At 41.4% G+C, this 576,716-nt stretch overlaps 5 protein-coding genes, 2 non-coding genes and 3 pseudogenes across 14 annotated transcripts in view; 6 read left to right on the forward strand and 4 right to left on the reverse strand.

Annotated features, from left to right (window-relative positions):
* Window positions 1-13,894: 13,894 nt before the first annotated feature.
* Window positions 13,895-95,110, forward strand: Snx12 (sorting nexin 12). Of its 2 annotated transcripts, none has more exons than XM_015999649.3 (6): window positions 13,895-14,170; window positions 20,757-20,852; window positions 22,341-22,465; window positions 22,994-23,084; window positions 93,261-93,303; window positions 94,763-95,110. In XM_015999649.3, the coding sequence occupies exons 1-5, from the start codon at window positions 14,006-14,008 to the stop codon at window positions 93,282-93,284; spliced, it is 501 nt and encodes a 166-aa protein (XP_015855135.3). In that variant the 5' UTR covers window positions 13,895-14,005; the 3' UTR covers window positions 93,285-93,303; window positions 94,763-95,110. The 2 variants fall into 2 exon arrangements, with proteins under 2 accessions (XP_015855135.3, XP_006981203.3); XM_006981141.4 differs by having other exon boundaries at window positions 94,776-95,110.
* On the forward strand, window positions 92,934-93,065 carry LOC121825924 (small nucleolar RNA SNORA72). The gene has a single exon (XR_006068287.1). It is a non-coding gene; the product is annotated as a small nucleolar RNA SNORA72 (small nucleolar RNA).
* Window positions 95,111-148,173: 53,063 nt separating the features above from the next.
* On the forward strand, window positions 148,174-154,431 carry Slc7a3 (solute carrier family 7 member 3). The gene is made up of 12 exons (XM_015999610.3): window positions 148,174-148,287; window positions 149,336-149,710; window positions 150,219-150,377; window positions 150,618-150,795; window positions 150,942-151,054; window positions 151,173-151,395; window positions 151,580-151,719; window positions 151,810-151,912; window positions 152,703-152,869; window positions 153,472-153,638; window positions 153,923-154,031; window positions 154,165-154,431. The coding sequence occupies exons 2-12, from the start codon at window positions 149,341-149,343 to the stop codon at window positions 154,293-154,295; spliced, it is 1,860 nt and encodes a 619-aa protein (XP_015855096.1). The 5' UTR covers window positions 148,174-148,287; window positions 149,336-149,340; the 3' UTR covers window positions 154,296-154,431.
* Window positions 154,432-173,778: 19,347 nt separating this feature from the next.
* On the forward strand, window positions 173,779-463,547 carry Tex11 (testis expressed 11). 2 transcript variants are annotated; one of them, XM_076561730.1, is made up of 29 exons: window positions 173,779-173,840; window positions 187,858-187,979; window positions 193,708-193,792; window positions 199,252-199,331; window positions 203,487-203,567; window positions 203,651-203,770; window positions 220,034-220,114; window positions 231,882-231,967; window positions 265,457-265,511; window positions 272,116-272,211; window positions 275,123-275,204; window positions 279,562-279,640; window positions 288,798-288,949; window positions 292,910-292,995; window positions 301,984-302,121; window positions 319,842-319,944; window positions 341,210-341,334; window positions 356,605-356,690; window positions 358,904-358,960; window positions 378,630-378,670; window positions 379,883-379,969; window positions 381,700-381,770; window positions 383,356-383,472; window positions 398,343-398,415; window positions 436,080-436,229; window positions 437,866-437,974; window positions 438,939-439,059; window positions 462,097-462,261; window positions 463,065-463,547. In XM_076561730.1, the coding sequence occupies exons 1-29, from the start codon at window positions 173,801-173,803 to the stop codon at window positions 463,218-463,220; spliced, it is 2,844 nt and encodes a 947-aa protein (XP_076417845.1). In that variant the 5' UTR covers window positions 173,779-173,800; the 3' UTR covers window positions 463,221-463,547. The 2 variants fall into 2 exon arrangements, with proteins under 2 accessions (XP_076417845.1, XP_076417847.1); XM_076561732.1 differs by lacking the exons at window positions 462,097-462,261; window positions 463,065-463,547 and adding an exon at window positions 441,643-441,821.
* Window positions 177,517-177,647, reverse strand: LOC121825942 (small nucleolar RNA SNORA40). Its single transcript, XR_006068303.2, has one exon. It is a non-coding gene; the product is annotated as a small nucleolar RNA SNORA40 (small nucleolar RNA).
* LOC121825784 (ATP synthase F(0) complex subunit j, mitochondrial pseudogene) lies at window positions 211,382-211,564 on the forward strand (annotated as a pseudogene).
* On the forward strand, window positions 280,053-280,883 carry LOC121825786 (beta-sarcoglycan pseudogene; annotated as a pseudogene).
* Window positions 393,122-394,079, reverse strand: LOC102912577 (nitric oxide synthase-interacting protein pseudogene; annotated as a pseudogene).
* Window positions 463,548-483,705: 20,158 nt separating the features above from the next.
* Dlg3 (discs large MAGUK scaffold protein 3) lies at window positions 483,706-537,993 on the reverse strand. Of its 5 annotated transcripts, XM_015999653.3 has the most exons (23): window positions 537,930-537,993; window positions 537,473-537,509; window positions 536,035-536,837; window positions 533,016-533,069; window positions 532,709-532,759; window positions 532,179-532,303; window positions 531,810-531,979; window positions 531,354-531,490; window positions 530,924-531,068; window positions 530,157-530,316; window positions 528,449-528,605; window positions 527,925-528,027; window positions 507,979-508,093; window positions 495,947-496,123; window positions 495,420-495,495; window positions 494,573-494,672; window positions 491,075-491,116; window positions 489,792-489,842; window positions 489,165-489,266; window positions 488,348-488,520; window positions 487,538-487,647; window positions 487,149-487,240; window positions 483,706-485,921 (listed from the first exon to the last, which is right to left on the reverse strand). In XM_015999653.3, the coding sequence occupies exons 3-23, from the start codon at window positions 536,389-536,391 to the stop codon at window positions 485,815-485,817; spliced, it is 2,604 nt and encodes an 867-aa protein (XP_015855139.1). In that variant the 5' UTR covers window positions 536,392-536,837; window positions 537,473-537,509; window positions 537,930-537,993; the 3' UTR covers window positions 483,706-485,814. The 5 variants fall into 5 exon arrangements, with proteins under 5 accessions (XP_015855139.1, XP_015855140.1, XP_015855141.1 ...); XM_015999654.3 differs by lacking the exon at window positions 491,075-491,116 and having other exon boundaries at window positions 537,930-537,990; XM_015999655.3 differs by lacking the exon at window positions 533,016-533,069 and having other exon boundaries at window positions 537,930-537,986.
* A 31,485-nt stretch (window positions 537,994-569,478) lies between these two features.
* Window positions 569,479-576,716, reverse strand: part of Gdpd2 (glycerophosphodiester phosphodiesterase domain containing 2) — an 8,011-nt gene continuing 773 nt past the window's right edge. The window contains exons 2-16 of one of the 2 annotated variants that reach the window (XM_076562401.1): window positions 576,212-576,325; window positions 575,894-575,997; window positions 575,507-575,600; window positions 575,248-575,307; window positions 574,900-574,998; window positions 574,630-574,723; window positions 574,334-574,479; window positions 574,125-574,207; window positions 573,860-574,010; window positions 571,831-572,052; window positions 571,475-571,623; window positions 570,730-570,877; window positions 570,512-570,594; window positions 570,245-570,267; window positions 569,479-570,144 (exon numbers count right to left, since the gene is read on the reverse strand). In XM_076562401.1, the coding sequence (XP_076418516.1) occupies window positions 570,092-570,144; window positions 570,245-570,267; window positions 570,512-570,594; window positions 570,730-570,877; window positions 571,475-571,623; window positions 571,831-572,052; window positions 573,860-574,010; window positions 574,125-574,207; window positions 574,334-574,479; window positions 574,630-574,723; window positions 574,900-574,998; window positions 575,248-575,307; window positions 575,507-575,600; window positions 575,894-575,997; window positions 576,212-576,325 (1,623 nt within the window). In that variant the 3' untranslated portion in view covers window positions 569,479-570,091. Of the gene's footprint in view, window positions 570,145-570,244; window positions 570,271-570,511; window positions 570,595-570,729; window positions 570,878-571,474; window positions 571,624-571,830; window positions 572,053-573,859; window positions 574,011-574,124; window positions 574,208-574,333; window positions 574,480-574,629; window positions 574,724-574,899; window positions 574,999-575,247; window positions 575,308-575,506; window positions 575,601-575,893; window positions 575,998-576,211; window positions 576,326-576,716 lie in introns of both variants that reach the window. The other variant, XM_076562402.1, reaches the window with a different exon arrangement.

Below are 576,716 nucleotides of genomic sequence, written 5' to 3' on the forward strand. Positions count from 1 at the left end.
GGAAGAAACCTACCTCTATTTGCACTATAGTCAAATTGCTGAGAACTGAAGGTGAAGAGAAAATCCGGAAGGCATCCAGACAAGGACGGTGCATTCAAATCACCACCGATGTCTTTTAAGGAACCATGGAAGACATTTCACAGCTCAGACACCTGCAACCCTGACAATGACGGGTCAGTTCTGTCTGGGACCTTCTTAGTTATTCATACCTTTCGCTTTCTATTGAAATTTGAATCTCATGCCAGAACCCCAGCAACCCCTTTCTCAATGTGGACACCTTGAATACTCCCTTCTCTGCTGTCTGCTAGTTACTTTTCTCTTGAGTTGACATCCTGGGGATTGGTGGCTGAGCCTGGCTTGTTGGGGCTTCTAGAGTGCGAGATTTTATCCCAGAAACGTTGGTAACCTCATCACTTGCTGCCATTCACTCATCTGTTCATTCATTTAGTCAACGTGTGTGTGTGTGTGTGTGTGTGTGTGTGTGTGTGTGTGTGTGTGTGTGTACACGTGCGCTCACGTTGATGGGGAACTGTGGTGGGATCTAGGAGTAACAAGAATAAGCAAAGCAGACTTTGGATATCATCCTACAGATTTCAGAGCTTCGTCCATTTTTCTTCAATCTCTTCTCCTTCTTTCGTTTGGCCTCAGTCCCTCTCAGGAGCCCTGGATGGCCTCTTGCTCTCGAGTCTCCCGGCTCTGCCTCTGCAGTGTTGAGATTACAGGCATGTATCACCAGGATGGGCTCGGATTATAGACATTTTATTACCTTCAAGGTTCCTGACCCCGTTGTTATTTCTTCATACTAGTAAGTCCATCCAGTTCATTTTTCACTTTATATATTACACTTTTCATGTGTAGAATTTCCATTTAGTTCAGTTTCATGTTTTCTATTTCTCTCTTACAATTGCTTTTTCTTAAAAACAAACAAAATCAAACCTTATTACCAATGGATTTCTCCCTCTTTGAGTATCTCAAAGACCTCCATCAGTCTGGTTTTCCCTTGAGACTGGGTCTCATTTTCTTGACTCTCTATCTAGTGGATAATATTGATGCCTTCTTGGATCTTTGAATGCTAGGTTACAGAGCCCATGCATTTTATTACATTCTCTGAAGATGTGGATGCCCTTATTATAGCAGGCATTCAACTTAGCAAGAGTGCCACTGTGCCCTTCTTGTCTGTTCTGCGTGGCAGGTCAGCTCAGTACTGTTCTGTCGGTGTTCACTGCAGCAAACTTGGAGTGGTTCTATGCATCTCACAGTTCAGGACACATCCTGAGGGAAATGTATCCAGATAATTTAATTTAGAGTTTCTTGCCTGCATAAGACATCCCCTCATTCTCCAAAGCTTGTCCCAGGCTAGGTTTTGTTGTTGTTGTTGTTTTGGTTTTGGTTCTTCAGGCAGGAAAGGTTTTCTTCAGGACTCCAGAGCTCTGGGATTGCAGCCTGCCCTAGGGCAAGAGCCATAAAATGTGAAACTCACCCCCATGTTTATTTCAGATTGTAAATGCCCTCAGGAAATCGGCCTGTTTTTCCTCATTCTCAAGAGCCTCCAGGTAGTCTGTCTCTCCGAGTCTCTATCTCTGTCCTTTTGTGTTCCCATTTGCAAGTCTTTTCCACTCAGAACGTTCACAGTTGTACTCGACATTTTCAGGAAGAAATAAACAACAGCCTCAACTGTTCTCTTCTCCATCTTACAATTCTCGATGTCATCACCTATGTTTTCCTCCTGCTTTAGAGAAAAATGGTCAACTGGCTTAGCGGTTCCCTTTTCCCATTTGAACTGTCCTGGCAGGGGAGACGGTACTGTGTCCCTCTCTTTGACCATTAGGTCATTGAAACAATAAACCTTAAGGAATTAAGGTTTCTCCAGAATCCTATGCTGAGACGGGAAGGCTCCAGCCCTGGTGTCAGCCAGAGGAGGAACTTGCCTCCCAGGAAGCAATTTCACACAGGTCTGACAACTTGTCAGACCACCTTGTAGGACAGGCTCAGGCTGGAGCCCTGACAATGATGGACAGTGAGGAGGCGCAGAACCATACCTTAACAGGACTGTTTAGTGATGCATACCTCTTGCCTCCTTTTGAATTCTAAATCTTACATCGGGGACCCCAGAAGGTGGCCCTAAGGGGTGCTCAATGTATCACTCTTTGTTCCTCTTACCGAGTAGCCACACTGAATACATCTCGCATTTCTGCTTTTCACTGTTGTTTCTTTTCAAGTGGCGTCCTGGGGACTGGTGGCTGAGCTGAGCTTGTTGGGGCTTCTGTTTGGGGTAGACCTTGCAGTTCGCCTCTCTGTTCATTTATTCAAAATGTGTGTACGGAGGGGGGGCTGTGGCAGGACTTAGGGGCAACAAGAATAAGCCAAGTCAGCCCTTCACTGGGAGTGCTGCTGGCTCGTCAGAGGTCTGGAGTGGGCCGCAAAAGTGGAGCTCAGCAGTAGAGTGCTTGTCTAGCATGCAGGAGTTTCTTATTCAAGGCCTTCAAGCCCCACAAAAGAGGACCGGAGGACCGGAGGCCTGGCTTCTTAATCACCAGATAAGCTACTTTATCTCAGCCTTATTCTCTTTTCTGCCTCCTTCTCTGTTGACTCTGTTGTCCACCCTCAGGTCTTCATTTTTTTGGTCTTCCTGTGTATTCCTAACTTTACTGATTTTTCTCAATCTATGTCTTTGGCTCGATTCTTCTCTTGTCCTTGACAGTCTTTTTTTTTTTTGGACTCAAAACGCTGGGTAAGTGCTCTGTCACTGAGCGACACCCCCACACCTCCTCAGCTGACTTAATCTTAGAGTTTCAACTGCCTTGTCTATGTCCAGGACTCCCAAATGCTTATCTTCAGCCCTGACCTCTCCCCTCAGGTTGAAACTTGCATTTCAGCTGTTTGTCTCTGCCTGGCTCTTTAAGCTACGTGCAGTAAAAAAATTCAACTTATTTTTGCCTCTGAACCTGCTCTTCTTCCTGTATTTTTTTGAAACCGGGCCTCTCTGACAAATGAACATAGTCCTGGCTGGCCTGGAACTCACTCTGGAGACCAGGCTGGCCTCAAACTCAGAGATCCGCCTGACTCTGCCTTCTGAGTGCTGGGATCAAAGGCGCATGCCACCACTTCCCAGTCTTTCCTGTGTTTCTCATTTCACTTAATTCTGAATAGTGGAAGCCAAGTTAAATAAGAGCCGCATCAGGGCTGTGGCTCTGAGTAGGAAGTTTCCCTCTAGGGAGGCTCCAAGGTGTCTGTCCTTCTTATGTCCTGCTTCTATCACATTTCTAGCATACAGCTAGCCATTTTCTTTGAGGTGCTCACAACCAAATCGAGGGAGACAGAGCAATGGAAGGGTAACTGCGTGTGATTTCAAATGCCGCAGGAATTCAGAGAAAAGAGAGCGGCCATGAGAGTGGTGAGAGAAGACTTCGGAAGAAGAGAATTGAGCTAAACTCTTCAGACTTAGAAGCTGGCCTGGCTTTCCTTTCTGGCCCTCCAGCATTATCCTCTGCACATTGTAGAGACTCCATAAAGCCTTTTTGAATGATTTTGCAATATTGTTGTTTATTGAGTACACATTGAGTTCATAGTTCTCCACTAAATGATGTGGAGGTTCACCGAGATTAGATGTAGTCTCTGACCTTTTCAGCCAATCAGTCAACTGACAAATATTGACGGAGTGCCTATTATTTGCTGTACACCAGGCGAGGAATTGTGGAGGCTACAAGATGTAAGAGAAATAGAAATCTAAGTCCCTTTCCCTCGGGGAGTTTACCGTACGGTTAGTAAGATGAGACATATGTGCATACAAGGCTGAGAACGTGAGTCAGAGACAAATGAACATTACACACAAAACAGAAGACATTTTAGAGGACAGCGAAGTTGGATAGGTATGGAAACGTTTATGGAAGGCCAGAAACTGTGCTGGACGTTGAAGGATGGGCAGAAGTTAAATAAGCTTGAAGTTCTCAGGGTTATTAAGAAGACAAAACTCAACCCAAGATTCGGGCTAAAGACCAAAGAGAACAGTATCCAGGCAGGAAGCGGCAGTTTACTCTCGATCTTAGCCAAAGGTCTAGAAGGCACAGAGGAAGGCAGTTTCTATCAGCGTGTTACTTACTGGGCAGTTGTTAGTGTCCTTCTACTCGCTCCCCACTGTAAGCAAGCACCTTTTCTGTCTCACCCACTCTTCCAATCATTTCTCCTCTTTCCGAAGTCTTTAAGCAACATACAGATTGAATCTTTCCTTTCTGACGACCATGTTAAAAATCTGTACTCAGAATCTGAACAATCCAGGTTCAAATCCTGACTTTTCTACTTCCTAACTGGGTGGTTTGGAGCACATTGTTTAATGCTTGTCTTATTGCTGTCTGCAGGTATAAAAACAATGCTTTTGTTAGGTTATTTTGAAGATTACCTGAGTTAAAACATACGAAGTGCCTATGATAGTGCACATATTAGGAGACAGCTGGTTAATTGTGACATGACTTTCCTGTCACTTGATAGGTAATTATATAATTAACAGACACCTCTTTGGAAGCTGGAAGCCATTCTCTTGTAGGCTAAAGTCTTTAGCAACCCCCATAAACATGCAGAGTTTATTCATGCACTTAAGTCACAAGGCTGTTTCTCAAACTGTCCTTATCCGTAGGTGATCCACAGATGCTCTGCTAAAGTAAATAGAATGGACAACTTAAGTAGACAAGTCGAACATTTTAAAAGCATTTTGTCAACATAGAAGGAACTGACAACTTTCAGAAGGGATTTAGTTGAAACTAGAGACTATCTCCAGGGAGGTGCCAGGTGAAATTAGGGCTAAATGAACTTACTAAGACAGAGAAACATCTAGAGTAATAGGCAGCACATTACTGCTGGATGGGAGACTGTGTAAAGAGAGGGGGGCTCCATGGAAAGGTTGCTGATCTCCAAATCCAGGCTCTCTTGGATTACAGATCATTCATATGAGTGCACTTTGTTTAGTTCTCATTAACTCTTTTTATACTCAGACCCAGGACCTCCTTTTTGCTCCTGAGAACACAAGCACCCCAAATTCCAGAGGTTTTGATTTGCCATTTCCTTCAGACAGTCTGAATAGAGAGAGAGAGAAAAAAAAAAAAAGACATCCCTGTCATTACGATTGCATAACACCAAAAAGGAGATTTTGAAACCTTCCAGAAGAAAAGTCTGGGGACAGGAAGATGGATAGGTATCTGTTTAAGATATAATGCTGCCTGTAGGCAAGATGGTAAGTGAGTGAAACCCTTATAATTTAGAGATTTTAAACTGAGATTTTTCATTTTTCTCTAGTCCTGGTTCCTCAGGTCCAGAACACCCAATAGAGAGAGCAACTTGTGTATGCATGTGCTTTCCAGAGGATAATTATCCTTTGCTCAACATCACTTGGTAACTTAGCCTCCCAGGAAAAACAAAAAAGATATAGGTGTCTGTGTGGCTTTGTGTATGTATGGGACCCAGCTGCTAAACAGCTGTCATCATCTTATTTATTACAACAAAGGGTTTAATTAGTTTAGTGCCCTTTACTCTCCTCTTTCTACCCCATAAAACTTAAAAAAAAAGACCCTGCTAGCCAGACATGATGGTACATGCTTGTCATCCCAGCACTGGAACGCTGGAGTAGGGGCGTATGAGTTTGAGGCTGGCCTGGGCTACATAGTGAGATTCCTTCTCAAACAACAGCAACCACCACCACTACCACCACCACCACCACCACCACCACCACCACCACCACCACCACCACCAATAAATACAACAAGAAGAAAAACCATGTAAGTTCCTCCTCTGTCTGGGACCAGGGCTTCAGCCAGCATGGGATTCCTGGGAAATTTCTAATTCTTTGGGGTCTATTGTTTCTAGTGTCTCTTTTGAATATCTTTTCTCCTGCTAGGAGAGTAACACTTCCCCTCTCTGATTTATTTTATTTATTTATTTTGAGACAGAGTCTCTCTATGTATCTCTGGCTGTTCTGGAATTTGTTAGGAAGACCAGGCTGGCCTTGAACTCTGAAACCCACCTGCCTCTGCCTCCTGAGCACTGGGACTAAAGGGGTACACAAACCTTGACTGGCTTATCTCTTTATTTTTTTAGACCTCTTAATCTTGAGGGGTTTGGGATCATATACTAGACTTGGTATGAAAAATTCATGAAATATGCATGTTCCCCAAACAAATAAATAGAACAGTATCAGGAAGAGATTTCACACAGTTCGGACAACATGTTAGACCACTTTTTTTTTTTTTTGACAGAGTGGAGCCAAGGCAATGATGGGGTCTTTTAAAAGCACCAGACCTTATTACAGGTGGTTGTGAACCACCATGTGGGTGCTGGGAATTGAACTCAGGACCTCTGGAAGAGCAGTCAGTACTCTTAACCTCTAAGCCATTTCTCCAGCCCATCTCTTAGATCTCTTGATCACTCACTCCTTCCTTGTTTTTCACAGGCTTTTCTTCCTGTGTCTGCCTGCCCTAAAGTATTTTCCCAGATGAGAATAGTTTTTTTTTATTTAAAAATATATATATATGTGTGTATATATATATATATATATATATATATATATATATATATATATATCTCAAAGATACAGCTCAGTAGTAGAGAGCTTTCCCAGGATGCTTGAAGTCCTGGGTTTAATCTTTAGTACTGGATATATATATATATATATATATATATATATATATCACATAAATGGAAAGATAAAAATTGTACAAAAACATTTATAAGAAATATATGTACAATCTCTAGAACTATAAAAACAAAAAAAAAATAAACAAGGAGTCTAAGAAATCCATTTGTTAAAAGTCAGGCCCTAGGGCCTGAAGTGTTGCTGAGCAGCAAATCACTCATACACCTCGTACAAGGCTCTGCATTTGATCTCATCACACTTCCAAGATCAGATCCTTTATCTTCCAGAAAATGATAAATAAGCAGAAAGTCCAACTGAAATCCCACTACCCAGAGGTTACTACTGTTAGTTTTATCTATATCCTTTTAGACTATAACATTTATTTTATTTTATTTTATTTTTTTGGTTTTTCGAGACAGGGTTTCTCTGTGTAGCTTTGCGCCTTTCCTGGAACTCGCTTTGGAGACCAGGCTGGCCTCGAACTCACAGAGATCCGCCTGCCTCTGCCTCCCGAGTGCTGGGATTAAAGGCGTGCGCCACCACCGCCTGGCGAATATAACATTTATTATGTAGGGGTTGGAGTGGTTGGCAGTCCCTGGGTTTGATTGCTAGCACCCACATGGTGACTCACAGCCATCTGTAACTCCAGTTTCAGGAGATCTTACGCTCTCACCTACACACACACAACACACAATATACAGCATAACACTCATACATACTAAATTTTAAAAATCTAAAACATTATTACGTATATTAATATATTAGTACAAATGCTATTAGACTATGACATTTTCACCAGCTTTTATCATTTTCAGAGATGTTGCTTTGAGACAAGGTCTCACTCTGTAATCCAGGCTGCCCTTGTCTGTAACTTGGTTGCAATCCTCCTATTTCTGCCCCACAGGTGGTAGGATTACAGACACGCACCACTATGCCTGGGTTTTTCTCACATTGTGTGTGTGGAAGGTGTACACATACCTATGCTTGTGGAGGCCAGAAGCCGAAGTCCTCCATCACTTTCTACCTTATCTTTTAAGATTCATTTTTATTTTATGTGTCTAAGTGTTTTACCAGTATGTATGTAAGTGTACCATGTGCATTCAGTGTCCATGGATGTGAGGAGAGGGCATAGGATGCCCTGAAACTGGAGTTCAAGATGGTTGTGAACTGTCATGTGGGCCATGGGAAATGAACCCTGGTCCTCTGCAAGAGCAACTGCTCTTAACCACTGAGCCTTCTCTTTAAGTGGCCTGTTTACATTTTAATGTACATCATTCCATATCAACAAGCATGGAACAGTTTTTATTTTGTTTTGGGGTGTTGGGGATTAAGCACAGGGGCTCACACATGCTTAGCACATACTTGACCACTGAACTGTCCCCTTTACCCCAGACTCAGATTCCGGTTATCTTCAGTCATCATAACACCTTGTTGTTGTTTGTTTTCAGACAGGGTGTTACTATGCAGCACTAGCTGACCTAGGCCAATTGGCCTCAAACTCACAGAAATCCTCCTGCTTCTACCTCTCCAGTGCTGAGATAAAAGATGTGCATCACCATATACTGCCCTGTCTTTTTTTTTTTTCAAGACAAGGCTGACTTTGAACTCTTTAAAAATTTAAAAATATTTATTTTACTTATTTTTTATTAATGTGTATGTATGTGTATATGTGAATGTGTGTATGTGTATGTGTGCATGCGTGTGTGTGTGTGTGTGTGTGTGTGTGTGAGAGAGAGAGAGAGAGAGAGAGAAAGAGAGAGAAAGAGAGAGAGAGAGAGAGAGAGAGAGAGAGAGAGAGAGAGAGAGAGAGAGAGAGAGAACTTGCACAGACCAGAAAGAGCCTAGGATCCCCAGGAGCTGGAGCTACAGGTAGGTGTGAGTGAGCCTCTTGGTATGTGTGCTGGAGACCGAGCTGGGCTTCTCTGCAGGAGTAGTAGAAGCTCTTAACTGTTGAACATCTCTCCAGCCCCATCTTTATTTTGAGGGGTGGGGGGCTCCTGTCTAAGGCTAAGACTAGACTGGAACTTGCTGTGTAGCCAAGGATGATCTTGAACTTCTGATTTTCTTGCTTTCACACCCTCAGTTCTGGGATCACAAGCATGGGGCAGCACATCTAATTTAACGCTGTGCTGGGGTTAGAACCCAGGGAGGGTTTCTTGCTTGTTAGGCAAGCACTCTACCAACTGAGCTACATTCACAGCCATGCTCTTAAACTCTTGACCCTTCTGCTATCTTCCAAGGGCTAGAATTATAGGGGTGCACCACCACCATATAATGGGCACCACCATGACCAGCAAAATGTACGATGTAGTGGGTAGCCATTCCAGCTTTGACCTGGAAGTACCACCCCCATTGAGGCTTTGGAAACGGTCACGCCTACAAGGCAGGGCCGAGAGAGGACCCTGAAGACCCCTGATGCAGATGGGCTGGCTCTCTTGGTTCCTGGACCCTGGATGCTGGAGGTAGACAAAGCAGAGAACACCGCTGGACTGCTCTACACCTTTCCCAGACCCTGTAACCTCTCCCTTCACTTGTAAGTTACCCCACAAAATAAACCTCCCTTTAAACTACGTGGAGTGGCCATAATAATTTCACCAATATCACTTCTCATCTCTTTTAGTTTTGGTGTGTTTGAGACAGTTTGGTTATGTAGCCCTGGTTGGTCTGGTATTTGCTAAGTAGCATAGGCTGGCCTCAAACTTTCAATAATTCTCCTGCCTCTGAATATTGTCTCCTCCTTTCTGAATATTGAGAGTATAGGAGTACACCACCATGCCTGGCTAGTAATTTTTTACTTTAAAAAGATTTTTTTCTTTTCTTTTAACGAGACAGGTTTTCTCTGTGTAACAGCCCTGGTTGTCCTGGATCTCGCTCTGTAGGCCAGGCCGGCCTCGAACTCACAGAGATCCACCTGCCTCTGCCTCCTGAGTGCTGGGATTAAAGGTGTGTGCCACCACTGACTGGCTCCTTTAAAAAGTTTTTATCCAGGTGTAGTAGCTCATTACTGAAATCCCAGCACTTTGGAGGTAGAGGCAGGAAGATCAATAGTTCCAAGTCAACTTGGGCTGCATTATACCCTGCTTCAAAAATCTATTCTTCCAAACTGCACATGGGACTACTCCTTTTTTTATACATTTAAAAAAAAGATTTGTTTCCCAGAAAGATTGTAGGGATTCGAACTCCCATCTAAACGGTATCATCTCACTAGCTTTTAAATCTGTCCTGTTTTCTTCCACATATTTCTTTGTACACTGTATTCTGATGATCCCTAAGTCTCTCTCTGCACTATATCCTGATGATCCCTAAGTCTCTATCTCTAACCTCATCATGCCCTCAAGCACTAGGCAAGGATTTTCAGCTGCCAGCTGGACATCGACACCTGCATGTCTTCCAAATAACTTTGATTTATTTTAACTGAACTCATTTTCTCTCCTCTATGTACTCCTCTTTCTGTAATTCCAATGTTGATTGATGGTACCTGGTCAGAAAACCGGGGGGTCATTTTCAATTCCCTCCCTTTCCTCCCTCTCCAAATAGTAACAATAGCGAATAGTTACCAACAGCTACTTTGTGCACATAAAATATTTTATTTCATTCAATTCTCACAACAGCTACAAAGGTAGCTTTTAATTTTATTTCCATTGTACAGATAAGAAAAACTTTGTATAGTTTACTCAAGGTTACACAGATAGGGAGCAGGGATTTAAATCAAGTCAGTCTCAATCATGGCTCACATATTTAATTAAGTCCTATACTGCATCATCACCATATCTAATACAAACCCTAATTCATTCTCCCATAATGTCTTCTTTTACCTTTTTAAAAATGTGTTATGTGTATGTGTATGTGCATGCTTCTCACCATGCAAGTGCCCTCAGAGACGGGAAGAAGACCTCAGAACTCCTGGAGCTCAAGTTACCTCAAGTTGTGAGCTCCCCAGTGTGGCTGCTGGGGACTGAATCCAGGTCCTCTGGAAGAGCAGTAATTGCTCGTAACCATCATCAAGCCATCTCTCCAGCCCTCATCACTCTCACTGTTGGTTCCTTCAAAATTAGTCACATTCACCTTAAATCCATTTCCCACGTCACTCGCAGAATAGTCTCTCTAACACAAATAGGCTCATGCCTTTCTCATTCCTTTTCTCTTACGATTCTTCAGTGCTCCCTGTCACCTATCATAAAGTCAGAGCCACTCGGCTTAACAGAGAGGGCTCACTCTCTTCTGCCCAGCCCTGGACACCGTCCATCTCAAAACATTTCCATGACACAGCCTGAATTGGTGATAATCGCCTAAAATTACTGTAGAGTTTCTTCCTGCAACGCCTTCAAATATGCTATTTCCTGCGCCAGAAATGGCCCTTCCCCATTTCCATTATTTCTCCTGTATGCCTTTAAAGTTTTTAAAAAAGATCTAAAAGTTTGATGTATCTGAGTGTTGCATCACAAGTATGCCTGGTGCACGAGGAGGTGAGAAGAGGAGAGTGGATCTCCCGGAGCTGGAGTTAGGAGCCACTGTGTGGATGCTGGCAATCAAACTCAGGTCCTCTGCAAGAACAATAAGTGCTCTTAACTGCTGAGCTATCTCTCCAGCTCCCATCCTTTATGCCTTTTCATGTGTTAAACTCTGATGTGTCCTCCTCTAGGAAGTTTCCCCCAATTTCCCCAAATATATATGTCTTTTTATTTTGTTTTGTTGAAACAGGGTCCCATTGTATCCCAGGCTGGTCTCGAACATGCTGTGTAGTAGAGGGTGGCCTTGAATTCCTGAAGCTCCTATGTCTACTTCCCAGTTGTTGGGATCATAGGCATGTACCAGCATGCCCAGTTTAGTTACATAGATTCTATTTGCTACTTTGAACGCATTAGTTTTATTTATCTGTCTCTGCTTAGGAAGCTAACTCATGGTTGTCTGTAGTGGCTCACGCCTTTAATCCCAGCACTCAGGAGGCAGAAGCAGGCAGATCTCTGAGTTTGAGGCCAACTTGGTCTACAAAGCCAGTTCCAGGACAGCCAGGACTACACAGAAGCCCTGTCCCCCCCCCCCCCCCCCCCCCCCCCCCCCCCGTCCCCGCAAAACCTTCAAAAACAAAACAAAAAGGAAATTTAGCACAGTGCTTGGCACATAAGTAGTTTATAGATATCAGTTATATTAAATTGTCAAATTGTAAGCCCTTGTGCTTTGTTGAAAGAATTTAGTCATCAGTGAAATGAATTTTTTTTTTTTTTTAAGAAAAGGAGGTTAGGTGAAGGGAGAAGGAAAAATTACCTAAAATTACGACTTGTCTACCTCTTTTTTTTTTTTTTTTTTTTTTTTTTTTTTTTTTTTTGGTTTTTCGAGACAGGGTTTCTCTGTGTAGCTTTGCGCCTTTCCTGGAACTCACTTGGTAGCCCAGGCTGGCCTCGAACTCACAGAGATCCGCCTGCCTCTGCCTCCCGAGTGCTGGGATTAAAGGCGTGCGCCACCACCGCCCGGCCTACTTGTCTACCTCTTAATATGGGACATGTAGGGCTAGAGAAGATGGCTCAGTGGTTAAGAACACTGGATGCTCTTTGCCGAGGACCTGGGTTCAATTCCCAGCACCCATATGGTGGTTCATAACCATCTGTAACATAAGGTCCAGGGGATCTGAAATCCTCTTCTGGACTCCTTGGGCAAAGCATGCACATGGTTCATGGACAAATATGCAGACACATAAAAAATACTTATTTAAAAATTAAAATAACGGCCGGGCGGTGGTGGCGCACGCCTTTAATCCCAGCACTCGGGAGGCAGAGGCAGGCGGATCTTTGTGAGTTCGAGGCCAGCCTGGGCTACCAAGTGAGTTCCAGGAAAGGCGCAAAGCTACACAGAGAAACCCTGTCTCGAAAAACCAAAAAAAAAAAAAAAAAAAAAAAAAAAAAAAAAAAAAAATTAAAATAACAATAAGAGAAATAATTTTAAAAAATATGGGACATGCATAAAAATCAGTCTTTAAAAAAAATCTATATTTAGCCAGGCGGTAGTGGCACATGCCTTTGATCCCAGAATTTGGGAGGCAGAGGCTGGGGTATCTCTGAGGTCAAGGCCAGTCTGGTCTACAGAGTGAGTTCCAGGACAGCCAGGGCTACACAGAGAAACCCTGTCTTGAAAAAACAACAACAAAAAGTATATTTAAGGACTGGGGATATAGCTTATTTGATAGACCCTGGATTTGATCTCCAGGAACATGACTGTAATCCCAGCATTTGGGAGATACAAGCAGGAGGGTCAGAAGTTCAAGGTCATTCTCAGATACAAAGCAAGTTTGAAAACAGCCTGGAATACATGAGACAATGTCTCACAACTATAAAAACAACCACAAATAATATTTCTAGCTGGACATGGTGACAGAGACCAGTAATACCAGAAATCAAGGGGCATCGGCAGGAGCATTGCTACGAGTTTGAGGCTAGCCTGGCCTACAAAGCAAGTTCCGGGCCAGCTGGGATAAATATAAGACTCTGTCTCAGCATGTACATATCTGCAAATACATTTTACAGGTATGTATATATGTTTTTCTATAGATGTTCTCATGTAGACATGTGTTCAACACAGGTTGCAAGCAAGCTCAGAGCATAGCCAAGTATGGATGGGGGTTCTTCAGAATGTAGACAAAAGTTATGGAATAAACGTTCTGAAATTCAAGAATTGAGTACACCTGGAATTAGTTTATATCAAGCAACATGTGGAAAATGAAGACACACCCACTATTCCTGAAGAGCGAGAACATGAAATCACGATTGTTTACGCAATTCGAGTCTGCTGCTTCCCTGGCACTTATAATGTGTTGCTTTCCGAATGCTCAATTGTGTGAAGCGGGAACTGAAACTGTTAGTGGCACAAGTAGTGGGGCTGCATTCTACGTTCCTGGTACTGTTGGTGGAACCTCACCTTCCAGAAACCATTCTTCTATTGTCATGGCAAACCCGGACTTACTCAGGAGCTGGGCTTTCAGTCTAACACCTTAGGATAACAGCTCGCAGGGCAGTGCCCACTGCTGATCGATGCACGGGATGAGACAATTTCTGGGACCGGGGAACACAGATTGGCGGAGCCTGCGTGTGGTGCTTTTCGAAGTATTGGACAGGGAATATTAGAGATGCAGGTTCCGGGGCAGCTAGCAGTACCACCCGGAAGTCTGAATGACGCTTTCACCGTAAGGTACAAGCCCTAGTCAGCATGGCGGCTATTCAGGGCGACGGGCCGAGACTCAGGCGGTGTGTGCGTGCGCGCATGCGTGCGCGCGTGCGCGCCGCCGCCGTCTGTGGGTTGGCTGGTGATTTTGCAAGCGGGAGGGGCCGTGCGCGCTCTTGCCTCAGGCCTCTGTCCCCCACCCCCTTCGCCGGTACCGGTCTCTTCTTCGGAAAGATGTCGGACACGGCAGTGGCTGACACTCGGCGCCTTAACTCGAAGCCTCAGGACCTGACCGATGCTTACGGGCCGCCAAGTAACTTCCTGGAGATAGACATCTTTAATCCACAGACGGTGGGCGTGGGCCGCGCGCGCTTCACCACCTATGAGGTTCGCATGCGGGTGAGTCACGGGGTGAGGGAGACAGCTGAGGGAGGAGGACGCGGGAGGGGAGGGGGCATGGGGACGACTAAAGGCGGGGAAGCTTGGAGGGGTCATGTGAGGGTTAGGGCTTGAAAGGGTTGCAGAGAAGGCTGCAGACTCAGCTGTGGCCTGAGGGTGCCGAAAACTCCAGAGGGGACTTTCGGGCGGAGGGGAAGGAAAACAAGTACTCACGAGGCAGAAGTGAAGCATGGCTGGACAGGGTGTGGAAGATGGACAAAGATTAGTGAGGAATCCGAGTAGAGTGGAATCGTGATTGACAGAAGCACGAAAGGGGAGGGTGGAAGGAGGCTGGGGGATGGAAAGCCAAGGCGAGGGATCGCTGGGTCCCACAACTAAACTAGGTTATGGAAGTCATTCTAAAGGGGGGGGGAGGTGGGAAGGCTGGGCTAATTCCTAATGAGAGAGCTCTCTGGGGTGATGGAGTTAAGCAAACCCTTAGTCCTAGGAAAGACTACCGGAAAGAGGGACAGTGGGCTTGCGAGAAAGAGCAGAAGTAGAAAGGCGATCTTGAGGCTGAATGCTTTGCTGACTGGTCTAAGATTTACATCTGAAAGAGAGAAATGTTTTATGCTTAAGTTTCTTAGGTACCACAATGCCCGTGTCTTGCGTGAAACCCGGCCCTGCACTGGGATTGGTGGATTGTCAGTTGCTGCCTCCCATCCTTTGCTGATCCTTTAGATTTGAAGTTTCCAGAATGCAGAATGTTTACTTCAGATTTTATTGGCTCTCACTTTTTTTTTTGTGAAAGGCCATTTGCTTTTTCTGTCCCTGGTCTGTAGTTACTTTAATACATGACATTTCAGAAGGGCTCTAGGAAGGGCTTCTTCCAGTTTGCACCCCAGGGACTTTATTCTCTGAGTCCATAGTGCAAGGATGGAATGTGCAGATGTGCAGATAGAGTACATGGCTCACACGTATTTTTTCCCCCAGTTGAAGTGGTACAGGTTTAAAAAAATTAGGAACTATTTTTTAGTTTTCCTTGTGTTTTCTTTTCAGTTTGGAGATCCAGGATATTCTTTGTGAATAGCATCCCTCTTAAATAGCATTGAAGAGCCAAGAGACATATGGTGCTCTTATTTTTTAGAAGAATTGAATGAGAATGCTTGTTCTACCTGTGCTTGACAGTCTTCGGGGAGAAATGGTCCTCTCCACACTGAGGGAGGAAAGTGATGGCAGCGTGCGGAACGCTTGCTTGTCTTGTGGAGACTAGACTATTTGAAATGATCTCTTTAGAGAAGCATGGATTTACCTTCTTTAAACTATGATAAAAGAGAAGTGTTCATGGAGGAAGGCTTAATTACTCAAGGGAACCTAAGTATAACTTGTTCAGTATAAAGACTACTTTTAGGGTTTTGGAGATTTTGTCTAGATGTGTAAGAGCCTTAAGGATTAGTAAGGAAATCGTTCTCTTCTTTAGGTATTCTGATAACAGAGATCATCCATCTGGTCCCTACAATGAGCCAGGCACCAAACTAGGTTTTAGCTTTCTTCTCTTCTCTTTTCTTTTCATTGTTTTTTTCTGAGACAGGGTTTCTCTGTGTAGCCCTGGCTGTCCTGGAACTCATTCTGTAGACCAGGCTGGCCTCCAACTCAGAGATCTGCCTGCCTCTGCCTCCCAATTGCTGGGATTAAAGGTGTGTGTCGGTACACCTGAGTAGGTTTTAGTTTCCGTATGCATTTTTAAAAAGTAGAAATCAGGAAAGCATGTAGTTTAAGTAATTTTCCCAAGTGCATATAACAGTATGGATAGGGCTGGGATTTGAAACCAAGTCTCTAAGTCCAAAGTCCATGTTCTTTCCACTACTTTGTTCAGGCTTAGTTTCAAAACTTAGTATGCAAAATGTACACTGAGCTTTTTCGTCAGTCCCTTCCACAGTTCTAGCTATGTAATGTTGATAGAGTTGACGGTGGCTCTTCTTTCTGTGGGTTTGAGTTGATTTGAGGCTTTTACTGTTTTATTGAACTCTGATTTTTGTAAAAATATGTAAAATCGTTTGTATTTATTTTTTTCTGGTGCTGGGGATTTAATTTAGACCTCATGCATGCTGAGCACACACTGCCATTGATCTATAGCTTCAGCTCCATATAATAAATATTGATGAAGCTATTCTCTTTAATTTTATTCAGAAATGGATCCTGCCTGCCTGAGGAGTCTGGAGAGGTGCTGTGGTGGCCACACATCATCATACATATTCATATTGATCTTTCTTTCTTTTTTTTTCCTAGACAGGGTTTTTCTACATAGCCCTGGCTGTCCTGGAACTCAATTTGTAGACTAGGCTGTCCTTGAACTTGCAGAAATCTGCCTGCCTCTGCCTCCCAAGTGCTGGGAATAAAGGCGTGCACCACCATCATCTGGTTCATATAGATGTATCAATGTGGACTTGATTTTTTTCTGTCCTTTTACTTTATTTTGTGCTGAGCAGAACCCCTAAACCCTCAATATCCTATATTATACTATTCTGGCTTCCTCATATGATTTGTAGTTTGGAGCCCAGGGACTAGCCTTCTATGTAGTAGCTTTTTTCTTAGATGGTTAAGTGCTGAGATGGAAGGACAATGTTTTCAGCATCCTTTGGGGGTAAGGAAGGAATAGGTTTTTTTGTTTTTGTTTTTAGTCAGACAAAGCCCATAAAAAGACAGTTTTTAAATTAAAAACTTCTAAAAAAGAAAGATTTATTTATTCTATGTGTATGAGTGTTTTGCTCAAATATATGTCTATGTATCATGTGCAACCTGGAACTGGAGTTATGGATAGTGGTGAGCTACTACATGGATTCTGGGAATTGAACCTGGGTCCTCTGTAAGAACAAGTGCTCTTAAAAAGGGAGCCATCTCTCCAGTCCCTTAAAAGAATTTTTTTTTAAATTTTGTGAGACAAGGTTTCTCTGTGTAGCTTTGGAGCCTGTCCTGGAACTCACTTTATAGACCAGGTTGGCCTTGAACTCACAGAGATCCGCCTGCTCCTGTTTCCTGAGTGCTGGAGTTAAAAGCATGCGCCACCACCGCCCAGCCCTTAAAATTTTTGAAATTATATTTGTATTTATTATCTTGTGGTCAGGGGAAGAGTTGCAGCACATGTCAGAGGACAACTTGCAGGACTTGGTTCTCTCTTACCATATGGGTCCTAGAGATGGAACTCAGTTGTCAGATTGAGTCAGGCACCTTTACTTGCCCAGTCCTCTCACCAGCCTCCAGTTTCTTATTTATTCTTATTTTTTGTTGTTATTTTCTGAGTTTCATGTAGCCTAGGCTAGCCTAAAACTCACTGTCTCACTGTGTAGCTGAGGATGACTTTGAACTACTGACCAGCCTATTTCCACTTATCAAGTGCTAGCATTACAGATCTTTGCCACCATGTTTACTTATTTGTTTATTTCTTTTAAAAATATTTTTGCCGGGTGGCAGTGGTGCATGCCTTTAATGCCAACACTCAGGAGGCAGGGCCAGGTGGATCTCTGAGTTCAAGGCTAGCTTGGTCTAGAGAGCAAGCTCCAGGACAGGTACCAAAACTACATGGAGAAACCCTGTCTTGAAAACTCCGCCCCCCCCCCAAATTGTTCTTTGAGAATTTCATACAATGAATTTTGACCATATTCACTCCTACTCTCCTTCTAATTCCTTCCTGATCCATTTCCATCTCCCTCTCTCTCCAACTTTTTTTTTTTTTTTTGGTTTTTCGAGACAGGGTTTCTCTGTGTAGCTTTGTGCCTTTCCTGGAGCTCACTTGGTAGCCCAGGCTGGCCTGGAACTCACAGAGATCCACCTGCCTCTGCCTCCCAAGTGCTGGGATTAAAGGCGTGCGCCACCACTACCCGGCTCTCTCCAACTTTTGAGTCGTCTTTAAAAACCAAACCAAGCCATCCAGTCCAGTTTGTATTGCCCATATACTTCTGGGTATGAGGCCATCCGCTGGAACATTGTAGACATACCTGGGGCCACACTCTGAAGAAAACTCATTCTTTAGTTTAGATGACAAAATGTTATGTATATCAGACTCCATTTAAACCTATTGATATTTTTTGAACCTTGAAGATTTTGGGTAGAATTGGCCAGTTATTGGCTGGGGAGGCAGTTTCAAGACTTGGGGACTGTAAAAATTAAGGTAGTAAGGACCATGTGAGGCTCTACCAGAACTCCAAGATACTCCTTTTTTGCCAAGAGGCAGTTGTGTTGAGAAGAAAGAGGTAGTTCCTATTATTACCCGCCCATTGCTCTGAATTGGCTGGCAAGAAATATGATCTAGATTAATATATGTATTTGACCATTTTCATTTAGAATTTGTAGACAGGAATGTCTACATTTGAGCTTTTTTTTATTTTTTTATTTTTTTAAGATTTATTTATTTATTATGTATACAGAAGAGGGAGCCAGACCTCATTACAGATGGTTGTGAGCCACCATGTGGTTGCTGGGAATTGAACTCAGGACCTCTGGAAGAGCAGTCGGTGCTCTTAACCTCTGAGCCATCTCTCCAGCCGAGCTTTTTTTTTTAAATGGGCTTTTTAATATGTTAGAAGTTCCTCTTATCACTAGAGCCTAAGCAGTCTTCTCAGTGATTAAGATGTAGGAATGAGTAAGCTATAGAAAGCTAACTTACATAAAGGCTGTTCATTCTGCATTTTTTAGGTAAAAGGGGTAACTAGATTCATTCTAGTTTCTATTGAGTAATTGATTATTGGTACCTTACATTTTGGGAGAAACAAAAGTTGTCATGATTGTTGATTTTTTTGAGACTGTCTCACTAGGTTGTTCTGGCCAGTCTAGAACTCTCTATGTAGTGACTTGGCCTCAAACTCAACAGAGATCTGTCTGTCTGCCTTCCGAGTGCTGGGATTAAAGGGATACACCACCATGCACAGTCAGGTAGTTGACTTAAGATCATCATTTAGTCATGTAGACAACGTACAGAATGCATAAAACATCTGAAGAAAACCTAGTAATGTGATGCTTTATAAACTGTAGATATGGAAGGATCACAAGTTCAAGATCATCCTTAGAAATGGGGATGTGGGTGTATTTTAGTTGGTAAATACTTGCCTAGCATGTCTAAAGCCCTGGGTTTGATGCCTGGCACTTTATGAACTGGGTGTGGTAGTATACCCCTGTAATTTCCTAAGGAGGCAGGAAGACAAAAGTTCAAGGTTATCCTCAGCTACAGAGAGAATTTGAAGCCAGCCTAGGCTAGAGACAGGGTCTCAAGAAAAGTATAATGTCAGAAGGGATCAAGGAGGAGGTAGACCACAATATACCCAGCTGATACTATCAGGAAAAGTTTTCTGAATTGAGAATTGAACTAGGACTTACAGAAAAGATTGGAATAGGAAAGCAGAGAGAAGCATGTCTTGGGGATCTAGAGAATGATCTGAAATAGCCATACTTTTGATTTTGAATGAGTAAGTTTAATTATGTGACAAGTCAGAGTAGAAGAATAAATAGCAATAAACAGATAGAAAACATTATCAAGTCAGCATATCCAGCAGAAAATGACTGGGGAAAGTGCCTTTAAGGCAGCCAGCTGGAGTTTCCCAAACAGAGAGTCCCAGACAGCAAGCAGAGTGTCCCCTTGGTTGAGGCTTCCAAGTAAAAGAACAAATAGCAACAGAAAGGTAACATCATCAAATCAGGCATCCCTAAGGTCCAGCAGAAACCATCTCAGGAAGTTAGGCAGTCAGCTGGAGTTCCTGATTGAGCATTTTCTCCATGGCTAAGCTTCCCATGAGTGAGCTTCAGCTTTTTTTCCACTGCAGGCATTTTTATATCATGGGATAAACATCTGTTGGAAATGGTTTACCTTCTAGTTGTTCTCAAAGACTGTTTTTACTGTTGGAGTGTTTTGTTGTTCTCTTCCCTCTGTATCCCAGAGATAGGAAGGGAACAAATCCCCAGACGGGGCCTTTGAGAACACTTTGAGACAAACATGTGGGTATGATGGGGATGGGGAACCCATCTGAGCTCAAATAACATGATTTACCAATATAATGTACATTAGAACATGACTGTGAGTCTTCTCCGTAAGATAAATTTTAAGTAGCAAAGGATTTTATGTGTGTGTTTGTAGGGCAGAACCAAGAGCCTTGAGCATGCTAGGCTTCAGCCCCAGCAAAGGACTTCTGATAATTGGGTATGGTAAGGGTTAATATATACCTGGTGGTGTTTTGGAAGAGTTTTAGGTATATGGTCCATAGGAACAAGTTTTCTTTTTTGTGATGCTGGGAGTTAAACTCTGGTGCTCATAGAGAATAGGTAAATGCCCTACCACTGAGTTATATCCTCAGTCCCAGAGGAGCTGTTTCTTCATTGAGACTTTTCCAGTGGTTCTGACAGGTGGTCCCCACAGGTTGGTTGAACAGAACTTATTGCCTGTTTTCAGTTTTTATTTTTGAGATAGGGTCTGGTCTCACTATGTAGCCCAGGCTGATCTGGAATTCCCTATGTGGCCTAGGTTGGCCTCAAACTGCTGATCGTCCTGCCTCACCCTTGTGTGTGTGTTAAAAGTGTCACAACACCTGGCTTCTCTTCATTCATTCTTCCTTCCCTGTAGACAAACCTACCCATCTTCAAGCTGAAAGAATCCTGTGTACGGCGACGCTACAGTGACTTTGAGTGGCTGAAAAATGAGCTGGAGCGCGATAGTAAGGTACAGCCCATCCCTAATTAGTACCATTGGAGGAAGCAATCTGCATAGGCTCATAGGGTGTAAGATCATAGCTCGTAAAGTCTTGAAGTAGGTGGGAAGGGTGAACACATTCTTATAGACTGAATCCCAATGTATTGGTCCTGGGGGGGGGGTACACTTTGAATCTTGAAAGAGATTTAGAATAGTTTTTATTAAATTTTTAAAATTTATTTTACACACCAACCACAGTTTCCCCTCCTCTCCTCGCTTCCTGTTCCTTTGTCCCACCTCCCTTCTACCCCCACCTCCCTTCTACCCCCACCTCCCTTCTACCCCCACCTCCCTTCTACCCCCACCTCCCTTCTACCCCCACCTCCCTTCTACCCCCACCTCCTTTCTACCCCCACCTCCCTTCTACCTCCACCTCCCTTCTACCTCCACCTCCCTTCTACCCCCACCTCCCTTCTACCCCCACCTCCTTTCTACCCCCACCTCCCTTCTACCCCCACCTCCCTTCTACCCCCACCTCCCTTCTACCCCCACCACCATCTACCCCCACCGTAGGACAGGTTTGTTGTTGTTTTTTTAAGATGATTTCTTTTTGTAGCCTTGGCTTTCCTGGAACTCGCTCTATAGCCCAGGCTGGCCTCGAACTCAGAGATCTGCCTGCCTCTGCCTCCCTAGTGCTGGGATTAAAGGCGTGCACCATCACTGCTTGGCTGACTGTATTATTTTTAAAAGTGTGTGTGTGTAGCGGGGGTATATGGTGCAAGGGCACATGCAGGACAGACGAGCAAGTTGTGTGTCCTGCTCTGTCTACCTCACACATTTTACAGAGCTTCTTACTGAATTTGGAGCTAGGCCAGCAATCTCCAGCAATCCTCCTGTCTCTACCCTCCACCCGCTGCTGGACTTTTTTGTTTGGGTTCTGGAGTCCATATTCAGGTCCTCATGTTTGTGCAGCCAAGGCTCTTACCTGATGAGCCATCTCCTCAGCCTCATGAACAATATTTTTAACTTGCTTTGTTGTTTGTAAAGTTAGTAAACTCGTATAAGTGCAAAAATGTGTCAAGAAAATCTTAGCTAAATGCTTGGATGGTGCTGGATTGTTAAAGAAAGTGAAGAGTGCTTGAACTTTACTTCCTTTCTTTTGAGATGGTAAATCTGTCCTACAGAAGTCAAGTTGGATCCATATGAGCCATCTTTACTGTTCTAAGGTCTTAGCTGAACCTGGCATGGTGGATCCCAGGCCTAAAAGAATTGAGATACACAGTTTATCTGGCAGGTGAAGCCAGGAGGATCAGAAGTTCTAGGTCATCCTTGGTTATATACACAGTTGGAGGCCACCTTGCAGCCATGGAGGGGAGGGGAAGGGAGGAAGGGAGATGGAGGGAGGGGGGCAGGGAAAGGGAGAGAGAATGCAAGCACGCAGGCGCTGGAGAGCCTTTTACCATCTCATTTGCTTTTTTATTTCTTGCCCTCTCCAACTGGGCTGCTATTTGACTGCAGATTGTAGTACCACCACTGCCTGGGAAAGCCTTGAAGCGGCAGCTCCCTTTTCGAGGAGATGAAGGAATCTTTGAGGAATCTTTCATTGAAGAAAGGAGGCAGGGCCTCGAACAGTTTATTAACAAGTAAGCCGATTTCCTGGCTGCTCTGCTTACTCTATTTGCCATCATGAACTTTCTTCCCTCCCTCCGCATTTTTCTCCCCCTCCCCCTTCCTCCTTTGTTCCCTTTTTGTTGGGGAGTGATTCCAGGGCCTTGTGTATGCTAGGTAAGCACTCTACCTCTAAGCTATTATACTCCCAACCTATCATGATCTTTCTATATATTTTTCTACTTTGTCTTTTTGTAATAGGTAGTATGATGTAGTGGGCAAACTGGATAGTTAAACTTCATTCCTGTGAATAAATTCTGATCCTGTATGTCAAAGCCTGAGAACGTAATGCATGTTAACCCTTTTAATTAGAATTTCCCTATCCTGTCCTTCTGTTCAATTTCCCTTCTACAATGTTACAATTTAGGTCATACCTCACTGCTGTCCCCAGAGGCTCAAACCTAAGGCTGATCATACCCTTTTTCCTCTCTTCATATTCCTATTCCCCTGCCAATTGTCTTTGATCCCGGAAACTACTGATAACCATTTTGGTCTCTTTATAGAATTGCTGGGCACCCACTGGCTCAGAATGAACGCTGTCTACACATGTTCCTGCAGGAGGAGGCAATTGATAGGAACTACGTCCCCGGGAAGGTGCGCCAGTAGGAGTCCCTCTCACCACTTGCCCTCTACTTTATCTGCTGAAATGACATTGATTTTTACACTAAGCCTCTCTCTCTTTTTGATCTGAACTTGGCTGCCCATCCCCTGGCCTGATAGACCGTCTTGCATTGGGCCTCTTGGTACCAGACTACACCATGTGGGCACTCTGCTAGTATCTCTTCTCTGAAGAGAGGTGGGAAACCACAGGCAGATGCTCTTTGCTTGGGGTTGGGGTGGGGGAGGGATTGGACTGGAAGGCAATTTTTGGGTATTTTACCCATGCCAGAAGGCTTAACCTTGGGGGGAGGGGGGTTTGTGCTGGTGAGGCACTGGGATATATTACTGATGCTGCAAGTCTAGGGGCTTTTTCTTATTCTTAGGTTTCACCAGGAACACTGAATAGGGAGAATCGCTGCTTTTCCTACCTGCATGAAAATTTTCCTTTAGGGGGAAGGTAGTAGAGACCCAAAACTTACTGTTTCTTCTAGGCCTGCTCCCAGTTTTCTCAGCAATTTTTTTGGTTGGTTTTTCTCTCCCTTGTTGCTTTTCACGGCAGTAGTCCTCATAGAGTTAAGCAGTCTGTTATGTGGAGCAGGGTGTATGGGTTTTATGGGCCCATCATCATGGTTACTGCAAAGTCAAGAAAGCCATAGGGTAGTAGGCTGCTCTTATTGCCTAGCCCCTATCCCTTTATGGCTCCCTACTCTGGCTGTCTATATTTTGCTCACTAGCTAATTAGTCAGAATGGGCCAGCAATCATCCCGCCTCAATCCTTGTGACTTTATGGGTTAGCTTTGTAGGTTTTGAGGAATAAGAGCAACTTACCACTGCCAGGTGACTTCCAGAATGGTGGAGGGGGTCATGTTCTAGGTTTCTCTACATGGTAAGGAAGAGCAACATCACTTTCCTCCTTCCATTCCTCCTTTTCCCATCTCATTTAGTGCTGTCCCAAGGGCAGAAACACACACACACCACAGTTTCTGATTGCTCCTAAGCACTTTGAGCTGTTGAATGGGGCTCAGAGGCAAGAGTTGTCTGCTGCCTTCCCCAGCTTGGACACAGGGTTATTGAACTGCCTGTACTTGTTTCCCATGGAACTCCAGTGTTGTTCCCAGAAACTGAAATAGGGCTAGCAGCTAGATGTAGAGTTCCCAAATCTTAGAGGCTAAAGCAGCTTCTTGAGGCTGGCAACTCTCCTAGGCTATTGTTTGGAAGGTGGTGGTTTGTTTGCTGGGACCTGCTGTCAGTCCAAATGATGGGATGAGAGCAAGTAAACTCTGGTGCCAGGGAAAAGTTGGGACTCTTGGCTTAGACTCCCTATCGTGGAAGGAATTGTGTTTTCTATGTAGGTCCTTGGGGAAGAGGATTGCTGATCCTGGTGTGATCCTGGTCAGAGAGATCAGGATTAGATTTTGACCTGGGTCTTGGAGCCCATCTCAGTGTTGAAGATCCTTGAGATAGATTAGCTCTCTAGCTGCTGAGCCCATGCTGGGGGCTGAGCAGCCCCTTTCCCACCTCACCAGTGTCCATGTCCTTGCTGCCTTTTGATTTGTATCCTCTGTTACAGATATTTTTTTAAAATATTTCTTCTTTCATTGTGCACAAGTGCTGAGACTCTGAGGCCCCATTTCTGCTGTGTATATATCCTGACTCGGGGCTTTTATTCAGCAAACTGTTCATTCTTCTGTCAGACAATGTCATATTCAACTCTGTTCATATTAAACCACTGTGAAGCAAGCCTCCGTTTTCCTCCTTAAGTTGTAAATTTACTATTTCCCAGTGTTGAGCGCATGCTGGGTATTGTGTAGAAGTCATGCAACATGGCCGTTGTCCTGAGGTGATGACTAAGCTTTGCACTTATATTACATTACAGAAAAGCAGAATCCAGGCTGCTTGTAGTAGTTTACCTAGAGTTTCTTGTAACTTACAACTAACCGACTTTGTCACATAGATAATGCATCTCCTTCCAGGAAGTAGCCATATAATATCTGTGATTTAGGTCAGATTTAGCTGATTTGATTTTTATGTTTGTGGAGTTTTGCTAATTTGAGTTGAATGTATTTACATTACATGTGTTTATATATGCTTATGTAATGTGTTATAACAGAAACATACATATAGACCCATCCTCTGGTACACCCACATATCAACAACAGTTTCTTTCATTGTCCTTTTACCTCATTCGAAGTTGCTTCATCGTGTTGTTTCTCAAACAGATTTGATGCAGACAGAAAGGTGGGTGAAATCCTGAGAACTTCTGATGGGTCTGTGTTTTCATCTAACTAATATGGTCTTGTACAGAATGGGTTCCAGGAAGGTTGGGATGAGGGAGGTAGGAATCTTGTCATTTGGTAAATTAAAGATAATTTTAGAGCTGGATGTGATAGCACATGCTTGTAATCCCAGCATGTGAGAGGTGGAGGCAGGAGGATCAGGAGTTCATGGCCAGCCTTCATTACGTGGTGAATTTGAGGCCAACCTGGTCGCCCTAGAAAACCTACTTTTCATTTATTTTAAAACGAAACAATGGTATAGAAAATGATGTGTTCAAAAGATGAGGACGTTACAGAGACATAAGAGTGATATTTGGTTTTAAATAGAAGAGTCAGCTGAAGTAAAGAAGTTAAGTAATTTTTGATCATTAGAGAATGAGATGAATAAAAGATTTCTGAGGGAGTAGGAAGAATAGGTATTTCTGTGAGATAAAGGAAAGGAGTGATCAAGAGATACAGCCTTCATAGGCAGCAGTATTACAGGATGAACTGGAGAATAACTAGAAAAGGTGGCTATAAAATAAGGAACTAACAGTGTTTTAGATAGCTAGTATTCAGCTAGGTAGGTGAAGGGTAGGGTAATCAAAATACAAGTAAGATGAGTGAGTACATTCTATTTCTTCATAGACTTCACAAATCAAGAGCTCTCTATGTAAGACAAAACTGAGATAAATATGAAAGATGAGGTTCACGATAGCTAATTAATTATCCCCTTTCCCTACTTACTCTCTTATCTGAGACAGGTTTCATTTTGTGCCCATGCTTGCCTGGAACTTGTGATCCTCCTGTCTCTGCCTTCTGGGTGATAGCATTGTATGGGTGATTTCCTTTTATTATTAATTTTAATTTTCAACAAGTTCAATTTTCTCTTTTTGGAGGAAAATTGGCCATTTTAAACACAGTCACTAGGTCCTCTAAGAACCTTAAATCCAAGTCCTCTTTCCCATCCAATGAGTCTTTACTACTAATAAATCCCTTTTTTTCATTGCTCAGAAAGATTCAACTTTATATTGGCTTTTAGGAGAGAGAGAGGCTAAGAACGAATCTTACACATAGCTAGATCTAAAAGAAGCCTACATCTTAACATTCCAAAGATGCCTTACCTGCCCTTTGACCTATTGGAGATGAGAAGTTGAGCTAGTGAAGGTGGGAGAGGTGGACACCAACAGGCTTCACAGGATTTTCTATGCTCTGTAGCCTAGGTGAGACACGGCTATGTTGAAATACTTGGTGTAGTAATGTCAACAAAATCACCTGCTGTGCTAATTTAGACCAGCTGCTCACTGAAATGGCTATTTCTTCGTGGCCTTGTGGGCTGTTGAGTCACTCCTGGTATTCTCTTAGGCACAATAACCATTCGGATTTTTCTTCACTCGGTTTTTTAACCTTTTTATCTTTATAATTCTGAAATTTTCAAAGTCTTCATTTGTGCCTAAGCAGGGAGTCTAAAACTGAGTACTCCTTTAATTATAGCTAAAAGTTAGGTGGTTGTTACTCTGATTATACATAGTATAATTAAACTAGTAATTAAACTTTTATTTTTTGAGATGGGTCAGGTAGCTGAAGCTGGCCTTGAACTTGCTATGTAGCTCCTGATCTGTAGCTCCATTCTCAAATGCTGCCATTACAGGCTTGTGTTACCACACCTGGCTTTTTTTTTAATTTATTTTTTTAGACAGTCTCACTTTGTACCTCAGGATGACCTATAACTCACTATTTACAGGTTAGGCTCAAACTCATGGGTGAGCCTTCTGCCTCAGCCTTCTGAATGCAGGACTCAAGTCACCATGCCCAACTTCATGAATAATTTAGTTTGTGGTTCTTTGCTTCTCCCCTTCTGACCACCCACCAGGATCATTCATCTTTTCTTTTTTTGACTTGCTTATACAACAAATTGTCTTCTTAATTTTATTTTTAGATTTTTCTTTCCTACTCCCCTGTGTGTGTCTGTCTGTCTATACTTTTTTTTAAAAAAAAGATACTCATTTTTATATAAAACATACAAATTAGGAATAATTACAATTGTCTGTCTATGCTTTAAAAAATAGATACTCATTCTTATATAAAACATACAAAGTAGGAATAATTATCAATATCATGAAAGGATTCTTTAAACCCTTTGAGGGCTCCTTTAAATAGGTGGTTTCTATGGTGGCTTTATTTATTTGTCTGTTTTTGACTGTCTTACTCTGTAACATTGGCTAGCTTCAAACTCATTATGTAGCCCAGGTTGGCCTTGAACTCTCAAGAATCCTCTGGCTTAGCCTCTTGAGTGCTGCCATTTACTGTTGTATGCCAGCATGTCTGGCTCTTCTCTAGTGGTTTCAAATGTTTGTATTAGATATACATTCCTTTACCTAGAGAAACTGAAGATAAAGGGTTAAGATGGTTAACAGGAACTGTCAGCTAAAGGTAGATTAAAAATTAGGAGAAGAGGGCTGGAGAGATGGCTCAGTGGATAAAAGCATTTGTTGCTCTTGCAGAGAACCCTGATTTAGTTCCCAGCACCTATATGATGGCTTGCAACCATCTGTAACCCCAGTTCCAGGGGACCTGATGCTCTTTTCTGACCTCCATGGGCACCAGGCACGCCTGTGGTGCACATTTATGCAGACAGAACATTCACATAAGAGAAAACAAATCTTTGGGTTGGAGAGATGGCTCAGTGAGTAAGAGCACTGGCTGTTCTTCCAGAGGACCCTGGTTCAATTCCCAGCACCTACATGGCAGCTTACAGCCATCTATAACCATCTATAACCCCAGTCCCAGGGGATCCCGCATCCTCTTCTGGCTTCCACTGTTACTGCTTTCACATGGGGTGGTACACTCACAAAGGCACACAGAAATAAATTTAAATAAATAAATAAATACTTTTTTAAAAATTAGGAGAAAACTAGTTAACAAAATAATTGGTAGAAATTTTATCCATGTGTTTCTTTTTAAGAAAATGTTATATCAGTAATGCTTTTTTGTCTAGTTGCAGTAAGCTCTTAAAATTTTTCCTAACAAGTATACACATTTTAGTTTGTTATATATTTTTATTCTAAAATACAATAACTTTTTGCTGAGAGTCAGCTTTTCAAGGCTGTGGTAATGGTATACATTTTTTTTATATAGGACCGCACTATGTAACCCTGGCTGGTCTGGAACTCCCTATGTAGACCAAGCTAACCTCAAACTCACAGAGATATGCCTCCCCAGTGCTGGGATTAAAGGGGTACACCACCACATCTAGCTACGTTTTCATTTCCCTATGTATTTTTGTTCTAACATTTAAATACAGTGACATCTAATATTTAGGAGACAAGAATATTTCATACTATGTCATCAGAATGAAGAGTCAGGAAAATCTGAAAGGAAGTAGAAAGAATACCAGGGCTGGAATAGAAACTGACTTCTGGATCTGGCTGTGGTTGGCTAGAGGACCTTAGGTGAATTGTTTCATGACTTCAGACTTTTTGTTTTCAACTATAAAAGGAAGCTATTTGATTGAATGATCATAGATATTTAACTGAGTTTATAGTTGCCCTAATTTTAACTTAAATTTTCTAGATGAAAAATTTTGGTAGTAGTAACTTACATGGAGTTGCATGTGTGTCTGTGTGTCTTTTGAGACAGAGTCGTGCTATGGAGACCATGATAGCCTTGAACTTTCAGTGATTCTCCTTTCCATGGTTGTAATTACAGGCATATGCCACTACACCCAGCTATGGAGTTATTCTTATTTAAATTATATAAATTATAACTCTCTTGATTTGATTACAAAAGAGCCTCTTTTGTTAAAATAGTATATTGTAAAATTCAAAAGCAGTTTATGTAAATGGGCAAAATTTAAACAAAACAAGCATATAAAGTAAAAAGTGAAAGATTTTTTTCCACATTCTTTCCTATTCCCATTCTCTAAAAATGTCTTTTAACTGGTGTATCCTAAAGCTCCCTTTTCCTTCTCCCTCTCCACTCTGTCCTCATACATAAACATAAAGGAACATCCGCACATATGTATAGTTTTTAAAAATAGGACGTTGTTTTACTACTATGCAAATTAATATGAATATACTGTGTATTTCTTGCATTAATACATGGACACTTCATTTAGAAAAATGAAAAGAAAAATAATGCTATAACATTCAATAGTATAGCTTTATTACAATTTAACAATTCACCTATTGATTGGGAACTTGCCTCCAATCATTCACTGTTATAAATACTACATTTAATCTTTCTCCTGTATCTAAGTATTTCTGTAGGATAGATTTTGAGAGAAGGAATTGCTAAGTCAAAGAGTGGTGCAGTTTGTACTTTGATAGCTACAGCTAAATTACTTTTTTGAGACAGGGCTCGCTCTCTCTGTGAAGTCCTGGCTGGCTGGGAACTCACAGGGATCTACCTACCTTCCAAGTGCTGGTTTTAAAGGTGTGCACCACCAAGCTGGGCTAAATTACTTTCTTTAAGAGTATAGTTTAGCTGGGCAGTGGTGGCGCACATCTTAAATCCCAGCACTTGGGAGGCAGAGCCAGGCAGATCTCTGTGAGTCTGAGGCCAGCCTGGTCTACAGAGTAAGATCCAGGACAGGTACCAAAACTACACAGAGAAATCCTGTCTTGAAAAAACAAAAAAATTCGAGTATAGTTTAGACTCCCTTCACAAATATCAAATGACTGTTTTTGCTGCTCCCCTCAGATGAGGAAATTCATGTTTCCTCACAAAAATTTTCCCTGCTAAACAGGGTACAAATTTAAATAATCTACAATTATCAAAGGTATTTAGTGAAAATGTTGTTTCCATAATTCTAATTTGGATTTCCTGATGCGTTTAGTTGTAATGATACCAACTGTTAGGAGTTTACAGGTTTCCCCACACATTTCATTTTGATCATTCTAAAAGCAGTATCTTTCTGTCAGTTAAAGATCCTTACCACTTTAACAAATTCAGTTATCACTTTTAAGTTAATAGCCCTGAATAGTCCTATTTTTTCCCACTAGCCTTTGGGGGACAATAAAGTTCATTAGTCCATTGGCAATGCAATCTTGTATGAGGTACTCTTAAGACCAGTTCTGTCTTAGATTAGCACTACTCAGGACAAGTTCAGAGCAACTCCCATGGATCCACATGGAAATATACTTTGCTTCTTGGATCCAGCTTGGACCTCTTCTTTTGTTATTTTTCCTAGATCCAAACCTTAAATTCTGGGAAGGGACCAAGAACAAAATGTTGATTTAAATAGGAGGCCACATTACAAGATCCCACCCTTCTGGTTGGCTGTATGTCAATCAGAAATGAGCAAGCCTGTAGTTATTTGTATGCTGTGGAAGCACATTTCCTCTCCTGATTGGTCTCTTAATGGAGGGAAGGACCACAGGAAGCCACTGGTATGGGAAGCCAATGGGAATGCTGGGATGCTGCTTTTGGAAGTGAAGGCCTGCCTAACTTCTGTGGCTGAATTAGTAATGGCCTGCCCACAGCCTGAACACCCTTCACAGTCTCACACTTTACACGTGTCTCCGAGTTATCCCCTGTTTTGACACAGTTGACTCAGGTTATGTAGGTTTTATGGCTGGTAGATGAAGTCGTCCCTAGCCTGGCTGTACATCAAGGCCAACTTGGAGCTCTCCCTTTCACTTGGTTGCTGAGGTCCTGGGTCTGAGCAAAGGGGTATTAGCTGGCATATTTGACCTTCCTTGCTACGACATCACCACAGGATTCTCGATGGAAGCAGGAAAGGCCACAAAAGCTGGAGACTGAAGATCTTTGTACTAAATCCATTGGAAGAACAGATGTCTGACCTAGCAAGTGTCCATTCCTGTGCTACCATTTCAGCCAGTCCTCTGTCATCTGATTGTACTCTGTGCACCTTTCTACACACATCAGTTTACCATAGAAAATCCATTGTGTTATGTTTTTATTTCCACAAATTACCGTGCTTTAAGTTCTCATTCAGTGTTTTGGAAATGTTATTTACTAGATTCATTAAATGTAACACAATATACACAATATGCCATAGTATAACTATAAATGGTTATTTAACTATTTTCTTATTGATAGACTACTGGATTGTTTTAACTTTATCATTACTTTTACAAACAATAGTGGTGTGGCCATTCTTTATTTAACTCTTCATCTTCTCAAACTGTGATCGCAGGACTCCATTGAAAAATAAATTTTCTGGGCTGGAGAGATGGCTCAGAGGTTAAGAGCACCGACTGCTCTTCAAGAGGTCCTGAGTTCAATTCCCAGCACCCACATGATGGCTCACAACCATCTGTAATGAGATCTGGCACCCTCTTCTGTATACATAATAAATAAATAAATCTTTAAAAAAAAAAAGAAAAATAAATTTTCTAAAGTCAAGAATTAGAAGAATAAAATTGACATTTGTTTTGTAAGTTACATTGATATCTGCCCTAGTAAGAGACAGCTAAGTTCTCATATCTGCTTCTGCCTTTAATCTTTTCTATTGTTTCCATTGAAATATATCACATATTGCAAAATATGTATATATGTATGCACATATATTATGTATAATAATATTCACTGTTTTAACTTTTTTTGAGATGGGGTCATGCTATATAGCCTTGGCTGGCCTGCCACTTGCTATATAAACCAGGCTGACCTCAAACTCGTGGCAATCCTGATGTCTAGTCTTCCAAGTCCTTAGATTACAGGCATGTGTCACTACACTTTTTTTTGTTGTTTGTTTTGTTTTTGTGTTTTTTTTTTTTTTTTTGGTTTTTTGAGACAGGGTTTCTCTGTGTAGTTTTGCGCCTTTCCTGGAACTCACTTGGTAGCCCAGGCTGGCCTCGAACTCACAGAGATCCGCCTGGCTCTGCCTCCCGAGTGCTGGGATTAAAGGCGTGCGCCACCACCGCCCTGCCTGTTTTTGTGTTTTTTTGAAACATGATATTACTATATGACCCTATGTGGTTCAAACTCACTGTGTAGACCAGGCTGGGCTTGAATATACAGCAGTCCTCCTGTCTCTGCCTTCCAGGTGCTGGAATTACAGATATGTGTACTGTGCCTGGCTGTCCTAACCATTTTTAAGTGGCATTAAGCATGTCTGCATTGTTGTGCAGCCATTACCACCATATATCCCAATACTTTTTTTCATTTTTCCACTTTAAACTCAGTAACTTCCCATTACCCCTGGCAAACACTATCCTTTCTGTCTCTTTGAATTTGACAATCCTAAGTATCTCATAAATGGAATAGTTCTTAGGTTCTGTTATTGCATTTTTATTTGTGTATGTGCACACTTGTGAGTGCTGTAGCATGTGTAGGGGTCAGAGGGAAGCTTGCAGGGTCAGTTCTCTCCTTCTACCATGTAGGTCTTGGAATTGAACTCAGGTGGTCAGGCTTGGTGGCAAGTGCCTTTACATGCTGCGCCATCTCACTCACCCTTACTTATCTTTTTTGTGATTGGCTTCTTTCACTTTAGCATAAAATCATCCATGTTGCAGCACATGTCAGAATGCCTTTTCTTTTAAAGGCTGGATAATTTTCCATTCATTTCCCCATCCCATTTTGCTAATTCAAATGCTGAGGACACTTAAATTGTTTCCATTTATTTTAATTAAAAATGTAACTATATCTATCTATCTATTTATGTATTTATTTGTGGGTGTGTGTGTACATGAATGTGCATGCTGTGGATTGTTGTGTATGTAGGTCAGAGGACAACTTGTGGAAGTTGGTTCCCTGGTTCCAGTATATGGATCCTGGGGATTGAACTCAGATTGTCAGGCTTGGCAGCAAGCACCTTTAACCATCTAAGATGACTCACAACCTCTATTTTTTAAATTTTATGCATGTGTCATATGTATGTATATGGGGGGGTGTCAGAGAACAACCTTTAGGTGTCATCCTTAAGAACTCTTCCCCCTCCTTTTTTTTTTTTTTTTTTTTTTTTTTTTGGAGCTGAGGATCAACCCCTGGGCCTTGTGCTTGCTAGGCAAGTGCTCTACCACTGAGCTAAATCCCCAACCCATAATATCTTTATTGATTTTGTTTTGGTTTGCTTTGTTTGTTTTTTGTTTTTCGAGGCAGGGTTTCTCTGCGTAGCTTTGGAGCCTGTCCTGGAACTCGCTCTGTAGCCCAGGCTAGCCTCGAACTCACAGAGATCTGCCTGCCTCTGCCTCCCAAGTGCTGGGATTAAAGGCGTGTGCCACCACCACCCGGCCCCCCTCCTTTTTAAAAATGCTTGATAAATAAGTATATTTCCTTAAGACCTCTGCCTAACATATGTTTATGTTTAAAAAGTGATGATGAACATAAAAATAATTTAAAAAAAAACCAAGCTGCTCTCAAAGTATCCCGTTGTTTTACCAAGCACATATGACTATTTGACTGAACTGTGGACTTACCTTCTCTAAGTTAGTCCCCATGTCAAAGTTATCACCCTTTAACTTAAAAGAAACATGTTAGATGATGAAGATATGTGTCTCCAGAGGCGTTTAACCGTTATTCTGCAAATCAAGAGTGTTTTCAATACATTCAGTTGGAGACTCAAGCCTGGTAAGACTTCTGCTTATAGTCAGCCTGTACTGCAGAAGACACTCAATGCAGGATTTGCCTGAAGTTTTCTGCTCTCACACATTTATAGTTTCTATTCAAATGTTAGATTCTTAGCTTTCTTCAATTTTTAACGTAAATCACCTATGTTTTCAGGCTTCCTATGTCCCTGTCAAAAGCTGTGATGGAGGGCTGGGTGTGGTGGCAGCCCTTGGGAAGCACAGGCAGTTGGATATCTGTGAGTTCGAGGCCAGCCTGGTCTACAGAGTGAGCGCCAGGACTACACAGAGAAACCCTTGTCTTGAAAAACCAAAGGGGGGAAAAAGCTGTGATGGTATTTTTTGTCACTTTGCAGTTAATGGGTTAATGGAACTCTCAGAGACTTCAGGTTTTATTCCTGTTTTCCACACTTAACTATCAAGGGATTCTTCTCAAAATATCTACATGAGTCAATCTGCACTTTAAGGCTGCCTCCCTCTTTTTCCCCCATTTTTTTTTATTTTTGAAATTATAATTACATAATTTCTCCCTTCCCTTTCCTCCCATACACCCCTTTTTGCTTTCTTTGAAATGCATGGCCTTTTTTTTCATTAATAGTTGTTACATACATGTATGTATGCATACACACATATGTTCCTAAATACATAAATACAACCTGCTCAGTCTGTATTGTATGTATGTTTTCAGGGCTGACCATTGGTATCGGATAACCAATTGGTGTGCTCTTCCCTGGGGAAGACTATTTCTTCTCCTCCCAGAATTCCTTAATTGCCTGTAGTTCTTTGTGTAGGGTTGAGGTCTCGTGAGCAGACCCCCCCCAGTCCACTTTGGCATGTCTATTGTTGTTGTCCTTGTTCAGCTCATGTTAAGGCAACCGTGTTGGTAAGACTTTACAGGTGTAGCTTCTGCCATTACTAGGAGACACAGTCTTATGGCAAAACCCCTGGTACTCTCTCTAGCTCCTAAAGTCTTTCCTCCCCATTCTTCCATAGTGTTCCCTGAGCCTTAAGTGCAGGAGTGTTTTGTAGATGTATCCATTAGGACTTGGCTCCACAACTCTGGGTTTTGATTGGTTGTGTTTTTCTGTAGTGGCCTCTGTCTGTTGGCAAAGAGAAGTTTCCTTGATGATCCTTTTGAGATATGGTCTCGCTTTGGCCTAGAACTCAACCAGTTAAGGTAGAATAACTGGCCAGCAGGTCCAAGGGATCCTCCTGTCTCCCCCCACCCCCAGCCCTGCAATTATAAGTGTGCACCACCATGCCTGGCCTTTTTAGGTGGGTCCTCAGACTTGCAAGGCAAGTAAATACTTGACTGACAGAAGTAGCTTCCCAGACTTTTTTCCATTTGTGGGCCATTATGACTCAACTACAAGGAGATAGATAAAACAATTGATGAAAATAGTTTTTTTTGGTACAGGGTCTTATGTAGCCCAGTCTGACCTTGAACTCACTTTGTAGTCACTTACCAAGTGCTAGGATTGAGGTACATGCTACCATACCTGATTTATGTAGTTTTGGCTGTTGAACCTGGCCTCATACATACTCTATATGCTTAGAGAAGCATACTATCAACCAAACTATATCCCCAGCCCCAAGGAAAAGCATTTAAAAACTTATTTTCAGATAGGGTCTTAATATGTAGCCCTGGTGGCTGTTACCATGAAGACCAGGATGGCCTTGAATTCACAGAAATGTGTGCCTCTGCTTCCCTAGTGATGGAATTAAAGGCGTGTGCTACCACATAGGACTAAAAACTTTTTAAAGTATTTATCCTTTGAGAATTTCATACATGTATACAATGTATTTTGGTCATAACCTCCATTCACTCTCCTCTCTTCAACCTCCCTCCAATATCCACCATCTAAGCCCTTATTCTTTTTTTTTTTTTAAATAACCCACTGAGTGCAATGAATGTTGCTCTTATGTGTGTGCATGTAGGGCTATCCACTGGAATATAGGCAACCTACTGAGGGCCATATCTCCAAAATGTCCCTCCCTTCCTCTCTCCAGAAGTCTATTAACAGAAGTCTATTAACTCCTCAGGTAGGGATGGGGCTTCTCCAGCCCTTCCCCTGCTCATGCTGGAATGCTGACTGTCTTGGTCATGTGCAGGTCCTACAGGTAGCTATGTCTGCTGTGAGTTTATGTGTGTAATGGCCCTGTCATGTCCCTGAGGGGTGTATGTGCATGTGTGTATGCCTGTGTTCGTGCGTGCGTGCGTGCATGTGTGCATGTGTGTGTGTGTGGGGGGCTGATTTCTCCATAACCACTTATTTTCTGTACTTTGATCAGTTGTGTCTGTATTAACTTGCTGTCAACAGCAAAAAGAAAAATTTGATGAGGCCTGAGAGCTGCAGTAATCTATGGGTATAAAGGATTTAAAAGGCAGTTTGATATTATGTGTATTTGGCAAAATAATAGTAGTAGCTTTACCCCCTAGGGCCTATGACCTCCCCAGCTATTCATTCTTGGCTAAGTTTATAGTACAAGCATGAATGCCTTCCCATAGAGCAGTCCTTGAATCCAATTAGCTTAAAAACTCTTGTAATTCTGAGGGTCAAGTATTTATCCAGTACAAGGTTGTTCTGAGTGATTTTTTTAGTTTTATACGTAGTGTATTCTTTGACGATTTTATACATGTCTATAATACAGTTCAGTCACATTTACTCTCCCACTAAGTTTTAACCTGTTCTTGAAACTTTTTAGAATTGGGTTTTGTAAATGATATATTTGTGCCTTGAAATGTTTTTCTAAATAGGTAACTAATTGTCCCAACATTTTTCTCAGTGATTTGAAATTCCATCTATATCATACACTGAATCTTATTATATACCTGAGTCTGTTTCTGGATCACTTATTTTGTTTTGCCAACATCACACTTTTCAAATGACTACTTTAGGTTTGTTTCTTTTTCTTTGACCCATAGTCTTTGTATGCTGACTAGGGTCTTCTCAAAATTCCATGTTCAAAGGAGTGTGTACCACCATGTCCAGCTTGCTATGAATTTGAAATGTGGCAAAGTCTTCCTTTGTTTTTCAGACATTTCTTTTTTCTTTTCTTTTCTTTTCTTTTCTTTTCTTTTCTTTTCTTTTCTTTTCTTTTCTTTTCTTTTCTTTTCTTTTTTTTTTGAGACAGGGTTTCTCTGTGTAGCTTTGTGCCTTTTCTGGAACTTGCTTTGGAGACCAGGCTAGCCTCGAACTCACAGAGATCCACCTGCCTCTGCCTCCCGAGTGCATGCGCCACCACCGCCCAACAGACATTTCTTTAATAATTTTTAGAAACAGCTAAATATTCCACAGAAAATCATACTGTTTTTGGTTTTTTGTTGTTGTTTGTTTTGTTTTGTTTTTGAGACAGGTTTCTCTGTGTAGCCCTGACCATTCTGGAACTTGCTCTGTAGACCAGGCTGGCGTGGAACTCACAGAGATCTGCCTGCCTCTGTATCCTGAGTGCTGGGATCAAAGGTGTGCACCAGCACTGCCCAGCTTTTTAAAGATTATATTGAGTTGTCACCTTAATTTTGAGAAAATAGATGTCCTTACATTGTAGAGTTTGCCTGACCACAGGACTGTAGTAGAGTCCTCAGTTTAATCAGGACTTGGTAATGATATGTCTCTCCTTTCATTTAGACTTCTATATTTTGTAATACCATGTTTACTCATCTGTCTGTCTCATCTAAACTCTCTTGGATCTTTTTGTTTCATTTGTGTATTTACAGTGTCTGGCATAGAATAGGTTATTCAGTAAATGATCGATGAACATTTTACACTACAGCAGTTGTTTCAGAATTTGATTAAAAACTGTGTACTCACCCCCATAGAAAAATGGACAAATATACACAGAATTTTAAATAATACTTTATACTTCAAGGGATAAATAGACACTGTTCCTGATGTCTGTCAGGTCTGAGTGCCCCTAATCTGAAGTGAGATGCTGTATAATAGCAGTTGAATACTTTTTTGTGGAACTTGAGGGAAAGATTTAATACTCTAACACAGGCTGTCATGGAAAGCTTTATAGTAACAGATACTCTCTTTGGCGACTAGGAGATTTTGAAGGGCAGAAAAAGCATTTTAGGTAGACTGGTCCACCATCTGAAAGCCATTAATTCTACAAGCTTTGGGGGCCATTTTTAAAATGTTTGTTACCTTTCTTAAATTCCTTTGGCTGTCTTTCTCTTACCTTTCCTGTCTTCCCTCACTGCCAATCATCCATTCACTGTTGCATCCCTTGCCAAGTATTTGCATTGTTTTTCCTTGTAGATAAGTTTCTGGATCCTAAATTTCCTCTTAATTCTTTCTACTTGCTTACTTTAACCGAAACCTGGTGTCTTAGGGGTTCTATCACTGTGATAAAACACCATGAACAAAGGCAACTTGAGGAGGAAAGGGTTTGTTTCATCTTATACTTCGCTATCAGTCCGTCATGAAGCCAGGGCAGGAACTCAAGGCAGGAACCTGGAGGCAGAAACAGAGACCATGAAGGAGCCACTACTTACTGGCTTTGCTCCCCAGGGCTTGCTCAGCCTGCTTTCTGATACAACTCATAACCATCTGCCCAGGTTTGGCACCACCAACAGTGGGCTGGGCCCTCCCCCATCAGTAACTAATTAAGAAAATGTCCCATGTGGTGGTGGCTCAGGGAGGCAGAGGCAGGCAGATGTCTGTGAGTTTGAAGCCAGCCTGGTCTACAGAGCAAGTTCCACAACAACCAGGGATACACAGAAAAACCCTGTCTTGAAAAACCAAAAAAAAAAAAAAAAAAAAAAAAATGACCCATAGATTTAGATTTGCTTACAGGCCAGTCTGGTCGGGGTATTTTCTCAATTTCTAGGTTTGTGTTGATAAAAACCAACCAGCACTCCTGGCTTCTCCCAAAGAGTTATACTCTCCCTACTGTTATGGCACTTTTCACATATGGGGTCTCACTAGGTTGCCTTAACTGATCTCTGATCTCAAACTTGTGAGCTCAGTCCTCTTGCCTCAGTCTTCCAAGTAGCCATGTCTACAGGTGTGTGGCACAAGTGGATGTAACTTGCTTCTTTTCTAATAAACATTTAGGTGGTCTTCAGCATTTTAGTTTACAAACAATGTCACAGTAAGCATCCAAATAAATGTATGTTTTTGTATATGTAAATGTGCTTATAGGATAGATTTGTAGAACTTGAACATCTGGATCTAATGCATGAACATTTAAAAATTGATAAATAAGGATGAGAGGGATAAAAGAGGGTGGGGGGAGAGGATAATTAGGATATATTATATAAATTTATGGAAATTGTTAAAGAACAATATTAATAAAAGTATTTGATACCTGCTGTCAATTTTTATCTTAGATGTTTGTTTTAATGTATATTATTATCAAGCATACATGAGTGTCCATTTTCTTATACTTTACCAGTACTGGAGCTTTATTAACTTGGATAAGTTTTGTTTCACAAGGAAAGTTTTTGTTTTTGTTTTTCTCTTTATTGCTTTTGCTTTCAACTCTCAGATTGTAAATCTCTCCTTTTGCATTGTTTCCTTCCTCCCTCCCTCTCTTTCTTTTTTCCTTCCTTCTACTCCCTTCCCATCCTTCCTTCCCCACCTCCCTTTTTTTTTGAGACAGGGTTTCTCTGTATAGCCCTGACTGTCCTGGAACTCATTGTAGATCAGACTGGCCTCAGATTTAGAGATCTACCTGCCTCTACTTCCCAAGTGCTGGAATTAAAGGCATGTATCACCACTGCCTGGCTTTTTTGTTTTATGTTTTGTTTTTCAGGACAGGGTTTCACTGTATAGCCCTGGCTATCCTGGAAGTCTCTCTGTAGACCATGCTAGCCTCGAACTCACAGAGATCCGTCTGCCTCTGCCTCCCAAGTGCTGGGATTAAAGGTGTGCGCCACCACTGCCTAGCCCCTCTTTTTAAAAACAAAAACAAACGAAAAAACAGGGTTTCATGAAGTCAGGGCTGGCCTCTAACTCAGTATGTAATAGTCATTCTTGTATTGCTGTGAAGAGACATCATGACCAAGGCAACTCTGATGAAAGAAAGCATTTAATTGGGGGCTGACAGTTTCATAAGTTAGTCCATTATCATCATGGCAGGAATCATGGTGGCGTGCAGGAAGGTGCTGGAGCAGTAGCTGAGAGCTACATCCTAATCCATAGGGAGAGGAGATGGGGAGAGGGAGGGAGAGAGGAAAGAGAGAGAATGTGTGTGTGTGTGTGTGTGTGTGTGTGTGTGTGTGTGTGTGTGTGTGAGAGAGAGAGAGAGAGAGAGAGAGAGAGAGAGAGAGAGAGAGAGAGAGAGAGAGAGAGAGAGAGAGAGAGAGAGCGCTTAGACCTGTCACGGGCATTTGTATGTACACCATAGTACATACAGAAAAGTCAGAGGACAACTTTTCAGGAGTCAGTTCCACATTGTTAAAGTAGGATCTCATTGTTTTTCTCACTGCCCAGCATACTCCAGGCTAGTTGGCTCACAATTTTCTGTCTGATTCTGTCTCTGCCTCCCACCCTGCCTTAGGGAGTGCAGGGATTACAGATGCACATCATAGCATCCAGCTTTTTAATGTTGGTTCCAGGGATGGAACTCAGGTCTTCAGGTTTCTGCTACAAGTAAGGGCTTTTACCAGGGAACCATCTCCCTGGCCACCAGGATGATCTTGAGCTTCTTATCCTCCTGCCTTCACTGTTCCTTTTGCTGGGATCATAGGCATGTGTTGCCCCATCCAGTTCATGTGGTTCTGGAGACTGAATCCAGGGCCTTGTACGTGGCAGGCAAGTACTCTAACTGTGCCAAATTCCCAGACCCTTACAAGTCTTACTGTAAACATACGTGTGAGGCCCTAGGTTTGATACCTAGCACTGCAAAATATTTCAATGATTCGTAAGAATCTTAAAAATATTTTCTGGGCTTAAGTACTTTGTCAGATTTATGTTTTGCAGATATTTCCTCCAACTCTGTACTTGCCTATTCATCCCCCCTCCCTCCCTCCCTGCCTTCCTTACTTCATCCATCCATCCATTCATTCATTCTTTTTTTTTTGAGACAAGGTTTCATTATATAGTCTTGGCAGACTTGGAACTCACTATGTAGACCAGGTTGATCTCACACTCAAAAATCTGACTGCCTCTGTCTTCCAAGCTGGGATTAAAGACATGCACCCTATTCATTTTTTTTTAATGGTGTTTTTTTTAAACATGAACTAGGCTTTAAATTTGGTAAAGTCGCCGGGCAGTGGTGGCGCACGCCTTTAATCCCAGCACTCGGGGGGCAGAGCCAGGTGGATCTCTATGAGTTCGAGGCCAGCCTGGGCTGCCAAGTGAGTTCCAGGAAAGGCGCAAAGCTACGCAGAGAAACCCTGTCTCGAAAAAAAAAAAAATTTGGTAAAGTCTAATGTGTGTGTGTGTGTGTGTGTGTGTGTGTGTGTGTATGTGTATTTTAAGGTCTGATCTGCTATGTAGCCCAGAGCCTGCCTGCTATAGTCTTCTAAATGCTGAGGTTATAGGAATGTGCCCAACAAATTAATTTTGTTATTATTTATTGTGGGTGTGGGTCTGTACATTCCTTTACACCATGTGGCTCCTAGTCCCTTGGATTGAACTCAAATCATCAGACTTGGTAGCAAGTGCCTTTACCTGCTCACTTATCTTGCCACTTCAAATTTATCTTTTGTTTGTTTGTTTTTCGAGACACAGTTTCTCTGTGTAACAAGCTCTGGAACTCACTTTGTAGACCAGGCTGGTCTTGAACTCACAGAGATCTGCCTACTTGTGTCTCCTGGGTTCTGGGATTAAAGGCATGTGCCACCATGCCTGGCTCTCATTTTTATGACTATTGTTTTCTATGTTTTAAAACATCTTGGTCCTCAAATCTTAAAGATTACCTTTGGGCTTTCTTCTAGAAATTGGTAGGCTTAGCATTTATATGTTTAGTTTCATAATCCATTTTCATTTAGTTTCTCATATACTATAGATCAAAGCTTGTATCTTTCCATTTGAAAATCAAGTTCTAGCACTTTGTTTAAAAGGCTTCCCTTTATTCTATCCAATATTGCTTTTTAAAAGTCCGATGACTGTCTGTATACATTTATTTCTGAGTTCTCCATTCTGTTTTGATGATCTCGTTGCCTGTCAGATTCTATAGGTTTACAGTCTTAAGGTCAGGAGTACAGGTGTCAGGGGCCCAGACCCTCCAGCTGTCATTCTTCTTTTCTTTCTTTTTTTGTTCCAAGACAGGGTTTCTTTGTGTAGCCCTGCTGTCTTGGATCTCACTCTGTGGACCAGGCTGGCCTTGAACTCACCAAGATTCTCCTGCCTCTGCCTCCCAAGTACTGGGATTAAAGGCTTGCGCTGCCAACTGTCATTTTTCAAGATTGTTTTCAACATCTTGGGTCCTTTGCATTTCTTTTTTTTAAAAATAAGATTTGTTGAGCAGGGCCTGGTGGCTCACACCTTTAAAAACCATTTGTTTATATATATAAATATATATTTTTATATATTATATATTTATATATAATATATATATATATATATATATATTTTTCCCCCAAGAGCTGAGGACCAAACCCAGGGCCTTGCGCTTGCTAGGCAAGCACTCTACCACTGAGCTAAATCCCCAACCTCTCTATTTTTATTTATGTGTCTGTGTGTCTGTGTAAGTGTATGCCATGTGTGTGGTACCCACAGAAGCCAAAGGATAGCATCAGGTTCCCTGGAGCTGGAATTACAGACAGTTGTGAGCTGTTTGACATGGGTGCCAGGAATTGAACTCAGGTCCTTTGGAAGAGCAGGAAACACTCTTAACCACCGAGCAAGCTCTCTAGCCTAGTCCTTTGCATATATATATTGGTTTTTTAAGGCACAGTCTCACCAATGTAGTGTAGGCTTGGCCTGGAATTCACTATGTAGCCTAGACTGACTTTAATTTTGTTTTTAGATTTCTTTTAAAGCCGTGCATGGAGGCATATGCCTTTAATTTCAGCACTTGGGAGGCAGAGGCAGGTGTCTCTGAGTTTGAGGCCAGCCTGATCTACAGAGAGAGTTCCAGGACAGCCAGGGCTACACAGAGAAATGCTGTCTTGAAGAACAAAAAATATATATTTATTTTCAGTGTATGAATGTTTTGCCTGCATATATGCGTGTGCACCATATGTGTGCCTGGTGTTTGTGGAAATCAGGATCCTCTGAAACTGGAGTTACAGATGGTTGTGAATTCCCATGTGGGTGCTGGGAATTGAACCCAGGTCATCTGCAAGAACAAATGGTTTCAACCACTGAACCATATCTCCAGTGCTAGACTGGCTTTTGAACTTCAAGTAATTCTCCTGCTTCAGCCTTTTGAGTGCTGATATGAGTGCCCCTGTGTATTGTCCTTTGTCCTCCATACAAGTGCCATGGTTACACACACACACACACACACACACACACACACACACACACACACACACACTATTTTTAATGTAAAATAAATGACAGTGGCAATACTTGTAAACCCATCTCCGGGTAGACAGAGATAAGAGGATGAGGAGTTCAAGGTCATCCTTTCATCTTTGGCTATACAGAGGTTTGAAGCCAGTCTAGGCTATGTGAAACCCTGTCTAAAACATACATACACACACACACATAAAGTAAAAATAAAGAAGAGCAAGAAGCTCTTTTGAGACAAAGAAATTCTGGTCTTGGTGACACAAGCTACCATCTTGTTTCTGTTACTCAGAAGAGCCTATGTTAGTGCCTTACTAGCCTTTCTTTCTTATTTTTCTTGTTTTTCGAGACAAGGTTTCTTCAGTGTAGCCCTAGCTGTCCTGGAACTCTCTCTGTAGACCAGACTGGCCTAAACTCACAGAGATCCACCTGCCTCTGTCTCCCAAGTGCTGAGATTAAAGGCGTGCACCACCATTGCCTGGCCTCCTGAGACTTTTTAAAAGCTTTTTTTTTGGTATGCAGTATTAAGATACATGTTTTCCTACGTGTTTTAGTTCGTGCGTGCATGCGTGCATGCGTGCGTGCGTGCGTGCGTGTATGTGTGTGTGTGTGTGTGTGTGTGTGTGTGTGTGTGTGTACGTACACTTGTGCACGTGCTATAGGTGTGGACATCTAAGGCTGACTGGGCATCTCCCTTGATTACTTTCTCTATGTTGAAGCCCGGTCTCTCACTCAACTGGGAACTCACCAATTCTGGTTGGTCTAGCTAACTGGCTTGCTCTGGGATCCCCCGTCTCTGCCTCTAAACTGCTGGGATTACAGGTGGCTGCAGTGGCTGCCTCATTTTCTTCCATTTTGCCTAGGGATCTGAACTCCACCCTTCACACTTGTGTGGCAAGTGCTTTATTCACTGAGCTGCCTTCCTCAGCCTTTTTTGTTTGTCATAATACTGATACTTCATTTCTTCCTTTTTTTTTGAGATAGTTTCTCTCTGTAGCCCTGGCTATCCTGGAACTCTCTCTGTAGACCAGGTTGGCCTCGAATTCACAGAGAACAGCCTCTCTCTGCTTCCTGAGTGCTGGGATTAAAGGTGTGTGCCACCATCACCACCAGGCTCTGTTTTCTTTTATTTCAGACAATATCTGTAGCCAGGGCTGGCTTCAGAATCACTATACAGCCAAGGATAACCTTGAGCTTCTGATCCTCCTGCCTCCATGTCTTGAGTCGATGGTGTGCACCAGTGTCCAGTATATGCAGTGCTGGGGATAGGACCCAAGGCTATATCCCCAGCCTGTGCTTGAGCACTTCATTATTTCAGGAAGCTGCCCTGGAGACAGTCTCCTCCATTTTGGGCAGTCTTGACATACCTTTCTGTCTGATTCATTTCCTCTATCTGTTCGTCTCTTCTCGATACTAAACTCATCATTCTGGTTATTCTGTTCTGTTCATCCTTTAGTTCATTGATACCTCACTTTGAAGATTGCCATCTAGAACATAATGCACTATTCAAGTACCTGTTCTAATCAGCCGAGAGGAGTGGGCTGATGCTTTTGTTCTCGACCCTCTGCTATTGCTCATGCAGACAAAGATTAGCCCCTCCCTCTGTGCCACATCAAAAGCTATAGTTAGTTAAAGTTTTAAGACTTTAACTCTGCTATGTTTATACATTCAGTACTTGAACATCTGTGGCTTAGGATCTTGTACAAGTCTTTACTTTGATCTGTTTTTTTTTTTAAATCTTGCTAAATTTATCTATCATTCCTGTTTATCAAATGTATTTGAATCCCAATATCACTCAGTTGTACTATCTTATTTTCCAGCTTATCTGCAAACTGGATTACCCAGCCATCAGTGTTTTCATACAGATAGATGTGGAAAGATACTAAAAAGGGCAGTGTGGAGCTCAAATCTTTCCAGCTTGATTATAAACTTTCTTCCATTGAAATCGGGCCATCTGATAAGGGTGGCTGCTGTTCTTCTACCCTCTTTTGCTGTTGACTACACTTTGAGCCAGTTTCTAGTCTTTTCATGGAGTCAGTGCTTTAAGATAAATAGGAAGGTCAGATTATTATAAAAGTGAGGGGAGGTGGTGGCAAGATGACTCAGTGCATAGAGGGGCTTGCTATCATCAAGCCTGAAGATCTGAGTTGGGTACCCAGAACCCACATGGTGGAAGGAGAAAACGTTTCTACAAGTTGTCCTCTGAATTTCACATCTATGGTGTGTACGCCCTACTCTCTCTCTCTCTCCCTCCAAACGTCAACTAACTAACTAAATACCCCGGAAGTGATAGGGAGTTTACATAGCAAGCTTGAGGCCAGCCTGGGCTACATAGCACCTGTCTAAAATACAAAGACAGGTTTATTTAGTGACATTTCTGGAGGTTTCAAGTCCAAGTGGCATAGTGCAAGCTCTGGCAAGGTCCCCACAGTAGATGACAGAACATGTGCAACAGTAAGCACAACTTGAACCAGAAGGCAAAGAGAAGACGTTCTTGTTCCTTCTATAACAACTCTTTCAGGAACTTGAGAATCCGTGATAGACACCTGATTCCTTCAAAGGCACAGCCCAATCATCTAAGGACCTCTCACCTTTTATGGCCCTGCCTTATAAGGCTCCACACCATTTCCCAACACTCCCATTCCAACACATAAACCTTTTAGGGATGTTCAAGCCACATCCAAATCACAGCAGATAGGAAAACTATTGCTGAAAATGAAGTAAAATAAAATATAACATAAAAGCAGCTATTCGAAAGACTATATCCAGTACACCCTAAGAGATGCTGGAGTCTTAGAATGGAGCCAGTATGTTTTTCAAGTTTCCATCAAAGCCCTGAGCATGATCTCCAAAAAAAAAAAAAAAAAAAAAAAGAAAGAAAGAAAGAAAGAAAAAGAAAAGAAAGAAAATGAAATGTTAAAATATAAAAAAAAATCCTAATTCAGCTGTCCTATAATTTGGCCATCTGAAATTGTGATCTATTAATAAAAGGAAGGATGAAGGGTGGGAGCATGGAAAGAAGATTTTTTTTGAGACAGGGTTTTTCTCTGTTATTTTGGTCCCTGCCCTGGATCTCGCTCTATAGACCAGGCTGGCCTCGAACTCACAGAGATCCACCTGGCTCTGCCTCCTGAATGCTGGGATTAAAGGCGTGCGCCACCATCACCTGGCCCGAGAATATTTTGTTTCATTAGCTTTTTCTGGTTTTTCATAGTTTATTTTTAATTAATAGGTAATATGTATCTGAATATATATAGATATTATAAAAATGTTAAAACATGACCCCAAGAGTAAATTCTCTCTTACCATTTAACTGGTTTTGAACTCACAAGCCTTCTTCCTGTGTAAATTTCTTGAGTATTGGAATTATAGGTATACATGTCATAAAACCCAACACGAGTAGGCTTTTTTTTTTTTTTTTGAGCTGAGGACTGAACCTAGGGCCTTGTGCTTGCTAAACAAACACTTTACCATTGAGCTAAATCCTCAAGCCCTACTAGTAGGCTTTTAATAGAAATATATTTAGTAGAGAGAGTTTACCAGGGTCATAATCTGATATTACCATATCCTTTGTGGATATGAATTCCCTTTGTTTTTCATTAAAATATTTTTTATTCTAAAGTGCTATTTATTATGTTTTATCTCCATGAATGTTTTGCCTGCATGTTTCTATAGGCCTGCATCATGTTTATGTGGTGCCCAGAAAGTCAGAAGAAGGTGTTGAATCCTCTAGAACTCAGGATGTGGAGTTACAGATGGTTGTAAGCCACCATGTGGGTGCTGGGAATGGAACTATGGTCCTCAGAAAAAACAAGTGTTCTTTACCACTGGGCCATCTCTCTAGCCTCCCTTTTTTATGTGTATCTGTGCATCATGCTTGTGCAGAAACCCCAGAACTACAGATGGTTGTGAGCTGCTGTCTTAGGGCTTCTGCTGAAGAGCTCCTGGGTAGGAAAGGCTTTCTTTCCCCACATGACAGTCCATCATGTAAGAAGACAGGCAGAAACTGGAGGCAGAAGCTGGAGCAGAGACCACGGAGGAATGCTGCTCACTGGATTGCTCCTTGTGGCTTACTCCTCTGCTCAGCTTGCTTGCTTTTTTTATACACACCATGACCACCTGCCCAGTGGTAGCACCACCCACAATGGTCTGGGCCCTCTCACATCAACCATTAACAAAAATGCCTTCCAGGCTTACCTGCAGGCCAGTCTGGTGAGGGCATTTTCTCAAGTGAAGTTCCCTCTTCCCAGAGGACTCTAGCGTGTGTTAAGTTGACATAAAACTAGCTAGGACAATTGATCATTTGTCAACCTGACACAAACACATCACTGTTCAGCTAGAAGCATACCTTTCTTGTTCATCTCCAAGATCTCATATTAGTATCAACATCAAAAAGGGAAACATTCCAACTTTTAAATGGCCCACGGTTTTCAAAAATTCAAACATGTTAAAAGTTTAGTCTCTTTAAAACATCTAAGGTCTCTTTCAGAGTCTGTCTAAAATTTTCCAACATCTCTCTAAAATTCCAAAGTCTCTTAAATGTGGGTTCCTATAAAATAAAAAAAGAGGTGGCACACTTTCTTATTCCAATGAAGAAGCAGGACATAGTTATAATCAAATCAAATCAAAACCAAAATTTAACATACAATCTTCTGGGCTCCTCTAAGGGGTCTGTGCTACTTCTCCAGATCCTCAGTTTGTCTGCTAGGGTCCGGCCTGCCCCACTCCATACCTGCTTCTGCCTTTGGTGGTCATCCCATGGTACTGGCATCTTTAAAATGCTGGGGTCTCTTATGTCATTGGGATGCACCTGTACAAATAGCCTCTCCTAGACTCCCTTCAGGAACTCTGACCTTCCCACACTACACCAAGCCTCAAATTCTTTCTCTGACCCCTTCAGTCCTGGGGTTTCTACTGGAAAGAGGCTGCACCCTCACTAATGGCCTCTCCTGGCCTCTCAGTACCAAGCCTCAGCTGCTCTCCCTGACCCCTTCCAGCCTTCAAAGCCTAGGAAAATCTTACACATTACCATGCTCAGCTGCCAGCATGAGGTGCACCTTTCACCTGCTCTGAAGCACAGCTACTGTGCGCTGACCCTGATCCAGAAGATTTCATCTCAATGATGCTGGTCTCTTCTTAATCCCCACTAACTTCTTAGCTCCAGCTAACCTCCATCAGTCATCCCAGCAAAGCAAAGGTTTCACTTCGTGCTTCTTTTTTTTAAAAACTTTATTTTTATTTTATGTGCATTGGTGTTTTGTCCACATCCATGTCTGCATGAAGGTGTGGGATCCCCTGGAACCATAGTTATAGGCAGTTATGAGCTGCCATGTGGGTGCTGGGAATTGAACTCAGGACCTCTGGAAGAACAGTCAGTGCTCTTAACTGCTGAGCCATCTCTCCAGCCCCCACTTAGTGGTTCTTAATTCAAAAGATCACGTAAATGGCCCCTATAGAATAATTTCCCTCTGAAACTTCACAAGCTAGGCCTCTACTGTTTGCATTTCTCTCAACATTCTTATCTTCTAAGCTCACAAAGAACAGTCTATTAAACTCTGAGCCCATAATGGCTTTGCCAGCCCAGAGTTCAGTGCCACCACAACCTCACCCAAAACACATGGTCAGGTCTGTCATAGCAACACCCCATAACCTGGTACCGATTTCTATCTTAGGGTTTCTATTTCCATGATGAAACATCATGACCAAAAGCCACTTGGGTGGAAAGGGTTTAGCTCAAATTATAGATATAGTTAATCACAAAAGGAAGTCCAGGCAGGAACCTGGAGGGAACAACTAAAGCAGGGGCCATGGAGGAGTGCTGCTTGCTGTCTTTCTCCTCGTGTGTTGCTTAACTTGCTTTTTAGAAAACCCAGGACCACCTGCCCGGGGTGGGGGGCACTGCCCACAATGGGCTGGGCCCTTCCACATCAATCACTGATCAAGAAAACGCCCCACAGGTTTGCCTACAGGCCAATCTGGTGGTGGTGGGGTATATTTCTCAGTTGTGGCTACCTCTTTTTAAATGACTCTAGTTTGTGTCAAGTTGACATAAAAGTACCCAGCACAGTTGCCATGTGGGCGCTGGGAACCAAAACCCAGGTCCTCAACAAGAGCAACCATAGAGCCATCTCTCCAGCCCTGTCTTTGTCTTAAAAATCCGTTTACAAACTACCTTTTTAATATGCGCTTTGTCCTGCCGAGTGTGCCTGCTTGTCTCAAGTGATTACCATGTATCTATGGCCTGGCACTAGTCCTAGTTGGCATCTAGTTCAGCTAATTATGTGTCAGTTAGGAATTAGCTGACTCGGCTCACCGATCATCATACTCGGAACTGCTGTGGTACCACAAATCTATCCTTGACTTCTGTCTTTGGTTTTCTATAGCTGAATGTTACTGGGATCACAGGTGTAAGGCACCATGCCTGGCTCTAGATAGTTCTTTAGTGGCTTACAAGGTCCTGTAGCTTGCTCTCATACCACTGTCATTTACTGTCACTCGCCATGTCAAATTATGTACCTCAGTTTCCCTTCTTGGAGTATGCTTTGCTCTCTTTTTGTGTAATCCAGACTTTCACACATGCTCTTCCAATGTCTGACTTTTCCACTTTTACTGATGTTATGACTTAGCAGTGAGTACAGCTTGGTGACAACTTAATCCTCCCGTTAAAAAATCCCTCACTGTGTCTCTCCTACTGGTTTTTATCATCCCTTAGTCATCGTTACTCGAATCACTTATTACATAAGGTGCTCCCAAATGGTGATCCTTCTAGGTCCGCTCCTCCTTCTGCATCTATTAGCTGAAATGTGTTTGTAAAGAGTTTTCTGTTACTGGCTCGGCTTATTTGATTGCCTAAAATAACAGCGTGTACACGAATGTCTGGGTAAATGTTTAATTCTTATGTGATTATGTCTTTAAAAGTTTATTTAAACTTGTAATTCAGAGCTTTGGACAAATTTGTCAGAAAAACCACTTGTAAGTAGTGGTTGTGCTTGCAGAATAGCAGACAAAAACCTCCCTAATCCCACAGGTTAAATGAAATATTACACATAACTTATAAAAATCAAAACTATTTTTGTAATATTAGTTATTAAACAGAAGAAGACTGAGATTTAAAGTTCAACTTGAGTGCTATCACTTGAGAGAAAAAGCAGTCTTAATTAGAGAAAGCAGTGGATGGCTACTCAGGGTGATTTGAAGTGATCTGCTGAGTGTCTTTAAGGGCTTTCCGGGTTTGACGGCACTGTTCTTATGTCTAATTCCCCTACAAATTTAAGCTATTTTCAGTGCTTTGCTATGTGCTATTACCAGCACTTTTTATATTCAACAGCTGGGGCCCATGATTAGGATAATCTTTGGCTCACAAATGGAGAGAGGCACATTTCCCATTATAAGTGAAAGAAGTGGATGTGGATGAGTGGAGTGAAATCAGCTGAGCCCAAGGTAGTGCAAGACAAGAAGAAAGGGGAAGAAGAATGTTCCCCCTCATTCCTAAGGGTTAACCCTGTACTCGACTGATCCATATGATGAACGCCCCCTTGAAATTCGTGCCATAAACTAGTGCTTGGGGTCTGTGTGAAACAAGACAGTGAGAGTTGTGGAAAACTAGATGTTAAGTTTCTAGGAGTTCATGTAATGGAGGCCCCGAGCACAGGAGTTACAAAGACTTCGGGGCTATAGATTTGAATCAAGAGTCTCTATAAAATCAAAATCAAAATCAGGATAGAGTGAGTAGTGGAGACCAAGAAAGGCTTACTAAAGAGACCATGTTGAAGTCTGAATGATAAACCTCAAAACAATTTCTAGGCCAAAAGCATATGGCAAGAAGTTTGGTAGCAAAGACAGGTATAGAGGCATGTAAGTATAAAATAGGAGGTTAGTGCCAGAATCTAGGGAGTGGAAGAATTCTTAGGACAGGTTAGAGATTGGGAAGTTTTCTCTATGGATCTTGGGGAACCATTTGAAGAACTTTATGCTTGAATTGTGTAGCTACAGTAGTACAATACAATTTCAACATTTCTCAATACTCTGTATAAATAAAGACAATCTTATAATGAACCCCTATCTGCTCATTAATCACAGTCTGTAACTCCCTTTACCCCCTTCCCTCCCCTTCCCCTCGTATCCCTCATTTTCATCCCCCCTCATTCTTCCCTCCTGCCTCAGCCTGCCAAATGCTGAGGTTATAGTTGTGTACCACCATGCCCAGCTCATTCTTTTGTTTTAGAAAATATTTGCTCAAATAGTTTTTTGAGAAAGGGCCTCATGCCCAGGCTGGCCTTAAACTCAGTAAATAGATAAGGATGACCTTGAGCTCTTGATTCTCCTGTCTCCCCCTTCCTAGTGCTAGGATTAACATGTATGTGCCATCAAGCCGAGGTTGTTGAAGTGTCTTCAAAGTAATTCTAGACATCATGCTGTTTTTACCACTGAATACTCAGTAAGCATGCCTGAAATGTGCAGAGATATTCTTGCATATGACCACTCTTTCACACTGCTATCTTAAATATTAATAATTCTGGGGCTGAGAGAGATCTCAGTCATAATGTGCTTGCCACATGTAGTGGTTAATTTTGATCGTCAACTCGGTTAGATTTATAATCACCATGGAAACAATATTTGGGTGTGTCTGTGAGATTGACTAGATTAGGTTAGTGAGGTAGGATGGCCCATCTGACTAAAAAGGAGAAAGTGAGCTGAAAACAAGCGTTTGCCTCTCTGATTCCCAGCTGTGGATAAAGTGGATCCAGCCTCCTCACTCCTGTCACCGTACTTTCCCTGCAGCGATAGACTACTGTAATTTTGGACCTATAAGCCAAAACAAACCCTTTCTCCCTCAAGTTTATTTTGTCAGGTATTCGGTCATGGAAATGAGACCAGCAACTAAGATACTGGGTAACTTGATTCTTGGCACCCATATTAAAAGCTGGAGGTGAAGCCCATGAGATGGGTCAGAGAGCAAGAGCACTTGCCATAAAAGCCCGAAGACTTGAGCTAAATCCATGGAACTTGTGGGGTTTTAATACTTTATCATCATCATCATCATCATCATCATTATCATCATAGTTTTTTGAGATAGGGTTCTTCTGTGTAGCCCTGGCTGTCCTGGATCTCACTCTGTAGCCCAGGCTGGCCTCAAACTCACAGATCCACCTGCTCTGCCTCCCGAGTGCTGGGATTAAAGGCGTGCGCCATCAACACTCAGTTTGTTTTGCTTTTTTTTTTAATGGCTGTGGTGGAACCTATCTGTAATCTGAGCATTCCTACAACAAATTGGGAGGCAGAGACAGGTGAACTGCCTGGAAGCTCATGGGCCAAGTAACCTGGAGTACGTGGAGTGGCCGAAACACGGGAGAACCTGCCTCCGCAGAGTGGACTCAGACCTCCACTGCTGTGCCGTGTCATTTGCCCACTGGCACTCCCATCCGTATGCATCCTTCGCGCAACGCACGCACGCACGCACATGCACACTTCCACCCAGAGCCAACGGTGGTCGTATGTGCCTGTAACCCTACCGCTGGGGAAGGGGGGACAGGAGGATTCCTGGGGCTCACTGGACTTAGCTGAACTTGTAAGCCCCAAGTCCCAGTGAGGAGACTGTCCTCGCAAATAAGATGGAGAATGCCTGAGGAGGACATCCGAGGTTGACCTCAGGCCTTCACATGCACACATATGTGTGCCCACTTACACACGTGCCACCACACATATGAATATATAAATATACTAGCACACACATAGTCAAACATTTAATAATTCCTTAATAGCATTTAATATACAAGTTATTATTAAATTTCTTAGTTTGTCTTAAAAGGTTATCTAGTAGTTGATTTATTTATACATTCCAAACAAGATGTGAACCATATATATTATTTACTATTGTCTATTAATCTAGAGTGCTCTGTGCCTCATTTTTCCCTTTTCAGGTCTTTGAGTAGTTACAGACAGTGGGTCACATGTACTGTAGTGTTGTCCTCCTTTTGGATTAGATATTCTTCATTCTTGTGCTGTCATTTAGTTATTCTTTTATGCCACATATTTTTTATAGAGGAACTTAGATTTGGAGGCTTGATGATATTCAGCTTCCTTTTTCTGTTTTGGTCAAGAATACTTAGGCTGGGCATGGTGGTATATACCTTTTTTTTTTTGGGTGGTGGTGATAGTGATGCACACATTTAATCCCAGCACTCAGGAGGCAGAGGCAGGTGGATCTCTGTGAGTTCAAGGCCAGTCTGGTCTACAGAGTGAGTTCCAGGACAGCCAGGACTACACAGAGAAACCCTGTCTTAAAAAACCAAAACAAACAAACAAAACCCAAAAACTATGATCATGTACTATGTGGTCTTTTGTATCTAGTTTCTTTCATGTAGTGTAGTGTTTTCAAGGTTCGTCTATCCTATAGTACATATCAGTACATCATTCCTTCTTATGGTTGAATAATGTTCTATATACTGTATAGATTTAAATTGTTATTATTGGGTATATGTGCAGGTGTGTGGATGTGTGTGTGCCAAGGTACATGTATGACAGTCAGAGGACAATGCACAGCTTTGTGAAGTCAGTTTTCTCCTCCCATGTTTAGGTAGGTTCTGGAGACCAATGCAAGTTGCCAGGTTTATACAGCAAGTGACTTTACCTACTAAGCCATCTCAATAGCCCTGATTTCTACTATATTTTCTTAATCAGTTAATGGACATTGTGGTTTGCTTCCATATTGTGACCCTTATAGGTCACCTTTAATTTTTTTAATTAAAAGTGTTATTTTAGCTGGGTGGTGGTGGTGGTGGTGGTGGTGGTGGTGGTGGTGGTGGTGGTGGTGGTGGTGGTGGTGGTGGTGGTGCACGCCTTTAATCCCAGCACTCAGGAGGCAGAGGCAGGCAGATCTCCGTGAGTTCCAGGCCAGCCTGGACAACCAGAGCCTGTTATACAGAGAAACCCTGTCTCAACCCCCACCCCCAAAGTTTATTTTATTTTGTGTGTATGAGTTATAGGCAGTTGGGAGTTGGACCTGGGTCCTCTGAAAGATCCAGCCCCACTGTGATTCACCTTTTGAAGAACTACAGTATTGTTTTCAAAGCAATCATATTGTTTTACATTTCTGCTAGCAGGGAATGAGAATATCAGTTTTCTACATCCTGACCAATACTTGCTTATTATATATATATATATATATTTTTTTTAATAATAAACATCCTAATTGGGTATATGCCTTTTAAGAAAAGAAACTCCCACTCCCTGAAATTGTGCCTTAAAAGAAATTGTTTAGTGGTTTGCCTGAATTCTGTAACAGTTGTCTCCTTTCAAATATGTGGACTGTGATGTTTCAGCTTGGATATTCTTTTTGTTTCTTGGAGACAAGGTTTCTCTGCGTAGCCCTGGCTGTCCTGGAACTTGCCCTGTAGACCAGGTTGGCCTCAAACTCAGAGATCTGCCGGCTGAGTTCTGAGATTAAAGACATGCACCACCACTGCCGGACCCCAGCTTGGGTATTCTTTAAGTCTGAGTTGAGAATGAACCTAAGGCCACATATATGCTAAACATTCATTCTACCTCTGAGCTACACCTATAGTCCCTCTATTTAGTAGTCTAAAAATTATTTTTACTTTTGTCGTGCTTGTGATTGAACCTAGGGCCTTGTCCATGCTAATTGTTCTACTATTAAGCTACATCCCCGGCCCCCAGATTATTTTCACTTCTAAACCTAGTTTCCTAGATGCAGAATGTATATCAGGATAGTTTGGTGGCCAATGATTGGTTAAAGACTGTCCTTGAACACCTTGGGCCAAGATGTCTTCCCCTGTTTTTGGATGAGATAGGATGTAGGTTGAGAAACATACTCCAAGTCTCCTTTAGTTATGTCTTCCCATGTCTCCTCTGTGCCCATGCAAGGTCTCCCATGCTGTCAGGGAAATGCAGATAACGAGGTCTCCCGCCAGTGTCCCGAGCTTGAGTGCAGTGATCTGCCAGATCACTGGTGATTCGAGGAGTCTTACAAGCTCCACTGTAGTTGGCTGGTTTTCTGGATCCCTCTGTCAGACTTAGGGGAGGTATGCTCTTCTGTTGCTTATCCTAACCAGTAATGTGACTGCAGGTAACTGTGATGTTGGCTTGTTCTGATTATAGGACACACTAAGTTTGCTGTTTTTCAATTCCTCTAGGAATGGAACATTTTGTGATCATTCCTGGTCAAGTAATTCCCCTCCGGCAGCCAAGTTGCTGTTTTTTGAGATGCCTTGCCTTGTTCTTGTACAGTTAACTCTAGGAACCTATGAAGGTAGATGGGGCTGCCTCCAGGATAAAAACACAGTAGTCTCACCTTTTTAAAACACAAGTCATCTTAAACATTTCTTAATTAAATATTACTCTGTTTTTAGGTCCTAAAATAATTGTTTTTGACACATTTGTATAGCTTTATCATTTTTCAGAAACAGGATTTTCTCAGTTTCGGAATTCCTGCCTAATCTATGTTTTGAAAGGCAGTTCTTAAGTGTTCTTACTAAAAAATGATAAATATGTGAGATAATGCCATGGTAATTAGCTTGATTTTACCATTCTACATTCCATGATATTTCAAAACATCATATTGTATACCATAAATATATAATTTAGTCAGTTTTTTAAAAAAGGTCTTTTTAAATGTAGATTTATTGTGTGTGTGTGCTTCTATGTGTGTGTGTGCACACATGCATGTTTGCATGCCATGACCCATGTGGGGTTGTTGGAAGATAACTTTCAGGAATCATTTTTTTCCTACCATGTGGGTCCCAAGGATTAAACCTGGGCCGTCAGGTTTTGTGGTAAACACTTTTATGCTGCATCTCATCAGCACCCGGAAAAAGAACATTTTGATAGCAGTGAAGGCTAGAGTGTGTGTAGGGAAAACTGGTAGTCACAATTATAAGATTTCACTTAGCAGTTCATTGTAGTTTGTAGGAATGGATAATACAAGGGATTGATTTTTGGATGGGGATTGACATAGTATGGTGGGAAGAGGCTGAAATCCACAGCCCATGGAGTCTTTCCTAGGTAAAAGAAGAAATGAAGCCTACCTATAGAATACATTAGTGGGCGTTGGTCCCAATGGTGCAGGCCTGTAATGGGAACTATTTGGGAGGCTGAGACAGGAAGATCCACGTTTAAGGTCAGCCTGGGCTACAGAGAATAGGTAAGAGGGAAACCAGGTGCATGCCTGTAATCCCAGCCCTAGGGGGGAAAAGAGTAGGTAAAAGGGTTAGTGAATTAAGCACCTTGAGGAAGTTAAATGGTGAATTTAAGGAGTATGAAGTATAGAAGAGGCACTCAGAAAAGAAGTTCTGAGAGTGTACTCAGAGTTCAGTTTTAGAGTAGAGCCATCCCAGCTGTCCCTTCAGAAGTCAATAATCAGAATAGAATGAAAATGAATACATTAGACATGGCTATGTCCAGATGTAAGGTTTATAAGTTAGATCATCAAGGGGGTAATGAAAGCTCTCAGGACTAGAGGAGAAAAGGAAAACAGTTGGTCCCAAAGTCATCAGTGAGTAGAGGGGGGAGTCTTGGAGATTGTCAGTGAACACAGAGAGTGATGAAGTTGGGTAGTATGAAGGTCAGAGAAATGGGCTATTGAGTTAAGATGGTAACTTTGGGGATTCAGTGAAGGAAGGCATAAAAATACTATAGCCTCATCCTGACTTAAGTGGCAGGGTGAGCCAATGAAAGGGGGGAAAAGCCTCAAATTAAAAGCTTTGCAAGAGCAACAGCATACTTTGGGATGACAGTTCTGTTAAGAAGAGAAGCTGGAGCTGAGCATGGTGACACACGCCTTTAGTCCAGCACTCGGGAGCAGAGGCAAACAGATCTCTGAGTTCAAGCCCAGCTTGGTCTACAGAGTGAGTTCCAGGACAGCCAGAGAAAACCTGTCTCAAAAAACAAACAAAAAACCCCCAAAACACCCCCCCAAAAGAAGTGAGGATGATCAAAGGCTAGCCGGCTTCAGGAAATAGCAGATAGTTTGTTTTTTCCCCCTCAAGTACAGGGTACAGTTAGGTATATTATAAAAAATAATACTAAAATCTGTGTAATTGGTTTGAATTTAAGATTATAACTAAATTAACTATTGTTAAAATATTTTTAGGCGCTGGGTGGTGGTGGCACACGCCTTTAATTCCAGCACTCCAGAGGCAGAGGCAGGCAGATCTCTATGAGTTTGAGGCTAGCCTGGTCTACAAAGCAAGTTCCAGGACAGCTAGGGCTGTTACACAGAGAGAAACCCTGTCTTGAATAACCAAAAAAACCAAAACCAAAAACAAAACCAACCAACCAAACAAAAAACCCACAAAAAAACAAAAACAACAATCCCCCACCCAAAAAGCCAACAAACAAAAAACGAAAACTTTGTTAGGTACATGATATGATGAGATTTTAAAATGGTTTTGTTTAGAGCTCAAGAAAATTACTGATGTTGGTGGCTGCAAAGTAATTTGACAACTTTGGAATATTATGGTTATGATAAGTGTCAAATTGAGAGATATGGATTGGATGTAGTTTAGCTTTAGACTATGTGACTAGCATGTGTGGAACCTGGAGTTCAATTCCCAGCATAAACACACACACACACACACACACACACACACACACACACACACACACACACACACACACAGACTTTTGAGAAAGGGTCTTGCTGTGTAGCTTATGCTGACCTGAAACTTAGGCTATATAACTCAGACTAGCTTCAAACTTGTGGATGATCTTTTTGCCACAGCCTCATGAGTATTGGGATTATCGGCATGTGCCATCACATGTAGGAAAAAGTATATAATTGATGTTGTTAATGCTAACATAAAATTAATATAATTTTGGAAAGAATTAAGTAAGTCTAGTATAAAATTGGTTATTCCTAGATTGTGTCTTCAAGGCCTATGAATTTTGATCTATTTTAATTGGAAAACTAGATCTTTTAAAATATATTGACATTTTGGATCTTTTTTACTATTCTTTTCCAGGGCTGTTTGCAACTCACAATATATAGAGGGCTGTGTAGGATTTGCTGCAGTGTTTAGGTTTGGATCTCAATCTCCCTAACTATATTTTCTATAATGGTATTGATATGTAAATAAGGTACATAGCTAGAAGCCAAGAAGACCAAATGTAAAGCAATAATGAGACTGATGTAGAGCTCCAGCTATGAAAACCTTAAGATGATAAATTGCCATGATGGTAATCTGATAACTTTTTTCTCCATGCTGCCATTGATTATGGGCTGAATGAACATTGGAATAATTTGATATTGAAGTGCATGACTGTTAGCATTAGAGAGCGTGAGAGGAGTAGATTTTCTGGAAAAGAGCTTTGTAACTTTCTGTATTAATACTGTATATTTGATGCTGGTTCACAACAGCAGAACAACTATTTATTACATGTTGGGGACTTATTAAATTGAATTCTACTCTGAAACAAGATGGAGTTGTTTGATGGTTAAAATAGTTGATGTAATATTCATTCTTTAGTTTAGAAGTCATCAGAAAAAGAGATAGCAAAAATCCATAGCTTGTGCATCTGTCTCTTCTTTGTGACCTGTGATCCTGAGCTCTTGGGCAGTTAGAATTCCAGTTCATGAGGCAATCTGTTTTGATCTGTTGGCGCCAGGTGAATAGTCTGTATGGACTAGTTATACAGGACCTGGCTCTCTAAAAAGAATGTGAAAGAAAAAAGCAAAGAAGGAAAATATGGACAAATATAGATAGGAATCTTAGAACCTAGAGGAGGAGTAAAGGCCTGGGACACAGAGTGCAGCAGATGGAGAGAGCCCTGAGGCTTGTGCTGGAATCCAGGAGAGTGGTATTCATGCAATATAAGCATTGAGAGAACTGGGAGAACTGAATCTGTTTTGAAGTCTGGCTGGACTTCAAGAATGAAGAAAACTAGGTTGAACAGTAATAAAAATATCTGTGAAGGCAAGGTTAAATAGAAAGGAAATATGCTTTGAAGTTAAAATGGGCAGAGCTTGATAAGTGTAATGAAGGCTCTCTCATGAAATGCTAGCTAGAGATGATAATTATATCTTTAAGATTTAAAAAAATTCCCTCAGTTTCTTTGTCAGCTAAATACATTAATAATGCTTAGATGGTTGTAGTAATAATTAAATCAAAAAGCATGTAAATCACTTAGCATGGTGCCTGCCACACACTCACAGCTCAACACATTGCCACTGTCATCAGGCAGTGGAAAGAAGAGGGAACATGGGGGTCCTGTTGGGTAGATATGCAGTGAGCTGTTTCTTCTTGGAGCAGCTTGGAGAGCTCTCCGGGTGAGAACCTCTTGCAGACCAGTCTACAGTTAGTGCGAATTTGGCTCATTTGAAGGAAGGCAATCAGATTTGTTTCCTGAGTTTGTGAGAAATTAGATTAAAGGCATAGTCCACACCTTTAATCCCAGCAGGATACAGTCAGACAGATCTCTGTGAGTTCAAGGTCAGCCTGGTCTGCCAAGTGAGTTTCAGGACATCCGGGGCTACACAGAGAAACCCTGTCTTGAAAAATCAAACGAAAAAGAAATCAGATCCTTTATATGGTAATATTCTTTTATGCTGTGGCTTGAACTCAGGGTCTCTTGTATATTAAGCACAGTCTCTACTACTGAGCTACATTCCCGGTCCCAAAATGGTATTTTGTTTTGTTTTGTTTTTTTTTGTTTTAGGTAGGGCCTCATATAACAGAGACTGGCCTTAAACACATTGTGTATGTGAGGCTAGCATAAACTCTTAAACCTTCTGCTTCTATGTCCTGAATGATAGGATTAAAACATGTGCCACCATGCCTGGCCAGAATCATATTGTGAACATTTACATTTTTAGTTAGCATTTACTTTGAGTATTTTTGATGATTTTGTTTTTCTCAAAGCTTGAATTTTTGAGAAAATGACAAAGTGGTTAAGTAGACAGATGATACTGGTTGAAAACAGATGATTATTAGAGTATAAAAGGGAAGTTTTCTCAATAGTCAGTGCAGATCACTCTTTGGCTAGAATTCATTAGGCCACACATCTGAACAGAGGTGTTTAAATCATCATAGGGAACCTAAATAATTAAATCCTTAAGAAGCTCCCTGGGCAGCTTATTGAACTTAGGGAGGGAAAGCTAGACTCTACTAGCTAGATAGCAAAGGAGGAGGTGAACTGTGGCTTCTTCTTGTTAGTTTTGAGGTAGAGTCTTGCTATGTATACCAGTGGCCTTGAATTTGCTGTAACGCTGCTTGTGCCTAGTAAGTGCTGGGATTACAGGTATGAACTACCACACCTGGCTGAAATGCATTTTTGTAAAATTATATATATAATAATTATTATAATATATATAGTGCATATAATATATATAGTGCATAAAGGTGCCTGATGACCTGAGTTTGATCCCCAGGGTCCACATGGTAGAAGGACAGAACTGACTTCCACGCTTGTCCTCTGACTTTCATATGTGGTCAATGGTATACCTGCTCACACATATCTAAAAACACATATACACACAAAGAGATAAATAAATAAACGTAATAAAAATGAAAGAAAAATCCTACAAGGATTTTTGTTGTTATTTTACATTCGTTTTAAAGAATCTGATTGTTTTAAAACTGTTTTTTTTTTTTTTTGAGACAGGGTTTCTCTGTGTAGACCTGGCTGTCCTGGATCTCGCTCTGTAGACCAGGCTGGCCTCGAACTCACAAAGATCCGCCTGCCTCTGCCTCCGGAGTGCTGGGATTAAAGGCGTGCGCCACCGCTGTCTGGGGAGAAAAGCACTTTCTGTCTTTGCTCTTGATGGTCATTTTTCTCTTTCCTTTATGATCTTTCTCCACCAGCTATTCCTTTTTGACTTGTATCATTTGGTGTGTATGTGTGTGTGTGCGCGCGCGCGCGCGTGCATGCGTGCGTGCATGTGTGCGTGTGTGTCTGCATAGTGCATATGTGTGCATGCTCCTGTGTGTGAGTGTGAGCACATGTGCCACAGATAGATATGGAGGCCAGAGGACAAACTTGGGTGTTGCTTGTCACTTTCCACCTTGTTTGAGGCATAGTTTCTTGGTTTTCACCACTCTGTATGTACCACAGGCTAGCTGGCCCATGAGCTTCGAGGAATTCTCTCATCTCCACCTCTCCTATCACTGTAGGTGCTCTGGGATTATACAGATGTGGTACCATGTTTAGCACTACACAAGCTCCGGGGATCTCCCAGCCCCTTCTCTCTTCATTTCCTTCCTCTTCATTGCTACTTTCCCCATATCACAGATATACTCAAGCCCTCAATGCAGAAGCAGATATCCTGCCTTTTCTTTTTAAAAATTTATTTCAATTCTATTTCATGTGTTTGTATGTTTTGCCTGCCTATATGTCTATGTACCATGTATGTGCCCAATGTCCATGATAAATAAAACACTGATTTGCCAGTAGCCAGGCAGGAAGTATAGGTGGGACTAGCAGAGAAGAGAATTCTGGGAAGTGGAAGGCTAGGGGGGGAGAGACACTGCCAGCTGCCACCATGACAAGCGAGATGTAAGGTACTGGTAAGCCATGAACCACGTGGCAACTTATAGACTAATAGAAATGAGTTAATTTGAGATCTAAGAACTAGATAACAAGAAGCCTGCTGCGGCCATACAGTTTGTAAACAATATGTCTCTGTGTGTTTACTCAGTTGGGTCTGAGCGGCTGTGGGACTGGTGGGTGAGAGAGATTTGTCCTGACTGTGGGCCAAGCAGGACCAGGAAAACTCCAGCTACAGATGTAGGCCTTCAAGTATATTTTGTTTTAACAAAATGTAGCTATCTTTTGTTTTTTATTCTATCTTTAACTAATTTTACATTTAGAGTGTGTGTATACATGTGTGGCAGTCAGGGTAGCTGGCGTGAGGTAGTTCTCTTCTTTTACCGTGTGGGTCCTGGAGATGGAACTCAGGTCATTGGGTATAGCACAGGCACCCTTGCCTGTTGAGCTGCTTGTTATTTTTGACTTGGCAAGTAAAGATTGTGTGTATTTATGGTGTGCCACATAATTTTTCAGTGTATGTATACATTGTGAATAGCTAAATCAGGCCATTTAACGTGGGTATTACCTCACATATTTATCTCCAAGTCTGCTTATAGAAATTCTCAATTATACAATAAAGAGCTATTAACAGTAGCCACCATGATATGCAATAGATCTCTTGAACATATTCCTATTTGTCCTTTGACCAACTCTTCCTCAGTGTACCTACCCCCAGCTTATGTATTTTACTCTATTTCTTTGATTCAACATATTTAGATTCTACATTTAATTGGGATCGTGCAATAGTTGTCTTATATTTGTCTTTCTATGCCTGGCTTATTTCAGGTCACGTCATACCCTTTAGGTTCATCTGTGTTGTTGCAAATGACAGGATTTTGTTCTTTATAAAGCTAAATAGTATTCCATTGCATATGCAAACAGCATATCTTCCTTTTATGCGCTGATGGACACTCCAGTGATTTCCCCATCTTGGGCACAGGGAAGAATGCTACAGTGAACACAGGAATGATCTCTTCAGCATACTGATTTCAGTTCTTTTTGATCTGTACCCAGTAGTGGATCATACAAGAGTTCTATTTTTTAATATTTGGAGGAACATACATACTGTTTTCCACACTGGCCATACAAGATTGTATTCTCACTAACAGTATTTAAGCATTGCCTCTCCCCCACATCCTTGCCAGTGATTTGCTAGAAGATGGCTTCTAGGTTTCTGGCTTGACTTAGGGGGAAAATGGTGCCACCAGCTGAAGTAAGGAATACCAGAGAATAGATTTGTGATCATGGTGATAATAATTTCAATTTAAGACATATTTAGAGATATCCCAGAAGAAATATGAATCAGACAATGGATATAAGAATCTGAAACTCAGGAGAGAGATGAAAGCAGAAAGCAGAAATATAATACTGGTCAGGATTTAGGTGATGGTTTAAAAGATGGGACTATATGAGATTGCTTAGGGAGATTAAGGATTACCTGAAAGAAATGGCAAAGGTTGGAATCCCAGGTTAATATTTAAAGGAGACTTTGTCTCATTTATGTATTCTCTATAGGAAGGATTTTCTGTACTCATGGCTTTGAGTTTTTTTTTTGTTGTTGTTGTTTGTTTTTGTTACTTTTTTTTGAGACACTGTTTCTCTGTAGCTTCTTTGGAACCTGTCCTGGAACTCACTCTGTAGCCCAGGCTGGCCTCAAACTCACAGAGATCCGCCTGCCTCTGCCTCCTGAGTGCTGGGATTAAAGGCGTGTGCCACCAACACATGGTGAGTATTTTCTTTTAAGATTCAATTTAGGGGCACATGGTGTTAATTAGTGGTAGAGTACCTGCTTTGCCTGAGCAAGGCTCTGGGTTCAGCTTCAGTATCAGAAAGGAGTCTCGGGGTAGTATTTCTAAGGATCAACTGGACTGTTTTGCTTCCTAAATATTCACACTAAGTTTCTTTTCTTTTCTTTTTTTGTTTTGTTTTGAGACAGGGTTTCTCTGTGTAGCTCTGGCTGTTCTAGAACTAGATCTATAGATCAGACTGTCTTCAAACTCAGAAATCTCTACCCCCACCCATGCTGGGGAATTAAAGGTGTGTGCCACTACACTCAAATATCATCATCATCAAGAGAAGATACAGCAAATGCCATTTGTTGAGCATCTGTTATATGCTTGCCGTTATTCTCAGTGCTTACATGTTTTGATTTATTTTCATGAAGTGTTACTATAGTTAGCTCCATTTTACGGATGAGGAAATTGGCACATAGAAAGGTAAATAATTTGCCTGAAACCACACAGCTATGAAGTGACTATGCCCAGATTTCAGCCCCAGTGCTTATTAGGCAAGAATCTTTTTTTTTTTTTTTTGAGACACGGTTTCTCTGTGTAGCTTTGGAGCCTTTTCTCGAACTCATAGAGATTCTCCTGCCTCTGCCTCCTAAGTGCTGGGATTAAAGGCATGCGCCACCACCACCTGGCCAGGCAAGAATCTTAACCATCCATCCCTCTCTCCCTTGCCATCCATCCTTGCCATCCATCCCTCTCTCCCCTCCTTTCCTTTCCTTTTGAATTTCTTTATTCTCTGTTACCTTTATTTTTTTAAGACAGGCTGGCCTTGAATTTGGTGTATAGATAAGGATGATCTTTACCTCCAGATTTTCTTGTCTCCACCTTCCAAGAGCTAGGATTATAGATAAGAACTGGTTGATCTGCCACCTTTAACTTCTGTACCATCCCGAGTTCTCACTTGTAATTATTGTTTTAATCCTCTCTTTGGTTTTAGTTTTCCTTTTAAAAGATTTATTCATTTTATTTTATTTGTGTTTTGCCCAAACAAATGTATGTGCACCATGTGCATGTACTTGGTGCCTGTGGAGATTAGAAGATGGTATGGGATCCCCTGGAACTGGAGTTATGAATGGTCGTGAACCACCATGTGGATTCTGGGAATCAAACCCAGGTTCTCTGCAAGAACAACAAATGTCCTTAACCGATGAGCCGTCTAAGTAGCCCTCTCTCATTTTCTAAACTAGGAAGTTCAGTGTCATGTTTGGCTTATCTTGGTTTTCTTTAGTTTTTTTGTTTTGTTTTGTTTTTTGAGACAGGGTTTCTTTGTGTACCAGCCCTGGCTGTCCTGGAATTTGCTCTGTAGCCCTGGCTGTCCTGGAATTTGCTCTGTAGACCTGGCTGTTCTCGAACTCACAGAGATCCGAGCACATCTGCCTCCTGAGTGCTAGGATTAAAGGTATGTCCCACCATGCCCGGCCTTAATTTTTTTAAAACAGATTTATTTTATGTGGATGAGAGATTTGCTTGCATACACATCTATACACCATGTGCATGCCTGGTGCCTGTGGAAAAATTATGTATGTACATGAATATGTTATTTATTTTACTTTATTTAGACAAGGTTTCACTATGTAGTCTAGGCTGGCCTGGAACTCTCTATGTAGACCAAGCTGGCCTCAAACTCATAGAGATATTTCTACCTTTGCCTCTGCTGTGCTTAAAGGCATGAACCATCAGTACCTGGCTATAATTTTTTGCCATGATTGGGATGGAACCCAAGGCTTTGTACATGCTAGGCAAATATTCTATCAGTATGCTCTACCTCCAGCCTTGTAACTGAAATTACAGTGCTGTAACTCACTACAGGACTAGAATAAGAAATTAATAGATGATAAAATTGGATAGCCAAAGGTCAGAGCACAAAAGAGCCTCACATGCTGTACTGTGCTGTATAATTGGTAGCTGTTGAGGAGTGTGTGTATGACTGTGGGGGCCACAAGAAGATGTCAGATCCCCTGGAGCTGGAGCTACAGGCAATTGTGAGCAGTCCCATGGGTGCTAGGAACTTGTGTCCTTTGGAAGAGCAGCAAGTACTATTAACTGCTAAGCCACATCTTCAGCTCCGGCCATAGAGGTGTTGTAAAGGGAAAAATGAAGTGCATTTAAATGTTTGGGTATAGTGTGAAGAAAGAATGGGAATAGAAATATCAGAGGTGGAGAGATTTTAGACAGTTGGCTTCTCAAGGAAGAATGGTGGGCTTGAACAACAACAAAAAGCAGGTGATCAATCTAGAGAGGTAGTTCTTTTTGTTTTTGGTTTTTTGAAACAGGGTTTCTTTGTGTAGCTTTGGAGCCTGTCCTGGAACTCGCTCTGTAGACCAGGCTGGCCTCGAACTCACAGAGATCTTCCTGGCTCTGCCTCCCGAGTGCTGGGATTAAAGGCGTGCACCACCACTGCCCAGCTTGGAGAGGTAGTTCTTAGGAACAATCTCTAGGTGTTTGCTAAGTGAGCATGGAGAGAGTAAATGGGAGTTAATAATAGCGTACAGCTACTAGATGGCATTGAAATGCTTAAAACCTTAAAGGGCTCTAGTTAGGAGCATAGGTCAGTGAGGATACTATTAACTAATAATGAGATTACCAGCAGTAAAACAAATTTGGACAGTGGTGACAGTGCTAATACTGAGAACCTTATTTTCACAACAACTTTAAGTGACATAGGTAAATGGTCACCATTTTTATAATAGAACTGAAGAAATGGGCACAGAACAAGGAGCTAGTAAAGGAAAATTGTTATCATGTTCATTAAATAATATGAATTTATATACTCATCAATTTTGGAAAATACTTATTTGGGTTCTTTATGCACATTGCTCAGCAAGGTAATTTGGGGCCTTCTATAATTTGAGATATATTCTGTTCTCAAGGTTATAGTAATTAGAAGAAGAACAACAGTAAATAGCTAGAACTTGATTAAGACCCAGAGGACCATCATAGGAAGACATTCTCAGAAGTAGAAATAGTATGGAGAAAGGTGTAGCTAGAGTTTTCTCCAGTCCTGCCTGGCCCACGGTCAGGACAAATCTCTCTCACCCACCAGTCCCGCAGCTGCTTAGATCCAACTGAGTAAACACACAGAGACTTATATGGCTTACAAACTGTATGGCCGTGGCAGGCTTCTTATCCAGTTCTTATATCTTAAATTAACCCACATCTATTAGTCTGCAAGTTGCCATGTGGCTTGTGGCTTACCAGTACCTTACATTTCGCTTTTCATGGCAGCGGCTGGCAGGTCTCTCTGCCTCAGCCTTCCACTTCCCAGAATTCTCCTCTCTCCTTGTCCTGCCTATACTTCCTTCCTGGCTACTGGCCAATCCATGTTTTATTTATTAACCAATCAGAGCAACACATTTAACATACAGAACATCCCACAGCAGAAAGGCTTGGAGTTGGGAAGTGATGTGTCTGGTGTGATCCAGGAAGAATGAGGAATTGGTTTAAGTGTAATGACATGAGAAGAACAGGAAATAAGGGGAGAATGATAGTAGAGCAAAATAATGGGAGCCTTTAAAAGCCAAGCTAAGGATTTTTGACTCAATGAAGCTAAAAAGCTGTTGTGGTTCCTTGAGCAAGAGAGTAAGGGTACCAGATGGGTTAAGAGGAAACAGTAGTAGTGCATCATGGTCCAACCCTAACACTTCCTTTATCTCTCCCAGTTCTTGTTTTTTTCTTTTTTTAATGTTGGTTTTGGTTTTTCTGTATAACTGCCCTAGCTGTCTTGGAACGCACTCTGTAGACCAGGCTGGCCTCTGCCTCCTGAATGCTGGGACTAAAGGCATGCACCAACCACCACCCGGCTCTTTCTTTTCTTGTATCTGCTCCCTTTTAGTGCATCCTGTGGATTTTCTTCATGGCATGAGTCATTTCATGTGTACTTGCTTTTCCATTAGATTGTTGTCCTGTTTACCATGGAGCCCTAGAATCTGGCCACTCCCAAATGCATAGAGATACATTCTATATGCAAAGATTAGTAAGAAACAAAGGCTATAGAATCTCTAGTTAACTGACATACTATTTATGCATTGAATTATGATGCATTTAAAAACAATGTAAAAGAATGCAAATTGTTACTATCACTTATATGTTAAATGCTGTCAATACTGTATTTCCATGACTTAGTGGCAAAAAAATAATTGAAAACAAGTGGTAATTTGTATATAGTCTTCTCTTGTTAAAGTGAAGGTTGTATTTTGAAGACAGTAAGAAAGAAAAATGTAAAGGTAATTAATAATATATTTATAATTTTCCAGATTGAAATGGTAAAATATGACTATTCAGGATGACTTAGAGTAATTTAACTTAATTTTGTTCCTATTGCTTACTCATTGAAATGAAAAACAATACTTTAGATACTTAGAGAAAAGAATCAAAAATTAATAAAATAATTTTATTATTTCTATTTTTAGTGATAACAAGCTGTATTTCAATTTAGAAGGAAAAACATTAGAATAATTACTATATAATTTACATGCAGCGTTTCCTTGATAACATATAACATTTCAATGACTTAGAAAAGGGAATGCAAGATTAGTAATTTATTCTTATTTTTCACATTGCTTGTATTTTAAAATTATAATGCAGAGCATTTCAAAGACCTTTTAAAATGTGAAAGTAACTATTTATATTGCTTCCATGTTAAAATTACAGTACTTGGGGGCATTTTATATTAAATAAAATATGTTATTAAAATATTCTAGTGTCTGGGAATATGGCTCAGTGGGTAAAGTGCAAACATGAGGCCCCGAGTTTGGATCTCCAGCACCTATGTCAAAATCCAGGCTTGAAACCCCAGCGCTGGAGAGGTAGAAACGGATGGATCTGAAGCTTGTTGACTAGCCAATAGAGCTGAATTAGTGAGTTCTAGGTTCAGTGAGACACCCTGAGCAAACAAAGTTCAAGAACACATTTAAAAAAGATTATTCATGGGCTGGGCATGGTGGCGCATATCTTTAATTCCAGCACCCGGGAGGCAGAGCCAGGGGAATCTCTGTGAGTTCAAGGCCAGCCTGGTCTACAGGACAAGTTCCAGAACAGCAACATAGTGAGACCCTGTTTCAAACAACAGACACTCCCAAGAGCATTCACCACAATCATGTTTGCTTTATTTCAGAGATGTAGGTATGGTTCAACCTATGTAAATTAATAAATGTTATAAATTTCATAAATGAACTCAAGGACAGAAATCATATGGTCATTTTGATAGTTCAAGAAAAGGCTTTTTGACATCATCTAACATCCCTTCATAGTAGAAGCAAGGAACTAGGTCCTTTATCTTTCACCATACATGAAATTCAACTTCAAAAGGATCAAAGGTCTCAACAAAGGGCCTGAACCCCTGAAATTGCTAGAAGAAAAACTAGGGAGTATGTGTCAAGATACAGGCATAGGTAAGGACTTTCTGGATATGATTCCAGTCACTCAGGAAATAAGGCTAACAATCAACAAATGTGAACTCATGAAATTAAAAAGCTTTTCAACAGGGACTGGAGAGATGGCTTGGTGGTTAAGGGCATATACTGCCTTTACAGAGGACCCAAGTTCAATTCTTAGCACCCTGTCAGGTGACTCACAATAGCTTGTAACTCCAACTCCAGATCTGACACCCTCTTCAGGACTCCAAGGGTCCCTGCACTCAACATGCACACACCCATGCATAGTCATAGGTGTACACACATACTTTAAAATAATAAAAATAAATCTTTTTCTTAAAAAAAAAAAGCTTTTAGCTGGTCATGGTGGTGCATGCCTTTAGTCCTAGCACTTGGGAGCAGAGGCAATTGGATCTTTGTAAGTTCTAGGCCAGCCTGGTCTACAAAGCAAGTTCCAGCCAGGGCTACACAGAGAAACCCTGTCTTGAAAATAAACAAACAAAAGCTTTATTTATTTTTAATTTATTATTATTATTTTATGTGCATTAGTGTTACGCCTGCATGTATGTCTGTGTGAGGGTGTCAGATCTTAGAGTTCCAGACAGTTGTCAGCTGTCATGTGGGTGCTGGGAATTGAACCCAGGTCCTTTGGAAGAACAGTCAGTGCTCTTTAACTGCTGAGCCATCTCTCTAGCCCCCCCCCCAAAAAAAAAGCTTTAAACACCAAAGGAAAATGTCAATAAAGAAACAGCCTACAGAATGGAAGAAAATCTTTTCTAGCTGTATATCCACAGGAGGATTAGTATCTGGAATAAAGAAAGAACTCAAGAAATTAACCATCAAGAAAACAAATAAGCCTGATATGGTGGCTCATTTCTTTAATCTCAGCACTCGGGAGGGAGGGATCTCTATGAGTTTGAGGTCACCCTGGTCTAGAGAGTGAGTTCCAGGACAGCCAGGGCTACACAGGGAGATCTTGTCTCAAAAAAAAAAAAAAAAAAAAGAAAGAAAGAAAACAACCTATTCAAAAAATGGAAATGAAAGAGAGTTCTGGAAAGAAGAAATGCAAGTTGACAGTAAACATTTTAAAAAGTGTCTCTGGGCAGTGGTGGTGCATGCCTTTAATCCCAGCACTCAGGGGGTAGAGCCAGGCAGATCTTTGTGAGTTCAAGGACAGCCTGATCTACAGAGCGAGATCCAGGAAAGGCGCAAAGCTACACAGAGAAACCCTGTCTCGGGGGAAAAAAAAAAAAAGAAAAAAGTGCTTAGCATCATTAGTCACCAGGGAAATGTAATTTGAGTTTCCATGTCACCTCAGTCAGAATGACTATCATCAGACAAAACAACAACAAAACAAAACCAGATGACACCAGATGCTGACACGGGGTCAGGGAAAGGGGAACCCTTATGCACTCTTGTTGACAGTGTAAACTAGTGTAGCCGTTATGGAACTCAGCATAGCGCTTTCTCAAAAAGCTACAAATAGAACTGCCATATGACTCAGATATATACTTGGGCATATGCCCAAAGGACTGTGTGTCTTACAACAGGGATAGTTGTACATCCATATTCATTGCTGCTCTATCTACTCACAATAGGAAGGAAATGGAGTCAGCCTAGATGCCTGTCAACTGATGAATGTATAAGGAAAATATCATACATATACACAACAGAAATTTCTTTAGCTATAAAGAAAAATGAAATAGGCAGGAAAATGGATGGAACTACTAAAGTCACCATAAGTGGGGTAACCCAGGCTTAGCAATACAAATGCTACATGTTCTTTCTCATATGTGGGTCCTAGCTTCAAATTTTTATATTTATGTGTTTAATTTGGAGTGTCTGTAGAGGTCAGGAAACTAGAAAATGATGGGAAGAGGCATTAATTGGGAGACAGGATAGTAGAACACATGGTATTAAAGGGGAGACTACTGGGGGCTCAAGGTTTAGATAGGGATGAGGTGGGGGATGGGGATGAAGGATGAGGTGGGGGGAGGGGGAAGTAGAGGAGTGACTAACTCAAGCTAGATATATATGAAAAAGCCTTAGAGAAACTTCTTTTTCTAGTTTCAACTCCATTGTATTTTTCTTTTATTATGGTGGATAAGTGAATAAAAATTAATAATGAATGTGTAAAACTCTAAGCGAAGCTCCATTGCTTTCGAGTGGCCGTTCTAACTGTGTGGAAGTTCACTGAGATCTGTGGGATTTGGGAGCGGGCAAGTGTTTGAGTGGGTTCACTAAACTAGCTGTGTGATGTTTTCATTTGTGAGCTAATTAGAATAAGGTGATTTTATTATCAAAAAAGAAAAAGAAAAAGAAAAATAGAAGCTAGGCGGTGGTGGCACACTCCTTTAATCTCAGCACTCAGAGGAGCAGAGACAGGTGAATATCTGAGTTTGAGGCCAGCCTGGTCTATAGAGGTAGTTCAAGAGAAACCATGTCTCGAAAAAAACAAAACAAAACAAAACAAAACAAAAAAAAAGAAAGAGAAGAAAAAAGAAAGGAACTCAATGTTTTAAAAGCTAATTTAAAAAATATAACTTAAGGGGCTAGAGAGATGCTTCAGTGGTTAAAAGGACTTGCTGCTTTTCCAGAGAACTCTGGAATCCAGCAGCCACGTCAGGTAGCTCATAACTGTGACTTCAGCTCCAAGAAATGCAGTGCCTCTGGCCTACATGGTCACCTACACGTACGCACACACACAGCACCTACACATAATGAAAAGTAAATCTCTAAAAATATGAATTAGAAGGAGAGTTTGGGGGCTGGAGAGATGGCTCAGCAGTTAAGAGCATGGGCTGCCCTTTCAGAGGACCCAGGATCTCTTCCCAGTACCCACATGGTGGTTCACAAACATTTGTAACTCCAGTTCTAGGGGAACTGTCACCCTCTTCCAGCTTCTGTGGGTGCCATACACACAGTGTAAAAACATACATGCAGGCAAAACACTCATGCACATAAAATAACAAATAACAAATGCTTTAAAAGTATATTTAAATGGAGTTTGGATGGAGGTACCCTGCATGCATGGGCAATGCTTCCCCCAGAAGACATGGGTTATTAAATGAAATTTTCAGTGCCAGTGTGGGATTACCTTTGTATGAGTTATTCATCAGATAGGCCCCAGAGACCACCAAATTAACACAGATATGGGGAACAGATGAAGCTCTGAGTGAGAAAAGTCCTGAGTGAATGTGTGTTGACATGGGCTTGGCCATGTCAAAGATCCCAATGCTTTCAACCCATAGGAATGGCAAAATCTTTCCTGCGGTAGGCTCAGGGAAATGGACATCCTGGTCTGAGCACAAATGTTGATAGTATGTATAGAAAATGTCCAGTATAGGCCCCCCCTGCCCGTGCTTATGGCCTCATGTTCTAGACTGCTCATACCGCCATTAACTAAACATGCCTCCTTGTTCAGCTGTATGCAGTAACCTTGCTTCCCTGTTCAACTGTATATGATAAATATGCTGCTCTCAAGGGCAGGGACCACTCTGAGTGTTGGGATTAAAGATATGCACTACCACATGTCCCTTATCAAAAATAAATTTAAAATTCTGAAAAAAGTTTAAACATTTTTTTAAAGTACAAATTGAAGGTGAAGAACAGGTGAGGAAGATACCCAGTGTTAACCTCTGGCTTTCACATGTATGTGTACATGCACATACACATACACACATGCATCTCACATATATGTGCACACACAAACACATGCATATATACATACCTAAAGAAAAACACAACATAAAATATTTTTAAAGTACATGGAGAATCTTGAATGATATATTAATGTGGCTTAACTTTATTTTTTAAGCAATGAAAAGCTGAAAAAAGACTTGAGGGTAACACAATCAGATCTTAGTTACAATTGACTAAATTGCCAATTCCTTATGGACAGAGGCCATATATTATGTGGTAAATAATGGGCACAGTTGGTACTCTCAAGATGCACACAAAATGTATCTAAAATCCATTTCTTTCCATCTCCACTGTCACCACTCTAGTTCAAGCTAATCCTTTCTTCCCTGGATGATTACTGTAGCTTACCCTTCCTGGTTCTGCCTTTGCCTCTCCAATTCTTTGTTTTTCCACAGTCAATATAATCATCTTTTCAGAAGGGTAAGAACTGATGCTTGTAGCTAGGATGGAATAAGAAGGACTGAACTACTCTTTGACTTTAACTCTAAACCTGGACAAAATACATGAAACCATAATTCAGGAAAGGGGAGCCTGGCTAACACCTACCATTCGTGATTTGGGAGACAGATTTCAGAATTCATTCAGGTAAGTTTGATGGCTAGAATTCAAAGGGCATAAAATAAAGGAGGGAAATCAAATATGCCTTCCTGAGAGCTGCAGTATTCAGCAGGGAGTGCCTCAACACATGAAGTAATGACCTGAGGGCAGGGAATGAACCAGAACAGAGCAGATCCAAGAGTGCAATGCGCAGGGCATTAGTTTCAGTACTTAGAAGGGTGTCGTCTCAAGAGTAGGGACACGTTCGCTCTAGGCCAAAGGTTGTTCTGGGCTTGCTTAACAAAACTTAAAAACAAGTCTCAAAAGAAACTGTTTCTAAGGAACCTAACTGCATCTCAGAACCAACCTCAAATATATTTAAAGGAATAGTGAGGAAAAATCAGCTCCCAAAGCCATAAAATTCACTGTTTGACATCCAGGAACAAATTATTAGGTATGCAAAGCAAGGGAATGTTTTCCATAATTATAAGCAAAGTGAATTAATAAATTACCCAGGAAGAAAATTCATGATGGAATCAGCTGACCATAACATTGAACTAATTATGAGTGTGCTCCATATGTTAATAAAGTACAGGGAGACGTGATCATGAGATCATATGGAGGAGAGACATGGAGGCTATAAAATATAAATCAAACTTCTAAAAAGGGCATGATGGTACACACCTCTAGAAGCAGAAAGATGAGTAGTTCAGGGCTAGCCTTGGCTACATAAATGAGTTCAAGGCCACTGTGGGCTATAAGAAACTCTGTCTCAAAATATCAAAACCCACCAATCAATCAAAAGCCAACTTCTAGAGATAGTGAATACCATGCCTGAGGAAAGTGATATACTTGGTGGGATTAGCAGATTAGATACTACTGAACTAAAGATGACCAACTTGAAGGCGAGGAATAGAAAACCATAGGGTCAGGGGATAGCCCCTCAGATAAAGGCACTTGGTCTTGAAGCTTGGTGAGCTGAGGTTGATTCTGAGAACCCATGTATATGTGGAAAGAGAAACTCCACAAAGTCGTTCTCTAAGCTCCACTTGTGTTGCCAAGGCACATGCCTTCTCTTCCCCACACCATACCCAATGCATACACTGAAAAGACAAGAAACTAAGGGAGACCGGAGGCCTCAGATAGGTAGAGTGAATAGGATGGCTGCCATAGAGGCCAGCCAGTCAGTCTGCTGTGCTGGGAAATGCCCAAGAGACTTGGCTTTTCAATAGTTATTGGTAAAAATCATAAGAAAAATGAACAATAAGAAGTTGTGGACTTTATGGAGAAGTTTTATTAGAATGGTGTGACTTAGAGCCCACTTTTAGTGGGTTGGAGAGGAAGATGAAAATCAGCCAGGAAAAGTGACTGATAGCTTTGACTGTGGCAAGGGTTTTTCCTGTGATGGCGCATGCTCAAGACCTTCTGCCTGCTCTATCACTTACCTGCATCTCTAGCCCTGGACTATGTTCAACATTATAAACAAAGTAAAAAGGTCAAACTTATGAAAAATAGTTTAGATTTTTCAGAAAAGTTTTGGTTTTCAAAATTACTGATAAGGACTTTGGGGGACCTGCACAACTAATTAGGAAAGCAATTTGACACCTACTCGGAGAAGAAGTTGACTCTGTCTTCACCTCTCAACCAACTAGTCCATTCCTAGTGCCAAAGAATCCACAGAAAAGTATCCATGACAATACTGCTTGCACCAGTGTGGTGATACTGTGTTCCCCAAAATATTGTGCACCCAATAAACTTATTTGGGGTCAGAGAACAGAACAGCCACTAGATATAGAGGCCAGAAAATGGTGGCGCACACGCCTTTAATCCTAGCATTCCAGAGGCAGAGATCCATCTGGATCTCTGTGAGTTCAAAGCCACACTGGAAACAGCCAGACATGGTGACTCACGCCTTTAATCCCAGGATGTGAGCCTTTAATCCCAGGAAGTGATAGCAGAAAGCAGAAAGGTATTTAAGGTGTGAGGACCAGGAACTAGAGCCTGGTTAAGTTAAACTGAGATCCATTTGGATCTGGTTAAGCTTTTAGGCTTTTAGCAGAAGTTAAGCTGAGATCCATTTGGATGAGGACTCAGAGGCTTCCAGTCTGAGGAAACAGGATCAGCTCAGGAATTGGCGAGGTGAGGTGGCTGTGGCTTGTTCTGCTTCTCTGATCTTTCAGTGTTCACCCCAATACCTGGCTCCAGGTTTGTTTTTATTAATAAGACCTTTTAAGATTCCTGCTATACACCAGGAAGAAACTAGAAGCACTAATGTACATTAGAAGGTGGACAAATTGTGATGTGTCCAAATGGAGGAAGTTAGTTTCAAGTGAACTATAGTTGTATATATAATCATGAAATGTTTGGTCACACACCTTCCTTTAAACCCAGCAGGCTGATCTCTGTTTGATATCAGCTTGGTCTACATAGGGAGCTCCAGGCTAGCTGAGGCTATACAGTAAGACCTTGTCTCAAAAAAAAACCCAACAAATAAATCATAACATGATATATTTAATACGATTCTACAGGATAAAGCTGAACCACCTCCAGATTTAGCCGCATAAAACATTTGTTTGCTCAAAATTCTGCAGATAATTTAAATAGACCCATTTGGGCATTTCTGTCTTGCCTAGGCTTCTTCATGCCATTTCAGTCTGATGGAGGCTTGATGGAGGCTGAATGATTTAATATAATCTCATTTGTACATCCGGCAGTTGACAGGCTGTCAGCCATGGTGCCTCTCCAGAAAGTTTGAACCTGTTCACATGATGGCAATGTTTTAAAAGGGCAAGCCCGAATGCACAAGTGCTTTCCAAGCCTAAGTGTGCATCACATTTGCAGACATCTCATTGGCCAAAGCAAATCACATGACCAACTCCAGAGCAAATCACATGACCAACTCCAGAGCTGTCAAGGAACTAGACTACCGAAAAGTGTGGATTCAAAGACTCGTAATTCATTGGGACCTTCCACATCTTCCATAACTATGTATTGTTTTAGACATATGTACTACAGGTGAAGTATAAATACAGAACATGCACTTAAATAAAAAATAGCAAAGCCCGAGAGTGGCAATCTCTGGGGAGGGAGGGAGGAGACCAGAAAGGATATGTACACACAAGGCAGTTGTGGTTTTGTGGTGCTGGGAATTGAACCTAGAGCCTTGCACATGCTAGGCAAGCACTTTACCAGTGAAGTATATCTGCAGCCTCAATTGTGTTTTAATTTAAATAAAAATAGGAGCAAGGGGCTGAAGAAAGAGCTCAGTGGTTAAGAGCACTGGCTGCTCTTCCAGAGGACCCAGGTTCAATTCCCAGCACCCACAAGGCAGCTCACAACTGTTGGTAACTTCAGCTGCATGGGATTTGGAGGCCTCTTCTGGCCCCTTTGGGTGGGCATCATGCACACACGGTGCACAGACACACCATATATAGTCCAGGCAAAGTACCCATATACATGAAATAAGAATAAATCTTTAAAACACAGGAATGAAATTTGGTAAACTGATAGTATTGGCCAACTGAGCTGTATACACACGATTTTTATTATATTCTTTGCTATCCTTTTTGTTCATAAGCTATTTCCAATTTTTAAAGCGACCGGGAGGTATGGAAATACAGATTAACCTTTGAAGAAGTTTGGCAAAAGGAAAGGTCAGTAGAAAAAGCAGGCACTACCTAGAAAAAAGGGCATGATTGAAAGAACACTATTTTTTGAAAGATGGGCAAAGGCTTGTGAACATAAATGGGTTGAAGAAGAGATGTCAGTGAGATAGGTTGCTGAAGGTTAATCCAAGAAGCAAGGTTCTAAAAGAAAGACCCTGATCCATTCTTCTGATGATCCCTTCATAGGAATTCAGTTTGTTAGCACTCAGTGCTTATAGTTGAATGAATATTGAAAGGATAACAGCTAGCAGAGGAAAAAGCAAGGCAGAAAGCAAACATACTGGCAGAGAAATGTTTTAGAATTCATTTATACGACGAACATTTATTGAATGTACTGTATGTACTATAATGTAGTAAAAGCATTAGGATACAAACATTAAAAGACTTTGTTTGTATGACCATGTCTTACTTACAGTATAGTGGGGGCTGATATCATACGAGCAGAAACAGTACATTCTCAGCTGCAAATGGAACTCAGTGGCAGAGTATTTGCTTAGCGCATACAAGGCCTTGATTTTGATCCCTAGCATAAAAAAAAAAGTGTGGAGGGAAATAGTATATCCCAGTGTGGTAACTCATTACAGGAAAGTGAACAGAGTCTATGGGAGTGTAGAAAATAGCAGTCAACTGGAGATAGTGCACTGTGCTTGCAGCACCCTGGTTAAAGGTTCAAGTTTTCAAGACGTATTCCAAAATCCTTCCACTTACTAGTTGGAACCTTTTAACCCCCTAACTATCTGGTTCCATTTGTAAAATGGCCACCATGACGGTAGTCACCTCACAGTATTGGTTGAAGATTAAAGAAGTTAATGAGGACAGCTTGCTTAGAAAAAGTGCTTGATGATAGCTAGGTTGTTTGTCAAGAAGGCACATATTAAAGGATGAGTGAAAAATAAGGAGGAGGGAATGCAGTATGTGAAGACAGGGAGGGAGGCATATGGGAGAGAGTGTGGTGTGTTTGTGGACCTGTGAGAAAGTCGGTATTCAGGGACTGATAGTCATGATGATTGAAGCTCACAGACATGGCTGAATCCCAATATGCTAACCCAAGGCATCTGTTTTCTGGTGGGCACCAAAGATTCAAAAGGGTGGATTTGCTTTTGTAGTAAGTAAATCAAAGATGATTTTGAAAAGAGTTGTGGAAGTTGAATGGGAAAAGATCGGTGGGACTGCTAGAGAGCAGGTGTTGTCCAAGCAAAGAGCTTCAACCAGGGGGAAGGGCAGGCTTGATGGGATGACATGGGTTACAAGAATTAGGACGATATGCTGACTTGTTGCATGTGCAGGGTTCTGAAGACAGGGTAGTTGAGCAAAACCAAAACCTAGCTTGAAAAAAAGAATGTAATTAAGAATCTGATGGTTTGTGGAGAGAGAAGATGAAGCTGATTTTGGAAATGGTGGAGCTTAATCTACCTTTGTAGCCTGTACGTCAAGATGCTTAACAGTTATTTGGAAATGTCTGGAAGTGAAGCAAGAGTTTGGGGCTGTTATTAAACAGTTTGCAATCCATCACTGTTAGATGACAGTTGAACTTGGTTGGAGAAGATAAGAGAGACTAGGGCATAATCCTGGTGAATCCCAATGAATAAGAGTCGAGCAAAGACATTCTGACTGGGAGAGAAAAGAGGAGAATGAGGAGACAGTAAGAACTTTTGGGAAACAAGATCAACCCGCTGCCCTAGACTCTATAGGTGTGGGCCAGTGAATTCAGCCCTAGGAAGTCTTCGTCTGTCTGCCTTCCCTTCCTTCCTTCCTTCCTTCCTTCCTTCCTTCCTTCCTTCCTTCCTTCCTTCCTTCCTTCCTTCCTTCCTTCCTTCCTTCCTTCCTTCCTTCCCTCCCTCCCTCCCTCCCTCCCTCCCTCCCTCCCTCCCTCCCTCCCTCCCTCCCTCCTTCCTTCCTTCTTTCTCTCTTTTCTTCTGTGTCTCTGTCTCTTTCTCTCTTTGAATTTTTAGACAGGGTCTCACAATGTAGTCCAGGCCAGACTAGAACTCACTATTATAGCCCAGCTTGACCTAGAACTTAAAATGATCCTCCAGCCCCAGCCTACCAAGTGCTAAGCTTACAGGTGTGTGTGTGTGTGTGTGTGTGTGTGTGTGTGTGTGTGTGCCACCACTTCTGGCTTATGTTTTAGTTTGATAATGTTACAGCAGGAGCCAGACTGCAGTGCATGCAGTGCAGTGACTCACTGGAAAAGGGAAAAGGACAAATTAGGGAAAGGGTAGTGAATACTGACAGTCCCTCCAGAGATCTGACTATGAAGAAAAGGATGGAAAAGAGGAGTATTTGAAGTGAAATAGTGTGGAATTCACACTTTAAGTTTTAAATGGGAAGAGGTTAAGTATGTCTGTAGTAGGGGAAAGGTGTGGAGGATCACAGAGAAAGAGGATGATGGATGGAATCAAACTTCAGGAAGACTATTCCTGATAGATTCTTCCAGGGATCACTGTGAGTAAATTGGCTTAGATTGTCCAGAGTGGAATGGAACCAGGAAGCAGGCAAAAGGAAAGGAGATACAAACGAATAGAGAATACTTCTGGTGCACTACGAAGTCTTTCCTTGCATCCTAAAAGATGTTGACTTCCATGACTAGTGGAAAATGCAGCTATGCTATGTACTATTAAAAACAACCATTTTTGATAACTTTGACTGTTTAGATTTGTCCTGTTGTAATAGTTATCACATTTATTATACAAATTTTAAGGAACATAACAGAAAAGAATCCAGGTTTAGTGGGCATGCCTGTAATCCCAGCAATTGGGAGGCAAAGACGGGTGGGTTGGGCTTCAGATGACCCTGGCACAAAAGAAAAGGAAAAAAAAGGAAGGAAGGAAGAGAGGGAGGGATGTGGGGAGGAGGGAGGGGGAGGGGGAGAAAGAAAGGCTGATATCTGTTTCCCAACTCAAACATTTACAGCATTTGTTTGGTGATCCTAACAGTACATTTCTCACTACTAATATCATTTACCATGGGAATCATCAAGAAGTCTCACACTTTTATTGTCCGTCCATCTAGGGTTGAAAGCATAGCCATAGCTATCTGTTTCAAGGATTTCACTTTTTTCTTCTTGCTACTCGATATGAATGTCTAATACTTTTTGCTGGGAACTGATTAATGAACAGCATGGAGCTTTGCGTGGTGTCCTAATGAGTATGGCAGGAAGCTAAGAACTTGGAAAAAGAATTGCTTACTGACATTTTAATAACAACTGTTGACTAAGAGCTGAAATTAACTATCTGTAGAAGTGATTTTATTGTTTGTTTGGTTTTTGTTTTGTTTTGTTTTGTTTTGAGACAGGTTTTCTGTGCATAGCCCTGGCAATCCTGGAACTCACTCTGTAGACCAGGCTGGCCTCGAATTTAGAGATCTGCTTGCCTCTGTGCCTCTGCCTTCCTAGTGCTAGGACGAAAGGCGTGTGCCACCACTGCCCAGCTCTGTAGAAGTGATTTTTACAGTTTATATTTGACTCATGTTCTTCTCTGACAATTTCATCCATGTACATAATGCATTCTTCTCTCCTTCCCACCCCTGTCACTACCCCACCCCTTACAGTGATTCTGAATGTATTACCATGTCTAACTAATTAGATCCTACATGGAGTTATTTTCCACACTGTGCCATAATTAAGCCGAAATTTCATTTACATTTGATTATTTCTAATGCTTTATTATAATGTTTTTGCAGGTCAGAATTTTCTTTTTTATTGTGATAAAATAAACATAGTATAAAATTTACCATTTTAACTGATTTAAGGGTAAAATCCAGTAGCATAAAAATATATTCAGTGCTGTAGAACCATTATCTCTGTTTAGTTCTGGAACATTTTTTATCATTCCAAATGGAAACTTTGTATCATTCCTCATTTCACCCTGCCCTTGGACCTTAGCAACCACTAATCTGTTTTCTGTTTCTGTGGATTTACCTATTCTGGATATTTCGTATAAATAGAATCATGCAGTATGTGGTCTTTTGTTTTGCTTCTTTCTGTCAACATGGTGCTTTCAAAGTTCATCTGTGTTATAGTGTCTATCAATCAGCCCATTTTGAATAACATGCCATTTATCCACTGATCAGCATTTGAGTTGTCTCCACCTTTTAGCTATTGTGAATATTGTTTCTGAGCATATTTGCTTAAAGTTTTATTTGAATACCTGCTTTTAAGTCTTTTGTGTATACACATAAAATGGAATTGCCAGGTCTTTTTTGTTTGTTTGTTTTGTTTTTTGAGACAGGGTTTCTCTGTGTAGCTTTGTGCCTTTCCTGGAACTCCCTTTGTGAACCAGGCTGGCCTTGCACTCACAGAGATCCGCCTGCCTCTGCCTCCCGGGTGCTGGGATTAAAAACATGCACCACCACTGCCCAGGGAATTGCCAGGTCTTAGTGGTAATTCTTGGTGTAACTTGTTGAGGAACTGCCAAAGTCTTTCCCCCAGGCAGTTGTACCACTTTATTATACCCCACCAACAACTTCTAGAGTCCCATTTCTCTGCATTTTCACTTAGCATGTGTCTGGTCATAGAAACCCTAATCGATCGACATGAGAAGTCTGTAATTGTGCCTCGAATTTGCATTTTCTTAATGGCTAGGTGTGTTAAGTATCTTTTCATGCATTTCTTGAATGTTTTTATATCTTCTCTGGAGAAAAAATACTGCCTGTAAAAATTGACTTGATATAGAAAATTGAAGCCGGATCCCCATTTTTCAACCTGTACAAAACTCAATTCAAAGTAAATTGAATACTTTAATGTGCGGCTTGAAAATTTGTATGCATAGACAAAAGGGATTTCCTTTCTTTATTAAGTTCTTATTTTAGGACATATCAATCTATACTCATAAGGGGCACACCACTGAAAACAACAGAAAGATTGATGTTTATCCCTACTTCCAATATTCATACCAGTTTAGGGATAGCAAATGGAGTTAAATATAAACAGTATGTATAACACATCATCACATTTTCCAGTTGATTTTTTTCCCAAATGATACTTTTAAAATGGAAATTTCTGAGTCTGGAGAGATGGTTCAGTGGTTAAGAGCATTAGCCGCTCTTTCACAGGACCTGAGTTCAAGTCTCAGCACCACCATCTGTAACTCCAAGTAGGGGATCTCATGCCTTCTGGCTTCCATGAGCACCAAGCATGCACATAGTGCAAAGACATGCATGCAAGCAAACCACACATACAATAATAACTCAAAATTGACATTCCTAACTATATCTAAGGATTTGAAACTTCTGGAAGAAAACATATGGGAAACTCTGAAGAGATAGGCATAGACAATGACTTTCTGAACAGGAGTCTGATAGCTCAGGAAATATTAGCAAGAACTGCTGAAGTGAGATTGCATGAAATTCGAAGGCTTCTGTACAACAAAGGAAACAGTTAGCGGTGAAAAGACAGGCAGCAGAATAGGAGGAGATCTGTGCTAGCTACACATCTGACAGAGTAAAAATCTCCAGTCTGTGATGAACTCTAAAAATGTAAACACTCAAAATCCAACCAAGCTGTCCCATCAACAAATGAAAAAGTAAAGCCAGCCAGAAACCGCAGGGGAAAGTGTTTAGCATATTTAGCTATCAGAGAAATGTACAACAGAACTTCATTGAGATTTTATGTCACCCCAGTGAGACTGGCTATCATCAAGAAAACAAGAAACAAGTGCTGAGGAGGATGCAGAGAAAGTGGACTATATACACGGTGGATAGGACTACTAATTAGTCTAACATGGCTCCATGAAAAGGAAAATGGAGGTTCTTCACAAGCTTCCAGAAAGGACTACCTGCCGCATCGCCCACTCACTGTCCACCATCACTGAGAATACACCCAAAAGGAATCCAGGTCAATGCACAAGAGAATTATTTTCACACTTGTGCTTATTGTAGCCTTATTCACAGTAATCAATATATGAAATCAGCCTTGGTACACATTAACAAATGAATGGATAAAAATGTGGTACCCATACACAATGGAGTTTTAATTTATTCAGCTATGAAGAAGAACAGGGGGCTGGGAAGATCGCCTAGTTGGTAAGGTGCTTGCCACACAAACATGAGACCCCAAGTTCCATCCACAGCACCCATGTAAAAAAAAGTTGGGCATGGTAGCTCAGGCTTGTAATCTCCATGCTGGAAAGGAAGAGACAGGGGGTGCTTGAGGCTCACTGGCCAGCCAGCCTAACCTAATCAGCAAGCCTCGGGTTCCAGTGAGAGGCCCTGTCTCAGAAAATACGGTGACTAGCTCCTGAGGAATGATAGCTGAAGATGACCTTTGGTTTCTACATGCATATGCACACATATGTACACTTGTGAACACGGGCACATACACTCACACGCACACACACACACACACTAAATTAATTTAAACATGTTTTTAATGGAGCTAGAGAAATGGCTCAGTGATTAAGAACACTGGCTGCTCTTGCAGAGGCCATGAGTTTGATTCCTGGCACCAACATGGTAGCTCACAACCATCTATAACTCCAACACTTTCTTCTGATCTCTGTGGGGACTGTGTTACATGGTACACAGACATACATGCAGGCAAAGTACCTACATACATAAAATAAACCCTTTACAGTAGTTGTACTTTTTATTTTATGTGTGTGATTGTGTTGCCTGTAGGTATGTCTGTGAACCACATAGTCCAGAAGAGGGCATTGGGTGTTCTGGAACTGGAGTACAGATAGTTACAGAGTAGCCAAGTGGGTGTTGGGAACCTGCAAGAGTAGCGAATGCTCTTGGTCATCTCTCCAAATAATTATTATTATCATTTTTTACAAAGAAAAAAGTTGTTACTTTTAGGAAATTGGGTGGATCATCATGTTAAATAAAATAAGCCAAATTCAGAAAAACAAATACCACATGCTTTCTCTCACATGTGAGTCTTGAGTTGTCCTCAGAGTGAATATGATCAAATTGCATTATATGCATATATGATAATGTAATAATGAGGTTCATTATTTTATATAATAATTATATGCTAATATTATAAGATGTTTGTTACATTTATTTATCTATTGTGTGTGTGTGTGTGTGTGTGTGTATGTGTGTGTGCAAGAGCATGCATGTGGAGGTCAGAGGACAATTTGTCCCACAACTTATGGGAGTCACTTCTCTCCTTGTACCATGTTGGTTCCAGGGACCAAATTCTGCTCTTCAGCCTTGATGGCAAGAGCATTTAGTCGTCAAGCCATCCCTCAAGTCCTATATGCTAATGTTTTGTGTGTTACTGGGCATTGGATCTAGGGTCTTGTGCATGCTAAGCAAGTATTCTAGCACTGACCTATATCCTCAAATAGTTTAGTGTTGACTTTAAGACGGGGTCCTTTTCCATTACTCAGCCTGGTCTTAAATTTACTCAGGTAATCCAGGCAGGCAAGCCTTGAACTTGTGGTCCTCCAGCCTCAGTCTCCTGAGTAGCTAGGATTCCAGGCTTGAGCAAGCAGGACAGGCTCTACTTTTAAAATTACTTACCCCCTCTTTGTTATTATGTAATTCATCTTTATTTTATTTTTTTAATTAAAAATTTCACTTATTTATTTTGGGGGGCACACATGTGTAGAGGTCAGGAGACAATTTGCAGGAGTTGGTTCTATATTTCCACCATGTGAGTTCCAGGGACAGAATTTAGGCCATCAGGTTGGTGGCAAGTACCTTTATCTGCTGAGCCATCTCACTGGGGCTACATTGCTTTAAAAAAAATCTTTTTATGAAGCTGGAGGGATGGCTCATGGATTAAGAGCTCTTGCAGAGGACCTGAGTTTGGCTCCCAGCACTCACATTAAGCATCCTATAACTAACAGCCGGTAACTCCAGTTCTAGTGGATCTGTTGCCTCACTCAGGCACTGGCACTCAGGTGCACGTATTTACTCACATACATAATTAAACATTTTAAAGTGATTTGTAGGGTTTTTTTGAGACAGGGTTTCTCTGTGTAGCCCTGACTGTCCTGGAGCTCACACTGTAGACCAGGCTGGCCTCGAATTCACAGAGATCCTCCTATCTCACTGCCCAGCTTGATTCCCTCCCCCCCATTTTTTTTTAAATAACTGCCTTGTTGAGATACAATCTGTATACCATATAGTTCATATACTTCACATATGTAATTTAATGTATTTTAGTATATGCATAGGTATCATCACTTTCCAAAATTTTCATAATCCCTAAAAGAAACTTCATACTGACCTGCAGTTAATCCCTACTGAACTTTGCCTTTTTTGAGACAGGGTCCCATGTAGCTCCCTGTGTGGCCAAAGATGACCTTGAATTTCTGACTTTCCTGTCTCTATCTCCAGTAGCTGGGCATACAGGTGTTGTACCACGGCATCCACTTTATGTGGATCTGGTGACCGAACTCAGGGCTTTGTGCAGGTCAGGCAAGTACTCTGCCAACTGAGCTACACGCTTAGACACTGAACTTCACACAGTTTTTATTTATTATTGTTGTTGTTGTGGGGAGTACACAGGCCAAGTGCACTTGTGGAGGTCAGAGGCCAACCGTGTGCAGTTGTTTTTCACCATCCCGTTTTATGTGGGTTCTGGGGGTGAAGCTGAGGCTGCCAGGCTTGTACAGCAATCAATCCCCTTTTGTAGTGAAGAGTTTCAGACTCCCATGGATTTATCGCATTACCCTTTGTTCATGGAACCATCTCGCTGGCCCCTGAGCTGTAAGGTAGATTTTGTTTGACCCACTTGTGATTGACCTTTAGAACAGCGGAGCTCTGCAGTTATGGTAAAGCTGTCTACTTCCTAGCATCAGGTGTTCAGGGCTACCCTCAGCCCTGAGTTCAAGACCAGCGTAGGCTACACGAGACCCTGTCTCAAAACAGAATAAAAAAAGAGACATTGTGCTAAAGGAGATAAACCAGACCTTTGCAGTCTGCTGTTTCTTTACTTGAAACCTTCATGCAGGGTGTTATACTCTTTTCCAGGTGAGCAAGGGTAACACCTACAAGAAGGGAACATGTAATAACATGCAACACAGGTTGCCTTTGGGGAATGACCTATCTTTGGCTCTAGATTCCAGACTTTGATCTTTTCATTCAACTTAAAATTTTCTGCTGGGCGGTGGTGGTGCACACTTTTAATCCCAGCACTTGGGAGGCAGAGGCAGGCAGATCTCTGTGAGTTTGAGGCCAGCCTGGTCTACAGAGCAAGATCCAGGAAAGGCTCCAAAGCTACACAGAGAAACTGTCTCGAAAAAAAAAAAGTTGAGAGTATACTCATGTGACAGTGAATAGGAGTGCAGTCTGAGAAACACTTCATGAGGTGCTTCGTCACTGCGTCAACATTGTATATTTCCACAAACATGCATCACAGGGCCTACTACGTAGGTGGGATGTACAGCATAGCCATCATGCCTGCAGCTGTCATTGACTGAAATGTCATTTTACCCTGCATGGTGGTAATAATTTATCCCAGGTATGCTGCAGAACTTCAGGATAAATGTTGAGTAAGATACAACCCTTGTCCAGGAAGAATTTATAATTTTGTGGGGCGGGGACACATGTAAACAAACGATGACCATGTTATGAAGCGTAAGTCTTAGAACAGAAGTGCTATGGGGAAACAGTGTGTGAGCGGGAGAGTGTCTGAAGAAAAACCCTCAGGGAAAAATACATGGGCTAAAGGTTTTGGTAGGAGAGGGCAGTCAGTACTGGGAAGAGAACCTGGGGTCTCATGCATACTCGGTAAGCGCCCTACCACCAAACTATATCCTTAGCCTTTAAAAAAAAAGTTAAAAAAAAAATAAAAAGAGTTTTGCCGGGCGGTGGTGGCGCACGTCTTCAATCCCAGCACTCAGGAAGCAGAACCAAGTGGATCTCTGTGAGTTCGAGGCCAGCCTGGTCTACCGAGTGAGTTCCAGAACAGGCTCCAAAACTACACAGAAAAACTTTGTCTCGAAAAACCAAAAAAGAAAAAAAAAATTAAGACAAATGTCATTAAGTTCCCCAGGTAGGTCTTGAACTTGTGATCCTCCTGCCTCTGCTTCCTGGGTAACTAGGATTACAGGTCTGTGTCATCAGGCTCGGTTTTGAGCTGAACAGTAAAGCATAAGGAGATGTTTAGTAGGCAGGAATTGGAGTGAAGAACATGAGGACAAACATAAGAGAAGGAAGAAGGAATATGGGATGTGGGAGCAGTCTAAAAGCCTTCTCTAACTAAAGACAATGTTCAGGAATGTTCCTGAAGGTGGCAGTGAGAAGGTAGGCTGGGACTACCAGTTCTTATCCTACACTGTAAAGCAATGCTTTCCAAACTTCACTTACTGTATTTTGCCTTCATGTCTTATCTTTGGAGTCATGAACTTGTGATATGTTTTATTTATAACATTAAAGAGAAACTATTCAAATAAAATAATAATAGTATATGTATTGCTATACTTTGTATACACGGACATGTTTTTAGAAAGCCATTGCTGAGTGCATTATTGAAAGAGATTAGGCAGAGGAGTAACGGAGGAGATTACATCAAAGGCTATTGAAATACCCAGAGATGACAAACTTCTAAACGAAAAAAGCCTTATTGGCAAGGGCGGTGAAGAAGGGAAGGGATTTTAAAAGAGATTTAGTCTAGGACTTACGGTTAATTAGAGGAAGTAGGGATATTTATAACTAGAATCTGGATTTGGTGACTAATAAGGAAGGGTGGAAGATCACAGGAGTGACCTGGAGTCACAGTCTCTCTTGACACTAATGACGACACTATTACTAACACAGGGGAAAGAGCAAAAGTACGTGCGGGAGGAAAGGCAGGCTTTTCTGTTCGTTTGCTTTTGTTAATTTCAATTTTATTTCTGATTAAAAAACCCAGGATATTCTCACTGTAACAATTAAAACAATCCAAAGATACAAGATGACCAAGTTAATGTCTCTTCCCTTCCTTGTATATATAGAGTGAGACATGTAAAAGACAGATTGTGTGTAAAAGATCTCTCACAGTTATCTTTACAATATAAAAAAGAGACAGGAACTGGGAAAATATGCAAATAACCAGGTGCCTAACACAGCTGGATTAGACTTCCTTAAGCGGCTCCAACAAGGAGTCCTACAGTCCCAGTGACTTTGAACTCCTCACTAACAATTTAAAATGTCTTTATAAGGACAGAAAGAATTTTATCAAAAGTTCAGCAAAGCAGACTGGTGTGGTGGCGTACGCCTTTAATCCCAGCACTCGGGAGGCAGAGGCAGGCGGATCTCTGTGAGTTCGAGGCCAGCCTGGTCTACAGAGTGAGTTCCAGGACAGCCAGGGCTACACAGAGAAACCCTGTCTCAACCCAAAGAACAACAACCAATGAACCAGCCAAACAACCAAACAGAAAGTTCAGCAAAGCAGCAGCTTGAGAAACACATTCTCTACTTCTGTGTTTCTCCTTGGCCTTATATTATGCTTATTTGTCCTGATACAAGCCACTGGAAACCGTAACAGTATTCAAATCTGCCCATCATGGTGGCACATGCGTGCAGTACAGCACTCAGGAGGCAGGGGGAAGAGGATTGATGCAAGCTCCAGGCAGCCCAATTTACATAAGTTCTTGTCTCAAAAAAACAAATGGCTAGTGTGCTCCTGGTTACAAAGTAATAATAATCGTAATTGACACCTTCGTCATGATGTGTCCCCTTTTGCATCCTTCTACCGTCCACTTGTAACATTGAGGGAACCAATAGATATGGCCTTTGACATAGTCTTTATGAGTGTGTATATGCATATGTAAAAAGCATGTGATTTTGAAAAGCCAGGCAGTGGTGGCGCACACCTTTAATCCCAGCACTCAGGAGGCAGAGGCAGGCGGATCTCTGTGAGTTTGAGGCCAGCCTGGTCTACAGAGCGAGTTCCAGGAAAGGCACCAAAACTACACAGAGAAACCCTGTCTCGGGAAAAAAAAATAGGTGATTTTGATAATAGGTATTCTCTCTCTCTCTCTCTCTCTCTCAAGATTTACTTTATTTTTAGTTATGTGCTTGTGTGTGCCTGTATGTGGGTATGTGCACGTACGTGTAGGTGGCCACGGAGGCCTGAGGCAGGATTCCCCTGCTGGAGGTATAAACAATTAGTGGTCAGCTGCCTGGGTGCTGAGAACTGAACGCAAGAGCAGCCAAGTGCTCTTAATTGCTGAGCCATCCCTCCAGACCCAATAATGGCTATTTTCATATAAAAATGAGGTTATTTCTTTTATACAGACGTGTAAAATCCCCAGCTGATCATTTGCAGTGGATATTCTCTAGGTCATTCCATACCAAGTTGACTCACTTTTCTGTAGGAGACAGCCTTTTGCCTCTCTTTCTTCAAACTGGCTCTACTACATTTAAAGTGACTTTCCAGCAAGTGGCATATTTGGCTTGTGATTTTTTTTAATTTAGCCTATCGATATCTGTATTTTAATCAGGCCATTTGCATTTTAGGTAACCGCAGTGCCCTAAGGTTGCTGTGACAAGAGCCATAAAGTGTTATTTATCCTGTCACAGTTCTGGAGCCTGAGCTGTGGGCTCGGCCGGGCTGGGCCCAGAGCCTCCGGAGCAGGACCTTTCTTTGCATGGTCTCACTTCTGGTGGATTAGCCCCAGGTGTTCCCCGACCTACAGCAGCTGAATTGCAGCCTCTGTCCTGTCCCCACAGAACCATCTCTCCTCTGCATCTGCCTTCACATGGCACTCGCCTGTCTCTACGGCTTCTTCAGACTTCCACCTTCCTGTGAAGAAATCAGCTTTGTTAGATTAGGACTCACCCTAACGGCTCCATTAAACATTTATTTTAGTTTCTAAGTGTGTGTGTGTGTGTGTGTGTGTGTGTGTGTTTTGCCTGCATGTGTGTGTGTGTACACCTCAAGTGGATCTGGTGTCAGTGGAGATCAGAAGAGGGCATAGGATCCCTTTTCTGGAGTTAGAGATGGTTGTGAACCACCATGTGAGTGCTGGGAACTGAACCCGTGTCCTCTACAAAAGCAGCAAGTGCCCTTAATCGTAGAGCCATTTCTCCAGCCCCGTAATGGCCTCACTGTAACTTGACTACATCTGCAGAGACGCTATTTCCAGAAGGGGTCCCTTTGAAAGGTTCTGAGGTTAAGACTTCAGCATCCATTTTGGGAGAACACAAACTCACAATGGTAATTGTCAGTGTGTTAGGCCTAGAGTCTGGCATTTTAGTATTCATTTCCTGTTTCCGTTTCTTCTGTTTCTCTCTTTCTATTTCCTTATTTTCCTGTGGATTTTTAGGATTTTTTTTTTTGGATACAGGGTCTTACTACGTAACCCATGCTGGCGTCAAACTTGAGATCTTTCTGCATCTGCCTCCCAAGTGCTGGATTCTAGGCTTGCATCACTACATCTAACCTATTTATGGTGTTTTTTAAATTTTAATTTAAAATGAATTATTGTGTTATAGGGGGGCAGTGTGGTGGTCTGAGGGTGCATGCAAGCCACAGGACAGAAGTCGAGGCCAGAGGACAACTTTCTCCATAGACTAGAAGTGGTTGTCCGATGTCATGTTCATTCTCCACGTTGTCCCCTTAGACAGGGTCTCTCCCAGAACTTAGAGCTAGGCCGGAGGCCACCCAGCCCTAGCAGGCCTGTTTTCAGCACGTACAGCACTGGGGTTACAGGCATGTACAGACTGGCCTTTTACAGAGGGGACTTGAACTCCTGTCCTCATACGTGTCTTACGAGTGCTTCTCTCCATAGAGTCATCTCCGTAGCCCTTAGGGTCCCTTAGTTTTTATCTGTTCTTTTTTATCTGTTCTGACATACTATCCAGAACAATGCACGACATTTAGTCACCGTGTTTCCTTGGCGCCTCTGGATTGTGACGGTTTCGCACACATTTATTTTTCAAACCTTGATGTTTTCAGTGACTACTTGTCAGTTGTTTTGTAAAATAATGGAATTTGTCTGATGCATTTGTCACCATTAGACTGAGTTATGGACTTGGGGAAGACTACGGAGGTAGACAAATTTTCGCCATGTCGTGTCAAGGATACCTACTTTCGAAACGCCCTACTACTGTCAGTGTTGAGCTTTCTAAGCCGGCCCAGGGAGTTTTGTCAGACTTGATTGTCTATAGATACTATTAGAATGGAATATTGCTCTCTTCTTTCCCCCCATGCATGCATGTGTGTATGAATGTATCGGTCTGTCTGTCCTTTTGTCCGTTCAGTACAACAGTGATTGATTTATATCAGCATGGACTCATGGGTATGTTTTTATACTTTGGGTTATAATTTAGCACCCATTGTTCCCGTTTGGCCATGGGAGCCCTTTTAGCCTGCTCTTAACCCTTTTCACCTACCCTTATCATTTTTTTTTGAGGGTACATTTTCCTACATTTGGGCACGGTTCTAAGTTCATCGTGTATTCTGCTGTTTTCTGACAGTTCGTTTGCTCCTGCACTTGAAAAATGTTCCACTTCATTCTGTCCTACACAGCTTCAGATGAGAGATGTCCTCTCATTCAGACTGGGGAGCTCTGTAAGTGATGCAGTATTTCTCTCTGAGTCACTTCAAGACTTTGTCTTTGTTTTGTTTCATGAAGATTCATTGTGATGTGGCTTGACATGTGCTTCTCTGTAATAAAACCTTAATTTAAGAAGATATTTATTTATATATTTATTTATTATTCAGAGATAGAGTATCCCTATGTAGCCCTAGCTAGCCTGAAACTCACAGATACCTGCCTGCAGCCCCTGATATTGACTTTAAAAAGAGTCTTTCACTCACTTATTTTATGTCTATGTAAATGTGTCTATGTGAGTGTATATATGTGTTTGTCTGCAGACATTCAGCCAATGTATGCCCATGGAGGCCAGAAGAGGACACTGATGCTCTGTTTTGTCACTCTGCATATTTCTTTGAGGTGGGGTCTCTCCTTGAACCTAAGGCTCACATTTTGTCCTAGGGCTGGAATCCAGCAAGCCCCAGTGGTGTTCCTGTCTCTGGCTGCCTCAGAGTGGGGATTACAAGCATGCACCTAATGCCTGCCTTGTTAAATGGGTGCTGGTATCCAAATACCAGTCCTCACCACTGTGTAGCAAGCACTCTTAGCAACTGACCCATGTCTCCAACCTCTCTTTCTTGTTTCTGTTTTGGAGACAAGGTCTTGTGTAAGCCAGGCTGGCCTCAAACTCACTCTGAAGTCAGTGATGGCTTTGAACTCCTGATCCTACTGCTTTTACCTCCTGAGTGTTGGGCTATGCACCACCATCACCAGTTTATACAATGCTAGAGATCAACTCTGGGGCTTCCTGTAAGCTAGACAAGCACTCTGTCAGCTGAGCCACATCTGCAGTCTCACAGCTGGCTTTCTCATAATTGTGTACTGCCTTATAGGTGAAGATAGCATTTAACAAACATGCTATAGAAAGAAAATCGCCAAGAGGAGGGATATTGGTTGCAGCAGTATCACTACTGGCAAAACTTGAAACAAACTGTAGGGTCAAGGATAATGTGTTATTAATTTGGGCATTTCCTCAGTGACGCAGGCTGAGCCAATCACATCTCTCAATTCATAGCATAGTATTATTTACCTTCAGTTTCCTGTTACCACAGACATATTTGTACATGTGTGCTTAAGGTCCAAGTATATTGTAAGTATGTGCAAGTATGTAAGGCATATATGTATGCATTTTAAACTTTAATGGGCATTACCAGATTATTTTTCTAAAAGGTTACAGAGGCTCATATTTCTATCAACAGTGTAAAAGTGCCTGTCTCCACGAATTTTCACCAATACTGGATATTATCATTTTCATTAAGTTTATGAGAAACACCACATTATTGTTTTATTTGCATTTCTTTAGTAGAACAGATTTCCTCACTTTTGGCAGCTTGACTTTCTTGTTCTGTAAATGACCTTGTTTGGAATTGAGTTACGAACATACTGAGTTTATGGTAAGGACTGTGAATGAAAATGATCGGCATGGCAAACCTGGCTTGCCCAGAAAAGAAGGCAATCATGGCTGCTGAAGCGGTGAGGGCCGTTAAAGAGGAGGCAGACACTGCACACAGTCACAGTGAGCAGAATCGTCAAGGGTGGAAAGGTTTGAACTCATCTGAAATACTGACTGCAAACATCCTCGCTCTTCTGATCTGCTGGAAATCAGGACAGGCTGAACACTGACTGTGCTAAGGTCATGGGTGAATCCCCAGACCTAGTTGTTTCCCTAGGTGTGGTATTATAAATTCGGGTGATAAACCAGGTCTGATTGATTGTCTGATCATCTCCCCTGCGATCATATGATGGCTAACATTCTAAGCTATTGGCAATGCAGCTGCTGCAATGATTTGCATAGAATCAGTTGTCTTGAGTAAAGAATGTGTAGCCACTGTAGGAAATTTGAATGCCAGTTGCAGGTGAGTGAATTGTAAAATGACTGTTTTTCTTTTTCTAGGTGATTGTGATATTAGAAGCATGACAGAACAGATTGCTAAAAGGTAAACCATGCAAAAATGTTAATTTGCCTTTGATAAAACTTCCCAGGGCTTGTTAAAAAAGAAAGAAAGGAGAAAGAGGGAGCGTGTGCTTCGATAAGAGAGCTCTGGAGGGTACACTGTTTACACCAACGAAATAAAACAAGCCGGAGCCAGGCTCTCTGTCACTGAGCCGCCCTCCCAGACCCCAGCTTCTTTTGATGATTAAGAACAATGTGTTGGTGACTGAGTCCCCTCCCCCACCAGGCACGAGAGGAGGAGGGGGAACCACACTCTGGGCCTCTGCAAGAGCAGCCAGTGCCCTTGACTGCTGAGCCAGCTCTCTGGCCTAGACCTAATTTTTAAATTAATTTTTTTTTTTTTTTAAATCAGAGCAATGTCTGGGAGACTTGTTGGGAAGAAGAAGGGGTTCAGCCTGGGAGGGAGGAGAGTGAGAGTCCTGAGAGTGAAAATGACGTGTGTGTAATGACCACTCGATATAGATATATATATATGAAACTGTCAAGTGGAGTAAATCCATATGGCGTGGTAGTTTGGTGCTGTGTGTGGAACTAATAATGAGAGACCTTAACAAACAGCACAGATTCAGGTAGCTCTTCTAAATAAGGTATAATTCTACTGTTCCGTCTACTCTCTGGGAAGGAAACAAGAGGATTAGGTCTCTGTCTAACAAGGGAGAGGAAGAGTATGGGTGACGAGATTAGCTTCTGTTTGAAAATCTGCTGTGTGCTATAAAACTCGCCAAAGTCCGCGCTAGCGAAGACTATGTGTGGGCTCTGAGTACCTGGCACACAGTGTAGGTGCTCAATAGATGTCGGGATTTCAACTGTTAAATTACTCATTTAATCTGTGCAACAACCCTATGGGTTAAGTATTTTTACCCACATTTTGTAGATTAGAACCCTGAGACAGAGAGAGCTCGTTATCAGCCTTCTGATTTACAGGAATGTGCATACATAGATGATTCTCACGGGAGAGGACAGCCTGGTCTTGGGCTGGGAGATGAGGGAGATGAGGCAGGCAGTGTGAAGGCGGCTGCGGCGGCGGAAGCGGCGGCGGCGGCGGCGGCGGCGGGCGGCTCTTTGTCTGTGTTAACGTGCTTTGAGTAGTTGGAACTTGGCATTTGCAACTGGATAATTCTCTGTAGAGGGGCCATCTGGGGGCTGTGGGGTGATGTTGAACAGTATCTCAGGATGTCTCTAAGATGCCCACTCCACGCTTTGACAACCCAAAATGTCTCCAGACATTGCCAGGGGTTAAAATCTCCCCTGATTGGGAACTACCGCCTTAGACACTAATAGGACTGCCCAGGAGCCTCTCTGCCCTCGAAGGGAGTGTCTCTTCTCTAGTTTTCACCCAGAGTCAGTGATGGTCAGCCGGATGTGAGCTCCAATTGACCTTGGCCAATTTTAAGTCAGCTTTTTTCCTGTGTCCTGTATAGTCTTCTTACTCTATTAAAAAGTTCTGTTTTCCAGGGGCTGCAGAGATGGCTCCGAGCTCTGATTGCTGTTCCAGAGGACCTGGGTTCAATTCCCAGCAACCACATGGCAGCTCACAACTGTCTGTAATTCCAGTTCCAGGGGACCTGACACCCATGGCAAAACATCAGTGCACATAAAATAAAATGTTTTAAAAAAAGTTCTGTTTTCCAATCAGGTGTGGTCATGGACACTTGTACTGCCAGCACTTGAGAGGTAGAAACAGGAGGCTCTCCAGTTTAAGGCTAGCCTGCACTACACAATGACTTCGAAGCCAGTTTGGGTTCATATCAAGACCCTTCCTGAAACAAATGAATAAACTTTAAAGTATATTTTGCCCTTTCTCTGGTGCCCCTAACCCTTTGTCTCCCCTAGCTCCTCCTCAGTTGTCCTGTGTGGAGACAGCACTTTATGAGGTCTGGAGCTGAAGTCACTCAGTATGCTTTCATTTTCTGGTAAAATCCAGGTCCCTTCTGCTACTAAACTTTACCCTAGGCCCTGAGTCTGACTGGCTCTGTCCCCATATCTCTGCTTCCTTGTCATAGGTCTTCTGTCTTAAGGAGATGACAGTCATATTTGTGGAATTCCATTCTCCTTTAACAAAGGAAATGTCGTCGTCATCGGGCCGGTGTGAACCCAGGCATCTCGCCCTCAGACATGGTTACAGTACCCTGGAAGGCAAGTTGCCAGATTGAGAAAAACAACTAACCAAAAAGAAAAAACAACCCAGGATGTTCCATGAAATTTGAATATAAGTGTGTACCAATCGCTACAGATATTTTTGGTAGAAATTCATCACAAACTTGAATTTCAAACTTCACTGTCCTGTATTTTATCTGGCAATCCTGCTAGAGAGCTTATCAGAAGAGAAATTCCTACTTGGTGGATCTGGATGGGGCCTAAGAGTTTGTTTATGCGGGTTTGGGGACGGCACTCTTGAGAGCCCCTGGCATATAAGATAAACAGAGAAAGATAAGGGTGTTGTCTCCCTCAGAGCATCAAAGGTGGAGAAAAGAGTTGCTGAAACTTGAACCAGTGGCTTGTTTTTGAGTCCTGATTTCTCACACACACACCCCTAATCAGGAATCCATGTGTGAAAAGGGGGGGTTGAATTGTAGTGGTTTTAGAGTTTTTGTAGTGCCAGGCCATGCACATGCTAGACAAGCGCCTCTCCCAGGACAGCAGTCCCCAGGTCAGGCTGTAAATTTTACGGGGTGACAGCAGTGAGCTAGCTAATCAAAAGGACGGATTTTAAACATAGATGCAAAGCACTGAGGATTGCTTTAGGACACGCTTCTCACTGTTTATTCATTGCGTAGTGTGCTCAAGTCAGGGGAATGCCTCGGTTTATAATCTGAACGCTTCTTTTTTTCTTTCTTTGTTTTGTTTTTTGTAATAGAATTTCTCAGTGTAACAGCACTGCCTGTCCTGGAACTCGCTCTGTAGACCAGGCTGGCCTCAAACTCACAGAGATCCACCTGCCTCTGCCTCCCGAGTGCTGGAATTAAAGGCGTGCGCCCCCACACCGGACTATTAATCTGGAAGGTTTTTAAGAACTAAGAACCTTTCTTTTTCCTTCTTCCACTCCCTTCCTCTCTCATCTTCCTTGTCTGTCCTTCCTTCAGCTTTTTTGCTAATTACAAAAGTAAACGTGCGCATTAGCTCTCAAATAGGCGTTATAGGAAGTCACACTTTGAAAGAGGACTCCTCTGTTGACTGCTGCATATGTATATGCAGTCTCTTTGCATAATCCCAATATGCAGAGTTTTATTTATTTTATTAAATGAGAATTTGAGCATACTGAACATACTGTTCTGACTTTTTTTTAAAAAAATTACTATAGAATTTGGATATCTTCCAATACCAGTGCATATGGATCTAATTTTTAAAAGACTGATTTTTTTAAATTTTTATGTGTCTAGGTGAGTGCCTGAATGTATGTCTGTGCACCATGTGAGTGTCTGGTGCCTGTGGAGACAGGAGAGGTTAACAGTACAGAATTACAGGCAGTTGTAAACTGCCACATGGGTACTGGGAACCAAACTTTGGTCCTCTGCTGAGTCATGTCTCCAGCCTAGATCTAATTTTTAAATTAAAATATTAAACAAATCAGGGCAGTGTCCCTTGCCCTAGCCCTCTGATTGCCCGTACACTTACCCAACTGGCTAATATATTTTCGTCTTTCTTCCCCTAAGCCCCGACTCTATTTTTGAGATAGTCTCACTGTGTGGCCTTGGCTGTTCTGGAACACACCCTGTAGACCTGGCTGGCCTTGAACTCACAGAGATTCACTGTCTCTGCCTCTTGAGTGCTGGGATCAAAGGTGTGCGCCACCACGCTGGCCTTTCCTTTTCTTTAATCACAGTGCTGAGGATGGAAGACATGGTGTCTCCCGTGTGCTTGGGTGAGCTCTGTAGAGAGCCCTGAGCCACACTCCCAATACCTCTCTCTTTCCAGCTGTTCTCTCCGGCAACTTGTTTACTGAAGAAACTTGACCTCTAGAGCCTTCTCCAAGTCTGGATTTTGTTGACTGTCTCCTCATGATCTAGATTGCCCTATTTTCTCCATACTGTATTTTCTTTAAATATTTTTTAAACGTTTATTATTATGGTGTGTATGCATGATGCATACATACATGCCACATGGCACTTGTGGAGGTCAGAGGACAGCTTTGTGGAATCAGATCTCTTCTCCTACCCTGACATGTTCTGGGGACTCAGACTCAGGTGAGCAGGCTCACACGGTAGGTGCCTTTACCGCTGAGCGAGTGTGCCAGCTCCTCTACTGTCTTTCCTTTTTTTGTTATTGTTTTAAGACAGGGTCTCATGCAGCCGAGGAGAACCTTGAACGGATCCTCCCGCTTCCATGTTCCCAGTGCTAGGATTCCAGGCCCTCGCCGTCATGGCTGACTTGTAATTTTGTCTTTGTATTTGTAGTTGATTTCATCGGGTTCAGGTAGGAGGCTTTTGGAAGACTAGTGCACAGATGGTCTTTGTATTCTCTTAGCAGAAGGCACACAATGTTTACTCTTCTCTCTGGGCTATTAGTAGCCATTTGCCGCTTAAAGCCTAAGTCCATTTATTCATTAAGGGTTGTAGCATGGTGACATTCGAATTCTATTACTCATCATTTATTTTCTAGGAAAAAGAAAAACATCTATTATTTGGTTGGCTAAGGGTATAGTTTATTAAGGGAAAGCAATGTAAATGTTTGCCTTTTCTCTTCAATTTTTTTCAAAATAGTTACTTGTTTTTTTCTATTCTAAAAATGTCAGTAATATAAAAAGCAGTCACAATGAACTCAGAAATGGAACAAAATTGATGCTTCAGGCTCATTTTATACATTTCCTGGCATAGACCTGAAATCACTTCTCTAAAAAGGCCTGGTTTCTGTTTTGTGGGAAATGGCATCTCAAGGCCACTGTGTGTCTGGATGCTAGCAGCAATACACACAGGTACCGAGTTGATCAGTGTTTCAAACCCTTTCAGGAAAAATAGTGCAGGAGATATTGAGGAGTTGTTTTTTCCAAAGTCAGATCTTGGGGGTTTTCTGAGCTGTCTCACCTCTCAGTCTCCTTTCTTTCCTACTGAGAATCCACAAATATAGGAGATAATAGGCTTAAATGATCATATTGTTATGCGCGTGCATATGCCATGCCATACACAACTGTCTCAGAGCAGAATATTCACGCTGCCACCACTAACAGGACAGCAAAACCACAGAACCTGTTTGCACCCTCTCCGCGCCTCTACTCCATATGCAGTTGTTACAAACTGCACTTTCACACCGGCAGCCACCACGGAATCTCAGTCCGACGTGGATCTGTGTGCGCGCTTAGTTTTAGTTTATCTAATGGTCACAAACAATCCTTTTGTCTACGTTTTTCTCAGTGGTTTTTTCTTTCTTTCTTTCTTTCTTTCTTTCTTTCTTTCTTTCTTTCTTTCTTTCTTTCTTTCTTTCTTTCTTTCTTTCTTTCTTTCCTTCCTTCCTTCCTTCCTTCCTTCCTTCCTTCCTTCCTTCCTTCCTTCCTTCTTTCTTTCTTTCTTTCTTTCTAGAATTGGTTCTGTAGCAGATTGCTTAGGAAGGGGTCACAGGAGCAGTACTTCCTGAGTGAGTGCATGTTGACAAGCTTGTAGACTCTATCCTTGAATATTATTTAGCTGGGGATGTCATAAAAAAAAAAAAAACAGAGACTGGGTGACGTAAACAGCAGAATGTGTTTCTCAGGGCTGGAGGCTGGAAGCCCAAGGGCGGGTGTTGGCAGATTTGATTTCTCTGAGGCATCTAGCCTTGGTTGGCAGATGGCTGCCTTCTTGCTGTGCCACACAGCCTTTCCCCCTGATAGATACCTTTTGTCTATTTATTATTTCAGACTGGACATTGCTGGGTAGCCCAGGCTAGCCTCAGAATTTCAACTAGATGTCGCCCTGGCAGGCTTTTGGTGTCTTTATGTGTACGAATCCCATCCTTTAAAAATTGTTTTGACCATATGGGGATGTAACCTAAAGCCTCTGGAATGCTAGGCCAGTGCTGCGCGACTGAGCCCCACCCCCAGCCCTCCTGCTCTTAGGGACTGCGGTCAGAAGGAAGACTCTCATTCAAACCTAATCACTGCCTTTAAAGGCCTTGTCTTCAGATATTTGCTCCTTCTGAGATGCCGGGGTTACGGCTTTCAACATGTGAACTTTTTTGGTTCAGTGAGAGGATGCAATTCAGCTCATAACAGTTTGGCTACAAATGAAAATTGTTACTTTTTTAACTTCCGGGTCAATAATTTCTTTCTTTTTTACACTTTGGCAGTGTTAAGCATGTATGTAATGTATTTTGGTCAGTTTCACACCGCATGATCCCTCTCATCCCCTTCCTTTTACCCAACAAGTTCTCTCCTACTTCCTTCCATGTTCTTTGTTTTGCTGTGTTTTATTTAGTGTGTGTGACCCACTGAGGTTAATCGGGGCTGCTCACAGGAGCATGGATGGGCTGTTTACTAGATCACACAACTTACCAGTGGTTGCCGCCGCTGGGAGGGCTCTCGACTCCCTTCCCTATCCAAGACGGAATTCCGACTGCTTGCCTTACATTCTTTCTCCTGTACATCATGAATCTCTTGTTTTCTGTTTCTTCCAGTGTTAAGCATCATTGTCAATATATCTGATAGCTGGCTGGTTTTCTTTGTTCTCCTCACCTAGATAGAAAATCTCCTCCTAAAAATTAAATACTTGCTTTTTAAATTTGTTGTTTCAAGTCTTTGTTCCAAGTTATTTCAGGAAAGCTTTCTTGTAGCCTCTACTCTTCTGCCTTTTTAAACTTTTAATTTTATTTGTTGAGACAGGATTACTCTGTTGTCTAGGCTGTCCTGGAACTCCCCATATATCCCAGGCTGGCCTCAAACCTGTGTTGATTCTCCTGCCTTAGCCTCCCAAGTGCTGGAATTACAACCACGGGCTACCACACCAGCTCTGTTTTCATTTTTTATGGGTGTGCATTTATTGTGCATAATATTGGGTTTTATACAAACTATTTCTTCAACTATACCATGTGCATTGATCATATTCAGCCCTCCCTTTCCGTCCCTTTAAACTCCCTTCTCTACCCCTCGCATTAATTTTCTCCCTTCTCCTCTCCATCCTGCTTTTGTGCCACATATAAAAATACTTTCCCTAAAAACCCATAGCAAGAACTGCGCGCACGCGCACACACACACACACACACACACACACACACACACACACACACAGAGAGAGAGAGAGAGAGAGAGAGAGAGAGAGAGAGAGAGAGAGAGAGAGAGAGAGAGAGAGAGAATAGAAACACACACACATATTCTCTATAAAGGGCTCTAGGATCCACAAACAAAACACAGTATTTGTCCTTCCGTACATTACTTCCTTTGTCCCATTCTCCTGCTTTTCTTTCTTCTCTCTACATTTGGTTTTCTCTTTCCTCTTCATTTTGTAGGGGGCAGTAGGGTTTGGGACTAAGTGCTAAGATGCTCTTTGATTCCCAAGTCCTTTCCATCACTTCAGTTGCTTCCTTCTGCATTTATGCAGTTCCGTCTTCTTAGCTTCTGTGTACATCGGGGGTTCATTGGCTCTTTCTGGCTCAGAATTCATTTCTATTTCCCCTTCTTTCCAAGTCTTTCCTTAACCCTCTAAATTACCTCGTGCTTTAGTTTTTCGGGTCCTGACTTCTTTCACATCTTCTATCCTTTCCTTTGTCTATTTTGGACTCGTTTGAGACGGCGGGCTCTAGTTTTCATGTCTCATAATCATGTTGATTGTCAAAGGGAATCGTCCTCATTATCTTTTCTCTTCTAATAAATACTGTTGCTCGTTTTCACACGAGTTTACAGATTTATGTGTTTATTTATTTTGACCTTTTGAGACAAGGTCTGCTTATGAAGTCCAGGCTTGCCTTGATCTTGCAGTTCTCCTGTTTCTGCCTCCTGGGTGCCAGACTTAGAGGCCGGTGCCACTACATCTTTTTGGAAATGTTTAGAAGGATGGAGGCTAGGGCGACAACAGCTTTTCCCTTTTCGTGGTTTCTTGCGCCCTCTTCTGTTGCTCTTGTGTAGTTCTCAAAACTGTGACTTCCTTTCTCCGAGACCTGGGAACTCGCCTCTCCCGGGCATTTGGGCATTTGGGCTCCTCTCCCGGCATTTGGGCATTTGGTCCGCTCCCTCTACTGCGGAATCTGGACTCTGCTTCCAGCAGTGTCCTCTGCTCCTGGCTGGTTAGTGCGGAGAGTTCATGGGGCCCACACTGCTGCAGACATGGGTGGTTTTTTTTTTTTTTTTTTTTTTTTAAACTCTTTAGGTCACACTTGCTACTGGAATATGCAAAATTCCCCTCAATTCAGCCCCTGGGATTTGTGGCATGTTCTTTGCTTCCTCGTGTTTCCTTTCACACACGGCTAATATCACATCTGTTTTACAGCTATTGGTGCCGCCTTGTACCCTTCCACATATTTAGGCTAAATGCTCTTGTTACCTAGCTTTGTGACAGTTATGGTCCATGGGTTTTGGGGTTTTTTTATAGCAGATATTCTGTTTTGGTTGTTGCATGTTTCAGGCAGGGCCTCTTTATTTTTTCTTTATTATTAGTATTTTTTTAAAAATTTTTTGAGATAGGGCATCATGTAGCCTAAGCTAGCCTTAAACTTACTGTGTAGCTGAGGATAGCTTTAAACTCCTGATCTTCCTGCCTCTGCCTCACAATTGCCGGGATTATAAAAATGAGCTACTACACCTGACTTTAAAAGTTTGTTTTTAAAATGTTTAAAAAGTATAATATTTCAATTAAAATTAATCATTAGGAAGGTTCCTGGCAGGTTTGTGGAGGTGTTATAGTTTTTAAAATATCCTCACTCCTCAATAGCTTAATAAAAACAGAAAGCAAGTTAGGCACAATGTAGCCACAGCACCTGGGAAACAGAGGCAGAAGCGTCAGGAATTTGAGGCTAGCCTGGGTTACATAGCAAGAACTTCTCTTAAAAAAAAAAAAAGGTATAGCCTTGGTGGTCCATGCCTTTGGTGGTCCATGCCTTTAACTCCAGTACTTAGGAAGCAAAGGCCGATGGATCTTTGTGAGTTCAAAGCTAGCCTGATCTAGTAGCAAGTTCCAGCCTCTCTTCTCCCCCTGGAGAAAGTAGGAGCTGGAAAGATGGCTCATCTCTGGAGAGAGGACTGTGTAACTCTAGTTTCTGCGGAACTCAATTCAAGGAAATCTGACGCCCTCTTGTGGCCATTTTCGGTACTGCTTGTATGTAGTACCATCCCACACATGCAGGCAAAAAACCAAACCAAACCAAAAATGAAACAAACAAACAAACAAAAAACACTGGAGAGATGGCTCCGTGGTTAAGAGCATTGGCTGTTCTTCCAAGGATCCGGGTTCCATTCTTAGCAACCACGTGGCAGCTCACAACTCTCTGTGGCTCCAGTTCCAGGGGACCCGACACCCTCACACGGACATAGATGCAGGCAAAACACCAATGCACATAAAATAAAAATAAGTCAATTTCAAAAAGAAATTTCACTTTATATTTTGGACATTTTTATATTGTTTTTACTTTTTAATGTTTTAGGGATTAATCATCCCATCTTTGTTTTTTTAATTTGAGAATTTCATACATGTGAAATTCATTCTGCTCTGATCAAGTCCATCCTCCAGTCCTCCCAGCTCCCTGTACTGATCATCTACCCTTAAGCCATATCCCTGAAGAAAACTGACGCTTCCTCCCCCAGCATCCGTTGCAATAGCTCCTCGGCTAGGGGTGGAGCTTTATAAACCCTCCGCATCCATGCTGGAATTTTGATGGGCATAATCTTGCGCATGCTGTCACAGCCACTGTGAGTGCATGTGTGCAACAGGCCTCTTGCGTTCCGAAAACACTATTTCATAGCTGTCCTCTGACTCTCACAGTCTTTCTGCCTCAGCTCTGCTTTGATCCCTGAACCTTGGTGGTGGTGGTAGTGTTGTTGTTGTTGTTGTTGTTGTTGTTGTTGTTGGTTGGTGGTGGTGGTGATGGTGGTGGTGGTGGTGGTTGTTGTTGTTGGTGGTGGTGGTGGTGATAGGTGGTGATGGTGTTGTTGTTGTTGTTGTTGGTGGTGGTGGTGGTTGGTGGTGGTGGTGATGGCGGTGATGGCAGTGGTGGTGATGGTGGTGGTGGTGGTGGTGGTGGTGGTGGTGGTGGTGGTGATAGGTGGTGATGGTGGTGGTGGTGGTGGTGGTGGTGGTGGTGGTGATGGTGGTGGTGCTGCTGTCCAGGTCTCATTAGGGCTGAGCACTTCGCAGCCTCTTATTCTCTGTATTTGACCCACTGTGGATCTCTGTATTAAGCATGCTCTACTGTAAAAACGGGCTTCTCTGATGAGGCTTGAGAGCTCCACTAATCTGGAGCACAGAAAAGGGAGAGACCCGGTAGTTTGCTTCTCTTTTTGAGACAGGGTTTCTCTGTGTCCCTGACTGTCCTAGAACTTACTCTGTAGACCTGGCTGGCCTCTAACTCACAGATCTGCTTGTCTCTGTCTCCCGAGTGTCGGGATTAAAGGAGTGCACCACCATGCCTGCTTGTTTGCTTCTTTTTAACTGAAGCTTTTGGTTGCCTTTTGTATTTTCTTTTTGAGAAAAAGGTGAATTGTCAGTGTTTTCTGGATATGTATTCAGTTCCCTTTTGCAGCTCTAGCATTCAGTCTCAAGCCTTGTACATGCTTCTAATTTTCTACTCAGTGTATCCGGTGGTTGAAATCTACTTCATTTCTTCTTGCTCATCTGTTTTTGAGATGGGGTTTCACTGGACTCTAGCTGGCCTGGAACTCACTATAGCCAAGGCAGTCCTCCTTCCTCAGCACGCTGAGTACTGGACTTTTGGACTGAACCATCATTTCTGCCTCCAATCTGTCTCATTCTTAGGATACAGTCTTTCTGCTTGCGTTCCAAGCCTGCTTCACAGCTGTTGCCCTGAAATTTTGTTTTTCTCACTGGATTTGAGTTCAGGCTGCATTTTCTTATTCCCTATATTTTTTCTTTTTGTTATTTTACTGGTTTCTGTTATACCCTGGTTTTGTAAGAGTACATCTTTAAACCAGGCGTAGTGGCACACACCTTTAATCCCAGCACTCAGGAGACAGGATCAGGTGGATCTCTGTGAGTTCGAGGCCAGCCTGGTCTACAGAGTGAGTTCCAGGACAGCCAGGAATGTTATACAGGGAGACCATGTCTCGAAAAACCAAACCAAACAAAATAGTGCATCTTTAATAACATACTCAGAAAGAATAAATGCTCTTTGTGTCTTTACTTTTTTTCCAGACAAGTTTTCTCTATATAACAGCTCTGACTGTCTTAGAACTAACTTTGTAGACCAGGCTGTCCTCAAACTCACAGAGATCTGCCTGCCTCTGCCTCCGGAGTGCTGGGATTAAAGGCGTGGGCCACCACCACCCAGCTGTGTCTTTATATTTTAGAAAATAATCTTTTGTACTCAACTTGATTAATAATGTGGTTGAATTTTAAATTCTAAGTTCAAGCTGTAGTACTGTCACCAAGAAATTTGTGGTCCCTCTTTTAAATTAGTTTTTTTTTGTTTGGTTGGATGATTTTTTTTTTCAAGACTGGGTTTCTCTGTGTAACAGTCCTGACTGTCCTGGATCTCGCTCTGTAGACCAGGCTAGCCTCGAACTCACAGAGATCTGCCTGCTTCTGCCTCCAGAGTGCTGGGATTAAAGGCGTGCACCACTGCCACCCAGCTTAAATAGGTTTTTATTAATAAGTTTTGTTCTTTAGTAATTTCACAGGTGTGTATAATGCACTCTGCTTTCTCTCCCCAGCCTCTTATACCCTTCCCGCCTCTGCCATCTCTCCACTCTTCCTTACAAATCTCTTTCCCATATTTACTAGTTTTTGCTTTATTTTGTATTCCACAAAGTTGAAATGACCCAGGCTTTGGAACTAACCATCAGAACATGGTGGGTTCACCACTGTGTATACAACTGGATTCTGTGCCTCACCCCTTCCCAGAATCTGTTAGTTGCCAAAAGATCAGCTCTAGGTGGCAGGGACCTATGTGTCACCTCCCCTTCTGTAGCTGATTGTTAGGAAGGCTCTGCTTGTGTGGGCCCAGAGCCAGGAGGCATACCTGGTGTGAATTCATGATTGCTGTGGCCGGGACAGGACAGGCACCAAAGCTACACAGAGAAACCCTGTCTCAGAAAACCAGAAAGAGGAGGAGAAGGAGGAAGAGGAGGAGAAGGAGGAGGAGGAGGAGGAGGAGGAGGAGGAGGGGAGGAGGAGGAGGAGGAGGAGGAGGAGGAGGAGGAGGAGGAGGAGGAGGAGACATTTCTTAGCCCTTCTCCCTGTCTTCTGGGGTTTCCTTTTTATCGTCATCGTCACTGTGTGTGTGTGTGTGTGTGTGTGTGTGTGTGTGTGTGTGTGTGCGCGTGCGCGCTTGAGGCATGTATTTGCCTGCATGCTCCATCACATGCATGGCAGCGAGAACAACTTTGTGGGGCTGCTTTTCTCCTTTCACCTTTATATGACTTCTGAGGATCAAACTCAGGTTGCCAGGCTTACAGGACAAGGTCCCCTGCCCACTGAGCCATCTTGCTGGTCCTATGGTTTCCTTTTGTGAGTTCTTCATCTTGTTAAAATCATTTTAAATGGACTCAGAAGGAAGCTCGAGGACGGTTTTACTAGAGTTTGAAAGCAAAACAACAGATGAAGCAAGCTATAAATCTTGGCAGCTTCCGGGGGTGGGGTGGGGGGAGTTTCAGAAAGGAGAGGCTTAACATATTTTGAGTTAGGGTCCAGGAAAGCCAGCACGTTAGAGCATACTTAGGCTTTTGGCTGGTATCCATAAGAGATAGAAAGAAGGAAAACAGGCTGGAAAGACAGCTCAGCAGTTAAGAGCACTGGCTGCTCTTCCAGAGGTCCTGAGTTCAATTCCCAGCACCCACATGGCAGCTCACAACCACCTATAGTGGAATCTATGCCCTCTTCTGGCAAAAAGTCAATAGAGCGCTCATATACATAAAATAAAGACATAAATCCTAAAAGAAAAGAAAGAAAGGAAAACTGTGCTTCTTTTTAGTTCGAACTCAGAAAGGCAGACGGGCTTAGCAGTGCCATGTGACAAGAAGCCCTGTAAGCAACTGTATCAAGAGAGTGGCTTCTGGGACATGTCATTAAGGAAGGTGATTTGTCTTCCCATCTCCTAACTTGTCTTCGGGTGGGGCAGTCTCTTGGCCAGTTGATTGACAGGCCCCGCTAGATTAACGCTTAAGGGCGGATGTTCTCATCTTTGGAGCAGAGACAGAACTCAGATTCCATTGTTTTTAAACAGGAGGAAGTCACTTTCCCTTAATGGGCCTCAACAAAGCTCCAATACCTTCATCTCTTTGTATGGTATTTTACTTTATTTTTTATTTTATTAAATTTTTTTTTCATTTTACATTCCAACCACAGTTACCCCTCCCATCCCTCCTCTTGCTCCTCCTCCCCCCCTCTACCCCCCATCCACTCCTCCAAAAGAGTAAGGCCTCCCTTGGAGAGTCAACATAGGCTGGCATACCAAGTTGGGGCAGGACCAGGCCCCCCCCCCCCCACCTCGCATCAATGGTGAGCAAGGTGTTCGACCATAGGTAATGGGCTCCAGAAAGCCAGCGCATACACCAGGGATAGATCCTGATCCCACTGCCAGGGGCCCCTCAAACAGACCCAGCTACACAACTGTCTCCCACATGCAGAGGACCTAGTTTGGTCCCATGCTGGCTCCACAGCTGTTGGTCTAGAGTTCATGAGTTCCCACAAGATCTACCTCAAGACTCAATGATACCGCTCTTGGGCATATACCCAAAGGATGAGCATACCACAAGGACACTTGTGTAGCATGAATCTTAAAAGGTCTTATTAATAAAAACAAACCTGAGGCCAGTTATTGGGGTGAATACTGGAAGATCAGAGAAACAGAACAAGCCACAGCTGACCTCACCTGGCCAACTTCTCTGCTGATCTTGTTTCCTCAGACTGGAAGCCTCTGTGTCCTCATATCCGAATGGCTCTCAGCTGAACTGTGCTGCTCAAAACCTAAAAGCTTAACCAGCCAAATGCTTAACCAGCCAAATGCTTCTAGTTCCTGGTCTTCAGGCCTTATATACCTTTCTGCTATCCGCCATCACTCCCTGGGATTAAAGGCTCGCTTCTTGGGATTAAAGGCATGAGTCACCATGCTTGGCTGTATCCTTGAACAGATGAATTTCTGCCTCTGGAATGCTAGGATTAAAGGCGTGTGCTACCACTGCCTATCCTAAGTATTTAGTGGCTTTTCTGTTCTCTGACCCCAGTTTTTATTAGGGTATACAATATTTTGGGAACACAATACCACCACACACTTGCTCAACTATGTTCATTGTATGGTATTTTAAATCCTAAGAAGGGACAATTGTGACTCTTCCCCTTCTGTTGTTACCAGGGAAACGGGAGGTGGGGTCTAAAGCAGATCATGGAAGAGTGATCCATCTTCACTTTAATGGCTTCTAAATCTGCTAATCTCCTAATCCCGGTAACATTCTTCTCCACCAAGAGTCAAGACCCAAAATCATTTAAGGGATGGGCTGAAATTGGGACACAGAGGGCTTAGGAGCAGTGGTTCTCAGCCTTCCTGATGCTGTGACCCTTTAATACAGTTCCTCATGTTGGGGTGACCCACAGTCACAAAACTATTTTTGTTGCTACTTCATAACTGTAATCTCGATACTGTTATGAATTGTAGTGTAAATAGCTGTGTTTTTTATGGTCTTAGGTGACCCCAGTGAAAGGGTCATTCAACTCCCAAAAGAGTCTCGACCCACAGGTTGAGAGCCACTGACTTAGGGTCTCTACTCTGGCTGACTTTTATGCCTTGGACGGTGATCAAGGAGTTACATTGCAGCAGGACCACCAGATTAAAAGACATAAAATTAAGACAGCTGTTGAGTACACAAGTGTGGTGGTTTGAAAGAAAATGGCCCAAAGGGAGTGGCACTATTAGGAGGTGTGACTTTATTAGAGTAAGTATGGCCTTGTTGGAAGAAGTGTGTCACTGTGGGTGGAGGCAGGCTTTGAGGTCTCATATATGCCCAAACCACACTGTGTCTCAGTTCACTTCCTGTTGCCTTTGAATCAAGATGTAAGGATTCTCAGCTCCAGCACCATCTCTGCCTGTAAGCTGCCTTGCTTCCCACCATTACGATAATGGACTACAACTCTGAACTGTAAGAGAGCCACCCCAATTTGATATTTTCCTTTATAAGAGCTGCCATGGTCATGATGTCTCTTCACAGCAATAGAAACCCTAACTAAGACAGCAAGGTTCAAAGATCAGTAGCATAACTACTAAGATTATAATGGATATAGCCCATTTCCTCCATGAAGATCCAGATAGCCAGTTCTGAAGTTCTTCAAGGGGATGAATGTCTACACTGGAGTTTTGGTCACACTCACACGGCTTCTGGGCAACTATATAAAAGGAGAAGAAAGATAACAAGTGGCCAGACCACAAACTAGACACCGCCAACACTTCTGGCATTTCAGGCCCGTGGCCAGAACAGAACAAAGATATTTTGGGCTTCTGGCCAAGGATAAGAATGGTACTGCTTGTTTCTGAGGTCTCTGCTGTAAAACTGCCTGTTTCCACAAGCATAGCTTTTTACTCTGGGCACGCATGACCATCCTATTACTACCATGGAGCAGAGGTAACCTGGGACCCACAGTCATGGCTGACATAAACAGAGCAAATACTGTGATTGCGAGGTCTGTGGTAAAGGTACTGGCCTTTTAACCCTCCGATCCTGCCTCCTAGCTGCATGCGAGCCGGAGAAGGGAGTGCTAGAGTACACAGGAGAAGATTAAAGGCAGGGGGCCATGACGTCACTTTCTTGATGTCATCACTCGTGATGAGGGGAGACTTTTCAGTGAGGTAGCTGTTTTTGAGTCACCTACGCCCCGGTGAGTAACCCACCAGCCACTCTCCTTTAAGTGGCCCCAATGAACTAACTCACTGGTTCACCAAGTTGGACTTCTGTGAAACTGTTACTCTGGTCTGTCATTGGTGCCCTGTAGGAGGGGAACAGACATCTGCTCATGTCTCCCTAGGAAAACTATTGCAGCTGCTCAGAATGATTTTCCTCACTGCTTTAAAATACTCGAACATCCAATTTTGCTAGTGAGAATTCTGATTTTGTTTCTTCTTTTTGTTGTGCTGAGCGTTGAACCCAGGGCCTTGGGCATACACCAGGCAGGAACTCTACTACTGAGCCATATGTACCCGGCCCTTAATTTTTGTTTATTTAGGGGTAATCAACTTTTTAATTGTAGTTACACTTTCCTCTTCCTGATTTAAAAAACATTTTTAAAAGATTTATTTATTATGTATACAGTGTTCTGCCTGCATGTATACCTGCGCACCAGAAGAGGGCACCAGATCTCACTGCAGATGGCTGTGAGCCACCATGTGGTCGCTGGGAAATGAACTCAGGACTTCTGGAAGCCATTTCTCCAGACCATAAAAAACATTTTTGTTTTCCTTCTTTCATTCATTCACTCATTCATTCACTCACTCACTCACTCATTTATTTTTTATGTATGTATGTATGTATGTATGTATGTATGTATGTATGTATGTCTGTACACCTGTTTGTATGGGTGTCTGTTGTATGGGTGTCTGGAGTTATAGGCATTTGTGAGCTGCCTGAAGGGTACTGGGATCTAAACTCTTACAAATTAGTAGTAAGCTTTTTTTTTTTTAACTTTTTGTTGATTTTGTGTGTATGTGTGGATTTCACATCATGGATCCTGATGCCATTCATCTCCCCATCCCTTCATATCTGCCCTCTGCCCTTGCAACCTCCCCCGAAAAATAAAATTTAAAAAGAAAACAAAAACAACCAAACAAAAATGAAACAAAAGGAAAATATCTCAGCATGGAAGCTGTAGTGTGGCCCAGTGAGTCACACAGTTTACCCTTTAGTCCATACATCTTGCAAGTGTTCATTGCTATGAGTCATTGGTCTGGCTCGAAGCCTCTGGCTTCTGCTACACTATTGATAATAGGCTCTCCCTGGGGCTCCTCTTGGATATCCTGTTATTATCCTGTGTCATGGGGATCCTGTAACTTTGGATCTGCAGATCCGGCCCCTTCACATGCTCCAGCAGTTCATATTCGCTGGATGTTGGGGTGGGCTACCTTGTAGCCCTGGTTCTGGGCTTGGGTGGTAGCTGGATTGGTCAGCCCACCAGCTCTCCCTCATCATCACTACCTGGCTGGTTCACCCAATGCAGTCCAAAGCAAGGAACAGGGCCAGCTCTCCTGTTCTCATGCCCTTCAGGGCCAGGTCACCCTCACCCACACCACCAGGGCCTGCTCTACTGTTTTGCCCAGGAGAGGTGCAGGGCTTGAGCAGCAAACACTCTGAACTCTAAGGCATCTCTCCAGCCCTTAAAGCTATTTTAAAATCGACTTTTAAGTTAGTATATAACATGACGGGTTTCAACAGTGCATCTCCATACGCGGAAGTTTGCAATTATCCTTTGTTCTGATTTGTCCCCTTCCCAGCGCTGGTCCCCATCTTCCCTGTCCCCCGGCTTACCTTGCCCTCTGCCTCATCTGTCCCTTAAGACAGCTTCTTCCCCTCCCATGATTTCTAATTTCAGGACACACACACACACACACACACACACACACACACACACACACACACACACAGACCAATCCAAGTTCTGCATGTGAAAGAACAGATATGTTTATCTTTCTGAGTTCCATTGTTTACCTGCAAATATCATGATTTCTTTTTTCTCTATAGCTAAGTAAAACTCCATTGTGAATATGTACTATATTTTCTTTATCCATTCATCTATGGATAAGCATTGAAGCTACTTCCATTTCCTGGCTATCACGAACAGTGTCACTAACTGGTAGTAATGTAATATCTGCATATGGGTCATTTCTCTCCCTGTTAGCTTAGTAGGCCCTAATACTAGTCCCCTTTCTAAAGTCTCTAGTCTCTCTGTGGTTAATTCTCCTCACTCTGTCCTTTCCATGACGCTGTTTACCACTATATATCTGGTGGTCTGTTACTTTATATTTAAAAATGAAAGAACTGGGCTTTGTGACACAGGCTTGTGATCCAAGCACTCAGAATGCTGAAGAAGGAACATTCCGAGTTCAAAACCAGCCCGGACTACTGAGTAAGACCCTATCTAAAGAAAGAAAGAGAGGGAGGGAGGGAAGAAGTCTCATCATTTTATGCCTGGAGATCTATTTGTTTGCTGGGTCTCTCCCCGATAGGAAGTCTAATGAAGATGGCTGCATACAGGGCAGGGCTTGTGCCAAGGAACTTCTCCTTTGACTTAGTTTACGGAGCTGCGTTTGGGCAGGAGCTCCCCTGTTCCTAAAATTCCTTCCCTACCCTTCCTCTTCTGGTCCCAACAGCAAACAGGTATGATTCTACCAGAGTTCACTCGGGGGAACCAATGTGTCTAGTGGGGCTTTCTTCCATAGGCAAGAGATTACTTAGGGGAGGGTGGAGCCCCATTGCCCCGAACAAGCTGCACTGGGAAGTCTACTTATCAGGGATGATGGCTTTCCCATAGCCACCTAGGCCCCTCCCCTAGTTCTACTCCACCTACTTCCTCCAGCCCATCCCCCAAGACCTAGAGACTACGTGCAATAAGGGCAGAACTGCATAGGGCTGGTTGGGAGGATATTCAGGTGAGGGTCCCATGACCCACCCTAACTGGACCAGCTGTGATCTTTTGAGAGCAGGCCCAGCAGAACTCCTGAAGATGATGGCAATTTGGATAGTATAGGCAGAAGTTTCCTGTCCTGACTACCTGTTCTCAAATAACTGACTTGGAGACTTGATATTAATTATAAATGCTCAACTGATAGCTTAGGTTTATTACTACCTAACTCTTATATATAAATTAACCCATATTTCTTTTTTTAATATTTAATTATTATGTATACAGTGTTCTACCTGCATGTGTCCCTGGAGGTCAGAAGAGAGCACCAGATCTCATTACAGGAGGTTTTGAGCTACCATGTGGTTGCTGGGAATTGGACTCAGGACATCTGGAAGAAGAGTCAGTGCTCTTAACCACTGAGCCATCTCTCCAGCCCCCATATTTCTTATCTATGTTTTGCCATGTGGCTCATGGCTGGTTACCTCATTTTGTACAGTCTTGCTTCCTCGGCGGCTGGCTGGCATCTCCTCTGACTCTGCCCTTCTTCTTTCCATCATTCTCCTGATTCGGTTGTCCCGCCTAGAATTCCTGCCTGGCTACCAATCAGCGTTTTCTTAAACCACTTCAGGTGACAAATCTTTACAGTGTACAAGAGGATTATTCCACAGCAGGATAGTCCTGTACAATACCCCCAAATGTCACATTAGCTGTGGGACATTAACACCTGTGCTGCCTTAGCTTTTCCTAGGACCTCCAGGTGACTTTTACTTTTTTTTTTTTTTTTTGGTTTTTTTGAGACAGGGTTTCTCTGTGTAGCTTTGGAGCCTGTCCTGGATCTCGCTCTGTAGACCAGGCTGGCCTCGAACTCACAGAGATCCGCCTGCCTCTTCCTCCCTAGTGCTGAGATTAAAGGCGTGCGCTACTACTGCCCTGCTTTTTACTTTTTAATGTGGTCTTGTTATGTAGCCCAGGCAGGTCACAACTTGGGGCCATCTGCCTTTGCCTCCCAAGTGTGTGCTGCCATGCCCAGTTTATTCTTTTTTTAAAGCTAGGCAGTATTAACGGTTCACTATGGCAAGTATGTGGATAGTGCCGAGCCTCACGGGGGCCAATAGCATTTGTTTCATGGGCAGGATTTCACTTCCTGCTTTCCAGACTCCTTTATTTGACCTTGAGTACTTGCCAGCTCTGAAGTGGCAGCCTCTCTGGGATTTTTCCAGACATACTGACCCATCCATTCTGTTTCATCAGCTGATGTATTTCCAATCTTCCCCAAAGTTTAAGTCCATTTTCTTCTTAAGGGCTTATTCCTTTATTAGCATTTTAATGGGATGCCGGAGGAGACATAGATAAGCACATACCTTCAGTCAGGCATCTTCAATTAGAACTCTTGTATCTTTATAAAAGCAGAATGGGAGACTTCTGCATGGGTGTAATACAGTTCATCAAATGTCAAAGTAATGGACATTTGGGTTACTTTCAGCTTTTCACTCTTCAAGGAATAATGCAGTGGACCTCTTGTAGATAAATCTTTGGACACTTGAGCAAATATTTTTGTAGGATAAGTACATAGAAATAAAACTGGTAGATCTCACCAAATCACATTCTTAAAGCATTAATCCATTTTTTTTTACTTCAACCAGCAATGAATGGGGCTATCTCCTTCTTTACATCTTCCCAACACTGTGAAAAAAAAAAGTAATCTTGCTATATCTTTGCCAACAAATTGCCAAAAGATCTGCTTTTTCATTGTTTTAGTTTGTGTTTCTCAAGTACAATAGAGGTTGAAAATTTTTCCATTAACCATTTTCTTCTGTGAATTGACATTCATCTTTTTCTAGTAAGCGCTCTTAGGGCTAGAGCAATGGCTCAGAGGTTAAGAGTACTTGCTGCTCTCATTGAGGATCTGAGTTCAATTCTCAGCTCCCACATCAGGTGGCTCACAATCGCCTGTAACCCCATCTCCAGGGGATCTAACACCTTCTTCTGGCCTCCTCCGACACCTGCACAGACATGCACACATACATACAGACACGTACAAATAAATAAAAATAATTGTGAAAACTAATAGGAGCTCTTTTTACATTACTTATCCCAATTCTGACTGGATTTATTTCACTAATAACCTTTGAAGCCAGATATGGTAGAGCATGCCTGTAATCCCAGGGATTTTAGGGAGGCCCCCTGGGGTCCAAGGTTGGTCTGGGTAGTGTAGCAATATCTTGTCTCAAAATGATGAAGAAATAAGTGTGTGTAGAATATATAGTGTGAAATAAAACTAAGAACATTGCTGTCTCTTCCTCCAGCATCTAGAGGCAGGATCTTGCTCTCTAATGGCCTAGGCTTACCTGGAACTGGCTGTACTCCTGCTCCAGCCTCTCGAAGGCTGGGATTAGTGGCATGTGCCACCATCCTGGCTTCTTTGTTTGGTTGTTTGGTTGGTTTTTTGAGACAAGGTTTCTCTGTGTAACAACTCTGGCTGTCCTGGAACTCGCTCTGTAGACCAGGCTGGCCTTGAACTCACAGAGATCCACCTGCCTCTGTCTCCCAAGTCCAGGGATTAAAGGCGAGCGCCACCACTGCCCAGCCAATCCTGGCTTCTAAGAGATCTTCTTTACTATATGACTTTAGTCTTTAATGTAACAATGCATATTATGAACAAGTGAATTTAGCATACAACATTTCTCAAATTAGTCTGATCGTGAAATAATTGCTCTTGGATTATCTTGAGGAACTAATGCTGAGGGACATTTCTACTGGTCTACCCAGTTCTATCTAATAATAAACTCACTGAGGCTGGGCCTGTGTCTGTCTCATTCACCATTATGTACCCAGTATCCGATACCTTCCATATAGTAAACACTCAGCAAATATTTGTTGCATGATGTGTTAATAACTAATGAATTAGCATTTTTCTTAGTGTGGTACTCTGTTAGACATGGTATAAGGTGTAGTCTTGGGACTGGAGAGATGATTCAGTAGTTGGGAGCACTGGCTGCTCTTGCAGAGGACCTGGGTTAGATTCCTAGTACCACGTGGTGACTCCCAATCATTTGTAACTCCAGTCCCAGGGGCATCCAGTGCCTTCTTCTGGACCCCTTAGGCACTGCATGCACATGGTGCAAAGACAGACAGGCAAAACACCTATATACTTTTCTTTTTTTCGAGACAGGGTTTCTCTGTGTATCCTTGGCTGTCCTAGAACTTACTTTGAAGACAAGGCTGGTCTCAAACTCACAGAGATCTGCCTGCCCCTGCCTCCCAAGTTCTGGGATTAAAGGTGTGTGCCACCACCACCTGGCAGCACAGAATTTTTTAATGAGGTAAAACACCATGTGGCCTTACAGTATTTCATCTAATTTGAAACGAGTAGAAAGTTCACCCTCATTTTATGTACCACTACAGAAGAACAAGTTACTGCCAATCAAATGATCACAGTAGACAATTTTATCATTTAGAATTTATACTTTATAAGTGTTGAAGGTTATATTTTCTTCTTTTTTTTTTCAGACCTGAGGACTGAACCCAGGGCCTTGAGCTTGCTAGGCAAGCGCTCTACCACTGAGCTAAATCCCCAACCCCCATATTTTCTTAGTTAAAACTATTATTATTACTGTATGTGATGTGATGTGCATGTGTGGGTGGGTACCACAGCATGCACATGGAAGCCAGCTTATGGGAGTTGGTTCTCTCCTATCATGTGGGTTCTAGGGATAGACTCACCTCACAAGACTGGCATGGCAAGTGCCATGAGCTCCCTTGATGGCCTAAAGATTTTTTCTTTTTAAAAATATATTTATTTTATGTGTATGGGTGCTTTGCCTTCGTGTGTATCTATGCATCCAATGCATGCCTAGTACCCAAGGAGGAAGGAAGGGGGCCTACCCTTGGGACCAGAGTTACAGGTGTCTGTGTGCTGCCATGTCGGGGCTGGGAATCAAACTTAGGTCCTCTGGAAGAGCAGCTAGTGCTCTTAACCACTGAGCCATCTCTCCAGAGTTTCTTAAGACTCACTTAGAAAGGAATATGTATGTCTGTGTGTATATATGCACACACATATATTGTTATATGTATACAATATGTTGTATTGTTGATGGTTTTGTTGTTTGAGACAGGATCTCATGTAGTCCAGGAAGGCTTTGGACTACATGGGATCCTCTTGCCCATGCCTCTTGAGTGCTGATGGGAGTGCCATCGCCATGCTTATCTTGAAAGTGGACTTTTAAGGCAGGCCATTCTCATGTGGGTTACAGAAAACACCAAAATGAAATAAAAATGGCTAAGGGGTTAGACATTTTCTACTTGAAATCTGATACTTGGTACTACTGGACCCTGTCATTTGCTGTTTCTGCATAACACTTGTTGCCATTAAGATCATGGATGATTTCTACAGGAACAAGTGTCCCATTGTTTTCTTTCGTATCCTCATATTCATTTTCTTTATCTTACCAGAAGGTGTCAGGCAATGACAGCTGCTGCCTGGCCAGCAGAAACTCTAAGATTCCAGGAACTGTCAGATGGCTTTGAGCTTCCGAAAATTGAAAAAACATGAACAAATGTGTATCTTTGGATGGAATTCAGTTCGTAGAGCGCTGGTTTAACATACACAAAACCTTGGACACCTCATAAACCAGATGTGGTGGAACATGCCTGTAGTTCCAGCACGTGGAATGAGGAGGCAGGAAGATCAGAAATTCAAGGTACATTGTGAGATTGAGGCCAATCTGAGGTACATAAGATCCTGTCTCAAAAAAAAAAAAAAATCGGGGGTAGAGGGAAATGGGTGAGAGGCTGGAGAGATGGTTCAGCAGTTAAGAGTATGTGCTTCTCTTCCAGAGGACCTGAGTTCGGTTCCCAACACTCATGTTAGCTGGTTCACAACCATCTGTTACTCCAGTTCCAGGGGTGCCAATGTCTCTGGCTTCTGTGGACACCTGCCCTCAGGTACACACACACACACACACACACACACACACACACACACACACACACACACACACTCACACACACACTAAAAATAAATCATTTAAGAAGAAAGAGAAATGTGTATTGTAGAATCCACTAAATACATAATTACTATCATTTTCCTTTTCCTGAATTAATTTAATTCTTTTCAGCTAAATTTAATTCTCTCTTTTCCTTGGTAACCCACAATCTCAGAAGACAGGGCTGTCTTTACTGTCCCTTCCTCTCTAGTTTCTCCTTGTTGAATACATTCTGATCCCCACCATTCCAACGGCAGTCTGTTCTCAGTCCTTATTCACAGCTATTTAACAACCAGTAAATCTGTGTCATCCATTGGGAAGAGGAGTCACGGCATCTTAGAGCTAGGCAGTCTCTTCATCCTGCTCTCTTTTAAAGAAAAAGATTCTTGTTGGGCATGATGGTACACACCTTTATTCCTAGCACTGGGAGGCAGAGACAGGAGGATCTCTGTGAGTTCAAGGTCAGCCTGGTCTACAAATTGAGTTCCAGGACAGTTAGGGCTATTACACAAAGAAACCCTGTCTCAAACAAACAAACCAACAAGGTAGTTTCCAGGGCCTGAAGGCGGGAGGGGATGGAGAGACAGCATTTAATAGGTACAGAGGTTGATCTGGAGAAAAAGACAGAGTTCTGGAAATGGACAGTGCTGATGCTGTCATGATAGTGTGAATGCTGTGAAATGTAATAGCATGGAATTTAACAATGTAGAACTACGTATTGTAAGACAGTTAGGAGAGGGCAGAGAGATGGCTCAGCAGGTAAAGGTGCTTGCTGTCAAGCCTGAGAACTGAGTTCGATCCCCAAGGATCCACATTATGGAAAGAGAGAATGAACTTCTGTAAGTTGTCCCCTGACCTTCACGTGTGTACTATTGCACGTGTGTGTGGCTGCACTAAATAAAATCCATTATAAATTAATTTTCAAATCATGCGCAAGGGGCCTGGGAGATGGATTGGCACTAGCTCTACAAGCCTGAAGACTCAAGTTTGATCTCCTGAACCTATATAAAAAGCCAGATGTGGTGGTGTGCATCTGTATTCCCAGCATTCCTACCTGGAGACGGAGGTAGAGACAGGCAAATTGGCCAGAAACTCACAGGCCAGGCTAGCCCAGAGTACATTGCTGCACAGGAGCAAAACCAGGAAGGAGCCCCTGCCTAGGCAGGTGGAAGGCAAGAGCTGACTTCTAAAAATTCTCCTCTGACCTCCACACACATGCTGTGCCTCATACATCCTCCATTAAAAACATAGTGAGGGCTGGAGAGATGGCTCAGCGGTTAAGAGCACTGGCTGCTCTTCCAAAGGTCCTGAATTCAATTCCTGGCAACCACATGGTGGCTCACAGCCATCTATAATGAGATCTGGTGCCCTCTTCTGGCCTGCAGGCATACATGCAGGCAGAACACTGTATATGTAATAATAATAAAAAAAATAGTGAAAAAAATAATAAGTTGTGTATTATACGTGTTTTACCATGATAATAAGATGGCCGTCTATTTCTTCCTTAGTGTTGTGAAAGATCTCGTTCTTTCCTACTAACCTACTTTAAAAATTGGCAAAGCATCTAAGGAGATATTCCTCTGAAAATATATGTACAAAGCCAAACAGAGCAGGAAAGAGTGTTCAATACCAGCAGCTACCAGAAAGCTAAAACTTAAAACCATACCCAATAGGTTGGCTGTGTTCCAAAGGTCCAGACATACCAAGGACTGGAGAAGACGTGGAATGACCTCATGGGTATGTGAGATAGCACAGCCTTTGTGAAAAAGTTTGGAGAGTCTTCAAAAGGCTAAACAGTCTACTTCAGCTCTTCTCTGAAGTATATACTCGAGAAAAATGAAAATACATACACACAAAAGTATATGCCCAGAATTTCTAGCCACATAATAGCTAAAAATGAACAACCTTAAGCACCTACTGATTGAATAAAATGCTGGGCACTAGGAGAAGAGGTACATGCCTGTAGTTCCAGCACTCCGGATTCTGGGACAGAAGGATGTCAAGTTCAAAGCCAGCCTGGCCTACACATGAAGACACTGCTCAAAAATAACTAAATAATAATACCTCTCCAAATGAATGAATTCGGTGAACCTTAAAAGCTGTATGCTAAGTGAGAGGAGCAATCACAAAGAGACCATATTATACAAAACATCCACGATAGATACAGAGAAACAGAGTAGATTAGTAGCTGCCAGGGGCTAGGTCAGTTGGGAGGAAACACGGAGTCATTGCCAATGAGCATGAAGTTCCAAACTGAGATGATTAAAATGTTCTAAAATTGATTGTCCTGACAATTGCTCACTTCTGTGAACAGACCAAGAATACTTATACAGGTGAATTGTGAGAAATATGAATTATAACTCAAAGCATTGAGAGGAGGACTGGGCGTGTAGCTCTGCTTGCCTAACAAGCACAAAGCTGTAACTTAGATTCCCAGTAGAACATAAATTAGGTGTGCTGGTGCATATCTATAACCCCAGCATTTCAGAGATGAAGGCGGGGGGAGCAGAAATTCAAGAAGAGCCTGGCCAACATAGTGAGCTTGAGGCCAGCCAGTGCTACATGAGACCCCATCTCAAAATTAAACATGAATGCAAGTTCCCAGGGCTGGCAAGAGAGCTTAATGAGTAAAGGCACCTGTCACAGACCACCCCCAGGACCAGCATGATGGAAGATAATCAGCCTCTGAAAATTACTCCCAAATAAATAGATATATCTATAGATAGATAGATAGATAGATAGATAGATAGATAGATAGATAGATAGATAGATAGATAGATAGACAGATAGATGTAGTGAAATATGAAGTTCCTGAAAATAAGCCATACCTATATTGAACATTTTGCAAAGGCTGGTCAGTTAATTGGAGCATCAATGACTGTAGATACAGAGCCTAACTACAATTTATCTTGAGCTATCTTGGTACTCTTTTAATAGCTATTAATGCCCACCTCTGTGTATGATCTAGCATCCTTGGGATTATTAGGTAAGTTCTTTTAGAATGTTTGTGAAGACCCCTGGCTTCTACCAACTCAAAAGCTAGAAATGTTAGCAGATACCATCTGAGGCCTGCAGGAGAGATCTCAGCATCTGAGGACTATGGTAGCTGTTCTCCAGCTTTGCTAGAATCTGCCTACTTGGTATTCTAAAACAGACTCCATTTGTTATGTTCTTTGTTCTATTATTGAAAAAGAAACTTTCATGAAACTGGTACCACATTGGAATACAGATTTTGGGTGACTTAAATCTGTGTTTTCAAGACATATTCACTGATATTTGCCTTTAAAATAAACTACTTCATATCCTCTTTGAGGTGACAGCTGTGGTTTTTTTTTTTTTTTTTTTTTTTTTTTTTTTTTTTTTTTTTGGTTTTTTCGAGACAGGGTTTCTCTGTGTAGCTTTGCGCCTTTCCTGGAACTCACTCTGTAGACCAGGCTGGCCTCGAATTTCAATGAGATCCACCTGCCTCTGCCTCCCGAGTGCTGGGATTAAAGGCGTGCGCCACCACCGCCTGGCATGACAGTTGTGGTTTTTATGTCATCAAAAGAAAGCCTCGGGGCTGGAGAGATGGTTCAAATGGTTATGAGCACTTGCAGAGAGCCCAGGGTGAATCCCCAGCACCAGTATGGTGGCTCACAACTATCTAAAACACTCCTAGCCCAGGTTACCCAATGCCCTCTTCTGATTTCCTCGGGCACCAGGGACACACATACAGGAAAAACATCTTCTTTAAAAGCTGTGAAGCTAATTTTTTTAAAAAGAAAGAAATTTCATCATCATCATCATCATCATCATCATCATCATCACCGTCTCCTTCTTCACTGCCCTCTCCTAACTGTTTTACAATACGTAGTTCTACATTGTTAAATTCCATGCTATTGCATTCCATAGCATTCACACTGTCATAAAACCATCAGCTCTGTCCATTTCCAGAACTCTGTCACTTTCCCCACATCAATCTCTGTACCTATTAAATGCTGTCTCTCCATCCCCTCCTGCCTTCAGGCCCTGGAAACCACCTTGCTGGTTTGTTTGAGACAGGGTTTCTCTGTGTAGCCCTAGCTGTCCTGGAACTCACTCTGTAGACCAGGCTGACCTCGAACTCACAGATATCCACCTACCTCTGTCTCCTGAGCGCTGGGATTAAAGGCGTGTGCCACCACTGCCTGCTGAAACCACCATTTTTTTTTTAAAAAAAAATTATAAATTAATTTAATTTTACATATCAACCACGGATTCCCCTATCCTCCCTCCTCCTGCCCGTGGGCCCCCCCCCCTCCTCCCAGCCCACCCTCCATTCCCATCTCCTCCAGGGCAAGGACTCCCCTGGGGATTCAGCTCAGCCTGGTAGATTCAGTTGAGGCAGGTCCAGTCCCCTCCTCCCTTCACCCAGGCTGAGCAAAGTGTCCCTGCATAGGCCCTAGGTTCCAAACAGCCAGCTCATGCACTAAGGACAGGTCCCAGTCCCACTGCCTGGGGTCCTCCCAAACAGTTCAAGCTAATCGACTGTCTTACTTATCCAGAGGGCCCTTTTCCAGTTGGGGGCTCCTCAGCTATTGGTTCATAGTTCATGTGTTTCCACTAGTTTGGCTATTTGTCCCTGTGCTTTATCCAACCTTGGTCTCAACAATTCTCACTCATACAATCCTTCCTCTTTCTTGCCAATTGGACTCCCAGAGTTCCATCTGGGGCCTGGCCATGGATCTCTACATCCACTTCCATCTGTCATTGGATGAGAGTTCTATCATGACAGTTAGGGTGTTTGGCCATCCAATCACCAGAGTAGGTCAGTTCGGGCTTTCTTTCGACCATTGCCAGTAGTCTATAGTGGAGGTATCTTTGTGGATTACTTTTTTTTTTTTGTTTTTTTGAGACAGGGTTTCTATGTGTAGCTTTGTGCCTTTCCTGGAACTCACTTGGTAGTCCAGGCTGGCCTCAAACTCACAGAGATCCGCCTGCCTCTGCCTCCCAAGTGCTGGGATTTCTGGGGACCTCTCTAGCTCTTTGCTTCTTCCTATTCCCATGGGGTCTTCATTTATCATGGTCTCTCTTTCCTTGTTCTCCCTTTCTGTTCTTGATCCAGCTGGGATCTCCTGCTCCCCTAAGCTCTCTCCCCCTTCATTATCTCCCCTCATGTCCAGTTTGCTCATGTAGATCTCATCCATTTCTCTGTCATTGGGCAATCCCTGTGTCTTTCTTAGGGTCCTGTTTTCTAGGTAGCCTCCCTGGAGTTGTGAGTAGGAGTCTAGTCATCCTTTGTTTTACATCTAGTATCCTCCTATGATTGAGTACATACCATGTTTGTCTTTCTGAGTCTGTGTTAACTCACTCAGGATTTTTTCTAGATCCATCCATTTGCCTGCAAACCTCATGATGTCATTGTTTTTCTCTGCTGAGTAGTATTCCATTGTCCAAATGGATCAAAGACTTCAACATAAATCCAGTTACTCTGAACCTGATAGAAGAGAAAGTGGGAAGTAGTCTTAAACACATTGGCACTGGAGATCACTTCCTAAATATAACACCAGTAGCACAGACACTGAGAGAAACAATCAAGGGACCTCTTAAAACTGAGAAGCTTTTGTAGGGCAAAGGACATGGTCAACAAGACAAAGCAACAGCCTACAGAATGGGAAAAGATCTTCACCAACCCCATATCTGACAGAGGGCTGATATCCAGAATATATAAAGAACTGAAGAAATTAGACATCAAAATGCCCAACAGTCCAATTAAGAAATGGGCTATAGGGCTAAACAGAATTCTCAACAGAGGAAGCTCAAATGGCTGAAAGACATTTAAGGAATTGCTCAACATCCCTAATCATCAGGGAAATGCAAATCAAAACAACTCTGAGATACCACCTTACACCTGTCAGAATGGCTAAGATCAAAAACACTGAAGACAGCTTATGCTGGAGAGGATGGGAGCAAGGGGAACTCTCCTCCACTGCTGGTGGGAATGCAAGCTTGTACAGCCACTTTGGAAATTGATATGGCACTTTCTTAGAAAGTTGGGAATCAATCTCCCCCAAGACTCAGTTATACCACTCTTAGGCATATTCCCAAGGAATGCTCAATCATACCACAAGGGTACATGCACAGCTATGTTCATAGCAGCATTGTTTGTAATAGCCAGAACCTGGAAACAACCTAGATGCCCTTCAACTGAAGAATGGATAAATAAAATGTGGTACATATACACAATGAAACCACCATTTTTGTCTCAACGAATGTGGCTACTTTACAAACCTCATAGGACAGGACTCATGCAGTATTTGTCCTTTTGCTTATTTCCTGTAGTATAATGTCTTTAAGTTTTATCTATAAGTAGCATTTGTCCATTTTTCTTTCTTTTTGATGGAAGCTTACAGTCTTTATTGCTTACAACACTAAATGACAAGAGGGGAGAACAGACCAACAGTCACTCCAAGGACAGTGTCACCTATCTGTTGTGAATAATACCTCTGTCACTGTGGGTTGTCAAGCATTGCTCAGGGCCCTGCTTTCCCTTTGCCTGAATATATACCAAGAAGAGGAAGTGCTGAATCACATGTGCTTTTATGTTTTAAGTTTTTGAGGAATCAACATAATGTTTTCTGTAGTGACAACATAATTTATATTCCAAGAACAGTGCATGAGGGGTCCAATTCCAATTCTTCACCAACATTTGGGAATTTCTGGTTTGTTTGTTTTTATAATGCAAAGGGATAGGACACAGGAACTTGTGACTGCTACACTCTCAGTTTTCTTTTTTTCCCCAGAGGATTGTTTTTGTAAAAATCTTCTTGGTAGATACAACGTGATTGTCTTAGTATTATTGAGTTCTAAGGTATCTTAGCCTCCACCTCCCAAGTGTTGGGATCATAAGTACACACCATCATATCTAGTGCTTCCATTTCTCTCTCTCTCTCTCTCTCTCTCTCTCTCTCTCTCTCTCTCTCTCTCTCTCTCTCTCTCTCTCTCTCTCTCTCTCTGTTTCTTAAGATAGGGTCTCTGTATGTAGCCCCGACTGTCTTGGAACTCACTTTGTAGACCAGGCTGGCCTCGAACTCACAGAGATCTGCCTGCCTCTGCCTCCTAAGTGTTGAAACTAAGTGTGTGCAACCACAGTCTGGCACTCATTGCTTGCTTGCTTCTTCCTTCTTCTCCTTCTTTTCTTCCTTCCTTCCTTCCTTCCTTCCTTCCTTCCTTCCTTCCTTCCTTCCTTCCTTCCTTCCTTCCTTCCTTCCTTTCTTCCTCCCTCCCTCCCTCCCTCCCTCCCTCCCTCCTCCCACTCCCTCCCTCCCTCCCTCCCTTCCTTCCTTCCTTCCTTTTGGAGGTTTTCGAGACAGGGTTTCTCTGTGTAGCCTGGCTATCCTGAAACTTGCTCTGTAGACCAAGCTGGGCTTGAACTCAGAGATCTGCCTGCCTCTGCCTCCTAAATGCTGGAATTAAAGGTGTGCGCCACCACTGCCTGACTAAACTCATTGCTTTCTTGATGGTATGTTTGAAGAAGAGAGTTTTTGGTTTTTGTCCTCTCCCCCAAGACAGGGTTGCTCTGTGAAACAGCCTTGCCTGTCCTGAAACTCACTTTGTAGACCAGGCTGGCCTTGAACTCACTGAGAACCACCTGCCTCTGCCTCCCAAGTGCTGGGATTAAAGGCATGTGCTACCATGCCTGGCTTGAAGATCAAGAGTTTTAATATTTGTCTATCCTTAATTCAGTGGCTTTATACTTTGCCATCATATCTAAGAATCAGCTGTCAAACCCATGATCATAAAAATTTGCATCTCTAAGTTTTTGTGATTTTAGTGTTTATATTTAGGCCCTTGGTCTATATTAATTTTGTATACAGTGAGAGGTAGGATCAAACTTCCTTCTTTTATGCATGCATGTCTGGTTGCTTTCAGTGTGGGTTGTTGAAAAGATTATTTTTTCTTTTGTTGCATTACTTGGCGCTCATGTCAGAAGACTTGCGGCTTTCTTTCTGAACTTTCAAGTCTCTTCCATTGGCTTACATGTCTGCCCTTATGCCTGATGCCATACTGCCTTGATTACTGTAGCTTTATGGTAAGTTTTTATTTTATTTTATTTTATTTTATTTTATTTTATTTTATTTTATTTTACTTGAGGCTGGGTCACATATATCCTAGTCTGGCATGTACTTTACTATGGAGTCAAGTACAATCTTGAATTTCTGATCTGAGATTACATGTGTGTGCCACCACACCCAATTTATACAGTGCTGAGCATTGAACCTAGGGCTTCAGGCACTCTCAGCAGGGACTCTACCCAGTGAGCTATATCTCCAGCCCTGTAGTAAGCTTGCTGTTTTCAATGTTTTGTTTACAGGCAGATCTCTGTGAGTTCGAGGCCAGACTGGTCTACACAGCCAGGGCTACATAGAGAGACTTTGTCTTAATTTTTTTTTTTTACTCTTAAATTTTTAAAACTTTGGTCCTTTGGGTTTCTTTTCTTTCAGCTTTTTTTCCTTTTAATACTAGTTGAATGTTTGACATGAATACATATACAGATAATGCTATGATGAACTTCTCTTACAAATAAATTTTTTCTAGAGCCACATTTATTTTTGTAGGCTCATTTTCTAGAAACAGAACAATGGGGTGGATACAGAAATAGGAAAAGCAGTTTTCATTTCTTCTGCTCACAAGGGCATCCCCTGTGAACTGCAGATGGGTTAGGAAGAAAGTTTTGGGGGCATTGTTGACTTACTAGGTGCTCTATGTTATGTCATGTAAGTCCTTAACCAAATTGAGACAGTCAGTATTTTTATTATTAACCTTCTTAATATGCATTAAATATTTTGAGGTCATGATATAAATATATTATTTCCCTTCTTCCCTTTCTCTCCTCCATCAACTCCCATGTCCCCAGTTTTGGTTTCATTTCAATTTATGGTCTCTTCTTCAATTGTTGTTGCGTGTGTGTGTGTGTGTGTGTGTGTGTGTGTGTGTGTGTGTGTGTAACATATATATATATATATATATATTTAAATACATAATCATAATTATGTATATTGTTGCATATGTGTGTGTATGCTTTAAATATATAAATATAGCCTGCTCAGTCTGTATAATGCCACTTGTACGCATGTTTTCAGGGCTGACCCTTTGGTATTGCATAACCAATTGGTGTGCTCTTTCCTGGGAAAGACTATTTCTCCCACTCTCTCTCAGCATTCTTTAGTTGCCTAAAGGTCTTTGTGTAGGAATGGTTAACTTTTCAATTGAAGTGTAATTCTAATACAGAAAAGGGTACAAGTCATATGTGTTCAACTCAATGCATTAATGTAGAGCGAAACATTATATAACATCATGCAGCTTAAGAAACAGAATGTTCCATGCACCCCAGAAACTCATTCCAGATACTACTGTATCGCTTTTAAAAACATAATTTATTCTTTGATAATTCCATACACGTATGTAACAATCTGATCACACTCATCCCTCCACCATCCCTCATCTTCTGCTCATCCCCCACCAGTTCCCTGCTCTTCCCACCACAGCCCCCTTTCATTTTCGTGTCTTTTTGTCTTAACCAGGGCTGTGCCCTTGGGCATGGGTGTGGAGTTGTCCACTGGAGCGTGAGTAATTCACCAGTGTCGACATCACTGAAGACAACGACTTCCTCTCTCTGTGAAGCTAGACTGCCATTAGCTCTTCCACTTAGAGTGGGGTTCTATAGATCTAAAATCCAGCCCCAACAATTTCCGTGTATATGGATAATAGTATCCACAAGGCACAGACTGTTGTACAAGAAATTAGCCTTTAACTTGCTGCGTGGTTAATATCTTCCTGTCATTATGATTTTTTTCTTGGTTTTTCGAGCAGGGTTTCTCTGTGTAGCTTTGTGCCTTTCCGGGAACTCACTTTGGAGACCAGGCTGGCCTCCAACTCACAGAGATGCGCCTGGCTTTGCCTCCTGAGTGCTGGGATTAAAGGCGTGTGCCACTACCACTCGGCTTAGGTATGATTTTATAAAGCTTTACCAAATATTAAATGCCATAGACATTTGAAAACTTCCCTGTTTTCATTGTTGTGAATGATCACAAATCAGCTTAAAGGGGCAGAGATTGATTTGTGGCTCATGGCTTCAGAGGTCTCCATCCGCAGTCAGGTGGCCCTGTCCAATTGGGCTCACATTGAGGCAGGTCATTGTGGCAGGGTGGATATGGGAGTAAAGTTGTCCATCTCGAGGTGACCAAGGAATAAAGAGAGAAGGGGCCCGGATACAGACGTGTGCTTCAGAGGCAGTGGCCATCTTCCTCCAAGTAGCTCCACCTACAACTTTTCGCCACCTCCTGGTAATGTCGTCAAATTATTTGACCCTTCCTGTAAGTGAGGAAGGAACAGGGTTCAAAGTTCCAGACTCAGCAGAAACAAACAGCATTAAGCTGCAAATCAGATCACAACCTCCGTGATCCAATTGGTTTCTAAAGGCCCGCCTCTCTGCACACTGCTGGAAGACTGTTCAATACCTGAGCCATGTGGATGATGCTTCATATCTAAATCGTAACAGTAATCCCATTTGTCAGCCAACACTCACGTCTGTTTGTTTCCTTTTTGTTTTTTGTTGTTGTTTTTGTTTTACCCTGGCATGATTGGATACCAGACGGCCTGGGAATTGAACCCAGGTCTTCTAGAACATCAATCAGTGATCCTAACCACTGAGCCACCTCTCTCTCACCTCATGTCTATTTGTTAGTAAGTAAAGCTTTGATGAATGATCCAGAATAAAATTGTTCCATAACCTTGTAGTTAATTGTTTAAGAAAACTTAGGCCAACAGGATTGCTAATTAAAACAACATGATTTTTTTTGTGTGTATGACTTTTTTTAAGTTGCTGGAAACACAAGTCAGGACCCTGCACATGCCTGGCAAGTGCTTTGCCCCTGAACATTCTCTTAGCCCTCAAGGTTCTTGACTGTCTAAATCATTCCATCCTTCAAAATCTGAACATGTGCATTTTCCCCAGCAGTGAATGACAATGCACATTTTCTTCTTTATTGCTATAATACACCAAATAGAGATACTTGAAAAGTTTTTGTAGACTTGATGCAACCTTTTCATTTACATTTCAAATATATGTGAAGTTTGACTAGAAAATACATGCTCCTAACTCCCTTGGATTTCCTTGGGCACACTATAGACCTTCCCTAAGCTGTGTGGCACCTGGTGACAGCAAGCTGCAGTTCACACAGAGTGCCACCTTTCCCTGCTGTGGGACCATCTGTGGAGGGCTATTGGTGAAATTATTAAGGCCACTCTACATACTTAAAAGTAAGATTTATTTAGTGGGTAACTTACAAATGAAGGGATAGGTAGGTCTCGGGGTCTGGGGAAGGTGTATCACAGTCCAGCGGTGTTCTCTGGAGCTCTGCTCGGTCAACCTCCACCGTCAAGGGTCCAGGAACAGAGAGAGTGGTCGCCCATCCAGACCGGTCCCCAGGCGCCTCCCGTGGCCCTGCCTTGTAGGCGTGACAGTTGCTGAAGCCTCAGTGGGGGTTGGAACTTCCAGATCAAAGCTGGAAATGGCTATCCACTACAGAGGGCCACAATCGCTCTTCATTGTTGCTGAGTCTGGAACTTTGGACTCTGCCTCCTACACTTAGTGAAGGTCAAATGACATTTTCTCTTCGTGTATTAGAGGGTAGAATCCAGAGAACTCCCCCTGGAGGACTAGAGGATCCTATCAGCCAGTAGTTCTGGGACTCTGAACTGAGGCCTGAGGAGACCTGAGGCCTGGAGTTGAGGTAGGTGATATGTAGGAAGCAGGAGGCTCTGTTTTGGAGTATGTAGTGGTTAATATTGGTTGTCAACTTGACAGGGTCTAGAATCACTAGGAGACAAGACCCTGAGTACACCTGTGAGTACATCTTGCTTCTGCTAAATATGGCGAGAAAACCTACCCTAAGGTGGGTGGCACCATTCCTGTGGGCTGGGGTCCTTGACTTGAATGAAAAAGAGAAAGCAAGCTGGGCACAAACGCTCATTGATCTCTGCTTTTGGACTGCCATTTCGGTATGCCCAGCCGCCTTCTCAGTCTCCCGCTGCTGTGATTTGGCCACCCTGGACCCTTGAACTGGGAGTCAAAGTAAACTCATTCTCCCTTAAGTGCTTTTCTCAGGATATCTTAACAGGATAAGAAACCCTCTTCAGTCGGGCAGTAATGGCACACGCCTTTAATCCCAGCACTTGGGAGGCAGAGCCAGGCGGATCTCTGTGAGTTCAAGGTCAGTATTCTACAGAATGAGTTCCAGGATACCCAGGACTGTTACACAGAGAAAACCTGTCTCTAAAAACCAAAACAAACAAACAAACAAACAAACAAAATTGAAAAGACTGGGGGTTGGAAAGATGGCTCAGCAGTTAAGAGCACTGGCTGCTCTTCTAGAGGTCCTGAGTTCAATTCCCAGCACCCACATGGTGGCTCACAACCATCTATAATGGGGTCTGGTGTCCTCTTCTGGCCTACAGGCATACAGACAGGGCACTCCTACATAAAATTTTAAAAATGGCAAGAGTGTAGACATTTTTGTCTTGTCACTGATCTTAGGAGAACATTTGGGCATTGATTATGGTAGCCATGGGCTTTCGTAGTTCTTGAGGATGCTCCTTCACCTGTGCTACTTTCCAAGTCTCTACTGTAAGATCAGGGTAGGGACAGTAGCCTATTTCTTTTGTAGAGAGTCACACCTATTTGACTCAAAAGGTAATTGGATGGCCTTGGTAGCCTTTGGTCTTTGGCTTCCAGTTGTGGTACCTCTGCTCTACAAGCTAGTTGTGGCAAGGGCCATCAAAGTTGCAGTATGTTGGGTTGTTTGTTTGTTTTCAAGACATGGTCTCTCTGTATAGCCCTGGCTGTCCTGGAACTCTCTTTGTAGACCAGGCTGGCCTTGAACTCAGAGATCCACCTGCCTCTGCCTCCTGAATGCTGGGATTAAATGCATGCACTGCTTTGCCTGTCTACATTTTTTCTTTAGACAGAGTCTCCCTATGTAGCTCAGGCTGGCCTTGAACTCAAAACACACCTGCTGATTATAGGCCTGCATTATCATACCCATCTTTTTGTTTGTTTGTTTGTTTGTTTGCTTGTTTTTTCGAGACAAGGTTTCTCTGTGTAGCTTTGCGCCTTTCCTGGAACTCTCTTTGTAGATCAGGCTGGCCTCGAACTCACAGAGATCCACCTGCCTCTGCCTCCTGAGTGCTGGGATTAAAGGCGTGTGCCACCACCGCCCGGCCTCATACCCAACTTTTAAATGTTTGAATGAACAATATGGTTCTTCTTTTCTCGTAAATTTAGTATCTGTCTTAGTGTGACAAACATATGTTAGGCAACCCCTATGGTGTCACACCTTGTATAACCCCCTCCTCTCAAGGACACATAACCCTTGTGACTTACATCACCCATAACATGTAGCCAAGATGATGGATTGTACTCCCTTGATTAAGATGCATTCTATGACAATGGTGATAGGTTGTCATTTTCATGATTATACCAGGTTATAGGAAACTTTAGTTCAGTCAAATAGAGTAAGAAAAATTTTCTCATTACTCTTAAAGAAACAAATTACCGGCTGGAGAGATGGCTCAGAGGTTAAGAGTACTGCTTACTCTTCCAAAGGTCCTGAGTTCAATTCCCAGCAACCACATGGAGGCTCACAACCATCTGTAATGAGATCTGATGCCCTCTTCTGGCCTGCAGGGATATGTGCAGACAGAACACTATACATAATAAATAATCTTTTGAAGAAAGAAGAAGAAGAAGGAGAAGAAGAAGAAGGAGGAGGAGGAGGAGGAGGAGGAGAAGGAGGAGGAGGAGGAGAAGGAGAAGGAGAAGGAGAAGGAGAAGGAGAAGGAGAAGGAGAAGGAGAAGCAGTAAATTACCATATGAGCAAGGGGGTCAACATCATCCTGGGGAAATCTACAGAGAGCTCATAGGAACTCACAAACTATAGACCGACAGCTGTGGAACCTGCATGGGACCAGACTAGACCCTCTGCATACAGGAGACAGTTGTGTAGCTGGATCTGTTTGAGGGGCCCCTGGCAGTGGGAATAGGATCTATCCCTGGTGCATGAGCTGGCTTTCTGGAGCCCACTACCTACGGTCAGATACCTTGCACAGCCTTAATGCAGTGGGGAGGGGCTTGGACTTGCCTCAACCGAATGTACCAGGCTTTGCTGACTCCCCACAAGAGGCCTTACCCTTTTGGAGGAGGAGATGGGGGCTGGGTCGGGGAGGGAGGCTGGGAGGAGAGTGGGAGGAGGGAAAGAGGGTGACCTGTGGTTGGTATACAAAAGGAATAAAAAAAAAAGAAGCAAATTCCCATGATTTAAATCATCAGCGTAGCCGGGCAGTGGTGGAGCACGTCTTTAATCCCAGCACTGGGAGGCAGAGGTAGGCAGATCTCTGTGAGTTCGAGGCCAGCCTAGTCTACAGAGTATAATCCAGGACAGGCACCAAAACTACACAGAGAAACCCTGTCTTCAAAAAACAAAAACAAAAAAAACAAAACAAAAAAATCATCAGTATAGAAGGCCATGGCAATCTCTAGGAACCAAGGGTGTTAACCCTACAACCATAAGAAACTAAATTCTGCCAACAACCCCATGAACCTTGAAGGATCTTCCACTGCTAGCTTTGCCTACACCATGTTTTCTGTCTGGTGGGATTCTGAGGGGAGGACCCAGCTAGGTTACACTTGGACTCCTGACCTATGGGGACTGAGATAATAGACGGGATTATCTTCAAGTGTAGTAGATACGTAATACACTTACATTGTCCATTCATTTAGAATTTATTTCAGTGAATGGTTCTAGGTGTTCTTAATTTTAACTCACTTTATTTTATCCCTATAAGAGCAATGTTTTTTTCCTTTCTATTTATTTCTCTTTATTGAGATAGGATCTTACTGTGTAGCCTCAGCTGACCTTTTATTTGCTGTGAAGCCCTGACTGGCCTTGAACTCCTGGTCCTTCTATCTTAGTCTCCCAAATGCTGAGATTACAGGCATGTGCCACGTGGCACATAATATAAATGGAGGTGGTGGCCTAGGGACACAGGGCAGGGGCTGAGACAGAAACTCACTGTACCGCTTTGGCTGACACTCTGCATATTAAAAAAACTTTAGTATGTATACAAGATACTAGGTTTTTATGCAGTTTTCATACATGTATATCATTGTACTTTGTGTTTGCCCATTTTACTGAAGTTTTAAAAATATTGTTACTTTCAAAGATTTGTTAGCATTCTTACCATCTTGGTTTGGAGTTTGGCATACAGATTGTATGGTAAGTGTTGGTCTTCTGTGAATTCTTTCTGATGGCTTCCAGAACTCTGACTTCAGTGTGCTGGCTAATCTTGGTTGTCAACTTGACTACATCTGGAATCAACTAAATCTCAAGATGCTCGGCACTTCTGTGAGGGATCTTCTTGATTAGATTATCTGAAATAGGAAGACTCACCTTGAATCTGTGCCTAACCTTCTGGTGGTGTCCCACATAAAAGGACATGAAAGAAAGAAACTACTTTGTGCCTGCCTGTCCCTGCTCTCTCTGGCAAGTCCATCCATCCTGCTGCTGAGGCATTCCTCCACTGGTATTTGAACCAGGATTCCGATGTAAACTGAAGACCAGCAGCTCTCTAGGAATCCTTTTGTCCTTCTGCATCAGACTGGGACTGCTGAGACATCGTGTGTCTACCAGATTCTCAACCTCTCCAGTGTGAGAGAGCCATCCATGGACTACTTGGAGTGCATCCTGTAAGCCAATCAAATGAATCCCCTTTTAATAACTATATATTTAACACATACACACATATATTCATTCTACTGGTTCTGTCCTTTTAGAGAATGCTGACTATTATACAGTGCTTTGTAATAGTATGTTTATATGCTTGTCTTCCCTACTATAATGTGAGCTCCTTGAAGATAAAGACTGACTTCACTTTTTTTACTCCCCACCCCCACCCCGAGACAGGGTTTCTCTGTGTAGCTTTGGTACCTGTCCTGGATATCAGTAGACCAGGCTGGCCTTGAACTCACAGAGATCCGCCTGGCTCTGCCTCAAGTGCATGCTCTGTCTCCCAAGTGCATGCTCTACCACTGCTTGGCCTGACTTTATTTCTTAATGCAGTGTCTGACATGTAAAAGAAGCTCTAAATCTTTTTATTGTATGAATAAAATGAAAGCAGAGATCAAGCTGGGCGGTGGTGGCGCACGCCTTTAATCCTAACACTCGGGAGGCAGAGACAGGCGGATCTCTGTGAGTTCGAGGACAGCCTGGGCTACCAAGTGAGTTCCAAGAAAGGCGCAAAGCTACACAGAGAAACCCTGTCTCGAAAAAACAAACAAACAAACAACAACAAAAAACAAAACAAAACAAAAAAACAACAAAAAAGAAAAAGAAAAGAAAAAAAAGAAAGCAGAGATCAATCACATCAGGAAATGCTTAAGAAGACTTAAGGAGGTCTAAGAAAAGTGCTGTTTTAAGACTTCCTGTAAAGCCCCTCTAAGAAGCATCCTCCCCAGCTGTCTTAGTCAGTGTCCTATTGCTGTGAAGAGGCACCATGACCATTACAAAGGAAAGCATTTCATTGGGGCTGGCTTACAGTTCAGAGGTTTACTCCATTATCATCATGGCAGGAAGCATGGTGGCACACAGGCAGACATGGTGCTGGAGAAGGAGCTGAGAGTTATACATCAGGATCCACAGGCAGCAGGAAGAGACAGTGACACTGAACCTGGCTTGAACATTTGAAACCTCAAAGCCCACCCGCAGTGACACACTTCCTCCAGCAAGACCACACCTACTCCAACAAGGTCACACTTTCTAGTGCCTCCCTAGTGGCCAAGCATTCAAATGTATGAGCCTATGGGGGCCATTGATATTCAAACCACCACACCTCACATCACCACCTCATCTCACCTGAGATGGAGTTCTACTCCTAAGCCTCTCTAGAGTCATTGCATCCCTAACTGTGTTTGATGGCAGAAACTAATGGAGCCAGAATGTATAATCCACAAGTGGTACAGACTAAATAGATTTCCTAGGGTGGGAATTCTCTTCACCAGAATCTCCTTTTCCTGAAGTCTATACCTACTTCATGAATGTCATCCTTTAAGAATTAGGGAAGAATGAAGAGCTGTCAGCCGGGCATGGTGGCACATGTCTTTAGTCCCAGCACTGGGTGACAGAGGCAGGTGGACCTCTGACTTTGAAGCCAGTCTGACCTACAGAGCAAGTTCCTGGATAGCCAGGTAGGAACAGGGTTACACAGAGAAACCCTGTCTCGAAAAACCAAAACCAAAATCCAGAAAGAGAGAAAGAGAGAGAGAGAGAGAGAGAGAGAGAGAGAGAGAGAGAGAGAGAGAGAGGAAGAAGAAAAGAAAAAAATGGCATCCTTTGTGCACAGTGTGTATATAGTGTATATAATTTATTACTGGGACAAGGACATTACACACACTTTCAATCAAGGAAACCTGAACGTCTTCTCAGTTTTTAAAAAGATATATCTATTTTATTTTATGTGTGTATTTTGTCTGCATGTATGCCTGTGCACCACATGGGTGCCTGTGTGCTCACAGAAATCAGAAGACAGCATCAGATCCCCTGGAACTGGAGTTACAGATAATTGTGAGTCACCATGTGGGTGTAAGGAACCAAACCCAGGTCCTCTCGAAGAGCCACTAGTGCTCATAACCATTGAGCCATGTCTCCAGCCCCTTTCCCATTTTGTTTTTGTTTTTGTTTTTTTTGAAACAGGGTTTCTCTGTGTAGCTTTGGAACCTTTCCTGGATCTCACTCTGTAGACCAGGCTGGCCTCCAACTCACAGAGATCCACCTGGCTCTGCCTCCCGAGTGCTGGGATTAAAGGCGTGCGCCACCACCGCCAGGCCCCTTTCCCCAATTTTTAAGGAAGAACCTAGAGTAATTCTTGGCTGTAATGGAGGGGTTCATTTTCACACCTGAACTATAGCTAATACAAGGAAACAATTCAGGTAATGATGCTGCACTCTGCTTGAGATTACCATAATGTTGATGTTGTGTGTAAGTAACAGAAATAATGGAAACAAAGACTTTATTTGTGTATTACTAGGATTGATTTTAAGAGCAGACAGGGATTTTTCTTTTCTTTCTTTAAGATTTATTTATTTATTATGTATACAGAAGAGGGCGCCAGATCTCATTACAGGTGGTTGTGAGCCACCATGTGGTTGCTGGGAATTGAACTCAGGACCTCTGGAAGAGCAGTCAGTGCTCTTAACCTCGGAGCCATCTCTCCAGCCCCAGACAGGGATTTTTCTAGAATACAGAAGGAAAATTAATCCAGCCATTCTTGTGTTTGTGTGTGTGTGTGTGTGTGTGTGTGTGTGTGTGTGTGTGTGTGTGTAACAACCTTGAAAGAGACAGGGTTCTCTGTGTAACAATCTTGGCTGTTCTGGAACTCACTTTGTAGACAAGGCTGGCCTCTGAGCCCACAGAGATTCACGTGCTTCTGCCCCCTGAGTGCTAGGATTATAGGTGTGTGCCACCATGCCCAGCCTCCAGCCAGTCTTATTGGATCAAAAATAAGCCATGCATATCCAGGTTCCTATTCATTGAAGCATTCTTTATAATAACGAAAATTGGAAAACAGGACAATAGCTATTTCAGGATACTTTAACAGTATGTTCCACTGAGCTGAGTGTGATGGTACATGCTGCAAATGGAAGTTTGAGATCAGACCGGTCAATATAATGAGACCCTGTCTCAAAATATTGTTTTAAAATGGGCTAGGGAGGTACTTCAGTGTTAGAGCAATTGCCTAGCCTGCCTGAGGATTTTGGGTTCATTCTCAGCACTGTAAACAAAACCAAGGCCGAAGGTATGGGTCAGTAATAGAACATGTTTGCCTAGTATGCTCAAAGCCTTAAGTTCAAGCCCCAGCACTACAATAAACAAAGAACCAAGAGAGGTAAATGCGGCAGAATTGGCTACACTTACTTAATTACCGGCGACATTAATTGTAAGTCAAGCACTCTTAGAATTGGCACTTTTGAGTACAATGATGAAAAAAACAATTCTGTTTTTCACTAAGCATCAAATGCAGGACATGTCAGATAAGGGGGTAAGTCCTCTACCACCAAGTTGCATCCCTAGCCGCCAAACAACTTTTTTTAACCTGAAAAACTAGAGATTATATTTGAATGTGATAATACTACCATCTACTACTCCGAAATGCCATTCTAGACTCTTTCATCTGGCCCCTGAGTTCCTTTCCTGAGACAATGTTGAAATTAAAGCACCCATATCACATGCTTTCCCTCAAGGCTGGCCTCAAACACAGGATCCTTCTGCTTCCACCTCCTGAGAACTGAGATGAACAATGAATGCCATCAGCCAGGTTTGATAATTTTGTTTTTCTACGGGAGCAGACTCTGTAAGATGTCAAAGCAAAACTCTTGTATGCCAACAACATCATCCAGTGTTCCGTGTCTTTCAGCGAATGAGCACAAAGCCACCATCTGAGTGTCATTTCTGTTCATTAGTGTGCTTGTATCCTCTCACGGCTGCCTTTTCCCGTGCCTCTAGGCTGTGACTTGCATACTTGTGCCTTTTCTGTAGACACAGGTGATTTGTCTAGCGCGATCACTCATGCCAGGTGTTCTGCCTCTTCCTTCCAGGTCCTCGGATCACACTGCCTGATCCATGAGGTAGACTTGCAGAGTCTATAATTAAATAGACAAAAGCTAGGTGAAGGCCAACGCGGCATTTGTTAATATGGCATCACGAGCTTATTCAAAAGATCAGGAGTAGGCAGATAGATGAAAAACTAGTGGACAGAGTTTAATTACACTTGTAATATCTTTTGAAAAGGTTTATAGCAAAGATGATTAAAGAGAATGAATGACCTGGATCCCCTCATGAAGACTAGCATCTTGGCGTTTGAGCAAACCCACCTCATGAAGGAAATGAGCGTGTGCTATGGCTGTTCTTTAATCTAGGCAGTGCTGTGCTAGGCAAAGGAGCAGGGAACTCACAGAGTCGGTACTCCATGGAGATCAAGAGGTGTGCGGGCTGCCTTCACGGGGTGATGCGTGCGGGATGCCCTCACGGGGTGGCACATTTGATGAGACACTGCAGAGGATGCTGAACTCTAAGGAGTCACTATATAACATCTTTTTAAAAAAGATTTATTTACTTATTATATATACAGTGTTCTGCCTGCAGTTAGGCCTTTATGCCAGAAGAGGGCACCAGATCTCATTATAGATGGCTGTGCGCTATCACGTGGCTACTGGAAATTGAACTCAGGACCTCAGGAAGAACAGCCAGTGCTCTCAACCTCTGAGCCATCTCTCCAGTCCTATAACATCTTCTTGATAGTTTGGAGGATGGTGAAGGAAGCAATCATAGGCGACAAGTAAGTGGATCCCAAAATGCCAGAATTCTGTTTTTTAAGGGGTGGGGAGTTCAAGACAGGGTTTCTCTGTATAACCCTGGCTTGTCCTAGAACTCACTCTGTAGACCAGGCTGGCTTGCCTCTGCCTTCTGAGTACTGAGATTAAAGGCGTGTGCCACCACAGAACTCTTACTGTGTGGCCAAGGGCCTTTTTTTTGTTCGTAACAGTCTCACTATGTAATCTAGGCTGTCCTCAAATTCAGGATCCTCCTGCCTGTTTCCAAAATGGTTCTACACCTTGCCTGCCAAGTGGGCCTTTAACACATTCTCTGGCATGAATAAGAGAGACTTCCTTATCTGGGCAAACTGGGTCACCCGAAAGCTTGGACATATCAGAATGGACCTTCAACACACAGGGTGGCTTAAGCAGTGGGGACCAAGAAGAACTGATTAGATCAACCATTAGATTGACCCATTTTTTTTTCTAGAGAGCCCTGTAAGGATACAGAAAGTGAAAAAAAGTTCCCACCACAGCAGTAGACACTGGTCTGCTCAGGCGTGCAGAGACCTGCTCCTTCCTGTCCTGTGTCAATACTGAGAAGCATGAACTGATAGCAAATGTCTTGCATATATACCCAAATGTATTCTACTCGATGGTTATCAAACAAGAATTACAGTTACAATATCTAGTCTATTTGTATTTGGCAAAATCAAAGAAGATATCCTATCTATCCTATATTGGTGAGTCTAAAGTTTCATATCTACCTTATCTTTTATCATAACCAAGGAAAATTATAAGGGCACGAGCACGTCTCATCCCAGGTCTTAAGGGGTCCCCATCTCGGCCATGCCCCAAAGGGGGGCAGGTGCCTAACAGTTACCTGCTGCCTACAAGGGGCGGTGCTTCAGGGGTAAAGCCCAGACAACCACCCCCACATCCTATAGTCTTGAAAAGTGAATTGGCATTTTTAGATAAGGAAGACAAGGGCATTTCAGATAAGAAAAACTTGGGGGAAAAAGCCTGGAGGTCAGAAAACTGAAAATGAAAGAAAATATCTTACAGGGAAGATGTTGTAAAATAGGGTATTTTCTCTTTTAATTTTAGTTTTTGTATGTGTGGTGTGTGCGTTCATTTGTTGTATGTTCCCATGGTCAGGTGTGTGTGTGTGTGTGTGTGTGTGTGTGTGTGTGTGTGTGTGTGCACGTGCACGCGTGCGTGTGAGTGTGTGTGAACATGTGTGAGGTTGACATCAGACAGGTATCTTCCTGGGTCACTCTCTACTTGGTTCTGGAGCTTGCTTACTGGATTTGGCTAGTCTAGCTAGCGAGCTTGCCCCAGGGGTCCTGTTTCCCAAGCACTGGCTTTACAGGTGGCCTGGCTGGCCAGGTAATCAGAGGGCTGGTTCTTGAGCTTACTTGGCAAGCACTTATCCACTGAGTCCCAGGGTGTTTTCTTAATGTGGCAAAGAGATACCAAAACTAGCAATCATGCTTGCTCCCCAACCCAGTTTTTGAGACAGAGTGTCACTGTGTAGGCCTGGCTGGCCTGGAACTCATTATGTAGACCAGACTGACTTAATTAAACTCACAAAGACTCACCTGCCTCTGCCTCACGAGTAATGGGATTAAAGGCGTGACCGCCATGCCTGGCTTACTTGCTCCCTTTCAAAATGAAAATAAAATAAGGGTGCTTGTTGTTGCCACTGTTATTTAATATTATTGTCGTGATGTTTTGGCCAGTACAATATATTTAGAACTGCAATATATTTAGAACTGCAATAAGAGGAATCAATTTTTGAAAAGAAAGGCATTCTCCAGATAAGAGAAAATGTCGTACAAAAAGGCTCAGATGATCTGTGATACTGAATGGTATTTCCGGGGGGGGGGGGGGCGGGGTCTTAGAATTGTAAGTAGGGGAACATGCATTCCAGTAGAAACCAGCAATGCATCCCACTAAGGAGAAGGTTGCAGGGCTGGCTAAGGGTAAAAAGAGGAAGTTTAAATGTGTTGCAAAGGTTGCCTGTAGAGAATTATGATTATAAGATAAATTAATTTTTTTCTTTTAAGCATTTATCATTATCATTTGTGTGTGTGTGTGTGTGTGTGTGTGTGTGTGTGTGTGTGTGTGTATGCATGTATGCGTATGCGCGCGCGCCATGGAGCATGTGCAGAGATCAGTAGACAGTCGTCAGAAGTTGCTTTTTCCTTCCACTGTGGGTTTAAGGATAGGACTCAGATAGATCATCAGGCTGTGTGGCAGGCCCTTCCCTTGCTGAGCCATCTTACTCGTCCTAAATTTACTTCTGTAGCTGATTGGTCCGCTGCAGACCAGCTCAGGCCATACAATTGCTCTTAGGAAAGAGATTAGTTCAAACAACCCACAGAATGTTTCTTCAGAGCCAATGCTTTCTCTGCATGTCAGCAAGTCCACAGAGGCAGTGTGGTAAGATGGAGTCTGGATCACAGAATGATATCACTACTGTCCTCTTTATTTCATAAAGTATGCACAAATAGATAGAGATCTTAAACATCATTAATATCCAGTTAGAATACACACTAAAATGGCCATTCATGATACTAAGAAATGTATATAATATTTTAAAATGAACTCAATGAGAGATATGTATGACTTAAAACATAAAACTTAACTGAGACATATAAAATGACTTTAATGGAAAAACATTTCTTTTTTGTTTCTGGATAAAATCTTAATATAAGAATATTCTTTTAAGATGAGTTGAATTTATTGTGATTTTATTCAGAACTTCAGCATGATTTTTCTGAGAGTGAAATCAGTCCGTTTTGCTCTATGGAAACATACGCATTTCTAAAAATCACCACACTGCTCAAAATTGTGCAATTTAAAAATCACAGGGCTTGAGTAGGATGTGATTAGAGCATTGCAGGGAGAATCTTTGTTAATGTCATGACAAAAAGAAAAAGAAAAAGAAAGAAAAGCAGGTAGCCCATGGCTTGAAAGGTCACAAGCCGTGGGAGGGAAACCCATTACTCTTGTGGTGCTAAATGGACAGGTGGCCAAGCCGCCTTCTAAATATTCGCGCCCATGCCCATAGATTAGCGCTGCTTTCAGCCTTGGCCCGGCAGGGAAGCTATTTTTTAAAAGTTGGCAACAGTTAATGCAGGGACTCATAACTAGTAAAAGTGATGGGAAAAAGTGACCGCTGAGCGCTCAGCCCTAAGTGGGACACAACCCCTGCAAGGTTCGAGGACCACCACCACGGAAGAGGAAAGAGATGAATGGAAAATCAGGAGGCTGGGGAGGAGTGCTGTGAGACGCCGTCTTCTGGCCACGACATGGTCACTGCACCCCTGATCTCACAGCGCCTGGGGTGACCTGCACGCGACCAGGCAAACATGATTAGTCAGCACGCGAGCGGGCAGCACTCACTGGAGTCAATGGATTACAAAAGAAGGAGGGCACAAAGGTGGGAGGGGCCATGCTGGGGGGCGGGGTCAAGATACTTTATGTGCATGTATAAACTCGTCAAAAATAGGAAGATATTCTCAAAACATAATGGAACTTAGTGAAAACAGGAACCTAGTTTTTCAACTGTTTAATGATTTAAAAATTGAATACTATGATAATATAACACTTTCTTGAAAAAAGACCTGGTATCTGCTTCTGGAAATGGATGTCAAGGGGCTGGAGAGATGGCTTAGCTGTTACCAGACCTTCCAGAGGACCCCGGTTTGGTTCCCAGCACCACAGCTAACCACCTTCTATAACTCTAGTTCCAGGAGATCTAATGCCCTCTTCTGGATTTGGCAGGCACAGCATGCATGTGATGCACAGATATACATGTAGGCAAACATCCACACACATAAAATAAAATAAAATTAGTTAAATCACAAAAAATATTAAAAATAAAAATAAAGAAATAGATGTCAAGGATTATACATTATGGGTTATTGTGATGTGAAAGGAATATTATCTGAAATTTGATGTAGTGAATGTAGACAGAAAATACACATCTATAGAGTATTCATGGGCTCTTTATATGCATTCTTGCATGGTTTGGGCTAGGAACACTTTTCTGCATTTACCTCCTCCTTTCAGAGGCCGAAATCATAAATCACACATGACCAAAGCAAAATTAGCATTCTGCTCCTATTGTCACCCCTTGGAACAAGTTTGCATCTTCAAAATAGTATTATAGCAGAATTGACTGTAAAGCATTTCACTTTAAAAATTAAACAGCCGGGCGGTGGTGGCGCATGCCTTTAATCCCAGCACTCAGGAGGCAGAGGCAGGCGGATCTCTGTGAGTTCGAGGCCAGCCTGGGCTACCAAGTGAGTTCCAGGAAAGGCGCAAAGCTACACTGAGAAACTCTGTCTCGAACCCCGCCCCCCCCCCCCAAAAAAAAAATTAAACATCTTGGAATACCTTTACAAAATGATGGTGTCCTGACTTAACAAATTTTTTTTGTTGTTCTTTTTCATTTTTTTTCGAGACAGGGTTTCTCTGTGTAACAGTCCTTAAACTCACTTTGTAGACCAGGCTGGCCTTGAACTCACAGAGACCTGCCTGCTTCTGCCTTCCAAGTGCTGAGATTAAAGGCATATGCCACCACTGCCTGGCCCTTAACAAATGTTAAAATTTGACAAACAATAGTTATTGAAGATAGTGTGCTGGCCATTCACTGTATCCAAGAAATGCACTCAAACTGTCCACCAACTGAGATATGGGCAAAGAAATTGAGATTTTTTTTTTAAGATTTATTTATTTACTATGTATACAGCATGTATGTCTGCAGGCCAGAAGAGGGCACCAGATCTCATTACAGATGGTTGTGAGCCACCATGTAGTTGCTGGGAATTGAACTCAGGACCTCTGGAAGAGCAGTCAGTGCTCTTAACCTCTGAGCCATCTCTCCAGCCCCAGAAATTGAGATCTTGCACAGGTACTCATAACTATTGTGAGTTCAAGAGTACAATAGCCATGTCATGCCTGGAAATCAACATTCCACACAGCTCTCCTGCCTGGGGGTAGTGGTGCTATAGATAAATGTCTCACTTATGACTGAGCCAAATGAAATACTTTTAAGAAAAAAATAAAGGGTAAGAATAAGTGTGAGCCAGTGTATGTGCCTGCCATGGTACACATGTGGAGGTCAGAAGATAACTTGCAGGAGTTAGCTCTCTTATTCCACCAAGTGAGTTGTAGGGATTTGCCTACTGAGCCATTTTTTCCAGGCCCTGCCTTGTTTTTGTTGTTTGTTTTGAGACACTGTTTCTGAGTAGCCCAGGATGATCTTGAACTTAGAGTCCTCCTGCCTCAACTCCCTAAGTGCTGGTTTTATAGCATGTGTTACCACATTAGACTCAAATCTATCATTTGTTTGTTTGTTTGTTTGTTTATTCATTTATTGAGACAGGGTTTCACTGCATAGCCCTTAATGGCCAGAAACTTGCTATGTGAAGCAGGCTGGCTTTGAACTCAGAGAGATCACCTGCCTCCGCCTCCATAGTGTTATGATTAAAAACATACATCACCACCTCCAATGTCCCTTAGCGTTACACTGGTGAATTTGTCATGCTGTATGGTACAAAGGTCTTTGAGTAGTGATTAAGCTTGCCAATGAGTAGACCTTAAAATAAGAAGATTGTCTTGGATCTAATCACATGAGCCCCAAAATGGAAGCAGGAGACTAGAGTGAAGCTCAGTGGTAGATGCCATGGTTAGTGGGCACAAGGATTTAGTCTCCAGTACTCCACCCCCAAAAAAGTACATGTGGAGAAACCAGAGAGTCTGAAGCAACATAGCTTGAGGATGGAGTGGACTGCATGTTCAGGGAACCAGAAACCCCAGTCCTATAGCTGCAGGGAGATAAATCATGCCTGCCACTAGAATGAGCTTGGAGGTGGATGCTCCACCAAGAGCATTTAAGAAGTAACGAGTACCTGAAGATGTCGGCATCTGATTTTAGGATCAGATGAGACCCTTAGAAGAGCTGTGCTACCTAACATCAGTTCTGATCTGCATAAACTGTTGGAGAAATCGGTGTTGTTTTAAGTAGTTAAGTTTGTAGTTATTTTATGACAGAAATAGAAGACAGATACATGTAATTTTCCCTTTCCAATTAACGTCTAATCTGCAGGGTAATGCTTTGAAATCATGAGACTTGATTATCTATTGATTATCTTTACCTGAATTAGTTATGACTGGTGAGGGAAAAATAGTGATTTCCTTTCTTCTTGTTTCTCATCCAAATTACTTATTTCATTTCTGGCTTTACTTAGGTATATTTGGCAAATACTACATATGTATGTATATTTAAGATAAATTATTACCATAATGAAATTAATTAGTATAATATTAAAAAACTACAGCTGGCCAGGCAGTGGTGGCACATGCTTTCTTTAATCCCAGCACTTGGGGGGCAGAGGCAGGTGGATCTCTGTGAGTTCCAGGCCAGCCTGGTCTACAAAGAGAGTTCCAGGACAGCTAAGATTGTAACACAGAGAGACTCTGTCTTGAAAAACCAAAACCAAAAACCACAATAAACAAACCAACAGAAAACTACAGCTGGGCATTATGGTGCACTTCTTTAATCCTAGCACTCCAGAGGAGAGGCAAGTGGATTTCTATGAGTTCAAAGCCAGCCTAGTCTATGCAGTGAGTTCCAGGACAGCCAGGGTTACATGGTGAGACCCAGTCTCAAACAACAACAACAACAACAACAACAATAAATCCATAAATCTGTCAAGAAGTAAGAGATAGTTTATTTTGGAGCCAAATATGAGTTTCTATGGTCCAGGAACACAGATTTAAGTTTTACCCCCAATTCTTTGCTCCAATGTGGTAACAGGTTCATGGAGCTTTTATAGTAACAGAAAAAAAACCCACAAATCTAGACCTTTTTAAACACATTGGTGCATACATCAGGTAGGGAGGTTCCAGCAAAGCTGGGAAATCTTGGCTATAGTTCTCTGATTTGATCTGAGGACATTACTAGCTTTTAGGTTGGTGGAAGGTGGGATCTGTGCATATATTCCTGAAGCATTTACCTAATAGTCACAACATATTAGGTCATACATAAGGATGGGCAGTGAATGACTATTTAAGAGAGTGAAGGCAGCCCAAGACAGTTTGGCTTTGGACCTGCATCCAACTTCTTCACAATCACTGAAGTACTCATCAATCAGCCCATGTAGAATGTCCAATATAGGTGTGGCTTCTTTCTAGGGACTTTAATTCACAAACGTATCCATCACACACCACACCTGGGCAGGGTGTGTGTATGTGTGTGTACATGTGTATGTACGCGTGTATGAGTGTGTGTCTGTGTGGTTGCCTTTTATTTTTTCCTTTCGTCTGTTATGAGAAAGTGAAAAATCACCCAGCAAATGTCAAGTATATACAAGCATATGCAGAGTTACTGTCTAATATGATACAGTACCTGCACCTGCCCTCACCATGTCATGCTTTAGGCCTCCACAGGTATTCATCCCACAGAGCTGAGCCTTTGGAGCTTCTGATCAACGCTGAAAGGTTTGCCACTGTCCTGGCAGGAAAGAGGTATTCTAAAGAGACACCTGTGCCCCGCCCTTTGCCTATCAGACCATTGAGACAATAGATTCCAAGGAATGGAATTTCCCCAGGGGTCTCAAACTCCAGAGGGGAGTTTGTCTTTCTGGAAGAAATCCCACACAACTTGTCAGACCACCTTGTAGAAGAAACTGAACCAGGGACCACAGCTTGACTGGGACTGCTTAAACTTCTCTACCTCTGTTTAAGCCTAAGCCTCATGTGAATGTTCTGAAGATGGAGGTGGGGTGGTCATAGGACTTATCTATTCCGCTTCCCAATATGGCACATTAAAGACATCTCTTTTCTCTGTTTTTCACTATCGTCTCTTTAACTCTCATTAAAGAACTTGTTGTGGCTGCCAGGACCCTCCAGGCTTTGTAAAGTCTCTGATAACAGGGTTAGGGTTGTCAACAGCTAGAGTGAGTATTGGGAGGAAATGAGTAATTACGAGGAATGGGCTGAGGGTTTCCTTTGATGATGAAAATGTTCTTAAATTGATGGACGCACAACCCTGTGAATATAATTAAACCCTACTGAATTGTACACTTTAAAAGGGTGAATTTTTCCAAGGCTGGGTATGGTGGAACAGGCGGGAGGATGATGAGTTCAAAACTATCCTGAGCTACATAGAGAATCCAAGGCCAGTCTGGTCTACACAAGACCCTGTCTCAATATATAAATGAATGAATGAATGAATGAATAAATAAATAAATAAATAAATGGGTGGATAGATTTTGATGGGCACAGTGGTATATGCTTGTAATCTTAATACCTGGAAGACGGAGACAGGACCTTTAAGAGTTATATATAGTCCAGTTTGGGTTACATGAGACTCTGTCTCAAAAAAAGGTGAACTTTTTGATGTAGATATTCTCTCTATAATTTCGTTTGTAATAAGTTACACACGTTTGGTATTCAGCCCAATTTCTGGGTACCCAGTTCCTAAAGTCCTTGGAATCTCCAAAGTGATAAATGTCTTTTTGTATTGCTAATGATGACTGCTGGCTGGGGGTTCCAGAATAGCTTCCGGATGGGGGTTGGTTGCCAGGGGAACCAAATTGAGATTTGAAGTGCTTCAGGAAGTATTATTTGTTTATTGTCTAGTACATTTAAGATACTTGATAATCCTGGAGAGGGACATCTGTTATACCAAGTCTAATCTTTTAGTGCCTCCCAACAAACATTCTACTTGCTAGCTTCTTGCATCTTTGGAGGTCCACAGCTAGTCATCCCACATTCCTTAAGGTTCAGTTTAAGCCTTTGCAATTCTTCCTTCTCAGTGTCTTACAAAGCCTTCCTTAGTCATTCCAGTCTGTACTACTTGTCTGAACATTTATCAGTTTGCCAATTAATCTCATTATCTAATCAGTCACTGAGTTTAAGCAGCCAAATTGTTGTTATATACACTAAGATATTACTTTGAATCTGGATCAGATTTTCATTGACTATTGCCCCGTGCCAGACAGGAAGACTTACTTCATGATGCCACTTAAGCAGCCCAAGTACCCAATAATCCAAGAGCTCCAGGTGTGCTAGAAGCGTCTTGTGACCAAAGTCATGCAAAGGCTGTAAAGATCCCTCAGAAAAACAATTCTATAAATCATGGAAAACAATCACTCTTTTCCACAATGACTTCTTCAGGGTCTAAATACTTTGAGAAAACAAATATTCATTCAGATGTTTACCTGAGATGCCGTGAAAAAAACTATTTCATTCTAATATTCACCCTAAATACAGTGATGGCTAGATTCCCACAACAGTTGACATACCAACTATTCCATAAGTGCATCCTTTTTGATTGTGGTGTGGAGGTAGGGTGGGGTGTGGGGTGGTGGTCAACAGAAGCCTCACACATGCTAGCTAGGCAAGTGCTCTACAACAGAGTCATCTCTGTAGCCTGCTTTATTGAATGTCTAAGAGGTGCTTTACCTAGCTGAAAAGACCGATTCTTTCAAAAAAGAATTCGTACCTGGGATTGGTGGCACAGGCTTGTAACCACAGCATTTGGGGAGGTTGAAGCCTTCAGGAGAATAATTAGTTTAAGGTTAGCCTGAGCTACATAGTAAATTTCAGTTAACCTTGGACTACAGAGGAGACTCTCAAGAAGGACTTGGGTGCTAGATGAGTGAATCATTAAAGGAAACAATGTATTTTGGGCTATCCTTAGCTACTAAGATGACTTAGCAGAAGAGAGCTACCCCTTCACAAGCCTTACAATCAAGGCAGTAAGAGTTTTAAGAACTAATAGAGCCACATGGATCACCTTAAGATTCTTCCGTCTTCTACTGTTTCCTAGTAACTAGCCTAAAAGGACCCACCTCTTGCTGGAGCTTAAGGCTTCCTCTTTGTTGCACATTTGAATGAGGTAGAGTGCCTATGGGAGGTAGACCTTAAAACTACAGGCCGGCTTTTATCAGAAGGGTGGTTCAACAATAGCGTGGAAGCTCCAAACTTCTGCTTAGTCACCAGGAAAATGGGATTAAAAGGGTGGGGCTGGAACAGCTCATCGATATGGTCTCAGCATTGGTCCCCATCGCTACAAATTTTAAGAGAAGTTTCTCTCCCTCAATCCTTAAATATTCATAATTTCACATGTGTTATTGACAGGCAGGTGGAGAGATGCTACACATACACTGTGGCCCAGGACTCTACACAGGAGGAATTATGTGGGTACAGGTGGTTTGAAACTGTCTTTCCTTCCCTTGATGTCTGCATTAGAAACAGTTGAGGGTGAGAGCTGAGGGCCAGCAGTCAGATGGCGGCTCATAGCCTTACGCAGTCCTTCCGAAGGATTTCATGCAGACAAGAACGCGAAGGGAGAAGACAGAAGGAGGGGGAGACCTGGTGCTATTTGCCCGCCATCCTTGACACAATTCCTTTACTCCCTCCCCTCCCCAGTGCTGCCAATAATCACCGATTCTGACTAATCCTGCACAAAAGTAGAAAATTCCCAGGGGATCTATGGTCAGGAAGCTTCTTATTGTCCTCTGACCACCAGAGAGGCAAATGGGAAAAGGCTATCCTCCCCCCTTTCTCGTTCCCTGCCATGCCCTGCTTGCTGTTTTTGGTTGGGAAGCAGTCTCAGGCTTGCAAAGCCAAGTGAGTGTGTGTGTGTGTGTGTGTACACAAGCCCGCGCGTGGGTATGTATATTGTGTTGTGTGTTATGTGTAGGGAGAGGGCTTGGAGGTGGGATCCCATGACGTTACTGGCTCCTCCTCCCAGTGAATATAAGGGGCGCTTGGCGCGCAACGACCCTAAGCAGCAGCATTGAAGCCTGAGCAGCTCAAGTCTGCAGACCCAACCCAACTCTGAAGTCAGCTTCACTGAACCAAATCTGAGAATCTCTGCTCTCTGGGCTTGCCACAGCTCTCTGGTAAGCCTTTGGGGCCGACACGTGTGTCAGAGAGGGGAGAGGGAGGGTCCATGTATACCTAGGCTTCTCAGGCAACCACGGCACGCAGTTGCATCAGCGGGCTGTGACCTGTTGCTAGCAAGACCCTAGCCCAGCAGCCGGGTCTTCCTGGCTCCAGCGCAGCCCCAGACCGTTTCTAGATGGCACCATAAAATCTAGATGCTGAATCTAGGGCCACCGGGCGGGGGATCCCTAGTCTGCGAAGGGGTGTGTGTGAGCGATCTAGGGCTGGCTTTGTAGCCCCCCTCGCCCTCCCGCCGGGCACATCTCCCAATTTCAGATACCAAAGCCCCGCCTCACCCCTGATGCTCACAGACCAGCCTAGCCGGGGCGGGAGGAAGTGGGGGAATATTTGCAGGCTCAGGTGGAGTGCTGTGGGCTTGGTGAGGAGGGATGAGATCGAGGCAGTGTCCACTTTTAACCTGCAGCGAGGTCAGTCCCCTCTTCCAGGTGCTGGGAGCCATGTCTCTTTGAAGCCCTCTGGGCGCGCCACTGAAAGGAATGTAGGTATTGGGTGTGAGAAGGGGCTCTCCCAGAGTTGCCCAGAGTTGAGTTCCGCTTGATTCACCAGGAGCTACAGGCCAGGAAACAGAAACGTGAGGCTTCAAGGCTGCTGGGCTGGGCTCTAGAGTAAATCCCATAGGTTCTTGGCCAGAAAAAGAAAAAAAAAAAACCCATAATGTCCAAGCACTTACTAGAGGCCAACCACTGTGCTACTAGGGGCTTTCACTCGCCTCTTCTGAAATGAGTCCTTCCACCAGCCTCCGAGATACTGTAATCCCTACTTGCATTATTATTGTAATTCCTACTTGCATATGAAGAATCGGATGTTAGAGATAAAGTGGCTTGCTTTTCCCCCTCAAGCCACCCTCCTTTGTCCCCGGAGCTCTTTCACTTAGTGGAGTGGGTTTTGTGATTCACTTTCAGAGCTTGGGGATAATGAGACCCATTGAAGGGGCTTTTGTCTTGTTTTTCACCAGAACCTAGCTAGCATCCCTTTCAATTCCAGCCAGAATGCGGTGGCAGGCACTTAGAAGATTTGGTCAAAAGCTGGTGCGGAGACGTGCGTTGGAGCCAGGCATGGGCGAGACTCGCCTTGCCAGATGCCTAAGCACCCTCGACTTAGTGGCCCTGGGTGTGGGCAGCACCTTGGGTGCAGGTGTGTATGTCCTGGCTGGTGAGGTGGCCAAAGATAAAGCAGGACCATCCATTGTGATCTGCTTTTTGGTGGCTGCTCTGTCTTCGGTGTTGGCTGGACTGTGCTATGCTGAGTTTGGCGCCCGGGTCCCTGGCTCTGGTTCTGCCTATCTCTACAGTTATGTCACGGTCGGTGAACTCTGGGCCTTCACTACCGGCTGGAACCTCATCCTCTCCTACGTCATTGGTGAGAAAGATGCGTGGGGTGGGGTGGGTGTCTGTGTGGATGAGTACACAGGTAGTATAGGGATGACGGATCCAGGAAGCCGAGGAGACTGCTGAGGCCACACTTGTTATTATTTTTCCCAGTATCTCAATACTTCTAGATATTTGTATTTTGTGTGGAGGGGCTGAAGGTGCAGAACAATTGTACACCTCTGTCTGGTGTTCATTCATTAAGATACTGGTTTGGGTTTTTTTTTTTTTTTTCAAATTAATAGCAGGAGCTGGGTCTAGTGGTGTACAACCTATGATCCCAGGAGGATGAGGTAGGAGGACCATGTGTTTGAGTTTGAGGCCAGGCTAAGCCTCAGCTACATAGAGACCTGTTGCACACACCCCCACCCACCGCCCCAAGTAAGATGGATAATAATGGTGGGGATCTGTGTGAGGCGGATGTGTGGGTGGGAGGGAACTTGACCTCATCATTTTCCTGAGTATTGGGATTACAGTACAAAATACAATTGCTATACCAGGTACAGCCAGTGTGGCCCGGGCTTGGAGCTCTGCTTTTGACAATCTGATTGGGAACCACATCTCTGAGACTCTGAAGGGGACCATCTCACTGCATGTGCCCCATGTTCTCGCAGAATATCCAGATTTCTTTGCTATGGCTCTTGTGTTGCTGCTCACTGGTGAGGCAAGGGGCGGGGTTGAATGATGGGCGGGGTTGGGTCAGGGTTGAATGATGGGCGGGGTTGGGCCAGGGTTGAATGATGGGCGGGGTTGGCCCAGGGAAGGGCTTGAAGGAGTGTTAATGATGGGGAGGAGGAAGCTGGGAAGGAAGGAGTCTGCCACACAGAGGCAGGAAAAAGGAAAAGCAAGCTTGGAGGAAGGATTCAGTCTCTCAGGATCCTGAACAATTTTCTCCACAGGATTGTTGGCCCTGGGGGCGAGTGAATCGGCCCTGGTTACCAAAGTGTTCACAGGGGCCAACCTCTTGGTTCTCGGGTTTGTCATCATCTCTGGCTTCATTATGGGAGATCTGAAAAACTGGAGGCTCACAAAAGAGGACTATTGCTTGACCATGGGTGGACTCAATGACACTTGTAGGTTAGAAAGCCACAAATCTCGGACCATAATGGGGGAGGGGGAGATCCAGAGTGGGAGTGGGAGATAACCGAGCAGCTGGGCATTAGGGAAAAGGTACAGACAGGCTTAGCTGAACGTACTTCTTTCTGTTCCTTCTTGTACTCTAGCTTCGAGTCCATGGGCTCTGGAGGTTTCATGCCTTTTGGATTGGAAGGGATCCTCCGTGGCGCTGCTACCTGTTTCTATGCCTTCGTTGGTTTTGACTGTATTGCGACCACCGGTCAGTCACAGCCTCCCGGCTCACCGTGGGTGCAGTTTGGGATCATACAGACTGGGGGTGGTACGGGAGCAAGCCTACTCCCCTGGTTCAGAACATTGTGCCGTGTGTTTCCTGGCAGGGGAAGAGGCTCAGAATCCCCAGCGCTCCATCCCTATGGGTATTGTGATCTCACTGTCCGTCTGCTTTCTGGCGTACTTTGGCGTGTCTGCGGCACTTACCCTCATGATGCCTTACTACAAGCTTCGGCCGGAGAGCCCTCTGCCCGAGGCATTTTCCTACGTTGGCTGGGATCCTGCCAGCTACCTTGTGGCTGTTGGCTCCCTCTGTGCTCTTTCCACTAGGTCAGTGTTAAATATACGTTTCCTCGGTGGCCGTAGTTTCCGGTTATGTCCATTTTTGTGCCAGAGAATGCTCCTTAGGAGGGCTGGCAAGGGGAGGCAGAGATGCTGTGATCACACAGACTTGCAATAGATACCTTGGTGAACTCATTGCCACTTGGACTCACTTGGACATTGTCTTTTTCAGCCTTTTGGGCTCCATGTTTCCGATGCCCCGGGTGATCTACGCGATGGCAGAAGATGGCCTCCTGTTCCGTGTCCTTGCTAAGGTCCACAATGGCACACACACCCCCATTGTGGCCACTGTGGTATCTGGTGTTATTGCAGGTAGCAGAACAAAAACGCCCCTTTTGGTTGTTCCGCCCAGTCCTTTAACTTCCTTCTGTCACGTGCTTTCTTTTTGTCTGCCAATGTTAGCGTTCATGGCATTCCTCTTTGAACTCGCCGACCTTGTGGACCTCATGTCAATTGGGACTCTGCTTGCTTACTCCCTGGTGTCCATTTGTGTTCTCATTCTGAGGTAAGACTTGAGTTTGTATTTCTGGGGGAGGCACAATATGCTCAGCCCTGCTCTGTCTTCTGTCACCCTGACTGCTCCAGTCATCTGGCTATCTTGCCCTGTCCAAAAGAGCCTCGTTGTCTCTGTCTCTCTCTTTGTGTGTGTGTGTGTGTGTGGGGGGGGGCTGTTTCGCATATCCATGTAGGTGTGTGTGCATTTGTGTGTGGAGGCCAGAGGTCAGAGTTAGGTGTCTATCTACATCCCTCTCCACTGTACTTTTTGGATGGAATCTCTCATTGAACTTGGAGCTTACTGGTTGGCTAAGTTGCCTGGCTAATGAATTCCAGGAATCCTAGCTCCAACCCCCCTAGCACTGAGTTCCAGGGCACCTGGATTTTATATGAGTGCTGGAGATCGGAACTCAAGTCCTGTAATCATGCTTGTCTGGCAGACACTTGAATATTTAAAAAGAAGTTCTCTCTCTCTCTCTCTCTCTCTCTCTCTCTCTCTCTCTCTCTCTCTCTGTCTGGTGCCTTTGGAGGCCCAAAGAGGATATTGAATCCCCTGGAGCTAAGAGTTATAGGTGGTCATGAACTGCCCAGTGAGGGTGTTAGGAGCTGAACTCAGGTCTTCTATAAGAGAAACAAAAACTCTTAACTGCCAAGCCATCTCCCCAGCCCTTTGCTAGATACTTTACAGGCCGAGCCATCTCTCCAGCCCAAGCTTCTACCTTGAATAAAGAAGCCACCTGGAAAAAAGATGGAGAACCATTAACAGATATTGTTAAAATTGTTTCTTACTGTTGCCACAGATACCAGCCTGACCAGGAAATGAAGAATGATGAAGAGGAAGTGGAATCGCAGGAGGAGAAGACACTTGAGGAAGAGAAGCTGACTGCCCAGGCTCTGTTTTGTCCAGTCAACTCCATCCCTTCCCTCCTTTCTGGCCGAGTTGTCTATGTCTGCGCCTCACTGCTTGGTGAGCAGTGGATGTTTCTTTTGTTTAAGATTTCTTTATTTTGCCGGGCGGTAGTGGCGCACGCCTTTAATCCCAGCACTCGGGAGGCAGAGGCAGGCGGATCTCTGTGAGTTCGAGGCCAGCCTGGGCTACAGAGTGAGTTCCAGGAAAGGCGCAAAGCTACACAGAGAAACCCTGTCTGTAAAACCAACAAACAAAACCCAAACAAACAAACAAAATATCTCTTTATTTTGATGTGTATGAGTACTTTGTACTGTGTGCATGCCTGGTACCTACGTAGGTCAGAAGAAGGCACCTGATCCCCTGGAACTGGAGTTATAATGGTTGTGAGTCACCATGTGGGTACTGGGAACCCAACTCAGGTCCTCTGCAAGAGCAGCAAGTGCTCCTAACCATTGAGCCATATCACCAGCTCTAAGCAGTGGCTTTTTTCTTTGGGAAGGTTTGGACAGATCAGCATGACAGGGTGGACATTGTGTGGTGACATTTGGTGAGAGAGAGGTCTAGCAAGAGGGTAATCCTTCTGGGAACGGGATGCCTTAACATCTTTGCATATCAGTCACAAGAGTCGGTTTTGATTCCTCTCAACTTGACTTTTGAAGCTGTACTACTGACTGCTCTTTGCCTGGTGCTGACCCGATGGACAACTCCACTTAGTTCTGGAGACCCAGTGTGGATCACAGTGGTTGTGCTGATCCTGGGGCTCATTCTTGGAACTGCTGGAGTCCTCTGGAGACAGCCACAGAACAACACTCCCCTTCACTTTAAGGTAAAGGATGTCTCTTTCCCCCACCAGTCCGTCTTATGTTCTTTAATTGGACACAAGGTAGCTGTCAGGAGTATTTAGGCCAGACTCCTTGCTGATACTCTCTAGTTCCTTCCTTTCTAGTTCCATTTTCTTACGTTCTGGATTTGGGGAGTCTGCAATAATATATGTGATAGATGAGTGGCTGCTGGGATCCAGGTCATGAGTAGGGCTCGAACTTGGCCTCCTCTGCCCCCAGTAAGGTAAGAACCATCATGTTGTAGGTGAAGATTTATCCTGTTTTGCAGGTGCCTCTTCTGCCTCTACTCCCGCTGGTGAGCATCTTTGTGAATGTTTACCTGATGATGCAAATGACAGTTGGCACTTGGGCCCGATTTGGGATCTGGATGCTGATTGGTAGGTGTCCGCTTTGGAAGAGTAAGCCTCTTAGGTGTCCTACACCAGTTCCTTTCCCTCCTGATCTCCAGTTGGAGACCTATTGCGCCTTTCCAGGTTACACTTCCACCTTACAGTTGTCTTTCTCTACTAGGGTTTGGTATCTACTTTGGCTATGGGATCCAGCACAGTGTGGAAGAAGTTAAGACTCATCAAACCCTACCGAAAACAAGGACCCAAACTGTAGACCTTGATCTCACTGCTTCCTGTGTTCACACCATTTGACCTAATCATACCCGAGTGCTGTCTAGTCCCCCTACACAATAATGGAGAGCACTCTTGACCCCACAGAGAGCTGGGCCTCTCATGTGGTACTAGTGGGGGATACTCAATAGAGCTCTATTTATTGTGGAACAATGAACATTTCTTTGCTGTTTCTCATTTATTTTTTATTTACTTGTCTACTTTGGAATTGTCCCTGTAGTTGCTAAAATGTTATTAAAGGAAAGCAGAAGAAAAAAAAACTGTCCGGTTCTTTGCTTATTAGAGATGATGCAAAGCTTGGCTTTCAGACTGGAGAGACTCCGAGCAGTATCCTGTGTCTTTTTCTCTGGTAGTCACAAAACTTTCTGCCGTCCTGGGGATGCACCTTCTTGGCTAGGGTTTGGAGAACGTAGTAAAAGCAGCCTAATCTACTCATGCTTGTGAAGAAACAGCCCGAAGAGGTAATTTTCCTTTGTGGTGCTGCACATTAGGCCCTGGATAAGTTCTCAGACTGCACTGTTCTCTGGGATTGGGGTGGACTCACGTCTCAACACTACTTAGGTTCGACACTGAGACCAATGTCTTGTAGTGCACATCTTTCAGTTGGACCAGTCTCCCGTTGCTACCTGGGCTTGGAGGAGGTATGGAAACTAGAGGGCTTTTTGTTGTTGTTGTTGTTTTTCGAGATAGGGTTTCTCTGTTGTTTTCGTGCCTGTCCTGGATCTCGCTCTGTAGACCAGGCTGGCCACAAACTCACAGAGATCTGCCTGGCTCTGCCTCCCAAGTGTTGTGATTAAAGGCGTGCACCACCACCGCCCGGCTAGAGGGTTTTTTTTTAAAGGATCATATATGTAAGGGTACTGCTTGCCAAAGAACAGTAGGAGGCCAGAGGTTAAAACTGCACTCAGATTAATCACTATGCATTTATCCCTTTATTCAACAAATACGTCAAATTTTCGACCCTGTGCTGGGGGCTGGTGACACAAGCCGTAAAAGTCTCTGCTCTCAAGGAATTCCCAATCTAGTGAGGGAAACAAGCGGGGAAACAGGAATATAAAACAGCCGTTTGACTACGGCGGTGCGTGCTGCGGGAGCACGAAGGGAGGACCGCATTAGACCGCAGTTGACCCGAGTGCTTGAGAAGCAGGCTGGAGGGAGGGGGTCATTGCCAGTGAGCAGTACAGGAAACAATCGAATTACCACAAAACAGATTCTTTGGCCTGACTGCGGTTGTAGTGGAGCTGGAAGGAACATGCACATGGTTATGTATGCATGGCTTTGTATACACCCCAGGGAACTGCGAACATCCCTTGTGGATGGGTGTCTGTATAAGAAAGGGCTAGTCAGTCACAAGACATATTAGCAAGGTGGTGGATTTTTAGTGTAGGGAAGCCAAGGCAGGGAGATAATGCTACCATTTATGGAGTATTTATGCCAGTTCTGCACAAATCTCGTTTTGTTATTAAGCCTACAAAGGAGATATAATTGTGTTTTACAGATGAAAGAACAGGATTTTGGCAAGTGTGCCCTAGTCACAGAAGTTCAAAAGACCGAGGCCAGAAGGAAATTCAATCATAGGTCCAGGGACTTGATAAACATGCACATGGGTTAGTTTCACATAGGTAACAACTAGAACTAGAGTTACAGAGTCAAGTCATCAACATGGGTCATATGTGATAGACGCTTTGTGGAATTCAAGATCTTTCCAGGATAAAACAAATGCAGCAGATGTAGAATTTCCTTTATATGTAAGGAGCTGTTACAAACCAGTAGAAAGATAAATATACATACTAGATGTATCATTTCCAGAAAAAAAAAAGACAAATACAAGAAAAGATCTTCAGCCTTACTTATTAAAAAGAAAAAGTGGTTGGGCAGTGGTGGCACATGCCTTTAATCTCAGCAGAGGCAGGTGGATCTGAGTTTGAGGCCAGCCTGGTCTACAGAGTGAGTTCCAGGACAACTAGGGCTATACAGAAACCTTGTCTCAAAAAAAAAAAAACCAGAAAAAGTGGCTATCAGCTTGAGAGTGCTTGTGAGAGGGTATGGTGGCGAGGGGGAAGGGGAGGGTGAGATAATGCCTTCCAATTGAAAGCATTAAAGCAAATATGAGGCTGTATTGATGATGGTTTAGTGATTGGGAGCACAGGTTGCTCTTCCAGAAGACCTAAGTTCAATTCCCAGCACCCACACGATGCTCAGTTCTAGATGCTCTCTTCTGGCCTTTGCAGCCACCAGGCATGAGCATGGTGCACAAAAATACAAACAGGTAAAACACTCATATACATAAAATCCCTCTTTTAAAAAAATTATGTATACAGTGGTTTGTCTGCATGTATACCTGCAGGCCAGAAGAGGGCACCAGATCTCATTACAGATGGTTGTGAGCCATCATGTGGTGGCTGGGAATTGAACTCAACACCTCTGGAAGAACAGCCAGTGCTCTTAACCTCTGAGCCATCTCTCCAGCTTCTATAAAATCAGTCTTATTTTACCCTTTTGTTGTTGTTGTTTAAAGAATGTTTCATGTTGCCTTGTGTGGTTTAAGCAAGTGGTTTGTCAACTAAACCCCACCCCTCAGCTAAATACTCTTGCTTATTGATTAGTTTTTCAAGACAGGGTTTCTTCATGTAACAGCTTTGGCTGTCCTGGAACTCACTCTGTAGACCAGGCTGGCCTCAAACTCACAGAGATCCACCTGGCTCTGTCTCCCCAGTGCTGGGATTAAAGGCATGTGCTACTACCGCCCAGCAAATATGCTTATTTTCAAAAGAAAATATTTTTTGTTTTTTCGAGATAGGGCTTCTCTGTGTAGCTTTGCGCCTTTCCTGGAACTTGCTTTGGAGACCAGGCTGGCCTCGAACTCACAGAGATCTGCCTGCCTCTGCCTCCCGAATGCTGGGACTAAAGGTGTGCGCCACCACCGCCCAGCTCAAAAGAAAATATTTTGGGCATTATCTAGAATGGAAAAAGGGTTCCTAGAATAATCACATATCATATGTTGGAAACATTCATGTAGTTAACACAGTGAGTAATCGTCTGGTACTAGGCTTGAAGACAGTGTGGAAAATTGCTTTAGGCATGCTCTAATCTTGATTTCCTTGAGGAGACAGATAAAATTGACCCAAATAAACAAAAAGACAGAAAGTAGGAAATTAGAAGTGTCCCCGGACAGGTGTGCATCGATTCCCGTGAAAATTGAAGGGGGAGGAGGTCTCAGGTGGTTTGAGGAAGTGTTTGTCCAGGTCAAGGCTTTTCCTGAGGTTTAAAAATGACAGGTACAATGAGCCAAATGTGGTGGTATGTGTTGTCATCTGAGCTTAGGGGGCGGGGGCAGGAAGGTTCTGAGCTCTAGGTCATTTTTGGCTACTGGGTTTGAGGTCAGCCTGGGCAACATGAAACATTCTTTAAACAACAAAAACAAAAGGGTAAAATGTGTCAGTTCAGAAATCCGGAGGCAATTTGTGCATAAAAGCAACAAGATGGGAAAGCTTAAAATTCAGTTTTGCAAAGTCGAGGATTTTTGAAGGAGTAAAGTGGAAAAAAACTAAGACAGAAAGAGCAGATTCCTAAGGCTCTTGCAAGACCTGCAACTGAGTGGCAGGAAGTGTGTGGATGGGAGGGGGGGAGACAGAGAGTTGGATAATCATACCCAAACTATGCTTACATTGGAAGAATAACTCCTACTATTCTATAGCACTTTAGGTTAACTGTATTTTCCACCAACTCAAAGTAGTAGAGAGGAATTCAAAAGGCTCCCAATATGTAGAAATGATATGCTATTACACAGTAGGATGACTAAAGGTAATGATAATGTATTATATATTTCAAAAAGCTACAAGAAAAGATTTTGAATGTTTTCACCATTTATCTTATTACTGTGACCAAATATTGGACAAAAAAAGACAACTTAATGAAGAGTTTTTTCCCCCCTCACTGTTCGCAGAGATGTAGCTCCATCGTGGGGAGAGAGCATGGTGAGAGGAACAGTTGGTCTGTGGTGCCAACCGGGAAGCTGGTGCTCAGCTGGATTTTTCTACTTTCCCTTTTTATTCAGTCTGAGACCCGGCCCAGGTGATGGTGCTGTCCACATTCAGGGTGGATTCTTCATCCTTAGTTAAATCTGGAAACTCTCTCAAAGACACGTGCAGAAGTGTATCTCCCGGGTGATTCCAAGCCCAGTCAAATTGTCAGTGAATGTTAAAGCCTTATGACAGATACTCTATTTTGTTTTTAAATGAATTCTTTTTAAGTTAGCATATAAACTAACAGGTTTCATCATGGCATCTTAGACTATGTGTCATACTCTGCTCTCATTCATTCACTCTTCTACTGTCCTTCTCATGCCTCCTCCCTCCTCTAGTTCCATTTCTTGTCCCTGTTAGTCCCCGCCTTCTGCATGTGTTATGTGGATTCCATTGCTATCTATTTCCCACTTCTCTTAAGCTCTCTTCCTCCCCTCTCATCATCACCTTTCTAGTTTTGTGACCTACAAACACACATACATAAATACACATGTGCATGAATGTTCAATTTTAGGTTCAGTGTATGAGAAAAAGCATGCAGTGCTAGTCTTTCTGAGTCTGCTTTTTTCTTCATGATTTCTAGTTGTGTCTATTTTCTTTTCTTTTTAAATTACTGCATTTCATTTTTATTTTTATTTATTTTTATTTTATGTGCACATTTGTCTGTTTGAGAGTGTTGGATCCCCTGGAACTGGAGCTACAGATGGTTGTGAGCTGCCATGTAGGTGCTGGGAATCGAATCTGGGTCCTCTGGAAGAGCAGCCAGTACTCTTAACCACTGAGCCATCTCTCCAGCCCCATGCATCCATTTTCTTGCAAATGTCATGATTTCATTTTTCTTTTACACTGAATAAAATTTTGTTGTGTATATGTACTATCTTTTCTTTTTTTTCATCTTTAAGATTTAGCTGGGTATGGTGGTATATGCTCAGTGCTCAGGAGGCTGAGTCTATATGAATTAGACGCTAGCCTGGTCTACATAGCCAGTTCCAGACTAGCCAGAGCTACAAAGACCCCATCTCAAGAAAAAAAAGATTAATTTTTAAAATTCTTTTACAATTGAATACATATATGTAATACATCTTGAAAATATCTATACTCAACTTGCCCCTTCTGTACCCACCCACATACTTCTCCCACCCTCACATCTTCCCTTTCTTTTTTTTTGTAGCTCACTGAGTCCAATTAGTGCTGCCAGGTGGAATGTTGATTGACCTTGTTGACTTGCTCTTCTGCAGGTAAGCATAGCTTACATCAATACAATGGTCATGTCATGTCCAGAGGATAGTATTTCCCATCAGCTGGCTTATATATTCTTTCTGCTGCTCTCTCTTTCCAATGTCCCTTGAGTACTGGAGGGGTGCCTTTTTCTTTTCTTTTTTTTTTAGTACTTATTTTTTAGACAGGCTACCCTTGATCTTGCTATTATGTGTAGCTCAGAACGACTTTGAACTGATCGTTTCACTTCCACCCTCCTGAGTGCTAGGATTATAGCATGTGCTATGGCTCCTGGTTTTATATGGTTCTGGAATCAAACCCAGGTCTTTGTTCCAGCTGTGACACCAATTTATCAACTACATTGCCTTTGGGTCTATATCTGAGACTCATTTACCATACTTTGAACATTATACCTTGTATATGTGTATTATATCACCACATGGCACCTGATTAGAAGTACATTTATAATGTTTTTATGTGTCATTAAAATAAGTTTAACTTATTAGTGGTGTTAGTCTAGGAGTGGCTCAAGTGGGCGAACACTTTCCTAACATGCCAGTACCCTGTGGTTCAATCTCTAGTTCTGAAAACTGAGAGGGGGATGAGAGGGAGAATATGTAGGCGTGGTGGTACACGTCTAGCATCTTAGCATCAGGACACAAAGGCAGGAGGATTGCTAGTTTAAGGCTAGCCTGAGTGAGGCCCTGTCTAAAACAAAACAAGCCAAACAAAAGAGATATGGCACTTGTTTGAGCAGCTGGAGGTGCTAATTACCCTGATTTGATCATTATGCATTGAATGATTACACTATACCTCATAAGTGCATATAATTATGTGTCAATTCCAAAGTGGAAACGGCCTGGAGTGTTGTGCAATGGATAGTGCATTTGATTTCTAGATAAAAAAACGGAAATGTGTAAACGATAGTGTTAGAACATGAAGAAGGGAGCGGTTCTGTGATCTGGTTCAAAGAATGCTATCTCTGCAACCTACTCATGGAGCCAGACAATAGAGGTTGGCAGAATTTAGGCTTCAGCAATCACTAATTCAAACAGCTCATCATCTATAACTCGCTGAGCTTCCCCAGCTCACTTGCTCAAGTAACCCCACTCCGTCCTTTGCCATCACGTGAAGTCTCCAATTCATTAACCCCCTCCCACACACTTTCTCCTTTCAGCATTCTCTTTCAGTCTTTGCTTGCTTTCTTACCCACCTAAATTCCTGAATTTATTAGTCAGTATTGCTATTTTGCAAATGCCTCCAACTCCCCAATCAAGACTCCGGCTTCCCTTCCAAGCCCTGCAGCCATCCAAACGTTCATGGTCGCACTTTAACCCGTGCAATTCAGTATTGTTGCAGACATGTACGCGACTGGCCAGGTTAATGATGGTCACACATGACTAGGCCCTGCCCGCGCCTGAAAATGTTGATATCACCTTGTTCTTTTAAACAGCTCCTTCTTACTTTATTCACATTCTTCACATTGTTCCACTCTCAAGTTGCCTCTTATTTCCTTGGGGGAAAAGTATATGCCAATCAGATAAAAACTTCATCTTTCTGTGCGTTTTTCTTCCTTATGAACATTAACTTTTTCTTCTAATGATAAAATAGCTGTTCATTGTAGGGAGGCTAAGAATGCAGAAAAAAATATAAAGAAAGGGTAGGCTGAGGGTGGAGCTCAGTGGCAGAGCATGAAACCAGGGGTTTGATTCTCAGTTGAAAACAGAGAGAATGCTCCTTAATTCCACTCAAAGGTAGATCTGTTGGCATTTTGGTAATACCCTTCCAGATATTTTGATTCAAACATGAATGTAATTTTGGCTAAGTGCTTATCTTCTCTGTAAAATTTTGATTTTTTAAAAAGTCTAAGATTTTATTTATTATTATTGACTGTGTGTACATGATACCTGTGTGAGCTTTCATGCCACAGCATGCCTGAGGAAGTCAAGTGACAATTTGTGGAGCTGGCTCTCTCCTTCCACATTTATGTGAGTTCCAGGGCTTGAACTCAGGTTTCACCTCTTGCAGAACAATGCTTTTACCTGCTGAACCATTTTGCTGGCCTTTTATACAGTTTTAAAATTTCAAAGTTATTTCCTATTTTTTCTTTTCTTATGTGCATTTGTGCATGGAGTTTTGCACGGATGTGGACACACACACAAGTGTGGGTGCAAATGCATGTGGGTGTGCATGCATGTGAAGGCCCAAAGTTGGATGTCGGAGTCATCCATGATTGCTCTTCTACCTTATTCATTGAGGCAGAGTTTCTCAATCGAACTCAGAGCTTGCAATATAGCTAATCTTACTAGCCAGCTTGTTTTAGGGATCCCTTGTTTTTGTCTTCCAAGGCAGGTCACCACATCCACTCAACATTTATGCAGGTCACCACATCCACTCAACATTTATGTAGGTTCTATTGATCCAAACAATGGTTTTCATGCTTGCACAGCAACCATATCCCCCCCCCTCTTAGTTTTTGAGACAGGGTCTCATTCTACAGCCTAAGCTGTTGTACTGACTAGTTTTGTGTGTCAGCTTGATATAAGCTAGAGTCATCTGAGACGAGGGAGTCTTGATTGAGAAAATGCCTCCGTAAGACTGGGCTGTAGGCAAGCCTGTAGGGCTAGGGCATTTTCTTAATTAGTGATTGATGGGGGAGGGCCCATCCCACTGTGGGTGATTCCATCCCTGGGCTGGTGGTCCTGTGTAGCAGGAACCTTAACAGGTCTTATTAATAAAAACAAACCTGAAGCCAGGTATTGAGGTGAATGCTGGAAGATCAGAGAAGCAGAACAAGCCACAGCTTCCTCACCTCGCCAATTCCTTAGCTGATCCTATTTCCTCAGACTGGAAGCCTCTGAGTCCTCATCCAGAATGAATCTCAGCTGAATTGTTTGTTGCTCAAAAGCCTAAAAGCTTAACCAGCCTAGTTACTGGTTTTCACGCCTTATATACCTTTCTGCTTTCTGCCATCACTTCCTGGGATTAAAGGCATGAGTCACTACGCCTGGCTGTTTCCAGTGTGGCTTTAAACGCACAGAGATCTGGATGGATCTCTGCCTCCCAAGTGATAGGATTAGAGGTGTGAGTGCCACCATTTTCTGGCCTCTATATCTAGTGGCTGTTCTGTTCTCTGACCCTAGATAAGTTTATTAGGGTGCACAATATTTTGGGGAACACAGTATCACCACAGTCCTGGGTTCTATAAGAAAGCAGGATGAACAAGCCAGGGAAGCAAGTCAGTAAGCAGCACCCCTCCATGGCCTCTACATCAGTTCCTGCCTTCAGGATCCTGCGGAGTTTGAGTTCCTGTCCTGACTTCCTTCAGTGATGAACAGCAATGCTGAAGTGTAAGCCGAATAAACCCTTTCCTCCCCAACTTGCTTTTTGGTCATGGTGTTTCATCACAGCAATAGAAACCCTAACTAAGACAGCTGTCCTGGAACTTACTCAGCCCGGGCTGCCCTTGAACCCAAGCAGATCCTCCTGCCTCATCCTGAGTGCTGGGATTATAGGCATGAGCCACTTCCCTCGACACATGATAAAAGATCTTTTATGCATATTGCCAAACTGTCTTCCTTCCAGAAAAGTTGTAATAATTTGTGCTCCTACCAACAGGAAGCAAGTGTCTGTTTTGCAATCTTACTAAATGTGAGATTTTGTCAATCTTTTAAATTTTTGTCAATCTGCTTAATGAAAATCCTTACCTTGCTTTGATTTCCCCTTCTATTGTGATGGCTAGCTGGTAAGGGTGACTATCTTTTCTCATGTTTATTGGCTATAATTCTTCCTGTTTAAGTTGTCTGATCGTGTCCTCTGATTATTTATATGCTAGAACATTTGGTGCTTTCCTTTTTAATTTGAAGAGCTCTTTTTATATTAAAGATGTTAACTTTATCTGATGTATATTTTGTAAAATCTTTCTCTAGTCTGTGTTTTAGTTTTTCAACTTTGTTTATTTTGCCATTTGTAAGATTTTATTTTTAATGTATTTCTGAAGCTTAATAGGGGCCAGGCATGCTGGGTACATGCCCTTAATTCCAGCAGGCAAATCTTTGTGAGTTTGAGGCAAGCCTAGTCGACAGTGAGTTCCAGCCAAAGCTGCAGAGTGAGGCCTTGTCTCAAAAATAGAAATAGCCACAACGAACTTGCTAGAGCTGAGGCTAGAGCACTTGCCTAGCATGTATGAGGTCCTCGGTTTAATCCCCATGGTTGAAAAACCAAAACCAAAACAGGACCATTTCCCCCCAAATACTTGCTCCCCCCCCAAAACCTGTATTATTTTCCATTGTATTTGTGGCTCTAGATCATGCCCTAGAGTTTAGTCTGGTGTGTGAAATAGTAAAGATCTTGCCTTAGAAAAAAATGGCTATCCAGTTGTTTCAACTTTTTTCTTGAATAATTCTTTACCCCATAGATTGAAATAGCTCCTATACTGTATACATTTGGGTTCGCATCTGGACTCTGTTTTTCTTTTGAGACAGAGTCTTACAGTGCAGCTCTCATTCTGTAGACCAGGCTGGCCTGGAAATCAGTTATCCACCTGCCTCTGCCTCCCTAGTGCTGGGATTAAAGGTGTGCGCCACCACACCCAGCCTTATATTCTGTTCTCTTATCTATCTGCACTATTACCATGTAATTTCATTCACGGTAGTTTTATTATCTGGAAGAACAAACTGGCCGTTCTCACACTGTTGATAATTTGTTTGTGGAATTTTCCTGACTATGATTGCATTTATTCTGAGAATCGTTTTCTTCTTCTAACCGCGTGTCACGCTACCTTGTGAACCAATTAGCATTCTTGCTCCCTTTTCTCTTGAATCCATACTATTAATGAGGGGCCTTTCAGGCTCTCATTTTAGCGTTCAAGCTGTCCGCTCATCTTCGGCACTGTGTGTTTCACTATCCACAACATTGTGTTAAGTGATGGGACAAATCATTATTTATAGCTTATTCTAGGACAAGGAAAAATAATCTATGTTAAGTGTTACATAATGACATTTTTTTACTCAGTTTTTCCTTCCTTTCCTTCCTCCCTCTTTCCCTTCCTCCCTGCCTCCCTTCCCACTGAGACTGGGTTTCATGTAGCCCAGGCTGGCTTCAAACTCACTGTGTAGCAAAGATGCCCTTGAACTCCTTCTTAATCTGTACCTGCCACTTACTAATCATTACTGTATATTCCCAACATGCACCTGCCTTTTTATAGTCTCTCTTCTCTCTTAGTCTCTTCTTTTTATTTTATTTTATTTTTAAAATTCTCACCTGTAGCATCTAGAGAGGCCACATAGGTTAAAAAAGAAATTGGGGATACTCATGCAATGTAAAATTTTCTACCTTTTTTTGTGTTCATTTTTCTTTATTCATGGGTCTTTCCAGTGAAGTGGTATCTCTGACTTTGTAGTCTTGTTTACAAACAGTATTAACCAATAGTTTTTGGTCCATGTATGCTTTTTTTTAAATGAATTATTTATTTTTTATGTGCATTGGCTCTTTGCATGTATGTCTGTGTGAGGGTGTTGGATCCCCTGGAACTAGAGTTACAGACAGTTGTGAGCTGCCATGTGGGTGCTGGGTCCTCGGGAAGAGCAGCTAGTCCTCTTAATTAACCATTGAGCCATCTCTCTAGCTCCCTGTATGCCTTTCCTAACATTAAATAATCATTAAGAGTTAAGAGCTGACCTTTCTCAGCACTCGGGAGGCAGAGCCAGGCAGATCTCTGTGAGTTCAAGACCAACCTGGTCTACAGAGTGAGATCCAGGGCAGGCACCAAAACTACACATAGAAACCCTGCCTCAAAAAAACAAAAACAAACAAACAAACAAAAAACTGTAAGATGCACGTGAAAAGATTGCTATAGGTTGTTCATTTATCTGCTTATCTATGAATAAAGCAACTATGGTTGAATCAGAAATCTAGATGTGGTAATGGCATTAGGAAGCCCTTAATTTGCCAACTAGGAAATGGGACTGACAGTTGTTATTTACTGTATTCTATTTGTGCCCTGTTCTACATTCTTTACATACATTAGTCATTGAACCAGAAGCCTAGAATTACTTTTATTCTCATTTTGTGGATGAAGAAATTAGGCTGGCTTTGAACAACTGGATTCTAAGAGGTAGCACAAGGCTACACATCATGTGATACACAGGGATTCAGTTAACTCTAGGATGATGTTTCTAGGATGATGGGGTGCTAATCACAGTGCAGTCCCCTTAGCCACATAAACTACGTTCCAGGACCTCCAGTGGATAATTAGAACCATGGACAGTACTAGACCTTACATAGACATTACGAGTTTTCTCTCTGTATTCACATCTATGATAAAGATAACTTGTAAATTATGCACAAAAAGAGGCTAGAAGAATTATGGCAACATTTATTATAAACTACTTTGATAAAAGTAACATGACATTATAAATTATTAATGAAGTTTCTCATGCCATATTTTCTGATCATAATTGATCATTTTTGGAAGCAGAACAGCAGGCAAAGGCAGGATTGCTGTGTTTTCTGTCTCCTTCTCTACTTTCTTCATTGTTTTGTGTGCTCTAGGTCCAGAAAAAAATAATTTGTGAGACAGAGTCTCACACTGCCTTCAGACTCACAGAGATCTGTCTGCCTTTGCCTTCTGCGTGCTGGGATTAAAAGGCTTGGGCTTTCATGACTGGATAGATGCAGAGAAATTTGAAGAGGGTAAAGAAATTAGCTTTAAGCCAGGCGGTGGTGCTCACCTTTAATCCCAGCATTCGGGAGGAAGAGCCAGTCGGATCTCTGTGAGTTCGAGGACAACCTGGGCTACAGAGTGAGTTCCAGGACAGGCTCCAAAGCTACCCAGAGAAATCCTGTCTCGGAAAAACCAAAAAAAAAATAAAAAATAAAATAAAAAAAAAGCTTTAGATACCCCATTTTCCCCTACAATACATCATATTTCATTCTGATACTTTCAGGGTTAGGAGGGAACTTTGTTAATGTTTTCAAAACAGGAGCCGACGTCTCTGCTCATCACCCTGTTAGCCAGCTCCCCACCAAAGCTGACTGAGATGTACAGGGCTTAAAGGAATGCCACATAAGGTTCTATCATATGATGAAAGAAGTCAGAACCTTGCTAATACTTTAAAAAATATCTTCTGGGTACTGGGATGGAAGCCAGGATCTGCCACATGCTTGTTATTGTTTTGACATTGGCTCTGTCTGCAAATCTGGAGGCTGTGTCTTAATAGAGATTTCAGTAAAAGCCTTTTTCTTAACTTGCAGGCATTGTGTATGTATTAGGTGGAAGCAAGTTTATTTACTCATATATTCTACTCCATGCCTAAAACCATTTGAAGGTGGATGGGATATATAAACTTGTTGTGAGTCTGATTTGACAAAAGGTATTGGAGATGTAGGTCAGGTGCTGTCCCAGCATAGTGTACCTGGACTACATTAAAGCCTGACTCAAAACACCAGATTTGGAAAGAGTGAGAGCAGCAGAAGCATGCCTTGGAACTACAAATTTAAAAATTAAAATATTATTTTATGTGTATGAGCGTCTGCATCTATGTGCACCATTTGGGTAGAATGTCTATGGAGGCCAGAAGATGGCCTTGGATCTCCTGGAAATGGAGTTACAGATGAATGGAAGCTGCCTTGTAGGTGCTGGGAATTGAACCTGGGTCCTCTGGAAGACCAGCCAGTGCTCTTAACCATTGAGCCATCTCTCTAGCCTGGAACTAAAGTTTTTTCAGTCTTCTCAAAAAAAAATTTTTTTAAATAAAATAAAAACCTGGTGGAGGTGGCGAACACCTTTAATCCCAGCACTATTGAGGCAGGGGCAGGCAGATCTCTGAGTTCAAGGCCAGCCTGGTCTACAGAGTGAGTTCCAGGACAGCCAGGACTATTCAGAGAAACCCTGTCTGGAAAATCCAATATATATATGTGATAAAAGAAACACACTGGAATTGCCAAAACTAACAAACAGAATAAAAAGAGCCCAAGAGAAGACACAAGAAACAGAGACCCAGCTGAAAGGTAGTGGGGCACCTCTTTAAACCTATCACTTGGGAAGCAAAGGCCAACAGATCTCTGTGAGTTCAAGGCCAACCTGGTCTTCTACAGAGTGAGTTCCAGGACATCCATTGCTACACAGAGAAACCCTGTCTCAAAAAACCAAAAACCAAACAACAAACCCCCAAATATCAACCAAACAAAAGAAACAGAGAGCCACTCATTTGTATACTCAGGAATCCCATAAAAACACTAAACTGGAAGCCATAATATATACACAAAGGATCTTGTATAGACCCTGTGCACGCTACCCTGGTCTTTGTGAGTTCCTATGTGCATTGATCATGTTGATTTTTTTTTGGTATGGTTCCATATGAAGCTGAAAATTGTCCTTTCCGTATCTGTGTTGGAATTTTGATGGGAATTGCATTGAATCTGTAGATTGGTTTTGGTAGGTTGGCCATTTTTACTATATTAATCTTATCCATGGAGATCTTTTCCTGTTCTGATATCTTCAATTTCTTTTTTCAGTGTCTCTAAGTTTTTATCACAAAGTCTTTCACTTGCTTGGTTAGAGTTACCCCAAGATATTTTATATAATTTTGAAGTTATTGTGAATGGTGTTGTTTCCCTGATTCCTTTCTCAGTCCATTTGTCATTTGTATATAGGAATGCTATTGATTTTTGTGAGTTAATTTTGTACCCAGCTACTAAGCTGAAAGTGTTTATCAGCTGTAGACTGATTTTTTCTTTGGGCCACTAGCTCACAAAAAAATGACACAGAGACTTATTATTAATTATAAAAGCTTGGCCTATAGTTTAGGCCTGTCCCACTAACGCTTATAATTTAAATTAACCCCTTTCTATTCATCTACATGTTGCCACGTGACTTGTGGCTTTTACCTCTTCTCCTGCATATTTTGCTCTCTCTGCATCTGGCTGGTGACTCTGCCTTTCTTCTTCCCACAGCTCTCTCGGTCCTGAAGTCCCTGCTGTACCTCCAGTCTAGCTATTGGCTGTTTAGCTTTTTATTAAACCAATCACAGTGATTTATGTTTACACAATGTAATGGAATATTCCACAACAATCAGCTGTAGGAGTTTCCTGATGGAATTTTTTTTTAAGTCTCTTATGTATACTATCATATCATCTGCAAATAAAGATACTTTAACTTCTTCCCTTCCTACTTGTATCACCTTGATCTACTTCAGTTGTCTTATTGCTCTAGCCATGACTTCAAGGACTATATTCAATAAATATGGAGAGAATGGACAACCGTGTCTTATTCCTGATTTTAGTGAAATTACTTTGAGTTTCTCTCTATTAAGTTGATGTTGGATATGGGCATACCCTAAATTACCTTCATTATGTTGAGGTTTGTCCCTTGTATTCCTAGACTTTTCAGGACTTTAACATGAAAGGGTGTTGGATTTTGTTAAAGGCCTTTTCTGCATCTAATGAGATGATCATGTGGTTTTTGTCTTTCAGTTTGTTTATATGGTGGATTACTTATTTAACTATGTTGAACCATCCCTGCATCTCTGGGATGAAGCCTACTTGGTTATGGTGGATGATCTTCTTGATGTGTTCTTGCATTCAGTTTGGAAGTATTTTATTGAGTATTTTTGCATCTATGTTCATAAGGGAAATTGGTCTGTAATTCTTTCTTTGTTGGGTCTTTATGTGGTTTGTGTATGAGGGTAACTGGTCTCATAAAATGAATTGAACAGTGTTCCTTCTGTTTCTATTTTGTGGAATAATTTGAGAAATATTGGTGCTAGCTTTTCTTTGAAAGTCTGGTAGAATTCTGCCCTAAAACCTGTCTGGCCCTGGTTTTTTTTTTAAAGACTTTTTAATGGATGCTTCTATTTTACTAGGGGCTTTAGTTCTGTTTAAATTGCTTATTTGATCTTGATTTAACTTTGGTAAGTGGTATGTATCAAGAAAGTTGTCTGTTTCTTTTAGACTTGACAATTTGGTGGAGTACAGGTTTTTTAAGTATGTCCTTATGATTCTCTAGATTTCCTTGGTATCTGCTATGTCCCCCTTTTCATTTCTGATTTTGTTAATTTGGATATTCTCTCTGCCTTTTAGTTAATTTGGACAAAGGTTTATCAATCTTACTGATTTTCTCAAAGAGCCAACTCCATTTCATTGAATCTTTATTTTTGTTTGTTTCTATTTTATTGATTTCAAACTGAGTTTATTTCTTGCTGTCTACTCCTTTTGGGTGTGACTTCTTTTTGTTCTAGAGCTTTCATATGTGTTGTTAAATTACTAGTATGAGATGTCTCCATCTTTCTACATAGTGCTTAGTTCTATGAACTTGCCTTTTAGAATTGTGTTTTTGTGTCTCATATGTTTGGGTACATTGTGTTTTCATTTTCATTCAATTCTAGAAAGTTTTCAATTTATTAATTTCTCTTTTGATCCATTTTTATTCAGTAGTGAGTTGTTCATTTTCCATGAGTTTGTAATCTTTCTGTTGTTTATAGCCAGCTTTAATTTGTGGTGGGCAGATAGAATGTATTATTTCAAATTTTTTGTATCTGTTGAGACTTGCTTTGTATTTGAGTATGTGGCCAGTTTTGGGGATAGTTCCATGAGGTGCTGAGAAGAAGGTATATTCTTTTATGTTTGGTTAAATATGTGCTCTGTTAGATCCATTTTGTTTATAATGTCAGTTAGCTCCAACATTTCTCTGTGTAGTTTTTGTCTGGATGACCTGTCTATTGGTGAGAGTGGGGTACTGATGTCTCCCACTATCAGTGTGTGAGGGGTAACGTGTGATTTAAGTAAGCTGTAGTAGCATTTCTTTTATGAACTTGGGTGCCCTTGTGTTTGGTACATAGATGTTAAGAATTGAAATGTTCTCTTGGTGGATTTTTTTCTTTGAATATGTAGTGTCCTTCCCTATGTTTTATTAATTTTAGTTTGAAGTCCATTTTTTTTTCAGATATTAAAATGACTACACCAGCTTGCTTCTTGGGTCCATTTGCTTAGAATATGGTTTTCCATCCTTTTACTCTGACTTAATGTATATTCTTGATGTTAAGGTGTGTTTCTTTAATGCAGCAGAAGTTGGATCCTGTTTTTGCATCTATTCTGCTAGTTTGTTCTGTCTTATTAGGGAATTGAGACCATGGAAATTGAAAAATGTTAATAAGCAGTGTTTGTTGATTCCTGTCATTTTTTTTTCAGAGCTGAGGACCGAACCCAGGGCCTCTACCACTGAGCTAAATCCCCAAGCCCTGATTCCTGTTATTTTTGTTGTTGTTGTTGTGTGTATGTTTCCTCTCTTTTGATTTGCTGTTCTGCATTTATTCATTTCTTGTGTTTTCTTGGGTGTAGTTAATGTCTTTAGGTTAGAGTTTTCCTTCTAGCACGTTCCATATGGCTAAATTTGTAGATAAATATTGCTTAAATTTTTTAAATCATGGAATGTCTTTTGTCCATATTTTGTGATTGAAAGTTTTCCTGGTATAGTAGTCTGGGCTGGCATCTGTGGTCTCTTAGCATCAGTAGAACATCTGTACAGGCCCTTTTGGCTTTTAGAGTATCCAGTGAGAACTCAGGTGTAATTCTAATAAATCTGCTTTTATTTTTTTCTTGGTCCCTTTTCCTTGCAGTTTTAACTGCAAGTTTTGATTATTATGTGCTGAGGGGACTCTCTTTTCTGGTCCAGTCTATTTGGTGTTCTGTATTCTTTTTGTATCTTGATAGGCATCTCCTTCCTTAGGTTAGGGAAACTTCTATGAATCTTGTATGATTTTGTTGAAAATATTCTCTGTGCCTTTGACCTGAGTTTCTTCTCTTCCCTCTATTTCTATTATTCGTAGCTTTGGTCTTTCTATTGTGTCCCAGACTTCCTGGATGTTTTGTGCCAGGATTTTTAAAGATTCATTTTCTCTGAGATATCTGTTTCTTTTATCATGTCTTCAATGCTCGAAATTCTCTCTTCTGTCTCTTGTATTCTGTTGGTGAGGCTTGCCTCTGAGGTCCCTGTTCCAGTTCCTAAATTTTTTGTTTCCAAGTTTCCCTCAGTTTGGATTTCCTTTATTGATTCTAGCTAGTTTCACTTTCAAGTCTTCAACAGTTTTATTCATTTCCTTCCACTGTTTGTGTTTTCATAGATTTATGAAAGGGATGTATTCCTCTTGAAGGACCTCTATCATATTCATACAGGCTATTTTAAGGTCTTTGTCTTGTGCTTTGGCAGTGTTGCAGTTCTCAGTGCCTACTGTGGTAGGGTAGCTGGGCTCTAGTGGAGGGAGACACATTGTCCTGCCTGTTACTGTGTCTTTATGTGCGTGCCATCTAGGCATTTGGGTTTGGGAAGATTGTAATTGTAGGTGCTGATCTCTGGTCTTGACTTTGTTGGATGGGTGTTTTGTTCCTTGATTTCTGTTGCTCTCTCTGGTTCTTAGGAGGGTGTGGTAAGCTGTGTGTTGCCTCATAGGAAATTCTGGGATCCTGATTGAGATGGCCACTAGGGGTTCTGGGTAAAATGTTTTTTCTAGGTATTAGGAATAGGGATCAGCTAGGAGGATGGGATGAAGTGCTCCACAGGAGGGATGGAAAGCAGGGTGTTCTACCAAGATCTGCTTAGTCCCCTGGGAATGGGGGCAGAGAGTGAGGAGAGGCAGCAGCAGGTGGTCTGCTATAGAGCTGGGGATGAGACTGGGGGATTGGACTTGGAGGAATGGAGGGGGAGGTGAAGATCTGCTGTTTGCCTATCTGCTTCCCTGGCTGGAGTGCTCAATTTCCTATTTTTTGAGTTTTGACACTACTTATTTCTTTTTGTTTTTGTTTTTTCGAGACAGGGTTTCTCTGTGTATTTCTGGCTGTCCTGGATCTCGCTCTGTAGCCCAGGCTGGCCTTGAACTCACAGAGATCCGCCTGCCTCTGCCTCCCGAGTGTTGGGACTAAAGGCGTGCACCACCACTGCCCAGCTATTACTTATTTCTTTGCAGGGGTTTTGCTATGCTTCCCAGGTGGATCCAGAATGCCTGGGCTCAATGGATTCTCTTGCTTCAGCCTCTGACTGCTGGGACTACAAGTCTGAGCTATCGTACTGGATTCCTTGACAGTTTTAAACATTCAGCAGCACTATCTACTTTCCTCCACTATCTTTGTAGTGTACATGCATGTGGATTCCCGCTCTTTTCTTTTTGTAATCCTGGCTGCCCACCTGTCCTTTCCTTGAATGGCAGTACACTTCTGGCTTGACATCAATCACAGCCCCTACCCGGAGAGTCTCATTCTGGTTCCAACCAGTGTAGAGAGTAGACTGGATTCTAAGGCTTAGGATCAATAGAGGGTGAAGGCCAACTGGGCGGGGCCTTTGATGACGTAGTGGAGGGGGAGGGGCTTTGCTCCCTGGAGGAGAGTGTGCGGCACCTTCGGCACCTTCGAGGCCGGCCGAGGAGCTGACATCACAGCCGCCGGTGAGTGGTTGGGTGGGCAGGAAGTGCTTCAGCCAGGTCAGCTGGTTTCATCGCGTGTGTTTTATTGAACCCAGGGCCTCACACCTGCAGCCCAGGTGGGCTCTTTAGAACTGGCAAGAATTGGCCACTTGATGAATACTTTTTAGGTTTAGGGCCGCCCCAAGCAATATACGGTTGGTCGGAGCGGGCAGTTTGTGGCCAGGGGAGGGAGGGCCGAGGCAGTCATTTTGATGAGGTCGGAGGGGTGCAGGACCGTGCCAGAAAGCGTCGGCTTCCGTTAGCGGGAGGAGCCAGAGCTGGGGGGAAAGAACGCGGGGGCTGATGGGATGCCGCTGAGAGCGGTTGAACTATGAGGGCGGGGCAGTGCGTGCCAAGCGGACCAATCACAGCGCGCGGCTCACACCGCTTCTCGCCTTGGGGAGCGAGGGCCTCGGGAGGTAAGGTGACGGTCTTTCTGCTGTGAGACAACCTGGACCCCCCTCCTTAACAACTTCCTCCCGGGGTTCCAGCTTCCTCAGCTTCCCTGCACTTTTCGGTAATAAGCAATGGGGAAAAAAAATGCCTGGAAAAAAGTGTTTTTGAGGGGCAGAAGCGATGTCTCAGTGTTAGCACTGGCTGCTCTTCCGGAGGACCCAGGTTCAATTCCCAGCACCCACATGGCAGCTCACAACTGTCTGTAACTCCAGACAGTTCCAGGGAATCTGAAACCCTCACACACATGCATGCAGGCAAAACGCCAGGGCACATAAAATAAAAATAAATAAAAAAGTGTTTTTGAGGAATTAGAGACTAAAGTATGGAATATTAAAATGTTTTCTTGTTCCATAGGCTGGAGCCAGGGATTTAAAAAATGGATGACTTTGTTGACCTTTGCTTCATGGACTTTAAAGGTACCAAGCTTTGCATGGTAACAGAAATGTCAAACTGTTTTCTGTATTGTTTAAGGTTTCTAAATCCCTCCCCACCCCCTTAACCTCTGGCTTCTTGAAGCAGAATTTTTACTCTGTGTCTCAGGCTGACCTAGAATTTATGTAACTCAGGTCATGCTCAAACTTGCCATCCTCCGACCTCAGCATCCAGAGGGCAAGTGTCAGCCACCACACCTGGCCTGTAATCCCAGCATTTGCAAGGTTGTACCTCAAGTAGCTGTCTCAAAGAACAAAACCAAACAAACAAGGAGCTGGGCAGTAGCTCCGTGGGGGGGTGTCCCTTCCACATGTAAAGCCCTGGATTGGAGGCCCTGGATAGCGGAGGATATACATGCAAGTTTGTCTCTTAAGTGTGTCTCTTCAGAGTATCTATTGCCCCAGTTTCTCATCTATGTGCCAGAAACACTAGACATTTGGAACCTTTTATGAGCTAGTATAATGAAACAAAACTCGCAATCCATAGCTTATTTTCTGCCCACAATCCATAGTTTCTTCCAGGAATTTTAGGATATACAGAATTATACTGTTTAACCTGAAAAATACTGTGTTAAAAGTACATTTAAAAATTGTTGCAAGCAGATGGGCAGATGATACTGGAAAGCTATTGTTGGACCTGATGGAGATGTTTAAGATCTTATCTTGTCCTAATTGTAAGGCCTGAAGAAGGGCAGTGAGCTCAGCCTCAGAGCAGGGGTTTGAGGAGGTGCTTCTGTGGTGTCGAGGCAACTAGGCACTGGATATCCTGCTTTTTAAATGCTTTTAACCGAAAATTGCCACCGTCCATAAGCCATTCAACCTTAGGGCTATAAAGAGGCAGATCTTTAAAAAAAATTACTGTAAGGGCAGGTGAATGTGCTTAGCCAGTAGAGATGCCTGCCACCAAGCCTGATGACCCGTGTTGATCCCTGGGCCCCACATGGTTGAAGGAGAGAACCAATTCTGGAAAACTGTCCTCTGACCTCCATACTGGTGACAAGCTAAATATGTACACATGCGCGAACATACACACACACACAAATAAATTAAAAAAAGCATAAAAACAATTACTGCAAGATAGGAAACTAGTTTGAGGCCATCCTAAGCAGCATAATGAGCAACAAAGGGCGTTATCAAGCTTCATGAACATTTCCTTATGGTTAGTTTGGAGACAAATTCTTGTTCTCTTTTCTTTCTTTGGATTTTTAATTTCTTTAGTTTGTTGTGATATAAATGCCCTTTTCTGTTATATTTATGATTATTTATTTATTTATTTCATAAAGTCTTCAGAAACTAAAGCTGGGTGTGGTGGCATATACCTGTAATCTCAACACTCCCGGGGCTAACACAGGAGGATTGTGAGTTTAAGGGTATCCTGAACTACATTGTGGATTTGAGGCCCACTTGGGCTATATAGCAAAACTGCCAAAAATGTATACAAAATTAAATGGTCATGGTATGTACTCAACACCAGCCCTGTCTAGTAGAAATGAATGAGCTACAAATATAATTTATAATATTCTGGGAGACACACTAAACAGATAAATAGGTGAAGTTAATTTTTTAAAAAAGATTCACTTATTTTTAATTTATGTGTAATGGTAATGTGACTGCATGTCTGTCTGTGCACCACCTGCATGCCTGGTGCCCTCAGAGGCCAGAAGAAGGTATCAGGTTTTCTGAAACTGGAGGTACAGATGGTTATGAGTTGCCATGTGGGTGCTGGGAATCAAACCTGGGTCCTTTGGAAGAGCAGTAATTGCTCTTAACTGCTGAGTCATCTCTCCAGCCCCAGGTGAAATGATTTTAGCAGGAATTTTAATCTTAATACTTTTAATTCATCAGAGACAAAATATTATTGTTTCAACATATACAAAGTTACTGAGATATTTTATTCCCTGAAGTCCGCTTTGTATTTTGTAATTGTAGCACTTATTGGGTTGTTTTACATTTATTTGTTTATTTATTTATTTAGAGACAGGGTTTCTCTGGGTAACAGCTCTAAGCTGTCCTGGAATTAGTTCTGTAGACCAGGCTGACATCAGATTTACAGAGATCCACCTGTCTCTGCCTCCTGAGTGCTGGGATTCAAGGTGTGCACCACCACTGCCTGGCGGGTTGTTTTATTTTGACAGAACAGGGGATTGAACATAGGGCCTTGTTTATGTTAGGATTACAGGTATGTGCAACTGCTAGCCTCCAGCCCCACATGTCCAGCCTTACATGTCCAGCCTTACATGTCTAGCTTCACATGCCCAGCCTCACATGTCCAGCCCCATGTGTCCAGCCCCACGTGTCCAGCTCCACATGTCCACCCTCACATGTCCAGCTCTATATGTCCAGCCCCACATGCCCAGCCTCACATGTCCAGCTCCCCATGTCCAGCCCCACATGCCCAGCCCCACATGTCCAGCCCCACATGTCCAGCCCCACATGTCCAGCTCCACATGTCCAACCCCACATGCCCAGCTCCATATGTCCAGCCTCACATGTCCAGCTCCACATGTCCAGCCTCACATGTCCAGCTCCACATGTCCAGCCCCACATGTCCAGCCCCACATGTCCAGCTCCATATGTCCAGCCTCACATGTCCAGCTCCATATGTTCAGCTCCCCATGTCCAACTCCGCATGTCCAGCCCCACTGAGCCCCACTTCCAGCCCCATACATCTCAATTTGGACTAGCCACACTTCTCGTTTTAGGGTTATTACCATATTAGTAAGTACAGATTTAGACTAAACAATTTAGTAGAGAAACTCACTCAAGATATTTAACTTTCACAGAAACTCAAAGAATTTTATTTGCTCGAAGGATCCCTTGAATTATCTTTTTCCCATTTTAAATGTCACAATGGGATTTTCAGATTAGGAATGGCAACACTATTAGAAATATGCCAAGAGGGTTATAAAGTTTAGAGTTGAGAGCATGGTTTCTGTAGAAATCTCATCTCATATGCACCTACTAGGTAGGATAAAACAGTTTATGAAAGAAAGCGGTTGAATGATCAACAGAATCAAACCTTACTGTACCATGCAGTCTTTTAAGATTCGCCCCTTATGTGCCATTTTAATGGCGTTTCTTAGAACAGCCTTTACTTTCTTGTCTAGCAATATGTAGCTGCTTACAGTTCTCCAGGACTCACTGTGCTTTTCCATGCTATCGTGCTGCTTTCTCCTCAGTGTTCTTTATCTTAACAACCTAATTCTGTCCTTCAAGCAGGCAAAGGGACTCTGACCTTTATAGTTATAGCACCAATTACATTATATGGTAATTTTTCACGTTAATTTTCTTCTTTTTGCTTTTAAATGGTGAATTCTTTATTCTTAGAACCAGCCTTGGGGTTGGGGATTTAGCTCAGTGGTTGAGTGCTTGCCTAGCAAGCGCAAGGCCCTGGGTTCGGTCCTCAGCTCTGGAAAAAAAAAAAACAGCCTTATGCTGGTCTTGGTGCACTGGGGAGGCAGAGGCATGTGAATCTCTGAGTTCAAGATGAGTCTGGCCTATAGAGCTAGTTCCTGGACAGCCAGGGCTACACAGAGAAACCCTGTCTCGAAAAACAAAAACCCACCCACCCAACCAACTAACCAAACAAACAAACAAAGGAAGAAAAGAAAGAGAACCAGCCTTATCAGTACCATCAACACTTTGAATTGTTTTAACTATCATAGTCCTTATATGTATCAAAACATCAAAAACTCATACTAAATGATGAGTTCTGGGTTGCAAAAGAGGATCTATTTTTATACCTGTCTTTAGTCTTTGTCCACTAGCTCAACAAAAACATTCCCAGATGTTGGACATAGTGGTGCACACCTCCTTTAATCCCAGAACCTGGGCAGCAGAGGCAGGCTAGCCAAAGGTACACAGTGAGAGACCCTGTCTCAAAGACAAGTAAATATTCCCCTAGCTGGTGCTATGGTTTTATTTTTTCTTTTTTTTTTTTTTTTTTTTTTTGGTTTTTCGAGACAGGGTTTCTCTGTGTAGCTTTGTGCCTTTCCTGGGACTCACTTGATAGCCCAGGCTGGCCTCGAACTCACAGAGATCCGCCTGGCTCTGCCTCCCGAGTGCTGGGATTAAAGGCGTGCGCCACCACCGCCCGGCTGGTTTTATTTTTTCTTGATGGTGTAGGTTACCTCATCATTCTTTTGTGTGTGTATGTGTATGTGTGTTCAAGACCAGAGGACAACCTTGGGTGTCATTTCTCAGCTGCGATCAACTCTGGTTTTTTTCTTTTCTTTCCTTCTTTATTTTTGAGACAAAGGCTCTTACTGGCCTGGAACTTGGCATCAAGCCCTGGGGATCTCCTCCTCAGTGCTAGGATTACAAATGCATACCATCACATCATCAAATTTGGCTTTTTTTAAAAAAATAAGTTCTGGGGATCAAACTCAGGTCTTCACGCATCCAGAGCAAGCACTTTGCCCCCTGAGCCGTTTCTCCAGTTCCCTCGTTAATCTTTGTATTTGAATTAAGACGGCCGGCATCTGCCAGACACCAGGTAGTCAATGAATATTTGCTGAATTAAGTTTTTCAAGGGGATGTGTGGATGCCAGAGTGTAGTTGCCTTGATTCTGCTCAAGGCTTTGCTTTTAATGACTCTGGTATTGTTCAACTTATTTATGCTGTATTTTAATCAATTGTAAAATCAGAGTGTGCTCCTGTCATTTTAAGATGACTTACAACTTTGAAAACCTGGTTGATTGATTGATGTGTATCAACATATATCTTGTGTGAAAATGACTGTAAGCTCTTCAAAGGGGGAAATATGTCTTGTTCATGCAGTATCTTTTGGTGCTTAGCAAAGCACCTGGCTATCATTAAATGATTATTGAATGAATGTATCAAAACCAAATAACTTGTATGTTTTTTGTTCATATTGCCTACCAAGAAAGCACTATCACCAGGAATGTCCTTAGTTTTTTTAATTGATTACAATTAGTTTTTTTGGTGTGTGTGTGTGTGTGTGTGTGTGTGTGTGTGTGTGTGTGTATGTGTAAGACTGAACCCAGGGCTTCAGGCATGCTAAACATATACTCTGCCAATGAGCTTTGCCTCAGGCAACTTAGAAAAACTTGATGATTTGAACATTTTTGTTTGTTGCTTACTTTGAAAATTCGCATTATTTGTATTTTCAATGACATTTGCAAGGAACTGGCTAGTCACTGGGCCTCTTCTCCAGAGGGTCCAATCAGAAATCTCCATGAACACAGTGGTGAGAGGTTTACATTAGAGACAACATGAACTCTATCAGGGCATCTGCTACTGCTGCTGCTGCCAATTCCACTTTTAACTCCACAAATTAGTGGGGCATTTCCTACCTTCACTAAAGCAGAACTATCTGTGTTACTTATTGAACCTATATTGACAGTTGTGGTTCTGAATTCACTAAGTTCTCTTCCATCATGATGTTAGTTGTCTTTCAGAAAGCTCCTGTAACACTCCCGTGGTTCCCCAGTTTTAAATCCAGCTGCCATCTTAACCTGTGCTGTGCATCGCATAGGGGCATTTTCATACAACTATGTAATGTACTTTGAACATATCCCTCCATACTCACAGTGCCCCTTTCTCGCCTCTCCTCTCCCATTAGTGTTCTTTGTTCTCATAAGCTTCTATTATGTGGCCTTTACATATAGGATTTTATGTTTCTATGTAAAATCTGGGATCCAAAAAAGAGAAAAATGTGATAGTTGTCTTTCTGTGACTGGCTTGCTTTACTTACTATGATAATTTCCAGTTGCATGAGCTTTCTTACAAATGACACTATTTCATTTTTCTTTCTTCCTTTCTTTTGTTCTTCCCACCCCCCTTTCTCTTTATTTTTGAGGCAGGGTCTCATTATGTAGTCCTGGCTGGCCTGGAACTTGCAGATACTCCTCCTGCCTCTGCCTCCTGAGTGCTGGCATTAAAGGCAAGTGCCACCATGCCTGCCCACAGTTTCATTTTTTTAATGGCTAAATAAAATTCTGTGTACAATGCTACATTGTCTTTATTCAGTCTTCTGTTAATGGACACCTATGTCGCTTCTGTAACTTAGCTATTATAAATACTGCATATATATATATATATATATATATATGATATGTTGATTAATATCCAGGAGTGATAGTTAGGTTCTATGGTAGATCTATTTTTAGTTATTTGGGGGAATTTCCATACTGGCTATACCAATTTACATTTTTAAGTACTTATTTATTCTCATTTTATGTATATTGATATTTTGCCTGTGTGAGGGTATCAGATCTTGGAGTTATAGACAGTTATGAGCTACCATGTGGGTGCTGGGGATTGAACCTGGGTCCTCTGGAAGAGCAGTCAGTGCTCTTAACCACTGAGCTATCTCTCCAGCCCCATGAAAGAATTTTTTTTCCTGGAGCTGAGGACCAAACCCAGGGCCTTGTGCTTGCTAGGCAAGCACTCTACCACTGAGCTAACTTCCCAATCCCCCGATTTACATTTCTTACCAGCAGTATATAAGGTTTCATTTTTCCTCCACATCCTAGCTAGCATTTGCAAATACTCTATCACTGAGCTATCTTCCTAGGCCTCAATGTAGTTTTAATTTGAAGTGCTCTGATAGCCAATGAAGTTGAGCATCTTTTCATATGTTCATTGTCCATTTGGACTTCATCTTTTGAGTACTGTCCATTTCATTAGCTCATTATCGATTAGATAATGTTTGATTTTTTTTTTGATATTTAGTTCTTTGTATATTTTAGATATGAATCCTTTGTCAGATGTGCAGTTAGCAAACCTTTTCTCCAGTTCTGGAGGCTGTCTCTTCACTTGATTAACTGTTTCCTTTACTGTGCAGAAGCTTTTTCATTTAATGAAATCCTATTTGTCCAAAAAAAAAAAAAAGAAATCCTATTTGTCAATTGTTGTCACATGCTCCTCCTCCTCTCCCTCTTCTTTAAAAAGAAGGCTCTCATTGTGTTGACCAAGCCTTGAGCTCCTCCACTCAAGTGTCTCATCTGTCTCAACTTTCCATGCAGCTGGGACTATAGGCATGTGCTTGGCTTTTAAGTAATGCTTTTTTTGTCCTTCATCCGTGGGTCCTTGTGTCTTTATCTGTTGTAAATGGTACTTCAGTAAACATAGGAGTGCTAATCTCAAGACCTTGATGTAATGGGTAGCTGTTCCAGCTTTGACCTTGAAACATTGCCCCTAGTGTAGCAGCAAGTAACTTGCCTAGGACCTGCCCCTGGGGTGTGGCCAAGAGGAGACCCCTCAAGACCCAAGATGCATACGTGTTCGCCCTTTTAGCTCCTCATGGTCCTGGAGGCTGGATTTGCAGACCAAGTCAGAGTTCCCCAGAGAACTATGCTGGACTGTACCTCATCTCTCCTGGATCCTGTAATCGACCCCTTATTGGTTGTAAGTTACCCCTGAAATAAACCTCTTGTTTTTATTTTTGGTTTTTCGAGACAGGGTTTCTCTGTGTAGTTTTGGAGCCTGTCCTGGATCTCACTCTATAGAGCAGGCTGGCCTCGAACTCACAGAGATCCACCTGCCTCTGCCTCCCGGGTTCTGGGATTAAAGGTGTGTGCCACCATTGCCCTGCTGAAATAAACCTCTTTTAATTACCAGATAAACTACGTGGAATTGCCTCATTAATTATAGCAATACCTTGATTTCTCCAGAAGTACACCACTCTGCCTAGCTATTTTTTAAATGTTTTTAGGAACCTCTGTACTGTGTTCCATAGCAGCTATACAATTTTGTATTTTCACCAGTAGTATATAAAGATTGCAATTTCTCCTCATTTCTACCAATACCTGTCTTCTGTTTTTTAATTAATTTATTATTATTAATGTGTGTGTGTGTGTGCCATAGCATGAGCGTGGAGGTCAGAGGACAACATTATGGAATCAGTTCTTTCCTTCTACCTTTACATGGTATATGGTTAATGTTAATTGTCAACTTGACAGAATCTAGAATCACCTGGGAGTTAGGTCTTTGGACATGGCTGTGAGAACTTATCTTGATATTGTTCATTGATGTAGGAAGACACATCTTTTTTGATATTGAGGTTTTTATATTTATTTATTTATTTATTCTCTCATATATTACATCCCAGTTTCCCCTCCCTCCTCTCCTCCTAGCCCCCCACCTCCCCTCTCTCCCAGATCCACTGCTCCCCCTCTCCTGTGGGTGGCACCATTCCTTGGGCAGGAGAACCTGGATCATATAAAATGGAGAAAGTGAGCTGGGCACTAATTAGCACTAATCAGCACATAGTCATTGCTCTCTTCTGACTGTGGACATAGCATGAGCAGCTGCTGCAAGCTCCTGCTGCCTTGACTTCCCCACCGTGACAGATCCCTCCCATGCCTTGAATTGTGAGCCAAAATAAGCTATTTCTTTCCTAAGTTGCTTTTGCCAGGATATTTTATCTCAGCAACAGGAAAACAAACCAAGTTATATAGATTCTGTAGGTCAAACCTGTAGATCACCAGGCTTGCCCCAAAATGCCTTTTACCTGCTAAACCTTGGCCTGTCTTCCTATTTTTAGATAATAGCTGTCATGACAGATGTGAATTGATATGTCATATTCTTCTCCTTCTGCTTTTTATTTTTTTTACGTGTGTGTGTGTGTGTGTGTGTGTGTGTGTGTGTGTGTGTGTGTGTGTGTGTGTATGTGCGCGCGCGTGCGCACCCTGGTAGACATATGGAGGTCAAAGGACAACTTGTAGGGATCAGTTCTCTCCTTCTACCATGTGAGTCCTGGAAGTGAAGTCAGGTTGCCAGGCTTAGCAGCAAGCATCTTTACCCATGGAGCCATCTCACTAGCCTCTGTGCTGGAATTCTTATTTTGTTCATGCATTGTTCTCTTGGCCTCAGTGAGCATCTTCACAGGAGTTGTTTTAAATCGTTGTCAGGTAAATCATATACTATTTCAATAGGGTCGGTTTCTGGAGGTTTGTTCCTCTGGAACATTTTGGCTTCATTCGTCATTTTCCTTGACTCTCTATGTTGGTGTTTGTGCATTAGACAAGGAAAGCACCTTTCTGTCTTCATGCCTTTGTGCAGGAGAGGACCGCCATTAGTCAGCCCATCTAGTCTGAGAGCCTCTCCTAGCTTGTTCCTTCTCCAAGGAGAAGCAGGCAGCTGGGGTTTCATCTGCTTTCTCTGTGCTAACAGAGGGTGTTGAGCAGTGGCTTGTAACAGTGGAGGCCACAGTTACTCTTCTTCCCCGAGAGGCTAAACCATGCTGGACTCAGAGCTTTAAATTGAAAACACACACTTTTTGGGTAGCCTGTAGAAGATGGGACACTAACTTTTTATCACTCCAGGGGAAGCTGAAAGCTAGGATTGTTCATTTGTGAAGCTATATCATGATTGCTTGTTTTGTTCATGAGGTTAGCTTGCCTGGCATCTTTCTCTTGTTTCCTTCTAGGATCAGGACACTGCTCATGTCTATAACACACTGCTCTGAATAGGTCCCTGGGAACTATGATGGATACAGTTTTACTTTCTGCATGAGACAACTTATTGCTTGGATTCATTAGTATCATACTCATTTCATGATTTGGGATTTCCTGAAACATTATCATCCTGCCATGCATAGAAACAATGATTTACAGTGTGATTTTAGTCTATGGCCACGCCTGTTGGCCATGCCATCCGCATTTTTGGGCATTTGAGCTGTTTTTTATTTGAACCAGCCTCTGTAGTTAGAATAGTTTAGATTAGCATACAGTTGGAGCCCTAGTGTGGTACTCTCTGTTCTTTTTCCCCTGTAGTGTTCTTAGTTCGTCACTTGTCCCACAGCCTTGTTATATTCTATTTGCGTTACCTAAGGAGTTACATCCTTTTTTTGAACTCTGCCACTACTCTCCACTGATTCCACTGTGTTTTCAGTGCTAGAGGTTGAACCCGTTTTACAAAATACTGAGCTCTCCTGTCTAGAGTAGTTTAGCAATGAAATGAGAATGCATCTGATAAAAGCCTTGAGTCTGAAGCACTGTGCAAATGCTAATTTTTTGCCCCCCCCCCCTTTTTGAGATGGGAGTCTCACTCTGTAGCCCAGGCTGGCTTCTCAAGTATTTAGATTACAAGGTGTGAGCCATTACATCTCACTTTTGGTTCTTTGTTTTGTTTTGTTTTGTTTTTGGAGACAGGGTTTCTCTGTAGCTTTGGAGCCTGTCCTGGACTAGCTCTGTAGACCCGGCTGGCCTCGAACTCACAGAGATCCACCTGCCTCTGCCTCCCAAATGCTGGGATTATAGGCGTGCACCACCACTGCCCAGCTTTCACTTTTGGTTCTTCTCTCCCTAAAGAAGATGCATGTAATCATTGTGACATGAAGTAGAATCTTGAACTGACCCTGATAGACCTTTGAGTTGCTTTGGCTTTTGACTGACTAGTTGAGGTGATGGAGGTCACTGCAGGTGGGGGGCATGGGCAGGGCTTTCAATAGATTTTTCCATGTTGTAACAGAAATTTCCTTCTTCAAAGACAGGGGAAATGTTTATTTTTTATTACACTGTACTTAGAATCTTGTCTACCTAATTAGCATTAATTGATGCTGGTTAGAAGGGCCACTGCAATAGAATGATGCCAGAGTTTTAGCTAGTAGGAATCTTATTTAAATTAGATAGACTGAAATCATGTCATAATTATACTTTATTCTGATAGCATAGTTTAGATATTCTTTTTTTGTTTCCAGTGCACAATTTTGCTTGATCTGACCTTAACATGCCATGCTGTCTTCACATCTTAGGAAGGACTGCATTAAAAAGCTGTTTTGTAAGCTTCTTCCGAAAGGAAATTTCTCCTTCCTCGTGTAACCCTTATTCAGCCATGTGATCTCTACTCTCTACCCAGCTTTTCTGACTGCATTTATCCTAAAGGACTACAGTATGACATTGCCTCTGCTGGTGTCAATCAAGTTGTTCCATTGATTGACACTGAAAATGGGGTTTGAAAGGATCAGAATTAGTTTGATAAAGGGGAATTATATAAAACATTAACTGCTTAAGGCATTCAGAACTCAAAATCATTGCTCCACAGTCTCATATATGCTGCAGCCAGAAATTGTAGTAGTTTTATCAAAACATCTTAGGTTCTTTTTTTGTATTTAGTTATTGAGATAGGGTCTCACTATGTAGCCCTGGCTGGCCTGAAACTCTATATAGACCAGGCTGGCCTTGAATTTATGATGATCTGCCTGCCTCTGCCTTCTGAGTGCTGGGATTATTGGAAAGCCCTTTAAGCCACATTTTATGATTAAAAAAACAGCAACTCAAAAATTTATATGGGCTTGTGGCTGGGGAATGTAGCTCAATGGTGGAGCACTTAACTAGCATTTAAAGGGCCATGGATCTACTTTACCTAACACCAAAAATTTTTATTGGAATTTGTCTTATTTTTAGTATTTCAAGTGTGCTATCAAAGTCAGTGGTAAAATACCTGTCTGGTATTCTTGAGGCCCTAAGTTTGCTATCTAGCACTTCATTATTTTTTAAATAAAAAAATCTGCTTTAAAACAGTATTTGGCCAGGTGATGGTGGCACACGCCTTTAATCCCAGCATTCAGGAGGCAGAGGCAGGTGGATCTCTGAGTTTGAGGCCAGCCTAGTCTACAGAGCATGCTCCAGGACAGCCAGGGCTACACAGAGAAACCCTGTCTTGAAAAAAACAACAACAACAAAAAAACAAAAACAAAACCCAGTATTTGGATTTTTAAAAACATTATTTAAAAATATCCCTCATCCTTTTACCAATATTTTAAGCCAGAACTATAATATATGAGTATCATCTCAAAATAAACTTACCTGATCTTTGAAGAAGGAAGATTTTTTGCAAGATTTTCTTTTTACCCAAGACCTTGTACATGCTAGGCAAGTGCTGTACCACTAAGCTATATTCCCTCCCAAGTTATTTTATATAAATTTTTGCATTAAATAATTTATGGGAAGAAGAAAAGATTTAGGTTTATTTTTTCTTATGTATCTTAACACTTACAGTGTTAAAAGTATGTGTGGTATATTTTTCATAATATTTCTGCTTGTCCAGTGATGTCCTAGTTAGGGTTAATATTGCTGTGATGAAACATCATGGCCAAAAGCAAGTTGGGGAGGAAAGGGTTTATTTGGCTTACACTTCAACCTTGTTGTTCATCACTGAAGGAAGTCAGGACAGGAACTCAAACAGGGCAAGAACCAACCTGGAGGCAGGTACTGATGCAGAAACCATGGAGGAGTGCTGCTTATTGGCTTGGTAATCATGGTTTGCTCAGCCTGCTTTCTTATAGAACTCAGGACCACCAGCCCAGGAATGGCACCACCCACAGTGGGCTGGGCACTCCTCCATTGATCATTAACTAAGAAAATGCCCTACAGCCAGATTTTATGGAGGCATTTTCTCAATTGAGGTTCCCTCCTTTTAGATACCTGTAGTGTGGGTCAAGTTGACATAAAACTAGCCAGCACAAATGGATACTAAAGATTCCATGTGCTATAGAAATATTTGCCGGGCGTTGGTGGCGCACGCCTTTAATCCCAGCACTCGGGAGGCAGAGGCAGGCGGATCTCTGTGAGTTCGAGGCCAGCCTGGGCTACCAAGTGAGCTCCAGGAAAGGCACAAAGCTACACAGAGAAACCCTGTCTCGAAAAACCAAAAAAAAAAAAAAAAAAAAAAAAAGAAATATTTGAGCATAATTTGCTTTGGCTCTTTATTTGAATCTACTTTCTAACATTTAGATGAAAATGATAATTTATTGTAGCAGATTAAAGATATGTTTGTTGAAGTTGGAAGTATAGCTTAGTGTTATAGCACTTGCCTAACATGTACAAGGCCTGGAATCCCAATATGCACATACACCCTTACAGACATACACTTGTTTATCACTGTTCGAAGATACTTTTGTAGTATTTTTATAAATAATAACATTTTTGAATTTTGTATGATGGTCAGAAATGTTAAAGGAAAAACATATCATATGGAAACTTTGTTACATGCATTTGGAAAAAAATCCTCAATTTTGATAATATGAAAGGTTCCAATTTTGACTCTACATCATGTTTTTGTTTTAATGAATTCCATGGCTTAGTAAGATTCAGCTATAGGGAGGATCTGGTGCTTAGATTGTTTAGAAAATAGTGACATCATTTATACAGATTCAATAACTGGATAATGTTGTCTCTAATTGGACATGTCATTTCTTTTATTACAAAGCAAGGCCAATACTTCAGAGCCAGCATAAATTAATGTTTGACTAATTCTTGCAAGTAATAATAAATATTTCAATTTTGCAGGATATCTATCTACCCTCTTCAATTTCTATAATTTTTTAATTTGGAAGGCATTGTTAACATCTACTTTATAGTAATTTTAACCTTATCTATAATAACATTACCTTTTGTGGGGTCAATATATTTTACTTTCTGAGAATGAGTAGTGATCACTAAGTTCAAGTTAATTTCAATAAAGACTGTACCCTGTAACTAGCGTTTTCCTGCCTTGCCCACAGTCAGGACAAATCTTTGTCACCTGCCAGTCTCACAGCCGCTCAGACCCAACCAAATAAACACAGAGACTTATATTGCTTACAAACTGTATGGCCATGGCAGGCTTCTTGCTAACTGTTCTTATAGCTTAAATTAATCCATTTCCATAAATCTATACCTTGCCACGTGGCTCGTGGCTTACCGGCATCTTCACATGCTGCTTGTCATGGCGGCGGCTGGCAGTGACTCCTTCCACCTTCCTGTTCTCTCAATTCTCCTCTCTGTTAGTCCCGCTTATACTTCCTGCCTAGCCACTGACCAATCAGTGTTTTATTTATTGACCAATCAGAGTAATTGGACATACAGACCATCCCAAAGCAGTACCCTAGCTTTAGCTAAAAGAAATTTTATTTTCAGTTTCTGCTTTTAGGATAATTTCAAGTTCCTTAATGCTGTATTTATTTGCTAGAGATCTAGGAACAAGTTTCACAATGCTTTGCTAACTTTAACCAATTGTGATAAGTTCATAACTCATTTATTACTCGTTATTTCAGAAATTGTTAAAACCCTAATCATAACTGGGGATTCATGGAGACTACATGAAATAATTGACAGATTCTTCAGGAGCATATCAATTGTCAACAGGGAGTCTCTGGCTGAAATACAGAATATTCAGGTTGGTAAAAACTTATTTTGTTTATGATAATCTTTTGGTGATAAGTTTGTTTTAAATATTTATTTTCAATTATGTACAGGTGTGTGTCTGCATGTAGGTTTGTGCATGTGAGTACAGGTGCCTATGGAGGCCAGAGGCTTCAGATCCCCTGGAGCTGTGCTCAGGGCCTCTGCAAGAACAGTATATGCCCTTAACCACTGAGCCATTTCTCCATCCCCACACCCTTTGAATTTTTTTAGACAGGGTCTCACACTGAACCTGGAGGTCACTGACTGAACAAGACTAGCTGGCTTGTAAGCCCTAGTGAGCCTTCTGTTTGTGCCTTTCCAGTGCTAGCATTATATAGGTGTGCACCACCACGTCTGGATTTTGTGTGGGTGTTTGAGGATCTGAGCTCAGGTCCTCATGGTTGCACGGTTTCTAGCATCCATTCCTGTATTTTCCTGTAAGGGTTTTAGGGCCAGTGAGATGGCTCAGCAGGTAAAGATACCTCTTTCCAAGCCTGACAACCTAAGTTTGATTCCTAAAATTCACATGGTGGAAGGAGAAAACCAACATCCTTAAGTTGTCCCCTACCCTGCCTATGTGTCCCCTACCATACAAAATAAATAAAAATGTAATAAAATTTAAGATTTATTTTTATTATCTTTAATAATGTATATGTATATATTAATGTGTATGTGTAGGTATATGCATGTGAGGGCAGGTGCCTGTTGATGTAACTAACCGTCTTATTAAATAAGAAACACAGAAACAATGTAAAAGAGAAAGCCGAGAGGTCAGAGCTCAGAGCTAAAATCTCACCCTTCCGCCTGCGGTGTCCCAGCTTCCCGAAAGAGAGCTACTTCCTGTCTGTAAATCGATTTTCCAGTCATTCTGCCTTCTCATTGGTTGTAAACCCAAACACGTGACTGCCTCGTCACTGTCTGAATGTACAGCCCCCTAGGTCTTAAAGGCATATGTCTCCAATGCTGGCTGTATCCCTGAACACATAGAGATCTATGGGATTAAAGGCGTATGCCACCACCGCCACACTCTGTCTATGGCTCTAATAGCTCTGACCCCCGGGTAACTTTATTTATTAACATACAATCAAAATCACATTTCAGTACAATTAGAATACCACCACAGGTGCCTATGGAGGCCAGAGGCATTGGATGCTCCAGGAGCTGGAGTTAACAGGTAATTGTGAGTCTGCCCACCTGGGAACTGAATTTTGGTCCTCTGGAAGAACAGAAAGTAATTTTAACCCTTGAGCCATAAATCTATCTAGTCCCTAACATCTTTTTAAAAAATTAATTTTATACCTTTAATTCTTTTAAAAATTTCTTTATTTGTATTTTATATACATTGGTGTTTTGCCTGCATTTATGTTTATATGAGCATCCCCTGGAACAGGAGTTACAGACAGTTGTAAGCAGCCATGTGGGTGCTGGGAACTGAACCTATATCCTCTGCAAGAGCAACAAGTGCTCTTAACCACTGAGCCAGCTCTCCAGTCCCTTCAACTTGTTTACATATGGTGTGAAAAAGGAATTCAACTTTATTCTTTTGCAGGTGGATAATGAGTTGTTACAGCCTCATTTGTGGAAGACTTTTTCTCATTGTGTTTGTCTTAGCCCCGCTGTTAAAAGTATGTCAACCATAAATGTGAAGGTTTATTTCTGGAAGTTGTTCTTGTCCACTGTTTTTCCCTATGCCCTTTCCATTGTAGCTTTGGAGTGAATTTTGAAATTAAAAAATGTGAGGGCCCTAATTTTGTTCTTGGTTTTCTAGACTGTTTTTGAATATTACTGGTATTATTTTCATATAGATTCTGGGATCATTTCATCAGTTTATGCAAAGATGGAAGGTAGAACTTTGATCAAGACTGCAGTTAAATTTATAGGTTGGAGACTGGAGACATGGCTCAGCATGGAGAGCCCTGGCTCCTCTCTCTGCTCTTCTGGAGGTTCTGAGTTCAATTCCTGGCCTCCACATAATGGTTTACAATCATTTGTAATGGGATCTGTTGCCCTTTTCTGTTGTACATGCAAACAAAGCACTCATATATTCTATAAACAAATTTATAGGTCAATTTAAGGAGCATTTTATCTTAATATTAAGTTTTTTGATCTATAAAATGGTATGTTTTCTTTTCTTTTTTTTTTCATTTTTTGAGACAGGGTTTCTCTGTGTAGTTTTGTGCCTTTCCTGTAACTCACTTTGTAGACCAGGCTGGCCTCAAACTCACAGAGATCTGCCTGTCTCTGCCTCCCAAGTGCTGGGATTAAAGGCAAGCGCCACCACTGTCGGCACAATGGTATGCTTTCTTATTCATTAGGTCATCTTTAATTTCTTAGTCTTGGGGCATAAATTTTGAACTTATTTTGATAGTTTTATTCCTGAATACTTTAGTCTTGATAATGTTATTGGAAATAAATTAATTTAAATTTCAGATGATTTATTAATTGTTGCATAGAAATTCAGTTTAGGCTTTTTTTTGCTTTGTTTTCTTGTGGGTGTTTTGCTTGTGTTTTCTTGTTTTGAGCATTGAACCTGGGCCTGGTGCATGCTAGACAAGCAGTCTTTCAGTGAGCTGAGTCTCAGTCTACTATTCATTCAATTTTATATGTTGATCTTCTTGTAGCCTTGCTGAATTTGTTGATTAGTTATAATGTCTTTTAGCAGATTACTTAGTATGTAAGTCTTTTAAAATTATAACCTCTTATTGTACTTAATTGTTAGTGAAAAGTTATTATAAGGTTCAATATCAAGAGTCTAGTCTTGGGCTATCAAGATGGCTCAGCAATTAAAACCATCAAGTCTGATGACCTGAGTTTGATCTCTGGGACCCTCAAGTTATTTTCTGACTGTCACACACATGCTTTCCCCTCCACCATAAATACATAAATAAATACATAAGTAAGCATATAAACATAATAATAAAAATGGTCTGGTTTTATTTTGTAAGAAAATTCACTTGATTTTGGAAATATCTTAAATTTCTGTCTTTCTTTCTAGAAAGCTTAATCTTCATGTTGTGTACTTCTGTTTGTTGCAAATATTTGTTTTGTTTTATTATTTTTAAAGGTTTGCTTATTTTATTTTATGTGTATGAGTATTTTGTGTGCATGTATGAAAGTACACTGTATGTGTGCCTGGTGCCTGTGGAGACCAGAAAAAGTGCTGGATCCACTGCAGCTGGAATTATGGACAACTGTAATCTACCATGTGGGTGCTGGGAACTGGGAACCTGGGTCCTCTGCAAGAATAAGTGTTCTTAACCTCTGTGCCATCTCTCCAGCCCTAGCTGTGTTTATTATTATACATTTATAGAAACCTAACAGAAAATCAGCCATATAGTAGGCATTTATTATGTACGTGTTAAAAATGATCATTTTGTGCCTTTGAAGTATTTATATTCATAATTCACTTTGTACCTTCTAATAAAATATGGAAAGATACACATTTATTTAAAAATCATAAAGTAGGCCAGGCAGTGGTGGTGCACATCTTTAATCCCAGCACTTGGGAGGCAGAGGCAGGCAGATCTCTGTGAGTTCAAGGCCAGCCTGGGCTATAGAGTGAGTTCCAGGAAAGGAGCCAAAGCTACACAGAGAAACAGAATGGAGGTTGGCCTGAGAATTTGCCCCAGAATAGTAAAGTGACGTGACACCTATGCTAAATTGTCTGTGTCTGAATAGAATCTCATCAGAAAAATGGTGGAGGTGAAGATGAGGAAGGTGGTACTGAGATGAGAAAGGAGAAAAGACAGTAAAATAGAGAGCTAGGGATATAGTTCAGTGGTAAATATCTTGTCCTGTGTACTCTTGTCTAGTGTATACAAGGCCCTGGCTTCCATCTCTTGTAAGGAATAAAAACCTATACCACCATTGCTATTTATAGTGTGTGTGTATTTGACTTGTTCTCCTTAGTCAGGTACTGTCAATGTATTTGTCATAAGGTAATGGTATGTAGATTTTATCATTATTCACCATCACCCCTTGGAGGATTTAAGTCAAGGCCATGCTATATTGGTCTCAGACAGTAGTAACATCCAGGCCCAGTTATTGCCTTCCAAGGTTGCTTGCCAGACACTAAACTATTTTCCAAAGTTGTTTTTTTTCTGTCAGAACTGGGGAATGAATCTAGGGAAGGATGCTACCATTAGGTTATAACACCCCCCCCAACCTATTCCCATTTACACATATCTTTTTTTTACTCATATCTTTTTAAAAATGATTTATTTTCATTTTATGTGCATTGGTGTTTTGCCTTCATGTGTGGCTGTGTGAGGGTGTCAGATCCCCTGGAACTGGAGTTATAACAGCTGTGAGCTGCTAAGTGGGTCCTGGGAATTGAACCTGGATCCTCTGGAAGAGCAGCCAGCATTCTTAACAGTTGAACCATCTCTCCAGCCCACCATTTACATATATCTTGAGTCTTCATTTTTTCCCTTGAGACAGTGCAAGCTTGATTTAGCTTTTTATTCAGTTAACTAGGTTCTACCTTATAGAAAGATAAACCCTAGAGGGGCATTTATAAACTTGGTCCCCTAATTCCCAGAATGAAACACAATAAAATGAACATTATTATTTATTATTTAAATGCATATTCTTTATCTAACATTTTTGCATGTACTATGTTATATATGTTCTATAAGACATGTATTTCCTACCAAGGAGCCCAGTTGGGAAACAAGGATAAGAACTTAAAAATAAGGCTGTCCTGGATCTTGCTTTGTAGACCAGGCTGTCCTTGAACTCACAGAGATCCGCCTGCCTCTGCCTCCTGAGTGCTGGGATTAAAGGCATGTGCCACCACTCTGTAGCTTAGTTTTAAAAGCTTGCCCGGTATGTGAGAGATCTTGGGTTCAATCCAGGGCAAGAAACATCAACAGGTTAAGCATAGTGTTGCAGGCCTATACTTCCATCGCTCATGAGGCACAGGCAGGTGAATTGCTATAAATTCTAAGCCAAACTGATCCATATCCTGAGTGCCAGGTCAGGTAGGGCTACACAGAGAGAGACCTTGCTCTTTTGCCCTCCCCCCAAAAAAACCTCAAACTAAACTAACGAAACCAAACCACGAGTGAATGATGCAGTTTAATAATTAATTGCTCAATTGTGTGGCAATATATGTAGGAATTCAAAGAAGAAAGAGCTGAGGGTGAAGTTTATGGTGGAGTGCTTGCTTAATACTCACGGAATTTTGAGTTTGACCTCATCACATTGCCAAAGATGTGCCAAAAAGGAGACTGCTGAATGTTTCCTGGATGTTGCTAATGGGACTAAAACAGGTTTGATTTACATAGTAGATGAAGGGAAGGGCTATAATTCAGGTTAAAGTGAACAGTATGACTCAAGCTACATAAATAGGCTGGGTATGGTGGTGCAAGCCTTTAATCTCAGCACTATGGAGGCAGAGTCAAGTGGATCTCTGAGTTCGAGGCCGACCTGGTCTACAGAGTGAGTTCCAGGACAGCCAGGGCTACACAGAGAGACCCTGTCTCGAAAATCCTACCCCAAAGATACATAAATAAGAATACACAAATTGTGTTTAGGTGGCAAGATAATCCTATTAAGAGATGGTAAGTTTTTTGTGAGGAGAGGTCTATTGAGATTATATTTGGAGGGTCAGGAAATGACAAACGATACCTATATAAGCATATAACATACAAGACAGAATCTATCATTGAAGGTGGGGAGTGTCTTAGCTGACTAAAGAAATGTTTCCTTTTGTCTAGATTGAAGAATTTGCAGTGAACCTGTGGAACTGGACAGTTACCAAGAGAATAGAATTGTCTGTGAATGAAAGCCAGACAGCTAAATGTAGGTATATGTTTTGAGACCCATTATGAAAAATAGTCTTACTAGACATGGGTAATATTCCTGAAGTTTGACTGTTCTGACCAATTCTTAGATAGGGATTATTTTGTTAAGTGACAGCCAAACAAATAGTTTGAAAGCACTGGTTTCTGTTTCCCAAGCTAATAGCTTCCAACTGTTTGTGAGTTTTCAGAGCTATCTCTTTGTTGATACAAGTTTTAAGGTACCACTGCAAGATAGTCTGGAGATGAACAATGACAATCAAAAGATGGGAAACTAAACACTAGGGGAATGTGAAAGAACATGGGTCACTGGAAAGATATGGTCAAAACCTTCCATAATCTAAAGGACTTTCAAATAGGAGTTTCCTCTCTCTGCTAATATTAGAATGAAATACATTGCCATGTGAGGGATTTAGATTTTTAAATTTTTGTTTATTTATGTGTATTGGTGTTTTCCCTGCATATATACCTGCATACCACATGCATGAGTTACAGATGGTTGTGAGCCACCATGTGGGTGCTGGATATTGAATTCAGGTCCTCTGGAAGAGCAATCAGTACTTCTAAATACTAAACCATCTCTCTAGCCTCCTGATTTTTTAAAAATTTAAAGAAGTATTCCCTCAGCATGCCAATAAACATAGTGGTAAATTACTAAGAAAAACTGTAGAAATCATTTCTACTTGTAAAAGCAAAAAATGAGAACAGTAAAACAAGCAAACGAACAGAAAACCCAAGTCAAACATCTTTTTGGGTGCTTCAGTGTTTGGTAAAGGGTTAGTTGCTTTACCTAAAACAATTAAGGCCTAATTTGCTGACAGTTACTGTTTTTGAACAAGGATAGTGCCAGTAAATTCATTCATGAAAGGTACTATCCAATGATAAAGGACACATTGGAGCAAGGACCTCTAACTGCTTGACTTTGTAAAGGCAAATTCCTTTTTTCCTCTATACAGCAAGCAGACTTTACTAAGTTTTTATGTTTGTGACTGTAAATATGAAACTATACAATTTCAGATAAGGTAGCTAGTAGTTGATATAATCAAAGATATTTTTTTTTCATGGGTTTACCCCTCCATTATTATATTTAGAGACTAGTTCTCTCCCTTTAAGATAAGTACTGGTATTATTGCTTTCAGGTGCCTTAACTCCTATAGTTCTGAGGAAAGAAGAACAAGAATTTATCAGAGAAACACTACACAAGTGAAGTCTATGATATTAAATGCTTAAATATGATATTTAAATTCTTAAATCTGAGGGATATAGTTTAGCTAGAGTTTTCCTGCCTTGCCCACAGTCAGTACAAATCTCTGTCACCAGCAGTCCCACAGCCGCTCAGACCCAACCAAGTAAACACAGAGACTTATATTGCTTACAAACTGTATGGCCGTGGCAGGCTTCTTGCTAACTGTTCTTACAGCTTAAATTAATCCATTTCCATAAATCTATACCTTGCCATGTGGCTCGTGGCTTACTGGCATCTTCACATGCTGCTTGTCATGGCGGCGGCTGGCAGTGACTCCCTTTCCATTCCTGTTCCCTTAATTCTCCTCTCTGTTTGTCCCGTCTATACTTCCTGCCTGGCCACTGGCCAATCAGTGTTTTATTTTTTGACCAATCAGAGCAACAGATTTGACATACAGACCATCCCACAGCACTTCCCCTTTTCTTTTTTTAAAAAGGAAGGTTTTAACTTTTACACATCTCCAAAGCCAGCTTGGTATATTTAGGAATTTGGGCGTAGCTTCTCTTACTACTTCCTGCTGGAGGGGGGGGGGTGCTGTATCTTATGGGGACACAAAGAAAATTTTAAGATCATGGAGTAGTCTGTGAGGGTGTATCGTCTGAGCCAGTTGCCTTGAAACCGCTCTGGATGTTAGATTATCTGGGCCATAGTGTCATCGGAGACCTTTCAGGGGGTCTTGGCTGGTACCTGATGTATCTTAATCTGGAACAAATCCATAGCCTCTGGCTTTCTGTGGAAACAAAAGCAGAGCCTCTTTTCCAAAGCAACATATCCTTACATCCAAATTTTGAAGTCCAGGTACCTTTAAAATATCAGAGCAACAGATTTGACATACAGACCATCCCACAGCAATATAGTAGATGAAGTGGGTCTTCAGCTCAAGGACTTCTCCCAACATACTGAATTTATCAGGTCTTATTTTTTGTTATTTTTTAGTTACTTTAAGACAGGGGCTTGTTATGTAGCTCAGGCTGGCCTCAGACTTGTCTATCTTATGCTGGCATTGAACTTGCAATCCTCCAGCCTCAGCCTCCCAAGTACTGTTAATTATAGGTATGCCTTACCACATCTTGCTTATATATATATATATATATATATATATATATATATATATATATATACTCTTAATCTGGTACTTTGACATAGTAAAGAATTAGCTATGTTGCAGGAAGATTTAAAAGATTTGTTCTAAAACTGCGTTGATTAAAAGATACTTTGTCTTCTTATAAACAAATTCAGTGTGCTTGGATTATGTTACATGATGGAAAAAAGTCACCAAGATTTTTACAGTTTTTTTTTAATAATTTGGAAGAATTACGGAATAATGAACAGAAATGGGAAAACCTAAAATAGAGGATAGACTTGTAAATTTTATTTGTGTGCATGTGATATTGGGAATTGAAGACCTCATGCATACTATGTGAGCACTTTTGTCACTGAACTATATAGCACCCTTAAACTGTTTTTATAAACTGTGGTAATAGTAGACTGGAGATATGACACACACATTGAGGCTGAGCCTGTAGTTTTGCCAATTATTCCCATGAAGGTGGTAGTTGGAAGCTGTAAGAGTAGTTGAGTTCTCTGAAGGAGAAAATAGTGATTCTCAAGGAAGCTAATTTTTGGGAGTTCAATTTTAATAAAGTTGTAAGGTTGAGAAACATTGTTCTTTAGTAATGGAAAGAAAACAGAGGCAGATAGATTATTCATTTTAAGAAGTTTGGGGGCTGGAGAGATGGGTCAGTGGTTAAGAGCACTGGCTGCTCTTCCAGAGTACCTGGGTTTGATTTTCAGCACCCATGTGGTGGCTCACAACCATCTGTAACTTCAGTTCCAGGATACCTGACACCTTCTTTGTTGGCCTCCTTGAACACCAGGCATGCATGTGGTACACAGACATACATTCAGACAAAACATTCAAACATATAAAATAAAAATTAAAAGGTCATTTATCAAAGCCAGGTGTGGTGGATGCATGCCTTTAATTCTATCTAGCACATAAAAAGCAGAGGCAGGCAGATCTTTGTGATTTGAGGCCAGCCTGGTCTACACAGTGAGTTCCAGGCCAGTTGGAACTACATAGTTGAGATCTTGTCTCATAAAAAGAAGGGGTTGGAGAGATGGCTCAGTTCTTAAGAGCACTTGCTGCTTTTCCAGAGGACTCAGGTTCAATTCCTAGCACCCACATGGCCATTCTCAACCATCTATTACTTCAATTCCAGGAGATCTGACACTCTCTTCTTGTTCTTGGGGACCAGGCATATATGTTGTGCACAGACATACATGCAGAGAAATACTTAAGTACATAAAAATTATAAATTTTTTTAGAAAGTTTGTCACTGAAAGGAAGAGGAGAAATAGGATACAGGTTTGAAACACAGTAAAGTTATTTGCTTTTTTGTGGTAGGGATGAGGTGAGTTGAGTATGTTTGAAGGTAGAAGGAAAGAAAATTTGGAGATGATATTGAAGATAACTTTAAGAGGAGGAGTAATTGAACCATCAGTGTTCTTGAAAATAACTAAAGAACTAATAAACCAACAAAAAGGAAACATTTTCAAACCATTTTAAAACTGGAAATTCAAATCACTGTAAATATACAATTAGAAATTATTTACCAAAAATATTTGTCAGAAAAATAACTTTAAGAGATTTCATAATAAGCAATAAAAATCTGACCACTTCAATTATCCTATAATTTTAGCTGGGATTTTTTTTACAGTAGAATGTTTATTAGAAATGGTACCAGCATGGATAGAATGATTATTGAGATATAGCATAAAATTGACTGGGTATGTAGTTCAGCTGAAAGAGTACTTGTCAAGAATATATGAAGTCCTGGGTTCAATCTCCAGCACTGCATAAATCAGACAGTTGTGCATGCCTGTAATCTGAGGTGAGGACTCAGGATATCAGAAGTTCAAGGTCACCCTTGGTTTCATAGTCAGTTTGAGGCTGTCCTGGGCTATATGAGACTGTTTCAAAAGAAAAAGGCAACTAGTTCAGTGATATATAAACTCATTAAAAAAAACTTACGTATGTTTTATGATAAGACCCAGTACAGATAATGAACAAGTTACATTTATGCAGACTTTCTATTTTCAGTGACAGTGAACTATATAATAAAGACACCTGTATTTTATGAATTATACTTTAAGAACTTTTATGTTATCTAAGAAAATATATAGTTTCAGATTTTAGAAGAAAATGTAAAACTACCCTGATATCCAGAAATTTGTCAGATGATGAATAGCTATAGGTTGCAACTCTACTGAGAATTATTTTGTTAGCATGATTCATGAGCATCATGTGGATTCAGATATCCTCAGTGAGTATTTAGGATTTAACTCCTATAGAAATTAAGATGTTAGAATTATAAATATTATATATATTTGACTGGAATTAGTAACCAAGCAATTAATTTGATAAATTTCAGGTTATTTGCTTTTGAAAATCGATTATTTAAATAGGCTTTAAAAATTCTTATTTTGGGCTCAGGAGTGTAGCTATGTGCTATAATACTCACTGTGTGAGTTTTTAAACATTGGCATTGGAAAAACACATAAACCCCCCACATATTTACTTACTATGTGAATGTGTGAGCCTCAGTATTGGAAAAAGGAAAACAGAATATAAAGTAAAATGCTGGATGTAACACAAAATGGACTCCATATGTTTTTGTGTACTTTTTATTTTGTTTTGGTATTTTTTGTCTTAATAGGTTTTTATTTGTTTTGATTTTCATTTGTTTGAGAGAGAGCATGAAGTTGGGTGGGTAGGGAGGTGGGAAGGATCTGGGAACAATTAGGGAAGGGAAAGAATATAATCAAAATATATTGTTTGAAAAAAAATTTAAAAGAAAAAAGAATTCTGTATGTGGTGGCCCATGTCTATGATCCCATCTCTTGAGAGTTGAAGGCTGGAGGTTCAGGAGTTCAAAGCTAGCCTCAGCTGCATAGTGAATTTGAGGCCAGCCTGGGCTATATGAGACCCTCTCTCAAACAACACCAAAACCCAGACTAAATAAAACTAATAACAAAATTATGCAAAAAACAATAAAAAAGTTCTTTTTTTAAATAATAAAACTGGCTTCACTTTAATCATTGCTACTTTGTGTGTGTGTGTGTGTGTGTGTGTGTGTGTGTGTTTGTGTGTGTGTGTGTATAAAGAGATTGAATGCTTTGTGTTTAATGGATATCTAATTACTATTTTGCAGTGTGTCATATTGCTTGTAAGCTGGTATGTATGTATGGAATCTCAGTTTCTTCAGAAGAAGCTATTCAAAGACAGACTTTGGTAAGTCCTGATTAATTGAAGAAATGAAATAAAATAAAATGACACAGTGGTTACTTCTATGATAATAATTAAAGTTAGTATATAACTGGAAGAACTCTTTAGTGTTATTCATGGGCCTTTTATTGGTAGTATACCTAGTAGAGTTGTTCTCAGAAGTACTGTAGTTAATAGAATGCCTCAATGAAAAAAATACTGAAATTACAATTCTATATTTATTAATCCTTTTATACATTTATCACCTCTAACTTGATAGAGTAACTGTTTTCTACATAAGAGGATGATGGTATTTGACCTTAAAAGATTTTTTTTTCTAGGCCAGGTATGGTAGCACATACAATTGCAGTACTTAGGAAGCTAAGGCAGGAGGATCTCAAGTTTGAAGTCAGCTGGGCTTTAGAGATTTTTCACATCAGACTGGGCTATATAATGAGACCCTGTCTCAAAAAGCAGGAAACAGGGTTTTCTCATGAAAACTTTAAACTGTTCATCAGTGAAAGGAGTTCTGGATTGATTGGTTGCTTTTGGTTACAGGATTTTGTAGCCTAGTATTTTAGCTGGCTTTCTAATTGCAGTGACAGAGTACTATGATATAAGCAACAGTGAGGAGGAAGGGTATGTTTTAGCTCCTGGTTTCAGAGGTATCAGTCTCTCATGGTAGAGTGCATGTGGTAAAGCAGAACGTCTCACATCATGTTAACCAGAAAGCAAAGAAAAGGCAGGAAGGAAGCTAGGCAGAGTGGCACATGCCTGGAATCTCAGCATTTGGGGGCTGAGGCAGGAGGATTGATGAAAAGTTAGAGGCCATTTTAAACTATACAGTGACTACCAGGCTGACTGGGGAGTGCTATGTATCAAGACCATGTCCAAAGATTTTAACCCTCAAAATGGAAGTGATCAGAGACAAGGTGGCCTTAAGGACCTGTTCTCAGTGCCTGACTTCTTCCAGCCATGTCTGACTCACTGAAGTTTCCAGTACTTCTACCAGCTGAAGACTAAGTCTCAAGACATGAGCCTATGGAGGATATTTCATATTCAAACCATAGCCCTCAGGCTGACTTGGAACTCATGATCCTCTTGCCTCAGCCTCCTGAGGTGCTGAGATTAAAGATGTGAATCATCATGCTTGGCTTGCTTGCTTCTTTATTATTTATTTAACGAATTTATATGTTTGGGTGTTTTGCCTGAACCATTTGTGTAACTAGTGCCCTGGGAGGCCAGAAGAGGGCATCAGGTCCCCTGGAACTGGAGTTACAGATGGTTATGAATCACTTTGTGCATACTTGGAATCAAACCTGGGTCCTCTGGAAGAGCAGCAAGTGCTCTTAACCACTGAGCATCTCTTTGGTCCCACTATTTTTTTTTTTTTTTTTTTTTTTGCGACAGGGTCTCACTATGTAGCCCTGGCTGAATTGGAATTTGTTATGTAGACCAAGCTGGCCTTGAACTCAGAGAGATACTTCTGCCTTTACCTCTACCTCTCTGGTACTGCCATTAAAGGTGGGTGTCACTTACTTATTTACTTACTTTTGAGGCAAGAGTCTCACTCTATTACTCAGGCTAATTTCAAACTCCTTGTCTCAAGCAATCATCTTGTGTCTGTCTCCTAAGTAGCTGGGACTATAGGCTTATATACCCAGCAAGAATAGATAACATGTGAAATGTGAAGACCTGGGTTTGCATTCTAGCCCTGAGACTTACTAGCTATGTTACTTTGTAAGATTAGTTTTCTCATTTGTAAAATGAGGATAAGAATACTTATTGTAAGTGCTATAGGGCTAAATTACAGTTTTATGAGGGGTGCTTTGTGAACTACAAATAGGTAAATATGCTAATAGTATATAAATAAACATATGTGATGGGATAAAACTGTTGATTGTGGGGGTTTACTTTTTGTGTTTCCCTTCTTTCAAAGGTTGCAGTCACTTGTGTTTTGTGCAGCTTTTATAAAATGCTATTTTCAGTGGGAAGACTGATTTGACTTAAACTATTCAGTCATGGCTGGAACAGAAAGTCCTTTTTGATTATTATTATTATTTAAAAACAGTACAGGAGCTGGGCATAGTAGTGCACATCTGTAGGGGTTCGAATCCAGTTTCTTAGCTATGTGAGGCAAGCACTGTGCTATATCCAAGCCCTAAAACCATAAAGATCAAACATGCAGAAAAATCAGTTAAGATGATACCCCAATTTCGCCTGATTATTTATCACTAAATAGAATAATCAATTTATGGCCACTCTTCTTTTTTCTTTTTAGAACTTTTATTCAATTTTCAGTTATTATTATATGTACTAAGTAATGGGTCTCATTATATCAATTTGATACACATATATAATTGTGCTTTGCTTATATTAACCTGCCTATTATACTCTCTTGACCTCTTTCCGCCTTCCCTTTATTTCTCTTCCTCCCCCAAAGGATCTCCTTTATACTGTCATGGTGCGTGTGTGCGTGCATGTGTGTGTGTGTGTGTGTGTGTGTGTGTGTGTGTGTGTGTGTGTGTGTGTTTGTAGAGATAGATAGCGATATATTGATTGTAAATATGAAAGAAACCATGTGATATTTGTCTTTCTGAATGTGGTTTATTTCCCTTAACATGATGATTTATAGTACTACCTATTTTTCTGCAAATTACATGATTTTGTTCTTTATAGTTGAATAAAAGTCCATCATTTATATATGCCTCATGTATATGTGCAGATATTTCTGTGGTATGCTGACTTAGATTCCTAGGGGTATTGGCCTTTGAGTGGTATAGCTGAGTCTATTGGTAGTTCTAGTATTGGCCTTTGAGGGGTATAGCTTAGTCTATTGGTAGTTCTAGTTTTAGTTGTTTGTTTTTTTTTTTTAGAAACCTCCATTTATTACACTAATCTACACCTTCCTTTAGCAGTGTACAGTAGTTCTTCCCATACTTCCCTCTGCATCTCCTTAGCATTTGTTGTTATTTGTTCTCTTGATGGTAGTTAGTCTGACGGGGGTGAGATACAATATCAATGTGATTTTGATTTTGAGTTTCATGATGTATAATGATGCTGAACATTTTTCATATGTTCATTGGACAGTAGTATTTCTTTGAGAATTTTCTGTTGGACTGGAGAGATGACTCAGCTGTTAAAGATTAGGCTCACAACCAAAATATAAGAGAATTTTCTGTTCAGTTTGTTTGTCCATTTATTGACTGGATGATTTCCTTGCTACTTGCTATGTATGTATGTATGTATGTATGTATGTATGACAAGGCCTTACAGTGTAGTCTGTGCTGGTCTGGAACTACTGATATCTATTAGGCTGGAATTTTTGAGAACTTCATACATGACCATCTGAAATATTAAAAATATTTTCTCAGAAGACATGTTTTCAAGGCATTGTTCTAGTTTCATTTTTGTTGCTGTGATGAATATCCAGACAAAAAGCAATGTAGAGGAGAAAGGGTTTCTTTGGTTTACAATTTCAGGTCACAGTCCATTGGTGAAGGGAAGGCAAGGCAGGAACTCAAGCAGTCATATCATATCTACAGTCAAGATGAAGAGAATATACATATCCTTGCTTGCTTGCTCCCATCTAGCATTCTCCTGCTTTATGAAGTACAGGATCCCCTAGCGAGGGGATGGCAGTACCCAAAATGGGCTGTGTCTTCCTATATCAGATAACAATCCAGAGACTCTCCCAACAATATATCTATAGGCCAATCTGATCTTGATAATTTGACATTAAGACTCTTTTTCCAGGTGATCTTAGGTTGTGTCAAGTTGACACTAAAACTAATCAGCACAAACATTAATTTTTTGTTGTTGCTGTTTTTTTGTTTTTTGTTTCTTGAAACAGGGTTTCTCTGTGTAGTTTTGATGCCTGTCCTGGAACTCACTCTGTAGACCAGGCTGGCCTTGAACTCACAGAGATCTGCTTGGCTCTGCCTCCTGAGTGCTGGGATTGAAGGCGTGCGCCACTGCCACCCGGCAATTGCTACTTTTCTTAAGACCACTTCTCTTAAGTTGAAATTCAAAGCAGAGAACAGAACTTGAGTTAAGTGCTGACTGCTGTTTTTTTCCTGTCTATTGTGTTTCAATATACAGGATAATTTTTTTCTAACATCCTTCAGTCAATTTGGGAGAGGTGTGAAGTTTTAAAATAATTTCCTAACTTCTGTTTTCTAGATGAATATGAAAACGGGAAAAGAATGGTTGGATACTGGAAATGCTCCGATTGCTGATGAATTTTTTCAAGCTGCCATGGCTGTAAGTTACCATTGATTTTCAGCTGTGGCAGTTATTAGTAACATCTGTGGTAAATCTCATACTTGTATTGTCTTATTTTCCAGGGTCTGGAGAAATTATATGTCAAGTTAATACAGAGCTGCTACACTGAGGCCAACTTGACCATGCATAAGATCACTGTGGAGAAGGGTGTCTTCCATGTGCTTTCTTTTCAAGCTGAGTCAGTAGGTATCATAAACAGTGTGGCCTTACAACAGGACATTTTGTAAATGTAAATGTGAAAGTGATAAGATGTGTCCTTGGCTTTCTATGGGATATTATAGTATGATAGTTGATATTACCAGTGGTGACTGTTATATGTGTAGGGTGAATGAGGGTGAAAAGAAAGATAATAGCTAAGCATAATTTTCAACCAATTCATTTAACACCTGCTATTTATTTATGGCAATAACTTTTACTTGAATACTGTCTCTGAGAGTCTTGTTTTAAATTATTTTTTTTTCATGTGTGTGTGGATGTGTTATGATGCATGCATGTGAGTGTGTGGGGAGGGTGTGCCTTTGTGTGCACATGCAGAAAGGCTGGAGCAAGACATCGAGTGTCTTCCTCTATCATCTTTGCCTTAGTCCCTTGAAATAGGGTGTCTTACTGGGCCAGAAGCTTGCTGTTGGAGCTAGGCTGGGTGACCTAGTATGTGCTGGGGATTTGAACTCAGGTGTTATGCTTGGAGAGCAAATGCTCTTACACATTGAGATATCTATCCAGCCTTGAGATTCTCTTACATTTATAGTGTGCTTTAAATAGTTGGCCTCAAAGGTGCCTTCTCATTTATAATTGTTCTGTGTTCTTCATTGATACTTTAAAAAGTCTGCTAGTATTATATAAATATTAAAATTTCAAAATTGTACTTTATTATTTGTTGCTTTATTACTTTCCCTGTTTTGTCATTATAGGGTTAGGTGTGCATCTTTAGTTGGCAAAATATAAACTGTGATGAGTTTGCCTACAGTAATTCTAGAAATGAAAGAGACCTTAAAATATAATATTATTATTTTAACATCTTTATTGACAATTTCTACACCATAAAATGCATCTATTTATAATGTGTCAGTGATTTTAATATATTTATAGAATCATATAGTACTCATCACAGTCCAAATTTAGTACATTTTTTACTCCATGATGAAACATCTTACCCATTAGCAGTCAAGCTCCATTTTTCCTGGTACCAGTCTTTAGAACCATGAGTTAACTTTCTGTGTGTAAATTTGCCTATTTTGGACATTTCATGCAAGTAGAGACATACAAGAAGTGGTCTTTGTGATTAACATCTTTATTTAGCATTATTGTTTAAGGCTCAATCATGTTGCATCATGCTTCACTTTGCAGATATGCTCTTTTTATTTATCCACTCATCCGTTGATAGACATTTGAGTCATTTCCAATATTTGGTTATTATGCATTATTTTACTGTTACCATTCATGTGCAGAGTTTTATATTGACATTTTTTTTTATTTCTCTTGGATATAAACCTAGAAGTAGAATTGCTGGGTAGCATTGTAAGTGTAACTGTTTTAGAGTTAGCAACTTTTCTGAGAAAGTGCCAGATTATCTTCCACAGTGGCTATGCCATTTTACATTTCTGTCAGGAGTGCATGGGAGCTTCATCTTCTCCATATCTAAAAGTTTGATGGTTTCAGTTAATTATATTTAAACCCATGATCCTTTTTAAATTTATTTCTAGGTATGAAGTGAGACAGATATCTAACTCCATTCTTACTTGTGCACATGGCTATCCAACTATCTCAAATGCCACTTGTTGAGAAACTGTATTTCCTTGTTAAGTAATCTTGGTAACTTTGTCAAAAATAAATTGATCACAAATATGAGGGCTTATTTTTGGTCTGTATTCTATGTTGGTTGGATGTATCTGTCTTTGTGCTAGCACCAGACTGTCCTGATTATTGTAATTGTATAGTAAGTTTTGAAATTGTGAGTTACCCAGTTTTTCAATATTGTTTTGAGTATTCTGGGTCCGTTGCATTTCCATATGAATTTTAGGATTAAATTGTCACTTTGCACAAAGAAACCAACTATAATTACAATAGGAATAGAGTTGGATCCATAGACCATGTTGAGGAGTATTGCTATCTTCATAATATAAAGTGTCCTTATATACAAACATTTATATATATTTTCTTTGTTTTTTGAGGAAGTATCTCACTATGTATGTATGTAGCCCTGTTTAGCCTGAAACTCAATATATAGACCAGTCTAGCCTTGAACTCACAGAGGTCTGCCTCTGTCTCTTGAGTGCTGAGAATAAAGGTGTATACCACCATGTCTGGCTCTCCTTTTTTTATACTTTCTGTTAAAAATTTAAATTGACACAAAATTTATGGGATGTATGTTATATATATTATATATATTGTGCATTGCTCAAATCAGGGTATGTTTTATTTTGTAATGATGAAACTGAATTTCATAGAGGAGACATTATTTACCTGAAGATCCAAGACCAGAATCAAGATGTTCTTTAACTTTTTTTCAGAATTTCATACATGAGTACTGTATTTAAACCATTTCCACTCTTCCTTCTGCCCCTCTAACTCTTCCTATGTCTCCTCTCCCTCAAACTATTGACTTTTTCTTCAATTATTGTTTTACACACACACACACACACACACACACACACACACACACACACACACACACACTGCTGAGTCCATGTAGTGTTGTTCATATGTATGTGTTTAGAGGGCTGACTGCTTGGGATTGGATAACCTATCAGGGAGCTCATCTCTGGAGAAGACTGATTCTCCCTCTCTCAGCAGCCATTAATTACCTCTAGCTTTTCATTAGGGGTGGGACCTAGTGAGATTTTCCCCTTCTGCACTGCTATGTCAACTGGTGGTGTCATTATGCAGGTCCTGTTTAGATCTCATTGATGTAGCTTCCTTGTCATTCACTAGTTCTCTGGCTCTTACACTCTTTCTGCCCCCCTTCTGAGATGTTCCCTTAGCCTTAAGCATAGGGGTTGCATTGTAGATGTATTTTTGGGGTTGTACACTCCATGGTCTACTGTTCTCTACATTTTGACCAGTTATAGATTTCTGTAATAATTTCCACCTGCTTCAAAAAGATAAGGGGTGAGAACTCCTCTTATCTGTAGCTAAAGGATCAGTATTTAGAATGCTCAGCTTAGGAATTACATGGGTTTAGGAAAGTGACAGTAGGAAGTTCTCCTCTAGGGTTCAGGATCTTAGCAGTCATAGCTAACTTGACAACACCGGGCACGAGTTCCCTCCTATTAAGGAAGCCTTAAGTCCAGTTAGATGGCTTCCGGTTACCCCCAAAATATAAATGCCACTAGATTTTCTGTCTAATGTTCCATACACTGCAAATGAGATTGATCATGTAAATGAATTTCCTCTTCATATTTTTTATCTTGCTTTTGTTGTTAATATCATTTGTGAACTACTTTAAGGCAATTAATGAAATACTGATATAAAGTCTACCAGGCCTTGGACTTTTATTATTATTATTATTATTATTATTATTATTATTATTATTATGATAGGATATGTAGGCAAGGCTAGCCTTGAACTCTTAATCCTCCTGTCTTAAAGTCTCCTGGTGAAAGTTAAGTGTGTTCTACCATGCTCAGTTTTACACCTTAACTCATCAATTTGTTCTATGCCTTTGAACTGTCACTTGACATTTCTTAGCCTACGAAAGCCAATATTTCATAAGCAAGTAACTATATATGTACAGTACTGCCAATTGCCTATGTATTAGACTGGGGACAGAGGTGCATTTGGTTTGACTGTAGTTCATGGGAAAAAATCTGTATCCAGTTTAGCATTTTAATTATCAATTAGACAGTGTCTAGAATCACCTAGGAGACCAGCCTCTGTGCATGTCTGTGAAGGATCAATCTAGATTAGGTTAGAGCTCTACGTATGTCTGTGGGAGATTGTGAGGTTAACTATGGTAAGAAGACCCATTGTGAATATGGGCAGCACCAGCTCAGGTTGTGGATACAATATGACCGGAAGCCTCCCATTCCTACCACCAGGCCTTTTCCTGCTATGATGGACTTCCCCTTGAACTGTAATCCAAAACAAACCTTTCTTTTCTTTAGTTGCTTTTGTCAGGTATTAGATTGCAGCAATAAGAAAAGTAACTGGTACAGCCAGGAGTGCTGGTTCCTTCCCATAGTCACAGTTATTCAGAAGGCTGAGGCATTAAGATCACTTGTGTAGCTTGGTCCTCTTGTGGGACTCCTAACAGTGGGAACAGGGGCTGTCTCTGACTCTTTTACTGGCTTTCCGGACCCTACTCCTCTTACTGAGTCGCCTTGCCCAGCCTTAATACATAGGGAGGGGCTTAGTCTTACTGCAGCTTGATACGCCATGTTTTGTTGATACTTATGGGAGACCTGCCCTTTCCTAAACAGAAACAGAGGGGGAATGGATTGGGGGGTGGGGACAGATGGAAGAGAGAGGAGGGGCTGGGAGGAGAGGAAGGAGGGTAAACTGTCACCAGGATGTAAAATAAATAAATAAATTAAACAAAAGATCACTTGAGATCAGGAGTTTGAAACCAGCCTGACCTACCTAGTGAAAGCCTGTATCATAGCCTATTTTAATAATATCTAGGAAGGCATTTTAATTTAACTAAATTTCGAGTATTGTGATCATTTCTAGGCATTGTACTTTAAAAATAATTGAGTTAGTGTAGAGAATATATCATGTAAAAATATTTGGAGAATATAATGTCTATGCTGAAAAAACTGAGATAGTAGGGATGACAGCCTTTCTCTGAATGTTTTAAGAACTAAGGACTAAAATATTAAAGAACAATGAAACTCCACAGAACAAAATGAAGACCATTTGGTAAAACCTACAGGAAGACAAATTTCAGATCAGTGTAAAGAGTAACCATTTATTAGACAGTAATCCTATAATCTGACAACTTTGTGGAAAGAGAATTATTTTGTCACTAGAAGATTGTGAGCAAAGATGTGACCATCCTAAGAATTATATATTACAGAAAGGATTCCTTCATTAGATGGCAAGTTAAATTTCTGTGACTCATAGCTTTCTTAATGCTAAGATTCTGTGCTTCTAGAAAATCTTGAAGCATTTCTTCAGTGTTCTAGACGTTGATTTCAAAGTAGCATCATTAACTAGCTGAAAATTTTAGTAGTAGCTATGATCAGTAATGAGAATTATGTAATTATTAGCTCTGACTGATGGTGACATCCTTAAAAAGTCACGGCACTGAACAGAGGGTTTTGGGGATGGTAGGCCGCAACTCTACAGGTGAATCCCCAACCCTCCTTTTTTGGATTTTTTGAGGCAAGGGCTATTGTAGCCCTAGCTAGTCTGAAACTCACAGAGATCCACCTGTCTCTGCCTCCCAAGTGCTGGGATTAAAGATGTGTACTACACTCAGTTCCCAAATCCCTTTTTAAATTTATTTTTTATTTTTATACAGGTTTTGCTAACTTCAGGCTGGCCTTGAACTCACTCTGTATCCCAGGCAGGCCTTGAAATTGGAATTCTCCTGCCTTAGCCTCCCAGGTAGATGGGATTATAGGCTCATGCCACCAAACCCAGTTAAAGGTAATTCTGTTTGCTGTTCTGCTTCTAAGACATCCTCATAATTAAGGCTTAAGGGTTTTGTTGACAGCTTCTTGTCAGACCTTTCCTTAAAGGCCATTGTTAAAATTATTAATTTTATTATTATATAGTAATATATGATACTATATACTATATAGTATAGATTTTGTTAATGGGGTTTCTTTTTCCCAATAAATAGCCTATGAGATATTTCTTAGAGATTTAATAGGCTTTATAATTGTTTAGGTACTTACCATTGAATTAGTTAGATAATTGCTTTGTTTATTATTTATTAAATTATTCAGCAGGCAATATCTATAATGATCAGAGTACTTTACTAGGATTCTGAGGGTGGTTGGTCTTGTCTTGAGTGTCAGCTTGACAGTATTTAGAATCACCTAGGAGACACACCCAAGCCTGCCTATGAGGGTGTTTCTGGAGAGAATTAACAGGATAGACCTACATTCAAAATGGGTGGAACCTGCAGTGGGTGGCCCAGATATAAAGAGGTCCAAGGAAGAATCCGTGTGTGCACCTTCCATCTCTTCTTCCTGATCTGGCTGCTGCCCAGACACTGCCCTCACATCAGACTCCAGCTTCTTCAGCCATCCAGCATGCACTCAATCCCAGCAACATGAGGGAGCTTTCAGGCTTTCAACAACAGATTAGGGCTGTGAAGGCATTCAGCTTCTTGGACTCAGCAGCTCCTGGGATCTCTGTCTCTCTAGTGTGCAGACTGTTGATGGAGGCCTGGCTTGTAAAGTGTTAGAGGGGGATTTGAGCGTCCCTTAAAGGCTCTTTCAGGGTTGTTAATGTGATATCTTGAGTTAAGAACCCATGGTTTCTGGTCAGCTAGGGCTCAAAGATCAGTTGTGATTAACAAGAGTTCAGCACCATTGAAGCGAAACCTTTTATTTACTGGGACAATTGCTACTCATTAGCTGGGACTGAAAAATCAGCTGTGAGACCAGCATCATTGAGATGAAATCTTCTAGAAAGTATTTTCTCAGGGTCAGCATGCAGAGCTGTGGTCCAGAGGGGATCAGGGATGCATCTCAAGGTGGCAACCAAGTTTGTTAATTTGTAAGAATCTCCCACGTTACTGTTTTGACAGCATGAACATTACAGATTGAAGGGCTCATGAGAGCAGCTGAGGTTTGGCACGGTGTGTGACAGAGTTGGAGTCCCTGAAGAGGGGCCCAGAGAGGCCACTGGTGAAGGTGCAACCCAGTTGCAGTGAAGACTCCAGAATATTTTAGATGCCAGGAGTGCAGGATAATCACCAAAGACAGCAATAGATGTGGAGGCAGCCTGAATGTATGAGACAGGCTGTGTGTGTGTGTGTGTGTGTGTGTGTGTGTGTGTGTGTGTGTGTGTGTGTGTGTGTGTGATCCAGGAGATGGAGCTTCCTAGACCCTTTGGGTCCCAGAACACTGAGTTTCAGACATTAGACACTGAGCTATTTACAGTTAGATTTTTGGTTTTGCTTTGATTTAATTATAAGTGTGTCTGGTTCTTTTCTCTTGGAATAAGAAGTATGTGACTTATTTTTGATTTTATAGGATCCCATAGTTGTGAGACTTTGAACTATTAAAGAGACATTTGAGGCTAGGCATGGTGGTCCACACCTTTAATTGCAGCACTTGGAAAGCAGAGGCAGGTAGATCTTTGGGAGGTCAAGACCAGCCTGGTCTACATATATATTGAGTTCTAGGACAGCCAGGGCTACCCATTGAGAACACCCTTCCTCAAAAACCAAAACTGTGGGATCCCGTTTTCGGGTTCCTCGTGGCTTTACCCAGCAGGTCCGCATAGAGGATGATTGGACCACGGGCCTGAGTGCAGGTGTCTGAGATGGTCTGCACTTGGCTGTGCTGGGGGAGGAGGTCTTTTGCTCCACCCCTTGGCATCTCTATAAAAACCCTGGGGCAGAGACAGTTGGGGCCGTTGGAAAAGGTTCCAGGCCCTCTCGAGGCTGTCCTTTATTTTCTATCTGTTTATCTCCGCAAGATTCTCCGCAATAAATCCTTCTATCTAATATTTCCTGCTGCTCACACTCAAGAAAACTCTGGGGAGCTGTGGGGCTGGTGGGTAAACGCCCCACACAAAACAAAACAGAAAAAATTTTACCTCTGAATCAAAACTTGAGAATTGGACCTTTCCCAATTAAGTTATAGAATCTAGTATAGCCTATAGCCTTGGTCCTGATGAGATTGTTTCAAAGCCTTATTTACAATGTCTGGGATGCCATAAAACCCTACTTTATTCAGCTTTACCAAGACAATTGGGTGGCAATGGAGTTGATGAGCTTCATCAGTTATAAAGTCAGGAGTGCTGATAAAAGAAGTAAAGATTAGAAAGGCTCTACACCTTCTCATGGGCATCATTAACCCACTCCTTGAGTCCAGTAAAGATGAAGTATCTGTTGGTTAAAGTTAAGTAAGCTGTGTTAGATGGGAGCATGGATCATTGCTATAAACTTGTATAAGTACCAATTGTGACGTGGCATCAATAAATATATTTGAGATGCAAAAAAAGAGAGAGTTCCCACTAGTTTGGTTTGGTTGTCTCTGTAGGTTTCCCCATCATGATCTTGATGCCCCTTGCTCATAGAATCCCTCTTCTCTCTCTTTGACTGGACTCCTGGAGCTTGGCCTGGTGTTTGGCTGTGGATCTCTGCATCTGCTTCCATTGGTTACTGCAGAAAGGCTCTATGATCACAGGGTATTCACCAATCTGATTACCAGTTCAGGAACACTCTCCACTATTGCTAGTGGTCTAAGCTGGGGTCATCCTTGTGGATTCCTGGGAACTTCCCTAGCACTCGGTTTCTCCCTATCCTCATGATGTCTCCCTCTATTGTGGTATCTCTTTCATTGCTCTCCTACTCCATCCCTGTTCCAGCTCAACCATCCCATTCCCTTCTGTTCTCATCCCCCATTACTTACCCTCCATTGCTCTCCCCATCCCCAGTGAGCTCATGGAGACCTCATCTATTTCCCCTCTCCAGGGCGATCCATGTGTCCCTCTTTGGGTCCTCCTTATTAGCTAGCTTCTCTGGAGCTGTGGATTGTAGTCTGGTTATCCTTTGCTTTACATCTAGTATCCACTTATGAGTGAGTACATACCATGGCTGTCCTTTTGAGTCTGGGTTATTTTTTCTGAGTCAGGATGATATTTTCTAGTTCCATCCATTTGCCTGCAAATTTGAATGTTAGGATTTTTAAGTGATGTGTTTGGTTGTCAGATTGACAAGGGGTGGACTCTTTTTTTGTTGTTTTTGTTTTTTCAAGACAGAGTTGCTCTGGGTAACAGCTCTTGGCTGTCTTGGAACTCGCTCTGTAGACGAGGCTGGTGTCAAACTCACTGAGTTCCACCTGTCTCGGTTTCCTGTCTCTCAGTGCTGGGATTAAAGGCGTGCGCTACCACCACTGCCCGGCGAGGGTGGACTTTTTAATAGTTACTCTTCATTGTTGACTTGTGACCTGCTGTTTCATGCCCTGTGCCATCGTTGGCAGCTACTCTCACCACTATGCTTGCATGCCTTCTTTGCTATAATGGACTATAAGCTCAAACTGAGAGGCAGTATGAGCCTTCTCGAGGAGGTAGAGGATAGTTTTCCCCTTAGCCTTGTTCTTTGGAGCTTACTTACTAGCAGGGGAATGTTGAGTTGTTTTCTTTCTGAAGTCCTAAGAAGATAGCCCAGAAAGGGCCCTTTGTAAGCTACCACTGTGCAATGTTTCCATGACCATTCCCGGGCTGAATGAATTGTTGCCAGTAAGTTTTCCCACCCAGGCTTGCCAATGTGGCAAGTATAGGCACAGCCTTCAAACTGGTCCCACCAACTAGGCCAGAGGACTACTTGGTTGGATGGTCCCTCATACCAGAATCTCTGCTCATGAGAATGTGGGTATGGAAAATACCCGAATTGTCTGCATTTCTATTAAATTTCTCTGGTGTGGAAAACGGTCAGAGCAAAGCAATCTACACTTGTAGGGCAAGTTGTAGTGTACTTAGTAACAGTTCTCTGTACCCTAGTCATGCCAGTCTTTGTTCTAGCAATCCCAGCCCTCTCATACCCACACAAAACTAGTTATTTATCTCTTCCTAGAGGTCAGACTGTGATAGGTATGGGTCATAGTCCAGAGGTCACCCATATACTTGAGATTTACAGGTTCTTGTGTTTCCAAACAAAACAAATAGACAAAAATTAGATAGTTGTAAAAATAGAGACGGTTTATTGAGAGAGAACTTCTGAGATAGAAGTGGGCCAGAGAGCTGGAAAAGTTAGAAGCACAAAGGCCCTGGGTGGGGAGAATATGGATCATTTTTTATAGAACCTGCCTTTTCCTTATTTGGCTTTTCTTATGTGTGCTCTGTCCTTATAAGTAAGTAGCCCTGTTGGGGAGGGGTTTCTATTCTTTAGGCCAACTGACTTCTTTCATATGTTAATCTCCCTGCCCTATTCTGCTGCTGCAGGATTGCGATTTCACAATGTTATCTGCCTTTGGTTTCTTTCTTTTTGGTGGCCTAAGCTTCCTGTCCAAGTAGATCTGAGCCACATCCCCACAAGTCTTCATCTAAATCACAACCTGTTTTCTGGGCCCACACTGATTCTCTAGATGATTACTCACTTACCCAGTGGAGAGCAGGATGCATTTGGGGGTAGGAGATAGAGAACTATAGGGGATTCTGCTCTTCTGATAGAGATTTGACTGTGAGACTTCTCTTAGATGATTCCTTACTGCAGCATCAGTGAGTGAGCTACAAAGTATAGGCTCTTAGCCCCTAGTCATTCTGCCTGCCTGCTGCATGATTATACATCATTTAGCTTGTACTGTAATTTTGAAGATTACCAGATTGTGTGCCTGTGGAGCTCATCAAGGCTTTCCTTTTCTTTCTGTCTTTCTTTTTTTCTTTTTGCTAAAAACCCCACTTTTTTTTATTGTCAAGTGCTTTATGTTTTTGTTTCAGATCTAAAATTCAATTTTCTGGCTACCATCTAGTTCTAATTGTTGCTCTTTTGTACTGTCCATGCCACTCACCTCTCCTATAGCCATACAGATTTACCCACACATCTAATGCTTTGCTTCAAATTTGTGGAGATGCAAATTATCTTTAACTCACTGTCTTCCCTCCTGATTAAAAGATATTTACTATATTAATTTGTACATGGTGTGTGTGTGTGTGTGTGTGTGTGTGTGTGTGTGTGTGTGTGTGTGATCAGAGTATGACTTTTGGGAGTCAGTTTTATCCTTTCACCATGGGCTCTTGGATGGAACTCTGGTCATTAGGCTTGCAAGATAAGTTATCTTCCCATTGAGTCTTTTCACCAGCTCTCCTTTGATTGTTTCTTATGTATTATGTCTCTGTACACTGACATTTGCATTTTAATTGCAATTTTTAAAAATTTCCATTTTATATTTTATGAAAGCACATATTGGTTAAAGATTGATTCAAAATGTAAGTAGGCCTACAGGATCTTAATGTAAGCAAAGGATGGAAAGTTCAATAAAAATTTGGTATTGTATGAAAGAAGAATATCCACAAGTATCTGAAAAGACTATTTTCAAACTACATGCATGTATTAAGCTAAATTTTCTTTATATATTCAACCATAAACATAATGTAGAAAGAAGAATCCAGGCATTGTGAAATGCTAGAAATTAAATAGATCTGCAAAGATATAAAATGATACTCTTTTCACTACTTTTTGTTTTGGAATAATTTAGCTTGCTTTTATAACAGTGTTAATACACAGACTTTTTGAGGCAAGGCAATGCTATGTAAGTCCATGCTTGCCTTTAGTTCACTTGTAGTCTAGAATGGCTGAAGCCCTTGCCAGTCCTACAGCCTCAGTTTAGGAGTGCAATGCTGAGATTACAGGAGTACACTACTACATCTTATTGTATCTGTTTGTTTATTTGTGTGTGTTTCAGTATGTATGTATGTATGTATGTATGTATTTATTTATTTATTTATTTGGGACATGGCCACTCTATGTAGCTCTGTCTGTCCTGGAACTTGCTATATAGACCAGGCTGGCCTGGAACTCACAGAAGTCCACCTGCTTCTGCCTTCTGAGTGTTGGGATTAAAGGTATGTGCCACCACACCCAGGTTTGTTATTTTTAAAATAAATAATATTTATTTTTGTTTTAATTAATACTATTGGTAAATATTTTCATGTGTTTGGAGATCTTTTTGGCTTTTTGAGACAGGGTTCCTCTATGTTACAGCCCTAGCTGTCCTGGAACTCATTCTATAGACCAGGCTGGCCTCGAACTCACAGAGGTCTACTTGCCTCTGCCTCCCAAGTGCTGGCATTAACTGATATAAACAAAATATGTTCAAGTTCTTGAAAATTAAAAAAGCATTTTTATGTGTGTGTGTGTGTGTGTGTGTGTGTGTGTGTGTGTGTGTGTGTATGAGTATGTGTGCCTGCCTGCGCTCTTATGCAAGCCACATGTGTGTGAGTGCTCATGGAGGTCAGAAGATGACATTGAATCCCCTGGAGCTGGAGTTACAGGTGGTTGTAAGCTGCCTCATGTGGGTGCTGGGAATCAAACTCAGTACTTTGCAAGAGCACCAAGTGCCTTTACTTGCTCAACCATCTACCAAGTCTTTGATAATTTTTCAGTTAAAGTATTTTGAGACCAAGGGATTGTTTATAGAATTGGTCTACAGATGTGATTTTCAGAGTGTGGCTTGTGGTTCCTGGACGAACAATATCTATATCACTTGGAAATTCATTCTTGGGTACCCAAGAAATCACATATTCTGTGGGCAGGGCCAAAAATCTTCATTTTGACATTTTATTGCGTGTTAAAATCTGAGAGGGGACTGGACCTGCCTGGACTGAGTCTATCAGGTCGATCTCAGTCCTCGGGGGTGGCCTTGATCTGGAGGTGGTGGGAAGGGGAGGGGGGCAGGAAGGGGGAGAACAAGGGAATCTGTGGGTGTTATGTAGAACTGAATAGTATTGTAAAATAAAATAAAAAAAATGTAAAAAAAATCTGAGAACAATTAGTACAGTGCATTATGCCAGAGTATTTAACAATGAGGGAAAAAAGAGGAAAGAGAGGTAAGCACAAAGGAAGAAGGGTAAGAAGAATAAAAAAAGGAAAAGAACAAGAAATTTGGGTCATAGAGTACCATGGTCAATGGAAAGTTATGTTATTTCAAGGTAGAATATAAGTAAACTGTCAAAAGTTAGGGAGAAGCAGATTGGAGGAGGTGCATAAAGAAGAGAGAACTACAGATTAGGAGGAGATGAAAATTAATCTAGGGGAGCAACAAGATGTCTTAGTGGGTAAGTGTGCTTGCCATGCAAGCCTGGTAATGTGATTTCCATACTTGGAACCCACATAAAGGGAGAAGGAGAGAACTAACTTCATAAACTTGTCCTCTGATCTCCACATAAGCACTGTCACATATGTACACTCACATACCCCCCATACATGTACACTAATAATACAATCTAAATAAAAAAGGAAAATTAATGTGGTCAGATGCATATGTAGAGTGAAGAACAGTTAATTGGTGCTTACTATATGAATTGTTGCTCTGTGACCTAGTGATTAAAAGGTCAGTTAAGTTTAATATGTAGTACCTGTCTTACAGAAATGTAAACTTTGTGGAGAATACAAATCCATAGACAGATGCATTGCAACAGGGTTAATTGCTTTAAAGGGGAAATTATATAGTACACCAAAAAATTAGTAGTTAACAATATGTGATAATTAAGACTGTGGAGAGACTGGCTATATAGCTCAGTGATAGAACACTTGCCCAGCATGCATGATGCCCTGGGATTGAGGAAGAAGATTGTAAATTTTTTTTTCAGAAGAAAAGGGACATAAAATATACTTTTTAAATTGTAGAGAATTAGAGGGTAAAAATGTACCTCAGGTAAGAAATGAATCTTGGGGAGGAGCACAGTAGGTAGGAGGATATGTCATGTTATGGAAGACTTGAAATCACAAGATGTTTCACTTTTGTGGGAAATGAACTAAGTTATCAGAAAAGAAAGAAAAAAAATTAATTTTGACTGAGTGTCCACGTAGTATTGATAGTTATAACATTCTTGTTTGCTGATCTGCAAAGAGGGTCCAGTTAGCAGCATCAATTATTTATTTATTATGGATCCATTTAGTGTAATTTACTGTCTTTAGATTGATTGTATTGTTGTGAACACTTAGTTGTCTACTGTCTCTCTAGCATTTAATCCTTATGTAACTATAGGTATAATCTATTGTTGAGCAACAGTTCAAATCCAACTTTAGAGCTCTTCTAAATCTAAGATTCTTCATCCATTAGGATAATTTGTAACACTTTATTGATTCATCAGATTATGATTTCAGAGAAGGTTCTTTTCTTTATCATCACTGAATACTGTATAGGAAAAAATAACTTTTCTCTGGATTCTTGACACTGATGGTAGTTTTGACTGCCAAAAATGTTCTTCTCTTCTGCTCCCTTCCTCTCCTCTCCTTACCCCTTCTTTTTCTTTCTGTGTTAGTTAATTAAACATAGGCTATAGTGATATTTTATTTGTACTAAAATGTGATTTGTATGTTAATGAAGTTGCCTGGGGGTCAGAGCTATTAGAGCCATAGCAAAAGCTGGGCGGTGGTGGTGCACGCCTTTAATCCCAGCACTTGATAGGTAGAGCTAGGTAGATCTCGGTGTGTTCAAGGATATAGCCAGCTTTGGAGACACGCGCCTTTAATCTCAATACCAACCATAGAAGACCTGGAGGTCTGTACAGACAGGCAGTGACAAGGCAGTCATGTGGTTGGGTTTACAACCAATGAGAAGGCAGAAAAGAAAGTCTATATAAAGACAAAAACACAGGAAGTAGGTCTCTTGGCTGAAGAGGCTAGCTGCAGCAGATGGGTAAGGCTCTTAGCTCTGATCTCTTGGCTTTCTTCTTTGCATTGGTTCTGTGTTTCTTATTTAATAAAATGGTTGGTTACATCTATAGTAGGCCATATTAGAAGTGTTCTATCACTGAGCTATACTCTCAGCTTCAGTGTTTATGTTATTGTATGTTGTGTTATATAGTTATATGCTTTCACATCCATGTTCTCATTTGATAATCATATGACCAATTCTATGTGGTAGATATTACTGTCTCTATTTTATAGTTAGGAGAATTGAGACCCAAATAAGTTATGACTTTTTAAAAGTTCACTGAGCAAAGAAATGGAATAGCTGGAGAGCAAAAGTGCATGCATAATTTTTTCACTACATTGTCTTAGATGTAATGAATTAGTCTCAAAGTGGCAAAACATGGTTATGTGATTTTCTGACACACACTGGGATGGCTATAGACCAATATATATATATAGCATGCTGCCTCTTATCTCTCTGTCTCTTGTTTTATTTGGGGTTGGTGATGTGAGGAATGGAACACAAGACCTTGATGTCCTTGGAAGGTGCTCTACCATTGAGATATCCCTAGCCCTGACTCTTCTTTAAGACTTGCTTTTGTTTGAATTCTCTATCTTGTAAGTTTGAAGCATACTGATTTTCTCTATAATTTAAAATATGTTTTAAGTTCCTTTCCTTCTGAGAAAAGTTCACAATCTTTTTTCAGTCACAGGGTATTATGCATGCTGGGCAAGTATTCTGCCACTGAGATATGTAGCCAGTTTCCCCATAGTCTTGTCACAACATAGTTAACTACACATTGCTGTGGATATTGCTCTATATAAATAAAACACTGATGGCCAGTGACCAGACAGGAAGTATAGGCAGGACAAGGAGAGAGGAGAATTGGGGAAACAGGAAGAAGGGGGGAGACACACTGCAGCCACCGCCAGGACAAGCAGCGTGTAAAGATGCTGGTAAGCCACCAGCCACGTGGCAAGGTATAGATTTATAAAAATGGGTTAATTTAAGATAAAAGAACAGTTAGCAAGAAGCCTTCCACGGGCATACAGTTTATAAGTAATATAAGTGTCTGAGTGATTATTTTATACGTGGATTGTGGGACTGCAGGGCTTGGTGGAACCTGAAGAGAAGCCCTCCAGCAACACACATCTTTTGTTTTACTATGGAATTTCATTAATATTTCTATTAAAACTATAATAACATGTATTACTGTAGCTTTAATTTCTATAGAATAAAATGAATAATGATAAACATTTTATAGTTTATTCGAGCATTAGTCTCATTGTTTTGCATGTTATGAGAATAGAAAGCAGCATCCTAATATGAAGTATTCTTCTTAATTATAAGATTTCCTTGGCAAGTATTGACTGGATATTTACAATATAGATGGTATCATTATTTTTAATCTCTGTAAGTGTGATTTGGTTTATTGATATTCTTGTCTTAATTTATTTTCTTTTTAAAATATTCTATAAAAACCATAGTGGGATAGCTATTTAGAAAGATATCAAGGTTTATATTTGTCAGGCTGATAGAGGAGAAAACTAGAGTGAGATGGGCATTTTACATCTTTTTGGTGTTGGAGATGGATTCTAAATATTTGTCTGTACTCCAGCACTGAGTTAAATCCCCCAAAATTAAAGCACGAGAATATTTGACTTTACATAAAGAGAAGAAAACAGCAAATGTAGGGGTTTTCTCCCCTAGAAAGTGATTTATAACGTTTTGTTGGGAAAAAAAAGCCCTATGTGGTGACTCACAGGTATAATCACAGCATTTGGGGAGGCTGATGCAGGAGGATCACTGTATTGGAGGTCAGTCTGGGCTACATAGTTCCACACAAGCCTTAGTATGTGTGTGCACGTGCCACACACTCTCACAAATAAAGACAAAATAAATAAGACTGTGAGACAGTTATCTTGTCATTTAATTTTAACCACTTATTGATACCCTCTTTCTTAGGCTGTTGCTCAAGGGGATTTTCAGAAAGCATCTATGTGCATATTACGTTGTAAAGATATGCTGATGAGGCTCCCTGAAATGGTAAGTGGAAGTTTTGCACTTATTCTCCAAGAGTTTGAAAATATGCTATATCAAATCCATGAAGAGTTATCACTGCTGTGCAGAACTTTTTCGAGATTCTATTTGAGATCAGTCCTACTTTTTTAGCTGATCTTTAAAACAATTTGCTTCCCTTGTTCTGTATCAGAAAGGGCATTCAAAAAGATGACACCAGTTAGCTCTTAGATTTCTTTGCTCATCCTTTTATTGTCAAACCATTTTGATAATATTTCATGCTATATAATCAAAGGATAAAAATGAGTTTATTTCTCTGCTGATGAGGTTGAGTGCAGTTAATTATGTCACTCTTACTATCCTAGTATTTTCCTATGTTGGGATTTGGAGGTATAAGAGATTCAATAGGATAAAGACTGCTTTCTTTACTGGGTCTCATCAGAATTTCCAAATATAGTCTTTTGCTTTTCTTCTTTCCCTTTCCTGCCCTGATTCCTCTCACTGGCCAGCTTTTCCTTCATTGTTTATGCCTGCTTCAGACTTCACTCTTACAGAGGGATTAATGACAGAGATAGAGTTGGATGTTAGGGAAAATGTGCTAAAAGTTATATAAACTGTATCTGTGAAACTGTTAATTTCCATTAAATATTTTCTTTAATGTAGAACTGAATTTATACATTTATACATCACACAAATGTACCAGGTACTCTTTTAAGTTTAAATATTAAACATTTTTCATGTTTACTAAAAAGTTACAAAACTAGTGTAAACAATTCACATATCTGTTATCCCGAGAGTTCAGATTCAAGTTTTCCAGCTATGACCTATATAAAAAAAAGATTTAATCTATGATTATAGTCTCTAGGCTGCTCCTATATGGAATAATTTTTCATCTTGCTTTGACACTCATGACCTTGACAGTTTTCAGAATGTGTTTTGATCTTGAATTTGGTGTCAATTAATGAGAGAAGAGATGCTATGTTCATGTTTTCTTATTGGGTAGCATACAGGATTGGTCATAGTGTTGCTTGTACTAATTTTGATCAGATATGTTGATAGCTCTGGTATTATTCTTTTTGTGTGGGATTACTTTGGGTGTCCTAGGTTTATTGTCTTTCAGTATGAATTCTAAGATTCTCTTTTCTATTTCTGTGAAATGAAATGAAATTGGAGTCTCTTCTGTGAATAGCAATGGGATCTTGATGTTGGGATTGCATTGAATCTGTATATCACCTTTGGTAGTATAGCCATTTTCACAATAACGGTTCTTCCGATTCATTAGCATGGGGAATCTTTCCATTTTATTATCTTCTTCACTTGCTTTCTTTAGTGTTTTAAAGTTACTACAGAGGTCTTTCACTCCTTGTTGAAGTTTATTATAAGGTATCATTTTACTTTATTTTTCAGGCGATTGTAAGGCTATTTTCCTGATTTCTTTCTCAGCATATTTGCTATTTTTGTACAGGAAGGCTACTGATTTTTGTATCTTGCCACTTTGCTGAAAGTACTTATCAGTTATAGGAGTTTTCTGGTGGTGTCTAGAGTCTCTTAGGTATAGAGTAATCTCATCTGCAAATAAAAGTCGTTTGACCTCTTCCTTTCTTATTTCTGTCTTTTATTTCTTTGTCTTGTCTTAATGCTCTAGTTAATACATCAAGTACTATATCAAGTAAGAGTAGATACAGTGGGCACCCGCCTCTTCTTGCTATTAGTGGAAATGCCTTGGGTGTACCCTTACTTAGTATAATATTTACCATAGGTGTAAGATTTGGTTTTTGCATGTGTGTTTGTATGTATGTGAATGCAGGTTGCCCAGGGTAGAAGAGGGCATCGGATTCTAGGGAGCTGGAGTTATAGGCAGTTGTAAGGCATTCAGCATGGGTGCTGGGAGCCAAACTCTGATCCTCTACAAGAGCAGCAAGTATTCTTATCCATCTCTCTAGAGCCATACATTTAAAAAATATATTATGTGTGTGTGGTGTGTGTTTGTGCCACAGTGCTCATGTGTCTGTCAGAGGACTATTTGGCAAGATTTGGTCTCTCCTTTTACCCTGTGGGAACCAAGTATTGGACTCAGATTATCAGGCTTGTTAGAAAGCACTTTTACCTGCTGAGGCATCTTGCTAGCCCTCTAACAGATTTTTTAAATGTATGCATTTAGACCTATAAAATTCACTCTTCTCCTTCCACCATGTAAATTCCAGGTTTCAAACTCAGGTTGTTAAGCTTAACAGCAAGTACTTGTGCCCACTGAGCCATCTCACTGGCCCAGGTACTTTTCTTACAAAGACAGAAGTCATGTTGCATTTGGGAACCAACTTAACCCTCTGGGACCTTTTCTTCATTACAGTGCAAAGACCCCACCTCCAGATAAGATATTCATAGGTACTAGGTAGATATCAAATTGGAGAGGACAATATTCAATTTAGTATAGTCTCAATAGAGAAAATCTACTTTTGTTTTTTTTTAAATTGTATTAATTAAATTTTTCCCAGCCTAATCACATCTTCCTCCCTCCCTTCTCTCTTCCCAGTTCCTCCCCCAACCTCACCCCATCCACTCCTCCTCCTTTCTCTTCAGAAAAGGGCAACCCTCCCATGTATATCAGCCAGCCATGGCATATCAATTTGCAGTAAGACTAGGCACCTTCTCTCCTATTAAGGCTGGATGAGGCAACCCAGTAGGAGGAAAGGGTCCCAAAAGCAGGTAACAGAGTCAGAGACAGCCCCTGCTCCCACTGTTAGGAGTCCCACAAAAAGACACAACTGTCACATATATGCAGAGGGCCTAGGTTGGTCCCATCAAGGTCTCTGGTTGTAGGTTCAGTCTCTGTGAGCCCCTATGAGCTGAAGTTAGTTGGTTCTGTGGATTTTCTTGTGGTGTCCTTGGCCTCTCTGGCCCTCATAATCCTTCCTCCCCCTTTTCCACAGGTTTCCCCAAAGTCCACCTAATGTTTAGCTGTGGGTCTCTGCATCTGTTTTCATCAGTTGATGGATGAAGCCTCTCTGATGATAGTTGGGCTGGGCAATGGTTTATGAGTATACCAGAATACCATTAGGAATCATTTCATTGACCTTTTTTTGCCACGTGTGTTTGGGTCTGTCCTAGGTCTCTCACAGATAGGGGGGTCTGGATGGGGGTGAGTGGGCATGGGAACAGGAAGGATCAGGTCGGGGAGGATGGAGGGAGATAGTACTGGGAAAGGTAGCTGGAATAAGGGGCAACTTGGAAATAAGCTAGAAACCTAGTGCAATGGAAACTCCCAGGAATCTATGAGGATGAGTGACCCCTAGCTAAGACTCTTAGAAATGGGAAATATGGAGCCTGAACTAGTCATCTCCTGTAACTAGGCAAGACTTCCAGTGGAGGAACTGGGACCCCCAACCCAGCTACATTTCCTCTGACCTACAATTTGCCCTGCCTACAAGATACGCTGGGGTAAAGGTGGCACAGACATTGTGGGAGTGGCCAACCAATGACTGGTCGAGCTTGAGACCCATACTATGAGAGAGAGAGTCCACCCCTGACACTGCCTGGAGGGCCAGGACCCAGAGGCTGGACAGCTCAGTTTTGTTCTCGAGAATTATGTTAGCTCTTTCTTCTTTGTTTCCGTTTTATGACAGGCTCTCATATAGTACAGGCTGGCCTCATGCTCTTCGTATTTGAGGATGACCTTGAACTACTTATCCTCCTGCCTCCCTTCCAAGTACCAAGCTGTTTTGATCTCTTGTTTTTCTGAATCCTATTACAATTAGCTTATTCTGTTTGGAAAAAACTATTTTTCTTTGCCTGAGACATCCTTCCTGTGTCTCATTGCAAGGGGTTTGCAGTAGAAAGTAATGCTGTTCTCTCTCTCTCTCTCTCTCTCTCTCTCTCTCTCTCTCTCTCTCTCTCTCTCTCTCTCTCTCATCTATCTATCTATATCTTAGAATTCTATGAAAAGCAATTATTGAAGTATTTTAGGATTAGAGAAAGCTGAATAAGAGAAGAGTACAAGGCACGTATCTTAAAGCTAGTCAGCACTTGATTATTTTTTAATATAATAATTCAATGAGATATAAAATGAATAATCCATTATTTCTTTAATATAATTGAAAAATATAAAAATGCATGACCTGTCAATGTTTAAAAGATCCCCAAATCAAGAGAAACTACATTAAAATGTGAAACAGAAAAGAGAATGATTGGCCTGGGGAGACGGTTCAGTGGCTAAAATGCTTGCTGCATGGAAATGAGGACCCTGAGTTTGTGTTCCCTTTACCAACACAAAGGCCTGGGTTGGGGGCATGCATTTGTACTCCTGACTTTGGGTGTTATAAGGTTGTTGACACACATGGGTCCCTAGAGACAGGCAGGTCTCTAGAGCTCATTGCCTGCTAGTCTAGTAAATTTGTGAACTCCAGGTTCAGTGAAAGACCCTGTCTCAAAATAATAAGATGGAAAGCAAGTGATGAAGATACTCAGCATCAGGCTCTGGCCACCATATGTATTCCTGTACATGAATGCATATACAACAGCACACATACACATGCATACAAATATGATAAAACAAGAAAAGTAAGGGTAACTTGAAAAAGTTATTTATCTAATTAAAATAAAAGGCCTCATATTAAACACAAAGGTTGGTAGACACAATAATTTTAATCAGCAATAATAAATTGGGCCTACCATCTATATAGTCTCATCTTAGCATTGTAAAGTAGGTATTAGTATGAAATTATCATTTCAGGGCTAGTCTGAAACTAGCAGTGGCTGAAAGTTCCTAGAGCTTTAGTAATTCCTTTTCTGTATGACCAGTATGTTGTAGACTTGCGTGTCTATTTTCTTTGTGTTGTTCTTGCTATAGTGTGTTTACTGGCAGTATGATGTGTTCATAAATGCCTTTAACCCTAGCTCCAAGGAGAGTTGCTGGGGCTTGCTGGCTTTCAACTAGTTGAAGAGATCTAGCCTCAAAAAGGAATGAATGAAGAGTGACAAAAGAGTGCATCTGATGTCCTTGTTCTGGCCTCTGTCCATGTGCACAGGTGGTCTCACCCTCATATACATGTGCACACACATACACATACATACTCATAAGTAAATAAATATATCCTTTTTAAAAGAACAAAGTATGGGGTTGAGAATATAGTTCAACTAGTGGAATGATTGCCTAGCATGTAGAAAGTTGTGGGTTTCATCTTAGCATCACATAAGCCAGAAATGGCCCTGTACAACTATCATCTCAACAGTAGAGAAGTGGAGGCAGGAAGATTAAAACTTCAAGATCATCCTTGGCTATGCGATGAACTTGAGACCCTGTGTAAAGTATATATATGAATTATGGCCTAAAGAGATTCAACAGGCATTCTAACCAACCAAATAATCCTTTCTTTGTGTCATCATGCTTCTTAATCAGATTGAATATAATAAGTTTTTCCTTTCTTTTTATTGTGATTTGTACTCTTAAGTATTTATTTGATGTTTTTAGTATTTGAAATAATTCATTATCTTTTAAAAAATAATGAATGTTTAAAGTTAGCATACAAAATAATAGGTTTTGTTATAAAATTTCATATATGCCATTGAGGGATGTTTTATTTATTTTTTAAATCAGCATGCAAAGGAATAGGTTTTTTATTACCTTGTTTTGGATACAGGTTCTCTCTGTAGCTCCGGCTATCCTGGAACTCATTATGTAGACCAGGCTGGCCTCAAACTCACAGAGATCCACCTGCCTCTGCCTTCTGAGGTGCTGGGATTAAAGGCGTGCACCACAACCGCCTGGCTTAGATTTTTCATTACTTTTAATGTTAGCTTTTCCTTTTGGCCAATTTCATTCCATAGCTAACTTCATGTGGGGTGACTTGGTTTAATATTAGGAAAGATTGGTATTTAATATCTATATCTTTATAACCCTTATCTGTTAAAAATTATTTGATTTGTTCTTTTATATTAGAACATATTGGTATTAGACTAGATTTCAGTTTGGAGAAGTAAATGGATTATCATGTAACACAAGAAATCATAATAACTATACAGCATCATTTTGAATTCCTTCTTAAAAATATCATCCTTTCTCCATGTACCAAATGTTTTAGTGACAAGAGGTCAAATCTCTGAGAAATCAGGATTTTACAGATTTTGTGGGCATAACCACATGTTATTACTTATTTTATAATCAGAAAGGGAAGTGAGACTTAAATAGGAGTAATTTTCTAATATTGTCAATATACTTTCCAATGACAAAATAAGAGTGTTACTTAATATTTTTAAAATTCTGATTATATTATTGGGTACCATGGTGACTTATTTAATCAGGAAACATAGGCTCTTAAGGTATAGTGTCTTAGTTTCTATGTTTCATCTATTATTTTCCACATTTGAAAATTTCCATAGATCATTAACCCTAACCTCTGCACTAAGAAATGTTGGCCATTGTCCCATAACTACCTTAGTTTTTATCTGTGTTAAAATTATCAATAGTCCTTGTTTAATTAAAGTGTGGGCTATATTTCAACTTTGAGTTTGGGAATAGTTCTGCACAGCTTGTATTTCTGATCTTCCTGCCTTCCCTCTCAAGTTCTGGGATTACAGGCATGCACCACTACATCCAGTTTATGGAGCACAGGGGTCCAAACCCAGGGCCTTGTACATGATAGATGAGCTACATTCCTCAGCCCAACCCAGCCTAACCTTGTACACTCTTTAACATAGTTGTTTTTTTCTCTTTCTTCCCTTCCTCGTATTTTTTCCAGTGCTGTGAATCTCAAAGCCAAGGTCCAGTGCATGGAAACATATTTCTTTAAACAGATATTTTTATGAATCTTATTTCACATCACATTAACAATGTTTCTTGAAGACAGGAATTTCTGTCCATTTTTGTTCAGTGATGTGTAGTTAATTTCTAGAATAATGCCTACTATGCTTAGTAAATCATTGTTACTGAATATATAAATGAATGAGTCAATGAAGCAATGTTGGTAATTTTTGGTCATTGCATTGAAAATGCTACAGATGCCTTCAAAAATTTTTATTTTATACCTTTGTTGTTTAGTATTTTGTTTTTTTCCCTCTAAGAAGTAGCCTTTAGTATAAATAGATTTGTAGGAATGGTGAGGGCAGAAACAGAAAATACTGAAAAAGATTGAGTAAAGGCTTAGTATACCTAATTGTTCATCAGAATTTTGTTTTATGTTTTCCTCTGAACCAGTTCAGTTATAGGCCTCTGTGCAGTAAGTTGGTGAGAACAGCATTATAGCTACACAATTGGGATGGCCTTGTGTGAACCTATGGGATCTGGAGCATGTAATGAGTTGAACTGTTTTTGCTGCAGTGTTAAGAATACATTTAAATACCAATGGACTCTTTTCAAACACATATTAGCAAGATTAACAAGATTATTTTAGATTCAGATATACAGTAGATCTGATGTGCTCAGTCATGCATATTGAATTTCTACTTTTTGAATGTAGTGTCATTCAAAGGGAAACTTTTTAAAAGAAAGCCAAGGCTTTACACATTACTCATGAATAACTTGCCTCAGACCTTACATTCTTAATTGGGGCTCTGCTTCTGTAGTTTTGCTCTGGTAAAACTTATGAAGAATTCCTTTTTTTATGAGTAGAATTCTAGCTGGTGATTTCTTTAAATACTCAGGGGGTATTTAGATAAGTTACTAGAATTATAAAATAGCTTTACATGTCATTTCCCAATATTTTGAGAGTTGAAAATTCTATAAAACATGCTATTGATATATCCCTACTGATGTATTGATTGAATTGATGAATTGATTAAATATTTATAATAGTATTTTCCTATGGCTTAATTCATATACTTGCTACTGCTTTTGTCTCAATGGTAATTTATGTAAAGGAAATTTAAAGGGGCCATTAAAATCTTTCCAAAGAAGCCTTATAGCTGGATAGTTCTTTGTATATTTTTCAAAATTTAGAATTTTTGAGAATTTTATTTTGTCTTTGAGTTATTTCCTACTCTAACACTTTTACTGGATCTAACAACCCCAAGCAATATTACCATTTATCATTTTGCTAGGCAAGTAATCATATTTCTTTTTAAAAATATTTTTATTAATTCTTTGAGAATTTCATACAGTATATTTTGATCATATTTATCCCCCCAACTCCTCCCAGACCTACTTCTACCTCCCTATTCACCCAACTTTATAAACTTTATAAAATTTATTTTTATGTGAGCTAGGTACAATGAATAGTACATACCTTTAATCCCAGCATGTGGGAGTCAGAGGCAGGTGGATATCTCTGAGTTTGAGGCTAGCTTGGTCTACATAACTGAGTTCCAGGACAGCCAGGGCTACACAGAGAAACCATGTGTTGAAAAATATCCCATCAAGTCCAATTTGTGTTGCCCAAATACTGTTGGGTATGGGGCCCTGGAGCCTGGTGGACCCACCAGGGGTCACATCCTTAGAGAAAGCAGGCTGCATCACAGCAGCTATGGTTACCAATAGCTCCTTACGAGTGTTAGGACTTCATGCTCACCCCCATCCTGCACTCCATTCTGGGGATTCTGTCTGTCTTGAACTTCTGCAGGTCTTGTGTATTTTGTTATAATTGCCGTGAGTTCACCAGATGTGTGAGCACAGCTATTGTGACTGCCCTGTTGTATTCATTCACTACCTCTGTTTTTTCTCCCGACATTCTCTTTCATAATAGTCCCTAAGCCTCTTGGGAAGAGGTGCAATATAGATATCCCATTTGGAGCTGAGTACTCCAAAGTCTGTCTCTTATTCTCCCCAAGTTGACCTATTGTGGGTCTCTGTTAATCACCATTACTGCAAGAATAAACTTCTCTGATGAAGGCTGAGAAATGCACTAATCTATGGGTATACAGTAAGTCATTAGGAGTCAGTTTAATACCGTGTCCATTTAGCAATGTAGTAGTAGCAGTTATCCCCCTAAGACACTGATAACAGTGCCAGGTATGAGTTTAATATTGTGGAGTTAGCCTTAAATCCGATGAAAAAGTGGTTGGTTATGTCCATAACATCTAGGCCACTAGTTAACCAGTTGGCATATTTTCAGGCCAGTTGTTACTGTAGTTTTCAGGGGTCACAGCCAGGTAAGATTGATGATGACTGGAGAGATGGCTCAGAGGTTGAGAGCACTGGCTGTTCTTCCAGAGGTCCTGAGTTCAATTCCCAGCAACCACATGGTGTCTCACAACCATTTACAATGAGATCTGGTGCCCCCTTCTGGCCTGCAGGCTGAACACTCACTGTATACATAATAAATAAATAAATCTTAAAAAAAAAATAAAGATTGATGACATTTTCCCCCAATAGTATTCATAGCCTTCCAATATTATGAAAGCTAGCCAGTAGGGTTTAATCTTCCAGGTCAGTGTCAGCTTATTGCTCCATGTCTTTGATTCAAGTATGTGATATCTTTAGCAATAGGCTAGGGCCTTACCATCAAGTTCTGGAGGGTAACCAAGAATAATGGCAATAGGCTGTAATGTTTGGTGGTCTATGGTATCCCATTGGCCAACAGTTCCAAAAGAAGGGCTTTTTAATTTGTAGCCTATGGTGTCTAATAGGGGCATTGTCTCACCAATAAAGGGTAACTTCACTTAAACTTTTAAATTTATGTATATGTATGTTTATATTTTTAGGAAGTTTCTATAGTAATAGGTTTCCATATGACTTTTTCAGAAGGCCATTAGAATTAGTTATTCCTCCTCATATTCCCTCCTCTATTCTGTCCTTCCTTCTCCTACCTCACTTAACCCTTCCTATTCACTTATTCCCCTTGCCCCTTTATGTAACTGCTCTCTCTCTCTCTCTCTCTCTCTCTCTCTCTCTCTCTCTCTCTCTCTCTCTCTCTCTCTCTCTCTCTCTCTCTCTCTCTCTCTTCCTTTCAAAGCCCTCCCCAACTCTATGGCCTGTTACTAGTTCCCTGACGTCTATAGTATTCTAAATGAAACACCTATCTAAATATTCAAAGCTGGCATCCACGTGTGATAGAAAACATAATGTTTGTCTTCCTTGGTCTGGGTTACCTCATCCAGGATGATTGTTTCCAGCTCCAGCCATTTAATTGCATATTATATAGTTTTACTTTTCTTAACAACTGAGTCACATTCCATTGTGTAAATGTATCACATTTTTGTTACCCATATTACATTTTCATTTTCCTCTCACCAGTTCATAGATATCAAGGCTGTTTCCATTTCCTAGCTATTACAAATAGAAAGCAATGCACATGCATGAGCAGATATCTCTATAGTAGGACATAGACTCCTTTAGGTTTATGTCCAAGAGTAGTATAGCTGGACGATATGGTAGATCTATTTCTAGCATTTTGAGCAACCACCTCACTGATTTCTATAGTAGCTGCAACCAGTTTGCACACCCACCATCCGTGTAATCATTATTTCCCTTTCCTCACATCCACACCAGCATTTATAGTCTTTTTTTTTTTTTATCTTAGCCATTCTGACTGGGGTAAGATGAAATCTCAAAGTAGTTTTGATTTGCATTTCTCTGATGATTAAGGATATTGAACATTCAAAAAATGTGTTTCTAAGGCATTTACCATTCATCTTTTGAGAATTTTCTTTTAGTTCTTTGACCCAATTTTTAATCGGGTTATTTATTTTCTTGATGTTTAGTTTTTCTTTTAGTTCTTTATATATTCTAGACACTAACTCTCTGTCGGATGTGTAGTTGGTTAGGATTTCTTGCCATTCTCTAGGCTTCCTCTTAATTCAAATGATGTCTCTGTATACAGAGAGATTTTAGTTTTGTGAGGTTCCCTTTGTCAATTGTTAGTCTCAATACTTGTGCTATCAGGGTCCTGTTGAGAAAGTCATTTTTGTGTGTGTATAAATTGAAACATTTCCTATTTTCTCTTCTGTCCGGTTAGGGTATCAGATCTTATATTGATGTATTTGATCCACTTTAGAGTTGAGTTTTATTCAGACTGAGAGCTAAGGATCCAGTTTCATTCTTTTACACATAACTATTTAGTTTGACCAGCACCATTTGTTTAAGGTTTTGTCCTTTCTGGAGTGTGTATCTTTGGCCTCTTTGTCAAAAATCAGGTGGCTGTGTATGCATGTCCTTAATTCTAGTCCATTGCTCAGTGTGGCTGTTTTATGTCAATACCACACTGTTTCTTTAATTACTGTTGTTCTGTAGTATAACTTAAACCATGGAAACCAGTTATTTGATTGCTCAGGATTGTTCTGGCTATCCTGGTTATTTTTGTGTTTCTGTATGAGATTTAGGATTACTTTAAAAATTGCTATGAAGAATTGTGTTGAACTTTTGATGGGATTAAGCTGAATCTGTAAATTGCTTTTGGGATGGTTATTAGCACAATATTAATTCTACCAATGAGCATGGGAAATCTTACTATTTTCTGGTATCTGATTTCTTATTGGCCGTTACAAAGGGACTTTCAAGTTCTATTAGTAATTGGTTGTAATATTTTCCATATATAACTAAAGTCCCAACTTGAATACGTTCTATCTCTCTTTTATATAAATTGAGAATTTTTGATAATGATGGTTATTTATGTGGCCTTGGCTGGCCTGGAACTTATATGGAGACCAGGTAGGCCTCAAACTCATAGAGATCTGTCTGCATTTACCTCCTGAATGCTGAGGTGAAAGGTATGTGCTACCACTCCTGGCTTGTTTTTAAGACTCTGAAAACATACACACATAATTTATAAAATTATAAATATATATTTATAAATATATATTAACTTGAAGAAAATAATGAATCTATTTATTTGTTTATCTATTTACCTATTTATGTTTTATATTACAGACAGAATATCTTCATGTACTCTGTTACAACCTTGGAGTAGAAACAGGCAAGCAGAATAAATGGAAAGAGAGTTCATTCTGGCTTAGGTAATGTAAAAAAAATGAAAATTCAGGGATATTATGATAGAGGCAAGTTAATATTTACTGTGTAGTACTTCTTTCATTTAAAATTTTCTGACTTCAAAAGCCAACATGCCAAATTTATTTGCTTCTTTAACATGTGTTATTCAGAATTCTCTAGAAGAATGGAACTGATAGAAAGTATATATGTTATAAAGGGAATTTATTATAATGACTTATAACCAATAATGTCTCTGCACATTGGAGAGCAAAGGACCTGGTTGCTGTTCATTCCCTGAAGCTAGGTGCCTCAGCAGTTTAATCTGGTGTCAAAGGCATTGAAGATTCCTGAGCGAGTCACTAGCCTCCAGTTCACAGTGGACCCTGAAGAAGGTGGATTGTGATGTCAGCAAAGAATTGCTGCAGCAGCTGAGTTAGATGCACTTACTAGCAAGAAGCAGAGGCAGGGAGGCCAGCAGCAGTGCTTTTTACCCAGGGCCTCATCACTATCTGTGCTTTAGCCAGAATGTGCAACCCACTCTCAGGACGACTATTCTTCCTTCAATTGTTCCTTCCTGGAAATGCTTGCCCAGATAGAGGCAGATCTAGTCAGGTTAAAAACCAAAAATAGCCATCACAAGTCTACCCCTTGCCAACTTAATACCCAACCATCTATTTTTATGTAATGTTTGATTTCCGAATGAAGACAATAGCATGGTAATAATTCTACCTAATATGATATAATCATCTCACATCCAACTGAAGATACACTATTCTACTCCCAGAATAGATGAAAAATCCCCTTAAGGGATGACTAGTTTCTTAATATCCTATAACTTAAACATGGCAATATAGATTTAATAACACTTAACTACTGATATTATTGATGTTATATTGAATGATGTGGTGGTTTGAATGAGAATAGCCCCCACCTTAGTTAATGTTCTATTTCTGTGAAGAGACACTATGACCAAGGCAGCTTATGAAAGAAAACATTTAATTGGGGGCCTGCTAACAGTTTCAAAGGCTTAGTCTATGATCATCATGGTGGGGAGCATGGCAGCAGGCAGGCACAGTGTGGGAACAGTAGTTGAAGACTTACATCCTGATCTGCAGGCAGGAGACAGATTGAGGTGGAGATTGAGGCAGAGATGAAAACCGAGACCAAGATGGGGTGAAGGTGTGAGAGAGAGAGAGAGAGAGAGAGAGAGAGAGAGAGAGAGAGACAGAGAGAGACAGAGAGACAGACAGAGACAGAGACAGACAGAGACACAGACAAGAGACAGACAGAGACAGAGACAGACATGGGCCATTAAAACCTCAAAGCCAACCCCTAGTGACATACCTCCTCCAAGGCCACACTTATTAATCCTTCCTAAATAGTTCACCAACTGGGAACCAAACATTCAAATATATTAGCTTATGGGGGTGATTCTGATTCAAACCACCACAGCCCCCATAGAGTCATATATTTTAATACTTGGTCTCTAGTTTGTATAACTGTTTGGGAAGGATTAGGAGGTGTGCCACTGGGGTTGGGCTTTGAGGTTTCAAAAGACTCTTGAGATTCCAGATACTCTCTCTCTAACTTGTGTTTGTGGATCAACATGTGAGTTCTTAGCTCTTCCTTTTCTCTGCTATCTTAGACTCTAAACTTATAAAATCATAAGCCAAATTAAGTACTTGCATTTATAAGTTTTCTTGGTCATAGTGTTTCATCATACCAGTGGAAAAGTAACTAGGACAAATGGTAAAGATTCCAAGTGGTCATCCCTGAAAATGTACATAGAAGTAACATTATATGAACTCAACAGATCATATTTAGGAATATATGTGTATATACAAATATGTATGCATATATACAATAAAAATGCAAAAGAGGCCATGAATTTGAAGGAGATTGAGGAAGGGTGTATGGGGTATTTGGAAGGAGGAAAGGGAAGGGAGAAATTATGTAATTAAATTACAATATCAAAATGAACAATAAAAGTATTATTACATAAGAAATGCCTTCTTGACTTTAAAAGAGAGAAGAGACAACTCACAAATGTCTGCTTAATACATATACATATATATACATGTACATATATATATGTGTATGTACAAACATTTTTTTAACAAAAGAGGATGAAACACTCATGGAAAATACAACCCACATTTTGGTAGTTAGTCATGTGGCCTTATCTGGTATTTATAACTACCTTCTACTATCCATTCTCTTTCCCCTCTCTCTTCAGTAAGTATCTCAGTAGGTCTTGGTTCATTGCCTGGAATGGTGACCCACATCTCCATTCCTGAAGATATATATACCATATATCATTTTGCCTCAGTTGAGTTGTGTCTTAGGGTCTCTATTGCTGTGAAGAGACACCATGACCATGGCAAATCTTATAAAGGAAAACATTTAATTAAGGTGGCAGCTTACAGTTTCAGAGGTTTAGTCTCTTATCATCATGGCAGGGAGCATGGTAGCTGGGAGTATGATGGTGTGCAGGCAGACATGGTGCTGGCTACATCTCGATTAGAAGGCAACATTGGGTGAGGCTTGAGCATATATGACACCTCAAAGCCTGCTTCCACAGTGGCACACTTCCTCCAACAAAGCCAAACGTACTCCAACAAGGCCACACCTCCTAATAGTGTCACTCCCTTTGGGGGGCATTTTCTTTCAAACCACCACAGATGGTTAAAGATTTCTGTTGCCCTTAATCACAGGACATGATCACAGAACACCAAGAGATGCTTTGAGGATTTCCAGAACTTCAGACATAACCTCCCTTACCTCTTTTGTGGTGGTCTAGATCAATCGCCCCTGCTAAAACTGTCAATCTTTTCTTAGCCAGTTGACTCAAGGGCATGAGGAGCCCAAAGACCTGGGGGAATTCTAGTTCCTAGTTCAGTAGAACGGTAGTTGGGCCTCTTTGGCAGAACCACTCCCCACTTTGCAACAAAGATTTTAGCCCAGAAAAGCATGAGGTTGCAAGAATAGGAGTGTCAAATTTTACTAGTGGTCACTAGCGGGATAGTGAAAGGTACCATTTCCACTTCCACCCATTGATTTCTAGGCCTAGGAATCCTGGACATGGAGGAATAGTACTGTATGTTGGAGCTTGCTTCCCTGGCCCACTGAGGCCGCAGACTGGTGGGAATTCTGTTGCTGCAGGCACTGACCGGTTCTATTGCTGCTGCTAAAGGTAGCTTTAACTAAATCTCTATTCTCTGTTTATAAATAAGACTTGAGATTCAAAGACTGGGGTGAAAACCTGCTAGCTCAGAGAGGTTGAGTAGTACCTAGCTAACCTTCTCTCCTTGCTGTCATCTCCCAAAAAGTAAGTCCTTCCTCTCCACCAAAACAAAAAAAAGTGTCACCATTCATAATCCCTCCCTACTACTTCCTGTGTATCCCTCTATCCCTTCCAAATGCTCTCTGCTTTCTCTCAACAAGTTGCTAACTCAGCCTACTGACCCAAGGTTAATTTTATTTAATTAATGCAAATGCAAACTCGGGGTTCACAGTGTGATCAAGTATTCCTCAACAGTTCTCTAGAGGAACAGAATCAACAGAATACTATATATTATAAAGGGGATTTATTAGGTTAGCTTAAAAGATAGGAGTTGTGTAGTCAAACAGTAGTAGTCTGCACACTAGAGAGACAGAGATCCCAGGAGCTGCTGAGTTCAAGAAGTTGAATGCCTTCACAGCCCCAATCTGTTGTTGAAAGCCTGAAAGCTCCCTCATGTTGCTGGGATTGAGTGCATGCTGGATGGCTGAAGAAGCTGGAGTCTGATGTGAGGGCCGTGTCTGAGCAGCAGCCAGATCAGGAAGTAGAGATGGAAGGTGCACACATGGATTCTTCCTTGGACCTCTTTATATCTGGGCCACCCACTGCAGGTTCCACCCATTTTGAATGTAGGTCTATCCTGTTAATTCTCTCCAGAAACACCCTCATAGGCAGGCTTGGGTGTGTCTCCTAGGTGATTTCCCTTTCAGATCATTTGATTACTTCTCTGTTTTTTTCTTTTCCCTCCCTCCCTCCCTCCCTCCCTCCCTCCCTCCCTCCCTCCCTCCCTCCCTCCCTCCCTCCCTCTCCCTTTCTCTTTGTTTAGTTTATGTCTGGAAGACCTGTCCATTGGTGAGAGTTGGTGGGGTATTGAAGTCTCCCTTATAATGTGTGGGGATTGATGTGTGATTTAAGCTTTAGTAGTGTTTCCTTTACAAACCTGGGCACCCTTGTGTTTGGAGCATAGATGTTAAAAATTGAAAGATCATATTGGTGGATTTTTCCTTTGATGAGTATGGAATATCCTTCCCTATCTCTTCTGATTAATTTTGGTTTGAAGTCTATTTTGTTAGATTTTAGAATGGCTACAGCAGCTTATTTATTAAGTCCATTTGCTTGGAAACACTTTTTCCAACCCTTTACTCCAAGGTAAATGTGTATTTTGATGTTAGGTGTGTTTCTTGTATGCAGCAGAAGGATGGGAGCCTATTTTCAAATCCATTCTGTTAGTATGTGTCTTTTTATTGGGGAGTTGAGTACATCAATATTGAGAGATATAAATTACTAATGATTGTTAATTCCTGTTATTTTGTTGTTGTTGTTGTTGTGTGTGTTCGCATGCACATGCTTCCCTTCTTTTGGTTTTGCTGGTGTGTGATTATTTATTGCCTATATTTTTGTGGATGTAGTTAACCTCTTTGGGTTGGAGTTTTCCTTCTAGTACCTTCTGTAGGGCTGGATTTGTGGATATATACTGTTTAAATTCGACTTTATCATGGGTTATCTTGTTTTCTCCATCTATGGTGATTGAATTTTTTGCTGGGTATAGTAGTCTGGGCTGGCATCTGTGGTCTCAGAGTCTGGAAGACATCTGTCCAGGCCCTTCTGGCTTTTAGAGTCTCCATTGAGAAGTCAGGTATAATTCTAATAGGTCTGCCTTTCTATGTTACCTGGCCTTTTTCCCTTGCAGCTTTTACTATTCTTTCTTTGTTCTGTATGTTTAGTGTTTTGATTATTATGTGGCAAGGGGACTTTCTATCTGGTCCGATCTATTTGATGTTCTGTAAACTTCTTGTACCTTTATAGACATGACCTTCTTTAGGTTAGGAAAATTTCCTTCTATGATTTTGTTGAAAATATTTTCTAGGCCCTTGAGCTGGGAATCTTCTCCTTCTATTCCTATTATTCTTATGTTTGGTCTTTTCATAGTGTCCCAGATTTCCTGGACATTTTGTGTAAGGAAGTTTTTAGATTTAATATTTTCTTTGATCAATGTATCTATCAATTTCTTCTATTGTATCTTCAACACCTGAGATTTTCTCTTCCATCTTTTGTATTCTGTTGGTGATGCTTGCATCTGACGTTCCTGTTCACTTACCTAGATTTTCTATTTCTAGAATCCCCTCAGTCTGTGTTTTCTTTATTGCTTCTATTTCCATTTTCAGGTCTTGGACAGTGTCTTAGGGTTTCTACTGCTGTGAAGAGACACCATGACCACGGCAACTCTTATAAAGGAAAACAGTTAATTGGGGCTGGCTTACAGTTTCAGAGGTTTAGTCCATTATCATCATGGTGGGAAGCGGGGCAATGTGCAGGCAGACATGGTGCTGGAGAAGGTGCTGGGAGTTCTATGTCTGGATCTGCAGGCAGCAGCAGGAGATTGTCTCCCATACTGGATATAGCTTGAGCCTATAAGACTTTAAAGCCTGCCTCCACAGTGACACACTTCCTCCAACAAGGCCACACCTCCTAATAGTGCCACTCCCTATGGTCCAAGCATTCAAACACATGAGTCTATGGGGGCCATACCTGTTCAATCCACTATAATTTTATTTGTTTCCTTCAGCTGTTTGTTAGTTTTTTCTTGGCTTTCTTTAATGGATTTATTCATTTCCTCCATTTTTTTGTTTGTCTTTTCCTCACTTTCTTTAAGGGATTCGTTTATTTGCTCTTCAAGGACTTCCATCATCTTCATGACAGTTTTACAGTCATTTTCTGTGCTTCAGCTATGTTGGAATATTCAGGGCTTGCTGTAGTAGTATAACTAGGCTCTGGTGGTAACATATTGTGCTGACTGTTGTTGATTGTGTCCTTACACTAGTGTCTAGGCATTTGGATTTGGGTTGATTATATGTATAGGTGCCAATTTCTGAGTTTGTTTTTGGTGTATGGGTGTTTTTGTTCCTTGGTTTCTGTTGAGTGGCCTGTAGTCCCCACCCGAGTTGGGGGCTGGGTTTCTGATGGCTGCGGTGACCTCTGGTTGAGCAGGGGGTTGGAGTTCTGGTGACTGGAGTGGCCTCTGGTCCAGCCGGGGGTCCTTGGCTGGAGTTGGTGGCCGAGATATGGTGATAGGGAGGGGTTGGGTGATTTGGAGTAGTTGGACAGGCACTGAGTGGGGACAGTGCACAGGTGAGTGGACTACCTGGAGTTCTAGCGTCTGGCATGGCCTCTGGTCAAGCAGGGGGGCTCCACAGGAGCTGGAGGGTAGGATACTATGACAAGGAGGGTAGGGATATTTGGAGATAGGGTGGATGGGCACTGAGAGAGTGGGGGTGGTTTGTGGGGGCAGCCTACCTGGAGGCATAGACTGGGCAGGCACTGAGGGAGTGATGGTAGTCCAAGGGAAGGAAGCTTATCTGGGATTCTGGCTGCCTGCATGACCTCTGGTGGAACAGGGAGCTTCCACTAGAATTGTGGGCTGTCTTTCTTTTTCTTTCTTTCTTTCTTTCTTTCTTTCTTTCTTTCTTTCTTTCTTTCTTTCTTTCTTTCTTTCTTTCTTTCTTTCTTTCTTTCTTTCCTTCTTTCCTTCTTTCCTTCTTTCCTTCTTTCCTTCTTTCCTTCTTTCCTTCTTTCCTTCTTTCCTTCTTTCTTTCCTTCTTTCCTTCTTTCCTTCTTTCCTTCTTTCCTTCTTTCTTTCCTTCTTTCCTTCTTTCCTTCTTTCCTTCTTTCCTTCTTTCCTTCTTTCCTTCTTTCCTTCTTTCCTTCTTTCCTTCTTTCCTTCTTTCCTTCTTTCCTTCTTTCCTTCTTTCCTTCTTTCCTTCTTTCCTTCTTTCCTTCTTTCCTTCTTTCCTTCTTTCCTTCTTTCCTTCTTTCCTTCTTTCTTTCTTTCTTTCTTTCTTTCTTTCTTTCTTTCTTTCTTTCTTTCTTTCTTTCTTTCTTTCTTTCTTTCTTTCTTTCTTTCTTTCTTTCTTTCCTTCCTTCCTTCCTTCCTTCCTTCCTTCCTTCCTTCCTTCCTTCCTTCCTTCCTTCCTTCCTTCCTTCCTTCCTTCCTTCCTTCCTTTTGAAGCTCAGTGAATTTCCTTAAAGCATCTGTTTTAAATTATTCATCCTAGAGTCTGTACATACTAGTTATTATCTAGTCAGATTTTAGTGTATTGTTTTAACACTTAGGTAGGATCTTGGTTTCCTGGAGACATTTGATATTTGTGTAGCATCATCTGAGCTTTGAAATTATGTAAACTGACTTTGTGTGCATGTTTTCCAGAAATTCTAAGCAGTCTCTTTATTGCCTATGAGTTTATGGTAACTTTTACTCTTTCAGCACTAGATATGCTATGTACAAATTTCCTGATGTTGGTGTGTTATCACTAACAGTATTGGAGTGCAATCAAAGTCCAAGTTTGTCCCAAATCTGTAATTGGTATGTTATTATTCGGCATAAATCATATAACTCCACAAGGTTAGTTCAACAAATCCCCCAACCTCTTCCTCTTGCTCAGAGTAGATTAGATGCCTTGTTCATAGTCATAGGGATTTGGTTTGGGCAACACAGGATTTTACCTTTCTCTGTCAAGAGATCAGGATCAGCATCAGCCTTCTATGTCATGCATGTGACTAATACCACAATAATGTCATGTATGACACCCACAGCCTGCCAAAACAAATATAGCATCAAGAAAGCTGCCTACTTCAATGTTGGACATCTGCCCAAGACCACTGCAACAAATCACAAGCAATGCTGGCCTGAATAGCAGCTTGATAGATGAGTGGTGCTACGTGTTTATTGTTGACAGTAGGGCTTTTCCAGAAAGTCTGTCCATGGGTACTTGCCTGACTTCTTTAGATCTTCTGAAGATGAGTTTGGTGCATTAACAATCACTGAAATCGTGTCTGAGTAAGACAGTTTCTGGAAGACCAGACTCAGCTGTCATCTTGCTCTGCCCACTTTTCAAAACAATCATTTTTATTCAAATGATAATTTATCAAAATCAGTTCATATTTTACATATACATGATATTGTGAAATTTTCACAGTGACCCAGCTAGTTAGCAAATCTATCTACTCATATTGTTATCTCCCCTTTCCTGGTGAGAACATTGAAGGTTGTCTCTCAACAAATTTCACATATAAAATGTAATTTATTAACACTTAGTCACCAAGCTGTAAATGAAATCTGAAGAACCTAGTCATCCTGCATAACTGAAACATCATACCCTCTGAACAATATCTCCCCATATCTCTCACATCCCCTGATAACTCTATCATTCAGTTATTTGTTTCTCTAAGTTTTACTCTTTTCAAATCTACATCTGTGTGAGAACTTGCAGTATTCATCTCTCAGTGTTTGGCTTATTTTACTTAATATAATGGCCTCCACGTTCATCAGTGTTATGGCAAATGAGAGAATTTCCTTCTTTTTATACATCCTATCATATATATTGTTTGATATTTTCTTGTTTTAAATTTTTTTCTTTCATTTTTCTTTATTAAGAAATTTTCTACTCACTCCACATACTATCCACAGATCTCCTCTCCTTCCTTCTCCCACCCTTCAGCCCTCTTTCCCAAGCCACCCCACATCCCCACATCCCCCAAATCAAGGTCTCCCATGGGGAGTCAGCAGAGCCCAGAACACTGAGCCTAGGCAGGGTTTGACATTTTCTTTATCCATTCACTTGTCAATAGAGTTGAGTTGTTTCCATGTCTTGGTTATTGTGAACATAGGAGTTCTCTATTTTTTTCAATACTAATTTCATTTTCTTTGTATTCATGTGTATCAAGTTTATTGACCTGCAATAATCTCCTTCTCTTTTTTCTTCTTTTCCTCTTCCTCTTTCCCTTCTCTTTTACCTCCTCTTCTTAAATTTTTATTTCCTTGTCTGGTTTTGGTATCAGGGTAATACTAGCCTTATAAAAAGAGTTTAGCTGTATTTCATCTTTTTTTAGTTTTTGAAAGAGTTTGAGCAGTATTTTATTCCTTTAAAAGTTTTTGTCAAGGTTGAGCAGTGAAGCCACAATATTCTGAGTTTTTCATTGATGGAGCACTTTTTTTTAAATCACTGATCCAGTCTCCTTACTGTGTTTACATTTCCTTTTTATTACAATTCAGTGCAGGTGGATTTGAATATGTTGAAGAGCTAACCATTTCTTATAGACTGTGCAACTTGTTGGCATGTAATTGTTCAGAATGGTCTCATGATGCATTTTATTTTTGTGGTAACAGTTGTAATGTCCATTCTTTCATTTCTTATTTTATGATTTGGATGTTCTCTTATTTTTTTGAAGTTTAGGTAAAAGTATATTGATTTGTATATTTTTGACAAACCAACTCTTTATTGGTCTTTTAAATTATTTTTGTAGCCTCAGTTTCATTTACTTCTACCCTCATCTTCTTTATTTCCTTCCTTCTGCCAACTTTGATTTAGGAACTTTTTCTAGGGGAGAATTTTTTGTTGGTTTTGAAAAGATCTCTATGTAGCCCAGACTGACCTTTCATAGAACTCACTATGTAGTTTAGAATGGTCTCAAATGTGAGGTCTTCCTTCTTCAGCCTGTCAAGTACCAGGGTTGCAGGTATATACCACCATGCCTGGCAAATGATTACTTTCTTCTTTTGAAATAGGTCTTATTTATTATGTAGCCAAAGCCTGCCTTGAACTAGTAATATTTCTGTCTCAGCCTTCCTCCTGAGTTATGAGATTATATATGTGCTTTGGAACTGCTTTCTTTAGCCTGTACATTTTGGCATGTTTGATTTCCATTTTTCTTTGTCTCATAATGTTTTTTGTATGTGTATGTACATGTGGTCTGCATGTGTAGGTGTGCATATGTGGAGTCTACCTAAGATTGACATTTGGTATTTTCCTTGATTGTTCTCCACCTTATTTATTGAAGCAAGATTTCTCAATTGAGCTGAGTGCTTGCAGATAGGACTAGACTAGTCTAGCTTTCCAGCTTGTTCTGATGATCCAGTCTCTGCTTTTTAAAGCACCTAAATTATATGTGCGCTCTCAAATCTGCCTGGCACTTATGTGGGTTTCAGGGATCCAAACTCCAGTCTTCTTGCTTGTGTGGCAAGCACTTTATCCACTAAACAATCTTCCCCAGCCCCATCTCAAAACCTTTGAAATTTCTCTTTCATTTTCTTCATTGACTATTCAGGAGCATGGTTAATTTCCATCTCTTTGCAATTTTTCTGAAATTCCTCTTGATAGTAATTTCTAGTTTCATATCATCGTGAACAGAAAGGATACTTGATGTGATTTCAACTTTAAATTTAGTAAGGCTTATTTTGTGCCTTAACATATGTATACTAGGGAATATTCCATGAGAACTTAAGAATATGAATTCCTTTGTTTTAGGGTGGGTGGAATGTTTTGTATTGTTTGGATCCACTTGATACAAAATGCTTATCAAGTCTAAAGTTTCCCTATTAATTTTCTGTCTGGGAGATCTACTGATTGGGAAAGTAGGATATTGATGTTTGCCATTATTATATTGCAATCTTTTTAACCCCTTTGAACCTTTAGTATTTATTTTATATGTTTAGGTACCCCATTTATGGTGCATATATATTTACAGTTTTTATGTCTTCCCAATCAATTGACACTTCAGCATTATATAATAACTTTCTTTGTTTTCTATGATACTTTAAAATGTGCTTTTGATTTTATTTTGCTTTATTTATTTTTTATTTGTGTATCTTCATGTGTGTGTATTTGTGGGTACATGTACAGGCATATGGAGGCCAGAGGTTGATGTCAGATGTCTCTACTCCTCCAGTGTTATGATTACAGATTTGTACTGCTATGCCTGGCTTCATATGTGGGTTCTGGGGATCCAAACTCAGGTCTTTATTGTGATGTGGTAAGCATTTTATCAGCTGTGTCATCTCTTCAGTCCTTAATTAGTTTTTAAAATTAGCATACAAGGTAATGGGTTTCATTGTTGAACTTTCATATGTTCTTTGTTCTTGTTGATCTTCTTCGCCATACTCCTTCCTCATCCCCTGTCCTCTTCCTGTTGGTCCCCTTCATCCCTTCAATAGCTCCCTGTCTACTTTCATGGCACATGCAGTATATTTTTTCTCACAAGATCTTTTCCTTCATCTCATAGTCTCCTTTCTATCTTCATTATACACATATATCATATGTTAACATACTTACATATATATATTAAAGCATAGGATTCACATATGAAAGAAATCATGCAGCATTTTTCTTTCTATGTTTGGATTGTTTTACTTGATATAAGAATTTCTAGTTCTGCCATTCCCTCCCAGTCCACTCATGTAGATCTCATCCACTTCTCCTTCACAGGATCATCCATGTGTCCCTCCTAGGGTCCTTCCTGTTAGCCAGCCTCTCTGGAGTTGTGGGTTGCAGTCTGGCCATCCCTTCCCTCACATTTAGTATCCACTTATGAGTGAGTACATACTATGTTTATCTTTCTGAGTCTGGGTTACCTCACTCAAGATGATATTTTCTAGTTCCATCCATTTGCCTGCAAACTTCATGATATCATTGATTTTTTACTGCTGAGTAGTACTCCATTGTGTATATGTTCCACATTTTCTTTATCCATTCTTTAGTTGAGGGGCATCTAGGTTGTTTCCTGGTTCTTGCTATTACAAATAATGCTGATATAAACACACATTCTGAAACACAAATTATTTTAGTTACAATTTCTGAGGTCATCTTTTTATGGCAGAGTCAAATATATTAAGCTTTGCGCTTTTATCTGCATCCCTAATGCTATGGCACATTGCAACTTCTGTGATAAAGTTGACTCAGCTTTTACTAGAGCAGGCAGTTACCTTGCTGTAACATGGCTGCCTGATACCCATGGGATGCCTGCCTGTATCTGAAGAGAATCAGTGGAGGATGAGTGGATGAGTTGGGAGGTGGGAATAAAGGAGGTTGGGGGCCTGGAAAGAGGGGAGGGAGGAAAGCTTTGGTTGGGATATAAAAAGAAAAAAAATAAAAAAGAACAGATAGTTTTAAAAAAAGAATTTCTAGTTCTCTTTTCCTGCAAATGTCATGATTTCATTTTTCTTGATGTATGAATAAAATTCCATTGTATATAGGTACCCCATTTTCTTTATCTGTCCATCTGTTGATTGACATCTAGGCTTGTTCCATTTTTTAAATTCACAATTATTGTGTGTGTGTTCCACATGCCACCATGTGCATGTGGAGGTCAGAGGACAACCCAGAGTAAGTTCAGGGATTGGATTTAGGTCAGCAAGATTGGTGACAGGAACTCACTGAACCTTCTTGCTGGCCCCCATTTTTTAAAGTCTTGTGAATAGTATAGCAATAAACATGAATGTCCATGATTTTGAGTACTTTCTCAGGAGCAGGATAACTGGGTCATGTGCTATTTCTATTTAATTAGTTTGAGAAACCTCCATACTAACTTCTATTCCTGCTGTACTAATTTACAGTCCCATTGAACAGTGAATAAGGGTTCCTCTTTCCCAACATCCTTTCTAGTGTTTGTTGTCATTTGTTTTATCGTGTTAGTTACTCTGACTGAGATGAGATGGAATCCTTGATGACTAAGGGGTGTTGAATACTTCTAAAAACATTTATTGGCCAGTTGTATTTCTTCTTTTGTGGACTGTCTGTGTGTTATTAGGTCATTTATTGATTGAAAGATTTGTTTTTTGGTGTTTAATTTTTCAGCCTTTAAAAATATGTTCTAGAAATTTAATCTCTTGTCTGAAGTATAGCTGACAAAAGCTTTATACTATTCTGTGCTGTGGGATGTCTTTCTGTAGGCTGCGAATATGTGTTGCTCTCATTGGTTAATAAATAATTGGCCTATGGCAAGGCAGGATGGAGCCAGGTGGGAAGTCCAAGAGGGATAGAGAGAGAGAAAAAGGTAGATTCAGGGGGAGATGATTCAAGCTGCCACAAGGAGAAGCAAGATGTGAGAAACAGGTAATGCCACGAAGCCACATGGCAAAATATAAATTAATAGGAATTGGTTGAGTTAAGTTGTAAGAGCTAGCTAGCAAGAAGCCTGAGCCATAGGCCAAACAATTTGTAATTACTATAAGCCTCTGTGTGATTACTTGAGCTCGAGTGGCTGAAAGGCACAGGAAAACTTCTGCCTGCAATTCTGGACTTGGTCTTTTCTAGTTAGGCACCAGTTCAGTGAGATATGCAAATGTTGTCTTCAGCAATAGGCCCATACCATCCATCAGAGTAACCAATAGCCTTGGAAATGGCCTGAGTTGTTTATGGGCTTCCATGGAATTCCTTTGGCCAGTGACTCAAGTAGATATAACCTATTCCTGGCACTAGAAGTTTCACTTGTCGGCATAAGATGTCTAATTGGGGGCATTGTCTTGGTGACTCCATTTAGATTTCATATATATATGTATATATATACACATATATACACATATATGTATATATATAATATTTTATAATATATAATTTTATAACACATATGTAGCCTAAAGGTTTCTCCTGTCCCACCTGGCACCAAGGTCCCACAGCCACTTATAAAATATCATTCAGAGGTTTAATATTAATTATCAATTGTATGGCCTATGGTAGGATTCTCGCTAGCTAGCTGTTATAACTTAACCCATTTCTGTTGATCTATAAGTTGCCACATGGTTGTGGCTTACCGGTATTTTCACATCTTGTTTCTCCTGGTGGTGGCTCGTAGCTTCTCTTTCCTCTCTGCCTTTCTTCTTCTTGTCTCTTTGCCTGGATTTCCTGCCTGTCTCTAAGCTGCCTTGGCTTAGGCCAAACAGCATTATTTATCAACCAATCAGAGCAACATATATTCACAGCATACAGAAAGACATCCCATAGCACACATACATTTTTATAATGTATATAATTTTATGATATATATATAATTTTATAGTATATGTAATTTTAGGAAACTTCTACAGTAGTAGGTTTCAAATGATCTCTCAAATGATCCTTAGTATTAGTTGTCTCTCCCTGTATTCCCTCCCTTACCCTTCTCTTCCATCTTCCTCCCCATTTAGTTCTCCCACTGACTCTTCATAATTTTATATTCTATTTTCCTTGCCTTGGGAGATCTTCCTCTCTCTACTAGTCTCTTACTTGTTACCTAACCTCTGTGGTTATGTGGATTGTCATATGTATATCAAAAGCTTAAAAGCTAACATCCGTGTGATAATTTGAATGAAAATGGCCCCCATAGGCTCATAGGGAGTGGCACTATTAGGATATATGGCCTTGTTGGAGGAAGTGTGTCACCAGGGGGGTAGGTTTTGAGGTTTCAGAAGATAAACCTATGCCCAGAGGCTTATTCTTCCTTCCTGCTGCCTGAGATCCAAATGTAGAACTCAGCTCCTTCTCCAACACCCTGTGTTGCCATGCTCCATGCCATGATGATAATGGACTAAACCTCTGATCTGTAAGCCAGCCCCCCCCAATTAAATTCTTTCCTTATAAGAGTTGCTGTGATCATAGTGTCTCTTCACAGCAATAGAAACCCTAACTCAGACAGAAGTTGGTAGTAGGGACTGGAATACTACTGTGATAGGCCAGACTATGCTTTTATTTGGAGGAATATGGAACACTTTGGAACTTTGAACTAGAAAAGTGATTGGACACTTTATGAGCCTTAATGGGCCATACTGATAGGAACATGGAAGACAGTGGTCATGAGGGTGATTTGAACTGTGGGAGGCTGGTTCAAAGAGGTTTCAGAGAAGAATATTAATATGTGGCATAGAGATTATTCTTGTGATATTTTGATGAAGAATGTGGCTGCTTTCTGTCCTTATCCAAAAAAATCTGTCTGAGACTAAATTAAAGAATTTTGGACTAATGGTGCTGGCAGAGATTTCCAGATAGCCTAGTATTGACTGTGTCACATGGTTATTAGTGGTCTCTCTTATGCAGATCTGTAATGAAATGTAACAAGCTAAGCAAGGAAAAATACAAAATGTACAGTTGGAGGAGAAAAGGAGCATCAGGAAGTATAAAGAGATTAAAGAAAATTCTGATGCTAAGTAAAATAAAGGGTGTTGTGACCTCAGAGCTGCTGTGGTCATGGTGTCTCTTCACAGTAATAGAGATCCTAACTAAGACAACTAAGGATGTTGAACACTTGTTTCTCAGCCATTTGTGTTTCATCTTTGAGAACTCTCTGCTTAGTTTTTTTTATCCAATTTTAAAATTGGATTATTTATTTTTTTGATATCCAGTCTTTTTAATGATATAGTTTAAACACTAGGCCTCTATTGGATGTATGATTGGTAAAGACCCTTACCCATTCTGTAGCCTGCCACATTGCCCAAATGATAGTGTCCTTTGCCATATAGAAACTTTTCACTTTCATGAGGCCCTTTTGGTTTAGTGGCTGTGTTATCAGTATTCTGTTTAGAAAGTCTTTTCCTATGCCAACGAGTTCAAGTCTATTCCCCAATTTCTTTTCTCTCAGATAGATTGAGGGTATCTGGTTTTATGTTGAAGTTTTCAATCCATTTGGAATTGAGTTTTGTGTAGAATGATAAATAAGGATCTATTTGCATTTGTCTACATGCAACCATCCAGTTTGAACAGCATCATTTGTAGAAGATGCTGTTTTTTTTTCCTCCTGCATGTATTTTGGCTTCTTTGTAAAAAGTCAGGTGTCCATAGATGTGTGAACTTATATCTGGATCTTCAATTCCATTGATCAAAGAGTCTGTTTTTATGCCTTATAAACAAAAGTTTTTATGCCTTATAAACAAAGTGCTGTTTTTATTACTTATATGTTTTCAAATAATTTATTGAGAATTTTTGCATCTGCATTCATAAGGGATATTGGTCTGTAATTTTCTTTCTTTGTTGGGTCTTTATGTAGATTGGTTACCAGGGTAATTGTGGCCACATAACATTAATTGGGCAGTGTTCCCTTTGTTTTTATTTTGTGGAATAATTTGACAAATACTGGCATTACTTCTTTGAAGGTCTCATAGAGTTATGCTCTGAATCCACCTGGCCCTGGGCATTTTGGGGGGAGGTTGGGAAACTTTTAATTACTTTTTATATTTTACAAGGCTTTAAGAGTCTATTTAAGTTACCTATCTGATCTTGATTTAACTTGGATAGCTCATATATATCAAGAAATTCATCCATTTCTTTTAGGTTTTCCAATTTAGTGGAATACAGGTTTTTAAGGCATGTCCTTATGATTCTCCTTAGTGTCTGTTATAATGTTCCCCTTTTTGTCTCTAATCTTATTAATTTGGATCTTTTCTCTCCATTTTTTTTAGCTAATTTGGCTAAGAGTTTGTCAATTTTATTGATTTTTCTCAAAGAAACAACTCTTTATGTCATTGGTTCTTTATTTTCTTTCTTCTTTTTGTTTCTATTTCATTGATTTCAGCCGTGAGATTGATGATTTGCCATCTACTCTTTGGTTGTTATTTTTCTTTTTGTTCTGGAGCTTTCAGATGTGCCACTAAGTTGCTAGTAGGAAATCTCTACATTTTTTTGTGTAGGCACTCAGTGCTTTGACCTTGCCTCTTAGAACTGCCATCATTGTATCCCATAGGCTTGGGTATGTTGTGTTTTCATTTTAATTTAACTATAAACTGCTTTTAATTTCCTACTTGATTTCTTTCTTTGCCTATTTTTCATTTAGAAGTGAATTGTTTGAAGCAGTATTTTAAAAACTCCCCACAAATTAAAGCCTAAGGCCAGATAGATTCACTGTTTAATTCTACCAAACGCTTAAGGAAGAGGTAGCATTGAATTTAATACATGGTTCAGGCAGCCTTAAACAAATTGTAGTCCTCCATTCTCAATCTCCTGAATGCTGAAACAACAGATATGAGTCACCACATCTTGCTTGCAATCAAATTCTTAAAAGCTAAAGAAAAAGATTTAAAGTTGAATATAAGAGAATAAACCTTGTAACATAAAAGAACTCTCATAAGATGATCCACCAGATTTCTCAGAAGAAATCTTACTGGCCAGAAAAAGGAGAATGACTTATTCAAAGTCCTGAAAGAAGAAATAAACTTCCAGAAAGAATATCATTATAAAAACTGTGCTTTAGAAATGACGGAGAGATATCTACAGGCAAACTCAAAGTTGTAGGCATTTATCACCAGTAGACTTGTATCACAAGAAATGACAAAAGTTTCTCAAGTTGGAGTAAGAAGTTGCTAATTGTGTTGGCTAGTTTTATATAAACTTGGCGGATACTAGTTATTTGAGAGGAGGGAACCTCAATTGAGAAAATGTCTTCATGAGATTCAGCTATATATAAGGTGTTTTCTTAATTAGTGATTGATGGGAGAGGGTCCAGCCCATTGTGGATGATGCCATCCCTGGACTGGTGGTCCTGGATGCTGTAAGAAAGCAGGCTGAGCAATCCATCAGGAGCAAGTCAGTAAGCAGCACTTGTACATGGCTTCCGTATCATGATGTTCCGGCCTCTAGGTTCTTGTCCTGTTTGAGTTCCTGCCCTGACTTCCTTTGATGATGTACAGTGATATGGAAATGCAAGCCAAATAAACCCTTTCCTCCCCAACTTGCTTTTGGTCATGGTGTTTCATCACAGTAATAGTAACCCAAACTAAGACACTAATTAAAAGAGGAAAAAATATAAAAGGATGAAACTCATCATAAAGTATGAGTATCGTCAAATTCACAATTCTACAATACAACTAACTGTGGTATATAAATCTTAATTGAAGTATAAAATATGAAAGTTATTAAAACACAATAATCAATCCCAGCACTTGGGAGGCAAAGCCAGGCAGATCTCTGTGAGTTCGAGGCCAGCCTGGGCTACCAAGTGAGCTCCAGGAAAGGCGCAAAGCTACACAGAGAAACCCTGTCTCAAAAAACCAAAAAAAAAAAAAAACCAATAATCACATTAATTTGTTGGTAAATACTATGGTGGTGAGCTCTAGGTTATCCTGGCCTACAGTGAGTCCCTGTCTCATAAAACCATCCATCACCACTGTTGGAGCCTGCCGACATGTTGACTGGGTATCTGGGTGGAGGCATGTGGATTATAGAGACAATGAAGAAGATAGAACAGAGTTGAGAGGTCTGCCAGTCAATGCTGGACAGTCTCGAGTTTATTTCACAGCCAGCTTATACACAGTTTTGAAGGACAGAGGTAGAACAATGCACAGCGCAGGCATTCAACCATTATCTATCCTGCCTTGCATCAAGGAGCAGGCAGTTTCATTTTCTATTTTGATGCACCTCTGGCTGGCATCAGCAGCCTGCATCTAGCTAAATAGAATGTTCCTTCCTGTGGACTAATCAGAACTTTCTCACAGCCCTTCAAGGAGACACTGTGGGCTAGTCAGTATCTTCTCACAGTCCTGGAGCAAGCAAGCTTGAACTCTATTGACTCAGAATAGACTTCAGATTCAAACTGGGAAACTGAGTCAGTTGTGGGCTCCCACAAACTACCAACAAAAAAGATTTTGATTGTAGTCTGTTTTGATGAAGCGTTTTTATATTTAATTTATTTGACATTCTTTGTATTTCATGTGTATTCATATTCTCTTCTCTCCATAGATTACAGAAATTTTCTCTTATTATTCCCTTAAACAACATGATAACTGAAAATAGGATGGATGATTTCTACTTCTGTGTTCATTTCTATGTTTTAGGATTTCCATAATGTCTAGTTTTTGTCTTATGGTATCTAATAGATTCCCTTTTCTTCTTCTTTTTTTCCAGTCTTCTTTTTGTTCCTTTGGTAATTTTTTTGAAAGATTTTTTTATTAAGAAAATTTTTATTCATTTTACATACCAACCACAGATTCCCTTCTCTTCCCTCCTCCTGCACTCCCAGGCCTTCTTCCGCCCAACTCACCTCCCCCCCCAGTCCCTCCTCCAAAAAGGTAAGGCCTCCCATGGGGAGTCAGCAGAGCCTGGTACATTCAGTTGAGGCAGGTCTAAGCCCCTACTCCTGCCTCAAGGCTATGCAAGGTGTCCCACCAAAGGTACTGGGCTCCAAAAAGCCTACTCATGCACCAGGGATGAATCCTGATCCTACTGCCAGGGGCCCCCTTAAGCAGATCAAGCTAAACATCTGTCTTGCTTATGCAGAGGGCCTAGTCCAGGCCTGTGGAGGCTCCACAGGTGTTGGTCTAAAGTTCATGAGTTCCTACTAGTTTGTTTTGGTTGTCTCTGTAAGTTTCCCCATCATGATCCTGATGCCCCTTGCTCACAGAATCCCTCTTCTCTCTTTTTGACTGGACTCCTGGATCTCAGCCTGGTGCTTGGCTGTAGATCTCTGCATCTGCTTCTGTTAGTTACTGGCTGAAGGCCCTTTGGATTATTTTAAATGGCCTATCTTTGAGTTTGTTGATTATTTGACTACATCCAGTCTCCTAGTAATAGACATGAGTTATGAAAGAGATATAAAGCTAATTGGTGCAGGGAGGAGGGGACTGGACCTGCCTCAACTGAATCTACCAGGCTGGGCTGAATTCCCAGGGGAGACCTTGTCTTGGAGGAGATGGGAATGGGGGATGGATTGGGAGGAGGGCTGGAGGTGGGAGGAGGGAGGACAGGGGAATCCATGGCTGATATGTAAAATTAATTATAAAATAAAAATATTTATTAAAAAATAAAGCTAATTGGTTTTTCTAATTTTATGTCATGGATTTTTCATTATTTATTTATTTTTATTTTACAATATAATTTAATTCTACATGTCAGCCACGGATTCCCTTGTTCTCCCCCCTCCAGCCCCCCCCCACCCCCGCTTTCCCCCTAGCCCATCCCCCCATTCCCATCTCCTCTAGGGCAAAGACTCCCCTGAGGATTGAGATCAACCTGGTAGACTCAGTCCAGGCAGGTCCAGTCCCCTCCTCCCAGGCTGAGCCAAGTGTCCCTGCATAAGCCCCCGGTTTCAAACAGCCAACTCATGCACTGAGCACGGGACCCAGTCCCACTGCCTGGATGCCTCCCCAACAGATCAAGCTAATCAACTGTCTCACCCATTCAGAGGGCCTGATCCAGATGGGGGCCCCTCAGCCATTGGTTCATAGTTCATGTGTTTCCATTCATTTGGCTATTTGTCCCTGTGCTTTATCCAACCTTGGTTTCAACAATTCTTGCTCATATAAACCCTCCTCTTTCTCGCCAAGTGGACTCCCGGAGCTCCACCCAGGGCCTGGCCGTGGGTCTCTGCATCCAGATCCCTCTGTCCTTGGATGGGGTTTCTAGCACAACAATTAGGGTATTTAGCCATCCTATCACCAAAGTAGGTCAGTTCGGGCTGTCTCTCGACCATTGCCAGCAGTCATGGATTTCTGTGGGCCTCTCTAGCACTTTGCTTCTTCCTATTCTCATGTGGTCTTCATTTACCATGGTCTTGTTCTCGCTCTCTGTTCTTGATCCAACTGCGATCTCCCGCTCCCCCTAGCTTTCTTTCCCTTGATCCTTGCCCTTCATCACCCCCACTCACGTCCAGGTTGCTCATGTATATCTCATCCATTTCTCTGTCATTGGGCGATCCCCGTGTCTTTCTTGGGGTCCTATTTTCCAGGTAGCCTCCCTGGTGTTGTGAGTAGCAGTCTAGTCATCCTTGTTCCACATCTAGTATCCTCCTATGAGTGAGTACATAACATATTTGTCTTTCTGAGTCTGGGTTACCTCACTCAGAATGATTTTTTTCTAGATCCATCCATTTGCCTGCAAACCTCATGATGTCATTGTTTTTCTCTGCTGAGTAGTATTCCATTGTGTATATGTACCACATTTTATTTATCCATCCTTCAGTTGAAGGGCATCTAGGTTGTTTCCAGGTTCTGGCTATTACAAACAATGCTGATATGAACATAGCTGAGCAAGTGCCCTTGTGGTATGATTGAACATTCTTTGGGTATATGCCCAAGAGTGGTATAGTTGGATCTTGGGGGAGATTGATTCCCAATTTTCTAAGAAAGCACCATATTGATTTCCAAAGTGGTTGTACAAGCTTGCATTCTCACCAGCAGTGGAGGAGAGTTCCCCTAGCTCCACATCCTCTCCAGCATAAGGTGTCTTCAGTGTTTTTGATCTTAGCCATTCTGACAGGCATAAGGTGGTATCTCAGAGTTGTTTTGATTTGCATTTCCCTGATAATTAGGGATGTTGAGCAATTCCTTAAATGTCTTTCAGCCATTTGAGTTTCCTCTGTTGAGAATTCTCTGTTTAGTTCTATAGCCCATTTCTTAATTGGACTGTTGGGCATTTTGATGTCTAATTTCTTGAGTTCCTTATATATTCTGGATATCAGTCCTCTGTCAGATGTGGGGTTGGTGAAGACCTTTTCCCATTCTGTAGGCTGTCGATTTGCCTTGTTGACCATATTCTTTGCTCTACAAAATCTTCTCAGTTTCAAGAGGTCCCATTGATTGATTGTTTCTTTCAGTGTCTGAGCTACTGGTGTTATATTTAGGAAGTGATCTCCTATGCCAATGCGTTCAAGACTACTTCCTATTTTCTCTTCTAGAATTTTCAGAGTAGCTGGATTTATGTTGAGGTCTTTGATCCACTTGGACTTAAGTGGATTTTTCATTTTTGGTGGTAGATAAGTGCATAAAAATATATTTGATGGTGAAAGTATAAAATCCATTGTGAAACTCCACAGCTTCAGAATTCTAACTATACAGAAGTTCATTAGATGTATAGACTTTAGGTCTGATTAATTTTGGCATGTGATGTTTATTTTATTTCCAAGTTTTTTAAATAGTAAACTTTACAAAATAAAATATTAAAAAGTCTGCTGTTAAACTTCCTGTGGATTTTTTCAATTTAATAATTTTGTTTTTAGTTTCAGATTTATTTTATTTTTCTTTTATGTGGCTTCTCTTTGTTGAACTCATTTTGTTCATATATTATTTCCCAATTTTCTTTAGCAGACTTTCGTAGAACATAGGTTGTATAAAGGGGGAAAGGAATAATGGGGTAGGGGTTTTAAGTAGGAAAGGAGATGGGAGCATAGGGCAGAGGAAGGGCTAGGAGGGTGTCAAAAATAACTAACAGTAAGGATGTTTGAAAAGTCATATAGAAACCTAACATTTTATATGCATCCACACACATGCATATTTAAGAAGGAAATATGAGCTATGAGGCAAGGAGATATGAGGGAAAGATCTGGGAAAAGTCAGGGAGAGTGAAGGGTGAATATAATCAAAGCATATTGTATGCATGTATGAAATTCTCAAAGAAAAAAATGAAAAACGTATTGAAAAGATTAAGGACTTATCTATGTACCATGACAAATTATTAATTCTGAAAACAATCATATACAAACTGATTTTAGGAGAAAATGAAACATATTAGCACCATCTAGTGGAATTACAAATCATGCAATAAGAATTTCAAAATAGAATGCAATTTAATATAGATATTAATTTAGACCTAGAAGAAATCTTATGAATTGTCTACTTTAGGAATTTAGAAAGTGTTTTCTGTAGTGTTTTTGGATCCTGCCAGGAAAACACAGTCTATAAGTTATACTTTAAATTAGTTTCTTGATATTTTCTTGTAAGATTTTTTTGAAAAAATGATTTGCTTGTTTGTAAAATGTTTGAAAATGAATGATCTCGACAACTTTAATTCTGTATAGCTCAGGAAATAGAAATGTTCCAAGAGTAAGATATTTATTCAAGGGTACACAGCTCAGGTGTTAGATCTTTAATTTTCTAGGGATAATCTTTCTCCAAGTGTCAATAGTGTCTGTTCCTTCATTCCTAATTTTAATAATTGAAAACTTCTTGCTCATTTTCCTTGTCAATAAAGCTAACAGCTTTGCCCTTTGCTTTTGAAAGCACCAGATTTTGGGTTTCTTAATTATCCCCATTGTTTTTCAATTTTTATTTTATTTCCATGCTAATCTTTTTTATTTCTTTTCTTCTACACTTTAGATGCTCCTCTTTCTTCCTTGTCCTTGGGTAGATTATTTGCATATTGACTTGATACTTTTATTCTTTTCTAAGTATTGGAGTGTCTATCTATACATTTTACTGAAAGCATTGCTTTAGCTATGTCCCATAAGTTTTGTTTTTTATGTTTTTACCTAATCAACTCAAGGTATTTTTCTAATTCCTCTTCTAATTTTATTAATTGAACCATTGGTTTTTCATCTGTATATTGTTTAATTTTCACATTTACTAGTTCACTAAGTTTCCTTGTGTAGTTGGTCTTAAACTTAATTCCATGTTGAAAGAATATATTTTATGATTACAAGTCTCTTAAATCTAATGTGATTTTGTGTGGCCAGCATATGTTCTGTTCTGATGTACCTTCTATGTATATTTGAAAAGAATGTTAGTGGTCTGTGCTATAAATGGATTTTAGGGTTTAGTAGGTTTATAGTGTTGTTAAGTCTTTTGTATATGTTGTCAATTATACTTACTTCTATCCATTATTGAAAGAAGAGTATTGAAGTTCCCAATTATTGTTGAGTAATGTGCTTTTGCCTTCAATTTTTCAAATTTTCTTTCATGTATTTTTGTGATGTATACTTGCTGTAAAATCTCTCCCCTTTGTTTTGTTTCATTTTTTGAAACAGGGTCTCATGTAACCCAGGGGTCCATTAAATATAGATAGATTAAATAATACAATAAAATTGTATAGTGGAGGATAGCCTTGAACTCCTGATTTTTCTCCACCTCCCAAGTGTTGGAATTAAGGGTGTGCACCACCATGCCTAGTTCTAAATACTCTTCTTTATCTCTAGATAATTAATTTTTTTTGTTTTGAAGTCTGTTTTATATTACCACAGCCATTCAAGTTTTCTTATGGTTGTTTTTTGTTATATTTTGTTCTATCCCTTTACTGTAGATAGAAGTTTCTCAGTCCCACCTTGTCCCACCCAGGCAGCAGCCGTTTAGTTCCAAATAAATACACAGAGGCTTATATTAATTACATACTGTTTGGCCTATTGTTCAGACTTATAACTAACTGGCTGTTACAGTTAAATTAACCCATAATTCTTGTCTATGTTTAGTCACATGGCTTGGTACCTTTTCTCAGTCCAACATTCTCATCTTACGTCTCTGCATCTGGCTGGTGACTCGGTCTCTCTCTTTCCTCTTCCCAGCCTTCTCCTAGTCTGGTCACCCTGCCTATACTTCCTGCCTGGCTACTGGCCAATCAGCGTTTTATTAAACCAATAGAAGTGACAAATCTTTACAGTGTACAGGAGCATTATCCCACCTCTTTTTTCCCCCTCTTCTTTTAATTTTTTATTAAGAAAATTTTCATTCATTTTACACACCAATCAAAGATCCCCCTCTTCCCTATTCCCACCCCCTACCCTCCCCCTCCCAACTCACCCCTCACTCCCCTCCACAAGAAGGCAAGGCCTCCCATGGGGAGGCACATCCAGTAGAGGCAAATCCAAGCCCTTTCCCATCTCAAGGCTTCATGAGGTGTCCCATCATAGGTAGTGGGCTCCACAAAGCCCCTCATGCACCAGATGGATTCTGATCTTACCACCAGGGGCCCCCCAAGCAGATCAAGCTACACAGCTGTCTCACTTATGCAGAGGGCCTAGTCCAGTCCCATGCAGGTTTCCCCACCATGATCCTGATGCACTTGCTCATAGATTCCCTCTTCTCTCTCTTTGACTGGACTCCTGGAGCTCTGCCTGGTGTTTGGTTGTGGATCTCTGCATCTGCTTCCATCAGTCATTGGAGAAGAGCTCTGTGATAACAGTTAGGATATTCACCGGTCTGATCACTGGGGCAAGCCAGTTCAGTTCAGGCACCCTCTCCACTATTTCTAGTAGTCCAAGCTGGGGTCATCCTTGGGGATTCCTGGCAATTATTACACCTGTCAGAATGGCTAAGATCAAAAGCACTGCAGGCAGTTTAATGTTGGAGAGGATGTGGAGCAAGGGGGACACTCATCCACTGTTGGTGGGAATGCAAACTGGTATGGCAACTTTGGAAATCAGTATGGTGGTTTCTTAGAAAACTGGTAATCAATCTACCTTGAGACCCAGCTATACCACTCTTGGGCATATGCCCAAGGAATGCTCAATCATACCATTAGGACACATGCTCAACTATGTTCATAGCAGCATTATTTGTAATAGCCAGAACCCAGAAACAACCTAGATGCCCCTCAACTGAAGACTGGATAAAGAAAATGTGGTACATATACACAATGGAATACTACTCAGCAGAGAAAAACAATGAAAGCATGAAATTTGCAGGCAAATGAATGGGACTAGAAAAAAATCATCCTGAGTGAGGTAACCCAGACTCAGAAGGACAAATATGGTATGTACTCACTCATAAGTGGATACTAGATGTAAAGCAAAGGATAACCAGACTACAATCCACAGCTCCAGAGAAGCTAGCTAACAAGGAGGACCCAAAGAGGGATCGCCCTGGGAAGGGGCAATAGATGAGATCTCCATGAGTAAACTGGGGATGAGGGAGGGCAATGGAGGGTAGGGGATAGGGGATGAGAACAAAAGGGAATGGGATGGTTGAGCTGGAACAGGGATGGAGGGGGAAGCAATGAAAGAGATACCATGATAGAGGGAGATATCATGGGGATATAGAGAAACAGTACTTTCAACCTCTTAATACTTTTGAAATTTATTAATATTGGTAGATCTATGCTTTCTCTGTTCTTTTCTATATGTCTCATGATTCCCTTTCTCTCTTTTGCTCCTTTACTATCTCTTTTGTTGTTATTACTTATTTAAATCAGCAGTATACAGTGATGAATTTTATTATTATTATGGCATTTCATACATATGTTTCATTATACTTTGTTCTTACTCATCTCCTTTCCCCACTGCCTTACCCCATCCCTCTGGTTAGTGTTAATTTTTGACTTGATAAAATCTATAACCTCTTAGGAGATGGGCCTCTGTGCATACTTATGCATTAATTGAGGTGGCAGGACCTATCTTAATTTTGAGGGGGACTATTCCCTGGGCAAGGAATCCTGGTCCAGTTAAACAGCAAAAGCAATCTGAGGATTAGCATGCTTTCATCCTTCTGTTTTTCCCCCGACTGAGGCTTTTTATTTATATATGTTTTATACCTCTAGATTTAAAAAATCCCAGAGTTTTCCCTCTTATATTTTCATTGTGATCTTCATGTTCATGATGCTCACTGAAGTTGTCAGTACAATGAAGCCAGACTGGGATGGAAGCAGAATTTTTTTTTCTATCTTTCTCGGTCTTTGAGCTGCACATCAAATCTGGGGCTGATCACTCCACAGTTGGTGGACCTGCTTGTGAGGTTCACAGTAATTTTCCCAGCTCTGTGATAATCAGTGATTTCAAATTCGCCAATATAACTATGCTTTATTTCACACTCTTGAGAGCTGTTTTAGTCAGTATTCTATTGTTATGAAGAGACACCATGGTCATGTAACTCTTATAAAAGAAAGCATTTAATTGGGGCTTGCTTACAGTTTTAGAAGTCTAGTTTTTTGTCATGGCAGGGAGCATGGTGGCATGTAGGTAGACATGGTGTTGGAGAAGTAGCTGAGAGTTCTACATTCTGTTCTGCAGGCAGCAGGAAGAAGAAAAAAACCCTGGGCCTGGCTTGAGCTTCTGAAACCTCAAAGCCCACCACCCAGTGACACACCTCCTCCAACAAGGCCATACCTCCTAATCTCTCCAAAGTAGTGCTACTCCTTGATGACTAAATATTCAAATGGGGGCCATTATTATGCAAGCCACCATAAGGGCATAGGCCAGGACATTTATGTGCACCGTGTTGATGGCCTAGAAAGATGGCATAAAAAAGCTTTCCCCTGTTTCTTGATTGTCAAACACTTTTTTAGGTATTTATTAGCCCTTTGTATTTCTTCTTTTGAGAATTCTTTGTTCAATTTGTTAGCCCATTTTTTAATTTATTTTTGATGTTTAATTTTTGCATTTCTTTATACACTCTAGATGTTAATTTCCTGTGTGGCATATTTGTATAACAAAGTTTTTTTTTCCATCTTATAGATTGTCTCTTCACTTTGGTGATTGTTTCCTTTGCAGTATAGAAACTACATAATTCCCTGCAGTCCCATTTGTTAATTATTTGGGATGCTATTGGAATCTTTTTTAGAGTCTCTGCCTATCCCTATACCTTGAAATGTTTTTACTTCTGGTTTTTTTTTTTTTTTTTTTTTTTTTTTTTTTTTTTTTTTTTTTTTAGCAGTTCTAAGGTTTTAGGTCTTAACTTCAGGTCCTTGATCCATTTAAGTATTCTTTTTTTTGTTGTTCAGGATGAGAAGTTTGGATATAGTTTCACCCATCTATATGTAGCTATCAAGTTTTACCAGTACCACATATTGAAGATGCTAACTTTTCTTCCTCAATGTATGTTTTGGATAAGTTTATTAAAATCGCCTCTTTGGTTAGATTTATTTCCAGGTATTTTATTTTACATGAAAGTACTATAAACAAGACTTTTTGTGATTTCTTCCTTGACAAATTTATTATTGGTATAAGGAAAGACTACTTTTTTCTGTATGTTGATTTTGAATCCTGTTACCTTGAAGAAACTATTAATCACATCATAGAGTGTCACTGTTCTAGAGGTGGTGGAAGCTGGGAGAATGGAGCTGATAAATGAGGTGGACTAAAGCCCAGTGCAATAGTCAACTTTATTCAGAGCATCAGACAGTTTATACTCTGAGGGTTAAGAGGAGTCACACGAGTAAAGTGTCTAATCACAAGGGTGGCAACTGAGAAGCTGCATGTGGCAAAACCATGTGGCATATAAACAAATAACAATCGCCAGTTGTAATGAATAATCTGAAGTAAACTCAGTCCTATCTGCTATACCTGGGAGGGTCACAAAAGCACATTCCAAGAACAATTTCATGTTTTTGAAGAAACGGAGGTCACAAGACTCTTGTCTTCATTTCTTGGAGTTTTTTTCATAAGCACTCAGATATCTCCTCACAGGACTCCATTCTTGGACCATGTTCTAACAAACAGTGACGTTTTCTGGTACAGTCATCAGGGTCTTTTAAGTAGGGGATCATGTCATTGTATTTGGTATGTGTAGAATGAGTTTCTTTGTGTTCCTTTCCTTTCCATTTTGTGGACCAGTGTGTTAGGGTTCTCTAAAGGAACAGAACTGATGGAATGAATATGTGTGTAAGGGGGACTTACTATATTGGCTTACAGGCTGTGATCAAGGTAGTCCAATAGTACTTTTCTCGATGATAGAAAGGCCAAGAATCTGAAAGTTGCTTAGTCCTTAAGGCTAGATGTATCAGCAGTTCCATTCTAGTGCTAGAGTTCCAGAGGATTCCTAGAGAGCTGTTAGTCTTCAGTTTACATTGAAATCCTGGGAAAGTTGTTTTTAATACCAGTGAAGGAAAGTCTCAGCAACAGGATAGATGAATTTGCCAGTGAGAGTGAGGGCAATCAGGCAAAAAGAAAATCTCCCTTTCTCCATGTCCTTTTTACATTGGCTACCACCAGAAGGTGTGGCCCAGATTTAGGGTGGATCTTCCCACCTCAGTAATATAATTAAGAAAATCCCTCATAGATATGTCCAACAGCTTGGGGTTTAGTTAATTCCAGATGTAGTCAAGTTGACAAACATTTTGAGGAGTGAGTGTTGGTCTTAGTTCTTCCTTAATGGGTTGGTAAGATTCATCAGTGAGTCTGTCTAGGCTTCTCTTTTTGAGTATACTTTTTATAATTATTTCAGTTTCATTGCTTGTTACAGATTCAAGTTGTTTTTTATATCTCTTTCGTTTAACTTTTGTAGATCATATGTTTGGGATTTATCTATTCTATATTTCCTAGGTATTTGGAATATGTTTTCAAACTATTTCCTAAGGATTCTCTGGATTTCATTGTAATCTGTTATAACATCTATTTAATAATATTATTCTGTGTATTTTTGGCTTTCTTTTGGTTAATTTGGCTATGGGATTGTCAATCTTGTTCATCTTTTCAAAGAACCAAGATCCTCCACTTTTGAAGGAGTCCTAGGGGTCTTACAGGACAGTAGATGGAAGATAGCCACTAGTTCTAGGGCTGGCAGTAGTCTTTTCCCCTGGGCTTATTGCTTTGATAGTTAAAGGGCAGATGCCCTTTGTGTATTTTCTTTAGGAGACAGATTCAAGCTTCGTTTAATTCATTGTTTTGATACTTTCCTTTAATTCTTTAAACATGATTTTCCTTATTACTTGAACATATTTATAATTGTAGTTTTGGTTTTGAAGGCTAAATGCAACATTTGAACCTTTGAGAGGAAGTTCTTATACCTTGATTTTTTCTTCTATATTTCTCATATTGTCCTGTTCTGTAATATTTTGGAAGGTACATTGTAGAATGCCTACATGCTGTTGCTTCTCATTTGGAGCTTAATATTTTTATTATTCATTTAGTCATCTGACTGGACTAGCTTGGTAAAGTTACTTTCCTCATAATTTGTGGCCTCTAGTGGCTCCTTCTCAGAGTTTTCTTTTTATTTGTTTAGAGAGTATTTTCACAGTTAAGAAATTTATTGTTTTGCTCTGCAGTCAGATAGAGACTAGTAATTCATAGATTATCTTTCTGCTTGTGAGAGAAGAGAATCTTAGGCAAACACATCTCTCTCAAACCCCAAGTAGGAGGTTGATTTGATTTTTAAGTTTACCTTTCTGACAGCCACTCTTTATCCTAGTGTAATTTTCATTTGGTATTTGGTCAAATTCTGCCTAAGCTCTTGAGCCACTTTGGCTGAATATTCTTTGCTGATGGATCTGTGTATGCCTTAAGTAATGCTTTCTAGTCTGTCTTACTACTGCCTTTGGTTGGGCCTCTGTGGATGCAGCCTCATATATGGGTTTAGTTTTCTTGAACCCTCCAAGATAATTGTGATCCAAAGATGTTGTTCTTGTCTATTTTTTCCTTGCTTCTTTATGCTAACCTTTTGCATGTTTCACTTGTTACTGCTATCATGAGCAAATAGCCTCCTTGTATTTACCACCTCTGGTCTCTGTCCAAATAAAATCACTTCCCCTGGGAAGAAATGCAAAGAACTTCTTTACTGCTTCCCGTTTCCACTGGGTAGAACCACTGTGCCACTTGACTAGAGCAGGTAGCAGGAAACATGAACAGTTATTCTTGCCTGTGATGGAGGTCTCTCATTTCATAACTCCATAACTTAACAAACTTAACAAAGTTAAGGTGTCCATAATTCCAGAGGCTAGGCTCCTAGACAGTCAACAGCCATAAGAGCTACCCTGGAACTTCTGAGTCCTTTGTCTCTTTAGAGTCTCTTCATCCCTGCCAGGATGGTTGCAATCCCACCCTGTCATTGTTATTTTTGACTAGACCTTGTTAATGTTCTAGAATATATCTCTATTAAATAGGACTGACAGTTACTAGTACTAGGCAAGAATTATATCTTTACTAGCATGCTAATTACTCAACTATCTCATTTGTGGATTCTTTTTCTTTTTTAGATGAAATCTAACTTTATAGTCCAGGTTGGTCTTGAACCCACCGTCCTGCTTCTACTTACTAATTACTGGGATTACAGACACGTCCTGGCACATACAGCCTTTTTCTCCACTTTAGGACAAGGTCTCATTATGTAGGCCAAGCTGGTCTTGAATTCATCATGTAGTCTAGTTTTTGTTTGCTGAGATAGAGTCTCATGTAGCTGTAACTGGCCTTTAACTCCTTATCCTTCTGACTCCACCTCCCAAGTGCTGAATTATATAGTCATGTGCCTGCTGCACTTCTGGTCTTGGGTCTGTATATTTTAAAAGTTTTTATGTTTCAAAATATTGTAACTCTCTGGCTGGAGTGAAAATATTCTAAAGAAAGGCTTTTTCTGTCCCCTTATTTAGCTATCAAACTACTCAATTATTTCTCCCCAAACTTGGCATTTTTACCAGGAATCTCAAGCTGGAAGAAGGATAAGGCTGAAGCCTGGTGTCAGCCAGAGGAGGAACTTGCCCTTAGGAAGAGATTTCATGTAGAACTGATAACTTATCAAACTGGATTTGAGACAATGATGGGTGTGTGTGTGTGTGTGTGTGTGTGTGTGTGTGTGTGTGTGTGTGTGATCACACTTTAACTGTGACAGTTCATTTATGCATACCTCTTGCCCTCTATTTAAACCCAAACATCATGTCATTACCCCCAAAGATAAACTTGGAGGAGATCACTGGACTGTACTTGTCCTTCTTCCCAGTGTGGCCACATAAAATAAATTCCCTTTCTTGGCCTTTCACTAGAACTTATCTCTTTAATTAGCATATTGACAATGCATGGATGAACGAGTTTGTTAGGGCTGTTACCACCCAGATTTTGTGCCCTAAAAACTCCAGTAACAGTATTGTTTTGTGCTGGCTAGTTTTATTTCAACTTGACACAAGCCAGAGTCATCTGAGAGAACCTCAGTTAAGAAAATGCCTCCAAAGACATCTGTCTGTAGGAAGGCTTGTGGGGCATTTTCTTAATTAGTGATCAATGTGGGAGGGCAGAGACCATGGTGGGGCCCACCCCGGGCTGCTGGTTCTGGGTTCTGTAAGCAAGCAGGCTGAGCAAGCCAGAGGAAGCAAGCCAGCAAGCAGCTCTCCTCTATGGCCTCTGCATTAACTCCTGCCTCCAGGATCCTGCCTTGTCTGAGTTCCTGCCTTTACTGCTTTTGGTAATGAACCATTTTGTGTAACTGAGTGAAATAAACCCTTTCCTTTCCAAGTTAATTTTGGTCATGATGTTTCATCACAACAATAGTAACCATAATTAAGACAGTCTTCAATTTTGTTCATTTAACCGTGACTTATTGGCATACTCATTTGGAATACAAATATTATGGTGAATGATCTTTGTTTTCCTTTTTTCATTTTCAGAATTTGAAGCCCTGAGACTTATTAGTATATTATTTATGGTTATCATGGTGTCCCATAGATAATATAATTTAATAATGAAGAAACCCAAAAGTCGAATTTCTATTTCCAGTCACTTCATTCATTCTGAATACAAATCTAGGCTATATTAAAAGCTATTCCCTACTGTTTTTGGTTTACTCAGCTGCAAAGGTAGAACTGATAGTGCTTTATAGAACATAGTGTGATGCTTAATTGTCTTAGGTAGGGTTTCTATTGCTGAGACAAAACACCATGACCAAAAGACACGCTGGGGAGGAAAGGGTTTACTTGACTTACATTTCAGCATTGCTGTTCATCACTGAAGAATGTCAGAACAGGAACTCAAGCAGGGCAGGATCCTGGAGACAGGAGCTGATGCAGAGGCCATGGAGGGGAGCTGCTTACTGGCTTGCTTCCCCTGGCTTGCTCAGCCCACCTTCTTCTTATAGGACCCAGGACCAGCAGCCCAGGGATGGTATCACCTACCATGGGCTAGGCCCTCCCCCATTGATCACTAAATGAGAAAATGCCTTAGAGCTGGATCTCAAGGAGGCATTTCCTCAGCAGAGGCTCTTTCCTCCCTGATGACTCTAGCTTGTGTCAAGGTGACACACAAAACCACCCAGTACATTAATGAATATCATTAATGTATTTGCTCTTGTGAAAAAATACTTGATACACACACACACACACACACACACACACACACACACACGCACGCACGCGCGCACACACACACCAGCCGTAAAATTTTGTTAAGTAAAAGCTTATATACATATGTAAACTACTTTAATGTAGTATATAAAAATATATACATATGCCTTAGTTATGGTTTCTTTTGCTGTGATAAGACACCATGACTAAAAGCAACTTGGGGAAGAAAGAAAGGGTTTATTTCTTACAACTCTCAGGTCACACTTCATCACTGAAGGCAGTCAGGGCAGGAGCTCAAGGCAGGAACCTATAGGCAGGAACTAAAGCAGAAACCATGAAGGAATGCTGTTTACTGGCTTGCTCCCCATGGCTTTTCAGTCTCCTTTATTATATAAAGCAGGACCACCTGCTTAGGGGTGGCACCACCCCCAGTGGGCTGAGTCCTACATAAATCATTAATCAAGAAAATGCCTTCCTAAGTTTGTCCATAGGTAGTGGCATTTTCTCAAATGACTGACTAACTTGTATTAAGGTGACAAAAAAAAACTAACCAGGACAGTATATATATCTAAATAGAAGAGCATGACTATAATTCAAATGTTGATTTGTTGGTTATTTCCTCAGAAAATTTGGTTTTCTACAGTTACAAACTATTGCTTTATAAAATTGACCTTTATGCATTATTGACTAATCTGTTGTCATGCAAAATAGAAAAATTGGAATAAAATATGATTATACTATATCTTCTTAGTAATATATAACCTGTTTATATATATATGTATATATTTGACATGACTATGTATACATATATTTTTCTTTTTTAATGATAGCCAAAGCTATGAAATTGGGAAGATGGATAAGGATTCTGTTGAACCAGAAATGCTGGTAAGGATCATTAAATATTAGAGAAGTAGGTTAAAGAAATATAGTTTATGCTATTATAAAGTTGTGATATACGATCCCTAATTGGTGAGTAGATTATCTATTGGGCATATCATTTAACATTTTAGTGAATTAATTTCTGTAAGATTTATATAGCAATATAATATTCCCCATAAATTTATAATCTACTTGTGAATTAGTATATATAAAGCATTTTGAACATTGTTTTACTTTGTAAATTATAGCTTTTATTATTGTATAGTTTAAATTTTAATTGTTTTCCTTAAACCACCAAGATAGAACATTCTTGGTATATTAGTTCCTTTTCTGTTGCTGTGATGAAATACCATGACCAGAAGCAACTCATTGAAGAAGGGATTTATTTGGGCTCACAGCTTCAGGGGAAGAGTCCGTAATGGCAGAGTGGGGCATGGCAGCATGTGGCCAAAACAGAAAACTGAGAGATAACATCTTCAACCATAAGCACAAAGCAGGGAGAGGACACACAAGTTGGAAGTGAGGCAAGGCTGTCAACTCCCAAAGCCCACCACCTCCAGCAAGGCTCAACCTCTTAAAGATTTCATAACATTCTCAAAAAGTACCACCAACTGGGAACCAAATATGCAAAATATGTGAGCTTGTAGGGGAACATTTCTTTTTTTAATTATTGTATCGGGGACTATGGGGGTCCAGCCCCTCGATAGTCCCCTCCCAGGGTCCGGGAAGAATCTACAACCAGCTGATAATTAATCTTTAATGGGAAGAAATGAATCTATGTACACGAAACTCCTTAGTTCATACACTTTATTATTCTGTGATAGTTCTCATGTCTAGCTCCTTTCTTGCCTGATTTCTCTATATTTATCTACTGTTCCCTCTAGGTTCTATCTTAATTCCTTCATCTAGTTCTGTCCCTTCTAGGTTCTCATCTATCTAGTTCTTTCCCCTATCAGCTCCTCTCCTGTCTCCTTCTCTCTCATCTGGCTCTTCCTCATCTTCCATCTCGTTCCTCTAGTCCTCTCTTTTAGCCCTTCAATCTAGTTCTTCCCCATCTCAGTTCGTTCCTCTAAAGTTCTTACCCATCTAGTTCTTCCATTCTCTTCTCTCTTCTCCCCTTGTGCCCTGGAAGTTCTGGTATATAAAAGGGAGGGTCCGAGCTAAATTGTGTAAAGCTATTAACGTCCACCTCTCCTAGGCCGCGTCCCCTTGTGGAATTTACCGTAAGTCAGGAGACTTGCATGTGGGCTGTTACCATTGTTAGTCCCAGGTGGACTAACAATGGGCACCCACCTGGGTGGTGTTTCCTGTAGTCCTTGAAAGTGGCCAAGGGAGATAGATAATCTGATTCCAGGGAAGCCTTCCCTGAGGCTGTTCTCCAAATACCTGGAATGTGTATGTCCAGAGAGTGATCAGTCTACACTGTTAGTCCTTCTTAGGGGAAAGTCAATTGGAAAAACTATGAAGGCACACATGATTTTCATAACAGAAGACAGCTGATATATAACAAGCCAAGTAACACCAAAAACTCCTTGGGATTTGGCTTCCTCTGGAGGAATTCCCTGATTCCTCCAGGTAGTGACTTTGCCATAACCAGCTGAGTTCTTATGATATATTCCTGCGGCCCACAACATTATTGAAAAGATTTTTTTTATACAATACATTCTGATCATGGTTTCCCCTCCTTCAACTCCTCCCCTCCCCCAACTTTACATCATCTTTCTCTCTCTCATTAGCAGACAAACAGGAAGCATAATATATAAGTAAAAGACCAGTAATACAAAAAATGCCCAAAGTGATGAGACAAAACATTTACAAATATATCATTGACTTCATTTTGGGTTATCTGGTCATGGGACCTACCCTGAAGTGTGGTTAATATCCCCAGTGAGACTCCATTGATAAAACTAATTTTTCCTTTGCAAGTGGGCATCAACTGTAGATGGCTCCTTGGTTAGGGATGAGAGCCCATGTCCACTTCCCCTTCTCAGCACTGGACCCTGTCTGACTTGAACCTGTGCAGGCCCTGTTCATGCTGCCATAGTCTTTGTGAGTCCATATGTGTATCAATCCTGTTGTGTCTGGAAGACACTGTTTGCTTGGAGTCATCTATAACTTCTGGCTCTTAGGATCTTTCTGTTTCCTTTTCCTCATAGGTCTGTGATCTCTGAGGGGAGGGTTTTGATGAAGATATCTCATTTAGAATTGAGTGTTCCAAGCTCTCTCACTCTCTGCACATTGTCCAGTGTGGGTCTCTGTGTTAGTTGGTATCTACTGAAAGAGGATGCTTCTCTGATAATGGCTGAGCAAGGCACTGATCTATGGGTTTAGCAGAATGTCGTTAAGTGTCATTTTATTGCTAGGGCCTGTCTAGGTTCAATGTCAGGCCTAGGTTACATCTTGTAAAGTGGGCCTTTAAATCCAATCAGATAGTGGTTTGTTGTTCAAAGTTTGTGCCACTATTGCACCAGCAGATCATGCAAAGTGGTCACCATTGGAGATTGAAGAGATTGTAGCTGGGTTGGTGTTTACCTTTCTCCTCTGGTAGCATGCAGGTACCTTCTAGTACCATGAAAACTAGTCAGTAGGAGTGAAGGCGCTACGTAAGCACCTGTTCAACTTCTTCATGTTCCATGAGTTGTATAGGTGTTGTCTTCAGTTTGTAGAGAACAACCTTCTGTTAAGAATTCTCTGTTTAGCTCTATAGACCATTTTTAAAATTGGACTGTTGGGTATTTTGATGTCTGATTTCTTGAGTTCTTTATATATCAGTCCTCTGTCAGATGTGGGGTTGGTGAATATCTTTGTGACACCCCATGCTGTAGGCTGTCGTTTTGTCTTAATGACTGTGTCTTTTGCCCTACAAAAGCTTCTCAGTTTCAAGAGATCCCATTTATTAATTGTTTCTCTCAGTGTCTGTGCTACTGGTGTTATATTTAGGAAGTGATCTCTGGTGCCAATGCGTTCAAGACTACTTCCTACTTTCTTTTCTAGAAGGTTCAGAGTAACTGGATTTATGTTGAGGTCTTTGATCCACTTGGACTTAAGTTTTGTGCACGGTGACAGATATATATCTATTTGCAGTCTTCTACATGTTGACATCCAGTTATGCCAGCACCATTTGTTGAAGATGCTTTCTTTTTTCCATTGTACAGTTTTGGTTTCTTTGTAAAAAATCATAAGTTCATAGGTGTGTGGATTAATGTCAGGGTCTTCAGTTAAGTTCCATTGGTCCACATGTTGGTTTTTATGCTAGTACCAAGCTGTTTTTATTACTGTAGCTCTATAGTAGAGCTTGAAGTCAGGGATCGTGATGCCTCCAGAGGTTGTTTTATTGTACAGGATTCTTTTGGCTCTCCTGGGTTTTTTGTTTTTCCATAGGAAGTTGAGTATTGTTCTTTCCAGATCTGTGAAGAATTGTGTTGGTATTTTGATGGGGATTGCATTGAATCTGTAGATTGCTTTTGGTAAGACTGCCATTTTTACTGTTAATCCTACCTATCCATGAGCATGGGAGATCTTTCCATTTTCTGATATCTTCTTCAGTTTATTTCTTCAGTGACTTAAAGTTCTTGTCATACAGGTCCTTCGTTTGTTTAGTTAGAGTTACCTCAAGGTATTTTGTATCATTTGTGGCTATTGTAAAGGGTGATGTATCTCTGATTTCTTTCTCAGCCCATTTGTCATTTGTATATAGGAAGGCTACTGATTTTTTTGAGTTAATCTTGTAATAGCCAGAACCTGGAAACAACTTAGATGCCCTTCAACTGAAGAATGGATATGTAAAATGTGGTATATATACACAATGGAGTACTACTCAGCAGAGAAAAACAATGACATCATGAGGTTTGCAGGCAAATGGATGGAACTAGAAAATATCATCCTGAGTGAGGTAACCCAAACTCAGAAAGACAAACGTGGTATGTACTCACTCGTAAGTGGATATTAGATGTAAAGCAAAGGATAACCAGACTGCAACTCACAACTCTAGGGAGGCTACCTAGTAAAGAGGACCCTAAGAAAGACACAGGGATCGCCCAACAACAGAGAAATGGAGGAGATCTACATGAGCAAACCGGGGGTGAGGGGGGTAATGGAGGTCAAGGGTCAGGGAAAGAGAGCTTAGGGGAGCGGGAGGTCCCAGCTGGATCAGGAACAAAGTGGAAGAACAAGGAAAAAGACACCATGATATATGAAGACTACATGGGAATAGGAAGAAGCAGAGTGCTAGAGAGGTCCCCAGAAATCCACAAGGATACCTCCACTATAGACTACTGGCAATGGTCGAGAGAGTGCCTGAGCTGACCTACTCTGGTGATCAGGGGGCCGAACACCCTAACTGTCATGATAGAACTCTCATTCAGTGACTGATGGAAGCAGATGCAGAGATCCACGGCCAAGCCCCAGGTGGAGCTCCAGGAGTCCAATCGGCGAGAGAGAGGAGGGATTGTATGAGCAAGAGATATCAAGACCAGGATTGGAAAAAGCACAGAGACAAATAGCCAAACTAGTGGAAACACATGAACTGTGAACCAATAGCTGAGGAGTCTCCATGGTACTGGACCAGGCCCTCTGGATAAGTGAGACAGTTGATTAGCTTGAACTGTTTAGGAGGCCCCCAGGCAGTGGAGCCAGGACCTGTCCTTGGTGCATGAGCTCACTTTTTGGAACCTATGGCCTATGATGAGACACTTTGCACAGCCTTGGTGCAGGGAGGAGGGGCTTGGACCTGCCTCAACTGAATCTGCCAGGCTGGGCTGACTCCCCAGGGAAGACCTTGCCCTGGAGGAGGTGGGAATGGGGGGTGGATTGGGGAGGGGAAGACTGGGGGGTGGGAGGATGGAGGACGGGGGAATCTGTGGCTGATATGTAAAATTAAATTAATTATAAAATAAAAATATTTATAAAAAGGAATGTTCCTATTGAAAAGTTTGGTGGGGTAGTATTTTGAAATTATTTTTCATTTATCCTAGGAATAACTTACTAAAGTATAAGGTAGTGATGGTAAATTCCACAAATCTTAAGTGCACAGCTTGTTGGTTGATTTTTTTTAATAGTCTTGTAAACACAATGTAGGTCAGGATACAGAAACTGTCACCGCTCTGAGAAGCTTCTTTGTTTCTGTGCCAGTTAATACACACTTCTCCCAAGGGGGGTAAACCCAACATTCTGACTTTTTTTTTTGTTTTTTTTTTGAGACAGGGTTTCTCTGCGTAGCTTTGCACCTTTCCTGGAGCTCACTTGGTAGCCCAGGCTGGCCTCGAACTCACAGAGATCCGCCTGCCTCTGCCTCCCGAGTGCTGGGATTAAAGACATTCTGACTTTTATTGTAGAATATCTTGGGCTATTCTTAAGTTTTGTATAAATGGAATTATCCAATATGTACTAGTTGATGTCTGGCTCATTTTTAAAATATAAATCCTGAGATTTATCTATTCTCCTGTTCTTTCTAACAAATGAATATTTTGGCTATAATGAAATAGCTACAGTATTTCTTTTTTTTTTTCTGGAACTGAGGACCGAACTCAGGGCCTTGCGCTTGCTAGGCAAGCGCTCTACCCCTGAGCTAAATCCCCAACCCTAGCTACAGTATTTCTTAGAGATTCCATATTTGCTCCATAAAATTTCTCTATAGGAGCTTATAAATTCTTACAGAAGTGTTTCACAATATTTATGATATTACTTTATATGCATCTTATTTGATCCATCTTAGTTTTTGAATTTAAATATTAAGAGAAATGATAATCCAAACATCATTCCTCTGGATTTGAAGGGAACTATATGCTTAACATTTTAAAAAAGTTAATTGGTCATCTTTGCCTTGTCCTACTATCCCTATTTGACTTAGAGACAGACACACTTATTGAAACCTCTTAGTTTTAACATTTGTTTATTAATATTTTGTTTAATATTCATAAATGCATACAATGTATATGTATTCAATCTATTATTCCCTCTCTTCCAGTTCTTCCTATGAATCTGCAAACTCATTCCCATTGATCACAATTACTCCTTTTATCAATGCTGTCCTAGCTGGAGACATTGAATTAATTAAATGATACTTCATTCATTTTAAAATGCAGCTAGGTTGAATTTGAAATTGGGGATGATAAAGTACTTTAATGGTAAGATGCCATTAAGAAAATAAATTGTGTTAAGCTGGACACAGTGACATTTGTATCCAAGAAGATCCTAGAGAGTTCTAGGCCAGCAGGAACTACAGTGTGAGACCTTGTCTCAAAAAACTACCCCCCCAACTCAAAGAAACAAACAAACAAAAACCATTACCATCAAAAATAAAATAAACAAAACAAAAACAAACAAAAAACACAAAAAGAAAAGAAAGATAATTATTTTAACAGTTATATTAAATTTAAACAAGTCAGAAGTATAAATAATACTATCATTTTTAGACAATGTTTGGTATACACTAGTGCAGTGAGATGTATTTTGGTAACACTAGTGCAATGAGAATACGTGGTCATATATGGACAGTGCTATTACAAAAAATAACTTATGTTTGAGATGTCGTCATCATTGTGCAAATGCTAGTCAGCTGTTGTGTTGTAGTTTAATCCTTCAGATAGAAGCTCTTCTCTGTTTATTATAGGCTAAAGCTCTGCGATTACTAGCCACTGTTTATTTGGCTTGTGATGATGAAGAATATTATAATAAGGCCCTCATTGCTGTACTCCTAGCAAACAAGGTATGAGACATTTACTTTTAAATATTAATTTAAAATTTTCAAAGTTTTAATTCATAGCTTGAAATCCAATTTAGACATTTGCTTTAGTATGCCTCTTTAAAAAACACAGTAGATTGTTACACTCTCTTCTATAGTACATAAAGGTAAAATAAAATGTTGCTGTGATCTGAACTTTTCTGTCCCTCTATAATTTTTATGTTGAAATCTTAACCTTCAAGCTGACAGAATTATATTAGGACTTTGGGAAGTGACTAGATTGAAAATGAACTTCTCTTGAATGTCATTAGCAGCCTTATTTTTTTTTTTTAAAAAAAAAAAAAAAAAGGCCTGGGGTTGAGGATTTAGCTCAGTGGTAGAGCGCTTGCCTAGCAAGCTCAAGGCCCTGGGTTTAATCCTCAGCTCTGGGGGAAAAAAGGCCTAAGGAAGCCTTAGTGACCCTTCTACCATGTATGGACACATGTTGCAAGAAGGTAGTTCCTCCAGAAGCAGGACTTTACCACATGCTGCATCTACTGTGTCCTAGTTAGGTTTCTATTACTGTGATAAACACCATGACCAAAAGTAGTGTAGGGAGAAAAGGGCTTATTCCACTTCACAGATTTCAGTTCATCATCAAGGGAAGTCAAGGCAGGAACTCAAGCAGGGTAAGAATCTGGAGGCAGGAACTGAAAAAGAAGATGCCATGGAGGAAGGATGCTTGCTGACTTACTGGCTTGCTCCTCTTGGTTTGCTCAGTTTGCTTTCTTATATATCCCAAGACTACCTGCTCATGGATGGCACCTCCCTGAGATGCCTGGGCCCTTCCACATCAGTCATCAGTGAAGAAAATGCCTTACAGGATTACCTGCAGACCAGTCTGATGGGGGCATTTTGTCAGTGGAGGGTCCCTCTTCTCAGATTATTCTAGCTTGTGTCAAGTTGACAAAAACAAACCCTAACCAGTGAATGCTAGTACTGCCATCTTGGAGTTCCTAGTCCCCAGAACTGTACGAAATTACTTCTCTTGTTTATGTGCCACCCAGCAGTCCTCGAAATATAAATAAATATGTCACATTTTAAGTAAGTTTACAAGTTTGTCTTGAGGTGCATTCATAGCTGTCCTCAGCCGTGTGTGGACCTGTACCCCATGGAGTGTAGGTTGGGCAAGACTGCTTGAGATAATCAACTTAGAGGAAAATTTAGTAAGTCTTATAGTTGAAGAAGTTTCAACTGTGGACAAGCAGCCCGTTACTTTTGGGCATGTGACAGGGTAGGACATCAGAGTGGGAGCTCATAGCACTCAGCTCATAGCACCTGAGAAATAGAGGACGGGAACAGGATATGGGAGGGGAGGAAGAGGGAGGAGAAAGGCAGTGTGTGTTAGAGGCACCGAAGCCCCAGTCCCTCCTTCAGTATTGTTCTCCCCTTTTCCCCATAGGCTCTACCTGTTAAAGGGCTATCACCTCCAAATAGCACTATAAGCGGGGGACACTCTAATATAATAACATGGGCTTTTGTTTCACATTTCAGATCCAAATTGCAATGTTAGAAGCTATACATACATACTTTAAATACTTGGGTATGAGCGTGTATATATACATGGTATATGTCACACTAGGAAATGTTTACATTATTTTCGAAGCTGTGGGAAATCAGATTATGTGATGATATGAAGTCCCAGGTTAGACTGAGCTTCAAAGGAGGCAGAGTGGAAAGATACAGTACCAGAAATCCAATCACAGTAATCAATCAGAGTTCAAGTTGACTATTTTAGTTTATTCTCTGTATATGTGTCATATATACCGGTGGTTACTTTCCTTAATTTTTCTTTTTTTTTTGGTTTTTCGAGACAGGGTTTCTCTGTGTAGCTTTGCGCCTTTCCTGGAGCTCACTTGGTAGCCCAGGCTGGCCTCGAACTCACAGAGATCCGCCTGGCTCTGCCTCCCGAGTGCTGGGATTAAAGGCGTGCGCCACCAACGCCCGGCCTAATTTTTCATTCTTAAGTTATCATATAATAATGATTAGCGATAAGTATTTATAATATGGATCCAGTAACTACAGTATTTATTTATAAGCTAATTGTCATTGTAGAGGGAAGAGTTCTGTTCTGTGGGCCTAGGCTGTACATTTCTTAGTAGCTCCTACCCTCTCCACTCTCTTAGGTTTAGCCAGTGGTTGTAAAGATGGCAAAAGTAGAGAAAGGCAAGAATTTACAATTGGCTTAGGGCTGGCTAATAATAACTTGGAAATATCACTCAGACAACATTGTTATTAGTGGTAGACATAAAAGCTATATCCTATAGAAACAATAATACATTTTGTATTTTTTCTACTATTCTTTAAAAGGATGATTATTAAAACATACATACAAATACATTATATAGACTGAGGTTACATTTAGGAATATATAACTATGTATTATATAGTTATATAAAATTGTTACATGCATATATATATATGAAATTAATGAAAAAAGAATGAATTTGGAAAAGAGTGAGAAGGTATATGTTAGAGAGCTTGGAAGGAGGAAAGTGAAAGGAGAAATGTAATTATAAATCTCAAAAATAAAAGAAAAATAGAAGTAGCAAAAAAAACTCAGTAGAAAATAAATCTGATATTTAAGGTTTTCTTTAGAATATGGCGTGAGATTTGCCATTTAAATATTTACATTGCCATTAAATGTTTGTCAGTCCATGGAAATGTTTCGCATACTCTTTTCCTTGTATTATTTTATTGAGATTGAATAAAGTTTCAGAAAATATCCTTGGGGGTAGAACAGATGTTATTATATGATTTATATGATGTTTTGTGGTTTTGATTCCCTTTGATTTTGAGTCATCATGCAAAGGTTGAACAAAACAGGCAATTACTTGAAAATTGTCTTTTGCATTCCAGAGTTATAATATCATTGTGATTTCTTTGTTTAAAATAGGAACATTTAGATCCAGCTGGGCTTTTCTTAAAGATGAGAGTCCTCATGAAAGGCAAAACATGTAATGGAGAACTCCTTGAAGGTATCATTTCTCTGTGTAAAGAACATACAATTTTGAAATATCAGCACAAAGTAATTTTGTAATTTACTAACAATAGGTATAATTTGGAGGTGGTTGAGAAGGAAATTGATCAATAGAAAAGGAATTATTGACTAGGAAGAAAGAGAGAAAAAAGAATAGGAATGAAATTAAAAGGTGCTTTTAAAAAGGAACTGAATCAAAGCAATCAGTTTCCTCTTAGTTTAGCAGAGAATTACAGCTGCTCAACCTTTATGAACATTTCTACAGTCATGAACAAAGGATTCTTGTTTTGGAGGGGTTGTGGGAAAAGGATGGCCATTTTATTGAGGGACTTGGAGATGGCCATGGGGGTTGAGGAAGTACTAAGAAGAACAATCAGATCTGTGTTCTCTGGCTGAGATATTCCTGGCCTCCTCCACAGTTGCCAAAGAGAAAAACTGTTCATTGAATGAGACTGTCTAATGATGTCCTTTTAAATAATTACTTGTATAAACATTGTTATTTATTTTTCAATTATTATTAAGGGTGTAGAATATGCAAAGAAATAAATATACTGATATATAGCTGTGTGTCATTTGGGAAGTGCCTTAACTTTTTTGTGTTTCAGTTTATCTTCAAAAGAGATACAATAATAATAATAATAATGTCTATGTTATGTTGTTTGGAGAATCTTACAAGAAAATGTCTGTAAAGCATTTATCACATATATCCTGTATAGCTTAGGCTGTCCTTGAATTCAGTAAATAGCTGAAGATGGACTTAAACTCTTGATCTTCTTGCTTCCATTTCCCAATTCTGGGGTTGTAGATCCACCATGCCTGGGTATTTTAGTAATCTTTAAGAACTGAGTTATTTGTACTACATAAAATTATGTATTAGTATAATTACTGGTTATGCAGTAATCATTTTTAATAATTAGGACAGTAATCAAATTTGGCAGTAGCTCTAAGTTTTGTGCTAATTTAATATTGCCAAATCTTTCTGTGTGTTCTAGAAATTTAGTCACTCAAAAGACCTCAGAAGGCTGGGTGGTGGTAGGGCATGCCTTTAATTCTAGCATTCTGGAGGCAGAGGCTGGGGGAATCTCTGAGTTCAAGGCTAGCCTGGTCTACAGATTGAGTTCCAAGACAGCAGGACTATACAGAAAAACTCTGTCTTGAAAAACCAAAAAAAAAAAAAAAAAAAAAAAAGAAAGAAAGAAAGAAAGAGATCCCAGAAGCTCAAATGTAGAGGATTCTATATCACCCCCACATACACAGGCTGAAAACTATTAAGAACCAACTCTACTTTCTTGCATTAAGAGGCTAAAGAAGTTAACCTTCTAAAGGAATAGACTTACTCAAATTAATACTATGTATGAAAATAAGATATATTATTGAAATTACCAGGTTTGAAGTTGGTTATTTTTGGATTAGAATTCATCATTACAATGTTTATCTAAATGTAATATCAGAAGTAGAGTTTAAAGTAAGTTTTCTGAAATTGTTATAAATTATGAGACTTACATAAATTTAAGGTTTTTCTATTAAAATAATAGTTCATTCTAATATGCTGAGAAAGTAATTTTACAGTCTGATCAATTTTGTACTCCTGGGGACTGTGCATGCTAGGCAAGTTCTGTACTACTTAGCTACATCTCTATCAGCTGCATCCCTACTGTAGTCTGTTCATTTCTTTTTTATTAAGAAATTTTTGTTCATTTTACATACCAATCGCAGATCCCCCTCTCTTCCCTCCTCTCACTCCCCCCAGCCTTCCTCCCCCAACCCACCTCCTATTCCCTCTTTCAAAAAGGTAAGGCCTCCCATGGGGAGTTAGCACAGTCTGATACATTCAGTTGAGGCAGGTCCAAACCCCTTCCCCCTGCACCAAGGCTGTGTAGGGTATCCCACCATAGGTAATGGGCTCCAAAAAGCCAGCTCATGCACCAAGGATGGATCCTGATTCTACTGACAGGGGTCCCCTTAAGTAGATCAAGCTTATGCAGAGGGCCTAGTCCAGTCCCATGGAGGCTCCACAGCTGTTCATGAGTTCCTTTATCATCAGGGAAATACAAATGAAAATGACTCTGAGATACCATCTTAGATCTGTCAGAATGGCTAAGATCAAAAACACTGATGACAGCTTATGTTGGAGAGATTGTGGAGCAAGGGGAACACTCTTCCACTGTTGGTGGGAGTGCAAACTTGTACAGCTACTTTGGAAGTCAGTATGGCAGTTTCTCAGAAAACTGGGAATCAATCTACCTCAAGACCCAGCTATATCAATTTTGGGCATATACCCAAAGGATGCTCAATCATACCACAAGGACACTTGCTCAACTATGTTCATAGTAGCATTATTCGTAATAGTTAGAACCTGGAAACCACTGAGATGCCCCTCAACCAAAGACTGGATAAAGAAAATGTGTTACATATACACAATGGATTTCTACTCAGCAGTAAAAAACAATGACATCATGAAATTTTCAGGCAAATGTTTATTTCTTTATAAAAAGTATTTTCCTTTTAGAACGATTAGTTTAATTACAGGCATTTGACTTTCGCTGATAATTTTACCTTTTTATTTTTTAAATTTTTTTTCAAGACAGGATTTTTCTGTATAGCTTTGGAGCCTTTCCTGGAACTCGCTCTCTATCCCAGGCTGGCCTTGAACTCACAGAGATCCACCTGCCTCTGCCTCTCAAATGCTGGGATTAAAGGCATGAGTCACCACCACCTGTCAATTTTTATAACAGACAAGTTAAAAAACATTTTTTTGAGACAAAGTCTCCCTTTATAGCTTTGGCTGGCTTTGAACTCAGAGATATCTGTATGCCTCTGCCTCCCAAGTGCTGGGATTAAAGATGTGTGACACCATACCTAGCTAAAAAATATAAAGTAGACAATTATTTTTATCGTGAAATGATATCACAAACTCATCAAAGGAAAATTTGGAAGGTACTAAAAATACCCATGGTTCCAATATCTCCTGGAACAGGCGTTCTTAATCCGTGGGTTGCAACCCCTTTGGGGGTTGCCTAAGATGTTCATAAAACATAAATATTTATATTATGACTCATAATAGTAGAAAAATAGAATTATGAAGTAGCAACAAAATAAGTTTATGGTTGGGGGTCAGCACACCATGAGGAACTGTATCAAAAGGTGGCAGCATTAGGAAGGGTGAGAACCACTGCCCTAGAGGATAATCTTGATAGTAAGGCTTCTTGTGTATTTTGTTTAGTGCTATATTCCTAGTACAAATATAGTGACAGATTCAGAGAATATACTCATTAAACATTTGCAGAATTAATCATTAAATATAAACATAATAAATTTTAGCAATTTGATATGTTGTATTTTCTTTTCTTTTTCTTTCTTTTTTTTTTTTTTTTTTTTTTTTTGGTTTTTCGAGACAGGGTTTCTCTGTGTAGCTTTGCGCCTTTCCTGGAACTCACTTGGTAGTCCAGGCTGGCCTTGAACTCACAGAGATCCGCCTGGCTCTGCCTCCCAAGTGCTGGGATTAAAGGCGTGCGCCACCACCGCCCGGCCTATGTTGTATTTTCTTAGTCTACTTTGTGTGTTTTATAGAATTAATATTGCATATAAATTTGTTTTTAAATTGTTCACTTACTGGTAGTCTAAAATATTTTTATGTTAGTGTATAGTCATTTTTCCATGTTATTTAATACTCAGCAATGGCTATATGATAATTTATGGCTACACCATAGTTGACATTTCATGGTGTTCCTTTTCTGTTTTTTGTAGTATAAACTCTTTTAAATATCTTTTTTTAGAAACTCTTTTTTCATATTTCCGATGACTTTTCATAAGTACAATTTCTGAAGAAAGGGAATAACAGTAATAGGAACTGTCACTTATTTAATGTTTAGTAAGTGCTAGATACATTGCTTTATTTTCTCCATATATTATCTCATGGAATCCTCTTGATAACATAAATTGGTAGTTTATAGTCACCATTTACATGTGACAAAACTAAGGTAAGAACAAGGAAGTAACTTGCCTATAGCTGTACAGGTGGCATCTGACTTCAGAGTCCAAGGTCTTAACCAGGTGTTCTTAGCATAAAGTGTTGCCAAGCTGATTACAGAAGGTTTGCACTTGGTTACCTTGTGGTCCATATAAAGGTGTCTGTGTCACTACCCTCTTTCTTGTAGTGGATATTAATGTGTTAAAATATTTTGGTGAATTACTAGATAAAATGTGGTATATGGCAAACATTTAATATGGCTGTTTTGAGCAGAAAAATTATTAAAAACAATTAAGCTTCCTGTAAATGATGTTCACATGTTTTATTCATTGTCATTCTTTTTTTCTTTGTTAGTATGATTAATTAATTAATTTTTCTTTGTTAGCGGTCATGGAAATACTACATCTTGCTATGCCTTTGGAGTTCTGTCTGAGCATTACTCAATTCCTGATTGATAATAAAAGGTATGGAAAATTGATTTTTTTCTTTCTATGATGAATAACTTTTTTCTGTGGTTTTTATCAACACATTGAATATATATTCCTGTTCTTAGAAAGCATAATATTATTGTACTGATCAATATAGTACTGCTTTGTAAGTCACTTAAATAATAGTAAAATTAGGGTTGGAGAGATGGCTCAGCGGTTAAGAGCACTGGCTGTTCTTCCAGAGGTGCGGAGTTCAATTCCCAGCAACCATATAGTGTCTCACAACCATCTCTAGTGGGATCTGATGCCCTCTTCTGGCATAAAAGTGTACATGCAGATAGAGCAATCATATAAAAAACAAATAAATCTTAAAAAAATAATAGTAAAATTAATTTTGAAGTTCATGTCAAAGGAATGAAAAAAGCCACCCTACAATGGTTTCGTCAAAATGGCCCAAGATGGCAGCACTGCTGAGCAGCAAAGTTCCAATGGGCTAGTGAAGAAAGTCATGTGGGAGAAGGCTGTGGAGCTAAGGAACATTCACAAAGAGCACAGCAGAAACTTTAAAGCTGTGTATTCCTGTTGATGCGTATTGTCTCCATAAAACCAAGTTGAGAGGGAGAAAGGGCAACTTAGCTATCTGTGTGATTATCCTCCTGTTTATCTTGGGTGTCATCCATCCACTCAATGCTTGTCATCTGAGCTGTGATTTGCATTGGGCCAAATGGCTGTGACAGCATGGAGTTTCCTGAAAGCTGTCTACTGCAATTCAAGCAAGTAGCCATTGTTTTTATAAGAGCACAGTAGGAGGAAGGTGAAATGAAAACTTGGTCATTACTGGCAACAACCAGCCTATTTTTCAGCAAGGGACAACAGAGCTGAGTATAGAAAAGAACAAAACCTCTATCATGTAGTTTTTCCATCTAAGGACACAAAATGTCTTATTCAGCAGGGCTCTGAGAGTTTCATTTGCTAAGTGGAATGAAAAGTTTGAATGTTCAGAAAGCATCAACTGAAAGGATTAGCAGTGTTTTAAATATCAGAGTTGAAAACAGCATCATCCTCAGTGGAACGGTGATAGTTAACCTAACTTGTCTGCTCAGTTCCTCCAGCAGGGACCAGGGAGGATTGAGTGCACTACAAGCTCTGCATGGGTGCCTTCGGCACTCTCTTCAAAGTGCAAGTAACAGGCCACAACATGGGCTGCCAGGTCTCAGACAGCCTTATCCTCATTAGAAGATCCATCCCCAGGGGCCAGGATGCTCAGATCTCAGCTTGACCTTTTCTTTTTGAGAACTTATGTGACCCATGCTTTTACAGAATTCAGGATAACTTGTAATTATTTCAACTGGGGAGCACCACTGTATCTATTATGTACCCTCCTTATTTAAGGGATGTTGAGTGCCTAAATTTTAATATGCTTTTTTTAGTTGTACTAACCTTCAAATGTCAGTTCTCTGAAATAATTATGAGAAATTAATAATGCCAAGCAGTGGTGGCACATACCTTTAATTCCAACATTTGGGAGGCAGAGGGAGGCAGATCTCTGAGTTCCAGGCCAGCCTACAGAGCAAGTTCCAGGCCAGCCAGAGTTACATGAAGAAACTCTGTCTCAAAAAACAAACAAAGAGAGAGGGAGGGAGAGAGAGAGAGAGAGAGAGAGATTAATAAAATCAAAATTAATCTTAAAAAACTCAAGATCATAAGAGTTAAGCTACATTAACCTGCATGTCAGACAGAGTATGTAAAGCAGGGAGAAATGAGTAGGTGTTGTTTTACAGTTGGATTTATTTTCATGGGATCATTAATGTCTAAAGAGTCTTTAAAGAAGACATTTTTAGTGTTTGTCAAACTTTAGCATCATCAAAATCAATGTGGAATAACCACCTGAAAAGATGTTCAACTATCATTAGCCATCAGGGAAATGCAAACTGAAACCACAATGTGAAGTCAGCTACTGGGCTGGCTGTAATTTTTCAGTCTTGGGGCCACTCTGGGTGTTAGGGTTCAGATTATAACTGTTCTCAAATATGATTGAATTCTGGCTTCAGATTCGAAACATTCTCAGATCATTGCAGTGTGTGGGTGAAGTAATAGACTAGCAGGTGAGAGAAAGGGACTGACTTCAGAAGCCTCTGAATATGCTTCAAAGTCCAGCTCCACAGAGGGTGACAGAGCAATACTAGGGGCATCCTGGATGGGGCCTTGTTGCATGACTAGTCCCAAGAGGATGGATATGGGCTGGGAAGAGGGGCTGAGGAAAGCAGCAGTGGCCGGACCAGGGGTACCTAGAGAGTGCTTGACTTCCTGCCCTGACTTTCTTCATTGATGAACTGTGACGTGGAAGTGTAAGACAAATAAACCCTTTCTTCTCCAAGTTGCCCTGGGTCATGGTTATTTATCATAGCAATAGAAAGCAAAGTAGGACACCATGTTTCAAGTTATTATATCTTTAGAATATATTGTATTAGAATGTTTGATTTTAAAAAATCACTGAGTTGATTACCTGAGTTTCATTATTATTAGGTGAATTTTGGCTTGGGATTAGGACATAACTTTCAACAATTTCTAAAATGGCCCTAAACAAACTGCTACCATTTTGTACATAGGTTTATGTGAAGCAATGTTTTCATTATTGATGATTATAAAATAAAAATGTCTGTCCACTCTGAAAAATGCTGATATTATGCAGTATCAAATATCCAGCCAACAGTTTTTCTTTTTATTCTTTTCTCATATAATATATTCCTGATTATAATTTCTCCTCCCTCCACTCCTCCCAGTTCTTCCTCTTTCCCTCTCCTCTGGATCCACTCCTTTTCTGTCTCTCATTAGAAAAGAACAGGCTCCTAAGAGACAGCAATCTGTGTGGTTGTATGTATTGTTATCCCATGGCATAGTTCACTCTCACATGTGATCTGGGTTAGCTGACTTTGACGATATTCTGTCATAAATGGACATGTTGCTGGTAGAATTTCTTTCAGAATGCATGAGCTTTATAGTTATCTATTGCTTTGTAACGTGCAACCTTAAAACTTACTGGTTTGTCTCATTAAATAACTCAACTTGGGTGGATGTTGCTTGGGAGGTTTTGTGGATGCAATCAGAGAGTGGCTGGTCCTAGAAATATCTAAACTTATAGAAAATTCTAAAAAATGGCTGGACTATTCATTATGCTTTCTTCACTTATATACCTGTTGCCTGAAATGTTTGAAACATCTGGAAGTTAATCAGGTATCTCCCTCTTTTGTCATGTGTCTAGCTTAGATTTCCTTATAACATGAAATGCCTGAGGAAGTTGGATATCTTATATCATGATTTGGTTTATCCAGAATTACAAGAAGTAAGAAATTAGAAGACAAGACTATATTAACATCAGAAATCAACAAGACTCAGGAAATTATAGCAAGGATTGATAAACCAGATTGTATCCCATTGAAAAGCTATATAGTGGGGACTGGAGAAATGGTTCAGTGGTTAAGAATGCATAATGTTTTTGCAGAGGCCCTGAATTGGATTCCCAGCACGGATGCTGGGCAGCTTACAACAGCCTCTAACTTCAGCTCCAGAGGGATCTGACAGCTTTGGCCTCCATGAGCACCTGTACTCACATGCACAGACCCACACATACACACAGAGACATACACATAATTATAAATAAACTTTAAAAAACAATCTGCACAGCAAAAGAAACAGTGGTACAAAGAGATGGTCTATGGAATAAAAGAAATTATTCACCAGCTATTCATTGGACCAGGAATTAATAACTAGAATATATAAAGAACTAAAAAAGTATTGAGCACTAAGCTTCTAAATAATCCAATCAGTAAGTAGGCAAGTGAGCTGAATGAAGCAGTGCAAGTGGAGCTAGTGAGATAGCTTGGTGGGTAAAGGCACATGTTGTGCAAGCCTGGTGACCTGCGTTCGAGTCCCAGAACACATCTAAAGATGATTGGAAAGAATGAACTCCACAAAATTATCTTCTGACCTCCACATGCATGCCCATGTACACATTATGCACTCATGAACACATGCACACACACTAATAATAAGATAAAACTTAAAAAGAAGTACAAATGGCCAGTAAACACATGAAAGACCTTCAGCAATGGTGCTGTTCAAACAGGATTGCTGTATGTAGAAGAATGAAACAATATCCTTATCTCTCACTTTACACAAAATTGGACTCCAAATGGATCGGGGAACCTTAACATAGGACTGGATCAAACAGTCTTACCCACTTGTGAGCCCTGTGAGTTCCAGTAATGACTGGCCTGGGAAGATACCTCCACTGGTGGAAACTAGTGTAATGAATGTTTCAGAGTAACCAACCACTTTCTGATCGGATCTAAAGCTAGAGCTACAAGATGGAACCCATGCCTCATACCTTCAACTGAGCAATAAACCTATGGCTGATTAGGTCATAGACCCTACAGGAGAACCTAGTAGTAGTATTCTGCTAAATGGACAGTAATTAACTGCCACCTATACCCCAAATTAGTGCATCTTTCAAGCCTCCTAAAGAAGCTTCTTTTTGTAGATGATTGTCGGAACCAGCCGATGAGTCAGCTAGGGTAGCTGAGTAGGACATGAGGCTGGGGAAAAAACAGACAGAAAATCAGCGCTGGGAGGGCTCCTGGTCAATACCAAGCGAGCTCTGAGTTTATTTCACAGCCAGCTTACATACAAACTGAAAAGCTAAAGTGGAACAAAGCACGGCACAGGTGGTCTAGCCTGTCCTTGATTCACGGAGCAGGCAGTTTCATTATCTCAAACATGTGCCACCTGCTACCATCAGCAGCCTGCCTAGAATCGGGCATTTGCTAAATAATTACTTATTTCCCACAAGCTGATCAGGACTTTCTCACAGCCCCTGTACTTTCCCTAGGAGCCTTATCAGAGCTTTCTCACAGCTTCTGAAGAGACTAGAGCAAGCAGTCTTTGAACTCTTTTGGGTCAGAATGGACTTCAGCTTCAAGCCGAGTCCCTGTGGGAAACTGAGTTACTGTGGTCTCCCACAGATGATGAGGTCACTGTACAGAGAATAAGAAATTGTAGTGTTCAGCTCTAAATAGGACACCTATATCACAGCCCCTTTCTCCAAAGCTCAGGAGTCACTGCAGAAGAGGGGGTGGAAAATTTCTAAGAGCCAGGGAGGGTATATGTTTGCAGCAAAACAATATTGGCCAGAAACAACAGGACAGTTGCATACATGAACTCACAGTGGTTATGATTGCATGCACAGAATTTGCACAAAATCAAGCCAGCCCAAATCCCAGCATGGTTGGGGAAGGGGTCCTTAGTTGCCATCTCTATCTGAGGAGCTATTGACAATTGATGGCTGCTAGGGAAGGGAGAGTCAGTTTCCTTCAGAGATACAGGTTGTGAGAGGCTACCCATGCTCTAGTAGATGGTCCCACACCTGTGCACATACAGATAGTATGTGCATAAATGGACTCAGTAAGTAGTGTTTAAAAAGCAACCAAATAACTTGGAAGGGGAAAGTGATGGAAGTGGTAGGGGAGGAACTGGAGAAAAGTGAATGGGGGTGGATTTGATCAAAACATCATATACTAGTATGACTAGTACTACAATAAGTTAAAAGTGTTCAACATAGCCACCAAGGAAGTGTAAATTTAAACTACTGGTTTGGAGTGGCTGTAATTAAGTACTTCCAAACCAGCAAACACTTGTGAAATTATAGCAGGGAAAGGAAATTTTTTCATTAGTTACTTAATAATTTCTTGATCATATTCACCCTTCCCCATCCTACTCTTCCCATATCCACCCCTTTCCTTTCCCACCCAACTTTGTGTCCTTTTTTGTATCCCTGCTAAGGCTAATACATGGTGCCCAAATATTCTTGCATGTGTGGCTTTCCACTGGAAAAGGGTTAAGTTATCATAATCTCAGAGAAAACTGACCATTTGAGAAGGAACTCTTTTATGCTACTAGTGAGAATAGCCCAGCCACTGTGGGAATTAGTATGGGGAGGCCTCAATAATGAAAAATAGAACTATCATATGATTCAACATACCGTTTTTGGTTATATACTTAAAAGAATCAAAGTACACTTATAATAGAGATACCTGTATACCCATGTTTATTGTTGAGTTTTGGAATTGGTGTGTCTGTCAATAGATGGATTAATAAAGAAGTGTGTTAAATATACAGAATGAGTCTTACTTGGATAAAAAAAATTATGTCATTTTAAAGAAAATAGTTGTAGCCAATGAGTGTCTTCTTAAGCAAAATAACCCAAAATCAAAGATAATATATGTTTTCTCTCATGTGTAGCAATTAAAATAAGAGAGACAGGAAAGTAGAAGAGGACTATTAGCCATATGGGTGGGGGAAGGGCCTAAGTAAGGGTTAATGATGTTATGAATATGATCATAGTATGTTTTATATATGTCATAGTGAAACCAATTACTTTGTATAGTTAAAATATGCTTGTAATAAAAAACAAACCACAGAGCCAGTCCAGATTCCAGGAGAAAAGATTTTTACCAGGATGTGAATACCAAGAAGCACAGTTCATTGGGAGGATATATTTAGAAACTAGCTATTACAGTGTGCTAGACACACTAGTCCCACCCCCACTTTGATGTGGGAATTAGAGGGATTTACAATACTATGCAAGTTCCCCCCAAGTCTCTATCCTCCGTTTCTTATATAAGCTGAAGCTGATCTCTTATATTGCTTAAAAATGTGCTTGACAGAAAAGCCTGGATTCAAAATATAAGCGGTCTCTATTGCTTGTCACACAGTGGAGAATTGGATTAATGTTTGCAGTTCTTCTGTAACCATAATCAATTGTTCCTAGGTTCCATTAATTTCTGACTTAATAGATTTTCCTAGGCTATTTTTTATTCTCATTTCTTTTTGGTTTCAATATTCTCATCCCTGATTTTTTTTAATCATCCTGATTGCATTTGCTTTTAATTACAGAAATCTTTCACAGTTTCTAAGCACTGACTATATTTTCCTAGTCTCTGGCTCTGCACTGGATTTATTCTCATATTTATTCTGTTATTTTTCTTGAGGTAAATAATAATGAGATGGATGGGATTGTTTAGTTTTATGTAATTCTTGGCTGAATATTTGATAAAGCATGATGTATTTTTCAGTATTGACCCATATTTTCATTTTAAAATAATCAGTACTGAGTCAGTATTAAAAACATCAGCAATCTGTTTAGGGTCATTTCAGAAATTGTTGGAAATTCTGTCCTTATTTGAAGCCAAACTGTGTGAAACAGCAGAAGGTTACCCAGGCCTACCCCATTCCTCCTCCCCACATGGCTAGCTAGCTTGTCCACTGTTTTGTTTTGAGACATGGTCACTCACTGAATCTGGAGCTGGCTGTTTCTGCTGGACTGAGTGGCCAGCAGAACTTCAGATCCTCTTGTCTTTGCCACCTCCTCAGGTTGGTTTGGGGGTGGGGGCTGAAGAGTTGTATAAATTTTACATACTAACTTCATATTGGATGTGCGGTATGAAATATTTCCTTTGTGGATTACCTTTTCATTTTGTTAAATGTTTCCTTTGCTGTATAGAAACATTTTAGATTTATATAGTCCTACTTGGTTATTTTTGCTTTTGTCTGTTGTATTTTAAATCATTGCCAAGATCCATGTCAAAGAGTTTGTTCCCTATTTTTTCTTTTAGGTGTTTTATGGCTTCAGCTATTATGCTTAAGTCTTTAATATATGTAAGATTAATTTTTGTGAATAGTGTAAGATAAAGGTGCAGTTTCATGGTTTTGAAGAAGAATATCCATTTTCCAACATAATTTTTAAAAGGCAATCTTTTTCTGCTATTTTATGGGTACTCTTATTGAAAAAAAAATGAGCCTTTTCTTGGCTTTCAATATTCTTCATTGTTCTATGTTTCTGTTTTGATGACAGTATCATACTGTTGGGAATACTATAGCTTTGTAGTGTAATTTGGAACCAGAAAGTGTGATACCTCCAACTGTTTTTTTCCTAAGATTTATTTTTACTTTGCTTATGTGTCTGTGTGTCTCTGAATGTATGCTACATGTGTGTAGATGCTCGCAAAAGCAAGAAGAAGAAGAAGAAGAAGGAGAAGGCGTCTGGTTCCCTGGGGCTGGACGTACAGGCAGTTGGGAACCTCCTGACTTGGGTGCAGAGAACCAAACTGGATCCTCTAGAAAAATGGACTCTCTCTTAACTTCTGTTTCATCTTTTCAGCCCTGGCTTTTTAGTTTTATAATTTTGTTGGTCATTTAGGTTCATTTGTAATTCAAAAGATTTTAGTATTACTACTTCTATTTCTATGAAAAATGATACTGGAATTTTGATAGAGATTGCCCTTAATCTGTAGTTTTTAGGGGGATAAGCATAAATATGTTAGCACCATTAATTTTTTTAATCCACAAGAATGATATATCTTTCCATTTATTTCAGTTTTTCATCTTAGGTAAATTTATTCTTAAGTATTTTATATATCTTTTCATGCTATAGTAAAGGGGAAATACTTTTGCTTTACTTGCAGAATATTTTATTGTAATATAAAGAAATGGTATCGAGTTTTGTATCCTGAAATTTTACTGAATTTATTTATTCTAGCAGCCGCTTGTAATTGCTTGTGCAACCAGAGGAAATTTAGCTGTAATATTTATGTCTTCGATCCATTTGGGGTTAATCTTTATACATGATGCAAAGAAAAAGTCCAATTTCCTTTGGATGTAAAATTTTATTTATTTTTTCCATCATCATTTGTTAAAAGACTTATTTCTCCATTAAATGGTCCTAGAACCTTCATCAAAAATCATTTGGCCATGTATGCTAAGGTTTGTTTCTGTGTTCTCTATTCTGTTTCATCAGTTTATCTGTATTTATGCCAGTTCCATAAATTTTGGTTATGTATCTTTGTAATAAGCTTTGACATTAGAAAGCATGAGTCATTCAACTTCGTTCTTTGTTTTCATATTCCTTCTCTCTCTCTCTCTCTCTCTCTCACACACACACACACACACACACACACACACACACACACAATAATAAAAATTTGAAGAAAGTGTTACTATAATTAAGTGATTTATTATTGACAAATAGGAATTTAGTGGCATTAACTAAGCTTGTTTGTAATCACATTGAAATTATTTTAATATCATTGATCAAAATCCAGTTCTATTTATACTGCTTAAAATTATGTCTTTTGGACAGAGATTCTGTTGGGTTTTGTTTTCTGAGGATCATCTCTGATCATTTTAAGTTGGCAGAAGATAGTAGGAAAGTTCTTTTGTTCTATATTGACATACTTTTACAAAAAGATCAAGACCTGATTGCTGAAGAGAAGATTAAAGAAATCCTTATAGGTCAGTAAGATTCTGTGTTTTCTCAAAGTTGTTAATCTGCTTATTATTAAGATAAATGTCAGAGCAATGGCAAAATCCTCACTCAGGTCAACAGATTTTTCCCGTTTCCCTTTTTTTCTCTCTCCTTAATGGTTTTCAACAACAGTGTAACTATCTAGAGGTCACAAATCTGGTGTGCTATAATGAACAACTAGGCAAAAATGACAAAACATCTTCAAAATACAGACAAACCTCTGAGCTTAAAGTTCATCTGTAGTAGAAAGTTGTGAGGTTTATAAACCCAAGTTTGTGTTTCTTATTTGAACTCAAATTAGCTATGTGTGTTTGGGCAAGTCAATATCTCTGGACTCTGGCTTTTCAGCTCTAAAGTGAGTATTGTGAACAAAAGTCTTGCTCAAGCTTTTTAGCGGCAGCATTATTTTGTGATGCAGTCTTACATAAACTCCACCCAAATAAAACAGATTCAGTTTTCTGTGGTTAAAGCAGAGATGTAGAACCAGCTCTGCTCAGCATTGCCCTGATCTTCTATTCTCTGCACAGCTTCTCTACCTTGATATAAGTGTGCAGATGATATAGTCACTGGCTTGAGAAATCTCCGCCTGACCTCATCTTTCCAACTCTGTCAGTATAGAGAGCTATAACTACAATGATAGTCACTAAGTGGTAAGAGTGAGGTTTTTTCCGAATGGTAGCATTGGAGGGGATTGGTTGCGTCTATCATATTTTACTGCATTGGTTAAATTTGCATTAAGTGTGCATCATGTTTTCATAAAAACAAATACATTAATAGTTTCTGAAAGGTTCATCTGATGTTAAGAGCTTTTTGAATTCTATTTCCTATGAAATTTATTTTTCTAATGATACCCTTTCTCCAGATCTTCATTAAGAATTCAATTACTTTTGAATCCCTTTTGATAATCTTGGTTATTTGGTTTTCTGGCCCTTGGCATTTCTTTTAATTTTTTATTTTACATCCTGAGACTACAATGTTCTCTCCCTCTTCTCCTCCCAGTCCTTCCCCCTACCTCACCTCTGCCCCCCCATCCACTCCTTCTCTATTCTCTTCAGAAAAGGGCAGGCTTTCTATGACTATCAACAAAACATGGCATATCAAACTGTCGTAAGTAAGACTAAGCACCTCCCCGTGTATTAAGGCTAGGCAAGGTAACCCAGTATGAGGAGTAGGATCCCAAAAGCCAGTAAGAGTCAGATACAGCTCCTGCTCCCACTGTTAGGAGTCCCACAAGAAGACTGAGCTACACAACTGTTATATATATGCAGAGTGCCTAGGTCAGTCCCATGCAGCCTCCCTGGTTGTTCAGTCTCTGTGAGCTCCTATGAGCCCAGGTTAGTTGATTCTGTGGATTTTCTTGTGATCCCCTTGACCCCTCTGGCTCCTACAATCCTTCCTCCCTCTCTTCAGCAGGATTCCCTGAGCTCAGCCTAATATTTGGCTGTGGGTCTCTACATCTGTTTTTACCAGTTGCTGGATGATGCCTCTCTGATGACTATTGGCTAGGCACCAATCTATGTGTATAGCAGAATATCATTAGGCATCATTATATTACATTGTTTTTTTTTTTCTCCAGTCGTGTTTTGTTCTATCCTAGGTCTCTGGGCCATCCAGCCTTTGGGTCCTGGTGCTCCAGGCAGTGTCAGGGTTGGACTCCCTCTCACAGCATGGGTCTCAGACTGGACTAGTCATTGGTTGGCCATCCCCACAATCTCTATACCACCCTTACCCAAACATATCCTATAGGCAGGACAGACTGTAGGTTGAAGGTTATGTGGCTGTGTTGGTGTCCCAGTCCCTCCACTGGTAGTCTTGTCTGGTCACAGGAGATGGCCAGTTCAGGCTACATATTCCCTATTGCTAGGAGTCTTAGCTGGGTCATCTCTGTAGATTCCTGGGAGTTTTCCTTGCACCAGGTTTCTACCTGACCCTGAAACGCACCCCCCTTTTCTAGCTGGCTGGCCCTTGGCATTTTAATGATACCTTAATTCAAATAGAAGAGATTCACAAGCTAACCTGACTATATGGGAGGAAAAAGCATATTTTTTCTTGTTTAGAGGTCATTCTCTGGAAATAATATGTAGATACAGAAATTAAAAAATTAGAAAATAATATGTAGGTAGATAAATATGAGAAAATCTCTCTCTCTCTCTCTCTCTCTCTCTCTCTCTCTCTGTGTGTGTGTGTGTGTGTGTGTGTGTGTGTGTGTGTGTGTGTGTGTGTGTGTGTGTGTGTGTGATGGAGGCTAGTGCATGACCTCAGGTGTCATTCCTCTAGAACCACTCACCTTATCTTTTGAGATAAGGTCTCATTGTGACCTGGGGTTTGCTAATTCAGTTAGACTGGTTCACTAGGACCTGAATCCACTAATTCAATTAGATTCCAAAACTCTAAGGATCCTCTTATCTCTTCCTCCCCAGTACTGGGATTACAAGTGCATGCTACCACACCTGGCTTTATATGTGGGTGTAGAGCTCCAAACTCAGGTCCTCAAGCTTGTGTGGCACAGCCAACTGAGCACTTTACCAACTGAGCTACTTCTTTAGTCTCAGGAACAGCACCTTGCTGTGTTTCTTATCCTGTGCGCATGTGAATCTGCTTCCTCAGTCCCCCAACTAGCTGAGACTATAAGTATTTTGCTTACTGCAATAAAGTGATAGTACAATAAAATGCAATAGTTGTTTGGTGATGTTGACCTTCAATGGCCAAGGAAAGGTTAAATTTTATATAAGAGAACTAGAAAGTTAGACATTTATTTATATTTTCTGTTTTTATGTGTGTATGTACATGTATGTGGTGAGTGTGTGTGTGCGCGCGCACGCATGTGTGCCCAGAGTGCAACCTAAGGTATCTTGCCTTAGGAACTGTCTATCTTGTCTCATTAGCTAGGAGTGAACTGAGTAAACTAGATTGGCCTCCCAGTGAGCCCCAGGGATCTCCTTTTCTCCTCCCCCTCTCCAGCACAGGAATAACAATCATGTGCCGCAATGCCTGACTTTTTACATGAGTGCTGGGAATTAAACTGCTCCTCTTTCTTACATAGCAAGCACTTGACCGACTGAGCTATTTCCCTAGCCCTAGAATTCATGTCTAAAGAAAGGAAATCGTTAACTAACTAAAAAAAATTGATTTTACAGAAAAATTCATTTTCAGAAAATTTCAGTTAGAGTTTACATATATAATCAAAGTATTATAATCTTCTTAGGAGACATATTAAGTAGCTGGTTACTGTTACATAAGTGTTTTTAAGCCATGAAACAAGCTACATTTGCTGACTCCACTGGTGAGTCAGAGAGTATTAGTGTTCTAATGAAGACATTTTCGGAAATTGATGGTTTGTTCCAAAAGGGCAGATGAGAAAGGGGTATAGAATTCTATTGCAGTTTAAACTTTATCTTAATGTGCTAATATATTTGAATCCTGTAAATGTCTAGACCAGAAATAATCAGGTACAAGTTACCATCTAAATGAATAAAGTTTATCTGTAAACGTTGTCTTAAAGTACTTTTAAAAAGCTTTAAGGTATAATTGGCCTTTCTTGTCAACTTGATCTGATCTTTTTCAGTACATAATAGTATGAGCAGTTCTTATTAATGATTTCTGACATTGCTGTCTGCTCATTCACAATAACCTTACTAGGGCACCAGATAATGATCTAATTTGGAACATGAAAAGTAAGTTAAAAAGAGACTGAGCTAGAACTCTATCACAGACTGTTGGGAGAATTACAGTGATTCAAGCAAACTCTAATCGTATTATACCTAAAATTGAAGGTGGAAATCTGTGTGATTGTTTTCATAGACATTACTGAAGGATTAAGTACGGTTACAAGAGTAAGTGTAGTATGAAAATACTGAGCACTCTGTTTAATGCAATGGATGTAGGTTCTTCTCAGAGTGTGGCTTGCTTTATTTATTTATTTACTTATTTATTTATTTTATTTTTAGGTCACCAAACAAGAAGTCAACTGACAAGAGATTTAGTAAATTGGTTACACAACATTCTGTGGGGAAAAGCTACCAGAAGTTTTAAGGTTTGGGAATAATCTATTTGCATTCATTGTATTCTTTCTACTCTGCACCAAATAAAACACACTGTTCAGTATAAAAATCAGAGAACAGTAGCTCAGTGGTACAGCACTTATGTAGCATCTGTGAGACCCTAGATCCTGTGCTCAGTACTACATAAGCAAATAAACAGGCAAACAAAAATAAAGTAATAATACCTTACTAGTCTCTATTTTTAGACACCATCTATGTATCAAATATTCAAATATCAGTGGGTATTGTACAAATATTTATTCAAAAATAGTAAGATGTGATTCCTCCCCATTGTGAACTTTCATAAAGGAAAATAACATCATTGATAGGAAAGTAATTTGGTGTGAAAGGCAAGAGAGTCAGGATGGTAGTGATTATTCCCTTAAAAAGTATTGGTGCATTTAAAAGTAGCTTTAAAAATTATACAACAATCCTAGTTTTCTGTGGAAATATTTTAAACTACAGATAATTGGTTTTAAAAAGCAAAGTACAATCAATCGCTCTTCATTACATCATTTAAGAAAATTTTGAATATTTGTGTACGTGTGTATGCCTGTGTGTATATAAATGGGATATACTTTGTTTTAATGCAGATTGTTTAGTACTCTGTTTTCAACTAAAATGTAGTAACAAGGACCAATTTGTGTCCCTGCTTAAACAACACTCCTCCCCAAAATATAAAACAAAGCCTCTGGCATGGGGACTCATACTCATTATCTCAGCTTTCAGGAGGTGTTGGCAGGGTGGATATCTGGGAGATTTGAAGTCAGTTTGGGCTAACATTGAGAGTTCTAGGCCAGACTGGACCACATAGTGAGACCCTGTCTCAAAAAAGCAAAACAAAACAACAAATTCTGCCCCCTGAAAAACCAAAGAAAATACCTGAAATACTTGAAAAAGGTCAGTTTAATGGCATTGACTATCAGACAGTGACAAATGATCAGTGGAAGATAAGAAAGGAAGCAGTTCAACTATTTGGCTTACTGCCATGAGTTTCCAGACAACAGCAGAAGAAGGGAACTGAATTATGGTTTGACAGGCATTCTGATTTGAAGAGATGGAGTAGAAAGTCTGTAGAGGCCAAGAGCTAGAGTTCATAGACCAGGGTATCAGAAGATGAGTGCATAATGGAGAGAGACCCCTAGTTATCAGAACTTCCTGCTCTAGTGTTTTGGATAGTTCTAGTCACAACATATGCATGGAATGCAACTGTCTCCAGTCAGAGTAGCCGTCTACAAATATTATCGAGAACAGTACTCACATGGGTCTGGGGATAAGCCTATCTTGTCACTCAGACTGGAAAACCTCTGGTTCATGGAGAATTAGATAAAGATCTTAGAAAGTCATTGCTACAGTAGTAGAGAATAATTAGTCCCATAATAAGGCCAGAACCAGAAAAAAACCATGTAAGTATATATGAAAGGATCAAATTGATACCAAGGAGCTTCACTGCTTCAGAGCCATGTTTAAAAGTATGTATTGAATATAACACTGTTCGTCACCCAAAAGGGTGAAGGTCACAATATTTTAAATTCAGTAAAAAATTACTGAGCCTACAAAGAACTAGGACAATAGAACCTATAATGAGGAGCATAAACAACCAGTTGAAACCAACCAAAATCTGATATCAAGTTAGCATTAGCCTCTCTACCTCCCTCTCCATCCCCCTCCTTCCCTGCCTCTTCCCCTCCTTCTCTACCTCCCCTCGCCTCCCCCCTCTTTCTCTTTGTTTTGAGATTGAGTCTCATTTTGTAGCTAGTCTGGCCTGGAACTCATTGTGTAGCCTAAACTGGCTCAAAATTATTGGCAATCTTCCTTCCTCAGCTCCCCAAGTTTGGCATTACAGGTGTGAGCCACTATACCTAGCTGAAATAGTTCTTATAATTATATTCTATACATATAAGAAGTTATTTAAACATGTAAAAAAGGAAAATGTTCAAATACAACTTATAGAAATGAAATAAATAAACATTATAGAATAAAATATTGGTGAAATTGAAGTCATGGCAAAGAATCAGTCCAAAGTTAAACACAGAAAGAAACCTTAAAAATTAAGAGTATCATTAACTTTAGGTAATCTAATATATGGGTAATTGGAATTTGAAGAAATAATGGCTAAAAACACTCAAAACTTAATAAAACTCTAAATCTACAGTAAATCTTAATACGAGAAACATGAAGAAAACTTTGTTGAGATAATAATAATCTAATTGCTCAAAATCATCATTAAAGAAATAATCTTAAAGCAATCAGAGAGAAATTATGCCCTACATATAGAGGAACAAATTAAAGATAACACCATTTCAAGCAAGTGCTTACTAGACTAGCAGAGCAACATTTTTTGTTTGTTTCTCTTTTTTAAATAGTAGAAGAAAAATCTGCCAACTTAGAATTCTATGCCTGGCACAATTTAAAAGAAAAATGAAAGCAGTTGGCGTGAATATAAAATTGTGTAGCCACCACTGAAAACTGTGTGGAACTTCCAAAAATTAAAATTCAGTGACATATGATCCAATGAAATCTCTTCTGGTTATGTATCTAAAAGAATTAAAAGCATGATCTTGAGATGTTTATGTATACATGTCCTTAGAAGTACTATGCACACTAAGGAAAGATGACCACAACTCAGGTTCCATCAAGAGACAAATAGACAATCAAATTAAATACTCATATACACTAAAATATTAATGACCCTAGAAAAGAATTCTGAATTCTCAATGTACAGAATATATTTGTATGAAAATGTTTCTATGTAACACAGTACAATGGACAATGAATACATACAGTATTTTAAAAAAATACACCTACTTTTAAGAATTGTTTCTTTAGTTTAATTGGCAAAAGATAAAGAATTGTGATACATACTACAGTGTGGAAGAATCTTGAGAATATTATGCTGAGTGAAGTAAGCTAGTCAAGTAAATAGTATTAAGTTCCACTTAAATGAGGTACACAGAGTAGTAGTCCCATTCATAGAGATGTGACCTACAGTGGTGGTTGTTAAGGGTTTGGGATGAGGTTGGTATGTAGCTAGAGTTTTCTTGCCTTGCCTACAGTCAGGACCAATCTTTGTCACCCGCCAGTCCCACAGCCACTCAGACCCAACCAAGTAAACACAGAGACTTATATTGGTTACAAACTGTATGGCCATGGCAGGCTTCTTGCTAATTGTTCTTATAGCTTAAATTAATCCATTTCCATAAATCTATACCTTGCCAGATGGCTCGTGGCTTACCGGCATCTTCACATGCTGCTTGTCATGGCGGCGGCTGGCAGTGACTCCTTCCGCCTTCCTGTTCTTTCTTTTCTCCTCTCTGTTAGTCCCGCCTATACTTCCTGCCTAGCCACTGGCCAATCAGTGTTTTATTTATTGACCAATCAGAGCAATTAACATACAGACCATCCCACAGCATCGGTATATGTAGAATTAGTATAGAGTTTTGTTTTTATGCTGACTGCATTATACCTTCAGTCCTTAAAATTTCACATTTTAAAAGATAAGTAAGTTTTGGAGATTGATTATATAATATGGTGAATATACATGACACTAGTGACCTTCATAGTTTAAAATAGTTAAGATAGGGTTTTGGAGGGTAGGAAAAGTAAAAATTTTACTCAAGGATACATAACAAAATCTTGTTTCTCTCTTTTCAAAAGTTATGATGACAAATTTCATGTTACTAATTTTTATCATAATTAAAAGCAACTTTAAAAATGAAACCCAAATGAAGACTTAAAGATCTTCATATCTCCCATTAAAAGCTTCATATCTCCCATTGCTAGGAGTCTTAGCTAGGGGTCACTCACCCTCATAGATTCCTAGGAGTTCCCATTGTGCTGGATTTCTAGCTCATCCCAGAGATGCCCCTAATTCTAGCTGTCTTTCCCAGTACTCTCTCCCTCTATCCTCCCCCTACCTGATCCTTCCTGTTCCCATGTACAACTCCCATCCAGACATCCCCTACCCCTTTCCACCTGTGATGTCTATTCTACTTCCCTTTCATAGTAAGATTCATGTGTCTCCCCTTGAGCCTTCCTTGTTACTTAGCTTCTTTGGGTCTGTGGATTGTAGCATGGTTATCCTTTACTTTATAGCTAATATCCACTTATAAGTGAGTACATACCATGTTTTGTCTTTCTGTGTCTGGGTTACCTCACTTAGGATGATCTTTTCTAGTTCCATCCATTTGCCAGCAAATTTCATATCATTGTTTTTAACAGCTGAGTAATACTCCATTGTGTAAATGTACCACATTTTCTTTATCCATTCTTTGGTTGAGGGGCATCTAGGTTGTTTCCAGGTTCTGACTATTACAAATAAAGCTGCTATGAACTTAGTTGAGCAAGTGTCCTTGTGGTATGGTAGAGCGTCCTTTGGGTATATGCCCAGGAGTGGTATATCTGGGTCTTGAGGTAGGTTGATTCCCAATTTTCTGCCATACTGATATCCAAAGTGGCTGTACAAGTTTGCACTCCCACCAGCAATGGAGGTGTATTCTCCTTGCTCCACATCCTCTCCAGCATGAACTGTCACTTGTGTTTTTTTTATCTCAGCTATTCTGGCAGGTGTAAGATGGTATCTCAGAGTCGTTTTGATTTGCACTTCCTGGTTGGCTAAGGATGTTGACCATTTCTTTAAGTGCTTCTTGGCCATGTGAGATTCATCTGTTAAGAATTCTCTGTTTAGATCTGTGCCCCATTTTTAATTGGATTACTTGGTTTGTTGATTTCTAGTTTCTTGAGTTCTTTATATATTTTGGAAATCAGCCCTCTGTCAGATGTGGAGTTGGTGAAGATATTTTCTATTCTGTAGGCTGCCATTTATGTCCTTTTGATGGTGTCCTTTGCCTTACAGAAACTTTTCAGTTTCATGAGGTCCCATTTATTAATTGTTGATCTTAGTGACTGTGCTATTGGTGTTCTAATGGGGGATTTATTAACTCCATGTAGTTAAAGGGGTTGGTTACAGGATCCGGGAGAGGTGAGGTACAGCCCAGCTGGGTTCTCTGGAGAACTCTGCTCGGTCTACCATCCAGCATCCAAGATCACCAGGAACCAAGAGCGCTGGCACATCCGGATCTTAGTTCTTAAGGGGTCCTGTCTCAGCCCCACCTCAAGGGCAGGTCATAGGTAGGTGTGACAGTTACTGGAAGCCTCATTGGGTGTAGTACTTCCAGGTCAAAGCTGGAACAGCTATCCACTACAGTATTCTGTTCAGGAAGTTGACCGGCCATCTCCTATAACCAGGCAAGACTTCCATGGATAGATTGGGACACCAACCCAACCATATAACCTTTGAGGTACAGTTTGCCCTGCCTACACAATATACTGGGATAACGGTAGCACAGAAATTATGGGAGAGGCCAACCAATGACTGGTCCAACTTGAGACCCATACTATGAGAGGGAGCCCACCCCTGACAGTCTCTGAAGGGCCAGGACCCAGAGGCTGGACTTCCCAGAGACCTAGGATAGAACCAAATATGACTGGCAAAAAAGAAAAAAAGTCAATGAAATGATTCCTAATGATATTCTGATATACTCATAGATGGTTGCCTAGCCCAATTGCTGTCAGTGAGGCTTCACCCAGCAAGTGATGGAAACAGATGCAGAGACCCACAGCCAAACATTAGGTGGACTTTGGGGAATCCTGTGGAAGAGGGGGAGGAAGGATTATGGGAGTCAGAGGGGCCAAGGACACCATAAGAAAACCCACAGAGTCAATTCACCTGGGCTCCTAGGAGCTCACAGAGACTGAAAAGACAGCCAGGGAGCTTGCATGGGACTGACCTAGGCCCTCTGCATGTATGTGACAGGTGTGTAGCTTGGTCTTCTTGTGGGACTCCTAACAGTGGGAGCAGGGCTGTCTCTGACTCTGTTTCCTGCTTTTAGGACCCTTTCCTCCTACTGGGTTGCCTCATCCAGCCTTAATAGGAGAGGATGTGCCTAGTGTCACTGCAAATTGATATGCCATGGCTGGCTGATATCCATGGGAAGGCTGCCCTTTTCTGAAGAGAAAGGAGGAGGAGTGGATGATGGGTCTGGAGGAGGGAATGGGAAAAGAGGAGGGAGGGAGGGGAAAATGTGATCAGCCTGTGAAAAAATAATCAGTTCCTGAAAAGTAAAAAAAAGAAAGATATTCAAAAGCTACAATAACTCAAGCAGAGAGTCACATTATGAGGAAGTCCTTCAAGCAGAAGGAAACTGATACCAGATAGATAGATGGGTCTGTACAAAAGAATGAAGAGCATCTGAAATGCTAATTGCATGAACAAACATATAAGATATTTTCCTCTTATTAAAATCTCTTGAGGGCTGGGGCTGTAGCTCAGTTGGTAAACTGCTTGCCATGTAAGCACGAGAACCTGAATTTGATTTTCAGCAACCATACCAAAAACAGAAAGAGGCAGGATGGCAATCTCAGTGCTAGGTAGATAAGACAGGTGAATTCTTGGGGCTCATGACCAGCCATCATAGCCTAATCTGAGAACTCCTGTCCTAGTGAGAACTCCTGTCTCAAAAAAACAAGGTAGATGGCTCCCAAAGAATAACATTCACACACACACACACACACACACACACACACACACACACACACACACACACACACACACACACACACTTGCCCAGATACTCACATACACACAGGATTTTTTTTTATTGAGACAAGGTTTCTCTGTGTAGTCATGGCTGTCCTGGAACTCACTCTGTAGATCATGCTGGCCTCAAACTTGGAGATCCACCTGCTTCTGCCTCCCAAGTGCTGGGATTAAAGGCATGCTCCACCACCACCTGGCTGTTGGTCTCTTTTTAATTACACTGAATTCTTCAGCTCTAGCTGACCAGCATCCACTGATTCTTAATTCAAAATATCAAATGGTCCCAGTAGAGTCTTTAAGGGACTCTCAAAGTTTCCTCTGGAACTTCAGAAGCCAGGCCTCCATCATCCTTTCGTCAACATTATCTTCCAGGTTCCCACAGAACAGCCCACTGAACTCTGAACATGCAATGGCTTTTCCAGTCTGAAGTTCCAAACTCCTTCTACAATCTTCCCAAAACAACATGGTCAGATCTATCACAGCAATACACCATGGCCTGGTACCAATTTCTGTCTTAGTGTTTCTCTTGCTGTTATAAAACACTGTACTGAAAAGCAACTTGGGGAGGAAAGGGTTTATTTCATCTTACCGCATGTTTCCCATCATCCAGGGAAGTCATGGCAGGAACTTGAAGGTAAGAATCAATGCAGAGGCCATGAAAGAGTGCTGCTTGCTGCTTACTCCTCATGCTTGCTCAGTGGGTGGTAATCCATGACCACCCACTCAGGGTTGGCACTACCGCCTGTGGAATGGGCCCACCCACATCAATCATCAATTAAGAAAATGCATCACAGGCTTGCCCACAGGCCAATCTAATAGAGGCATTTTCTCAATTAAGATTCCTGCTTCCAAAATAGCTCTAGCCTGCATCAAGTTGACATAAAAACTCGCCATCATGACTTGCAATATTTGAAAAATGACCCAAATGTCCATCAATAACTGAATATATAAGCAATCTGTGGTATGTCCATGTAATGAAATACTACTTAGCAATAAAAGGAAATGAATTATTGATACATGCAGTAACAGGGACAAATCTTGAAACTATTTAGTTGAATGGAAGAGGCCAGACTAAAAAGTCCAAATTACCTGGCAAGCATGAGATCCCTGGGTTCAAGGCCATTGTTACAAAATATGTTGTGGTAGATTTTGTAGGTGAGTTAAAGATGAATAGAAAGAATTTGAAGGTAAAGGAAAAATTAGAAAACAAGAAGTTAGATTCAAGACAAAGAAGTAGAAGCATATAGAGACATATACAGGGCTTCTAATTCATTGCTGCAGACCAACATCACTCTTTTCTCTTTTAGTAAGCTTCTTTATTTCTGTTCTGAGAAGGTGGAAAATTACGTCAGATTTCATCTCCTTTCTCCTTTTTGACTCTATTTTCCCCCTCATTTCCCAATTTTGCTAACTTTTAAACTTTCACATTCAATAATAAAGACTGTAATCATATGTTCAAATAGTCAAAGGCAGTGTTTTACCTCCCAGTGTTTCTACTTAAAAATGGCATTTTATTCCTTCGACATTCTAATCATTAGTTGAGAGACAGGAAGCCTCTTAACAGGGTAGAAAGGACTCATTTACATTACATAATGCTTATAAATAATTTGTTGTATTAGATTGAAATAATTAATTAGGCTATTTCTATTAGATTGTTCCTAATAGTTTCTTACAATTGAGAAATTGACAGTAACAAATTATTTTTGTGCAAGAATACAGTTACATTAATTTTAATGGTGAAAACCCTGGAAATTCAGCAAAATATGAAGCTACAAAAATAATGCATTAATTTGATTAAATATTTCCTTTAAAATTAGTAGTTGAAAACAATAATAATCTAGATTAATATGTACAAAATAAGATTAAATGGGAAGGATAAAATATGAAATTGTATATAAACTATGATAACCACACTTTATATAAAAGATAAAGTTAAAATGTTATATAGAAAAATGAAGGTATATATATTAGCATGGTGATTTATGGATGCTGTCTTTAAAGATTTTTATCATTGTTCTTTTGGTAGCTTTTAAAATGGCTTTTCGATTTTCTAGAGGTTGGGGAGCACTTTTTCGACTCTTCATGTTTTGAGTGTAATAAATAACTTCTATCTTTTTGGTGTGGGGAATGAACCCATGGCCTTGTGCATGCTCAGCATCTGTCTGCCCCTGCAGTACACCTCCTCTGAACTTTGGAGGAAAGTGTAGGGAAGAGAACAAAAGTAAAAACAGTAAGAGAAGAAACTTAGAACTCAACTAAGTAGGTATTGTTTTGGTTGTCTAAAAAATGAAATCTGTGACAATTTGTCTGGCTGTAGAGGGTAGTGGGGAAAATTTAGAGTGAATTTTGGAGATACATGGTTTTATTGTTTTTTTAACTTTAGGTACAAAATTACACGGATGCTTTACACTGGTACTGTTATTCTCTGAAGTTGTATAAATGTGATCAAGAGGATCTGGATTTGGTCAAGCTGAAGAGGAACATGGCTTCCTGTTACTTACATTTGAAACAACTTGATAAGGTGCTTTAACTTACCTATTCTGTTTTCAGAGGCAGCAGATAGTCTGTGCAGTGGCACATAGGTAGATGCAGTGCTTTGACTTTGTAGCTCCTTATGATGGCTGACAGTGCCCTTGTACATGAGTAAGGTCAAATTGACAGCTTCTTGATGTGTATACTGCAAACATGAAGCAGAACTTCCTGAAGGAGAGACTATTTGGAACTATTAATCCTCTCCTTACTCTCGGAAAGGGTGTGTGCTACTAGCCATCTGCTACATAGTCCTTTAAAACAGACTAGAATGGGAAGGTCTACATTTTTGTTAAATGTCATTGAGAGCACATACTTGCATGAAGAAGCTAATCTTTTACTTTCAGGTTATTACCTTGTATTTATAACCACTCAAGAACAGTTCTGTGCATAACTCTTCATTAGGAAAAAATATAGAAGCTAAAAAATGAAAAAGGTTTTGTGAATGACAGAGCCCTTTGTATTTCTAATAGCATGTGGGGCATTTCTTCCTTTGAACTTGACACAATGTGCACATAATCTGGGTTATTGGTTCTTAGAACAAAAAAATTAGAAGGACAGTATGGACTAAATGGAATATGAAGTTTTTGTTGTCTTTTAAGTTTTACTGTTAGATTTCTGAGGAAATATATGAATAAGGGTAGTGATTTGGTAGATGTTTGAAGGTCTAGGTATTATCAAGTTTCTCTAGAAGAACAGAACTAATAGAATGAATACATTCAACAATGGCTGTTTTCATTCTGGAGGCTGGGATTCTGGTATCTGCTCAGTATATGAGCTTGGGTGCCTCAGCAGTCCCAATCTGATTCTTAAGGCCTAGAAGATTTCTGAAGAGCCACTTGTCTTCAGTCCCCATTGGCAGGCTGAAGAAGCTGGCTTCTGATGTCACTGAAGGATGGCTGCAGCAATGATAGTACCAATGGTAATAGCAGCAGAGTAGAAGCATTCATCATCAAGAAGCAAAAAGCTATACCTTTGGACAGTCTTCTAGCTGGGCTACGGCCAGGAGGCACTGCTGTAAACTCTGTGGGTGGGGGATCCTCTTCCCTAACTTATCCTTCCAGAAAATACTGTTACAGACCTGCCCAGACCAATGTCTCTTAGTTAATTCTAGATCCAGTCAAGTTGACAACCAAAGTTAACTGTCATAATCTATCTTTGAAATGATATTTACATGATGGATGAAGAGGAGAAAAACAGATGAAGTTCATGTCAATGGCTACAAGTTCAGAAAATCACACATCAATGCCTTTTGCTAAAATAAAGATTTTGTGGAGATTAAGAACAGAAAAATGTTAGCATTAACTGTAAAATTGACACAGCTTAGAGCCATCTAAAAAATTACAAGAAAGGCAATACAAATTGAGTAGGTCCAGTCTTGCTCTACAAGAAACAAATTTTTGTATGATACTGGAGTTTGAGCTCAGGGCTTCACATATACTAGGAAAATGGCCTGCTGCTGAAGCACATCCGTAGCCTGAAGCAGTACTTCTTAACATCTCTGACTAATGACAGGATTGGTTCTTGAGTTAGTGGAGGACTGAACCTATAATTGGAGTTCAAATGTTGTTAGCAGTAAGGAGAAAATAGGCGTGCAGGAAACCAGTATGCTTTAATAGCACGTACTCCACGTACAACTGTGTCATTGAAAGCCAGCTGGGTGAGGAAGCCAAAGGTTATTTTGAAATGTTCAAGGTAACCTTGTTGTTATTTAGCATATTTCTCACTTCATCCTTCCTGTCTTCCTAGCAGACACGGTTTGGATACTTTGCACATGTAAAGAATACTTTCCTATGCAGAGGGAGGAAAAAGCCAGTCCATCAGTGTTTTGCTATTCCCATCTTGCCATTGTCTAACTTTGCTAATTTCACTGTCTGCCATTTTGATTGCTTCATTTGAGCAGTATGAACATTGCTGAGAAATTTTAGGAAACTACATTTATTGTATCTGCTAAAATTTTGTGTTTTATTTAGCTAAGTAGTCAATAATACTGTTGTCTTTCTTTTATATTCCCCACAGTCATAATTCTAAAACTTTTTTGTCCTTAATTGCTACAAAATCTCATTTCTCTTAGCAAAAGGTCTCCATATGTGGTTTGCTGAGCTTGTAGCCACGGACCTGAACTTCATCAGATTTTCTCCTCTTTACCCATCTATCTTCTCTCTTATTTCAGAGAAAGAAGTAATTTTTCTGGTGACTGTATTCTGCACATCTCAATTCTAGTTCATAAATATTTCTCTACTATTTCTGTCTCCTTTCATTACAATAATTTTGAAGTGTTGTTTATTAAAATAAATCCTTCATCCTTCAGTTCTCTTCACCATTGAGTTCCTCTGTCCCCCTTTTTATTGCCAAACCTTCTAACCCAAAAGAACTATGTATATTTTTTATTACTTAATCCATTTAAAAGTATTTACTGAGTAAATACATGTTAAGTAGTGTTGGTATTGAGAATACAATAATGAACAAATAGGGTAAAAATATCCTGACCCTGAGGAGTTTTTATTTCATCTGGAAAGATAATTTTTTACAGTATTATATGTTATAGATGTCAGCAGTTTTTGTGTAAAGAGCCACACAGCAAATACTTAAGAGTTTTCAAGTCACATGGTCCCTGATGCAACACTCAGCTCTGCTCCTATACCTAACACTGCCATAGATAATACGTAAACAAGTGCCCACAGTGTGCTCGAAGGAAACCTTTATGTTTAGGAATACTAAAGTTTGAATTTCATTTGATTTTCTTGTGGCATGAAATATTTGCCTTCTGATTCATTTCGCCATCTAATACCAATAAAACTATTCTTAGTCTGTGGACTTTGCAAAAACAGAAGGTGTTTCAGAGTTTGCCAAAGACTGTAGTTTGTTGATCTCTGCTAATTAAATAGTGATAAGTACTAAGAAGAAAACCTGAGCAAGGAAAGGGCAATGTTATATGATCACAAAATGGCTGTAAGAATTAAAGCAGCCACAAAGATAAGACTGCTTACTGAATATTTATCTTTCATGTTCTAGTTACATAGTGTTTCTACCGACTATATAAAGCTCTAAATATCATACCCTTCCATTACAGGACTGAAAATGAGCTTGTGGTCACTGCACATAATCTAGTGGTATTCACTAGATGGCACTGTGGCTTCTCTTTGTACTTTATTAGCTCAATGATTTTGAAGGATTTTGTAATGATTTTATTGCCTTCCCTTCAGATACATCTGTATGGGTGTAAATGAAAGTACTTAATGAAATGTGAGGTGAAGATTAATTTTGGCTCAGCTGATGAAGTTAATACTTTAATAAACACCCAACTTAAGGTTTCAAGTCAACAAGTAATTGTTGACTGTTTACCCTGTAAATGGTACTATAGAATAAGTAGAAGATATACCTTACTCCCTTGTATAGATAGGTTTTAAAATATTATTTCAGAGACAAGATTTACATGTATAATATAATTATAAAGCAACAAAAGAGAGTTATAAATTAAGTATCAAATAATATGGAATATCATATGGAATTAGAATATGAAGATAAGGACTATTTGTAACTATTCATTGAATGTAACATATAACCCAAAGCTGAAAAGGGCAACTGATATGTTAGAAAGACAGTCATATCCAAAGGAACCTTAATACACTGAAATAAAGAAACCATTCTTAAAAGATGGGGATAAACAGGAAACAACAAAACATCTTGTGCTGAATCGCCAAAGCCAGCTGTAATATAAAGGAATGGATGAAATGAGGTTTTAACAGAACCACATGTGCATCACTTGGGGTTTTTTGTTGTCTGTGAACTAAACAAAAACCAATGTGAAGAAAGCTCACTTAAGTTAGATTGAATCAATAGAAGCACAATCAGCTATTTTGTATCTGTGCATTCTCTATCTATGAATGTAACCAAGTGCAGATCAAAAACACTCAGAAAACAAAGAGGAAGGCATTCAAGAACGATGAAAACACTAAAGCCAACTCATTTTATGACTAGTTAAAAGACAGTATGGAGTTTAAACTTGAAATAGGAAGACTTAGGGCATAAACAGTATAGTTCTTCCAATATCTGTGTGGCTACCAGTGAGAAAACATTTATGCAATGCTTGCTTCCATGGGTAAAACCTATGAATGAAGCCGGGCGGTGGTGGCGCACGCCTTTAATCCCAGCACTCGGGAGGCAGAGCCAGGTGGATCTCTGTGAGTTCGAGGCCAGCCTGGGCTACCAAGTGAGTTCCAGGAAAGGCGCAAAGCTACACAGAGAAACCCTGTCTCGAAAAACCAAAAAAAACAAACCTATGAATGAAATCATCACAAGAGGACCTATCTGACAATTAGACTTGTCCAAAATTTAGTTTTTTTAAAGATATAATGAACTCCCTCTTCTTGAAGGTATTTAAATACAGAAAGATTGGCCACTTCATCTTAATGTTATTGAGGATATTCACATCAGAAGAATTTCAAACATCAGGTCTCTCTCAACTGTATGGTTCTTATAATTTAATAAATTCTAGTTTGATAATACAATTTAACAAATTTGATTCTACTAATATAATTTAATGAATTCTACTATGGTCAAAGAAGACTGTGGAGGACCATGTAGATTTTTAAATTTTAGAACTAAAGAGATCTCAAATGATTGCTGTGTTTGTGAAGAAATAACTGTTGAAATATAATTTAAATATTGAAATATACTCATTTTATTACCTAATTAAATAATTTTGGCAAATATAAACCCCAGTGTACCCACTATAACAGTCTGGATATGGAATATCTAGAAAATGCATTATGTTAAAGGTTTTACTATTTTCCTTTCTAATTAATCCCCATCTCAATTCCCAGGTCCAAATAGTGAGTTATATGTCTTCTGTCACTATAGGTTAAATTTGTCCTTCTTTTTTTTTGTTTTTTCGAGACAGGGTTTCTCTGTGTAGCTTTGAGCCTTTCCTGGAACTCACTCTGTAACCCAGACTGTCCTTGAACTCATAGAGATCCGCCTGGATCTGCCTCCCAAGTGCTGGGATTAAAGGCGTGCGCCACCATCGCCAGCAAATTTGTCCTTCTTAGAGTTTCCTATAAATTATCCATCCTACTATATATCAAAATTTATGCCTAGGCAAGACATATTCAAGGAGGTTGGTATTGTAAATCTCTCGATATTGATAGTGGTTACATACTTTTGGTTACTGTGTGATAACTTAACTGGTTTTGTACTAACAATATGTGTTTTTATTTATAGATGCTATATGCAAATACAATTTTACTTAAATTACTTAAAAAATTGTGGGCTAGTGCTAAGGTAGCATTTAGTGAGAAATGCATTAAATGTTTCACATAAATATATTTTAAGAAAATTATAAATATAAAAGCAAATATTTTATCTCTAGAAAATACTAAAACAAGTGTAAGATATATCCAAAGACCATTTTAAAAGAAAACTATTTACCTGCAGAAATTTCCCATATATTGAGCAAACAGATAGTAGAAGGGACCCAGAAAGCCAAAACCATGTTCTTTGAAAAAACTAATAAAATGGGTAAACTTCTAGTAAGACAAACAAGGAATAAAAATGAGAGAAAGAAAATGAAAAATACGAAGAGAATATTTGTATTTGAACAACTTTATGCATTAGCACATCTCTAGAAAAAATAGAATTTGCCACACTGAATAAGAAAAGAATCAGGAATATATAAGCAGTCCCATAAGTAACTATTAATGTAATTTAATCAATAGTTTAAAAATCCTCAAACAAGATCCAAACCCAAATAGTATTATTTTTAATTTTATTAAACTTAAAATGAAACCTATCCTCAATTAATTTTTGTGTACAATAGAGTATTGCTGACTTCAAATATGGTATTATATGACAAAATTTGATAACATCTATCCTACTTGCCTATAACTATATAGTTATTAATTTGTAACTCTCCACCAATCTCCTCCAGTCCCTGGAAATCACTATTTTACTCTTAAATTCTTGAATTTGACTATTTTAGATATTGCAAAAGAAGTAGAATCATACATTATTTGTTTATCTATGACTGTGTTATTTTGGCGAGTACAATATCTTCAGAGTTTATCCCTGTTATGACACATCGCAGAATTTCTATTAAGACTGAATAATATTTCATTGCATGCACACATTTCTTTACCCATTTGTCCATTAATGGACATTTATGTTGCCCATATGTCTTTGTTATTATTGAACAGTCTTTTGAATGAATAAAAAAATACAGACAGTTGAGATTCTAATATTAGTTTTTATGGATGATAACCCAATGAAGGAATGTTGAATATTATATGGTAATTGTATTAGTCAGGACTATCTAAAGGAACAGATCTGAAAGTACAGATACACACACACACACACACACACTATACATATATACATATCACACACACACACACACATATACACACACACATGCATACATACATACCAGTGGATTTAATAGAGTGGCTTACAGAATGTGGTCCAGGTAATCCAACAAACAAAGATTCTCTCCCATTGTCTAGATTTCTTTTTTGTTTGAATGATTGTTAACTGTACAAAAGCTTTTCAGTTTTATGAAGTTCTAGGTGCTAATTGTTGGCCTTAATTTCCTTCTTCTGCATGTGAACATCCAGCTTTCCCAGCACCATTTGTTGAAATTCCTGTATTTTCTCCCGTGCATGGTTTTATTTTTCCTCTTTGTCAATAACAGTCATGCTTTTTTTTTCCTCTTTGTCGGGTTTCAGTTGACTGTAATTTTAAGTACTCAAGTTTGGGTCTTCTGTTTTATTCCATTGGTCTGCCTGTCTGTTTTTGTTACTATAGTGCTATTATATATCTTGAAGTCTGGAATAGCAATCTCTCCAATGTTACTATTTTTGCTCAGGATTGCTTTGGATCTCGGTGATCTTTTCTGGTTCCATATGAACTTTAGGATTTTTTTTCCTATTTCAGTGAAGAATATTGTGGGTATTTTGATTCAGATTGCATTGAATCTGTAAGTTGCTTTTGTAGGATGGTCATTTTCAAATTATTAATTCTACTGATTCATGAACATAATGTGTCTTTCCATTTTCTAATGTCTTTCTCAATCTCTTTCTTTTAAGATTTGGAGTATTCACTGTAGAGGTCTTTCACCTCTTTGGTTAGGTTATTCCAGGATATTTGATTGGCTTTGATGCTATTGTAACTGGCAGTGTGCCCATGATCTCTTTCTCAGTGTGTTTGTTGTTGGTGTATGGAAAGGCTACTGAGTTTTGAAAGTTGTTTCTGTACCCTGCCATGTTGGTGAAATTGTTGATAGTTTCTAGTGGAATTTTTGGATCTCTGTGTGATAAATTAACCAACTTCTAGCATCTCAGAATACAGTGAAGTCAATCAATGAACTCAGTGATAAAATTGACGAGCTCCAGATGTGTAAAAATAGTCTACAAGTTTCTAACTGTGCCATGGGAAAAAATCTTCTCTCCAGTAGCCACAGGGCTCAAGTTGTGGAAAATCAAACCAAGTACTCATTATAATGTTGATTGAATTACAGTGAAAGTTCAAGACCCAGCCTTGGAGGGTGTTGGTGGTTAAGGTAAGGGCATTAGTTCATAAAGAGTGGGATCCTGCAACTTGGGATGGGGATGTGTGGGATGATCTTATTGAGACTGAGAACATTGAACCCTCAGTTTCTCAAGGGTTTATCTCATCTGAGGAAGTAGTCTTTCCATCCTCAGCAGATGCTCTCCCACCCCAACCCCTGAAATAGTGCCTTTCCCACCTTTGAGGAAATTAAACCTTCATTGTCTGCTAAACCAGCAGTGACTTTTACTTATGTCCCTTAGAACCCACCAATAGTTGCCTCTAGACCTATGGCAAGACTTAAGGCTAAGCAGGCTTCTAGGGGGGAGATTGAAAGTGTAGTTCATGGAATGGATTTTAAGGGTGTGGGACAATCGTAAAGAACATAAGCATAAAATTGTTTATTTGTATGGGCCCACTGAATGGAGATACCAGGTTCAACAGGGAAGCTCACACAGTTTAACAAAAGGTGTCAAAAGTTTGTTTGAATGGCTGGCTGAAGCATTTGTCAAAAGATGGCCTACTGAAAAGGAGATGGGCATGTCTCATATCCCTTAGCTTAGTGCTGGTGAAGGGATTTTAAGGCTCAGGGAAATTGCAATGCTAGAGTGGGTATGCTGTGGAAAACCGAATCTTCCACAATGGGAAAGCCCAGAAGACACGCCCATCACTAATCCTATATGACACAAAATAGTGAGAAGGGCGCCAGCACATGTGAAGAGTTTTGTTGTTTCCCTTTTCTTTGAGACAGACCTTAGGATTGGAGATGCTGCTGCTCAGTTGGATGAATTAAAGGGATAATTAAATGCCTTGGATTTAATTGGACCAAGAAGTAGCAAGGGCAGCGAGGTGGCAGCACTGAATCTGCAAAGGCAAGGTGATTGTAGTTATCGTAATGGGCAGCACAAAGTAATGTCCACAATGACCTGCCAGGTAATGGTCAGCACAGGCAAAGGAAAGTTTATGGTGCCATGACTCCTGTGGACCTTTGATACTGGCTAATCTGTCATGGTGTTTCCAGGCATGAAATAGATAATAAGCCTACTGAACATTTGTTTGATCTGTACAAGTGGGAAAATTCTCAAAGAAAATGAAATAAAGGGTCCATTGGATTGTGGCAAAAGGGAATCTCACCAATGAACCAATGTCTAGTCTTAAGCCAGTTTGCAGACCCAGAACCCCTTGAATGACAGGATGGCCGGGTTCCCCTGAGGAAGGACCTTGATAAAATACATGAGAGTTTTACCGTTAGCCTTTCTCCAGACCTTCCCCAGAGGACCTACGGCCTTGTACAAGGGTATCTGTACACTGGGGGAAAGGAAATTATCAGGCTTTCTGGGGTCTATTGGATACTGATTCTGGATTGATGCTGATTCAGGGCGACCCCCCCCAAAAAAAACATTGTAGGCCTCCAGTTAAAGTAAGGGATTATGAAAGTCAGGTGATTAATGGAGTTTTGGATGAAGTCTGACTCAGTAGGTACAGTGGGTCCTCAAACTCATCCTGTGGTTACTTCCCCAGTCCCATAATGAATAATTGGGATAGATATTGTCTTAGTTAGAGTTTCTATTGCTGTGAAGAGACACCATGACCACAGCAACTCTTATAAAGTAAAAACATTTAATTGGGGTGGTTTATATTTCAGAGGTTCAGTCCATTATCATCATGGTGGGCATGATAGTGTGTAGATAGACACTGGAGAAGTAGCTGAGAGTTCTATATCTTACTCATGCAACAGGAAGTAGTCTGTCTCATTGGGCGTGGCTTGAGCATATATGATACCTCAAAGCCCACCTCCACAGTAACACAGTTCCTCCAACAAGACAACATCTGCTCCAACAAAGCCACATCTCCTAATAGTGCCATTCCCTTTGAGGGCTATTTTCTTAGAAACCACCACAGATATACTTAGAAATTGTCGTATTTCTCATATTGATTCCCTGACCTGTAGAGTAAGGGCTATTATGGTTGGAAAGGCTAAATGGAAGCCTTTAGAATTGCCTCTGCCAAGGAAAACAGTGAACCAAAACCAGTATCACGTCTCTGGATGAATTGCAAAAATTAGTGCTACCATCAAGGACTTAGATGAAGGGGTGGTAGTTCCCACCAAATCTCCCTTTAACTCTTCTACTTGGCCAGTGCAGAAGACAAATGGATCATGGAGAATGACAGTTGACTATCAAAGCTCCATCAGGTAGTAAGTCTGATTGCAGCTGCCATACCAGATGTGGTGTCCTTACTTGATCAGATTAACATGTCTCCTGGTACATAGTATGCAGCTATTAATCTAGAAAATGCCTTTTTCTCAGTACCTGCTTATAAGGACCACCAGAAGCAATTTGCTTTCAGTTGGCAAGGCTAGTAGTATACCTTTACAGTTTTAACTCAAGGTATATTAACTCTCCAAACTGTGTTATAACTTGTTAGATAGGATCTTGATTGTCTGTCTCTTCCATGAAATATCACAATGCTGTACTATATTGATGACATTATGCTGATTGGACCAGGTACAAGTAGGCAGGAGGTAGCAAACACTATAGACTTGTTGGTTAACAATATGTGTATCAGAGGATGGGAAATAAATCCAACTAAAATTCAAGGAACTCACTTCACAGCCAGAGAAGTGTGACAGTGAGCACATGATCATGGAATTCACTGGTCTTACCATGTTCCCCACCATCCTGAAGCAGCTGGCCTGATAGAAAGATGGAATGGCTTTTTTGAAGACACAGTTACAGGTGTCCAGTATATATTATGATTTTCCCCATAGCCAGGATCCATGGGTCTGAGAATTAAGGAGTGGAAAAGGGAGTAATTTCACTCACTATCACCCCTAGTGACCTACGAGGAAAATTACTGCTTCCTGTTCCCAAGACCTAAAGTTTTGTTGGCCTAGAAGTTTTGTTTCCAGCGTTGGGGAGTGTTCCTGCCAGGAGCCACAGCAAACATTCCATTGAACCGGAAGCTCAGAATTCCCCCTCTGGCACTTTGGGCTTCTGATGCCCTTAAGCCAACAGGCTAAGAAAGGAATAACAGTGTTATAAAGGGTGATTGATCCAGATTACCATGAGAAAATTGGATTGCCTCTCCACAAGGGAGGTAAGAAAGATTATGTGTGGTGTCTCTTGGTGCTACCAAGTGATTAAAGTCAACAGGATACTACAACAACCTAATCCAGTTAGATGACCAAGGACACAGACTCTTCAGGAATGAAGGTATGGGTGGGTCCTCCAGGAGAAAAGAGCCAACACCTGCTGAGGTGCTTGTTGATGGTGGAAGAAATACAGAATGGGTACTAGAAGAAACTAGTTATAAATACCAGCTAAGGCCACACGACCAGTTGAGGATTATAAATGATGTGACTGTTTCTGTCATATTTTGTTAAGAATGTGTTTATACAGATATTTGTATTTTCTTCCCTCAATTTCTTTATCTTGTAATGTGACATCAATTAAGAGAATATCAGTGGATATTATATTTAAGTTTGAGATACTAAAAGAATGTCCCTCAAGGAACATTGCCACCTGTTCTAAATTTATAATGTTTGAGGTTATACAAAGAATAGTTATATCATGTTAGGCATAATTATGACCTGATTAAATAGAGAATGTGTTTACAATTGTACATGGGGTAGTTATGTCATGTTAGGTGTAATTATTACCTGGCTGTTGTTTTAATTTGGAAATTAAGCATGATATAAGGAGATATGATTGTGTGTCAAATTGACAAAGGGTGGACTTGTGATGGCTATTCTTGGTTGTCAACTTGACTAGATCTGGAATTAAGTAAAACCCAAATGGCTTGGTAGACCTGTGAGGGATATTTTTCTTAATTAAATCATTTGAAGTGGCAAGACCCATTTCTAATTTGGATCTTTTTTTTTTTTTTTTTTTTTTTTTTTTTTTTTTTTTTTTTGGTTTTTCGAGACAGGGTTTCTCTGCGTAGCTTTGCGCCTTTCCTGGAGCTCACTTGGTAGCCCAGGCTGGCCTCGAACTCACAGCGATCCGCCTGGCTCTGCCTCCCGAGTGCTGGGATTAAAGGCGTGCGCCACCACCGCCCGGCTAATTTGGATCTTTGAGGTAGGAAGATACACCTTTAATCCAGATCTTTTGAGGTGGGTAGATCCACCTTTAATCTAGGCCACACCTTCTGTTGGCAGCCTGCATAATGGCAGTCTATATAGTGGATGGCAGTCTATATAATGGAACAGAAGAAAGAAGCTTCCTTTCTCTCTGCCTGCTTACTCTTGTTCTTCCTTCCCTGGCATTAGAGCCTACTTCTTTGGGATTCCGGCATATACTGAAGACCAGTTGAGTCATCCAGCTTTGTGGACTGATGACTACTGGATTCTTGAACCTTTTGTTGGCAGACTGGACCACAGCCTGTAAGCCATTCTCATAAATTCCATATATATTATACATATATTCATTCTATAAGTTCTTTTTCTCTAGACAACCCTGACTTAATATAGTTGTTTGTGGGGTCTGTCATATAGAGTCTTTATTATGTTGAGGTGTGTTCCTTCCAGTCATACTCTCTTTAGGAATTTTATCATAAAAGCACGTTGGATTTTGTCAAACTTTCCCTACTTCTATTGACATTTCCTATGATTTTTGTCTTTAAGTATATTTTTATGATTTATTATATTTATTGACTATGTATGTTATACCAGCCTTACATTTCCAGGATGAAGTCAAATTGGTTGTGGTGAATGATCTTCTTGATAGGTGCTAGTATTAGGTTTGGTGGTACTTTATTGAGGATCCTTGTACCTATGTTCATCAGAGGTATTGGTCCATAGCTTTGTTTTTGTTGAGTCTTTACCTGGTTTGGTTATTAGAGTAATATTGACTTCATAGAATAAGTTCCTGTGTCATTTTTCTATTTCTATATATTTTTGAAGAGTTTAAAAACATTGATTATAGTTTTTCTTTCAAAGTCTGGTAGAATTCTGCTATGATTCGATCTGGACCTGGAGGGTTTTCAGTTTGTGTGTTTGTTTATGTGCATATGTGGGGCATTTTATTATGGTCTCAATCTCCTTTGTTATTGTTATGTTTAAGTTGTTGGTCTCTTCTTAGTTTAACTTTGGTAGATTGGATGAGTAAAATATTAATTCATTTCTTTTAGATTTTCCAACTTATTGGATCAAATGTTTCTAAAGTATTCTCCTATAATATTCTGTATTTCTTTGTTATTTGCTGTAATGTTTTCTTGTTCATTTCTAATTCTGTTAATTTGGATAATTCCTTTCTTCTGATTAGTTGGACCAAGAACCAGCTCTTAGATTTATTGATTCTTTGTATTATTTTCTTTGTTTCTGTTTCACTAATTTCTGCTTTGATTTTTATCATTTCTTGCCATCTGCTGCTGAATTTGGGTTTGGTTTGTTCTTTTTTCCTCAAATTCCTGAGTTGCATCATAAAGTCATTCAATTTGTTCTCTTCCTGATCTTTTAGTGTAGACACTTAAGGCTATAAACTTCCCTCTTAGTATTGCTTTTTATGTACCCAAGAGGTTTAGTCATGGTGCATTTTTATTTTCATTTAATTCCAGGAATGTTTTCCTTTCTTTCTTGATTTCTTATTTGACCTACTCACCATTTCATAATGAGTTGTTTAGTCTCTATGAATTAATACACTTACTGGAGTTTGTTTGCTGTCAATTTTTCTGTATTTGTTAATGTTTGCTTTGTGCCCTGGGATATGGTCTATTTTAGAAATGAGTCCAGGTCCTGCTGTGTAGATTGTTTATTTTTTTTAGCACTTGGGTGGAATATTCTGTAGATACTTGCTAGGGCTATTTGATGTAGGGTGTTGTTTAATTCTTAAGTTTCTCTGTTTTGTTTTTTTTTGTTTTTTGCTCAGATGACCTATCTATTGGAGAAAATAGGGTGTTGAAATTACCTACAATTATTGGTTTTGTGTGGTGATATTGTGTTCCCCAAAATATTGTGCACTCTAATAAACCTATCTGGGGTCAGAGAACAGAACAGCCACTAGATATAGAGGCCAGAAAATGGTGGCACACACACCTTTAATCCTAGCATTCCAGAGGCAGAGATCCGTCTGGATCTCTGTGAGTTCAAAGCCACACTGGAAACAGCTAGGCATTGACTCATGCCTTTAATCCCAGGAAGTGATGGCAGGAAGCAGAAAGGTATTTAAGGTGTGGGGACAAGGAACTAGAGCCTGGTTAAGCTTTTAGGCTTTTGAGCAGCACAGTTCAGCTGAGATTCATTTGGATGTCTGAGGAAACAGGATCAGCTGAGGAACTGGCAAGGTGAGGTGGCTGTGGCTTGTTCTGCTTCTCTGATCTTCCAGCATTCACCCCAATACCTGGCTCCAGGTTTGTTTTTATTAATAAGACCTTTTAAGATTCATGCTACAGTTTTGTGTTAATCTGTCTTTAATTCAAGTAGTATGCTTTTTATGAAATTGGGTGTACCAAACTTTGATACATATGTGTTCAGTATTGTGATATTTCCCTGATTAATTAATCTCTTGATTAGAATGAAGTGCCCTCCATTGTCTCTTCTGATTAGTTTTAGTTTGATGTCTAATTTGTCAGATATTAGGATAGCAATGCCTGCTTTCTTTTTGACCCCATTTGATTGGAATACTTTTTTCTATAATTTCACTTTAAGTTGGTACCTAAATCTGAGTTTCTTGTAGGCAACAGATATGTGTATTTTCTTTTTTAATTCATTGAGCTTGCTTGTGTCATTTGATTTTAGAGTTGGGCCCATTGATATTTAGAGTTATTGAAAGGTGTTTGTATATGGTAGTCCTTTTGATGTGTTTTATTTATTTATTGTTCTGGTTTGTATTCTTAGTTGTACTTTGTATTTCATTGTTATAGCTTTGTTTTCTTTCTAGAATCTCTTGGCTATGCTTATTCCTCTCTTCAGTTCAAAGTATTGCTTCTGTTAGTAGGGATTTTTGTTGTTTTATATGAATTTATTAGTGTTAGGGTATAATATGAATTGCTAAATGGTCTTATTAATAAAAGACCTGGAGCCAGATATTGGGGTGAAAACTGAGAGATCAGAGGAATAGAACAAGTCAACCATAAGTTCTTACCTCTAGGAAATCCTCAGCCCAAGAGAGAGCTACTTCCTGTATACTCAATGCTTATATACCTTTCTGTGCCCTGCCATCTTACTTCCTCTCTCCCCCCAGCTACATCACTTCCTCTTTCTGCCCAACTCTATCACTTCCTATCTGTCTGTACAGACCTCCAGACCTCTGTGGTTAACTAGTGCTGGGATTAAAGGCATGTGCCACCATGTCTGGCTCTGTTCCCAGTGTGACTTTGAACTCACAGAGATCCAGATGAATCTCTGCCTCCTGAATGCTAGGATTAAAGGTATATGCTGCCACTGCCCGACTCAATGTTTAATATAGTGGCTGGCCTTATCCTCTGATCCCCAGGCAAGCTTTATTTTTTAGAGCACAAATAAAATATCATCACATTAGGGTCCTGGAGAAGTCCTGCAAAAGACCACCATTCACTTAAGCAATCAACAAGAGCATTTATTATCTTGAGAATAAAGGTACCTGCACAGTGGGGCCACACATCTTATACAAAGGCAAAATGGTGACCTCAAGAGAAGATCACAGGCTCCTTTTAAGCACAACTAAGGGGAGTTTCAGGGACAATTAGGTTGTCTCAGACGCTTACATGTCTGGCAGTCATATTAGTACATTCCCGATTTTTTAGGGCTAGCAGGGGTTGGCTAGGGCTGTAGTTTTCCCATTTGAGGGCAAGTCTGGACAAGTCCCAGGCTCTATTCTTATTTGGTTATTACTTTGAGCTACTGACTGTGAGGGCTGGCCCGGTGGCCCAGGCTTGGTATGTGCTTGCTATCTCCCTTGTCCCTGCTGTCAGGGGTGTTGAAGAATGATTATCCTTTGTTCATGGTTTCCTCAGAAATGGCCTGCTCAGTTTCAAGAAACAGGAACTGAGACCTAATTCTTAGCTGAGTTATTTGGAGCCTATCATGATATTTGCCTTGCCTTCTCAGTTAGGCTATTTGTATCATGGAAACTTTTTTTTTCTTTTAACTATGACAGTTTTGTTGGGAACAGTAGTCTAGTTTTCCTACTGTGTTCTTTTAGAATTTGGAGTGTTTTATTCCAGGCTCTTCTGGATTTCGTAATTTCCATTGAGAAATCAAATGTTATTCTGATGGGTTTTCCTATATATGTGACTTGGTCTCTCTTGTTGCTTTTAGTATCCTTTCTTTGTTCTGAACATTTAATGTCTTGATTATTATATGATATGGGGAATTTCTTTTCTGGTTCTATCTATTTGATGTTCTCTATGCCCCTCTAAGCATCCCTTCCTTAGGCTGGGGGAATTTTGTTCCATAATTATGTTGGAAATATTTCCTGCATCTTTGACCTGGGTTTCTTGTCCTTCTTCTGTATCTATCATTCATAGGTTTGGCCTTTTTATAATGTCCCAGAGTTCCTGCATGTTCTATTTCTATTTCATTTTTGTATTTGACATTTTCTTTGAGTGATGCAATTTCTCTACCTCTTCTTCAAACCTTAACATTCTCTTTTCCACTTGATATGTTCCATTGATGAGACTTTCCATTGACTTTTTTATTTCCCTGACTGAAATTTTCATTTAAAGTTTTATTTTATTTTGCTTTTCTTCAGAAAGTGCTTTTTATTAAATTCTCTTTTCATATCTTGAATTGTTTTATTTCCCACAACTGTTTGCTTGTGCTTTCACAGTCTTTATTTCAAAATTTATACATATCACCTTTGAGTTCCTTGGACATATTTGCAATTACTATTTTGAAATTATTATCTTCTATATCAACTAACTTGCTTTTCTCAGGGAAAATTATAATGGGGGTACTAATTTCTGGAAGATAAACATTATCTTGGTTATTCATGTTGTTTGTGTTTTTTATGAGACTTGGGCATCGGGAGTTAGATCATTGGTGGGGGACTTGATATGGCCTCACCTTTGTTGAGTGGGTACTTGGATCTTTGATGTTTCCCCAGTTTGTTATGTTATGAAACAGCTAAATGGTGCTTGAGTTCAGTCTTGGTGAAACTCTGTGGTGTTAGAAGATTTTTGCTGCTGATATTCAGAAGTCATGGAAGGGTTACCAGTTTCTAAAAGTGGTTCTTAGTTATCAAGGACTAGGATCACAGCAGTGATGGGTGGTACTCCCTGAGGGCAGGGAATAGGATACTATACCATTCCTTAGAAAGCAGTCGGTAGAATGGAGGTCAGGCTGAGGTCTCTGCCTGGGTTTGGAGTTCCATCCTGATGAATGAGATAGGCAGGTTCAGAGGTCTCTGCCAGTTGCAGAATTCCTCAGAGTCCTTGGTGACGTGTAATATAGGGTGGCTGTTGACTGTGTTAAAGTTCATCATTATTGAAAAATTATTTATGAAATATTTTGAAGCCTAAAATGAATGTCCCTTCTCCCAGAAAGGATTTTTATTTCTTCTTGCATATTTTTGGGGGCAATTATTCATAACTGCAGGTCTTTTGAGCCCACTGCCCACCAGATACTGTAAGCTAGGGCTGCAGACAAACAAGTCTACTTGTCTTACAGCTCAAGAAACATTACCTCCTGTGTGCTGTGCTGCCTTTTACTCAATGCCAAAGTAACTTCCTTTGAGGTCTCCTGGAATGGCTATGGGTAGCAGCAAGTTTACTTCTGACTTAATCTTACTCTAACTCTGTGGTCTTGTGGAACTTGATGTCTAGTTCCTGACGGACCAAGGCCTGCCAAATTTTCAGTGAACATTTGTCTACATTCACAAATACCTACCAGCCAAAATTAGTTTTAATTCTCGGCTTGCCTTTCTGGGACTTCACTTTTCCTTAGGTTTGGTTTTATAACTCTTTTGGTGCTTTCCTAGTTGTCCTTTTATTTTATCTTATTATTATTAAAAAAATCTAAAGCATATTATCCAACATTTATGGTTGCTTTCAGAAGAAAAGTTATTTTAACATGACTTATTCACTCTGGTTCTAAAAGCAAAACTCTTTCCCTAGCCTTCTAAGACAACAGGTCTTTATTTTAGGTTCCTTTTTTTTCATAGTTGAGTACCCCTTAACTATTGTGTCTATCAATGATATTAGTAAAATATGATAAGGACTTTTATAAAATCAAGCCAATGTTTTTCTTTTCAGGCTAAAGAGGCAGTAACAGAAGCTGAGCAACAGGATCCTACAAATATATTCACTCAATTTTGCATATTCAAGATTGCAGTCATGGAGGGCAACTCTGACAGAGGTATAAATGGTCTTTATGTATTAAAATGAACAGTAAAAATCCTCAAAGAGTAAAAAATCCACAATAAGAAAATAGATAAATTGTTTTAAAGACAACTGTACTAAAGAGATATACATTTTTACATAAAAATTACACAATAATGCACAGAGGAACTGGAGGGTATGTAAAAGTAAAAAAAAAAAAAAGCAACTATCCAGAGGATCTGAAATGGGAAAATATTGGAAAAGAATTGAAGAAAATTTTTATCACTATACTTGTGTATACTTCGTCATTTGGGCCAGCCTACTCAAAAGTTTTAAAAGTTACAGGAAGGGCAATCATAATAAAAATTCATATCAGTTAAGAATTAACCTAAAAAACAAAGTCTTTGGGTACCTTTTGACTCGTTCACTAATGTTATAAACTAATAATAAAACTCCCTAATCTTCAAGTGGAATTTTTCTTCACAAAGAGATGGCGTTAGAATGGTAGACACATGATGCACATCCCACTAGTGCTATGTTCTCCCATTAACTGAAGCATAGTTTCTTAGCTGATGTGTCTACATGCACATGTGTATATTTAATAAGTCACATATATGCATATACTCATTTAAAGTTTTCAGCCTTTCTATCTTTTGGTAGTTGAGCAAATTCTGAAGCAATATATAGACAAATTGCCACTTATAAAGGAAATTGAGACACTTAAGCAAATGGATAGAAACAGAAACTATACCAATCTAACTACTAAACTATTTATACTTACTGTGCACCAGAGATTCCATTATTCATGCTGGAAAAACATAATTTAATATATAACAAAAGCTGTTCTATACCTCAATAATAATGAAAAAGTAGTAAGTTAGAGTTAGCTCTGTATCAAGGTTAATATTGTTTTCATGTCTATAATATATATATATTAGCCCTGGCTGTCCTTGAACTCACTTTGTAGACCAGGTTGGCCTTGAACTCACAGAGATCCGCCTGCCTCTGCCTCCTGAGTGCTGGGATTAAAGGTGTGTTGATACAGTATATTAAAGGATAAAATAATTTTTAATTTCGTGAGACATTTTTACCAGTGAAAGTGGAAAAAGTTACCTTATTAAACTTTTCCCTTTCACTTTATTTTAAATAGAATTATTTCACCTATTAAATTAAAAATTGTGTGTGTGTGTGTGTGTGTGTGTGTGTGTGTGTGTGTGTGTGTGTATGTGATGCCACACTATTTGGAGGTTAAATGCAAACTTTGTGGAGTTGGTGTCTCCCACCTTCGTATGGGTTTTGGGATTGAACAAAGGTCAATAGGCTTGTGAAGTAAGCACCTTTTACCCACTAAGCCATTTTACTGTCCCTTTTAAATGTTTATGTTTAAATAATATATTGATTATGCATAATAGTAGGTTTTATTATGACGTTTCATATATGTATATAATATATTTCAATCATATTCCTATTTACCTCTTGTTACTCTTTCTTGTTCCTCTGATACTCCCACTGATCCCCTTCCTTTTCCTCAACTAATTCACCTTCTACTTTCTTTTTTTTTTTGAAGACCTAATGAATTTCATTAGGGTTGTTTATGAAGCATGGGTAAGGGCTTATTTATAGGAGCATGGGCACCTTATCAGTGGTTATACCACAGACTAAAATACTGTACATCTGTTTACAGGTTGTTTACTTTTATAATGTGAAGCCTTAGTCCTTAAGTTATTTAGGTTGTTAAGAACTACAGGCTTATAGTCACTCATGCTAGTAATAATCATAGTCATGTAGCCAAGTTTTCCAGATATACAGAAATGTATGTCAGATGGATAGGCAATCTTTAAACACTTCATAGATCTAGAGAATATGGCATTTAAATGTTTTGATAACTTAGAATTCTGTTGACACAAGACATGATTGCTCCTGGCTGCATCAATCTACTCCCAAGAGAATTTTGGGCTTTGAAGATGTTCCATATGGAAGTTTGTCTTCTTGGCACAAAATGGCCTGCTGGTCAAAGAACTGCCCTTGCCTTGGCTACTGACAGTACACATGATGTCCTTTCTGGATAAACGGACACAAGGAAAAGTGACTGCTGAACCTTGCCAAGACAGGGTAAGACAGTCTTTCAAAACTCCTGCTTCTGAAAATGGTCTATCAGATATTCTAGGCCTATAGCCAAAAATGGATGCCCCAACAGTGCTAAGAAACATTAGGTGACTGTCCAGGCTGCCAGCTGTCTCTGTCAAATTTTGAAATTTTTCAAAAGTAGCTTGCTTGCTTGCTTGTACTTCCTGTTTACTCAGGTAATATTACTTTCCTTCTCAGGTCTTTAATGGTGTTGAAGACTAGATAGTTACAGTTATAGTTCTCTCATATCTTAGCTAAGAACATATTAGGTATTAGAGTTAGATTCTTCAGGATAGGACGGCTATTGGTATAATCTCTGCAATTTACCATTTACCTATGGTCTAGACATTTCTGAATATTTAGTATTGTTTCTTGTTTGATGTTCTTGTTGGTTGTATTTCCATTTTTATTTATGTATTACCTTTTCCTTCTCCTAGAAAATACTTGATAATCATTCCCATTGTATATAGTTTAGTGTTAGGTTTAGAACAGACAAAAAGGGGAGATGTAGTAGGTATTTGTTTTACCTATGACCTTGGGGTATCAGCCATGAGGGCATGGCTTCTTGGCTAGCTTAAGACCTGAAGAGCATATACTCGGGACCCCTTCTCTCTCATGTGTTCTTGAACAGTGGAGACTAACTCAGGCAGTGGGAAGCAGCGTGGGACCAGCTCTCAGCCTTACAGGACTCTGATGGATTTGCCTTATCCTGTATCAGTGAGTTGATACCCCATATAACCCCTTAATAAATAGATTAATTATCAGTGTCTGTGGATTTCAATTTCTGTATAACTCCCCCACCCCGCATTTACCATTAAATGTGTTTAAATCTTTAATTAGGTGTGGAGCACAAGATCTTCTCCCTTCTCCATGATAGGATGTTGACTAGCCCAAGCATATACCCAAAGAACTACAGGCAACTAAGGAATGCTGAGAGCAGGAGAAATTGTCTTCCCCAGGGAACAACACACCAATTGGTTATTCAATAGCCATTGGTCAGCCCTGAAAACATACATACAAGTGACATACAGACTGTGCAGGTTATATTTAGGAATAAGTCTGTGTGTGTGTGTGTGTGTGTGTGTGTGTGTGTGTGTGTGTGTAATATATATATATATATATATATATATATATATATATATAAACATATGCATGTAATAACAATTAAAGAAGAGGGCCTAAATTTGAAAGAGAGCAATGAAAGGTATATGGAACAGTTTGAAGAGCAGAAAAGGGAGAAATGTTGCAGTTATAATCTCAAAAATAAGAAAATAATCTTCTCTGATTAAAACTGACAACAGCACTAATCTGTGGGCATAAACAAGGTTGTTTAGGCATTTTAGTGGGTACATCATACCCATTTATCAAAACAATAATGGTTTCTACAGTAGGGCCTATGACCTGCCAAGCTATGGGCTTTTGACTAGGTTCCCAGTACCAGATGTGAATTCTTTCCTGTGGATCAGACCTGAAGTCCAATCAAAAAGTGGACTCTCATATCGGACTTGCCACCAGTTGCCATCACATGGCTGGCTGATAGTGTTGCTCCCAGCTGAGTAAGACTATTGATGACAGTTCTCCCTGAGTAACCTCCGTAGCACCTCCTGGCACTCTGAGGGCTAGCCAGGAAGGAAAAAGCAGCTTCCAGTCCAGTTCTAGCTGGACTTCTCTGTGTCCTGAGACTAGGGTGTATGGTATCTTCAACGATAGGGTTTTAGCTATCCAGTTCTGGTGAGCAACCAACAGCAGTGGCAATTACCTGTATTGTTTTGGGGGCCTCCAGGGCTTCTCTGACCACTCCTGGCACTGAGGTTTTCAGTTCGTATCCCATGGCTTCTGCAAGTAGCTTTACCATCCATGTAAGGTACATTCATTCAAATTCTTTTCATTTATTTCGTTTTCTTTTTTTTTTAATTCACTTACCAGTGATCTCTGTATGGCTTTTTCTGCATCATTAGTTATGAGTGAGCCTTCCCCCACGCCACTCTCTCCTTTGTCACTGCCTCCTTTCCCTCTCAATCCTTTCCACTCCTATTGTTCCCACTTCTGCTTTTATATCACATGCATTCCACTAACCTCACTCCCTTAAAGAATCGTTTTACAGCCGGGCGGTGGTGGCGCACGCCTTTAATCCCAGCACTCGGGAGGCAGAGCCAGGCGGATCTCTGTGAGTTCGAGGCCAGCCTGGTCTCCAAAGTGAGTTCCAGGAAAGGCGCAAAGCTACACAGAGAAACCCTGTCTCGAAAAACCAAAAAAAAAAAAAAAAAAAAAAAGAATCGTTTTACTTCTCTCATGGGCCCCTTTCTAGTTTTCTGGGCTCTACACATACTCCAGATAAATGAACATACAGAAAAGTTTGGAAGCTAGGATCTGCATATGAGAGAAAACATGTGGTTTTGTCTTCCTGAACTTCACCTAATGTATTTTCTAGTTCTGTCTATTTTCCTGCAAACTCTATATTTTGTGACTCAATAAAGATTCCTTTTGTGTACCTTTCACATCTTCATTATTTCTTCTTTCACTGCTGGACATCTAGGTTGATTCCATTTCCTAGCTTTTGGTAAGAGAGCAGCAGTGCAGTGAACATGGGTCTGCAAAGTTTCTTTGCAGTAGGGTATGTGTGCAGGAGTGGTGGAGTTGGGCTATATGGAAGTTATGTTTTCAGTCTATTGAGAAACCTCTACACTGATTTCTATAGGGACTGTACCACTTTACACTCCCACCAATGGTGAATAAAAGTTCTTTTCCCCATATCTTTCAACACTTCTCATTTGTTTTCTTGATTGCCATTCTAACTCGGGTGAGATAAGATCTCAAAGTAGTTTTAATTTTCATTTTCCTGTTGAGTAAGAATTTATCCTGTTGAGTAACAATTTATCAAATATTCATTGGCTATTTATATTTCTTCTTTTGGGAATTCTCTATTCAATTTGTTAGCTCATTTATTAAAATACATTTTTAATTAAAATAAAATTATATCACTTTCTCCCGTCTTTTTCCTCCCTCTATCCTCTCCCAGGTACCCTCTCTTATATCCTCCATTCCCCCTCTAACCCCTCCCATATCCCCTCACTCTTGACTTTATAGTCTCTTTTTCTTTGATTATGTATGCACAAATATACAAATGTGACCTACTGAGTTCATTTTTGTTTTCTGTGTATATAGTTTCAGGGTTGGCCATGTTGTATTGGATAACCAGTAAGGGGGCTCATCCCTGGGGAAGGCTAATTCTCTCCCTCATTATTTACCTATAGTTCTTTGTCTAGGAGTAGGACCCTGTGAAAAATGTCCCTTTCTATATTAGCATGTCTATTGATATTGTTACTGTTCTGGTCTTGTTTATGTAGCCATTTCTAGGAAAGACTGTTTCACAACAGACTTCCTGGTATTCTGTCTCTTATAATCTTTTCACTTCCATTTTTCATGTTGTTCCCTGAGCCATAGATGTAGGAGCTATGATGTAGATGTATCCACTGTGGCTAGGCTCCCCACAATTCATTGATCTCTGCATTCTATCCAGTTGTGGTTTCCTGTGATGGTCTCCATTGGCTGCAAAGAACAGCTTCTTTGATGAGGGGTGGTGTAAAAGTAACTGTCTTATTCAATAAGAAACACAGAACCAATGCAAAGATGAAAGCCCAAGAGGTCAGAGCTAAGAGCCTTACCCTTCACTCTGCAGCTATCCTCTTCAGCCAAGAGAACTACTTCCTGTGTGTTTGTCTTTATAAAGACTTTCTGTTCTGCCTTCTCATTGGTTGCAAACCCAACCACATGACCACCTTGTCACTGCCCGTCTGTACAGACCTCCAGGTCTTCTATGGTTGGTATTGAGATTAAAGGCGTGTGTCTCCATGCTGGCTGTATCCTTGAACACACAGAGATCTACATAGCTCAGCCTACCAAGAGCTGGGATTAAAGGCGTGCACCACCACCACCCAGTTTCTGCTATGGTTTGCTAATAGCTCTGACCCCCCAGGCAACTTTATTTATTAACATACAAATAAAATCACATTTCAGTACAAATAAAATATCACCATAGGGTGGTACCTCCACTTAACCTGTGGGTGTAAGAATAAGATTTAGAATATAGTAAGGAATTATGCTGTTTTAGCAAAGCAGTGGTAGTACATTCTTTTCTAAGGTTCACGATCTCACTAACTCCAGGAAACTGGATAGATTTTTAGTACCAAGCATGATTTCCCTCCTGTTGAGTGGGCCCTATGTCCATCGAGACAGCCTGGTTACTACCACCATGTGAGTGCCACTTACTGCTCCTTCACAGGTTCCTTGCCGTACTGATCATTGTTGTGGTTCATAGGTGTTGGATCTGGGTAGAACTATTAATTACTGCACTCCCTTGACAGCTTGCATAGTGTTTTCTGGTACCATGGAAGCCAGAACACAGGAAGGAGGCTTTCAGATTTGATCCATCTTGAATCCCCCTCAGTCCTGTGTCCAAAACGTGCACTGCCTTCAGGAATAGGGGCTTATCCTCAACTTCTAAGAGGCAACCAAGAGCTACACCAATAGTTTGGGGAGTCACTTGGACTACCCTGACCACTCATTTGAAAGTTGGTTTCTTGTACCCAGTACTGGCTTTTGTTAGTCAATGGTTCTTGTAGGGAGCATTGTCAGCCCAAGTAGTATAATTTCTCATTTTTATTGGGCTATTTATTTAGGTTTTTTTGAATCCTTTCTGTATTCTAGATATTATGTCTTCATCAGATGAGTAGCTGAGAAAAATTTCCATTCTGTAGGCCATCTATTCATTCAATTAACCATTTGCTTGTATAAAAGTTTTAAAGGTTTTTAAATTTTACTATGCCTCATTTGCCAATTGTTGGTTGTATTTCCTAAACGGCTAGAGGCCTATTCAGAAAGTGCATACCTGTATCTATATCTTGTTGTGTCCTTACCTTTTCTTACTTTAAGATATTTCATCCATTTGGATTTGATTCTTGTGCAGGATGAGAGATAAGGACCTGATTTCATTCTTTCACATGTAGCTGTCCACTTTCCTCAGCAACATTTGCCGAGAGGGTGTCTTTTTCCCCCCAATGTTTATTTCTGGCATCTTTTTCAAAAATTAGGTGGTTCTTACTGTGTTGGCTTCTATATGGGCCCTCTATTTACTAACTTCCCATTGGTCTTCCTGTCTGTTTTCATGTTTGTACCATTCCATCTGTCATAGCTTCTTTTCCTGTTGCTGTGATACTCTGTCAAAGCTAATTTAAGGGAGAAATAAGTTCACAGTTCAAGACTTAGTCCATCATGGTGGAGACATCAGTGCAGCAGAACTTGGAAGCTGCTGGTCACATTACATCCACAGCCAGAGGATGAGAACAATGAATGCATAGATGCTAGTGTCCAATTCAGTTTCTTCACCCTATACAAGCCTTCCAAATGATCTTCCCACCTCAATTAGCATTAATAACCACACTGTTTTGCTACTATGGTTCTGTAGTGTAAACATTGCAGCTCTGATTGGGAGGTATCCTGGTATTTGGGAGCCAAGGAATACCACAAAGTCACTGTAAGTGTAGCAGCTTACATCTCTGCTCCAGGGAAAGGTTTCCCCAATTTAAGCACAATGACTCTGTTCTGGCAGGGGGATGGTTTCCCACTGAAGTTGTTACAGCTCTGCTCTGCTCTGCTCTGGAGAAGTGTTACAGCTCTGCTCCACTAAGGGAAAGTTTCCCCAGCAAAAGTGTTACAGCTCTGCTCTGCTCCAATAGAGCTTAGGTCCCCTGGAGTGTAACCACTCTGCTCTGCTCTGCTCAGATGAAAGTTGTTGCAGCTGGGCTTCCTTCACTCTGGCAAAACTGTCACACTGCACAACAAACCTCACTCAAGATATTTGTTGGGAAGGAAGAACCCAGGAGGGTGGCTGCCTCAAGGGTGAGAAACAGCAGCAAACTCAACAGGGTACAGAGCTTATATAGGGTTTCTTGGGGGTTGGAGCTTTCCAGGTGGCTTAGGATTGGTGGGGTTTTATGGTCTGAGTCACCCTACAGAAGGATTATAGGACACATGTGAAATGAAAGAAGAGGCGGGAAATACTGAGGGTTAAAGATTAAGTGGGGATAGGAATGGACAAATAGGGGACAGTGGGGTAACCAAAATTTAAGGATCTATGAAAAAGCTCTGTGGAAACATAGTGTTTGAATCTTAGCTGGTCTTTTAGTAAAAAAAAAAAAACCCAGAGCCAGATATCAGGGTGAAAGCTGAAAGATCAGAGAAGCAGATCAGCCAGCCACTAGTTCTTACCTCTACGACATCCTCAGCCTAAAGAGAGCTTATATACCTTTCTGCGCCCTGCCATATTACTTCCTGTGATTAAAGGCATGTGTGCTTCCCAAGAAAAGCATGAGATCTCATGTGCTGGGACTAAAAGTGTGTGCCACCGCTGCCTGACCTCTGTGTCTAATTTAGTGGCTGGCTCTGTTCTCTGATCCTCAGGCAAATTTATGAGGATACACAATATATCACCACAGAAAGACATTAGTTAGTAAACTAATTTCAAAATACAACTTAAAAAGAGTTAAAATAAAATTATCATGCATGTATTGACACTGTTGCTTCTTGAAGACATGGTGATTACATGAAAACCACAGTACAAGGCATGGTATAGCTTCCTATGATTTATTGGTCAGGGAGGCCCAGACATCTCCAAAGAAACACAAGCTGTTGTCATTGCCCTTGGTTACCCACCAAAAACCACATGATAAGACCCTATTGCTAAAAATACATGCTGGCTGCAGGATATAGAGAAATCAATCTCACATTGACAGAAAAACTTCTTCCCTATTGACTAGTATTCATAGTGCCAGAAAATGCTATGCATACTGTGTTGGAAGAAATTACCCAGCACTAGACCCTGTATGCCACAGCACTGACCTAGTAGTGGCATAGCTGTTAGGGGGTTACTGACGGCTTTCTAATTGGATTTGAGGACTGGTTCATGGGAATCGATTTCATGCCTGCTACTGTAATCCTGGTCAAAAGCCTATGGTTGGGGAGATCGTAGATCCTAGGATACTGTTGGAATGTTCATTGCTATTGCATTGCATCTGTAGATTTCTTTGGGGAGAATAGCTGTTTTTACAATAGTAATTCTTCCAACCTATTCTTTCCATTTTCTTGTTTCTTCCTCAATTTCCTGCTTTAATGTTTTGAAGTTTGCATTACAGCAGCCATTCATTTCCTTGTCTAAGTTTGTTCCAAGGTATTTTATTTTTAATGCTATTGTAAAAGGTACTATCTCTCTGATATTTTTCTCAGTGTATTTGTCATGATACACAGAAAGAGTACTGAATTTTGGATGTAAATTTTGTATCCTGCACTTTACTGAAAGTATTTGTCAGTTCTGAATGTTTCTGGTGAAGTCTATAGGGCCACTTATGTATAGAATTGTATCATCTACAAATAATGATTCTTTGACTTCTTCCCTTCCTATTTGAGTTCTCTGTTGTTTTGCTGCTCTAGCTAGACTTTGAGTACCATATTTAATATGCATGCAGACAGTGAACAGCCTTGTCTCTGGTCTTAGTGAAAATGCTTTGAGCTTTCTCCATTTAGCATGATCGTGATTATAGGTTTCTCATATGTAGCTCTTATTATGTTGAGATATGTTTCCTGTTTTCCTAATCTCTTCAAAGCTTCTATTGTGAAAGAACATTGGATTTTGTCAAAGTCTTTTTCTGCATTTATTGAGGTTATCATGTTATTTCTGTGCTTGAGTCTATTTATATAATGTATTATGCTTGTTGATTTGTGTATTGAACCATCCCTGATCATGTTGGTCTCCTGGTATAGTCTTGAATTCGGTTTGCAAATATTTTATTGAGGATTTTTGCTTCTAAGTTCACCAGTCTGTGATTCTCTTCTCTTCTCTTCTCTTCTCTTCTCTTCTCTTCTCTTCTCTTCTCTTCTCTTCTCTTCTCTTCTCTTCTCTTCTCTTCTCTTCTCTTCTCTTCTCTTCTCTTCTCTTCTCTTCCCTTCCCTTCCCTTCCCTTCCCTTCCCTTCCCTTCCCTTCCCTCCCCTCCCCTCCCCTCCCCTCCCCTCCCCTCCCCTCCCCTCCCCTCCCCTCCCCTCCCCTCCCCTCCCCTCCCCTCCCCTCCCCTCCCCTCCCCTCCCCTCCTCTCTCTCTCTCTCTCTCTCTCTCTCTCTCTCTCTCTCTCTCTCTCTCTCTCTCTCTCATACTGGTTTCATAAAAAGAGTTTGGAAGCCTTCCTTCATTTTCTATTTTATGGAATAATTTAAGAAGGATTGATGTTAATTCTTTTTTAAAGATCTGGTAGAATTCTGTAATACTCCATCTTGGCCTGGACACTTTTTTTCTTTTAACTTTTATTGATTCTTTGTGGATTTCACATTATGCATCCTGATCCCACTAATCGTCCCATCACCCCCCACACACACACACACATCCACCCTCTGCCCTTGCAACCTCCCCCCTAAAACCAAAGCAAAATTTAAAAGAAAAACCAAAAACAAAACAATAAAAAAAGAGAAGAATCTCATCATGGAAGCTGTAGTGTGGCCCAGTGATTAACACAGTTCACCGTTTAGTCCAGTCATCTTTACTTGTAAGCAGTTTTTGCCATGAGTCATTGGTCTGGTTTGAGGCCTCTGGCTTCTGCTACACTATCAATAATGGGCTCTCACTGGGGCTCCTCTTGAATATCCTGTTGTTGTCCTGTGTCATGGAGATCCTGCATTTTTTGTTCCATAGGTTCATCCCCTTCACATGCTCCAGTAGTTCATAGATTCAGTGGATTTGGGGGAGGCCAACTCATGGCCTTGGTTTTGGGCCTGGGTGATAGCTAGGCTGGTCAGCCTGCCAGCTTTCCCCTATTGTCACCATTGGGGTGAGCTCTCCAGCACTGCCTTGTTGGCCTGGACATTTTTTAGTGGGGTTATTTGTTTTTTTTTTTCTAATTACTTCAATTTTGTTACTTGTTATAGATATGTTAAAATTCTTTATATTGTCTTGATTTAACTCTGGCAAATCATATTCATATGCATCTATGAAGTCATCCATTTCTTTTAGATTTTCCGATTCAGTGGAATATAAGTTTTTAAGGTATGTCCTTATGATCTGAACTTCATTGGTTGCTTGTCAAGTCTACTTTTTTGTCTCTACCTTTATTAATTTTGGTCTTTTCTCTTTTGGTTAGTTTGATTAGATGTTTGTCAACCTTACTGATTTCCCCCCCAAAGAATCCATTCCTTGTTTCATTGATTCTTTATAATCATTTTGTTCTATATAGGTAATTTCTGCTCTGATGTTTATTATTTCTTTTTAGTCACTGCTTCAGGGTTTGGCTTAATCTTGTTTTTCCAAAGTTCTGAAGGACATAATTAAGTTATTTGAGATTTCTCTGAATTTCTAATGTAGGTACTTATGGCTATAAACTTCCTTCTTAAGATTGCTTTCATTGTATCTTACAGGTTTTGGTATGTTATGTCTTCATTTTTATTCAGTTCTGGGGATTTCTAATTTCCTTCTCAATTTCTTCAACAATTCATTTATCATTCAGTATTGTACTGTTTAATCTCTGTAAGTTTTGGGAATTTTCTATAGTTTCTCTTGCTGTTGATTTTTAGATTTATTATGTTGTGATCAGATGGGATACAAGAAGTTATTTCAATTTTTATGTTTTTAAGTAAGATTTATTTTTGTTTATTTATTTTTGGTGTGTGTGTGTGTGTGTGTGTGTGTGTGTGTGTGTGTGTGTGTGTCCAAAGAGACCAGAAGTATTTGAATACAATGAAGCTGTAGTTACAGGAACTTGTGACCCACCTGATATGTGTACCGTGACCCTAATTTTGGCCCTCTACAAGACCCTCAACTGCTGAGCCCTCTCCCCCAACCCCATTTCTGTGATTTTTTTTTAATACTTGCTCTGCATCATATTATATATAATCTGTTTTAGAGTAAGTTCCATGGAGTGATGAGAAAGATGTGTATTCTATAGTATTTGGATGAAATGCTTTGTGGGTATCTATTAAATCCATTTTATCTATGATTGTCATTTAATTTGATGTTTTTCCATTTTTATTATGACCTCTTGGTGGGAATAGTGTATCAAAGTAGCTCACTGTATTTGTGTTAACCTGTTACTTTATTCCTAATAGTGTTTGTTTTATGAAATTCCATGTGCTCCCTGTTCAGTGCATGTATGTTTAGAAGTATAATGCCTTCTTGATTGGTTGTCCCATTGATCAATATAAATTTTTCTTCTTTATGTCTTCTGACTAGTTTTAGTCTGAAGTCTATTTTGTCAGTTGTTAGAATAGCAATGCCTTCTTGTTTCCTTGTGCATGGAATACCTTTTACCATCCTTTATAACCTAAGATAATGTCTATCTTTATGTCAAGGTATGCTTTTTAGAGGCAGGAAGTAGGTGGATCATATTTTTAAAAATCCAGTCCACTGATCTTTGTCTTTTGATTGGGTAAATGAGATGTTGAGTGTTGAAAAGGTCATTTTATTGATTCTGTAGTGTTTGGTGTTTTCCTAATCCTACAATTTTAGGATTTTTAACCTTTTCCCCTGTAGCCCCTTGGATGTGTTTATTTTTCTCTTCATCTCAAAGAATTCCTTCTAGTATGCTCTGTGAAGCTGGCCTATTGGCCATAAATTCCTTACTCTCCTTTTATCACAGAATGTTTCTCTTTCTCCATCAATTAGGACACATTGTTTTGCTAGGTACTGTAGTCTGGATTGGCAATTGTGATCTGTCTGAACTTAAAATACTGATGTATTCCATGCCCTTCTGGCTTTTAAATTTTCCGATGAGAAAGCAACTGATGAGAAAAAACTGGGCCTGCTTTATATGCGATCTGGTCTTTGTCTTTTGCAGTCTCATATACATAAAATTAAATGTATTTAGTGTTTTGACTATAATATAATGTAAGAAGCTTCTTTTTTTTTTTTTTTTTTTTTGGTTTTACGAGACAGGGTTTCTCTGCGTAGCTTTGCGCCTTTTCTGGAGCTCACTTGGTAGCCCAGGCTGGCCTCGAACTCACAGAGATCCGCCTGGCTCTGCCTCCCAAGTGCTGGGATTAAAGGCGTGCTCCACCACCACCCGGCAAGAAGTTTCTTTTGTATTGTTTCATATGCCACTTGTACTTGGATGGAACTCTCCCTCAATTTGTGAAGTTTTCCACTGTCAAAATATTTTCTATGCCTTTGGCATGGAATTCTTCTTTATGTCCATAATTTGTAGATTTGGTTGTTTTATGGTGTTCCAGAGCTGTTACATGTTTCTTTCATATGGCTTTTAAAATTTATTTTTAACCTTATCTTCAAGCCCTTATATTCACGATCCTTTCTCTTGGCAAGTTTTCTAGTGACTTTTGTATTTGACTTACTGTTCATCTCCAGCATAATTTCAGTTTGTTTTCTCTTCAGTATTTCCAACTCTTTATTCCATTTTTATGTATGTGTTGACACTCATATATCATTCAGCCATTTGTGTTCTCTTGGAACTCATTCAGAAGTTTATTCTGTAGTTTTTTATTTCTTTGCACATAACAATAATAATTTTTAAAATTATTTATAACTCCATCTAAGTCACTCTTATTGAGGGTTCTTACTCTGGGCTTGGGAGTTTTTGGAGACTACATGTTTTAGTTTTTCATATGCCTTTTGCTTTGGAACTTGTTCATCAACAATTAGATCACAGGTTGAAGTTTTTAATTTCTTGTTGTCAGTGGAAGTATTTACAGTGTTCAATGTGGAGTTGGGCTATAGTGTCATTTTCTTTTGTTTGATTTTGTCTTCAGAGCACCAGGCTCTATCCCTAATCTTCCCTTGAGAGTCGAATACTGTCTGTAGGAACAGTCAATATCCAGGGGCAGACCTACTGTGAAAATGAGGAATAGTCAACTGTAAAATAATCACCCCTTAAGCATTTTAGAAAGTAAAGAGGCACCAGTAACACTGTGTGTGCTGATGTATTAGTCACTGTGGATAAGACTGGACAGAAAAAGGAAAGACACTGTAAAACTAGTGATTGATATTGAGGTGATAGAGAGGTAGCAGAGGGTAATGAACATAAATAGAAAGAAATTTCTGTGAAAAGAGGGAATTTGGTTAAAGGCAGACTGAAAAGAGAGAAGCAAATATATTCAATCAAGCAATAGACCCTGCAAACCAGGACAGACTTTGTTCTTTGGAAGAGGAAAAGCAAATGAAAGGATAAGTTTTTGTTGTTGTTTTGTTTTGTTCTTTGTTTTTGTTTTGTTTGTTTAAGTGATATAGGGCAAGAACAGTGGGTTGAGATGGTCTGCTTATGTGACATTAAGTATTAAATGGAATAGATGTAGAGGTAGAAAGTGCTAGGTGGATATACAGAGTACAAAAATTGACTCTTGATTGTTGGATTCCACTTGGACTCTCTCCTTCACTGGCTCTTGGCATCCTGTCCCTCCACTGGAAATTCCTCTGCAATGGGTTGTATCCTCTGAGTCTGTCTTTGGATGATGGGATTGTAAATGTTCTCCTGGTCCACGGGTAATATTTCACAGGCAGTCTCTGATGCTATTCAAGATTCCATTTGTAATTGCTGCCCCTGCCCCTGTGAAGCCCCTAATTGGCCAGCTTTGTCTTTCTAGTTTTTATGTCATTTATTTAAATTTTGATTTTCACTACGTACTTCTTTATGCTAAGATTGGTTTCATTTTCTGATTCCTTGAGGTATAATGCTAATTAGTTTATTTGACATTATTATTATTCCTCCTCCTCCCTATCCCTTCTCTCTACCCCTCTATCCCAGAGTCTCACTGTATAGACCAGGCTGATCTGGATCTTACTATATAATACATACAGATCTTGAACTTGTAATCCTCTTCTCTGTCTTCAAGGTGCTAGGATTATAAGTGTGTACCCCTACACTTGATTTTTCTTTCTTGTTCTCACTGTTTTGTTCAGTTTTTTAATGTATATGTTTATTACTATAAGCTTCCCTCTTAGAATAGGTTTGATGTTTGTGTCCATTTTAATTTCTCTCAAAATATTTCAAAATTTCTCTGTTAATTATATTTTAATATTTATCTTATATATTTTAATTAATTGATTAATTAATTAATTTTACATTCATGCTGCCGTTTCCTCTCTATCCTCTCTTCCCAGTCCCTTCCCCTACTTCCCCTCTGTTCCCACTCTTCCTTTCTGTTCAGGAAAGGGCAGGCCTCTCATGGATCTCAATACCAACCCATGTATTAAGGCTGGGCAAGGTGACCTAGTATGAGAAGTAGGGTCCCAAAAGCCAGCGAAAGAGTCTGAGACAGTCCCTGATCCCACTGTTAGGAGTCCCACAAGAGGACCATGCTACACAACTGTAACATATATGCAGAGGGCCTAGGTCAGTCCCATGCAGGCTCCCTGGTTTTCAGTTCAGTCTCTGTGAGCCCCTGGCTGAGGTTTTTGTTTTTTGTTTGTTTGTTTTATAACCTATCCATAAGCATGTTGTTTAATTTCTGTGTATTTGAATTTCTTTCCAAAATTCTTCCTCTTATTAATTTCTAGTTTCATACTACTGTCATGGTTGGAAAATATATTTAACAAGACTCCAGTCTTCTTAAATTTGTTGAGACACATTTTGTCCTGGAGAATTTTACATGTATACTTGAGACAAATGTATATTCTGTTCCTGTTAGATAAAATATTCTCTATATGTTTGTCAGATCCACTTGGTCTAAGTAATAGTTTAAATCTAGTGTTTCCTTATTGTTTGTCTATCTAGATAATATGGACTTTGTTGAAAGTAGAATATTGAAAGCCCCCACTAGTATTGTACTATAATCTGTATCCTTCGTTAGTTTTGTTATTTTTCTTATTCTATATTTAGGTATTCCAATGTTGGATAAATATATATTTTTAATACTTTTCAATACATTTATATACTTTAGTACTGTAAAATGGTCTTTTGTCTCTTTTTATAATTTTTACTGAAAATTTATTTTGTCTTGTATAAATACAGATAATCTTGCTCTATTTTGTCATTTATGTGGAATGTCTTTTTCTACCTCATCACATTTGAACTGTGTCCTTGAAAGGCTTTCTTGAAAAGTGAGTGTCTTATAGATAGAATATTTTCTTGATTTTTAATCCATTTATTTACTCTGTATCTTTTGATTATAGAATTAATTCGTTTACATTCAAGGCAATTATTGATATACAAGGCCTGCCTCTGCCGCCCGAGTAGTTACGTCATCACCTGTGCCCAGGTGCCTTTCCACCGTCAGCGATGTGACGTGTGCACCCCTGAAAAGTGCCGCCAGAGCACAGCTTGCTCTCTTGCCTCTTGCTCCTCCCATGCCTCTCTTCTTCCTCTTGTTTCTTCACTGTCTCTCCGTCTGTCTGTCTGCCTGCCTCTCTCATGTCCCCACTCTGACATGGCCTTTCACTCTTTCACTCTCCCTTTCTCCCTCCCCCAATAAACCTCTTGCACTAACTCTGTTGTGCATGGCATGTTTGCTTAGTGACACACCTTGAGAGGGCCCGCCGCCAAAACATACCCACTTCGCCTTTCGTTTTTTTATCCCTATACAAGGACTTATTATTTCCATACCACTAATGCTTTTTGTTTTATAGATCTTTTGTTCCTTTCTACCTCTTGTCTTCCTTTGTAATCAGGTGATATTCTATAGTTATCTGCTTTGATTACTTTATATGTTGTGTAATAATTATAGTTTGTTTTTGTGATTACACAGGCTTAATTACAACATCTTATAGTAAATAGGCTGTTTTAAGCTGATAATTACTTTACTTATCATACCATCTACCTGCCTCCCCATAGTTTATATTTCCGATACAACTTATATTTTTGTATTAAGTATTCTTTAAAATTATTATGGGTATCAGTTTAATAATATAATTTGTAACCTTCATTTTAAAGCTATAATTGAATTTACACACTTATCAAGACTATTTTGGATTTAACTGTGTACTTTCATGGTTGAGTTTTCGTCTTGCTAATAAATACACTTTTCCTTCAACTCTGTTACTGTTTGTTTATCTGGGAATTTTCATTTGCCCTTCATTTCCTTGCCAAGTATTCCTAGTTAGCAGTTTTTTTCCATCTGTACTTTGGATCTGTCTTCTCAATTTTTCATGGCCGGTGATGTTTCTGCCAAGAAACATTAGTGCTGCTAGACTATTGGCACACCCTTATCCGTGCTGCTTCTTTTCAGCTGCTACTTTCAAGATCTTCTCTCAGTCTTTGGTTTTATATTATTTGATAATGTCTCGGTTAAGTCTTGCTTGCATTAAATCTGCTTAGAGAGTTTTTACATTCCTCTAAAATTTAGAGTCGAAGTAGGTACTTATATCTTTTCTGAAATTTATTGTTTTCTGTTTTTTTCTTTAAATTTTTTATCTATTTGTATCTCAACTTCTTTTATTATTATAATTTGAGCATTTGTTCTCCTGATGCTGTCCCATAAATTTTACATTTCTTCATTCATTCCTTACCATTTTTCTTGTCTCTTCTTTGGCTATATATTGTTAAATTGCCTTTTAATTCAATTTCTTTCTTCTACTTGATCATACCTACCACTGATACTTTTTATTGCACTTTTAAACTCCAGAATCTCTGTTGTATGTTTGTTTTGAGACATATAGCTAGGTAACTGTAGCTGAACTGGAACTCAGTGTGTAGGGCAGACTAGCTTGGAACTTGTGATCTTCCTGCCTCTATATTCTGTGTGCTATGGATATAGGCATGTTTGTTTTGTTTTTGTTGTTTGCTTTTATATTTTCTTTTTTATCATTTAATTAAAATTTTATTTTATGTGTATGCATGCCTGTTGCTTGCAGAAGCCAGAAAAGGGCATCAGGTCCCCTAGGACTGGAGTTACAGATGTTTGTGAGCTGTTATGTGGGAGCAGGAAATCAAGCTTGGGTCCTTTTGCAAAGCATGTAGTACTCTTAACCACTAAACTATTTCTCCAGCCCCTTTTATGTCTTTTAAAAAGCATTTTTATGTATTTATTGATATTGAGAGGGGGAGAAGAGGGGAAGAGAGCAGAGCCGAGCAGGGGAGAGAGTAAGACATAGTGTATGTGTGACAGTCAGAAGAAAACTTGGAGTCAGTTCTCATCTTCAACCATGTGGGCTCCAGGAATCAAGTTCAGGTCATCAGGCTTAGCAGCAAGTGCCTGTATCTGCTAAGCCATCTTACCAGCCCTGATTTGAATTACTAGGCAGTTTACAAGTTTACATTTCTTTCTTTTTTTTTTTCCTAAAAATTTCATTGTTATCCAGGCTGGTTTCAAACTCCTATGGACATGTGATCCTCACACATTAATATTCCAAATGCTAGGACTACAGGTCTGTGATTGCAGCTTGGTGTATAAATCTCCAGTTTCTTTAGAGACTCTTATAGCCACCTTATTTTATTATTAGAAGGGTATATTCTGTGATTGTGTTTGATCTTTGTGGCCTTGCATTGGTGTCTGCATATTTGAGGAAGGAGGGAATTACTGTGGTCATGGCAGACTACCTTTATTTACAAAGGCCTTTCATCAGTCAGTCCATTCAGAGGTTTTGGGCAGGATGCTTGGTGTGGTTCACAGGTAAGCTTGTTGTTTGTGTCCTTGGGCAGGCCTGAGTTAGGTCAGTGGAGTTTGTGTCTGGAAACATAGGTTTAGATCTATTGAATGGACCTAATGATTGAGTTGGAGGTGATCCTGTAACTTGATCTTAGAGAGAGGTCCTGGATACTAGATCTACTTGGGCTATCTGTATCTAGAAGTCTATACTAGCTGACTTTGCCTTGGGATGGACCATTAGCCTGAGCATCCAAGTACCAGCCAGGTGCTTGCCTCTAGGAACCAACTCTCAGGAATGTCCTTTTGGTAGCCAGATTTCAGAATAGCCTTTTACAGCCCCAGTAACCCGGCCACTCCTTAGGGATTGAATCTCAGGCCAGCATACACCTATCTATGTTCTAGAACAGTTTCCTGGCACCCAAATACCAGGCCAATACCTGCATCCTTCATGTTCTAGGCTAGGCCACATGTCTAGAGGTCGTGTGGCATCATGCATAATCCCAGGATCCAGGGATAAAACTCAGATCATCAGGGTTGTGGGTGAGTGCCTTAACACATCTCACTAGCCCATTTTTGCATCCTATGTTATGAAATTTTGTCTTTGGATCCATAAACAATTAGGCTTATGTCCTCATTGAATTGATTCATTTATTAGCTTGAAATATCCTATCCTAAGTAATTGTTCTTTGTCCTAAAATCTATTTGTCTATCATTAATATAGAGACTACTACTTTTGATTACATTTACTATAGTGTATTTTATCCTACATTTTAAACCAGCTTTGTCTTTTATCCTTTATTCACAATAGCTAAAGTTTGTAATTAGCTTATGTGTTGTAAACAGATTTATGCATAAAGAAAATATGATATTGTGGCTAGGATATAGATCAGTTTGTAGAGTGGTTGACTAGCATGCATGATGCTTTGGGTTCGATCCCTAGCACCACATAAAATCAGGTATATTGGCACATACCTCTAATCCCACCACTGGGCAGGTGGAGACAGGAGGATCAGAAGTTCAAGGTCATCGGCTACATAACAAATTCAAGTGCAGTTTTGCCTGCATGAGAGCCTGTCTTGGAAAAATAAAAAAGATGGCTGGTGATGTGGCTCAGTGAGTAAAGACACTTGCCTTGAAAGCCTGGCAATCTGAATTTGATCCCAGAACCAACTCCACTAAGTATTCTTCTGAATTCCACACATGTGATATCACCCTCATACACCCATGTGGTGCATGCCATATATACAAACAAATATTAAAATATTTTTAAATGTAGTATATATACACAATGAAATTTTATTCAGACATAGAGAAGAATAAAACTTTGTCATTTGCTGGAAAGTGGATACAACTGAAGACTGTCATATTAAGTGAAATGAGTCAAACTCAAGAAAGTTTGAAAGTCAGAAAGACAAATATTGCATGCTTTCTGTCATTGGTGGATCCTAATTTGTTATACATACATAAGACCATTAATATATATACACGTTGTGATGTAGATGGGAGACTAAGGGAATGAAGGAGACTAGTAGGAGGTAAAGGGGGGAGGAGGGAAGGAGGAAAATAAGGGAGGAGAATATGACTCATGTATATACTGTACTGAATGAAATTTCTTTATGAAACCCAATACTATGTAAACTGAGTATATGCCAATAAAGACTTTTTTAATGTTTCTTGTTGGTAGTATATATTTTATTTTAATCTAATCATCTTTGTCTTTCAGTTGGTTCATTTGGTTATTTATATGTAATATGATTGTTAATAATGTTAGACTTACTTATTTTATTTTGTTTTCAAGTAGTAGGAAATTAACCCAGGGCCCCATACATGCTTGGCAAGCACTCTACCACTAAATTATATCCCCATCTTTCTTTTTACTTTTTATTCTGAGATATACTCTCACTAAATTACCCAGGCTGACTTTGAAATTATTTTGTGGCCTAGCTAGGCCTTGACTTTGTGATCCTCCAGCCTTAGCCTCCTGAGTACTGGGATTACAGACATGCACCACCACATTCAGCTTGATTGGATATAAATTTACCATTAGATTGTTGATCTTCTATTTATGTCATCTATTCTGTTGCTGTTTGGTTTTTTACATATTACTTTCGGCTCAATTGAATTTTGTGAAGATACTTATCTACTTTTTGGCTTATTAGGTATGTTATCTGTCACTTAATGTCTATTGTATACATTTAATTTATAATTATCTACCTTTAAGACATATAGTGGGATATAAGAGACTCATTCAATTTTAATAGTGTTATACTCCAAATTGTGAAGCTCCACAATGTCTATACTCCATCCATTAATAATGGAATTTAGGTTCTAGGTTCCATATTTTATTCTTACAAGTAGTACTAGATGAACATCTTGTATTTGTTTGCTTTTGAAGCTATATCCATAGATAAATCCACACAAGTGAAATTGCTCAGTTAGTCATTTTTGTAATATTAAAATCCTTCTTGATGGTTTATTAATTCATATTACTTAATACATTTTGTATTTCTAAAGATATGAATATCTTAAGGTGATTCAAAATCCATTGTGACATAATTAACCATAAATTATGGTTGATGAAAATATCTCACATTATTATTGTTTGTTTCAGCTTTACAGATAGTCGGTACTTTAAAGAAATTATTAATAGATGAAAAACGGGATGATGATGGTCTATTTGAAAGTGAAGTTTCACCTACCAAAATCCTACGTTTGGCTATACAGTTTGCTCTACAGGTAATCCATGTATCCACTACTATAACATACTCTTTTCCTTTTTGAAAAAGAATTCATAAGATCACCATCAGCTAGGCAAAGAAGAGCCCTCCCTTTACTGTTTTGTCTCACATTTTCATACCAAGCTTCTTATATAGTTGTCTTGTTTCTTGTCTTATTTCCCTTCTTTTGAGGTAACAGATTTGTGTTTAAAACAAACAAAAATAAACAAATCAAAACACCAATTTTAAAACCCCAGGATCACTGAGATGACTCAGTGGCACTTGTCACAAGCTTGGTGACTTGAGTTCAATCCCCTGAACACACACAATAGTGATGATGATGATTGTAGATGTAACCATCTTGTTAAATAAGAAACACAGAGCCAATGCAGAGATGAAAGCCCAAGAGGTCAGAGTAATAGCTAAGCGCTAAAAACCTTACCCTTCACTGCCGCTGCTGTCTGTCCTCCTCAGCAACTGTGCTACTTCTGTGTATCTGTCTTTATATAGACTTCCTTCTCATTGGTTGTAAACCCAACCACATGACCTCCTTGTCACTGCCCATCTATACAGATCTCCAGATCTTCTATGGTTGGTATTGAGATTAAAGGCATGTGTCTCCATGCTGGATGTATCCTCAAACACACAGAGATCTGCCTAGCTCTGCCTCCCAAGTGCTGGGATTAAAGGCATGCACCACCACTGCCCAGTATTAGCTGTGACCCCCAGGCAACTTTATTAACATACAAATAAAATCACATTTCAGTACAAATAAAATATCACCATAGATGATGATGAAGATGATGATGATGATGATGATGATGATGATGATGATGATGATAGTAATGATATTTTAAAAACAAAAGAAACTTCAGATTTTGAAAATGCTGTTTCAGGGCAGAGAATGTAGCTCCTGGTAGAGCATTTGCCCCATATGCACAAAGCCCTGTGTTGTATCCTCGGCTCTATGAAAAGGTAGGGTGGGAGTATATCATACTATGCAAAGAAATATGTATCTACTTTGAAATTTATATTCATCATTAATTTAAATGAAACAGTTTCAACATTTGTGGCCTTCCTCCCTCCCTTCCTTCCTCCCTTGGGCCGGGATGCTCTCACTATGCAGCTCTGGCTGTCCTGGAACTTACTATGTAGATCAGGCTTTGAACTCATAGAGATCTACCTGTCTCTGCCTCCCAAGTCCTGGGATTAAAGACGTGTGCTACTGCTATGACTAATCTGTGTCTTTTATAACAAAAACCATCAATTTTAGTTTACTAATACATCCATTTTTATTTGCAAAAGTTTGGTCTTAATAAGATGCAGAATTAGAAAAGATGCAAGAGCAGCTCTCTAACCCTTGGTCTGAATGGAGTACTGGCCCTGCCATTTAATAAATGCCTAACTTAAAAAAATCTTAATATCACCATTATCAAATAAAGATAGTGCTTCTCGGACTTTTATAATAATTAACTAAGATGATTGAAATTGTGATTTATGAACTATGACTCTAAAAGATTAAAAAATTTTATTTTCTATATATGAGTGTTTTGCCTGCTTGTATGTACATGTACTACCTATGTGCCTGGTGCCCCAGGAATTGGAGTTACATCTGTCATGTAGGTGCTAAGAATTGAACCCAGGTCTTCTGTAAGAGCAGCCCATACTCTTAACTGCTGAGCCATCTCTCTGGCCCCCTAAGCTATAACTCTTGATCTTACTTAAACTACTTTAGTTTCTGATTCTTTCTCTTAGATGAAAACCAAATTTGTGCTTAGAACTTAATTTCTATAATTCTACTGCTTGTCTGCTTTTTATGTCAAATGTAAAATATTAAAATATTTATTCATTATTTGTGTGTGTGTGTGTGTGTGTGTGTGTGTGTGTGTGTGTGTGTGTGTGTGCATGAGTTTATATGCACCATTCAGGAGCCTGTAGAGGCCAGAAGATAGAGTCAGATCCCCTAGAACTGAAGTTATGGGCAAGCTGTGAGCCACCATGTGGATGCTGGTAACTGAATTTGGGTCCACTGCAATAGCAGTGATTGTCCTTAAATACTGAGCCATTTCTCTAGCCCCCATCTTATATCTTTTTTTCACTCTTATCTCATACATTATATCCCATCCTCAATTTCCCTTCCCTCCACTCCTCCCAGTTCCCCCCACCTCCCCTCTTCCCCAGATCCACTCCTCTTCCATTTACCTTCAGAAAAGAGCAGACATTTAAGGGATATTGACTGAACACAGCATAGCAAGCTACAATAATACTAGGCACAAACCCACACATCAAGGTTAGAGGAGACACCCAAAAATGGTCCCAAGAGCAGGCAAAAGAGTCAGAAACAGCACCCAGTCTTACTGTTAGGAGTCTCACAAGAACACCAAGCTATACAGCCATAACATATATGCGAAGGATGTAGGACAGACCCATGCAAGCTCCCTGATTTTTCTTTTCCTCTCTCTTCCTCTTTCTTTTCATCCCGTACAAATACATCCCATGTCAGTGTCAAATAATTTTTTTCCTTTAGAAATTCTGTATCTTGCTCATCAGTATCCAAATCTATGGTCAAAATTGTGTTTAGTGACAACTTTGAGTAGTCTAGGATCTAGAAATAGATTCCTTAAGTTAGTTTGAATGGACAAAACATGCATTAGCATTATCAGACAGTACATAGAACAAAAATCAAATAACTAATATACATGTTAAGATTCACTGAAATTCAGAGGAAGAAGGGAGGCACTGAGAACTGGAATTGAATTGGGAAATCTCTATAATAGAGTGAAAATTTAAGTTGAGCTTTGAAAAAAATAGCATTTAGATATGTAAGAAAATATTTTAAAAGATGAGATGGTGAGTAAAATATAAAAAAGTAGTATGATTGGCTTGATTGTGAGACAGTGTATTTGGTTAGAATTATAAAAGATTTATTTCTCCACAATTCTTGCTCTTGTACCTAATATAGTGACTTGTATGTTAAAATGATGCTATAGAGAAAAAGTACAGGATAAAGTTGAATTGATGACTGTGGCCTGATTATATAATATTTATTTTCTAAACAATAAGACAAGTTTGTTGGTAGTTTATATAAAAAGCAATACTTTGAAGCCAGGTGGGGTGTCATAGCCTGTAAACAGGATGATAAGGATTTTGAGGCCAACCTTTAACTACAGTGAAGACCTTATCTCAAAAGACACCAGACCCAAACAACAAACAGAATCACAAGCAGTGCTTTGGGAAAGGACTTCTGGCTGTTTCTTGGGGAGCTGAATAGGAAGAAATTAGAAGTAGAATGGAAGACAATGATAATCCAATCTTAGGATAACAGGCTAGACAAGGGATATTAAGATGGTAAAATACCACTTTCTCTTTTAAAATAAGCTACCTTATCTATCAAACTGTATTAGTTTCACTTCCTGTTGCTGTGATAAAATACCTTGATAAAAGTGATTTAAGAAAGAAAGGATTTATTTGGCTTACAGTTCCAGGGGGCTTAAAGTCCAGCATGCTGAGAAAGGAGTGGTGGTATGAATATGAGGCCAGCCAGTCATATTGTATCAGTAGTCCAGAAATGATATAGTGTAAAATGTGGCTGGGCTATAAAACCTCAAGACTTGCCCCAATTTACATGTTTCCTCTATCAAGGCTTCACCTTCTGGAGTTTCCAACCTTTCCATACAACACCATTGCCTTAGTTAGGGTTTCTGTTGATGTGAAGAGACACCATGACCATGACAACTCTTATACAGGAATACATTTAATTGGGAGTGACTTATAGTATCAGAGGTTTAGACCATTATCATCATGGTGAGAAGCATGGCAGTGTGCAGGCAGACATGGTGCTAGAGTAGGACCTGAGAGTTCTACATCTTGATCTGCAGGCAACAGGAAGTGAACTATGTGCCACACTGGGTGTAGCTTGAGCATATATGAGACCTCAAAGCCCACCTCCACAGTGAGACACTTCCTCCAAAAAGGCCACATCTACTCCAGCTAAGCCACATCTACTAATAGTGCCACTCCCTATGGGCCAAACATTCAAACACCTGAGTATGTGGGCCATTTTTATTCAAACCACCACAACTACCATCTGGGAACTAAGTATTCAAATATATGAGTCTTTGGGAGATATTTTGCATTCAAACCACAATACTAGCCATTCATAAAATTTACCCACCATAGTGATAACATACATATTCTAGTTTCTAAAACCCAAAGAACCCTGGAAGAGAACTTCCACAGATTCCTACTATGACCTCTCTACACATACTAGGTATCATACCATATATTTTATCTTCTCAACCATTGTTGTGGGTGAACTATCCACATTCCTTCCTAAAGCAAGTCTCTCAACTTAAACACTTGCTTCTGAAATCACTTGTTGTTGCCTTTGCATTCTCTTTTACTGAGTTATGCTCATAGCTTATAAATATACTCTTGCCCTATTCAAACGAACAGAAACTTAAAAAACTGTCTTAACCATCTTCTTACCAACTACTATCAAGCTTATTTTATTTCTTTGGTAACAAAACTCCTCTGAAATGTTGTCTATACTTATTATTCCTCCACATCTCCTGAACTTTCTCCTGTCAAGCTTTTGTCAGAAAGCCATATCAAAACTGCCTTTGTTAAGTCACTGGTGACCTCTGTCCTGTATATTGCAATGGTTAAATCTTAGTCTTCATCATATTTTACCTGTTAGCAATAGCCAATACAGTTGACCATTCTTCTTTGAAACACAATTGGCTTTTAGTGCTCATTGTTTTATTCTTACCTTATCAGTCACCCTATTTTAGTCTCATTTGATAGGTTATCTTTTCATTTCTCTTAAACTTGCTTCAAGTGATGACAATAGGAGATATGTATAGGATATTTGATAAGACAGGATAAGGTATAAACTAATCATTCATGAAAGCAGGAAATGAATGACTAATGAAGTATCATGTGCTTACCAATAGGATTAAGACTCATTTGATGATGCTCAGAAATAAAACAAATAGTTGTGCAATTTTATACAGCTTCTACCTTCTGCTGAAGGAATGAAAGGACAAAATTCAGTGCAAAGTTGGACTTAACTAGACTTTTAGTTTTGTAAAATGAATACAATGAATGAAAACTATCAATAAAATTGAAGTAATTATACAATTCTAGAATTTTAACTAGGTGTATCAGAAGACATTAAGGGAGTGAGACGCAGTGAAAAGTTGGAAGCATAAATGGGTTAGAGGTTTTATTGCAGGATTGCTGGAGTCAAAGTAATAAAGGGAATGCATAGATAGGTAAGAGAGTGTGTTGCTTGAATTGCTAAATTGTCTTTTTATAAAAAACCTGGAGCCTGATGCTGAAAGATCAGAGAAACAAAGGAACAAAGTCCTTACCTCTAGGACTCCTCAGTCTGAAAAGCTTTCCTCAGCTGAAAGACTTTAGTTCCTGTCTCCTCATGCCTTATATATCTTTCTCTGCCCACCCATATCATTTCCTGTCTCAACTTTGCTAGTGCTGTAACTCTCAAGTATTGGGATTAAAGGTGTATGTCACCACTGCCTGGCTCTGTTTCTCTCCTAGACTGAGTCAGTCTCATGTAGTCCAGGGTGGCTTTGAACTCACAGAGATCTAGACAGATCTCTACCTCTTGAGTGCTAGGATTAAAGGTGTGTACCACCACTGCCTGGCTTCTATGTTTAATCTGGTGGCTTGTTCTGTTCTCTGATCTTCAGGCAAATTTTATTAGGGTAATAATAATAAATATAAAAATTATACTGTGTGAGGAAAATAAACACAGTTCATGCATTTCCACTAGGTCAAACAGTTTCCTTAAATGTCATATTTGAAAAGCTGAGGTGAAGAACAAGAGTAAGACAATAGGGCAACTGGGGCTTAAAACTTGAGGCACTTATTCTCAGGGTCTTATGGGCGTAGGTTTGCTACTTACAGTATTCTGAGAGTAAGTGAGTACCTTCTTAAATGGTGCACTCCAAGGTATTTCACTTGCTGACCCAAAGTTTACATGTTTCCACACATCCTAATAATAGATTCATATAAATGTGTCATCTGCATTCTCACAATACATATTACCTACATGGGCTATTGACTCTGGTTCTCTATTATCTCAGCTAGGACTATAGAAACACATTTCTCCTCACAGTTTCCATGGTGTAAGATATCAAGAACTTAACAATTCATGGAAGGATTTTGTCACCGAATTTCATTCATAAAATTCACTACCTCCTGATGAGTTGAGAGAAAACTCTGTTCAAGTTCTTAATTAAATATGGCTTTCAGAAATCTCTGCATTCTCTACCTAGACAAAAGGTAAAGTCTGTATCTACTGCATTTTCTGCTTTTACTGTTTACAACTGGTGGCACTGTATTATTTCAACTAAATTTTGGGAACAATATTGGACACTGAGATAACATTGGAACTGTAACTTGTTTTATCATAACACACAATTTACCCAGGCATACATTGTAGGATTCACCTTCTTTCTTTTTAATTTTATTTATTCATTTAATTTATTTTTTTACAGATATGCTTTGTATGGTAAACATATCCCCCACTTCCATGTTTCTTTTTCTCCCTCCCCTCTCTTATTTGCCTCATTTAGCCCCCTTCATTTATTCTCCTTTATTTATGTCTAATGTCCTTTTTACACATATTTATGGTTTTATGTGACTAAAGAAAATCTAGGAACCACAAGTGAGAAAAAACATATTAATATTTGTCTTTCTGAGTCTGGCCAAACTCATTAAAATTATCTCCAGTTTCATCTCTTTCCTTGCAAATGACATAACTTCATTCTTCTTTATGCTGAAAAATTCCCTTGTGTACACACACACCCTTTCTTGTTCATTACTCTGTTACTAAAGATTTAGCTTGATTCTATCACTTAGCTATGAACAGTGCTGTAATAAACATTGACGCACAGTGTCTCTGTGATATGTTGACTTGGAGTCTTCCAGACAAATACCCATATTGTCAATCTATTTTTTATATCCATAGCAGCTGGATTATTTTACATCAACTTAATTCATCAACAGATTGTGCTGGCTGTGCTTTTCAAGCGATCCAGAATATGACTACTTCTTCTAGTCCCCATTATTGCTACCCTCATCTCTGCCACCTTCTTCCCTCACTGGTTTTTTTCCAAGGGGCTCTTTAGTTTAACTCAGCTTTGGCTCTGGAGTGATCCTGTTAAATTATGGGAGTTATTGTTACTCTTCTGCCCACAGCTCTTTTATGATCTTTCAGTCACAGGTTTACAAAAGCAGCCAAAGCCTTACCTACAGACCCTGTAACCTGACTTATGTTTTTCTTTAATAATAAAATATAAGAGAAAACAAAACACTATCACATCAGAATTGAACAAAACAAACAAGCAGAAGGAAAATATCCCAAGAGAAGGCACAAGGATCAGAGACACACTGGTTCGCACACTCAAGAATCCCATAAAAACACTAAACTGGAAGCCATAATGTTTACTTAAAGGAGCTGGTGCAAACCCATGCAGGCCCTGTGCATGCTGCCTCAGACTCGCTGAGTTCATATGTGCATCAATCCTGTTGATTTAAAGGGCTTTTTTTGGTGTCCTCTATCCCCTCTGGCTCTTACACTCTTTCTGCCTCTTCTACAGGGTTCCCTGAGCAATGAAGGGAGGCATTTGATGGAGACATCCCTTTTAGGGCTGAGTGTTCCAAGGTTGTAGGCAGAAGTTTCTCTCCACCTGCCTGTTCCCAAATGCCTGGCAGGTGCTTCTTAAATAATTCACTGTGAGGCTTAATATTACTTATAAATGCTCAGCTGGTAGCTCAGGTTTATTACTAACTAGCTCTTCCACTTAAATTAGCCCATAATTCTTATCTATGTTTAGCTTGATACTTTTTCTCAGTATGACATTCTCATCTTGCTTCCTCTGCATCTGGCTGGTGAACCCTTGACTCCACCCTTCCTCTTCCCAGCCTTCTCCTAGTCTGGTTGCCTTGCCTCTATACTTCCTGCCTGGCTACTGATCAATCAGCATTTTATTAAACCAAGTGACAAAGCTTTACAGTGTACAAGGTCTCACTTGCTGCATATTATCTGGCTATGGATCTGTGTATTTGTTCCCATCTGCTGTAGGAGGAAACTTCACTGATGATGGCTGAACAAGGCACTGATTTATGAGTATAGCAGACTATCATTTTATTGTTACTTTTATATGTATATAAAAGTAGTATTTGATTTTCCCCTAGGTCCCTGGACTATCTAGTCTCAGGTTCATTGTCTCCTAAGCAGTGTCAGGTATGGTTTCCATCATGGAGTGGGCCTTAAGTCAAATCAGACATTGGTTTGTTACTCCCACAAGTTTGTACCATTTCTTTAGCATATCTTACAGGTAGGACACCATTGTAGATCAGAAGTTTTGTGGCTGGGTTGGTGTTTACGTTTCTCTTTTGGTAACCTGCAGAGTACCTTCCCATACCAAAGACACTAGGACATAGAAGTGAAGGTTTTATGTAGGTTCCAGCTCAACCTCTCCATGTTCAATGAGTTGTGTAGGTGCTGTCTTCAGTTTGTGTGTGAGGCCTTGTCTTCAGTTTGTGGAGAGCAACATATAGTCCTGGCAACAACCTGGATGTGTAGGGATTCATATGGGACCCCTTTGGCAAACAACTCAACTGGATGTACCCCAATACCAGGACTTGAAGCTTTATTTGGTGACAAGAGATATCCAGTTGGGGCTCTGTCTCCCCCATTATTTGGTAATTTCATTTAGGTGAACTTCATATATGTATATATTTTAGGAAGCTTCTACTGTGTTATGTTTCCATACAACACTTCAAATGGTCCTTAAATTCACCTTTTCTTAACATATTTTATCAATCAAATAGAAGAGAACTCAATATAAAGAACATGAGGCACTTTAAGAAATATTCTCTATCTCCAGGAGATGCATCCTTGAAATATGTATGGGTGTGATGCTGAGATATCTGGAAATTTCTTCAAAATAATGTAGGAGAAGAAGTAGTTTCAGATTTATAGTGGGATAAGATAGATAAGATATTGAAGCTGACTGGTAGGCATATGGGAGCTAAACATAACTTGTCTTTAACATTGAGACATGTTTGAAATTATCAGCAATAAAATTGTTTTTTAAGGGTCAGAGGGTCAAAAATTCAGAACTAAACTTTAATCGCTGCTGTATTGTAAAAGTCCTTTGATGACTGGGAGTATTTGTATTTATCTTTGTCTCCCTGGGACCTAGCTTAACATCAGGTACATAATTGCCACTCAGTGTATTGAAATGTCTGAATATCAGGGTTTTATAAGCTTTTTTGACTTAAAGTATTCCATAATTCATATAACTCTGACATACTCTCAAACCTCACCTGTTAATTCTGACTTGGAAATGGATAAGGGAGGAAGATCTTGTGTGAATTATTGATAAATTTTAGAACATTAAAATATACTTCTATTGCTTTAAAATACATATAGTTATGCAGAACATTCAGTGGTTTCTTTTCAGATACAGTTTAGCACTTAATATAATGAAAAATTATACTAAAAATAACCCTGTTCACCATAGTCTCAAAAAAACCCCAAATAAACCTTATCAAGCAAATAAAATATCTCTACAATGGAAATTTTAAAACCCTGAAGAAGATACTAGAAAAATAAAAAGAACTACCATGTTCATTGATTGACAGAATTAATATTATGAACATGGCTATACTATCAAAGGGATCTACAAATTCAGTATAATCACCATCAAAATTCCAGTGACATTTTTCACAGAAATAGAAAAAGACATTCTAAATTTGACTTGTTGAAAAATTTCAGTACCTAATTCAATGATACATGCCAAGAGAAATAAATTATTTCACTTTACTTCTGGCTTACCTTAGGCAATGGTGACTTAAATTCTCTAAGCTTTTTTTCCTCATTTATAAGAGTCTTAAAAAGCTGGACTGAACAATTTTTTTCTCTGTTCTAAATTTCCTTTAGCTTTGTATTCATAATACCGGCCTAAGCACTAACCATTTATGAGCTAGATTATTTAAAAGCAATTTTCTCTTAAATAATGTATCCCTGTTCGTATGCTCATTCTTATTTGTGTTATTTATCTGCATTCATGGACCTTGGTTCTATGTGTCCACCAAATTAACTAGTGAAGGAGTCAGCTTTAGCTCAGCTGAAACTTAAACTAAGAGAAGTTGACTATAAGATTTCACTACATGAATTTGTAAATTCTTTTAAAGTTCATCCCTGCAAGGAGATTACAAAGTTAAGACCAGTCTGAGTTACTACACAGGGAGTTGAAGCCAGCATGAGCAACATAGAGACCCTGTCTTAATGAAAAAGGAGAAGGAGGAGAAAGAAGAGGAGGCAGGGATGATTCATTACTGAAAAGCTGTTACTTTTCTTCAAAGTTAGTCTTTGTTAAATAATAGTCCACTACTTCCTGATAAGGTCAGGCTTATTATGGACAATTTATCACAAAATTCCTTAGTTGAGATTGCCAGTACTCCAGTATCCATCCTTTGTTTAATCAAAATGATTTTTTTCTATTAAATTTTCTTATTTTATTTTTTTTACTTTGAGAATTCATACATGCATTTGTGTTTTCATCAAATCTACCTCCTTTTCTTCCCCTCCAGTCCCTCCCCAACCCCCACTTTTCCTTACCAACATCATGTGCCCCCCCCTTTTTTTTTATAAATTTGCTTTTTGTTATTTGAGGATTTTATACATGAGTACACTGTATTTACATCCTTTCCACCCTCTTCCTCCTTCTAACTCCTCCTGTGTCCACATCCACACCTCCACACCATGTCAAATTCATGACCTTTTTAGTCATGTGGATGGTGTGTGTGTGTGTGTGTGTGTGTGTGTGTGTGTGTGTGTGTGTGTGTATGTATGTATGTATGTATGTATGTGTAAAATTTAGAGTCCAACTTATGTTGCCCCTATTTGTATGTATTTGGATCTGAACATTTAGGATTGGGGTCTTATGTCTGAAAGAAAGAAATAGCCCTGGTTTCTTTTTCCTAAGCAGCCATTGACTGCCTGTAGCTCATCATCTAGGGGGTAGAGGCTTGGGGGCTTGTGAAACTTCCTCTATCCATGTTGATGTGTAAATTGGTGTTGTTTTTATAGGTCTTATACATGCAACCATGTTGTTGAGTGTTCGTGGGAATTACATCCCTTCCCTGCCCAGAAAAAATATTAATTAATTAATTAATATACAGCTGTCATTCGAGTCCTTAGGTTCTTACAGTCTTTCTGCCCAGTGTTCCACAATTTTCCCTGAGACTTAGATGTAGGGTTATAATAGAGATGTCCCATTTAGGGCTGGGTACCCAAAGTTACCATTTTCTCTGCCTTTTTTTTAACCAGTTATAGATCTCTCTAATAGTCTCCATCTGCTTAAAAAAAAAAAAGAGCTTCTTTGATGAGATGTGAGAAATGCACTTATCTTAGGTTGTAAGGATGGGTATTTAGAAGCCAGTTGGAAACTATTATTTATTTAGTAATGTGGTAGTACTGAGTTCCCCTTTATGACTTGTATTAGTTACTTTTCTCTTGCTGTGACAAAATACTATGATTAAGGCAACTTATAGAAAGAAAGGTTTATTTGCAGCTTATAGTTGCCAGAGGGATGAGAGTCTATCATCATCATCATGGGAAGTGTAGCAGCAGGCATGGTGTGTGAGCAACAAGCTGAGGGCTCACATCTTTTTATTTTAATTTTTGTGTTTTTTATTGAAACACACATATTCACATAAGATGTTCTGATGACATTTTCCCCCTCTTCCAACTACTATTACATCCTACCCACCCTCTACCCAACCAAATCCATGCCCTCTCTTTAAGAAACAAATAACAACCAAAAAAGGAGAAACTCACAGAAAAAAAAAAACACAAAATTGGACACCAAAATGTACAGGCAAAAGACCAATAAGACAAAAAAAAAAATGCCTCCTCAAAACTAAGAAAGATGAACTGAAAATAGCAAGTGGCTTTTGAAACGTCAGAGCCTGCCCCTGGTGATGTACTTCCTCTAGCAAGGCCACATCTAAACCTCTCCTAAACAGTAACACCAACCGGGGAGGAATTATTCAAATGCCTGAGGATGGAGGCAAGATCTTATTCAAATCATGACTAACCTCTCTAGCTATGGGTTCTTGGCTAGATTTATAGTACCAGAAATGAGTTCCCTCTAATTGAGGGGGGTTTAGGTTCAATTACACAGTTGTTTGTTGCCTCAAGATCCAAGTACAGACCCTGTTGGCTAGGGCTAGGCAAGCCAGCCCTGAGGGCATGAGAGGTGAGAGTGGGAGAGCTGGCCTTGCCTCCCTCATCTGCCACATGGTGGGAAAAATGCCTCTCTCCCACCTCTCATGGCCTGTGGCAGTTGGGAGGCCAGCCTGAGGTCATGAGAGTGAGAGAGCTGGTCCTGCTCCTCACCTGGGCAACACCATAGAGCTGACCCTGTTGGTAGGGACTCTGGTGAGCTGGCCCTGAGAGTCTGAGAGCAGGAGAGCTGGCCCCACCCCTTGTTGCTTGCTGCATTTGGTGAGCTGGGGTGGGGCTGAGGATGGGGTGTAGTGCTAGAGAGCTCTCCCTGGTGGTGAGGATGAGGGAGAGAGAGCTAGTGGGCTGACCAACACAGCTACTACCCATGCCTAGAACCAGGGTTATGAGTTGGCCCACCCCAACTTCCACCCCATCTGTGATCTGCTGGAGCACCTGAAGGGGCTGGTCCTACAGATCCAAATCTGCAGAATCTCCATGACACAGGGCAACAACAGGAAGTCCAAGAGAAGTTCCAGTGAGGGCCCAGCAGAAGCCAGAGGACCAGCAGAACTGGGACCAATGACTCATTGCAGTAAACACTTGAAAGTAAAGATGTATGGACTAAAGGGTACACTGACTCACTGTGTCACACTGCAGCTTCCATGATGAGATTTTTTCTTTCCTTTTATATTTTATTTTATTCCATTTTGGACAGAGGTTGCAGGGGCAGAGGATAGATATGAATGGATGGGGGAATGAATGGGATCATGATGCATGATGTGAAATCCACAAAGAATCAATTAAAAAGTAAAAAAAAAAAGATACAAATACCACCGTTGTACCATTGGGAATCTCTTGTTGATCTCATTGTGCTTATCAGGCTTTATAGCTGGGTAGGACTGTTGATGATTTTTTTCTTGGTAGTTTGCAGAAGCAACTTCCAACACTATTAGAGCTAGCCCTCAGTCAGCTAGCTTCCCTGTCAGTACCAGTTTGATTTCTTCAATTCCTGTGGTCCAAAATGTGGTGTCTTCATCAGTAGGGTCTTATGTTCATGTTTTGACAGGCAACCAAGAGCAATGGATAATAGCCTATATTGTTTGAGGGGTGGGTCTGTTGGACCCCTTGACCAACAATTTAAAGGAAAGTATCCCCTTTCTGGCACTGGGGATTTTGTTAAATAATTGTTGGCTCTCATGGGAGCATTATTTTGTACATAGAGGCAACTACATTAAAACTGAGTAATTTTAAGTAAGCTTATAAAATACTAGGTTTCCCTATGGCTTTTTTCAAACATCATTTATCCTTCTTCCCCCTTCCCACTCTATGTTTAACCCTCCAGTCAAGCCCCACCCCCACTTTTAGAACCCTCTTCATAGCACCCGTGTCCTACTGCCACCTTTCTAGAGTGTCTTCTCCCACTTCCCCCAGTGGTCTCTTTCTACTTTCCTGTCTTTTATAGTTAAACACTCAGACCTAAAGGTTCATATCTGGATCTCACAATAAGAAAGAGAGAGCATGTGACATTTGTATTTCTGTGTCTGAGTCACCTCACTCAATTTATTATCCATCTCTATCCATTTACCTGAAAATTTCATTTCTCTTTACAGCTGAATAGAATCCCATTGTATATAGTCCCACATTTCATTATCCATTCATCAGTTGATGAATATCTAGGCCGTTTCCATTTCCTGGCTATTGTGAACAAAGCATCAATAAGTGTGGATGAGCAAGTATCTCTGTAGTAGGCTATAGAATCTTTTGGGAATATGCTCGGTAGTGGTGTATTTGAACAATAGTAAATCTATTTCTAGATTTGGAAGAAACACCACCCTGATTTCCAGTGACTTCACCAGTTTGTACTTTGAAAGCCTTTAAGAGTAGTTTATGACAGTATGAAATTATTTTAATTATTGATAATGGAATGAAATCTAAGCTATTTGAGAGACTAGAATTTTAGGAAGATCTTTCTATGCATTGGAAATGTTGAGAGAGGGGAGAGAGGAGAAGAAGAGTGGGGTGGATAAAGTAACTTAGCAGTAGTTGATTCATCTACACACCATGGAAACAAGGGAAGTAGAGACCATGGCAACAATAAAGGATACGGGGACCATGGCAACAGTAGGGGATATAGCCTGATGACAAAGATTTCAAAGTGGTGGTTTTTAGGGAAGAAAGAGGGAGAATAACATGAAAATAGTACTGAAAAACGCAGGCACATATTCCGTCTCCAGGATAGAAGGGCAGTGTAAGTAAATTTCTTGTTACTTGAGAAGTTTCCCATGTAAGCAATATCCTTGGATAAACCCTACATTTCCATTGTAGAAACAACAAGGAGGAAACTTTCAGAGAAGAGGTCTCTCATAGAGGAGACCTTTCTGATAATGGACTAAAGTTAAAAGTGTAGGATGGAAGGGTCGGAAGAGCTGGGAGAAATGAGAAAAGGATACAAAAGGGGATATACAGAGCCTTTGGGGGATTAGAGTACCAGAAATGAGGGAATTCAACAATTTGGGTTTCCTTTGGCTACTGCTGTAAAAAAATGAGGATAAAGCAAGGCTGTGATTGTGGATAGGAATCTATGAGTTTCTTTTTTTAATTGAAAATAGATTGTTTTCATGTAATTTATTCTGATTACCATTTCCTCTCCCCCTAGTTCTCCCAGTTTCTCCCCACCTCCACTCCCATCCCATTTCACACAATTTTTGACTCTCATTAGAATGCAGACATCTGAGGAATAGTAATACAATGCAATAAGATAAAACAAAAACAAACAAATTGGAATAGGACAAAACAAACAGAATAAAAGAGCCCAAGAAAAACATGTGAGTTTCTGAGGATAAAATGAACCTGTTTTCTTTTTGTCAGTGAGTTATAGCTTCATTCTACAGTGTTAGGCAACCCTTCTGAGAAAAAAAAATGAACATATTTCTTTGTAATGGGCAGGAATATAGACAACCTGCTGCAAGCATATCTTTCTTTAAGATGTAATTTAACATAACTGTTTGTTCCTTGTAGAATGGACAACAATTTGTGGCAGGCAAAGCTTTGGAATATTTATCTCAACTTTCAGAAGACCCAGAAGAAGTACTTGGAGCTTTAAAGTAAGTTGTTCTTCTGACTCTTAATTTGTAAACTCTGCCAAAACAGTGCTGATGGTGTGAAAGCCTTTAAGTAAAAGCCAATAACAAAGATGTGCAGTTCAAAAAACAAAAGCAAAAGTTAGTGGTTGAACCTCCTCTTCCCCTTCTTCCTTTTAGAAAGGAAAATTATTTGTTAAAAGGGCTCTTTCACATGCAATACGGAGAGTCAGATTTGAACATGATGATACTTTTGTTGTGATTGTGAAAAAAAGAAACCCAAAGGACACTATATTTGTTCTACTGCTAGTCAGCTTTACTTCGGGCCATATTTCTAATGGGAAATCGAGTGATAGAATTATTACTGTCAGAAGTTGGGATACCAGCATGCATTCAGTCAAGTAAATATCTAAAACCATTCAGGACACATAGCATTTCTTTTTCTTAAATTAATTTATTTTTTTTCCAGTGTTGGGAATAGAACCTAGGCTTCATCCATGCTAGGCAACCAACAACTCCAGCCACACATCTGTTCTTGAGACAGGGTCTCACTATGTAGATCTGGCTAGCTTGGAACTGGTCTTGAATGTGCTGCTTCTGTCTCCTGATTACAGTCATGCACTACCACACCTGGCCCTCTGGCCCCATCATTTCCATTTTATTTTATTATTTTATTTCATAACCAGTATCTTATTGTATATCTCAGACTAACCTTAACCTCAAAACTCTCCTGCCTCAGCTTCCCAAGTGCTGAGATTACAGGAGTGTACCAGTGTACCAGGCTCAGATAGTTTTTCATTAAAAAACATTTTCAGGTTTGAATTTATCAACTACTTCATCATGTCATTTTGTAGTAATGCTTCCAGATCCCTTCAAAGATTAGTGATTCTTCTGAGACCCCCCTAAACCAATAAGTTTCTTACAGAAAAAAATAGCAAGAGTTATACACCATACTTGATGTTTCTGTACTGATATGAATTTGGAACTGTTTAATATCTTATTAAAAATAATTTTGTTTTAAAATTATTTTATTCAATTTCACATCCAAAAATCATAATATTTATGTTTTTATTGCAACCTTTAAAACAGTACAAAGATCTACAAATAAGATTAATTTTCCTTTCTTTTTTCATTTCTGCATTCTGGGATAATCAAAGTTAATAAGTCGGTATAATTACTTTGACATATTTCTTCCTAAGACTCTCTCTCATTTGCTCTTACTTTATCTCTCATTCTCTCCCTCCCTCTCTTTTCCCTGTGTATAGTGCTGGGGATAGGACCCAGGGCTTCTATCATAGTTTACTTCTACTGCTGTGATGAAACACCATGACCAAAAGCTACTTGAGGAGGAAAGGGTTTGTTGGACTTTTGTACATCCCAATCACAGTCCATCATTGAGGGAAGTCAGCAGGATCTGAAGGTAGGGACTGGGAGGCAGGAGCTGGTGCAGAGGCCATGGAGGAGTGCTGCTTACTGGCATGCTCATCATGACTTGCTCAGCCTGCTTTCTTATAGAACCCAGGACCACTTGCCCAGGGATTGGCACCACCCACAGTGGGCTGGGCACTCCCACTTAAATCACAAATTAAGAAAATGCCTATAGGCCAATATACAGTGATATTTTCTTTGTACTAAAATGTGATTTGTATGTTAATAAATAAAGTTGCCTGGGGGTCAGAGCTATTAGAGCCATAGCAAAAGCTGGGTGGTGGTGGTACATGCCTTTAATCCCAGTACTTGGTAGGCAGGACTAGGTAGATCTCTGTGTGTTCAAGGATACAGCCAGCATTGGAGACACACGCCTTTAATCTCAGTACCAACCATAGAAGACCTGGAGGTCTGTACAGACAGGCAGTGATGAGGCAGTCATGTGGTTGGGTTTATAATCAATGAGAAGGCAGAACAGAAAGTCTATATAAAGACAAAAACACAGGAAGTAGGTCTCTTAGCTGAAGAGGCTAGCTGCAGCAGACAGGTAAGGCTCTTAGCTCTGATCTCTTGGCTTTCTTCTTTGCATTGGTTCTGCGTTTCTTATTTAATAAGACGGTTGGTTACATCTACACCAATATGATGGAGGCATTTTCTCAGTTGAGATTCCATCTTCCAGATCATCTTAGCTTGTATCAAATTGAGGGTAAAAATAGCACAGCCTCACACATATTAGGCAAGCACTCTACCACTAAGCTGCATCCCTTACACTTGAAAATAATCTTCTGTATTGCTTTTTTTTTAAACAGGTGTCTGGTTCGAATTATTCTTCCACAAGTTTCTCATATGCCAGAATCTGAAAATAAGTAAGTTATTTCATGAGAAATGATGTATTTACCATTAAAAAAATTTAGAGTATATTTAAATGAAAACCTTATATTGAAAGATCTATTGTGTAGTGGATGAAATTAATATATATTTTTAGCCAGTCTTCCTGGATTCATAGTCTATGTGGTTATTTATGAGATAGATATATAGCTTAGATAAGTTTCTTATTTATATCCTTCAGTCTTCCCATCTGTAAAATGGAAATACCAATGTATGCCTCATAGAGTTACTGTAATTACTCAGTGAATTAATACATTTAAAAAGTTAAAAATGCAATCCCCAGGGAAATAGTAAATATATAAGAGTACTTGGCAGTTTATAATCCCTCACATTTTGCATATGACCTGATTGTGTTATTGTATCTGTTCCCATTTAACAGTAGTCTCAATGGAAATTCATAAAGATTCTGGTTCTCAGCTTGGACTATAGAAACGCATTTCTCCTTACAGTTTCCATGGTATAAGATGTCAACAACTGGGGCTGGAGAGATGGCTTAATGGTTAAGAGCATTGTCTGCTCTTCCAAAGAATCCGTCTTCAATTCCCAGCACCCACATGGCAGCTTATAACTGTCTGTAACTCCAGTTCCAGGGGACCCAACGCTTTCACAGACATATGCAGGCAAAATATGAATGCACAAAAATAAAAATAAGTAAAAGATATCAAGAGCTTAACAATTCATGGAAGAATTTTGTCGCCAATTTTTCTTTCATAAAATTCACTACTTCCCAATGAGTTGAGAGAAAATTTGGTTCAAGTTCTTGATTAAATATGGATTTCAGAAAATAGCACCCATCTCTTCATTCTATGCTTAGGCAGGAGCTCTGTAATAGACTATCTACTGCATGTTCTGTGTTTATTGTTTACAACTGGTGGCACTATATTATTTCAAATAAATTTTGGGAGAAATATCGATCACTGAGATAAGTTGGAATTGTAACTTGTTTTGTCATAACACACAATTTGCCCAGGCATACAATGTAATATTCACATTTTCTTAACAGGCTTTATCAATCAAACAGAAGATAACTCAGTCTAAAGAATATGAGGCACTTAGAACTTTGCATATTGACTACATTTTGACTTTAACTTCTAGTCAGCATGATAGTGGTAATGTGGTTATATTGTTTTAAGAAATATTCTCTGTCTCCAGAAGATGCATCCTTGAAATATGTATGGGTGTGATGCTGTGATATTTGGAAATTTCTTCAAAATAATGTGGGAGAAATAGTTGCAGATTTATAGTGGGATAAGATGGATAAGTTAATAATTGTTGAAGCTGGGTGGTAGGCATATGGGAAGAAAACATTTTTTAATATTGGGGACATGTTTGAAATTATCAACAATAAAATTGTTTTTTAAGGGCTGGAAAGTCAGGAAATTCAAAACTAAACTTTAATAGCTGCCATATTTTAAGAGTGCCTTGACTCTGGGAGTATTTGTATTTATCTTTATATCTCTGTGACCTAGCTTAGCATCAGGCAAATAATTGCCACTCAGTGTATTTAAATGTCTGAATATAAGCGTCTTATAGTTTCTGTTGCTGTGATAAAACACCAAGACCAACCCAACTTACAGAAGAAAGTGTTTATTTAGGGCTTAAGATTCCAAAGGGTCATGGTGGCAGGGTAGATTTAGCAGGCAGTGAGCGCAGCAGCTGAGAGCTGACATCTTACCACAGATAGGAAGCACAGAATGTACACACAATGATGTGAGTCTTTTGAAACCAGAACTCTCCCCCAGTGTCATACTTCCTTCTGGAAGACCACACCCCCCAATCCTTCCCAAACAGCCACCAACTGGGACCAAGTATTCAAATGCCCAGGATTTATGGGTGGCACTTCATTCAAATTACCACAATTACTGTTTTATAAGCTCTTCAGTACAGGACTTAAAAGTGCTTCACAATCCATTCATATAACTGTAGCACACAGTCAAATCTCACCTGTTAATTCTAATTTGGAAGTGAGTAAAGGAGGATAATGTATATTATATTATTATATTGTCTAGAATAATACTAACAAGTTGTAGAACATTAAAATATATATTATTGCTTCCAAATGTGTATAGTAATACAGAACATCTAGAACATCATTTTTCCGGTAGAGGTCAGCATTTGATATAAATTCAACTAACTAGTAAAGAAATTTTAAAACACCTAATTCAATGAGAATTTCCAAGAGAACTGAATTTTAGTGTGCTGTCTCACTCTTTCTGTTTACCTTAATTAGTGAGAACATAATTTCTCTACGTTATATTTTCTCCTCTGTAAAACATAAAAACTGGACTATAGACTTTTAAGTTATTTTCTGTTTTAAGATTTCTATGGTTTTTAGATTAACAGTATGTCCTAGTTAGGGTTTCAGTTGCTGAGATGAAAAACCATGACCAAAAGCAAGTTGGGGAGCAAGTTGTTTATTCAGCTTACACTTTCATATTACTGTTCATCACTGAAGGAAGTCAGGACAGGAACTCAAACTCTGCAGGATCCTAGAGGCAGGAGCTGATGCAGAGGCCATGGAGGGAAGCTGCTTACTGACTTGCTTCCCATAGCTTGCTCATCCTGCTTTCTTATAGAACCCAGGACTACCAGCCCAGGGATGGCAACTTGCAATGGATTGAGCCCTCCCCTATCAATCACTAATTCAGAAAAGGCCTTACAACCGGATCTTATGGAGGCATTTTCTCAATTGAGGTTCCCTCCTTTCAAATAACTCTAGCTTGTGTAAAGTTGACATAAAACTATCCCGCACACAGTATCTGTTTAAATTGTGTGCTTAGTTATGTAAAACAGTTTGTCTTTTATGTATATATGTTTTTGTGTCCTGGATGTTATTTGTGGTATATTTTTGCATGCATGGACCTTGTCTGGGTTGTTATATATAGCCGCTGAATTACATTAGTGAAGTTAACTTTAGCTTAGCTTAAATTCAAATGGATAAAGGTTTTCTATAAAGACACTATACATAAACTTGTAAGACTTAAGATTTGTCCCCAAGAAATCACAAGTATTAAGTAATACTACTTCCTGACATGGGCAGGGTTTTGTGAGCATGAGTGTGTGTGCGTGTGTGCGTGCGTGTGTGTGTGTGTGTGTGTGTGTGTGTGTGTGTGTGTGTGTGTAAAACAATCATAATCAAAGAGGAAGAGGCTATCACCTTGAGAGTTGGGGGTGCCATAGAAGGTATTGGAAGGATGATGGTACTTGGGAGGGACCGGAGGGAAGAAAAGGAAGGAGGAAATATGATGTAATTCTGTTTCAATTAAGAATGTATTTAAGGAAAATAAACATAAGGGGGAAAAGCAATAACTGACCAGATATGGTATTTAAACTTTAATCCCAATACCCCAGAGGCAGAGGCATATAGATGTCTGTGAATTCAAGGCTAGCCATGCTGTATCATACCAGAATGTTTTCACTTCTCTTAAAAACCCTCTCTCCTCTACCTATTAATTCCTCCCACCCTTGTCAGCTGCTTGCTACCTTCATAGTTTTGTCTTGCATGGTGTCATGTAGATGCAATCATGCAGTATAGATTTTTTCACCTTGGCCTTTTTTTACATAATAAGCATTTACCATTCCTCCATGTTGTTTTATGCCTGATAGCTTGTATCATTTCAGCACTGAATGAACCACATCATGTTTTTCCATTCACCCGTTAAAGGGCATCTTGATTGCTTCCATATTTGAAAATGTATTAGTTGTTTTAAAAGGTATTATAAGCATCTGTATGCAGGACTTTGTGTAATATTAAGTTTTTAGCTTCTTTAGTCAATACTTAGTAGCCATTTCTGTGTTAAGTAATAGGTAGTGAGTGATGTCTTTTGTTTTACTTCATATTTTCTTTTCTTTTCTCTCTCTCTCTTTTATTTTTCCAAGACAGGGTTTCTCTGTGTAGCCCTAGCTATCCTGGAACTCACTCTGTAGACCAGGCTGGCCTCGAACTCACAGAGATCCTCCTGCCTCTGCCTCCCGAGTGCTGGGATTAAAGGTGTGTGCCATTATGTTGGGTTTCTTCACATTTTCTTAATGACACATCTTAAGGAGTATCTCTTTTTTAATGTGTCATAGTCTCAGATTTTAGGACTTTAATTTTATTACATTTATTTATTTTTTTAGAGGGCACTTGTATTGAAGTCAGAATAACTTGGAAGAGGCAGTTCTCCCTTTCCAGCCTGTGGGTCCTGGGGATTGATCTCAGGTTGTCAGGCTTGGTGACAAGTGCCTTTACCCACAGAGCCACTTTGCTGTCCCAAGACAATATCATCACACATTCTTAGCTTCTTTAAGGTGTTGATGTAATATTTGATTTCCCTTATTACATACCTCATTTTATTGCCTTACTTTTGTCTACTAGTTCTCCTTTTCTTTTTTTTTTAATTTATTTATTTTACATCCTGGCCGCAGTTTCCCCTCCCTCCTCTCCTCCCAGCGCCCCCCTTCTGTTCCTCCTCCATTTCTGTTTAGGAAAGGGCAGGCCTCCTATGGATATCAACAAAGCATGGCATACCAAGTTGTAGAAGACTAAGCACCTCCCCTGTAGCAGCTAGCTGTTCTATGATCTTGAAGCACTGCCCCTAGAGAGATGTAGCAGGTAACTGCCCTAACTACTTACCCAATGGGACATGGATCGGAACTACCCTTAAGACCTGAGACACAAGTAGGCTAGCTCTCTTGGCTCCCTCATGGGTCTTGGATGCTGGGACAGTCTCCAGATGGAAGAACAGCCTGAGCCTGTGCCTTACTTTTTCCAGGACCCTGTGACAATTCCTCTCTTCTGTCTTGTGAGTTTTCCTTTCCTAATAATTCCCTTTGCCCTTTAAGCAGACTCCGTATATTTCTCACTTTACCTCCCCATGTATTAAGGCTAGGCAAGGTGGCCCAGTATGAGGAGCAGGGTCCCAAAAGCCAGTAAAAGAGTTGGAGACAGCCCCTGTTACCATAGTTGGAAGTCCCACAAGAGGACCAAGCTGCATTGTAGCACAAATTTTAAAAGGTCTTATTAATAAAAACAAACCCAGAGCCAGGTATTGGGGTGAACGCTGAAAGATCAGAGAAACAGAACAAGCCAGCCAACCTCACCTCACCAATTCCTCAGCTGATTCTGTTTCCTCAGACTGAAAGCCTCTGTGTCCTCATCCAAATGGATCTCAGCTGAACTACTACTAAAAGCCTAAAAGCTTAACCAGCTCTAGTTCCTAGTCCTCATGCCTTATATAACTTTGTGCTTCCTGCCATCACTTCCTGAGATTAAAGGTGTGTGTCACCATGCCTGGCTGTTTCCAGTGTGGCTTTGAACTCACAGAGATCCAGATGGATCTCTGCCTCCGTAATGTTAGGTTTAAAGGTATGCGTGCCACCATTTTCTGGCCTCCATGTCAATCTAGTGGTTGTTCTGTTCTCTGACCCCAGATAAGTTTATTAGGGTGCACAATATATTGGGGGACATAATATCACCACACTGCATAACTGTAACATATATGCAGAGAGCCTAGGTCAGTCTCATGTAGGCTCCCTGGTTTTTGGTTCAGACTCTATGAACCCTTATGAGCCCAAGTTAGTTGACTCTGTGAATTGTCTTGTGGTGTCCTTCACCCCTCTGTCTCCTACAATCTTTTCTTCCTCTCTTCAGCAGGATTCTCAGATGATATGGTAGTATGCATAAGCAACCCCACATAGTCTACCTGGAACTCCTACAGCTGATAAACATATTTAGTCAAGTGGCTGGATACAAGGTTAACTCAAAAACTTAGTAGCCCTCCTACATAAAAATGATAAATGGGCTGAGAAAGAAATCAGAGAATCAATAGCCTCAAATAATATAAAATATTTTGGTGTAATTCTAACCAACTGACTGAAAGATGTGATAGCAAGAGCTCCTTTTCTTTTTAATCAAAAAGTTCTGCTTTTTAGAAGGACCATTAGATTTAGCCACTCTGCTGAACCAGAATTCAGAGAGCAATACTCATCTAGTAAATGCTTCAACTCTCATTTGTAGAGGACATGGTTACATGGAAACAGAGTGAGGAGGCCATCTTTTTATTAACCTGTATTATCTCTACATATTAATAAGTTTTATTGTGACATTTACATCATGTCTACCCCTCCCTTCTACTTTTTCCTTCCTGTTTGTCCCCGCCCCACAGCCCCTTTTTCAATCCCTATTATTTCCTCTTCTACTCTGATGTCATTTTTTTTTCAATTTGTATATTTAAGAGAAAATGTATGATACTTATCTTTTTCATGTTTGGCTTATTTTAGTTAATATGATGCCATTCAGTTTTATCTATTTTTTCATTAATGAGATAATTTCATCTTCTTTATGGATGATTAATACTTCATTATATATGTATATATATTTTTATTTATTTATCAATTTATCTGCTGATGAATGTCCAGGCTGATTCCATATTTTGGCTCTTGTGACTGGTGCAGGCATTAATATGAGTGTTCAGATATTTCTTTGTGTGCTAGTTTCATTTCTTTCAGATACCCAGAATTGGTATACCTGGATCACACAGTAGTTCTATTTTTAATGTTTAAAAGAATTTTTTTACTGTTTTAGAAAATGGCTGGGATCATTTGTATTCCTACTAACAATGTGTAGGTGTTGAGTTTTTCTCTATACTCTTGGCAGTACTTGTTGTTTTTGAGTTTTCATTTTGTTTTTATAATAACCATTCTAGCTGGAGTAAGATGTAACCTGAGTGTAACTGTAATTTGTATTTCTGTGATGGCTTAATAATACTATACATCTTTCTTATATATATTGGCCATTTGTACTTACTCATTTGGAACATGTCTTTTCAGTTCATTTGGCAATTTAAATAAGTCTATTATTAACTCTTTCAGTGTTACTTTAAAAAAATTCCTTATATGGTGGATGGTGGTGGCGCACGCCTTTAATCCCAGCATTTGGGAGGCAGAGGCAGGTGAATCTCTGTGAGTTCGAGGCCAGCCTGGTCTACAAAGTGAGTTCCAGGACAGGCTCCAAAAGCTACGCAGAGAAACCCTGTCTTCTGGATCTTCATCCTTTACTCGATGATTAGCTAATAGATTTTTCTCCTATTCTGTAGGCTATTTTTTTCACTAGATTATTTCCTTGGTTATGCAGAAGCTTTTTAATTGAACATAATTTCATTTATGAATTCTTGATTTTGTTTTATGAGCTACTAAAGTCCTATCAGATAAATCATGCCTATATCAATATTTTAAGTGTTTGCCCTGTTTTCTTGAAATACTTTCAAGTTTCACATTAAAGCCTTTGATCATTTTGACTTGATTTTTATACAGGTTAAGAGGCAGTGCTCTACTTTTAATTTTTTATATGTTGATATCCAGTTTCCTCACCACCATTTATTAAAAGGCTACTGTTCTCCAATGCATATTTTTGAGACAGGGTCTCACTGTGTAGCCCAGAGTGGCTATGAAACTTACTTTTCTTCGCTTTTCTAAGTAACACTGATGAAAAGCTTTGTACAAACACTTCTGATTATTTCCTTAAACTGGATTCTATCCTGGATCAAAGATTATATACAAAAGGGGTTTATTTGTTTGATTGTTTGAGACAGGATCTTACCAATTTTGTCTCTTTTTTGAGGCACAAATAAAATTTATTTTAGCGTTCAGTCAAGGCACTTAACCATATGAAACAAGGGCTTATACCATATAGTCTTTTGGCACCTTTGTGGGAAATCTGGCTGAAGATGAATGTATTTATTTCTGGGTTCTCTATTCTATTCCATTCATCTTTGGGTCTATGTTTTATGCCAGTATCATGTTGTTTTTATTACTATTACTCAGTAGTGTATTTTAAAGTCAGATATTGCCATATTGTTCTTTTTAGTCAAGAATTGCCTTTGAATTTTCAAGTTCTTTTATGGTTCCACGTGAATTTTAGGATTTTTTTTCTGTATCTGTTGTGAGTATCATTGATGTTTAGATGGGGATTTCATTAAATCTCTAGACCAATCTCATTAGGCAATACAATTGCATTGACCTCAATTTTGTCAGATGAAATGAAAACACAACTTTCCCCATGAGGACCTTAGGAACTTTATCATAAAAACTATAAAATAGCTGGGCATGGTGGCATATGCCTTTAATCCCCACAGTTGGGAACCAGAGATAGGCAGATCTATGTAAATTTGAGGCCAGCCTGGTCTACATAGCAAGTTCCAGGACAGCTAGAACTACAAAGAGAGACCCTATATTTTTTTTTAAAAAATAACAAAACCCTGTAAAATACAGATATAATTTCCTGCTTAGAGATAATCCTGTTTTCAGCACTTGTAGTTGCAGACCTGATCCTACAGCTACTTCAATAGATCAGAAACAGAAAATTGAGGTGATATGGAGATTAAAAAACCAGATAGTCTTCATATGAGTATTTGATCCCTTGGGAAGAATTGTATTTCTACCAACGTCCTTTCCAGCCTCTTTTTCCCATTTCACTAGAAAGCAAAAGAGTTTATCTATTGGGGATACTACCTTAGTGTCTCCCCATATCTTGCACACTTATCAAGATTTGCAAGCCAGCCTATATCCCACTCAGTATTTATTTCATCTCATCAATCTTATATTTTTAAGTTTAGCTTCCATTAGCATATCATCAACAGGGTTTGGTTTCATTGGTAGGTTTTCTTTTTATGGTACTAGGGATGAGAGCATTTTCCAGTCAGACAATATCTATTCTTATAAATCATTTAGATAAAAGATATACAACTTTTTTATATAAAGTCTGAACCTCACATTTGAGGCAGGTGCCCTACCACTAAACCATATCCCCAGCCCTATCCCCCACTGTTTTAAATAACCATTCTTTAAATTGCCTGTTCTGCTTCTCTATTACTCAGAGGAAGTCATCTCTTTGGTCATTGTTAGTTGGTAAGGATTGTAAAATGTGATTTTTTTTTAATCTGAAGAAATGTGACTCAGCAGGTCACACCAACACAATATATTCTGTTCCAGTTATTTTATACCATGGTGAGCATTTTTATACACCACTAGGCAAGCAAAGTTCAGTTTAGAGTTTCTGTCTATTCCCATTGACACCCCTCCCCCCGGGACTATCAGCATTAATCCAACTGCTAGCTGTTCTCAGGGCCATCTTAAACTGTTGTCTCTTCTTAGAAAACAGAACAATTGTTGGCATTTTGTGCCTTGGAGGGTATAAAAAGGTTGTATCAACACCCAGCCTCTCTCTGCATTGATTACCCTGATTGTCCACTCACTTCATCATGCCAGGTGGCCAACTCAAGGGAGCACACAGGAATATCTACTTGTTAGTTCCAATCACCTTCTAAATCTAGCAGGTGGTTCTTCTGATAAACAGCAACATGTCCTACTTTAACATACCCCTCAAATCCCCATAGTGATTTTTCTATAGGGATGTCCCTCATAAATACATCCTTTTGGAGACCAATTTTCTGTTACCTTTCTGTCTGATTATATGGCCAGGCCATTAGTCCCTGCCCATGAGTCAGTACCCAAACACAGGGTGTTTTACCAGGGTTCCATTCTTCTGTTACTGCTGGGAAAACAGTATGTATGTACTCTGTTGAACTGGTTTGCTTTACTTTTTAATAGAGGGCTTTCCTTCCAAATCTTGGAACTGCCTTCTACGTATTAAAAGAGTCATTTCTGGTCAGTTGAGAGCTGCTTATTGGACAATGTCAAATTAATTATTGTCTAATATTTCCTTATGCAGTTCCATAGTCAGTCCTTGGAGAAAAGAAGCTTTTCCTCAAGTGTATATCCTCTTTGCATGCTCCAGGTAGCTTGACCGTGTGTGTGTGTGTGTGTGTGTGTGTGTGTGTGTGTGTGTGTGTGTGATTAAAAAACACTTCCATTTTATAATGGAACTCTCCTAGCACTACCCACCCCATTAGAATGTTTTTCCAACATCACCTGAGACATTGTGGATATCTCAGTTTTAGAGAAGATTTTATGTATTTCAGTTATAGGGTAGCTTCCATTAATTTCCAATAGCAAGCTTATATATGCCTTCATATGGCCCATTTTGCCCATCCAACTAACAATACTTCATTTGTAGATTTACATGTCTTTTGTTTTATAATAGTATGTGGTAATATATTATGTACCCTAATAAACTTGCCTGAGGATCAGAGGACAGAGCCAGACACTATATTAGACACAGAGGTCAGGCAGTGGTGGCACACACCTTTAATCCTGGCACTTGAGATCTCATGCCTTTGCTTGGGAAGCACACATGCCTTTAATCCCAGGAAGTAATATGGCAGGGCAGAGAAAGGTATATAAGGTGTGAGGAAACAGGAACTCACTCTCTTTAGGCTGAAGAATTCGTAGAGGTAAGAACTAGTGGCTGGTTGTTCTGCTTCTCTGATCTTTCAGGTTTTACCCTGATATATGGCTCTGGGTTTTTGGTTAAAAGACCATCTAAGATTCAAATAATAGTAAGTAAATAAATATTCCCCAGTCAGATTACAATGTTCAAACTTACCCTCAATCAGGTAAAAGAGAAATAACTATGTCATGAAAAGCCTATCAGAATATACCAGGCCTCCTCTAAACTTTCACCTTCATTCCATTACTTTTTACATTTCTAAGATTAGCTTCCATTAGCATATTATCAACAGGTTTTGGTTCCATTGATGTATTTTTATTTTATGGTACTAGGAAGGGAGGCATTTCCCAGTCAGACAGTATCCACTTTCATGAAGCATTTAGATAAAGGATATATAACTTGTTTATACAAAGCCTGCTTAAACATTCCAGTTTTCATCCAAATTTCTGCCCTAATCTATCAACATTTATACTGCTGTACTTTCCCAATGTAATTGTAGGTCCTGTTAGGACTTCAACAGCAGGCTTTGGTGCCACCATGCATAAGGCTCCTATACTAAGAAGTTCTTTTTTTTTTTTTTTTTTTTGGTTTTTTGAGACAGGGTTTCTCTGTGTAGCTTTATGCCTTTCCTGGAACTCACTTGGTAGCCCAGGCTGGCCTTGAACTCACAGAGATCCGCCTGGCTCTGCCTCCCAAGTGCTGGGATTAAAGGCGTGTGCCACCACCGCCCAGCCTACTAAGAAGTTCTATAAAAATTTCTTCTCCATACCTAATTTTGCCTACTTACATGCAAGAAGCCTTGGCTCCCAAGTAAAGGGTATCAGTAAGGGATTATGGCTTCTTTCTCAATCTCTAACATGATTAATCTGCTGGAATATTATCTCACATGACTTAAGATGAGAAATTTTTGAATTTTATAATTTTCTACCTTCTGCCTTATTAAACTTCCTCAAAGTGGGATAAATAGAAGAGATTTGTTTAGAGCCCTTTAATGTTGTGGAACCAGTAGAGACTCTCTTTGGTCTTACCTATATACCTGTAGTTCAACATTCAAAGCCAGAGACACTATCATTAAGTTAGACACGTTCAGAATCTTCTGGAGGATTTTCAGAAAACTGATTATACTAATCTACAAAATGAAACATTTACTTCATATTATACTACCTACTACCTATTTTAAGTACTTTATTGGTTTTCTGTACTTTATTGGTCACCCAATGGTCCTCTGCAATGTTGGAGCATCTATCTTCAGCCTACAGGCCTAGAGTATCTGGCAGACTTTTCTGTGAAGCAGGAAAATTGAATGACTGTCCCACCTTGTTTTGGCAAAGTTTGTCAGTCTCTTTCCTCTGTGTCCTACAGAATGTCTAGCAGACTCTTCCATGAAGCAGGAACCCTGAATGACCATCCCACCTTGTTTTGACAAAGTTCAGCAGTCATTATCCTGTGGGTCCTGCATGTCTAGTTTATACAGCATACCGTCAAGCAATCAAGGCAAAAGCATTTTCTTGCCCAAATGGATAACTTTGCCACAATGAAAGTAAACTTCTATGGAGTTTCTTCAATGCCCATCATCCTTTTATGAAGTAAATTGGTGCTTCCAGGAGCAGATGTGTCTCATTATCATGAAAAGCCCTATATTAAAACATTTTAAATACCATATTCTATAGTTATTTGAAGTGTTTGAAAACTATTTATCTATCTAAAATATATCTCTGTATGATCTTGAAAACATGCCTAATGTGATAAGTCTGATCACCATAGATTAACTACTAACCTCATTTCTACATTGCATTTTAAAAATGAGCTGCGTAAGCACAATACCCCAAACAAGAGTAGAAACATATATTCAGTGTAACAATAACTTTAATAATAACTATAATAATAATAATAATAATAATAATAATAATAAACTATGTTCCCCTAAATGATAGCAAATATCCATAACCCACCAAATAACCAACAGCCTCCCATACTCTTCTTGGGAAGGTGGGTGTTGTGTTCTCCAGACTGCTTTCTGTTGTCTGTGAGTGAAGGCATCTTTAGGAGTCCCTGAGAAAATTTGAGATAATGGCCAAGTCCTGGGAAGACCAGCTATAACCTTTGTTGATGTATATCACCTGTCAATATTCAGGAGGTCTCCCTTGATCAAATCTGATCCATATTATTCCTGAAGGAATCCACAGCCTCTCATCTCCTGTGGGAACTGTGGGAGTCTGTCAGAGTCCAGCTCTGACCTGTCAAAGGGTTCTTGGGATGAGGAGAGAGGAATGAGGAAGTATTAGATAGAAAGAAGGAGATGATAAAAAAGACAGAAACAGTATAGTTTTGAGTGGGCCCTGGGTCAATACCAGTCACCTCGAGATTTATTCTAATGGGCTTTTTATACACTGCCAAGGGAAGAGGCAAAAGACCTCCCCCTTTCAATATCAAAGCACAATATACAGCCAAGTGTAGACCCTTCAAAACACCTGGTAACCACACCTTTGGCCAATTCACCTTATTATACAGCTCTGCTGGGTAAAGCAAGTTCAGATTCTCTGACCTTGAGTAAGGTCTTACTAGGGAGCCTCTGTGGGCCCCCACAGGGAAAAAAAGCAAAAACCCTTCTCCAAAACATTTTTAACTTCCATTTGACAAATGCATTTTTGACTTCTTTTTTAAAGTTAAGATAGCCCTAAAGTATCTAGGTTGGTTCAGTTTTGCAGTCCTGTCCACAAATCCATGTCTGCCAGCAATTATTTGCTCATCAGCATTCAAAAAATTCAATGTCAACACAATAATATATAGGATCCAGACTCCCTGTGTGTTTACCATCTTACATGGCTTTTCTTTTATAATACTTTTATTGTCTCTTTAAAGACTTTATTTTTTTAACTATTTCTTTCTATGACTGTCTATACCCATACTCTTTCTTTCTTAAGCCTAAGCAAATTGTAAAACACACTGGAACCTGTTGAGAGGTTTTTTTCCCCCAAATATGGACCTCTTTTACTGCTTATCTCTAGTCTTTTATGACCTGCACGAACAAACTTTAAACTAATAAGCTACACCTGGATTCTCCACAAGGCTCTTAAGTGGCTCTGCCTCCTTCTAGGTTTGTGAGAGCCAAGCTTAAAGCTCAAGGCCAGGTCGGAGGTTCTTCTGACCAGGAACTGCATTCACCTCTCCTAGAGCTCTAGAATGCTGATGCTGTGTGCTGTGGCAGGCATTTGTACTTAGTTTTTTTGTTCTTACCTAATGTATTGGCTACTCAAGGGCTCACCAGCAGGCAGAAATTCTTAAAAGGGAGACATATCTTTTTTTTAAAACCAGCTTTCTCAGGCTCTACATGGAAATTTGAGAGCCTCACATTGGTACACCAAAATGCATATACTATTGTATCTAAAAAGTAGTGAATGTATTCAAGGTCATATATGTTCTCTTCTATGTTATTGTCTGTGAATTTTATACTTTTGTGACTTACATTTAGGTCCATGATCTATTTTCAGCTAATTATTATTAAAAAAGAAGAAAGGTCTGTATACATTAAATACTTTGTACTTAGATGTCCCATTGTTTCACAACTGTTTAAAAGAATACTTTTGCTCCTTTGTCAAAGATCAGTTGACTAAATTTATAAGGGCCTACTTCAAATCTCCCCACTTGCTTGATAAGAAATGAGGACTACACGTATCTGTGGATATAGGGACAAGTATTTAGAACATAGTTAGAGGTTATGCTGATTTAGTAGAGTGTTGGTTGTAGGTTGTCCTCCAAGATCCATGACTTCACTAGCCCTGGATATTTGGCTAAGTTCCTAGTGCCAGGAATGATTTCTCTCTTGTTAAGTGGAAAGTCCACTTAGAGAGCTTTTGATTACCACCAGGGTATGGATGACACTACTGCCATGCTGGTTGTTTGTTGTAGTTCGTTGTCCTCAGTAATGAATAGGTCTGTTGGTTGTTTCCCTCCTTAGGAAACTTGCATGGTACCTTCTGGGAGTCCTCAGGGAGGAGGCATTCAGATCAGTTCCAGCTCAGGAGCCTCTAGGTCCCATGTCTGAAGTACATCCTGTCTTTATCAATTGGGATTTATCTTCCACCTTTCGGGGGTAAACAAGGGCAATATCAATAGCTTGTAATATTTTGGGAGTCTCTTGAACAACAGCCCTGATCAACAACTCAAAACAACTCATGCCTAGTATTGTTTTTTTTTTTTTGCCATATGGTATTTGGCTCTTGGAGGGAATATTGTCAGACCAGATAAGAAAATTTCATTTAAACTATATATATAGTTTCATATAATGTTTATATATAATATATAGTTTAAATGAATATATAGGTATATAATGCATATATACCAAGTTATATATATATGTGTGTGTTGGTATATAATACACTGACTTATGTGTATTATAGGTTTTTTTAAGGTAGTTAATAGTATAATTCATTATGACTTTTTCAGACATTCTTACTGTTATTTTCCCCTTCCTCTTTCCTTCTGTATTTATTTCCCTGCCCCTCTCTAGAGGCCTCTCCATTCCTGCCCCACCCTATCAGATCACTTGTATACTATTATTCCTCTCTCTATTGCTTCACCACCCCAGCCATGGTCCCTTTTTACTTTCCTGATTTCTGAAGTTACTCCAGTATATGTACTCACATCTTAAGATTTGGAGCTAGGAGCCTCTGATGACAGAGAATATACAACGTTTTTCTTTCTGAGTCTGGGTTACCTCACTCGATATAATCTTTTCTAGCTCTATCCATTTACCTACAAAGTTCTTGATTTCATTTTTGTTTACAGCTGAATAGTATTCCATAGTGTATATGTACCACATTTTCATTATCCATTCATTGGTTTAAGGACCTTGATAGTGTTTCTTTTTCCAGGTTTTTATATAGAGAGCAGCAATGAACATAACTGAGCAAGTATCTGTGGAGTAGGCTGTTGAGTCCTTTAGGCATATGCCAAGGAGTGGTATAACTGGGTCACATGGTAGATTTATTCTTATCTTTTTGAGAATTCTCCACACTGATTGGATTCCAGAGTGGCGGCACTAGTTTACAATCTCACAACAGTGAATGAGGGTTTCCTTTTTCCTACACTCCTCCAGAAATTTTTGTTAGTTTTTGTTGTTGTTGTTGTTGTTGTTGATCTTTGCCATTCTGACTGGGGTGAGATCAAATTTCAAAGTTGTTTTCATTTGCATTTCCCTAATTGCTATGGACCATGAACATTTTTTGAGATATTTCTTAGCCACTTTTTTTCTTCTTTTGAGAACTCTCTCTGTTCAGGTCTCAGGCTCGTTTTTTTTTTTTTGTTTGTTTGTTTTGTTTTGTTTTTGATCATTGAAAATTCATATAATACATTCTGATCATAGTTTCCCCTTCTCATCTCCTCCAAGATCCTCCCCACCTCCCCACCCACCCAGCTCCATACCTTCTTTCTCTCTTGTTTGAAAACACACAAATAAAAAAAAACCAGAATACAAAAAATCACAAGAAACACACACTCACATACACTACAAAACCCATAAAACACAAAATCTCAAACCATAATATACAAGCAAAAGACCAGTAAGGTAAAAAAAAAAACAAAAAACAAAAAAACCCACAAAGCAATATGAGGCAAGAAACTACAATACCATTGATTTCATTTTGTGTTGACATCTACTACTGGGCATGGGGCCTTACCCTAAGTGTGGTTTATCTAGACCATGAGATTCCATTGGAGAAAATTAATTTTGCCTTTGCAAGCAGTTGACAATTGGAGATTGCTTTTTGGTTAGAAATGGGAAATAGTGTTCAGTTCTCCCTCCCAACTCTGGGATTCGGTCTGGCTTGAACCTGTACATGCTGCCCCAGTTTCTGGGAGTTCATATGTGCGTCAGTCTTGTTGTGTCTGGAAGACAAGGTTTCCTTGGAGTCCTCCGTTGCCTCTGGCTCTTATTATCTTTCTATCTCCTCTTCTGCATAACTCCCTGAGTCCTGAGAGGGGCGGGGGGTTGATGAAGATATCCCATTTAGGACTGACTGTTCCAAAGTGTCTCACTCTTTGTCCGTTGTCCAATTGTGGATCTCTGTATTTGATCCAATCTGCAGCAAGAAGAAGCTTCTCTGATGATGGTTAGGGAAGACACAGAACTATGGGTGTAACAGAATATCATTGGGAGTCATTTTATTACTACATTGTTTAGTAGAACAGTAGTATTTGGTTTTTCCCCCAGGCTCATGACCTATCTAGTTTCAGACACCCAAGAAGTGTCAGGCCTGGGTTCTGTCTCATAGAATGATCCTTGAGTCCCGTCAGAGAGTGGTCGGTTACTCCCACAATGTTTGTACCACTATGGCACCAGTGTGCCGTGCAGTTACGTCACCACTGTAGATCTCAGGGTTGGTAACGGCTCTAGTGAGGCACCAGCTCAACTCCTCTGTGTTCAGGATGTGTATCCTGTTTCAAGCCTTGAGTGTGGAGGTAGATCTGGCGGGGTGGAGAGGTTTGACATGGTGTAGGAGGTACCTATGGATCCGAGTGGGTGGGGTAGGTCCTGGAGGAGTCCTATAGATTAGTTACAGTGCAGGTATCGGTGGCCAGACTAGGCTGGGGCATTGGACATAGGACTTGGACTGGATCTAATGGGCTTGGGAGAGTGAGTAAGGGTGAGGGTTAGGAAGACTCACTAGGTTAGACCTTGGATGTATGGGATTTGACTGGGTGGAAAGGTTAGATGCAGCATGGGAGAGACTTGTTGGTTGGGGCAGGCAGGACAGGTCCTCCAGTATTATGTTTTTAATTTCAAATTCCATTTGTTCTTTGTTGGTATAGGAAAACACTTGATTTCTATATCTTTACCTTGTAGTCTGAAGCCCTGTGATGACCATTTATGAATTCCAGTATTTGGGGTGGGAGTTGGTGGAGTTTGGGGGGAGCTAGTGGAGTCTGTTCTTTATTTTCTAGAAAGTCAAGTCATCTGAGAACAAATACAATTCCTTCTCGCCTTTCTGAATACCCTGTCCCCATTTTATTGTGTTACTGTAATAGATAGGTGTCTTAGCCCATTCAATATATGACAGACAAAAAGTCTTTTGTTTACTTCCAGCAGTAGGGATCAAACATAAAGCCTTGTGCATGTTAGACAAGTGTTCTCTCACTGACTTACATCCTCAGCTTCCCAATTAGAAAGTTACAATAAAATACTGTACAACAGAAATTTCTGACAATTCTGAATGCCAGAAAGTTTCAGATCAGCAAGACATAGATTCACTGTCTTGTGATTATTTCCTTAGAAATAGTCATGTTCTTATTTACCTTTTTTCTAAAGAAGTCTTTTCTTTTATTCCCCTTTAAAAGTTTTTATAGAGTACAGAATTCAAGCGTGGTCATTTTTTCTCTCTCAATATTTTAAATGTTCCACTCTACTATCTTTTTGTTTTGAGGTTTTTGGTACAGTTCAGGCATAGGTTGAGGTTCCCCAAGGGTCCTTTGTGATTGAAGGCTTGACTCACAGGAAAGCAGTATTGGGAAATTTTGTGACACTTCCAGAGGCAGGGTGTAGCAGAATCTTAAAAGTTCTTATTAATAAAATCAAACCTGAGGCCAGGTATTGGAGTCAATGCTGGTAGATCAGAGAGACAGAACAAGCCACAACTATCTCACCTCGCCGGATCCTCAGCTGGTCTTGTCTCCTCAGACTGGAGGCCTCTGAGTCCTCATCCGGAATGGGTCTCAGCTGAATTACTGCTCAAAAGCCTAAATGCTTAACCAGCCAAAATGCTGAACCAGCCAAAAACTTATAGTTTCTGGTCCTCACGCCTTATATATCTTTCTGCTTTCTACCACCACTCCCTGGGATTAAAGCCTGGCTTTCTGGGATTAAAGGCGTGTGTCACCATGCTTGGCTATTTCCAATGTGGCCTTGAACTCACAGAGATCCAGAGGGATTTCTATCTCTGGAATGCTAGGATTAAAGGTGTGAGTGCCACCATTTTCTAGCCTTTGTATCTAGTGGCTGTCTGTTCTCTGACCCCAGATAAATTTATTAGAGTACACAATATTTTGGGGAACACAATACCACCACAGCAGGGCCTAGTTGGAAGTCCTTTGATCACTAGGAGCATGTCGTCAGAGGAGATTATAGGAATCCCAATTTCTCTCTCCTTCACCCCCTATGACTTCCTGCTTGGCTATATAAGCTCTTCTACATGCATGTGCTCCTACCTGATGTGCTGTGAGCTGCCACTCTTACCAGATACAAATCAACTGTGTGATAAATACACACACACAGTCCCAATGTGATCATTTTATCACCTCTCCCGTCTGTCTAATGCTGCCTCTGTGTCTTCAAATTACTGTTTGCCTTTTAGTATGGTTTTGTTTTCTCAAGAGACAGACGTGATATATCAAGTTCAAAGAACTGCGACAAATATGCTTTTTCGTTGTGTGGTGAGTTATTGGGGAGGGAAACTGTCCTACTGTTTCCTCCCCCCTTTCATATGGACACGGTGGCTAAACTAAAGAGGTTTTAGTTGGTTCCACTGAATTAAGCTCTGGTAATACGCCAGAAGTTAGACTCTGGCAAAATAGTTTGTTTAGAGGGCAGGTATTATTCTGAAAGATGGCTCAGCTGGTAAAGGCACTTGCTAAGCAAGCCTGGCAACATGAGTTTGATCTATGGATAAAGGTGCAAGTATAGAACTAACTCCACAAAGTTATCCTCTGACTTCAGACATGCACTATGGCATTTCGATCTACACACAATAACTATATATATATATATATATATATATATATATATATATATATATATATAGAACACAGGGGCTGGGGCAGTAGCTCAGTAGTTAAGAGATATGGTGTACTTGTAGAGGACCTGAATTTGGTTTCCAGTATCACATTGCAGCTCACAACCACCTGTAACTGTAGTTGCAGAGGAATTGATGCACTCTTTTGGCCTCTGTAAACTCTGCACACACATCGTGCACATACATACATGCAGGCGAACACACATACACATAAAATACATAAATATTTTAAAAGGAACCAGAGCTTATCAATCACAGAGGTCACTACCTGCTCCCAAATATGAAACCTTATCAGCCATTAAAATGGTTTGCTAAGAAGAGGAGAAGAAATAGAGGCAATTGTGAGGACACTGGTTATGAGTAACCATTGCTTACAGTGGAAGGTGTCTGTTGAAGTCAGATTATCATTGAATGAGACACTGCATATTTTTGTCATTTTTAGCCCAATTCTCAGACACAAGTAGTGTTTCTCTTCAATTATTTTCTACAGTAAAGGTTTAGAACATTAAAAACTCCCTTTTCTTTAATTTTTAGAAAGAAAGTAATGGATAGACTTTTGACTTACTTGAATACAGGTAATTATGTTCTTGCTTATTTCAGTCCTTCATCTTGCCTCTATCTTCTGTTGGATTCTCCAAATCTACTGAACATACTGACTCTAAACTAATATTTTAGTTAAACTTCATGCTCAGTATTAATGTTTAGCACAGGAAACTGTTTTAGTTTTTTATCCACAAGAAGGGAAATGTTTGGCATCACTAGCATCTACTTCTAAATGTGATGTCAGCCCCATTTTTATCCTAATTTGTTCTAAGGACACTTCCCTCCCTCCTGCCCTCTTTCTTTCTCTCTTCCCCACTCTCTTTCTTTCATCATTCTCTCCTTTTAATTTCCTGTCCTGTAATTGAACATGTAAAAATGAACATAACAAATGAAATTCTCTGAACACTGCTGGGGTTTTGTGCCCGCTTAATCTAACTTGTATTGTTTGTTCTCTTATTTTGCCAATTTACACAAGACCATGTCATCTCCTCTCCTCTGCCTGCTCATAATCTTTCCTGTCCACTTCTATAAACTAGTATCTAGCAACATCCCATTCTTTTTACCAGCACCATGCTTTTTTTGGTGATGGCCCCTTTTACTCAAAAGATATGTCATTTCTGAATATACCCAAAAGTCTGTATCTTAGAAACTTTAATCTACTTATTGCAATAGTTGAATTTTATACTCAAATACAGGATTATAAACATAGCAAAATGGCTAAAAGCCAAAGCTTTTCAAATGAAGAAAACTTCATTGGTTGCTATTCTATTTCTGAGAAGAGCATGTGGTGAGTAATAAATGCTTTCTGGTGATGATGGCATGTTCTGGTTCTCTATTATACTTACTGTGGAAGCTAAGTAAATATTATGCCAGCCTACTGATACTATGAATTATTTTAGGGTGTTTTGTTTGGTGCTGGAGATTGATCCCAGGGATTCATGCATACTAAGCATCATTTTAGTATTTTAATTATTATTCCTATTCTTTATTCCATGTGCTTCAAGTAGTGAATAATTGTAATAATTAAATTTATAATTCTCTCTAAGGATATGTTTGTTCCCTCAGAGTTTGAGTTAATGCCTTCATGGAGCATAGTAATGCATTTTCTCACTTGGATTATTTCTTATATACAACCATAAACATACATATAGAAGTGAACTTTATAGATTCATACTGTCTTTAAAGAATGATTAAGAACTTTGCTAGCATATAAGATAACTATTCTATTTCCCTATTTGATGCAGCACTCCTGAAATTTTCTCAGCGTTTTGATGAAGATCCTTCAGCTTTGGATTCTAGGGTTAATGGTGCCAATTGGTTCAGAAAAATAGGTAAAAGAAAAATCTGTGGGTATGGAAAGCTTTGTGGTATAATAGAATCAGAGGTGGGTTCGCAGATTCTGGCTCTTTCTTTTGAACCTATGGTATACATATATAGCTTGCTTAATCTTAGTTTCATTGTATGTAAAATAGAAATGCATACATCTCTTATGTAGGATCATTTATTCATTAAGGATTTCATATGAAATAGTGTGTTTACCTCACACATAACAAAGTATTCCACGCTTATTTTCTTTTCTATGGAGATAATTCCCCAAATTATTATCCTAAATCTGCTCTAGAAAGCTGAACTTATTCTTTGATGTGATCCACCAAAAGTAAACTACGTGCAACAATATGGATACCTCTCAGAAACATATTGTTGAACAAAAAGATCCAGGCATTAAAGAGTACATAATGCATGTTTCTGTTTATACACAGGTTAAAAAGGTAAATCTGATTTAGTGTTAAAAATCAAAATAGTGATCTGTTTAGGAGGTAAGAAAGAAAAACATTGAGAGTAAATGTGATCAAAGTGTATTATGTTCATGTGTAGAGAAATTGCTATGACTTTATCATGTAAGTAATATGAAAATAATTTTAAAGAAAATAATCTGAAGAAATGAATTAAGGTAGTGTTTACCATAAAAAGAGATCCTGGACTTGAAGGGAGCTTGTAGTTTTCTGGTAATGGCCAAGATCTTTCTTGGTGTGGATATATGTTTATTTTATTGAAATTCATCAAGTAGCACAATTATGAATTGTACCATTTTCTTTTTCTGGGCTTTAATTAATAAAAATGATATAAAAACTATGGAGGCAGTTAAAGAGTATTAATTAACAATATCACAGAGTGGACTGGTTCTACATGAACCTTTCCCTGCTTTAAGGGATTTCTTGAGGATTTTATCTGAGCAAAATGAAATAAATAATATGAATTCTAATAAATTTGGAAAATAAGCATTTTAAAATATAGAAAGATTTAATGACTTTGACCTTGTGAAAGTTTGAAAAGCTAAAGGTATTTTTCTCACTCACCTGTTTTACCTAGTTGGGGCTTCTATTAACCTTTGGAAAATAGGAAATACTCTAACCATTGATTTTAGTAGATTCTGATCTTTCCTAAACTTGAACTTCCTTTTGCCACTTTTAGTTGGTGACTTTCAGTTACCACTTGGTGACTCACTTTTTTGTATGTATTTTTTAATTAAAATATAACGACATCATTTTCTCCCTCCAGCCTCTCCCATTTCTCACCCTACAAACATCTCACTCCCTTTCAAATTCATGGCCTGTTTCTTTAATTGTTACTGTTACAGGCAGGCAGGCAGATAGATAGATAGATAGATAGATAGATAGATAGATAGATAGATAGATAGATAGATAGATAAATAGATTGACTGACTGATTTTGTATGTCTCAAACTTAAAAAAAAAGAACAGTACCTCGTGTATCATTGACTTAAAATGGATGATTAGAAGTGATAGAAATCTCTAAATTTCTCAGACAAAAGTTTCTCCACAAACATAAAGTCTATTTATTTTTCCAATAACAAAATAGTTTATTGACCTATTTAATTTCTTTTTAATTAATTTTAAATTTAAAATTTTAGGTAAAATATAATTAACCCCAAGAACCCCTTTGTTAGTATATTAGCATTGAAAATGTTGACAATAGAGATTATGGTGATACAGACTAAACAGTCAATTTTTCACAATTATATTATTCATCTTAACTTTCAGCTTGGAACTTAGCTCTGCAGTCTGAGAAGGATCGAGAGACAATGAAAAAATTTTTTATGGTTTCTTATAAGGTAAATTTCATCAGAAATATTCATCATAGGACCCAAAGTTCTACCATTACAGAACTATCCCTTTGCCTTTGTCGGTACTGAGAGTTCCAGAGTCCTATATTAAAACAGGCAGTGGGACCGGGTCCTGTGTTCATTGCATGAGTTGGCTGTTTGAAACCTGGGACTTATGCAGGGACGCTTGGCTCAGTCTGGGAGGAGGGGACTGGACCTGCCTGGACTGAGTCTACCAGGTTGATCTCAGTCCTCGGGGGAGGCTTTGCCCTGGAGGAGGTGGGAATAGGGGGGGAATGGGGGGAAGGGGAAGGGGTGGGAGGGGGGAGAACAGGGGAATCCATGGGTGATATGTAGAACTGAATGGTATTGTAAAATAAAATTAAAAATAAAAAAACAACAGAAGTATCTTTAGAATGGGCATGCTCCAGTGTTACCAGTTACCAACACATTAGGAAAGATGACACAAACACATCTGTAGATACATAGCATAAGTACCTGTGAGCATCAGGGCTTGAAAAGGGAGATGAGAAGTTTGAGCCTCCTTTATTTTTTCCCCTAGAGCAGGTACTATATGTAAGAATTTGTGAATTTGTGATTATTCAGTTTAAGCACTTAAAAATAGTCATTTACCTCCAAAGTAGCCATTAAAAAGTTAGAAAGAGGTTCACATACTAGTGGAGGAGTGAACGCAGAGGGGTTACAGAATATACCTCATTTGCATTGAGAAGGATCACAGTCTGACAAATGGAGGCCAATTAAATGTTCAGAATTTCAGAGCTGGAATGAACTGAAGAGCATAGTTCCCTCACCTTAAGTAACCCAAGACCTAAAAGTATTGGACAACCTAAATTTTATTTAGTCAGTGAAGGTCATGATTGTTATCCCTAAATGTTTGGGGAGATTAAGAAAGTCTTTTCACTCGGTGGTGAAATACTTATCTAGCATGTACAAGGGCCTGGGCTCAATCCCAAGTACCAGTAAAAAAAATCTTCAGGTTTATGTATGAATGCAGTTTTAATAAGATGGCATAAGTCCATTTCAGTTTTGACATTTGTGGTGATGCTTGTATAAGACTGACATGTAGAAATCAAAGTGGCTTAGTTTTTATTACAGTAAAAAGCTCAGAGAATTTCCTAAAACTAGAGGACAAGGTTTAATGATGAGGTTCTGTTTAATGCCTGTCAGGGTTTGACATTGTCCCCTCCAAACATAACAATTTAAGTACTGATTTGGGCTCTGTTCAGTACAAAGGAGAAACTACTTCCCAGAGGGGAAATCACCTATAAATGACAGCATCACCCAGGAAGTAAATTGCTAGATAGGCATTCAGGGCTAAATGACAGTACTTGTCATTGAGAAAAAATACTGAAGAAGAGAAGCTTTTTATCTCTAGGAAGGTACTAAAAACAATGAAAGGTAATATAAAATTAAAACTATAAATCAATGTGATAGTCCATATCATTTTTATGGCAACATGTGGTTTTCCAGCAGAATTTTTTCATTCAGACAAAATGTTGCTGATTTTGATTCTGATTGTGTTCACCTGACAGACTTCTCAGTATTCATTGATGTTCTGGTTATTTCTTATCAGCTGTCCCTTTTTTGTCCTTCTGATCAAGGACTACTGATTGCACAGAAAACATGTTTACTTGTAGCAGCTGCAGTTGATCTAGAGCAAGGAAGAAAAGCTTCAACAACTTACGAACAGGTAATGTTCCATCTTCAAAGAACAGAGAAGGGTGAAGTGTGCTGTTTGCTATATTTCTTTGCCCTGACACATTTGTTTTTGTTCCCCTTTAGGAAATCTTCTCCTCTTATTCTAGAAGCATCTTGATTTCAAAGGTTTATAATGGTTAATTCCTTCCACAGCAAAAGTTGCATTTGGTTTAGCCTCTTCTTGTTAGATGCCCCTTCCCATGGACTCATTCCTAGTCTGTTATTATATTTATCTTCATTGTCTCTCTGTGGTAATCTATGACCCATCAAAGTGTTTCCTCTACTTTTGTTTCTTTTCACACTTTTGCTATGGAAGAACTCATCTGTGTCTAGAGTTTTGATAGCCAAGTGAAGTGATTTCCTTAGCTTGTTTCTCTTTACTCAATATTCAATTTGCTTGAATATGTCACCATTATCTTGTGTCTAACAAGACATGATCTCTTACCTTTGCCTGAATTCCACTCTCAATTCCTTTCTTAATGTTTTTTATGATACCATGTTTCAAATTATAAACCATATGGCCTCAAACTCATGGTAGTTCTCCTGCCTCATCCTCTGAGATTACGGATGTTAACTATCACACCTGCCTCCACTCTTTTTTTTTGTTTTGTTTTGTTTTTTTGTTTTTCGAGACAGGGTTTCTCTGTGTAGCTTTGCGCCTTTTCTGGATCTCACTCTGTAGACCAGGCTGGCCTTGAACTCACAAAGATCTGCCTGCCTCTGCCTTCCAAGTGCTGGGATTAAAAGCGTGCGCCACCACCGCCCAGCCCTGCCTCCACTCTTAAACCTACCTTTTTAGGAGCTACCAGAATTATCATATCCCGCACACCTACAACTCTTCATCCTTCTTCAAAGAAAGTCACATAATTACCACTTTGTTTGATTTTTAAGAATTAATGAGGCATTTCCAACCCACAATTCATTAGATACATGCAGCGCAGGATAGCTATGAATGCAGCCCAATGCTAAATTGTAAACATATTTAAAACATGAGGGTTTTGCAATTTTTTTCACTCAACCACATGGTTCTCCAGCATGAGCGTTGTAAATGACAGTGTCACGTTACAACAGTAAGAAGTTAGACACACCTGAGTTCTCTGTCTGCTTGGTTTCTCTTACCTGTAATAAGAAAACATCTTAATTTCCCATACTTGTTAGGTTCTCATTTCTCCAACAGGTATAAAGTCCATTTAGCTCTTTATCCTCTTATCTTGTGTTAGTCATTTCTTTCGTATTATTCTTTACATTTAGAATAAATTCTCATTATATGTCTGTTTCTTGTTGTGAGGTATTCACCAGAGAAGACTGCTCAGACATGGATTTAAGCCAATAGAAAGTCTTCATTAGCCGGCGACTACACTGGGTGTTTGGGATCCCAATGTAACACCGAGCCTTTCTCGGGGTGAAATTTTAAGTACAAAAACCGTGCTCTGGGTTGACATGCTTCAGTTAACAAGAACAGTTAACCAGAAGCAGAACTACAGAAGCCAAAAAGCAAGGTTAGAGACTTTCCCAGAACTATGGACTCTGATGGATTAGGTCTTTGGTTTAGTTTTGGCAGGTGGTACTGAATTTTACAGCCTTAATGGTACTTGCATCATGGAGTCATTTGTGCTAAAGTCTGGGGGCTTACTAAGGTCTGGGGCCTGTTATATTTTTTTCTGTTCCTTTTTTGAGTTCAACTCAAAAAATATTTGAGGAGCTGGAGAGATGGCTCAGTGGTTAAGAGCACTGGCTGCTTTCACAGAGGACCCATATTTGATTCTCAGCACCTTCGTGGTTGCTCACAGCCATCTGTAACACCAGTTCCAGGGGATCAAAAGCCTTCTTCTGTCTTCTATGGGCAGCAGGCATGCACAAGGTGCACAGACAAAACATTCATACACATGGAATTAAAAAAATTGAACACTAGTTTCTTACTAGATACTAGACTTACAAAGATGAAGTCCTTTTTCATGAGGGTAAATGAGCCCCCTTTAAGAAGTCTTTTCTATTAAATAAGAATAGACAAGAAAAGAATCTAACTTCCCCAGAGAAAAACTAGGCAAAAATTAACTTCAAGTAAAGGTGATTGTAATTTTATTCTCTATAAGCACTTTTGCTTTACTGAAAATAGCAGTAACATCATGGTTAATGTTGTTGTCAACTTAACAGGACCTAGAATTACCAAAGAGACAAGCCTCTGGTCATATCTGTGAGGGATTGTCTAGATTAGTTAACTAAAGTGGGAAAACCAACCCTAAATGTGGGTAACACCATGCCATGCACTGGAGTCCCAGACTTGCATTAAAAGGAGAAAAGTATCCTTCACTATCTTCTTTCCCCCTGCAATATAACCAGCTGCCTCCTGCCCCTGCTGCCATGCCTTCCTCACCATGATGGACTGTATCCTCATAAACCGTAAGCCAAAAGAAACTCTCTGTCCACTAAGTTGCTTTTTTTTTTTTTTTTTTTTTTTTTTGGTTTTTCGAGACAGGGTTTCTCTGTGTAGCTTTGCGCCTTTCCTGGAACTCACTTGGTAGACCAGGCTGGCCTCGAACTCACAGAGATCCTCCTGCCTCTGCCTCCTGAGTGCTGGGAACTAAGTTGCTTCTTGCTGGGTACTTTTTCACAGCAATAACAAAAGAAACCAATATAACGTTATCCTTATGGTGCTTTTAACTTTTTAAAAGTTACTCCTTTTTAGTTCATAGTCTGGGTATGTTAAACTGTATCTCAATGAATACAGATTAAATCAACACATGGGAAATTTTGCCAACTCTTAAGTATAGTCCTTGTGTTACTTGTTCATCACAACTGCTTTTTTATTTTCAAGTATTGTTCATGTTCTTTTGTTAGAAGTTATACTTCTACAGAGTATTAATAACTGCAAACTTTACAAAAACACAACCAATGATAACAAATGTAAAAGGAATTTGAAAATGAATTACTTGTTTACAGATGTACTCCTTAGGTGACCAATGTCCAATACCTTTTAATTATTAGGAGGCGCTGCTTGGTATGTACAGTGTAAGGTCATGTCTGATTAGCTTTGCTTAAAGGAGCAGTTCTCAACCTGTGGATCATGACCCCTTTGATAAACCTCTATCTCCAAAAATATTTACGTTACAATTTATAACAGTAGCAAAATTATAGTTATGAAGTAGCAGCTAAAATAATTTTATGGTTGGGGTCACTACAACCTGAGGAACTGTATTAAAAGGTCACAGCATTGGGAAGGATGAGACCCACTGACTCAAAGACAATACTCATTATTCAATTACATGAACAGCAGCCTGCAAAAGGTTAGCACCACTAATGATTCTAGTTGGAAGATAGAAGCTTGGTAAGATTTTCTCCTAAACTTTGCATTTTAGAAGGGATGCAAATGCATTTAATATATAAAGGAGTCAGGAAAAATTATCATCACTACAAAGAACTACATAGAAGTCTTTTAGAATTAATTGAACTTCTAATTTTGAAACAAAATTTGAATCTCTGGCTTATATATGCAGTAATAAAACACTTATTTTGTCAAGTCTATAGACCAAGGTTTCAAACAGCATCACTGTCCAAATGGCAGGGCTTTTTAGATGCCTGGTACTATACATAAAATAGGGGCTAGAGAGCTCTCCCAGTAGTTAAGAGCAATAACTGCTTTTGCAGAAAACCTAAGTTCAGTTTCCAGCACCTGTGTCAGGTTGCTCATAACCACCTGTAACTCCAGCTCCAGGGGATCCAATGCCCTCTTTTGGCTATGAAATTATCATATATAGCTTTTATTATTTTGAGGTATATTCCCTCTAACCCTAAATTCTCTAGGACTTTTATCATGAAGACATGTTGGATTTTCTCAAAGGCCTTTTCTGTATCTATTGGGAAGATAATGTGATTTTTTTGTCTATAAATCCATTTATATGGTTTATTACTGTATTGCTCAGGTTTCTCTAGAGAACTTAGAAATTGAATAATGAATAATGAGTGGATCTTAAATTAAATTGATTCGCATCTTCCTGAGGAACTGCCACACTGATTTCCATAAGATCTGTACAAGTTTGCAGTCCCAACAGCAATGGAAGAGTGTTCCCCTTACTCCACATCCTCTCTACCATGAGCTGTCACTGTGTTTTTGATCTTAGACACTTTGACAGGTGTAAGATGGAATCTCAAAGTAGTTTTGATTTGCATTTCCCTGATGACTAAGGATGTTGAATTTCCTTAAGTGTTTCTCAGCCATTTGAGTTTTCTCTTTTGAGAATTCTCTGTATAGATGTATATCCCATTTTTTTTAAAGTGGATACTTTTCTTAATATCTAGTTTCTTGAGTTCTTTATATATTCTGATATTATCCCTCTATCAGATGTGGAGTTAGTAAAAATCTTTTCTCATTCTATAGGCTGCTGCTTTGTCCATATGATGGTGTCCTTTTCCTTACAGAAGCTTTTCAGTTTCATGAGGTCCCATTTATTAATTGTTGATCTTAGTGCCTGTGCTGTCAGTGCTCTGTTCAGGAAGTCTTTTCCTATGCCAATACATTCAAGGCCATTCCAAACTTTCTCTCCTATCAGGTTCAGTGTACTGGTTTTATGGGTTGGAGCCTGCTGACAATCAGTTGGGTATCTGGGTGAGGGAGTGTGGATTGTAGAGACAGTGAAGAAGACAGAAAAGAGTCGACAGGTCTGCCAGTCAGTGCTGGACAGCCCCAAGTTTATTTCACGGTGAGCTTGTATACAGTCTTGAAGGACAGAGGTAGAACAATGCACAGCATAGGCATTCAACCACTATCTATCCTGCCTTGTGTCAAGGAGCAGGCAGTTTCATTGTCTATTTCTATGTTCCTCTGGCTGGTGTCAGCAGCCTGCATCTAGCTAGCTAGAGTGTTCCTTCCTGTGAGCTAATCAGGACTTTCTCACAGCTCTTCAAAGACTCTGTGGGCTAATAAGGACCTTTTCACACCCCTGGAGCAAGCAAGCTTGAACTCTATTGACTCAGAATAGACTTCAGATTCAAACTGGGGAACTGAGTCAGTTGTGGGCTCCCACATTTATGTTGAGGTCTTTGATCCATTTGAAGTTGAGTTTTGTGTGGGGTGGTAATTATAGATTTATTTGGATCTTTCTATATGCTGTCATCCAGTTTGACCAGCATCATTTGTTGAAGATACTGTCTTTTTTCCAATGTAATAGTAGTTCTGGCTTCTTTACAAAAATTAGGTGTCCATAGATATATGGATATATCTGGATCTTTCATTTAATTCCATTGATCAACATGTCTGTTTTGTGCCAATACCATGCTGTTTTTATTATTATAGCTCTGTAGTACAATTTGAGATCAGGGATGGTAATACCTCAAGCAGTTCTTTTATTATAAAAGATTGTTTTAGGTATTCTGAGTTTCTTATGTTTCCATATATAGCTGAAAATTGTCCTTTAAAGACTTTTAGAGAATTATGTTGGAATTTTGATGGGGACTGCTTTGAATCTGTAGATTGCTTTTGGTAGGTTGGCAATTTTTACTATGTTAATGCTACCAACCCATGAACATGGGAGATCTTTCTATCTAAATTGTAACAGACTTCTTGATGTATAATTCATATATCCTATAATTCACCCATTCATTTTCATTTTGGGCATTGCTGAGAATTAAACTCAGGGCCTTGTGCATTCTAGGTACACATGCTGCCACCAAGCATTATCACCATCCCAAACTATCCATTTACATGTACATTGTAATACTTTTTAGCGTATTTTAAGCTGTACAACGATCAACAAAATCTAATGTTGTGGGGTGTCCTGTATGTTGTGAATATATGTTGCTATGATTAATAAATAAAACACTGATTGGCTAGTAGCCAGGCAGGAAGTATAGGCGGGACAAAGAGAGAGGAGAATTCTGGGAAGTAGAAGGCTGAGTCAGAGGAGATGCTGCCAGCTGCCACAAGGAGAAGCATGATATAAGATACCGGTAAGCCACGAGCCACGTGGCAACTTATAGATTAATAGAAATGGGTTAATTTAAGATATAAGAACAGCTAGCAAGAAGCCTGCCATGGCCATACAGTTTATAAATAATATAAGTCTCTGTGTGTTCAATTGGGCCTGAGTGGCTACAGGAGCCAGGTGGACATAGTAATACTCCAGTTACAATCTAATTTTAGAATATTTTTATCATTCTAAAAAGAAATCTTTTACCCATTAGCGGGTACTCTTCATCATTGTCACTAGCTCTAAGCAATCAGTTAGCTACTTTCTGTCTATATAGTTTGCCTATTGTGAGCTTTTTATGTAAATCTAATAATATGACTTGTAGTCTTTTCTGATTGGATCCTTTTGTAAAAAAAAAAAAATAATGTTTCAGATTCTCTGTTTCTTAATAGGTGTCAGTATTTCACACCTTATTATAGCTGAATAACATTTCATTGTCTGGATATATCACATCTTCATTATTCACTCATTCATTGACAGACACTTGGGTTGTTTCCAATTTTCCAATATTACTGATAATGTCTCAGGTCTGGAAAAGATGGCTTTTTAGTTAAAAAGCACTTGCTGCTCTTGCAGAGGACCCAGATATAGTTCCCAATGCCCACATAATGGCTTACAACTGCCTGTAACTCAAGTTCCAGGGAATCTGACACCCTCTTCTTGACTATATGGACATCAAGCATCTAAGCATGTACATACCTACACACAGGCAAACATTCATATACATAAAATAAAACATTTTTTAGAATATTATGAAGTCTTAATAAACATGTACAAATATTTGTGTGAATAGTTTCATTTTGAGCATATACATTGATGTTGGATTGGTGGCATGTTTAATGTATGCTTGTTAGGTATGGACTTTATAGGTATTAAATCTTCTATACCTTTGATGTTTTTCCTAGTTTTATTGTTTATAGAGGTGTTAAAATATCTAATTCATAGTCTTTTTTTGTCCTTTAATTTTTGGTTTTTTGGGAGAGGGTTTCTCTGTGTAATATCTCTAGCTGTCCTAAAACTCACTTTGTCGACCAGGCTAACCCCAAACTCACAGAGATCCACCTGCCTCTGCCTCCTGAGTGCTGGGATTAAAGGCATGCACCACCTTGCCCAGCTCTCATCCTTTTATTTTCATCCTGTGTCTTTAGATATAGTGCTTATCTCCTATAGATAGAATATAAATTATATTTTAAACTAGTATGACAATCTCTGTCTCTTATTACATAGTATAATACATTAACAATTGATATTATTTTATAGTCAAACTTCTACCATTTTATTTTTTGTCTTTTCTACATCTCACATGTCTTTTCCTTAATTTTTATTTATGTATATGTGTGTGCCTGCTTGTCTATATGTGCAACAATGGAGGAGTGTTCCCCTTGCTCCATATCCTCACCTGTCTGAGCTGTCACTTGTGTTTTTGATCTTAGCCACTCTGACAGGTATAAGATAAAATTTCGGAGTCATTTTGTTTTGCATTTCCCTGATGGCTAAGGATGTTGAACATTTCCTTAAGTGTTTCTGGGCCATTTGAGATTCTTCTGTTGAGAATTCTGTTTCAATCTGTAGCCCATTTTTAATTGGATTATTTGGTTTGTTGATATCTAGTTTCTTGAGTTCTTCATATATTTTGGAAATCAGCCCTTTTTTAGATGTGGGGTTGGTGAAGATCTTTTCCCATTCTGTGGGCTGCTGTTTTGTCCTTTTGATGGTATCCTTTGCCTTACAGAGACATTTCAATTTTAGGAAGTTCCCATTTATTAATTGTCAATATTAGTGTCTGTACTATTGGTATTCTGTTTAGAAAGTTGTCTCCTGTGCCAGTGTGTTTGAGATTGTTTCCCACTTTCTCTTCTATCAGGTTCAGTATATCTGGATTTATGTTGAGATCTTTGATTCACTTGGTCCTGAGTTTTGTGCAGGGTGATAAATATGGGTCTATTTGCATTCTTCTACATGGTGACATCCAGTTAGACCAGCACCATTTGTTGAAGATGCTTTCCTTTTTCCATTGTATAATTTTGGCTCCTTTGTCGAAAATCACATGTCCATAAGTATGTAGATTTACGTCTGGGTCTTTGATTCAATTACATTTATCCACCTCTCTGTTTTTATGCCAATACCATGTGGTTTTTTACCTCCGGAAGTTACTTTATTGTACAGATTGTTTTAGCTATCCTGATTTTTTTGTTTTTCCATATGAAGTTGAGTATTGTTCTTTCAAGGTCTGTAAAGAATTGTTAAACTGTATTTTTAATTCTAGAATTTCTATTTGATTACTTTTATAACATATATGACTTTATTGAGATATAGCTGATGAGCACTCTTATACCTTCATTCTTTACATGTAGATTCCTTTAGTTATCTAAGCATATTTAAAATAGCTGTTTTGAAATATGTGTCTAGTTTAACATCTGGGCCTTTACAAAGTCATTTCTATTTTTTGTGTGTATGAAGTTTGCCTGCATGTGCACTACATAGTTGCCTGGTGCTCTTGGAGGCAGAAGTGGGATTACAGAGCTGAAATTACAGACAATCGTGATCTGCTCTCTGAGTTCTGGGAATCAAACTCAGGTCCTCTGCAAGAGCAGCAAAGTTCTTAACTCGTGTTCTGTCTTCCAGCCCTTGTTAGTTTGCTTTCTGTAATTGCTTAGTGAATTGACTGGACTAGTTCATTGAGCTCTCTTGGCCCCATAGTACAATGGCTCAATTTTTACTCCACACAGGGTAGTCTTTGCTTTTTATTTTAAAACCAAATTGTTTTTAATTAAAAGATAAGAACTCTTGAACACTTGCTTAGTGTGTGCCCTTCCCAGTCCAGAAAGAAAAGAAAAAAGGAAGCTGAGTTTTACATGGAGTTGGGGTGTGGGTGGTCTGTGTCGCTTTGGAACAATTCATGGGGTTGGGGGGGAGGGTACTGAGGAAAGCTGGACAGACTCAGAGAAGCTGAGGTTCTTTTTTTTTTTTTTTGAGACAGGGTTTTTCTGTGTAGCCCCAGCTGTCCTAGAACTCACTCTGTAGACCAGGCTGGCCTCGAACTCACAGAGATCCTCTGCCTCCTGAGTGCTGGGATCAAAGGTGTGCGCCACCACTGCCCGGCTGGAAGTTGGGATTCTTGAGAGACGTTCTCCAGGGGAAGAGATGAGGGCAGGACTGTACATGAGGCAGTGTGTGGGAATGTGCCAGGTCTGCGGGGGAGTCCTGCAATTAAGGGCACATGGCGGGCAGGTCCATGTCTGGGGGGTCTCTTTGAGTAGCTTGCTTGGGAGTGTGTTATACCCTGAGCCCCATACTTCCTGGGCAGAGCGCCCTCTCGCAGATCCTGACTGAGGCTGGAGGAGACTAGATTAACAGGTTCCTGTTACCAGGGCTCCTGCATGGTCAAAAGTAACTGAGGCAGCTTCCAGGAGTTTAGGGCTCATCTGGGACTGGAGTGACCCATACTTCAAGTCCACTCTTTTTTTTTTTTCCTTTTTTTGGTTTTTCAAGACAGGGTTTCTCTTTGCAGTACTGGATATCCTGGAACTCACTCTGTAGGCCAGGATGGTCTTGAACTCACATAGATCCGCCTGCTTCTGCCTCCCAAGTACTGGGATTAAAGGCATGCCCACCAGCGCCCGGCTAAGTGAGGCACCAGAGATCCAGTTCATTCACAGGCACTTTTGTTAGGTCACAGCTCAGGCTTGCATCACTGGCCGAGACATCTCGGCCCGCAGCTTCACTCCTGAGCCTGTGAAGCCCTAACTGCAGCGCCGCAGCACGATGATGTCGCGCTCTGTCAGCGTATCCCCATTGACGGGGTCCACTATGTCCTTCCGGATCAGTTTCTCCACACACTCCAGGGTGACCACAGCCCCAGAGGGTCGCAGCACTGCACATGGTGTGGCATTGCTCAGGCTGTCTCGGGTCACAGCACACGCTCACTGCATGTGATGAGTCCCATGTGGTCCTCAGAGTCGTCCAGCTGTGTGAAACGTACTGGCTTCAGGTCCGACATGTGTAGAGGCTTCCCAGACATTGGGCAGGTCACAGTGTGGCATGGATGGTTTTTCCAGCTTGGTGGCCTTTGCCTGGGCTTCAGTGAGGGAATCCAGAAGCTGGGCAGCGCTTTGTTCTTATCCTTGCCTGGGGGACCTGCACTGGGCCCGGGCTGCTCACCATCTGTGTTGTGTATGAAGGGGTTGAGGGGCCGGCCCACGATGGCTGCCTCCTTCTCCAGGAAGCCTCGAACTTGGTCCTGGGCTGCTGCTCGCTGAAGCTGTTTCTGCTCTTCCCTCCGGGCTCCTCGCTGCTTCTCATAGGCCTTCATCTGCCGGGCAATCTCTTTCTTCTGGTGTAGGATGTACTCCAGGATCGCCTCCCGTTCGTACAGGTAGCCATCTGGGGTGACCACAGGATTATGGCAGGGCTGCAGTGAGAGACAGCAGCAGTCAAAGTCCTTCACAGCGTCCTGGCTCAGTCGGATGTTCTGGGTCCCATAGCCTGAGGCCGCTGCGTCCTTCCTCTTCTCGTGGTAGGTGTAGACAGCCCCTGCAATACGGTTCTTAGCATGCCGCTTCATCCTCACAAACGGTTATCCGACCCGCCGCCGCTGCTTCTACTGTGTAGTCTTTGCTTTTGAAAACATCCTGACCCATCCTCCTGAAATGAGATGGCAGTGGTTTTAGTAGAGTGCTTTGATATTATACCTTTTCCCTAATCTCCCTTCTTTACTTATTCAAGTTTTATTTTTAAATTAGTTTTCTGTTGCTTTTCTGACAAAAGCAACTTAAGTAAGAAGGGGTTTATTTTGGCTTGCAGTTCCAGGGCAATATGGTTAGTTCATCCTGGCAAGGAAGACATGGTAGCAGGCAGGAATGGCCTGTTGGCAGTATCAGAATGCTTGCTGGTCGTGTTATATCCACATTTAGGAAGCAGAGAGGGAACAGAAAATTGGGCCTGGCTATGATGTCTTAAAGTCCACACCCAGGGACTTACTTCCTCCAACAAGTCTACACTTGCTAAAGGTTCCACACCCTTCCCAAATAGTGCTAACCAGCTAGGGTCTAAGTATTCAAACATGTGACCCTATAGGAAGAATTTCACATTCAAACCACAACATTATGCCCCTGGCCTCCATAGGCTCATGGCCATGTTTTGATGCAAAATATATTCTGTCCAACTTCAGAAGTTTTTATAATCTTTAACAGTCCCAACACTGTTCAAAAGTCCGAAAGTATTTTCTAATAATGGAGGCAATATCTTAGCTGTTACCTTCTGTAAAATAAAAAGAAATTATGTTAGTCCAGCATACAATGGCACAGAATATACATTTCAATTCCAAAAGGGAATAGGAAGGATGTTTTGCACCAAAGCAAGACCAAAAGCCAGCACAGCAACATCGAATGCTGCAGCTCTATGTCTGGCATTTGGAAGTCATGATGGAAGGAATCATCTCAGCTCCAATGGACTTAGGTAGCCCTGACACACACACACACACACACACACACACACACACACACACACACACACACACACACACACGCTCTGCTGCCTCTCTCTTGGTTCAGCTCTACTTTATTTAGACAACATTTATTGGTGGACATTTATGGTTCTGGTTTCTCCAATAGCCAGGGTATCTACTACAATTTAGTCTTTCTCTTCACATCTTCATGCAGTAGCCTTTCAAGACCTCTTTGCAGGAACTCTGACCCTGGAGCATGTTGCTTATCCTCAGCAGCTCTCTGGAACTGTGGTGCAAGACTTCATGACCCCTCAGTTTTGCACCTTTAATGCCTGCAAAACCGCTACCACACGAGTGACAGTACGGATTCTCCTTTGACCTTAGGATGGTCCCCTTGACTCACAATTGCATCAGCTATTGTGTGCTAACCCTGGAGAAACACTTCTCTGAACAGTTGCTCTCTAGAACAGGAATCTCCTTTGGCATTGTGAGTTTATGCTTTTCCCCTTTCAAATACATTTGCATTTTCACAGGTTAGAGACTTTGATGGGCGGAGTCTTAACCTCAAGGTACCTTCATTATTGTCTCTGTAGAAAAGGAGGTTTCTTTTTAATGGAATTAAACTTTTTAACAATGACAGATGCTTTATTATCTGTATTTTCTTTGTTCACAACTTTAAGCTTTTTTTTTCATACAACTTTCCTTACCAAACTTCACATTTTAAAATTACCTTTTGTTCCACTTTATCTCTTCTAATATAGATAAAAATGAGAGCAGTGAGCAGTAATTATGACATGTCTTTGATGTTGTCCTGCCTTTAAATTCCTCTACCAAACAAGTTAGGCTATAACTTAAATTCAGCTTCACTCAAGTTCTTGGGACAAGGGCCAGATTATTTGTGTAAATAAAAACTAAATGGCTTGTAGTCCAGTTCTCAAAGAGCCCCTGTCACCCTCTAAAGCCTCATAAGTTGATCTTCCATAGTCCACATTATTCTATGCTTTCTGGTCTTCCAAACTCCTATTAGAATTGTCCTTTAAGCTCTGCATTCAAGGACTTTTCTAGCCCAAAATTCCAAACTCTTAGACATTTCTAGTATAAAACACTCCCAAAGGCCGAAGATTCACATGGTCAGGTTTATCACAGCAACAGCCTCACTTCCCAGTACCAATTTCTCTGTTAGTTTTCTCTTGCTGTGATAAAATACCCTGACAAGATCCACTTAAATGGAGAAGGGCTTTATTCGGGCTTACAGTTCCAGAGAGACACAGTCCACCATGGTAAGTGAGATGTGGCAATGTTAATCACACCAGGCGAGAATAAGACCACTACCATAATTTTGAGCTATATTTGAAGCAAGCTTTAATTAAATACTGGCCAGGGGGATCAACTCTAGTCAGGTCTATTCCTGGGTTCCCAGAAAGTGGGTATTAGTCACATTTTGCAGATGCTTAAAAAGGCACACCCACAAGGCCATTGAATTTCCCACCAGGTCTAATCAGGGGCAAGCAGATATCTTGACATATTTCCTGCCTGTATACCACCATCACCACCCCCAGCCCATACCCAATCAGGGACAAGCATATATCCTGATATATTTCCCGCCCACATACCTCCCACCTACATGTGATCAAACATATGTAGTGTAATTGGGCTGAACAAACTTGTTTAGGGGAGTGAAAACAAACAATAGCCGCCAGCATTTACCCTTGGTTCTCACTGCAGCAGGCAGGAAGGCAGAATGGCAGGCACAGGAGAATTAAGCTTGTCATATTGCATCCACAATCAGGAAGCAGACCATAAACAGGAAGTAGGGCTGGGCTATAAAACATTAAGGTCTGTTCCCAGTAACCCATTTCTTCCAGTGAGGCTCCTCCGGATGAAGATTCCACAACCTTTCCAAATAGCATCACCATTTGGGGACCAAATGTTCAAACAAGTGAGCCTCTGGGGGACATTTCACTTTCTAACCACTTTTATTTTTTGATAATTTTATATATGTATACAATGTACTGTGATCATATTCACCAGCCATCTCCCACTTTTCTTTCCCTTCCAACTCCCAATGACCTCCTTCTCCTTCCCAACTAGTCTCCTTTCTACTTCCATGTAGAATACAGACCTTATGCAGGTTGATCTCCCTTTTAAGCTCCAGAATGGACTTCTGTTGATGTACATCCTACTTGCTAGGTGATTGTGCCCTCTCTTGTTCTTTTACTCTCTAATGTTCTTGGACATAAATTTCTCTACAGTATGATCCACTTAAAATAATGCCCCTTTGAATGGATAAAGACGTTTATGATTGCCTCTTTACCCAATTTGTCTGTAAATTTCAAATTGGTCTATTTTGTGTTGAGCTACCAGTTTACTCATGTTCACTAACAAAATCTTCAAGATTTTTCACAGTGACCTTGGACTTGAATTTCTCTAGACTCTGTTCTAATTAAAGTCATTCTTCTTAGGCAAAACTTCAGAGCTCATAACGTGCCTTTTACTAAGACGCAACAGAACCACTGTTTTAGATCTGGGAGCAAGGATAGTAGTGCTTGGTTTATATCAGATATTCAGTTCTATGAGTGGAAGACTATGCAAGACTTGTGGTCCTTGGTATTTTTGCCTTGTGTCTCTCAGCATAGAAACTATCCTACAAGCTCACTGAGATGAGAACAATTGAAACCAAGTATTTTGAACTTCCCTTGCTTTTGTCCTATAATACAGTCCTTAAATAGAGTCTGAGTAGAAGACTTGTGCCTGTTTATAATAGAGCATTTATAAGACAGGTCTTAGTGGAGGAAAAGTCCAGCAGTCTTGGACCTCCTAGGAATCCCAGCCTGGAAACTTGGCCACATCTGATAAAACTGTGCTTATATCATACTGACATGAGGGTTAATTTCAACATGACATGGCTCATATGTCATACGCTGTCATTGCTCTTACTGATACTTAGTAGGCTTCTGGGAACAAATAAGTGCATATCTTCTGAGCAATTTTCTATGACTTGGTGTGATTTCATTTTATTTGGTCTCATTGGGAGGAGAGAGAGGAAAGTTTCTGGGCACTGAACCAGTGCCTCACACATGCTAAACAAGCTCTGTACTACTGAACTATACCCCTAGCCCTACATGATTATGTTTTATAATTTTCATCAGTTTTTTTTGGAAGTCTATGGAGCGTCTCATACAACTATCCAGGTGAAATATTTTTCTTATATTCTATATTATTAAAGAAAATGATAATGATCAAGATTTTCTGTTAATCATTTTCTTAGTACAATAAGGAAAAGAACATTTGGAAGTTAGTATTTCTATACTAATGGCAAAGTGTTTGGTTAAAAAATCATTTTCTATTATTTTACTATTAACTATTTTAGTGAATACAATTTGAAATTATATTAATTTGCATAAAGTTATTTTCATTTAGATTAATTATCTGTTATTTTTTATATATATATAGACCAGGTTACTGAGAATGTCACTTGAGCAGACCCAGAAATGCAAAATTGTCTGGAATCTCCTGAAACAAACAGGTACAATGGGAAGTGGGTTTGGTAACACATTTACAAAGGGAGTTTATGCTGAGGACGTATTTCAGTAGTACAGTGCTTGCCTAGCATGCATGATGCCCTGGGTTTAATCCCAGTACCACAAAAAGAAGAGAGTTTTTAATCTAAGTAATAAAGTCACCAGAAATTTTGGCTACCAAAAATTTGCACTGTATTTCATAACCAGTAAAAGAATTCTTTTCGAATTTTCATATTGTATGTTAGAATTTTCACTGCTTAGTACAGTGCTTATAGTGAGAATAATACTTACTTTCTAAGAAATTTAAAAACAAGTCATTATTGCATAACAATGTTATTACTCTTACGTCATTAGGTTTCATTCAAATCAAATTTGCCAGTAGACTTCAAATCAAATATTATATACTGCTGAAGTTTGTTATCAAAATTGTTGTAAGCCTTTTGAAGTTATAGAATAGTTTCTTACTGTTTCCTTAGTAGTTATTTTAGATTTTTTATAGTGTGTCCATCTGTTCATGTTTTAGAATTGTTTTGAGTCAATGGATATTGAGTCGAATTATACGCCTTGTCAGATTCTAAGGAGATAATCATGTTTCTCTTTTAAACTATGAGAATACTGAATAACAATAATAGATTTCCTAGAATTAAATCATCATTGATTTTCTGGAATAAAGCCTATTTGGTCATGGTGTGTTGTTATTTTAATTATGGATGAATTATGTTTCATAGGATTTAGAAATAATTGGCCTGTTGTTTTCTTTTTGTGCATATGTGATGTCTTTGACAGATTTTAATAAAAAGAGGTGAGCACAAAGATGAACATAAAATACCTGAGATTTAATTTGTTGTTCAATCTATGACAGCCATTTAATTTAATAAAAACAAGAAAAGTCAAGATCAAAAAGACATAAATAACAAACCTACTATAGAAGATTTCATAAAAACCTAATGATGCCTGAAAGCATGTGTTGCATCTTAAGAACAGAAAAACATATCTTGTTTACGTGTGCTTCTTTCAGTATTTACAGAACTAATGACAAAAATCTGAATATATTATAAGACATGTAAGTAAAATAAAAATTATCTGGTAAAACAAAAAGTAGGGGTTAATAACAGAATCAGAAAAAAAACACTACCTGAGTATTTTTAAAAACAAAATGAAAGAGTATCCCGAAAAGACCTTATACTTTGGTGATGAGGATGGTAAGGAAGAATTTATGAAGAGAATGACAATGAAGATACAGATAGGAAAGAAGATATAGGTGAAGGTAGCAATGAAAAAGAAGACTTTAGATGCCATGCAGAAGTTGATGAAGATAAAATGGAGAGAAAGAAAGTAGAAAAATGGAAAAAGGAAGCAAGAAACAGATGCTTCATTTAATCATTTGATTAAGACTCATAATACCTGAAGGATCAAAAACTGTTCAGTACCAGTGGGAGTTTTCAAGGATTGGTTTAAAAATAGGACAGGACATTTACCCAGCCAAAGTGCCAAAGAGTAGTTCCTGTGACATTCTATCTACCTTTGAGTCCCTGTGGGTAATCTATCGCTTAGCTTGGGGTCTTCACCCCAAGAAAATTGTGAGTATTATTAGGATTTAAATATAAGATTTTTAAAAGACTCTTGCTGTAGGATGGATAGCTGTGATTTCTCAGCTGAGTTACCATAGATACCAATTATTTTGAGGGGAAAAAGAAAGAAAATACCTCATACTAGCAGGAGCAATGCTTAGGAGCAAAATATATAGTCTTGATTATTTTAATTAACCAAAGTATGTCAGAATTCTAGTTGTCCCTCCAAAATCCTGTCTTCTATCCAGGAATACAACTAGATAGATAGATAGATAGATAGATAGATAGATAGATAGATAGATAGATAGATAGATAGATAGATAGATAGATAGATAGATAGACAGACAGATAGATAGATAGATAGGTCTAAATATCTATAGTCTGTGTGTGTATGTGAATTTACATACATACATACATACACACACACACACACACACACACACACACACACACACACACACACACACACACCTATATACACATATGCAAGGGATGGAGTTAGAGCTCAGGGTAAAGTGTACCTAACATGTGAGGCCCTGTGTTTGATCCCTAACCCTACAAAAATACATATATAGTCATATATCATTCATAGTTTAACAATGTAGTAGTTGGAGAGACCCACAGAGGTTTCCTAGTGAGAACTTACTCAGGGTCCAAGAATCTGAGCTTGCTTTACCCAGCAGTGCTGCGTAAGGGGATGATTTGACCATGGATGTGGGTACCAGGTGTTTGGAAGGGTCTATACTTGGCTGTGTGGTGTGCTTTGATCTAGCAAGGGGGAGCTCTTTTGCCCTGACCCTTGGCATTGTTATAAAAAGCCCCTTCGAAGAGGCAGAAGGGGCCATTGGGTTTTGATCCAGATCCTCCCAAAGCTATCCTGTGTTTCTGTCTTTCTTCTTATCTCTTATCCCTCTCTTCTCCTCATAGGAACCATTTAAAAGGTGGGAGCTGGCCTCCTACAAGTAGTTAAAATGGATTGAATATACAACAATGATCCCCATAAACTTATGTTGCCTAGTGGCATCATAGCTCTCTTGTTTGAGTATACTCTGTGATATTTGCATAATGGTGCTTTTCTCCCCATCATTAAGTGATCTGTGTCTCTTTGATGTATGTGTATGTATTTATATGGGTGCATATACTTACATATACAGTTACTAGGGAACTTCAAAAGAATACCATACTGAAATACTACTAGACAAATATTTAAGTGACCAAATCCAAAACAAAGCATGGCATATCAAGTTGATGTAGGACTAAGCTCTTCCCCTCATATTAAGGCTTGGTAAGGCAACCTGGAATGAGGAATAGGTTCCCCAAAGCCTGTAAAAGCATCAAGAACAGGTCCCACTCCCACTGCTAAGAGTGCCACAAGTAGACCAAGCTACACAACTGTCACATGTATATAGAGGGCCTAGGTTGGTCCCATGTGGGCTCCTTAGCTGTTGGTTCAGTGTCTGTGAGCTCCTATGAGCCCATGTTAGTTGTCTCTATGGGTTCTTTTGTGATGACCTTGACACCCAACACTCCCAACCCCCCTATAATCCTTCCTCCCTCCCTCTCTCCAACAGGTTACCCAGAGCCCAGCCCAGTGCTGGGCTGTGAATCTCTGTATCTGTTTTCCATCAGTTATTGAACAAAACCTCTCTGATGACAATTAGAGTAGTCACCAATTTGATCACAGGAGATGGCCAGTTTAGGCTACCTATCCACTATTTCTAGGAGTCTTAGCTGGAGTCATACTTGTGGATTCCTGGGAGTTTCCCTGGCACCAGGTTTCTTCCTAACCCCTTATGGCCCCCAAAGGACATTTAAAGAATTGGTCAACATCCTTAGTCATCAGAGAAATACAAATCAAAACAAATCTGAGATACGATCTTACACCTATCAGAATGGCTAAGATCAAAAACACTGATGACAGCTTATGTTGAAAAGGATGTGGAACAAGGGGAACACTCCTCCACTGCTGGTGGGAGTGCAAACTTGTAGAGCCACTTTAGAAATCAATATGGTGTTTTCTCAGAAAATTGGGAATCGACCTACCTGAAAAACCAGCTATACTACTCTTAGGGATGTACTCAAAGGATGCTTTACTATACCACAAGGACACTTGCTCAACTATGTTCACAGCAGCTTTATTTGTAATAACCAGAAACTGGAAACCACCGAGATGCCCCTCAACCAAAGAATGGCTAAAGAAAATGTGATACATTTACACAATGGGTCACCTGATATTTCTGTATCTAACTTTTTGAAGTTAGATCTATTTTCCACAGCAGCTGTACCACTTTATATTCCTACCAATAATGCATTTCAATTTCAATTCTTCGCAATATTCTGCTTGTTTAAAAATTTATAGCCATTCTGGTGGGTATGAAGTGGTATGCCATAGTTTTGTTTGTATTTTCCAACAGTTAATGATGTTGAACATATTTCCATATATTTATTGATCATTTGTGTATCATCTTTGCAGAGAAATACCAACCCTAGTCAAATATGTGATTTGCAAATATTTTGTCCTATTTTGCCTTTTGTTCTTTTGATAATGTCCTTTGATACATAAAAGTTATTTTTTTAAGAAGCACATACTATGATTCCATCTATTTATTTTTTATTTTTTATTTATTTTTTATTTTTATTTATTTATTTTTGGTTTTTTGAGACAGGGTTTCTCTGTGTAGCTTTGCACCTTTCCTGGATCTAGCTCTGTAGACCAGGCTGGCCCCGAACTCACAAAGATCTGCCTGCCTCTGCCTCCCAAGTGCTGGGATTAAAGGCGTGTGCTACCACTGCCCCAAGTTATTTATTTTTTTTCAAGTACAACTTTTCTGTCTTACCTTTCGTTGCTTATGCTTTGGGTGTTATATCTAATAATACATTGCCAAGTCTAAAGACATAAATATTTGCCCCTTTTGGGGATGGAGAGATAGCCCAGCAGTTAAGAGTGTATGCTGTTCTTGCAGAGGACCTGAGTTAAGTACCCAGCACTCACATTAGGTGGCTCTCGGCTTCCTTTAATTCCAGTTACAGGGAATTTGACACACTCCTCTGACCTCTGCAGGCACCTGCACTCATATGTCCATAACCCACACAGATATACATGTATACATGTAGTTAAATATAAAGCATAAAATCTAATAAAAATAAAAAATATTTGCCACTTTTTAATAATAATTTTTATAATATTAACTTTTTAAATTATGGCATTAATCCATTTTTAGTTATATTTTTTATACTTAGTGGTATAGTAGACATAAGATTTCATCCTTTCATCTGTGAAAATCCAATTGCCTTAGCATCATTTGGTGAAGGGATTATTCTTCCACCAATGTAATGGTCTTGATACCTTTTTGTTGAAATCAACTGGTCATACATGATGAATGAGCTTATTTCTTGACTCTTAGTTCTATTCTACCACTGTATGTGTATAACCTTATACCATTATCACATTGTTTTGATTACTGTAGGCTTATGACATATCTGAAATAAGAAAGTATTAGTACTATAACTTTGTTGTTTTGTATTTTTTTCTTTCTAGATTTCTTTTGGTATTTGGGGGAGGGTTTTTAGAATTCCATGTTAATGTGAAGACTGACTTTTCCAATACTGAGAGGGAAAACATTCTTCAAATTTTAGTAGGAATTGCTTAGAGCATGAATATATTTATGGTCTAAGGTCTTCTAGCCCATGAATGTGTGGGGTTTTATTTATTTAAGTCTTTTTTCATATTTTTCATAAGTGTTTGCTATTTCAACTCTTTGATCATTTTATTCCTTTGCACCTATTGTAAGTTGAATTATTTTATTTCCTTTTTAGATTGTTCATCACTGGTATATAGAAATACAACTGATTTTGTCATCTTTTTAGTATTTTTATCAGCATATATTAATTATATACAGTAAAGGATTTCATGTCTATGTAAATTCCCATGCATATGTTTAATGTATTTGTAGCATTCATTCTACATTATCCTTTCTTGTTCTCCTCCCACCCCTACTGATCACTCTCTTCTTCCCAACTAGTCCCTTTCTACTTTCCTGCCTTTGTGTGTGTGTGTGTGTGTGTGTGTGTGTGTGTGTGTGTGTGTGTGTGTGTGATTTAATGAACTTTGTTAGGGTTTCTCACTGAAGTATTAATGACCGTTTATTTATAGGAGCATGAGACACCTTCCCTGTATCTGTACCACCGAAGAAAATGTCTCCCAGGACATTTCTGGGAGATACTATCTTATATATGCAATAGGGGAGTTGTATACAGGAAATCTCAACAATCTGACTGCCTTTAAAAAAGGACCTAACAATGACAACACCAATGTCTAGACAATTTTCTAAATGGTCTTATTAAATAAAAACCACGGAGCCAGAAATTTGGGTTAAAACCATAGAGAGATCAGGGAAATACAGAAAGCCACCAGCCAGACACAGAGGAAGCAAGATGACAAGGCAGAACTGAGAAAAGGTACCAAGCCACGTGGCTAAACATAGATAAGAATTATGGGTTAATTTAAGTGTAGAGCTAGTCAGTAATAAGCCTGAGCTAATAGCAGTCTTTCCATTATTGCACCAGTGCAGACTTTCAATTATTGCCAGATTGGTTGGGAGTGTAACATTTAGGGTACAAAACTGAGTAACACTGTTAATGATAATTCTTCCCCAGCATATTTCCTACTACTTTCTGGCACTATGAGGTGTAGCCATCAGGGAGGAAGCTTCAAGACCAGTTCCAGCTGCATTTCTGCATCCTGGAAATAGGGCATGTGATATCTTCAATAGGGTTTTACCATCTGGTTCTGATGAACAACCAACAACAATGGTAATTGCTTCTATTACTTGGGGCTTGTAGAGCTCTCTGAACAATACCTGGTAGTGTGATAGCCCACTTCTGACACTGGTGTTTTCATTTAATAACCCCTGGCTTCTGAGATCAGCTTTATAAATTCACTCAGGATAACTCTGATCATTTTTAATTTAAACTTTTTATTTTTGAGAATTTTGTATGTGAGTACAGTATTTACGTTATTTCTACTCCTTCCTCTCTCCCATTCAGCTCCTTCTGTGGCCCCTCCTCAAATTCATGATCTCTTCTTTAATTACTGTTACACACACACATATCTGTACAACCTACTAAGTCCATTTAGTGTTGATCATCTGTACATGTGTTTAGAGTTGGCCACTTAGGATTGGACAACCTAACAAGAGTATTTTTTGATTAGCTTACCAAGTGTCAGGCTGGTGTGTGTGTGTGTGTGTGTGTGTGTGTGTGTGTGTGTGTGTGTGTGTGTGTGTGTGAGAGAGAGAGAGAGAGAGAGAGAGAGAGAGAGAGAGAGAGAGAGAGAGAGAGAGAGAGAGAGAGATTTCATATATTTTTTGTTTTAGTTTTGGTTAACCCTCCTGTTCTCCTCTTTGCTCCCTCCCCCAGCCATTTAAACCTATCCAGTCTCAGTATTTGCCCTTGCATTTTCAGATTGAATGTGTTCTTTTACCCTCTGCCACCCTTAAAACCTTTTTTTCCCACTCATGGCCCTCTTTCTAGTTTCCTGCCCTCTACACACACTGCCTCAGGAGCAAACTTCCATTTTCCTTGAGAAAGACAAGCACATACTTACTTTTAATTATTGTAGATAATAAAATTTCAGCTATTTCTTGCTGTTTATTGTGGAGAGAATTTTCTGCTGCTATTCTTGTGTTTTTTGTTTCTTCTTTGAAACAGATTCAATATGTACCCTAGGCTGGTCTTCACTTTGTGATCTGCTTCTTGAGTGCTGGAATTCCAGGCATAAGCTAGCAACCACTTCTTTTATGTTTAACCTTTATTCAAAATTTCAAGTTCAAAGAACATTTGAAGGCTACCGTTTACATGCACAGATGTAGCAGACTAGCAGAGATTATGTGTATCACACTTTCTGTCTTTGCACGCCTCCTCCCCTTGGTTTTCTCACTTTCAAGGGTCTCACTTTGGTCCTTTTGCTTGCGTCACACTTCTGATCTTGTTAATGCCTCCTAGGTGCTGGGATTATAGCCATGCACCACCACACCTACCTGCTGCATTAACATGGTCCAATCAATCATATTGCTGTTTTAAAATGGAAATAATAGTATATAAACTTAAAACTCTAATGAGTAATCAACATGAAAATACTCTATTTCATTTAAGAATTATGTAGATATCCAATGATTATACATTAATTAACTAACTTCAATATTAATCCAGTGTTTTAAATTAACTAAATATCTTTGAAATAATCTAAATATGACATACTACAAAAAAATATTGATGAAGCAGAGTTTGTCAGAATAATGAGCTTTAGGGAGATTTATATTTTCATTGTCTTAAATACTATATATGAACATTATTAAATTACCATGTCCATTTACATTAAGGAAAAACAGGAATGAGCAAAATAAAACATATATGTTTTATCCTATACAAAAGTAAACAAAGAGGTATAGCTTTTTTTTGTTTTGTTATTTGAGACAGGATCTCACTATGTAGCCCTGGAACTCTATGTAAAACAGACTGAGTTCAAACTCATAGAGACTGTGACTCAGTGACCAGCCAGTCTACCCTAATTGGTAAGCTTTGGGCTAGTGGGAGACCCAGCCTCAAAAGGAAGTAGATGGATGACATCCACGGTTGCTTTCAGGCCACTACATATATACATCTGTGCATTTACAGACACACATGCATGCGCACACACACACACACACACACACACACACACAAAGTTTCTAAGGGAGGAGATTTTCTTGCAAGAATATCTTTAGTATATTTAGTATTAAAAATTTGGCTTTTCCCCTTGATATTTTAAGAATTTATATAAGCATGTATGTCTATAAACCAATTGGAACAGAAGACTTTTATTTAGAAGACTTTTATAGTCTAATTTATCAGTATCCTCCAGAGATAAGAAAATATTTTCCACATTCAAAATGGAATGTCAAGGCTTCTCTCAATTATAGACACACAAACACAGAAATATAAAGATCTTATTAATTTAGATCCACAATTTCAGCTTCATATGAAGAGTTATACAGAAACTTACCAGATATCAAAGTGTTATTCTCTGTTTCTATGAGCATGAAATTCTTAATTTGAGCTCAAAATGGATAGAGAAAAAGGACAAATTAAACTGTTGTTTCTAACTCATCAGAGACTAGATAGTCCATTAATCCAGTTCCAAAATCACCAAAGGATCAAAGCATAAAAACACATTCCCAGTCATCTGTGCTATGAAGAGAGAATAATTTGTTATTATCCATACAAAAACTAGAAACTAAAACAAAACATACGCTCAATAGAAAAAGCAAAGAGAGATTCAGCAAAGTTCTTTTACCACTTGGGATTCAGTCTGGGAGCCAAGAAAAGATAAACTTCAATGTGTTGTTTCTCCCTCAATACAATTAACCTAGTTCTGTTAAGTGTATCCATTTGAGCATTATAATCAATAGTTCTGAAATGTAATGATTCTCTTACAATTACAAAATGAACATGATCAAAGAGTTTATTTAATGCATTAATTAATGAGAGACATGAGAAGCTTACATAACCCATTTCACTATGGCTGTTCCATTGTTGTATTCTAGAAGTAGATAACTTGTTTTATTTATTTTTCTTTTCTTTTTTTGAAGCAGGATCTCATGTAGTCTGGGGTAGCATCAAACTCACTATATAGCTAATCTTGAACTCCTGATCCTCCTGCCTCTATCGCCCATGTGCTGGGATTACAGGATTATATCATTGTACCCAACTAATTTGTTTGGAGCTAGTATAAATTTGCCCCAGGATGAATCATGCCTTACTATCGCTCATCTCATTCAGGTGACACTGAATGGTGGACTGGATTTATACTGGAACGATTAAAATTTGGAGGCTAATTAGGATAAAATAAATGCATTGTGCATGTAAAAAGGACGAGGTTGGGAGGGGGCAACGTGTAAAATGCTGCAGATGTTCCTGAATTCATGTTGATTTTTATTTAATTACTGAGAATATTGGTAGGTGGAAACTTTAAAAGGTGTCATGTGTGTCCTCCACCATGTTACCCTGGAGGTTCTCATAAGATGCAGACCTTTAATCTTGGACTTCCCAGGCTTCAGAACTGTGACAAATACATTTCTTTAGTTTATATATTATCTTGTCTGTGCTGTTCTTTCACAGCAGAAAAAAGACTGAGACATTGATTTTGTTCATCTTTGTATATCCAGTGTCTAGCATATTATATACCTCTGTTTAATGTATAGGTGAACATACACATGAATGTGTATCTGAATGTATATATCACATATGAATTCATAGGAAAATAGTAAATATATTTACTATAGAGTTATAGTAAATACATAATATATAAAATGTGTTAAGTTATATTTATTATAAAATATAGTAAATATATTTACTGTATAGAAAACTATATTTACTACATCTTGGAATAGAAATTATTAAGTGTCTGAGTTATGTTTCTATTGCTATGAAAAAAAAATGACCAAAAGCAACTCGGGGAGGAAACATTTTATTTCATCTTATAATTCCCAGCTCATACTTAGTCACTGAGGGAAGTCAGGTTAGGAACTCAAGGCAGGAATCTGGAGGCAGGAGCTAAAGCAGAGGCCATGGAGGAATGCTGCTTACTAACTTGCTCCCCTGGCTTATTCAGTCTGTTTTCTTATACAACTCAGAACTACCTGGCCAGGAGTGACACCACTCAGTGGGCTGGGCCTGTCCACAGCAATCATCAGTTTAAAAATGTACCACAAGCCTACACATAGTCCTATCAGATGGGGGCATTTTCATTTGAGGTTCCCTCTTCCCAGATGACCCTCGCCTGTGTTGACATAAAAACTAGTTAGTATACTATTAAAAGACTTTTAACTTTCTTTCTTCCTCATTCTTTCCTTCCTTCCTTCCTTCCTTCCTTCCTTCCTTCCTTCCTTCCTTCCTTCCTTCCTTCCTTCCTTCCTTCCTTCCTTCCTTTCCTCCTTTCCTCCCTCCCTCCTTCCCTCCCTCTCTCCCTCCCTTCCTCCTTTTTTCCTTCCTTTCTTTTTCTTCTTTTTGTTTTTTGAGATAGGGTTTCTCTGTGTAGCCCTGTCTATCCTAGAATCCCCTCTGTAGACCAAACTGGCTTCAAACTAAGAAATCTGCCTATCTCTACCTCCTGAGTTCTGGGATTAAAGGAATGCACCATCATGCGTAGCTTGAGTTATCTCCAGTCCCACCTGGGCTGAGAGCCACTCAGACTCAAATAAAAACACAGATGCTTATATTATTTATAAACTGTATGGCTGTGGCAGGCTTCTTGCTATCTAGTTCTTACATCTTAAATAAATCCATCTCTATTAATCTTTTTTTTTTAGATATAATTTTTTTTTATTATTATTATTTTACAACACCATTCAGTTCAACATAATAGCCACAGATTCCCCTGTTCTCCCCCTCTCGCCCACCCCTCCCCCCAGCCCACCCCCCCATTCCCACCTCCTCCAGATCAAGGTCTCCCCCGAGGACCGGGGTTGACCTGGTAGACTCAGTCCAGGCAGGTCCATTCCCCCCTCCCAGACCGAGCCAAGTGTCCCTGCATAAGTCCCAGGATTCAAACAGCCAACTCATGCTACGAGCCCAGGACCTGGCACCAATGCACAGCTGCCTCCCAAACAGATCAAGCCAAATGACTGTCTCACCCGTTCAGGGGGCCTGATCCAGTTGGGGGCCCCTCAGCCTTTGGTTCATAGATCCTGTGCTTCCATTCATTTGGTTATTTGTCCCGGTGCTTTATCCAACCTTGGCTTCAACAATTCTCGCTCATATAAACCCTCTTCTTACTCACTAATTAGACTCCCAGTGCTCCACCAGGGGCCCAGCCGTGGATGTCTGCCTTCAGATTCCTCAGTCCTTGGATGGGGTTTATGGCACCACTATCTGGGTGTCTGGCCATCCCATCACCAGAGTAGGTCAGTTCCTGCCGTCTCGCGACCATTGCCAGCAGTCTTTTGAGGGGGTATCTTTGTGGATCTCCATGGGCCTCCCTAGCTCTCTGCTTCCTCCCCTTCTCACCTTCTCATGTGGTCTTCATTTACCATGGTCTCCTATTCCTTGTTCTCCCTCTCTTTTCTTGATCCAGCTAGGATCTCCCACTCTTTCCCTCGACTGTCGCCCTTCATTGTTCCCACTCATGACCAGGCTGTTCATGTAAATCTCGTCCATTTCTCCGTGTCTTTTTTTTGGGTCCCGTTTTCCAGGTAGCCTCACTGGTGATGTGAGTAGCAGTCTAGTCATCCTTGTTCCACATCTAGCATCTTCCTATGAGTGAGTACATACCATATTTGTCTTTCTGAGTCTGGGTTACCTCACTAAGGATGATTTTTTCTAGATCCATCCATTTGCCTGCAAACCGTGTGATGTCATTGTTTTTCTCTGCTGAGTAGTATTCCATTGTGTATATGTGCCACAATTTATTTATCCATTCTTCAGTTGAAGGGCATCTAGGTTGTTTCCAGGTTTTGGCTATTACAAACAATGCTGATATGAACATAGCTGAGCAAGTGCTCTTGTGGTATGATTGAGCATTTCTTGGGTATATGCCCAGGAGTGGTATAGCTGGATCTTGGGAGAGATTGATTCCCAATTTTCTAAGAAAGCGCCATATTGATTTCCAAAGTGGTTGTACAAGCTTGCATTCCCACCAGCAGTGGAGGAGAGTTCCCCTAGTTCCACATCCTCTCCAGCATAAAGTGTCTTCAGTGTTTTTGATCTTAGCCACTCTGACAGACGTAAGGTGGTATCTCAGAGTTGTCTTGATTTGCATTTCCCTGATGATTAGGGAAGTTGAGCAATTCCTTAAATGTCTTTCAGCCATTTGAGTTTCCTCTGTTGAGAATTCTCTGTTTAGTTCTAAAGCCCATTTCTCAATTGGACTGTTGGTCCTTTTGATGTCTAATTTCTTGAGTTCCTTATATATTCTGGATATCAGTCCTCTGTCAGATGTGGGGTTGGTGAAGATCTTTTCCCATTCTGTAGGCTGTCGCTTTGCCTTGTTGACCGTATCCTTTGCTCTACAAAAGCTTCTCAGTTTCAAGAGGTCCCATTGATTGATTGTTTGTCTCAGTGTCTGCGCTACTGGTGTTATATTTAGGAAGTGATCTCCTATGCCAAGGCGTTCAAGACTATTTCCTACTTTCTCTTCTAGCAGGTTCAGAGTAGCTGGATTTATGTTGAGGTCTTTGATCCACTTGGACTTAAGTTTTGTGCACGGTGACAGATATGGATCTATTTGCAGCCTTCTACACTCTGATATCCAGTTATGCCAGCACCATTTGTTGAAGATGCTTTCTTTTTTCCATTGTACACTTTTGGCTTCTTTGTCAAAAATTATATGTCCATAGGTGTGTGGGTTAATGTCAGGGTCTTCAATTCGATTCCATTGGTCCACATGTCGGTTTTTATGCCAATACCAGGCTGTTTTTATTACTGTAGCTCTATAGTAGAGCTTGAAGTCGGGGATTGTGATGCCTCCAGAAGTTGTTTTATTGTACAGGTTTCTTTTAGCTATCCTGGGTTTTTTGTTTTTCCATATGAAGTTGAGTATTGTTCTTTCCAGATCTGTGAAGAATTGTGTTGGTATTTTGATGGGGATTGCATTGAATCTGTAAATTGCTTTTGGTAAGATTGCCATTTTTACTATGTTAACCCTGCCTATCCATGAGCATGGGAGATCTTTCCATTTTCTGAGATCTTCTTCAATTTCTTTTTTCAGGGACTTAAAGTTCTTGTCATATAGGTCCTTCACTTGCTTGGTTAGTGTTACCCCAAGGTATTTTATGTCATTTTTGGCTATTGTAAAGGGTGATGTATCTCTAATTGCCTTCTCAGCTTCTTTGTCCATTGTATATAGGAGGGCTACTGATTTTTTTGAGTTGATCTTGTATCCTGCTATGTTGCTGAAGGTGTTTATAAGCTTTATCAATTCCTGGGTGGAATCTTTGGGGTCACTCAAGTATACTATCATGTCGTCTGCAAATAGGGAAAGCTTGACTTCTTCCTTTCCAATTTGAATCCCCTTAATCTCCTTATGTTGTCTTATTGCTCTGGCTAGAACTTCAAGTACTATATTGAATAAGTATGGGGAGAGTGGACAGCCTTGTCTCGTTCCTGATTTTAGTGGAATTGCTTTGAGTTTCTCTCCATTTAATTTGATGTTGGCTATTGGTTTGCTATATATTGCCTTTATTATGTTTAGGTATGTTCCCTGTATTCCTGATCGCTCCAAGACTTTTATCATGAAGGGGTGTTGGATTTTGTCAAATGCCTTTTCTGCATCTAGTGAGATGATCATGTGGTTTTTTTCTTTGAGTTTGTTTATATGGTGTATTACATTGATGGACTTTCGTATGTTGAACCACCCTTGCATCTCTGGGATGAAGCCTACTTGATCATGGTGGATAATTGTTCTGATGTGTTCTTGGAGTCTGTTTGCCAGTATTTTATTGAGTATTTTTGCATCAATGTTCATGAGGGAGATCGGTCTGTAGTTCTCTTTCTTTGTTGCATCCTTGTTTGGTTTAGAAATCAGGGTAATTGTAGCCTCATAGAAGGAGTTTGGTAATGTTCCTTCTGTTTCTATTATGTGGAACAATTTAGAGAGTATTGGTATTAGCTCTTCTTTGAAGATCTGGTAGAATTCTGCGCTGAAACCATCTGGTCCTGGACTTTTTTTGGTTGGGAGACTTTTAATGACTGTTTCTATTTCCTTAGGGGTTATTGGACTATTTAAATAGTTTATCTGGTCTTGATTAAACTTAGGTATGTGGTATCTATCCAGAAAAATGTCCATTTCTTTTAGGTTTTCCAGTTTTGTGGAGTAGAGGTTTTTGAAATATGACCTTATAATTCTCTGGATTTCCTCAATGTCTGTTGTTATGTCCCCCTTTTCATTTCTGATTTTGTTGATTTGGATTCTCTCTCTCTGTCTTTTGGTTAGTTTGGATAAGGGCTTATCTATCTTGTTGATTTTCTCAAAGAACCAACTCTTTGTTTCATTAATTTTTTGTATTATTCTCTTAGTTTCTAATTTATTAATTTCACCTCTCACTTTGATAATTTCCTGGCGTCTATTCTTCCTGGGAGACTTTGCTTCTTCTTGTTCTAGAGCTTTCAGATGTGCTGTTAATTCACTAGTGTGCGATTTCTCCAACTTCTTTATGTGGGCATTTAGTGCTATGAATTTCCCTCTTAACACTGCTTTCATAGTGTCCCATAAGTTTGGGTATGTGGTGTCTTCATTTTCATTGATCTCTAGGAAGTCTTTAATTTCTTTCTTTATTTCTTCCTTAACCCATTGGTGATTCAGTTGAGCATTATTCAGTTTCCATGAGGTTGTAGGTTTTCTGTAATTTTTGTTGTTGTTGAAATCTAGCTTTAAACCATGGTGGTCTGATAGGACACAGGAGGTTATTCTGATTGTTTTGTATCTGTTGAGATTTGCTTTGTGGCCAAGTATGTGGTCGATTTTAGAGAAAGTTCCATGGGGTGCTGAGAAGAAAGTATATTCTTTCTTGTTAGGATGGAATGTTCTGTAGATATCTATTAGGTCCAATTGGGTCATGACATCGGTTAAGTCCTTTATTTCTCTGTTAAGTTTCGATTTGGGAGATCTGTCCAGTGGTGAAAGTGGGGTGTTGAGATCTCCCACTATTAATGTGTGGGGTTTTATATGTGGTTTAAGCTTTAGTAATGTTTCTTTTACATATGTGGGTGCCCTTGTGTTTGGGGCATATATGTTCAGAATTGAAACTTCATCTTGGTCGATCTTTCCTGTGATGAGGATGTAATGTCCTTCTTGATCTCTTTTGATTGATTTTAGTTTGAAGTCTATTTTGTTGGATATCAGGATGGCTACCCCTGCTTGTTTCTTAAGACCATTTGATTGAAAAGTCTTTTCCCAGCCTTTTATTCTTAGGTAGTGTCTGTCTTTGAATTTGAGATGTGTTTCTTGTATGCAGCAGAAAGATGGGTCCTGCTTTCGTATCCATTCTGTAAGTCTATGTCTTTTTATAGGTGAATTAAGTCCGTTGATATTAAGGGATATTAATGACCAGTGATTCTTCATCCCTGTTATTTTTGGTGGTAGTGTGTGTGTACTTCTCTTCTTTGGGGTTTACTGTTGTGGCTTTATCTATTGCCTGTGTTTTCAAGTGTGTATCTGACTTCCCTCGGTTGGAATTTTCCTTCTAGTGCTTTCTGTAGGGCTGGGTTTGTGGATAGGTATTGTTTAAATCTGGCTTTGTCTTCGAATGTCTTGTTCCTTCCGTCTATGATGATTGAAAGTTTTGCTGGGTATATTAGTCTGGGCTGACATCCATGGTCTCTTAGTGTCTGCATTACATCTGTCCAGGTCCTTCTGGCTTTCAAAGTCTCCATTGAGAAATCGGGTGTTATTCTGATGGGTTTACCTTTATAGGTCACTTGGCCTTTTTCCTTGGCTGCTCTTAATATTCTTTCTTTATTCTGTACATTTAGTTGTTTAATTATTATGTGTCGAGGGGACTTTTTTGGGGGTCTAGTCTGTTTAGTGTTCTATAGGCTTCTTGTATCTTCATAGGCATTTCCTTCTTTAAGTTGGGAAAGTTTTCTTCTATAATTTTGTTGAATATATTTTCTGTGCCTTTGAGTTGGTATTCTTCACCTTCTTCTATCCCTATAATTCGTAGGTTTGGTCTTTTTATGGTGTCCCAGATTTCTTGGACATTTTGGTTCATGACTTTGTTGGCTTTAGTGTTTCCTTCAACTGATGGAACTATTTCTTCTACTGTATCTTCAATGCCAGAAATCCTCTCTTCCATCTCTTGCATTCTGTTGGTTATACTTGCATCCGAAGTTCCTGATCTTTTACTCAGGTTTTCCATTTCCAGCATTCCCTCTGTTTGTGTCTTTTTTATTTTTTCAATTTCCCTTTTCAGTTCTTGGACTGTTTCCTTTGTTTGTTTCATTGCTTTTTCATGATTTTCTTTCAGTGCTTTGTTGTTTTCTTCCAGGACTTTAATGTTTTCTTCCAGGACTTTATTGTTTTCTTGGAGGGCTTTATTGTTTTCTTCTAATTTGTTTGCCCTTTCCTCTAGTTGTTTACAGCATTCTTCCAATTTTCTTGTCTTTTCCTCTACACAAGCCTCTACCTTCTTCATGAAGTTACTCATAAGGCTACTTTCTTCTGCTTCTTCCAATTTTTGGTGTTCAGGTCTAGATGTTGGAGGCGAGCTAGGTTCTGGTGATGCTGTATTGCTCTTCATTTTGCTGTATGTACTTCTGCCTTGACGTCTGCCCATCTCCTTGTGGTTCCTTCTTGGTCTTATCAGTGTACTTGTTTCAGAAAGAGCTGACAGACTCAGGAAGACTCTCTCTCTTGTCCAAAAGGGAGTTCTCTTGTCCAACTCTTTGGTCCAGAATGGCAGTCGGGGACAGGCTGGGAGCTGGGGGCCGGTCTCTAAGTCTCAGGAAGTGGCTGGGGTCTCGGGCAGATGGGCGTGGGGGCAGGGCGCGGAGACTGCAGGGGCTGCCGGGGGCTTGGAAAAGGGGATCCCTCCCGGTGGGGCTAGAAGGGGAGCTGCCCGGTGGCCAGAACCTGGCGCCAAGCTGGGCAGGCCTCCCCGGAGTGGCTGGTGCCCAGGGATGGGGTCTGGGTTGGACCTGGGTACTCACCTCTGGTCCAGAAGGGAAGTCGGGGGCAGGCTGGGAACAGGGGGCCGGTCTCTAAGTCTCAGGAAGTGGCTGGGGTCTCGGGCAGATGGGCATGGGGGCAGGGCGCGGAGACTGCAGGGGCTGCTGGGGGCTTGGAAAAGGGGATCCCTCCCGGTGGGGCTAGAAGGGGAGCTGCCTGGTGGCCAGAACCCGGCGCCAAGCTGGGCAGGCCTCCCCGGAGTGGCTGGTGCCCAGGCACTCACCTCTGGTCCAGAAGGGAAGTCGGGGGCAGGCTGGGAACTGGGGGCCAGTCTCTAAGTCTCAGGAAGTGGCTGGGATCTCGGGCAGATGGGCGTGGGGGCAGGGCGCGGAGACTGCAGGGGCTGCTGGGGGCTTGGAAAAGGGGATCCCTCCCGGTGGGGCTAGAAGGGGAGCTGCCCGGTGGCCAGAACCTGGCGCCAAGCTGGGCAGGCCTCCCCGGAGTGGCTGGTGCCCAGACACTCACCTCTGGTCCAGAAGGGAAGTCGGGCAAATCCATCTCTATTAATCTATAAGTTGCCACGTGGCTCATGGCTTACTGGTATCTTAACATCTGCTTCTCATGAATGCAGTTGGCAACATCTCTTCCCCCAGCCTTCCACTTCCCAGAATTCTCCTCTCTCTTTGTCCCGCCTATACTTCCTGCCTGGCTACTGGCCAATCAGCACTTTATTTATTAACCAGTCAGAGCAACACATTCACAGCATAGAGAACATCCCACAGCAATCATGCCTGCCTAACTTTTACTTTTTATTAAGTATATGTATTTGGATTTTTCAGCAACCATATACTGCCTTAATAATTAAAATACATATTCAGGAAAATGTTATGGCTTGTTAAAAGTTTATATTATTTAAAAATTGTGTGATTCTTTTCTAGTTTTTCAAGACAGGGTTTCTCTGTGTATCCTTAGCTGTCCTGGAACTTGCTGTGTAGATCAGGCTGGCCTCCAACTCAGAGATCTGCCTGCTTCTGCCTCCTGAGTGCTGGGAATAAAGGCATGCACCACCCTGAATGGCACAAGATTGTGTATTTCTAATGAAATAATACCTTAAATTATGAGCATAGTATGTGAGTTGTGTGAATAAATCATTAAGCTCCTAACTGTAAATAGATAAATTTTTAAAAATTGCAAAGTTGGTGAATCTTAAGCTCTTGAACAAAAATGGAAAATGTCATCTTTCAAAAAGTCAATTATTTACAAACTGTATAAACAGTGACTAAAATTGGCTTTTACAAAAGGATTAATCCTGACCTGCTGTAATATTAGTAATCTTAGGACATCAACTAACTTCATTAATTTTGCAGAGTTTAATTCCTAAGAACAAATAGATATGAGAACGTGGAAATGTATGGATGGATCTGTCCCTAAGAAAGTTTGGCTATGTCCTTACATAGTAGAAAGTGTCCAAAGGACAAGAAAGCACAATAATAAAGCCTAAGATCCTTACCATGACCCACAAGGCCATAGATGATTTGGCCTTGGTTAACTTTCTGACCTCTTCTCCTGCCACTTTACTTAGACACACAACACTTTCCTGCTTCTTGACCTTTATATTTTCCTTTCTCTTACCTAGAGAAAGTATCTTGTCATGGATGGTCACTATAGCCTGCTCCCCAACTTACCCAAGTGCCACCTCCCTCAGAGATCACACCCTCTATAACAGCAACTTTCATTACTATATACATCCTAAAACTATACTTTGTCTTTATAATACACATCACTACTTGACATTACATTAGATGTTGTTTATTGACTTCTCAGCTAGAATGTAAATTCTATATAGGCAGAATAACTATATGTGTTGTTCATACTTTCTACATATTAAATGAAATGCTGCTACAATATAAATTCTGTCATTAGAGCCATTCATTTGAATGTAAGAGCCCCCCATGTAAAGATTCTAAGAGAATTGTAAAAATTAGCTTCCACATATGGAGAAGAACATTTAGAAAGCCACTTAAAGGAGGTTGACCTTGGAATATAGGTTAGAAAGAGGAAGCCCAGATTTCTAAGAAAAGAAAGGAGACTTAAAAAGGAAGTTAGGGTTGCACCCAAAATGTCTTATGGTGATAAAACATTCCAAACCTTTCTAACTAAAGAGATCTCACAGTTTTGGAATCTCTTTCTAGCTGTGAAAAAGAGGCATCCTCGCCAGGTGGTGGTGGCACACACCTTTAATCCCAGCACTCGGGAGGCAGAGCCAGGCGGATCTCTGTGAGTTCGAGGCCAGCCTGGGCTACCAAGTGAGTTCCAGGAAAGGTGCAAAGCTATACAGAGAAACCCAAGAGAGAGAGAGAGAGAGAAAGAGAGAGAGACAGAGAGACAGAGAGAGATCCTCTTCATAGTCTCCTTTAAAGAATATCACTTCTGAATATTGCTAGAGCATCCTTGGAATTAGACTTTCTTAAAGAGAATCCTGGAATGTTGGGGCTAAAGAATAATCTTAGTTATTGAATTCTTAAAGTTGTTTATTTTGTTACATGAGTAAAATTATCATTATAAAACCATAACACAGAGAAAAGACTTTGATTCTCTCATAGGATTTCATTTATCTCGAGTGATAAAATTTTGACTTTGGCATAAAGTAACAACAGTTCATTTTACAGAAAGTCTTAGTGGTTAAGACAAACAAGACACACTGCTGGAGAGCTTTAGAACAAAGCCTAGCATTGATCTTCTGCTAGCAGAAATACAGTTCAGCTGGCAGGGCAAATGAGTGTGTGTGTGTGTGTGTGTGTGTGTGTGTGTGTGTGTGTGTGTGTGTGTGTGTGTGTGAACATAATTTACACTGCTTCTAGGGGTGGGAATGTAAATGCTAGAGTCTGACTGCAATGTCTAGAAAAGAAGTCAGGGAGTAATAGAGGTACTCAGTGTAAGTGAGTCTGCCTAGATCTCAGGCCTAGAAGTGGGAGGCTAATAGTAAGTGTAAGGAAGAGATGATAGACAATCACGACTGAGGTGTGTATACCTATGTGCCTGTGTGCGTGTATGTGTGTTATATCACATATTTATATACTATGTGCTTCTAACCCATAACTAGAAAGGTATTTTTAGTTTCTTTAAATACCATAGATGACAGATACCATTTAAAAAGAATTATGTTGGATTCATGGGGGGAAATCTATTCAGTTAATACTACAAAACTCAGATTACATGTATATCCCTTCAGCAGGCAGTCTTTGCTTGATTGTTCTATTGACTTAATAAGTACTAATCAGTCATGGGTTACTTTTGTTGTAGAGATTAATTCTCAATGTCTAAGAAATATTTAAAGATTGTTTTCAGATTCCCAAGAGAAAAGGCAATTGTAGTTGATCTTTATATATATTAAACAAACAAGTAAATTTTCTAAAGTACATTCTAGGTCAGGACTTTGGCCACAGAAATAAAAACATGAGTTTCAGAGTTTTCCTTTTAAAGGAAATTAGATAATTACCTGGAGTACTATGTTCATATATGTCCCCTCAAAACCAATCCGTTAAAAGCTTGATCCTCATCTTGATACTATTAGGAGGTAGTGGAACCTTTAAGAAGTGAGGCCTAGTAAATAAAAGGAAGTCAAGTCATTAGGAGCATGCCTTTGAAGAAGCTATTGGGACCAAGGCCCTTCCTTTCACTCTTTCTCTCTCTTTTACTTTTTGATACCGTGAAATGAGCCCATACTAGGCTCTCCTGCTGTGATATACTGTGCCATTACAGGTCCAAAGCAGTGGGACAAATAACTACTCATAGACAGAAACCCAAAATTGTGAAGCAAAATAAACATTTCATGATTTAAGTTGATTATCTTGAGTATTTTGTTACAGGAACAGAAAACTAACACATTGAGATACCCAAATATCTGTGGTAGAAGTTGATCTAAATGTCTTCAATTTGGGCAGCATTTAGTTTTAATTATGCCTCACAGGCTTCATAAACTGACTCTAACAACACAAAATAAAGCCCTAATGGCAGTAGGTAGAGGTAAAGCTGAGGAGTCACTGAAGGTTCGAGAGATGGTGACAACTACCATTCCTTCTTCTAATGGCTGACCTAATTAGGAATGTTATTCAAGTTTCTATAGTCCTAGAGTATATCTCATTGCAACTTACCTTTATAAATACACAGATGTAAATCAAGAATTTTTCCCATAAAATTACCTTAGCATGGTGTCTCCTGATCAAAGTATGTACTATAGTTTATCTACAAACATTCATTACATATTTGTGCAAGATTTTCCAAACTCTAAACCTCAATTAACCCCTATTGAGGCATATATATATATATATATATATATATATATTACACTTATTAACCATAGAATGTACACTATCTCAGAGAAATTTTGTAACATTTGCCAAAATGGATTTTATGCTATTCTAAAACCAAGTCTCAAATTTCAAACAATTGAAACCATAGAAAGTATGTTGCCTCAATAAAATGATATAAAACAAAAAAGCCAAAACAGAAAAATGACAAGATAAAATCCACTGTTAGAAACCTTAAACAATTCTGAATAGCTCAAGTAAAGAAAAAATCACAATGAAATTTATAGAATATATAGAATATATTGAAACTAACATATAAAAATGTCTCGAGATTCAAAGGCTAGAGTGAAAACCTGCTAGCTCAGAGAGTTTGAGTAAGCACCTAGCTAACCTTCTCTCCTTGCTGGTGTCTCCCAAAGAGTCTGTCCTTCCACTCCGCCAAAACAGAAAAAGCCTCACCACTCAAAACCCCTCCCTACTACTTCTGTTGTATCTCTTTATCTCTTCCAGATTCCCTCTGATGCTCTGTCAACTAGTTGCTAACTCAGACTCCTGACCCAACGTTGACTTTTATTGAATTAATACAAATTCAAACTTGGGGTTCACAGTGTGATTAAATATCCCCCAACATTTCCCCTTTTTGGTCTAAATAAAAAGGAAAAGTTTTAACTCTAATACAGTAAAACTATATACAGTGAGAACAATTATCATATAAGGATTACATTCACAATGTCCAGGCAATATGTATTTGGCAAATTCAGAGAAACTTCTTCTCTATTATCTATCCTATCTTGGTGAGTCCAAAGTTTGGTACCTAATTCACTTTCTATCCTAACTTGTATTACCAACCCAAACTAGCTTTTTAGACCTCCAAAATATTTTCTTAGATAAACAATTTAAGCTTTTATGTCTCTCATCCTTACATACTTTATACCTCTTTTGTGTGTTTCTTTTCTGAATTTTGTAACAAAGAAAACTGTAACTATAACTGTCTCATTTTCAACTCTGTCAGAGACCTGAGAAGGATATAATATTACCTGAGTAAACAAAAAGTGCAGAGCAAGCAACTTCTAAAACTACTGAAATGACAGAAATAGCTGGCTACCTGGACAGTCACCCAAGGTTCATTTGCAATGTTGGAGCATCCACCTTCAGCCTACGGGCATAGAATATCTGACAGACTTTTCTGTGAAGAGGGAATTTTTGAAGGACTGTCCTGCCTTGCCTTGGCAAAGTTTGTCAGTTGCTTTCTTTTGTGTCCTGTTTTGTCCAGTTTGGACAGCATATTGTCAGCAATCGAAGCAAGAGCAGTTTCTTGCCCAATGGCTAACTTTACCACAATAAAAACAGACTCCATATGGAAGTTCTTTGATGCCCACCATCCTTTTTTGAAGTAGACTGGTACTGCAGGAGCAGATGCATCTCACTGTCATGAAAAGCCTTAAGTTATTAAAACATTTTAAATGCTATATCCTGTAGGTCTTTGAAGTGTTTGAAGACCATATATTTAAAATATCTCTGTATGACCTAACATGACTACAAGTTTGGTTATTATAGATAACTACTAACCTGTATTTCTTAATTATACATTTTATTTTTAAATGAGCTGCATAAGTACAATACCTTAAACAAGAGTAGAAACATATACATTATAACAAAAATAACCTTAAATTTGTATCAATATACAAAAATCCATACTAATGTAAAATATTTGAGAATATAGTTGCCTTTTAGTTTAAAGTAGATTCAATAATCTACCCTTTTATCCTATCCTTTCCAGGTTTTCCTGATCCATCTCATAACATATGTAGCAATTGTATGATTCCTATTAGTTATTCCCAAAAACCATCTTATGGTATTTTCTATTTTGTATGTTTGTTTTCTATTTCAGTTTTCTGCCACTGTCATTGTTACAGTCTTTCTTCTTTTTTCTTGAGACAATCTCAGAACTGGTGATGTTGTTACAGCCTCCTAAGTGCTAGGATTATAAGCATGTCCCATCATGCCATTCTCTACTTCCTTTGGGTTTAATAAGGTGGAGAGGACTGAGGAACATAGTATCAACCTCTAGCCTCCCCATGTATGCGCCTACCAATGCAAATACACCTTCACATGTACACATATATACATGTGTAAATACAAAAAGCACTTAATGTGATTTTAATAACTTTATGCCAATAAATCTGAACATAGACAAAATGAATAAATTCCTTGAAAACTCTATTCTTTTTTCCTAGTGAGTGCATCAGAATTGGCCCAAAGAGAAAGAATCTGAATGAGCCAGTTTCAAATATTTTGAATAGTTCTGCACCTGTTAAAGAAATGGAATCTTAAATAACTTTACATAAAGGAAATTATTTCATTAGTAGAGTCTTCCAAATATATTAAGAAGTAATGGCAATTTTGTACAAATATCTCTTACCCATCCCTAGACAAAGAACTGCAGGCAACCAATGACTACTGGGAGGAGAGGTATCCTTTCCCAGGGATGAGCCACCTTATTGGTTGTCCAGTGCAGAGTGGTCAGCTCTGAAACTATATACTCATAAACAAAAATGGACTCAGTGATGTGTGTGTGTGTTTGTGCATACATAAATACATATATATGTAACAACCATAATCAAAGAAAAAGGCTATCAATCTGAGAAGGCAGGGAGGACATCGGAGGGGTTGAGGGAGGTTGGCTGGAAGAGGGAGGAAAGAGAGGGGGAGAAAGTGATTTAATTCCATTTCAATATGAAACATATGAAAAATAGATAAGGAACACATTGATCTTAGGATACCATGACCCTCATATCAAAATCAGAAAAGAGTATCCATCACACACACAAAACAAACAAACAAAAAACACACCACAGGTCCTTATTTTGAGTGAGGTCCTTATCTTGAATGATAGGTGCAGAAGTCCTAAAATTTCTTTAGTAAGTTTAATCCAGTGATATACAGACAGAATAGTTTATGGCCAATTAGTATTTAGTTTAAGAATACAGCAATGCAAAAGGTAGTACACATTAACCAAAAAAAAAAAGTGGCAGCGGGGGGGGGCGGGAGACGTGCTCATCTTCATGGAAAAGAGACATGAATGAAAATTTTAATACCCATTCATGATGAAAGTATGCAAAAACTAAGACTAGAAGATGACATCTTCATTGTGACAAATATTACCAGTATTACTCCTTAATTCATTTTCAATGGTGAGATGTGAAGATTTCTCCACTTGTGTCAACAGATGAAGTATATGCTACCATGGCTTCCTCCCAACATTGTGCTGGAATAATTCCAAGACTACCAGAAACCCATCTCACATCTTTAATTCATCACTTTCTCCTGGTTAGCTCCTAAAGACCATTTGTGATCATCTTGATGTAAAACCATTTTCAAAATATTTGCTAGGGTCTCTCTTTGTCAGGCCAAATACTTCGAAAATTAGTCTGTTGGGTTCTGTTCCAACCTTCTAGCCAGATACGCCTTTCCCCTGCTTGTCTTTTAGTAGTAGATTGTGGATCAGACCACCTGGGAGTACAGGCCTGACTCTGCACTGGTTTGCTGGACATCAATCTATGGGCAGATTAATCTCTCAACCTTAATTTGCCCAAGCTGTCCTGAACTTGCATTCTTCCTGTTTCAGTCTCCTGAGTTCTGGGATCACAGGTATGTACTACCATACCTGACTCTCAGCCTTCATTCCTGTATTGGAAAGTGGAGCAAACACTCTCTGTCCTGCATATATATTGACTGGGAGTTCTGCCTCTCTAAAGAGATCATAAAAGTAGAGCAGTTTCTATATACTATGACTTTGAAGGTGTCATAGAGCACCGACCAATCTGCTGTTCCTAGGATGCGCCCATATAATTAATTTTAACAGGAATGCAAAAGGTAAACTGAAGTTGATAACTGTGATACACCTGTGTAATGAAATACTATTCAGCAGTAAATTGATATTAAATGTATTTGCTAAGTTAAAAAATGACAGACTGTATCTATATGGATTATGTGGATATAATTTCATTTGTTTGACATCCGGGAACGAATAAAAGTATAGGAACCAAAAATAACTTCAGTGGTTACCAGAGGTTTGACACGAGGTGAATTTACTATAAAGGGGCAATATAAGAAATAAAATACGGCAAAAGACTGTTTTTAAGGAGCCATGATAATACATATATATTTACATATGTATATACTATCAAAACCCATATAACTATATACCATAAAGAGTAATTTCACTGTATATACAACACAAAAATAAATCAACCAGATTGTGGAGGGAACTACACATAGAACTCACACTGTGATAAATGAGTCTGGCTATATAAAAATGAACCACACAAACATCACTGAAGGAGCTGAAGAAAGAAACCTGACTTAAATAACTTTTAAAAATACTGTTTGTGCTTGGACACAAGGTAAAAGACAAAAATACTATTCACAATAATGTGCTCTGGTTAAGAACTTTGATTTTCATGGGTATATAGGTTAGCAATAATGCACATACTTTACATGTACAGTCATTTCTGCTATAGTATGACATATGTGTTACTAAAAATGATTCTCCCATGCAAATGTGTGTAATAAATTCTAAGAAGCTGTGGAGAAAATGGGGTTAGGAATATACATGAGAACTTAAAGATACATTTTATAAAGATAACAACCTAATAAAATTTTATCAGAGTTTGGTATATGTTAAATGACTAAAATACATCAATGCTACAATAAATTTGGCATTTTGGCTTGAAATAGACCTGATGGCTGCTTATACAAGAGGATGTCAAAAGGATTGCAGCTTGTGAAATATGAAGTAATGGAAGGAGAAATATCTGAAATCTGAGGGGAATTTGTAGCAATAGACATAGATGGACATATCTCATAACACATGCAGTGAACTGAGATGGCTGATACAAATTTGAGTTGTGCATTTACGTGTGTTTTATATATTCCTATACAGCATAATACAGCTATGTGTAGTTCTTTGCATTCATCTAGTATTTGACATAGAAATGTAAACATAAGTCAACACTTAATTTACATTATATGTAACTGTTCCATGATATATCAATCATGTTGGAACAAATTCAAATTAACTGATAAGGAAAGATGTAGAAGACCTCTACACTGAATTTTTTTAAAAAACACTAAAAATTTTAAAGACCTAAAATAATGAAGATTATATATGTGTATGTGTATATATACACTTATTAAGTATAATGTTCATGGGCTAGAAAAGAAGTCAGTATTATTATGCAGCTTTTTCTAATTTGATCCATAAATTTAAAGAATTCCAGTAAAAAAAATCCTAGCTTATTTAATTGCAGAAATTGGCAGGATGATATGAAATTGATTTTGGAGATGCAAAGGACACTTGTGAAAAAGATAGCTGGAATTCTAAGACTTACATCACAAAACAGAGAATCCAGAAATAGACTCACAAGTAGTGATTTGATTTGCAACAAATGTGTCCAGTGCTTTACAATGGGGAAATGTCTGTTGTGTTGCTCTTGTTTTATATTAAAATAATGTCAATATGGGAAAGACATTAACCTTGACCCCTCCTTCACACTATATATAAACATTGACCTAAGATAGGCTGTGCACATTGGCACATTCTGTAACCATGGCTACTCAGGAGACTAAGGCAGGATCATTTAAGACCAGGAGTTCAGGGCCATCCTGGGCAATATGGTAAGATCCCATCTCAAAAAATGATGTATCATAATGTAAAACAATAAGATTTGTAAGAAAAATCATAGAGGAATATCTATACTACCTAGAGAATGCAAAGAATTATCAACTATACATGAAAATAACAATAAAATACACCTTGCTACAATTAAGAACTTCAGGTTGATAAAAGCTACCACTGAGAAAAGTACAAAGCACAAATAGGAAGAAGACAGCAAACAAGTTTGACAAATGCCAGACTATGTAAAAAAAAAATACTCCTACAACTCAACAAGACAACCAAATACAAAATAGGCATGAGAATTACATGGGAACATCACAAAAGAAAATATCCAATGTAGTTCAATACTTAATATCATTATTCATCAAGGAGATATAAATTATAATTAAAATGTGATGCTACCCTGTATTAATTACCTTCTGTTGTGATGAAATGTCATGACCAAAAGAAACTTAGAGGAGAAAAGGATGTATTGGGGCTTACAGTTTCTTTCTTTTTTTTCCTTTCTTTCTTTCTTTTTTTTCGAGACAGGGTTTCTCTGTGTAGCTTTGGAGCCTGTCCTAGAGCTCGCTCTGTAGACCAGGCTGGCCTTGAACTCACAGAGATCCACCTGGCTCTGCCTCCCGAGTGCTGGGATTAAAGGCGTGCGCCACCACCGCCCAGCTGGGGCTCACAGTTTCAAAGAGATACTGTCCATCATGGTGGAGAGGGCATGGCAGCAGGTAGAGAATTCCTGTTTGCAGAAGTGGGAAGCTGTCTGATCCTATTTTCATCCTCACACAAGAAGCAGAGAGAAAGAACAGGAAGTAGAGCAAGACCATAAATCCTCAAAGCCTGTCCCCAATGATATACTTTCTCCACAAGGATCCATCTTCTAAAGGTTCCATGAACTTCCAAATAGTACCACCAACTAGGGATTAAGTGTTCAAATCCATGAGCCCATGGGAGACTCCTGGTTTTTTTTTGGGGGGGGGCGTTGTTTCTTTTTATCAAGACAGGCTTTCTCTATATAGCCCTGACTGTCCTGGAACTCACTCTGTAGACCAGGCTGGCCTCAAACTCACAGAGATCCACCTGCCTCTGTATTCTAAGTGCTGGAATTCAAGGTGTGTGCCACCACAGCTCACACTGCAAACACATTGAAGTGCCTAAGATCAAAATACCAACTGTTGGGCTGGCAAAATGGTTCCATGGGTAAAAGCACTTGCTGTACAACCGTGCGGATTTGGTTACCTGAATTCAATCTCTAGGACCTATGGAAAGGTAGAGAACTGACTGCACAAATTTGTCCTCCGATCTCCATATGCACACCAAGGCATGCATGCCCCACCCCTCTGATAATAAAGTTTCAAAGATTTTTTTAATACCATCTGTTAATAAGGATGGGGAGCAACTAAATCTGAGGCACTGCTGGGAGGCATGCAATTGGTTAAATCACTTTGGAAAACTGTTCAGTGGTATCTATTAGAACCTGACACACACACACACATCTTAGCAGTGACCTTGCAGTCTCACCCATAAGCATATATTCAAGTGGAATAAATGAATCTATTCACTAAAATATGCACAAGATTCTTCACACTATTTCTGTTCCTAAGAGCTAAAAATCTGAAACAACTGTGTCAACAGAAGGATAAATTAAAAAGTTGAATCATTTTTATATAATGGAATACTGCAAAGCAACAAAAGGAAATAGTCTCTAGTCCATGTGAAAATATAGATGAAAATTACAGGTGTTATCATGAGGGAAAGAAATCAAGCACAATAGGATGTACTGAATTCAATTTGAAAAACAAATGTCGGGGGCTAGAAAGATGGCTTAGCAGTCAGGAATACTTGCTGATTTTCAGAGGGTACAAATTCAGTTCCTGACATCAACACTGGCAGTTCATAGCCACCTGTAAACCCAGTACCAAGAGATCCAGTGACCTTTTCTGGCCTCTGCAAATGACCCACACATGTGGCATGCACTCCCACAGGCATACACTCATACAAATAAACTAAGTTTTTAATTTTTAATTTTTCTTTGGAAAAATGAATGTATTGGGATATAACTCATGCCATAGAATTTACCGATAAAATGTATAATTCAATAGATTTTACTGTATTCAGATATGTGCAACCATAGTAAGGGAACATTTCATTACATCATGAAGAAACTTTGAACCTTTCATTGACCATTGCATTTCATGAACGACTAATTTATGTTCTGTTCAAACAGATTTGCATATTCTGAATGTTTCATATAGATGGAGTCATATAATATGTATGGTTTGTGACTAGCTTATTTAATATACACTACTTCATATTTTTAAAGTTAACCCATGTTGTCCCAAGTATCAGCACTTCATTACTTTCACAGTCAAATATTCCATTGTACAAATACACTGTTGGCTTGGTTCTATCTTAGGGTAATTATGAGCAATGCTGTTATAAACATTTATTTAGAAGTTTGTCTGACATATTTTTACTTTTTTGGTTATGTACCTAGAAGTGGAATTGCTAATCATATGATAACTATACTTAGTCATTTGAGAACCTGCCAAGATATTTTCCAAAAGCATTTATACAGTTTCACATCCCCATTAGCAGTATATAAAGCTTCAGATTTCTTTACCTCCTTAACAATGCTTTTTTTTTCAGCCATTCTAGTGAGTATACAATGGTAGGTTATGGTGGATTTTTCTGATGACTACTTTTCCTTATGACAAATGATGTGCATTTTTTCCAGTGGCTATTGTTTACTATATAATTTGTCTAAGATTCTGGAGGCTGGGGAGTCCAAAATCAGTGGAAGTATCTATGAGAGCATAACATGGCAGAAGGTGAAAGGGTAATCTAGTATAAAACGAGAAAAAAAAAACAAGAAGGTTAGCCTCACTTTATAAGAACCCATGAACACAGTACATAATCTAATACCTTCAGACTGAAATTCATTCATCCAGTCCTATGAAAATAGGCTTGATCCATTTTGAGTTAATTTTTGGATGTGGTGTCAGGTACAAGTCCAATTTCATTCTTTTTCATGTAATTGTCTACTTGATACAGAACTTTTTGTTTCAAAGACTAGTCATTCCCTGTGGACAGTCTTTTCTCACATGTGAAAAATTAGTTTGCCATATATACATGCCTGTATTTCTGGATTATCATTTAGATCCCATTGATGTATACATCTGTCCTTATGGCAGTACTATAATATCCATCTTTTCATTCTTTTGTAGTAAACTTTGAAATCAGAAAATTTTAGCCACTCAATTTTGATATTCTTTCAAGATTATTTTGATTATTCTGTGTCAGTTGACTTTTCATATAAATTTTTGAAACAATTTGTCAGTTTCTTGAGGAAAATATCCCTATCTGAGATTCTAATGAGATTGTATGAAGTCTGCAGATCATTTGCAAAAAAAAAAAAAAAAAAGATTGCCACTTTTTTTTTTTTTTTTTTTTTTTTTTGGTTTTTTGAGACAGGTTTTTTCTGTGTAGCTTTGCACCTTTCCTGGAACTCACAGAGATCCCAGGCTGGCCTCAAACTTGCTGAGATCCACCTGGCTCTGCTTCCCAAGTGCTGGGATTAAAGGTGTATGGGACCACCGCCCGGTAAGTATTGCCATCTTAACAGTGTTAAATCTTCTAATTCATGAACATAGGACACTTTTCCATTTCATTATATCTTTATTTCAATGGTATTTATATGTAAGACATATATCAAGACAGTATTCACTAAATCAAATCAGGGTTAATTAACATTTCCATCACCTTATTACTTTGTTTAAAGACTTCAGACTCTTCTCTTCTGGCTATTAACAAATGATATATAGGATATTATGAACTTTAGTTACCTCACTGTGCCACTGAAGGCCAGAACTTACTACTTTTATCTAACTATATTTGAGAGGAACATTTTGATAACCTTTTCATATAGTTGTAGATATAATTTTTCACACTGTACTAAAATTCAATTGATAGTTATTTTAACTGACTATGATGAGGAATCTAAAACAATACCATTCAATTTTCATGCAGTTATACTAAAATCTACTGTCTAGTACTATGAATGGACCTTTTACTAATAATTTTATCAATGTAATACCATATGTTGTCATTTGGAAAATGTTAATTCCCTAATTATGAAAATTGTCCAAACATTGGCACATTAATTTGCACAATAAAATAGTTACATATGTTATATATTAAAATTTTAGCAAATGATATTGGTTTTTGTTAATATAACTAATCTCAGGAAAAATATTTAAATGTTCTTTGGTAAGCTATGATGATTAAAAACAGTGTTTTAATATTCTAACATTTGGGCTGGAGAGATGGCTCAGAGGTTAAGACACCTGGCTGCTCCTCCAGAGGTCCCAAATTTGATTCCCAGCACCACATGGAAGCTCACAACCATTTGTAACTCCAGTTCCAGGGGATCCAATGCCTTTGTCTGGCCTCCACAGCTACCAGGCACATATATAGTACATAGACATACATGCAGACAAGACACCTATAAACTGAAATAAAAATAAATGAATCTAAAAAAATTTTTAATTCAAACATTTGCTTGAAATCTCAAGTTTTAACATTGGCAAAAATAATGCCACTGTTCTTAAAGTAACAGCTTTCTTTTGTTAATTTTGGCTAAAATGTCTAACCAGATACCTGAATTTGAATGCCTGTGCTTTGTTATTTTTTCTTTAAAGTAAAAATATACTTGAAAAATAAAACATTAATTTTAATGATTAAAAAATAATTTAAACCTTCAGAGGTATACATAAGAACCAATGAAGACATGAGAGATCATCTAACTTTGTCACTGGCTCACTAACAGTCCTGAGATCAAGTTAGAGAACACTGGTGATGGTAATAGGGCGCTGGCTGGTCAGCGGAGAAGTCACAGGCCATGGCAGAACCCACTGTTAGTGTTTAGAGCTTTATTAGGAGGGGAAATGGGTGTGGGGAAGGGGACCAGGCCTGGGGAGAGAGAAAGATAGGGGAGGGACGGGAGAAGAACAGAGAACAGAAAGGAAACAGAAAGAGAGGGGTGGGAGTCTGCGTCTGGCTTTTTAAGGAGGAGGCTGCATGACCACATGGCGGTATGCAGTCGCCCATGTCCACTGATGATGTAAGATGTTAGGATCCCGAGCTGTTGCATGTACAGAATCCTAACATTCCAGACTTTTTGCTTATTATAAAAAAGCGAGTGAATAGAAATAGGGGCGTCTTTTCTCCTGGAAGTCAGCTTCCAAAGCTGACTTGGTGGGCATCAGTTGGCTCTTAGGGAGAATAGGGAAAGGGGGCCTTCTGAGGTAGACAGGCGTTCTGGGATGGTGGGCTGTCCTGCTGTCCTGGAGCTGTCCATCCCTCTTGGCTGGGCACCCTGGCTGCTTTTGTGTCTGACAGGATGCTGGTGAAACAGGAAAAGTCTGAAGTAGATCCGACCTGTCCAGATGGATTTAAGCTGGTTTCTGGAGCTTGGGGAAAATGTTGAACATGTTAAGAAGCAGACATGAGAAGATTAGTGACCATTTGTGGTGTTTAGTACTCTGCTTGTTTTAGTTAGTGTTAACAGGAGAGACAGAGAGATTGGAACATGTTTTTAAGATTTATCAGAGACAGATTATTTAAGGCACCTATTTGCTTTACTAGTTTTGCATCCAGGAGACACAGGTGACCAATTCTTGGAAGCATTTAACAGTAATAGACAGTTATATTAAAGTCAGTTTTTGTAGAGCCCAGATGCTTTTGGGTCTGGGGGTGTAAATGCCTTTTAGCTGTTACAGTTCCTTACTTGATGATCTCTGGACTCCAGTTCTGTGGTGGTCCTGTAACCATTAGCTGAGCAGTTGATTAGAAGAGGGAACTGGGAAGAGAAAAGTTTGTGGTGCAGGAGTACTTATTTCTTTGGAATTAGGGACAAGGCCGAGATCAGGGCCCTGTCTGTGCATGAGGAGGAGAAGCACTGTGACAGGTCTGGAGTGAGGCACATGGAGGGAGCAATGAAATGAAAGCTCCTGTCTTAGCTGGGAAATCTATTCCCATTAAGTAACCCTGAAAGTACGATTAAGTCTGGTGAGGGGGGTAAGGCTGTCCCCCTACCCTGACAATAGGGAAATGAGGAGAGGTGGGACCCCAAAACTCCCAGGACCAGGTCAGTGGCTCTGGTGTCCAGAAGGAAAGACACGGATCGCTTCCATGCTGCATTCAGGGTTCCCTGCAAGTGAGCCTGTGGCCAAGCCTAGGTCTGCTGGAGGTCTTAGCTTGATGTTCCCTTGCCCCTTGGTGCCTGGTTGTCTTTCTAGGTGGCACTTTGAACAAGGCTCAGTTAAGGGCCTGGCCTGGCAGGGCATGCACTAGCCCGAGTGGTCTTTTTTTCTCTCACTTAAAACAGCGATCCAACAGCTTTTGGGAGCCAGCGAGTGCCAGCACTTGACAATTTTGTTCTCAGGCTTTCTCAGGCTTTTTATCTCTTCCCTGGTACACCTTGAATGCCACAGATGACATTTTCGCCTGTGGGGTCAGGAGCCTTGCTCTCCAGATGCTTAAGTTCTAGTCCCATGTCAAGGAGGTCTGAGGGACAAAAGATAGATTTTACTCTGTGTCTTGAATTTTTTTTTTATGTTTGCTGGCTTGAGGACAGCTTTTGGAAGATCTGCCAGGGGGCAGGGTGTGAACTGATCTCTGGCTAAGGAGCGATGCTTATTACTGTGATCCCCATGTGGGTGGGTCCTGATCATAAACTTATTTGCATGGATCCTAGCCTGCTTCCAGACCCGTCTGTGCCTCTCACAGCAGCTTGAGAATGAGTGGGAGGAGTTAAGGTGAGTTAGGGTGAGAGGCAGCAGAAGAGCCCCCACAACACTAGAGCCCTTCTACTGCCGGAGAGCGGAAAGCGGAAGTCAGATAGACAGAAGTGATTGCACGTGGCAGGGGGCTGTGGGGGGGGGGGGAAGGATTCAGAGCTTTAATAGGAAGCTTGGGGATAAAGTAAGTCTTTTCATTTGCCCGTTAGCTCGCAGAAGTTCCCATGAAGCTGTTATGCAGTCAAATTTACTGGTATCCACCCTTATGTCCCATGGCTTCAGCTGAGAGAGAAAAATAAAAGTTAAAATAACAAACCAGGATCCTAGGTTCCTATCTCAAGCATCCCTGAGGTAGAGGAAGATCTCTGCATCAGCACAGGTTACCCAAATCATCATCATGGAATGAGTAAGGGCTGGGAATGTACACAGCACGTGGACCACTCCATGGTCTGACAGCATCCTATACTTCATCAAGACCACCCTGGAGGTCCGGCTTGAAGAAGATAGGTCAGGCTGCAGCCGCGGGAAGGGACTCACCAATCACACATATGGTGGAGACAGTGGTGAGACGCAGCGGTTGTGAGACACGGTGGTGGTGGGACAAAGCTGCAGCATGGTCATGCAATCCCTGCCTTAAAAAGCCAGATGCAGACCCCCATCTCTCTCTCTGCACTCTCTTCCTGTGTTTCCTCTCTCTGTTCCAGCTCTGCTTCCTCCCCAGGCCTGGCTCTCTTTCTCCCCTTTTCCCTCCCAATAAAGCTCTAAAAACTAACATTGGATTCTGCCATGGCCTGTGACTTTTCGGCCGACCCACCAGCGCCATTTTACCATCAGCTACAAAGATGTTTGGTATAAAGGCTTGGACTGAGTATGCTGTAGAATGGACTGCAAAGGCCCCGCATAGCTTCTTTATTGAATAGTCTTATTCTGGCCCTCACTCCATTGTTGCTAGCAAGTGTTGTACTGTCCTGGAAAGGGTGATTGAAGCAGGTGATTGAAGGCCAGGAAGGAGTAAAAGAAAAAACATCAGAAAACGTTGAAAAAGTAGAACTGAAAAATGATTGAAGAAATGAGCATTCTCTGTAACTAGAGAAAACTCATTTGGAAAATTATGCAGAATTGGAAGAACCCACTAAAGTTTCTTTAAATTTAATGATAGTAGTATTTACAAGATAACATATAACTGTGGGAGAATCATTTTCCAACTTCAGTACTGGTAATAACAGGTATAGAAGTTTGTTGAGTATCTATGGCTGTGATTATAAATTATGATTTATTTTACAAGTTGAAATCTGAAAATACAAATCAAAAAATTCTCCAAAATCCAAACATTTTAGGATAGGCATAATTCCAAAAATGGAAAATCCCACATTTGACCTCATATGACCAATCACAGTCAAAACAAAAGTCTACTGAAAATATTATATAAGCTGGGTACATTGGTACACACCTATAATTCCAGTACTCAAGAGGTGGAGAGCAGAGGACCATGAATTCAAGGCCAACCTTGGCTACATACCAAAGCCCTGTCTAAAAAGTGAGGAGAAAGCCTGAAAAATGGCTGGATAGGTAAAGGGGCTTGCTGTCAATCCTGATGACTTGAGTTTGATCCCCAAGACCCATATGGTACAACTCCTAAAAGTTGTCCTCTTAATTGCACATGCCCACAGTGCCTATGCACATACATACCCATTCAAATAAATAGAAGGAAAAGGAAGAAAGGAGAGATAAAGGAAGAAGGATAGAGAAGACATACAAAATTACCTTCATGCTCTGCATAGAAATATAACAGAACAAATGAATTTTTTTCTTTAGATTTTGTCTAATTCTCATTATATCTCATAGGTATGCAAGTATTCAAAATCTAGAAAACTCCTGAAATACTTCTGCTCCTAAGCATTTTCAGAAAGGGGGCACTCTGTTGTGTAGCAGTTTCCTCCATGATTAAAACTTCTCATCTTAGAAGGAAGTTCATTAAAAACCCAGGATATAAAAGGGAATTCATCAATGGGATATTTTAAGACAGGATGTATATTCAAAGGCAAGTAAGACACCAGGATATCCTAAGGGAAGCTCATTAAGACACAAGATGTTTGTAGAGAGGTAAAAACACCAGGATGTTCTAGGGGAAAGTAAAACATCCCTGCTGTAGGGAAACTCCTTAAGCTCAGGAAGTAAACAACTCAATGGCTTCAGGAAGTCCTTGAAACTGACCAGATGCACTAGGTCCTTTCCTCCCCAGGCATATTTAAGCACTAAGAACTTTTGAGAGACACTCTCCAGCAGAGCTAACTGGAAGAAGCAGAGACCAGCAAGCTGCCTAGAAGAGGCTCAAAACAACTGAGCTACCTCAGAAGGACAGTCTCCAGCCTGTTGAGATGCTTGTAGCTTGTACAATGCACTCCAGATTTCCTGCTTTTATGAGCTGTCACTCATGCTAGGGTGGGCTTTTGGTGATACAGCTGTCTTTGCATCATTTCTGCTCCTATAAGTAACCCCTCAGTGATATTTCTGTAAGTGATACCAATAAAATTCTTTGGTTCAGCAAGTTGTCTTTTGTAGTATGCTTACTTTGGTCTATCTTCAGTACCCTATGTGGCATGAGTAGATGTTTTCTCACATCTCCCTAGAAATTGTGTCACATAATAATTAATCCAGCATTTTATTCATGACTGATTTAGCCATTTGTTGTTATGCAGCTTATGTACTGAAGTGAGAACATTCCATGCACAAAAAGTTGACTTTAGATTATGAACTCTAGCTGGATATGATGGCACATACTGTAATCCAAGCTGATGCAGGACTGAGAGTTTTAGGCCAACCTGGGCTATGTAAGGAGACTCTATCTCAAACAAACCAAAACACAACACAACAAATCATTCTGAACTCTATTCAAATTGTGGTTTAAAGTGGGGAGTAGGGTATAGAAATCCATCCAACTGTTATTGATGTTTAGAGACACTTCATTCTGATTATTATACTTATTCTATACCTTAAAACATTTTAAACAGGGTCTTGCACTGTAGTTCAGGCTGGCTTTCAACTCTCAGTTCTCCTGCCCTCAGCATTCCAGGTGCCAAGATTACAAATGTGTAGCACCATACCATGCACTACCATGTCCTGCTACTGCACCCAGCTGCCTCAAATATTCATTCAATAGAAGGCAAATAAAACTGTCTCACAAAGTATGGTATATGCCATCTGAAATAAGATTCTTTCCATGATGAAAGCCAAGATATACTTGTGACTTAGTAAATGAAACAAATTTGGAAACTCTTTTGCTCAAAATAAAACCAGTTAGTTCATGCAGCATTGTATTTTCTGTTAAATTCAGCCATGACAGTGAGCATGGATATAAGTTCAAGCTCAGAGGAGACAAGTATATTAATAAGAATCTTGTCACTAACAGCAGAATGTTTTCAGTCCAGTTCCAAGCATCACAATGGAACTTTCACAATATGTAAGGAATGCTAGAAAATGCATCACAGGGCAGTGAACCTAGTGATGTGCTTATAGATGTTCAAATGTTGAAAGTCTATTGATAGAGACTCGTATGACCTTCCGATTGTAAGTGAAATGACTTTTTCCTTGTGGGAAAATCTGTCCAGTTAGGTTAGCCCAAGAGAGTACTAATGTGCAGTAACAGAAGATGTTAAACTTGGCCTTTTCTGTAGGAGACTTTTCCAGTGATGACTGTGGAGCAATGCTTCTGTTGTATGAGTTTGAAATTAAAACCAAAACAAACGATCCATCACTGTACAGCTTCCTGGAGTCAGTATGGAGAAGGCCTGATATAGAAAGCAGAACACTTGAAACAATGGCGTGTAAGTGCTTTATTGGTGCTTGTGTAAGGCCAGTGCCCACTTAGAGCCTACTGTTTTCCCTACTCTAACATTGAGATAGGAAATGACTTTTTCTAATGCTACATTGTTTCTCCCTCTCTGGTGCCATTCTTAAACTATTTTAAACTATAATCATTTATACATTTATCTGTTTTCACTCTATAAGATTATAATCTCATTAAGGTCATGAGCAATAGTTACATATGTGTATTGTACTGATAAATCTTAGTGGAGAACATTGCTCATAATAGGTGCTCCAATGTAGTCTATGTGTGGAATTTAATTATGTAACTACATGATAAGGGAAGCTCAAACCTTAGAAAGTTAGCTTTATTTAGGGAGCTAGAAATGATAAATAGCTGCTGTGATGATCAAAGATGACTCAACCTTACTAATTTGCTAAAAATGTATAGAGAAATTTGGGAATATTTTGATACAGTATTTACATTAGTGTGTGTGTGTGTGTGTGTGTGTGTGTGTGTGTGTGTGTGTGTGTGTGTATGCATGGACATGTATGAAAGTCAGAGGAAAACTTACAGATGTCAGTTCTCTTTGTAGCATATGGGCCCCAGGATTTCAGATCATCAGACTTGATGGCGAGTACTTTTACCCACGGAGCCACCTTACTCCCCTAGAGTGTTGGAAATATTTTTATGCAACTGTTATTTTCAAATTCTAGTTGAGCTATAGTGTAGGACTTGTGGGGCTCAAAGCCGACTGGGGAGTATACTCAGGAAATGCCCTGATTATCTCCCCTTTGCCTGTTAGTCTCCTCAAGAGCACGCACATGGTTAGTAAAGGCATTAGGTAGCCTCCAGCACACTCCAGTTGCCTTGGATTTTCTAGAGCCATGAGACGGATGAGGCATACTTGATGACTACCGCTCCTCATATAATGGAGCTGCTCTACAGGCTTGTTGAATGCATCTGGAAGTCTTAGGAACAGTTATCTCCAATACAGTAATGCCAAAGGCATCCTGTTTTGTAGCATCTGGCAACAACAACAAAGCAATATAATGTAGTGTTTTCTGGCTTTGACTAGCAGGGTTTTATTGATCTGCTTCTATTTCTTTCTTAGCTTGCCTTTCCTTCACTGTGGTTCATAAGATAGTTGCATCACCTGAGGGCTGTGTGCATGGTTACAGAACCGTAACTGTTCGTTGAAGAAAGAATGTAACCAGAAGCTGGGTGGTGGTAGTACACACCTTTAATCCCTACAATGGCATGGGGTGGGTGGGGGAGGCACGGGGGTGGGGTGGGGTGGGGAGGTCTCTGAGTCGAGGCCAGCCTGGTCTACAGAGCTAGTTCCAGGATAGCCAAGGCTACACAGAGAAACTGTCAAAAAAAAAGAAAAAGAAAAAGAAAAAGAAAACCTGAAAGTCCTACTGTAGTATTGTGCCTGAAAATTAGAGATTCTCTCTGAAAGCATCTGTAGAGTCATAATTTTATAAAATTTGGTGTGTGTGTGTGTGTTTGTGTTAAAGAGACAGAGACAAAGAGACAAAGACAGAGTTAGAGAGAATCTTGTCCCATTAGAGAGTGTAAGTAGTAGTCCTGTATGAAAAGTGTGATGAATGCGATTGTGATGGTGTTTATAACCTTTCCCTTCCCTCCTATAGTACTAGCTATGGATAAGCCTGCACACTATCCTACTATTGCACGGAAGGCCTTGAAAAAACTTTTATCGATCCACAAGAAGAAAGAGCCAATTGACGTTTTGAAATACAGGTTAGTAAATGTAATTCGACACCTAAATCAGTCAGTGTCCCGTAAGTCACCCACCGTAATCAACTGGACCAACACAAAAGAGGATAGGGAAACTAACTTGTGGACTGCTCTTTAGTGAGAATTGTACTAGTCACCGGGGAGTATTAAGGAAGATCAAGGAATCTGCTGGTCCCAGGGGAGGAAAAAAAGGGTGTGTTTTGATTTTCTTTGTCTAGTCATATAATAAAATAATTCTATGTATCTTCCTTCCTTCATGTTATTTGCTAAATATCCCAAATGAACAGAAATTAGTTGCCACTGCTCAACTTCAACATTTTTTCTTTATTTTCTTCCTTTTTTTTTCTAATGCTTATCTTTAAGTATCAATATTAGGTGGTATGTGGGGTTTTTTTTCTAGAAAAGTTCATTACAGTCTTTCTGTTCTGAGAAGTGAAATTTCTGTTTTTTTTTTCCAGTTTAAACCCCACGTCCTTTGTTCACTTAAAGAAGTAGCATGATCCTTTAAATGCCCCTAAGTTGAACCAGCTCATAAAATATGACGGTGGACTAATTTGGCCAGCAAAATGGTGCAGCAGATGAAGGTACCTGGTTTGAAATCTGAAGAGCTGAGTTCAGTCTCCAGGACCTACATAGTAGAAGGAGAGAACCAACTCTGGAGAGTTATCCCCTGACCTTCATACAAGGGAGCCCCCCCCCCCCCGACACACACACACAAGCTAAACAATTCTTTCATGAGGGAAATGCTTTTGTCTAAAAAGACAGCCACAGGCATGATCAAAGGAAGGACTGATCGACCCCTTCACACCTTCAAAAATCTGTCTTCCAAGGTTAGAAGCAAGCGAAAATGGAGGAAAGCAGGAATGTTGTGAAGCTCTTGTGTGGATGAGAGTCAGATTTGACTTCTTAGCCCTGGGGCCATTGATTTCTTTCCTTATGGGATGACTTTTCTCTTTTTGTTTTTCAGTGAATGCATGCGCAACTTGATTAACCTTTTGGTGTCAGATGGAGTATCAAATACAGTTCTGTATTCTCTGAAAGAAATCTGGGGCCATTTAAAAAGTGCTCTGAGTCTCATTAGCCAAACTGTAAGTCAAAGAGCAATATTAAACTTTGAGCTGATTTTAAGGAACCAAAATGTCTTGTATACTAGAATTCATATAGAATGATGCTTTCTAATATGAGTTTTATGGTAAATCCACATTACAATGCAGATATCCACTACAAAGTATCTCTGTGTTTATGAAATATAGTTAATGGTAGGAATTTTCTAGTACAAGTTTACTAAGGATTAGGTCAAAATAGCAAGATAACCAGGCATCTTGAATTGTTTTGTATTTTGGAGCCTGATATAATTCTTTCCCCTATGATTATATTAATTTTGTAAAAAGGCTTATTATTATTCTACCATTTCTCAGAGGCAGGTGATAAAGTAGACGGAACAAAGATCTGTATTTTGGTCCCATTCAATTTATTTTTTTTTCTTTTCAGTGAAGATTTCTTTGGTTCCTGTGAGGTTCATTTATACTGTCACATTACTAGTATTTCATTCTTTTGTATTTGTTTTTTTTTTTTGCCTGCTCGTGGGACCCTTTTCCTCCTACTGAGTTGCCTCATCCAGCCCTGATGTGAGGGGTTGTGCCTGGTCTTATTGCATCTTGTTATGCTGTGTTCATTGGATATTCCTGGGAGGCCTGCTCTTTTCTGAAGGGAAATAGAGGAGCAATAGATCTGGGGGAGAGGGAAGGTAGGGGCTGGGAGGAGGGGAGGCTCTGGTTGGGATATATTATATGAGAGAAAAAATAAAGAAAAAGTAAAAAGAAAATCTAATTTCATTGAAAAACTTTAAACTACAAATAAAAAGATGAAATTACTGGTAACGTGATAGCATAGAAGACCCTCAAAGGACTCTCTATACCAGTATCTGCAAATCACAATGTAATGCAGGAGGAAGCCAGTCTGGTGCAAACCGTCCGTGACCAAAGAGACCTCGAATTCTCCTGGAGCAGGTGAATTCTGACCTATAGGAATTTAAATCTTAAAAAAACTTCAGCACTGAGCAACCTGGATTTCTTTTCTTTTGCAACCCTCTAGGAAGAGGAAAACTACCCACTTCTAAGCCAGGAGCTTCATCTAGACCTTCAACTATGTTTTCATATACAAATTAAAAAGTAGACTTGCTGTAACTCCACATTGACTATTAGCACTCTGCGTAGTCTCCGTGAGAGACTTCTTCCACAGCTTCTCTGAGGAACTTGGTTCACTCTTTTATTCCATCGCACTGCAGTTCCAATCCCTATCTCTCATCTCTTAGGGAGCCTGGTGTTTTCTACTTTTCTGATGAGTTTCCGGCCTGTTATTGCCCATACCCTGCAACATGACCATATGCTTAGCTTTTTATACAGAGACTAATTTAGTGACACTATTATCTCTTTATCTTGTATATATTGCTTTTTTCTTTTTGATTGAATATGCTATGTATCTGCTTTGTTTCAAACACTTGGGAGAAAAGTCTCCATTTATCATGTTTCATTATTTATGAAGCCAATAACTTTTATCAGCTACCTCCATACATAGACAAAATGCCTGTTCCACAAATACAAAACCTCTGCCTAATATATCATGCTTTACACTTTGCATTCACGTTTTACTTTTACATCCATTATCTCATATGATTCCTGCACAGTGATTCCATAGCCAGTGCCACTATTATTTATCTTGGGTTTACAGTTTTGAAGACATTTTTAAAATTCAAAAAATCAGGGTACTAATTTAGTTAAAGTCATTTGTGGTTGACGAATGGGACTCAGAACTAGAACCCAGGTCTCCTGACCTTATGTCTTAGTTTGGACTGTTAGAACAAAATGTTCTAGACTGAGTGCCTTATAATTTAGGCTGGCAAGATGCCTCAATGAGTGAAATTTTTTTGCCACATAAATGTGACGACCTGAGTTTACTCCTGAGAACCTGGGATAAAAGAGAGCCGAGTCCCGAATGTTGTCCTTGAACTTCCTATGCTTACTGTGCTGTGCGTGTGCTCCTCCTCAATGCGCATGCATGCACACACGTGCACTAATAATAAAGGCATGTTTTTTTAAAAAGAAGTTTACTTTCCCCAGCCTTAGGGGCTGAGAAGGCCCTGAGATTAAGGCCCAAGTGCAGTCTCGGGTAAGAGCCTGCTCCCTCATAGATGAGATCACTTCTTGCTGTAACCTCAGGTGGCAGAAAGGACAAGGGATCTCTTAGGAACTTTGATACTTGTACTAACTCTATTTTTGAGGACTGCCATGATCTCTAATCACTTCCTGATGACCCAAACTCCTAATATTGGCACTTGAAAGGTTAGGACTTTAACATGTGATTTGGGTGGTTATATACACATTCAGTCAATTGTCCCTTAATTACTGGACTCATTCTATGAGAACATATGTCTTTACCAGTTTTTGCTAGGAAATCTCGGGTCAAATGAGAAGCTTGGGCCTCTATTCAGAGCTAATGGCTCAGCTGGGAGGGGACCACATGCTAAGTAAGCAGTCCTGCGTACTCTAATAATAGGTTCATATTCTGGAGTCTTTTTTTTAAAGAATTAGGTTGTTCTTAACTAAATTTTTATTTTGAAATAATTATACTTAATAAAAATAACATTGCAATCTTGTATACCCTTTCCCCAGGTTTCCCCAATAGCACAACATCACAGTCAAAAGTCGTGGTGACACACACTCCTAATCCCAGCACACAGGGACATGGAGGCATGAAAGTTTGAAGTTGAAGGGCATATTCTACTATGTAGAGAGTTTGAATCCAGCCTGTGCTACATATATACCTGCCGCAAAAAAAAACCTGAAAAACAAGAGACAAAATCACAACCAAAATGTTGGCATTATTTCAAGCAACACAGAGAACATCTCCATCAGCACAGAGATCTTTTTTGTTGCCCTTTTATGCCTCCCACTTCTCTCTCAATCCCAGCTTTAAAAATAGCCAGCTACTAACATATTGCCAATTTTTATAACTTTGTCATTCCAAGAATGTTATCTAAATGAAATCATATATATATATATATATATATATATATATATATATATATATATATATATATATATATATATATCTTTAGAATAGTACAATATATAACCTTCTGAAATTGGCTTTTTTGACTCGTCATAATTCTCTGGAGATTCATCAAGTTGTTATGTGTCATAACAGGATAAATCTTGTATGATTGCACTTATGTGAAGCACCAAGAGTGGTAAAATTGATCAATATGGAAAACAGAGTGGTGGTGGTTGCTAGGGACAGCGTCCATAGCATTTGAGTGTTTAGATTGAAGCAGCTCGGTAGTGGGTGGGTAGTAGCACTAGTAGCACAGCAATGTGAATGTGAACTGTACACTCAAAAGTGTTAAGATAGTAGATTGTGTGCTGTATTTTACCACTGCTTTCCAAGCCATAGAAAAATTCATTAGCAGATACTATAACATTTTGGTCATCTCAGAAATATCAAGTGGTCTTTTTTGTTGTTCGGTGTAAGATATTCTGAGTTCTTAGTTTAGTGGATATTTTTACTGAAATCTCGACATTTTAATGTCATGTTGAGACCGTGCATCTCACTTAGCCTTCTGTTTTAGCTGGCTTTGTCTAACAGCACTGTGCAGGGGAGGAAACTTGACCCTGGCACTTCCAACAAAAAGCCTGGCACCAGCGCTCACACACATGCACACAAGTGTTTCACACACACACACACACACACACACACACACACACACACACACACACAAAACATTTTTTCCACTTAGTCTCCATTGATGCTTAAGATGGTAGAGGACTCTTTGTTACTGTGGGTCTCTTCACTAGAAAGAACATCCTGTTCTTGGGGCTGTTTGTCTGCATGGTTTTGGTCTCTAGTATCAAGTCTGGGGATATATAAAACAAAAGAAAACCCAGGGTATCCACAACTATGCCAATCCTTGGTTCCAAGGTCCCTAGCTAGTTGTCTTCTTCCCAAATTTCAGAGTCGTCTTCGGTTTGTTTTATGTATGTGTTCAGGAATTTAGCTGTACTTGCCAGGAAAAATGGAAATACATATATTTCTTCCACCTCATGGAAGGGATGTTTGCTAGTTAATTTTAAGACTATCCAGACACATAGATGATGAGGAGGAAAGGCTTACTATTAAAATATGACCCCAGTCCTCACAGCTGGCATCTAAGTCAGTCACCAGTGCCTCTGTGTGGCCATGAGAGCTCTTTTTACAAACTTTAATGTATTACACTTTTAGTATTTATTGTTGGGGTATGCATGAGCCACAGCATATGTGTGACACAGTGTGTATGTGCCATGCTACATGTAGAAGTGGGAGATTACTTACAGGAATCATTTCTCTCCTTCCACCGTGTGGGACCCTGGGATCACTCTCAGGTCGTCAGGCTTGGCTACAGGTAAATGCCTTTACCTCCTGAACTGTCTCATCAGCCCCACATCACACACTGAGAAGCAAACCCCCCAAAAAGGTAGTTCGCTGGGTAAAGAACTTTAGCTGTCTTTGTAAAAGAAAGGAATGTTGTTTCGTCTAGTACACACAGGGAAAGGTGGAAAGGAGGTTTCCTAGCATGTATCAATCACAAATAGTGTCTTAGTTGAGGTGGGACTTGTGTCTGCCTCCCCTTCTCAGGGCTAGAACTTTTTCTAGTTTCAGCCTGAGCAGGTCCTATGCATGCTGTCACAGTCTCTATGAGTGTTGATGTGTACCAGTTCTGTTGTGTCTGGAAGAAGCTGTGTCCTTGGAGTCATTTACCGCCTCTGGTTCCTACAGTCTTTCCACCTCCCCTCCTGTGGGTCTCCATGTTAATTACCATCTACTGCAAGAAGAAGCTTCTCTGGTGAGAGTTGCATGAAGCACTGATCTATGGGTATGGCCATATGTCCTTAGGAGTCCTTGTACATATTCCTGTTTCTTTAGCAGAATAATAATAAGTTTCCCCTAGGACCCTTCACCTATCTAGTCTCAGGTTGCTGGCCACTTTAATGTGACGTACGGATGCCTTCTCGTGGAGTGGGCCTTAAATCCAATCCAGAAGTAGTTGGCTACTCCCACAACATTTGTGCTCCTATTGCAGCAGTATATGTTGCAGGCAGGTCGGTGTTGTAGGTCACAGGTTTGTACATGCGTGATACTGATAATGGCTTCCCTCCTTCAGTAGCATGCAGAACACCTTCCAGCATATGAATGCTAGTCAGTAGGAGCGAAGCTTCTAATTGGGCACCAGTTTGATTTCTCTTATGTTCGATGATACAAGTAAATGATGTCTTCAGCAATAGGGCCTAACCATCAGGTTGTGGAGAAGTAACCAGTAGCCTTGGCAATAGCCCGTGATGTCTGTAGAGGTCTATAAGACCTCTTTGACCAATGACTCAACAACAGATAACCCATTCCTAGCACTAGAGGTTTTAATTAGTGGCATAAGATGTCTAGTTGGGGCCCTGTCTACCTCATTATATGGTGACTCCATTTAAATTCCTTTCATATATGTATATATTTTAGGAAGCTTTTATAGTAGTGGGTTTCCCTTTCAAAAGGTCTTTAGTGTTAGTTGTCCCTCCCCATATTTCCTCCTTTATGCTGCCCTCCCATCCTCCTCCTCATTTAATACTTCTAGTTTACGCTTTGTCTCTTTATAACACTGTATTCTCTTTTCCTTCTCTTAGAGGATTCCCTCCTCTCCTCTGATGCCTTACTAGATACCTGACCTCTGGATATTCTGAATGAAACACACATCTCCAAAGCTTAAAAGCTAACATCCACATAAAAGAGAAGACATGTGTTGTTTGTCTTTTGTGATCTTGGTTATGTCACTCAGGGTAATTGTTTCCAACTCCATCCATTTATCTGAAAATTTCATTTTTCTGAACAGGTAAATGATATTCCTTGTATAAACGTACCACATTATCATTATCCATTCATCACTTGATGGGTATCTAAGCTGTTTCCAATTTCTGGTGTTATGAATAGAGCAGCAATGAACATGGGTGAGCACGAATCTTTGTAGTCAGACGCAGAGTTTTGTGATTGCCCAAGAGTGGTATATAGAGCTGGATCTTCTGATAAATTGGCTTCCAGCTTTTGGGGGAACACCCACACTGGTTTCCATGTGACTGTACAAACTTGTACTCCCACCAGCAATGGATAAGTGTCCCCTTTTTGTCACATCCTCACCAGCATTGCTGTCATTTATTTTACTGATCTTGGCCATTCTGGCTGGGGTGAAATGAAATCTCAAAGTAGCTTTAATTTGCATTTCCCTGATAACTAAGGATGTTGAACATTTTTAAAGTATTTCTCAGTCATTTGTATTTTGCCTTTTGAGATCTCTCTGTTTAGTTCTATACCACATTTTTAAATTGTGTGATTTGTTTTCTTGATGTTCATTTTTTCTAGATACTAACTCTTTATCAGTTATATAATTGATAAAGTTTTCCCCATTCTGTAGGCTTCTAGTTGCTAGAAGGATGATGTCTTTACTGTACAGAAACTTTTTAGCTTCGTGAGGTCCCGTTTCTTTATTGTTGGTCTTTATACCTGTGCTCCTGGGTCTAGTTCAGAATGACCTTTCCTGTATCAATGAGTTCAAACCTATTCCCTATAGTGTTTTCTATCAGACTCAAAGGCATCTGGTCTTATATTGAAGTCCTTGATCTGTTTGGAGTTGAGTTTTGTGCAGGGTGATAGATATGGATTTATTTTCATTCTTCTAAATGCAGCCATCCAGTTTAACCAGCACCATTTGTTGAAAATGCTTGTCTTTTCTCCAGTGTGTATTTTCAGCTTCTTTTTCAAAACTCAGGTGTCTATTGCTGGGTGGAATTATGTCTAGATCTTCAATTATATGCCATTGATCAACATATCTTGTTTTATGTCAATGCCATGATGTTTTTATTACTATACCTTTTTTAAAACAACTTGAAATCTGGGGCACTGATACCTCCAGGATTGTTTTAGCATTGGGGGGTTTATTGTGTTTCCATATGAAGTTAAATATTTTTTCAATCTCCATGATGGATTGTATTGGAATTTTGATGGGGAGTGCATTGAATTTGTTACTGCTTTTGGTAGGATGGCTGTTTTCAAAACATTACTCCTACCAAGCCATAAGCATGGGAGATCTTTCCATCCTTTGGCGTCTTTCTCAATTTCTTTCTTCAATGTCTTAAAGTTTTTATTATTCAGGTCTTTCACTTGCTTGCTTAGAGTTATCCCAAGATATTTTTGAGGCTATTGTGAAAGGTACTGTTTCCCTGATTTCTTTTTCAATCTGTTTGTCATTTGTATATAGGAGGGCTACTAATTTTTTTTTTTGTATCCAGCTACTTTGCTGAAAGTGTTTATCAGATGTAGAAGTTTCCTGGTGGAATTTTTGAGGTCACTTATGTATCCTATCATATCATCTGAAAATAAAGATACTTTAACTTGGGGAGGGACTGGGAGGAGAGGAGGGAAGGGAAACTGTGGTTGGGATGTAAAAATAATAATAATAATATATATATAATGTATTTTTAAAATATACTTTGACTTCTTCCCTTCCTATTTGTATCCCCTTGATCTCCTGCAGTTGTTTTATTGCTCTAGCCAAGACTTCAAGTACTGTATTGAATAGATATGAAGAAAGTGGACAGCCTTGTCTTGTTCCTGATGTTAGTGGGAATGCTTTGAGTTTCTCTCCATATAGGTTGATGTTGGCTATGGGCTTACCATAAATTGCCTTTATTATACTGAGGTATGTCCCTTATACCTTAGTCTCCCTAGGATTTTTATCATAAAGAGATGTTGGATTTTGTCAAAAGCCTTTTCTGCATCTAATGTGGTTTTTGTCTTTCAGTCAGTTTATATGGTAGATTATGTTTATTGATTTACATGTGTTGAATCAAAGCCAACTTGATCATGGTGAATAATCTATTTTATATGTTCTTGGATTCAGATTGCAAGTACTTTATTAAGAAATTTTGAGTCTATGCTCATAAAGGGAAATTGATTTGTAATTTTTGTTGAGGGGTCTTTCTGTAGTTTTGGTATCAGAATAATAGTGGCTTTGTAAAAAGAACTAGAAAATGCCTCTTCATTTAATAGCAATACTTGGGAGGCAGAGGCAGACAGACCTCTGTGAGTTCGAGGCCAGCCTGATCCACAAAGTGAGTTCCAGGATAGCCAGGGCTGTTGTTACACAGAGAAACCCTGTCTCAGAAAAAGAAAAAAGGAAAAGAAAGGGAGGGAAGGAGGGAGGGAGGGAGGGAGGGAGGGAGGGAGGGAGGGAGGGAGGGAGGGAGAGAGAGAGAGAGAGAGAGAGAGAGAGAGAGAGAGAGAGAAGAAAGAAAGAAAGAAAGAAAGAAAGAAAGAAAGAAAGAAAGAAAGAAAGAAAGAAAGAAAGAAGAAAAGCAACAAAAAGAAATTATCTTTTTTTTTTTTTTTGATTTTCCAGTTTGGTAGATTACAGATTTTCTTTAAAGCATGTCCTTTATGGTTCTCTGAATTTTCTCAGTGCCTATTGTAAAATCTCCGGCTCATCTCTAATTTTATTAATTTGGATCTTCTTTCTTTATTTTTGGTTAATTTCGCTAAGGGTTTGTCAATTGTGTTGATTTTTCAAAGAACCAGCTCTTCATTTCATTGATTCTTTTTCTTGCTTTTGTATTGTTAGTTCTATTTTATTGATTTCAGCTCCGAGTTTGAGTATTTCTTCCTATCTACTCTTTTTTGGGAGGTATTATTTCTTCTTGTTTTTCTAGAGCTTTAAAGTGTGGCATTAAGTTATTGATATGAGATCTCTATGTTTTTTTTTTTTTTATGTAGGCACTTAGTGCTATGAACTTGCCTCTTAGAACTGCCTTCATTGTTTTTCATAGGTTTGGGTATTGTGCTGGGTGGTTTTATGTCAACTTGACACAAGCTGGAGTTATCAGAGAGGAAAGAGCCTCAAGTGAGAAAATGTCTCCATAAGATCAGGCTGTAGAAAGCCTACAGAGCATTTTCTTAATTAGTGATTGTTGGAGGAAGGCCCAGCCTATGATGGATGGGGCCATCCCTGGGTGGGTGGTCCCGATTCTCTAAGAAAGCAGGCTGAGCAAGTCGTGGGAAGCAAGCCAGTAAGCAGCACCCCTCCATGGCCTCTGCATCAGCTCCTGCCTCCAGGATCCTGCCCTGTTTGAGTTCCCGTCCTGACTTCCTTTGATAGTAGGCTACAATTTGGAAGTGTAATCTGAGTAAACCCTTTTCTCCCCAAGTTATTTTGGTTATGATGTTTCGTCACAGCATTTGTAACCCCAACTAGGACAGGTGTGTTCTACTTTCGTTTTCATTCAGTTCTAAAAAGTGTTTAATCTACTTCTTGATTTCTGTCTTGACCCAATTTTCATTCGGTAGTGAGTTCTTCTGCTTCCACGAGTCTGTACGCTTTTTGTTGTTTCTATTGTTGATACCCAGATAGGATGCAAGGTGTTATTGCAATATTTTTGTATCTGTTGAGAGTTGCCTTTTTCCCTTAATATATGGTCAATTTTGGAGAAAGTTCCATGAATTTCTAAGAAGAAGTGTATTCTTTAGTGTTTGCATGGAACGTCATTTGATTTATGACGTCATTTAACTCCAGTGTTTCCATGTTTAATTTTTGTCTGAGTCATGTGTCTATTGTCTAGAGTGGAGTATTGAGAACACCAGCTATCACTGTATTAGGGTCAATACCTAATTTTTAACTGTGTTTCTTTTATGAACTTGGGCGTCCTCATGTTTGGTGCACAAATATTTAGAGTTGTTATAGCCTCTTAATGAATGTTTCCTTTAATTTTGGTGTGAAGTCTATTTTATCAGATATTAAAATAGCTACACCTGTTTGATTCTTGGGTCCATTTGCTTATTTTCATCCTTGTACCCCCATCTTTCCTTGATGATGAGGTGTATTTCTTGGATGCAGCAGATAGATGGATGCTATTTTCTAATCCAGTCTGCTAGTCTGTCTTTTTATTGGGAGATTGAGACCATTAATATTGAGAGTTATTAATGAACAGAATTTATTAAGTCCTATTATTTTGGTGTAGGTTTCTTGCCATCTTTTGATTAACTGTGTTGGGATTATTTATTCCTAGTGTCCTCTTTGGGAGTAGTTAACCTTCTCTTCAAACTTAAGTTTTCATTCTAGTGACTTCTGTAGAACAAGATTGGTAGACAGAAACTGCTTAAATTTGTTTTTTTGTTTTTGTTTTGGTTTTTTGGTTTTTTTACCATGAGATGTTTTTCACTCTCTGTTGACTGTGACTGTGATTGTTAGTTTTGTTTGGTATCTGGGCTGGCATCTGTGATCTGTCAGAGCTGGCAGAACATCCCTCCTAGCCCTTCTGACTTTCAGAGTCAACACTGACAAGTCAGGTGTTGTTCTAATGAGCCTCCCTTTATATGTGAGTTGGTCTTTTTCCCTTGTGACTTTTAATATCTGGTCTTTGTTCTATACATTTAGTATTTTGATTGTTATGTATCATGGGGAGTTTCTTCTCATCAATTTGGTGTTCTGGATGCCTCTTGAACCTTGATATGAGAATCTCTTTCCTTAGGTTTAGGAAATATTTTTCTATGATTTTGTTAAAAATATTTTCTGTGCCTCTCACCTGGGTTTCTTTCCCTTGTTCTTTATTATGAAAAAGCTTGGTCTTTTCATAATGCCCTAGATTTCCTGGATGCCTTTTGCTTGGATGGTTTTATATTTAACATTTCCTTGACTGAACTATCCATTTCTTCTACCTTGTCTTCAAGACCTGAAATTCGCTCTTCCATGTTTGTTAATCTGTTGGTGAGGCTTATCTCTGAGGCTTTTGTTTAGCATCCTGAGGTTTTTATCTCCAGTTTTATTTCAGTTTGCATTTTCTTTACTTATTCTATTTCTTTGTTAAATTCTACTTTCACACCTTAAATTATTGTCATTATTTCATTCAACTGTTTGTGTTTTCATGGTCTCCATTAAGGCATTTGTCCATATCCTCTTTAAGGTCCTTGAATATATTCATAATTGTTATTTTGAAGTCTTCGTCTTGAGCTTCAGCTAATTGCTTTCATTGGCACCTATTACAATGGAGTTGTTAGCTTCTGAAGGAGGTGTATTTTCTTGGATTTTCATGTTCATGGTTTTGTGCTGGGATCTAGGCATCTGGAGTTAACCATCTGAAGTGCTTCTTGGTGCATGTAGTATGTATCTGGTTTCTTCACTGAGTGGGTGTTCCATACTTTAGTTGTTGCCCACTCTGAGTCCTAGTCAAATGCCCTAGCTGTGGAGTCCCTGAGTCCCAGTCAAATGCCCTAGCTGTGGAGTCCACTCTGAGTCCTAGTCAAATGCCCTAGCTGTGGAGTCCCTGAGTCCCAGTCAAATGCCCTAGCTGTGGAGTCCACTCTGAGTCCCAGTCAAATGCCCTAGCTGTGGAGTCCACTCTGAGTCCCAGTCAAATGCCCTAGCTGTGGAGTCCACTCTGAGTCCCAGTCAGATGCCCTAGCTATGGAGTCCACTCTGAGTCCTAGTCAAATGCCCTAACTGTGGAGTCCACTCTGAGTCCCAGTCAGATGCCCTAGCTGTGGAGTCCACTCTGAGTCCTAGTCAGATGCCCTAGCTGTGGAGTCCACTGAGTCCTAGTCAGATGCCCTAGCTGTGGAGTCCATTCTGAGTCCCAGTCAAATGCCCTAGCTGTGGAGTCCACTCTGAGTCCCAGTCAAATGCCCTAGCTGTGGAGTCCACTCTGAGTCCCAGTCAGATGCCCTAGCTGTGGAGTCCACTCTGAGTCCCAGTCAGATGCCCTAGCTGTGGAGTCCACTCTGAGTCCCAGTCAAATGCCCTAGCTGTGGAGTCCACTCTGAGTCCCAGTCAAATGCCCTAGCTGTGGAGTCCACTCTGAGTCCCAGTCAGATGCCCTAGCTGTGGAGTCCCTGAGTCCCAGTCAGATGCCCTAGCTGTGGAGTCCACTCTGAGTCCTAGTCAGATGCCCTAGCTGTGGAGTCCACTCTGAGTCCCAGTCAGATGCCCTAGCTGTGGAGTCCCTGAGTCCCAGTCAGATGCCCTAGCTGTGGAGTCCACTCTGAGTCCCAGTCAGATGCCCTAGCTGTGGAGTCCCTGAGTCCCAGTCAAATGCCCTAGCTGTGAAGTCCATTCTGAGTCCCAGTCAAATGCCCTAGCTGTGGAGTCCCTGAGTCCCAGTCTAGCACAACCACTGTGGGTCCCTGTTAGGGAATGGTTCTGTGTCTTGGCAGGAGTCACAAAGGAATAGAGATGTGCTAGAAGAAAAAGCTAAAGGGGGTAGCAGGAAAGAACTAGGAGACTCTGGGTCTTCACCAAGAGGCTGAGTCCCTAGGAGATGGATGTAGGCTTAGAGGAGTGAAAACCTGAATTTTCAGAATATTCCTTTATGCACATTACATTAGCATCTGAGAAACTCACTTAGCAATAGTGTCTTCTCTCTTATGATCATCTATTAGTTAGGATCTAAAAGACATGTAAATTTTCATTCTGTGACCAGGAGAATTAATAGTCTTTGAGGTTACCAAATTAAATCTCTGTCATTTTTTTTAACTAGAGTCTCAGTACGTATTTCAAGCTGGTGTTAAACTTATGATCCTCCTACCTCAGCTCCTCAAGTGCTGGGATTATAGGTGTGCATAACTACACTAAGTTGAGTTCATTATTTTGTCAATTGAGGCATGGAAAGGTTAAATATCTTATACAAGGCATGCAAATATATAATGGAAAAGCTGAGAATTGAACCTAGAAGTCTTCACAACACAATGGTCCTTGGGTTTCCCTTCATCTAATCTTATTTCTTCCTAGCCTCATATTTCCCTGGCATTGGAATTGAGGTTTCTGCAAGGCAGCTTTGAGTTAGACTTAGTCTGTTTTCACCTTTGTTTCTGTAGTTTGATTCCTAGTTTCTCTTTGGCTCTGTCTTCTTCTGTTTTTCCTTTGTTCCCAAACACAAACTTGATATATCACTTTCTTCCCACTATGTCTCTAGAAGCTCTTGTATTTCTAAATCCTTACCCTGAACCTCATCCAACTACAAAACAAGCTGTTCCCTTGCTCACACAGTCATCAACATTGTCTTGTTTATCATCCATCACTTCCTGTGAGTTTGAGATGAGCCTGGCTATATTGTAAGTTCAAGGACAGCCTTAGATACATAAGGAGACCTTATCTCAATCCAAATGAAACGAATCTATGTCTTCAATCTCTTAATCACCAGTGTTGTCATGGAGTAGAATTCCTAGACTGACAATTTCCCTACTCGATAATTTGTTACTTATTATTCTATGTGATTTTGCTGTCCATCTTGGCAGTTGTTCAACACCACAGATATTCCATACAAGTAGTTTACTATTTCATTGTTTCACACTCATTGCTGACTCAAAGATCTTGTTTTGGCCAGGCGGTGGTGGCGCACGCCTTTAATCCCAGCACTCGGGAGGCAGAGCCAGGCGGATCTCTGTGAGGTCGAGGCCAGTCTGGGCTACCAAGTGAGATCCAGGAAAGGCGCAAAACTACGCAGAGAAACCCTGTCTCGAAAAACCAAAAAAAAAAAAGAAAAAGAAAAGATCTTGTTTTGTTTTGTTACTTTTTAAGACAGGCTTTCGTGTTGCTGTCCTCAAACTCATTGTATAGCTGAGGGTGATCTTGAATGCCTAATCCTCCTGCATCTACCTCACAATTGCTATGATTACCAGCATGTACCACCATATCTGGCTCAGTTTCTCTAAAACAGAATTTAAATCTTTTGTGATCTTGTATTGGGAAATGGATTCTTAGGTCTCCTATCATGAAGTAAAAGAAAAATAAACAATTAGGTTTGAGAAAAAAATTAAACATTTTCCTATAAAGAACACCATTAAGGAAATAAAAAGGTAGCTGAAAGCATGGGAGTAAATGTTGGAGATAAGAGATTTGCATTGGGAATATATAAAGAAACCTTATAACTCCATAAGGACAGCCACATTTTTCCAGTGGGCAAAGGATAGAAGTTGCCATTTTTTCCAGAGAAGATATTCATATGACCAGTAAGCATATAAAAAGATGTTCAGCGTAATTAGTTATCACAGATATACAAATATAAATGCAATAATAAAGTAATCTGTCACTTTTACACCCAATAAGGTGACAATACTCAAAAAGACAGGAAAAAACAACTACTGACAAATAATTGGTACTCTCAACAGAGACTGTGATTATAAAGTGGGGCAGAGCTTTGAAAATCAGCCAGATGGTGTTGGCACATGCCTTTAATCCCAGCACTCAGGAGGCAGAGCCAGGAAGATCTCTGTGAGTTCAAGGCCAGCCTCATCTACAGATCCAGGGCAGGCACCAAAACTATACTGAGAAACCCTGTCTCAAAAAATCAAAAAGAAAGGATGGAAGGAAGAAAGAAAGAAAATCAGCTAAAAGGTGGGGAATGCATGCTTTGAATGTGCAAGGTCCTGGTTTTGATTCCCAACAACGCAAAAAGTGGAAGAAGGAAGAATAGCTTGGCAGTGCCAAGAAACTCCATCCCTATGTATATACCCAAGAGAAATGAAAATGTGTATACAAATAAGAACTTATACACAAATGCTCAAAGCAGATTCATTCGTACAGTAAAAAGGCAAATAACTTAAATGTCTTATCAACTGATTAATAAATATGTATTGTGGTATTTCCATATAATGGAATATTATCTGACCAAGGAAAGGATTGGCATACTGATACATGCTATAGAATGGATGAACCTTAAAACCATTATATGGGGTTAGGAATCTACCAGTTAATAGAATGCCTGCCTAGTATGCATGAAGCCATGGATCCAGTCCTCAATACCACATAAAACTTGGCATGCTGTCACAAGCAAATAATCCTAGCACCTAAGAGATGGAGGCAGGACAATCATGAATTCAAGTCATTCTCAGCTACATAGTGAGTTCAAGGCTAGCTTGAGCAATATAAGACCTATTTGTTAAATGAATTATTTTAAGTGAAAGATGTCAGTCCCAAGGAATCACTTACTGTCTGATTTTATTTATGATCAGTGTCTAGGACAAGCCAAGATATGGGGCAGATTAGTGGTTGTCCAGGGTGTTGGGGTGAGTATCATTGATGGGAAATGAGAAGTTAAAGGGCACAGGATTTTCCTTAGGGGGATGAAGGTGCCTAAAGTGATAATTGTGGTGGCATAAAACTGTGACTATTGTAAAACCCATTGAATTGTATGATTTCAGTAGGTAAGGTGTCTGGTGTATCTCGATGAACTGATGTGTGTAAACAAATTTCTAAACAGTCTTATTAAATAAGAAACACAGAGACAAATACAGGGGTGAAAGCTGTAGAGATCAGAGAAATAGGAATAGCCACCAACTAACCATAGCTCACCATGCAGCCGTAGCTTCCAAAGTAAATTAGTTTCTTCCTGTCTAAACTGCTCCTTTATTGCCTTGCTGTTCTGCCTCCTCATTGGCTCTTAGCCAAGCTACCTCACTTCCTCATCACTGCCTGTCTATACAGACCTCCAGATCTCTATTGTTGGCCCTGGGATTAAAAGCATGTGTCACCATGCTTGGCTGTGTCCTTGAACACACAGAGACTCTGCCTGCCATGTGATTGGATTAAGGACATGTGCTACCACCGCCTGACTTTTGTTTATGGCTGTCTATGTCCTCTGATCTCCAGGCAAATAATTTATTTATTAACATACAAATAAAATATCACCACATTTCAGCACAAATAAAATATTACCACATTTCCCCTTTTTTCTAATAAAAATAAAAAATAATAAAAAGTTATAACTAATATAGAAAAACTATATACAATAAATACAATAACTATATATAATATGTACAAGTAATAAATACATCAACAATATCTAGTCCATTTGCATTTGACAAACTCAGAGAAAATATTTCATTATCTATCCTACCTTGGTAAGTCCAAAATGTACCTGATTCACTTTCTATCCTAACATATTACTAACAGAGAACTATCTTATAATGTCTCTCAAATTTATACACTTCATACTTCTTTAGTGAGTTTTGATGACTGTTGAAGCAGACAGCTGTCTCTGTCATTCTAGATTTTTGGAAGTTGCTTACACTGCACTTCCTGTTTACTTGGGTAATATTGTATCCTTCTGAGGTCTTCGATGTAGTTGAAGACTATATAGTTATAATTTTCCTTGGTTATGATAAAAGATAAATTAGATATGAAACTTTAGACTCACAAATATAGAATAGATGATAAAATATTTTCTTTAGTTTTACAAAATACACAAAATAGACTAAATATTGTAACTGTAATTCTTGGTTAATAATTGTTTGTTATATGTAATTTTACTATGTTAAAGTTAAACCCTTCCCTTTTGATTAGACAGAAAAGGGGAGGTGCTGTGGGATGTTCTGTATGCTGTGAGTGTGTTGCTCTGATTGGTTGATAAATAAAACGCTGATTGGCCAATAGCCAGGCAGGAAGTTTAGGCGGGATAAGTAGACAAGGAGAATTCTGGGAAAGAAAAACAGAACTGAGGAGGAGACAACAGCCCGCCATCCAGAGAACAGCATGTAATGGCACAGAAGACATGGCAACATATAGATTAACAGAAATGGGCTGAGTTTAAATGTAAGAGCTAGTCAGTGGTAGGCCTGAGCTAAAGGCCAAGCAGTTTTAATTAATATAAGCTTCTGAGTGATTATAAGTGGCTGTGGGGTCCATTGGGGCTGGGCAGGACTGGAGAAAACTTCAGCTACAGGCATGCATAGTATTCACTTTAGGGAATCTGAAAAGCACCTCAGAATGTGGACATTTGTGCTCTAGAAAGCCTATGGTTCAGTTAAAGATGTGTATGGCATGTTAGGGACAGAGAAGGCTGGTTTAAAATATGAGCCCCTGTCAACCACGCCTAGTGGAGCACATCTAAAATCCTAGCACTTGGAAGGCAGAGGCAGGATGATTAAGAGTTCAAAACCAGCCTCACTACATAGTGAGACCCTGCATGAAACAACAGCAACAAAATAAATTCTCACCAGCCATTGGAACAAATACCTCAGTTTTCTTATTTCACAGATAAGTCTATGTCATTTGTGGAGAATAGCTACAAAAAGGTTATTTTCTTGAGGACTAATGATTCTCTTGGCCAGTGGTGAGAATGAAGATAGCTAATACAAAATTAAATAAAACTCTAGTGTTCTCTGAATCCACATGGTACCATCCTCTGATTTCCCAACTAGAAACATTCCTCATTTCCACTTCTAAACTGTTACCAGGAGCTGCCAGTTCTACCTGTAAACATGTCTTAATTCACTTCTTTCCACCTTCCAAAGTTAACATCCTACTTCAAGCTCTTTTCATTTGTCTCAGCCACTGGGAGCCTTCCCTAACTGGTCTCAGCGGATGCTCTTCTTTTCTTCTATATGGTTTTGCAGCCAGCAAGTAGCATCTTTGAAAATTTCAAGTTTGGCTGGGCATCGTGGCTCATGCCTGTAACCCCAGCTGTGGCAGGAGGACTGCTATAAATTTGAGGTCACTATGCACAGCCTCGTTGTTTCTAGGCCGCCTGGGCTTCAGGTCTTTTAACTGTTCAAGTATGCAGGACCTTTCTTCATCCTCTTCAGTAGTTTCCCTTCCTCAAGATGGAGAGCCAAGTCTACAAGACTCTGCTAGCCTAGTTGTCTTCATCTTCACCCACTTTACCCTCTCTCCACGTTCATAGACACACTTTACTCCACAAGACCGTTATGATTACTTTCTAGCAAATATAATTGTCTTTACCCTAGACCTCCTTATGGACCACTGCCTCATTATCAAACTTTCTTTCCCATTCTTCCCCCGCCTCTTTGTGTTGTCGTTTCTCTTACCCCCCAACCTTGGACAATTCCAACATGCTCTACTCTTTTCTCTGCACTCTGTCTTCTGTCCTTTGAATTGACATGCTTTAACTATGGTCTGTTGCTGCCCACAAGGTAGTTCCAAAATTACCTCAGATGCAACATGCATAAAACAACTAACCAGCCAAGTGTGGTGCTGCATATCTGTAATCCAGCACTCAGGGTCATGAGTTCAAGTCCAGTCTAGGCTACATAGGAAGGGCCCTGTCTTGAAAACAAAAATAGAGCTGGCCAAAGATAAAGTGGATAAAGGCACTTACTGCTAACCCTGACAAGCTTATTTCAGTGCCCAAGACCCACATGGTGGAAGAGAACCAACTCCTGTAAATCCTCTGACCTCTACCCAAGTATGGTGGCATGCAGATATACACACACAAATAAATAGGTAATAATTTTTAAGTCTTGAGCTGAGGGTGTGGCCCAGTGGTGGACTGCTTTCCTAGCATGCCCTGAGTTTAATTCCCCAGCACCAGATAAAACTATAGTTTCAGCTGAGCCTGGTGGTGCATGTCCATAGTCCCAGCACTCATGAGACTGAGGCAAGAAGATCTCCAGTCTTAGGCTAGTCTGGCTACATAACAAGACCTTGTTGAGAGAGGGGGGGGAGGGGGGAGGAGAGAGTCAGGGAAGGAAGAGGGAAAAGAGAGGGGAAAGAAAAACCCCTATCATTTCATCATATCACTTCCCTTTTGATGTAGTGTTGCTAAAATTCCTTCCCAGCAGTAGACATAAAGCAGCATCTACCCTTCCTCCTGAGGTCCTAGTCACAAACCAAGGCACAATTCTTCCAGAGTTCACTCTGGGTAATCAGTGAATTTATTGGGCTTCCTAACATAGCCTAGGTGTGGGATGACTTTCAGGGATGTGGGCATACCTGCCCCAACTTGCCAAACCTAAAAACCTTTATCAAGCAGGGATGAGAGCTTCCCCGTAGCCACATACATGGATCTCCCACCTAGCTCTAATCTTCTCTGGCCTCTATATTCACTACCCCCTGCCCAGGCCACATAATGGATTGCAGAGCTGTATACAACTACAGGGAAGAGCTGTGTACTCTGGCAAGAATCTCATGCCTAACTCTGTGCCTCTATGAGAGGCAGTAAACATTCAACCAGATTAGCTAGAATGATCTTTTGCAAGGGGGACATAGTTGAACCCCCTAAGATAGTGGTTTCTTGGCCCAGAGGACAGTTACTAAGACACAAAACATTTCAGTGACTTCCCATGAATAGCTTGATAGTCTAAACTCTGGTCTGTAATGCAGAATTGTAGTTGGCATTTTTTTTTGGGGGGCCACCAACCAGCTCCCAAATTCAGACATGAAGACTTATTATTAATTATGAATGCTCAGCCTTAGTTTAGACTTGTCCCACTAGCTCCTTTAACTTAATTTAACCTGTTTCTGGTCATCTACATTTTGCCTCAGGGCCTTTTACCTTTTTTCATTCTTTATGTCCTACTTTCCTGCTTCCTTTGTGTCTGGCTGGCCCCTGGCATCTCCTTTTTTTTTTTTTTCTTCCTTGAGCCTAAATTCCTCCTCCTACTTGCTCTCCCTGTCCAGAAGTCTCACCTATACCTCCTCCCTCACTATTGGCTGTTCAGCTTTTTTTTTTTCTTGGTTTTTTGAGACAGGGTTTCTCTGTGTAGCTTTGGAGCCTGTCCTGGAACTCGCTCTGTAGCCCAGGCTGGCCTCAAACTCACAGAGATCCCCCTGCCTCTGCCTCCCGAGTGCTGGGATTAAAGGCATGCACCACCACCGCCCCGCTGTTCAGCTTTTTATCAGGTGCCTTAGGCAGGCAAGGTAAAATAGCAACACATCTTTACATAATTAAACAAATGCAACACAACTTTACATAGTTAAACAAATATTCTGCAATACAAAACCTTTTACACTCCAGCCTTTGGTGTCAGTGAGTGTTCCACATACCCTATATTAACAGTCACATGTTACAACATATTTTAAATATACATTGGGGTTTTGCCTGCATCTATGTCTGTATGAGGGTGTCAGATCCCCTAGAACTGGAGTTACAGACAGTTGTGAGCTGCCATGTGGGTGCTGGGAATTGAACTCAGGACCTCTGGAAGAGTAGCCAGTGCTCTTAACCACTGAACCATCTCTCCAGCCTCACAACATTTTTTACTATAAAGCTTTCTTAAGTTTTCAATGAATTAATATGTGTTTTAATGCTTCAAGAGAGTGACTTCTTGAATGAAGAATTCCAAAAATGTGTTTCACTGAAGAATTGTATTAGACTATCTTCACATTTCTCATGCCAGTAGTATTCTGAGGAAATGCTCAGAAATTTGATCCTGCATTTGCGAACTTGTTCCCCTTTCACTCCTTACAGAAATCAGCTGCTTAAGCCAAACGACTTTTAGTAGCCCTTAGAAATACTCGCTGTCATATATAATTCAAGTCTTCATTTATTCTATTCTGCTTCGAATCTCCTTCTCTTTCTTTGTACAGCTATATTTTTATTCTTTGTCAAGATTTAATATATTACAAAATGGGGTCCGAAGAGATAATTCAGTGGTTAAGAGCACTTGACTGCTCTTCCAGAGATCCCAGCAACCACATGGTGGCTCACAAACATCTGTAATTGGATTAGATTCCTTCTTCTGGTGCACATGAAAACAGAGCACTCATATACACAAAATGCATGAATAAATAAATCTTTAAAGAAATAAGGCAGTGTTGGCACACTCCTTTAATCCCAGCATTCAGAAGGCAGAGGCAGGTGGATTTCTGTGAGTTCAAGGTTGGCCTGTTCTACACAGTGAGTTCCAAGACAGCCAGGGCTATAAAAAGAAAAGTCTTGAAAAACCAGTATATATATATATATATATATATATATATATATATATATATATATATATATATATATATATATATATACATATATAGTGACATATCTACCACAAAATTCGCCATTTTAAAATGTATAATTTGGTGAGTTTTAGTATAGTCATAAAATCATGCAACTATCACCATTATCTAATTCTAGAAGATTCCATCAGCCTAAAAGGAAACCGTATTCATTAGCAGACACTCCCAATTCCTCCTTCCTCCAGCGTCTAGCAACCACCAATCTGCTTTCTTTCACTATGGGTTTTCCTAGTCTAGATATTTCATGTAATCATTGTAGATCTAGATCTTATTCATATCTCTCTTGTGATCATGTTTGTTTAATCACTTTTCCAGTCATGTAGTTAAGGTAACCACATCCTTACTATGCACCGGATACTGTGCCAGGCTGTGAATACACAAGGAGAATGACATTTTACATTAAAGACACCCCGCCCCCGCTGAGTGAAGGAGAAAGACAATGTGTTAGGAATGCTTTACAGTTCAGTGAACAAAATTTCAGGGAACAAACGTTTGTGCAAGAAGTTATGAACAATCAAGGTAAACCTCACCAATGAGGTCACATTTGATTGAGGATTGGGTCATTTTTTCATTCATTAATTCATTCAGCAAACTTGTATTGTGCCTCTGTTGTGTGTCACGCATAGTGTTGTACTCGAGGATACAAAAATGAAACCAAAAAATCTGTACCACAAAGAATTCAACAGGCTGGAAGAAATAAATATGTAACATTCTTCAAAATGATGTGATATAAATTATATTAGAGACAGCCAACTCATGTACTGAGCACACGCTTGGCTCCGCCTGGGAGGAGGGGACTGGACCTGCCTGGACTGAGTCTACCAGGTTGATCTCAGTCCTTGGGGGAGGCTTTGACCTGGAGGAGGTGGGAATGGGGGGTGGGCTGGGGGGAAGGTTAGGGGGGCAGGAGGGGGGAGGACAAGGGAATCTGTAGCTGATATATAGAATTAAATTATATTGTAAAATAAAATAAAATTTTTTTAAAAACTAAAAAAATTATATTAGAGAAACATAAAGCTTGCTATAGGAATGGAGAGAAAGAAAAGACTGTAAATTTTGAAAAGTAGATGTCTAGGAGGTTAATATTTCAGGCAAACTAAACTGCCTCTGACCAAGCTCTGCTAGTGCTCTTCTCTATCACTCCAACAAACCCTTAATCATACCTTGGGAAGTCATTTTCTCTTGTGATATTAGGGATGAAATTCAGGGCATCACATGCTTGACAAGCATTCTGTCACTGACCTATACTCTCAGAGCCATGAAGTCATCTTTATATGTAGATGCCTTGTTTCCCCAAAGCTGCCACGCGTCCTTTAAGATGAAAGCTTTGTCTTATCCCTTATAACAACCTCATTATCATAGTGCCTTATGCATGGTATTTTTTATAGATCCAATGGAAGGACAGCTGGACATGGTGGTGTGGGTCTGTAATTACAGCACTTGGCAGGCTGACATGTGACAATCACTGGAACTCAGGAGTTTAAGAGCAGACTATTCTACATAGCAAGGTCCCCATCTTAAACAAACCAATAATGAATAAAAGCCCAGGTAACATCCTTGCCACTCCAGAAGCACCTCCCCAAGTCTTCTATCACATCTCTGCCCTCCAGGGCCTGAGACATACTAGGTATGAAGGGCTTCACCATGAACGCTCTCATTGTTCTCCATCTCCTATACAAGGACAGAGAAAGTCGCTCCTTACACTAATCCTTTTCACTCTTACAAAATACAAGGAAGAGTCGAATCTAATTATGTGATTAGTGGTGTTACAAACCACTGATAAGGCTGGAGGACCATCTCAGAAATGTGCCCTTTGTTCGTAGCTCAATAGATTATCTCAACACTAACGTTAATATTATTACTTTTGCAAGAATAGAAAAATCATTCTGGTCAAGAAAATTAAGAGACTCAATAAAACAGTTTCTTGACCATCTCAGAAAAGGAAATGTAGGGATTGAAGAGATAATTGGCTGAGGACAGCAGCAACAGAAGATCCAAGCAGGACACAGATTGTTTTCGTGCTTCAGAGAGCCCAGGAGCTGATTGTTCTCGTGCTTCAGAGAGCCCAGGAGCTGGTCTCTTTGATACTTTTTCTTCCAGTAGAAAAGCCTCGTTGCTTGTTTCCATTTTCCTGTCACTTCACGAGACTTCACTGTGGGACAGTCTTCAGCTGCCATACCTGCCAAGTCCTGGCCTGTTCTCCAAGAGCCATCTCTCCTTAGCGCTAGCTGAGCACGCCTTGTTTAATAATAATAGGACCTGATGCAGTGTTACAGTCAGTAGAGACAAGGACAGTTTTAAAACAGTCGCTCTTCTTGGGTTTCAGGAGGGCTACCCAGAAGAGGAGATTCTCTGGCTAATGATCAAGTCTTGGAATATTGGAATATTGATGTATAGCAGGAACAAGTATGAGTCTGCACAAAGATGGGCTGGCCTGGCATTGGATTTCCTTGGCCACCTTGGCTCCCTCAAAACAAACTATGAGGCTAAGGTAGGAAGGAGAATCCTGCAGTGGGTAGCATGACTTGGGGGCAAGCGGGGCACAGAAGGCAGGACAGGCTCCCATGAGGACATCTCCTACCTTGCTTGACTGGGTAAAAAGCTTCATCCTTGAAGATCTCAGTGCTTTCATACCAGTTCATGAGATAGGAGGCTGTGTAGTAATTTCTTAGAGCGAAAACCAGGAAGGATGGAGACGAGGAAACGCAGGGATCGTGAATGGCATCCAGTTATGAGGACTGCCAGGAGTGAGCTCTGGAAAGCTCTATCACTGTCAGTGCCAGTGCGGGGAGGGGGCGGGGGTGGCCTCTGTGCAAACAGTGGCTGCTCAAACAGGCATGTCTCCAGGGGTTCTTATTCTCAGTTGCAAGCATCTAGTCCATTAGCTGACCAGGGAAGGTTTGATAAGGAAAAGGCCTTGTTACCAAATAAGAACAAAGTCTTTTCTGTTTTGAGTACCTCCTCCCTTCCTAGAGCTGCCTGTTCCTAATTAAACAGACCTACTGCCCTTGGATTCATCTTTCTCAAGAGAGGACTATGGGGGTTGGGGATTTAGCTCAGTGGTAGAGCGCTTGCCTAGCAAGAGCAAGGCCCTGGGTTCGGACCTCAGTTCCAGAAGAGAGAGAGAGAGAGAGAGAGAGAGAGAGAGAGAGAGAGAGAGAGAGAGAGAGAGAGAGAGAGAGAGAGAGAGAACTATGTACACTCCCCAAATAGCAACTCAGACCTCAGACCATGAGGGCCAGACTTCACTTTGTGTCTGGAAAGCTTTCCCACATTCTCTTTTTTTCTTCTCAGGTGAATCTTCTGTATGTCAACCTCATGGAAGCACTAGATAAAGGGTGGGAGTTAAGGTCTGCAGAGATGGCTGAACGGTTAAGCACACTGGCTGCTCCTCCAGAGGACCCAGGTTCAGTTCCCAGCACCCACATGGCAGCTCATAACCATCTGTAACTCCAGTCTCAGAGGTACCAGGTATCTGATGGTACTGGATCCATATGTGATCTCTTCTGGTCTCCAAGGGTACCAGGCATGCACATGGTGCATGCACATAAAATAAAAATACTATTTTTAAGAAGGAGCTCACTTTTCGGTGAAGAGTGATGCTGATTGGAAGAGGCAGTATAAATAAGAAGGCTGGCTCAGAGCATCTTGAAGGTGTATCTTCATGAGCTGTTGAATATTTTAGTTTTTGCCATATGTTTCCTTGAACTTTTTGTTCTCTTAAGCCCTATTTTTATGTTAAATTAAATTTTCTCAAATAAAAGCATTTGACTTTCACCTCAATGATCAGCTAATTTCTCAGAGGAAAGTGAATGTTCCAAACTGCTAAGGATTATATTGAAACAGCCCATGCTGGAGCAAGATGTGCCATGTGAATAAAATGGAGTGTCCACCCCTTCCCAGAGTGCCCAAACTCCCCAAGATGAAAGATAATACAGAACCATAAACATCATTAGAAGGGCCTAAGTGGTCGCTGGCTCTTGAGTATATCGGAGTCATGAAATCTTTCTTCAGAATCCTTGTGAATTTGTTACTCTATTAAAACCTGTCTTGTGCTGCATAGTCAGAGCCTGTCAGAGTGGGGGAATGGGAATGAATCATATCCTGTGACTGTTCAAACACACCCTTCTTTTGGGCTTGTCTAATTGGTAAAAAGCTTTTCCTCATACTGAACAAAAATCTGTTTCCCAGTAATAACTCTGCTCTTGCCACTCCAGGTACCCTTTAGAGAATCAAAGACGGAAATTGTCCCCACTCAGCGCCGCCACCACCCCATCATCTAATGTTCTCTTCTTCGGGTTCAACATCCTCAGGCCTCTCTGTCATTCCTCCTGTGAGCTGGTCCCTCTCCTTCCGAGAGCCAAGTGCCACATTCCAGAGAGGCCTGGCCCATGCAGAGTTGGGTCTGCTCACTCTGCCTGCACCAGCGTTAGTGTGGTGTGGTACCACATCGCTGTCCCTTTCCTGGTCGATTTCTAGTCTATTTATAACATTTTCCACCTTTGGTTTGCAAGTATTGCGTATGTAATCAAAGTCATGGGTAACCACAAACACCTGCTGTGCACCCTCCCTCCACCTCCCTGTGGATGAGATTGGCCACATTGCCTTACATCTGCTTGCTCGCTTTCCCAGTCCCTTGAGATCATGTCACAGACTCTCTGGGGACAGGCAGTCTTCCGCATCAACTTCACAGTGACTCCTCGACTTCTTGTGATCCGTGAAACATGTTCTGTGTTGACCACTTAGCATTATTGTAAGAACATCACAGATGTGGCAGACACTTCTCTTTGAGAGGGAAGCCTGGAGGCCTACTCTGAAATTCTGGAATCCTGTTAGGCAGGTGACATGAGGACACACCACATGGACATGGGAGGAGCTCCTTTATTGCCCTCTAATGCTGTTTAAAACATGCTTGAGTAAGTTTTGGTCACTCACTTTGCTCCTAGTTCCAAAACATGGGGGTGATTTCATGATGATAATATTTAAAGTGAATTTTGTAAGATGTGATGTGTTTGGCACTAGAAAGATTTCACAGTTTCTTATACATGTTTCAGGGCTTGATATTTGAGTTTAGTCTTAACTATAAATGCTTGTTATTCATGATATCTTTGCCAGCATGATTTTCTCACATTCTTAATAGGCTTCTGACCTCTTTACTTCAAACTCTTTGCATGCTGATTATTTTTTTTAAGTGCTCTTTTAAAATTTCTAAACTAAACAATAAGGACCATGTACAGAGATGCTAAGTATATAGGACTACTGTTTAGTCTGTTTTCCATTGTGACAGACTACCTAAGAAAGTCAACTTAGAGGGGAAAGATGAATTTTGGCTCACACTTTTGGAGGTTTCAGTATGTGGTCACTTGGCTCTGTGTCTCTGGACGTATGGCTAGAATATCATAGGAAGGAGTACACGGTGGGACAAGAGGAGCCAGAAACAGAACAGCCTCACCGCTGTAAGAGCACATGTTGTAAAAACTCCCCTACATACATAACCATGGTACCCACATCAGAATCAGAAAACTAGCAACGATACAATTCTCCCATCTATTCCACAGGTCATTCACATGCCACTGATTGTCCTAATAGTCCTTCATAAATTCCAGATAACAAGTTGCACTTAGTTGTCATGTTTTTTTCATCTCCTGCAAATGACCTTAACTTTTTTTCTTCAGAGAACAGACTAATGGCTTTGTAGCCTGAACCTCGGTTTCGGTGGGTCAGATGTTTCCTGCTGATTAGATTCTGCTTGCTCACTTTGGACAGGCAGAGCCACAACAGCAGTGTGTTCCCGGGGCGGCCCACCAGCAAGCACTCCATGTCAGTTTGCCCTTTACTGACTGAAGTTAAGATGGTCTCTGCCAGGTTTTTCTAGTGTGAGGTTAATTGATAAACATTTTGTGCTTAGTAATTAGTAAGTAATTATGAAGTCCTTGGTGGAAGATAATTTGAGACTAAGTAAATATCCTGTTCCTCATTAATGTCCACACACAGGTTTTAACATCAATTGACGATTCTTACCTGAATCCATCTGTATGTGGTGGCTTGCTAGCTGTTGGGTTTTCTGGCTCATGGTTCCCTTTACTAGTTGGCCTTGGTAAGAAAAGGCCTTTTCTGCTCCTCCACCTCTTACTCCCTCTGGGGCCTTGTCCATGCAAATGTTCTGCTGCCGAGCTCATCTCCACTTATTCGTTCATTCATACTTTTAAACTCCATCTGTGTATACATTTACAGTCTTACTTGTTCAGTGGATAATCATTCACCATTATCATTATTTGTTCTGTGTTCTTTTGGTATGTTCTCATTTTCTGAAAGCATTTCTTTACCTGTGGCACACTGAGATGCCCCAGGCTCATCTCATACCTTTCCTGCTCCAATCTTGGAATCAGTGATTTCTTCAAAGAGACCTGTTTCCTTTGGATAGAGAATGGTAATAGGTCCCAAGATCAAGTTCTTAGTTACATTCATTGTTAATTGAGGTGACACTGTTTCTAGGTCTTCAGAGCAAACAGAGCTAGGAAATAAACATATGGGTATGTGTATACACACACTTAGGCCTATACATGATCCCCAGCACGCGCGCGCACGCACGCGCACACACACACACACACACACACACACACACACACACGATTATACTGATGCCTCCGTTTTCAGTACAGAACTCAGATGTAGTCTAGCCTTCCCCCTTCCATATTTGTAAGTCTTCTACCTGTGTGATTTGCTCCTTTTCTCTGTGTCACCCCAATCTCCAGCCATTCAGCCCTTCTCCTAAGCTGGAGCCCCACCGGCTGCCCCTGACTCCATCCCACTCATCTTCAAGGCTCTCATTCCAGATCCTCCTGCCTGGAATCCTCCAAGTGCTGAGATAACAAGTGGGCACTGCCACAGCCAGTTTACGGGGTACTGGGGATTGAACCCAGGCTTTCATGCATACTAGGAAGCATTCTGCCAGCTGAACTACATCCCCAGCCCCATCCTCCAGTATCTATTAAGCTCCAGGAAGACACTGCAATATATTTTCCTTACAACTGTATATTTCAATGACTAGCACAGCACCTGGCACTTTCTAGAAATGTTGTTGAAAGAATGAATGAAATGTCTATGTTTGCTTTTCCATATATGCTGACATTAATACATTTTATGCTTTTATGTCCAGCTGTAAATAGAACTCTAACATGTGATCTCATTTAATGGTCAAAATAACTCTATCAGATAGGGGATTCCCTCCCTCTCTCTTGTCGTTCTGGGGAACATGAAGCTTGGAAAGTTTAAGGAACTTAAAGTGTCTTAGTTTCTTTCCTGTTGTGATCAAGTCCCCTGACAAAAGCAAGTTAAGGGATAAGGGGTTTATTTGGGCTTCCAGGTCCAAAAGGATACAGTCTATTGTGGCAAGGAAAGCATTGGTAGCGGGCGGGGAGGGTGGGCAGCAGGAACAAGAGTCTCAAGAGTCACATTGAATCCAGTCTTAGGAAACAGAGTGAAGAAGGGGCCAGGCTCTAAAGCACTCACTTCCTCCAGGAAGAGTTCCCAAACCTTTACAAATAGCATCACCACATGGGGATCGAGTTCAAATACCTGAGTCTACAGAGGACATTTCGCATCTAAACCACAACACAGCAGTTGGTCAGTGGCACAGATGTGACTTAAAGTCAGACCTAAGCTGCCCTTAGTGGGATAGTTGGTATCCTAACTACACTGGAGGCTGAAGTAAGAGGATCACATGTTCAAGGCCAGCCTAGACAATTTAGTAAGACCCTGTCTCAAAAAGCAAAAAGGCCTAGGAGCTAGGTCCGTGGTACAGCCCTTGCCTAGCATGCACAAGACCCCAGGTCATACAGGGCCTGTACCCCTGCCCCCACATTACCTTTATTTTCTCCCAACTCTTCAGTTTGCTGTCTTAAATGTTAAGACAAAACACTTCAGTGTTTTCTGGCCTTGAACTCTCACAAACTCTAAGACGATATACATGGTCACTCTTCAAGCTTCTACTTCACTGATCGTTATGGGTATGTAATTAAGTTATGAATAACAAAGAATCCCTCTTGTTGATTTGGTTGTTCTTTCTGATATCAGGAAGAAAAGTAAAGAATCTTTAAATGTTCCGAAAATGAATCTTACAGTAACTTTTATTTTTGAGTCAGGCTATCCTTCAAGTCATCATGCAGCTGAGGATGACCTTGAGTTTCCTGTCTCCGTCACCCAAGTGCTAGGATTATGATGTGTATCACCATGACCAACACAGCAAATCTGGTCCAGGTCTCTCAATTCTGCATTTAGCCGTGTGAACACCTTTGTGTTCTGCACCCATCAGCAATACATGACATCCGTTTATGACTTTCTCCTGCGGGGGTGGGGGGGGTCATGTATTTCACTCTCTGAGTTCTCTTCCTTTCCCCTTGTAACTGTCGCGTCTCTGTAGAGGACTCTGCCTTCACTGTTGTACATTTTTATTTATGTAGTGCATTGTCACCTCCTATGCTAGAAAATAACTGCTGACTGTTTCTTCTAATGCCAGACTCCTCTTAGAAGTTGCATCCCTCCAAAACTTAATGGCACCTAATCTTGCATGCTTTGTCTTGAGCTAACACTTCAAGTTGACTTTTTACTGTTAGGTAGAACTATATGGAGCTGCCATTTGGTAGGTCAAAAGTGGTTGCATATTGTTATTCCATATGGTCCGACTTAATGTATGTGTGCTGTGTATTGGAACAGGAACTTCCGAAGTTGTAAGTTCTGTGTGTGTGCTGTTTTCTCGATCCATCCTTCTCTGCCCGCATGAGTGGCCCCCTGAGAGCTGCTCTTGTTGTCATATCTAAGATCATCTACAGGCAGTTGATCTTAGGATCAGAGCACTTTTCTCTGTTCCCCTCGGCTTCCATTTGAAAGTTTTCTTTATCACATAATCAAAGCTCTTGGAAACATATTTTCCCAGTTATCACAGAGAGCTTTGTCCTTAGCTAAGAGCCCAGTAATCCAGTATTTCAAACCATTGTATTCTCAGATTCCATCTCTAAATAGAGCCATCTCCAGCTGAGAATGTAGCTCGGTGGTATACCACTTGACTAGTGTTTAAGGCCCTAGGCTACATCCCTACTACTTCAAAAAGGCAGCAATTTCATCATCCATGTATTTCCTTCTGTTCCACAGTAGCAGTGTCCTTTTGTGGGAAAATCAAATAAGCCAGGTATAGTGGCACATGCTTATAATCTCAACAATTAGGAGGACAAGGAAGGAAGATCTTTAGTTAGGGCCAGCCTGGGCTACATAGTGAGAGACTTGTCTCTAAAACAACAACAAGACCCGAACTGACCTACTCTGGTGATAGGATGGCCAAACACCCTAACTGTCGTGCTAGAAACCTCATCCAATGACTGAGGGATCTAGATGCAGAGATCCACGGCCAGGCCCTGGGTGGAGCTCCAGGAGTCCAATTGGCGAGAAAGAGGAGGGTTTATATGAGCGAGAATTGTTGAGACCAAGGTTGGATAAAGCACAGGGACAAATAACCAAATGAATGGAAACACATGAACTATGAACCAAAGGCTGAGGGGCCCCCAACTGGATCAGGCCCTCTGAATAGGTGAGACAGTTGATTAGCTTGATCTGTTTGGGAGGCACCTAGGCAGTGGGACCAGGTCCTGTGCTCAGTGCATGAGTTGGCTGTTTGAAACCTGGGACTTATGCAGGGACACTTGGCTCAGTCTGGGAGGAGGGGACTGGATCTGCCTGGACTGAGTCTACCAGGTTGATCGCAGTCCTCGGGGGAAACCTTTGCAAGTCCTCAAACCATACCCCCCCCTCATGCACACACAACTTGGAGACTTTTGTGAAGCTACTCATCCCTACAGGAGGGCCACTGTTAGAGAAAGAGATGGAAGAAAGTGAAGGTGAGCAGCATTTCTTTGACTTGATCGTGGTCCTCAGCTCCCTGGAAATGATGACGGGAGTATACTATCAGTGACAATAGTCGTGTAGCAGCCACATCCCTACAGCCCCTTCCTATCATTAATCAAGAAACCACCAATGATTCTCCATCCATGTGTTCTTTTAGACACTTGTTCATCTGTCCTCCTAGACAATAAATGATTGTGGTTTAGACCAAGATCCTTCCCTCAGCGAGGTTTATGTTCTGATAGCAGAAAGGGCTGGACTTGCATTTTATTAGATTAGATGTAGAAGAGTTATGTGGAACTATCTAGTCAGGGAAGAACAAGGATTCCAAAGCAGAAGAGCAGGATGCAGGACATGCTTTGGGGAGGATGTCTAAGCAGGCTTTAAAGATAAGATCTGAGCTTGGCATGGTGGGGTATGCCCAGAGTCCCAGCATTCTGGAGGCTAGGCAGAGGATCACAGATCTGTAGCCATCCTGGGCAACAGATCAAGACAAAAAGAAAGAAAACCAAAAGCCAGAGGAAAAAACCCAAAACTAAAGAAAACCCAAAAGAAAAGAAAGAAGAGATCTAGAAGATTTGGATTAAGAAATGAGGGAAGGCTGTTCCCAGAGGAAGAACAGGACAGAGGGAAGGCACAAAGTCTTTCTGCATGAGGCACTGTGAGTGGCCGTATGCATATGCAGCCTGGGAGGGGAAGGGTTAAAAATGGAGGATGAAGGATTCCCACTATCTTTCTAAGGACTTTGAAGGATTATTTTTATGAAGCTCAAGAACAAGTTTATTAGAGTTTAAAAGAAAAACACACCAGAGCAGGCAAGCTGTAAATCTCAGCAGCTGCCCAGAGGAGACTGTAAGAGGGAGGGAAAAAAGCCATAGCATTTGAGTTATGAGCGTGGCAGTCCCCCACATGGTAGTACGCAGCCACATGGCATAGAGCTGGGGCCATGGTGACTAATCTTGGTTGTCAACTTGACTGCTTCTGGAACCAACTAAAACACAAGCTGCTGGGACTCCTCTGAGGGGTTTTCTTGATCAGATTATTGGAAGCAGGAAAGCACACTCTAAATGTGGGTGGCACTTTCTGGGGGCAGTCCAGAAAAAAAGACATGAAAGAAGGAAATGGAACTGGGCAGTGGTGGTGCAGGCCTTTAATCCCAGCACTCAGGAGGCAGAGGAGGCAGATCAAGGCCAGCCTGGGCTACAGGGTGAGTTCCAAGCCAGCCAGCCAGGGCTGTCACACAGAGAAGCCCTGTCTTTAAAAACCAGAAAGAAAAAAAGAAAGAAAAGGAAGGAATGGCTTTGGGCCTGTTTCCCCTCACACTCGCCGTCATGCTTAGCAATTCTACTGCTGGGGGCTTCCTTCACTGACACTGGACAAACTTCTTAGGGCTTCCAACGCACACTGAAGAGCAGCAGCTCTCCAGGAATCCTCCAGGACTCCAGTGCCACACCGAGACTGCCGAGACCTCCAGCCTAGTGGACAACTACCGGATTCTTGGCCTCTCCACTGGGACACAGCCATCGGTTCTGTTCCTTTAGAGAAATCTGTCTTACAGATTATGGTACCAGAAAGTGAAGAGCCTGATCATGTTGTTTCTTTTTGGTGTTTTCTTGGGTTTTTGTTGTTTTTATTGTTTTGCTTTGAGGAATGTGGAAGATTTGGGACTTTAGACTAAAAAGCTGGTTGAATTCTGTAAGTAGCGCATACCGGGCTTTTCTAATATGAACCTGGAAAACAGTAATGCTGAGAATACACTGGACTGCAGAGGCCTGGCTCAAGATCGAATGTAACAACAACAACAATCCTGAATATATACCTATCATAAAATTGTAATATATTAACATTTATATTAAAGAAAAAATAAAACACACCTTGTTTGGAAATATATGTGGAATTGAAAGAATGTTTTAAATTATAGACAAAATTTTGCCTTGGTATTTCATTACTTTTACTATTAATTATCTATTCCCTAATTTGAATATCTTGAGTGTTGACTTAATCATTATTTAATATTGCAAATACCTTCCAAAATAAAATACCGTTGAATTAAAAAAAAAAAAGAGGTTTCAAAAAGAATCTAGGACTTTAAAAGCAACAGGGCTAGAGACCATTTGTTTGCCATTTTGGCAAAAAAAAAAAAAAAAAAGAAAGCTGGCTGCTTCTGCCCATGTTCTGGAAACTTTCCTGAAATCCAATGGAAAGTAATGGACTCATATTTTTGGCAAAGGAAGTGTCAAGGCTGCATAATGTCTTGAATAGTGGTATGACATGCTGGCTAGTTTGATGTCAACTTGACACAAACTAGAGTCATTGCGCAAGAGGGAACCTCAACTGAGAAAATGTCCCCACATAGATTGGCCTGTGGGCCAGCCTGTGGAAGGGGCATTTCTTGGTTAATGACTGATGTGGGAGAGCCCAGCCCACTGGGGATGGTGCCAGCCCTGGGCTGGTGGTCCTCAATGCTCTAATGAGGCAGAGCAAGCCATGAGGAACAGGGCAGTAAGCAGAGAGCCTCGATTTCTGCTTCAGTTCCTGCCTCTAGGATCCTGCCTTGAGTTCTTTCTCCGACTTCCTTCAATGATGGACTGGGATGTGGGAACGTAATCGAAAGACACCCTTCTCAAGTTGCTTATGGCCATGATATTTTTTTTTTTTTTTTGGTTTTTTCGAGACAGGGTTTCTCTGTGTAGCTTTGCGCCTTTCCTGGAACTCGCTTTGGAGACCAGGCTGGCCTCGAACTCACAGAGATCCGCCTGGCTCTGCCTCCCGAGTGCTGGGATTAAAGGCGTGCGCCACCACCGCCCGGCTATGGCCATGATATTTTATTGTAGCAATAGAAACCATAACTAAGACAGAAACTGGTGCCAGGTCATGGAGTATTGCTGTGACAGACATGACCAGGTTTTTTGGTGAGGATTTTAGTGGCAGTTGACCTTTGGGCTGGAAAAAGCATTGAGTGCTCAGAGCTCAGTGGAGTTTGGAAGATAAGAATGTTGGGGAAAATGTAGGTGATGGAGGCCTGTTTTATTAAGACTGTAAGGGCCATTCTATATTTTTAATTAAGAATTTGTGGTTCTAGTCATGTGGGGCTGAAAAGTCAGCTGTCATTAACAAAAGGCCAGAGCCACTAAAGTGGAAGCTTTGCTTTTCTGCAACAATTGAAATCTTCTGGGAAGTGTTTCCTCGGGTCAGCACACAGAAGCTATGGTCCAGAGGTGGCTGAGGCCAAAGCTCCTGCCGACAGCTGAATTTGGTATTATAAGAGTGTTCCAGCAAGTACTGGTTTTAAAAGTATAAAGGGGCCATGGAGAGCAGCTGAGGCTTGACTTATGATATTCGAGGCAGGGCACCGATGAAAGTGAAAACCGAGGTGTGGAAGGAGTGATGGAGAGACCGAGGCTTGGCACTGTGGAGCACGTGTGGAATCCCTGCAGAGAAGCCAGGGACGGGCTAGGGGAGGTGCAGCCCCATTGCATACTGGAGATGGCAGTGTCGGGACAACAGCAACCAGGGGTGCCGCTGGCCTGGTCCTGCAAGCCAAGCTGTGTGCGCTCTACGTGGAGAGCTGCACAAGAAGACTGGGAGTGAACCCCACACTTCGGACGCTGCGTTCTCTGCCAGGGTTAGAGTTTGGGTTTACTTTGTTCACAATGTCACTGTGCCCTGGTTCTTCCTTCTTGGAGTAAGAAACTATGAGACTTTTTTTTTTCATTTTACAGGAGCCCACAGTTAAGAGACTGAAATTTTACAGAGACTTGGAATATTTTAGAGAGACTTTGGATGTTTTAGAAAAACCTTGGACACTGTAGAGAAACTTTGAGCTTTAAAAGAAACTATGTTTTAAATTTTTACAGACTGGGACTTTTAAAGTTATTTATGTTTTGTGATATTCATATCAGTATGCCATCTTGGGGATAAATGAGAAAAAAAAGGTTCTAGTTGAATAGTGATGTGTCTGTGTGTCAAGTTGACAAGGGGTCAATTGGGCTGTCTAGTTTTATGTCAACTTGACACAAGCTAGAGTCATTTTGGAAGAAGGATCCTCAATTGAGGAAATGCCCCCACCAGATTGACTTGTAGGGAAGCCTGTGGTATATTTTCTTGGTTGGTGATTGATGTGGGAAGACCTACCCCTGGGCAGGTAGTACTGGGTGCTTTATGAAATCAAGCTGAACAAGCCATGAAGAACAAGCCAATAAGCCACACTCCACCATGCTTCTACTTCAGTTCCTGTTTCTGGGATTCTCCCTGGAGTTCCTGCCCAGGCTTCCGTGGATGATGGAAGCCTAAGCAAAATAAACCCTTTCCGGGTTACTTATGGTCATGGTGTTCATCACAGTAGCAGACACCCTAATTAAGACACATAGTTATTGATTTTTCTTCTTTGGGTGTACAATGTAAAGAGCAAGTGGGCCAGAAAGAAATAAAAAAAGGTACAGTTTGGACAGAAAAAGAGCACTAGGAAGCTTCATGTTACAGCATGTGCTGAGAGAGACTGTAATCCTTAAGATTAGTGCCACTAAGCATTGGAACAATGGGAAAAGTGCCAGCAGGTCAAGATCCCCACATAGCTAAGCTTCCAGTTGGTGAAAAGAAAAGGGATAATGAGTTTTCTGCTTCCAGAAAACAGCATACAAAAGTTACTGCAAATATGATTTATGGGACCAGGGTCCATCCCAAGGTCCACTCTGTCTGCTCCATGGTTGCAGTTCTCTCTCTGCTTCCTGTCCTGGCCACCCGCTGCCTCCCTCACTATTATAGACGCCTCCTCTTTCTTTGGTTGTTTTGGTCATGGAATTTTATCACAGCAACAGAGAAATAACTAATATGGAGACTTCTGAGAAAAAGTGAGGGGGCCCAAAGTATAAGGAAAAAGCATCCTTAGGTTCTTTGCAGCATCCAAAAGAAAGAGTGAAAAAACCCTGCGCTTTCCTGATTCAGGACCAACTTCACCACAGAAGCAGTTTCAGCTGGGAGTTGGTAGAGTCAGAAATGGCCCCTACTCAATGTTAACCTCGGCGACAGTGGGTAAACTGGGGAACGGAGAGTCAGGCGGCAGGAAGGCTAATTTGGAGGCCATTGCAGTTACTCGATGAGCCTTCACTAATGGAACTTATCAGTTAATAAATAAATATTGTGTGATTGTCGTCTGATAACTTTCAAGACTATAACCTATGCCAGGACAGGGACCACTGAGCATAACAGCCATTATCTTGCTCAGAGCAGCTGTGATCATCAGTGAGCCATCTTGGTGCCTGTTGATGTCTCATCATAGGAGGTGAGGGGAGTCGTTAGAGGCATACCTGAGGTCTCAGCCACGCCCTCCTGCAGCTGGATGCAATCTTGCCCCAGCTGCACATGGGCTTGTGGTCTCAGAAAGTGAGAGTATATAGTGTGAAAGATAAATTGACAGGGGGAGACTTCACTTATACAACTATGGAGACGTCCTCATCCATGCTGGGATGAGGCTTTTTCATGGTATGGCTGTTTTAAGGTCACTCTTGCTCTTAGGTAACCCAGGCCTCCATAAGCAAGTCAAAGACACTCATTAGTTCCCCAAATTGGACTTTGGTTTGTGATTGGTGCCTTATGTAGGGTAAGTGGGCATTTGTTCATAGTTCCTTAGAAAAAGCTCCCCAAACACTTGGCACCTAAGACAGACATGACAGGACCAGAAGGAAGTTTGCAGGGGCTGACTGCAGCCGCCCTGCAGCAGGTGCTGAGGCATACAACAGGCGGATCCACCAAAGAGGAGAGAGTCCACGGGGGCAATCCTCCGAGGCTCCCTTTCCCATGGAGTGTGGGGATAGTGCGCTTCCTTGCCGTGGTGGTAATCGCACGCCTTCTGCAATGGATGACAGGATATGCAACCAAGGACAAGCTGAGAAGGGAGCATCCTTTGGTGGGAACTGTATGGTGACCATCTTGTCTATTTAGTACAGGTGTCATGCCAACTTAACATGGCGTGGCAGCTTGATGAGTGGGATGTCCCCCCAACCACTGATGAACTGGAGAACACACCACAATCCCTGAAAGGGGCTGTGGTGTCAGATGTGTGGGTCGGGTGATAAGACATGCATCTGAGGTGCAGCTCTCACCACAGAAGAAAGCCTTGACCACATAGGGAGGAACTGCAACAAGAAGACATGCTAGCCTCCACATCAGCCTCTGGTTTGTAAAATGGGGAAAGGGAGGGAAGGGATGGAGGTGTCGCCTTGCTGTATAGTTTATTGCTTGCTTGATTGAGTCAGGGTCTCATGTGACCCAGGCTGGCCCTATGCAGCTAAGGATGGCCTGGAACGTCTGACCCTCGTGTCTTCACATCCCTGGTACTGGATTTATAGAGCCTAGTGTGTGGTCTGGGGGTCAAACCCAGAGCTTTGTGCATACTCGTTAGGCACTCTCCACCTGTGGGGTTGAAGCTGCACTCGGTCCCAGCCTTGGCTGTTTCTTAAAGCTGTCAGGGCGCAAGGAAAGGAGAGTGTACGTTATATCTGTGCTCAAGAGCCCTTCTTGGGCTCTAAACCTTGGAACCCATGAGAAGAATTGTACAGCATGAAGGATGAAAGTGGGGTGGACATTATACAAGATAGTCCTTGGGTCCAACATTTATTACAGAGGAAGGAAAATCCATGACTCAGCATACAGACTGGAGCCTTAAAAATGGCCCAGTGCAAGAAACTATGATAATCCGGTAATACTCAGCTCTGGGGCTGCCTGGGTTAGGAGAAATTCTTTTTTAAAGGAATGAAAGAGCCTCTCACGGTCTGGCTTATGAGGCTGTCAGACATGAGACAGGATCAGTCTGAGTCCTTTGAAAGTATCTATAACTATCCATCCAAACCTGCGTAACCCGAGGCAATACGAGGGAAATCAATCACTGGTTGACAGGCTCCCGTGGGCCATTAGGGACACTTGGTTATCACAAGCTGAGGTCCCCGTGAATATCAGTGACTGGAGGACAATTGAGGAGTCAGGAGTTACTGAGGGAATTGGGCATGCCCAAGGTGATGTCTAGTGCCCAGTTCACTGGGCCAGATAAGACTTTGTTCACCAGAGAGTTAAGAATTTAATTCAAAGCTGGGAGGTGGTGGCACACACCTTTAATCCCAGCACTTGGGAGGTAGAGGCAGGCATCTCTGTGAGTTCAAGGCCAGTCTGGTCTACAGAGCGAGTTTCAGGGCAGCCAAGGCTACAAAGAGAGACCTTGTATCGAAAACAAAAACAACAATAAAAGAAGAAGAATTTAATGGAGCATGGACTTGGGCACTAGTAAGGAACTGCCGTGGCTTTGCAGGGCCCCTTGGTGCTGTACGATTTTGTGAGGTAGGAGAGGCTTTGGCTGATCTGAGTGACTTAGACCGACATATAAATTGGCCTGTAAAGTGATCAAACAATCCAGAGATGACAGAGAAAGGTGTCGGTTGGGGTTATTTGAAGGCAAGTATAGCAAGATGTGCGTCAAGCTAGCCTTCCCAAGGGTATCGGGAATGACAGCCAAACGCTGTGCTAGTGAGCTTCTAGAAGATGACAGTTCATAGAAGGCGTACATGATTAAAAAAAGATACAGGTGAAGATGGTCTGTCCCGGGTGGGCAGTTATCCCCCACAGTAAACTGTGTACATTTCTCTCCTCCTAGACAAGTCTGCTAGGGTAGACTCACCCAGCCCGGGCCCCTCTCAGCAGCCAGGTGCGGTTGATGGGGCGCCAGCAGCCACAGCCACAGCCACAGCCACAGCCACAGCCACAGTCACAGTCACAGCCACAGCCACAGCCCTAACCCAGAGCCCACCAGACCCAGGAGGGGGGCAGCCTAAGCAGTGAGCAAGCCAGGAGGGACGACAGCACAGCCTCCCTCCCTCTCGACCTTGGACTAGGCCAGGCAGCTTGAGTCCGTCCTAGGGAGCCCATCTGGGCTGGGGAGATGCATGGGTGCCCACGGCAGCACCACAGGACGAGGTAGCAACATGGCTTGAGCAGAACGATGGTTGCTCGTAGATACGGGTTATGATGGTAAAGACTGCAGATATAAACAGTGCAGATGGTAGAGGAAGTACCACCCGTCCCTGCCACCGCGCTCAACTTCGCTCTTTAATGAAAACAACTGATATAAGGGATGAGACCTTTCCAGGTTTTATTGAACTTCTTGAGTGCCTGCCCGGTTAGGTGCTGACTCCTAGAACAACGGATGCTTGCTTAGTGGCAAGAACAGCGGTGGGTCTTCGGATCCTGCCTAGTCTCTATAGAAAGGTTCCGTCATGTAGATGGTATAGTGCTAAGCTCTGGCGATTCCGAAGATGTGAAGATCACCTGAGAGACGAGGCCCAGACATGAGCAAGCATGGGAAACCAGCTGACACCCAGTGGAAAGGCTGGGCACAGATGGGGTGCTGGGGAGCTTTGTGTTTGGGTGAGACCCAGATGATACACCCGGTGACTGAGAAAACACCACAATAGTCTGTACCTGTCAGTGTTAAAACAGTGGTTAAAGAATGAGCAAAAGTAGTCTGTGTTGGGGGAGGGGGGTGTTCCCAGAAGCCATAAGGTTAACTGAAAAATCTCAGTGCTGGGGCTGGGCTACCACCCTGACTTGCTGGCCGGGGAAGCCCCGGGATACCTCCAAATGATAAATGCTATTGCTGTTGGTTGTATGCCACAATTTGATGGTAAGTGCCCCTCGCCCATTGCCAAAGACAGTTAGTTCATGCTTTGGTTGCAGGACGTGAAGAAATCAAGCTGAAACCGAATGGTAAGTTCCCTCCCATTTGGCTAGCTTTCAGAGTGGTGGAAGGTGCATTATACAGGCTTCCGGGAGAGATCTGTCATCAATACTCCACTCTGCTAACCCAGCATGCTACATTGGCGACGCTGTAGGCAAAATATAGTAGCATTATGGGTGCAAGCAGCAACTTTCCAATGGCCTTCTCCATTGGAGGGGAATTCATATCTGGTACTGTGAGCCAGACCCAAACCTGTGGCCTAGGAGGTCATAGTGGGAAAGAAACTGTTGTTGTTAAATAGATAGAGTGTTCCTGCCCCGTTGCCGTCTAAATATATTTATGCACATAGATTATTGCAACTATCAGCTTAGATCAGGAAGGCTTGTTTTTGCTGTGAATAGTAGCTACTGTAGAGACGTAACTAACTGGCCAGGCTACTCAAGAGTAAGCAACTTGCTGGAGCAGTGGCCCAGTGCTCAGCCAAATGGAAGAAAATAGTCCTCTCTATCATCCCCTCCAAGGCTCAGGGGACAGGTAAGAGGTGGGGCGGAAAGACTCAGAGATGCAGAAGGGGTAGAGAGTTACAGACTGATGTCCTCGGTGCAGAACAGCCATTACCACCTTGATCGGAGCCGCTGACTCATTGCAAAGGCCTTCCAGATTGGACTTGTTGACATTCCCTCCTAAAAAGGGCAGTGGGGAGGGCCATCAGAACCTCACCTAAGATTCTAGCCACGCCCTCCAGTTCTCTCAAAGCTGTATGTAAGCCTCGTGGTCTCTGGAGGCAATAACAATACGGTGTAAATCGATTCCATCTGTGCTCCTATGGAGACGCCATTTGTCTGAGGTGAGGCTTTGGGTGATATGCTGCTTTGGGGTCACTCACTCTGTGCCTAACCCCTCAGCCATGCTCTATAAGAAATCTCACCGGGAAGACAACCGAGCCCTCCACTAGCTACAGGACACCCACCGGGAGCAGGACCCACACCTGGTTAGTATGACCCAAGATTGCTACCCTGTCACCTTTGCTGCTTCAGTACCCCTATTCAGGCTAAGGACCCCCTCATCGCTCCGAAGGCAGGCATCTAGGGTTTTTTTTTTTTTCAACCTTCATTCCTGAATTTTCCTAGCATAACTTCTTTATAAAACTCAAAGAATCTATTCTAACGCAGAGCTAATTTTTCCAGTCTGTTCTGGAGTCTGACCCCTCTGACCAGCCAATAGAAAGAGTTTCCCCATTTGTTCCCTTTCTCCTTAGAAGAAAGCCCCTAGCCTAGCAATAAGTAAGTCGGGTTTGGTTGTGTGTTAAGAAAGCCTGTTCTTCAACAGCGGTTCTTACGCTCTTATCCATCTCACCCGTTTCATTGGTTTTAAGTGCAAGTTCACAAAAACATGAACTTTTTGTCAAGGATTTAGCAAAGTCACACCCTTTAGAATTCTACGGAATCATTTTCAGTAAGTATTAGAGCTCGGAGTGCCTTGAGATCATCTGCCCAATACCTTATAGTTTCAAGTAAACTGAGGCCCAGAAAGGGAAATTAGCTAGCACCTGTAATGTACAGGGCAGGTGTTAGCTGCTGCAGGGAATGGGAAGCTACACCAGACCCACTCCAGGCCTTCTAGAAGCATTCTATCTAGTTTGAGAGGTACATATGGACAAACATCTATGGTGATATTTTATTTGTACTGAAATGTGATTTTAACATACAAAAAAGTCAGTCCATGGAAACCACTAGAAGGATGCAAGGGGGGGGTACTTGAGAGGTCAATGATAGTAGCATGGATGGTGACATTTCAGCTGAAGTTCAAGACTTTGAACAGAAGAGATGTGGGCTACAAAGACTTCAGACAGGGGCCTTGCTCCTAGGTCATAAAGTAAGGAGTACACTTTCAAGAGCTATGGGGGCTATGGGGCCGGAAGACTGCAAGAGCAGACCGCAGCCAGTGTAGTGTTGGGTGCTCAGCAAAACCTGTCCCTCCCCCCTCTCACAGCTCCTTCCCGCTGGCTTGTTCCCGCAGATATTGAAGGTCTCAAGCTGAGTATCACCTCCAGAGATGCTGTCCTCGTGCACCTTTTCTAAGCAAATTCCCCATCCTGTATATTTCCTTCCTCCCCTTCGCCCTGATGGAAAACTGTGGTGGTTCCTTGTTCCCGGCTAGATCCCAGGCTCCTTCAGACCGGGACTGTTCTTCTTGGGTCCTTGTCTTTCTATGCCGTCAGTAAGTGCTCGGCAAGCAGCAGCTCTGGACATACAGGGCGGAGCAGGGATAGCAACAAAGAACTCTGTGGAAGAGTCGTCGTCAACCGGCTTTGGCTGCAAAGTCTATATGATGACCCAAGGATTGATCAGAGCAGCATTGAGCCCAGGGCTAGGAAAATGTGCTGCATTCAGAGAGACAGGGCCAGAGCTGCCAGCTGAGCGAGCCCGTGGAAGGGGAGGGTTGTGCTCAGGGCTAAATGTAATCCCCTGTCCTGAGTGGGGGCAGGGCCTGTCATGTTTCTAGGGTCTTGGAATTTCCTGCTGGGGACAGTGAAAGCTGGCCTCGGACGGCTCTCAGGTGCCTGCCGTTAGAGGCCAGCCTTAGGTGAGCACCAGTGTCATCATCGCTTGTACGTGGTGCAGGGCGGGTGGCCAGGTAGCTCTGGGTAGGCCAGCGGAGTGAAAAGGAGAGGCATGAGCTGAGCGAGACGAAGGGGTTAAAGGTGACTAGAAATCAAGCAAATGGAGCAAGAGCCCGATGGAAGATGCAAGCTCAGAAAGCGAAGCATCGCCCACAGGCGGGGACCTGGTCAGAGTCCTGTCCCCAGGGCTGAGCGGACTGCGGCTCCTCCACCTGCTTCACCCTCTGGGGCAGCACTTGGGGGTATGTGTGAAGGCAGAGCAGGCAGGCACATGAACAGGGCCAGGACGATGTCCCCATGTCCTGAGCAAAGGGACAGGCTGCTGTAGCCGCAGGCTCTGTTTGCCTCGTGGTTCTCTCGCTTATTAGCCACATGACCACACTGTGCCTCAGTTTCCTTACCCGGAGAATGATAGTAAGGCACATCTCCTTCACGGCTGGCTTTGACAGTAGATGAAGGAAGCCACATGTGTGGATGGTGACAGAGATGACAACGCACACAAGAAGAGGTCAATTCTATCTCGCTGTGAGAGGGGGAGGCGCCTGGGAGAGGGGGAGGCGCCTGGGAGAGGCAGCATGGAATGATTGAGAGTCTTGGACCAAGTCTTGACATACTAAGGGGTCTTCTAGGTAACTGGTGGGGAGTGGGCATTTCCAGGCAGGGGAGGAGCGTGAACAAAGACCCAGGGTGTGTGTGTGGGGGGGGGGGGGTTATTGGTGGAAAGCAAATGGCTGGAGGGGACTACCATGAAGAAAAAAGCCAAGGTCTGACAGCTAGGCCACGACGGAGAGCACTGGGCTCAGCCGAGGTTTGTCGCCTGGAGGTGGACAGTGTGGCAAGCAGCACACCTCCTGTCCCTGGCCCTCCGAGTAGCTCATGCAGCCTGACAAACATGGAAACCCCACGAGGGGGATCACTGTGCCCCGCCATGAGGGCTCTGCATATACAAAGTAGTTGGGGTGTCATTGGGAAGGTCTAGTTTCTGACAGGGTAGCCCCACCTCTGGGGAGGAATCAGGACGGGGAGGGGCCAGGTTTGCTTTCTCTTGGAAGCAGAGGCTTTTGAGGACATCGGAACTGGAGCTTCAGAAGCCATTTGCAATGACAGTACTTGGTCCGAGAGGTGCCAAGGAAAGGACGGAACGGATGAAGAGATCAGTGGAATTGAGGGCCTGGATGCCCGGCCGGAACCCGGGCTGCCCGACAAACCCCGAGAAGTGGCCAGACTAAGTGCCAGGGCCCAGCCCTGTGGAGAACAAGGCCTCCAGGCCTGTGCCGTGCTCAGCACTAAAAAGTGGATGCTGGGAACCCTGTCCATCTCATTGCTCCCTTGCCTTCAAGCGCCTAGAAGTGGGCAGGCGTGTCCCCTTCAGGTGGCCTTTAGCCGTGACTGTTCTGCGGGAGGCCGGGGCTCCCCCCCAGCCCACCTTCTGTCAGGCTGTCCCAGTCCTCAAGTTCTCCATGTCCTTAGCTTCATCCCTGGCCCCTCACCTCTACACTTGCTTCCGGTAGAGTTGACTGTCACTAGCTAATGTTTAAAAGCACTTCCCAACTCGGATAAAGTTGGTCATTGGTGTTTGTTTGAAGAAGGGTTTTATTTAGTTATGGGTATCATCCTGTGGCTATTTTGAGTTCTTCCTGTTAGAGATGGAGAAGAAATTTGGTCGGGCTTGGCTGCAGTCAGCAGCAGACTTGAGAAGACCCCAGCTGACTTTCCACAGACACAGGGTACTGCTGGCTGGCAGGCAGGCAGGCCCCACACTCGAGGCCTGTCTCCCTTTGGCATTTCCAAGTTCCTCAGTTGTTCTCTTGTGGTGGGGCTCACTGTTCTCCAGCTGTACTTCCTTTGGCTGGGCCATCAAGTGTGAAGACAGACTCTCAGCACAGTGCCATCACGGGCCAGCAACTCTGAATTCCCTTTGCACGCGTCAATATGAATTTCCTCAACCCTACAGAGCTCTTCAGGGGCTCTCTTTTTTGGGGGCTCCCTTCTAACAAATAAGAGAATGTATAGAGGCAAGCACTGTGCATACCATGAAACCCAACAAACGAGAGAAGGTAATCATTCCTCCTGGGGCTCAGCCCACACACCTTAGGGGTGGCTCAACCATTCAGGTTTTCCTCTTGTACCTTAATTATGGCCGCACCACCTCAGCTTTCTTCCCACGAGTTGCATGCACGGCATTAGCCATAGTCAGAAATACCTGCTCCCAGCACTTCTTGTAGCTTTTGAGGGTCCCAAGGAGGACTGCCACCCTCCCCACCTGGGCACACCCCACCTCCACTGTGGTCGAGGGGTAGCTGGCAGCCAGGCGGCCTTCTCTTCCCATCCCTCTGAGTTCTGCGCTGCCAGCCTGGCTGCCAGCCTGGCTGCTGCGTCTGTAGCATGCATCGGTGTTAGGGCGGCACCTCCCACCACACCTAACTTTTAGAAAAGTGGCAGCATTTTGCCACCGAGGACATGGCCCCTATGCAGCTGGTGGTATTAAGGGCAGCTTCTGGGCCAGGGTGAGGCCCAAGTAGACACTTTTAGCTTGTTTTAGCAAAGGATCCAGCACCGCCCAGGGTCACACTCTTCTCCAGGACTGCCGGGCCAGCCCCTCCCCCATCTCGAGGAAACATTGGTCTGAGTCGGCCTTCCTGCTGCAGGGCCCCAACCACCCTACACAAGACTTCAAAAAGGTCTCGGAGCCATGGTTCATTGCAACTATCATTTATTAAAAAATATATGTCTCCTTGGAAGGAACACTGGTAAACCAACTATTATCATGCTTACTTTGAATCTTTGCTTTTCTTCCCTGGGAGGGAGGGAGGGCTGAGCATTGTTCAGACATGTCAGTTTCCATCAGAGAATCAGCACTCCCTGCTCGCTCCCTCCCCATAAGAGTCAAGGTCATCTGTCACTTTATCCCTCTTTGCCTTCAATCCAGTGTACTGCCCAAGAGAAAGCTGCTGCCTTTTCTTTCTCCTAAATGTGGGCCCCACGTGTCACAGTTAGCCTCATTATGCTGGTAGGATACCTGTGACCAGAGAGTTCCTGAATGTGGCTGGTATGCTTTAGAGTGTCGACAACACCGAGTCACCTGCAATGGTCCTAACCCAGTTGAGGGCCAAGCAATTCTAGGTTCTCCCCTGCGTCATCCCTCCAGTGTGGAGGTGAGGGAGGCACGTTGGCTTCGAAGGAGCACAGTGGGGTGGGGGAGGGCCTGGACCACACCTGCTGCCTGCCCTGGCGGCGGGAGGAAAACTACCTGGACCAGTCACTGCCATCAGACTCTGGGGAAAAAAGCAACAAGATTTCACAGCTCACCAGTAAGCGAGTCTTAGCTCTACAGCTCAAATTTACAGCATTAAAGTCTACTTTCTTCTCGAAGAAACAGTAAGCTACCAGCTGTTGGTGAGGGGGCTGGGCTAGGGCGAATGGAGCAGCTGCAAAAGAAAAGAACCCAAATCCAACTCACTACATGGCTGGCCACGCCCGGCGCTCTTCCACGGTCCCAGCACAGAGCCGGAAGGCAAGCACCTCCCTGTCCCTGCCAGTGGCCCCATGAAGGGACCCGCGGCTAGTCCAGCACGGTGACCTCCAAGCCTGGGCTTCTACTCCCTGCCCTCACCAGCCCCTGCTTTCCCTCTGTTGACGGGATGGCCAGGCCGAAGTTACGGCTGCACCCCAGGCCTGGCTCCTTCACAACACCTCACAAGCTTTAGAACACTGGCAAATAGGATTCTACGCATTCACTTCAAGAGAAAAAGTAAAATCTGGAAGAATGAAAAGGCTGACACAGGAGCACAACATGGTTTTGGTTTAAGAGCAGCTTAAAAATGAACAAAAAGGAAACCTCTCATGCAGACACGTCAGGCGGCATAAAACGATAGGCAATGTCATCCGGAGCATCATTAGCCATTCATTCTCTCTTTCTGCACAGGAATGGCCGCCCCCAGGGGCAGCCACTGCTTTCAGCCAAGTCTCCGATTGCAAGCTCCCAGCCAAAGCCCCTTCTCCCATGCTGCAGGTCGGCCCCACCTGGAGCGAACCTTAGCTCGGAAGAGAATGACCAAATTCGAGTGAGTGCTTTGGTACAGCACTTAGTACTGTTGTCAACCCCTTCCCAACCAGGTGGACCATGAGATGTCGTCTGATTGGAATACGAAAATTAAAGCATTTCTCTAATAACATAGTACCACTGATGGACGTCTCCATAGATTTTCTAGTCCCAATGTAGGTGAATATATATATATATATTATAGGAGAGTGTATAATATATATATATAATAATTTCTATATATTTTATATAAATTACATATATATATCTATATATAAATAAGATACTTTCTGTCGCCATTACGTTGCGCCGTTCCGAGCTGCAAGGCAGCCGTCCAGGGTATTAGTGCCCGGGAGCACCTCCCCTCGCGGGCTGTCTCGCTCACTTCACAAGCTGTGCAGTTGTCCAGAGTCTGTCGTTCCATCAGTCCTCCTGTCCTCTCTTCGCTTCGCTTCACTTCTGCTGGGTGTTTATGAAAACAACTCTGATGGATTTGCACCTGTGCTAGCGCTTGGGAAAGGTCCATGCAGGAATGGGCACAGTCACATGATGGGTGAGATGGCATCATCCCAAAAAAGAAACTAGAACCAAACAAAAAGGTTTTAAAAAAGAACAGGACTAGAAAACTCAATTTTTGACATATCTAAAAAGGGGGACAAGAACAGTAGTCATTTGGTGTCCCCATGGGGACAGGAATGAGGAGGAAGGAGGGAAGAGGGACTTGGTTTCTTCTGTTCACAAGAGAATGGTTGGCGGGGATTCTTCAGAGTTTTTCAGGGGATGGGACCCAAATGTAGTGGCCAGACTGGTCCTCGATGATTTGTTTGATCTTGTTATAAATCTCTTCCAGTGAGTCACCCTGTACAATGGCTGAAGGGGAAAGAGAAGGAAAAATTATCCCTGTGCTCCGGGACCGCCCCCCGCCCCAGGCCTAGCCGTCCCGCCTCCCTTAACAACCAACCCTCCTGTAATGTCCCTGGGCTGTGATGGGCGTTCACAGAAACCTGCATCTGACTTCGTGAGTTAACTGTCTAGAGTTCGGACAGAACTGTAGCTGGCTTGGTGAGCCCAGGGCTGGACGTCAACTCCCAGAGACAGGGAGACTAGCAGGGAACAGGAAATGTGCTTATTGTAAAGATGTCTATTGAGTACCCACCGCATGCCCGACACTGAAGTTCCCATTGCTCTTGTCTGCCATGGGCTGGCAGCCTCAAATTCTAAAGCAGCTTCACCCAAAGATTTGGAAAACCCCACTTATGCAGGCGAAGAGCGGAAAGCCACAGTTTCTGGCAAGAGACAGAGCTCCTAGGGACCATGACAGCTGCTGTGTCAGGGGTCATCCCGACAAACAAGGACAGAGATGTGGATGGTGAAAAGGACCCCAAAGACCCATAGTACATAAAGAACATCTGAATCCCTTCCTTGGCTGACCCAATGATCCTTACTTGAATCACTCATTACCGCCTGCACTGTACATCCAGTACTGTACTTTAAAGGGAACCTTCCTCACCTTTTAAGAACTGGCCTGCTAGCCGGGTGTGGTGGCGCACGCCTTTAATCCCAGCACTCGGGAGGCAGAGCCAGGCGGATCTTTGTGAGTTCGAGGCCAGCCTGGGCTACCAAGTGAGTTCCAGGAAAGGCGCAAAGCTACACAGAGAAACCCTGTCTCGAAAAAACCAAAAAAAAAAAAAAAAAAGAACTGGCCTGCTAAAGTACGTGTACCTGTGACATGTACACACAGGCAGACTGACAGACAACTTCAATACTACACTAAGAAACCATCAACAAACATTTATTCAGCACCAAAGCATGCAAGGAAAAAAAACTATCAGGAGGAAAAGCAGGGAGGGAAAGAGACAAAGGAACCTGCCATCTCTCAGAGCCAGAAAACAAGAAACAAAGCAACAGACAAGAGCGGTGCTTGGGAGTGGCTTGTGCTAACGCGGTGGCTGACAGGAAACCTCAGTGCCTGGGGAAAGGCCTGTGCTCAGGGACGGCAGAGTCCCCAGGCATTTTAGCTCTGCCTAAGTCTGTCTCCCTGAGGGGTGTCTGGCTGACCTCACAGACGCATGACCACTCGGACCCCTGAATTCTCACCTGTAAAGTACTCTCCAAACTCTTGCTCCAGTTTCATGGCTTTGTCAAAGATCTTATTTGCTTGTTCATATGTCTGCCGTCGGTTCATTTCCCTGCCAGAGACACAGAAGCAATCCATTTCTAAAGGAGAGCCTATGTTTTAATTCACGCAACAAGATGTTCTACCTTTCCTAAAAATCGGCCCAACAGCCCCCTTAGAAGAGCCCGTGGCTAACTCCCCCCTCAGAACCTCCAAGTCCCAAAGCCCAGCTGGGAGGAGCATGGCCAGGCCCCGAACAGGAGGAACAGCAGGCATTCAGTTGGCGCCGGGCTTTGTCTGGGTCCCACCCCTGCCCAAGCAGTCTGCTCTCTTCCCTCTCCAAGGTCACCTGAGCCCCATGGACACTTACATAAGTGCTTCAATGGACTTGGGCTTGATGAAGACGGCAATGGGGTAAAGTTGTGCTTGCTGCAGTCTCTTTATAGCGTTGCCGGAAACGTCTAAGATGCAGTGCTTGCCCTGCAAAAGCAGACCCACGTCGGTCATCCCGTCCCCGGCTAGAGGGCCCCACCGAGAAATCCAGGGCATTCGAAGCCGCAAGCTGGGGGGAACTGGGAGACGTTCTCAGGGCCTACTTCTTGGTTCTGTGACGGTTCATGATCGTTAAATAGATCGGATTAAGAAGTACCTTCGAGATTAGTGAAGCTCTCTGCTGTGCCTGTGAGGGCCTTCCCAGAAAGGATTAACTCAGGGAGAGAACTGCTGTCCGTGGCCTTGGAAACCCCAGATGGAACAAAAGGGGAAGGAGGAAGTTCCCCGAGCACCAGGATCTCTGTGCTCCCTGCTCGACCTGAGCCAGGCAGCTCGTAAGCAGCTCGGCTTGACTACGTCCACAGCAGCACAAGTGACAAACCTCGGAAGCCAAACTCAATCGGTCCTCCAAGTTGTTTTGTCCCAGTGACAAGAAGTCTGATGAGCATGGGCTTTATAAACCAGAAAAGGCCACTGCTCCCTAGGGGCCTTTTGCCCGGTGGCTGGCACTCCAGTGAAAGTTGCACAACAGAGGCGTATCGCCATGACTGGGGGCTTGGCACGCGGAGGGACACCAGAGCTTTCTTTGCTCAGCACTGTGGCAGGCACGTGGATGCGCGTGGATGCCAGGCCTCGGCATTTGTCTTCCCCGTGGCTCAAGGGCAGTCAGAGCCCCTCCTCTGCTTACCCTCTCTGCAACTGCCCGCACTGACTGGATGCTGGTCCCGTAGAGGTTATCGTTGAACTGGCCCGCCTCGATGAACTTGTTGTCCTGGATGTCCTTCTCCATCTGGTCCCGGGAAACCACAAAGTGGTAATCCTGCCCGTCGACTTCATTGTCACGCCGAGGCCGGGTGGTGTCTGCAGGGGGGAGGGAGGGAGGGAGGGAGGGAGGCAGGGAGGGAGGGAGGGAGGGAGGGAGGGAGGGAGGGAGGGAGGGAAGAAGAAAGGAAATGTAGTGTGCCCCAAAGGCAATGATCTGGGTTATAAAAGCCAACTTCACTCTTTCTCACAGGAGGGCCACAAGGCCACTACAAATTTTTCAGATGAATGAGAAAAAGCATTTGGGAAGATTTTTGTCTGGCCTACTTCTCTTCCAAACTCCAGATATTACATACAGGGGGCCTGAGGTTAACATGGACCAAACAGGTGAGGCTTCCCAAGACATGGCCTGGCGGAGGGCACAAAAGTAGGCGTGGGAGTTCGGGAACCCCAACAAAGCATCCCTCAAACTGCACCACAAAGAAACAAAAACCCAAACAATGATGGGCCTCCCCACTGTAAAATCAATCCTGACCATCAGCACCCAAACTTTCACTGCACAGCATAAGGCAAGCAGCCAGGTTGGATGTCAACCCGACCAGGTCCATCTACTCTGGGGACAACTGGGGCTACTTACTCTCTTACAGGAAGTCCCCAAAGGCCCCGACCCTGGACCCTTTCCTTAAAGTATATACTTCCCAGGGTACCAAACCTCACTCCTCTGGGTCTGCCTGGGCTCTTACGTGGCACACAGGATCCAAATTTATGTGGAAACTCAGAGATCAGGTCATCGTTGACTCGGTCCTTCATTGGGCCCAAGATGATCACGGGCCTGGCATAGTGAACTGGGGAGGGAGAGCACAACACAGTGAACAGAGGCCCCACAGGGCAGCCTGCCCCACCTCTGCGTACAGAGGCTGGTGGCTACCACTCAGACAAGGTGAAGCAACTCCAATAGTCTCTGGCTTTTAACTGTAAAGACCTCAAAGGACCTTTAAATTTGACAATCTTAAGTTCAGACAAGTCTGAAAAATCAGAAGCATTTCCCCTTTCCAACAGATTCAGGAAACATTTCCACACAGGCTCTGGCAAAGCAGACACCCAGGGGAGGATACAGGCCCTCCCCCTTTACAGCAACAGCTGCCTCCAAAATGCTTTCCTCAAAAATCTGCCGCCCTTTGGAAGGCCTCCTAGCAGTGGGCCAAAGTGTCACAAGAGGTGTGTGCATGGCATCTGCCCAGTGATGCTAGGGGGAAGCCAATGGCTGGATGGGCCAGGCTTCCTCCTCTGCTGGCCCTCAGCTACCCTCTGTCCTGAGCCCCGTGACTGGGAGACTGGCACACAGGCGAGACTCTCAGAAGGGGGCTTACTTTCTTGCCGTGTCACTGGCTCATATGACAAAATAGCATCCTCTTGTCCTTCTGCAATGAAAGAGGGAGACACATTAGCACTTTATGATGGGACCGGCTGCATACAGCATTCACCACACCCCACACCCACCACAAAACAGTATCACTTTCTGTTGGCAAGAAGGCTAAGAAGCCATCCACCAGCCGTGGGCTGGGTTGTTTTCACTCGGTGAAATGGTGCCCAACTATGGGCCGAGACCCAGAAGCCTAGAAGTCTCCAGCAAAGCACCCCAAGCTTTAGGGAACTACTTCTTAGAGGTACTAGTTGGTTATGTCCAGTGGCCACTGAAGAGAATCGCAGAGAAGCTCCAACTGGTTGAAGCACATTCGCCAGAGTCACCTTACCCGAGTCCAGACTCTCAGGCCAATCCCAAAGCTGCAGCCCAACGTTGCCCCCTTAAGGGTCTATTGATTTGCCCACCTCACACCTCTAAGTAGCGTCTAGAAAAGTGGTGCACATCTGAGCTAAGCTCCCAGTGCCCTTTAAGAGCAATGCTGAGCCTGCTCTCTGCTCATGGTGGACCCCCCTACAACCTGGCAATGATGAAGTCTTCCTAAAAGAGTTGCCAAGACTTGGTGCTGGGTGCCTATGGTCCCCCAAGCTAGCTGCCAGCGGTACCAGGAGAGACAGTGACGTCCGCATGGAGTCACAGGATACTTGCTACAGGGCTTCTCTGGTGGAGAAGGAGACTTCTGGGTGGAGTTTTTATTTAAGACCTCTAGTCACTGCAGCTCCTCAAAGGCCAATGTTCCCAAAGCTTGGGAGGTTTGAACTGTGGCTTCAATGCTGTAGTCATAGGCACTCCCAAGGCAGATTGGGAAAGTCCTTCCTGACTATGTAACCCAACCAGAAGTTAAAGTGGTCCTAGGAGCCCAGAAAAGGCAGATGGAAGTCGGGAGCCATTTTACTTTTGGTCTCTGAATGAATCTGTAACCCTGGCAGTCTCAGCAGCCTACATGCCCATGGCAGGGACCTGATCACGGGCAGTTCACCCTTCCCCCAATACCCCAGGGACGGTTTCAAGTCAGGTCCTGGCCAGAGCTAAGGGGCTTATTCTCTCTCTAATTCACAAACTTCATCCAACCAAGTGAATGAACCGGCCACAGCATCTCCAGGGCTCCAAGTGTACATGGCTAAAAGGAGCAGCAGCCTCTGAGCGGGGATGGCAGCGGTGCGACACTGGCGTGATGATGGCTGGGAGACATGGGGGAGCTACAGGACAGGGGGCATGACACACACTTACTGGAACTGCTCTCGCTGTCACTGGTGTTGGAGGTCACTCCCTCTGCAAGCCAACAAGAAAGAGACTCCAATTCAGAACACACCGCTGAGAGGTCCCATGCAGCACAACCTCAAATGCGCCAGGAGTGAGACACTGAGCGGCCAAGCAAGTCAGGCCACAGGAGGCCTGCCACATCCAGGCAAACAACGGGGAAGCACAGCTCCAATCCTGATGTGCTGGCCATCTCCTCCATGTCCCCAGAGCCCACTCAGTTTGCCAAGTCCCTCTACGGTCACTAGGAGCCTTATTTCCTTTCATCTGAATCAAGCCAGCTCATTTGGATGCTTTCCAAATCCTGTCTCAGAACTCATCTCCCAAGGCTAATGGGCAGGGAAGAAAGAGGGACAGTCAAAGAGAAAAGCCCAGGCATGCTGCTGCTCACACATTTTCTCCCAAGACAGAGCCACCAAAAGTACAGAATTGGGTGACACTCTCCAACTTAGCGGCTCATCACTGGATGATGGAACAGCCACCAGGAACACTACTCTGGCCTTCGGTGGGACCCATAACCTCCTTTCTACCATTGCTGAAGAGAGCCTGGCCTCAGCAGTGAGGGGGGATGCCTCGATCCACCACAAAACACATGTCAAATACATAGAGACAACAAGGCAGCACGACTGTCTGCGAGACAAGGCAGCCCCCCCATCACAGACAGTTGGGACCAGCCCATCTAGGAGTGTGGGCGGAGAAAGCTCAAGCGAAGAGCCGCATTCACAGGAGGCAGACATGGCAGCCCTCTCAAAAGGACAGCAGGCAAATGGAAATGAGACACAGACACACCAAACTATGGAGAGATGCTGCTCGTTTCAGCCAGGACCATGATATGCTGTGCCCACGTCCCCAGCGACTTGTGAGTTGTCACACATTGCTCGGCCCTGCATAGCCCCAAGGACAGCTCCTGTGTCTTCCACCTTTATCCTTTACTGAGGGAAAACGTATGTGGACAGAACCCACCCAGAAGGCTGTCGTGTGGATACCTGCAGTAAGCAAGGATGCCTGCTAAGGAGCCTTCATCTAGGCCTTCCTAGTCCCCAATCTGGCCTAAGTTCCAGAATGGAGATGTCAGGCAGAGCTTTGCTGAGATAAAATCCTAACTATACATGGCCCTTAAGTGGTGCGGGTAGCCCCACCAAGCCATCTGGGCCCCTTAGAGATGCTCTAGGGACAACAGGTGGCCTTGGCCTTATGGTAACACCTGGACCCGTGGGACAGCTCAGATGTGGGGTTCACTCGGTCCCCAGTTAGAAGGACTAGAAAAGCTGCAGTTCCTAACCTTGACTCTTTGCTGTAGGGTTACTTGGAGAAGATGCAACGAGCAGGTTCCCACTGTCTGCAGGAAGCTAAACATCAGCTGAGAACTCACCCTGATCATGCACCTAGAGCCACCTCACTTCTATGGGGCCACTCAGCTCATGCCCTGCCGCTCACAGGTGTAGAAGGAAAAGACGGACAGGAATGCTAGAGTCTGTTAGAATACCAGGGACAATGGTACTGAAGGCACACACATTTCCTCCTACCATGGGAAAGGGTCTCACAAACACTGCCCTCCCTCACCCTCTACTCTCACCCAGGTGCCCTACACCCCCACCCCATGATCTCCATTCATGCCACAAATACAGTTAATGGTGTGTAGGTTGGACTTACTCAGGTTCTTTGCTCCATAATAATCGTCACTTAACCCAGGGAAGTCCTGATTTCACAGACAGCAGGGACAGGGAGGGGACAAGAAGGGGAGGGGGGAAGGGAGAGAACCAGGGGAAAGAGAAAACAGAAAAACGAGGGAAGGAAGAATACAGAGGCAGGTGAGCATTAGCGATAGGAGTATATAAAGTCCCATGAAGACTTAGAACTACAGTAAGGTGAAGTCATCTGCTGGAGAAAGAATAGCCCATCTCAGATAAGCTGTCTGGCCCTGGTGATTCAGTTGTGGCCAAAAGGCCTTGGAATAGACCGGCTTCCTGAGGTAGTCTATGTCCTATATCCCCATCACACGTGACAGGCAACACTCCAAGGCTTAAAAATACCTTCTTTGACCAAATTTACAGTTGTAGCGTCCAGGTCTCTGCTTTGCCCCTGGAACACATCTCCCATTGGTGCACGAAAGAAACATGTCTATTTGCAGACAACATTAGCATCACCCTGGGAACTTCCCCCCATACTACTCCAATCTGTCCAAGCCCTTCAAAGCAAACTTCTCTGTGGTGTGGTGTCCAAAGCTTCCCTAAACTTGGGTTTCTGGAAAACAGGCACCAGAAAATTGCAACCCTAATGGCCAGTGGGCACCCCCAACTGGCTAGGCCAGTAAACAGTAACATCTCCCCAGGCTAGGCTCCATGAGGAGGTTCTGGGCTTCTGTGGTAAACTGTGGCAACATTACCTCAGATCTTTTTCTCTCAGACTCCCATGCTCACAAGCAGAATCAGCCTCCTCTATCCCCTGTCACTGAGCAGTAAGCCCTAGTCTTCATGTGGATGAAGACTTCATTTGTTCTATCAGGGCTACCCCAGGTAGCCACAACCCACACATATCATGATCACGAACCAGGGGGGCCTACTAGGGGCCATTTTCTACCAGAACTAGTCAGTCTCCTGTCAGACCCCACAGCTCTGGATGACAAGATTGCTCCATGAAAGATGGAGGAGTGATTGGTAAATGAGACACTCACAATTCACAATTTCACAATGACATGAATGAGAAACGACTCTATAAACCTGACATGGTGTTTAAGGTTACTGTCAGAGCAACTAATTTCTGAGGCATGTGGTAGGGTAAGTGATTTAGCAGGATTGAACTGTTTCCTAACGAGGCCTAGTGTTGTAGCCTGTTCTACCAAACCAGCCTTGTGTTTCTCAATAAATCTTTATTTAGATAATGCTGAGCAACACTGTGTCCACATCAACTTATGTGAACAGGAATGTTTTCTTGTGGTAACTGGCTCTGCAAGTACCCTGACATAACATGCTTTGAGTCATGTGGGTGTCCTGTATGCTTGCACACACATGGCATTCCAGAAGCAGCCCCTGACTTTAGGGATCTGGGGAGGGACAGGCTCTTCTCTTAACATACATGAATGAAATTAAGAGAAAGAAAACACAAGAGGTGGAAGCCAGGAGAGCAACACGTAGTTCCTTGATCTTGTTCTCTTGAAAAAACCATTTTCTAACCCTGGTACTAGCTGCAAACCATTCTTTATCACCACAGCACAGCTCTGTCTCACACTTCCCGCACAGGTGCCTGGGCCATCCTCAGAGTCTACAACACTCAGTCTAAGTGAGGGGCCGTACAAAGAAGCCCCAACATCTCCCTGTGCGGGCGAAGTTCTATGCTGATTACAGGTAAGCAGGTGTGTGCGCAGACAAGCACTGGGGCGGCCACCAGCTCCTTCTGAGGGGAGGGGCAACTGAGGATGAGAAGACAGGGCTGTGAATGGTCTGCTCTCTGGACTCTGCCGCTACTTACGTTCCTGTATGCTGTTCTCCTGGGCCATGTTTTCTTTGCTCTTGTAAAATGGAAACTTTCGAGAGAGGCGAAAACTCTTTTTACGTTTCGTTTTGACCGACTGTGAAAGAACATGAAGATGGAGGGGAAGGACAGAAGAAAAAAAAAAACAACAATGGATTTTAAAGCATGCGAGAAAAACTAAAATGGAGACAATGGTGAACTAAATAAAAGACCATCTTTCACAAATGGAGTCTATGAGATTAAATGAAAGTTGATGTTAAGAGGAAAATCACGTTCACAGGAGAATGTGGCGGGGATGGTAGATGCTCTACCTAGTCCGGGATCACTCCCTGGCCTTCCTACAGAACACAGGTCACTGCTGCCTCCTAGACGCGGCCCTAAGGTGCGCTGATGCAGTCATCTACTCCATGCCTTTCTTCCCGCTATTGCTTCACAAGTTCTTTGGCCTCCAGAGCTCATAAAAAATGGTGGAAGAGTGCCCTTGCCCTGTCCTATCTGGGGGCAAGCACAAACTCTGGAGCTGGTCTTCTTGGCAAGATGACAACGCCAGGTTATGCCCAGGGTCTCCCCAGCTCTGGCAGGGTCTGCTGCCGGGGGGACACCGGAAGTGGTTTCATCTTGCCCACCGAGTCATCCAGCCCCACCCCTTCCTGAGCCAGCCCCCCCCGACAGCAGGGCCGCACACTAACTGAAGAGCAGGCAGTTTCCTAGCAGTGCAGAGCCAGCCCCCTGAGAAAGACAGCCCTCCAGGCTTCCCAGTTCTCCTTCACATCAGGCCAAACTCCAAGCCTCTCACCCCTCTTTATACCCTGGCTGACTGCCTTGGATGGGGGTCCCCACTTACCCGGTTAGACTCAATCATCCCTGTCCTGGCATGGAACTTCACAGTTTTCAATCGAGCTCGCTCTTTCTTTTCAACCCTGTTTGGGAGTCAGGAAGTCCAGTTAGTGCCAGCACATGGGCTCAGCAATGGGCTGTGGCGGGCACAACAACCATCCTGCCTCATTCAGTGAACACCATGCCCCAAGTACCGACTCCTTTCTAAAAGGCCTGACAAGGCCTGTGCGATGCCCTCAAGGAACTCACTGTAGGCCAGGCCAACCAAGACAACCAAGCAAGCCTGGTCTGCTGGAGCACGGCTGATTCCTCAGGAGGCAGAGGCAGGAGGACTTCAGCAAGTTTGAGGCCAGCCTAGGCTACACAGGAAGTTCCAGGCTAGTCTGTGCTACAGAGTGAGATCATTGTCTCACAAACCAGAGAGAAAGAGAGAGAGGAAAAGAGTGAGAGAGAGAGGAGAGAGAGAGAGACAGAGAGAGAGAGAGAGACAACAAGAAGTCAGGAAAAGCCTTGCTAAAAACCTTGACAACTCACCTCTTTTTACTAGGGATCACACCAATCTGCTCACTTTCTCCATGGGGGGTCACCAGCCTCGCTTGCCACCACTCATCATCAGAGGCATTAATGACGTGCAGAATGTCACCATAAGAGAAACTGAGTCCTTGACTTGGCAGGCAGCTGTCCCGAGTCCGATCATAATCAAACAGGGCCCTGAAACACATGACAGGTGAAGAGATCATGCCACCGCTGAGTTCTAGAAGGCTGGTCGTCAGCCAGGACAGAGGAAGAGAGCCAACCCCCAAAAGCACAGTAGTCTCCACGGCCGGGAAGAGACTCTGTGAGACAGTGCATTCAGGCCCCAGGAAGAAATGTCTCATTCCCAAGGAGCATAAGGGGAAACTCCTTCACAAATCCCGTCTCCTGCCAGCCTCTAGACACACAGTGGCAGGCCATAGCAGGGCCTGCTCGGCTGCCTGCCCTCTCCTCTCCAATGCAGCACGATGTGACGGCAGGAGACTTGGAAAGAAATGCAAAACAAAGCTCCGAAGTTCAGGTCCTCCTGGTGAAGCCAGCCTGTCATGTGGCACCAGAGCTTCCTGTTCAGGGAACAAGCATGCCTGAAAAAACTCTCTTCACCCTCTCCTCTAGTAACTACGTGGGGGGGGGGGGGCAGCACAAATAGGGGACTGCAGTAACCAGTTTCATTATTTTTTTTCTACCCACAAAGGAGACTATCTTCTTCATGTTCTTTTCTAAAGTTTTATTTTTATTTATGTGCGTGTATGAAAGGGTGTGTAATGTGTGCTGATGCCTGCAGAGGCCAGAATCCCTGGGAGCTGCAGGAACAGGGGGTGGTGAGCTGCCCACCTTAGATGCTCGGAACCAAACACGGGTCCTCTAGAAGAGCAGCCAGTGCTCTTAACTGCTGAGCCATCTCTCCAGTCCCCTCCCTTTTTGTTTTGTTTTGAGACAGGGTTTGTCTGTGTTTCCCTGGCTGTCCTGGAACTCACTATGTAGACCAGGTAGGCTTTGAACTCAGAGACACACAGGCCTCTGCCTCCCAAGTGCTCATTCTTCTTTAACCACGTACACAGACCAGGGGACTGCCCAACAACCAGTGCTAAAACTTTATTTCCACCCCACTTGTCTCACTCAGTTGGAAGCTACAAGTCCAACATACCATAGTTCAATGTTTACAAGCCCAGATAAAAGACAGGATGTAGAAACAGAACCCTTGAGATTTGGTGTCAAGACAACTTGAAGATAAAAACATCCAAACTCTAACAAAAAGCCCTTTAATTCTCAATCCATATACTCCAAACAATAAGGGCCGAGGCAGAGGCCAGCAGATAAGGCATTTGGACTATAGGGTCTTTTCCAAGCTCTATGTGACAGGATCAGAGCTCAATGCATTTGAAATGAATTGAGTTCCATGCAACCTAAAGCAAGGCAGGCATCTGTCAGCTGTTCTACAAAGACCAACAAGCTGGAGCAACCTAATTCTAACTGATGAGCAATCCACAATGGCATTATAAGCTTCAAAATTGGGGAAGAACAGAATCTGTATTAAGCACACATTAGTTTGGAAGTTTGGAGAAGGGGGCAGAAAAATATCAAAATGAATCAGGAGTTGAGTGTAGTGGCACAGGCTGGTGGTTACAGCACTGGAGGGGCTACGGCAAAAGGATCATGAGCATGGCATACATAGCATGATGGTTTGAATGAGGATGACCCCCATAGGCTCACATATTTGAATGCTTGGTCCACTTGGTAGACCTGTTTGGGAAGGATTAGGAGGTGTGGTCTTGTGGGAGGTGGTATGTCAATTGGGGTGGGCTATGAGATTTCAAAGGCCCAAACTACTGCCAGTTAGCTCTCTCTACCTGCTGCTTGTTGATCAGATGTAAGCTCTCATCTACTGCTCCAGCACCATGCTTCCCTGCTGCCATGCTCCCCACCATGATGGCCATGGACTAACCCTCTGAAACTGTAAGGAAGCCCCCATTGGTGCTTTATTACTTGCTTGGTCGTGGTGTTTTGTCACAGAAATAAAAAAGTAACTAAGACAATAAGGAAGATCCTGTCTCAAAAATGAAAAACAAAACTAACGCCAAACAAAAGAATTAAGGTAGACTAGGGTAGGGTGTATGTGTAAAACATGAGAAGCCAGGGTTGACTGGGCAGAAATACAAGGTGTATTTTAGCATCCAAAGAACAGGGCTTGACCTTTGCCGACAACAATAGCAAGCTGGGGAACAAGGGAAAGTGAATACGCATGTGTTTTCTAGATGCCAAGAGTCCAATAATTGGTCATTTTCAACTATCTGGAGATCTGACTAAGACTCCTAGACATCTACTTCTGAGATAAGTTCAGGCACTGTACAACGTGAACATACACAAGCAGCTGGAACAAGCCCAGACCAAGCCAGCTTGGAGAAAGCCAGTACTTATCAATGCACATTAAGAGCTGTACTGTTCATTTTGTTTTGTAACCACAGCATGTGTTCCTTTTACAATTTCCAAAATGTAAGTCGATTAGAGGAAAAATTGAGAAACAGCTCCACTAAGTACAGGCTTGAGCCTTTTACTTCAGGAGAGGTTCTAAGTTCCCTGGCAAGCAAGGTCAAAAGTTACATAACTCCAAATCCCCATTAAAGTAGCACCTGTTCCATCTGGATTTTGTTGGACAGCTTCATGAACGATGAGCAAGGCTTTACCGAAGAAAGGGATGGACAATGCTTTTAAGCTACAACTTCGTTAAGGACACAGGAACATGATATCTCAGTTTGGAATTCTAACTAATATGTGCAGTTATGAACCCAAAAGATGAATTAAGAATTTCCTTTTCTATCAATCAGGGCTGCCAACAGGAAAAGAACTCAGCAGAACATTGGGGCCTCAAAATTCACTTTGTCCACTTTCCTGCCTAATAGAGGAAATTTCTTCCACATTCTTGAAGCTTCCTTCTAGCTCCAGCACTTACTGAGTCTGGGTCTTTCCTTCAACAGTTCCTTCCTTTGTCCTGATTTTGGTCTGTTTTCCAAACCCATGATACGGTTTTTTCTCTAAGTCTACTCCTCCTCTTTTCCTGCTGAAATTATGTTATGCTAAGTCCTAGATGAAGGTCAGACACAGCAGTATACAGGACAGCAGTGGGATAGGGCAACTATCAGACCAGGACCCTTAAATGTCAAAAAATGTCATGAGGTCTAAGTCATAGCCAGGTATCTTTAAAAATACACACACCAATTTGCCATATGGCTATGTCTAGAAAATACTGTCCCTCCATTATTTAAATACATTTGGAGTATTATTTCTGCATGCACTGTGTTAAATATGAGAAGCACAAAAGAATGTTATGCTAAGTTTTCTCCATTTGCAGTTTTGATTGATCGAAAAGGAAGTTCTTAATTAATCTCTACTGTTCTTAACTGAACAGCCTAGAGGAACTTGCCCTCTGCCAGAGGGGCACAGTAGGCTGAGTATGATGCAGCAAGAAGCACAGAAAGGGGACAAAGCAAAACCTAGATCGTTCCCCAGGAGTGGAAAGCCTCTGGGAAGCAATAAAAAGGTATTGATTTTTGAATAGGGTCTCAATAAAGGTTCACTATTTCCAAAGGTAAAGACAGGGAGAAAATGGTCTTTCTAGCTAGAGTAAGCAAAGGCCTGGAAGGAAGGAATAAAAGGCATTGGCAAGAGTCATCATTGCATCCATATCTGATTGGGCCACAGTGAAAAGCAGCTGGATTGTCCAGCTGAGAGGTGTGACACTCACTTAATAGGCTTGTGGGAACCACTTCATTGCCTTGACTTTTTCATTATCATCATGTTATGCTTTCATGTGGAAAAGAACACAGCAAAGGAGCATTAAATTCAATCTCTCACATAGCATGTTTCATGTAGCCAAAAAAGGAACATAAACTAGACCCTAATAAACATGTAAAAATATGTCAGCTATCCTCTAAGATCGTTGAAAAGCACACTATGGGCTGGAGAGCTGGCTCAGAGGTTAGGAGCACTTGTTGCTCTTGCAAAGGACCCGGGTTCAGTTCTTAGTACCCACATGGTGGCTCACAGCCATTCATAATTCCAGTTCCTGGAGACCGGACCCCATCTTCTGACCTCCACAGGCACCAGGCACACACACTGTGCACATACATACATGCAGGCAAAACACTCATGCACATTTCTTTAATCTAATTTTTTTTAAGAAAAAGGATACTAAACTGTGGACATCTAACATGGTTGCTGGGAGAGAAGGGAGTAATTTTTTTTTTCTGTGCCACTGATAAGTTCCCCAAGCTCCAGTAAATAACTCGACATTCATGCTTATGATGCTTATGCAAGCAACCATAATTAACCTCAGTGGGTCACAAACAAAAGGGACAAGAGAGGGTAATGGGGATGACAACTGACCAAAATTCATCTCTCTCTCTCTCTCTCTCTCTCTCTCTCTCTCTCTCTCTCTCTCTCTCTCTCTCTCTCTCTCTCTCTCTCTCTCTCTCCTTCCCCCTACCCCAACACTCCTGTGAAATTGTCACAGAATGTAAAAGAAAAACTGTCGCCTTCTATCAGCGACAGTCGGCCAAGCAGCCTAGAGCTCTCACAAAGCGACAGGCCTTTTACTCTAGCATCTCTTTCCTCCAAGACCCTCAGAGCGCCTCCTCTCCACTTTTATCCTAAGGAGGTTGAGGTAGATACTGGCCCCTTTTCAGCCAGACCGAGTCACTGTCATGGAATTGAAGCTTACCATATGCAAGGCCTAGATGACACAGGACCATTTCAACATCTGATTCAAAGAGACAGCAGGAAAGAAAAAAGAAAGCCAAACCTTTGTCCTCACACACCTAAAGAAGGACATAATAAAATGATCTGCCGCTGTGTGTGTACACAGGTAAGCTTACCTGAGGACAGGTGTGTTGGAAGATTAAACGCCCGAGAAACGCCCCCTTTTTTTTCTGAATCCTTTCTTTTTAACTTATGAATTTTGAATTTCTTCCTCAATTATTATTGTTGTTGTTGGCCATGTATGTCACAGCACATTGTGGAGATCAGAGAACAACTTTGTGGGGTTGGTTATCTGCTTTAACCTTTAGGTGGGATCCAGCCAATCAAACTCCGGTCACCACGCTTCAGTGGGAAGCACCTTCACCCACTGGGCCCAATAAAAAGAATTTCACCAAGTTGAGGTTAAGTTAAGGATCAGTGAAGTCCCTGAGAAACACTGTGTCATGAAAGGCGAAAGCTTTTCCACTTATTACCAAAGATTACCACTCCCAAGTCCACAGCCACAGCGCTCTGTGTACACAGCAGAAGGCGGCTTCCCAGCCTCTGACCATGGCTGTGTACCAAAGAAGCCCCAAGAAGAGGCAGATCCTGGGGACCCCTACAGCTTTCCAATCATCAAGGTCAAAGCAGACAAGATAGGGAATTGTTTGGAGAAGAAGCTACACAATAAGGCCTGGGAAAAGAGAGTGACAGCAGACGACAGAGAGGCTGGACACACAGTGCTGCCCCACCAGCTGGAGCAGGGACAGCATCAGGAGTGCAGAGGCTCATGGCCGACTGCCCTGCAGCATACCAACATGGAAGGAGGCCGCAGCCTGCTTCTCTCGGGAGACAATGTTTCCAAAGGTCTTGGAAGCTATATTGTTTAAGAGGTGACCTTTGAAATACCCTCAACAGGATCTTGCATACGCCCATTCAAAGGGGCAATGTGTTATGTTCTGAGGAACTCTGCCAATCTTCGTTTCGGTGGACCCTTCTCTAGTGGAGGGGAACGCGAGGATATAATCAGCTCTAAGCAAACCGATTACCTAGCGAAAGTCTTTGTAGTTCCGATCTTAACTTGTGAGGCTTGAGTATAAAAGATCCAGAGAAATCATAAGCACCTTGCACAGCCACTGTGGCACCTTAAACTTAACAAGCCAGGAATACAATGAAAACACAACTACCTGGCGGGAACTGGTTAGGCAGGTTTCCCAACACAGAGCAAACAAGAACATTTTAGTACTACTAGCCTCACAGGCAAGGGGCTGCTTCCACAGAACTCAGGATTATGCCCATCTCCTGACCTAGGGAAGGCCATCTGTCTTGCCTGGGTTGTGTGTCCCCTGCACAAATCCTCCATGACCTAGGCCAAGTTTCTCCTTGTTTTGTGATCCTGCCTTTTAATCCATTCCTTTATAATTTCTATTTATTGCAATTAATTCTCACATGATTCCTTTTGAGTTTTCATAGTATTACCACCAAGGAAGACCTTCTGAGTGCTTGTGAAGGGTAGATGAGCCCAGCCTATCCCTCAAAGTATTATCCCTCAATGCTCTGCTGCATTTCCCTTCTACTGCAGCTGAGGCCTGGCGCATTGCTAAATGCCATATATGCTAGGGAGCATATAATTCAAACACTGAACAGACCATCCATTGCCTGGTTGACCTAACACAAGCACAGAAAACCATAAAGTACACATCAGTTCTTGACCTTGGTACAAAATTAAAGTTTCCAGCAGCTTCTAAGAACATCCTAAAATTCTAAAGCCAAACTTGCATGGGTACACTCATTAGAGTAGCACCAAATGTGGCCAGCAGAGTCATCTTGGTGCACCTTCAAAAAAGGAGGTCAGGAACTTCATCTCTAGTCTGTCTAAAAGTGCCAGGCCCTAAAGGGCAACCAGGAATCTTAAGGGACATTCAAGGACCAACAACTCACAATAAGAGACCACGCGGGGCTCACAGGCCCTGCAGAGGATGGAATGAACAGAATGATTCCTAGCACTAGCTCTTGGAAGCAGGCACTTCCAGCAGCCACTGGTAGCACTGATGCCTTCCATACATTACTGGTGCTTTTAACAATAGCCTGGATGTGCAGTTCAGCAGTCAAGTACTTGCCTAGTACATGTGAGGCCCTATATTTGACCCCTAGCCCTCCAAAAATAAATTAATATTGTCACCACTCCCAAATTCTGTTAGACAGTAAAGATTGTCAATAGTTTCTGATTAGCATCTTCATCTTCTACTGAAACTTATTAATGAATAAGCCAAGCTGGGCTTCAATGAACACCACTGTGCAAAGTGTCCTGCTGTTGATGGAAGAAGCACTCTCTCTGGTCTTTTTTGATGACCAAGCCAATATACTAACCTCACCTCATTGAATGGAAACTACAGATGCCCCAACAGGATTTCCATTTTAGAGTGGGAAGAAGGTTGGGAGATGGCCGGCCAGGAGACCAAGACTCCCAATGAAACTGCCAGAATGGCATCCTGAGGCTGCAAAGAATGCAGCCAGAGGAGGCCGCACAGACTTTCAAAAGCTACTTTCCACAATTGCACAATTAAGCCTCATGGCAACCTTTAGAGGCCAAGGTCATTCATTCATCTATTCATTTATCAATTCAAAGTCACCGCTGGAATGCTAACCTATTCAGCAGCTTTGCCTTGGCTTCACATGCAAATGGCCTAAATTAAACACCTAGCCAAGCCACTGGGAGCCAGTGGCATGAAAGGTGATTTCTGTGGTCTCTACCAGCAAACACTGCAGTAGCCCAGCAAAAGCCCTAGCTGGGCACAGAGAAAGGCTCTGTTCATCACTCACCCAATAAGAGATGATTCTAGTATGGTAAAGAGAGGACAGGCCTTTCTCACTAAGTTCCTGGTGGCTTTAGAGCCAACTGGCAGTGCCCAAACACTGTTATCTTTCCTTCTTCCTCCTGCTCCCCTCTTCAAAACTCCCATCACCCCATGGTCAGAACAGTTACCACCCCAGTGCAGCCATGAGAGGAACTGCCTCCTCTAAAATAGCTCTGCAAACAAGAGGGAGCTAGAATCTGGGGGGACGTAGGGAGGACAGGGAGGAAAGGGAAAGGAAAGCGTCAAGAGGGGAAACAGCAGCCAAACTGAACCCCGAACTGCAGAGTCCAGCTGCATCACCCCGAATAGAGGGGAGCCAGGACAGGAACCAGGCCCGCTTCCCTGAATCTACCCCAGCAATCAGGCTCAAGTTATTAGTTCTGCGCGACTGCCTTCCACAGACCAGGCAACAGAATGTTTAGTTGCTGCACTGATGTCAAAATAAGCATCAATCATGGCATCAAGTGGCCATTCTGGAGCATTCTGACTGTTAAAAACACATTTTGTAGCAGACCTGGTGGCATAGGCCTGTAATCCCAGCTACTTGAGATGCTGGGGTAGGAGGATCACAAGATTGAGGTCAGCCTGGTTCACACAGTGAGACTCTCTCAAAAGAAACAAAAAAGGAAAAAAGAGCGCTGAGGATGTAGCCCAGTGGAAGCACGTGTGAAGCCCTAGGTTCAATCAACCCTGAGTACTAAGAGGGAAATACCAACTGACCAAACAAACAATAGCAACAACAACCAAAAAATCACTATGCACAGTGACCTGAACCTTTCTACAAGAGGTAGCTAGGGATATATTTTCACCAGCACGCCATCCAACTTCTATCAGTCAGTGGGCTGGGGAAACACTGAAAGAATTACACTTCATTAAAGGTCAGTGCAACTCAGTTCACATTCCAACTTGGGAACTTCTTAGCAGTCTGAGTCAAGCCTCAGTTTTCTCATATGCAAAAATGGGATCGTAATATAGTATTATTTTAAAAAACATTTTAAAAGCAACAATAAAGGTCATGCTGTATGGTGATGATGGTTCTCTTGAAGCTGAAGGTGCCAGTGTACTATGGAAAGCTTCTAAGCAGAACAGGCACAGAATAATGTCTTGGCTTTAACTCTCTGCAACGCCCAGGGCAAAAGGTCACCCAGGCTCTTGTATAACCCCTTCAGTGACCAAAAAAATCAAGTATCTTCTCTCAAACAGCAGTCCAATCCTTCTCAGCCTTTTTATTATGAGCTCTTTCTTCCTCACACTGAACTGAAATATGCCTTGGGTGACAGAACAAATCTAATTCCTTTTCCACATGACAAGGCAAGGCAATTAACTTAAGGAAAGCTGGGAGGAGGGAGGGAGAAGAGTCCAGTTTGTTGGAGGCATGAGGTGAGCAGCTTTATTTTCTGAATATGTCCATCAGGTTGTTGAGATGTAGGCTTGAGGTTTGGTAAAAAATCAAGGCTGTCATTTGTACAACAATACGATGTAAAGCTGTGGGAAGCAATGGTATTGCCATCTCAGGATGAGAGCCAATGAGGTGTTTAGAGACAGTTAGCAAGGTAGACAGAGCTTTTAAAGCAGAAGGCAAGAACTTTGTAGAGACACAGGTGATAAAGAGGTCGGACTGGGGTTGAAGAACCAGTGAGCCAGTCACTGAATGTGATGGCCACAAGGTCACTGCTGATCCCTGACAAATGTCCCTCTGGAGCCTTCTTGGGTTGCTCAGGAGTCCGATCACCAGGCTGCAAAGCTAGTGCTCATGTCATGTAAGGTCACTGACAAAAGTGATTGGAAGAAGTGGCAGCAGAGAGGACAGCTAAGTCCCAAATGTCGCAGCCTGAACGTTAGAAGGATAGGCTTCTGCAAATGATATCCCTTTGTTCCTGTTTCACGGGTGCAACACTGCCTAATCAGTGCATTCTGGACACGAAGAACAGTGAAGCAGCCCGTTCTGGGGTCTGGGCTCTGGCTCAGTCAGAAAAGTACCTGCTATGAGGACCTGGGTTCAATCCCAGCCCCTGCATAAAAATGCCAGGCATGACAGCACATGCCTGCAATCCCAGTGCTGGGCAAGCAGAGGCAGGAGGATCTTGGGGTCACCGGCAGTCAGCCTGGCCTACACATGCACACACATACCAAGAAGAACCCCATTTTCCTCTGTGTCAGCCTGCATTTGTCCAGTTGGACTAAAGGACTTGCTTTTCTACACAGTCATAGTCATCTTTTAAGGGACTAGTGTTTCCTGCCACAGAATTCAGTGAAAGAAGAGAGGAGGTAATCGTTTAAGGGATTGTTGGTATCAATGGAATTTTTTTTTTCTTTTTAAGAATGTAAGAAACAAGTTGAAACTAGTTGTGCAGGCCTGTAATCCCAACTACTCAAAAAGCTGAGGCAAGAGGACCATAAATTCAAAGACTGTGTTGGGCTACAAAGTGTTTTACAGGCCAGCCTGAGCAATTTAGTAAGACCATGCACATCTTAAAACAAATATCTTAAAGGAGCTGAGATGTAGCTGAGTGATAGATAGAGTGCTTGCCTAGCATGTGGGAGGCCCTAAGTTCAAGGTCCAACACACTCCCCACTCACCACCACCGCCATACATGAAAGAGACAAGTGTGTTCACATACAGAAGAAGCAGAACCAGGAGTACAGTATAAAGGCTGCAGCAGGGACAGAGGAGAGCAGGCCACGGGGTTAACCCAGGAAAGGGCTGGCTCCCACTCCCAGCTGGAACCATAAGACATTCTCTCTCCCCTGGCTGCATCTAGTGATCACAAGCAGGTTTCCATTCTAAACCACATCTACTGTCCTCAGAGGACACAGTTATCCAGGCAAGGTTAGGAGCAGGTTACATAAAATGGCTTCACTAGAAGGGAGAGTCTTCCCCTTCCTTCCCAGAGTCCAGCTGAGTGGCTACCGTGCCCGAGCCACAGAAAGGTGCTCCACATCAAGAGCCAGTGCCCGGTTCCCCTACCCAGGCAGGGGCAGCACTAGCAGAGGCTAGGCGGAGAGGAGAGATCTAAAAATAAAGCTCTCTGAAGGAACTGTCTTGCCTAAAGAGAGCTTCCCACGCACACTGGAGTGCCACATCTGCGGGGGCTGGAAGCACGGAACGGAACAATCCTGACCAAGTCACATAAGTATTACCCACTTTGGGGGTGACAGCACATGATGGTGCCTCCCATCAGAGACCCACTGTCCGTGTTGTCGATCCCAAGCCCGGGCTTTAGTGACCACCAACGGGCCTTTCTTCTCCAGGCGGAGACCGGAAAGCTGGCTGGACCTTGCCAAGCCTCTCTACCCTTCTCGGCTGCCAGCAGGAGGCGAATGCAGCAAATGCTCTCCACCCACAAAGAGGAGAGTGCAGGGTTCACTTCAGAAAAGAGCTCAGAGGGTTCTAGTAGGCCTCAGATGCACAAAGTGCTCCCTAGGCTGACTCCCTGCAGCAGGGTCAGTGACAACCAACTGGAAAAAGGAAAGCCAGCACGTGAGAACTGCAATTAGCATTGACATCAGCTAGCTCCCGTCATTTCACACCCCAAGGACACAGTAATTGTCACGTTACCAGGCAACTGGCCTCTCCTTCCCGCCTCCAGCAAGTAGCAGAGGCCACCATAAAATGTTCAACCAGTTCAATAAGCCTGGAACTACCTCGGGCTCGGGGAAGTAACCCCACCACCTTCCTGTAAGGTGTCTGACCTTGAAGAGATACAAGGTCCTGCTGGCCAGACTGGTGGAGTTTTGCTCAAGAGCCGGGCAGGAAGAAGGAAACTACCTCTAATTTTAAGAAAAGCTCAGTGTCCCCTCACTAGTCTATACCAGCTGAGGTTTTGTACTTGGGTCCCCTCAAGGGTAGAAAGCTCAGTCTTTGACAAGGCCATCACATAGCTTTTATCAGTTAGTGCAATGTGGTCATCTGTCCCTGCCTTTCCCTTCTTAGGGAGCATACACTATCTTGTCCTATGATTCACATGCAGCGGGTGGAGGGAGGGGATAGAGACATAGCAGAATCTCCAGATGACGGCAACCTGCCAGCTCTTTGGTCTCTTAAGAGACCCTGCACTAGAACACTGTGATAACTGATATGCTCCTTGTGTCTATCATGTATGTATATATATGTATATGGAAGTGGATGGGGATGTTAAGTTTTCCCCTCAAAGCACAGATTGCAAGCAACATGCTTTGAATATTCAAGTGTTATTTGAATGCTGACTAGCAACAATCACCTAATAGTCGTACAATTAGAGCAAACTGAACATTTCCGGTACTGACTCATTCATGAGCGAAGAGGAAGAAACCAGTTCACAAAAGGGAGGAGATACTGACCATAAAATGCACAGCCTGAGCACACAGTGCAAAGTGTAGTTTTAGTGCAGGGAGTACACAATCCCCACCCTACCAGTTAGACAAGAAAGGCTGGGCCTGGTGCTCAGAGGGGCAACTTACCTGACATACAAGGACCTCTTCTCGCTGGTTCGGAGAGACCCAGACCCAGAACTCATGCTGCTGTTCATCATTTGTTCTCGCAAGTCATGGATCTTGGATTCAAAGCGACTGTACTCTGTCAGGGAGACAAGGGGAAAGACAGGAAAGAATGAACCAAGGAGCTCCCTGGGCCAGCACACCCGAGGCCAGAAAGCCCGGGGACTTGGCTTCAAAGCAGCAGGGAGCTGGAATCTTTGCTTTGATAAGCAGAGTCCCTCCCCCAAGTTGAGAAAGACAGACCAACCCCCACCCCAGGGGGGAAAAAGCACCTAGAAAAAAAAGAGTTGCATTTGGGCATGTAAAATGGAAACTGCTTTTATCTGCTTCAAAATCTCACTGATCCTTAAAAAATAACAACTGGAAAGAGGTTCCAGGGCAGCCTTTATAAATCTTTAGAGCAGGCACTAAGGCCAAAGGAGAGCAGATGGGCAAGGAGACTTTCCCAAAAAGCGGACTGCGGAGAACAGATGGCCCTGAGACGCAGGGCGGGGGGCTGGAAAGGACCAGAGGCCATTCAATCACTGTTAGGTAAGGAGGACAGTTTTCCCAGGATGACTTTTTTAGTGGGGAGATAGTGGATCCCAGTACAAAGTCTAAAAAGAAACTAACTGCAATCATTCGTCAAGCATTAAATCTAAATGTCTCCTTACACAACATTTTCCAGGTCTATAATTGCTATGTAAAATGGGGTATACTGAGAGGCACAGGCTAGAGAAATGGCAGAAAACAAGGCGTATTTCAGTGACAAGCTGACTTGAAAGGCAGTCAAAATTTATGTTGGAGGTTGAAGGTTGGACAACTGCTTAAAAACACTTTCAGGGAAAAACTTCCACAAAAGCATTTTTATGCCCCACAGAGGGGCTGGCAAGAAGCAACCCCACCTAGTCGGGGTGACTCTGTGGGAGAAAACACAACACCTGCTCCAACACCTGCCCTCCCCCCCCCTCCCTCCGCTCCCTGGGCAAGGCAACCTGACCTTCAGCTGGGTGAAAAGGGAAATGCTAAGAAGCCAAGGGGAGGAGGGAGCGGAGTTAAAAGTCTCGTAGATACCCTCTTCTCAAAGTTGCTTTTTCTTCACTGTGCTTTCAATGAAGCCAACTGGTTAAATTCATGTGTTCTTTCATTCATCACGCACTGAGTGTTATGGTGATTTGTCCTCATTACTTACTCCTGTCCCTACAATTCTGGAGGAAGCAGTGGAGTCACTGACTCACCTATTAAATGGGGGGGGGGGGGTGCAAAGCAGCTGGACATTGTCCCTGTTCTGAGAGTTACAAGGCAGCACATCAATATAAATAAGACGTCCTAATCTAAATGTAGAGGGTGGAGACTGATTTGTCATTGAAGCCTTGGGCTGCTCAGAGAGACAGGATACTGGCCTCACCCCAGGCTTAGCCTCTAACCCTCCCTGATCAGGGATCATTCCTTGCTCCTTCCTTCTAGGCCCTCCCTTCTGGCTCGCTCACTCAGGGAAGAACTATGCAGGCAAGAGATCTGACCAGACAGCAATTCCTTGCTGATGATGAATCAAAGACCTATACACAGAACCCGGAACCAGTCTAGCACAGTGCCTCCAACCTGTAATCACAGGACCCAGGGGGCTAGGTAGGGCAGAAGTGTCATAAGTTCCAGGCTTGCCTGGAGTACAGAATGAGACCCTGCCTCCCTAAAACAACACAACCCCCAAACTCCGAACAGTAGCAGCAAAATGGCATCCAATCTATCTGCAAGCACTTTGCTCTTGTCTATGAATTGCCTTCTTTGGAGGTGACCCTGCCCACTGAACTCTAACCGAGCAGCAGCAGGTCACAGCGGTTGCTTAGTAACTGTGTTTCTAAAAAGAAAAAAAAATCCTGTAAAAACAACCACCAAACCACCATTTCCTCAAAACTCATAATCCAAGGTTGATAATTCTGGACCAGGGGACCCAATTAAAGTAATGGAGGGAAGGGGAGCAATGATGCTGCTTCGAGGAGTCTGTTACTGGTTTTCAAGTTCCTTAGCCTGAGTTCGTAATCATTCTTATTCAGATGAACCCCCTGGAGTTTCACTCCTTAGCAGTGTCTGACTTCTATTTGGACAGGTACCTAATGTCCAGAGGCACCGAGTAGCCTGTGCTAAATGACTGCTGAGTAAATGAGGGACAATTTAGAAAACTGTGTCCATCTGTTATCAAACTAATAAAGCAAATGATTTATTAGCTGATGGGCGCCAGCTCCACAGAGGATTTTCAAAGGTAATAAAGAAGGACTGTGGGGCTGGAGAGCTGGCTCAGTGATGAAGAGCCCCGGTTGCTCTTGCAGAGGACCCGGGTTTGGTTCCCAGCACCCACAGTGGCTCCCACCTGTCCTGACCGCAGCTCCACGAGAACTGATGCTTTAGTTCCAGACACTTAACTGCTGGGAGCCACTGCGGCTGCGCAACACACTTTGGGGGGCATTACTAACCCCCCCGTTGGGTACCAGGTTAACCGGTCCACAGGGCTAGGGAGCGAACAGAGGCTTCCTGCATGCTAGGCAAGCCCTTTCCCAATAAGCGACAGCCTAGACTGCTCAACAGACTCTGCAGAACAAAGACAAAACGTCATCCCAGCAAAAAAGCATGTGGAATGCACTTAAGACCATGACTCTTAATATTGTTAAATATTTTCCCAGGACAAAAGCGTCACTTAAAAAACAGCTAAATTCTGAGACTTCACAACATTTTCCCTTCCCTTCCACTTACCAGAAAAGCAGTCATTATTTGGAGGGTATCTCTTAGGCCCAAGTCACTGCGTAGGAAGCCACTTGACCAGCCTTCCTTCTGAGAGGCCCCACTTCAAACAGGCTACTTTAAAGAAGCACCACCTATTACTAAAATCTCAAGTCTATTAAACTGCACTTTATTCATTTTTCCCATTCAGATAAACCCAACCATTTGTGACCCACAAAGAGATCCACGATGAGTCATACTTTGCTTCCTCCTTCCCTTTTACCAATGCTAATCACACAGAGAAAAAAGAAGCCAGAAGGGACACAAGTAGAAGCCAGTACAGAAAGAGGGTTTCTCAGGGGCCATAGCATGCCTTAAGGTCAGAATTCTGGAAAGCCCCCCTACCCAGCCTCTGATCCACTGTATCAGAGGCCACCGAACAGAGAGCTGAGCCCTGGGATCTGCCTTCAAAAAGCATCAAGTAACTGTGATTCCCAAGTTGGAAACCACTGCTCTGATAGGGAAGTCAGTTGGGTTTTGACTAATGGCAAGGCAATGATCCTGCAGAAAGTGTCCAAAGGAAGGCATGGCAAGAGGGCTGGAATGCGCCCCCAAATCAATCTGACAATGCAACCTCAAATCCATAAAAAAGGACAACGCAAAAGAGGCCATTGCCCAATGCGAGGATTTTTGTTCTTCTGTTTCGGTTTGGTTGGCTTTTGGTTTTTTCAAGACAGGGTTTCTCTGTGTGGCTCTGGCTGTCCAGGAACCCACTCTGTAGACCAGGCTGGCCTCGAACTCACAGAGGTCCGCCTGCCTCTGCCACCCGAGTGCTGGGATTAAAGGCGTGGGCCGGCTCTGGGAAAGTGTTTAGAGAACTACAATAGCAGGATTTCTTGGCTTTTTGAGCCCCCACTCTCCTTTGTCTGTTGCATGTGTGTGTTTCCTCACCCCCAATAAATGCCTTTTTCCAACTGCAAAAAAAAAAAAACCCTACAAAAGTAACACATGATTTATTTTAAAAATTTTTCAGCACTGGGGGTGAAACCCAGGACTTCATGTATGCTAGGCAGCCCTTGACTTAAAAAAAATGTTTCCACTTTCTTCTTTTGAATTTCTGTATGGTTTCCTCCTTCCACTATCCAGAAGCAAACCACTGTTAGTATTTTCCTTATGTGTCCGTCCTTCCAAGCTCACCTCCATACATCTTTATATCCATGGATTCACAGCTCACACAGATTCACACACACACTTTTCCATTCTCTGATATGTCACAGAAACCCACTCACATCAATACACAAATATAAGACCTTATACATACTAACGGCCACATAACATTGCATCTTATGGAGGCCATAATATATTTTATTCAGTCATATCCTGGTCAATGTACATTTAAACTCTTTGCTCACTGAGACAGGGTCTTGCTATATACCTAGGATAGCCTAGTGTTTCGTTTGCTATATAGCCCAGGCTGGCCTTCAATTCAATGCAATCCTGCCTCAGCCTCTGGAGCGTTGAGAATACCAACACACACAGCCTATAATTTTTAATACTGCAATCAATGCTACATTATAGCATTGTGTGAACCTTTCGGAAGTATACATTTCCAAAAGTGAGGTGCAGAGTCAAATGAACAACCGATACACACCCAAATCACACAGTTCAGGATACAGTACAGTGGTAGAGCATTTGCCTATCATGCGTGTGACCCCGAGTTTCATCTCAGCGCTACAAAAAAGCAAGTGTTTGATTGTCACCACTAAACCCTAACATTCTGAAGCCCTTCTGACTGAAAATAAAATGATATTTGGCAGCTTCCAGAAGCTTTTTGGTTTCTGCAGAAGTAGAGGCAAAATTTACCTTTGAGGACAAACTGATCTTTTGTTTGGAAAATAGACTTTAATGAGCCTTTTAGTTATGCAAAGTAAAGGCAAGATTTTACTCTGGAACAGACAACCATTTCCTGACCTTTTGGCTAAGACGAAGTATGGAAAGGCTCAGACAAAAGGAGATATAATGTTCTCTGCACACTAATGGAAGGAAGGGCTGCTCTGCTGGTGGGTGTAGCTGCTGGTCCTCCAGCATGAGGCCTCGGGCGGGCCCCAGGTCTCCTCTCCCTTTTCCAAGCACTGTTAATTCCTTGGTTCAGCTACCACCTCTAAGATGTTCCACCTGCCTCTAGAAGCATCTAAGACTAGACTTGATCACCCAGTGTCTACTTGAAACCCAAGTCTTTCTTTCCTTACACTAAAATGTCCCAATACTGTCAGTGACACTCCCACTTTTCCCGTGCACAGCCAACATGGTTCCTCAAGGTCTGATCTTTCTTCTTGATCCCATCATGTCCACCGTCTACCTCTTGCTTTCATGGCCACTGCCTTTCTATCGATTTAACCTCTTCATTTTCTCTTGACTATTTTCTTTTCTTTAGAGACCGGTCTCACTCTATTGCCCAGGCCTGCTGAAAATCCTGGCCTCAAATGATCCTCCACCCTCGACCTCCTGAATAGCTGGAACTACAAGTATGTGCTACCACACCAATGTCATCATGTTTTATCTCTGACCCAGCCCTGCCCTCTACCTTGACATAGGTCACACTTTTCTCAGGACCACTGCTCCATTGTGCTAACTGGTCTTTATATCCTTATTTGGTCACCATAAAACTTAAGTTTCTAGACTTCCCTATCCAAGTATCTACAATCACAGCAACTAAAGAATCCTACCTTAATATCTGAACTAATCATTCAGGACTGTTCCACCATCCTCCTGCCTATTACCTACCCGGTTCTCATGATACAAATGTTCTTGAACTCCTTGGTCTGGGACCCTTGAACACAATTCATTCACATCTGTTATTGCCTCCTCCTGAAATCTTCTCCATTGCCTAAGGCCAAACACTCTTGGTGCCCTTCTACACCATTCTTCTTAGCATGGCACAAGTTTCCTCCATTCATGTAGTTATTCAAGTATCTACTGTGTTAGCTGTTGGGAATATACTAGTAATCAACAGTCTCTATAAATTCCAATCACATCAACAAAGAACTATTTAATTACAATTTCAACTACAACTGTTAAGATTGCAATAAATAAAAATGTAGAGGGAGATTCATACAGGGCGCCCCAATCTACTTGGGGATGGGGTAATTTCAGCAAAGCTCTCCCTGAAGGAAGTGACATTTAAGACCATAGGAAGGAGAGAGAGAGAGAGAGAGAGAGAGAGAGAGAGAGAGAGAGAGAGAGAGAGAGAGAGAGAACTTTCTGGCCTTGAGGCCCCATAAAATGCTGAATAGGGAAGACATGGCTGAATCCTACCTGGCTCATGTTCAGAATGAATCAAAAAGTACCCAAAAAGCTTATCAGTTCTTATGGAAGTACAGTCATTCAGATATCAAACTCACACAGATCTCATTTGCCATTGGTGAGATGCCCAAAGGCTTTAAGGACTCACCAGTTGTGAAAAATTACAGAGCACTGGTGGAAATAAAGTTACAAGCTCCACGGAGAGGCACAGATTTGATGAGTGTAAATTGTTTCAGCCTTCTATAGTTGTCTTTGGAGTACGAACCTTTGGGATGTGTGTGAATTACAAGCACTTGTGGGAATACTACAGTCTTTTATGTCTTCCAAATAAATGTGGAGTTGAAGGTAAAATAAATTCATCAAGATACCTGTTAGCAAGCCAGGCATGGTGACGCACATCTGTAATCCCAGCACTCAGAAAGGCAAAGCACAAGATTGCTGCAATGTCAAAGCTAGCCTGAGCTACACAGTGAGTTCCAGGTCAGCCTGGGCTATCATGATACCATTCTCAACACAAGAGCAACAAGAAACATACAGCATACAAGAATTGCCAAAAAGTACACTTCTTAGAATCACAATTAAGAAACCTTGAGTTAATCTCTAATTATGGGCCCACTACTTCAAGAATCCAACACCTCCAAAGCTAAACAATTTTGAAAGTCTCTTCTAATTATAACACTATGATTTTAAGAAAAATCAATGAGGTTCATAAGGAATCAAACCTAGGATCAGTCTTATTTATTTAACAAAATCAAAAAAAATCTACAAATAACCTCAAATTATTTGAATTAAAAAGGCAAAATATATAAATTGCAAAAAAAAAAATTCTTGAGGCTATGTAAGCAAGCACAAGCAACAAACAGCTTCCATCTGGACAAATATTGCTTAAGGGAAAATAATTCCAGCTCTCCCCTTAGAACAATGGCTGAAATTATGACCAACCCTAAACAGAAACCTGTTCTTGTCTGTGCCCTGTCAGAATGTACTTCCTCAGCCATGCACACACTTAGCCAAGGCTCTGAACAGCATCATGAAGGATGCCGAGACTAAAACAGAAAACAAGATGCACTGTGGAAGCATGCCATTAAAAAATTCCAGTTGTTCCCTGGGGGGTTATTTTTTTGTTTTGTTTTGCTGTGTGTGCATGTGCGTGCGTGCGTGCGTGCGTGCGTGCGTGCGTGTGTGTGTGTGCTCGTACACATGCACACGTGTGTCTTCCCAAGCATCTAGTGAGGATGTAGGAAGAGTTAGCTATTTGGGTGAAAGTGCTATGCTCACTAAAGGTTTTTTTGCACTCAGTCACTGGTCTGAAATGAGTACAAAAGTACCTTGCTTTCACATCTATCAAGCTAAGAACAAGTAAGCATTCACATTGGGTAAAAGCTTCAAATAGGGCCTTCTCCCTACTTCAAAGAAAATTTCACATAGCACGTTCCAATGAAAGATTAACAAAATGCTTGGCTCCCTTACTCCACAAGCCAAAGTATATGGAAAGGTCACTCAAGGCAAAATACCTCTTGCAGAAAACCTGAGAATGAAGGCAGAATTCTACCTTTATCCTGCTCTCAGTACCAAATAGGCGTTCTCAGAACTATCTTTTACTTAATGGTGGTGCTACCTCATAATGACCAAAATACATACAGCTTATGATGAAGCTGGCCAATCTAGGTTGATGTAGCCAATTTCTACATTTTACAAGGTCAACAATCTAGATTCAAACACCCTTCACAGTAACACTCCCACAAAATCACAAACTCTCTGACAATCTTTACTACAGTATCATCTGAATCTCTTTTAGGTCAAGTTTCTGTAGAAGTAGCTCAGAAAAAGGGACCTAGAAAAAGATTCCGCCAGGCAGCGGTGGCACATGCCTTTAATCCCAGCACTTGGGAGGCGGAGCCAGGCGGATCTCTGTGAGTTCGAGGTCAGCCTGGTCTACAGAGCGAGATCCAGGACAGGCACCAAAACTACACAGAGAAACCCTGTCTCAAAAAAACGAAAACAAAAACAAAACAAAACAAAAAAGATTCCTCTAGTTTATAGCTGCTAAAATATCTGTGGTTGCTTTTAAGTATAATCTCTGAGTAAAATAATAGATAGTCTAGGGTAAAACATGACAGACGAGAATAGGAAACCCCAAAATCCAAATTATGGGTGTATAAAATAAATTTGCTTATAATAAAGATGGGACTTCAAAACAGTGGGGAAATGGAGTGCTTGATAAATGGGAATGAAGTAATTCATTACAGTTTGGAACAGGAATAGTACCTGCCTCCCTTACAGCCTAAGTAAACTCTAGGCAAGGTAAGGCTTTAAATATGAAACAAAACCATCAAATAACCAGAAGAAAATACAGCTAGGTATTTATTTTCTCTCAAGATAGGGAAGGACCTCCAAGACCTCCCAATAGAAACCAAATAAATGAAAGGGAAACACTGGATGGGAGCTGATTTTATTTGTAATCCCAGCACATGGGGAGCTGAGGCAGGAAGATAGTTGAGTTCAAAGCCTGCCTAGTCTACACAGCAACATCCTGTCTCAAATCAAAAGGGCCAGGAATGTGGCTCAGGAATCAAGAGTTTGCCTAGCTTATGTGAGGCCTTAGGATTTGATTCTCAGTACTGAAATAAATAACAACAAAAGCTACAAAAGCCTTTGCTTTGAATGGAGGTATGCTGCAGGGAACTTGCTCCCAGAAGCCACAGGCTATTTCTTCTTTTTCCTTTTTTTTTAATTTTTGGAGAAAGGGTCTCACTATTTAGTCGTGCCTGGCATGGAACTCACTATGTAGACAAAGGTGGCCTCGAACTCAGAGATTTGCACACTTCTGCCTCTCAAATGTTTATAGAAGCTGTCCTGGTTTTTGTTGTTTGTTTGTTTGTCAACTTGACACAAGCTAGTCATTTGAGAGGAAGGAACCACAATGGAGAAATTACCTCCCCAAAACTGGCCTGTAGGCAAGCCTATGGGGCATTTTCTTAATGATTGATGTAGGAGGACCCAGCCAATTGTGGATTGTGTTAGCCCTGGGCAGATGGTCCTAGAGTGTAAATGAAAGCAAACTGATGGCTGTAGCAACAGCTCAGAGGTCTGGGCCTAAGAGCATGGATTGCTCTTGCAAAGGATCCAGCACATATACATGACATCTAACAACCATCTGTAACCCCAGTACCAGGGGCCTGATGTCCTCTTCTGCCCTCTGGGGACACCACCATACACACATGTATTTGCAGACATACATGCAGGCAAAATATTCATACACATAAAATATTATAAAATAAAAATTAAAATATGAAAGAAAGCAGGCTGAGCAAACCAGTAAGCAGGTTCCTCTATGAACTCTGATTCAGTTCCTGCTACCAGGTCCCTGACTTCCCTCAGTGATGGATTGTGATCTGTGAGTTGTAAGGTGAAATAAACCCTTTCCTCCTCAAGTTGTGTTTGGGCATGGTCTTTATCACGGAAATAGAAACCTAACAGACAGAAGCCATAGATTATTAAACAAGGACTCCAGTGGCAGATGTGGGATAACACCCTATGAGTTGTTGGTCAGAGAGGCCCCAGAAACCCCCAAAGCAATACAGGTTATTGGCCTTGTTGTTGGTTGCCCAACAGAACTCGATGGTTAAGACCCTACAGCTGAAGATACCACACACTTTAGTCACAGGACATGGAGAAATCAAGCTGGAGCCGAGTTGGTGGCTTCCTCCTAGCTGGCTAGCTTTCAGGGTGCTAGAAGGTGCTACCCAGGCTGCTGGAAGAGAAGTCATCTATAGTCCCAATCCAGCTGTGAACCCTGTAAGCTACAATGATGACCAGCTTGTTAAGATGTACCCTTCGGTGCAATAATGGCATGAATACTGTGGGGGAGGTACCACTTTATGAGTAGATTTGAGGCCCACTCCACGGGGGGATTTCAGGGTTAGTACTGTAAACCTGGTCAAGAGCTGGTGGTTAGAGAGAGCACAGGCCCTGTCATTTTTTCTGGGTAGACATGTGGTCAAGTAGCCATCTAAGCACTCATGTTTATATCCATAGATCAGTGCTGTGGTCAGCTTTTATCAGAAAAGCTGCTTGCTGCATTGGATGGTGGTTAATGAAGAGACGCTTAATTGGTAAAGTACTGAGAATGGTCAATGATGGTAAAGTGTTCAGCCCTACATGGGACATCACCATCGCCCACTTCCAAGGCTTGGGTATATCAAGATGGGGTGAAAAGAATGGAAGAGCTGGAGGATGGGGAAGTATGCCACAAAAAAGAAGGAGGAGGAGGAGGAGGAAGAGAAGAAGAAGAAAAGAAACGGTCATTTCATTCACAAACTCATTGCAACTCTGCTTATCTACATAAGACCTGCACAAGATTGAGGAGAACCATCAACATTTCATCATGGAAGGGGGAAGGGTTCATGAAGCTCCAGTTCCACAAGGGGCTATTGCCAATTATTGGTGGCTCGGGAAAGGGGTGTCACCTTCCTTACTGCTATAGTGATTGACGATAAGTTGCCCATGCTCCAGTAAATAACTTCCCACCCATGTTCATGCAAGGAACCCTAATTAAACTCAGTGGGGGGCACACAAGCAAAAAGACATGAAAGTAGGTGGGGGACGTGTTGGGAAGAAGGGGTTCAGCAGGAGAGGGAAGGAAATAAAAGAAGGTGAGGGGAGGTGGAAAAGACTGAAATTCATTATATGCATGTATAAAACTGCCAAAAGAATGAAAATAAATAAAATTACTCCACATTAGTGAGAATCTTGGGCGGGGGGACCTCATACTGCCTGCGGAGGTAAAAGCTAATTTGGAAAAAATGCATCAAAAGCATTAAACATGTTCATATCCTTTAAATGAATAATTTTACTTAAAGGAACATATTCTCAGGAAATAATTATAGATTCATAGAAACCTTGTACAAGGATATTCATCAAAGTATTTTTGAAGAACAAATATTGGAAAAAAACTAAGTATCCACAACCACTAACGGAAGAATGGTTACCTGAATTATGGCATACACATGATGGATTATTTCTTAACTACAAATAATTTTTTTCAAATAATATATAATGATTTAGGAAAATATTCATGATGTGATTCAAAATAATGAAACGAATATAAAAACTACTTCAATCTAATAATTTCATTTTTAAAAGCTACAGACACATTAAATGATATATAAAATATAAATATATAAAGTTTGAAGAGAAATATACAAAGATGCACATAAGCCAGTGTTTATCCCTGTAGGCAGTTTGACAGGTGATTTGAATTCTTTGACTTTGTATTTTCTATATTTCCAATTGTCCATAAATGTATATCTACTATTTTTATATCCAGGAATAAAATTTAAGGGATTTGGGTAAGAAGACACACTGAACAGACCAACAGTGTACCAAGGACAAAACCAGGGTATGCTTGTACTAAAAATTTCCATCTACACTGCTCCTAGCTCAGCAAACAGATGCAAACAAATCTACATGAACACATAACTGTCCTAACCCGGCCATTTTCAACAAAAACAAGGAAGTGAGTTAGTGCCTCACTGAAATCTACACACACCACAGCCATACTTTCCTGACCCATAAAGCAGTAACGGAGAGTCCGGCCAAACTGGCTTGTCTGACTGGTGCTTACCGCTTTTTTTTTTTTTTCAGGGTAGTTATAAAACACTAGAAAATCCGGTCTGGAATTTAACCCCACATTTACAAAATTCTTTCTCTCTTTTGAAATCCAAATCCTGAAAGTATATATTTATAGAAAACATGTTATCTTCATTTTTTTCATCTAACAAAATATTTCATCACTTAATTTCGTCAAGCAGAAAATTCGAAAACTCTCTGGGGCCTTTGCTTTTAAAGGAACTGTGAATTGAGGGAAAAGTAAACAGAAGCCCTTTTCAAGATGATAAAAGCCTATCACAAGAAAGAGGAAAGGACAGGAGCCTTTATGAAAGCAAGACAGTTATTAGTTCAAGACCGTTTGATTTAATAAGTGGATAGGTACAAACAAGAATTCATAAATTGAATTCCAAACTCACTTCCACTTACCTAAAGACAGAATTTTAGCTAGAAAACATGTCACCAAACATTTAGCATAATCTCCTCTTTTTATACATTAGAAAACTGAGTCTACGAGTCAAGGACTTGTATCCATTTAGAGAAAAACTCAGAAGCAGCTGTCAGGAGCTTGGCTTCTCTGATGTAGATATATTATCTGTATATCATACATGGATGAGTCTACTTGTCTATATATTGTGCTAATAGGTATGTGTGGGGGTGGTGTACATGTATGTGTGGACGTGTATTCTTACACAAGATTAGCAAAGACAGTAGTTTTAATTTCAGTGACAGTGGCAGTCCCAATTTATTCTACTTCTATTCCTCTATTTAAAGCAACAGGACATTATCCCTATTGTGGAATATAATTCTAAAGTTTTTTTTAACTACAGTGTCAATATCAGGGTCAAGATTTCAACACATAACACAATGAATTAACAAAAGAAACCCTCAAACTCTATAATTACATTAAGAAATAATCCATTTTCATTACTACATATTATGGTAATCATTCCACCCAGCAGGAAGATCTGATATTTTACAAACAGCAAAGCTCCTAGATTCTGACTCACACCACCTAGCAAGGACAAGAAAGCACCTGCCTAGCTAGGTTCAAAAGGCTGTGCCAAACCTCACTACCATGTCCTTGGGCTACAGAAACACAGAACACGGAAGAGCCCGGCACAAACACATGCAGTGCCAGGGGACAAAACCATAAGGCAAGCTTCACGTTCTCTACTAAGTTTACAAAACTGGGTGGGCCTGAGAAGGCGTAAGCCCTTTGAGAAAAAGTCTGGCAGCTAGCTCCTCAAAATGTTCAGTTACCTTATGACCCATAGCAACTTCACTCCCAGGTGTAAATCCAAGAAAGCTGAAAACATCTGTTCACACAAAGACTTCTTCAGGAATGTTTGTAACAGCAGTATTCACAAGAGTGAGAAAGTGAAGAGAACACAAATGCCCATCCCGCCAAGAACGGGTAAAGAAAATGCGCTCGAACCATAGACGGGCCCATCCCCCCCATCATCATCATCCCCCCCCCCCCCCCCCCCGCCCAACCAGTGACGAACTGACACATGTCACAACACAGCGGAACCCTGAAAACCAGGTTTCACTAAGAGAAGCTGGACACAAAAGGCCACATGGTGCAAAGTTTCCATGAAGTACCCACAAAAGATTGGAAGGTGCCTAAGGCTGTCGGGAGGAAAGAGCTAAGGGGAAATAAGAGTGATTGGTAATGGGTCAAGGCTTCTGGGAGTGACTGTGATAAAAATGCTGAAAACTGTAAAAACAGATGAAATGCATATTTTCAGTGGACATTCTCATATTATGGCATGTGAATTATAACCCAATAACCTGATTCCAAAAAGGTGGACCCTATCTTTTGTTTTTAATCATTTCTACCCAAAGGACCTCTCCTCAAGCCTTAAACTCCTCCAGCACACTCAGGTGATAAGAGTGAGAACTAGTTACCCTCAGTTCCTTCTAATCACTGGACCAATAGTATGCCTGGCCCTTCCACTTATTTTCAAGTTAATTTATAAGCAGATGAGAATCAAGTCAGAGCAAAACTGAACAGCAAACAATAAGCCTGTGAAATACATTACTATCAGGGAATGCAAATCAAAACCACAATGAGATACCACTTCACACCCAGCAGGAGGGTGACAACCAAATGGACTGATGCTAACAAGTGTTGAGGATGCAGAAATGGTACAGGCCTGGACAAATGGAAAGTAGCCTGGACAGTCCTCTAAAAGGTAAACATGGAGTGGTAATGTGATTCCATCCAGAGAATATATCCAAGAAATATGTATGCTTATGTCCACTGAAAGATTTGAGTATTAATGTTTATAAAGTATGATTTGATTTATAACCATTCCAAAATGGAAACCACACACAAACACACACACACACACACACACACACACACATACACACACACACACGCAATAGAATATTATTTATCCATAAAAGGAAATGAAATACTAATACATGCTACAACATAAATTAACCTTGATCTTGTGCTAAGTGAAAGGAGCCAGTCTCAAAAGGCCACATGCCATATAATTTCACTTCCATGAAAAATTCAGAAAAAACAGTAACTCCACAAGCATCAGAAAGGAGATTTGTGGTTGCCTGGGGCTGAGGGAGATAAGAAGTTTGGGGGTGATGGTTAAGCTGTTAAACCCCATTTCTGTGTAGCCTTGAATTAATTGTTAAGGTCATAAAAAATGAATGACAGGGCTGGGGTATCGCTCAGTGGTACAGCCCCTGCTTAACATACATAAGGCCCTGGATATCATCCCCAGCACTCAAAAGAAATGACAACTACAATCGCCTTTTCAGTTTAAGACATGAGAAATGCCTACTTATGCCATTAATATCCTTAAACCTGTACACATTTTGTTAAATCGAGCAAAGCAACTTTCACCTTTTTGCACCTCCCGGAAACACCCCCTTCCCCCAACAAAATCACTCTCTGTGGGAAACTCACTTTGCTTCTGTAGGAGAGTCTCCCACATGCTTCCAGAAATCCCTTGCCCACTACTACTTCTTTGGGGGCAGGATTGTATGATCACCTGGACTGAGAAAGCTGAGATAAACTGGGTGTTATAGCACACACCTTTAATCCCACAGCATTTTGGGGAGGGAGAGGCAAATGCAGGCAGATCTCCATGAAGTTTGACATCAGCCTGATTGATGTACATAGCAAGTTCCAAGCTAGCCAAAGCTACATAATGAAACCTTATCTCAAAAAAAAAAAAACAAAAACAAAAAACAAAGGTACAGCATGGTGGTAGTGGTGTATGCCTTTAATCCCAGAACTGGGAGGCAGAGGCAGGAGGATCTCTGAGTTCGAGGCCAGCCTGGTCTACAGAGGGAGTTCCAGGACCAGGACAGCCAGGGCTACACAAAGAAACCCTGTCTTGAAAAACAAAAACAAACAAACAAAAAAGGTATCGTCTGATACTAACTGAAGCAATTTAACAGCCTATGTGCCAAGCCCACAGATTAGAGGACATCCAACCCTTACTTGTGCAGGGGAGATACACTAGGAAGCAAGTATCTTGAACCTATCACCCTCCCAAAGCTTGTCTCTCTGTGTATTAAAAGGGGGGGGGAGAGAGAGAGAGAGACAGACCCATACCTCCCCTCACCACAACCCTGTCTTTTGCTTCCATTAATTTGCCTCTTATGGCCAATTTATGTAAACAAAATCATGCAATATGTGGCCTTTAGTGCCTGGTTTATTTTTTGTTTTTGTTGTTTTGGTTTGGTTTTTGAGACACGGTCTCACTTTGTCGCCCTGGCTGGTCTGGAACTCACTATGTAGACCAGGCTAGCCTGGGACTCTTAGATATCTGCCTGCCTCTGCCTCCCAAATGCTAGTAGGATGAAAGGTGTGCCTGGCTTCTTTACTTAATGTTTTCAAGGTTCAGCAATGTTGTGACAATCAGTTCTTTATTCTGTTTTATGGTGGAATAAAAAAAAAAAACGGTGTATGTTGAGAGTGCATTTTGTGTACCCATTCTTGGCTTGATGGCCATTTGGGTCCTTTCCACCTTTTCACTACTGAAGATCCATCTTTGTCCTTGCCTCAACCTTGCCTTAGGAATGCAGTAGGAGTTTCAAAACTTTCTTTGTCTTGATGTAGTTTTATCTCTGCTCTCATGAGAGATCATACTGATAGGGTAGGAATGTTTACATCCTTCATTCCCAAATTGGGGAAATGTTGTAAGAAAAATAACCCTTTGAAAGGTCTGAGTTGTTATCAGCCCTGACCCCTTGCTCTTCCAGGCCTTATGTGGAAAAAGTCATTCTCTCCCTTAGCATACTTCTGTCCTGTGTGGATTGACATTCCAGTAGGAAAAAACTGCTCACAAAGGATCGGTTCCCAGTTGGGCTACTTTAAGTGATCAATTTCTGGAGCACTTCTTGATTTGGACATCAGGTTTCTACTCTAAAGACAAAAGATCTTTCCAGAAAAACACTAGCTCAGTTTAAGCAAAGGCTGAAACAGAGTAACTAGAGGGAAAATGTTGGAGATCTCAAAATGTTATTATGCCAAGCCCACCTTCACCTTGGTGCCACAACTCCATAAGTCAATAGTGTCCATTTTAAAATAGTTTGAAAGAAAGCCTCTGCCAAGTGCCAGTTGTTTATATTTTCCATTTTGATATGTTTAGCTAACAGGTAGGATTTTGGTATCCACTACAGTTTGGAGCAATCAGAAGTGAAACTATTAAATAACATCTTTCACAGTGGTATCTTGTCATTTAACAGTTCTATTACTATTCAATATTCCCAAAACTTCATCATGAAAACACTTTGTAAAACACCCATGCTAGGCACAATATAAAGCTCAAATAGAAAGACCCAGTTCTTATACCTCATTAAACCACACTGAACAGCACATATACACAAAAGTCTCAAGGCATGAGCATTTCTAAGTTGCCACCCAGCCTCCTTGTTCAAGGGAGAGAGATACATTAGGAAGCAACTGCTTATCACATTCCTAAAGCTTGTCCCTCTTTATGTATTAAAAGGAGAGGGGGATCATAAAAATGTAAATTTATCTGTGGCAACACAGGCACAACTCTGTGTCACTGAACTATAGACCTACACGTGGGAAGTGAGTGCTATTATGACTTATATCTCATTTAAAACATTTTAAAAGGCAGGAAAAAGTTCTTATCCTGACTGTTCTAATTAGTCAAAGCTATTTTAAGCTCCTGTGCTAAATATGATGTAGTCAAAGGCTGCACTGGAATGGTGCCTCTGCACAGTCCCCTTCCATTTGCACCTTCCTCCCTCATGCCTTCCCTAGTCCTGTTATTTCTCCAATCCTGTTCTTCTTCCACTCTAGTGGAACTAGTCCTAGGTCTCGGCTGTTACAACCACTGTATGTGCCCCCTGGTGGACCTCAAAATTAAATGGTTTGCTGACCCTCAGCAACTTTCCCTGTGTGACCTCTCTAGCTCTCCTGTGGTTGTTCCAGTCTGCACAGTAGGGGTGCAAACTGTGATCTGACCCTTTCCAGTGTTCACATTCTATGTGAAAAATCCAAACAAACAGTTGCTTAGCCAATAGCGTGCAAAGTCTCTGCCACTTTTGCCAACAGACACATATATTTGGATTATTCACTTTGCAAACAGCCACCATGATGCAATCCTCCAAAGAATCACATTTAATGTATTTTTTCAATTATCAACAAGGAATCTTTACTATTAAATACAAGGATTTGATGTAAGAAAAGTATGGACTCAGTGCAGACTGTCTGACCGTCTATCTAGACCAGTATAAAGGTACATTTTCAAATGAAGACAACGCTTGGCATATTAGGGCTCTGCTGGACTGAGCAAATCAAAGGAAAAAAATACGACTGGAGAGGCATTGCTTAGCAGTGCGTCAACTAATTCCTGAATGGAAGGCCGTGTGCAGCAAGTGGTAGAAAGACCTGACACAAGACAGCACCTCAGTCCACATCATAGACTCTCCAAAGTACACTGGGAGAGCAGCAGCCGCTGCAGGAATCACTTTAACCACTTGCAACCTTTTATGCAGACCAGTTAGTTGCATTCTCCAAACAAAAGTCATAGAAACATTTAGTCACCAGTTTCCAGCACAACACCACCAGACAAATCCACAGTATTGTTTCCATGTGCCCAGCATCAGAAAGAAAAACCGAAACACCATTTTCTACATACACACACACACACACACACACACACACACACACACACACACACACACACGGGGGGGGGACGGGACAGGGAGGGAGAGAGAGAGAGAGGGAGAGAGAGGAAGGGGGAGGGGGAGGGAGTGGGGGGAGAGAGAGAGAGAGAGAGAGAGAGAGAGAGAGAGAGAGAGAGAGAGAGAGAGAGAGAGAGAGAGAGATGAGGGGGCCAGGCAGGCAATGGGAAGCCATTTCCTTTGCAGAAGCTACTCTTAAACTGAGAGCAAAAAAAAAATGATAAATATTAGTTGCTAAGCAAAATCCAATGGCGAATTCTCTCCTGAGAAGCAAACATCACAAGCCTGATTCACAAAAAACAACATCCCTAAGGTGCGTTCCCTGTCAGGAAGCTGAACGCCAGACATGGAGGGGAATGCGTCGAAGTGTCCATTTGCATCTCTCTTCCCAATTATCCCAGACCAACAAGATCGCCTCTGAGTTACCTCCTTGCACTCCTGTCCCCTAGCAAGCCTGGCAGAAAGGGTGACAGGGCCCGCTCTCTTTGGGGCTCAGAAGGCACTGAACTAGCGTGGGGGAGGGGCGGGAAGGACAAAGGTGGTCGCTTTTGAGTTTTCCCAGCTTTGTCACAGGGAAGCGGCTTCTCCCGTTCTCGCAAAACTGGAGCACCTGCCATGACCAGGTCCCTTCCTCCACATGGGTTACAGGCCTGCAGGGCCTGGGTGGCCAAGGAACCCAGGCGCTGCTGCAGCCCTGAGGGACAAAGGCCAGGCTTACGAGGGGGGCGGCGGGAGGAGGGACGAAAGATGTCTGGTACAGAATGAAAGCCTTGAGAAGACAGGGGGCACGAGAACCCTAAAGTAATTGCCGGCATTCTTAGGGTTAGGGGGAGAAATACGCATGAGGGAAAGGGATGATTTAGAAAATGCCTGTGAGGAATCGAGGGCAGCTAGGGACGCAGCAGGAAGGAGGCTGTGGGCAGCACTGAGGCTTTGGGGGCACAAGGGGGGTACAGTTGATGGGTGAGAAGAGGTGATGGCACGGAGGTGAAAGCCAGACAGGGTTCGGTGGACGGAGTGCCCCTCGCGGCCCAGATGCAGGCCGAGGAAGTCCCGGAGGTGAGGAAGGGGTGCGCAGCTCAGGCTTTCGGGGGGAGAGGGCAGAGATGGGGCGCAACGTTGGAAAAAAAAAAGGCTGAGAACAGAACAGTGGAGAGGCTAGGGGGGACTGCGAGGGGGCCTGGCCCCCGTCCGTCCCACCTCACCTGGCGCCCAGTCGGAGTTCAGGTCTAGTGTCGAGAAAGCGCCGGCTCCGGCCGGTCCCTCTGTCCCGCGCGGGAGACCACGGACACAAAGCGGGGCGCGCGGGAGGAGGGCAGGGGGAGGGGATGGAGGAGGAGACGCCAGAGGCGCAAGGGGAGGAGGGGCGCCCGTCGCCCTCCGCCTGGGTCAGGGGGCGGGGCGTGCGGCTGGAGGCCGCGCTCGGCGCGCCAATGGGTGTCCAGCTGGCTCGCAGGCTGGGGCGCGCCTTCCTACGGTTCACCTCCGCACCTGGGCCTCCGCGGGCCCGGCCAATCAAACACCTTGGTGTGCCTAAGCGGCCCCGCCCACTCGCCCCGGCCCACGACCTGCAAGCTGCGAATACCAAGATCTCCATCTGGGTGTTACCCTGTTCCTGCACCCCCTCCCAACCCAAGAGTTGAGCATCACCTTCCCAAGCCTAGGTGGGTCTTGCAGTCATTTCCCTTGATGAAGGGAAATAAATGGGATCCACAAATATTTGACCCAAGATCTCTTAGGGGGTCGGATTTCTTACTCTCTGAGGTCCTTCTAACCGGGAGTTACTCTTTTCCAGGGCACACAATTCCAATCACCGCCTCTGAGCCCTCCACTTTTCCTTGGCTTTTCCAGGTGCCCTAAAATCTCTGGTGCTTCTTCCCATAGGCTGCTGCCCGCTACTGGCTTTCTGCAGTACTGCACCCCTCATCAGCCGGCTCTAAGCACCCCTTGTTTGATGCTCCCAAACCACCCAGACCAACCACATGGTCTAGACGGAAAAGGAAATAAGAGGTGACGGCACTAGAATCCCGCAGACCTGGTCACATGGCTTTGTTACCTTTGGTAGGGAAGGTTTGAACTATCATCTCTTCCCACCTTCACTCTCTTACCTTCAGGTCTGTACTGGGCCACAATGGTGACTGATTGGCCAGCCCGTTTCAGAGCAGCCGCTGCCTGCTCATGAGTAGCATTCCTCAGGTTGACTCCATTTACCTGCCCAAAGAGAGGAGTTGTGAGTCACCCCGAAGGCAAGAACGAGTTAGTCATAGCACTTAGAAAAGGGGATGTGCAGCCCATCTCTCAGCCTATTTGGCTTTGTTTTCCCCAAATTCCATACTTGCCCCCCCCCAAAAAATAGGACTAAAGTATACAATCTCACTGGTATAATAATTATTTTTGTGGAAGTCAAATGCCAATCAAAGTTAAGATCCAGGGACATTCATTTCTTCCTCAAGCATAAATCTGGTCCTGGTCCCTTTTCCCTCATTAAAGGCACTTACAAAGACAATTTGCATTTTCTTCAGTTCTTAGCCCTACCCTCATCTCAAGTACCATTTCTTGGCGGACACAAGAACACCCTCCTCCCTTTTAGCTTGGCACACCACCCATCCCCCCACCTTGCCTTTTGTCTTACCGATAAGATCCGGTCTCCCCTTCGCAGCTCCCCACTCAGGTCGGCTGGGCCTCCTGCCAGGATGAAGGAAACAAAAATGCCTTCTCCATCCTCTCCTCCTACGATGTTGAAGCCCAGGCCTGTAGAGCCTTTGTGCAGGATGATCTTGCGGGGCTCTCTGGAGGGACAAGAGTCAAGATAGGACAAAGAGGAAGGTCAAGGACAAAGGATCACAAGAAGTGTCAAGCCTGTGAGGACTGTCACACAACCCATACTTGCCCTAGGAAGGAAAGACTTGGACTTCTATGTAGCATGCTCTGTTCCTCCCTTTGTCTCTCGAAACCTGCTTGGCTGCTCTTTTATGTCAGGTGCCAAGTTTCAGTTCCTCTTCCTAAAGGCTCCTAGTCAATTTCCCAATGGGCATTCCTCAGCACTCACAGGTCAACAAAAGCTCATCCAGAACTCTAGAGCCCAAATCTCACAGCTCACTCATTCATCTTTCCCTGAGTCTTCTGTTCTGGTAAGCTCTGTGAAAGGCCCTGGGCTGAAAGAGAACCCTGTTAAGGGTAGTGGAGTCACCCTGGGTCGATGGCCCTCGCCATCCAAAAGATACTTTCATTACAACTACTGCTGCAAATTTTTGAAGTTCCATTCTCCAACTATGACCTTTTCTACCTTCTCCCAACAATGAAACAGCTACCACTTGACCAGTGATGTGGAAGAAAGAGATGAAAGGGAAAAAAAAAAAATCCCAGGTCCCTATATGATGCTTACAGGCTAAACTGAAGAGAGGAGTCACTATATTTAGAAAACAAAAACACAAACCACTGACTAAAACTGGCCATATTCTCTAAATGGTCACAGTGCCACCAGGTGAGCGGCGTGATCTGCACATGTGTGTCTGTACAAGTGGCCCCGACTCCCCAGCACATTGTCCCATCCTGCCATCTTCATGCGTTCCGGAACATCTTTCCTGAGAAGGAGGCCCAGGTTTGAAGCGAGCCTCTTCCTTTTCTTGCTCTTCCGAGTCTGGGGTGCGATGCTCCCTACCTGGCATCCCCTCCGGGCCGCAGGGAGCGGAGCGGCCAGGCCCACCTCTGCGAGGCCCTCCTCCAGGCTGAAGCCGAGGCCGTGCCCAAACCCAGGGCCAAGCTGGAGCCTGAGAACTTGCGAGCCCTCTCCATGGCTCCTCCGCTTCTTCTCCCCGGGGCAGCCTACCCTTCCGTCTCCACTGCAGCCGGCCCAGCAGCCGCCCAGGCCCCACCCCGCAAACCTGTCCCCCTACAACCCCGGCCAGCCTGACCAGTTCAACGGCCCCAGCCCGCCGCCGCCGCCGCCACCACGGGGCGGGTCCCGGGCCACCCGGGCCGCCTCGCCGAGTCCCGCCAACCCCGTGGGCTGAAGGACCCTCCTCAGTGACTATGTATGGCTGCCGCAGAGAGGGTTGCCACTGTCGCGGGCCAGGAAACCCCCCCGGCGCCCCCCACCTCCTCAACCCCCTAAAGGCCTCACCCCACCCCGGATCTGCTTTTTTCGGATCTGGGACACTCGCTAGGCACTCCCCCTGACGGCAGAATTCGTTCTTGCAGCCACCTCTGCCCCCTTCTAGAGTCCCAAGGCCTCAGGGGCTAGGGCCCCAGATCTTACAGCTGGGAATGGTGAGGGCCTTAGCCTCCTTGAGACCTGTCGCCGGCCAGAAAATGTATCCTCAGTCCACTCTAGGTCTTACCTGGTGAAGTCTTCCTCAGCCAGCATGTGCCTGGGAATGGGAGAGTAGCGTGTCGGGGGCACCTGAGGAGGAGCAGGGTAGCTGACCTTGCTCTCGACTGCCCCGAGATAACCCAGGCTGGAATTATGGCTTATGTGGTTGTCAGCCAAGGCAGTGAAAGCTGAGGTTGGAAAAAGAGGGAAAAGAAAGGGTCCAGAGGTGTCCTACTATGGAATTTTCCCCAACCCCCTCCAAGGATTTTTCCACCCATCCTACCAAAGGTGCAAAAAAGGCCCAAGGATACTGATTCCCTAGGCCACTATTCTCCACTTTATCCATTTCCCACCCTCACCCCGGGGTTCCTCCTCCTCCTCGGTCCTTTTCTAAACCCTGGGCTTACTCCTGTGACTCTTAGAAAGAGCTGAGCTGAAGGCAGTCTACAAAGAAAGGCCATGACTAGAGGTGTGACTAATAATAATCCCTCACATCTCTGTAGCCTAATAGTTTTCCAAAGGCTTTCTCATCCATGATCTCATTTGATCCTTGCGCCAGTCCAATGAGGAAGGCAGTATATATATATATATATATATATATGCCATTAGCTCCTTTAGGCTAAAGAGGAAACTAAAGGTGTAAAAAGAACTTATCCAAGGGCACCCCAACTCCCAAGCACAGGGCTGGGACCTGGACTGTTGTGACACTCTCATCTGGTTTTGTTCTCTCTGAACAAAGGGTACAGACACCTTACCCCCCACTAAAACTAGGGCAAAAGACCATTGGGTACGTACTGCTGGCGTAGTCAGGGGGAGCATACATGTCGTTGAGATGGAGGCTGCCAGGCTTGGCCACCTTCAGATAGACCATATCTGATGTGTTCTTCAGTGAGGCCACAGCTTCCTCGTGTCTCACATCCTGCAGATTGGTGTTGTTCACCTAGAAGAGGAGACACCCTGGGCTGGGTCTTAGAAGGGAAAACCTCTCCAGACAGCTCAAAGGAATGCTCTTTCAGTATACTAACAGGTCCAAGTAGGGTACGGTTAGAGGGGTATAAAGGTGGCTGGCCCCACCATGGAAAGAACTCGGGTCTTGTTATCTAGGTAAACACAACTCAGGTGATATTCTTGAAATTCTCCAAAATGCCTCGTTCTCTACTGAGAGGGCACCAGAGCTGCTCCTCCCCACCCTATCATCTGGGCGTCCCCATGAAGGCTGTCTCACCGCAAGCAGCCGGTCCCCAATCTGTAGGCGTCCATCCTTCTGAGCAGCTCCTCCCTCAATGATCTTGGTGATGTAGATGCTGTTGTCTCCTGGGATATGCTGGTTGCCAATGCCTCCAGCAATGCTGAAGCCCAGGCCTAGATGGCAGCCAGCAGGAAGTGGGAGAGGGCCACAAGGAGAGGTCAGTGTGGTTCATTCATTGCGAAGCCAATTCCCTCCCAGCTACCCCACTGTCCCCTCCAAAAGCTCCCTTCCCACCAGGAACCCCAAACACCAGCCTACCAACCCAAGGTCGATAAGGGGTGAAACCTGAGGTCAAGAAAGAAGGCTATGAGCTGGGACTGGAGGACTCATGCTAGAAGAAAGGCCACTCCCTCCCTTCAGTTCCCCCATGGGGCAGCCATGACCTAGGACCTGGGGGGGGTGGCTAGAGTGTAGGAACCAGGAGGGCCCCACCTTTCGGCCCTTTGAGCAGGTTGACCTCCATGACAGTCTCAGGTGGGGGCTGTCGCCGCCGTACCACCAACCGCACCACAGGGCCCGCCTCCTTCAGTGCCTCCACGGCCCGGCTGTGAACCACTTCCGACACGTCCACCTCATTCACCCGTAGCACACAGTCATTAACCCTGTGGGGAAAGCCCAAGAGGCATGCCACTCTGCCACTGTCCCTCTGCCATGCCTCCTGTGCCCTCCCTCTCCTCTTCTCTCCCTTCCTCCTTTCCCTCCCCTCCGATCTAATGGAAGGGTCATCCTGGCAGGCTGGCCCTTGTCCTCTCTCTCCACCCTGTCCCTTCCACCCACAGCCCTGCTTCCAGGCCATCTCACCCCAGCCTCCCATCCATGGCAGCTGCTCCACCAGGAATGATCTTGGTAATAAAGATGCCAGGGTCATCAGGGACATGAGGGTTGTCGATGCCACCTGCGATACTGAAGCCCAAGCCAGAGTTGCCCTGAGAAGGGGGTGGAAGGGCATGGTCATTTCATTCTGAGAGCACAAAGAAGGGTTCTTGGCACGCCATGCCCCTCGATTTCCCAGAGTGGGCCCTCCAGGTCCCATGGTAGGATGGGGCACAATCGTCAGAAACCTAGCAGTTTCTCAGCCTATGGTGACCATTTTTGGTGGGGAGGCCTCAGCAAACCAACCCCCACCCCATGTCTCCAGGCCTCAGTCAGCCAGATCAGTGAATAATTGTGCGTTGATTGATAGATGCAATGCTATGGCCTCTGAGGGCCCTGTTTCCCTGTGCTCTCAATAAGGCTCCCCTGTGAGTCTTGAAATGCTACTCAGGGCCCTCCTCTCTCCTGGATGCAACCCTTCCTTCCCACTTTCCACCCCCCCCCACTGGAAAACTTACCCGTTCCAGTACTATCTCCTCATACTTGAACATGCCATCACTGCCGTTCACCTAAGGGAAGACAGCAGCACTTCCTTCAGTGCTTCCTGCCCTCTCAGCCATCTGCTCTCTAGTCAGTTTGCTTCTTTCCCCCGCTCCCACAAAGATTTCAAGCACGGCACAGGGCTTCTCTAGACCACGGCTGGGGACAGGCTGACCCCAAGCGAGCATACCCCTCCCCTTGCGTCCAACCGTTTCAGTCCAAACCCAGCTGTTTGTTTAGCCCAGATCAATTGTCTGAGACTGAGCCAATCAGTGGTGCACTCACCGACAGGCTGGGCTCCAGGGCCTCGGGGTTCACTAGGAGGGGTGCAGGGCTGGCCTAAGGGGGATGGCAGAGATGGAGCATGGTGGGCAAACCATACCACACCCAACATCAATAGGAAGTGCCCAGAAGCCTGGCCAGGGAACCTTTCCATTTCTGAAGCACAGCTCCCCCTGACTTTGGGATCATAGACTCCCACAATGTCAGATATGGGAAGACAACAGACATCATCTTACCCAATCACTTTCACATAACAGTTGGGGACACTAAGGCCCAGAGAGGTTGTAAGGTGTACCTAAGGGAACACTGGGAGTTAGGGTGTAGAACATGTCCTGGTTCTCTTTGGGTTATAGGAAGCTTCAAGGCCAGTGGTATTTTGGCGACTCATCCGTTCTCCATGTTACTCTCATCAGAGTACCTTGGAAGCCCTATTGTTACACCTCCTTCAAAGGTTCCAGAAATCCAAGTTTTCAAATGGACAGGGGTAAAAATCCTAACCCATTCTTTCCAAGGGACTTTGGACTTGAACCTCTTGTGTGTCCCAGAAGGAAGGGTCAGGGTGGGGATTGGCCAGGAGTCTGAGGACAAACCAGGGGTAGGACAGGACTGGAGTAGACAAAAATCCCCGTGAAGGAGAACCTGATGACCCAGACATTAGAAGCAGAATTTGTGATCTTTAACACACAGTAGCCATGGGTAGACAGGTAAGAGAATGGTCCAAAAACACAGGTCGTTTTCAGCAACACATAGATGTGGCCTTCCTGACAGGACATACTTGTGGCCATTTTTCAAGTGGAAATCGGATTCTGCCCAGACAAGTACACCTGTTTCCACATTCACACAATCATTTTCAAGACTGAAGGAGTCCCATTGTCTCTCCCCATGTGTCCCAGCACTGATCCTAATTTCTGTGGCTCTGTTGTACCTTGCTTAAGTTTGGGCCCCAGAAGAGAACAGCTGAGGGCCCTTGCACGTATCCTGCTCTGCTTCCCCCTTCCCACCCTCATCCTTTGCAGTACTGGCTTCAAGAGTGCTGACTAGCCATGCCTCTCTTCTTCCCTCCCTCATGTCCTGTAGTCTCAAGGAGTCAATGGTAGGATTCCAGCTGCAGCCTCACCCTGGTCCCAGGAGGAAAAATCTCTGGCTCTTCCGAGACACCCCCCCCCCCAATCCAAGCCAGCTGACTGAAGTACAATGCAATAGAGACAGAGCAAAAGAAAACCTATTCAGCTCTTTCATGCCCCTGGCACACCATGTGTGCCCACACGTGACAAGCCATGCCTCGAGCCCAGTTTGGGTGGTACCTGGAGGTCTCCATTCCCAGCAGTCCACCTCTAGCCCTGGTCCCACCCCCACCCAGAGACATTGCCCCTAGGATCAGGAGCCATCCAAAGATCAGCCTGGGTAAAGAAACGGTACCCAACGGGCCCAGCCCTGGAATTGGCACCTATTTCCCACTGGGCAGGCCAAGCATGAGCGTGTGTGTGTAAGGGAGGGGCAAAAGAGAGAGGACTCCCTGGAGAGGGCAAGGAACCAAGACTAGGGACACCGAAAGAGGTGTAGACAGACAGACAGACAGCCCACAGGATTCCTGTCTCCAAGAAGCCCTCTCTTTTGCTCCTAGGTGAAAACACCATCCTATCCTCAGAGATGGTCAGAATGGTCACCAACTTGGGGCAGTCGGCACCTGCCATCGACTGCAAAGCCTCCAGCTCCTCTCTCCACCCTGGGGGCTGCAGAACTGAAGAACTAGACAGGCCCTCCGCCATGCATGCCAGAGACCCGGCTCTGCCGGCCCAGCCTCCATTTTGCTGCTTCTCCCACAGATGCTCCTTCCATTTTCTAAGCTGCCAGTTCAGGCTGGGAGTGGAAGCCGAGTTGTGCCCAGCACCCAGGGGCTCCCAAGCTGTGCCAAATCAGAGCTGGGGAGCTAAGTTCTCCCACATCTCTGGGTATCTACAAGGGCCATGCCCCACTCAGGGCAGACCTTACACTAGGGCAGCTGCCCTCTGCCTGCTTCCAGGCAATATGCCTGCTTTGGAGCAAGGAGGCTTGTTTAACACCCCCCCCACCCCCCACCCCTCACCCCCCACAGCACACACACTTCAGAGCAGCTTGGACAAAAGAGTCTGTCCTTCTCAGCAGCCTCTCAGCCTTGCTTGGGACGTGTCACCTCCTCCCCCTCCCCTCTTTTTCCTGTCAAGCGCTTCTCACCAGGGACAACACACACACATCACACACACACACACACACACACACACACACACACACACACACATGCGTGCGCGGGCACACACACGTGTGCACTCTTGAAACCACATGCTTACACATATATACATGGAGACACACACAAGCAAACACAGCTACTCCTGCAGCCTCATCTACAGAGACACCTCCACATTCAGAGAGACATCCTCACACATCCATGTGCACGTTCACACACAAAGGGACTGGGACGGAGAGGGACTCATGGTATTGAGAGATGAAGCTCAGTCAGCCCCGCACATGGGTGCCGCTACATACACTCACACAAGCTCCATTGCTTTCCTCCACACACACCCCAACATACATACAAACACATATGTCCCCCCCCCACGCAGAGAACCATGCCCCCTCCTCCCCTCCTGTGGAGACACACACCACATACAACCCCCGCAGAACCTCCCGCCCCCTGCCAGACACAGAGACACTGCCAACCTCCCCCCCTCGCCGCACTGAGACAAACCCAAATCCCCCACACTAGAAAATGTGCCCCTCCGCCATACCATCACCCCCTGATACAAACAGCTCCTCCCAATCCCCTTCAAATGGAGACCCCCCTAAACAGACACACATGGAAGTACATATTTGCAACAGTATCTCTTTGATCGGCTGCAGTGTTAAGGCTCAGGGTCCACAGACTTGGAGCCCCAGCAACCCCTACTGTTCCCCAGACTTCCTAGACCCCAATCCCTAGTCCTTTTGGGTTGTCCCACCAGCCTCCCCCGCCCCCCCCGCCCCCCGCCCATCCGCTGGTCCTTACCTGCTCATACCAATCTCGGTTGGTACAGGTGCACTCAGGCCACCAGCCGGGGCCACTGCCGTTGAGTTTAGGGGTGCTCTTGCCGGGGACTGGTTTAGGGGGCACTGGCGCCACATCTCTGCCCGTGGGGATGAGCTTGGCCTTGGTGCGAGGGGTGGGGGTAGCCCCTGCCTGTGAAGGCAGGGTCTGCGAGCTGTAGCCTCCATAACTGGAGCTGGCCCCATTGCCCCCACTTGGCCCATAGGGGTCCGGCACCTGCCAGTCCCCATAGCCAGGAGGCTCAAGACGCCGCAGGGCGGCCAGGCGGTTCACCTCATAGCACTCGGGGCACTTACAGCAGTGCTGATGCTTGTGCATGGCACTGCCCCCCGCGGCTCGGACCCCCCAGCTCACGCCAGTTTCCACACCGCTGCCACCACCGGGCTCCCGAGCACACTCGCACTGCTCAGACCAGGAAGGTGGGGGCACCCGTGGGGGCGCCCGGGCGGAGCGGGGCCTGGGGCCGGGCGGGCGTCCCGGGGCCTCTGCCCCCACGCTGCCCCGCACCCACGGCTCCCCCTCCAGCACTGGCGGCTCCGTGTCGCCCGTTGTGGCTCCTGGGCCAAGGCCCAGTGGCAAAGAAGAAGTGGGAGCCTAGGCAAAGGCTAGGTGCGGTGAGAGCCTCTTCTGCTCAGGTCCCCAGGATGGATCTGAGTGGAGTCAAGAGCATCTCTCCCTGGCTCCCTTCTCAATTGATTCCAGCCAATCAGCGCACAGAGTCAGGCAGCGGCAGCGGCAGCAGCAGGAATGCTAAACAGCGGCTCCTTAAAGGAACAGAAGCAGAGACGCCCCCCGGGCTCAGCCACAGCTCCCCCATTCTCTGGGGTATTAGCTACCCTGGTCTAGGTGACTGGGATTTGGGCCACTGGAGAGCTGAGGAGCACGATCCCCTGTCCCCTGGCCACCAATTTCAGGCTTTCTTCTGCCCACTCCACCCCGCCCCACTTCCAAGAGGGAGTTGCAGTGAGATGCTCAATGGGTCCCTAAGCTTGCTCTAAGCTAGGGCCACCAGGAGTAAAGACAGCAACAGAACAGACCGAAGGGGCATATGGGCTGGGTGCAAGAAGTGCTGCCTCCTGCAGGGGACCAAAGAAGAGGACAGCATCCAGGTCTGTTAAGTATCCTGACCGGGACTATTGTTCTCTCATCCTCTAGGCCCCGAAATGGCTATTTCACAGTCGACCTTCTTACATCACCAGTGAAAGACTTAACCCCAGAACGGGCGGTAGTAGGACACTATTTATCCCTGCCTCCGACACTTCTGCCTCCACTCCACGGTTATGTTAGGGAAAGGACGTTTGAAATGTTAAGAGGAAAGGGAGTCCAGAGTAGAAGGAAGTGATAAGAAAAGCTCGGAAGTGAGAAAAGCCGGTTACTTTAGAAAAGGATATAGAAATACCTGTTTAGGAGGTCTCCTTGCATTCTCCTGGCTCACCCTGTGGGAAGATGGGAAAAGGATGATGATAAGACAGGATCTTTTTTTTTTTTTTAGAATGATCTAAAAAGACATCATCCTGACTCAGCTACCTGATTGGTGGTATTACAGGTGTCACCTGGCCTAACTTTTTGTTGCTGTCCTTGTTTTACCTTTAGCTGGCAATGACTGGATCATAAAAACTCAGAAGTGCAAACAAAAGGCCCTATCACGGCAGGACGAAAGTTACCTTCATTCTACCAATAAAAGCCGGAAGGTCAGCAATGTTAACACAGCTAGGTAGCTTAGCTGAAAGATGTTAAGTCCTTGCCATTTGACTCAAAACCATGCTCTAAACCACTCATATAACTGATACACCCTTAAGTTTTCCTACAGGTTTTAGGTCTCAGTTTAATGCAACAAACATGTTTTGAGCACCAACCCCATATAAGGCGGTTATATTAGTGCAGTGAATAGAGATTCAAGCTTAATTCAACAGCTGCTCGTGCCCAACACGGTTCTAGAATTTGGTGACAGAACAGTATGACTGAACAATATAGAACAAACAGAACAAGGCTCTGTCCTTGAGGAGCTTCCAGTCTGCCGAGGGGACGCAGACAAACACCATCACAACAAAAATAGTTAATCATGTAGTCATGGTGATCAGCCACAATTGTCATCTTGGCTAGAATTAGAATCACCTAGAAGATATACATCTGGGCATATCTCTGAGGGCATTTCCAGAGCAGATGAACTCCCCCTCAATGTGAGTGGCATCTTCCAGTGGGTCACCAAGATATAAAGAGGTCTGAGTAAAATGCAGCCAAGTGAGAGAAAAGCCAGAGGAACATGATCCCCTGTCCCCTAGTCACCAATTTCGGGCTGTCTTCTGCCCACCCCGCCCCGCCCCACTTCCAAGAGGGAGCTGCGGTAAGGTGCTCAATATGCCTGCTTTCACTTCCTTTTCAAAAATTATTTGTAGACTTGTTTATTGTTTTCTGTGTACTAGTGTTTCACCTGCATGTACGTATGTGCACCATTTGCATGCAGTACTGGCAGAGGGCAGTAGACGGTGTCACATCCCCTGAAACTAGAGTTACAGGTAGTTGTGCACCACCATGTGGGTGCTGGGAACCAAACTTGGGTCCTCTGCAAGAACTACAAGTCCACCTAACCATTGAGGTGTCTCTTCAGCCCCTCTTCACTTCCTTTTGAGTGAGTGCATCTGTCACTACTATTGCCATCATTGGTTGTCACCAGACTCCAGGTCCTTCAGTCTTCCAAACGAACTCCACACCAATGACTCTTCAGGCATCCTCCAGGCTTTCAGCACTTGATTGGAACTTGATGAATCATAGTTTTTTTTTTTTTTTGGACTGAACAACTACCAGGTTCTGTGCCTTTCCAGTGTACAGACAGCTGCTGTTGGACTGCTAGTTTCCCTATCATGTAAGCCAATCCAATAAACCGTCATTATAATATGCATATCGGTTCTATTCCTCTACGGAAACCTGTCTAATGCAGATTTTGGTACCACAAGTAGTTCTAGAGAAAGACAGATAAAAGCTTAATGGTTTCTGGACTAGCTCTCTAGTTTGATTACATATATCTAAAGTTATTAAATATTTTCTTGATATCATGGGGAGCACTGGTTAGAAATCCATGATGTGAGCTGTTTAAAGAAATATGTGAGCCGGGCAGTGGTGGCGCACGCCTTTAATCCCAGCACTCGGGAGGCAGAGGCAGGCGGATCTCTGTGAGTTCGAGGCTAGCCTGGTCTCCAAAGCGAGTTCCAGGAAAGGCGCAAAGCTACACAGAGAAACCCTGTCTTGAAAAAAAGAAAGAAAGAAAGAAAAAGAAATATGTGAAATTAATGCATTGGACGCTCCTGATTCAGCATTTATGAGAGGCAGGAAATTTGGTGAGTTTATACATAATGCTTTTGAGCTTTTCTGGAAAACAGGGAATATAATAATGTTGGCTGGCTGCTTCTAACATCTCTGGATCAAGTAACAAAGGGAAAATAGAAGCTCAGAGTTGCAGTTTCCCAGCTCCAGGTGTTAATTAAAAATCTAAAGGCTCTAAGTGTGCCCTGAGAGAGAATCCTCTCTCCAGCATCCATAGGGCTGAGGTTGCCGAAAACCAAGCACAAGCCCTCATTATTAGTTTAGCTGACTTACAATACATCTTAAGGTTGGAGCCTCAAACGGTGTCTGTGGTTAAAGTGAGGATACTGGCTGGAAAAGATTGGGATCGTATAACTTAACATAGAGATGTGTAGGAAGACCCAAATGAAGCCAAAACATTAAGCCCTCAGATACTAATGATTTAAAAAAAAAAAGATTTGCTTATATTATGTCAAATTGTGTGTGTGTGTGTGTGTGTGTGTGTGTGTGTGTGTGTGTGTGCGCGCACACGCAGATGTGAATTTGGTGTCTGTGGAGGTCAAAAGAAGGTGTCAGATTCCCTGGTATTGAACGTGATTGTGAACCACTCCATGTGGGTACTGGGATCTGAATCCAGTCCTCTGGAAGAACAGGAAGCAATCTTAACCATTGAGCCATTTCTCCAGTCCCAAATCTGTTGAGTTTATTTTGCATGAAAAAAATAGTCTCCCATCCTTAGTGATAGGTATATCTCCATCCTGTCCCCTGAAGCATTGGCCTCCCCATCCTTGTCCAAGGGAATTAATTCTGCATTATCTAAAGAACTAGCAAGTATTGTCTCTGAAGGAGTTACCATGCAAGACAATGCCAATGCCCCGCAGAACCCTCCCTCCTGCCCATCTTTAGTCCTAGACCTATAACCAGACTCTTAGAGGTGAGGAACACAGTGGGACCCTGAGGAGATGTACTATGCTCCAAAAGAACTGCTTGAAGTTTCTAGTTCATACAAAAGACGTCTGGAGAATGTCTATGCTAATTGAGTTTAAGGGTATAGCATAGTGGAGAAGAGAACATAAAACTACCCCAGGCTGCATTTATTGATGTGAGCTGAGATTCTGGCTTTAGTGTTTCAACTAGCACAGTATCCACATGGAGCAGTCCACAACTTCCTGCAACACCAGCCCCAGGGGATCCAACACCCTCTTCTGGCCTCTGCAGACACTGCATTCACATCTGCACATATGCACCCAGAGATACGCCCCGCCCCCAACACACACACAATAGCTTATTTGATTGGTTGAATGAAGTATGAGTCTAGAGATGGCCTACTGTGAGTGAGCTGGATATGCCTGATATCCTTTGGCTTAATGTTGATGAAGGCATTCAGTGGCTCGGGGTAACTGGGTATCTACTTCTCTACCATAGGAGAGTCCAGAACACATGCCTTCCAATAATACTATAAGAAGTAGGTTTGGGAAAGGAGCACCAGCATGCTTGGAGAGCTCTGTAATTGCTCTTTTCTGTGTAGCAGACTTTTAGAGTGGGAGCCATAGCCATTCAATTGGATAACCTAAATGCAATGGTGTAAGAGTGTAAGAGTTACAAGGGCCAAAGGCAAAGTGAGAAGACTGGCCATACCAGACAGTAGAAGGAAAGAAATGATCATGACTATCTTGATGCTGGATAATCAACCATGATAATCTGAGAAGTGAAATATATAGGAATTCTACTAAGTTCTTGTTTAATCCATATAGGAAATATATTTCCAGAGCAAATGAACAAAAGCCTATCTTGAATCATAGTTAAAAAGAACCATGGCTCCTCAATCAACTTCCAGACTTTAGACAATTTATAAGCCTATGAAAGAAATGGATCCCAGGTCCCTTTGAGGAGGGACTCTACTATACTACCAATTTTTTAAACTATTAATCTTTTTCCAATCTCTCCTGAACTGAATCTACAGTCTTTTACCATGGTAATTGTATGCTGAAGAAAAGGAAATAATCAGATATCTTAGTACCTATACTGGCTCTGAATTGACATTAAGTCCAGGGGATCACAAATAGCATTGTGGCTCTTCAGTTAAAGGAGGAACTTAAGGATACAAGGTAATCAATGGAATTTTATCAAAGGTCTGATTCACAGTGGGTTCAATGAGCCCCTGAACTATAGTTATTTTCCTGTAGCTATTTTCCCACTCTCAGAATGCATAATTGGCTTTGATATACAACTTATAAGTTGGCAGAATTCTCACATTGGTCCCCTGACCTGTGAGTGAAGATGACATATAAACCATTAGAGCTGCCTCTGCTTAGGAATGGAGTTAACCAAAAACAATAATGCATCTCTAGAGGGACTGCAGAGATTAGTGCCCTCACCAGGACTTGTAAGATGCAGGGTGATGGTCCTCACCACATCCCCCATTACTTCTCCTACTTGGCCTGTGCAAAAGATGAAGGGAATGACCATTTATCATCATAAGATCAATCAAGTGTTGACTCAAATTGCAGCTGCTGTGCTAGATTTGATTCTCTGCCTGACCTAGATTAACACATCTCCTGGTACCTAGTATGCAGCTATTGATTTTGCAAATGCTTTGTCTCTATACCTGTCCCAAAGGACCCCCAGGAAGTAATTTGCTTTCAGCTGGAAAGGCCAGCAGTACACCTTCCCTATCCTTTCAGGGACAGTGTCAGAGAAACACAACCAATACAACTAATAGCAGCTTAAGGAATTCTCTTCTCCCTTATGGACTTCTACTCAGGTAAAGCCAAAATCTTGACTACACCACAGAAAATAATTTCAGAATGAACCAGAGTGAACCAAAATTAATGAGTTTATGAAGTATTTTGTCAAAGGTTACATAGAACGAGGATGGTACACACCTCCAAGATATGAATGTAGCCTTCTTTTTTTTTTTTTTTTTTTTTTTTTTTTTTTTTTTTGGTTTTTCGAGACAGGGTTTCTCTGTGTAGCTTTGCGCCTTTCCTGGAGCTCACTTGGTAGCCCAGGCTGGCCTCGAACTCACAGAGATCCGCCTGGCTCTGCCTCCTGAGTGCTGGGATTAAAGGCGTGCGCCACCACCGCCCGGCTGTAGCCTTCTTTTTAACATAATAATTTTATTAATCCTATGAGAATTTTTTTCTTTCAATGTATTGTGATCATATTCACCCTCACTCCTTCTAACTCCTTCCACATCCACCTCCCACCTCCCCACCGCTTCCCTCATGACCCTCTTTAAAAAAATAACAGACTGAGTCCAATTTGTGCTGCCCATACACACATGGATGTGACCAGCCACTGGAGTATGGTCAAACTACCAGGGGGTCATACTTTAAAGAAAATGGACTCTCTCAAAAGCCATCACCCATCAATAGCTCTTCAGTTAGGGGTGGGGGCTCATGAACCCCTCAATCCTCCATGCTAGAATATTGACTGGCTTGGTATTGTGCAGACCTTGTGTGGACAAACACAGCTGCTGTAAGGTTATGAGTACAGCAGTCCTGGCATGTCCAGAAGACACTGTTTCATTCTGGTCCTCCCTAAACTCTGGTTCTCACAATCTTTCTATCCCTGCTTCTGCAATGGCTCCTGAGCTTATGAGGAAGCACATGATATAGATGTCCACCTGTGGCTGGCTTTCCACTGACACTTATTCTCTGAACTTGGACCAGTTGTCAGTTCCCTTCATTAATCTCTCTATCTAGTACAGAAAGAAAAATATACAGACTTAAGAGTCACACTCAGATGTTGTCTTAATTAGGGATTCTATTGCTGTGATGAAACCCCATGACCAAGAAGCAAGTTGGGGAGAGGGCTTATTTGGTTCACACCTCCACACTGCTGTTTGTCACCAAAGGGAAGTCAGGATAGGAACTCAAACAGGGCAGGAACCTGGAGGCAGGCGCTGATGGAGAGGCCATGGAGGAGTGATGCTTTCTGGCTTGCTCCTTTTCATTATAGATCTGCATAAGACTGGCCACTAATAACCATGTGGCAGAGTCATCAGGAGGCTGTTTTGAAATCTCCTCTGTCAATACTGTTACTCCAAAACTCTTCACTTTGACCTCAGGCAGATTTTTTTGGATGAGGGCAGAAAGCATCCACATTCTTCACCAAAATGTCACAAGAACAGTCTCTAGGCCACTTACTAATAGTCTTCTCCTGGGAAACCTCTTGAGCCAGGCTGTCATCATCTACGTTGCTCTCAGCACCACTGTCTTCCACGCTCCTACTAGTGTGGCCCATTAAGCTCCACTTAAAGCTTTCAACTGCTTTCCTAATACAAAGTCCCAACATTCACATTCCACCAACAAGCAGCATGGTCAGGCCTGTCACAGCAACACCCTGCTCCTTGGTCCAACTTCTGTCTCAGTCACTGTTCTATTGCTGTGAAGAGACACCATGACCAGGGCAACTCTTTTTTTAATTATTTTTTTTTATTTATTTTACATACCAACCACAATTTCCTCTCTCTCCCCTCCTCCCATCCCCTCCCCCACCTCCTTTCTATCACCTTCCCTCCTGCCATCCACTCCTCAGAAAGGGTAAGGCCTCCCATGGGAGTCAACAAAGCATGGCACATCAAGGCTAAGCGAGGCATCCCACCATAGGGAATAGGTTCCGAAAAGCCAGCTCATGCACCAGGGCCAGGGCCAGATCCTGGTCCCACTGCCAGGGGCCCCACACCACGTAACTTGTATAAAGAAAAGCATTTAATTGGAGCTGGCTTACAGTTCCAGAGGGTTAGTTTATTTTCATCATGGCAGGCAGACATGGTGCTGGAGAAGTAGCTGAGAGCTATACATGCAGATCTGCAGGCAGCAGGAAGAGAGTGACTGTGGGCTTGGCATGGGCTTTTGAGAACTCAAAGCCCACTCCCAGTGACACACTTCTTCCAATGGGACCACACCTCCTAATCCTTACAAATAGTGCCACTCCCTGGTGACTAAGCATTCAAATATATGAGTCTATGGAGCCATTCTTATTCAAACCACCACAGTAAAAAAAAGGATGTAGAATGGGAGAGAGGAGTCAGAGGGATTGGGAAGACAATTTCACCTTTTCCATCCACTCTGGACTTAGCTGTACATTTTCCTCTGTTATTTTAAAAATGATAAGCAGCACTGGTTGCCATGCAGAAAGGCCATGAGGCACGAGCCATGACAAAATCCAGTATGAGAGCTTTATTAGGAGGAGGGGGGACAAAAGAACCAGGCCTGAGGAAGAAGCACGTGCAGAGAGCAGAGAGAAAGGGATATAGAGATAGTGTGTGTGTGTGTTGGGGAGAGCAGAGAGGAGAGAGGAATCTGTGTCTGTTTTTTTAAGGATTCCCGTGCACATGCGCAGGTGGGCTTATGGAGCTACACCACGCATGCGCTGACTGTGTGATTTTGCTGTGCACATTTGTGCAATCACACAGCGCACTGATGATGTAAGATGTAAGACCCCTTGCTTAGCTACTGAACTACACATGCTGGACGAACGGCAGAATCCTAACATCCTCAACCAGAGAAATTCAGAGGGTCCAGACTGTAGGGCGTGGAGGTTTTGTTTGTTTGTTTTTCTGAGCCTTATTTTGAAAATAGAAGAGAGTCTGGCACTGTATTAGCAAGCTGCTAAGCATAGAGAAGACTTTAAGTTACCTGGTTGCTAGTCTAGTCTATACTCAATCATTAAGGAAGGCAGTTGTCCATTAATGAAAAATTTCAACAATAATAATTAACATGAAGTTACTATGTATCAAATAGTGGGTCAAGCATTCTACACCAAACCCTCACAAAATGCTGCGATAATTTCCATCACATAGATAAAGAACTTAAGTCTCAGAGAAATTCAAGGTCACACAGCTGGTGACTGGATGGGTCTGACTGAGCAATCACTGTGTGCCAAGGTCTAAGGATATTGAAAACATGGCAATTTTTTCTCTATCAATGGACACCTAGTGGCTACCCCTCAGGATTGTTCTGGTCAATCTAAAGATGTCATCTACTTTAGAAAGCTTTTCTCACATCCTCCCTGTCCAAGTAAAGCAAAAAACTTTCTTCCCTGTACCCTGACTCAGAAATAGCACTGTTCATGGACATTTGAGTGATGTGCTTCCATATTTTCTTTTCTCTGAGCACCATGGTAACAGAGCTTGTGTTCATCTACATTTGGACATTTAGCAGACATCTCAAACTCAGCATATCTGAATGGCTGATCTTCTTCTTAACAATGACCCCTCTTAAAGTTAGTTGTCCTTGTCTTATTTAATAGTGATTTCAGGAGCTGCAGAGATTGCTCAGTGATTAAGAGTACCTGCTGATCTTGCAGAGAACTCAGGTTAGACTCCTAGCACCCATATCAGACAGCTCACTACTTGTAATTCCAGTTGCAAGAAGATCTAGTGCCCTCTTCTGGTCTTTGCATGTATCTGCATGCACATGCCACAAATACATTCGGGCACATACACATAGAATAAACAGATAAATATTTTATTTTAAAGAAAGAAGAAACTTAAGGGATCTATGTAACTTAATTAAAAAATAGTAATTTCACCTTCCTAGTTTCTCTGGGGGTAAAATCCTTGGAGCAACACTTCATATCCAATCTATCAGTAAATCCCATCAGCTAATCCTTCAAAATAAACCCAGAACTGCACTGATTCTCATCCTATCTAGTGCTATTCCTCTAGTCCATGACACAATTGCTTGTTCAACTAGATCACTTCAGTAGTCTCCTTCCTGATCAGTCTCAAGGCTTCCACCATTTCCCAAGGTGGTATTCTATTTACAAAGAAATAAGACTCGTCCTGATGAAACCAAGTCCTATTACATCCATTCTCCCCACAAAGCCATCCAGTAAGTCCCCATCTCTCTAAGAACAAAGTTCAAATCCCTGTAGTGGTCTAGTAGGTTCTAAGCAGTGTGATTCCCCCATTACACTTCAATCTTGTCTCGTGGTATTCTACTCCCTCACTCTGTTTTAGTCATTTGGGCAACAAGCTGAGTGCACTCTTCGCCATGGCTGTTGTCTTGGTATGTTTACTATTTGGTGTGGCTCACTACACACTTCCCTGGAGTCTGTTCAAGTGTCTAATTGTCTGCAAGGCTTACTTACTGTCATCAACCTATTTATTAGGTTGGCAAAAAAGGAATTGAAGTTACAGACCACTAATTTTAAACCACTATAACTAGGCTCAAATATAGCTTTACTATTCAAAACAGGAACCATTACAATCAACATATTTTTTGCCAACAAGAAATCAATGGATTTATCCCTGTATCATAAAAACCCATGCTTCTGGATTACATGAATTCTTGGAAAGCATTTTCTTCATCTCTCTGATTATGAAGCATTTTCCATGCAAAAAGTTGAGATGCTTGATAAAGTGCGGAGAGGTTAGGAAATACATTAGATGAGGCAAAACTTTGTAGCTTAACTCATTCAACTTAAAACTATTGTTTTCCTTTATTTTAAACATTCTAAGAGTGAAGACAGTTCCCCAGTGTGTATGTCTCTGCACCATATGACCGGGGTGTACTACCATCAGAGGCCTGAAGAGGGCATAAGATTTGCTGGAACTGGAGTTGCAGGCAGTTATGAGCTGCCATGTGGGTGCTGGGAATTGAACCTGGGCCCTCTGGAATAGCAGCCAGTGCTCTTAAACTCTGAGCCATCTCTCCAGCCCCTCATTCAACTTTTGAAGCATTGGTTATACAATATGTGATAGGGCATTGTTGTGGAATATTGAGGCCCCTTTCTGTTGGTCAGTGCCAGCTGCTGGCATTGCAGTTTTCGGTGACTCTCGTGAACTTGCTGAGAATACTCAGAAGTAATGGTTTTGCCAGGATTTAGAAACTGATGGATCAGATCTGCAGTAGACCAGCAAACAGTGACCATGACTTGTGTGTGTGTGTGTGTGTGTGTGTGTGTGTGTGTGTGTGTGTGTGTTTGTGTGAGAGAGAGAGAGAGAGAGAGAGAGAGAGAGAGAGAGAGAGAGAGAGAGAGAGAGACAGAGGGAGAGTTTGGTTGGCTTTGGAAAGTGCTTTGGAGTTTCTCAGGCCAGCCACTGAGCTGGATGTTCACATCTTGTTGCACATCACAATCTGATCTAGAAGTGGTTCATTATTGTTGCATAGAATAAATGAATATGGCAGTTCAAAATAATGAATTTTTAAAAAGTCTTTGGTTGTCCTACGAGGCACCCACTTAGTAAGCTTTTTCAGCCTCCCAATTTGCTTCAAATACCAAATGCTTGCTGAATGGAATAGACCCGCTTTTCCCTATTCCTCACACTCCGTACATTCTAAACCATGTGCATTATATATAAAACAAACATATAGCTCTGAAAAGAGAAAGGGACAGATTTACTTGCAACCTAAGTGTCCTGAACTCATGGTGGGTTCCCTGGGTTTTCTTGTTACCTCATTTATCCCAGAGCAGGTGCTAAAGAAACCAGCCGCTTAGAAATGCCACCACAAGTAGATGTCAGAGAAAGCCCCAATAATAAGGTGCTCGTCGACAATAACCACTGCAGCCAGCCCTTTCCTGCTCCCCTCCATCCACTGGGAGCTCAGCTTCCTGGTGTAGACCCAGGGTTCTTCTAGCTCTTCCTGATGCCACTCCTCGCTGCTTTCCATTCTAGCCCATCCCCATTGCTTCGTCACAGAGCCACTCTCTACCAGGGATCCCCCAGCCACCACCCTCGGCTGAGACCCAAATGAGAGAACCATCCAACCCTCATCAGAGCAGCTGCTTCTTGCAGTGGATGGGACCTAATACAGAGACCCACAACTGGACAATGTGTAAAGAGTAAGAGGCCTTGGAGCATTCCGTTTTAAATGGGATGTCTCCGTCAAATTCCTCCTCTCAAGGCTCAGGGATCTATGTAGACGAGGAGGTGAAAAGATTCTAAGAGCCAGATGTCTCCAAGGAAACAGCATCTTCCAGATACACATATGAACTCACAGACCTGCACAGACTCAAACCAGACAAAATCCCAGCACTGAGAAGGGGAAATGGACAGAAAGTCCCACCCCTAAACAAGAAGCAATTTGCAATTGATAGCTCCTGGGAAAGGGAAAATCAGTTTTCTCCAGTGGAGTGTCCCTGGGTATACAAAATACACTCCAGTGCAGGCCCTATGCCCAGGAATAGTTGGCCAACGGAAAATAGACTCCTTGTTTTTCTGTGTGCTTGTTGTTTGTTTTGGTATTTTTTGTCTTATTGGGTTTTTATTTTTTGGTTACTTAGTTTTTATATTTGGGGTTTGTTCTAGAAAGAGAGTGGCGGAGAGGTAAAGAACATGAATTGAGCAGGTGAGCAGAGAGGTAGGAAGGACTGGGGAGGGGTTGGGGAAGGAGAAAAGCTATGATAAAAAACATATTGTATGAAAAACATTTGTAATAATTTTCAAATTAAAAGTAAATTTTAAAAAGGATAACCACTGCATCCATCTCTGCTCAGCAGTAAGGAGGTACCACCCTCTCCTTTCTTCCCTGAGGTCAACAAGGGGGCTGGAACTTGGCATCCTACGCAGTTATAGCCACGCAGTGACTCCTCTAACGGCATCACTGTCAGAGGAAGACTATCAAAAACAAAAGACCTAAATAAAACCCAGAGGCTCCTGACAAAATGTTACACAGGATGCAGCAACAATGGCCGCCGGAGGGGTTCCAGCACCCAGACGATAAAGAGATTGAAGTCATTTAACAAGGTTAAAGCTGGCTAACACAAATGTTCCTGAGTGTCTTACAGGGCCTCAGCCATGTGGCTGTAAGTCTGCCCACTTTTCTGAATTACTCAGAAAAACATAATTCTTCCTCCTTTCCTTCTTTTTGTTCTTTTTTTGTTTTGTTTTGTTTTTCCAGACAAGGTTTCTCTGTGTAGCTCTGGCTGTACTGGAACTTACTCTGTAGACCAGGATGGCCTCGAACTCAGAGATCTGCCTGCCTTTGCCTTCTGAATGCTGAGATTAAAGGCATGTGCCACCGCCACCACCTGGCCCTTTCATTCTTTCTAACCCTTTCATTCTTTCTAAGCATGTTTTGCCTAACACTTTAGGCTTCCTTACCATTTTTCTGAAGGTCCCCTGCCAGCCATAAGGCTGCTGGTCCACCATGAAGCTGACTGGCTTAACTCAGAACAGCGCACATAGCTTCCCCGCCCGCCCCCACCCCCCTTCTCTTCTCCAAGCTCCTCCTCTGGGCAGTTGCTAAGATTTACAGCTTCCTGCCCTGAGGTTTTTCTTTGAAACTCGAATAAAATTGTCCTCTGGCTTCAAAAATAATACTCCAATGAGCAACTACAAATGACACTGGAACATTTTTTTAATTAGAAATTTGTATCCAGGAGCTAGGAGATAAAATGAAGTAAACACGGAGTTTAGAACAAAAGACTACAATGACCAAACTAGAACACACAGTGGATGGGCTCAACATGAGGCTGGTCAGGACAGAAGTGAAATTAAGTACTTCTTAGAATTTAAGAAGTTTAAAATTTAATTTTTACTTAAAATTAAGCTAGAACTTAGAATTTCCCCAATCTGAACAACCTTGTTGTCTTAGTCAGTGTTCTATTTCTGTGAAGAGACACCATGACCATGACAGCTCTTATAAAGGAAAATATTTAATTGCGGCTCGCTTACAGTTTCAGAGGTTCAGTTCATTATCATCATGGTGGGACATGATGGCATGCAGGAGGAGCTGAGAGTGCTATATCTTGCAGGCAACAGGAAATGGTCTCAGTCCAGATCTTAGTTCAAAACGCTCTTCAGATCTCCAACTCCATTTAGCTTTGTTGACTACAACACACTTCTTTCTCTTGGGCTGGTTCCACTCCCTGTTAGCAGCTCTCCTCGGCTGGTTATCTCACGACTCTGGCATCTCCAACATCTTGGGTTTTCCAAGGCAATTCAGGCTTCAACTTCACATCTTTGCACAATGGCATCTCTAGGAGTCCATTCAGGGACACCCTGACACATGCCTGGCCTCAGCAGCTTTCCTTAGTCTCAGGGGCAAATTCTTAGTCCCTTTTTTTCTATCCTTAACTCCAGAACCACAAGGCCGAAGCTGCCAAGTTCTGCTGCTTACTGGGGCTGGAACATGGCCTCTTTACTCAATTACATCTTCACCATCTTTCTGTTTTTGATGGCTGTCTTCATTGCCTAAGCTTGGCTGTCCTGAGACAGTATGTCTAGACCAGGCTGGCCTCAAACTCAGAGATCTGTCAGGCTTTGACTTCTCAGTGCTGGGATTAAAGGTGTGCCCCACCACACCTGACTCTAAGCTTTTCTTTAGTTCCTTTTCACAAGTTGGAAGGTTAGCTGGGTGGGATCTTGCCCTGAGGTCACCACTCCCTTTATTCCAGTTCTTAATCCTTTTATTTCCTTGAACACATAATTTAGCTCTATTCCACTTCCTGGTGCCCCCAATCTCAATCTGTACATTTTGTATTTTTATTTGCTCAGTTCACTTCTTTTCATTATAAATCTTCATTAGAGTTAACACTAATAACCACACAACAGAGTCTATACTAGGCCATTTTGAGATATCCTCTGCTCACTTTAGCCTCAGGAGACTCTTCAGACAAGGGCAAAAAACAGCCACATTCTTCACCAAAATATCACAAAAACAATCTCTAGGCAACTAAAATTCTTCTCCTTTGAAACCTCTTGATCCAGGCCCCAAAGTTCATCAAATCACCCTCAGTACCACTGTCTTCCATGCTCCCACTAGATATCCATTAAGCAGTGCTTAAAGCATTCCACTGTTTCTTAACCCAAAGTATTGAAGTCTAAATTCCTCCAAACAAAAACATAGTCAGGCTTATCCCATCAATACCCCAGTCTCTGGTACCCACTTCTATCTTAGTTAAGGTTCCTGTTGCTATGAAGAGACACCATGACCATGGCAACTTTTATAAAGGAAAACATTTAATTGAGGTGGCAGCTTACAGTTCAGGGGTTTAGTCCATTATCATCATGGTAGGACATGTCAGCATGCAGGCAGACATGGTGCTGGCTATATCTTGATCAGAGGCAGCAGGAAGTGACCCCTATAGTGACACACTTCCTCCAACAAGGCCATACCTCTTAATAGTGCCACTCCCTTTGGGGACCATTTTCTTTCAAATCACAATTGTTTTATTTTTTATTTCTGTTTACAGTGTTTTGCCTGCTTGTATGACTGTGTGTGGGTGTCAGTCAGATCTCCTGGAACTGTAGTTACAGACAGTTGTGAGCTGCCATGTGGTTGCTGGGAATTGAACCCAGGTCCTCTGGAAGAGCAACCAGTGCTCTTGACCACTGAACCATGTTCCTAGCTCCAGGAAACACTGTTTTAAAAGTGAGTCTCAGGGTCATGTGGGAATATATAATAAAAAATCAGTATGTATGTTATTGGCAATCCAGAAGAAGAGAAGCTCAGTTGTCTATAGGAGTAAAATTGAGTCAAATGCCAGTTTTTCTTCAGAAACCATGCAGGCCAGAAGCAAGTAGTACAACATATTTCATGCTTGAAGATATGTCAGGTATGATGGTCCATGCCTGTACTCCTTGCATTTGGGAATGTGGACAGGAAGATCAGAAGTTCAAGGTCATTCTTAGACACATAGCAAGTTTGAGGCCTGACTAGGCCACATGAGATTCTGTCTCCAAAAATAACCCCCCAAAAATTGGGCTCATCAGTATCTTGTCATGCAGTCAACGGTTGATGGGAAAGGAAGCGTGCTGGGGGAATGTTCTGTATGCTAAATGTGTTGCTATGATTGGCTAATAAATAAAACACTGATTGGCCAGTAGCCAGGCAGGAAGTATAGGCGGAACAAGGAAAGAGAAGAATTCTGGGAAGTGGAAGGCTGAGGCAGAGAGACTCTGCCAGCCTCCGCCATGAAAAGTGAGATGTAAGGTACCGGTAAGCCATGAGCCACGTGGCAACTTATAGACTAATAGAAATGGGTTAATTTAAGACAGAAGAACAGCTAGCTAGAAGCCTGAGCCATTAGGCCAAACAGTTTAAATAATATAAGTGTCTGTGTGTTTATTTTATAAGTGGGCTGTGGGACTGCAGGAGGCTTGGCGGGACCCAGAGGGAAAGTCTCCAGCTACAAATGGCAAAACAGGAAAGGGTAGGTGCTATGGAATGTCCTGTATGTTGTGAATAAATAAAATGCTGATTGGCCAGTAGCCAGGCAGAAAGGATAGAGTAGGCGGGACAAGGAAGAGAAGAAGGCGGGAGGTAGAAGGCTGAGGCAGAGAGATGCTGCCAGCCGCCATGATAAGAAGCAGATGTTAAGATACCGGTAAACCATGAGCCACATGGCAACTTATAGATTAATAGAAATAGGTTAATTTAAGATATAAGAACAGTTAGCAAGAAGCCTGCCATGGCCGTACAGTTTGTAAATAATATAAGTCTCTGTGTGTTTACTTGGGGGACGCTAGTGGGAGAGATTTGTCCTGACCATGGGCCAGGCAGGACCAGGAAAACTTCAGCTACAGAAGAGACATTTTCTTCAGTGATGTAGCCACTGGAAAGGTGGCTGTAAATGAACTTTCACCTGTAAACACCCTAATGTACACACACAAACCCACAAATGAAATAAATTTCTTTATAATTAGAAAAAGAAAGTAAAAGAATTGTCAACCCTGAATGTTTTGTATGATGAAATACCTTTCAGAAATGAGAAAGAGATTAGACATTCTTAGACAAAGAGACACTGAATTTGTGCTAGAAGGCCCATTCTGAAAGAATGCTGGAGAACATTCTCAAAACAGAAAGGAAATCAAAAAAGAAATCTTAGGCTATCAGGAAGGAAGAAAGAATAGAATGAACAAAAATATGAGTAAATACAATAGACTTTCCTTCTCTCCAATTGTCTAAATTATGTTTGATAGTTGGAGCAAAAATTGTAACATTGTCTAGTGTGGATCTCAATGTGTTTACGGGGAACATTTAACATAACTGTACTATAAATAGGGCAGGATAAAAGGACTTAGAGGGAAGTAAAGTTTCTATTCTTTCCTCTGTGTGGCTAAATGATGATATCAGGAAGTCTTTCTGGTGACACAGTAGTTCTGTATCCTGATTACACTTGTTATTACAGGACTGTCCACCAGTGCTAAAATGGCATTGAACTGTGAATGTGTTGTAGCAATGTCAATTTCCTGATTTTGATATTGTACTATAATTTTGAAAATTATAATTATTATGGGATGCTGGGGGAAGGAACGCAGGTCCTTCCTGTATTATCTCTGCAACTTACTTGAAATGTATAAATGTTTCAAAAGTAGAAAACCAAAAGTTGGTGCTGAAGAGATGATTCCATGGTTAAGAACACTGGCTGCTCTTCCAGAGGATCAGGGTTTGATTCCCAGCACCCACATGGCAGCTCACAACTGTCTGTAACTCCAATTCTAGAGTGTCTGACTCCCTCTTCTGGCCTCCAAGGCACTGCATACACATAGTGCACAGATATACATGCAGGGAAAAAACATAAATAGTCAGAAGTCACTAAAGACACAAATTCTATGAGTACCATAATTGACTAGATTTTGATTTTGATTTTAGAATAGAAAACACAAATTTGTTAAACTTGGATTATAGAATTATAAGCATTGAATGAGAAGTGGTTATTGTTATTTTTAAGATTTATCTTTATTTAGTGTGTGTGTGTGTGTGTGTGTGTGTGTGTGTGTGTGTGTGTGTGTACAGCATGGGTGGGTGCCTCAGGAAGTCAAAAGAGGGTGTCAGATCACTTGAAGCTGGAGTTATAGGCATTTGTGAGTGGCCTGATGTGGGTTCAGGACACCAAAGTCAGGTCCTCTGGAAAAGCTGGAATCACTCTTAACGGCTGAGTCATCTCTGCAACTCAACTCTTGTTATTTTTATTAAGTGTCACAATAATGCTGTGGTCCTGTGGGAAGATATCCATCAGTAAGGATTTGCTGGAGCATTTAGAGATGAAATAAAGCATGATAAAACAGATTCAAGTAGGTCCGAAAAGGAGTGTAGGTAAATATAAGAACAGAGCAAACACAGCAATGCATTACCGCTCGTTTACTTTGTAAGAAAGGCACAGGGCAATGTTCATGGAGTATCCTCTGAACACTTCTGTGTATTGGTAAATGTTCAGTTTTTAAAATAAAAATCTGCAAGAGCTGGAGAGACGGCTCTGTGGTTGAGAGCACTGGCTGCTCTTTCAGAAGACCCGGATTTAGTTCTCAGCACCCATGCAGCTGCTCACAGCTGTCTGTAGCTTCAGTTCCAGGGGATCCCATGCCCTCTTCTGGTCAGCTTGAGCACCAGGCACACGTGTGGTGCACATACATACATGCAGGGAAAATGTTCAGACCCATCGAGTACAACAACTCTTCAAATCCGTGTCTCTGGAGTGGCGCTGCTGCAGCATGCACGCTGAGGTCGGGAGCCTTGTTGTCAGCCCTTGCCTTCCACATTGTTTAAAGCAGGTTCTCGTGTTTGCCACTGTGTGCACCAGGCTGTCTGGCTCTCGAGCATCCTGGATTCTCCGCTTTGCACCTCCCATCTTGCCATAGGAGTGCTGGGGTTATAGACGCAGACTATCGTGCCTGGCTTTATGTGAGTTCTGGGGATCCGAAGTCACAGGTGTTCACGTGCTTCACGTGGTAAGCCATCACGCCAGCTCCTCATGTTTTCCCTTATCTTAGAGGAGCTATGTGGAAGACAGAGATGTGATAAAGCAAGTAAAATTCACGAGGATCCAGGTGGAGGATAATTGTCTGCTTTTTGTAAATTAGGGGTTTGTTTATTTTTTGGAAATTGGCATGTTAAAATGTGGAATAAGAACAGGGGGTGGAACTCAGTGGTAGCAGGATTGCCTAGGCTGCACAAGAGCATGGATTTGAGCCCCAGCATCACAAAATTAAAACAAAACTAAGCTGAAAGGACAATGTTTTCTTTTTTTCTTTTTTGGACAAAATATCACACATTGGTTTTGCTTGCACTGCTAATCCATCTTGCTGCGTTTTCTTTCCTCCTTTTACACAGCGTTCTCTAGCTCAGGGCTTCTGAAACTTCTCCCACTTGCTACTTCTTCTCACCTGAGAAATGTTTATGCCACCCAAGGCATGTGAAACAGATATAGTAATTACAAAGATGTTTATTTTAAAGCAGTCCTTTAGTATACATATAAGTCTACCACTTATTAAAGAGGAAAACAAATTTGCATACTAAGATGAATGTGCATTTATTTTTATACAAATAAATCTTGGCTGAATTTTTTTAACTATTAGTGTATTTGTATGTGTGTATGTATGATAAATATGTTCAATTCATAAACTGTGAGAAAGTCTGCCTTAATGTTAATCCAAAATTCATTTAACATTTCTATGTTTTTTGTTTTGGTTTGTGTTTTTGTTTTGTTTTGTTGAGACAAACAGGGTCTCTCTATGTAGCCCTGGCTGTCCTATGCAGGCCAGCCTGGCATCAAACTCATATAGATCACCTGCCTCTGCCTCCTGGGTGCCAGGATTAAAGACATTCACTACCATGGCAGGCTTACATTTCATACTTTTTTTTTTTTTTTTTTTTTTTTTTTTTTTGGTTTTTGAGACAGGGTTTCTCTGTGTAGCTTTGCGCCTTTCCTGGAGCTCACTTGGTAGCCCAGGCTGGCCTCGAACTCACAGAGATCCGCCTGGCTCTGCCTCCCGAGTGCTGGGATTAAAGGCGTGCGCCACCACCGCCCGGCCATTTCATACTTTTTAATGTAACTCAGAACAGTAACTTAAGCAAAAATTTCTTTAAAAAAATATTCTAGTGGCTAGGGATTTAGCTTAGTTGGTAGAATGCTTATCTACTACCATGCAAAGCCCTGAGTTTAATCCTTAGTGCCTCCTAAAACTGGGCACGATGGTATATGCCTATAATCCGAGCACTCGGGAGGCAGAAGCAGGCAGATCTCTGTGAGTTCAAGGCCAACCTGGTCTACAGATCAAGTTCCAGGACGCCAGAGCTACACAGAAAAATCCTGTCTCAGAAAAACAAAACAAACAAAAAACCCACAAGAAGTTCAAGGGAATCCTCAGCTATGGAGCAAGTTCAAGCCAGCCTGTGTTATGTGAGACCTCCACCTCAAAATAAACCATAATTTGGCTGTGAGAGTCATCTGGCTGCAACGTGTGTCTCTCCACTGACTGCCAGGACTGACTCAGCTGATCTGGCTGCCTACGCAGGTCTCTCCCTTCCTCCATCACCTCTCCAGGTGTGTCCCTCCCAAAGCTGTGCACTCAACCAAAGAGCAAGACCTCCCTCTCTAGCGGAGGACTATTCTTTGATCAAGAGTATACACGGAGGTGCGCTCCCCTGCTAAAATCTCCAAACAAGCTCTCAAGGCACATTCATTTTATATTTACAGGCTGAGGAGTGATGAAAAGAAGTCTATGTTTTCTTTAATCAAACTTTTATATTCCTATGAGGCAGAAAACTTTGCATGCACAGTAAAAAGCACTGTGGTGCATAACATATAACAGTCTCAAACCCACGCCTAGTTGTTCGGGCAGCTTTTGTGATGTAAAGGCATGTGCAGGGCAAGATGCATACGTTATATGCTCAGGAACAAGATTTCAGGGCAACTGCTGTCAGAAATATTTTAAATTCATTCAGCATTTGATTTTAAATTAATTTTGGCTATTGCGTATACAGGGACTCTTTCTTTGAAGCTTGAGAAACATTTTATTAGGGTTTGAGAGAGGGAAAAAACAAAATAGGGTAGGCGAGCTAGGAAGAAGGTGGTAAGAGGAGAGAAAGCCACACTTTTTTTTTTTTTTTTTGAGTTAGAGTCAGTAATGGAGGTCTGCAAGCAGCTATAGAAAGAGGGGATGTCTAGACTGTCATAGAAAACATGCTTAGGATTTGGGCTGGCCGGGCAGTGGTGGCACAGGCCTTTAATCCCAGCACTCGGGAGGCAGGTGGATCTCTGTGAGTTCCAGGCCAGCTTGGGCTACAGAGTGAGTTCCAGGGCAGGCTCCAAAGCTACACAGCGAAACCCTGTCTCGGGGGGGGGGGGGGGGGGGAAGGATTTGGGCTGGTATTCAAAGAAGAGAGAACGGGGGAAGGAAAAAGTTATGCTTTTGAGTTGTAACTTAGGGAAGCAGGCAGCAGGCAGTGAAGATCCGTAAGCAAGTGCACGGGGGCGGGAGTGTGCTTCCGGGGCAGAAGTACATCATCTCATTCTTATCTTCTTAGCATGTCTTCAGGTGAATCATCTTTCCTGAGGGATGGTCCTCAGACAGGCCCAGCTGAATGAACTCGTAAGAGAAGGAACAGTAATATGAACTGCTCTAATCTTTGGGACAAATCAGAATGGCATGTCTCCACGCAGTGACGGAGGTATGACTCAAAGTCCATTCTTTTGACCTGGAGGAAGTAGTTTTCCCTTTGTGGGCCTCAGCAAAGCCCTGATACATTCACTTTTTATAAGGCATTTTAAAATCTCAAGGAGGAGTAAGTGTGCTGCTTCCCTTCCTAAGGTTACCAGGGAAACAAGGGGTGGGGTCCAAAGGTGATTATGAGGAAGGGATCCATTCTCAATGGCCTCCAAAACCACTAATGACTATCTAGCTGCTTAACACTACCACCCAAGAACTGAGAGCCTAAATAGTTTAGAAGATGAATGTCAAGTCCATTTGGCTACTTCTGGCCAAAGTGTTTGTAGATGGCTTAGGATCTCCAAATTGCTGACTTTCAGGCCTTGGAGGAGTTGCGACCCACATTCAGAAGCTAGTCCCTAGAGAAAAAAAACCAATAGAATATGGTGTGTAGGGCCTCGAGAGATGGCTCAGAGGTTAAAAGCACTGACTGCTCTTCCACAAGTCCTGAGTTCAATTCCCAGCAACCACATGGTGGCTCACAACCACCTGTAATGAGATCTGGTGTCCTCTTCTGGCCTGCAGGGACACATGCAAGCAGAACACTGTGTACATAATAAATAAATAAATCTTAAAAAAAAAAAAAAGAATATGGTGTGTGTGTCTCTGTGTCTGTGTCTGTGTCTGTGTATGTGTCTAAGTCTGTGCCTGTGTGTGTCTGTGTGTTCCCAGAGTCCAGAAGAGGGTATCAGACCCCCTGGAGCTGGAGTTACAGAGGGTGGTGAGCTGCTGATACAGGTGCTGGGAACCAAACTCGGGTCTTCTTGTAAGCCTTAACTTCTGAGCCACCTTTCCAGAACATGCACTCCTGCAAGCTAATACATCCTTAATGAAACTGAAAATTAAATTTCATGGTCATATAATTCTTTCTCTAACCAGCCGCACAGCCTCAGCTGGTATTTATAACTATTTTTCTCTACGACTCATTCCGAACTTCCTCTATGCTCAGTAAGGTCTTGGTCCTTCATCTGGAATGATGACCCACACCCTGATTCTGGAAGTGTCTGGGCCATTTCCTATTGTGTCTGGATTGGATTGCTGTAGTTTCCTTAGTTGACTTGACTCACAGGACACTGTGAGATGCTCTAATGGATCACACCACTCATTATTGTAGTTCATAGGGTTCACAGTTTGGTAAGACCATTGATGACTTTTCTTCCCTAGCAGCCTGCATAGTAACTTCTAGTACTCTGAAAGCTGTCCAACAGGGATGAAGCTTCCTAGTCAGGACCAATTTGATTTCTCCATGTCATGTGACCAAAGTATGCTATGTCTTCAGCAATAGGGTTTTAATATCAAGTTCTGGTAGGCAACCAAGAACAATAGCAATAGCTTGTATTGTTTGAGGAAATCTCTGGAACAACTCTGGTCAACAACTAAAGAAGAGATGTATCCATGCACTAGGCTTTTTATTTAGCAACCTCTGGCTTCTGGTGGGAGATTTACTTTCTGTGTAGGGTAACTCCAATTGAACTTTTTTGTGTGCATGAGTGCATGTGTGTGTGTGTGTGTGTGTGTGTGTGTGTGTGTGTGTGTGTGTGCGCGCGTGTGTAGCTCATAAAAGAATGGGTTTCCATAGGGCTTTTTCAAACATCCTTCATGTTAGTTATCCCCCACCTGTGGATGGTATTTTGACAGAAAATTATGATGTGCAGTAAAGGCGATCCATAACTAGAGTCAGTGTTCCAGTAAGAACAACATACTGCCCTTTTCATCACAATGGAAAGGACCCAATGTAATAAATATGCTACCAGGTCACTGGCTGGTCACACAAGGCACTGGTGTCACATTGGAGACTCAGTGTTGGTCTCTACTATTGGAAGATTTGTCCCTATGCAACAGCCACACCCAGGTCATCCTTGGTGAGTGAAAGTCCATATTGTTGAGTCTATGCATATCCTCCATCCCTTCCACCATGCCCACTTTTTCATGAGCCTGTTGGACAATGACAAAGATAGCTGGGGAAAGAGATTGACTATTATCCACACAATAAGTCATCTATTTGATTACTGGAGTTCTCCTCTGATGAGGCCACACTTGGTGAGTGTTTACAAGGGAAACAAATATTCATGGAGCTGTCTATCTGTACACCTCTTCCTCAAATGTCTTTCTTACTAATTTTCCAATCACACTTCTTCCAAGTCCCTGACCATCTAGCCAAACCATTGGCTTCAGCCCACAAATCAGTATAGATTTATTCATGTGGACATTTTTTCTTCCAATTAAAATGTACAACACCCAAAGTTCTGCCCACTGTGTTGAATTCTCTTGACCACTGTCTTTTGGGGATGTAGCTCAAAGAGACTGTATCCTGCAGCTATTTACTTTTAGGTAGTGCCTACATAGCATGTAGAACTCTCTGTAAGACAGGCCTTAGTATTTTCCTCTTTAGTTGATACTGCATGAGCCATAGGTGCATTGCATAGAAAGCATTGCAGTAGGAGTGGGAGCCACAGGTATTTGGGTCACTTACAAGTAAGCTACTTGTGCTTAGCTTACAAGGACTAGCTTGGACTTGATCACTTGCATACCACTTCCATTTAGTAAAAGGTTGCTGCTGTGTACATACAACTTCATAATGTCAAGCTCAATATGAACATCTCAGGTCACAGAAACATGGTGGCCCGTTGTCAAGTATTTGCTGTGGATGAATTTCTAAACAGTCTCATTAAATAAGAAACACAGAGCCAAATATAGGGGTGAAAGCCTTAGAGATCAGTGAAATAATGATAGCCATCAGCTAACCTTACTCACCATGCTGCCATAGCTTCCCCAGAGAGAACCAGCTTCTTCCTGTCTAACCTGTGTCTTTATTGCCTTACTGTTCTGCCTTCTTATTGGCTCTTAGCCCAGCCACCTCACTTCCTCATCACTGCCTGTCTATATAGACCTCCAGGTCTCTATGGTTGGTACTGGAATTAAAGGAGTGTGTCACTATGCTTGGCTGTGTCCTTGAACACACAGAGACTCTGCCTGCCATGTGACTGGATTAAGAGCATGTGCTACCACCGCCTGACTTTTGTTTTTGGCTGTCTATGTCCTCTGATCTCCAGGCAAACTTTATTTATTAACATACAAATAAAATATCACCACAATTTGCTCTCCACTAAGAGCCTGTAGAAGGCTGAGATCTGAGATCTCAAAGAGAGAATAGTTGTCCGCAGATGAAGGCAGGGCCCTGCTCCAAAATCCTAAGGACTTCTACTGAGATTTACCTATGGAGTCCTGCCAAAGGCAAACAACATCCCCATCTGCCACTGATACCATAAGTTTCATTGGGTCTGCAGGATCATATGGCCCAAGTGGTAGAGCAGCTTGCATACCAGCCTGGACCTGTTGAAGAGCCTTCCTATCTTCCGGCTCTGCCACTCCACAAAAACTAGCAGCTTTTTGAGTCAATTTGTATGTGGGCCAGAGTTACATACCCAAATGAGGAATGTGCTGTCTCAAAAATCCAAAAAGGCCCACTAAGCATTGTGCTTCTTACTTAGTAGCAAAAGAAGCCAGATGCAACTGGAAGGGATGGATATCTTTGTGTGTTCCACACCACTGGAGTCTTAGCAGTTTTCCTAAGGGAGAATATCCTTGAATTTTGATTGGGTTGATTTTCCATCATCTCATGCACATATGCTTTACCAACAATTCCTCACTTGGTTCAATTAGCATAGTGTCATCAATAAAATGGACCAGTGTTGATACCTTGTGGAAGAGACATGATCAAGATCTCTGTGAATTAAGTTATGGCACAAGGCTGAAGAGTTAATATCCCCTTAAGGGAGTGAGGCAAGCTAGAAAGACAGAGAAAATTAAGGGAACATGAGAAGGGAACGAAGTTCCTCACCTTGAGATCTACTTTGCTTTTCCTGTTCATGGAGACTCAAGAAATGTCAACAAAACTGACAAAACCAAAATTGCCTACAGAGAGAATGTGGTGGTGTGGTAGAATATTATTCTAAGGTGTGTTCCTTTTGTTTATGTTGCATTTGTTTAACTCTGTGAAGTTAACTCCGTTACTTTGCCTGTCTGAAACATCTGCTGGTTCTTTAACTGGCCAATAGCAAGGCAGGAGAAAGAATAGGCAGGGCTGGCAGGCAGAGAGAATATATAGAAGGAGAAATCCGGGTAGGAAAGGAAGATCAAGGAAGTAGCCAGAGAAGGAGGAGGACATCAGGAGCCAGCCACCCAGCTACACAACCAGTAACAGAGTAAGAAAGAAAGGGATACAGAAATAGAAAAAGATATAAGCCCAGAGGCAAAATGTAGACAGGTTAATTTAAAGTTAAAGCTGGCAAGCAACAGGCCAAGCTAAGGCCAGACATTGGTAAGTAAGAATAAGCCTCCGTGTGTGATTTATTTGGGAGGTGGGTGGCGGGCCCCCAAAAGAGTAAAGATCAAAATCAAACAACAACATCATGGGTTTTGTTTTTGTTTCTGTTTTTAAAGACACCCCAAATAAGGATGTTAAAAACAATGAGGGGGCTGGAGAGATGGCCAAATGGTTAAGAGCACTTGTTGCTCTTCCAGGGGACCCAAGTTCAGTTCCTGGTGACTCACAACTGGCTGTAACTCCAGTCCAAGGAGATATGATGCTCTTTTCTGGCCTCTGTGTGTACCCATATTCTGTGGGTATACATATGGTGTATATACACGAGAGAGAAAGAGAGAGAGAGAGAGAGAGAGAGAGAGAGAGAGAGAGAGAGAGAGAGAGAGAGAGAGAGAGAGAACAGAAATCTTTAAAAAAAAAAGACAGGCTGGAGAGCTGGCTCAGAGGTTAAGAGCACTTGCTACTCTTGCAGAGAACCCAGGTTCAGTTATCAGCACCCACATGGGGGCTCACAACAGTATGGGACTCCAGTTTCAGGAGTCCCAATGCCTCTTCTGACCTCTGCAGGTTCCTGCACCCACAAGGTGCACATACATACAGGCAGGCAAAATATTCATCTACATAGAATAAACTAAATATTTTGAAAATGTTGAAAATGAACTTTGCTTATTTAAGTACATAGTTTCAGCCTTGTAGCCTTGAGTTTTGTCATAGTAGCCACTCTTTTCTCCTCTCTAAAACAAAACAATGCATGTCACAAAAATCACCTGACAATTTCATTTACAAAAGTAAATTATTTAAACTAAGTAAACTGACTCATTCATTTTTTTTAACTTTCAAAAAATTACATTTGTCGATGGGTGTATTTTGCTTCCACATATGGTTGTGTCATGTGTGTACAGTACCTGCAGAGGGCAGAAGTGGGTGTTGGATCTCTAATTGGCATTATAGAGAATTGTGAGTTATCATGTGGGCGCAATCCAGGTCCTCTAAAAGATCAACCAATGCTCTTAATCACTGAATCATCTCTCCATTTTCTTTTTAGCTTTACTTAAAATGTTAAGCTTTGCTTCACCTTTAAACCTTGTAGAGTACATCCTTTAAATAACATAACTTAGAAAACCACAAGATCATACATATGCAATTACTGCAAAGACATCTGTGGTGGTTTGAAGAGGAATGGCCCCCACAGGATCATATATTTGAATGTTTGGTTATTAGGGAGTGGCAATATTTGAGAGGGATTAGGAGGTATGGCATTGTTGGAGTAGATGTGGCCTTGTTGGAGGAAGTGTGTCACTGGGGGTGGGCTTGGTGGTTTCAAGGGTCCAAGCCAGGCCTGATGGCTTTCTTTCTTTCTGCTGTGTGCAGATTCTGATGTAGAACTCTCAGCTCCGTGGCTAGCACCCTGTCTGCCTATGTGCTGTCATGCTCCCTACCATGACGACAATGGACTAAATTTCTGGAACTTTAAACAAGCCCTAATTAAATGCATTCCTTTACAAGAGTTGCCATGGTCACAGTGTCTCTTCATAGAAATAGAATAATGACAAGTTGGTACCAGGGAGCAGGGTATTGCTGTGACAGGCTTGACCATGTTGCTTGCTGGTGGAATGTGAACACTGGGACTTCGTATTAGGAAAACACTTGATGTTTTAAGGCTTAATGGGCCATACTAGTAGGATCATGGAAGACAGTGTTGCTGAGAGCAATGTAGACTATGATGACTGAAGAGGTTTCAGAGGAGAAGAATATTAGTAAGTGGCCTAGAGATTGTTCTTGTAAAAATTTGCAAAGAATGTGCCTGCTTTTTGTCCTTGTCCAAAAAAATCTGCCTGAGGCTAAATTGAAGAATTTTTGAACTAGTGGTATTGGCAGAGGAGATTTCTAATCCAGTACTAGGTAGTCTAGTATTGACTGTGTCACATGGCTATTAGTGGTCTCTCTTATGCAGATCTACAATGAAAAGGAACAAATAAGAAAGGAAAAATTCAAAATGTACAGTTTGAGGAGAAAAGGAACACCAGGAAGTGTAATGGAGGTAAGTCCTGTGCTCAAGGAGATAAAAAGATTAAAGAAAAGCTTGATGCTAAATGCAATAAAGGAAGTGGTGACCTCAGGGCAAGACCCCACCTAGCTAACCTTTCAACTTGTGAAAAGGAATTAAAGAAAAGCTTAAGCACGGAAACACACACACACACACACACACACACACACACACACACACTGAAAACAGAAAGATGATGCATATGTAGTTGAACAAGAGGGGCAAGCTCCATCCCCAGCAAGCAGCAGAACTTGGCATCTTCGGCTTTAGAGTCAAGGATAGAAGAAAGGGGTTATGGAATCTCCCTCTATGATTAAGGAAAGCCACTGAGGCCAAGTGTGTGTCTGGGATGTCCCTGCCTTACATGGAGCCAGAAAGGCCATTGTGTGAAGCTGTGAAGGTGAAGCCTGGATTGCCTTGAAGACTCCAAGATGTTGGAGATGCCAGAGCCATGGGATACCTGCTGAAGAGAGCCACTCACAGGGAGTGGAACCAGCTCAAGAGAAAGAACTGTGTTGCAGTCAACAAAGCTGAAAGGAGATCTAAAGATCTCCTTGACATTAGACATGGAGATGCACAGTTTGGAGTTTGCCCTGCTGGATTTCAGTCTTGTTTTGGTCCAGTATTTCCTCACTATGCTCTCTTTCCCCCATTTTGGAATGGGAAGATATATTCTGTGTCATTGTATGTTGGAAGTATGTGATCTGCTTTTTGGTTTTGATTTTATAAGGGGTTACAGTTAAGAGATTGCTTGAGTCTCAGAAGAGACTTTGGACTTTTAACTCTTGTTGAGAGTGTGCTAGACTATAGGGATTCTTGAAATTGGACTGAGTGCATTTTTTGCATTATGGTATGGCTACAGTCCTATGGGGGCCAGGGAGTGGAATGTGGTGGTTTGAATAAGAATGGCCCGCATAGGCTCATATATTTGAATGCTTAGTTACCACGGAGTGGTGCTATTTGAAAAGATTAGGAGGGATGGTCCTATTGGAAGAAGTGTCACTGGAGATGGACTTTGAGGTTTCAGAAGGCCATGTCAAGCCCAGAGTCACTCTCTTCCTGCTGCCTGTGGATCCAGATGTATAGCTCTCAGCTCCTTCTCTAGCACCATGGCTGCCTACCTGCCACCATACTTCCCTCCATGACAGACAATGGACTAACCCTCTGAAACTGTAAACATGCCCCATTTAAATCCTTTCCTTTATAAGAGTTGCCAAGGTCATGTCGTCTCTTCACAGCAACAGAACACTGTCAAAGACATTTACTCTTTTAATTTAAAAAGAAAAAAAATCACTTTTGCCTATGTGTGTACCCCATGCATAACCTGGTGCCCATATAGTTCAGAAGAAGGCAGTGGATGCCTGGAACTGGATGGGTATGATCCACCATGTCCATGCTGGGAACCAAACCTGGGTTTTCTGCAAGAACAACAAGTATTTTAAACCACTGAGCCATCTCTCTAGCCCTCATGCGTGTGCGTGCATGCGTGTGCGTTCGTTCGTGCGTGAGTGTGTGTGTGTGTGTGTGTGTGTGTGTGTGTGTGTGTGCGCGCGCGCGCGTTTGGATTAGAGGCCAACTTTTGGGAATTAGTTCTCTCCTACTGTATGTGTTCCAGGGATTGAACTGGGGGCTTCATGCTTGACACAAAGTACCTTTACCTGCTTGAGCCATCTTGCCAGTCTCTCTTTTTAAAAAAAGGCAGGGGGGGTATTTATGTGTATGTTTGTGCATTTATACAAATATATGCTACATATGTGTGGCTGGCCTCAGGTGTCAGATACCCTAGAGCAGGAGTGACAGGTGGTTGTGAGCTACCCAGTATGGCTTCTGGGAACAAAACTTGAGTCCTCTGGAAGATCATTAAGTGCTGCTGAGCCGTCTTTCCAGCCCCATCCTTCTCTGCATTTTTAAGGAATCTGTGTCAAATCCCTTTCGATTCAGTATGTTTCTCCCTACTCCACAGGCACTGTGACACTTAGAACAGACTGGGTTGACGAGCCTGGGAGGAGGTCAGTAACACTTAACAAGGAAATCTGCCAACTGCCTCTGTTCCTGCCGGAGGCCCCAGGGAGACAGGCGCCCCCTACCGGCCTGATGCAGCCCCCAAACACTGGCAGGCGGCTGTGGTTGCTAAGCGACCAGGCAGCCTGAGCTCGGACTCAGAGATTGAGCAGTTGGGGGATTTGTGAGCACAGAGACCATTTCTCTCTCCTTCTACTGCCTCTCCAGCGCCCTCAGCAAATAAGCTGGGATGGGGCGGCACTGTTCACTGCTGTCTCATAATCTGAGCTCATTCTTGAAAATGGAGCTTTAGCAGGTGACCTCAGTCCCCGTGTGTGGAGAGACAATCTCTCTTGGCCCACACACGGTTTCATCTAGGGGCCAGATGAGCAGGTTGCTGAAAACAGACGTTTCCGGTTTGTAAGGGGTGGAGGACGAAGATTGCTGTTCTTAGCCAACGGGAATTCTAGAAAATTGAGAGTGGGTGGGGATAATTTTGGTGATTAGTCCAGTGAAAGTATCAAGATTTGCCCACCATTCTCAATGTGTGCCTCAGGAAACTCCTACTTCAGCCCATTAAAATAAAGACTCCATGGGAATGACAAAATATAAAGGGTTATTCATGCCTCAACGGGGACACGTTTTTCAGTGGCTTTTTGAATTAGGTTTCTCTGCGGAGACCTGAAAGAGAGCTCATGAGGTCTGCAGACCCTTTTGAGTAGGAACAGAGCCCCAAAAGAGGGAAAGAAATACCAAGAATGGGCGGGTGCTAGACTCGGAACTTGGAAGCTTCTTGGCTCTGTGCCAGCACCTTTCCTAGGATCATGCTGAAGCCCCCTTTTTTCATGAGATCTCTGAGGACCAGAAATTGACCGTTCTCCCTTCCAGTAAGCTAGTACCTTGCCTAATCCAGGAGTCGGCCCATGCAGGCCAAGGCTCTTCCACAACGGCTTCTCCATTGAGACTCACCTCTGCCCTCTCGGCTAGTACAACAGCGTCACTGGGGTAGAGGCCCCCAATGGCAAGCATGGGGAGAGCTGTACCCAGGAGTGTGCTCACAGGCTACCCCTTGAGCGATACTAGCTTGAGGTACCTTGCAGCCAGAGAGCATTTGTCCCAGTCACCACCTCTGTCCACTGCAGCTCCACAAAGCAGGATGGTAGGGGGAAGCTCCTTGCTCCCCATGTCTCCAAATTGAACTGGGTCGGGGCTGTGCCTCGACTCTATTAATAGCCCCCTAACCCAGCCTGCTAGCCCCAAACCCAGATGCCAGGAGCTGTGAGTCAGCAGCTAAAAATAACAAGCAATTGCACTCAAAACCCAATGAGCAGCTCCGCCTGGCCTTGGGCCCTCAAATTTTGGTCAGTCTTAGTCTCCAGTTCCCGGTCTCATAGAGGTCCAGTGCCTACAGCTGTCTGGTCCTCCTAGGAAGAAGAGTTTGCAGTGGCTGGCTCAGAACTCAGTATGCAAAGTCAGCAGCTAGGAGCACGGTCTGAGTTGGTGCTGGCTCTCCGGGAATCTGGACACTGAGGTTAGAGGAGGACTTCAGTCCAGGGCTGGGGAGTTGTCAGGTTAGAGCTGTGAGGCTGGAGGTTCATGGTATGGAGTCAGGAGGGAAGGGGGGAGGGAAGGGAAGGGGAAGGAAGGGGACGGGAGGGGAGGGAAAGGCGAAGGAAGGGAAGGGGAAGGAAGGGGAGGGGAAGGAAGGGAAGGGAAAGGAGAAGGAAAGGGAAGGGAAGGGAGGGAAGGGAAAGGGAAAGGGAAGGGGAGGGGAGGGGAGGGGAGGGGAGGGGAGGGGAGGGGAGGGGAGGGGAAGGGGGAAGGGAAGGGAAGGGAAGGGAAGGGAAAGGAGGAGGAAAGGGAAGGGAAGGGGGAAGGGAAGGGAAGGGGAGGGAAGAGGAGGGGAGGGGAGGGGAGGGGGAAGGGAAGGGAAGGGAAGGGGGAAGGGAAGGGAAGGGAAGGGAAGGGAAGGGGGAAGGGGGAAGGGGGAAGGGGGAGGGGGAAAGGGGGAGGGGGAAGGGAGAAGGGAAGGGAAGGGAAGGGAAGGGAAGGGAGGGGAAGGGGGAAGGGAAGGGAAGAGGAAGGGAGGTGGGGGAGGGAAGAAGAAGCTGTAGGGCTGAGAGCCTGGGAAACTGACAAGGGCAGAAAAAAGCGTATGAGTTGGGAAGCAAGTACCTGCCCGAGGGTGACAACATGCAGTACTTGACAGACTGAGGGGCTCCAAGAGCTGAGGTCGGTGGTTGGCTAGACTGAGGGCCGAGATCGGGAGGAAGGAAAGATAAGGGAATGCAGCTTGAAACACAGTGTGATCTGCTGAGTTTAAGGCAACATGGACCTTCTCACGAGTCTCCACTGCTGTCCCCACAACCAATCCAGCCACGCCTGCCTGGGCCAGGTGTGTCGGCATGGAGGCCTATGAGAGTGAGGGGGGCGGTGAGGAAAGAAAGAATGAGTGTGTGTGTGTGTGTGTGTGTGTGTGTGTGTGTGTGTGTGTGTGTGTGCGTGTGTGTCACGCGCCCTACCGCAAATTCAAACTCGCCTCCATCCACGGGAGACAGTGAGTGCCCAGAGGCATACTGGGAATTGTAGTTCCCATGGCTACCGGTAACCAAGGTGTGGAGGACAGGGATGGTGGGGTCTTAGCCGGAGATGCTAGTGCTGCTCCAGGTCCTGATCTGGCAGTAGAGAAGGAATCGAGGACCTTTTCCTGTCCAGCCCAAAATCTTAATTTGAGTGGCCTTTGAGTGGAGACACGAACCAGGACAAATGGCAGTGTCATGGAGGCTTGCAGGGCCAGCCTGACAGAACCCCTACTTGTCCTAGTTTTTGTCTTAGCTTTCCAATTCTTTTTTATCTGACTCACCATCGCCAGGTCAACTCTACACTCTGCTTCTAGCCTTACAAGCAGCAACATATTGAGGAATTTGCTCCTCAAGGGGAAGGCTAGCTAGAACCAGACTCCGTGTGCATTCCAGAAAAGAAAAAAGGAAACAAAAAGTGGAAATCAGATCTTGCCCTCAAAGTCTGAAGTCAAGGACATAAGTCCCCGAACACGCAGGGAAAACTGGTGGTATTCATCAAGCACGTCACAATGGCGAGGGATCCAGCCCTCTCGGGGCCAGTGACCACAAGGTGGAGCTACAGTGCAACCCTGCACAAAGCTCCTGGGCCACCCTGGACAGAGGCCACAGCCTCTCTCTTCAGCCTGCTGGGGAGGTATCAGTCCTTCCCTCTCCCGCCGGCAAATCTCCCGGTGATGATGACCTCTCAATGTCATTTTACATTCAGTTCCAGATGGAATGCACATCCTTTCCAGCCCCAGCACTGAAATGATTAGACTGTGACCAAATGACAATTAAAAATTCATTGAATACCAGATTAACAGGCAAGATACAGGAACCATTCATTGCTCACAACAAAAAGCCACCGTAGGCACAGAATTGCGTTGCTAAATGAGCTTTTTAGCTCCCAACCTGTGGGCAGGAAAGAAGCTAAATTGAGAGGGTGAGGAGAGAAAGGGCACCGAGTGGGGACTGTCTTCCTCATCTTAAAGTACTCCAGGAAAGGCCCTTTTGCCATGTTTCCTTCAGTCATCATTCTGAGCTATCCCACCCTGACACACCCTGTGTCTTCTCCCCAAGCGCATGTGCACACAGGCCCACGGCATTATCTTGGCAATCTCTCTCACTTCCTCGTTTTAATTTCATTTGGGGAGTAACTTCTTGTCACTCACTGTCTTTCCAACTAATTTTTTTTGTCAAAATATCAGAGGCAGCAAATTCCATGGCAGCTTGAGACATGCCCACCATCTGGACAGAGAGGGCCTTCTTAGTTCAAAAGCCACGCTCCCCTCCTGCAAACATTTTCTTCCGGGACATTCCACTTCAGCTCCTTGCCTTCCCCTTGGCCAGTGCACACCGGCATTAGACTGCAGATGATGGGGGCATGGGTTGGGCATTCACTCCGCCATGACGTTGTTGATCTTGGTTAGCAGCACGGCTGTTTCTAAGCCTAGGGAAGTGGAGAAGAGGTGGGTCATGCAGGGAGTGAAGCGGGGGGGGCGGGGGGGGGCATTAGGAGGAGAAAATGAGAAGGGAAGGGACATTCTTACCAGCTCTGTTTCTCTTAGCACATCTCCTATGGAGAGAAAGTCTTTCTATTGTGAGTGCCACCAACTTGCAGCAAGACCTTCCGACCCAGGGGGTCTCCAAACTGCTTCCCCCAGGGTCAGAACAATTTATTGGTATAAGGAAAGCTTAAAAATCAATGGGACTGGACCAAATCCCAATCCCAGGCAGCATATGTGAGTCAGAATCGGCCTTATTACCTGGGGTCTTGGGAAAGTAACGACCCAGGGGACCACGGCAAAACCACTCACCTTCGGAGGAGGAAGATACATGAAAGCAGTAGAATGGAGACACAGTTGGTGATGATCCATATCATTAAGTAAGTTTGAGGGGGCTATGGGAATAGAAAAGGCACATCAGTGGCCAGAGCCCCCAAGAGTGGCCTATGGGGGTAAATCAGTATGGAAGAGGACAGGTTTAATGAGAACCAGAGATGGGAGATGAACAGTGACAGTTCTAGAGCCCTTACAAAAAGCCAGAGGGGGTAACGCATGTGTTGTAGCAGCTGGCAGTCGTTGGTGGTGACTGAGTCTACCCCTGCACACCAGAGCAGGGAAAAGAGCCAGGGCTTGTTCACTACGAATAGGTTCACGGAGACATTGTTGTGGTGCAGTGCCCTGGGGAAGTGGGAAAGAAATGAGGAACATCCAGAATCTGCCCGGCTCATGTCAGACTCTCTGCCCTGGATCCATCCTCTTATACAGATCTCTGTGATGTCGAGTAATCACGAACATCTTTCTCCAGAGCCCTATCCAGTTTGGTCCCTGTCTACCTCTCCAGCTTCCTCTTCCCCTTTCTTGCTCTTTATTCTCTCCGTGCTTCTTCTGGTTTCCCCATGGTTAGCTCCTTGCAGTCATCTGGCACTCAGCTGGAGCATCACCTTTTCAGTGCTTCCTAATGTGGCTTCCCTGGCTCCTTACCCCAAACCCCAGTCACTACTGCACCATGTGTTATTAATATTACTACCCAACATAAACGTATTTTAGGTGATTTCTTGTCTACATCTCTTGCTAGTTCCTAAGTTCCATGAAAGCCAGGAGCTTTCCCATCTTATTCACATGTCTTTCTTTAAGCCTCCAATAAATGCTACATGATATATAGCAATCGTCCCCTAGGTATCCATTGTGGGAATGAAGGAATAGCTTTTGCAGCCCCTGCATTGGTTCTTTCCTGACAGTCAACCTCGGGGTTCCTCTCTCTCCCCTGGCACTCACTTGATATCCAACGCTGGCAGGTCTTGATAGGGTAGGTTGAGAAACTGGAGCCTCTCTGTCCCGTTGCCACCCTGATGGCCGTAGATCTGGCGCATTCTGGGCGCCCTTTGCTGCACATACGCCCGATCTTCATCCGGCAGCCAAAGAACCTGGGGTTCAGGGAAGATGAGTCTGCAACTGAGCAAGTCCTAGGGATTCCGGGGACAGGGACAGAGATGTTGGGCCACAGAATGGAGTATGTGATCTGGGGTAGGAGGGTGAGGGCAGGAGGCAGCCTTGAAACCATCATGGCCTAAGGAAGGTAGGTTGGGAATGGGGGCAAAAGGGGGGGCTTTGGGAGCCCTGGACAACATCACCATGGCTTGGGGCACGCTTGCATTCAACACAGCCTCCAGTGTCTGATTCACAAACGTCTCATAGTATGTGTGGTTTCTTGGGGGTCGGCGCAAGTCAAACATGATGGAGAGGTTGAGGGCTGCCGCTTCCTTCAGTAGTTCCTCCAGTGCTGGTACTGTTTGGTTCTCAGCCTCCTGCCGGTCAGGGCCTGATAGCTCTTTGGCCCCCCAGAACGGCTGTCTCTATAAGAGAGGGAAATGATTTCAACACTACAAGAAGTCTCCAGCTTTCCCCCCAGCACTTGCTATTTGTTTATTTGTTTGTTTATTCATTTAGTCATTTTTGAGACAGGGTCTCACTATGCAGTCCCGGCTGGCCTGGAATTTGTTACGTAGCTATATAAAGCGTGCTGGCTTTGCACTCACAGTGGGCTGCCTCTACTTCTCAAGTTCTGGCACTAAAGACGTGAGCCACCATAGCCAGCTAGCGGCTCTCAGTCTCACCAAGTGGGCCCTGATTCTGCTCACCTCTAGCCAAGGTCTTCCTTTCTCCAAAGTGTTGCTTTCTTCCATCTAATCTTACCCTATGGCCTCAGCCTCCTACCCCTCCAGCTTGTAACTTCTCTTCTCCTACTACATCATCTCTTCAGTCTCAGAGAGACCCTGGTGACCTTGAGCCTTTGCTTTGCTCCTGGTCCTTTGGTTCCTTTCTTGTTGTAGCCGCATCCCCATCTATATAGTCCAGCCTCAGCTTGAATTACTTTCCACAGTGCTCTCAAGAGGCTCGTTTCCACCTTTCGTACACCCTCTACACTCTGGTTCCGTTTGACAGCCGTCTGCCTCCTCCACCTTCAGGACTGGGTGCTGCACACTGTCTCGGGCAGCCCCCAGCCTGGGGACTCTTAGTGTTGTATTTCCTGCTTTTGCTCACTGTAGCTTGATAAAGCTTTCGCTTGCTCTTGATAGGCCTGTTCTCCCTTTCCTCCCTGGGGTTGTTGCAAGCCTTTGCCATTCTGCCTGTCTTCCCTTATTATCAACCAATGGCCTCCAGTCCTGACATAGATAAACCTGGATAACAGTGAGTGTCTGCTATGTGCAGGGGACTTTGTGTCTGAACTGACAATCTGTCTGAGAGCCCTAGAAGGGAGGTACCACAATCATTGCTGCAGTACAAATAGGAAACGGAGACACAGATTGGCTAGGGATCATTGGCCAGAGTCACTACTGCTATCGAGTGCCAGAGCCAAAGTTCAAATATAGACATTCTTGGTTCTTAATTACTCTAATATGCCATCAGATATAGACTTAAACTTATAAAAGAAAAAGAAAGCTGCAAGTCTGTGTTGTGACCTTATCTTTTTGAAAAAACATATGTACACACAGTGAATATCAGTGAATATTTTAGATGGTTGGATTATGGGAGATTCCAATTCATAAATTATTTTTCTGATATTTTTTTACAATGAACAAATATTACTTTTGCAATCAGGAAAAGAGGTACTGTAAAATTAAACTATCCTTTTAAATACGTTTCACTGCCTAGAGGATCAAAGTCAACACTTCAATGTCCAACCTTCAAAATTCCTTAAGCTCAAGGCCTGCCTCCCACCACTCCCAAGAATTGAATCTACCAGTTCCATTGAGCTACTTTTTGTTTTCTAGAAACCTACTTGTATTTCTGGCCCTTACCCATGCTCTTCCCTCAAACTAGGACTCCCCGTCCCAAGCAAGGCTTTGGAGTGTATGTCAGTGGTGGGGTGCCTGCCTAGTCAAGGCTCGGGGGCCTATCCTAACACCGCAGAACTAGTTCCCCATTCTTGCTTTGCCACACAGTGGAGCTCACTCCAGTCGGCCCAGGACAAGTATTTTTATTGCTCTATTTCCGATTCCAATTGTCTTTTGCTCAGGCTCTCCTTATTATGTGGGAGTGACGTGAGGGCAGAGAATGTTCTAACTGACCAGCACAGGGTACAGCAAGTCCATATTGCTGGAATGAACTCTGCCCTGAGTGCCACCGAGGTGGTGGCCTCTTCTTAGCTGGAGCCCTCACCTCTAGGAACCAGGCTCCGGCATTGAGTCTCTGCAGTTCAGCCCAGGAAAAGTCACTGCTGTGAGCTGACATTCGCTCTGGAAACACAGAGGCTACATCGGTAGTCCTGCTCAGCCGCTCATCATGCATGAGAAAGGGGACTCCGTCCGAGCTGAGGGTACAATGAGTGTCAGCAGGGGATCAAGCTCTGGGGCTACCATCTTTTTCTGAAAGCCTCCACTGTGTCCCTCAGCCCACCCACCCCCTGGGCCCCACCCTCCATCACCTGACCATCACATCTGTCTCAAACACAGCAGCTCCACATTCAGCTGTCTTCCGCAGGGACATCAGGGTATTCTCGGGGGCCAGCTGGGAAAGGGAGCCAGTGAGGATGTAACGGGGAAGGGTGGGGGCCTGGGACCCCACAGGCCTGGTGGCTGAAGCCTAGATGAGCAGATTCTCCCTTACTCGCCCAGGTTTCTGCCTGTCACTCACCATGGGGGCCCCTCGGTGTCCCACCAGCCCAGGCTTGGGGGGTAAGTCTCCGAGTTTCATGATGCAGGGGGAGGAGATGAATATGGGGGCCAAGTAGATGACCAGAGTGACTCCAAAAAATAGCAACAGTAGTAGAACCTTGGGGCCTGTGGAAAGTGAAGGACAGGCTTTGGGGCAAGGCGACAAGAGAGATGGAGCTCTAGGGCCAGAGAGCAGAGCTCAGGTATAAGAAATTGAAGGAGCAGTGGGAGGAGGCACTGGTGACCAGGGAGGGGAGCACGGGCTGAAGTTGGCACCTCTTGAGTGGATACGGTAGAAGGTATCAGCCACAGGCCAGGCCAGGAAGGTGACTCCAGCAACTGCTCCGATGTGAAGGAATGGGGCTGTGGCCTGTGGGTGACAGCTGATGAGAAAGGCCCTTCTTCCTATTGTCTCCCTCCGCCCTTAGGGACGAACTTCCGGAGTTCAGAGAGACCTGCAGTCTCGTAGGACCAGGGGCAATGTCGTGTTCCAGAAGTGGCCATGGGCCACGGCATCCACCTGGACAGTGGAGATCAGCCGCTTACCTGCAGGGACAGCCGTAAACTATACCACTCCTGCCGCCATTGGATATCCAGTCCCACCAGGCCAGCGGCCACCAGAAGCACAACGACGAGCAGTAGCACCTGGGACAAGGGGGGAATGAATGCGCCTTCCTTGTCAACCGAGGCTCATGGTTACTTGTGCTCCCTCCTCACTCTGTTGCCATGGGATTCTTCCCCTTCCCGAACGCATCCACTATCCTTCCACTCAGCATGTGCTGGGTTTCAGGTCCTGGCCCCGACCCCAGGGATAGAAAAGCGAACTCCTTAAGCAAATGGCCATCGTAGTGTTGGAGCCGGCATCCCTTCTCCCTCATTTCCACTTCATTGTACCTTGTGGAGACTATGAAGATGCAGAGGATGGCCACAGAGCTGCAGGAGCAGGCCCAGGAGCTGGGAACAGAGGGGACAGGCACTTAGGAGGCTCCAGGAGAAAGCAAGTTTGCTGAGAGGGGATTTGCAGGCTGGCATCTCCTTCCCACCCAAGAATTATCGTCCCCTCCCCTCAGTGGCTAGAATGAGAACCAGACGGTAGACCTGAGCAGGAATGAAGGGCTTATGTGGGAGTTAGGCCAGATATCCCTGGACCAACCAATAGCAAGGATGCATATGTGACCAGGAGAGAGATGACCAGCAAGAGTACCAGGGACCAGTCCATCCAGTGACCCCAGTGGCGGAACAGGAATCTGTAGGAGCGTAAAGGAAGGTGTTCAAGGGGAGGAGGTGACCTGAAGAGAGTTGAGAGTTGAGGTGGCTAGATCCAGGAAGATAATTAGATGGGAGGGAGGGGACATGCTTCCTTCATAGGGCCAAGGTCTCCAGGGACTGGGAAGGTCTCTTGGAATTTTCTAAGGTGGTTAGGAATGCTGGGATTCAGGGGCCATGTAGAGCTGGGGATGACTGATAAGGGAGGCTGAGCACGGGGTAGGAGGTAGGTTGGCTGGTATGCGGAGGAAGGGGTGGGTGGTACGTGACATACTCGTTGAAGTTGTGTAGATCATTGAGAAGGATGAGCCCGATGTACAGCCAGCCCAGGGACAGGAGGAAGGTGAGGAAGAGCAGGCCAAACCAGATGCAGTCGCACTGCGAAGGGGCAGGAGAGAAGCTCTCAGCCGATCCCCATTTCATGCTCAGAGGCATGGCAACTCAGCTTCCTGCCCTGCACTGAGCTGCTCTTCTTGTATTTGAGGGAGCGAAAACCCCTTCCTCCCTCCCAGCTGCCTATGAATACAGTCCCTCCAAGCAGCCGTTTTTTTTTTTTTTCTAACTTGAGGCCTGGCCCCCATCCCTAGTCCACCTTGCTGGTTTGCATCCTCTGTTTAGGATATTTCCTCCAGTGGCAGCTATACAGGCACTGGAGGCAGCGGGCCCAGATGGAGCAGCAGCCGGGAGACTCAGTCATGGTGAAGACCTGGGGGAAGGGACACAGCCATCAGGGAAATCTGATAGCGGACAGATCTCAGCCTCCCTTCCCGGGTAAATGAGGAGCCTGGGGCAGGTAGGGAGAAACCTCGACTGCTACTTAGCAAGAGGGTTTGTTATCACAGGCCAGACCCAGAGCTCTGGATTTGATAAGGTGACTGGCCCCAAGCCTGGGAAAGAGGGACCGTTTCTAGATTCTTCCATTGCCCCTGATTTTTGATACCTGGGAAGGCAGTGGCCCAACCTTTTTGCAGGCATACTGTGTACCTAGTCTCTCTAGTTCCTTCTTATTTAATGATATCCAGATCTGGGGGTGGAGTGCTTGCCCAGAGTAACAGGAGAAATTGCCCCCAGGGTGGGGCAAACTCAGTTCAGCAAGT

The sequence above is a fragment of the Peromyscus maniculatus genome, chromosome X (assembly GCF_049852395.1).
Source record: "Peromyscus maniculatus bairdii isolate BWxNUB_F1_BW_parent chromosome X, HU_Pman_BW_mat_3.1, whole genome shotgun sequence".
Taxonomy (NCBI): Eukaryota; Metazoa; Chordata; class Mammalia; order Rodentia; family Cricetidae; genus Peromyscus; species Peromyscus maniculatus.

Excerpts from the sequence above, each read along its gene's own strand:
- Tex11 (XM_076561730.1), top strand. The coding sequence starts at position 173,801 with ATGGATGACTTTGTTGACCTTTGCTTCATGGACTTTAAAG. Across the intron at positions 203,771-220,033 it reads TTTCTTTTCAAGCTGAGTCA|GCTGTTGCTCAAGGGGATTT; the intron begins GTAGGTATCATA and ends CCTCTTTCTTAG. Across the intron at positions 341,335-356,604 it reads CTATACAGTTTGCTCTACAG|AATGGACAACAATTTGTGGC; the intron begins GTAATCCATGTA and ends TGTTCCTTGTAG.
- Dlg3 (XM_015999653.3), bottom strand. The coding sequence starts at position 536,391 with ATGCACAAGCATCAGCACTGCTGTAAGTGCCCCGAGTGCTATGAGGTG. Across the intron at positions 533,070-536,034 it reads ACCGAGATTGGTATGAGCAG|GCCAGCCCTGCACCCCTCCT; the intron begins GTAAGGACCAGC and ends CATCCCCCTTAG. Across the intron at positions 496,124-507,978 it reads AAGAGGTCCTTGTATGTCAG|GGCCCTGTTTGATTATGATC; the intron begins GTAAGTTGCCCC and ends CATGTGTTTCAG.
- Snx12 (XM_015999649.3), top strand. The coding sequence starts at position 14,006 with ATGTCGGACACGGCAGTGGCTGACACTCGGCGCCTTAACTCGAAGCCT. Across the intron at positions 14,171-20,756 it reads CCTATGAGGTTCGCATGCGG|ACAAACCTACCCATCTTCAA; the intron begins GTGAGTCACGGG and ends CCTTCCCTGTAG. Across the intron at positions 23,085-93,260 it reads GGAACTACGTCCCCGGGAAG|GTGATTGTGATATTAGAAGC; the intron begins GTGCGCCAGTAG and ends TTCTTTTTCTAG.
- Slc7a3 (XM_015999610.3), top strand. The coding sequence starts at position 149,341 with ATGCGGTGGCAGGCACTTAGAAGATTTGGTCAAAAGCTGGTGCGGAGA. Across the intron at positions 151,396-151,579 it reads CTCTGTGCTCTTTCCACTAG|CCTTTTGGGCTCCATGTTTC; the intron begins GTCAGTGTTAAA and ends TGTCTTTTTCAG. Across the intron at positions 151,913-152,702 it reads ATTTGTGTTCTCATTCTGAG|ATACCAGCCTGACCAGGAAA; the intron begins GTAAGACTTGAG and ends CTGTTGCCACAG.